This window comes from Rhinoderma darwinii, chromosome 1, assembly GCF_050947455.1.
Source record: "Rhinoderma darwinii isolate aRhiDar2 chromosome 1, aRhiDar2.hap1, whole genome shotgun sequence".
Lineage (NCBI taxonomy): Eukaryota > Metazoa > Chordata > Amphibia > Anura > Rhinodermatidae > Rhinoderma > Rhinoderma darwinii.
In genome coordinates this window covers 481,729,285-482,306,000 of record NC_134687.1, presented here as the reverse complement: position 1 = coordinate 482,306,000, position 576,716 = coordinate 481,729,285, and the positions used below count along the sequence as shown (strand labels likewise).

Sequence of the window (576,716 nt, the reverse complement as noted above, 5' to 3'; positions counted from 1 at the left end):
GACTTCCGGTCCACAAGAAAATGGCGCCTTCAATTTGGACTGTGTGGGAGCGGAGCATGCGCCGTTCCCACACAGACGGCGTACAGCATAGTGGATGGAACGGGCCCCGTTCGCATTCACTATGGGACTGTATGTGCCGTATTCCATGTCTGTATGTGTCGTTAATCGACACATACAGAGATGGAAAAAAAATGGCAGCCCCCATAGACAAGAAAAAGTGAAAAAATAAAAAAAAGTAAAACACAAACACACAAATAAATATTTTTTTTTTTAATAAAACACTAAAAGCAAATTGATATAAAAACATTTTTTTTCGTGACACTCGTCCTTTAAAGAGGTTCTCCAGACATCTTATATTGATGGCCTATCCTTAGTATAGGTCATCAATAACAGATCGTCAATATCTGATCAGCTGACTGAAGGGGCCGTGTAGACAAACGCTGCTGCCTCTACTTAGCTTAACAGGCACAGCGCCGTAAACATCCGTAGCGACTGCAGTTCCGGTCCCATTCAAGTGAATAGGACTGAGCTGCAACCCCAGGCACAGCCGCCCTAGATGTGTACGGCACTGTGACTGGTAAACATTGAAGAGGCCCCAGCATTCTTTACCATAGCCCCTTCAGTCAGCTGATCGGCAGGGGTGCCGGGAGTCGGACCTTCACCAATCTGATATTGATAGACTATCCTATGGACAGGCCATCAATATAAAATGCCCAGGGAACCACTTTAACACAACTTCAGTGCAGCTTCACTAGACATAACATATATCACCTTTCACCTAGATCTGGGTCACAGTGTCTGGCAAATACAAGAGCATTAGAAGAGTTTCTTATTTTAGCCCGAACTGTAGTTCATGGTTAAACATGATACTTGCTTTACCTTGTAACATCAGGGATGCACGTCAAACTAGGAACACTTGACCCACAGTCTTTCCATTTCTTCTTCGATCTTAAACTATGAGATGGAATTACATAACTTATCACTCTATAGTTTGTTTATAAGCCTTTTTTTCCCCCAAAATATTATTTATATAAATCTATTTCTCTAGCAAAATAATCATCATATCGTGATATTTGTAGTGTAGAATCTGAGTATTTGTAACCATGAAGCACTGATATCAAAATGACCAAATTGCCCACTAGTTGTCACAAATCACATACAAATATGCTATTGCAATGTATTTATCTGCAGACCTGTATTTTAAATTTCTTGCCCTATGATTCCAATCTTCCCTAAATACTTTAAAAAAGAAAGTAAAAATGGCAGTGCACAGACTGTATAATGTGTACTGCATTCTGGTTTCTATGTCCAGGACGGTGTGTGTATGTTGGCTGAGATAATTTGTTTATTCTTTTTATAGGCATATATGTTCATGTATTCTTCAACATAACTACAAATGAATTCAAAATCAAAGAAAAAGGCCATACATAAACTTTGTTCACATCTGCGTTGGGGTCCCGTTCTGACGTTCCGTCGGAGGTTTCCGTCAGAACGTGACCCTGAACAGACACAAAAAAAAACCAGAGGTTTCCGTTTCCATAATCATTGATTTCAATGGTGACGGATCCGGTGCCCATGGTTTCCGATTGTCTCTGTTGTGCACCGGACCAGTTGTTTTGCCGGAAGGAATAGCGTAGTTTTTAATTACTGGTCCGGTGCACAACAGAGACAAACGGAAACCATGGGCACTGGATCCGTCACCATTGAAATCAATGGTGATGGAAATGGAAATCTCTGGTTTCCGTTTGTGTCTGTTCAGGGTCCCGTTCTGACGGAAATCTCTGAGGGAACGTCAGAACGGGATCCCAACGCATATGAGAACAGAGCCTTACTAATACTAGTCCCAGCAGCATGCAAACAAGCAACAATGTTATAAACCGGTACAAAATACTGATGAGGATCCACTCACAAGTCTGTCATCCATGATGGGGGTGGCTGCTTAGTATTACAATTGCACACAGATAAGGCTCACATAGTGTGCCAGACACAAGGTTATGTGTAGTTCACCATGCTGGCATACAGCCTGTTAGTTGCGCTCATACTATTAGATCAGGCGGGCTGCTCAGCAGCTTCTTAGTGTACCACACACAGTACTGACACCCTATTCTCCGAACTACAAATTACTACAAAGTTACCTCAACATACAACTTCCTCGACATAAGTTGAATGCAGTCTCAGGTTGCAAACACTCCGGCAGCAGCAGCGTTTAGCAGCACACGCAATTGGCTGGAATATCCAGCCAATCAGGGTACACCTTTCATGGTCAGCACATGTGCAATTGGCTGGGAGACCACATCCAAACAGCTTTCATTTGGATTCTTCTTCTGCCAATCGGAATCATGCTTAAAAACTGAGTGGGTAATGTACAGTAGTAGCGCCGATACTGTGCTGTAGTTTACTGCACAGTGAAGTGGACCTGCTGCTGAAACACCGATATAGTATAAATTATGACTATGGGAAAAACCAGTGCTCTCACAACCTTGCCAGCCAATGCCCCACCATTGCAGTGTTATCCACAATGCCCCATGCACACATGCTTCACATACAGTGTCAAACACACCTGCCCCAAACAGTGCCAGCCACAGCAACCCTATTGTAGCGCCAGCCACAAATACTTCCCATATAACGCTCGGTGTACACCTCACAGGACTGTTCCTCCACCAGGTTACAGGTCATACAGCAGCCACAGCCTGGCTCCTTCACCAACTCACAGTCCACTGGGGTAGTGGCATAGATATTGCCTTTTTTTTGGACAGGGTTATGATAAAGTAGACAGACAGGATCATGGACGATGTGGGAGGGGGTGCAAAATGCTCCAAAAAATACCAACAACAAGCAATGCAGTCTCTTCACTGGCCATTTTTTCCCTGCACAGCGGCATTCCCGGCCACACGATTGTGCAGGAAACTGCAGCTGGCCAAACTCTCCCCACTGTGCGAGGAAAGACTGTCAGGACTGGTGGGATTTCCAGAGGTTGGACCCACACCGATCATAAAGTGATGGCATACATATCAGAGAAAAATGCCATTATTCTTTGAGATGGGAATGCAGTACCCCTTTAAAGGGAATGTGTCGCTAGAAAAAAATTTTTTTTTTTTTTAGTTAAACATTTAGTGTGTAGGTGATTAAACATTGTTCAAATTTTTTTTATTTTTTTCACGAGTCAGGAAATATTATAAATTAGATTCTAATTTATAATATTTCCCAGCGCTGGTCACTAGATGGAGCAATTCCCAAAATTGCAGCATTGCATGTGGTAAAGCAACCACATTGCTTTATGCTGCAAAATTTGAGAAAACTCACTCGCTCTAGTGAGCTCTCAGAATCCCCCCTCCTTTATCCTGGCTAGTGCCGGGAGAAAGGAGGGGATTGAACGGTCTAACCTCCTACACTGTGTGTCGCCATTTTTTGAGCTAACACACAGTGTAGTAGGTTTACATACAGTAGTAAACACACAGTAAAACACGTACATACATAGACCTAACTTACCTGCTCCTGCCGCCGCCGCTCCCTCCAGTCCGTCCGCTCCGTTCTGCTCCCTCCGCTCCAAGTGCACAAGTCCGGAAGCTGCGACCGGAAGTAGTAATCTTACTGTCCGGCCGCGACTTCCGGTCCACAAGAAAATGGCGCCGGACGTCGCACAGTTCAATTTGGACTGTGTGGGAGCGGCGCATGCGCCGTTCCCACACAGACGGCGTACAGCATAGTGGATGGAACGGGCCCCGTTCGCATTCACTATGGGACTGTATGTGCCGTATTCCATGTCTGTATGTGTCGTTAATCGACACATACAGAGATGGAAAAAAAAATGGCAGCCCCCATGGACAAGAAAAAGTGAAAAAATAAAAAAAAGTAAAACACAAACACACAAATAAATAACATTTTCTTCATCCAAACATTTAGTAGTTCATTTAGTAGTTTTTTTTGTTTTGTTTTTTAGTCTAATGTACTAAACACTCATTTCTGGAGATTATGCCTCCCAAATCGGCTAAAAACAAGATATCTATATAAACAGGAAGTCACAAAAAAAACATAACAATGTTATAAAGATAAACCAGTTAGTGCAACAGTATGGTTTCTCACAATCAACAACTTCTACATTTGCTTAACAGCATTAGGCCTGATTTACACGAGCGTGTGCATTTTGCGCGCGAAAACCACGCTGCGTATTGCGCGCGTGGCCATTGCGTTTTCAATGCGTATACGCAGCGTTGTTGCGTTTTTAACGCGCACACGACCAGCGTTTAAAACGCGCGTAAAAAACGCAGACGTCGTTAATGCGAGGCCAGCCTACAAATAGGCCGGCTGGCCCAACCCCTGCTTGCTGGGAAAACAGGTTTTGCGCTTTCTAATTGCAGCCTCTGCAGAAACCCCAATGTGTGTTTCTCCATTTGAGTCGTTTTTGGATTTGCAAGGCACAGTTATGCCTTCTCAGTCGCTGACACGTGTGCTTCTTGCGTGGATGACCTCGTGTCGTTTTGGGGACCGCCGACCCATGCTGCAGCACCAGAGGCGTGGAAGATGTCGCATTTGGGTTCATCCACTTGTGGCCCAACGAACCTCCAAAGGGCATTTTCATACTCTGTATGAGGACTTACGTCGGCACCCCGAAAAATTTTGAGTGTTCTGCCGCTTGTCTGTGGCCACATTTGATCTTCTGCCTGAGCAGATTCGCCCTGGCATCACCTACCAGAATACCAACATGAGACGCTGCATTTCCCCTGAGGAACGTCTGTTTGTGACCTTGAGGTATGTGTGCAGTTGCAATTACTTAGTCAATGACGCTGTCAGTTTTACCAGCCCCCCCCCCCCCCCCCCCTAACATGTGTTGTGGCTTTCTTTTTCTTTCTCTTGGCTTTCTAGATTTCTGGCCACAGCCAATAGTTATCATTCGTTACATTTCGAATTTCTTTTGGGAGTGACCACCATTTCGTTCATTGTCACATCCCCCTGTGTCGTGTCCTGGCAGAGTTTAAAGACCACGGTCATGCCTCAGCCCACGACAGAACAGTGGCTAAGAATTTCGGAGGGATTTCTTCGAGCAACTCAATTTCCGAACTGTATTGGGGCCCTAGACGGCAAACACATTCGGGTGAAGAAGCCCCCACGCGGTGGCTCGTGATACTATAACTACAAACAGTTTTTTCCATGGTATTGTTGGCCTTGGCGGACACAAATTATTGTTTCACTATTGTTGACATCGGCTCGTATGGAAGCTCTGCAGATGCCCGCATATTCCGTTCATCAAGAATGGGGAAGCGACTTTTGAATAATCGACTGGCGGTGCCGGAACCTTCCATCCTCCCTGGCTCCAGCGGACCCCCAATCCCATATGTCATCGTGGCGGATGAGGGGTTTGCCCTGACAAGGCAAGTCATGCGGCCTTTTGCAAGAAGGGGCTTGGATGAGCGTCGCCGCATGTTCAATCTCCGCCTAGGCCAAGATCGTAGATGTATGGAATGTGCCTTTGGCATTATGTCGAACAGGTGGCGGGTCTTTCTGTCGACAATGCAATTGTCCATGCAGAATGTGACACGTGTTATACAAGCGTGTGTAGTTCTGCATAACTTCTGCCGCATTAATGATGCAAGCTTTGATGCAGAATATATCCTAACACATGCAGCCACCAGCGACACTGTCCCGGCTATTCCTCTCGGCCGATCTCTCACATCTGGACTTCGAGTGCGGGATACTTTGGAGGCATATTTTGAGAGCCCATCAGGAGCTGCACCATGAGGGCGTGATGACATTTGAAGGGTTGGCTATTTTTTGGAGGTTTCAGGACACAGGTCCCAAGTGGCCAGTGTTTGTTGTTTTCGGTTATGTTCATGTAGGGGTAGGGACTCGCAATACATGAGGACCCTTGACGTGGGTTGCGAGCTTACATCTGTGGGAGTTTGATCAGGACATTTGCCATTGGGGAACATGTTTTCATGAGATTGAATGATGGTCGGCCAAAAGTTAGGCGACTCAAATTGCGACTGTCCTTAGTGTGCCTAGAGTCACATGACAGCACCCAAACTATCTCATCTCTTGCAAACAATAGCAAACCCCTATAGATGAACTAATACCTCATAACACATGTGCATGAATTTGGGCCAAAGCCCAGTAGTGTGTAAGTGTATAGTCTAAATAAATGTGGGGCAAACATTGTGTGGAGGGGTGTGAAATAAAAACATCACGCAATTGAAACAATGAACATCCTGGTTTATCTGTTTTGTCTTCACAGAATATAAACCTGGTGTGCAAATAAACACAACAATGCATCAAAATTAAACAAACACCAACATGGTGGAAACAAGACAGAGGGCCGAGTTTCCAGCCCTTCCAAACTTGTGCTGGAAACGGGCAGCACACCAACACGTTCAGAGGTGCTGGTAGTGGTGGCCCGGGGATGAGTAAGCGGGCATTTCAGCACCACTATGCTACACATGGAGCTGCGGAGGATGTTCCTCTCCAGCATAGTGGTGCTGATGATGCCCCTGGTAAGTTGGGGCAGGGAAAGGGGGAGCCATAGTTCGCATATAGGGGTGAGGCCGTGCGCTCGGGGTGGGTGGGTGATATGGGGCGGGCAAATTTGTCGTGGTGCCTGGCAGGGCAAATGCGCGCCACTGCTCGATTGCCGTGAAGCAGTGGTGCGGATTGTGTGGGGGGGGGGTGTGGAGGAGTCAATTAAAGTGATGATGGCCGCGTGTAGGTGGGCCATCCGATCCACTAGGACCCTCCTTAGCAGGTGTACTATCCCCCGGGCAAAAAAGTCCTGCCCGTCCTCGTCCGCGGCTCGCCTCAGGTACTCTAGTACCCGCGTATCCACCTGTCCGCTGGCGGTTGGCTGTTGAGCACGGCGGCGGCGAGTTGTGGGTCGTGGGGGGCGCACCTCAGGTGGAGAGGCGACGGCACGGGCAGACTCTACAGGGGCGGGGTCCAGGGGTGTAGGCTCCGGGCTAAGGGGCAGCTCATGTCCAGCGGGAGGTTGCGGCTGTGACTCGGGCAAGTCTGTGTCCTCCGTACTGTCCTCCAAATTGTCGGTGGTTCTGGAATGGGAAAACAGCGTCAGAACACAATAGAGATCATTGACCAAAACAACACGATGGCAAACAGGACCTGGGCAAGAAAACATTAGACACATGCAAAAGCACAATTTCTTACGTCTGCATCTCCATGATGTCCTTCAAAAACGTAAGCTGCTTGAGGTAAATGTACGGCCGCTTTCGCGAGGCACCATCTCCGCTTCTCCCTCTGTCCCCCATTTCTCTCCGGAACTGGTCTCGGCAGCTCCGCCATCTAGTTTTTATATCCACGACTGTTGGAGGACAAACAAATACATGGTCACACATTGCAACAACGCCCTAACAACTTTGCCCTAAAATAAATGAGGGGCCCTACCCTGCTAATGACATGCTACACGGTGATGCGGCAGCAACACAAAAGGTGATTTGGCCATTGAGCTGAAGACACATACAGGGCCACAGTACTTCAATAGGGATGACATTGCATCGCTTCTAAACACATGGTACTCACCCATCCTACTGCGGTCCCGGGTTCGGCCACTCTCCCATTCAGCCCCAAAAAGTGCCTGGGCTATCTCCTCCAAGGCGTCCTCCTTGGCCGTGCAGTCGTGGTACGACTCCGCGCGGGTGTCCCAAATAGCAGCTTTGGCCTGTACTAAGCTGATGAGTCGCTCCACATCCAGCCCACGCGGCATGCCTGCAGTTCTCAGGTTTGTGCACTTTCTCCACAGACTGGCCCACTCGCAGAGAATACGCAAGCACTTCCTGGTTTGTGCTTGTTTGGACCAGCTTTATAAACTCTTTTTCATGGACATAACAAGTGATGCGTGAAAATCGCGCATGCAACGCAGGAGCTTCCGTGTGGCATGCGTGCTTTTCACGCACCCATTGACTTCAATGGGTGCGTAATGCGCGTAAAACGCACGATTTTAGGACATGTCGTGAGTTTTACGCAACGCACTTGCGCAGCGCAAAATTCACAGACTGTCTGCACTGTCCCATAGAGTAATATAGGTGCGTACGTCACGCGTGAAAAGCACGCGCGTATATTACGCTCGTGTAAATGATGCCTTAAAGTGATAATGAAGATAATGCCCCACTGTTCAGGAATGATCTGAGGAACATGACATAGCTCAAGGTGTTGACTTGGCCTCCAAATTCCCCAGATCTTAATCCAATTCGGGCATCTGTGGGATGTGCTGGAAAAACAAGTCCGATCCATGGAGGCCCCATCTCGTAACTTACTTAACCCCTTCCCGTCGTAAACAACTATCAGATTTTCATTTTCGTTTTTTCCTCCCCACATTCCAGAAGCCATAACTTCTTTATTTTTCCGTCGATATAGTACTATGAGGGCTTGATTTTTGCGGGACGAGTTGTCGTTTTTCGTAGCACCATTTATTTTGCCGTATAATGTACTAGGAAATGGGAAAAAAATTATTTGTGGGGTAGAAAATGAAAAAAAACAGTGATTCCTCCATGGTTTTTTGCGCGCCGTTTTTACAGAATTCACTGTGCAATTAAAACAACATGTTAACTTTATTCTGTGGGTCAATACGATTACGGCGACTACGCTATTGCTTCCGGCAAAATGACTGATCCGGTGCACAAAAGAGACATACGGAAACCAGGGGCACCGGTTATGGAAAGTAGCCCCCCCAAATTATTAATTTAACAACATGTTAAAGATTTGAAAATCTACAGTGTAAAATGACTGCAGTATGTGGGTAAAAATTCACTGTATTTTAAGGATATATTCAATTGTGCTCCCACAACATAACCATTTTAAAGGATTCACTGATGTGATATATGAGTAAAATATAACATTTATTTATAACTCTCTAAAAACAAGGGTACAATCACCACTGTGAAGAAGCCCCACCGTGTGTATAAAAACGTATTAAATAATAAACTCTGAGTTCTAATTCAATTGTGAACCTACTATAGCTCAGTGTTCAACAAGAATATCAATACGGAATCAGCATTTGAAAAATGGGCATAACAATAGTTTTGACCCTAATTCACACTAGAGTCCGTGATAACCGCACCGGAAGCTCCTAGTGTTAAGGTATACAAACAATGCTAATGTTCCCAATGCTAAAAAATTCCTATTCACAACCGACCCAAGTCCATGTAAACATGACCAGAAGGAGCAGCTCTGACAGAACGCCCCTCTGGCATAAGCAGAACGTCGTACCTTCTGCAGGGAATCCTGGTGACGTACAATTACGTCAGTAGTCACCTCCCTCCTCCTGAGTGTCAGTGTGGTCCAAGAAGGCAGCAAAGGTCGACTGGACTCTTGAAAACTTGCACTGAGTAAAAGGTAATATATGTTATGTCTAGTGAAGATGCGCTGAAGTTGTGTTAAAGAGGCTCTGTCACCAGATTTTGCAACCCCTATCTGCTATTGCAGCAGATAGGCGCTGCAATGTAGATTACAGTAACGTTTTTATTTTTAAAAAACGAGCATTTTTGGCCAAGCTATGGCCATTTTTGTAATTATGCAAATGAGGCTTGCAAAAGTCCAAGTGGGTGTGTTTAAAAGTAAAAGTCCAAGTGGGCGTGTATTATGTGCGTACATCGGGGCATTTTTAATACTTTCACTAGCTGGGCGCTCTGAAGAGAAGTAACATCCTCTTCTCTTCAGAACGCCCAGCTTCTGACAGTGCAGATCTGTGACGTCACTCACAGGTCCTGCATCGTGACGGCCACATCGGCACCAGAGGCTACAGTTGATTCTGCAGCAGCATCGGCGTTTGCAGGTAAGTCGATGTAGCTACTTACCTGCAAACGCTGATGCTGCTGCAGAATCAACTGTAGCCTCTGGTGCCGATGTGGCCGTCACGATGCAGGACCTGTGAGTGACGTCACAGATCTGCACTGTTTGAAGCTGGGCGTTCTGAAGAGAAGAGGATGTTACTTCTCTTCAGAGCGCCCAGCTAGTAAAAGTATTAAAAACGCCCCGATGTACGCACATAATACACGCCCACTTGGACTTTTACTTTTAAACACACCCACTTGGATTTTTGCAAGCCTCATTTGCATAACTACAAAAATGGTCATAACTTGGCCAAAAATGCTCGTTTTTTAAAAATAAAAACGTTACTGTAATCTACATTGCAGCGCCTATCTGCTGCAATAGCAGATAGGGGTTGCAAAATCTGGTGACAGAGCCTCTTTAAAGTGGTTCTCCAGGCATTTTATATTGATGGCCTGTCCGTAGGATAGTCTATCAATATCAGATTGGTGGAGGTCCGACTCCCATCACCCCTGCCAATCAGCTGACTGAAGGGGCTGTGGCAACAAATGCCAGGGTCTCTTCAATGTTTATCAGGCACAGCTCCATACACATCCATGGCGGCTCTCCACATGGATGGGACCGGTACTGTAATCCTAGGCACAGTTGCAACTGATATATACGGCGATGTGCCTGTTAAGCCAAGTAGAGGCTGCAACTAGCTTCGCCGCGGCCTCTTCAGTCAGCTGATCAGATATTTTTTTAAATCGTTTTATTGAGAACTGTTGCATAAAAACAGCCAGGCTTTCTTGACTGTAGAATAAATCACATGGATATACAATGTATACATACATAAAGTCAAATAATCAAAGTACTTTATAAATTACATTCCACCTTGCAAATGAGATATAGGAATATAAAAAACATCAGTGCTTGTAATTGTGTACAGGGAAGTATAAATGATCTTGGACAAAACCTGTAACAAAAATGTACAGAAACAAAAATGGCCCTAGATCTTCCATAAGCAACAGAGAAAGGAAGTATAATAATAAGTATACTGAAGGACATATTAAATGTATGGTTCAATTCTACTTCTCATCATAATATCCAGTGTATCAGTGGAGGAGTTGACTGTCAAAGGGGAAGTATTTCAAATATCCCATATCTTAGAAAACTTGGTATTACAACCACGATTCTGATAGATAATCTTTTCAAAGGGTATCACAGAGTTTACCAAGCCTTTCCAATGACTAATGGATGGGAATCGATCATTCATCCAATGTTGTACTATAGTTTTCCTTGCTAAAAATAAAGTTTCTCTCAAAAAAATTCTAGTGTGGTGTCTCCATGTCTCCTCATCTAATATACCAAATAAACAAACCTTAGGACATAAAGGGACATTTTCATGCAACATGGAAGATAACAGCGATATTATGTCAAGCCAAAAGTCCCGGATGAAGTGTCATGCCCATATCATGTGCCAAAAATCTGCTTCTGGAGCATGACAACGTAAACATTTGGTAGAGGGCAATCTTCCCATTTTAAATATCCTAACAGGGGTTAAATATGCCTGGTGTATTATACATAACTGTATCATTTTAGTGTTTGCGGAAGGAGAAACATGGAGGTGGGATTCTAAAATATCTCTCCATTCTGCTGGTTGAATGTCAGGGATCCATTGATGCCATCTACTCTCCACAATAAGCGGTGATGAATTTATCATTATAGACAATAAATGAGTATACAGAGTAGAGATCAGTCCTTGTGGACCCTGTGATTTAAGAATCCCTATAAATGGGAACAAATAAGCATTGGTTCAATGTCCTTAAAGGATTCTTAAAACATAGTGTCTCACGACACTGTGCCTCATCTAATAATTGTCAATTTGACAAAATTATTATTACTCCCATTGAACAAATATCCTGTGATATCCCTAACAGGTTCCAAAAACTTAAGCAGAGAGAAAATTACTGGATTTTCAAACTGATGACCTTGCATCCAAATGGCCTGAATGACATCTCAGAAACATCCCTTGATTAATGACTAATAACTACACCTTTTGTAACTATTTTTTAATATATTTACACAGATTTTCTTAAATGTGCTAAATTCAATGAACGGCTCATTTTAATATTTATGTTGAATATTTTAGTGTACTTACCTTGTCCTGATTAATTTTAATTCCTTCATTCCATCTCCGTGTATGCTGTTTGCGCTCTAATTTTAGTGTGGTTGCCTTGACTCTGGGGACGCTTTGTCGAGTCCTGCAACATATGAGCTTAGTTACATATATATATATATATATATATATATATATATATATATATATATATATATATATATATCTTTATCCTTTTCACATATAATTTCCTTGCTAAAGCTCATTTTCATACTATTCCAGTTATTTTTAACAAGTTTGTTCTGAAATGCACTTTATGTGCGCTCTGCGATCTTGCTAACATCCAAATGGATGTCTAATACCTTACATGCGCTTCACGATCTTGTAAACATCCAAATGGATGTTTGAGATCGTATGTGCGCCTTACAGACTTGTTAACATCCAAATGGATGTTTAAGACCTTTTGTGTGACTCACACTCCTGTTGACATCCAAATGGATGTTTAAGACCATATGTGCGCTTCACGTTCTGGTTAACATCCAAATGGATGCTTTAAAACGTAATGTGATTCCCTCTTTAATGTTTTATTGTTTTTGCTCCCTTTCTTTTTAAATAACATTGCTGTATATTGCCATGTATGTGTATATTAACCTTTTGACTGATACTTATATTTTAACTCTTAAACTTTGACCTGTGATGACGTCACTGAGGCACTTTGACCCCGATCACATTGGCGTTTTTTTTCTTACTGCATGGTGTATTTAAACATTTGTGTCTGTATAGTTATTTGATAAGGCCTGATGAAGATGCCGGTGTGGCATTGAAACGCATAGCATGATTGTAATAAAACATCAATATCATTGATCATTTATTTACTTTTATTGAGTAGCAGCGCCGTCTTTGGTCCTTTTTTCTTCCAACATATATTGTCTCCATTACGGTGGCCTTTTGGCTTCACCGGTTGGGATCTCAGCAGCAGCACTCACTCCATACTGCAATTTCAACGCGAATATTCTTCTGCCCTGTGGTGAGCATTCACTTGTATTTACTGACTGCTACTCCTTGGATTTACTTACACTATGTGGCGCCGTGCTTTTTTTCTTTATTTCTATACCTATAAGTGGGAAAGAAGAGATTGTTAATTTGTTCCCAAAGCGGTGGAATTGGGTTTGTAGGGTACGGCGTATCTGTAAATACCGATGAAAATGGGTACGTGGTATGTCATATTTAGTCTGTATTTGAGTAAAGGAAAGTAGGACATTATTATCATATAGGTCCCCTATAGTCTCAATAGTTGGAGATAAACGTAGTGGCATTGAAGGAAAGTAGGGAGTATTGTGCCATAAAGGCATCTCAGATATAACACTATCATAACCCAACTGTTTTTTGGCCTGCCTCCAAACAACACGAGACAGCTTGTGTAAGGGCAAGGGTTTAATAGACGTACTTAAAGTAGTCACTTCGAGGGAACCAAGCAAACACTACCAATGACATGGGCCAAATGATGTTCCGAATTGGGAAGAAACTCTCCAGGCATCCACGACTTCAGGGCCCTGAGCTGGCCTGCCAAATAATATTAAAAAAAATCCGGTAGTGCCGTTCCTGCCAGCAACTTGGGCCTTTGGAGCTTGGATAACCCAAGCTTGGGTCTAGAGCTACCCCAAAAAAATGGAGATAATAAGGAGTTAAGCGTTCTAAAAAATGATTTAGGTACAACAACTGGGCTATGTTCGAGTGCATAAAGAAATTTGGGCAATAGAATCATTTTAATCAAGTTTATACGGCCAGATACAGAAAGCAGCAATTTACTCCAGACATTAAATTTGGAGCGTGTGTAGCCCAGTAGTGGTAAAATGTTAAGGGAAAGGTCTAAATATGAAAGTTTGGGTCAGCTGATCGGATATTGACAATCTGTTATTGAGGACCTATACGAAGGATAGGCCATCAAAATAAGATGTCTGGAGAACCTCTCACCATTTCCTGTCTGATCTGTAATTTAGGGTAAGGTGTATTGATAAGATTTTGAGGTTTGACATAAGTAATTTGACAGACTTTACTTTTGGAATTTTTGCAGGTTGGCAGGCTTTTTGTGGTTCCAAAAACAGCACCATTCATTTTTAGGGGATATAGCTGCATTTTCTGTTACAGAGCTCCAATCCCCCGTCTTTCCTTCACACAGCCATAAGAGTTAAATGATAAAATCTGGCAGTCTACAAACACCACTATGGATATATTGACACATGACAGATTTACAGAAAATTACTGCGACTAAAAAGCAGTTCTATTCACGGAGTGTGTTTGTTTTGGCATAAAGCACACGTGATTCTGAAAAACCGATTCAGATAAATGGGACAGTGGGGCAAATTAACTGCCATGTGCCATGTGTGAATCTATCCTAAGGGTTCTATTTTGTTGGGCGATGTTCAAATGGCCGTCAGATGCTCAGTCGGCAGTCCCAGTCCCTATGATGGGAAGAATACTTTTCCATACATCAAAACGACAGAAACTACAACAGAACCTGATCTACTCCATTGCAAGTCCGTGCACCAGTGGGATCCTATGTGCGGTGGATCCAGCTATGTGTCGTGGTTTCCGTTATAAACAGAAACCGCGAAGTGCGTGTGAACAGTACCATAAGGCCCTTTTACACGGCAGATATTCTCTGTTCACTGTATTTGCTCATTTGTCATCTGATCGCTGCTGTTTACACAGGGCAATGATCGGGATCGAGGATTCGTATGAACTCTTGTGTACCTGATCATTGGCCCATTTAAAAGAGCGTTTACTTTATCCATTTCTTCTCGTAAGTGTAGGTCAGACAGCCTGATGGCTCATTTGCATATTTTAGCCCCGTAATAATGATCTAAAAATATCCACAGTACGTTGTCATTAGACATGATGACAATTTTAGATTTGCCTATTGCATTATTGAATGCTTGTAACTGCTACCCTTGGGACAAACCTCTTTTATCACACCAAATTTGCAGTTGACCCTTTCATTATAAGAAATTGCAGCATTTTATAAAAATTAATTATAGAATTCCTGAGGTCAAGCAGGAGAAGAAGGAAAAAGTGCACAACTTTGTCAGATGAAACCAGTAAGGCTCTGTCAATTTAGAACTTGCAACCTACTTGTATGCCATAATACAAGCCCATGACGTAAGTTTGATAAGTTTGCTGCTTTCTCATGTGACATTAGTACCGAAATAGTTTCCTAATGTTATATAAAGTCCATGGAAACACGACCAGACGGAGCAGCTCTGACAGAACGCCCCTCTGGCATCAGCAGCAGATCGGCGTACCTACTGCGGGGAATCCTGGTGACGTACAAGGACGTCAGGCAGTCACGTGTCTTACTGCAGTTGCCTCCCTCCTCCGGCCTCCTGAGTGTCAGTGCGGTCCAAGATGGCGGCAAAGGTCGACTGGACTCTTAAAAACCGGCACTGAGTGCGTCGTATAAGACACAAACAGAGAGACCGGTCGTCGGAAAGAGTTCGAGGTAGGAGGGTTACGACCCTCAGGGAAAGCACGGAGGAGAAAAGAAGTGAGAAGCCGCTGTGTCCTTGAGCAAGGCAGCGAGGAAGAGAAAGGAGCGGGCGACAAGGAGGAGAGCAAGAGGCACGGGGGGCCGTCCAGGGCCATGTTCTCGGTTCTGTCGTACGGCAGGTTGGTGGCCAGAGCGGTACTAGGCGGTCTCTCGCAGACGGACTCACGGGACTATAGCCTGGTGACTGCCAGCTGCGGATTTGGCAAAGATGCCAGGAAGGGCATCCTGAAGAAGGGAATGTGCTACGGCGACGACGCGTGTTTTATCGCCCGGCACCGGGCGGCAGATGTCCTGGGTGAGTGTATGTGGTCTATACCGCTGCGGGAGTGCTTGGGGCACATCCAGGTGCTTTCAAGCTGCAGCACAGGTATCTATGGGTGCTGCTTAGGGCACCTGCTTTGTATTACTGGCTTTAGTCTATTTGTCAGCTCAGCCCGTCACCATGCTATGTTTATATACGTCCTCTCTCTAGTATAGGAGACACGTGATCAGCTGTCCTGCGGTGCAGCCGTTGTAACACCCCTGTAACTCTTAAAGGGACAGCACTTATAAAAACTACTATAACCACAAATGTGTATTAAAAATGCTTTCTGGGGATATGGGCAGTAAAGTAATGGAGGCAGGGATTTTTTTTCTTTTGACTCGTCATCCTTTCTTCTAGCTGATAACAGAGAACAATAGATTACCTTCAGCTACACAGTTAATGGAGAGCACATCAACTCCACTCCGAGTTGCAGGGAGAGTGCTCATGCTCTAGGTGCCCCCGCTTTTTGCTTTTTTTTCAATGCATATGTCCTACGTACAGTGTGGCACAGATTGCGGTGCTTTCCTATTGCTCTTTGGGTTGAAGAATCTTTCTGCCGAGTTCTGGGGATGTCACTTGACCTTTTAGAATGACTGTTTTGGTCCCTTTGGCGGTTGTAGTGTCATTAGAACAAACCTTTTTCCTTCTGCCCTAATATGGCATTTTGGTTTTACAGAGGGGTACCCTCCCTCAGGACCCCTTTATTAGCCAGAGTTGAGGGCTTATAAGATCTGTGTAATACATGCAACAAAAATGCCAACCTGTTCCAATACGGGTTCATTGTATGTATTTGCATTTCCTATGCCATACCCGCTCTTCTGTATTTAGTTTGAGTAGAGGCCTACTTTCTTCAATGCTTCTGTTACTAGATGTCCTTGAAATGTACATTCTAATAGTTACCTTGTTATAACACTAATTCCTGTTTCACTTCATGGCCTGATGACCTTGACAGACATCTAGCCATGCAGAGGACATAGGACATGCGCTTGTACTCCATGTCCTGATCTCTTCTTGGCAAGAAACCCAACCCAATCCTTCTGGTATAAACTGATCTAAACAGGTTCGAAGCTTTTTGCTAGTTTATGTAGTCCGTATTGTATTTTCCTGTTTAATCTGTCAGCTTGCTTGCACTTTTTTTTTATAAATGTTGTAAAATATTTATTTCTAGCTTAGGAGCATCTCTGATTTTCCGTTTTGTTGCTCTGCAGATCCATTTGCAGAATGCAAGCTGTCATTTGCAGCCACCTGTGTTCTGTTTGTGGCATAAGCTTTCATTGAAGAAGCAATGATTCTGAAGAGAATGTCCGATACATGCTGCGGGACACCATGATTGCTCTGGCCCAAAATTTTTTTTAGCTTCTTTCCAGAGCTGTAAAAGAGAAACTGTCTCTATGGATGTATAAACAATAAGGACATCAGTACGGTAGTTTTATAGGCATACTAGTAAGTCCCATTATAGCCACTAAACAGTCCCCCAAATTGTCGAACGGTGAAGCGGAAAATAAGGCACTTCCTGTTTTGTAGTCATGTGGTGTATCCCATAATCCCTCTCAGCCAGTCAACTACTAAAAGAATCATGTGATTCAGTCTGTGACTCCTGTTTGTCAGTAGTCCTAAAGTGCATATCACATGATCTCTTTCAGAGCTGCTTACTGGCTGAGAGGAATCATGTGATAAACCATGTGACTGCACAGAGCCTGGAAGACTTGGTTCAATTCTGCTCACTTTTAAAGGTCTATTACACTGAACAGCGTCACACGGATGCTCTTCTATAAAATGGCACCATTGTAAAGATGTGGTTGTCTCTGCCACATGCAAGTTCCCAGGATTGTAACAGCTGTGTACAAGATAACACCAGTATATGCCCCAACTCCAGCTCTCTGCGTGCTGCCGAGCGATGACAGGAAGGTGCTCTGTGGAGAACTTGTGCCCCTTTGTTCTATCCAAGCTGTTGTATTGAATTCTATCAATACCTGTGTACAGTAGTGCTACGCTGGCGGTGGTCCCTGCCCTAGATACATTCAGCACCTGCGTTTACTTGTGTGTCCTGATGACCGTCCCGTGGCTAAATATTATGTCCTCAAACTGTAAAATGTCACAAGACCTTTATGTACTAAAGAAACTAGTGACTAAAAAAAAAAAGTGCTGGCAAATATGAAGCCTTTGCCCTTGGCAACGAGATTGCCGCTTTCATTCCACTCTGGGAATATCTAGCTGGGACTATATAACCTGCACAGGCCTTTATATGGTTACTGCAGTCTCTGGTTTAGTAACCTGGCGGCTTGTGAGGTGGTTTTGATATTCTACTGGGTTCAGGAGCCAAACTTAAAAAAAAAAAAAAAAAAAAAAAAAATTTTTGTCATGAACTACAACCAATTGTGAGGCCCAAGCGTCACCATATTATGGCTACTGAGGCCCCAGTGTAAAATGATTGAGAAGCCCTGCTCTAAAGCACCGAGCTCCTGTAATGAGAGCAAATTGTGACCACGCCGCTCTCCCCATTCACAGAACACGGGCTGTGCAGGAACGTCGCCTGGAATCTTCGTTCCGTGTCGCTGTGCCCGTTTGTTATCCCAATCACTCCCACTTGTTTCCCACTAAAGGAAGAAGTTTGGTTAATGGATATACATTAGGATATTTCTCATAAGGCAGTTCTTTAAAACAATGGATCAGATTTAGGGGACCGTTCACACGTAGCGTTAATACTGAAGATTTTCCGCAACAGATGTTGCGGGACATGCGCAGCATAATACAGTAGCAGCAGAGTGGATGAGATTTGAACAAATCTCATTCACATGCTACGTAAATGATGAGCAGAAAAACCGCTCAGAAATTGACGTGGTGCGGTTTTTTTTTTTTATTAATCCGCAGCATGTCCATTGTATTTGTGTAAACGCTGCTTATTTGTTGCAGGATTTCCCCACTGAATTCAATGGGGAGGTAAATCCCGCAACAAGTAGCAGATGTTGCGTTTTTGGGGCTGAATCGCAGCGATTCCGCTGCAAAAAACCACAAGTAAGAATTTATAATTTTTTTTTTAAATCTTCTACTTGCCCAGAAGTCTATTTCTTCGTCCAGGTCGACCTCCTGGGATGAAATGTCATCCCAGAAGGCCGGACTACAGCCCGTGGAGGAATTGGTCACCATGGCTACGTAAGTATGAAGCTTTTTTAATATATATATATATATATTTGCCCCGTGTGAACATGCTCTTACTAATGCTGTCTAATATTTAGATGTTAAACTTTTTTTCCTTGTTTGGTTCGTGTACGCCTGTTTTGCGTCAGATTTTGTTGCATTGTAGTTGCATGTCGGCGCATTTTAAGTCGTGTTCCGCTAACACATGCCCCCTTGACGGGCACAGCGCATAATGCGACTGTTAAGAAGTGTTGCATCTTTTGGCTGGCTGTAGTGCCGTACACTCCCCTGCCCCGTCGGTCATAAAATAATATTCTCGCCTCATCTATCCTTCGGTTCTCCCCTTCAGGCTCCCTCAGCAGTGCTGCAGCTCATACAAGGTCGTCCTGATGCCGAGTAGGTCCATATCTGCGATGCACATCCTGAGTATTTCATCACATGCAACATCCTGATTCCACCAGAAGGGGAGGGGGTAGCCTCAATGGGGGGTGGCAAGGTACAGGCACGGGCCTCTGCCTTGCTTAGCCGCACAAAGTGTCATTCTAGCCGGCATGGATTTAGTCTATAACTTAAGCCAGTTTTCTGGCGTAAATGATAATAAATTTGTTTTGCCCTGGTGGCCCCACCCTGTTTAGCCATGCCCCCCCCCCCCAATTCCAAAAGTGGCGACAGTGGTGTAAAATCTCTAAAATTGCGACTTTGTCCTTTTGCAACTTTTCTACACTAGGAAAAGTGGCATAGAAAACTGGCATAGAAAGGATGCAGCTAATTTTAATTTTTATATATATTTTTTTATGGTAGGGAGACAAACTAGTCACCAGTAATAATTTGTGTGGATTTGATGTAACGTATATTCTGTGATATGAACTCAATATTATATGCTTCCATGTCACTGAAAAAATTCTCTGATGCTTCAAGTGGGTTGGTGGAGGAGTCAGAAGTTTTTTGGAGGAAGCTGGGATATCGTGATGTGCGTTCTCCCAGGATTCCTCTGTATGCAAATCGCACATAATAGTGATCTAATGTCTGCTGGCCATTTACATCACTATTAGCAGTGATCTGCATACAGAGGAATGCCGGGAGGACACATGTCCTACCATGTGTTTACAGTTGGAGGCTTATGATGTCATTGTGACATCACAAGTTTCGGTGGCAACGACCAGAACACAGGAAGGAAACTTCCTGTATTTGGGTCCCATTGCAGATCACAGGCCTTAATTTGAAAGCTCTTTTAGGCTGGATTCACACATTGCATATTTGTTGCAGATTTTTGAGGCAAAGCCTGTAGTGATTTGAAAAGGAATGAGAAATATAAAGGAAAAACCCACGCTTATCCTTCCTCCTGGATCGAATTTTGGCTTTGGTTAAATATCTGCATTAAAATCTGCAATGAACGTGATGTGTGAATTTAGCCTTTAAGTATTTTTTGACAGGGTGCTGATCACTTCAGGAGGATCAGGGTGACTGAGTCAGTGCTTATACAGCGCGATCTGCACTAAAGATGGCCACATATTTACATCTAGCATCGGCAGCTGGAATGTAAGTATACGTATTGGGGACTTCGACAGGTTAATAACTAATGGTGGCCATACATAATAAATAACTGTCCGCACGACAATTATTTCTCCTGAGCGTCTTATCTTTCAATGGGTAGAGCGGCTTATCCTTCATCAGAATAAAGGATCTGGCATGTTAAAAACCATTATTGGGAGAAAGTTGGACAAACCCACCGATGTCCGCAGGATTGGCAGAGTTTTGGTTTGGGTGATTGCTGTGTTGACAATTGGAGTTTATACTATGCACAACTCTTATGTGGGTCATGACCTTGCTGCTACGTTATCATTTTGTGTGATGCAGTTGACCATTATCTGGCCCGTGACAGCGCTGCTCTATTGTCACAGCCAGCTCAGGCTTCAGTGGGCCAGTCAGCAGCTCAGGCTTCAGTGGGCCAGTCAGCAGCACAGCTCTTTGCTCTGAGGTACTAGTTAATAACTGGAGTTCTGAATGTGACCTTCAGGCAGGTCTATTGAAATCTAATTTTTGGAGTCCTTTTCTGTCACATGTCCCACGCAAATAAATGGCTTATCGATCTTATTTGTGAGTAGTAAAACAAAGCTTGCAGTGCTTCCACATCTGCGTTTAAGCCTCCGTAGGCCGATCCGGCTGAGAATACCGGAAGCAATAGCGCAGCGTGTTGCACTATTTCTGTTAAAACCACGGACACCTGGTGGAACCCATTAAAGTCAATGGGTTCCATCAACTGCCGGTAGTGCAAAGAAACCAGCGCTTCTGCTTATTCCCTTGTTCTACTACTCTGATGGAGCCGCACAATGGAATGGCGACCGAGGCCTAATTCTGCATAGAAGCCTGTTTTAGAAGAATGTTTTTGTGAAAGAATGGGGTGTGGAGCAATAGATCTAAAATAAAATGAGTCACGCCACAGTGGAAATGTTCTGTTCTGGGCCTGGTGGATTTTCCACAGTGAAGGCTTTAGTTTAGTGACTCATGCAGGAGAATTCTTCTCTTATTTCAGTTTTGCCATTTACGGGATCAGCGTGCTTTATAGGCTGTTTGTGCAGAGAGCGATGCATGGGAGTTCTCAACATAAGAGGGCAGCAAAAAACACTTCTCATGGCTTTATTTTATTCCTCTGCTTGTGTTTCCAGCTACATTCAGTCCGTATGGTCTGGAGCAACTCACACTTGAATTGTGTACAGACTTTTGGAATTTTTCCTTACTTGGCATAGCACATTATTATTGTATATGGTTTCTGTTGCCTTGGTGTTTAAGGTGTGGAAATGTGACAAACTTGGCTGCTGCCCCATTCAAGACCTGGCATTGCCAAAGGCCATAGGAAGGACATATTAGAAGAGCCATACGACTATGTTCACACATGCATCGGTGTGGTCTGTCCTGCTCCATCAGAGGAGCAGAACAAGGGAATAACGGAAGCAACGGTTCCGTTGCACGACGAACACAGCCGACGGAACACGTTGGCTTTAATAGGTTCTGTTGAGTGTCTGATTTTACCGGAGACCATAATCTTGGCCGGACCTGTAATGGAGATCTGAACGAGGCCTAATGTGGTAAATGTGGACAACCAAGAATAAAAAAGCCAGGAAAATACCTAGTAACTCAACCAAAACAAACCATTGGAACTAGAATATCACAAGGAGTAATTTTCATTCTGCTCCTTTCATTAGAGTTGCTAGTAACTTCATAATGTGCTGACAGGCATGTTGTCTGTGCCTAGAAAGACAAGTGGAATGATACGGCTGCTGCTAGAGCAGCTTATAAAGATGCTGGCGGATTGTATAAGGGCACGTGCACTGGTTCCTAAAGTCTCCTTTTTTTTTTTTTGCCCTTTTAGTATTGCATTAATTCTTCCTGAATAATTATTTATTACTCCAAAGGCATGTTTCACAAGCATTGACACTCTGAGAAAGTACTGTACCATACGGAGCCGGAGGCACCATGCAGCGGTACAGAGTCGTGATATGTACATGTGTGGGTGAGGCCTAACGAGAAAACTGACACGAAACACCAACTTTCAAGGCAATTTGAGTTGATATCTTGGGGGGAGCCCTATTTCAGTCGACTGTAATGCAATGTGACATTGTAATAGATTTGTCCACCTATGTGTAAAAAAAAACAAAACTTTCCCTCTAACATGAATGACTGTCATTCATGTTGGAGGGAACATTTTTATTTTTTTTTAAACTTAAATAGGGTAATCTGACCCCCACTGAAAATAGGTGTAGTATTATTATGCACTGTATTATGGTCAAATAACATTTTGGTATTTGATATCCTTGTCCTTTAGATACCTACCTCTTGGCAGTCTGTAAAATGAAGTAATTTTTAACCTACCTCTTGGCAAATTACAGCTATTTTGCTTTCATCTTCTGAAAAGTGGCTTCAAGGTTATTTCAGGTTCAAATCATCTTCCGTTACATGGGGATTAGATTTTTCACTGTAGGTACACCAGAGGTCCTGCCATTATAGATGAGCCAAATAAGTTTTGGGTCTGATTTGGACGATCCAGCCGTCAGATTCTATTCAAATAAATTTGTCACGAATTGAAAGAGCCCCGATTTGTCCTGAAAAGTCGTGTATGACACGCTGAAGTCTTCTAGGATTATATCCAACACTTTTAAAACTCTAACACCAAGACAGCATTTTTAATGTCCGTTACAGCAACATATATGGCTATGGGTAAACGGATGATAGCCGGTGGTAACAAACCGCCTGTTTAAAAGCACACTGCACTGTTGTTGTTTTTTTTTTTTTTTTTTTTTTTTAATGCTCTTTAACCCCTTAATGACCGGGCCATTTTGCACGTTAATGACCAAGGATTATTTTTTGTTTTTTCACGGTCGCATTCCGAGAGTCGTAACTCTTTTTTTTATTCCGTCTATATAGCCGTATAAGGGCTTGTTTTTTGCGGGACGAGTTGTATTTTGTAATTGCACCATTTTTAGATGCTTACAATATATTGATTAACTTTTATTAACTTTATTTTAGGAGAGAATTGAAAATAAGCAGCTATTCCAGCATTAATTTTCACGTTATAAATTTACGCCGTTTACTATGCAGCGTAAATAACATGTTAACTTTATTCTATGGGTCGGCACGATTACGGGGATACCAAATATGTAAAGCTTTTATATGTTTTCCTACGTTTGCACAATAAAAACCCTTTTAGAAAAAAATTACTTGTTTTTGCATCGCCGCGTTCCAAGAGCCGTAACGTTTTTATTTTTCCGTCGATGTGGCCGTACGTGGGCTTGATTTTTGCGGGACAATGTGTAGTTTTCATTAGTACTATTTTGGGGTACATAGGACTTATAGATTAACTTTTATTTTATTTTTTATGGGGGGAATGGGAGAAAAGAGAATTTTGACGTTGTTTTTTGCGTTTTCTTTGGACGCCGTTCATCCGGTGGTTTAATTAATATGTTCATTTTATTGGTCAAGATGTTACGATCGCGGGGATACCATATATGTGTATGTGTGATTTGTTTTGACCGTTTTACTAAATAAAACCACTTTTTGGGCCAAAAAAGTAGTTTTATTTGACTTTGACTGTAATTATTTATTTATTTTTTTCACAAACTTTATTTAACTTTTTAAAATTTTTTTTTTTTTTTTTTTTTTTTTTAGTCCCACCAGGGGACTTCACTTTGCGATCTGCTGATCGCATATATAATGCTTTGGTATACTTCGTATACCAAAGCATTATTGCCTGTCAGTGTAAAACTGACAGGCAACCTGTTAGGTCATGCCTCCGGCATCGCCTAACAGGCAGATGCTGAAGGCAGACCTGGGGGTCTTTGTTAGACCCCCGGCTGTCATGTAAACCCGACGGCGACCCGCGATGTGTTTGCGGGGGCGCCAATCGGGTGACAGAGGGAGCTCCCCCCTCTGTCAAACACATTAAATGCCGCTGTCACTATTGACAGCGGCATTTAATGGGTTAAACTGCCGGAATCGGCGCGCGCTTCGATTCCGGCAGTTGCAGCAGGAGCCAGGCTGTGTATAACAGCCGTGCTCCTGCCGCTGATTGCGTGGGTACAGTCTCAGTACCCGCGCCATCACAGGACGGATATATCCGTCCTCCTGCGCGAACTAGCAGCTGCTGAGGACTGATATATCCGTCCTTCGGCGTTAAGGAGTTAGAGGCTCTGTCACCAGATTCTCAAATCCCTATCTCCTATTGCATGTGATCGGCGCTGGACGTCATGTGTATTCAGAATCCTGACACTTCTGAATCTGTTCTGTGAGATTTCAGCAAGCCGTGCGTAATCTCGCGAGATTACGAGGTAAACGAGATTTTGTTTCCCTTGCTGGAAATCTCACAGAAAAGATTCAGAAGTGTCAGGATTGTGAATACACATAACGTCCAGGCTGGAGGTCATGTGTATTCATTATCAGGACACTTGTGTATGTGGCTGCACATCGTTCTAGTAAGAATGTGATGCTGCTGTGTAAATGAATGGAGAGGAGTGCATGATGCTGATTGATCACTGATTCGTCAGCATCATACACTTCTAGTAAAACAAGTAAACACGCCCCGTTAAAAACACAATACACGCCCAGTTGGACATACGAATAAAAACACACCCAGTTGTCCATTTCAAAGCTCATTTGCATATATATAAAATTGCTCATAACTTGGCCAAAAATGAACGTTTTTCAAAAAAAACAAAACATTACTGTTCTCTACATTGCAGCGCCGATCACATGCAATAGGAGATAGGGATTTGAGAATCTGGTGACAGAGCCTCTTTAAGATGAAAACATTTTTTTTGTCATTTGGACACAGACTGAAGTAAAACGTCACATTGTAAATGTTTGACGCGGAACAATACCCCAATTTTTGATGGCACTGTTATTAGCACTAAGATTTATGCAATATGAGTGAAGGCAGCTGCGTGCTATCTGCACCAGGATTAAAATTATTTAAAGAGGCTCTGTTACCACATAAGTGGCCTATAATGTGATCGGCGCTGTAATGTAGATTACAGCAGTGTTTTTTTATTTAGAAAAACGAACAATTTTGATGGAGTTATGACCTATTTTAGATTTATCCCCATGACTTTCTTAATGCCCAAATGGGCGTTTTTTAGCTTTTGACCAAGTTGGCGTTGTAAAGAGAAGTGTATGACGCTGACCAATCAGGCTTGAGAGACCCTCCACTTGTCACGGGTTGAAACGTTGCCATTTTTTACTGGATGTTTGACCAATAATAGAACATATTGATTGAAATTTGGGAGACGTGTGCTGCTGTTCAACCATGCTTTTTCTGCTGACCAATCAATGTCATACACTTTTCTCTCCATTCATTTACTCAGCACATAGTGATCTTGTGGTGTTCACGATGTGCTGTCATTTACTCACACATTAACGTTACTGAAGTGTCTTGAGTGAATAGACATCGCTTCCAGCCAAGACGCGATGTCTATTCACAATCCCGACACTTTGGTAACGTTTGTGTGGGACTTAATGACAGAACAGCATGATCATGCTGTTCTGTCATTAAGTCCCACACAAACGTTAACAAAGTGTCGGGATTGTGAATAGACATTTCGTCCTGGCTGGAGGTGATGTCTATTCGCTCTCGAGACACTTCAGTAACGTTAATGTGTGAGTATGTGACTGCACATCGTGAACACCACAAGATCACTATGTGCAGAGTAATCTAATGGAGAGAAGTGTATGACGCTGATTGGTCAGCGTTATACACTTCTCTTTACAACGCCCATTTGTCAAAAGCTAAAAAACGCCCTGTTGGGCATTAAGAAAGTAATTAGCATAAATCTAAAATAGGTCATAACTCCATCAAAATTGATTATTTAAAAAAAACACTGCTGTAATCTACATTACAGCGCCGATCACATTATGTAGAAGATAGGGCACTTATAATCTGGTGACAGAGCCTCTTTAAGAAGAGTTGTGAATTATGTGATATTGGTGGTTCACAAGTTAATGTAGGAGTTGTATAGCTGCAGCAGCACTCACACGCATCAATGGCTGCCTGTCTAACACACTGACTCACTCGTATCTTTTTCTTAAAAAGTGTATCTCTCGATCAAATTTTTGTAAATCTAACTATGTATTCTCTTCTCCCTATGAAACACACTCACTGTCCCTAATCACTAATCGTTTTTTAGCAGCGTTTCCTGGTTGGGCTTTTTATAGTGGCTATGACTCATATGTGACTCACATCTATGATGGCTATGCCAGCGGTAGGGCTGTCTGCAAGTCATTATGGGGAAGGTCTTACTACTCTCTCATCTTGCCTTCTACTGAGCTGTAAAATGGCAACTGCCATTTTAAGGGATTTGTGCAGGACGAATCTAAGGTTTTTGATTTGCGAGAATCTGAAACTTTTGGGTAGTTCACAACAAATTCAATGAATGTAGAATCTATTCACTCATCTCTGCCTGTCACCTTTCCTGGCATATCTGTTTGAGTAAATGTAATCCTCATGAAATAACAATTCTATCTCATCTTGGAACTCTACTTTATGCCATTATTCCTCCTAGAAATGTGTAATTTGACAACTGAGTGTTACTAGTTTGGAATCTGTCCCTACATAAACTGACCATATCCAATCAGTGCGGACAGAGGGAGACTGTAGGAACACACTCCCTTTGAAAAGAGTAATGGTAAAACTAGCCATTCACATAAGACGGTGATCAGCTGCAATGTGGTTGATCAATTGTATGCGAGATCAGGGTGTCAGTTTTTTTTTTTTTTAGAGGCTCTGTCACCAGATTTTGCAACCCCTATCTGCTATTGCAGCAGATCGGCGCTGCAATGTAGATTACAGTAACGTTTTTATTTTTAAAAAACGAGCATTTTTGGCCAAGTTATGACCATTTTTGTATTTATGCAAATGAGGCTTGCAAAAGTACAACTGGGTGTGTTTAAAGTAAAAGTCCAAGTGGGCGTGTATTATGTGCGTACATCGGGGCGTTTTTACTACTTTTACTAGCTGGGCGTTCTGATGAGAAGTATCATCCACTTCTCTTCAGAACGCCCAGCTTCTGGCAGATCACGCTGTGACGTCACTTCCCCAGGTCCTGCATCGTGTCAGACGAGCGAGGACACATCGGCACCAGAGGCTACAGATGATTCTGCAGCAGCATCGGCGTTTGCAGGTAAGTCGATGTAGCTACTTACCTGCAAACGCCGATGCTGCTGCAGAATCAACTGTAGCCTCTGGTGCCGATGTGTCCTCGCTCGTCTGACACGATGCAGGACCTGGGGAAGTGACGTCACAGCGTGATCTGCCAGAAGCTGGGCGTTCTGAAGAGAAGTGGATGATACTTCTCGTCAGAACGCCCAGCTAGTAAAAGTAGTAAAAACGCCCCGATGTACGCACATAATACACGCCCACTTGGACTTTTACTTTAAACACAACCAGTTGTACTTTTGCAAGCCTCATTTGCATAAATACAAAAATGGTCATAACTTGGCCAAAAATGCTTGTTTTTTTTAAAATAAAAACGTTACTGTAATCTACATTGCAGCGCCGATCTGCTGCAATAGCAGATAGGGGTTGCAAAATCTGGTGACAGAGCCTCTTTAAACTGACTCCCTGGGGCTAGCACAAAGAGGCAAATGGTTGGTCGATGATGCCATGTACATATAGTTACTTCCAAATTTTCCACCCTGGCTGATCACCACCTTTTCAACCATCGTGTTGAAATGACAAAAATCGGGCGATTTTTGTCTTGTATATGGCCCGTTTAACACACAGTTAGGGCTTATTTAGACGAACGTGTAATTAGTCGTGCAACGCGCGTGAGTTTCACGCAGCGTGCGTCCGCTGCGTAAAACTCACGACATGTCCTATATTTGTGCGTTGTTCGCGCATCACGCACCCATTGAAGTCAATGGGTGCGTGAAAATCACGCTCAGCACACTTAAGCACTTCCATGTGATTCGCGCAACAGCAGTAAGAACTATGAATGAAAACAAAAGCACCACGTGCTTCTCTGTTTACAAACATACAGAGTGTCATAATGATGGCGGCTGCGCGAATATCACGCAGCCACGCATCATACAATGCTGACACACGGAGCTGTTAAGTACCTTTTGCGTGCGCAAAACGCACACGTAAATCTGGCCTTAGAAATATATGAAAATAAATAAGAGGAATGACACAATGCAGAATTTTAACCCCTTCCCTCTTTTGCCACTTTTGACCTTCCTGACAGAGCCTCATTTTTCAAATCTGACATGTTTCACTTTATGTGGTAATAACTCCGGAATGCTTTTACCTATCCAAGCGATTCTGAGATTGTTTTCTCGTGACACATTGGACTTTGTTACTGGCAAAATTTGCCCGATACATTCAGTATTTAATTGTGAAAAACAGCAAAATTTAGCGAAAAATTGCAAAAATTAGCATTTTTCTCAATTTAAATGTATCTGCTTGTAAGACAGGCAGTTATACCACACAAAAATGTTGCTAACTAACATCACCCATATGTCTACTTTAGATTGGCATCGTATTTTGATCATCATTTTATTTTTCTAGGACGTTACAAGGCTTAGAACTTTAGCAGCAATTTCTCACATTTTCAAGAAAATTTCAAAATGCTATTTTTACAGGGGCCAGTTCAGTTGTGAAGTGGCTTTGAGGTCCTTAGATATTAGAAACCGCCAATAAGTCACCCCATTTTAAAATCTGCACCCATCAAAGTATTCAAAACAGCATTTAGAAAGTTTCTTAACCCTTTAGACGTTGCGCAGGAATTAAGGCAAAGTAGAGGTGAAATTTACAAAGTTCATTATTTTTTTCCAGAAATTCATTTTGAATCCATTTTTTTTGTACCACGGAATGTTTTACCCAAGAAATGCAACTCAATATTTATTGCCCAGGTTCTGCAGTTTTAGGAAATATCCCACATATGGCCCTAGTGCGCTAATGGACTGAAGCACCGGCCTCCGAAGCAAAGGAACACCTAGTGGATTTTGGGCCTCCTTTTTATTAGAATATATTTTAGGCACCATATCCGCTTTGAACAGGTCTAGTGGAACTAAAACAGTGGAAACCCCCCAAAAGTGACTCCATTTTGGAAACTACACCCCTCGAGGAATTTATCTAGGGGTGTAGCAAGCATTTTGACCAGCCAGTTTTTTTGCAAAAATTTTTGGAACTAGGCCATGAAAATGAAAATCTACATTTTTTTCAAATAAAATGTAGGTTTAGCTAATTTTTTTTTCATTTCCAAAAGAACTAAAGTAGAAAAAGCACCACAAAATTTCTCCCGAGTAAAACAATACCCCACATGTGGTAATAAACGATTGTTTGGACACACAGCGAGGCTGAGAAGGGAAAGAGCGCCATTTGGCTTTTGGAATTCAAATTTAGCAGGAATGGTTTGCGGAGGCCATGTCGCATTTGCAGAGCTCCTGAGGGGACAAAACAGTGGAAACCCCCAACAAGTGACCCCATTTTGGAAACTACACCCCATGAGGAAATTATCTAGGGGTGTAGCAAGCATTTTGACCAGCCAGTTTTTTTACAGAACTTATTGTAAGTAGGCCGTAAAAATGAAAATCTACATTTTTTCAAAGAAAATGTAGGTTTAGGTATTTTTTTTTCATTTCCACAAGGACTGAAGGAGAAAAAGCACCGCAACATTTGTAAAGCAACTTCTCCCGAGTAAAACAATACCCCACATGTGGTCACAAACATCTGTTTGGACACACGGTAGGGCTCAGAATGGAAGGAGCACCATTTGGATTTTGGAATGGTTTCTGGGTGTCATGTCACATTTGCTGAGCCCCTGTAGTACTAGTACAGTGGAAACACCCCAAAAGTGACTCCATTTGGGAAACTGCACCCCCTGAGGAATCATCTAGGGGTATAGTGAAAATTTTGATCCCAAAGGTTTTTTGCTGAATTAATTAGAATTAAGCCATGAAAATGAAAAAAAAATTTTTTTCCAACAAGATGTCGTTTTAGATACACATTTTTCATTTTTGCAAGGAATAGAGAAGAAAAAGCACCCCAACATTTGTAAAGTAATTTCTCCCGAGTACGGTAACACCCCATATGTGGTTATAATCGGCTGTTTACGTATATGGGAGCATTCAGAAGAAAAGGAGCGGTATTTATCTTTTGGAGCGTAGATTTTGCTGGAATGGTTTGCGGACGCCATGTTGCATTTGCAAAACCACTGATGTACCAAACAAAAGTGACCCCGTTTTAGAAACTACACCCCTAAAGGCATTTATCAAGGGGTGTAGTGAGAATTTAGACTCCACAGGTGTTTTTCAGAAATGAATACGCAGTGGATTGGTCAAAGTGAAAATTGCAATTTCTCCACTGATCTGCCCATTCACCGCACAAGATGTCGTGCCCCTAGAGAATCTTACCCCATAAATTGTTAAGCGGGTTCTCCCGAGTATGGTAATGCCTTACTTGTGGCCATAAATTGCTGTTTGGGCACGCTGTAGGGCTAAGAAGGGAAAGACCGCCATTTTGAGCATGGATTTTGCTTGGTAATAGTTCTGTTTGGGGTTTTGCTGGTATTTCCGTTTATAATGTGGTGGCATATGTAATCTGTGCGGAGTATATCAGGGCATAATAGGAGGGTATAATCATGGGGTAAATAATACAATTATCCATAGATGTGTGTTACGCTGTGAAGCGATCCGTTAGGCACAGGCCGGTGTCACACTGATAAACGGTTTTCTTTCTTATCCCCCTTTTGTAACACTCTTTACACTGCACCTTTTGGGGACTTTTTCTCCTTCGTAGTTTGGGAAATATTACTGGGAAAGTTTTGCACTGGTATAATACGGGCGCCCTCGCTTCCAGCGGATGTCCCTTCCCTTTCCTAGTTCCTAAATCCTGGGGCCCTGAAACTGAAGGAATGTTCCCCTCCGGCCTGCGCATTGAGATATTTTTCATCACCGCATTACTAGTGCCATAACTTTTTTGTTTTTCAGTTGATTGAGCGGTGTGCGGGCTTGTTTTTTGCGAGACGGGCTGTAGATTTTATTGGTACCATTTTAGAACACATACGACTTTTTGATCACTTTTTATTTCATTTTTTGGTAAAGGAAATTACCAAAAACAAGCAATTCTGGAATAGTTTTTTATTGGTTTTTTTATCGGCATCCACAGTGTGCCCTAAATTACATGTTAGCTTTATTCTGCGGGTCGATACGATTACGGCGATACCAAATTGATATAGTTTTTTTTATGTATTGCAGCTTTTGCACAATAAAATCACTTTTTTTATAAAATCATTTGTTTTCTGTGTCGACATTCTAAGACCCAGAACTTTTTTATTTTTGCGTGCACGAAACGGTGTCTGGGATTATTTTTTGCGGGACGGATTGTCATTTTTTATTAGTACTATTTTGGAGTAAATGTGACTTTTTGATCACTTTTTATAGCATTTTTTGGAAGGAGACGTGACCTAAAAACAAAGATTCTGGCGCTGTTTTTCATGTCTTTTTTTACCGCATTCACCGTGCGGGATAAATTACATAATAGTTTTGTAGTTTGGGTCGTTACGGACGCGGCGATACCAATTATGTATAGTTTTTTGATTTTTACGGTTTTTCCCATAATAAAAGACTTACTATGGGAAAAAAGTCAGTTTAGCTTTATTTTTATTTGAAATGTGTGTGTTTTTATTGTTTTACCACATTTTTATTAACTTTTTTTTACTTTTTTTTAACTTGTCCCACTAGGGGACATGAGGGCCTGATGCCCCGATCGCTACTCTAATACACTGCACTACATATGTAGTGCAGTGTATTAGCGCTGTCAGTTATTCACTGACAGCAAGCCTATGAGGACACGCCGCAGGCGGGTCCTCATCGGCTCCCGTACAAGGCAGACTCGGACGCCATTTTCTGGCGTCCGATTGCCACAGCAACCCAGCGATTGCATCACTGGGTTGCCGATCGGGTGAAAACCTATCAGATGCTGCGCTCTATTGAGCGCAGCATCTGAGGGGTTAATCTGCCGGATCGGAGAATAGCTCCGGTCCTGGCAGTTACAGGAGGGTGCCAGCTGTATAATACAGCTGTCACCCCACGGTGATGGTGCCGGCTCTGCTCCTGAGCCCGCACCATCACTGCGCCGTATATATACGGCGCTTTGCGGGAAGCACCTCCCGACAGCGCCGTATATATACGGCGGATGTCGGGAAGGGGTTAAGAAAATGTTGCAGAATTATTTTGTGGAGAATAAGGCCCTATTCACACTGAGGTTTTTTTTGCAGGCAGAAAAAATGTGACTCCGAATTACTTCAGGAATTGAGGCAGATTTTGACCAGCCTGAAATTTTTTTTTTTTTAAAAACGCAGTGAAAGACACTCGGAAACCAGCGCTGCAGGTTTTTTGAGAGATCAGAGGCGGAAACTGCGGCAAAGGACATGCTGCTTTATCCTGCAAGGGGAAAAAAAAAAGCCTCTGCCTCCCATTGAAATTATCAATAGGGGGTTATTTCAGCTGTTTTTTCGTGCTGATTCCGACGCGGTTTTCGTACCAAACTGTGTGAAGAGGGCCTAAAAGGATTTACATGCACCGACATGTCTGGAGAGGCAACCGCTGCTTTTTAAGGAACAGGGTGTGGAATCTGGCAATTTACTTGGATACAAACACAAGTCAGTGCCCTGATGCGTTTTTTATCTTTGTACCAAGCATTTTGAAAACGGTCTGAGACCCAGTTCAGTTTTTTTTTACGTGGAAACTGCGTCGAAATCGGCGGCACGAAAGTCCGGAACTGCCTCCCATTGGTTTTAATCGGAGGCGTGTTTTCCGCGGCAGTTTTTAGCGGTAAAAAGAAGCGGCATGCTCTCTCTTGCTGCGGTTCCGCCTCTGACCTTCCATTGAAATAGTTGGGAGGCAGAGTTTTTGCTGCAAGATTTTTCTGCCTGCAAAAAAGCCACTCTGTGTGAACAGGGCCTAAGACCACTTTCACACAGCAGTATTTTGATCAGTATTTGTAAGCAAAAAACCAGGAGTGGAACCTACTGAGAATAAATATGGTTTAAAGAATAACACCCCTCCCATGTCTTGGACCAACTCCTGGTTTTGCCTTACCCATACTGATCCAAAATACCACGATGGAAAAGTTGCTTTAAAGAGGCTCTGTCACCAGATTCTCAAATCCCTATGTCCTATTGCATGTGATCGGCGCTGCAATGTAGATAACAGTAAAGTTTTTGTTTTTTTAAAAACGTTCATTTTTGGCCTAGTTATGAGCAATTATATATATGCAAATGGACAATTGGGCGTTTTTTTTTCGTTATGTCCAACTGGGCATGTATTGTGTTTTTAACTGGGCGTGTTTACGTGTATGACTCTGACCAATCAGTGACCAGTCAGCGTCATAGACTCCTCTACATTCATTTACACAGCAGCGATGTGCAGCAACATACACAGAGATTAACGTTAATCAAGTGTCCTGATAATGAATACACATGAAATCCAGCCTGGACGTCATGTGTATTCAGAATCCTGACACTTCTGAATCTTTTCTGTGAGATTTCCAGCAAGGGAAACGAAATCTCGTTTACTTCCGTAATCTCGCGAGATTACGTGTGGCTTGCCGGAATCTCAGAGAAAAGAGTCAGAAGTGTCAGGATTCTGAATACACATGACGTCCAGGCTGGATTTCATGTGTATTCATTATCCGGACACTTGATTAACGTTAATCTCTGTTTATGTGGCTGCACATCGCTGCTGTGTAAATGAATGGAGAGGAGTGTATGACGCTGACTGGTCACTGATTGGTCAGCGTCATACACGTAAACACGCCCAGTTAAAAACACAATACACGCCCAGTTGGACATAACGAAAAAAAAAACGCCCCGTTGTCCATTTCAAAGCTCATTTGCATATATATAAAATAGCTCATAACTTGGCCAAAAATGAACGTTTTTTAAAAAAACAAAAACTTTACTGTTCTCTACATTGCAGCGCCGATCACATGCAATAGGAGATAGGTGTTTGAGAATCTGGTGACAGAGCCTCTTTAAATTATATAAAGTGATCCCTGCACAGCGGGTGGCTGTGAAGGGGCCTCAGCGCTGGATTTTATTATCCGTATTGTTGGAGGTCCTGGTAGGTCTCGGGGATATGCCATCACTTTCTAAGATTGGGAAACCCCTTTAAGAAGGGGTTTCCCAATCAGATATTTAACATATCCACAGGATACATCATAAATGTCAGATACGGGTCCCACCTCTGGGACCCGCACCTATCTCTAAACCCCTGCCTCTGTGTTGTGGCTGAATCGTGTGATCTCCGACGGTGAATTATGGAAACATTGTAGCTCACAAGCTACGTTGCTTCCGTACCTGCCATTCACTACTATGGGAGTTACAGAAACAGCGTAGCCCAGCGAGCTACGCTGTTTCTGTAATTTATGGTTGGAAATCACACGCTGCAGACACGTAGAACAGGGTTTAGGGGGGCCCCGTTCTGGAGATAGATGCGTGTACCACCTCTGGGACCCACACCTATCTGACATTTGACACATTCTGTGGATCTGTCATAAATGTCTGATAGGAAAACCCCTTTAAATCTAAAGCAAAATCGTGTGTTCATGTTCATACGTGGCAGGTAATTTTCTTATGCACTGTTTTGTTTTTTCTTTGCATCAGCGAGAGAATGGCGTTTTGTAAAACCTCTTTCTTGCATTGTACTGTACCCTGTTGCAGATGACTGATCTGTATAAAGTCTATCTATAAACGGTTAAATATCTTTTAAACACAAAAATGAATGCATTTGAACTTTGAAAGCATACATTGAATAATATATGGGATGTATTGGTAACTTACAAGTAAGCCAGCAGCTAGCCTTGCTGCATAATGTAGTATAGTGATAACTTGATCAAAGTAAAGTCCATGGAGTGGGCAGCCTCATGCATTAAAATGTGACCAATAGTTCACCAGAAAGTGTGATCATTTTATCTATGGACGTTGAACATAAGGATGTTTATTGTGAAAAATACGGCAACCTGGAGAGTAGCTGCATTTAGGACTGGTGTTCTTGTCGCTCTGCATGCGGAGGCTTGAAAAGACACGGTCTGTAATTTGTTCTTTGTTTTATATGATAGCCTCGGGTCAGGGTGGATCTGTCATTTCAGTATCTTGCTGTTCTGATCTCACTTTTTATCCCAGAGCGGTTATGGACATGAAGCCTTCTCACCGCGCCTAATTTTAGTGGAACATAATGGAAGGGTTTGGGTAGGGACACATGCAGGGTAAACACTATGGATTTTCAGCAACTGGTTTAGTTGCGGGGAGAATCTGCAGCGTAGTACAGTTGCTGCAGTGTGGATGAGATTTGAACAACTCATCCACACAATGCGGGGAAAAAAATCAGTTGAAAAGCCATTCATAAAATGACTGGTGCGTTCCTTTTTTTTTTTAATATGCAGCATGTCCATTTATGCTGCGGAATCCTCTTCTGTTGCAGGTTTTCCCCATTCAATTCAATGGGGAGTTAAAACCTGAAGCAAATAAGCAAATGTTGCGATTTTTGCGGGGGAAAAGCTGCAATTATAACGCAAAAATCACAACTCAGAAAATTTTTTATTTTTTTTGCTTGAAAAATAAGTTCATGCTTACCCTCGGCTGTTGTCATAGCGATGAGATACGCTCCTCTGCGTTTCATCCCATGTGACTGGTGCAGCAGTCACACGGACTACAGCGTCATCCCAGGAGGTTGGGCTATACTCTGAGCAGAGGAATGTGTCGCCATTACAACGTAGTAAGTATAAACTTTGTTGTTTTTTTTTTTTTATCCATCTGAAAAAACTGACCCACAATTTGGTGAGGTTTTTCGGGCGGAATTCCACGCAGCTTCCAGGACATATACGCTGTATACGAGTAGTTTTTACGTTTTATTTTTTCCACCACATTCGTCACACAGAGGATTCAATTACGCATGTCCGTTCGTAGGGGGGCACCAGTAATTCCTCCCTCTATAGCCGATATTTTAAGTGAAACGTAGTGCAGTATTCGGACTAAACTCTTTTAGTTGTACTGGAGTAATCCTTGCCTTCTAAATTTCTGAATGCAATGGCTTTCACTCTCCATAAACGTTAGGCCTTATTCACATGAACGTATATTACGTCCGTGATACGCGCGTGAAAATCACGCGTGTCGCACGGACCTATGTTAGGCTATGGGGACGTTCAGACTGTCAGTGATTTTCACGCAGCGTGTGTCCGCTGCGTAAAACTCACGACATGTCCTATACTTGCCCGTGATTCACGTAGCACGCACTCATTGAAGTCAATGGGTGCGTGCAAATGGCACACGGAAGCACTTCCGGGTGACGCCCTTGATTCGCGCTACAGTTGTTAAAGCCGTGAAGGGAAACCTAAAAGCCCCTCCTTCTTTTTTTATGTTACGAAACAGTAGTGTCATAATGATGCCGGCTGCGTGAAAATCACGCAACCACGTACCATATACAGATGGCACAATGAACTTTTGCGTGCGCAAAACGCGCATGCTCGTGTGAATCTGGCCTTATACAGTAGACGGGTCATGAAAACCAAAGATTTACCCCAGTCAATGTCAGAGCCCATTATAGTGGTTATCCCGAAGCTGGCCGTATCTCGCCCATATTTTGTTCTTACCACTGTACCAACTTGCTACTGCAGTTTGATGTTACAGTATTTTAATACTTATAAGCTACACTAAATGGACAGGAATATTGGGACACACCTCTAGAAGCATCCCTAACTTTTCATGTGAATTTTCAGCACAAGCGGTCGTGTACATGCGGAATAATGCTATTTCTGGCCATTATATGACTTGTATGTGGGATTATTTAGCAGTTTTCCCCTCTTCACTCTATCTCTAATTCTCAGTTGTCTCAAAGCTAATAGGCGGATCCTAACAGATAACATGTCTTCCGTACACTGCACACATAGAGATGAGAGCGGGATTCTCCTCCTCTATCTATCACATATATAAAAGCTGCAGCAAGGAGGACATTATACCGCAGTAATGAGCTGTGTAGCTGAGAATCCAGCACTGGGGTGACATAGAAATCCCACTATCATGTCTGTTTCTCTTCTCCTACTTTCTCATTGTGCTTTCTCCTCTCCCTCAATAGACTTACAAGCAACATGTGTTATTGACTCTCACTCTGCTTCCTCCTCTTGCTCCCCCCTCCCCATATAAAGTTATAGCCAGGCTGTAACCAAGGTCGGCCAATGCTTGACAACAGGGGAGCGGACAGCAGATTACAGGAAGGGATACACCTAGTGGCATTAACTTTAGCAGAATTTGCATGGATAAGTCAACTGAATTTTAACAGTAAGTAAAAAACATTTTTTTTATATCAGATATACTGTTAGATCAGCATACATTTGTTTGAGTTAGGGATGTCACAATACCAGAATTTGGACTTCGATACCGATACTTCGTTTAGTATTGCGATTTCGATACTTTGCCAACAGTAAGGGTATTTTCACACGGCCAAATTACGGACGTAATTCGGGTGTTTTACGCCTGGAATTACGTCTGAAATTACGGCTTGAATGCGTTGACAAACATCTGCCCATTGAAAGCAATGGGCTGACGTTTGTCTGTTCACACGAGGCGTATATTTACGCGTCGCTGTCAAAAGACGGCGCGTAAATAGACGCCCGTGCCAAAGAAGTGTCCTGTCACTTCTTGGGGCGTAATTGGAGCCGTTATTCATTGACTCCAATGAAAAGCAGCGCCAATTACGTCCGTAATGGACGCGGCGTTCAAGCGCCTGCACATGCCGTTACGGGGATGTTTTCCCCTGAAAGCATCCCCGTAATTTCAGCCGTTACAGACGCTGCCGTGTGAACATACCCTAATAAAAAAAAAAAAAAAAAGTTCTTCCATTTTCTGATGTGAGGCGCGTGGTGTGTTAATGAATTTAACCTCCACGTGCCTCACATTAATAGTAATTAACCCCATCATGGTTCTCAGTCATAATGGGTTAATGTGTATGGTACATAATGGGGTTAATTACTATTAATGTGAGGCACGTGGCGGTTAAATTTCACACCTTGTGCTCCGCGATAAGTGAGAGCAGTTTTTATTTTGTTTTTTTACAGCGTAGACCTCATAAATGATGCAAAAAAATTGTTGTGCAGGTTATTACAGCCGCGCCAATACTGAATGTGTGTATTTTATGTATTGAGACTTATTTTAATGTTTATTGTAAAAAAAGGTGTGTATTTTTTTTAAATTTAACATTACTTTGTTTTTACTTTATTTTAAAATTTTAATGTACTGGCATATATCTATATCCCAGCACATTAGCCTGTGTACTGATAGTACACAGGCAGTTAGGACATACATAAGTATGCCCTAACAGGAAATATGGTAAAACAGCCCTGGGGTCCTTCAATGGACCCTGGGCTGTCTGACTATATATGGGATGTCCCTCAATCGCGTCACAGGAATTCCCTGTGACTCGATCCAAGGGGCATCCCCCCTTCTCATTTTCCCCTGAATGCTGCAGTCGCAGCATTCACGGGAGTAGCGGCGGCGATGAGAGGTTTCTCTGATCTCCGCCAGCGGGGCTGCAGCTGTGTAATACAGTCATTGCCCCGCTCCTGACAGAGTGTGTGGTCAGCATGAGGTGATGCGGCGGCGCAGGCACTGAGGACAGAACATGGGGGTGTTATGCAGCGCGCCCGCCATGTTCTGTCTTCAGTGCCGCCGCTCATTAGTGCAGCGCCGGCCGCATCGCATCATCCTCACCCAGCGCACTTGTCAGGAGCGCGGCAATGACTGTATCACACAGCTGCAGCCCTGCTCTTATACATTCATGTGTTACTATACTGAGCTGCATCGTTCATCTCTAGTTTCAGTTAGTGTCCATTTAATAATTTCATACAGATGTTTCAGTTTTGTTGCCACAGGTGTATAAATTCCCGCATCTAGCCATGCAGTTCGCTATTACAAACATTTGTGAAAGAATGGGTCGTTCTAAAGAGCTCACTGAAGTCCAGCGTGGTACTGTAATAGGATGCCACCATTGTAACAAGTCAGTTCCTGAAATATCTTCCCTCCTAGATATCAACTGTGAGTGGTATCGTTGCAAAGTCCCTGCCTACCCACGGAACTGCTGTTCCATACAGAAGGAAATGATACAGTACGGAGCCATTTGGGTGTTTATGGTCTGCGTGTCCTCATATCCCTATTCCCCCCCCCCCCTCCATTTATTTCTTCAGTCTTTTATTTTTATTTTTTTTTTTCTCCTCGCTACTGCTAAACACCTGCATTTAATACACAGCTGCAGTCCAGTAGTCTGGAATTCTGTAAATTGAGAGTAAGGGTATGTTCACACGCAAACTCAAAAACATCTGAAAATACGGTGCTGTTTTCAAGGGAAAACAGCTCCTGATTTTTAGACTTTTTTTTTTAAGCCACTCGTGTTTTTTTACGGCCGTTTTTGGAGCTTTTTTTCAATAATCTATGAAAAACGTCCCAAGAAGTGACCTGCACTTTTTTGTGGCAGTTTTTTTTTTACGCGCCCGTTTTTCAAAACGGCCCATCGGAACAGAATGCTGTTTTTCCCATTGAAATCAATGGGCAGATGTTTGGAGGCGTTCTACTTCCGATTTTTCGGGCCTTAACAGCCAAAAATAGCCCGTGTGAACATACCCTTAGCGGACACCACCCCCTTCTGTATTACTGCACACTCCCTATTTGGACTCACCCTAGATGACCCTGCTCCCTGGAGCCTTCATTGGAATGACCCCCTAAATGACCTACAGACTTTTCTCTTTCTGAACTCTTTATACCTCCCCATCTTCTCTCCCCCCCCCTCCTTTTCCCTACCCCCCCCCCCTTTTCCCTTCTGTTCTGTTCCTGTTTGCTGTGGAATTCCATGGCCGGTTGTAAAAAGTTGGAAAATATTCACAATAAAAACATGCTGATTAAAAAAAATAAAAAATTATACGGAACAGAAGTTCCGCGGGGAAGCAGGGACTCCTAGCATCATATAATGTCTATGATGCCAGGAGTCCCATTCACCTGTACCGTGGTCGGGCCGGGATATCCAGCAGATACTCGGAACGTTTTCCATGGCCCGATCTCGCATACGCAAGAGGGATAACGCCTGATTCACGCAAATGTTGTATGCGTCTGTGTACTGTCCGTTAAACAAACAAACGGACCGTACACGGGTCCATGTAATTCAATGGGGCTATTCAGACATATGATGTTTTTCACGCAGCGCGTGTCCGTTGCGTGAAACTCACCATGTCCGTTTTGTGGGTCACGTCGCCCATTTAAGTCTATGGGTGTGTGAAAATCAAGGACAGCGCACGGACGTCATTCGTGTGCTGTCAGTGATTGACGCACCAGTTGCTAAAGAAATGCTGAGGAAAAAAATGTAATAAATGTGCCCCAACACTGACATGAAAAGCTGATGCAACACGGAACAAACCCTGATGCCACCCTGAGCTGTAACGCATGAAAAACGTTGCGTTTTTTGCCGACGCAGAACGGGCACTTTCGTGTGAATCAGGCCTTGTACTGATAACATTAGATGAAATGTCGGAGGCACATTTCATCTAATTTTCATCGGTCCACATTTCATCGGTCCAGCTGACTGACTTGGCTGACAAAAGTGCTTAGTATCACAAAATACATACATTACATAAAAAAGCACTGTTGGAATCATGGGTTTCCATAGCCTTTATGTCTGTCTCTTGTAGATAGAAGTCTTCTGCCTGCAGTTGGCTGGAGTTAGCGGTCTAGTCTGCAGCCTTTCCGGGGCCTTGGGTCTGCTAATGGGTATCTTTAGCATCCTGCTCACAATTTGGAATGACATATATAACTTTAGCTTCTCATAGATGTGATCTCTTCACACCTATTAAGCGAAGCGTCATTGGACGTGTAGTTACCAGAACCACCGGCCTGCGTACAGTGACTCATCTCATCTGGTTTGGCCCTCATTAACCGTTCCCACCACCTTGTATGACATGAAGACCTTTCTAAAGCTATAGCCATTAGTCCCTTGTAGTACCAGGTACCTTATAAAATGAACTATGCTAATAAGCACTCAAGTGTCAGCTGGGCAATTTCCAAGTGTCGCGTGAATGGGATAGTGCTGCAAGACCTTGCACAGCTGCTACCAAACAATGAAGGGGCCAGAACTTCAAACAGCTGATCGGCGAAGGTGGCAAGAGTCTGACCCCCGCGATCTAATATTGATGGTCTATCTTAGGGCTGGGCAATTAATAGAAATCAAAGTTCAGTGCAATTAGTCATTGTCCTCTTAACAATTTTGGTGTTATCAATTATTTTTTCCAGATTTTAAACCGTATCTGCATCTTCAGGACGCAGATAAGGTTGAATCCAATGGTGGAGCAGGGGACCGTATAGCTGGACGCGAGACAGTTATGTCTATGAGGGGCATTATAATGTGTGGGGGCGACTATGGGAAATTATATGGTGTGGGGAGCACTTTGGGGGCAATATACTGTGGGGGGCAGTGTCGTGGGGTATATTATTTACAGTAGTATACAGCAGGCTCGGGATAAATGGGATGGCTGCCTGGGGGCCTAATGGAGGCCCCCAGGTCCGCCATCTTGGTGCTCCTATTAAAAAATAAATAAACAAGCATAATTGGTATCGCCGTGTCCGTAAAAGTCTGAACTACTACAATATATCATTATTTAACCCGCACAGTGAACGCCGTAAAAAAAAAAAAATGTAAACGCCAGAATTTTTTGGTCACCTAATCTCCCACAAAAAATTAAATAAAAAGTGATCAAAACGTCGCATGTACCCCATAATTGTATTATTAAAAACTACAGCTTATCCTGTAAAAAATAAGCCCCCATAGCACTTAATCGACAGAAAAATAAAAAAGTTATGGCTCTCAGAATTTGGCAACACAAAATAAATTTTCTTTTTTACACTTAGGTTTTTACTTGTAAAATATAGAAAAAACTATATATATTTGGTATCTCCATAATCATATTGGCCCACAGAATAAAGTTAACATGTTGTTTTAATTGCACAGTGAATTCCGTAAAAACAACGCGCAAAAAAACAATGGAGGAATCGCTGTTTTTTTTTAATTTTCTACCCCACAAATATTTTTCCCTCGTTTCCTAGTACATTATATGGCACAATAAATGGTGCTACGAAAAACAACTCGTCCCACAAAACTCAAGCCCTCATAGGACTATTGACGGAAAAATAAAGGAGTTATGGCTTTTTGAATGTGGGGAGGAAAAAACGAAAATTAAAATCAATGTTTTACGACGGGAAGGGGTTAAAAAGTAATATTCTGCCCGTCTCCTATGTGTTTCGTTCCCCCTGCAACGAAGCTAATAAGGGGCATGGAGAATCTAAGTTATGAGGAAAGATTAAAAGAATTAAACCTATTTAGCCTTGAAAAAAGACTAAGGGGGGACATGATTATCTTATATGAATGGCACATACAAAAAATATGGTGAAATCCTGTTCCATGTAAAACCCCCTTAAAACACAAGGGGGCACTCCCTCCGTCTGGAGAAAAAAAGGTTCAACCTGCAGAGGCGACAAGGCTTCTTTACAGTGAGAACTGTGAATCTATGGAATAGCCTACCGCAGGAGCTGGTCACAGCAGGGACAGTAGATGGCTTTAAAAAGGGCTTAGATAAATTCCTAGAACAAAAAAAAAACCGCCCACTTGGTCTAAAGTAAAAACACCCCCACTTGGGCATTAAGCAACTCTTAGCATAAATCTAATCTCGCTAATAAAGTGGTGAAAACAGATCGTTTTTTTTTTAAATAAAAACCACTACTGTCACCTACATTATAGCACCCATCTCCTTATATAGGAGATAGGGCACTTATAATGTGGTGACAGAGCCTCTTTAAAAAAGAATAAAAACATTGTCAGAATTTCTGGCTTTTGGTTGCCTTCCTTGCCGAAAAATTTAATAAAAAGTGATCAATAAAATTGCATGTACCCCAAAATGGTACCAATAAAAACTACAGATTGTCCCGCTACAAATAAGCCCTCACACATCTCCAGTGGAGAAAAAATAAAGTTCTGCCTCTCAGAATATGGCGATATTCAAAAGCAAATAAGATTGGGCACCATTTATCAGTGCGACACTGGCCCCACATCTGTGAATTATTTATTTACCGCATTATTATACCCTGATGTACTCCGCACAGATTACCTATGACCCCACATTATAAACTGAAATACCAGCAAAATCCCAAACAGAACTATTACCAAGTTCCAAAAGCCAAATGGCGCTCACTCCCTTCTGAGCCCTACAGCGTGCCCAAACAGCAGTTTACGTCCACATATGTCATCGCCATACCCAGGAGAACCCGTTTGATATTTGTCTTCGGTGGCACAAACTGGTCAACATATTGTGCACTAAAATGGCATTTCACCGGAAAATTGCAATTGTCACTTGCGCCATCCGCTGTGCGTTAATTTCTAATGAAAAAACTCCTGTGGGGGCAAAATGCTCACTACACCCCTTAAAATGCCTTAGGGGGTGTCGTTTCCAAAATAAGCGTCACGTCTAAGGCCTCTTTCACACGACGGTGAAAAACGGCCATGTGATGGCCGTCCTTTTAACGGCTTTCACATGGCCGTTTTCAGAACAATGATATTCTATGGGTGCATTCACACGGCCGTTTTTTTAACGGCCCGTGAATAATGGCCGTCAAAAAATAGGACATGTCCTATTTTTGGCCGTTTTAACGGCCTGACGGCCCCCATAGAAGTCAATGGATCCGTTTTTAACGGCTGTCAATACATGTAACAACCGTTAAAAACTGATCTGTTACATGGGTATTGGCAAGGGAACTACTAGTTCCCTTGCTGGCTATCGTTGGCATACTCACGTTTGCGGCACTTCTTCAGGTGTGGTCACTCGTCTTCACGGGTTTGAAGGCGCCTCGATGACGTCATCGCCCCGTTGCGCTGCCTTGCCAGATCCCGTGCAGACGAGTGACCACAAGTGAAGAAGACGAGAGACGGCGCTGCTCTCGTGAGTATGTGGCACGATCTACAGGCAGGCTAGTGTGGCATCTACAGGGAGGCTGGTGTGGCATCTACAGGGAGGCTGTTGTGGCATCTATAAGGAGGCTGTTGTGGCATCTATAAGGAGGCTGTTGTGGCATCTATAAGGAGGCTGGTGTGGCATCTATAAGGAGGCTGGTGTGGCATCTATAGGGCGGCTGGTGTGGCATCATGTACAGGGAGGCTGTAAATAGTGTCTAGGTGAACATGTGACCTTCCTTTTGCTGTTTTTAGGGGGTTGGGACAAAAAAAGCCTGACCAATGAAATTCATCAGTTTTTTTAACAGCCATGAAAAACTGATGCAAAATGGATGTCAAACGGCCATTAAAAACGGACAGACGGACTGAAAATTTAGAGACACACTGATGCAAAGTGGCCATGAAAAACTGACAGTTGATCAGTTTTAAATGGACATTTTTTTTCACTGTCCTGTGAATAAGGCCTAAGTGGTTAGTTTTGTTAGTTGACCTCAGGGCCCTGTAATTGTTTTGTCAATGCTGTGAAAATCACCAAAATAGACCTTAAATGCGCATTGCGCTCTTAACTTCTGAGCCCTGTCATATATCCAGGCAAATGATAAATGCCTTGAGGGGTGTAGTTTCCAAAATGGGGTCACTTCTGGCGGACTTCCACTGTACTCTGGTACCTTTCGGGTTTTGCAAATGCGACATGGCGCCCAAATACCAATCATGCCAAATAGTGCTCCTGCCGTTCTGCGCCCGGCCATGTGTCCAAACAGCAGTTTATGACCACACATGGGGGTATTAATGTAATCGGTAGTAACTTTCAAATGTTTGGCTTTTTCCGTCCTTTATCCCTTGTGAAAATTAGAAAAATTCTAATTCTTAGTGGAAAAAATGTTGCTATTCATTTTTACGGCCTAATTCCAATAAACTCTGAAAAAGACGTGTGGGGTCTAAATGCTCAATATACCCCTAGATAGATTCCTTAAGGGGTGTAGTTTCCCAAATGGGGTCACTTTGTGGGGGTCCCTAATGTTTTGCAAAGTTCCTGCAGGGCCAAATGTGACATGGCACCCAAAAACAATTCCAGCAAAACTGTAGCTCCTAAAGCCAAATGGTGCTCCTTCCCTTTTGAGCCCTCCGTGTGTCCAAACAACAGTTTGACCACTTATGGGGTATTGCTGTGCTCAGAAGAGGTTGCTTTACAAATGTTGGGGTGCTCTTTCTCCTTTATTGTGAAAATGGAAAAATCTGAGCTAAAACTACATTTTATTAGAAAAAAAAAAGATATTTTCATTTTCAGGGCCTAATTTCACTAAATTCCTTGAGGGGGTGTAGCTTTTCAAATGTTTTTTTGGGGGGTGTTTTGGCACCACAAGAGCTCTTCAAACCTGACATGGTGCCAAAAATACATTCTAATAAAAGAAGGCCCCCAAATCCAGCTCTTTTGTTTGAGGCCAGTGTTTCAGTCCATTATCGCACTAGGGCCACATATGGAATATTTCTAAAAACTGCAGAATCTGGGCAATAAATATTGAGTTGCATTTCTCCAGTAAAACCTTCTGTTTTTCAGGAAAAAATGGATTTAAACAGATTTTCTGCAAAAAAAAATAAATTTATTTGTATATTTCACCTCCACCTTGCTTTAATTCCGGTGAAACGCCTAAAGGGTTAAACTTTCTAAATGCTGTTTTGAGTTATTTGAGGGGTGCAGTTTTTTTAAATGTGGTGATTTATGGGGGTTTCTAATATGTAGGCACTTCAGAAGTGAACTGGAACCTAAAAAAAAAAAGGCTTTTGAAATTTTCTTGAAAATGTGCGAAATCTCTGCTAAAGTTAAGCCTTGTAAGCGTCTTAGAAAAATTGAGAGGATGTTCAAAAAAAACAAAGTAGACACATGGGAAATGTTAAAGAGGCTCTGTCACCAGATTTTGCAACCCCTATCTGCTATTGCAGCAGATAGGCGCTGCAATGTAGATTACAGTAACGTTTTTATTTAAAAAAAACGAGCATTTTTGGCCAAGTTATGACCATTTTTGTATTAATGCAAATGAGGCTTGCAAAAGTCCAAGTGGGCGTGTTTAAAGTAAAAGTCCAAGTGGGCGTGTATTATGTGCGTACATCGGGGCGTTTTTACTAGCTGGGCGTTCTGACGAGAAGTATCATCCACTTCTCTTCAGAACGCCCAGCTTCTGGCAGTGCAGACACACAGTGTGTTCTCGAGAGATCACGCTGTGTCGTCACTCACTTCCTGCCCCAGGTCCTGCATCGTGTCGGACGAGCGAGGACACATCGGCACCAGAGGCTACAGTTGATTCTGCAGCAGCATCAGCGTTTGCAGGTAAGTAGCTACATCGACTTACCTGCAAACGCCGATGCTGCTGCAGAATCAACTGTAGCCTCTGGTGCCGATGTGTCCTCGCTCGTCCGACACGATGCAGGACCTGTGAGTGACGTCACAGCGTAATCTCTCGAGAACACGCTGTGTGTCTGCACTGCCAGAAGCTGGGCGTTCTGAAGAGAAGTGGATGATACTTCTCGTCAGAACGCCCAGCTAGTAAAAACGCCCCGATGTACGCACATAATACACGCCCACTTGGACTTTTACTTTAAACACGCCCACTTGGACTTTTGCAAGCCTCATTTGCATTAATACAAAAATGGTCATAACTTGGCCAAAAATGCTCGTTTTTTTTAAAATAAAAACCTTACTGTAATCTACATTGCTATTTCAGCAGATCGGCGCTGCAGATAGGGGTTGCAAAATCTGGTGACAGCCTCTTTAACTAGTAACTATTTTATGTGATATTACGATCTTTCTTACAAGCAGAAACATTTACATTTAGAAAAATATATATGTATATCTTGAAGAGTAACTGCACTTTCATGACACTTTTGACATGTCAGAGACATATCAGAAGCTTGGACTGGTGGGGGACCGGTTGCTGAGGCCACCACAGTCGCTGAAATGAAGGTGTAGAAGAGCGGAGCGGAGTGCCCTGCATCGTCTGCTGTGATCGGTGCCCACTGTTAGGCTGAAGACGACTCCCATAGAATGTCAATGTGAACCACTTAGGCTGACGAGAAGCGCCAAACACACCCGAAGATGCTGGACACTCAGATGTGCGCTCTCACACCTTCATTTAGCCTTTCTCTACATATGTCCAAAAAAAGTACATAACTTTTTCCAATTAAAACCATTGAAAATATAATGTAGTTGGGTGACTTTCATGGGACTGCTTTAGTTTCTAACACTACATTGTATACTGCCTACTCTATCGCTACAGTTTGGGGATGTCCTTTCTTGTTTTCCACGTGACAAATAATGGTGAATTTGGTGTGAGAATATTTTTGACCAGCACATTGCCATGATCCCCATCAAATTCTTGGGAAAACCAACAGGGAGTCATACTTTAACGCCTAACATCAGTGCCTTACTTCACTAATGCTCTTGTGGCTAAATGGACACGAATACATACGGTTAGCGGAAACAAGGCTGTTAACCCCTTCCTGACATTGATATAAGGCATAGGGAACTTATGGAACAGGCTGAGCCCGTTAAAGCAAATTGAGCTGCATAATTGTGAATGAATGATAGGTGTACTAGTATTCTAAATGACTTGTGTCAGCTGTTTGTTACAGTATTCTATTGAATTGCAGAATAAAGTTAATGTCGTTTTTACCGCACGGTGAACGCCGTAAGAATGAAACCCAAAAAACAATGCAGAAAGCGCTTTTTTTTTTTTTTTTTTTTTTTTTTTTTTTTTTCTCCCCCATTCCACCCAACCCAATTATTTTTTCCAGTTTCCCAGTAAATTATATGGTACAAAAAAATGGTGCCGTGAAAAACTACAACTCATCCTGCAAAAAACAAGCCCTCAGGCCTCATGCACACGACTGTAAAGGTATTTACTGTCCACAAATACAGGCCCAACTGCTACAGATACACATCCTATTCTTGTCCGCAATTGCGGCACGGACATGTTCTATAATTTGCAGCTCATTTCTACGGCCCGGCCACACCCATAAATATACGGAACCGTGTCCGTGGCCAATAGAAATGAATGGGTCCGCAATTTCATCTGTAATTTTGGATAAAAATTACGGTCGCATCCATGGGGCCTATGTCTATATCGAGTGAAAAAGAAGTTATAGGTTTTCGAAGGTGGGGAGTAAAAATTTAAAAAAACGAGATTATGGCTTTGGTGGGAAGGGGTTAAAGCAGCAAAGGCAGTAACAAATGCCTATGGTTTTATAAGGAGATGTTCAAGTGCATATGATGTGGTGTTTGTGTGTCCACATACTTTTGGCCACGTAGTGTAGGGATTATGGTGGTGTGTTGCAGTCACTGAACGCATGTAATATCACACTCAATTCTAATCTGTACTAACCTTTAATCCCTGGCTTTTTGCATTAGATTTACATACCTATAAATAAAGTGGTGACATCCACGTTCTATGTGGTGTCGTGTTAACCGGACAGAAGGTTTCATCAATGAGCCGGTGGTTGAAAGGTTGACCTCTATATTTTTATTTTTTTTGGGTATAATCTGATTAATCTGTTTAGGCAGTAGTCTGACAACATGCTTCTCACAGATTACAGGGTTCATAGCTGGGTCAAGGCAAAAATCCCATTCGGTCTGTCACGGTACCTTTTGAAGGACATTACGTTTTACTTCAAAGTACATGTTCATTAGTACATTATTTCCCCCAAAGTTGCTTGGTGTTCTATATTGTTACGAATGTGGACTTTATATATTAAACTCATTTGTAGAATCATTTTCTCTTTATTCGGAATTGCATGGATTTTTAGAAGTTTCTTGATCAGTGCGGTAGAATCGCTCCATCCGTCGTAAACTATTCTTCTCACAACGCTGTAAAATTGTAAACTGGACCGATAGAAGTATATTCAGGTATTGCACATAATTCAGTTCTACTCCTTACTGTAAGCCACGTTTTGCCCGTACATTGAAATATAAGCATTGTACTGAATTTTGGGAATTTAACTAGCTTCCTGATTCTGATAAACTTGTTCAGCCTAACGCAGGTTAACAACTTTCAGCTCTACACAAGTATCCAATAATCATTAAGGCTTCATTCACATCTACGTCAGGGTCCCGTTGTGACGTTCCGTCGGAGCTTCCCGTCAGAACGGGACCCTAACTGAGACAAACTGAAGCCATAGGTCTACTACGGTATCAATTCCGTCAAAACGACGGAACACTTGCGCAACTGAGACAAACTGAAACCATTGGCACCGGATCCGTCACCAATGAAATCAATGGTGATGCAAATGGAAACCTATGGCTTCCGTTTGTATCAGAACGGGACCCTGACGCAGATGTGAACGAAGCCTAACTATTCAGTCCTTGTGTGTTTTTTTTTGTTTTTTTTTTGTTTTTGTTTTTTTTTCTATGCTGTAGCTGGGTTTTTTCAACCCATAGGATTGTCCGCTTGCATGCCTGCCTGTGTCTAACCCTGCACAGTCTTGAGCAGCATAAGGGCCTGTTCTCATCAGCATTCGCTTTCCGTCCCGGGGTTCCGTCGGAGGTTTCAATCGGGTGAACCCCGCAACCGAAAGTCAAACTGAAACCACAGCTTCCGTCACCATTGATATCAATGGTGACGGAAACATTGCTAATGGTTTCCGTTCGTCACCATTCCGGCAGGTTTCTGTTTTTCCGACGGAATCAATAGCGCAGTCGACTCCGCTATTGATTCCGTCGTTAAAACTCAAACCTTCCGGAATGGTGACGAACGGGAACCATTAGCAATGTTTCCGTCACCACTGATGTCAATGGTGACTGAAATGGAAGCTGTGGTTTCTGTTGCGGGGTTCACCAGACGGAACCCCGGGACGGAAAGCCAATGCTGATGTGAACAGGCCCTTATCTCTGAAAGGAGCACTGCCTGGGGAAAGCTGGACATAGGACCTGCATGTTCTATAACTTCGCCCATGCTGCATCAGGGTTAACTGACAACATGAGTGGCAACGGAGTAGTGAAGGCTAGGTGTGTATGGGGGTGGGATAAAGAAAGTTATAGGCTGTGTTCACACGGGGCGGATAAGCTGCATAACCGCACACAGCGTATCCGCCCTTTGCGCTGCAGTGAATTTTGGGTGAAAAAGCGCACCAAACTGTAGTGCGGTTTTTCGCTCTGAATGTCTATGCGGAAAACTGCAGCACTTGGCCTCCCAGGAGGCTGATCCTCTGACCTCACTCAGGCCGGCCCCCTGGGATGACTTTTCATCCCATGTGACCGCCGCTACAGACTTCTGTGTAAGTATCAGGCGTTTTTTTTTTTTTTTTCCGGCATTGCGTTCTTTGCGGCGGGATCGATGCAAACATTCCGCAATAAAAAAACTACTGCTATTCGTTGCGGGATTTAGCTCCCCATTGAGTTCAATGGGGAAATCCCGCAACAAATAAGCAGCGTTTACGCAAATACAATTGAAATGCTGCAGAATAAAATGTCACAGGTCAATTTCTGAGCGTTTTTTTTTTTTTTTTTTCTGCTCAGTATTTACGCAGCATGTGTGAGATTTGTTCAGTCTCATCCACTTGCTACTGTATTCTGCTGCGTGTTTTCCGTCTACAATTCCGGACAGTTGGACCCCCACTGATTAGAGTGATGTCCTATCCTAGAAAAAAGGTAGCTTTAAAACGAGATGCAATGAGATGCTTATCCGGTTGCATCCTGTTGCCGTTGCCTTCTATTTTAAAATAATCTGGATCCTGTTCCGTGGGGCAGCCTTCGTTATTTTTGTGTCTACTTGCATCCTGTTGTAAAGGTAAATTTGACCAATAAATAAAACATTACCTTTGAATAGGATGTCAAAACATGGTGTGAACAGAGCCTTACCAGTTTACTTCCTTTATGAGTGAGTTTGGTCCATTAATGGAGCAGAGCAGCTTTTGAAATCTCGGCTACTACTCTCCAAGTCACAAAAAAAAAAAAATCTCCGTACCGAAGTAGAAGTGGCAAATACTAATAATCTTGTTGGTGGGATCCTCCAAGCTCTGAAACGGATTAATGTCTTAGGGAAGACTAAGCTTTCTGCCGATATACTTCCAAAATAATTATGTCCAGTGGCCGCGAAGGAAAGTTAAGCGTCCTCTGATATGATATAAGGAGGCTAGAGTCCGAGGTAGAATATCTGACATTTTTATTAGTTTTGGGTATAAATTCATATTCTTTCATGCTTCAGTAAATTGTCAGCAGCCTCTTAACTGTGGATGTTATTCTAACGCAATAAAATATTCCTCTATTTCCAGGTGTGGCTGATGGAGTGGGTGGATGGAGAGACTATGGAGTGGACCCTTCGCAGTTTTCTGAGACTCTTATGCGCACATGTGAACGTTTGGTTAAAGAAGGGCGGTTTGTGCCAACGCACCCCGTTGGGATCCTGACCTCAAGTTACTGTGAGCTGCTGCAGAACAAAGTACCTTTACTAGGTAAATAGTATGACCATTTGACTTTACTCGAAAATCATTTTTATACATTTTCTTCGGTATAAAAAAAACCATTTTGTTTTAAACAGTGTTGGGAAGGGAATTCCATTTTTGACAAGTTCGAGTTTGTTTTAATATTACATGAAGATACCTAATGTGGACATTTAGGACCTGTTCACACTGAGTTTTTTGCCACGGAAACCGCGGCAAAAAACTGCCGTTATTCGTTTTCTGCCTCAAAACCCCATTGAAATAAATGGGAGACGGAAAAAATGCCACGAACGGCCGACGCGTTTTCTTGAGGCTTTTTATGTCAATAACCACTTGCAGTTTTTCCCTTTGCCTGTTGAAGAAATAGGTTAAAAAAAGCGGCAAAAACCGCCTGTGGTGCAAAACCACTAAAATAAAAAACGGAGCTGATTTTTACAAGCAGTTTTATGCCTGCAAAACCTGTGTGAACATAGCCTTAGTATTCATTTTCCAAATATTCCTGATTTGTGAGAGCTGTCAAAACATGCTACTGCAGGCATGGAAGAATCTTAGCCACGTCCAAGTGCCAGTAATGGCAGGCTGTAGAGCCGGGTCCGCACAACCCAGTTAAAGACTACTTGGTTATTGAAGATGTCCAAGCCTGGCCTTCCACACAGCCTTTTCCACTCTAGTAACAAAAATTGTTTCTCTCATTCCTTCCTCCGCTTTCGTCACAACAGGCCTCGCTTCCGCACACACAACCGCTCTCTCCCCCCATTTTCAGGGAGTGTTAGGCCCTGTTCACACGACAGAATTTTCACACTGATTCTGATGCGCTTTCTGCTACTGAATCGGCATGAACACGCTTGTAAAAAGCCAGTTGCAATCCGCCTCGCTAAAAGAAACGGTCCCTTTTTTTTTTTTTACGCGGTTTCTATTGCGTATTCCACCGGTAAAACTGTCCGTTGGCAAGGAACAGAACCTGGTTTTTGTCAAGCCTCGGGCTACTGAACTATTCAAAATATTTCAGCACAACGTATGTGGATATAGGCAATAAAATAATGTATGACCATTACTAAAATGTGGTAAAGGACTACGGAGAATTTTATTTTTGGCACAAATAGAAATGTTTGACGTCTCCAGCTGTTCTGTAATGTTTGGATTAATACGGTCAGCTGTGCTGGTTCACTGCCCTGCAGGGCTGAAATGTTCTAAGCCAAATTCATAGTAATGACCTAAACATCTTAGAAGGTTTATCATGTAAAATGCATTTCTCCGCATATTACGAGTTACGATCAATGTTATATTCCAGTATTTTCTCATGGCATGGATTGTTTTTTAGGGTCCATTAAACGTTTACTTAGTAGCAAAGGAGTCTAGGTTACGTGAAAGAATAAATAAATCCTCTGATCGCAATTAATATATGTAATATATCATTATAAAATGATTGGTCCAGAGATGTAGAAAGTTTGGTGACTGATACTCTGTAAGTGTTCGTTTATTAATCATCCTGGTGAACCGCAGTGGTAGAACCTAAAAAAATCTGATCTAGACATGAGCCTGTCCAAAACGGCGAGGTGCCAGAAAACCTATGAATGCTGGTGGATATGCAATATACTGCTTGGAAATGCTGCTAAAGATGGAAAGCAATTCTGTTTTGTGCGGCAGGGAGTAAAAGTCAAGAGCCACTGATGTTGTTAACCCCTTAAGGACGCAGCCTAGTTTTGGCCTTAAGGCTCAGAGCCCATTTTTCAAATCTGACATATTTCACTTTATGTGGTAATAACGTCGGAATGCTTAAACCTACCCAAGCGATTCTGAGATTGTTTTCTCGTGACACATTGGGCTTCATGTTCGTGGTAAAATTTGGTCGATATATTCAGTGTTTATTGGTGAAAAATTGCAAAATTTAGAGAAAATTTTGAAAAAATTGCATTTTTCAGAATTTAAATGCATCTGCTTGTAAAACAGACGGTTATACCACCCAAAATAGTTACTAGTTCACATTTCCCATATGTCTACTTTAGATTGGCATCGTTTTTTGAACATTCTTTTATTTTTCTTGGACGTTACAAGGCTTAGAACATAAACAGCAATTTCTCATATTTTGAAGAAAATTTCAAAAGCCTTTTTTTTAAGGTACATGTTCAGTTCTGAAGTGGCTTTGTGGGGCCTATGTATTAGAAACCCTGATAAAACACCCCATTTTAAAAACTAGACCCCACAAAGTATTCAAAACAGCAGTTAGAAAGTTTTTTAACCCTTCAGACATTTCACAGGAATTAAAGCAAAGTGGAGGTGAAATTTGCAAATTTCATTTTTCTTGCTGAATTTCAATTTTATTCATTTTTTTTTCTGTAACACAGAAGGTTTTACCAGAGAAACACTACTAAATATGTATTGTCCAGATTCTGCAGTTTTTAGAAATGTCCCACATGTGTCTCTAGTGCGCTCGTGGACTAAAACACAAGCCCTAGAAGCAAAGAAGGACCTAGTGCATTTTGAGTCCTCTTTTTTATTAGAATATATTTTAGGCAGCATGCCAGGTTTGAAGAGGTGTTGAGGTGTCAAAACAGTAGGAATCCCCCAATAGTGACCCCATTTTGGAAACTACACCCCTCAAGGAATTCATTTAGGGTTGTTGTTACCATTTTGACAGCACAGTTTTTTCACAGCACGTATTTGAATTGGGCTCTGAAATGAAAAAAATGTCATTTTTTCCAATAAAATGTCATTTGTGATCAAAATTTCTTATTTTCACAGGGAACAAAATACCCCATTTTGTTGCCCAATTTGTCTTTAGTGTGGCAATACCCCATTTGTGGTGATAAACTGCCGTTTGGGCCCATGGGAGGGCTCAGAAGGAAAGGAGCGCTATATGTTTGTTGGAGTCCAGATTTTGTTGGATTGGTTTTCGGGTGCCATGTCGCATTTGCAGAGCCTCTGAGGTATCAAAGCAATGGAAACCCACCAAAAGTGACCCCATTTTGGAAACTACACCCCTCAAGGAATTCATTTATGGTTGTTGTTAGCATTTTGACCACACAGTTTTTTCACAGCACCTATGTCAATTGGGCTGTGACATTAAAAAAATGTCATTTTTTCCAATAAGATGTCATTTTTTACCAAAATTTCTTATTTTCACAGGGAACAAAATACTCAATTTTGTTGCCCAATTTCTCCTGAGTGCATCAATACCCCATTTGTGGCAATAAACTGCCGTTTGGGCCCATGGGAGGCCTCAGAAGGGAAGGAGCGCTGTGTGTTCTTTGGAGTACAGATTTTGCTGGTTTGGTTTTCGGGTGCCATGTCGCATTTGCAGAGCCCCAGAGGTATCAAAGCAATGGAAACCCACCAGTAGTGACCCCATTTTGGAAACTACACCCCTCAAGGAATTCATTTATGGGTAATGTGACCATTTAGACTCCATAGTTTCTTCACAGAACTTATTTGAATTGGGCTGGGAATGAAAACAAAATTATTTTTTCAAATAATATGTAGTTTTGGCTGAAAATTTCTTATTTTCACAAGAAACAAAATACCCCATTCTGTTGCGCAATTTGTTCTGAGTGCCGCAATACCCCATTTGTTGTGATAAACTGCCGTTTGGGCCCATGGGAGGGCTCAGAAGGAAAGGACCACCATTTGGCCTACTGGGGATTTTCTAGTGCGAAGTCATGTATGCAGAAGCCCCTGAGGTACCAGTACAGTTGAAACCCGCAAGAAGTGACCCCGTTTTAAAAACTACACCCTTAAGGCATTCATCTAGAGGTGTAGTGAGCATTATGACCGGAGACATACACCCCATAAACTGTAATGTGGGTTCTCCCGGGTATGGCAATACCCTACATGTGGCTGTTATCAGCTGCCTGGACACACAGCAGGGCCCAGAGGGGAAAGACGAGGGGGGATAAGCTGTGTGGAGTGCATCAGGGTAAGTAAAATTGGGGTAAATTATAAACCAAGGGATGTATGATAAATTTTAAAACACTTTCATACAGAGCTCTGGTTATTCGGGACACGTGTCACATTGATATATTGTGTCCTTCCTTACCCCCCTCTTATAGCAGACTTTGCACCTCTTTTGACTTTTTCCCTTCTTGCCAGTTTGGGGAACTTCTCCTGGAAAGTGTTGCCCTGGTACGATGCGTGTGGGCTCGCTTCCAGAAGTACTGGGTGCCCCCCCTTCTTGGTCCCTAAAGATTAGGTTCTTGATAATCACCTCTTGAAATTCCAGGAAAGTTCCCGTCTGGCCTGCACATCGACGTAGCATGTACGCATTGTACAATGCCATCTGTATGATGTGCCCGGCCAGCTTCTTATACCACACCGCATGGCGCTGTAGGGCTTCAGGGCTTGATCTTACAAGTCCATCCCTCCCATGTACCTATTGTAGTCCAGGATGCAGTCTGGTTTGGGGGTGGCCTTTCCGTCATATATCCTAAACCTGTAGGTATACCCTGATGCACTCTCACAGCTTATACATCTTCACGCCATACCTTGCCCTCTTACCCGGCAGGTACTCGCGGAATTGAACCCTCCCTTTAAAATGTACCAGGGACTCATCAATAGAAATACACTTCTCGGGGGTGTATGCTTGGGAAAACCGGGCACTGGAACGGTCTAATAGGGGTCTCCGTTTATACAAACGGTCAAAACTGGGGTCATCTCGGGGTGGGCACGGCTCATTATCAGAATAATGTAAGAAGCGAAGTATTGCCTCATTTATTTATTTTTTTTAGGTTCCAGTTCAGTTCTGAAGTTGCTTTGAGGGGCCCATATATTAGAAACCCCTATCAAATACCCCATTTTAGAAACTAGACCCCTCAAAGTATTCACAACAGCATTTAGAAAGTTTATGAACCCTTTAGGTGTTTCACAGAAATTTAGAGCAAAGTAGAGGTGAAATTTACATTTTTTTTTTGTCAGAAAATCCTCTTTATACCATTTTTTTTATAACACAAAAGGATTTATCAGTGAAACGCAACTTAATACGTATTGCCCAGATTCTGCAGTTTAGAGAAATATCCCACATGTGGCCCTCGGGCGGTAATGGACTGAAGCGCCGGCCTCAGAAGCAAAGGAGCACCTAGTGGATTTTGAGGCCTCTTTTTTATTAGGCACCATGTCCGGTTTGAATAGGTCTTGTAGTGCCAAAACATTGGAAACCCCCCAAAAGTGACCCCAATTTGGAAACTAGACCCCTTGAGGAATCCATTGTAGTTTTCACGGGGTGCATGCGGCTTTTTGATCAGTTTTTATTCTATTTTTAGGTGGCGTGGTGACTAAAAAACAGCAATTCTACTATTGTTTTTTTATTCTATTTTTTTTACAGCGTTCACCGTGCGCTATAAATGACATATTCACTTTATTCTGCGGGGCGATACGATTACGGCGATACCAGATGTTTATAGTTTTTTTATGTCTTATGGCGATTGCACAATAAAATAAGTTTTGTAAACAATCATTCACTTTTTGTGTTACCTTATTCTAAGAGACAGAACGTTTTTATTTTTCAATCAATAAAGCCGTGCGAGGACTTATTTTTTGCGTAACGAACTGTAATTTCGATCAGTACCATTTTTAGGTACATGCGACTTTTTGATCTCTTTTTATTCCATTTTTTGGGAGGTGAAGTGACCAAACAATTGTGATTGTGGTACGGTTTATTATTTTATTTTACGGCGTTCACCGTGCGGGATAAATAATAAAATAATTTCTTAGTTCAGGCCGTTACGGATGCGGCGATACCAATTATGTATACTTTATTTGTTTTATATATTTTTATTAATAATAAATGACTGATAAGGGAAAAGGGGGGACTTTTACTTTTATTACTTTTAAATCTTTTATTTTCTTATTTTTACACATCTTTTTTTTTAACTTTTTTTTTACTTTATTACTTTGTCCCACTAGGGGACTTGAGGGCAGGAGGCTCTGATCGCAATTCTAATACACTGCACTACATGCGTAGTGCAGTGTATTAGAACTGTCAGCTACTCACTGACAGCAAGCATAGTGGGTCCTGACGTTGTCAGGACCCACTAGGCTTCCGTCTATGGCATAGCCGAACGCCATTGTTTGGTGTCCGGTTGCCATAGTCACCATCGCCGGCCGCTATCGCGTAGCAGGCCGGCGATGGCAGCTTAACCCCTAAAAAGCCGCGATCTCTATAGAACGCGGATTTTAAGGGGTTAATCAGCGGGGACACAGCGATCGGTCCCCGCTGTAGGAGCTCTGACAGCTGCTAAACAAGACAGCAGCGTCACAGCTCCTGTATGTGTCGGGAGGACGGCCGAAACGGCCGTTACTCCCGAGACGTACTATTACGGCATGGAGCGCGAACGATACAGCTGCCATGACGTAATAGTACGTCAAGGAGCGGGAAGGGGTTAATGTTGCCTGCCGTATAGTAGTGATCCTCTTGTCCAGTACAGCGGCTCATAGCCGCATGTATGGGCGAGCCACTGAAATATCTGGGAGTGATCTTGTCAAAAAGGCGTTCTAGACAGATTCTACTGTTTTGTCTGCGTATAAAAATACAAGCCGACATGTATCTGGAGTACTCCGGCGGGTTATATGATACAGAACATGTTCTTCTTAATCTAAATGTTAAGGTCAGACAGGAGCCACGTGTTCTGCCGACGTATCAGGATCCGTTTTATGACTTTCCAAGTATAGGAGATTAACTCACAAGACGGATAGGCTTTTAGTACAGGAAGGGACCGATTCTTCTGACCTTCTGGTGCGCACTTTAGGAACATGTCGAAAGGCAGAAGAACTTGGTGTTGGTTTATGGTAAATTATAGATGCACCGCAAAAACTGGTGATCTGTGGAAATGTAGGGGTTCTTGTTGCTGGACCCCGACTGGTCTGCCTTTTGACAGGTCAGCAGGGAGGCCACGGGTATGAACAGTCCCCAGAGCTTTCTGACGCTGAAATGATGTAATACTTTAAGTACATTGTTGTTCCCTAATCTATTTTAGTAGTTTCATTAAAGGAAGATACTCTAAACATATATGCTTTTCACTTTACAAAGATCTTGTAGCCGTTTTATTGCAGTAATGCCTGTGAGGAAACAGTAATATAAAAACAAGCTTGCTGCAATATTTGTTTGGTGTTTTTGTTTTTTTTTTTGCTTCAATTTCTATGCTGCCAGAATTATTTTTTTCGACTGATTTGCTGTATAAAAGTTGAAGACGTTACATTGATTTTTTGATTTTATTTTTGTTCCCTTTTAAGGAAGCAGCACCGCCTGCTTAGTCGTTCTGGATAGAAGAAGTCATCGTTTACACACAGCAAACTTAGGAGATTCCGGTTTCTTAGTGGTACGAGCAGGAGAAGTAGTGCATCGGTCAGATGAGCAGCAGCATTACTTCAACACTCCATTCCAGTTGTCCATAGCCCCTCCTGAAGCTGAAGGTGTGGTACTCAGTGACAGGTGAGGATCCAATGAATTAGTGTAAATGTACCAGCTAGTGACTGAACATTAAGAGGGCTTCTTTTACTTCGCATGGTGATTCATTGGTTAGCACTGAGGTTCTGGGTTCCAATCAAACACAGGTCCACATATGCATGAAGTTTATGTTCTCTCCAAGTGTCGGTTTCCTTCCTGTGGTAAATCCTCTTACTCCGGTGGATTGTTCGTAATATTTGCTGAGATCAATTGATACACTTAATGCCTTCTTAAGGTAAGGACCAAGTACAGTTGCTGCATGGTGTCACATTCCCAGTGGCTATTTACATACACCAAGTTGACTTTGCCTTTAAATGGCTTGGAACATTTCAGAAATGTCATGGCTTTAGAAGCTTCTGATAGGCCAGTTGCCATCACTTGCGTTAATAGGAGGTGTACCCGCGGCAGTATGTTAAGGCCTACCTTCAAGACCTACTTGCCTCTTTGCTTGAAGTCATGGAAAAATAAAAATAAATCAGTTAAGACATGACAAAAGGAATTGTGGACCTCAGTCTGGTACATCCTTGGGAGCAATTTCTAAACGCCTGACGGTACCACGTTAATCTGTTCAAATGATCATATGCAAGTTTAAGCCCCATTGGATCACGCAGCCATTATACCGTTCAGGAAGGAGACGTGCTCTGTCTCCTAGAGATGAACGCACTGAGGCTTGAAAAATGCAAGAACGGCAGCAAGTGACCTTGTGCTGGAGGAAACTGGTACAGAAGTGTCATATCAACAGTAAAACATGTCCTATATCGACATGACCGGACGGGTCGCTCAGCAAGCAAGAAGCCACTGCTCAAAAACCATCATAAAAAAGCCGGGTTACCAGCTGCACATGGGGACACAGATCTTACTTTTGGGAGAAATGTCCTCTGGTCTGATAAAATACAATAGAACTATTTGGCCATAATGACAATCGCTATGTATGGGGAAAAAGGGGGAGCCTTGCAAACCAAAGAACCAGCATCCCAACTGTGAAGCTTGGGGGTGGCAGCATCATGTTGTGGGGGTGCTTTGCTGCAGGAGGGACTGCTGCACTTCACAAAATACATGGCATTATGTGGCGATACCAAAGCAACGCCTCAAGACATCAGCCAGGAAGTTAAAGAGACTCTGTCACCACATTATAAGTGCACTCTCTCCTACATAATGAGATTGGCGCTGTAATGTAGGTAACAGCAGTGTTTTTTATTTAGAAAAACAATCTATTTTTACCACGTTATGAGCGATTTTAGCTTTATGCTAATTACTTTCTTAATGCCCAAGTGGGCGTGTTTTTACTTTAGACCAAGTGGGCGTTGTACAGAGGAGTGTATGACGCTGACCAATCAGTGACCAATCAGCATCATACTCTTCTCTCCATTCATTTACTCAGCGCATAGGGATCCTGCTAGATCAGTATGTGCAGCCACATACACACACTAACGTTACTGAAGTGTTGACAGTAAATAGACATTCCTTCCAGCCAGGGCGCAACGTCTATCCACAATCCCGGCACTTCGGTAACGTTTCTGTGGTATTTACAGCAGAGCAAAGCGTAATCTCGCTGTAACCTGTCATTTACAGCGTGATCTCGCGAGATTACGCTTGCTCTGCTGTAAGTACCACAGAAACTTTAGAGAAGTGTCGGGTTTGTGAAAGACATTGCGTCCTGACTGGAAGGAATGTCTAGTCACGGTCTAAACACGTCAGTAACGTTAATGTGTCAGTATAAGACAGCACAGAGCGAACAACGCAGTGTCACTATGCGCTGTCTAAATGAATGGAGAGAAGTGTATGATGATTGGTCAGCGTCACACACTCCTCTGTGCAACGCCCACTTGGTCTAAAATAAAAACACGCCTAGTTGGGCATTAAGAAACTAATTAGCATAAAGCTAAAATCGCTCCTAACGTGGTGAAAATAGATCGTTTTTCTGAATAAAAAGCACTGCTGTCACCTACTTTATAGCGCCCATCTTCTTAAAGAGGCTATGTCACCAGATTTTCAAATTCCTATCTCCTATTGAATGTGATCGGCGCTGCAATGTAGATAACAGCAGTTTGTTTTTTTAAAAACTATCATTTTTGCCCAAGTTATGAGCAATTTTATATTTATGCAAATTAGCTTTTCAATGGACAACTGGGCGTGTTTTCTCGTTTTTACCAACTGGGCATGTATTGTGTTTTTACCAACTGGGCGTGTATTGTGTTTTTACCAACTGGGCGTTGTGAATAGAAGTGTATGACGCTGATGAATGAGCATCATACACTTCTCATCGTTCCCACCCAGCTTCTTTCACTGCAGACACAGCGTGACGTCACCCACAGGTCCTTCAACATTGTCGTCGGACAAAGAAGATACATCGGCTCCAGGCGTCCAAAAGGTTAATATTCTCGTCTCTAGGGAGTTTGCTATGCTTACCTGCACATACCCTGCACTGTACCCTCTGACGCCTGGAGCTGATGTGTCTTCTCTCTTCCAACACCAAGGTTGAAGGACCTGTGGGTGACGTCATCATTCCCAGCCAGCTTCTTTCACTGCTGACACAGCGTGACGTCACCCACAGGTCCTTCAACCTTTGCGTCGGAAGAGAGAAGACACATCAGCTCCAGACGTCAGAGGGTACAGTGCAGGTAAGCATAGCAAACTCCCTAGAGACGAGCATATTAACCTTTTGGATGCCTGGAGCCGATTGTATCTTTGTCCGGCGACAATGTTGAAGGACCTGTGGGTGACGTCACGCTTTATGTCTGCAGTGAAAGAAGCTGGGTGGGAACGATGAGAAGTGTATGATGCGGATTCGTCAGCGTCATACACTTCTATTTACAACGCCCAGTTGGTAAAAACACAATACACGCCCAGTTGGTAAAAACACAATACACGCCCAGTTGTCCATTGAAAAGCTCATTTGCATAAATATAAAATTGCTCATAACTTGGGCAAAAATTATCGTTTTTCAAAAAAAACAAACAACTTTGCTGTGATCTACATTGCAGCGCCGATAACATTCAATAGGAAATAGGGATTTGATAATCTGGTGACAGAGCCTCTTTAAGTAGGAGATAGGGCACTTATAATGTGGTGACAGAGCCTCTTTAAAGCTTGGGTGCAAATGGGTCTTCCAAATGGACAATAACCACAAGCGTGGTAGCCCAGGACCCCACTAATTCCCAATAAAATAAACGTTAATCTCCAAATAAAATAAACACAACACTTTATATTGGATAAACTTATGGCCGCGATGTTTATTTTGGATTACATAAAATCATAACATCTGAATAAATAGAATAATGAATAAATTAATAATTTAAGCCATTATTTCATCAATGGAATAATCAATAACTAGTTGGTAGATAAATCAAGTCCACCCAGTAGTAGCTGGGAGACTACACCCCTCTAATAAACATCATGACAAAAGGGAATAAAAGAGGGAGTGTAGGTGGGGTGCTGGTCTTCAGGCTCTTCTTAAACTGCCCAGAGCCACTGGCAACAGGGGTTTAAATACTTGAATTTTTCCTGCCATTCAGTCCAGCTGACCAATCACTGGCTGTCTCTAAGGCTCAGGACAGCGGGCAGATTAACCATAACCTGCTTATGCCAAAGCACATCTGACCCAAATACGACCTTTCAATCCGGTAAAACCACAGAAACAGGAGAGGACCTGGGGACGACGACACGCATACAGAGCAAAACCAGGTACCAAACGTTATTTTAGTTAATTACTCAATTCAAATCAATAGGGGGGAAAGGAGGACCGGGCCACCATGTTGTCCCCCAAGCTAATCTCTTTGGGGGGGGGGGGGCCCCATGTCATTATTCCAAAGCTGTGGAAAAATGGCTTAAGGACAACAAAGTGAAGGTAATGGAGTGGCCATCACAAAGCACTGACATCAATCCCATAGATAATTTATGTGTAGAACTGAAAGTGTGTGCGAGCGAGGAGGCCTACAAACCTGACTGTCAGGAGGAATGGGGCAAATTCCAGAAACTTAGGCTACATTCACACAAGCGTGTCAGATTAATGCGTGTGATTCTGGTCCGTGTGTTATGTATCCGTGTTCTTTGCGAGTGGCATGCTTTGTTCACGCACAGGCAAAACGTTTTTTTTTGGTTTTTTTTCTGTTGAATTGATGCGCAAATCACGCATCGCACACTGATGTGTGTAAAAACGCACAAATATAGGACATGCAGTGAGTTTCACGCAGCGGACTCTCGCTGCGTGCAAACTCACGCATGTGTGAACAGCCCCATTGAAAGCAATAGGTCCGTGTGCTGCGCGTGATTTCCATGCGCAGCACACAGAGGTTATTCACCTTCGTGTGAATGGGCCCTTATTGTGAGAAGTGTGTGGAAGGCGACCCAAAACGTTTCACCCAAGTTACACAATTTAAAGGCAATGCTACCAAATACTAACCACGTGTATGTAAACGGTAAACTTCTGAGCCACTGGGAATGTGATGACTCTAATAAAACCTGAAATCTCATGTCTAGTATTTATTCTGACGTTTCACATTCTTGAAATATAGCAGTGATCCGAACTGTCCTAAAAGGGAATGTGTAGTAGGATTAAACGTCAGGAATTGTGGAAAACCCAGAGTTGTAATTAATGTGGCTAAGGCTTCGTTCACATGACCCCGATTGAAACCAGAAGTTTCTGTTTCCATCACCATTGATTTCAATGGTGACTGATCCGGTGCCCATGGTTCCCGTTTGTTTCTGTTGTACATCGGACCTGTCTCTTTGCCGGAATCAATAGAGAAGCAATAGCGTAATCGACTACGCTATTGCTTCCGGCAAAATTATGGGTCCGGTGCACAACAGACAAACGGGAACCATGGGCACCGTAACAGTCACCATTGAAATCAATGGTGATGGGAACGGAAACCTCTGGTTTCTGTCGGTGTCAGTTTGTGTCTGCTCAGGGTCCCGTTCTGACGGAAACCTCAGACGGAACGTCAGAACGGGACCCAAACGCAGATGTGAAAGAAGCCGAAAGTGTATGTAAACTTACGACTTCAACTGCAAGTGTGTGTGTGTGTGTGTGTGTATGTGTATATATATACACACATACATATGTTTTTTTAAAAATCTATACATATATTTTATTTTCGAAATTAGCGTTACTATTGAGTCTCCCAGCAACAGCAGTTGATCATGGTCACACCAGTGGGGTCCCCTGTAGTCTTCTGGTCTGGAGGGGCCCCACAGTTTAAAGAGGGCTTTCCAAATATATTTATTTTAAGATACTATTAAATTAGGTGTCATTTTTTATAAAACCATAATAAGGCCAGCTTTCAACTAGAACCGCTATCGTTCAGTCATGGGTGATTGTTTCATTCAGGAGTCTGCATATGTCTGCTATTTAGGGTGCAGTCACAAGTGGCAGATTTTGTTTCAGAATTTTTTTTGCGACAAACTCTGTCTTATTCATCGGAATAAAACTTCCAGAAGTCCATGCACCTTCTACGGAAACCACCCCATTCAGATGAATGGAACTAATTTTCCGTCGCAGAAATTTCTGCAACAAAATCTGCCGCATGTGACCGTACTCTATAGGGGTGTTTTGGACCTTTACGCCCACAGCAACATTTCTACTTCAGCAATGCAGCATTGTAAAGGTGAATTTGCTTCTCTTTTTTTTTTTTTTTTTTTTTTTAAGGTAGTTTTGTTCATAAGTAATATTTATCCCAAAAATTTATTTTCTAATCCTCCAGTGCATAGCAATGCCAAATTTGTCCAACATCTGACGTCAAATGGAAATTTGTCTTTACGGCTATGTTCACACCTGTTTCAATGTGTTCCGTTGCTCTGCTTTGTCAGGACAACGGGTGTCAACGGTGGACGACGGAAACCATTGACTTCAATGGGTTCCGTCGGGGTGCCCGTTATTTTACCGGAAACAATAGCGCAGTATGCTGCGTTATTGGTTTTGGTAATCTCCGCCGGATTTGTGACAGAGGCCCCTAACTGAGCCTACAACGCAGATGTGAACAGGGCCTAAGTCTTAACTGTATCTCCCTCCCTTAGCTGCGGATGCAGCCTCTGTGCAAGGATGGCAATCATCCAGGTATAGAAATTTTTAAAGTTTAAAAAAAAAACGTCCGTCACATGGCCACTTTTTCCTGTCTTGTAAATGTACCCTGTTATCAGTGATTAGTACACACAGGCATGCAGAGAAGACACAGAATCGCATATTCTGTGTATGCCCCACGTCCCCCTGCACAGGGAATCCCTGTTATGTCATCCCTGATGTCACAGGGTTCCCTAGCAATTGCTAGAATGCAGAAGCAGTGGCTCCTGCATTTGGGAACACATAGCTCAACATAAGCATGGTGTTCGGGGTTTTTTTGTGACCGGGAACTGATTATCTAAATTCCCTGTCACATTATAGGATAAGGGTTGTCAATGTGACAGCCCGATCCTGACAATGACACATCGTGCCTGAGCACGTGGAGCCATTAGTTGACATTTAAATTAATGGTCTTCTGGCACGGAGACCATGCCATTAGCCCGTTCATTTACATGGCGCTAAAGGAGTTAAATTTGCTGCAATCATGCTTTAGTAGAGACTGATGAGCGAGTGATGTATGGGAGTCCTCATTTCCTTTAAACAGAACTGTAGGCATGTGATCAAAGTATCATGTTGCTTTCACATCAGTGTGAAAAAATTTCCAGCAGCACACGGTGTTCTTGCAAGGGAAAGCAACTCTACACTTGGCAGCAAACCCTGTTTTAGATGGGAGTGTTCAGAAGCCAGACTGTTCATAGGATGTGTGCAGACTCTTCTCTTCCCAGCCCTCCGATGGCACACAATGCACATTCAGCAGGAGTCTGACCGTTGACCTGAACCTTGATGTGTCAATGAAAATGTTCTAGCACACAAAATGATTAAAAAGAACAATAATAACTAGTACTAGTAGATCTGTAGTAACTAGTGGAGACAGGTGTTTCTTGTGCATTTATAGCGTAATTTTTGGCCTTGCTCTTGTTACAGCCCGGATGCTGCAGACAGTAGTTCATTTGATGTTCAGCTCGGTGACATTATTCTAACAGCAACTGATGGACTCTTTGACAATATGCCTGATTATATGATTCTTCAGGAGTTAAAAAAGTTGAAGGTATGCAGCTATTTGTAATCTTATTCATGTTCATTATATGTATTTAGTACTTTTATTTTGGAAAGGTCTTTCATCTAATTATCTAAGACCATGCCAATACTTTGAATAAACTATAAGGCTACGTTCACACACAGCGAAATTTCCGGCCGAAATTTGCCACGCAATGCAGATTTCTAAATCCTAAGCATGGCAGTTTCTGCTGCGGAAAGTGCACGGATTTGTTGCGAATTTTCCCCCTTGATTTTAGTGAAAAAGTAGAAATGCGCAAGCAAATCGAAGTGTTGCGGAATGTCTGCAGCAAAATATGCAAGTAGATAGTTTTATAATAATAAAATAAAAATAAATACTTTACTCCCCTCCCATGGTGTTCCCTGTGGCAATGCTTCCCTGGTGCCCGCCTGTCTCTATACACCAGGCCTCCAGTGATGACGGGTCATGATTGCCGCAGCTAATCGCAGGCTGTAGAGACATGGAGTCCCTGGAAGCCGGGCGTACAGCGCGTGGCTTGGAAGCGTTGCCAGTGGAGATGAGTGTATTGTTTTTTGTGTTGATTAATTTTAAGAGTGAATCTAAGCAGGGGAAGCTTTTATAGATTGTGGGACCAGAAAAAGGGAGCTGTAGTTTAGTCCCCTTTTTTATATTCCATTTCAGCATCACTGGGGCCGGTTATTGGACTCCAAAACAGAGTTCATGATGTTGCACTACTGATGAATTTTTCTTCTCTCCAGAACGCAAATTATGAAAGTATACAGCAGACGGCACGCAGCATTGCAGAGCAAGCCCATGACCTGGCATATGATCCCAATTACATGTCGCCATTCGCACAGTTTGCATGTGACTATGGATTGAATGTTCGAGGTAAGACTGACGGAAACTGGGATTTTGCATTCGTATAAACAGTACATGCACTGCTGACAAGTGTGTGTATAGATGAATGGATGGATAGATATACATAAAATATTGGCTGCATTTCTGGTGCTATAGGCCAAATGCACACAATCTGTATTACGTGCGGATTCGCCGCTTGTTTTTTTTTCCGTGGAAAATCCATAGCGTAATACAGTAAAGTAAATGAGATTCCAAGTAGTCTAATCTGCAAGTTGCAGAGTTTTTCCACACTTAAGTTGATCTGCGGTGCATATTTTAAGATCCGCAGCATGTCCATTTATCTTGCGTTCCCGCCTCAGAATTGTTTGACCTGTTTTTAAAAAAAAAACAAAAAAAAAAAACTCTCAAATCGGCAACTTAAAACTGCACCTACTTCATCAAAATGTAAACACTGCACCTAAAAATACATCAAAATATGCGCCATTAAGTGCAGATTTTACCCGCGGTATTACATGCATACGTTGCGTAATTTGGTGCAGAAAATCTGCATCAAAACCGCAGATAAATGCATGTAGCCTTAATGTGTTGAAAAACCCCTTAATGAGAACCTTTCACCAGGCCATGCATGTGCAGCATCTAATGGGCAGGGCTGCACTCCGGCGACTGCGCTACTGGTACCGTCAAAACAACAAAACCCTGTCACAACGGTGGCCAACAGAAACCATTAACAACGTTTCCGTCTGACTTTCCGTTGGGGGGGCGGCTAGCCTGACGGAATCCCTAAATGGAAGGGCAAAGCTGATGTGAACAGGCGCTTACCAAAGGCATTAAAAAAAAACAAAAAACAATTTTCACAAAAAATAACTATGCAATAATAAAAAATAAAAAAACCCCTACTTGCTATCCGTCCGTAAAATTACAAACTATTAACGTATCGTGCTATTTAACCTGATGCGTGTAGGCTGTAGGAAAAATGTATTTAGCTTTGACAGAATCGCTGTGTTTTTAGTCACCTTTCTTCCCAAAAATGTAATAAAATGTGATTTGAAAGGTCGTATGTACCCTAAAATGATACCAATATAAACTACAGTTCACCTGCAAGAGCCCACAGATCGCTCAGTCGACGGATAAATAAAGCTCCAGAATCTGGCGACTCTTTTTTTTATTTTTTTTTTTTTTTTCGTTCTTCTACAAAGTGTTTTTCATTTGTAAAAATAAGCACATAAATTTAGAATTTCCGTAATCGCATTGACCCGCAGAATAATAACTTTTCGTTGATATCGCACCGTGAATGCCGTAAAAACAAAACCTCAAAAACTATGAAGGCATTGCGTTTTTTTTTTGGGGTATTTTTCAATTCTACCTCACAAAATAATTCAGTTTTTCAGTAGATTTTATGCTACATTAAATGGTATAAATGAAACAATACAAGAGGTCCTGCAAAAAACAAGCACTCAGACGGCTATGGCGATGGAAAAATAAAAAGGTTATTGCTCTTTAAATGCAAAGATGGAAAAACGAAAATGAAAACATTTTTAACCTCCTGGATGGCAGTCGGTGACCGCTCCCTCTCCAGTGCTTGGGCTAAACGGTATGGTCCTTTTTCATGCATCTCGAGCGCAGCGTGGAATAAACTGCTAGGTGGTTAACTTAGTCCAGGATTTCTGGCTGGTGGCTAAATACTTAGAATTTTGTTTACTTTTGGATGCTAATTTATTGCCTTTTATATTTTACTGTATTAACGCTTTAGGGTATGTTCACACGATGAGAGGCATTTACGTGTGAAAAGACAGACTGTTAACAGCTGCCTCGTTTCACACGTAAATGCTCCTCGTAATTTACGAGGCGTCTGAGACGCTCGTAAATCTTGAGCTGTGCTTCATTGAGTTCAATGAAGAACAGCTCAAATTACGTGGCAAAGAAGTGCCCTGCACTTCTTTGCCGAGGCAGTCAATTTACGCGTCGTCATTTGACAGCTGTCAAACGACGACACGTAAATTACAGGTCGTCTGCACAGTACGTCGGCAAACCCATTCAAATGAATGGGCAGATGTTTGCCAACGTATTGTAGCCCTATTTTCAGACGTAAAATGAGGCATAATACGCCTCATTTACGTCTGAAAATAGGTCGTGTGAACCCAGCCTCAGTGTGTGCATACGCTTATCTACAAGACTACTATATAGGCAGATTACAGTTGATGTGATTGAAATAGTCTAGTATAGACATACATTTTTTGCTGTATAAAACTAAATACATGGACTTCAACTTTTTTTTTTTTTTTGTTTTATTTTTTTTACTTAGGAGGAAAACCAGATGACATCACTGTTCTTCTGTCAATTGTAGCCGAATATACAGACTAAAATGCCTGGAACATCTGCTACAAATTTGTGGGGTTTCTTTTTTTTTTTTTTTTTTTTTTTACTTAGGAGGAAAACCAGATGACATCACTGTTCTTCTGTCAATTGTAGCCGAATATACAGACTAAAATGCCTGGAACATCTGCTACAAATTTGTGGGGTTTCTTTTTTTTTTTTTTTTTTTTTTTTATTCTCTACAACCCTTGAACTTCTAATTATATGTTGCACTGTATCCTGCTGGCAGGACTGCAATTCTTCAAGATTTCATTGGCTAGTTGTGAAAGAATGCTGCCCCCATATTACAACGGAGGACGTTGTTGAAACCACTACTGTTTAATGAGGAGCTCTCCTCAAATCCTATATTTTACTTCATTACCCAACCAAAAGCCTCTTAAGGACATGTTTCTTTTTAAAGCAGTTCTTTTATCCGTACCATGGATCTTGCCTCTGGATATTAGTTTTGCCAAAAAGCACACGTGGATTCCTTAAAGGCTATGTAAACTTTTGACAGATCTTTTTTTTATAAAAAGCAAATAAAATCACTGTTTTTTGGTGCAACTTTCAAATTTAGGTGTTTTTTATTTATTTTTGCTTTGAGATACAGCTGCTCTGTCTTCTGTATACAGAGCAGTTGTATTTTTCGCGAAGACCTGAACCCGTTAGTTCCGCAGACCTGACAGATTCAGTGTCAGCGGTAAATGCGTGTCGGACACGCAGGATCCACCCGTTATCCATCACATCTAAGTTCATAACCTAGATGTGACAGAAGACAGAGCAGCTGTATCTCAAAGCAAAAATAATTTTTAATAAAAACAAATTTTAAAGTTGCACCAAACACTGACTTTTTGTTTTTTTTGTTTTTTTTTTTATTTAAAAAAAATAAAATCACTTTCAAAGGTTTGCATAGCCCTTCAAAAGGTTGTGATTGGTTAAAAAATACAAAAATACAGATTTTGTAATCCAGCAAGTTTGTGTTCTGCAGTTTAGTAGATGTTTAATTCCCCGTCATCATTATTTTACATCAGAGAACCTTGACTTAGAAGCCTTTTATATTCTGAACTGCTGTACTACACAAGACATGGAGTTCCTTCAAATGGTTGTTGTTTCTAAAACTACTTAACTTAAAGCCATGTTTATGTATATTATATACAGATCTGTATGTAATATGTATTTTGGGTAACATTTCGTGACTATGCAGTGAAATTCTACCGGTCACTAATGTTTTGGGTGTAACTTTCTTAAGTTGGTCACTTTAAGGACTTACTGCATTTTAAAGATTGCAACACAGAAATATTATGTGACTGATTTCATTGTATTTTCTACACGTGGTGTGTGTAATGTTACCTCAGATTGTATATTCATTTTTGTGAAATTGTATATTTGCATACCTATGTTGAGATTTTATTTAAATGTTGTTAACATGTACCATGTACATGTCATAATGATCGCACATCATGCTTGTAACAGGCATTACATTCTCAATGAGTTTTTCATGTGTATGCCGTTAAATGTTTTTTCTCTTGCTAACTTTTTGTGTTGTCTACACAAGGTCACGTTGAAGGACTTCTGATATTGCCTTAACTGCCCAATACTTGACAAAGTAGGAAAACCAGCATATGTTGTCGCACACAAAAAAATTAGAATTTACTAAGGAAATTTGACATTCATTGCGGCTTGCCTTATTCATCCGCATCTTTTATTCTTTTCACAAGTAATCTGGTTATCCTTTCATCTGGACTCGCCGTTCATTTTTTCTTTTTCTGCTGTATCTACTTCCATGTTACATTAGCATCTACTTTTCTTTGTATGTTTGGTGTCAAATGAGTGAGAGATTTTAACCAGTGAAGAATCCCAAGTCAAAGAACGGCAAATGGATATCGGACTGACTCCCACCAATCCTGCTGTTCTGATGTCTCATTGACATGTTGGAGCAGATGATAGTTAATGTAATGTTGTTCTCCTCAATCATTCAAATGTTCCTATCGTTTTTTCACTATCCGTAAGTGTTGTACGTTTGCATCTACCCAAAATGGAATCCTCGGCCTGCGGTTGGATGGTAATAACTGAAGAAATGTTTAAACGTGTCAAATGTCCTAACTATTGGAACATATTTCACTCAGTCAGAAGAGAACTTTTTGGTACCATAAATATATTGATCAATTGCAACCAGTTATTATTCTTATTTGGCAAAAAAATTGTTACATTTGTGTCCCGCTTTATTCATGTATCTTACGTTGTTTTTTTTGTTTTTTATTAGATGTGTTCTATCCACAGCATAATTATATAATGAGAAAGAAGTGGCAAGACACAAACAAAATACGTAATTTGGCAGTGGCTGGTTTATTTATGTGGACAAGCTAATATGATTTTACTTTGGAATGTGCATATGATGTTGGCCACACCATATATACTTTAAAGTTATTAAATGTCTTCGATACATTAACGTCCTACAGACCGCATATTATAATACATGTAAACAACATGCCAATTTTCTTGTTCTTGGGTAGCGCTCTTCTTAAGCTGGTCATACATGGGATGGTCCTACTGCTCTGCCTGCGGTACCTGTATTGGATATTTGTGGTTGCACTGTCACTTTAGTGCGAGCAGATGATACCCCTGCCAATAAAGATTGGCCCATATCAGTAGGTTGCCCGAGCTGCACTGGAGATTGCAACAACTTGACTAATCTGCTCCAAGGGCATGTTCATTCTGATCCCCCTAATTGAAATGTGGGATCAGACCATATATGAGCGCACCAATCCATTCTTCTTCTTTTTTGATGTATTCCGTGCAGGTCTGTGAAAGAAAATTTTTATTCTTCCATTGTTTTGTACAGGTCATAGTGTTTGTTCTTTAAGAACAGATGCTGGGTTAGGGGGGGGGGTCTGGTCATGTCTGAACTATTAGGCCCCCTGCCCACAGGATGGAATTGCTATGCGGAAATTCCATAGCATTTACGTAAGATAATTGACATGCTGCAGATTAATAATCGGCACCGCAGGTCAATTTCTGTAAGTGTTTCTGCGATTTTTTATTTTTTTTTTCCCCGCAGCTTGGGGATGAGATTTCCTAAAATGTCGTCCACTTTGCTGCTACTGTAATACGTTGCGAAATTACCGAACGGGAATTCTGCAGCAGGAGGCCTTAAGTGATAGCAAAAAAGTTTTGCCCGTTCTTTGTTTTCCATATTGTTTAACTGCATTTCCCAACCCGCCATAGATTTGTATGTAATCCTGAAGACAACCTCAACTCACCTTTTTTTGATTATTTGTTTGGAACTTTTTTTCAAAATTGTTTTGGAATGTTAACATTCATTAAGGATCCTTCGTCATCCCTTTTTGAATTCTTATCGAAGTTGTAATTCTGTTGAGTGGCCAATTCAATGTCTTAATTGTTTTGTAGTGTTGAGCCACTTGTAGGGATATCCCCGTTGCATATGAAGTCGCCATATCCACGCATGCATTTATAGACTGGGGCTTGTAGTCTTGTTCTGAGGGCTTTGACCAATCATATTCTCTGTTACTCACAGTGAATGTGAGGTCACATGACAATCCAGTTAGCTGTCCATGTAGAGAGAGGGCTGCTAAATGATTTATTTTAAGTGGACTGGACATGGGGGGGGGGGGGTTGTTTTATGAATCTTCATGAGCAGTCATTTTGAAATTCAGAAGGATCTGTAAGTTCTATGAAGGAAATCTGTTCTCGCGTAGTTCTGAATTTATTGGTAGTATTTTCAGATCTAGATATGTACAAAACCGAAAATTTATTGAAAGATGCTCTTTACATTCAAGAATTGTGTCCTCAAAAGATCTCCTTGATTGGAACTGCGTAGGCAACCTGTCTGGTTTACGCAGGTGTGTGCCGCTAACGGTGAGTTTTGTGTATTGATCTTTCTATTTTCTATGCCACAGCAGTGTGATCAAATGTTGTTGCCTGCTCAGCCATGATCCCCAGAGTTTTCTTTCAAGAATCCGATTCTTAATGCTAATTGCTCGTTGTTGTAGACCGTTAATCAATCCGGTGTGCCATTGGCCCTGAATAATGTAAGATTCTCCCTTTTTCAAAAATAGTTCAGGCTACTATAAATAGCAAACCAATGACCTATGTTAGATGCATGAAATGTCCCAACTCTGGGACCCGCACCCATCGAGGGAACGGGATCTGGTGACCATGTTCAGTTTCCTGACTGCCACATGCTGGATTGAGTATAACTGAGAATGCAGCGGGCAGGATTTGGTCTCTGGACCGCTCCTCTTTTTATAGCTGAGGGTCCTAGTGGTGGGACCTGCACCTAAGATTGGAATACCCCTTATTACCACATAAATTGGAAGACCGAATGTACATAAAGGGGGAATATATATATATATATATATATATATATATATATATATATATATATATATACACATACACATACACATACACACACACACACACACACACACGTACGTGTGTTTTTTCTATCTGTTTCTATACCTCTTCTCATAATGATCAAAGTTATTGAATATTGAGCTGTGTGGCTCTTGATTTCTCGCTCAATTAACACCAAAGACGGGTAACATTAATAGCTTTCCATCTTTCTAAAAGCAATACTGTATTATAGATGCTTATTTTTACAATGCCACTTATGTGATATTCTGCACTCTACATGTCAGCCCTGTCTCTTCCTTTTAATGCTGTCTGCGCACAAAACCTCTATTTTAAGATGATAAAAAAAACATGCACTTCCTAAAGTGAAAATGGCAATGTGATCAAAGTTGATTCTAGGACTAGTTCTGTGAGACGTGTAAATAAATTCTCTTTCTGTGTGTGTGTGTTGAGAGTTTAAATGTTTTGTTTTTTGTTTTGTTTGTTTGTTTTTTTTAAAAAAAAAAGGGATCTTCAGCTAGTAAAATGCTGTTTTATCCGTGTCTCACTACATCGTGTAAATATGCATTAGTGGGAATGTTTCGTGTGCTGGCTCTTTCTGCGGATCTGCTAAATGACAAGTGTAATTTTAAAATAAATAAACTCGACTGAATGTGTTGCTTTAATTTGTGTGTCCTCCTTCTCTGGAAGACATTGCACATTTGCTTTACTGAGGGTTAAAGGGGAGTACAGAATAAAAAAAAATGGCTTCTTCATTTGATAAATGGTGCCACACTTGTCCATCAGTACTGTGTGGTATTGCAGCTCCCATCCATTAAATTGAATATGGCTGAGGTGTAATACCACATAAAACTCGTGGACAGATATTAAACAGTTTTTAATCTGCCATGTTTTTCTAAACCTGTAGAACCCCTGAAACCTGGATGTGCATATAACAAGTTTTTGGGTGAACTGACAGATGAAGTCTTGCAGTGTATAATGGTTCAGTTATGAGATGTTACATTTCTACCTTCTAGTCTGAAAATCTACTTTCAGATCTTGAGACTGTACTTGCTAGATGTTGGCAACAAGGGTACATAAACTGAGTACTTGTATGCTTTTTGAGATATATACATTGCTTTGTTTCTAAATGCAAATGTCTGCATTTCATGTATGATGTGTAACAAGTATGGGAATAGCCTCTGTAAATATATGAAAGTAAACTGTAAAATTATTTAATAAATATAGTAGTATTTATACTAAAATATCTGTCTTCATGATTTTGTTTATCAATGTTTTTTTTTCCCCGTATGTATGTCATTGAAACTGCAACACCAAATCGAGGAAGTAGCACGAGTCGCTAAGATCTGCTCCAATCTGGCATGTGGGAGGGGTGACATCTGACGATGACTAAAGGGAATGACCGCAAGAGGTGTGCGGAGGCAAACCTCTGATCGGAAGAATGGTGCGTAGTGATCCATTCTGTAGTGCATGTGAAATTTGACGTCACATATTAATAGTAGGGCTGAAACCAGTGTCTAAACAAACAATCAGAAGGCGTTTGCACGACTTTGGGCTACGAGCTGGATGTCTAGCTACAGAGGTGGTCCATTGTGCACAGCAAGACTGCAATGGGGGCTGGAATGGAGGTGTATCCTCTTCAGCGATGAGTCCCCATTTTGTGTTTAATGCAATGATAGCTGAATATTGGTCCGGAGACCAAGTGGGCAACGCCAGAAAGAGACCTTCACAAGGAACATCACACCAGTCTGACTCCTGGGATTATGGTTTGGAGTGGCATAATGTATGGTAGCCGGACTCCTAGTCTTCATTTCAGGTACACTAACAGCCAGGGCTGGTTTTAGACAAAGTGTGGCCCTGGGCAAAGTTAAAAGTGGGGTCCCAAATGCTGAATTAGGGCTTGTTCACATCTGTCAGGGTTTTGGTGATTGCTGCTGCCAGACCTTTCCGTCAGAGGAACCCATGAACGCAAACCAAACTGAAACCATAGCTTTCCGATTCAATTACCACTAATTTGAATGGTAACGTGGCGGTTGCAAATGGTTTCCGCTTGTCTCTGTTCCGAAAGGTTTCCGTTTTTTTTTTAGCGGAAGCAATAGTGCAGTCGACTGCGTTATTGAGTCCGTCAAATGGAAACTGCAGAACTGAGGCAAACAATTTGCAACAAGCATTACCGCTAAAATGAATGGTAATGTAAACGGAAGCTATGGTTTCCATCTGCCTTTCCATTGATGAGTTCCGTCGGAGATACCCATCAACGGCAACCAAACGCTGATGTGAACACACCCTTACTGTATCAATAATGCAGTCCATTCAGAAGGCGGTGTGCAGAGAATTGCATTGCTGATTTCTAGTGCATCCAGGAGTGTTGCAAGCATATGTCCCCCGTCTCGCACAAAAAAAAAATCTATTTACAGTTATTAAATCATACCACAATACCAGATGATATAGTGCCTGCATACGGTTACTGAACACCACTCCATATTATATGACCCATATTACCAAAAATAATACAATATAATGTCCGAATAATACCACCACACCATAACTACATAGTGACTGAATAATACTGCCCTGCCATAACTACATAGTGACTGAATAATACCTCCACACCATAACCACAGCGACTGCATAATACCTCATACAGTTACTAAATTTAAAAAAAAACACTATACAAACCCCAATATTACCACCAAGTAGTGACCATATAATGGTAGATGCCAGCTATACACTGGAGCTCTGCAGACGATATAAGTGATTATAGCACATTTACATCTAGTGACTCACAGGTGATGTTTTCTCTGATTAGAGTCGTTCACTTTTTTTAAATTTATTATTATTATACACCATGCTGCCCAGACTACTGTGATGACTTATTCCAGCCGCTCATCTCTGCTGAATTTGAAACCGACCTGTTGGGTTCTCGCTTTTCTAGCACCCCCAAAACACCTATACCCCATCCTCTAAACAAACATGTAATCCACAGTGCCCCAGAGGGTAATAATGAACCCTCAGTGCGCGACACAATGAAAGTGTCCCATCAGTAACCGTGCCCTCACAGTAATAATGCCCCCAGTAGATAGCGCCACACAGCCCTCCCCTTGTAATAGTTTGTGTGTATGCATGTATGCATGTATGTGTGTGTGTGTGTGTGTGTGTGTATGTATATATATATATATATATTATATAGAAATGATCGCAGCACTCCAATAGGTTGATGTCAAACAAAAATGTGGTTTATTGGTCCATGTTTCAAAGGATAAGCTACGTTTCAGTCCTCTCACAGGACCTTTTTCAAGCGACATGTGAAAAGCAGGGTTTTTATACCCATGTGCAAACAATGCATAATCAGCAGTGATTAACATGCAAGCATATAAAAAAAGGCCAACATTTGGCTAATACAGATGAAAAAAAAGTGCACAGCACCATATAACAATGTACAAACAGTTATTGCATAAAGTGTATATAAAAATTCTGTGTTACAAAACCGTGTATTTAATCCATTACACTAAGGCCTGATTTACACGAGCATGTGCGTTTTGCGCACGCAAAATTCACTTACACTGATGACACACGCAGCTGTTATGTTGCGTGTGTCATCAGTGTATGATGCGCGGCTGCGTGATTTTCGTGCAGCCGCCATCATTATGACACTCCATTTGGATGTTTGTAAACAAAAGCACGTGGTGCTTTTCTGTTTACAATTAAACAGCTGTTGCGCGAATCACGCAGTTCGCACGGAAGTGCTTCCGTGCGACCTGCGTGGTTTTCACGCACCCATTGACTTCAATGGGTGCGTGATGCGCGAAAAACGGCGAAATATAGAACAATTCGTGAGTTTTACTCAGCGGACTCACGGACTGTCTGCATGCCCCCATAGACTAATATAGGTGCGTACGATATATTGATGACGTGTTACTACTATGGAATTCTACTGTAGAGGACTTTAATGCCTTTGTGTCAGCCCTCAATAAGAATGATTTGGGTCTGAGATTCACGAGTGAGATTAATGATCTGGCATTATCATTTCTAGATCTTCAGATCACTAAAACAAAGGAGGGAACAATCTGTACTAAAGTGCACCGTAAAGAGACAGCAACTAATAGCTTTTTACAGTGGAATAGTTGCCACCCTTATCCCCTTAAACGAGGTATTCCTAGGGGCTAGTTTATGAGAGTTCGCAGCAACTGTAGCTCCCTAGATGATTTTGAGCTGCAGTCCAAAGATCTGGCCTCAAGATTAAAGGATAGGGGATTTCCAAGAGGAGTAATTCAAAAAGCTTATGAAGTGGCAAGGGACTCTGACAGGACTAGTCTCTTAGTTCCAAAGAGAAGGAAAGAAGAAAAAAATCACCAGGCTCATAGGCACCTTTGATTCTAAACAACCAGAAATTATGCAAATATTGAAAAGGTATTGGCGTATCCTTAGTGCAGATATGGACCTCGTAGATCAGATTACTCGCCAGCCATCAGTTACGTTCCGTAGGGGGAAGAACATTAGGGACAGGGTGATGCAAAGTTGCTTTGATCCCATACAACATAAAGGAACATGGTTGGATAGGAAGGTCCCAGGTACATACAAATGTGGTAGTTGTAGAGCATGCAACTTTATCCAGAATTGGAGAAAATTTAAATGTGTCACGACAGGAATTGAGTTTGATATACGTGATTATGTGAACTGTAAAACAGCAGGAGTGGTATATCTTATTACATGCCCATGCCCATTAAATTATGTGGGTAAAACTATTCGGCAATTTCGTCATCGAATTAGGGAACATGTAGGGGATGTGACAAACATGAGGGATACTCCCATATCTAAGCATGTACATGATAAACATCATGGTAGAGCAGAATGCCTAAAATTCCAGGCGATTGAATTGGTGCGACCTCCAAGACGTGGAGGAGACTGGGATAATTTAATCCTTAGAAAGGAGGCGCAGTGGATTTACAGACTGGCACGTACACAGCCAGAGGGCTTGAACGAACAGACGAATTTTACCTGTTTCATCTGAATAATGTCAATGGCAGACATAGTTTCTGCCTCTAATATTCTCTATGATTATCTTAGCATGGTGTCAGGTTTTGATACAGTTATTTTATTATGGTTACGAACTTCGTGCTCAGGTGTAAAAGTACATACAAAAACGCTTCTCATCTATATAACTGTTTGCACAGAGTGTCGACTTGATGTAAGGATGCCAGACTGTTGTGGTGAGTTGGACGATTGTCTTTTTCCCAGGCAAGTATTGGTAGCTCCGTCCCTGAGATGGGAGGGCTCTAGGCGGTAATGAGATGCACTCCATGGCCTCTCATTGCGCCTGCGCGATCGGCGTGTGGTGATGTTGATCTTCCAGGTGTGTCAGCTGACGCGCCGGGAGTCACATGGCCGCGCGTCATAGATCGCGTGGACGCTGGTGATTGGTCGTATACGAGGCTCTGCCTCAGCCCAGGGGGAGGAGCATAATTTATATAAACTCCGAGTCCTCAGTGAAGCGTGCCGCTGACATCCATGCGAGCACGCTTCCGTGTGTGTAGCAGAATATCTGTTACAATCATCTATCACTGGCACTTTAGCTAGATTATGATAATATATTGACCCCTGATGAATTGATACATAGAAACGCGTAGGGTCTAAGGAGAAGGGATTATAGCGTAGGTGTCAGGAGTATCGTGGGGTAACCTCAGCACTGGGGTTACTAGGTACGGGAACGGCTGGTTCCAGTGTACTTTCAGAGGTTCCCATCTACTGACGCACCAATGTTTAACGCTGATCCACTATACATCTTTCTAATGCAATCTAGGGGGGTTCGCAAATGAATCAGTGATTGCAGTAATTATTTAATACGTTTTTAAACTAGCACGGTTGGGGCTTTTTTTCTCACAGTGGTGACTGTACCTCTGTTTTTAGAGAGTTTTTCAATAAAAATTAACAATTTTACTCATTATATAATTCAGTGAATTCTAATCTTCAATAATTTTGTGGGAGCACAAAAATTTGACATCATAGGAAACCGTGAATACTTTAAAAATATATAAACAAACAAACTATACATAATTGGTATCGCCGCGTCCGTAACGGCCTGAACTACAAAATGATTTCGTTATTTATCCCGCGCGGTGAACGCCGTAAAAGAAAATAATAATAAACCGTACCAGAATCACAATTGTTTGGTCACTTCACCTCCCAAAAAATGGAATAAAAAGAGATCAAAAAGTCGCATGACCTAAAAATGGTGCTGATTGAAACTACAGTTCGTTACGCAAAAAATAAGTCCTCGCACGGCTTTATTGATGGAAAAATAAAAAAGTTATGGCTCTAAGAATAAGGTAACACAAAAAGTAAATGATTTTTTACAAAAAGTATTTTATTGTTCAAACGCCATAAGACATAAAAAAAACTATAAACATCTGGTATCGCCATAATTGTATCGCCCCGCAGAATAAAGTGAATATGTCATTTATAGCGCACGGTGAACGCTGTGAAAAAAATAGAATAAAAAAAACAATAGTAGAATTGCGGTTTTTTTACTCATCACGCCACTTAAAAATAGAATAAAAACTGATCAAAAAGTCACATGCTCCCCATGAAAACTGCAATGAACTCCTCAAGGGGTCTAGTTTCCAAAATGGGGTCACTTTTGGGGGTTTTCCACTGTTTTGGCACGACAAGACCTCTTCAAACCGCAGATGGTGCCTAATAAAAAGGAGGGCTCAAAATCCACTAGGTGCTCGTTTGCTTCGGAGGCCGCTGCTGCAGTCCATTACCGCACTAGGGCCACATATGGGATATTTCTCAAAACTGCAGAATCTGGGCGATAAGTATTAAGTTGCGTTTCTCTGGTGAAACCTTTTGTGTTATAAAAAAAATGGTATAAAGAGGATTTTCTGACAAAAAAAAGTATGTAAATTTCACCTCTACTTTGCTCTAAATGCCTGTGAAACACCTAAAGGGTTCATAAACTTTCTATATGCTGTTGTTAATACTTTGAGGGGTCTAGTTTCTAAAATGGGGTGTTTCATAGGGTTTTCTAATATATAGGCCCATCAAAGCAACTTCAGAACTCAACTGGAACCTAAAAAAATAAATAAATTAGGCAATACTTCGCTTCTTACATTATACTGATGAGCCGTGCCCACCCCGAGATGACCCCAGTTTTGACCGTTTGTATAAACGGAGACCCCTATTAGACCGTTTCAGTGCCCGGTTTTCCCAATCATACACCCCGAGAAGTGCAAAAATTGTGAGGGATTTGGTGCACCCACTGCTGGACCAGGGTTACCACCTCTACATGGATAATTTTTATACCAGCGTCCCACTCTTCAATTGCCTCGCTTCCAGAAGTACTGCGGCATGCAGCACTGCTAGAAGAAATCTGAGAGGCCTCCCTAAGACTCTGCTTGGGCAAACAAGAAGGGGTGAGAGCAGGGCACATTCTAGCAGCAACATATTGTGTGTCAAGGACAAGAGAGATGTCACACCAGTACCCATGTACCAGTACGAGGTACCAGTACAGAGACCCCCAAACCAGACTGCATCCTGGACTACAATAGGTACATGGGACGGGTGGATTTGTCAGATCAAGTCCTGAAGCCCTACAGCGCATGCGGTGTGGTATAAGAAGCTGGCCGTGCACATCATACCGATGGCTTTGTACAATGTGTACGTGCTACGTCGATGTACAGGCCAGACAGGAACTTTCCTGGAATTTCAAGAGGTGATTATCAAGAACTTAATCTTTAGGGACCAAGAAGAGGGACACCCAGTACTTCTGGAAGCGGGGCCACACACATCATATAAGGGCAACACTTTCCAGGAGAAATTCCCCAAACTGGCAAGAAGGGAAAAAGTCAAAAGAGGTGCAAAGTCTGCTATAAGAGGGGGATAAGGGAGGACACAATATACCAATGTGACGCGTGTCCCGAAAAACCAGAGCTCTGTATGAAAGAGTGTTTTAAAATTTATCATACATCCCTTGGTTTATAATTTACCCCAATTTTACTTACCCTGATGCACTCCGCATAGCTTATCCCCCCTCATCTTTCCCTTCTGAGCCCTTCTGTGTGCCCAGGCAGCCGATAACAGCCACATGTAGGGTATTGTCGTACCCGTGAGAACCAACATTACAGTTTATGGGGTGTATGTCTCCGGTCAAAATGCTCACTACACCTCTAGATGAATGCCTTAAGGGTGTAGTTTTTAAAACGGGGTCACTTCTTTCGAGTTTCAACTGTACTGGTACCTCAGGGGCTTCTGCATACATGACTTCGCACCAGAAAATCCCCAGTAGGCCAAATGGTGGTCTTTTTGTTCTGAGCCCTCCCATGGGCCCAAACGTCAGTCTATCACCACAAATGGGGTATTGCCGCACTCAGGACAAATTGGGCAACAGAATCGGGTATTTTATTTCTTGTGAAAATTAGAAATTTTTGGCCAAAACTACATATTATTGGAAAAAATTAATTTTGTTTTAATTCCCAGCCCAATTCAAATAAGTTCTGTGAAAAAACTATTGGGTCAAAATGAGAGGTGTAGTTTCCAAAATGGGGTCACTTCTGGTTGGTTTCCATTGCTTTGATACCTCTGGGGCTCTGCAAATGCGATATGGAACCCGAAAACCAATCCAGCAAAATCTGGACTCCAAAGAACACATAGCGCTCATTTCCTTCTGAGCTCTCCCATTGGCCCAAACGGCAGTTTATCGCCACGAATGGGGTATTGCTGCACTCAGGAGAAATTGGGCAACAAAATGGGGTATTTTATTCCTTGTGAAAATAAGACATTTTGAGCCAAAACTACATCTTATTGGAAAAAATTAAAACATTTTTAATTCACAGCCCAATTCAAATAAATCCTGTGTAAAACTATGGTGTCTAAATGGTCACAACACTCATAAATGAATTCCTTGAGGGGTATAGTTTCCAAAATGGGGTCACTTCTGGTGGGTTTCCATTGCTTTGATACCTCTGGGGCTCTGCAAATGAGACATGGCACCCGAAAACCATTTTGGAAACTACACCCTTCAAGAAATTCATTTATGAGTGGTGTGACCATTTAGACCCCACAGTTGTTTCACAGAATGTATTTGAATTGGGCTGTGAATTGACAAAAATGTAATTTTTTTCCAATGAGATGTCGTTTTGGCTAAAAAAATCTTATTTTCACAAGGAATAAAATACCCCATTTTGTTGCCCAATTTGTCCTGAGTGCAGCATTATCCCAGTTGGGGTGATAAACTGCCGTTTGGGCCCATGGGGGGGCTCAAAAGGAAAGGACCACAATTTTGCCTACTGGGGATTTCATGGTGCGAAGTCATGTATGCAGAAGCCCCTGAGGTACCAGTACAGTTGAAACCCCCAAGAAGTGACCCCATTTTAAAAACTACACCCTTAAGGCATTCATCTAGAGGTGTAGTGAGCATTTTGACCGGAGACATACACCACATAAACTGTAATGTGGGTTCTCCCGGGTACGGCAATACCCTCAATGTGGCTGTTATCAGCTGCCTGGGCACACGGCAGGGCTCAGAAGGGAAAGATGAGGGGGATAAGGTGTGCGGAGTGCATCAGGGTAAGTAAAACTGGGGTAGATTAAAAATCAAGGGATGTATGATACATTTTAAAACACTCTTTTATACAGAGCCTTAGTTTTTCGGGACACGTGTCACATTGGTATGTTGTGTTCACCCTTATCCCCCTCTTATAGCAGACTTTCCACCTCTTTTGACTTTTTCCCTTCTTGCCAGTTTGGGGAACTTCTCGGTATGATGTGCACGGCCAGCTTCTTATACCACACCACATGGCGCTGTAGGGCTTCAGGACTTGATCTGACAAGTCCACCCTTCCCATGTACCTATTGTAGTCCAGGATGCAGTCCGGTTTGGGGGTCTCTGTACTGGTACCTTGTACAGGTACATGGATACTGGTGTGACATCTCTCTTGTCCTTGTACTTGACACACAATATGTTGCTGCTGGATTGTGCCCTGCTCTCACCCCTTCTGAGTGTTTGCCCAAGCAGAGTCTTAGGGAGGCCTCACAGATTTCTTCTAGCAGTGCCGCATGCCGCAGGACTTCTGGAAGCAAGGCACTTGAAGAGCGGGACGCTGGTATAAAAATTATCCAGGTAGAGGTGGTTCTGGGGGCTGAATACTGCTGTCCTTCCCTTCATATATCCTAAATTTGTAGGTATACCCTGATGCACTCTCGCACAGCTTATACATCTTCACACCATACCTTGCCCTCTTACCCGGCAGGTACTGGCGGAATTGAAGCCTCCGTTTAAAATGTACCAAGGACTCATCAATAGAAATACACTTCTCGGGGGTGAATGCTTGGGAGAACCGGGCACTGAAATGGTCTAATAGGGGTCTCAGTTTATACAAACGGTTAAAATTGGGGTCATCTCGGGGTGGGCACGGCTCATTATCAGTATAATGTAAGAAATGAAGTATTGGCTCATTTTTTTAGTTTTTTAGGTTACAGTTCAGTTCTGAAGTTGCTTTGAGGGGCCTATATATTAGACACCCCTATCAAATACCCCATTTTAGAAACTAGACCCCTCAAAGTATTCACAACAGCATATAGAAAGTTTATTAACCCTTTAGGTGTTTCACAGGAATTTAGAGCAAAGTAGAGGTGAAATAAAAAAATTTTTTTGTCAGAAATCCTTTTTAGAAATCCTTTTTATTCCACTTTTTTTTGTAAAACAGAAGGTTTTACCAGAGAAACGCAACTCAATATTTATTTCCCAGATTCTGCAGTTTTGAGAAATATTCCACATGTGGCCCTAGTGCGGTAATGGACTGAAGCAGCGGCCTCAGAAGCAAAGGAGCACCTAGTGGATTTTGAGGCCTCCTTTTTATTAGGCACCATGTGCGGTTTGAAGAGGTCTTGTGGTACCAAAACAGTGGAAACCCCCCATTTTGGAAACAAGACGCCTTGAGGAATTCATTGCAGTTTTCATGGGGTGCATGCAGCATTTTGATCAGTTTTTATTCTATTTTTAAGAGGCGTGAAAAAAAACAGCAATTCTACTATTGTTTTTTATTCTATTTTTTTTAAAGCATTCACCGTGCGCTATAAATGACATATTCACTTTATTCTGCGGGGCGATACGATTACGGCGTTACCAGATGTTTATATTTTTTTATGTCTTATGGCGTTTGCACAATAAAATACTTTTTGTAATAAATCATTTACTTTTTGTGTTACCTTATTCTAAGAGCCATAACTTTTTTTATTTTTCCATCAAGAAAGCCGTGCGAGGACTTATTTTTTGAGTAACGAACTGTAGTTTCAATCAGTACCATTTTTAGGTACATGCGACTTTTTGATCTCTTGTTGTTCCATTTTTTAGGAGGTGAAGTGACCAAAAAATTGTGATTCTGGTACGGTTTATTATTATTTTCTTTTATGGCGTTCACCGTGCGGGATAAGTAACGAAATAATTTTGTAGTTCAGGCCGTTACGGACGCGGCAATACCAATTATGTATAGTTTATTTGTTTATTTATTTATTTATTTTAATAATAAAGACTGATCAGGGAAAAGGGGTGATTTTGTAAAGGATCTGCCTGACACAGCTTCTGTGTCGACGCCCGTGGTTACTCACTCTGCACCTGCTCCTAGGTCTGGTCGAGTGACCCCTTCTTCCACCAATCAGCCTGGGAGGCTGAGGAGTGGGAGAGCCTATCACAGCTTGGCCAGTCGGAGCTAGCTCCCGCCCTCTGTCTATTTATACCTTCATTTCCTGCTCCTCCTTTGCCTGTGATTCTTTCTGTCTGTTTCCTGGCCCTGCTGCTGCTGCTTACTATTTGTCTTCTGCTTCATATTGACCCTGGCTTGACTGACTATTCTCCTGCTCTGCGTTTTGTACCTCGTCCACTCCTGGTTTGACTCGGCTCGTTCACTATTCTCCTGCTCTGCGTTTTGTACCTCGTCTACTCCTGGTTTGATTCGGCTCGTTCACTACTCTTGTTGCTCACAGGGTTGCCGTGGGCAACAGCTCCATTTCCCTTAGCTTCTATTACCCTTGTCTGTTTGTCTGTCGTGCACTTAGTGAGCGTAGGGACCGTCGCCCAGTTGTACGCCGTCGCTTAGGACGGGCCGTTGCAAGTAGGCAGGGACTGAGTGGCGGGTAGATTAGGGCTCACCTGTCTGTCTCCCTACCCCGCTATGACATAATCACAGGCCCATATACCTAGTCTACCCTGGTCCCTGACACAACTATGGACCCCCTTGAGACCCTGGCTCAGCAAATGCAGGGCCTCTCCCTACAGGTCCAAGCCCTGGCTCAGAGGGACAACCTGCATGATGCTACCCTGGTAGTGCCCCCCACCTCACCTCTTGAACCCCACCTCAAGTTGCCTGACCGGTTCTCAGGGGACCGGAAGACTTTTTTCTCCTTTCGGGAGAGTTGTAGGCTCTTTTTTCGCTTAAAGCCCCACTTTTCAGGTTCTGAGAGCCAGCGGGTGAGTATAATTATGTCCCGGCTCCAGGACGGGCCCCAAGAATGGGCCTTCTCCTTGGCTCCTGACGCCCCTGAACTTTCCTCCGTTGATCTTTTCTTTTCTGCTCTCGGGCTCATTTATTACGAGACTGACACGAGTGCCTTTGCCGAGAGTCAGCTAGTGACCTTACGTCAGGGTAAAAGACCTGACTTTAGGAAGTGGTGTGTAGCTTCTCAGTGGAATGACCCTGCCTTAAGGTGCCAGTTTAGGTTGGGTCTGTCGAACGCCCTGAAAGACCTGCTAGTTAGCTATCCCTCTTCTGACTCCCTAGATCAGGTTATAGCTTTAGCGGTACGTCTTGACCGACGTCTCAGGGAACGACGACTTGAACGTTTTTGTGCCTTCTCCTCTGACTCACCCATGATGCCTCCCGAGGTTCCGTTGCTTCGTTCTTCCACGGAAGACTCGGATGTACCTATGCAACTCGGGGCCTCCGTCCTCCGTGTCCCCCCAACAACGTAGAGACTTCCGCAGGAAGAATGGTCTCTGCTTTAACTGTGGGGAGGGCAAGCATCAAGTGAACAACTGTCCTAGGCGTAAGAATAAGCAGCCGGAAGAACTTCCGCGCCTAAGTGATCATCGGGGAGGTCACTTGGGCGCACAGGTATTTCCCGTAAATATGAAACCTAATAAGATCTTGCTTCCCTTTCAGGTCTCTTTTGGTGGTAGGTCTGCTACCGGCTGTGCCTTCGTGGATTCAGGGTCTTCTGCTAATATTATGCCTGTGGAATTTGCTATGTCTCTAGCTATGCCATTGATTGATTTGCCTAAACCTGTTCCGGTAGTGGGTATCGACTCCACTGCTCTTGCTAATGGTTATTTTACGCAGCATACCCCTGTTTTTGAACTCCTTGTTGGCTCCATGCATTTGGAGCAGTGCTCTGTACTGGTTATGCAGGGATTATCATCCGATTTGGTTTTAGGCCTTCCCTGGTTGCAGTTGCATAATCCCACGTTTAACTGGAATACTGGGGATCTTACCAAATGGGGTAATGAATGCATGACGTCATGTTTTTCTGTTAATTTTATCTCTCTCCCTGAGGAGGTGAACACTCTACCTGAGTTTATTCAGGACTTCGCTGATGTTTTTTCTAAAAAGGCCTCTGAAGCGTTACCTCTTCATAGAGAATACGATTGCGCAATCGATTTGGTACCAGGAGCTAAGCTCCCTAAGGGTAGGATATTTAATCTCTCTTGTCCCGAACGTGAAGCCATGAGAGAGTATATCCAGGAATGCCTGGCCAAGGGTTACATTCGCCCCTCTACTTCGCCGGTAGGTGCTGGCTTCTTCTTCGTAGGGAAGAAGGATGGTGGTCTTAGGCCGTGCATTGATTACCGAAATTTGAATAAGGTCACTGTAAGGAACCAGTATCCCCTTCCTTTGATTCCTGATCTCTTCAATCAGGTTCAGGGGGCCCAATGGTTCTCTAAGTTTGATCTACGGGGGGCTTATAACCTTATCCGCATCAAAGAGGGGGATGAGTGGAAGACTGCGTTTAACACGCCCGAAGGTCATTTTGAATACCTCGTCATGCCCTTTGGGTTGTGTAATGCTCCCGCGGTCTTCCAGAATTTCATAAATGAGATTTTAAGAGACTACCTGGGGGTATTTCTTGTAGTGTACCTTGATGACATCCTAGTGTTTTCCAAGGACTGGTCCTCCCACATTGAGCATGTCAGGAAGGTGCTCCAGGCCCTTCGGGAAAACAAACTGTTTGCTAAAACCGAAAAATGTGTGTTTGGGGTGCAGAAGATACAATTTTTGGGTCAAATCCTCACTCCTCATGAATTCCGCATTGACCCTGCCAAGGTTCAGGCTGTGGCGGAATGGGTCCAACCTGCCTCCCTGAAGGCGTTATAGTGCTTCCTGGGGTTTGCTAATTATTACAGGAGATTTATTGCTAACTTCTCGGTCATCGCTAAGCTTCTTACGGATCTCACTCGCAAAGGTGCTGATCTCCTCCATTGGCCTCCAGAGGTGGTCCAGGCTTTTGAGATCCTTAAGAAGTGCTTTATCTCGGCCCCAGTGCTGATTCAGCCTAATGAAATGGAGCCATTTATCGTGCAGGTTGACGCCTCCGAGGTGGGAGTGGCTGCTGTCTTGTCCCAGGGTACCAGGTCCCTCACCCATCTCCGTCCCTGTGCCTACTTCTCCAGGAAGTTCTCACCCACTGAGAGTAACTACGACATTGGCAACCGCGAAATCTTAGCCATTAAATGGGCATTTGAAGAGTGGCGCCACTTCCTGGAGGGGGCTAGGCACCAGGTAACGGTTCTTACCGACCACAAGAATCTGGTTTTCCTAGAATCTGCCCGGAGGCTAAACCCGAGACAAGCTCGATGGGCGTTATTTTTTACTACAGGGTGGGCCATTTATATGGATACACCTAAATAAAATGGGAATGGTTGGTGATATTAACTTCCTGTTTGTGGCACATTAGTATATGGGAGGGGAGAAACTTTTCAAGCTGGGTGTTGACCATGGCGGCCATTTTGAAGTCGGCCATTTTGTATCCAACTTTAGTTTTTTCAATGGGAAGAGGGTCATGTGACACATCAAACTTATCGAGAATTTCACAAGAATAAAACAATGGTGTGCTTGGTTTTAACGTTACTTTATTCTTTCATGAGTTATTTACAAGTTTCTGACCACTTATAAAATATGTTCAAAGTGCTGCCCATTGTGTTGGATTGTCAATGCAACCCTCTTCTCCCACTCTTCACACACTGATAGAAACACCGCAGAAGAAATGCTAGCACAGGCTTCCAGTATCCATAGTTTCAGTTGCTGCACATCTCGTATCTTCACAGCATAGACAATTGCCTTCAGATGACCCCAAAGATAAGTCTAAGGGGGTCAGATCGGGAGACATTTCTTCTGCGGTGTTGCTATCAGTGTGTGAAGAGTGGGAGAAGAGGGTTGCATTGACAATCCAACACAATGGGCAGCACTTTTAACACATTTTATAAGTGGTCAGAAACTTGTAAATAACTCATGAAAGAATAAAGTAACGTTAAAACCAAGCACACCATTGTTTTTCTTGTGAAATTCTCGATAAGTTTGATGTGTCACATGACCCTCTTCCCATTGAAAAAACTAAAGTTGGATACAAAATGTCTGACTTCAAAATGGCCACCATGGTCAACACCCAGCTTGAAAAGTTTCCCCCCTCCCATATACTAATGTGCCACAAACAGGAAGTTAATATCACCAACCATTCCCATTTTATTTAGGTGTATCCATATAAATGGCCCACCCTGTAGATTCAACTTTTTGGTCACCTATAGGGCTGGGTCTAAAAATATTAAGACTGATGCACGTAGCTTCATGGCCAGCCCTCCTTCGGAGGAAGATCCTGCTTGTGTTTTGCCTCCAGGTATAATCATTTCCTCTGTTGATTCTGACTTAGTCTCCGAAATTGCGGCTGATCAAGGTTCAGCTCCCGGGAACCTTCCTGAGAACAAGCTGTTTGTTCCCCTGCAATTCCGGCTAAGGGTACTCAGGGAAAATCATGACTCTGCACTATCTGGCCATCCAGGCATCCTGGGTACCAAGTACCTCATTGCCAGAGACTATTGGTGGCCTGGGTTGCTTAAAGACGTTAAGGCCTACGTCGCCGCTTGTGAAATTTGTGCTAGGTCCAAGACTCCCAGGTTCCGACCAGCGGGCTTACTATGTTCTTTGCCCATTCCCCAGAGACCTTGGACCCATATCTCCATGGATTTTATCACCGATCTGCCTCCATCTCAAGGCAAGTCGGTGGTATGGGTGGTAGTGGACTGCTTCAGTAAGATGTGCCACTTTGTGCCCCTCAAGAAACTACCCAATGCTAAGACGTTAGCTACCTTGGTTATAAAACACATCCTGTGTCTCCATGGGGTTCCTGTCAATGTTGTTTCTGACAGAGGGGTACAATTTGTTTCTTTGTTTTGGAGAGCCTTCTGTAAAAAGTTGTAGATTGATCTGTCCTTCTCCTCGGCCTTCCATCCTGAAACTAATGGCCAAACCGAGAGGACTAATCAGTCTCTAGAACAATATTTAAAGTGTTTTATCTCTGACTGCCAATATGATTGGGTCTCCTTCATTTCGGGGATCTGGTGTGGCTGTCTTCAAAAAATTTGCGCCTTAAAGTCTCGTCCAAAAAATTTGCTCCCCGGTATATAGGGCCGTACAAGGTCATTGAGGTCCTTAACCCTGTTTCCTTCCGACTGGAGTTACCCCCGTCTTTTCGAATATACAACGTGTTTCATGCCTCCCTCCTGAAATGCTGCTCCCCGTCCTTGGCTACCTCGAGGAAACCTACGGTCCCTGTTCTCACCCCTGAAGGGGTAGAATTTGAGGTGGCCAAGATTGTGGACAGCAGGATGGTCCAAGGCTCCCTCCAGTACCTGGTCCATTGGAGAGGATACGGGCCTGAGGAGAGGACTTGGGTACCCGCCCGGGATGTTCACGCTGGGGTATTGCTCAGGAGGTTCCATCTTCGGTTCCCCAATAAGCCAGGTCCACCTAGAAAGGGTCCAGTGGCCCCTCATATAAGGGGGGGTACTATAAAGGATCTGCCAGACACAGCTTCTGTGTCGACGCCCGTGGTTAATCAGTCTGCACCTGCTCCTAAGTCTGATAGAGTGACTCGATCATCTACCACTCGGGCTGAGAGGCTGAGAAGTGGTAGAGCCTTTCACAGCCTGGCCAGACGGAGCTAGCTCCCGCCCTCTGTCTCTTTATACCTTCATTTCCTGCTCCTCCTTTGCCTGTGATTCTGCCTGTTTCCTGGCTCTGCTGCTGCTGCTTGTACTATTGTCCTCTGCTTCATATTGAACCTGGCTTTACTGACTACTCTCCTGCTCTGCGTTTGGTACCTCGTACACTCCTGGTTTGACTCGGCTTGTTCACTACTCTTGTTGCTCACGGTGTTGCCGTGGGCAACTGCCCCATTTCCCTTAGCTTCTGTGTACCCTTGTCTGTTTGTCTGTCGTGCACATATTGAGCGTAGGGACCGTCGCCCAGTTGTACGCCGTCGCCTAGGACGGGCCGTGCAAGTAGGCAGGGACTGAGTGGCGGGTAGATTAGGGCTCACCTGTCTGTCTCCCTTCTCCGTCATTACACCAATGTAGTGCAATGTATTAGAACTGTCAGTTATTTACTGACAGCAAGCCGATTAGGCTCCGGCTCCGGTCGGGGCCTAATCGGTTTCCGTAATGGCAGACAACAGGCCATTGTTAGGCCTCCTGTTGCCATAGTAGCAGTTGGCAGCCTTGCCATCTCATGGCAGGCTGCCGATTTGCTACAAACCACTTTGATGCAGCAATCGCTTTGTATCGCTGCATCGAAGGGGTTAATGGCTGGAATCGGAACAGCTCATAAAGATAGTATTGTCTTGCCAGAGAATTTGCAGGTGTTAAGTCTGACGTAAGCATCTAATGAAAAATTATAATATCGGTGATTGGCTCAATATGAAATATTCTCATTGTATGCTATTTGCTGAATCAGAGTTATTGTCACATTTCCTCTGATTGTTTAACCTCAAGCCTACACCCTTTTTGAAAGATATTATTTTAATTGTTTGATCAATAAACGTCAGAGGAGTATTTTTGAGCATACAAGCAGTGTCTGTGTCTCTTACTTCTCTCCGATATATCGATATAACCTATGATTTGGATCAATCATAGGTTGTACGTTGTGCCACACAGCCCCCTTGTAGGTAGTGCCACACACCAACCCCTTGTAGGTAGTGCCACACTCCACCCCCTTGTAGATAGAATTACACCCTGTCCCTGTACATAGCACTACACTTTCTGTACATAGCGTTGCATGAAGACCAGCTGCACTGCAGGTAAGGTGTGTGTCTCCGTCTGTCCCTCTCTCTCTCTCTCTCAGACCGCCACTCTCGTGACCCCCGACGGCCACCCCCGACTGGCCCGCCCCCCCCCCCGACGGGACCCCCTCCCCCGACGGGCCCTGCTGTAGTCGTGCAGGAGACTCTGTATAAAGGACACATGATGTAACTGTCCTGGGAAAGCTGGGTGATAAACAATATGCCTGGTGTTAGTGTGGTACCCAGCTTTCCCAGACCCCTGAACGATAAATCTCTCTTGTTGTGCTGAGACTGAGAGGTTCATTAGTCACATTCCCAAACAGTCTCAGTACAATTAGAGAGATTTACCGTTCAGGGGTCTGGGAAAGCTGGGTGATCACCATTAAACCTCCTACTGGAGTGTGAGAGGTTCATTAGTTACATCCCCAAACAAACTCCAGTAGGAGGGGTAATGGTGGTCACCCAGCTTTCCTAGAAGCAGATATAACCAGTAAAGGGCTGGATGGATGGGCTGAGGGTGCACAGGGTTTTTGGTGATTCCCCCCTCTGTCATGTGATCGGACCTAGGTTAGCGGTTCTGATGCAGACGGGGTTCATGTGACTATAAATCTGTCCATAACAAGAGACAGTGCACTCAGGACAAGCCCTGCCCTCATGCCGTAGTTGTGTGGTTCTGTCTGCAGTGATGGCGCTGGGTGGCTCTGACACCCGCCTCCCCGTCGGGTCATCTCAGGACAGAAGGGGTGTCCGGATTGGAGACACAGCGCCGCACCTGTCCTCATGTTGTGTCTGGTATTGCAGCTCACCTCCATTGAAGTGAATAGGACAGAGCTGTCATACCCCACACGACCTGAGGACAGGTGCGACGCCATGTTTTCCTGGATGACCCCCTTAAGACTTTTCCCGTGTGTGTGTGGCGCAGAGCGGAGTGTGCACGGGTGCCGCTGATACTTCATAGCCGCTTATCAGCTGTTTTGAAGAATCAGCGGCGAGCACCCCCCCCCCCCCACACACACACAACAAAAAATCCCCCCAAACATGCAAAATCAAGTGTAATCAAGCGTTTTTTTAATGTGTTTTTTTGCACGTAAAATGTGCAAAAAAAACAACGTGTCAAATACACGGCGTGTGAACTGGTCAACTGAAAAGTCATTCACTTCACTTTCATCATTCTAAGGGTATGTTCACGCACAATGTTTTCAGCTGAAAAATCGGAAGCAGAACGCTTACAAGCATCTGCCCATTGGTTTCAATGGGAAATACGGCGTTCTGTTCCGACAGGGCGTTTTTTACGTGGTCGTTTTCCAAGACCGGCACGTAAAAAGACGCCCGCCAAAATGAAGTGCACATCACTTCTTGGGACGTTTTTGGAGCCGTTTTTCATTGACTTTATAGAAAAACAGCTCCAAAAACGGCCGTTAAAAAACGCAAGTTTGATTAAAAAAAATGGCTGAAAATCAGGAGCTGTTTTCCCTTTGTTTAGTAAGCGTGTGAACATACACTTAGGCCTCATTCACACAACAGGGTCTGAGTGTCGGCCGGGAAAATCCCGGCCGGTTTGCATCCGATGTGCATCCGTTCCGGGCCGTGTTGCCGTTTTTACTGGCCGATTTGGACCCGATATGCATCAGTTTTTTTCCCTGTCCGTTTTATAATCGGATTAATTTAATTTAAATTTGTTGCCACACACAGCCCTTTGTAGATAATGCCACAGCCCCCCTAGTAGGTAATGCCACCAGCCCCCTGTAGGTAATGCCACCCAGCCCCCTGTTGGTGATGCCACACAGCCCCCTGTAGGTGATGCCACACAGCCCCCTGTAGGTGATGCCACACAGCCCCCTGTAGGCGATGCCACCCTGCCCCCTGTAGGCGATGCCACCCTGCCCCCTGTAGGTGATGCCACACAGCCCCCTGTAGGCGATGCCACACAGCCCCCTGCAGGCGATGCCATCCTGCCCCCTGTAGGCGATGACACCCAGCCCCCTGTAGGTGATGCCACGCATCCCCCTGTAGGTGATGCCACCCAGTCCCCTGTAGGTGATGCCACCCAGCCCCCTGCAGGCGATGCCACCCTGCCCCCTGTAGGTGATGCCACCCTGCCCCCTGTAGGTGATGCCACCCTGCCCCCTGTAGGTGATGCCACCTTGCCCCCTGTAGGTGTTGCCAACCTGCCCCCTGTAGGTGATGCCACCCTGCCCCCTGTAGGTGATGCCACACAGCCCCCTGTAGGTGATGCCACACAGCCCCCTGTAGGTTGCACCCATCCCCCCCTTCCAGGAGAAGTCACTGACTTCAATGTCCATATATGGACAGTGTAGTCACTGACTTCTCCTGGAGAGGAATTCCCTGCCACAGGTCGGGAATTCTGCTTCAGAAGTGAGTGATGTCACTGTGTCCATATATGGACAGTGTAGTCACTCACTTCTCCTGTAGCGGCATCCCCGGCCATAGAGTCAGGGATTCCACTGCAGAAGTGAGTGACTTCGCTGTGTCCATATATGGACAGTGTAGTCACGCACTTCTCCTGTAGCGGAATCCCCGGCCATAGAGTCGGGGATTCCGCTGCAGAAGTGAGTGACTTCGCTGTGTCCATATATGGACAGTGTAGTCACGCACTTCTCCTCCTGTAGCGGAATCCCCAGCCATAGAGTCGGGATTCCGCTGCAGAAGTGAGTGACTTCGCTGTGTCCATATATGGACAGTGCAGTCACGCACTTCTCCTGTAGCGGAATCCCCAATCCCCGGCTGGGGATTGGGGATTCCGACTCCTACAGGGAGCAAAAAAAGACCCTCCTCCTCCTCCTCACATGCACTCTGCACTGTGAGGAGGAGGAGGAGAGAGAGTGCGCGAGCGACGGTAGACCCTGCCATCACTCGGGACACATTCCGCTGATGGCCGTGTATTACCCGGCCCCATAGACTTCTGTGGGAGCCGGGCGGCCGGGTACCCGGCCGAAAATAGGGCATGTCCCATTTTTTGACGGCCGGTTTTACCGGCCGTCAAAAAATCAGTCGTGTGAATAGCCCCATTAGGGGTCTATTGTTCCTAATGCAGCCGGGTGCCGGACGATTTATGAACGGCCGGCACCCGGCCGGGAAACCCTGTCGTGTGAATTCCGCCTTAGCCTTTTGGTGTGTCCTATAACTTCTTCCAGCTGCACAATCACACCCAAAATGTCTGCCGGACACTGCTTAGCAATTTGAAGACACCTTTTCCTGGCTTGTGGGAGGGCGGGGTGAGATTCCCTCCCACATTTACAGCAGCTGTGAGTCAGGTTGCTTTGCCTTATTCACCTTGCTGTAATTCTGGGAAGTGCTCCCCCTGGTGGCCAACATAGGAAAACATGTCAAATTATTATTTAATTTTTAATACTTTCCACCATATGGAAGAAAAAAAAAAAATACAGCAAAAAACGTAAAAAATATAATAGAAATAAGTAACGACACCTAAAAAAAAAGGTTTAATTCACGACACATTCCCTTTAAACTCCTCAGTGGTACCTGACCACAAGATGAACACGTCATCAATAAACCTTAACCACATCAGGATGGAGTTAGTATATTTGTCCATTTTTTCACAGAACACAAATTCCTTCTCCCACCAGCCCAGATATAAATTGGCATAGGTAGGGGCGCAGGGACTGCCCATTGCAACCCCTCTCAGCTGGTGGAAGATCTTCTGATCAAACAGAAAAAAAATTGTGTTCCAAGACAAACCGAAGTAACTTCAGTACAAACTGATTGTGTGCCCGGCAATGGATTCCTCTGTCTTGAAGGAAATACTCCACAGCTCCAACCCCTAGGTTATGGGGGATGGAGCTGTAGAGCGCCTCCACATCGAGACTAGCAAGACGGACATTGGGGTCACATCTAATGCCCTCTAATTTCCTCAACACCTCCATAGTATCCCTAACATAGGATGGGAGTGCCATAACAAAGGGCCTTAGAATCTTATCAACATAAATGCTGGCATTTTGAGATAGACTCCCAATGCCCGTAACAATCGGTCTGCCTTTGAGGGGATGGAGTCCCTTGTGGACCTTTGGGAGACTATAGAACGTAGCAATTTGGGGACATCGTCCCATAAGGAAAGCTAATTCACGTTCATCAATAATCTTCTCACGCTTGGCCATGGCTGTAATATCTTTGAGCTTAGCCAAAAAATTAGGCGTTGGATTATCTGCTTGAACGTGATAGCATGCCTTATCCTTGAGTATGTTAGTACACATAGTAATATATTTGCTACGGTCCATGATAACTAAGTTTCCCCCCTTGTCGGACGGGTTGATTATAATTCCTGAATCATTTTCAAGGCTCTGAAGGGCCAGCATTTCCTCCCACACTAGGTTGTAACTCATCTGATTTTCATCCTCCAACCTCCTCAGTTGGTCAGTGACCATTTTCAAAAATACGTCCAACAAACTGTTATCATTCAAAGGTGGGTTCTTTGTTGAGGGTAACCTGAGATCAGTGAAGGGCCCCTCATCCAAAATCTCTTTGGCCCTCATCCCAGAGTTCCTCAAGCATCCTGACATGAGGAAGATCTTCCTCTAAAATTCCCAATTCAGCACACTGTCTCTTATCGCGTCCTGAAAAACTTTTTCCACTTTAATCTCCTAATGAACAGGTTAAGATCTTTCACCCATGAAAACGAATCGAACTTAGTAATTGGAACAAAAGATAGCCCCTTTCTCAATAGACTATTTTCTTCAGTAGTAAGGCTTCTGGCAGACAGATTGATTATCTGCATATCGTCATCCTGATCAGGGAGACAGATATTTAAAAATCCCTTTGATCCCTTAGGAGATAATCCGAAATGGGATGATTCCTGCCTAAAACCCCTTCTCTGGTGGTTGTTCGTCCTCTATTCCTCACTCTCTGTACAGGGCGTGACTGGGTTCTCCCCTGAGGCCTGCTACTCCGAGCGGTTCTCAGAGGATATCTTTGAGTATCTGAATCCGAGACCTCTGGTTCTGAGGAGGACAACTCAGTGTCCGGCTCTTGATAACTAGTAAACTTAGGACCAAAGTCAAACACCCTCCCTTCTTTAAAGTCAGTGGTGTCGCGCATAAACTGGAAATGTTTCCTTTCCTTTATAGTGCAGTAAATGTTTCTATGGCCTGCTGTAAAGTATTTTCTTTTTTCTCAAAATCTGCACTGCCTGAAATTTGTTTTACTTGCTCAACACCTTCCTTAAGTTCCAGATGATTTTTTTCCTCATCTAACAGGAGACCCATGAATCTAAGTGATGACTCAATGGATTCCTTTTCCCATTTCTTGATAAGGTCCCCAGAATGCAATCTGGCTGCGGCCAATTCTAAGCCCTCGAGGTACCATATGATGTTTAAGATATGTCTCAATCGTTTGAACTTCCCACCACGATCTTATATAGTCCTTGTAGGATTTAGTTAAATATTTGAATGCGTTAGTAATTCTTAGGTTCTGTGACTGAGGTGGCAACTCGCATTCAGAAAACACCTCCTTTGCATCACATATCCATTTGTCAATATTAATGTCAGCTGTGAGAAAGCCTGCCATCTCCTCCAAGTATAGGACAATAAAATTTAATTCCAATATTAGTGTAGTAGATATAAGTTTGAATTATTAATAGATATTTTACTGTTTGTCAAAACATTTTAAAATTGTTTTATTAAGGATATTTAAAAAAAAGGGGCACTATGCCAAAAATTCTGAGCACAAGCATAGGCAGCACAGATCAAGGGTCCTAATTGGAGTGTCTGGCATATGGTGAATTAAGGTTGACTAAACTTCATAAGCCAATGCAACACTACACAGGAGTAGTATGAAAGACTACTGATCTATTTGAAGAACAGGTTTGAATGAAGGGGATATCCAAGTGGTGTACTTAAAACTGCTTACCAACTTGCACTTGGGGCAAATAGAGAATCACTTCTCATTCCCAAAATTCATCCAGAAAAGGACGAGATGATTAGAATCATAGGGACATTTGATTCTGCGCATCAAGACATCAGGAATATACTCACGTCATACTGGGATATCCTGAAAGCAGACCCAGATGTGGGTGAGTTGGTTGGTGAGAGGCCCCAGATCACCTTCAGGAGAGGTCGTAACATCAAAGATAGACTAGTACATAGTCATCTTGATACTGTCAAAACCACATCTTGGCTCTCATCAAATCTCAAGGGTACGTTTCGCTGTGGTAGATGCAAAGCATGCACCTCGATTTGGAACACCAAAACATTTAGGAGCAAAACCACAGGAGAAACCTTTGAGACAAGAACCTTTATAAACTGCCTCACCAAGGGGGTGGTTTATCTTATCACGTGTGCGTGTGGGGTTCAATACGTTGGGAAGACCAAGAGGGAATTCAGGCGTAGGGTGAGGGACCATATGTGTGATATCTCTAGGAAAGAAGATACCTCGGTATCTTGACACGTATGGGAACACCACTTGGGAGATTCCAATGTCCTTAAATTCCAGGGGATGGAACACGTTCGACCATCTCCGAGAGGGGGTGATTGGGACAGAAGTATCCTACAGAAAGAAGCCCAGTGGATCTTTAGGATGCAAACCATCCAACCACTGGGACTAAATGAACAGATATCATTCCTCCCATTTATTTAGAATTGGTACCCTACCCCTCGCCTGATATCTATCCCACTCGATTGACCCCACACACTATTCTGTTTGCTATGTCCCATTTTGAGGGCCTATCCCCCCATATATACCTATTAACTCTCATCTGGTATGTTATATAAGCATTTTTGGCCTTTTTTCTAAATAAATAGGATACCCTACATAATTGTAGGACTCTGTCTTTAATATAGATATATTTGGCCATTGGTCATCTTGTCATTCCCTATTCCTCATTACTTACCATCTGATATGCTAGGCATGGAATTCAATACACTATCCTGCCTCATGCATTTAATTTAACATCATACTTCGCACATCTAGGGGAGTATGGACCGAATCTGGTAGCATTTATTTCCATACCATCACAATTACATCCCTGTGCTGTTCAAATCGACATTTCCTAACTGCGTTCACATCCATTGTGCTGTACACAGTCAGCTGTGTCTTACGTAGCTGCCTGAAGTTCCCCTGGTTACCCTGTGATGCTTGATGCATCCTTTCCACTGGACGCCACGTTACTATGGGCCTCGTTAGCTGGTGGGCGTCTGTGTGAAGCTTCATGCACCGATTGGCCGTTGCCCCGATCACCGTGCCCCGATCATCCTGTGGAGGCGGGGCTAAGCCCTATAAGACTCTTGAGTTTTCCCGGCGCGCACTGAACCAGCTATCAGTGTTTAGTGCACGCCGGACAATACAATGATACACAGCACCACATGTGCTGACCGGCAGAAATAGATACTAATTGATATTCTTAGCGATCTATACCCCTGAGGACGCTCCCCTGAATGTGCAGGGGCGCAGAAACGCGTTGGGTAGTACTATTGCATGTATTTGGCAAAACAGACCATTGATTTATATATTTAAAGCCTTTCTTGGAGTGTTGGTGTGAGACACACCTACTATCAGTATGTCTTAATACACCACAATAAAGGCAATACTTGTGTATCGCTCTGGAAAATAGATCAGTAGTCTTTCATACTACTCCTGTGTAGTGTTGCATTGTCTTATGAAGTTTAGTCAACCTTAATTCACCATATGCCAGACACTCCAATTAGGACCCTTGATCTGTGCTGCCTATGCTTGTGCTCAGAATTTTTGGCATAGTGCCCCTTTTTTTAAATATCCTTAATAAAACAATTTTTAAAACGTTTTGACAAGCAGGAAATATCTATTAATAATTCAAATGTACTGTATATCTACTACACTAATATTGGAATTCAATTTTATTACCAGATATGTAGTTTGACAACCTGTGATCATTGGTTTTGAATTTTGTAGTCAATGTAGTGCCACATAGCCTATTTGTAGTATATCTATTTGCAGGCACGCCTTGACATTAATAATAGCTGTTTTCAGCTATTTTCATTTTCACCCATGATACGACATTAGGTTGTCATCAGCTATTAGCAGAGCAATGCTTTATTCATTTGCACGCACGCACTGTTTTGTTGTAATGATGACTATCTATGACGTTGCGGTCATGTGTTCTCTGAGAACCACATAATTCTGAGAACCACATGACTTTGATGGTTGCATAGGCAATGTGTTATGCTGAATGCTGTTATTTACACAGCTGACAACGCTGGTGGACACTCTTAATTTGGCTGAGTGCCAGGTTCATTTAAATACTTAACACCTATTTTAAATACTTAATGACTACAGATGATATCCACAGTCTAGGGATATAATGTTTTTTGCACCTTTATCCACTTGTATCTTTGATCTGCTGTTCATTTGTTACTGGAACACTTTGAACTACTATTTTGACAATGTTGTTTGCCTTAAACTATTTGACACTATGTACTATATTTTAATCACTATGTTAATTTTTGTTATAATCCCACCCACAAGGGTGTGTATAAAAGTCTATGCTTCACCTGTATATTGATGCTTGACAAAGGCTGCTTTGAGCAGCTAAAACGTTGCACTGTTTACTGCACTGATGGGAGAATAATTCCACTTTTATGACGACATCTGCCTCTCTTTTCTACTTCTTGACTGTCCATATATGGATAGTTACGTCAGGGGCTTCTCCTGGAGTGGAATCCCCGGCCAGAGTGTTGGAAACTCTCTGGGGGGAGGGGGGTTTCCGCTCCTAGACAGAGGATCTGGCAAAAAATCTCCTCCTCACATGCCCTTCCCGCTGTGAGGAGGAGAGAGTGAGCGTCAGAAAGCACGGCCATCATTCGGATTACATCCAAGTGATGGCCATGTTTTAGACGGCCCCATAGCGTTCTATGGGAGCTGGATGGCCATGGGATCGGCCCAAAATAAGGTTTGTTCCATTTTTTTTTCCAAAATAAGGCTGTGTGAATAGCCCCATTTGGGGTCAATTGTTTTCACCACAGCCATCTGATGGACGGAAAATGAACGGCCATCACATGGCCGAGAAACCCTGCCGTGTGATTAGGGCCTAACACTAAATCCGCTGGTAAAACCGCTGTGAAAAAAAACGCAGCGTTTCCTCAGAAAGATGAGAAGAAAAAACGCACTATTCGGTGCGGATTTCTGTCACAGATTTACCAGCGTTTTGCTTGAGATTCTGCTGCAAATTTTCTGTTGCAGAAAATCCGCAGAGTATCCTGTGTGTGGGAATATACCATTAGACACAAATATAAATTTTTATGCATTTTTTTATGAAAATTTACACTTTGACACAAAATTGTATAACGATGCCTGTGTAGGTATTTTGACTTTAAATATAGCACTATATAGTGCACTGATGCTATGAACAGGAATCAGCAACTCTGAGGAAGTCCAGCTGGGGATGAAACACGCTAGCCAATCACTGCGCGGTTGCGTTAGCCAATCACTGCATGGACGACGTGAACCTTCAGCATGGCAGAACACCACGCAGTAGACCACGCTTCTGCACCAGCCTCCTTGGCCTGCACAACCCAAACTTGCTCTGTCTAAACTGGAAATCAGTATGCTTTGCCCCTTAACACAGCATGGCCATTGCTACAAAGAGCTAGAAAGGATTCGCCTGCCTGGCATGCGAAACATACTAAAGGAAGGTCCCCATTACCTATTTGAAAACAGGTAAAAATGTCACTACATTATGCCCGAGCATGGAGCTATATATTCATAAAGAAGTCATCAACAGATGAGTATAATTGGATCCCTGCTCACTATTTTTTCTTTTGCATCAATTGCATATTTTTCTTATCAAGTTAATGAAGTTTATATGCCCGCTATACCATGAGGGATTTTGAATAATCTTGGGAGTCAGATGAATTACATATAAGGGGACTGACAAGTTATATACCTTAATTCTGAAATCCGGTTGATTGGATCTTATTTCACAGTCATGTGCCAACTGAAAGTTTTACTGTGGGACTTCTCTGTTTGATTTCCTTGTGGATTAGGATGATGCCATCCATTTTGTGTGATGCCTTTGGTTTTCATATACAGTGAAGGAAATAAGTATTTGATCCCTTGCTGATTTTGTAAGTTTGCCCACTGTCAAAGACATGAACAGTCTAGAATTTTTAGGCTAGGTTAATTTTTCCTGTGAGAGATATATTATATATATATATATATATAAAAAAAAAAAGAAAATCACATAGTCAAAATTATATATATTTATTTGCATTGTGCACAGAGAAATAAGTATTTGATCCCCTAACAACCATTAAGAGTTCAGCCTCCTCCAGACCAGTTACACGCTCCAAATCAACTTGGTGCCTGCATTAAAGACAGCTGTCTTAAATGGTCACCTGTATAAAAGACTCCTGTCCACAGACTCAATTAATCAGTCTGACTCTAAACTCTACAACATGGGTAAGACCAAAGAGCTTTCTAAAGGATGTCAGGGACAAGATCATAGACCTGCACAAGGCTGGAATGGACTACAAAACCATAAGTAAGACGCTGGGTGAGAAGGAGACAACTGTTGGTGCAATAGTAAGAAAATGGAAGACATACAAAATGACTGTCAATCGACATCGATCTGGGGCTCCATGCAAAATCTCACCTCGTGGGGTATCCTTGATCCTGAGGAAGGTGAGAGCTCAGCCGAAAACTACACGGGGGGAACTTGTTAATGATCTCAAGGCAGCTGGGACCACAGTCACCAAGAAAACCATTGGTAACACATTACGCCGTAATGGATTAAAATCCTGCAGTGCCCGCAAGGTCCCCCTGCTCAAGAAGGCACATGTAAAGGCCCGTCTGAAGTTTGCAAATGAACATCTGGATGATTCTGAGAGTGATTGGGAGAAGGTGCTGTGGTTAGATGAGACTAAAATTGAGCTCTTTGGCATTAACTCTACTCGCCGTGTTTGGAGGAAGAGAAATGCTGCCTATGACCCAAAGAACACCGTCCCCACTGTCAAGCATGGAGGTGGAAACATTATGATTTGGGGGTGTTTCTCTGCTAAGGGCACAGGACTACTTCACCGCATCAATGGGAGAATGGATGGAGCCATTTACCATGAAATCCTGAGTGACAACCTCCTTCCCTCCACCAGGACATTAAAAACGGCTCGTGGCTGGGTCTTCCAGCATGACAATGACCCGAAACATACAGCCAAGGCAACAAAGGAGTGGCTCAAAAAGAAGCACATTAAGGTCAAGGAGTGGCCTAGCCAGTCTCCAGACCTTAATCCCATCGAAAACTTATGGAGGGAGCTGAAGATCCGAGTTGCCAAGCGACAGCCTCGAAATCTTAATGATTTACAGATGATCTGCAAGAGGAGTGGGCCAAAATTCCATCTAACATGTGTGCAAACCTCATCATCAACTACAAAAAACGTCTGACTGCTGTGCTTGCCAACAAGGGTTTTGCCACCAAGTATTAAGTCTTGTTTGCTAAAGGGATCAAATACTTATTTCTCTGTGCACAATGCAAATAAATACATATAATTTTGACAATGTGATTTTCTTTTTTTTTTTTATATATAATCTATCTATCACTGGTAAAATTAACCTAGCCTAAAAATTCTAGACTGTTCATGTCTTTGACAGTGGGCAAACATACAAAATCAGCAAGGGATCAAATACTTATTTCCTTCAACGTAGATATACAGTAGTGTTTCAAAAAAATTGCAGTGAATTTAAAAAAGCAAATAAAGCAAATGCACTGGAAATACTACACATTCAATTCCAAATAAAAAAAACAATAACAAATTTTACCCAGTTTGTGTTAATCCTTTACAGAAAGTAAAGAAAAAGGAATATTAGGCTGTTCAAAAAAATAGCAGTGCCAGCATTTTTCTTTAAATACTGAAATATGTAATATATAAACTGAAAAAAATGTTTCAGATTTCACTCTACTGAACTAATATTTAGTGGCATAACCATTGTTTCTGAGAACTGCTTGACATCTGTGTTGCATGGAGTCGACCAACTTCTGGCACCTCTATACAGATATTCTATTCCAGGAAGATTGGAGTACATTTCACAGCTCTTCTGCATTTTTGAGTTTTGTCTCATAAACCGCACTTTTTATGTCACCCCACAAGTTCTCTATGGGATTGAGGTCAGGGGATTGGGCTGGCCACTCCATTACCTCAATCATGTTTGTCTGTAACCAAGACGTTCGTTTACTGGTGTGTTTTGGGTCATTGTCGTGTTAAAACACCCATTTCAAGGGAATTTCTTCTTCAGCATAGAGCAACATGATCTACTCAAGTATTTTGATATATTCAAAATGATCCATGATCCCTTGTATGCGATAAATATGCCCAACACCATGGTATAAGAAACATCCCCTTGTGATGATTTTTGCACCACCATGCTGTACTGTCTTCACAGTGTACTGTGGCTTGAATTCAGTGCTCGGGGGTCGTTTGACAAACTGTCTGCGGCCATTAGACCCAAAAAGAACAATTTTGCTTTCATCAGTCCACGAAATGTTGTGCCATTTCTCTTTGAGCCAGTCAATGTGTTCCTTGGCAAATTTTAACCTATTTAGTACATTTCTTTTTTTCAACAACGGGACTTTGCGGGATGTTTTTGCTGGCATTTTAGATAATTTTAGCTGAGCAGCCTATACTTTGCTGCATTTCTCTATATGTTATTCCCTCTCCAATCAACTTTTTAATCAAAGTACGTTTTTCATCAGAACAATGTCTGGAACGACCTATTTTTCCCCAGTATTTTAGGAAATGCACCAACGTGTGCAACATTTGCCATACTCCTACCTTAAATAAAGGCCAAAATTGACACCTGTTATTCCACAGAATGAATGACTACACCAATTTAACTCCTCACTGCTATTATTTTGAACAAGCCCCTTCAATTAATATTTCAATTACTCAGAATGAGCGGCATGCATGTCCTAATTGTTGGGTCTGTTTTTTTTCTACTACTCTACTATACTTACAAGTAAATGATTTGCTATGTAGAAATATCACATCTACCAAAAACATTAATTTATCAGGTTAATGATGTTTTTTGAACACTACTGTATATATTTAGAATTCTATGCAACATTGTCCTTTTCTGGAAATATATAATATATGTGGATACTGTATACATGCAGATATTGTAGCTCTTGTGTACTGTATTATTTGGCCAGGTGGTGTTTTAAATGGTTTCATATTACTTTTTTAGGCAATAGCCTAGGAAATAGTATTAATTTTTTTACTCACTAAATAATCTATTAATAAACACAAATTTTCTACCCTGATGTGTGCTTGAGGTGTCCTAGAGAGTAGTTTGTGTTTTCATTTTGTCTTCCAAAATGCTAAACCACTGAAGCCTCACGGAAGAACATAAACCACTGAACCATTAGGTATGGACAATAAATATCATTGGTCAGGACTGCATTAGGGTTAACATTGCTACAGGGATACAAAGAAATTTGTTAGCTGCCAAATATGCCACTGTTAATATTTAAACAATTTACTTATAATTGGACGCTGTAAGGCAATATTATTTGGGCACAGTACAATATATTGTATTGGGCAATATATAGTAGTGTTTTTTGTTGGCACCATATGGCAACGTCATCGACATAGTGTGCTTGCCAGAGCCATAACCTACATGACACTACAACGAATGGTTATGTGGTTAATTTCTAAACCTCCCGTTTGGTTAGTTTCAATGTTCCTGCAGTGGAGCCCAAACCTCGTCATAGAGCGATGTGCCAGTTTTTATTCCTAGATTATACTGTACATAGTATAATCATGTGAATATTAAGTACACAGTGTACCTCTGATTTGGCTAAAATACTAGGAAGGAATAAACCATGCGGCCATACACAGAAAAAAATGAGGCAACATGCTCAAATTTATTTATATCCAGTTGCTACGCAAACAATACACAAATAAAAATTAACAAAAAGTAATATACTTGTAAAACACTATTCTATTCATCAGAGAATTGCTAAACCACAGAAAGGAAATGTAAATGTAATAAGGTACCAAAATGTGTACACATACAAGACCCTTTTGCAGTAAGCGCAAACTTAGTAATGCATTAAAACTGAACATTTATTTTCCTTCTATGCAAGAAAGTCTTGAACACATATTTTTTTCCTAGTGTTTACCTTGTGCTTTGCCTCCAGAAGAATGGAAAACCAGGATGACCAAAGACAAAATGTGGCCACTGAGTTATGCCATTACAAATTACAGCGACAAACCAAAGAAAGTATATGGTTGCAACGAAATCCTGTAGTGTCATCGTTATCGCATATACGTGCAGCAAAGTTAGAATGTCTGTGAAAGTCCTCTGCAGAATCCTTCATCCTCATCTTCACTCGCTGTTACCAAGCTATTGAATGGCTGATGGGGTTTACCTTGCTGTTCTGATGAAATGGCTCCAAAAAACAGGAAACAAAACTAAAAAAATAAATAATAAAAAGTAAATAAGTATATTTTAAAGTGTACAGTTGTAGCAAAGTTTGACTGATAACTTTCTGCAGCGTGATATTACACAACAAAAGCCATTGAAAAGTCATTGAAAAAGTCAAGATAAAGTTTCTTGTATTTAATGCGTTATAAGTCACTATAACGATTGCTCCGTCCACACAGCATCCGATGGAACATAAAACATTTTTTTTTTCCATTGGATTCGTCCGGAATCGAAGAAAAAACTCTCTGCACTTCTATGGTCCTATTATGGTTCCGTAAAAAAGTTGAAATACAGCCGTGTGCATGAACCTTTAGTTTAATAGCAAAGTTTATAGTAAATTTATAGTAAGTTTGTCTTTGCCATCATAGTTGTTTACACAAATGTAGTGGCCAAATTGAAAGTGAATGCATCACCCTGAATTTTTTTTTACTACTTATAAATATATACAAATTTTCTAATCTGTTTTTACTTTCTCATTTTTTTATAGATTTTTACATGATTATGGGAGAAGCCACATGGCCTGAGCTACTGCAATAGAAGTTCCGGAGATTTGCTTTGCAACATGTGAAGTTGTCATTGTGCAAGAGGGTGAGCTGCCCTCATCATCTATTGTCAAAATACAGTTTGCAGGAATCTAATGAACGTTTTTGGTTCTAGATGAATTGGACAACCAACGAGCAGCAGCCATTGTGTTAAAGGCAGCTGCCTCCCAACCTGCTGGGAAAACGAAAGAGCCATGTTTAGCTGGGAGCGTCTACAGTCACGTAAGCAAGCCACTTTAGAATTTTTTCCCAAGGGGCATGATAGCCATCCTATTTCCCCATCGTCCTTAGAAAATCGTTATTACTAGAGACATTAACCACACCACATTGGAGTTTTCAGGAAGACTTTAATGAACAAGATTATTAACAACTCCTGCAATACTTCTTGTAGAGTAAAGTAAGTAAACAGAGAGTATGACCTAATTCATCTTAGACCTACTTCCTCAAAGTGAACATTTTCTAAACTTTTGGTTTTAAACTGGAACACCCTTGAACATCTAAAGATAGAAACAGCAACCTTTCCTTCTTCAACTTGGCATGAAATTAGGCCCCTTTCTTCTGGGTCCTTGGTTGACCTGAAGATACGCTATATGGACAAAAGTATTGGGACTCACCACTTAATCATTAAATTCAGGTGTTTCATTCAGTTCCATTACTACAGTTGTATGAAATCAAGCACCTAGCCATGCATTCTGCCTTTACAAACATTTTGTGAAAGAATGGATCGTTCTAAAGAGCTCACTGAATTTAAGCGCGGTACTGTAATGGGATGCAACTGTTGAAACAAGTAGTTTGTGAAATGTCTTCCCTCTTAAATATTCCACGATGAACTGTGAGAGGTATTATTGCAAAGTGGAAGTGTTTAGGCATCACAGCAACTCAGCTATGAAGTGGCAGACCACGTAAAGTTGAAGACCGGAGTCGCCAATTGCTGAGGGACATAGTGAATAAAAGTTACCAATGCTCTCCTGACTCAATAACTGCAGAGTTCCAAACCTTTTCTGGCTTTAACATCCACACAAAAACTATGCACTGGGAGCTTCATGACATGGGTTTCCATGGCCAAGCAGCTTGCATGCAAGCCTTACATCACCAAGCACAATGCCAAGCATTTAAAGGAGTTCTCTAATGCACACCGCCAGGAGAATGTTACCTGTCTGACTGCATTGTGCCAACTGTAAAGATTGGTGGTGGAGGAATAATACTATGGGGTTTCTTTTCAGAGATTGGCCTAGTTCCCGTAGTTCCAGTGAAGGGAAATCTTAATACTTCAGCACAACAAGATATTTTGTACTCGTATTCTCCCAACTTTGTGGGGAAGGCCTTTTTCTGTTCCAGCATGACTGGGCCCTAGTGTACAAAGGAATGTCTATAAAGGCATGGTTGGGTGAGTTTGGTGTGGTAGAACTTGACTGGCCCGCACAGAGCCCTGACCTCAATCCTATGGAACACCTTTGAGAAGAACTAGAACGAAGATTGTGAGCCAGGCCCTTTCGTCTAACATCAGTGTCTGACCTCACAAATGCTCCTCTGGATGAATGGGCGAAATTTCCCACAGACACACTCCAAAATCTTGTAGAAAGCCTTCCCAGAAGAGTGGAAGTTGCTTTAGCTGCAAAGGGGGTACCAACTCCATATTAATGCCTATGGATTTAGAATGGGATGTCATAAAAGCACCTGTAGGTGTAATGTATAGGTGTCTCAATACTTATGTTCATATAGTATATAAGGAAAACAACTGTAAATGACCATAAGGGCTACTGTCAGGCTATCCCTGAGTGGGATATAGGGTGGACCGCTGTTGCTAAAAGGCTGTTCTATTAAAACGTTTGCAAATCATAGATTTCTGCAAATTACTTTGTGCGTCGGGGAGGCAGCCACCTAGAACCTGCTATGGGCATAATGGCACATACCTGGTGGTAGCCCTCTAGGCGTTCAGCTTCTGACAGATACCAATAAAATTTAACAAAGGTCCTCTCTAAAGGCTATCTTGCAGCTTTCAGGATAATCGGAAGGGGAACACCTCTAGCCGCAGCGCTTCTGATGGTGTGCGCCAGAAAGGTTGCAGTGTCAATACATTAGTATTGCAGTATATTATGCAAGCGATCCAACGATCGCTGCTTCAAGTCTCCTAGGGGGACTAATAAAAAAAGTAAAAAACAGTCAAATAAAGATTTTTAAAACAAAAGTTAACATAACTGGTATCGCCGTGTTCGTAAAAGTCCGAACTATCACGATATAGCGTTACTGAACTCGCTCGGTGAACGACGTAAAAAAAGTATATATATAAAACATGCAAATTGCTGTTTTTTGGTCACCTTAGCTCTCCAAAAAAAAAGGAATAAAAAGTGATCAAAAAGTCCCCATGTACCCCAAAATGCTATCGGTGAAAACTACAGCTCGCCCTGCAAAATTTAAGCCCTCACACCTCTAAACTGATGGAAAGGAAAAAGTTATGGCTCTCAGAATGTGGCAACACGAAACTTTTTTTTTTTGCAAATAGTTTTATTTTTTTAAAAGTGGTAAAACATAAAACAAAACATATAAATTTGGTATTGCCGTAATCGTATCAACCTGTAGAATAAGGTGAATATATCGTTTTTACCGCCTGATGGACGCCGTAAAAACAAAACCCCCGAAAAATGGTGTAATCGCTGTTTTTCGCCCATTTCACCCCACAAATAATTTTTTTTTAAGATTCCCAGTTGCCATGAAAAACTACAACTTGTCCCGCAAAAAGCAAGACCTCATATGGCTATGTCGATGAAGAAATAGAAAAGTTATGGCTTTTGGAGGGCGGGGAGGAAAAAATGAAAATGAAAAACTCAAATTGACCTGGACTTTAACCCCTTAACGCTCTGTGACGTACTATTAAGTCATGGAAAGCGCCCTGTTCGCGCTCCATGACGGAATAGTACATCTCGGGAGTAACGGCCGTTTCGGCCGTCCTCCCGACACATACAGGAGATGTGACAGCTGCTTTCTCGTACAGCGGCTGTCACAGCTCCTACAGCGGGGACCGATCGCTGTGTCCCCGCTGATTAACCCCTGAAAAGCCGTGTTCAATAGCGATCACGGCTTTTTAGGGGTTAAGCTGCTATCGCCGGCCTGCTACACGATAGCGGCCGGCGATGGTGACTATGGCAACCGGACACCAAACAATGGCGTCCAGCTATGCCATCGACGGAAGCCTAGTGGGTCCTGACAACGTCAGGACCCACTATGCTTGCTGTCAGTGAGTAGCTGACAGTTCTAATACACTGCACTACGCATGTAGTGCAGTGTATTAGAATAGCGATCAGGGCCTCCTGCCCTCAAGTCCCCTAGTGGGACAAAGTAAAAAAGTTAAAAAAAGATGTGTAAAAATAAGAAAATAAAAGATTTAAAAGTAATAAAAGTAAAAATCCCCCCTTTTCTCTTATCAGTCCTATATTATTAATAAAAATATATAAACAAACAAATAAACTATACATAATTGGTATCGCCGCGTCCGTAACGGCCTGAACTACAAAATTATTTTATTATTTATCCCGCGCGGTGAACGCCGTAAACGAAAATAATAATAAACCGTCCCAGAATCACAATTCTTTGGTCACTTCACCTCCCAAAAAATTGAATAAAAAGAGATCAAAAAGTCGCATGTACCTAAAAATGGTATTGATGGAAACTACAGTTCGTTACGCAAAAAATAAGTCCTCGCACGGCTTTATTGATGGAAAAATAAAAACTTTATGGCTCTTAGAATAAGGTAACACAAAAAGTAAATGATTTTTTACAAAACGTATTTTATTGTGCAAACGCCATAAGACATAAAAAAAAACTATAAACATCTGGTATCGCCGTAATCGTATCGCCACGCAGAATAAAGTGAATGTGTCATTTATAGCGCACGGTGAACGCTGTAATAAAAATAGAATAAAAAAATAGTAGAATTGCGGTTTTTTAGTCACCGCGCCACTTAAAAATAGAATAAAAACTGATCAAAAAGTCGCATGCGCCCCAATAAAACTACAATGGATTCCTCAAGGGGTCTAGTTTCCAAAATGGGGTCACTTTTGGGGGTTTTCCACTGTTTTGGCACCACAAGACCTCTTCAAACCTCTTCAAACCGGACATGGTGCCTAATAAAAAAGAGGCCTCAAAATCCCCAAGGTGCGCCTTTGCTTCGGAGGCCGGTGCTTCAGTCCATTACCGCCCGAGGGCCACATGTGGGATATTTCTCAAAACTGCAGAATCTGGGTAATAAGTATTAAGTTGCGTTTCTCTGGTAAAACCTTTTGTGTTATAAAAAAAAGTGGTATAAAAAGGATTTTCTGACAAAAACAAAAAGTAGATTTCACCTCTACTTTGCTCTAAATTCCTGTGAAACACCTAAAGGGTTCATAAACTTTCTAAATGCTGTTGTGAATACTTTGAGGGGTCTAGTTTCTAAAATGGGGTGTTTGATAGGGGTTTCTAATATATGGGCCCCTCAAAGCAACTTCAGAACTGAACTGTAACCTAAAAAAATAAATAAATTAGGCAATACTTCGCTTCTTACATTATACTGATAATGAGCCGTGCCCACCCGAGATGACCCCAGTTTTGACCGTTTGTATAAATGGAGACCCCTATTAGACCGTTTCAGTGCCCGGTTTTCCCAAGCATACACCCCCGAGAAGTGTATTTCTATTGATGAGTCCTTGGTACATTTTAAAGGGAGGGTTCAATTCCGCCAGTACCTGCCGTGTAAGAGGGCAAGGTATGGCGTAAAGATGTATAAGCTGTGCGAGAGTGCATCAGGGTATACCTACAAATTTAGGATATATAAAGGGAAGTACACCAGTGCTCAGCCCCCAGAATGCCCCCCCCCCTTACTGGGAGTTAATGCAAAAATTGTGTGGGATTTGGTGCACCCACTGCTGGACCAGGGTTACCACCTCTACCTGGATAATTTTTATACCAGCGTCCCACTCTTCAACTGCCTCGCTTCCAGTCCTGCGGCATGCGGCACTGCTAGAAGAAATCTGAGAGGCCTCCCTAAGACTCTGCAGGGCAAATGCTCAGAAGGGGTGAGAGCAGGGCACAATCTAGCAGCAACATATTGTGTGTGAAGTACAAGGACAGGAGAGATGCCACACCAGTACTCATGTACCTGTACGAGGTACCAGTACAGAGACCCCCAAACCAGACTGCATCCTGGACTACAATAGGTACATGGGAGGGGTGGACTTGTCAGATCAATTCCTGAAGCCCTACAGCGCCATGCGGTGTGGTATAAGAAGCTGGCCGGGCACATCATACAGATGGCATTGTACAACGCTAACGTGCTACATCGATGTACAGGCCAGAGGGGAACTTTCCTGGAATTTCAATAGGTGGTTATCAAGAAACTAATTTTTATGGACCAAGAAGGGGGGGGCACCCAGTACTTCTGGAGGCGAGGCCACACGCATCGTACGAAGGCAACACTTTCCAGGAGAAGTTCCCGAAACTGGCAAGAAAGGAAAAAGTCAAAAGAGGTACAAAGTCTGCTATAAGAGGGGGATAAGGAAGGACACAATATATCAATGTGACACGTGTCCCGAAAAACTAAGGCTCCGTATGAAAGAGTGCTTCAAAATGTATCATACATCCCATGATTTTTAATCTACCCCAGTTTTACTTACTCTGATGCACTCCGCACAGCTTATCCCCCCTCGTCTTTCCCCTCTGAGCCCTGCTGCGTGCCCAGGCAGCTGATAACAGCCACATTGAGGGTATTGCCATACCCGTGAGTACCCACATTACAGTTTATGGGGTGTATGTCTCCGGTCAAAATGCTCACTACACCTCTAGATGAATGCCTCAAGGGTGTAGTTTTTAAACACATAGCGCTCCTTTCCTTCTGAGCCCTCCCATGGGCCCAAACGGCAGTTTATCACCACAAATGGGGTATTGCCGCACTCAGGACAAATTGGGCAACAAAATGGGGTATTTTGTTCCCTGTGCAAATAGGAAATTTTGATCATAAATTACATCTTATTGGAAAAAATGACATTTTTTTAATTTCACAGCCCAATTAAAATAGGTGCTGTGAAAAAACTGTGTGGTCAAAATGATAACATCAGCCATAAATTAATTCCTTGAGGGGTGTAGTTTCCAAAATGGGGTCACTATTGGGGGATTCCTACTGTTTTGGCACCTCAACACCTCCTCAAACCTGGCATGCTGCCTACAATATATTCTAATAAAAAAGGGGCCTCAAAATGCACTAGGTGCTTCTTTGCTTCTGGGGCTTGTGTTTTAGTCCATGAGCGCAGTAGAGCCACATGTGGGACATTTCTAAAAACTGCAGAATCTGGACAATACATATTTAGTAGTGTTTCTCTGGTAAAACCTTCCGTGTCACACAAAAAAAATTGAATAAAATTGAAATTCAGCAAGAAAAATGAAATTTGCAAATTTCACCTCCACTTTGCTTTAATTCCTGTGAAAAGCCTGAAGGGTTAAAAAACTTTCTAAATGCTGTTTTGAATACTTTGAGGGGTCTAGTTTTTAAAATGGGGTGTTTTATGGGGGTTTCTAATACATAGGCCCCTCAAAGCCACTTCAGAACTGAAGAGGTACCTTAAAAAAAAGGCTTTTGAAATTTTCTTAAAAAAAAGAGAAATTACTGTTTATGTTCTAAGCCTTGTAACGTCCAAGAAAAATAAAAGAATGTTCAAAAAACTATGCCAATCTGAAGTAGACATATAGGAAATTTGAACTAGTAACTATTTTGGGTGGTATAACCGTCTGTTTTACAAGCAGATGCATTTAAATTCTGAAAAATGCTATTTTTTATAAATTTTCCCTAAATTTTGCAAATTTTCACCAATAAGCACTGAATATATCGTCCAAATTTTACCACTAACATAAAGCCCAATGTGTCACGAGAAAACAATCTCAGAATCGCTTGGATAGGTTTAAGCATTCCGACGTTATTACCACATAAAGTGAAATATGTCAGATTTGAAAAATGGGCTCTGAGCCTTAAGGCCAAAACAAGGCTGTGTCCTTAAGGGGTTAAGGGGTTCATTTAAAAAAAAAAAAAAAAGTTCTTATTTTTATTAAATGTTTATTCTTTTTCGTTTTTTTGGTGTATTTTTTTTTCCATACTTTCCGTATTAAAAATTAAATAATAATTTGACATGTTTTCCTTTGTTGGCCACCAGAGAGAACAATTCCCAGAACTACAGGAAGGTGAATCAGGCAAATCAACCTGACTCACAGCTGCTGTAAATGTGGGAGGGAGACTCACCCCCTCCCTATTTTTGGCTACAAGCCAGAAAAAGGTGTCTTTAGATTGCCAAGTATTGTCCAGCTCCATTTTTGAGGTAAATGTACAGTTGTAGGATGTGCTGATCACTGCAGCTATAGGGAACACCAAAAGGCTAAGAATGATGAAAGTTAAGAGGGAAGACCCTGTGGTGAATGTCTTGAACGGCACGCATTTGCTGTGTTTTTTGGCGCACTTTACGTGCCAAAAAAGGGTAAAAAAACTTTAGATTAACCTTCCAATTTACATCAATGGGAAAGCGCGTCATTAGTATATACAAAGTGCTTTTTTACACAAGTGTTTCTAAGAAATGCGTTGCGGAAAAAAAGAAGCATCATTGGCACGTAAAATGCGCCAAGTGTTCCCATAGTGAATGGGAGTCCTAATTATGCACACCAAAAAAACGCAAAAAAACGCGCACAAAGCGCATAAAAAACATGTGAAAAATACGTAAAAAACGCCTGTGTTTTAAAAAGCGCTTCACAAGAAATGCTAGTGTATTCGTCACGTTTACACGTTTTTCAGAGTGCCGTGTGAACATGCCCTAAGGAAATTATTTTTTATTGACCTCTAGTTTGTATTACGGCGCAGAGGAGAAGACAGAATTCTGCGGTAGGTGAGTATAAATAAACATGAGAAAAACAGAGTCTATAGCCAATATATATTCAAAAAGTATCAATACAAAACTTTATTTAAACATACATAATGGACAAACATTTAAAAGAAGTATAACAGTAGGAGAACTCAATCACAGAATGACATAGAGACACGTCAGGAGAGCCAAGGTATGTATAATAAACCTTTGAAGTGTAGGTTTGGAGTAAGACCAACACTAGAGGAACGCTTGAGGAAGCGGACATTCGCGAAACGCGCGTCGGGGCGCACACAGTGACCATCAGGACTCAGCCTAAGGACTTTTTATGGGTAAGACCATCCTAGGAATCCTACACACAGGGTCTGTTTCAGACCCATTACCTTTATTCTTTGATGTCTGTTTTCGGGACCATTTATGCCCTTTAAACAGCATCAATAATTATAAATAGATCTAACTAGTTTTATGCTACACTAGTGTTAGTCTTACTCCAAACCTACACTTCAAAGGTTTATTATACATACCTTGGCTCTCCTGAAGTGTCTCTATGTCATTCTGTGATTGAGTTCTCCTACTGTTATACTTCTTTTAAATGTTTGTCCATTATGTATGTTTAAATAAAGTTTTGTATTGATACTTTTTGAATATATATTGGCTATAGACTCTGTTTTTCTCATGTTTATTTAAGTATCATAGAGTTGCCTCATTAACAGATATGGGAGGTTGTTCCTAGGAACATTACCTAGCCCAATAATATTACTTGCTTTTGGATACCATTAGTTATAGGTAGGTGAGTATAAGCATTTTTATTTTTCATATTCCTAACTTTATTTTTTTTTCGATTTGCAGGTTTCGCTGGACTGTTTGGACTACATCGTAGATTCGTTGGACTACTTTGATCTAAGTTTTTAAAATAAAAAAAAAGGTTTAAGGAGCGTTGTGTGGGGGAGTTACATAGTTACTGTAGCGTCTATGGCCACGGGCCGTCGGGTTTACTCACCTCCCGATGCCCGCAGCCATGGATCCGTGAGCGCTGGTCCCCATCTCCTTCCTAGGAGATGCCAGCGCTCACTTCCGCTCCGTTCTGCTGTGTCCTGTAGGGTGCACGCACACGCTCGTGCCCGGCCTTAAAGGGCCAGCGTGCGCACATCAGGAAACAATCATCATTATCAACCACATGATTTCCTGGTCTATAAGAAGGCCCCAGCCCTTCTGATCCTTGCCTGAGCGTTGTTAGTTTATCTCAGTCTGTTGTTTCCCGTTCCAGTAGTGCCTTGTTACCTGTTCCTGTATCCCGAACTGTTCTTGTTCCTGTGCCTACCAGTGTTGGAGTCGTGTCTACTGCACCTGCTGTTGTTTGCCATGTTCCGTTTCTTCTGCCACGTCCAGTGTCTTCTGCCACGTCCAGTGTCTTCTGCCACATCGGATACTGCCCGCCACGTCTGGCGCTGCCTGCTGCACTGGCCTCCATCCGTGCTGAAGCCTCAGCCACTGTCTGGACTAGTTCAGGTACCCAAGCTGTAATGACGGGGAAGGGAGACAGACAGGTGAGCCCTAATCTACCCGCCACTCAGGCCCTGCCTACTTGCAACGGCCCGTCCTAGGCGACGGCGTACAACTGGGCGATGGTCCCTACGCTCAATAAGTGCACGACAGACAAACAGACAAGGGTACACAGAAGCTAAGGGAAATGGGGCAGTTGCCCACGGCAACACCGTGAGCAACAAGAGTAGTGAACGAGCCGAGTCAAATCAGCAGTGTACGAGGTACCAAACGCAGAGCAGGAGAGTAGTGAACGAGCCGAGTCAAACCAGGAGTGTACGAGGTACCAAACGCAGAGCAGGAGAGTAGTCAGTAAGCCAGGGTCAATATGAAGCAGGGACAAATAGTTCAAGCAGCAGAGCCAGGAAACAGGAGAATCACAGGCAAAGGAGGAGCAGGAAGTGAAGGTATAAATAGACAGAGGGCGGGAGCTAGCTCCGTCTGGCCAGGCTGTGATAGGCTCTCCCACTCCTCAGCCTCCCAGCCTGATTGGTAGAAGGAGGGGTCACTCGATCAGACTTAGGAGCATGTGCAGACTGACTAACCACGGGCGTCGACACAGAAGCTGTGTCTGGCAGATCCTTTACACAAGCGTTACTATCTACTATTGACTTTCATATAGACTGTGACCTGGTCAGCTGCCTCTCCGCTACGGCGGAGCGGCCTAGTGGGTCCACATACCCTGTGATCGTGACAGTATGCTCAGGCCATGGAACCTGCTGGCCAGCCCAAGACCACAGTCCAGAAGATTCAGACGGAGATGCATGACCAACGCACACGTCAGAATCAACTCCTTGAGGCTGTGAATTCTATCCTGCTGGGTCTGCCATGGCTCCACCTACATGCCCCGGTTCTTGACTGGAGTTCCGGAGAGGTTCTTCAATGGGGTTCCAGATGGCATAGCCATTGCCTGTCACAAGTTTGTCCTGTTATGTCCCCTCTGCCTCAGTCACTCTCCGGTCTACCATCTCAGTATGCCAGTTTTGCGGATGTCTTCTGCAAACGAGAGGCTGAGACGTTGCCTCCACATAGGAATTATGACTATCCCATTGAACTGGTTCCTAATGCTTCTCTTCCCCGTGGACGAGTATATCCTCTCTCCTTGCCAGAGACTTTATCTATGTTAGCCTATATCAAGGAGAATTTGTCGAGGGGTTTTATTAGAAAATCTTCCTCCCCGGCTGGGGTCGGCTTCTTCTTCGTTAAGAAGAGAGATGGATCTCTTCGACCCTGCATTGACTACCGCGGTCTCAACCAGATCACGGTCAAGAACAAATACCCGTTGCCACTTATATCCGAGCTGTTTGATCGCATACGAGGAGCCAACATTTTTTCTAAACTAGATCTGCGGGGGGCTTATAACCTAATCCGGATTCACCAGGGTGACGAATGGAAGACAGCATTTAACACCCGTGATGGGCACTATGAATACCTGGTGATGCCCTTCGGACTGTGTAACGCTCCCGCAGTATTTCAGGAATTCGTCAATGATATTTTCTGAGATCTGAGATATTTAGATTTTCTCCCCAGATCTGATGACCCATCGGAGGCATGTCCGTCAAGTTCTTCTGCGACTAAGAGAGAATCGCTTATATGCCAAGTTGGAGAAGTGCGTCTTTGAAAATAAGTCTTTGCCCTTCCTGGGCTACATCATCTCAGATCAAGGTCTTAAGATGGATCCTCCGGGGAGGACTCTTGTTCGGTTGGCAGACAGGAGAATTCTCCGCTGGGGGCACAGTACTAAACTAGCTGGGCATGCTGGTGTCCATAAGACCCGAGACCTGATTGCTCGTCACTTCTGGTGGCCCGCGCTACCTAAAGATGTTCTGGACTTTGTCTCTTCTTGCACGGTGTGTGCTTCTAATAAAGTTACGCACTCCAAGCCGGTCGGCCTGCTTCAACCTCTGCCTGTACCCAATTCCCCCTGGCAGCACATTGCAATGGACTTTGTCACAGACCATCCCCTCTCAGCAGGATGCAACACTGTCTTGGTGGTGGTGGACCGGTTCTCTAAGATGGCACATTTTATCCCGCTGACCGGCCTACCTTCTGCTCCCCGACTGGCGAGTCTCTTCATTCAACACATCTTTTGCTTGCATGGCTTGCCTCTTCACAATGTGTCCGACCGGGGGGTTGTTTACCTCAAAGTTCTGGAGAGCCCTCTGTAAACTCCTGGATGTTAGATTGGACTTTTACTCCTATCACCCTTCTTCCAGTGTCGACTTCTCAGGTACCCGCTGCTGACTCTGCATATGGGGACTTTTTGCAAATCTGGCAACAGACCCGGTCCTCTATTTAGCTGGCAGTCGATCGCATGAAGCGAAAGGCAGATACAAAGAGAAGAGAGCCGCCTCAGTATCTTCCGGATACTAAAGTCTGGCTGTCCTCTCGGAACATTCGTTTGAAGGTACCCTCATACAAGTTTGCTCCCAGGTTCCTTGGTCCTTTCTAGATTCTGCAACAGATAAACCCTGTCTCCTATAAGATGCGGCTGCCTCCTACCCTCAGAATCCCCAACTCCTTTCATGTGTTCCTCCTGAAACCAGTGGTCCTGAACCACTACAGCAAGACTTCTAGTTCCACAGTTGCTCCCAGCGGTTCTTCTGATGTATTCGAGGTGAGGGAGATCCTGGACTGCAAAAGGGTAGGAGGAATGACTTTCTATTTGGTGGACTGGAGAGGGTTTGGTCCTGAGGAGAGGTCCTGGAAGCCAGAAGAAAACCTCAGTGCTCCTGCTCTTATTAAAAAATTCCTGTCTCGATCTGAACACCAAGAAGAGGGGGCGTAAGAGGGGGGATACTGTAGCATCCATTGCCACGGGCCGTCGGGTTTACTCACCTCCCAATGCCCGCAGCTATGGATCCATGAGCACTGGTCCCCATCTCCTTCCTAGGAAACGCCAGCGCTCACTTCCGCTCCGTTCTGCTGTGTCCCGTAGGGTGCGTGCACACGCTCGTGCCCGGCCTTGAAGGGCCAGCGCGCGCACATCAGGAAACAATCATCATTATCAACCACATGATTTGCTGGTCTATAAGAAGGCTCCAGACCTTCTGATCCTTGCCTGAGCATTGTTAGTTTATCCCAGTCTGTCTTGCAAATGGTCCCTTAGTGTTTCCCGTTCCAGTTGTTACCTGTGCCCTGTTACCTGTTCCTGTATCCCATACTGTTCTTGTTCCCGTGCCTACCAGTGTTGGCGTCGTGTCTACTGCACCTGCTGTCGTTTGCCACGTTCCGTGTCTTCTGCCACGTCCGGTGTCTTCTGTCACGTCCAGTGTCTTCTGCCACATCGGATACTGCCCGCCATGTCTGGCGCTGCCTGCTGCACCGGCCTCTATCCGTGCTGAAGCCTCAGCCACTGTCTGGACTAGTTCAGGTACCCAAGCGTTACTATCTACTATTGACTTTCATATAGACTGTGACCTGGTCAGCTGCCTCTCCGCTACGGCGGAGCGGCCTAGTGGGTCCACATACCCTGTGATCGTGACAGTTACATAGTTAGTACGGTTGAAAAAAGACACATGTCCATCAAGTTCAACCAAGGGATGGGAAAAGGGAAGGTAAAAATTTTTTTTTGAGCTAATATTTTTTTGTTCTAGGAAATTATCTAAGCCTTTTTCAAAGCCATCTACTGTAGCCACTGTGACCAGCTCCTGCGGTAGACTATTCCATAGATTCATAGTTCTCACAGTAAAGAAGGCTTGTCGCCTCGCAGATTGAACCTTTTTTCTCCAGACGGAGGGAGTGCCCGCTTGTTTTTTGAGGGGGTTTTACATGGAACAGGATTTCACCATATTTTTTGTATGTGCCATTAATACTGTATATTTATATAAGTTAATCATGTCCCTCCTTAGTTGTCTTTTTTCAAGGCTAAATAGGTTTAATTATTTTAATCTTTCCTCATAACTTAGATTCTCAATGTCCCTTATTAGCTTCATTGCTCTTCTTTGTATTTTTCCCAACTCCAGGGCATCCTTTCTATGAACTGGAGCCCAAAACTGAACTGCATATTCTAGATGAGGCCTCACTAATGCTTTGTAAAATGGTAATATTATATCCCTGTCCCGCGAGTCCATGCCTCTTTTAATACACGACAATATCTTGCTGGCCTTTGAAGCAGCTGATTGACATTGCATGCTGTTATTTAGTTTATGATTTACAAGTACACCCAGATCCTTCTCACCAAGTGACTCCCACAGTGTAGCTCCCCCTAGGACACATGATGCATGCAGGTATTTGGTACCCAGATGCATAACTTTACATTTATCTACATTAAACTTCATTTGCCAAGTGGACGCCCAAACACTTAGTTTGTTTAACCCCTTAAGGTCTGAGCCATTTTTTTATTTTTCATTTTCATTTTTCACTTCCCGCCTTCCAAGAGCCATAACGTCTTTATTTTTCTGTCAATAGAGTGGTGTGAGGGCTTATATTTTGCGGGAGGAGTTGTAGTTTCTATTGGTAGCCTTTAAAGTACCATATAATGTAGTCGGAACTTGAAAAAAAATTATTTGCAGGATGAAATTGGAAAAAACTGCGATTCTTCCATTATTTTTTGGGTTCCATTTTTACATCTTTCATCGTGTGGTAAAAACAACAACTTAACTTTATTCTGTGGCTCAACACCATTACGGTGATGTCAAATCTATATAGATTTTTTTATATTTTTTACGACTTTAAAAAAACATAAAACTTTTTGTTAAAAAAAAATAGTTTTGCATAACCACTTTTTTATTTTTCCGTGCATTGAGCAGTGTGAGGGCTTATTTGTTGCGGGACAAGCTGTAGTTTTTATTGGCCATTTGTTGGTACTTATGAGTTTTTGATCACTTTTTATAAAAAAAATTCTGGGAGCTAAGGTGTAAGGCTTTACAATTTTTATTTTTTACGGCGTTCACCCTGCGCATTAAATAACGCTATATTGTAATAGATCAGACTTTTACGGACGCAGCAATACCAATTTTGTTAACTTTTTTTATTTTTTACATTACTTTAGAGGAAAAATGGGAAAAGGGGGGTTTTTGACATTTTTATTTTTTTCACTACTGAAAACTTTATTTTACTTCTTTTACACATTTTATTACTCCCCCTAGGGGACTTGAACCACTGATCGTTAGATCACTGGTACAATATACTTATTTCTAATAATAATCAATATATGCACTCCAAAACGCATTAGTACTAAGGGCTAGGTCAAGGTCATAAACCGACCTCCCATATAATCAGATAGGCAACTGTATTTGAATATTGAGACCACAGAGAGAAAAGAGCTTGTAGCCAGGAAATTATGTTAAACATTAGACATTTTTATTAACATATATACAAATACATTCATATAAAATACATATGGATACAATATATAAAAAAGGACAAGACTCTAGAGAAAGTTTCAAGGAGCACACATCAAAGATATCAATATGCAAAGATAGGTTTGGCTGTATTATCCATTTACACAGAATTCAGTGACTATCATGGAAAGGTACCTCTTATGGGGCAAATTCACATTGAAAACGGCCCTATATCGACAGAGATATTGTACAGGGATCTAGATAAAAGGTATTGCATCAAGATCAACTCCCTTAACTTAGTAGCTAAAAGATAAGGAGTGTTGGATACAGCTTACCTATATTGAATAGCAGTAGTAAAACGATGTGTGCTCCAGCACAAAAGCCCCAACGCGCGTTTCGCTATGATATTGCTTCCTGATAGTCACTGAATTCTGTGTAAATGGATAATACAGCCAAACCTATCTTTGCATATTGATATCTTTGATGTGTGCTCCTTGAAACTTTCTCTAGAGTCTTGTCCTTTTTTATATATTGTATCCATATGTATTTTATATGAATGTATTTGTATATATGTTAATAAAAATTTCTAATGTTTAACATAATTTCCTGGCTACAAGCTCTTTTCTCTCTGTGGTCTCATTATTTCTAATAATACTCATTATTTTTACAGGCATCTGTTAAGCCCTGATAAACAAGAGAAAAAAAAGAGTCCATACATATCAGCATATGAAAGAATTAAACATCTTTATTGATAACATAAAATACACTAAATGACATAGACAGAGAATCTAAAATAAATCCTTGTACGGATCACAGATGTATACATTGATAGCAGTACATATATATGTAATACACTGATGGTATGCACAGTTACTGTAGCTCAATGTAGCTCCAACATAGGGTGCATCAAAATAGGAGTAATTTGAAATGTAAGCAGTGCAAAGATGGACAATATGCCTAACTCAAAATAGATGCACTTACCCCCTCAAGGGGTGAGAAAGCCACAGGCGAAACGCGCGTCGGGGCACTCTTCTATACCTCTGGGTCACACTTAATCTCCCATATATGGGTAAGTGCATCTATCGGACTTAACTTGGCTTTATGCGGTTTTTCCAAGGCACCAATCACTTTTGAGTTATCACAGGCCTTTTTGAGTTAGGCATATTGTCCATCTTTGCACTGCTTACATTTCAAATTACTCCTATTTTGATGCACCCTATGTTGGAGCTACATTGAGCTACAGTAACTGTGCATACCATCAATGTATTACATATATATGTACTGCTATCAATGTATACATCTGTGATCCGTACAAGGATTTATTTTAGATTCTCTGTCTATGTCATTTAGTGTATTTTATGTTATCAATAAAGATGTTTAATTCTTTCATATGCTGATATGTATGGACTCTTTTTTTTCTCTTGTTTATCATGTATTGTTAGAGTCCTTATCTCTAATTATTTATATGGGTGGTTGAGTGTTGTCTCCCACCTTGACACGTATTTGTCCTGTGAGACTTCTTGTCTAATTAATCTATTAAGCCCTGCCACAGGCCTAAAGGGAATGTGTTGCCAGCAAAACATGTTTTTGTTTTTTTAATTAAACATTTAGTGTGTAGGTGATTAAACATTGTTCAAATTTTTTTTATTTTTTTCACGAGTCAGGAAATATTATAAATTAGATTCTAATTTATAATATTTCCCATTGCTGGTCACTAGATGGAGCTATTCCCAAAATTGCAGCATTGCATGTGGTAAAGCAACCACATTGCTTTTTGCTGCAAAATTGGGAAAAAAGCACTCGCTCTAGTGAGCTCTGAGAATCCCCCCCTCCTTTATCCTGGCTAGTGCCGGGATAAACGAGGGGATTGAACGGTCTAACCTCCTACACTGTGTGTCGCCATTTTTTGAGCTAACACACAGTGTAGTAGGTTTACATACAGTAGTAAACACACACAAACACGAACATACATAGAAATCTCTTACCTGCTTCTGCCGCCGCGGCTCCCTCCGGCCCGTCCGCTCCGTCTGCTGCCGCTGGTCCAAGTGCACAAGTCCGGAAGCCGCGACCGGAAGTAGTAATCTTACTGTCCGGCCGCGACTTCCGGTCCACAGGAAAATGGCGCCGGACGGCGCGCATTTCAAATTGGACTGTGTGGGAGCGGCGCATGCGCAGTTCCCACACAGACGGCGTACACAGAAGTGGATGGGACGAGACCCGTTCGCAGTCCCTATGGGACTGTGGCTGCCGTATTCCATGTCTGTATGTGTCGTTAATCGACACATACAGAAATGGAAATAAAAATGGCAGCCCCCATAGGGAAGAAAAAGTGAAAAAATAGAAAAAAGTAACACACAAATAAATAAAAACGTTTTTAATAAAACACTAACATTAAACTGACATGAAAATTTTTTTTGTGGTGACACTGTTCCTTTAACAGAAGCAGAGTGAAGGCAGCCCTGGGTGCCTTCATTAGGCGCCTGGGCTGCCATAACAACCATCGTCACCCCCCGATCTCGTTGTGGAGGGGGCCGCCCCCCTCTTTTCAACGCCTCTGGTGCTGTGGTCACGATTGACTGCAGCATTTGAGGGGTTAAACAGCCAGGAACAGCGCGATCGCTGCTCCCGACTGTTAGTCCCGGGTGTCGGGTGTAAAACACAGCCAACACCCGCAGCATATGGAGCGCGCTCCAAACATCACCCCTCGCACCATGACGTACCGGTACGTCATGGTGCGTCAAGGGGCTATATCCGCTTGCAATTCATGATCATCTTCCATAGAACATTACTAAATAGCTTGGTGTCATCTGCAAAAATAGAAATAGTGCTATTATTCCCGTCCCCGATATCATTAATAAATACGTTGAATAATAGTGGTCCCAGCACGGAACCCTGGGGTACACCACTTATAACCGGGGACCATTCAGAGTAGGAATCATTGACTACAACTCTCTGGATACGGTCCTTGAGCCAATTCTCAATCCAATTACAAACTATACTTTCTAAACCTATAGTCCTTAATTTACCCATTAGACGTCTATGAGGGACGGTGTCAAATGCCTTTGCAAAGTCCAAAAACACTATATCCACAGCAGCCCCTCTATCTGGGCTTCTGCTCACCTCTTCATAAAAACAAATCCGGTTAGTTTGACAACATCTGTCCTTAGTAAAACCGTGCTGGCTGTCACTTATAATAAAATTTTTTGTCATAATCCTGTATATAGTCCCTCAATAGCCCCTCAAACATTTTCCCCATGATGGATGTTAAGCTTACTGGTCTATAATTACCCGGGGAAGACCTAGAGCCCTTTTTGAAAATAGGCACCACATTTGCCCTGCGCCAGTCCCTTGGCACTATACCAGTCACTTGAGAATCTCTAAATATTATGAAGAGGGGGACATAAATAACTGAACTAAGCTCTTTAAGAACTCTAGGGTGTAACCCATCTGGTCCCGGGGCATTGTGTACATTTATTTCATTTAATTTAGCTTGGACCATATCTACATTCAGCGAATTCAGTATATCAACTGATATATTAACAGCACTGGCACCGAGCTAAAGAACCCATTTAGTAACTCTGCCTTCTCTTGATCCCCTGTTACCAACTTCCCATTACCAGGGGCGTAACTAGGAAAGATTGGGCCCCATAGCAAACTTTTGACTGGGGCCCCCCCTCCCCTGGGTGTCACACAACCCCCCCTCCCTTGTAGATAGTGCCTTTTTTACAGCCCCCCCTGTAGATAACGCCATACAGCCCCCCTGTAGATAACGCCATACAGCCCCCCTGTAGATAACGCCATACAGCCCCCCTGTAGATAACGCCATACAGCCCCCCCTGTAGAGAACGCCATACAGCCCCCCCTGTAAGGAACGCCATACAGCCCCCCCTGTAGGGAACGCCATACAGCCACCCCCCCTGTAGGGAACGCCATACAGCCACCCCCCCCTGTAGAGAATGCCATACAGCCCCCCCTGTAGGGAACGCCATACAGCGTTCCCCCCCCTGTAGGGAACGCCATACAGCGTTCCCCCCCCTGTAGGGAACGCCATACAGCGTTCCCCCCCCCTGTAGGGAATGCCATACAGCGTTCCCCCCCCCTGTAGGGAACGCCATACAGCGTTCCCCCCCCTGTAGGGAACGCCATACAGCGTTCCCCCCCTGTAGGGAACGCCATACAGTGTTCCCCCCCTGTAGGGAACGCCATACAGTGTTCCCCCCCCCTGTAGGGAACGCCATACAGCGTCCCCCCTCCCAAAAAAATGTGACCTACAGTGTGTCCTACAAAATACATGTATCCCCTCTCCACAGGATCTCCACAGGACAGGGGATACATGTGTGATCGCTGGCAGTGATAGGGAGAACGGGGGACTAAAAGTCCCCTGAACTTCTCCATGACTAACCTCTGACTTCCGGCGTCTGCGCAGCTCAATAAAAATGAAAGGAGCGCTGGTCACGCATGCGCACAAGCACGACCGGCACTCCATTCATTTCTCCGGAGCTGCCGACACAGACCCCGGAAGTCCGAGGTTTGTGATGGAGAACTTCAAGGGACTTTAAGTCCCCCGTTCTCCCTATCGCTGCCAGCGATCACACATGTATCCCCTGTCCTGTGGAGAGGGGATACATGTCCTGTGGAGAGGGGGGGGATACGTGTCCTGTGGAGAGGGGGATACGTGTCCTGTGGAGAGGGGGATACGTGTCCTGTGGAGAGGGGGATACGTGTCCTGTGGAGAGGGGGATACGTGTCCTGTGGAGAGGGGGATACGTGTCCTGTGGAGAGGGGGATACGTGTCCTGTGGAGAGGAGGGGGATACGTGTCCTGTGGAGAGGAGGGAGATATGTGTCCTGTGGAGTGGGGGATACGTGTCCTGTGGAGAGCGGGATACGTGTCCTGTGGAGAGGGGATACATGTCCTGTGGAGAGGGGATACATGCCCTGTGGAGAGGGGGGGGGGGATACATGTCCTGTGGAGAGGGGGGGATACATGTCCTGTGGAGAGGGGGGGATACATGTCCTGTGGAGAGGGGGGGATACATGTCCTGTGGAGAGGGGATACATGTCCTGTGGAGAGGGGATACATGTCCTGTGGAGAGGGGGGGATACATGTCCTGTGGAGAGGGGATACATGTCCTGTGGAGAGGGGATACGTGTCCTGTGGAGAGGGGGATACATGTCCTGTGGAGAGGGGGGGATACATGTCCTGTGGAGAGGGGGGGATACATGTCCTGTGGAGAGGGGGATACATGTCCTGTGGAGAGGGGGGGATACATGTCCTGTGGAGAGGGGGATACGTGTCCTGTGGAGAGGGGATACGTGTCCTGTGGAGAGGGGATACGTGTCCTGTGGAGAGGGGATACATGTCCTGTGGAGAGGGGGATACATGTCTTTTGCTCTATTTTGCGCCTTCAGGACCAGACACCGTTTAGCCATTTTTAGCACGTGTTAGTTAAATGGCTATAACTTTTTTATTTGTTGGGCGAACGACGTGATTTTTGCGACGTTTTTTCCGTAGACAATGCAGGTTTCTTTTTTTATCGTTTTTATACACACCTTTTTTGCTATTTTAGAATTTTTATTCATAAAGTTTGAAAATAATAGTAAAAAAATAAGCTTTTTTACATTTCAGCTATTTTTTTGGGGTAATAACATAGTTTTACCCTAAAATAGACCTTTTATTTGTGATCGTCTTTGTCTACCGTAAATTTTTATATATTACATGTCTATATTAGGGTAATTGGGTCAGCGCTAGCATTACAACAATGATTGGGGGGGAATGTTTTTTTTGGGGTGGGTATTTTATGTGTATTTATTATTTACATTTTTTTTGCACTTTACTTTATTATTTTTTTATTACTATGGTCTGTCCCCCAAAGGTCAAAGAAGACCTTTGGGGAACTTTATATATATTTTTTACACCATGTTTTTCCCACTGTAACTGGAGCTGCACAGCAGGGAAATCAGCCCTCTCATAGTGACGATTGTCACTAATAGGGCTGTGCTGGGTCTAGTAAGACCCAGCAACAGTCTGCCACTAACGGCACCCGGCGATCATGTGATCAGTCACATGATCACCGGGAGGAATAGAGACAGCGCCGCTGCTGCTGTCTCTATTCCTGTACACAGCGCGCATACAAGTGATCAGAGAAGACAGAAGCAGCGAAAGCTGCTTCTATCCTCTCCTCAGGGTCCCCGGCAGTCACTGACAGCCGGAGACCCGACATTCAGCTGCCGGATCGCGCGGGCAGCAAGTTAAAACCCGAGCCGTAGAAAGTCTATGGCCCGGGTTTTAAGGACCCGTCCCTGACCGCTGGCCGTAAAAATACAGTCAGCGGTCGGGAACCAGTTAATGGCAGAGCGGGGAGATACCTCCCTGCTCTGCCGTAGTGTTTAGTGGCGTCCCGCTGTAGCAGCCATAGCGGCTGCTAGCGGAGCCTCCGGCCATGGTGGGGGCCCGTGCCGGCGGGCGACACGGGCCCCCTCATGCCGCGGGCCCCGTAGCAGCCGCTACTGCTGCTACGGCGGTAGTTACGCCACTGCCCATTACCACTATCTAGTGGTCCTACATTTTTAGACTTTGGCTTTTTTGTATTAATGTACTTGAAGAATTTTTTGGGATTTGTTATACTATTCTTGGCCACCTGCCTTTCATTTTGTATTTTTGCTAATTTTATTACCTTTTGTGACAGACCATGTGGACAGGTTGTGGATGGGGTCTATATTTCCCCAAGATTTCTGTCTTCTACTATCTGAAAACAACCAGGGAATAAATTCAGCAGAGAATGTGGTTCTCCCTCTGCAATAGGTTTTGTCTAAAACCTGGAAAAGGGCCTGGTTGTTGGAGTGGGGAGAGATGGGTGGGTCCCCACTCCATCCACACAGTCCTGGTCTTGGGCTGTCTAGCTATTAATCAGGGGTCAGGTGTGATAGCCCTTTAAAAAGGCTGCAGTTCAGTCACACTCTCTCTCAGCCTGGGGAGTTGAGCTTGTGAGAGCAAACAGACTGCATTCATAACAGGTTGTATGGTCTGCATGGTTTATGGTGCCAGGCATTAGGCCTGCACTGTGTTAGTTAGGATACCTGACTGTATAGTTAGTGCCGGACAGGCATAGAGTTTTCTTTTATTTGTTTTCTTTTTATTTCATGTACAACCTGTAAATAAAACTGCCTGAGGCCAGTAGTACCACATCTTTGCTGTGCGGACTGAAATTTACTGGCGTGTTTGATACCGAGTGCCCGTCTACCCCAGGAGACGACTGTCCCGCTACCTAATTCCCTTACACTTTTTACAGATTTTATTAAGCTCTTTATAATTTAAAAAAGCTACAGCTGTACCCTCAGATTTGTATTTGTCAAATGCCCTTTTTTTTGTCATGTATTGCCCTTTTTACAGAAGGTGTAAGCCATATGGGGTTTAATTTTAGTCGTTTATACTTGTTACCTATAGGAATAAATTTTGAACTATAATTACCCAAAGTAGATCTGAACATCTCCCATTTATCATTTGTACCATTATTTGACATTAGTTCTTCCCAGTCTATGCCCTGAATTGCAGCCCTCATCCTGGGGAATTCGGCCTTCTTAAAATTAAGTGTTTTTGCCCTCCCAGCCTGTGTTTGTTTTTTACAGTATAGTAAAATTTGACTATATTGTGATCACTGTTACTGAGGTTTTCACGAACATTGACATTCCCAACAAGCTCTGCATTATGAGAAATGAACAGATCCAACAGAGCTTCACCTCTAGTCGAGTCTTCCGCAAACTGACCCATAAAATTTTCCTGCAACAGGTTAAGGAAATTTCTCCCTTTTGCAGTTGAAGCCGAACCATGACACAAATTAATATCTCGGTAATTAAAATCTCCCATTATCACTACAGTACCCCCCTGTGCACCCTGCTTCATTTGTTTATATATTTGACCTTCTATCTCTTCAGTTATATTGGGGGGTCTATAGATTACACCAAAAGTAATATTTTCAGTGTTTATCTCCCATTGTAATTCCAACCACAATGTTTCAACCTCCTCACAGTCTTCACTCACTATTGTCTCTTTCACACTCAGCTTCATATCACTTCTCACATACAGACATACACCACCGCCTTTCCTATTTGTCCTGTCTTTCCGAAACTGTGTAAAACCCTGTAGATTTACAGCCCAGTCAAGTGGAGTCTATCCATGTTTCAGAAACACCAACTATGTCTATATTTTCTTCCAGTACCAAGGCCTCCAGCTCCCCCATTTTGCTTGCTAGACTTCTGGCATTTGTGGACATACACTTTAACTTGCCTTTAATTTTTTCACTTTCATTATCAGAAATGTGATTATTTGACATTATTTGGGCATTTTTATTTTCATTGCTGTTTTGTAACAAAAGGATCTCCCTATCCTGTTGTCTAGTCCTCTCCCCACATTTTAGTTCTCCCCCCACCAGTATAGTCTGACCCCTGTCTAACCTGACTACCCCTTTATTTTCTACATTGACCTCCCTCCTCAGCTCTAGTTTAAATACTCCACCACCCCAGCTAGTATTCTCTCCCCAGCACAGCAGACCCCCTTCCATTTATTTGCAAATCATCTGCAGAATACAGTTTGTACCCCAATGAAAAGTCAGCCCAGTGCTCTAGGAAACCAAAGCCTTCTCCTCCACACCAAGACTTAAGTCATGCATTTAACTCCCTGAGCTCCCGCTATCTTTCCTGTGATGCGCATGGCACAGGCAGTATTCCTGAGAATACAACCTTGGAGGTCCTTCCCTTCAGCTTGTAGCCTAGTTCTTTAAAATGTTATCTTAAGGCTCCTCCACCCACCATTTATTCTGTCGTTGGTACCTACATGGACCACGACAGCTGGATCATCACCAGCCCCTCCCAGTAATTTATCCACCCGTTCCACCACATGTCGAACCCTGGCACCAGGGAAACCCTTTGGTTGAGGCGGTCTTGGCGACAAATTATTCTATCCGTCTTCCTGATTAAAGAATCCCCTACAACTACCAATTGTCCCGCCTTACCATCCCGCCGACTACTAGCAGGGCAGTTCTCCCGGCTGTTAGGGAGATCAGTATTCACTAGGGCTGCCATTTCTGAGACCGACACCCTCGCATCATCACCCAACTTGGTAATTTTGCTTGGAATAACAGAAACAGGATTGGCCTTCCTTTTCTTGGACCCCTTTCTACTGTCCCTAACTACATTAACCCAGCTACTTGCCTGATCCTGCTGACCCATGTCTTCACCCTCCAGTTCTACCCCACTAACTGCTTGCTCAATGAGCAGCATACTCCGCTCAAGATTGTCTATCGCCCTCAGTGTTGCATTTTGCTCCTCCAGATCTCTAATGCGAGCTTCCAGATGAACAACATGCTCACATCTGCCACAGAGGTATTCACCCTGGAACTCCGGCTCCAGTCGTGCATACATATGGTAAACTGTGCACGGAAGAAAACCTACAATCTTGCTATCCATTATCCCAGTTACAAAAAAACAGTGAACAATTGTTAAAGTAAAAGAAAAGAAGAGTACTTACAGGGGCATTAACTCCTCTTTTAAACTTCAGTTTAGTAACGCCACTTGATATACCAACCACTTGATCTAGCAAGCACAAAAACAGAGCAAGCTCAACAGAGGCTTGAGGGCTAATTTATACCACCTGAGAGCAGTTAACCCTTCCCCCTAGTGAGCTGCATAGCAGGACTGAAGCTAAGAAGGAAAAAAGGGTTTTAAATTGTGTCAGTTTTGCAAACTTCTATTAGCAAGCACTCAATTCATATATCACACATAGTAACTGTAATGTCCGTGGCTGCGGGCCGTCAGCTCCAATCCCCTCCTCATAGCCGCAGCCACAAGTTGGCGAGTGCTGGCCCCAGCCTCCTTCTCAGGGGACGCCAGCGCTCGCGTCCACTCACCTCAGCCGGATCCCGTTCCTGTTCTCTGCATTCCATACTATCCTGGTCGAGCACTGTGCTGTGCCAAAGTCGTGTCGTGCTGCATCCACGTCTGACCTGCTTCACCTCGCCTGACGTTTACCTGCTGCCTAGTCCCAGCCGAGCCTGCCCTGCTGCTGTCCGAGCTGCCACAGGTACCCATACGAACTATAGACATTGACCTCCACAGACCCTTCATGACAGTACGCTCAGGCCATGGACCCCGCTGGTCGATTCAAGACTATGACGACGTCTCAAGAAATGCGGGCGGATATGCTAGACCTCCAGTCTCGACAGGACCAACTCCTCCAGGCATTGAACATTCTTGCACGTCGGCAGGAGGCACAAGCTGCCGTTCCTCCTACTACACCTCCTGGCAGTGTTAATCCTCAGACTACACCTCTTGGCAGTGTTGACCCACGTGTTTCATTATCACTTCCTGACCGCTATGATGGAGAGGCAAGTACCTGTCGTGGATTTCTGAATCAGTGCCAGATCCACTTCAGCCTGTATAAGGACATTTTTGTCTGATGGCGCAAGGGTCGCTTTCATTATCTATCTCCTCACTGGCAAGGCTCTTGCATGGGCGAACCCTATCTGGGAGAGACAGGGACCAGAGACCCGTGACTTATAAGCCTTCCTCCGGACTTTTTGTATGGTGTTTGAGGAACCTGTTCGGGTTTCATCTGCAGCGGCTTCTTTGATTAACCTATGCCAAGGAGACACCTCCGTGAGTGAGTACGCCATCCACTTCCGCACGCTGGCGGGAGAGCTCTTATGGAACAATGAGTCTCTGCGTATCTGGACTCTGGATCCGCTGCTAATTTCATCCGCAGAGACCTGGTGGACCTTCAGCAATTACCAACCACCCCTCTGGAGAGTCCATGGACAGTTGCTTCAGTAAATGGACTACTTCTGCCAGACCCAGTTATAGCTGTGACCAAGCAGCTGAGGCTCAAAGTAGGGGCTCTTCACTCCGAACTTCTGTCGTTCTATGTCCTATCTAAAGCTGTTAACCCTGTGTTTCTGGGCCTGCCTTGGCTCCGACTGCATGCCCCAGTCCTGGACTGGAATTCTGGAGAGGCTCTCCAGTGGGGTCCTGAGTGTCAAAGCCGTTGCCTGGTGCAGATTCGTTCGGTTCAGCCTTCTCTGCCTCAGTCATTGGCAGGATTGCCGAATCATTATGCTGCATTTTTGGACGTCTTCAGCAAGAGGGAGGCGGAGACATTGCTTCCAAATCGGGCGTATGACTGCCCTATTGTACTGATTCCTGGTGCATCCCTTCCCAGTGGTAGGGTATATCCTCTCTCCTTGCCAGAGACTCTGTCCATGTCCGCCTATGTGAAAGAGAACTTGGAGAGTTCATACTTCATATGAAAGTCTTTTTCCCTGGCAGGAGCCGGGTTCTTCTTTGTCTAAAAGAAAGATGGCTCTCTTCGTCCTTGTATCAACTACTGTGGTCTCAACCAGATCACGGTGAAAAATAAATATCCGTTGCCACTGATCTCTGAACTGTTTGATCGTATACGTGGTGCCAAGATTTTTTCTAAACTAGACCTGCGTGGGGCTTACAACCTAGTCTGGATTCGCCAGGGTGATGAATGGAAGACTGCATTTAACACCCGTGATGGACACTATGAGTATCTAGTAATGCCCTTCGGCCAGTGTAATGCTCCAGAGGACTTCCATGAGTTTGTTAATTACATTTTCCGTGACCTCCTCTATGTTTGTGTAGTAGTCTACCTTGATGATATCTTGATTTTTTTCTCCAGATCCTATGACGCATCAGAGATATGTCCGTTAAGTTCTGCTACGGTTAAGGGAGGACCGTCTGTACGCCAAGTTGGAGAAGTGCGTGTTTGGCAGAGATGCTATACCCTTCCTCGGCTACATCGTCTCGAATTGAGGTCTCAAGATGGATCCTGAGAAGGTAAAGTCTGTCCTGGAATGGCCACGCCCTTTAGGCTTGAGGGCCATACAGCGCTTTTTGGGATTCGCCAATTTTTATAGGCAATTTATTCCAAACTTCTCCTCACTGACTTCTCCCATCTCTAACCTCACTAAGAAGGGTATGAACGCCAAGGTGTGGACTCCCGAGGCAGAGTCCGCATTCAATAGCCTGAAGAGTGCCTTCACGTCCGCCTCTACCCTCCATCATCCGGATGTGTCTCTGCAGTTCTCGTTGGAGGTGGACGCATCCTCTGTCGGTGCTGGTGCACTCCTGTTCCAGAGAGGTCCCAAGGGCAAGTAAAGGGTATGTAGATATTGCTCTAAGATCTTCTCTTCCGCAGAACGCAACTACTCGATTCGGGATCGGGAGTTACTGGCCATCAAATTGGCTCTGGAAGAGTGGAGACATCTACTAGAGGGGGCAGCTCATCCGATCCTAATTTTTACAGACCACAAGAATCTGACCAACCTCCAGACGGCCCAACGGCTGAACCCTCGTGAGGCCAGGGGGTCGCTGTTCTTTGCCAGGTTCCAGTTTAAGCTCCATTATCGCCCGGCCGACAAGAATGTGAGGGCCGATGCCTTGTCCAGGTCTTTAGAGACGGAAGACACCATGGAGATTCCACAGAACATTATTGATCCGTCTTGCATTGTCTCTGTCAATCCCCTGCAAGTTGGGGACATTCCTCCAGGGAGGACTTTTGTGTGCCTGGCTGATCATGGAAGAATCCTCTGCTGGGGACACTCCTCTAGACTGGCAGGTCACGCTGTGGTCCATAAGACCTGGGATCTGATTGCTCATCATTTCTAGTGGCCCTCGTAGCTCAAGGACTATATGGACTTAGTTTCTTCCTGTTCTGTATGTGCAGCCAACAATGGCCGCTCACTCCAGACCTGCTGGTCTGCTCCAGCCATTGCCTGTGCCAAATGCTCCCTGGCAGCATATAGCTATGGACTTTATTACTGACCTGCCTCTGTCTGCTGGATACAGTGCCGTCTGGGCGGTGGTGGACCGATTTTCGAAGATGGCCCACTTTGTTCTTCTGACTGGTCTTCCTTCTGCTCCTCAGCTGGCCAAGCTGTTCATCCAACAAATCTTCCGCCTTCACGGTTTGCCGCAGCATATTGTGTCTGATCGGGGGGTTCAGTTTACTTAGAAGTTCTGGAGAGCCCTCTGTGGACTCCTCGGTGTGAAGTTGGACTTTTCCTCAGCCTACCATCCTCAGTCCAATGGTCAGGTCAGCGGCTGACTCTGCTTTTAGAGACTTCCTGCAGATCTGGCAGCAGACTCGATCCTCCATCTTAATGGCAGTCGACCGCATGAAATGGAAGGCTGACACAAGGACAAGAGAACCTCCTCAGTTTCTTCCTGGCACAAAGGTCTGGCTGTCTTCTAGGAATAAGCGACTAAGGGTGCCGTTGTGCAAATTTGCTCCCAGGTTCCTCGGACAATTCGATACCCTGCAGCAGATCAACCCTGTCATCTACAAGCTTCGGCTGCCTCCTACCCTCAGGATCCCCAACTCCTTCCATGTCTCCCTCTTGAAACCGGTGGTTCTGAACCCCTATACCAAGACTTCTAGCCCTGCGGTTGCCTCCAGCGGCCCTTCGGACACCTTTAAGGTTAAGTAGATCTTGGACACCAAGAAAGTGAGAGGAAAAACTATTTATTTAATGGATTGGAGGGGGTTTGGTCCTGAAGAAAGGTCCTGGGAGCCAGAGGAGAACCGTCAGCTCCAATCTTCTCCTGACAGCAGCAGCCACGAGTTGGCGAGCACTGGCCCCAGCCTCCTCCTCAGGAGACGCCAGCACTCGTGTCCACTCACCTCAGCCGGATCCCGTAGGAAGCGCGCGCACGCTCGTGCCCGCTCTTAAAGGGGCAGCACACGCACCGGACTTCTGATGAACTTGAACCCGTGAGAACCCTGGACTATAAGAGGGCTCCAGTCCCCTGCTTCTATGCCTGAGCGTTGTTGATGTTTCCTAAGTTTGTCTATGTGATGGCCTCCTAGTGTTTTCCTGTTCCTGTTCCCTGCATTCCATACTATCCTGATCGAGCACTGTGGTGTGCCAAAGTCGTGTCGTGCTATATCCCACGTCTGACCTGCTTCACCTTGCCTGATGTCTACATGCTGCCTAGTCCCAGCCGAGCCTGCCCTGCTGCTGTCCGATCTGCCACAGCTACTTATACGAACTATAGACATTGACCTGCGCCCTGTTGGCCAGCTGTCTTACCGCCAAGGCGGTAAGGCCCAGTGGGTCCACAGACCCTTCGTGCCAGTATCCCACACAAGAACACAGCAAGTCAATCCGATTTAGTAACTCCACTTGATATACAAACCACTTGATTTAGCAAGCACAAAAACAGAGCAAGCTCAACAGAGGCCTGAGGGCTAATTTATACCACCTGAGAGCAGTTAACCCCTCCCCCTAGCCAGCTGCACAGCAGGACAGAAGCTAAGAGGGAAAAAAGGGTTTTCAATTGTGTCAGTTTTGCAAACTTCTGTTACTCAATTCATATATCCCACACAGTATCCCACACAAGATCACAGCAAGTCAATCCGGTTTAGTAACTCCACTTAATATATAGTTTTTATTTAAATTAGCAGCTACTTGCCTGATCCTGCTGACCCATGTGTTCACCCTCCAGTTCTACCCCACTAACTGCTTGCTCAGTGAGCAGCATGCTCCACTCAAGATTGTCTATCGCCCTCAGTGTTGCATTTTGCTCCTCCAGATCTCTAATGCGAGCTTCCAGGTGAACAACATGCTCACATCTGCCACAGAGGTATTCACCCTGGAACTTCGGCTCCAGTCGTGCATACATATGGCAAACTGTGCACTGAAGAAAACCTCCAATCTTGCTATCCATTATCCCAGTTACTAAAAAACTGTGAACAATTGTTAAAGTAAAAGAAAAGAAGAGTACTTACAGGGGCATTAACTCCTCTTTTAAACTCGGGTTTAGTAACTCCACTTGATAGACCAACCACTTGATTTAGCAAGCACAAAAACAGAGCAAGTTCAACAGAGGCCTGAGGGCTAATTTATACCACCTGAGAGCAGTTAACCCCTCCCCCATGTCAGCTGCACAGCAGGACAGAAGCTAAGAAGGAAAAAAGGGTTTTAAATTGTGTCAGTTTTGCTAACTTCTATTAGCAAGTACTCAATTCATATATCACACACAGTATCCCACACAAGAACACAGCAAGTCAATCCGGTTTAGTAACTCCACTTGATATATAGTTTTTATTTCAATTACAAAAAAAATTCTTAGGGTATGTTCACACTGAGTTTTCTGCAGGCAGAAAATTCTGCCTCAAAATTCTGTCTGGAATTTCGAGGCAGATTTTGATCTGCCTGCACGCCGTTTGGCGTGTTTTAACTGCATTTTTCTCCCCCGGCAATCGAGCGCCGCAGCCAAAAAACGCAGCGAAATGCGCTTTCTCTGCCCCCTATTGATGTCAATAGGAGGTCAGAGACTTAAACGCCCGAAGATAGGGCATGTCGCTTCTTTTTCCCGCGAGACGGTTTTTCCGCTCGCGGGGAAAAACGCCTCCGCCTCCCATTGAAATCAATGGAAGGCATTTTCGGCTGTTTTTTTGCGCATTTTTCGACGCGGTTTCTGCATCAAAAAATGTGTAAAAAAAACAGTGTGAACTGGCCCTTAGGGTGTATTCACACAGTACAGGTTTGCCGTGTTTCCGCCACACGTCCGAAAACCACATCGAAGAGATCGCGATAAAAATGCATGTGGTTTTTAAAAATGTGGCAAAACCGCACTGTGTGAATATACCCTTAGACCCTGTTCACACTGTTTTTGCAGGCAGAAAAAACTCTTCCTCAGAATTCCTTCATAACCCATTTTCATAATCAAAAAAGGAACGTGGGGAAACTTGGGAAACAGTTGGCACTTGACTCAAAGGTTATAACCCTTGAGGCAAGTGCCTACTGTTTCTTAGAGTTCCTCCTGTCCCTTGTTTCATTCCTATACATATTTATAATTTCCTGTGTGGCACCGTACCAATTGTACTGTACTCAGATGGGTCAGCTGAGATCCCATTGCTTTTCGTGATGTAGAGTATACCGAGAATGGTGTAATCGGGAAATACCGGAAAATCTTCCAACAGAGGGGGATCCAGTGCACATAACCAACTCGTGGACAAAAGGGTCAGAGAAGGATGTCATTAATCCCTCTGACAGACAGGTGGTGCACAGCCAAACAAAAATTACAACCAAATACAAAGCTAGTGCTTCAATTAAAGTGTCTGAACGCACAATTCATCATTCCTTAGTGTGGATGGGCTATAACAGCAGACAACCAGTTCGACTGCCATTGCTGTATAAGGAAAACAGAAAGGCAAGACTCCAGTGTGCAAAAATTGGATCCCTGAGCAGTGAAAAAACACTTTTTATAGTCCAGGGTGATCTGGGGATTGGTTATGGAACTTTTAATATGCGCACGCACTGGCCCTTAAAGGCCGGGGACGAGCGCACGCACCTTAACACACAGTCCAGGGCAGGAGCGCCGCACGAGCTGGCATCTCTGAGAAGCAAGGAGACGCCGGCAGGAGGCCAGGAGTCTACAGTTGCGGCCGTTCCGACTGTAGGGGGCAGCGGTGGTCCGCGACCGCAGCCTTTACAGTACCCCCCCTTACGCCCCCTCTTCTCGGGTCCAGAGCGTAAGATGAATTTTTTAATGAGGGTAGGAGCATTAAGATTCTCTTCTGGACCTCTCCTCAGGACCAAACCCTTTCCAGTCCACTAAATAGAAAGTCCTTCCTCCTACTCTCTTGTAGTCCAGGATCTCCTTCATCTCAAACACGTCAGAAGAACCACTGGGAGCAACTGCACAACTAAGAGCTTTTACTGTAGCGGTTCAGAACCACAGGCTTAAGGAGGTACATGTGGAATGAGTTGGGAATCCTGAGAGTAGGAGGCAATAGAAGTTTATAGGATACAGCGTTTATCCGTTGCAGAACTTCCCAAGGACCGAGGAACCTGGGAGTGAATTTGTGAGAGGGCATCTTGAGACTAATGTTTCTCAAGGATAGACAGACCTTGACTCCAGAAGAGAATTGAGGAGGGACTCTTCTTTTTTTATCGGCATGCTTTTTCATGCATTCCACTGCCTGGAGGATCGCAGACTTAGTTTGCTGCCAGATGTGGATAAAAGTCCCAAATGAAGAGTTAGCTGTCGGTACTTGAGTCATAACTGGCACAGAAAGAGGAACTTGTGGATGTTGGCTGTACACAATGTAGAAAGGAGAAGAGGCAGTAGACTCACTTGTATGATTGTTATAGGAGAAATCCTCCCAAGGCAGAAGTTGTATCCAATTGTCATGTTAGGCAGAAACGAAATGACGAAGGTAATTTTCTAAAATTTGATTGGTCCTCCCAACATGACCATTGGACTGTGGGTGATAAATGGAAGAGAAGTCCAGCTTTACATCTACCATGTTGCACAGGGTTCTCCAGAATTTGTGTTTCAATAATTTTTATTGAAGGTTTTCAAGAAAGGGTAAACTGTACATCAAACAATGCAAGTAGCAGCCGGGGGCATTCCCCATATATCAAATCATGACAGACAAATATATTCCAAATATTGCCACATGTCAAAATAAAGAAGGAAAGAATACAAGGGGAGGGAGAGTTAGAGGGAAAAGGTGGAAAGGCAGGAGAATGAGAGTCAAGTGTCTTCTAGGCAAAATGGACCTAAGAGCTTGTCCCAAAGTATCTGAGCCATGGCTGCCAAACTTGAAGGAAGAGCTTCTCCTTATCTGAGACCATACAGTGTAAATGGTCATTGACCATAATCCAATTGAGTTTAGTCTTAACCAGATGAAGAGGAATCACAGGACTTTTCCAAGATGTAGCTATAGCAATTTTGGCTGCCAGGAAAAGAAAGGATACAAATTTATGAGAGGCTTTAGATAATCCAGGGACGGTCTCATTAAGTAATGCCTGTGTCGGGGACAGTTTCGAGTTAATTGGAGTTATAGAATATAACATATTAAAAATTCGTAGCCAGAACCGGCGTACCCTCGGGCAACCCCACCATATATGTAGAGGGTCTCCCACACATCCACAGTGTCTGAAGCAAGAAAATGAGGAAGAAGGGAACATCTTGGCCAGTCTGGAGGGAGCTAAGTACCATCGTAAAAATACTTTATGATTGGCTTCGACCAGCGAAGCGTTAATGGAAATTTTCGCAGTACGTTCTGCCATATCTTGCCATTCCCTAACAGTAAAGGATGTGTGTAAGTCCCTCTCCCACATAGACAAATATGAGAGCTTACCCGATGGAGAAACCAAAAATGAGTAAATATTAGACAAGACATGATAACCACTACAATTATTCAAACATAAATTCTCAAATACTGAAGTATTCTGCAGAACCGAAGTAGGTTTAAATGAGGCCATAAAATAGTGAATCTGGTGAAAGCAAAAAATATCAGGGTCTGGCATGTGGTGGATGGACTGGTAAAAATGACAGGGTTTTACGCCTAGTCTATCACAGAAGTATCCAATTCGGTTTAGATTTTTATCCAGCCACCATTGAAACGCTAACGGTTGCATTCCAGGACCAAAAATAGGATTAGCAAATAATCTGGCTGCAGGTGTGTGAACAGAACAGAGTTGGAACCTGTGACTCAACCTATCCCACAGCGCCAAGGAAGAAGAGAGGAGCGGACATAACACAGGTGGTCTGTGTTTGGCTTTCAGCCGTAACAACTGGTCTACAGGAACATCAAGAGTAGCTGCCTGTTCAATAGAAATCCAACGTGTTTGGTTACTTATACTGTGGAGTGAGACTAATGGTGTCAGGCGAGCAGCATAGTAGTATTTAGTGAGGTTCGGTAAACCCAACCCCCCCGATACTTTAGGAGCATATAGAGTACTTGGGAGTTTACATTGTTTAGGACAACGAAGGACAATATAAGCCTTTGAAGGTCTTTTAAATAGGGGCAGGGACATCTATTGGAAAAGTGCAGGAGAAGTATAACATTCTGGGAAGAACCGTCATTTTAACAGCTGCTATCCTAATGAACCAGGAAAGAGGCATAGAAGGCCAGTGCAACATTGTACATTTTTGTTTGAGAGGGAGGAAATTTGTGCGAAAATGGGTGGAATAGCAAGGAGTGAGGTGAACCCCCAGATAGGAGATTTTGTCTTCCCTCCATCTCAGCTCAAAGTTCAATTGTATCATCTTGGCTATGGCATGTGGAGCGCTGATGTTCAAAACCTCAGACTTATCATGGTTGACTTGTAATCCTGAGATTTTGGAAAATTGGTCTAAGACATGATAGAGATTCGGGAGGGACGTAAGGGGGGACGACAATACCAATAAGATGTCGTCCGCATAAAGTGCACATTTATGTGTCTGACCCCTATCCTCAACTCCCTTTATTTCATTATTCATCCTGATCAGGTGGGCCAGGGGCTCAATTGCCAAGACAAAAAGAATAGGGAGAGAGGGCACCCCTGTCTCGTTCCCGGGCTATGGATATACAGACTGAGAAGAATCCCTTGATCATTACCTGGGCAGATGGAGTTGAATATAGACTTCTCAAAAGGGTAATAAATTTATCACCAAAGCACCAACGCCTTAGGACAAAAAATAAGTGTCCAAGGTCAGGGAATCTAAAGCCTTATGCAGGTCCCGCGACAGGCACAATGTTCCCGTCTTCCGCGATCCATCTCAACGTGAATGAACAAGGGAAATAAGATCAGTGATCCTTCTAGTCTGATCAACCGCTTGTCTGTTTGGAACGAAACCCACTTGAACTGGGTGAATGTATTGTTCTAGAAATGCATTGAGTCTCGTGGCCAAGATTTTAGTGAGAATCTTCATGTTAACATTAATTAGTGATATTAGCCTATAATTTTGACAAGAAGAGGGTTCTTTACCTGGTTTCGTGAGACAGTCTGAATAAGTTTCCCTCTAAGGGTAGCTTTGTGGGCCTCCCAGTTAATAGCTGGGGAAGTGTCAGTCGCGCAGTTAATTTGGAAATACTGTTCAAGTTCAGTTGCAATTTCTTTGGATATTTGGGGATTTGTCAGAAGGGACTCATTCAAACGCCATGAGCAAGACCGAGGTTTAAGCCAGAAGCAATCCAATGTAAACAACACCAAGTCATTGTCTGACCACGAAATGGGGTATATTTTGGCACGGCATAGACTATTTAAGAGCTGAGATGGAAGGAATAGATGGACGTGTGAGTTCTCGGCGGCATCTCCCTCCTGAGAGACGCGGCACTCACTTCCTGGTTCAGAGACTGTCTCCTGCAGGGCCTGTGTGCACGGCCTTAAAGGGCCAGTGTGGGTCCAGTTGCAGAGAATCTTAAATTAGCCCAGAATGCTGCCGGATTATAAAAAGGGCTCTGCCCTCTTGATCATTGCCTGAGCGTTGTTGTGTTACCTAAAGTTTGTCTTGCAAATGGTCTACTAGTGTTTTCCAGTTCCCAGTGTTACCCGTTCCTGCTGCCTGTACCCTGTATCCCATGCTACCATGCCTCTGTGCCGTTTAGAATTGAAGTCGAGTTGTGTCTTCCGCTGCATCTACTGTGACACGCCCTGCCGGCTGTCTGTCTACTGCCGGAGCCTCATCCTTAGCCTGAATCACCGCTACTGTCTACATTGCCTCAGGTACCCTTTCTGGACTTTGTATTGTACCTGGTTGGCCAGCTGCTATCCCACTACGCGGTACGGATCAGTGGGTTCACACCCCGGACCGTCACACCCATCTTGGAACGAGAGGGCCCGGAATTCTCTGATCTACCCCTGTTTCTAGAGACTTCCCGTACAGTGTTCGAGGAATCGGGTTGAACAGCCTCTGCAGCTGCCTCACTGCTGACCCTCAATCAAGAGAAGTCAACTGTATGTGGAGTATGCCATCTCCTTCCGCATGCTGGCAGCGGAGCTGGCTAGGAATAATGAGGCCTTGATAGCGACTCTCTGGCAGGGCCTTGCTCCTCATATAAAGGATGAACTGGCAGCTCGAGAGCTTCCTGCTATCTTGGATGCCCTAATACTTCTGGCAACACGGATCGATATGAGGATCCAAAAGCGCACTCTGGAAGTCCGCCGAGAGAGGAGATCTCGTCGACTGGCAGCAAAATTTCAAAGGCCACTACTGCCCTGTTCTGCTGCACCTCCGGAGGAGCCTATGCAGGTAGATAGACTCCGACTGTCCGATCAGGGACAGCAGCACAGACGATCGACTGTACTTTGTCTGTAATGTGGCCACAAGGGACATTTCGTGCGCCAATCCCCGCAAAAGCCGGGAAACTCCAGCACCTAGGCTTGATTGGAGAGACAATCCTAGTTGAATCTCCCTCAACCACAAAATTCTCTCCCAAACTGTCTATTCTTGTGTCAATTGCCACCAGTGAAGGATGGCACAGTGTGCCTCCTTACTTGGATTCTGGAGTGAGTGCAAATTTTCTCCAGCAGGACCTGGTAGACCGTCTTCTCTTGGCCACTGTGGAGAAACCCATTGAGGTCGCTTTATGTAATGGACAGCCCCTGCCGGACCCTATTCTCTCTATTACTAAGCCACTAAGACTACAGATACGAGTTCTTCATTCAGAGCTAATTGCCTTCTATGTCTTAACTAAAGCTATTAACCATCTCCTGCTGGGATTGCCATGGCTCCGCCAGCATGCCCCAGTCCTCGATTGGAATTATGGAGAGGTCCTCCAGTGGGGTCCCCAATGTCTGCAACGCATTCCTGCCTCAGGTTTGTCCCGTCTTTTCTTCATTACCTCAGTCACTCTCTGGATTTCCTCCACAGTATGCCAGCTACACTGAAGTCTTCAGTAAGGAGGCAGAGGTCCTTCTTCCTCATCGTCCATATGACTGTCCTATAGAGTTGCTCCCTGGAGCCTTAGTCCCTCGTGGACGGGTCTACCCGCTTTCCTTGCCTGAAACCCAGGCCATGTCAGAGTGTGTCAAGGAAGACCTGTTGAGAGGGTTGATCAGGAAGTCTTCTTCACTAGCCAGAGCACGATTCTTCTTCGTCGAAAAAAGGATGGGTCACTCAGACCGTGCATTGACTACCGTGAGTTAGACCAAGTCACGGTAAAAAAACAAGTACCCCTTGCCGCTTATCTTGGAGCTCTTCGACAGGATTTGTGAAGCCCAGGTTTTCACTAAGCCGGATCTACGCTGGGCCTATAACCTGATTCGTATACGCAAGGGTGACGAATGGAAAACGGCATTTAACACCCGAGAAGGTCACTATGAGTATCTTGTCATGCCCCTTGGACTGTGTAACACTCCAGCAGTGTTCCAAGAGTTCGTGAACGACATCTTCCGTGAACTTCTGTATGTCTGTGTGGTGGTGTATCTATACGACATCTTGATCTACTCACCCGATCTGATGACGCATCGGAAGCAGGTACGCCAAGTGTTGTTGCGGCTAAGGCGGAATACATTTTACAAGAAACTGGAATTGCGTATTTGAAAAGAGGTCCTTGCCCTTCCTGGGCTATATTGTCTTCAAAAGTGGTCTTCAAATGGATCCAGAAAAGGTGAAGTCTGTCTTGGAGTGGCCATGTACTCTGGGTCTCAGAGCTACGCAGAAATTTCTTGGATTCGCTAATTTTTATCGTTAGTTCATCCCAAATTTTACTGCTCCCATCTCAACTCTTACCAGAAAGGGAGTGAACGCTAAGGACTGGACCCCTGAGGCAGAGTCAGCATTATCCAACCTCAAAAGCCTGATGTTACTCGACAGTTTTCCGTGGTGGTTGATGTCTCTTCTATTTGTGCTGGAGCATTCCTGCTTCAAAAGAAATCTAAGGGTAAGGCAGTATCTTGCGGATTCTTCACAAAACTCTTCTCTCCTGCACAGCGCAACTACTCTATTGGGGATGGAAAGTCAGATATGTCTCAAGTGCCTGCAGCAAATTCTTCATTCGGTACTTTTCTTAAAATCTGGCAGCAATCCAAGTCCACGCGTCTTCAGGCAGTTGATCGCATGAAAAAATATGCCAATAAGAAGAGAAGGGTTCCTCCTCAGTTTATCCCCGGAGTCAAGGTCTGGCTCTCTTCAAGGAACATTCGTCTAAAGATCCCTTCCCACAAATTCGCTCCCAGGTTTCTCGGTCCCTTCGAGGTGCTACAACAAATAAACCCTGTGTCCTATAAGCTTCGGCTGCCTCCTAGTCTCAAAATCCCCAACACGTTCCATGTTTCCCTCTTAAAGCCTGTGGTCCTTAATCGCTACAGCAAATCTCCTGGTTCTACAGTTTCTCCCAGCGGTTCTTCTGACATCTTCAAGGTGAAGGAAATCCTGGACTACAAGAGGGTAGGAGGAAAGACTTTCTATCTGGTAGACTGGAAAGACTGGAAAGGGTTTGGTCCTTAGTGGAGGTCTTGGGAGCCAGTAGAGAACATTAATGCCCCAGCTCTCATCAAGTAGTTTCTCTTACTACTTACCGGCAGCTGCAACCACAGGACACTTTCTTCTTGTTGGCGTCTCCCTCCCAGAGACGTAGGGACACACAGCTGTAGCTCCCCTCTGTGTCCTGTAGGGTGCACGTGCGCTCACTCCCGGCCTTAAAGGGCCAGCGTGCGCACCTGTGCAATGTTCCCCAATCCCATTGCACCCTGGGCTTTAAAAAGGGCACTGCCCTTCCTCTCCTTGCCTGAGCGTTGTTGTGTCTGCCCATGTTACTCTTTGCAAATGGTCCCTTAGTTGTATCCTGTATCCAGTGTTCCTGTTTCCTGTATCCCATAATTGTGTTTGGTCCAGTACGTTATCTAGTGTTCGGAGTCGAGAGTGTCATCTGTGCCAAGAGTCATCTGTGCCAAGTGTGTGCCATGCCACGTGTTGCTATGCCACTTGTCTGCCACGCTGAGTGTTTGCCATATCATCTATCCAGGTACTCTTGTCCTAGAGACTGTTATTAACTTTTGTTTGGCAAGCTGCTACTCCGCTACGGCGGAGCGGCCTAGTAGGTCCACATACCCCATAGAAGTGTCATAAATACAGCAGAGTCTTAGTTTCTTTTAGCATTTTGTCTTGCTGAGACTCATAGTTCGGCAAGAATGGGTCTGAGAGAAGGGGGATGAGAGTTTCAGTTGGCAATTGTTTAGATATGGCTTTTTCTTTGCCACTCTGCCCTGAAGGCCAGCAACCCGGAGTCATCTCTTCACTGTAGACGTTGACACTGGCGTTTTGCGGGTACTATTTAATGAAGCTGCCAGTTGAGGACCTGTGAGGCGTCTATTTCTCAAACTAGAGAATCTAATGTACTTGTCTTGTTGCTCAGTTGTGCAGCGGGGCCTCCCACTTCTCTTTCTACTCTGGTTAGAGCCTGTTTGTGCTGTCCTCTGAAGGGAGTAGTACACACCGTTGTAGGAAATCTTCAGCTTCTTGGCAATTTCTCGCATGGAATAGCCTTCATTTCTAAGAACAGGAATAGACTGTCGAGTTTCACATGAAAGTTTAATCGAACCCACAAATGTAATGCTCCAGATTCTCAACTAGCTCAAAGGAAGGTCAGTTTTATAGCTCCTCTACACAGCAAAACTGTTTACAGCGGTGCTAACATAATTGCACAAGGGTTTTCAAGTGTTTTCTAATCATCCATTAGCCTTCTAACACAGTTACCAAACACAATGTACCATTAGAACACTGTAGTGATGGTTGCTGGAAATGGGCCTCTATACACCTATGTAGATATTGCATTAAAAACCAGATGTTTGCAGCTAGAATAGTCATTTAGCACATTAACAATGTTTAGAGTGTATTTCTAATTAATTTAATGTTATCTTCATTGAAAAAAAACAGTGCTTTTCTTTAAAAAAAAAGGAAATTTCTAAGTGACCCTAAACTTTTGAACGGTAGTGTATATATAAAAGGAAATAAAGGCGTTGGTCTGTGCTGCACAGCCAGGTACATTTGAGTATGCAAGGAAAAAATAAAGCACATGCAAACAGTAAATACTCAATAAGCTACAAAAGCGATGTTATATATCTGTTGAGTGATATGGCATCATATACTGGACGTGATATACTGAATAGTAACTTTTAACTGTAGATATACATCAGTAACAATGCAACTTACTTGTCTTTCAAAGAGGTTTGTTAGAGCGAATGTATTGCGCCTCGACGCGAGTTTCTCTAGGTATTCCTCAGGAGGCACCTCCTGAGGAATACCTAGAGAAACTCGCGTCGAGGCGCAGTACATTCGCTCTAACAAACCTCTTTGAAAGACAAGTAAGTTGCATTGTTACTGATTAAAAGTTACTATTCAGTATATCATGTCCAGTATATGATGCCATATCACTCAACAGATATATAACATCGCTTTTGTAGGTTATTGAGTATTTACTGTTTGCATGTGATTTAATTTTTCCTTGCATACTCAAATGTGGCTGGCTGTGCAGCACAGACCAACGCCTTCATTTCTTTTTATATATATATCTGTGCATCAATCAGGATTGTTTCATGCTATGGACAATATCCAATGTACACTTACCCAAGTCTATTAAATATAGCTTTGTATTTTGTTGATACCATTGTTCTTTGATACATTCTGCTTATGTGCTTATTTACATTGTATGTAACATTCATGTTTCTGTTTTAAAATATTTAATTAAATAAAATATTTATATTTTATATATGCCTATCCTTTTGGTCTTCAGGCTCCTAATTTATTCACTTTTTGGTTTAACATATGTCTAAGGAGTTTAACCACCGTAACAGTGTTATGGACTTTAAATGAGTATATACAAATGTTTACTGATGGAAATGCCAGGGATGAGGTGTCTTCACCAGTGGTGGTGCTAGACTAGACTCACTAAGTATGAAACCTCACTCCTTGCATTTTCACATGTTATTATCTAACATTGTAGTGTCTTGAACCCAGCTACATTGCTTCTGCTGTGTCCAAAAGTATGGAAGGAAGAGAATTAATATACAGATATTGAAAATTCCGACCAGGGCCGGTGTCAGCACCCCGGCGAAACCGGGCAAGTGCCAGGGCTCACTACCCTTTGAAGGGGCCCACTCGGCCGTCGGGTGCTGACTCACCCATCATGGCTCCTTCTAGAGTGGAATCCCCGGCCAGAGTGTTGCTGATGGGATTCCGCTTCTAGAGGGAGCCCCTGTTTAAGAGGCAGCGTAACTACCACTGTAGCAGCTATAGCGGCTGCTACCGGGCCCGCGGCATGAGGGGGCCTGTGCCACCTGCCATCACGAGTTCCCCCATGCCCGGTGGCCCCGCTAGCAGCCGCTATGGCTGCTACAGCGGTAGCGACACCACATTCAAAAGTATCTGCATCCTTAGGACGCAGAAACTATTGCACGCTATGGCAGAGCCAGGAGATATCTCCCTACTCTGCCATTTACTAGGCTACAGACTCCCAGGCAGAGTGCTAATAGCGCTCTGCCAGGGACTCCGGCTCTGGGGTTGCCCCTGACATCGCTGTCCATATATGGACCGTGATGAGTGTCCATATATGGACCGTGATGCCAGGAGGAGAGAAGGATGGAGCGCGCTAGAAGCGGCTCTGCTCTGGGACTCCGTCTCTGGGAAAGCCCCAGAGCCGGAGCAGAATCTTTGTTAGTGCTCTGCCCAGAACTTCAGCTCTGCACGGACATCACTATCCATATATGGACGATGATGTCAGGGGAGCAGAGCAGGAGTCCTAGTCAGAGTGCTAGTAGTGCTCTGCCCAATACTATGGCTCTGGGGTTGCTCCTGACATCACTGTCCATATATAAACAGTGACGTCAGGGCTCCTCCTGGAGCGGAATTCCTGGCCAGAGCATTGGCAATGCTCTGGTTGGGGATTCCACTCTTAGAGGGAGCCCCAAAGGTGCTACCTACAGGGAGGGGAGCTGTGTGGCACTACCAGGGGGGCTGTGTGGAACTATCAGGGAGGCGAGCTGTGTGGCACTACCTGGGAGGGGGGCTGTGTGGCACTACCTGAAAGGGGGGGCTGTGTGGCACTACCTGAAAGGGTGGCTGTGTGGCGCTATGAGGGAGGGAGGCACTGTGTGGCAGTACCGGGGAGGGAGGCTGTGTGGTACTACGTGGGAGGAGGGCTGTGTGGGACTATGTGGGAGGGGGGCAGTGTGGCACTACATGGGAGGGGGGCTGTGTGGGACTATGTGGGAGGGGGGCTGTGTGGCACTAACTGGGTGGGGGGGGCTGTGTGGCACTACCTAGGAGGGGGGCTGTGTGGCACTACCTGAGAGGGGGCTGTGTAGTACTACGGGAGGGGGGCTGTGTGGCACTATCTAAAGTGGGCACTAAATTTATGGGGGTACATAATCAAGGCCTAACTGCTATATGGGGGCACATAGTGACTTTTTTTGCCATTTTACTGCCGCCGTCAGTTAACCCGCAAAGGGGTCCACTAAGTCTGTGTTGCCCAAGGCCCTAGATGAGTCTGGAGCTGGCCCTGCCCTAAAATACAACTAAAACTCTAATCTCTCACTAGCACGTTAAATGGGGTACAAACTCTGTAGAGCCTGCTCTGTGGGCTTGTAAAACAAGTGGTTTGTATATCAAGTGGAGTTACAAAAACCGGAGTTAAAAAGAGGAGTTAAAGCCCCAGTAAGTACTCTTCTTTTCTTTTTGCATTAACAACTGTTCGCTGTTTTTTTGTAACTGGGATAATGGCCAGCAAGATTGGAGGTTTTCTTCAGTGCACAGTTTGCCATATGTATGCACGACTGGAGCCGGAGTTCCAGGGTGAATACCTCTGTGGCAGATGTGAGCATGTTGGTCACCTGGAAGCTCGCATTAGAGATCTGGAGGAGCAAAATGCAACACTGAGGGCGATAGACAATCTTGAGCGAAGCATGCTGCTCACGGAGCATGCAGTTAGTGGGTTAGAACTGGAGGGTGAAGACATGGGTGAGCAGGATCATGCAAGTAGCTGGGTTGATGTAGTTAGGGGCAGTAGAAAGGGGTCCAAGAAAAGGAAGGCCAATCCTGTTTCTGACATTCCAAGCAAAATTGCCAAGTTGGGTGATGATGCGAGGGTGTCAGTCTCAGAAATGGCAGCCCTAGTGGATACTGATCTCCCTAACAGCCGGGAGAACAGCCCAGCTAGTAGTCGGCGGGATGGTAATGCAGGTAAGCCAAGGCAATTGATAGTCGTAGGGGATTCTATAATCAGGAAGACGGATAGAATAATTTGTCGCCAAGACCACCTCAACCGAATGATTTGCTGTCTCCCTGGTGCCAGGGTTCGGCATGTGGTGGAACGGGTGGACAAATTGCTGGGAGGGGCTGGTGATGATCCAGCTGTCGTGGTCCATGTCGGTACCAACGACAGAATAAATGGTAGGTGGAGGAGCCTTAAGAATAATGTTAAAGAACTAGGCTACAAGCTGAAGGGAAGGACCTCCAAGGTTGTATTCTCAGGGATACTGCCTGTGCCATGCGCATCACAGGAAAGACAGCGGGAACTCAGGGAGTTAAATGCATGGCTTAAGTCTTGGTGTAGAGGAGAAGGCTTTGGGTTCCTAGAGCACTGGGCTGACTTTTCATTGGGTACAAACTGTATTCTGCAGATGATTTGCACCTAAATGGAAGGGGGTCCGCTGTGCTGGGGGAGAGAATTCTAGCTGGGTTGGTGGAGTATTTAAACTAGGGCTGAGGAGGGAGGTCAATGTAGAAAAAAAAGGGGTAGCCAGGTTAGAGAGGGGTCAGACTATATTGGTGGGGGGAGAAACAGAATGTGGGGAGAGGACTAGACAACAGGATAAGGAGATCCTTTTGTTACAAAACAGCAGTGTAAATAAAAATGCCCAAATAATGTCAAATCACATTTCTGATAATAAAAGTGAAAAACTGAAAGGCAAGTTAAAGTGTATGTTCACAAATGCCAGAAGTCTAGCAAGCAAAATGGGGGAGCTGGAGGCCTTGGTACTGGAAGAAAATATAGATATAGTTGGTGTTGCTAAAACATGGCTGGACTCTTCACATGACTGGGCTGTAAATCTACAGCAAGCCGCGCGTAATCTCGCGAGATTACGAGGTAAACGAGATTTTGTTTCCCTTGCTGGAAATCTCACAGAAAGGATTCAGTAGTGTCAGAATTCTGAGTACACATGACGTCCAGGCTGGAGGTCATGTGTATTCATTATCAGGACACTTGTGTATGTGGCTGCACATCGTTCTAGTAAGAACGATGCTGCTGTGTAAATGAATGGAGAGGAGTGCATGATGTTTATTGGTCACTGATTCGTCAGCATCATACACTTCTCTCCACAACGCCCAGTTAGTAAAACAAGTAAACACGCCCAGTTAAAAACACAATACACGCCCAGTTGGACATACGAATAAAAACACGCCCAGTTGTCCATTTCAAAGCTCATTTGCATATATATATATAAAATAGCTCATAACTTGGCCAAAAAAAAACACGTTACTGTTCTCTACATTGCAGCGCCGATCACATGCAATAGGAGATAGGGATTTGAGAATCTGGTGACAGAGCCTCTTTAACATCCACCGTGGGGAAAATGTTTGAGGGGCTATTGAGGGACTATATACAGGATTATGTGACAAAAAATAGTATTATAAGTGACAGCCAGCATGGTTTTACTAAGGACAGAAGTTGTCAAACTAACCTAATCTGTTTTTATGAAGAGGTGAGCAGAAGCCTAGACAGAGGGGCCGCTGTGGATATAGTGTTTTTGGACTTTGCAAAGGCATTTGACACTGTCCCCCATAGACGCCTAATGGGTAAATTAAGGACTATAGGTTTAGAAAATATAGTTTGTAATTGGATTGAGAATTGGCTCAAGGACCGTATCCAGAGAGTTGTGGTCAATGATTCCTACTCTGAATGGTCCCCGGTAATAAGTGGTGTACCCCAGGGTTCAGTGCTGGGACCACTATTATTCAACTTATTTATTAATGATATAGAGGATGGGATTAATAGCACTATTTCTATTTTTGCAGATGACACCAAGCTATGTAATATAGTTCAGTCTATGGAAGATGTTCGTGAATTGCAAGCAGATTTAAACAAACTAAGTGTTTGGGCATCCACTTGGCAGATGAAGTTTAATGTAGATAAATGTAAAGTTATGCATCTGGGTACCAACAACCTGCATGCGTCATATGTCCTAGGGGGAGCTACACTGGCGGATTCACTTGTTGAGAAGGACCTCGGTGTACTTGTAAATCCTAAACTAAATAACAGCATGCAGTGTCAATCAGCTGCTTCAAAGGCCAGCAGGATATTGTTGTGTATTAAAAGAGGCATGGACTCGCGGGACAGGGATGTAATATTGCCACTTTACAAAGCATTAGTGAGGCCTCATCTAGAATATGCAGTTCAGTTCTGGGCTCCAGTTCATAGAAAGGATGCCCTGGAGTTGGAAAAAATACAAAGAAGAGCAATGAAGCTAATTAGGGGCATGGAGAATTTAAGTTATGAGGAAAGATTAAAAGAATGAAACCTATTTAGCCTTGAAAAAAGACGACTAAAGGGGGACATGATTAATTTATATAAATATATTAATGGCACATACAAAAAATATGGGGAAATCCTGTTCCATGTAAAACCCCCTCAAAAAACAAGCGGGCACTCCCTCTGTCTGGAGAAAAAAAGGTTCAACCTGCAAAGGCGACAAGCCTTCTTTACTGTGAGAACTGTGAATCTATGGAATAGCCTACCGCAGGAGCTGGTCACAGCAGGGACAGTAGATGGATTTAAAAAAGGGTTAGATAATTTCCTAGAACAAAAAAGTATTAGCTCCTATGTGTAGAAATTTTTTCCTTCCCTTTTCCCGTCCCTTGGTTGAACTTGATGGACAAGTGTCTTTTTTCAGCCATACTAACTATGCAACTATGTAACTATGTAATATTATACCCTAATGAAAGTAAATAAACCTAAGCTAGCAACGCCAACAAATTTTTTTTCTTTTTTTTTTCTCTCAACAATCTAACCTCCTTATAAACTCTATAAGGCTTCATTCACATGTGCGTTGGGGCTCAGTGCATGGGTTTTTTCTGAGCTTTCCGTCAGGGGAACCCATGTACGGAAACCAAACTGGAACAAACGGAAACCGTAGGTTTCCCTTTCCGCTTTGGCCACTTTTGACCTTCCTGACAGAGCCTAATTTTTCAAATTACATTGTTTCACTTTATGTGGTAATAACTACGAAATGCTTTTACCTATCCAAGCGATTCAGAGATTGTTTACTCGTGACACATTGGACTTTATGTTATTAGCAAAATTTGCTCGATACATTCAGTATTTAATTGTGAAAAACACTAACATTTTGTGAAAAATTTTAAAAAATTGAATTTTTCTAAATTTAAATGTATCTGCTTGTGAGACAGGCAGTTATACCACACAAAATTTTTAATAATTAACATCCACCATATGTCTACTTTAGATTGGCATCATTTTTTAAACATCCTTTTATTTTTCTAGGACGTTCTAGCTTAGAACTTTATCAGCAATTTCTCACATTTTCAAGAAAATGTAAAAAGGCTATTTTTTCAGGGACCAGTTCAGTTGTGAAGTGGCTTTGAGGGCCTTATATATTAGAACCACCCAATAAGTCACCCCATTTTAAAAACTTCACGCCTCAAAGTATTCAAAACAGCATTTAGAAAGTTTATTTTTGCAGAAATTCATTTTTAATCCATTTTATTGTAACACAGAAGGTTTTACCAGAGAAATGCAACTCAATATTTATTGCCCAGGTTCTGCAGATTTAGAAAATATCCCACGTGTGGCCCTAGTGTGGTAAGAAGCTCAGAAGCAATGGGCTCAGATGCAAGGGAGCACCTTGTGGATTTTGGGGCCTTCTTTTTATTAAAATATATTTTAGGCACCATGTCAGGTTTGAAGGGCTCTTGCGGTGCCAAAAGAGTGGAAATCCCCCAAAAGTGACCCCATTTGGGAAACTACACACCTCAAGGAAATTATCTAGGGGTTTTGAGCATTTTGACCCCACAGGTTTGTTGCAGAAATTATTGGAAGTAGGCCGTAAAAATTAAAATCTACATTTTTTCCAAAGAAAACGTAGGTTTAGCTAATTTTTTCTCATTTCCACAAGGACTGAAGGAGAAAAACCACCACAAAATTTGTAAAGCAATTTCTCCTGAGTAAAACAATACCCCACATGTGGTCATAAACGGCTGTTTGGACACACGGCAGGGCTTAGAAGGGAAAGAGCGCCATTTGGCTTTTGGAGCTCAAATTTAGCAGGAATGGTTTAATGAGGCCATGTAACATTTGCAAAGCCCCTAAAGGGGCCAAAACAGTGGAAACCCCCCACAAGTGACCCCATATTGGAAACTACACCCATTAAGGAAATTATCTAGAGGTATAATGAGCATTTTGACCGCACAGGTTTTTTTGCAGAAATTATTGTAATTAGGCCGTGAACATTAAAATCAAAATTTTTTCAAAGAAAATATAGGTTTAGCTAATTTTTTCTCATTTCCACAAGGACTAAAGGAGAAAAAGCTAAATTTGTAAAGCAATTTCTGCCGAGTAATACAATAACCCACATGTGGTCATAAACGGCTGTTTGGACACACTAAAGGTATGTTCACATGCAAACTCAAAAACGTCTGAAAATGCGGAGCTGTTTTCAAGGGAAAACAGCTCCTGATTTTCAGGCGTTTTTTAAGCCACTCGCGATTTTCGCGGTGTTTTTCGCAGCTTTTTTTACGGCCGTTTTTGGAGTCAATGAAAAACGGCTCCAAAAACATCCCAAGAAGTGTCCTGCACTTCTTTTTCGCAGCCGTTTATTTACGCGGCCGTTTTTCAAAACGGCCACGTAAAAAAAACGGCCCATCAGAACAGAACTCCATTTTTCCCATCGCAATCAATGGGTAGATGTTTGGAGGCGTTCTGCTTCCGGTTTTTCTGCCGTTTACGGCCCGAAAAACGGCCGAAAATAGGCCGTGTGAACATACCCTTAGAAGGGAAAGAGTGCTAGCAGAAGTGGTTTGCGGAGGCCATGTCGCATTTGCAAGGCCCCTGAGGGGACAAAACAATGAAAACGCCCAAAAAGTGGTTCCATTTAGGAAACTACACTCCTTGAGGAATTTATCTAGGGGTGTAGTGAGCATTTTGACCACACAGGTTTTTTTTTGTTTTTTTTATAGAATTGGGCAGTGAAAATAAAAAACAATCCCTTTTCTTCAATAAGACGTAACTTTAGCTCAAAATTGTTCATTTTCTCAACAAATAAAGGCAAAAAAGAACCCCAACATTTGTAAAGCAATTTCTCCCGAGTACGGCAATACCCCATATGTGGTCATAAACTGCTGTTTGGGCACACAGCAGGGCTCAGGAGGGAAGGAGCAGCATTTGGCTTTTGGAGTGTAGATTTTGCTGGATTGGTTTCTGGGTGCTATGTCGCATTTGCAAAGCCCGTGTGGGACCAAAACTGTGGAAACTCCCCAGAAGTGACCACATTTTGGAAACTACACCCCTCAAAGTATTTACCTAGGGGTGTAGTGAGCATGTTAACCCCGCAGGTGTTTTGCAGAAATTAGTGTGCACTCGTTGTTGCAGAGTGAAAATGGGATTTTTTTCCACAGATATGCCAATATGTGGTGCCCAGCTTGTGCCACCATAACAAGACAGCTCTCTATAATCTTTCTTACCGTATCTCAAAACATATGCCCTTATGGCAGCACCCAGAGTTTGAAGCGGGAAGATCTAACAAACTATTGTCAAAATGGAGATGTAACGGCTGCCGCGCCGTTCCCCGCCATTCCCACGTCCTCTGCTCCGGTTCCGGCGCCCTCCCTCATCAGCTGCTCGTCCCAAGCTCCACTTACCCGGTCCGGACGCTCTGCTGGCCCTGGACGGCATCAGGTGAGTGCAGCCATTACCTCCTTCCGCGGTCGGCATCCTCCATGTGCGGCTGCAGTCACTAGAGGGCGGGCGCGCTGACTCGTCCTGCCTTAAAGGGCCAGCGCGCGCCTTAATTCCCAGAACTTCCTATTTAAGGTTCCTCCTCCCTTCCATCCCTGCTTGTTCAACCAAGTTCCCCTTGAGTTCCCTGTGCCCTAGTTCCCTGTTTCCGTTCCTTCTGCCTTTTGTCTGGATTTCCCGTTACTGACCTCTGCTTGAACTTGAATATCCCTGTCTGCCGCCTGCCTTGACCTATTGCTGCCATACCCGTTACGACATCTGCTGCCTGCCTTGACCTATTGCTGGAATACCTGTTACGACGCCTGCCGCCTGCCTTGACCTATTGCTGCCATACCTGTTAAGACGTCTGCTGCCTGTCCTGACTTCTGCTTATCCATCCGACCGCCTCTACCCGTTGTGCAAAGCGTTGCCTGGGTTCCAAGCACCATCTCCCAGACGACACCGAGGATCCACGAACAAACCGATGAGAACCGTTATAGGAGAGAGGGAGGGATAGCAACTTTGGGGGATATGTTTCATGAACAGGATAAGAGGTGTTTGACCCTGCAGGAGCTTCAGACCAGATATAATTTTGTACAGCATCAGCATTTACAATATTTGCAAATACTAACTCACTGTAAAACTAAACTTGTAGATATAGCTGATGAGGCTCCTTCTAACTTGTTTGACTCGTGATTCTCGGGCTCTCACAGACGCTCCATTTCACAACTATATCGTACTCTCAGACCGTTACTACTGAAGATGTCCCCTGCACAGGCCTTTGGGAGATGGGAAAAACTGTTTCGCTTGCCAGGTATTGAAAAGCATATTGAAATGGGGCTGGTAGATTTCAGGGCTCATGTCCATAACGAGAATTGGAGGGAAACCCAATTGAAGATCATCCATCAAGCAATATATGCATTCACTTTAACCCCTTCCGTATCCCAACCAGATAGGAAAACATCCTGTCCTAGGTGCAATACCCCAAGAACGGACATGTATCATGGCCATTGGGCCTGCGCAAATATTCAGCTGTTTTGGAGGGAGATAGCATCCTTATTGCAGCAAGTGGGCAAATTTAAAAGTATTGTGGGGCCAATGGAGGTCTTATTTCATGTACAACATGATGGAGAACTGGAAGAAGCAGAAGTGACACATCTTTCCCCCATGGCTCAGGCCACATTTATGGTGGCAAAGAGGTGTATACTCCAGAATTGGCTGATAGCAGATGTACCAAACCAGAGTATGGTTGTTCGGGGGTTGCGGAAATTGTTCTACCTAGATCGAAACAGAATCTTACAACATAAAGACACACGGGGAAAGAAATTATTTGAGAAATGGAAGCTGTTTCTTACAAATCACTTCACTAGTTCAGAACGAAGGGACATCATAGGCCCATTCACAGGATCGCCTTAGTATTTGATTGAGGACCTCAAGGGCACTTTAGGGGCACTGAAGGTTTCAAGTACATAATAGCTATATATTTTTTCCATGTCAATAACTAGCTGCTTGGGTAGGTGTACTGTTCCACTAGGCTCCAGTTTTCGTTCGTTAGTTAGTTAAATGATTTACTGTAATTCTGTCTACAGGGATACCCAGCAATAGCAATAACAGTATTTACATGCCCACAGGGATGACAGCTGGATTGATGCCTCACTGACTTAACATTCATGATTGAGCTTACTTTGTCAGGCTGTATTTATTATCGCCCAAAATTGGTATTCCTGTCTTTGTATTATTGCATTATTGTATGATTATATGATTATGACTGTGTTTTTGAAAAAATCCAATAAAAATGTTATCAAAATTTTTAAAAAAACAAGACAGCTCTCTAATTATTATGCTGTGTTTCCCTGTATTAGAAACACCCTACATGTGGCCCTAATCTTTTGCCTGGACATTTGACAGGGCTCAGGAGTGAAAGAGTACCATGTAAAATTGAGGCCTAATTTGGTGATTTACAAAGCATTGGTTCACAATTGCAGAGGCTCTGATGTGAAATAATAAAAGAAATGCCTGAGAAGTGACCCCATTTTGGAAACTGCAACCCTTAAGGCATTTATTAAGGGGTGTAGTGAGCATTTTCACCCTACAGGACTTTTCCATAAATGATTGCGCTGTAAAAATTTCATTTGTGAAATCTCGTGATATCCGGCACCAAGACGTTAGATGCAGAATGATCCTTTAAGTCCTGTAAATTGCAAGGTAGGGCCTACATGGATCAGATTTGATTTTCCAGCACATCCCTGAGATGTTCGCTCAGATTTTGATCTGCGGAATTTGGATAGCTATTTTTTTGGCAAATCAACATCTTGAACTCTTTATCATGTTCCTTAAACCATTCCTGAACAAATTTTGCAGTGTGGCAGGGTGTATTTTCCTTCTGAAAGATACCATTGCCATTGGAGAAAACTGTTGCCATGAAGGGTGTACTTGGTCTGCACCAATGTTTATGTAGGTGGTATGTGTCAAAGTAACATCCACATGAATGCCAGGACCCATGGTTCCTCAACAGAAAATTGTTTAGAGCATCACTTTGCCTCCGCCTACTTGCCATCTTCCCATAGTGCATCTTGGTGCTATGTTTTGCCCAGGTAAGAAACGCACACACACTCGTTCATCCAAATGATGCAAAAATAAAAAAAAGGTGTATGGGGCGGCTACGAAGCCCCATTCACAGAAAGCTGCAATGCACTATGTGCTCTGACACCTCTATCATAGCCAGCAGTTATTTTTTTTGGCAACTGGTGCTACTGTACCTCTTCGGTCAGATCGGACCAGATGGGCTAGACTTCGCTCTCACAGCGCATCAATGAGTCCTGAGCGCCAAAGACCCAGTTGCCGGTTCACTGCTTGTCCTTCTTTGGACCATTTTTGGTACAGACTAGCTACTTCATAAGGGAAACACCCCACAAGACTTGCCATTTTATTAGATACTCTGACCTAGTTGTCTAGCCATCACAATTTGTCCCTTGTCAAAGTCGCTCAATTCCTTACGCTTGCCCATTTTTCCTGCTTCCAACATATCAACTTTAAGAACTCATCGTTCATTTGCTGCCTAAAATATATCCCACCCCCAGTCAGGCGCCATTGGAACAAGATAATCAATGTTATTAACATTATCTGTCAGTGGTTTTAATGATTGATCAGTATCTATCTATCCTATCTATCCTATCTATCTATCTATCTATCTATCTATCTATCTATCTATCTATCTATCTATCTATCTATCTATCTATCTATCTATCTATCTATCTATCTATCTAGACAATTTTGATAGATAGATTGATAGACAATTAGTGTAAAATGTATTGTACTATATAAAATGTAACTTTTCTTCTTCTGACAGCCAATCTCTCTTTTTCTCTTCTTCTCCTCACACAGAAAGAAAGTGTGAGGAGGAGGATCAAAAGAGAGGCAGGAATTTCTCAGCCAGAGTTTTTAATAACAAATACTGTTATGATCACCGTGATTTTGTTCTCACAGCGACCACATGATCAAGGACCACACAGATTAGTCCCTGATCTCTGTCCAGTACCCAGGGCTGTTGGCAGAAGCCAAGTTGCACGGTTGTGTGCACGCAATTGCGCAGCTCCTGAACTGCCGTCGTATATATATATAATGTGGCGGACTTCAGGGCCGCTCGCCGTAAATATAAAGTGAGCAGTCCAGAACCTGTTAAACAAGCTGTAATTTTCTGCCAATAAGACCTTAAGCATAGAATACGTCTGTGTGACGGCCGTTGAAACAACGGCCGTCACATGGACCTATGTAATTCAATGGGGCCGTTCACACGGCTGTTGTTTCAATGGAGAATATGAAGGGTCCGTGAAAAAGTAGGACATATCCTATTTTTTGCGCTTCCCGCATCCCTCCATAGACTCTAGTCTATGGGGGATGCGTGATAACGCGTCCCACAGGGGTAAAACAACGAATGCACCTCGGAAAACAGCAGTTTTTCATGTTCAAGGTCTGCAATGTTCGTGTGAATCTAGCCTAAATTTACTTTTGGCTAGATTTACACACAGCGTTTATTTGCAAATTTTTTCCACAAAAGCACTACGACTAGATGTTACTTTAAAGTCCTTGTTTTGTAGCGTTTTTGGTCACAGTGGCGTTAAAGTATGGCACAAAAAAAAAAAACGCCAATAAAAACGCTTGAAACACATGGAGTTTTTTTTTACCTGCATTTTAAATCGCAGAAACGAAAGTGAGAGGACGCTGGTCTTACAATTAGCAGAAGCTACTTGACTACAGTATTGTTTTTTCTTACTTTACACAATTATCCTTCAGAATACCTTGTCATAAGTTGTATTAGGAATTGGCTCTTCTGTTGTAAGGAGGTACGGGTTTTCTGCAGCAGTCTTAGTCATAGGACTAGTAGTAAGTGTTGGCTCTTTGCTACATATATAACTCCCATTTTCTTTCCTTCTTTTAGCCAAAGAACTGGTTCCTCTAACTTTGTGCATTCCAAGTGTAGACCTAATTGAAAAATTTAACACATTGCCTAATTATTATTATCTTTAGTTGGTATACTTTACATTTACAAAGAGATTAAACAATGGACTCGTTAAGTGTTTTACGTGTGGCATAATGACAACTTCACGTCATATGTTGGGCTTTTTACTTTCATGTCTGGGGCTCCAAGAGTCCAGAGTCAATTGTATATGTGGCAGTTCATTGGTCCATTAACCCTTTCATGCTGACAATCTGTAGATTCACGTCCTATTCGCATATACCCCGTGCAGATAGGACGTGAATCTGCAGATCTCTCCTTCTGCCCTCATAGCGCTGGGGAGATCGCTCTGATGCCGGCGGTGTCAGTGTCCCCGGCTCCCCAGCAACCTGTTCTCTGACAGCCGAACCGATTTGTTCGGGTACAGAGAATATGATCACCATTTTTAACTGTTTCCCGACCACACACAGTAAATTCACGTCGGCGCTTGCTGGGCTCTGTGCAGCGCCGACGTGAATTCACAGTGGGTGTTAAAAGCGTGATCCGGGCGACTCAGAGTAGTGCTGACACCCAGATCGCGCTGTTAACCCTTGCCTCTGGTCCCGGAGACCTGATTGGTTCAGATCCCGATCATGTGATCGCAGGGAAAGTTTGTTGTAGCAACAAACTGTAAAGTTTGTTGCTACAACAACTTTCCTGGGGACCGATTGCGGGTGCTGCCGTCGGTTGCATGGCAAAACTGGAGGCCATACAATGGCCTCCGGGTCTGCCATGCAATGAAGCCTATGAGTCATAGGCTTCCTATCAGTGTGACACTCAGCGTCACACTGACAGTTTATAACACATTACACTACCTAAGTAGTGTAATGTAATATAGCAGCTATCAGTGCTGCAGGTCTAAAAGTAAAAAAAGTTTTAAAAAAAAAGTTATAAAAATGTTTTATAAAAGTGAAAAAACAAAAAATGCTTTTTTCCTATAATAAGTCTTTTATTATAGGAAAAAAAATAAATCGTTAAAAAAGTACACATATTTAGTATCACCGCGTTCGTAACGACCCAAACGATAAAACTATAATATTACTTTTCCCGCACGATGAACACCGCTAAAAATAATTAAAAAGCAATGCTAGAATCACTATTTTTTTGGTCATCACCCCTCCCAAAATATAGAATAAAAAGTGATCAAAAAGTCGCATGTACCCCAAAACAGTACCAATAAAAACTACAACCCATCCCGCAAAAAACAAGCCCTTGCACAGCTTTTTTGACTGAAAAATAAAAAAATGATGGCTCTCAGAATATGGTGACACAAAAAATAAATAATTTTATAGAAAAGTGATTTTATTGCGCAAACGCCACAAAACATAAAAAAACCTATATACATATGGTATCGCCGTAATCGTATTGACCCGCAGAATAAAGTAAAATGTCATTTATAGCGCACGGTGAACACTGTAAAAAAAAAAAATTAAAAAAAACATTGTCAAAATGTATGTTTTTTTTGTTACTTTGCTTGCCAAAAAATCGAATAAAAAGTGATGTACCCTAAAATTGTAGCAATGAAAGCTACAGATTGTAACGGAACAAATAAGCCCTACTACCAAGTAACATCTGCTTTCCAAAAGCAAATGGCGCTCCCTCCCTTCTGAGCTCTGCCGTGGGTCCAAACTGCTTTTTATTCTTTATTCCTTGTAAAAAAAAAAATGTTTTATATTTTTTCAGAAGAAAAGTAGATTTTCATTTTCACAGAAAAACTCCAATAAATATAGCAAAAGAACTGTGGGGTCAAGATGCTAAATATACCCCTAGATAAATTCCTTGAGGTGTGTAGTTTCCAAAACATGTAACTTTTGGGGAGTTTCGACTGTTTGGGCAACACAAGACTTCTTCAAACCTGACATGGTGCCTAAAATATATTCTAAAAAAAAGGAGGCCCCCAAATCCTCTAGGTGCTCCTTTGCTTCTGAGGCCGGTGCTTCAGTCCATTACCACACTAGAGCCACATGTGGGATATTTCTAAAAACTGTAGAATCTGGGCAATAAATATTGAGTTGCGTTTCTTTGGTAAAATCTTCTGTGTTACAGATTTTTTTTTATTACAAATGAATTTCGGCAAAAAAAATGACATTTGTAAATTTCACCTCTACTTTGCTTTAATTCCTGTGAGACGCCTAAATGGTAAAAACACTTTCTGAATGCTGTTTTGAATACTTTGTGGGGTGCAGTTTTTAAAATGGGGTGATTTATGGGGTCTATCTAGTACATAAGGCCCTCAAAGCCACTTCGGAACTGAACGGGTCCTTGAAAAATAGCCTTTTGAAATTTTCTTGAAAATGTCAGAAATTGCTGCTAAAGTTCTAAGCCTTGTAATGTCCTAGAAAAATTAAATAATGTTCAAAAAATGATGCAAATATAAAGTAGACATATGGGGATGTTAATTAGCAATAATTTAGTGTGGTATTACTATCTGTTTTACAAGTAGATACATTTAAAATGAGTAAAATCATAATTTTTGCAAATTTTCTTTACATTTTAGCGTTTTTCACAAATAAGCAATGAATTTATTGACCACATTTTTCCACTAACATGAAGTACAATATGTCACGAGAAAACAATCTCAGATTCGCTTGGATAGGCAAAAGCATTCCAGAGTTATTACCACATAGAATGACACATGTCAGATTTGAAAAATTGGGGCTGGTCCTCAAGGGCCAAAATGACCTTGGTCCTGAAAGGGTTAAGGCCCTGTACATAGCTCTATGTTGGTTTTATAACAGGCAAACAAGTGACAAATCCTCTTTCCAGTGGTATATAAAACTTAAAGAGGCTCTGTCACCAGATTTTGCAACCCCTATCTCCTATTGCAGCAGATCGGCGCTGCAATGTAGATAAGAGTCACGTTGTTTTTTTTAAAAAAACGAGCATTTTTGGCCAAGTTATGATCATTTTTATATTTATGTAAATGAGGCTTTCTAAAGTCGATGTAGCTACTTACCTGCAAACGCTGATGCTGCTGCAGAATCAACTGTAGCCTCTGGTGCCGATGTGTCCTCGCTCGTCCGACACGATGCAGGACCTGGGCCAGGAAGTGAGTGATGTCACAGCGTGATCTCTCGAGAACACGCTGTGTGTCTGTGCACTGCCAGAAGCTGGGCGTTGTGAAGAGAAGTCGATGATACTTCTATTCACAACGCCCAGCTAGTAAAAGAAGTAAAAACGCCCAGATGTACATACACAATACACGCCCAGTTGTACTTTAACTTTAAACACGCCCAGTTGTACTTTAGAAAGCCTCATTTACATAAATATAAAAATGGTCATAACTTGGCCAAAAATGCTCGTTTAAAAAAACAAAAAAACGTTACTCTTATCTACATTGCAGCGCCGATCTGCTGCAATAGGAGATAGGGGTTGCAAAATCTGGTGACAGAGCCTCTTTAAATAAGGCACTGCCCCATTGCAGAAAAAAATTGTCATTCTATGCAATCTCCTATTACTGTTCCCTAAAATAATCAATCAATCTTGATGGTACCAAAAAACAACTATATAGACCATTAAAGCATAAAATAAAATTTTAGCAAAACGAAATTCTAGTTACCTAAATAACTACATTTAAAGGGAATGTGTCGCCAAATAAATAAAAATAAAAAATTATGTAAGTGACTTAACTTTATTATATTTTTAGTTTTTTTGTTGTATTTTTTTTTTCTTCCACTAGGAAGATATTAAAAATTAAATAATAATTTTACATATTTTCCTATGTTGGTCACCCAAGCCAACTTCCCAGAATTACAGCAAGGTGAATCAGGCAAAGCAGCCTGACTTACAGCTGCTGTAAATGTGGGAGGGAGACTCACCCCCTCCCTATTTTTGGCTACAAGCCACGAACAGGTGTCTTCAAATTGCTAAGCATTGTCCAGCTCCCATTTTGGGAGTGTTTTTGGCAGAAGCTACAGGACACACCAAAAGGCTAAGAATGATGAAAGCCAAGAGGGAAGACCCTGTGGTGAATGACTTTTCAGTTGACAGGTTCACATGGCACGTCAAACGCTTAAGCTTCCCATTTACACCAATGGGAAAGCGCGCCATTAGTGAATAGAACACAATTTCTTACGCAAGAGTGTTTCTAAAAAACGCGTTGCGGAAAAAAGAAGCGTCTTGTAAATTCTTTGGCATGTAAAGTGCGCCAAATGTTCCCATAGTCTATGGGACTCATAATTACGGGTCAAAAAATGTGTAAAAAGCCCCTTGAAAGACGCGTCAAAAAACACTTAATTACGCTTCCCATTTACATCAATGGAGGGAACCTCACGTCGTTTTTGTCTATTAATTTTTAATTTTTTTAAAAAACGACTTGGGTTACACCCCCATTTTTATAACCAGCCAGATACAATAAAACAGCCGTAGCCTAGCATTACCAGGATGGGAAGGGTCACTGTTTTTGGCCCTTCCCAGCCTAATGATACCAGCCTGCGGCCGCCCCAGTGCCCGACCGTCACTTCCGATACCCCTGGTGGCAGTGGGTATCGGGGTAATAATGGTTGGTTAGTGATAGCTTTTTCACTGGCTAACACTAAGCCCCGCCTAAGTAATGGACGTCGTCAAACAGACAGCGGCCATTACTAAGGAACCTGCAAAACAAAAAAAATAAAAGTTTGTAATATGCCGCTGCTTCTTCATTCCTTGCTCCTACTGTGAATCGCCATGTAGTTACACGGCGGTTCATGAAAGGAGCAGGGAACGATGGAGCAGCGGTGCTCGCTGCTGTTCCTTCAAAATAGCCGCCAACCAGCTGTTTGGAAGCAACAGCGGCGAGCACCGCTGCTCCATCGAGAAGCGGTGAACACCACTGCTCTGTCGAGCGCCCCCACACAGACACTAACCCCCCAAACATGCAACCGTGCCACACACGGACACCCACACACAAAACCATGCACGCACGCACACTGCATGTTTGAGGGGTTTGTGTGTGTGTGGGGTGGGGCGCTCAGCGGAGCAGCGGTGCTCGCTGCTGATCCTTCAAAACCGCTGCTAAGCGACTGTGAAGGATCAGTGGCGTGTGCCGCTGATCCTTTATAGCCGCCAATGAGCTGTTTTGAAGGAACAGCGGCGAGCACCCCTGCTCTGTCGAGCAGCGGTGAGCACCGCTGCTCCATCAAGCGCCCCCCCACACACAAACCCCCCCTCACACATGCACACACATTAACACACACACACACACACACACACCCACACACACAACTTACCTGCATGTTTGGAGGGGTTGCGTCTTTGGGGGGGCGCTCGACGGAGCAGCGGTGCTCGCCGCTGATCCTTAAAAACAGCTGATAAGCAGCCGTGAAAGATAAGCGGCACTCGTGTGCCGCTGATCCTTCATAGCCGCCAATCAGCTGTTTTGAAGGAACAGCGGCGAGCACCGCTGCTCTGTCGAGCGTCTCCCCCCCACACAAACCCCCCAAACATGCAACCACGCCACACACAGATACCCACACACAAACACACACACAAACACGTACACGCCTTACCTGCAGCCGGTCTTCTCCAAAATGGCGCTGGCTTTCACCCTAGAAACCAGCTTCTATGCTGGGTCACTCTGAACTGCGCATGCCGTGTGGCATCCGTGTAAGGTGCACGTCTGCGTATTTTTATGTGCGTATGTCATCTGTATGTCACGCATTTTTTACGTCAGCAAAAAAAACTGAAGGAGGTGATAAACACGCAGTGTGTCCGCTGCGTGAAACTTACTGCATGTCCTATTCTTGTGCATTTTTTGCGCATCACGCACCCATTCAAGTCAATGGGTGCGCAAAAATCACGGACAGCACACAGACGTCATCAGTATGCTGTCCGCGATTCACGAAACAGTTGCTAAAGAAATAATGAGAAAAAGAAAACCACCTCCTTCAGTTTTTTTGCTGAACTAAGTGAGAAGCTCCATTGACTTTTATGCCTGGAGATTATTTCTCAGTGAGTGCAGTGTTTCTGAACAATTATAGATTGTAACAGCCAAGTATAGGGGGGGAAAGAGGTGTCTCATAAGAGGAGAAAGGGCCATTTTTATTTAGCAAGATATATTACAAAGTTTATTATCTTATACTATTGAGTAAAATAAATAGTTTTTTTTTTTATTAAGACATTTTTCTACAGACTACATAAGCTAAACTTCTTATTGCAGTGTGGAAAATACATGTCCCCATTTAGAAAAAAAAAAAATGAAAAATGTGATATATTCTAAACTAAGTAACTATAATCAATCCTATAAATCTTGTGTGCAATATTTTTTGCAGGAAATTAAATGACCACATATTGTAATTCACAAAAATAAACGCCATGATGCACGTGTAAAAAATGTGGTAAACATGCCTTCTCATACCAATATTAAGGGTATGTGCACACGCTTACTAAAAAACGTCTGAAAACACGGAGCTGATTTCAAGGGAAAACAGCTCCTGATTTTCAGCCGGATTTTTTTGCAACTCGCGTTTTTCGCTGCATTTTTTACGGCTGTTTTTGGAGCTGATTTTCTATAGAGTCAATTAAAAACGTCTCCAAAAACAGCTTAAGAAGTGACATGCACTTTTTTTCTGCGGGCGTTTTTGAATGGGCAGATGTTTGGAGGCGTTCTGCTTTCGATTTTTCGGCCATTTACGCCCCTAAGAACATCCGAAAACAAGCTGTGTGAACATACCCTAATAGTATCTGTAGGGTGTATGAGCATCAGAAACGTTGTAAAGACCACTGTTGTGAGGGGGAGCAGGATCATGGCATGTAACAAAAGGATTTCTATCTGGTATATCTATATAAAGACAGATAATTACTTAAGACTCACTCAAGGACTGTGTCATGCGATTCTTGAGGAGAAGATGAATCCTCCACTTCTTCTAATGTTGCCAAAACAAAGTTTGCTTCAAATACCATTTCATCTATGCTAAATATTATTGGTCTAAATGATAAATAGTTATGTCATTAATGGTCTTGACACAATAAACAGATATCTTACACTGATCAGAAAAGCTGAGATTACTATTTAGCACAAACATTTAAAGTGTAGCTAAACGTTTGACAAACTTCTGACATGTCATAGAGAGACCCCCACCAATTGCTAGAACGAAGCAGCTGAAGTGCTCGTGTGTGCGCTCAGCTGCTTCATGTCTGTTCGGCTATTTCCAGAAATAAATGTATCTGTGTACGGACTCAATAGAAAGTCTATGTGTCCGTACACCGATATATCGGCTTTCCGGAAAAAGCCGAACAGACACGAAGCATCTGAGTGCTCACACGAGCACTTCAGCTGCTTTGTTCTAGAGATTAGTGGGGGTCTCAGTGCTCTGACCTCCACCAATCCAAACTTCTGACATGTCTCTATGACATCCGCAGAAAAAAAAGTGGGACATATAATAAGATTAAAAACACAAAAAAATGGCCATACTCAAAAATTGGGCAGGTATAATCCCAACAGGATGCAGCCAGGTCAAAAATGTTGCTGAAGGAAAGTGCACAGGTGTCTTTAAATAATAATAGCCACTATTGGCTATTATTATTTAAACACACCTGTGCACTTTCCTTCAGCAGCATTTTTGACCTGGCTGCGTCCTGTTGGGATTATACCTGCCCAATTTGTGAGTATGGCCATTTTTTGTGTTTTTTTTAATGTCTCTATGACATGTCAGAAGTTTGTCAAACGTTTAGGGTATGTGCACACGATAGCAGGCATTTACGTCTGAAAAGACAGACTGTTTTCAGGAGAAAACAGCTGCCTCGTTTCAGACGTAAATGCTCCTCCTCGCATTTTGCGAGGCTTCTCTGACAGCCGTAAATTTTGAGCTGTGCTTCATTGAGTTCAATGAAGAACGGCTCAAATTACGTCTGAAAGTAGTGTCCTGCACTTCTTTTGACGAGGCTGTATTTTTACGCGTCATCGTTTGACAGCTGTCAAACGACGACGCGTAAATGACAGGTCGTCTGCACAGTACGTCGGCAAACCCATTCAAATGAATGGGCAGATGTTTGCCGACGTATTGTAGCCCTATTTTCAGACGTAAAACGAGGCATAATACGCCTCGTTTACGTCTGAAAATAGGTCGTGTGAACCCAGCCTAAGCTACACTTTAAAATAAAGTTTATTAAGACATTTTGTGGAAAAAAAACCTACTGTCCTGGTTTGCCGAAATGAATTGTAATGACTGCACTAGTCGCCTCTGCAAATGACAAGAAGCCCTATTAAAAAACAGTATAAAAAAAATTTGATATTACACAATGATTATTTAAAGCATAGCTTCAGATTTTACTCTTGTTAATAAGAATATAAAATGTTTGAACACACCCTACTTTACTTCTACTTATATTTTACTATATCATGTTACATGATCTTTTCTCCATATCCAAAGCTAAATTCAGATTTGTGCTGTTGTCTTATTGCTAGAGTTCAGTGCATTGTGGGAACTCATAAAAGAGCAGGGGCTATAAATGGCAGAAAACCATATCTGAGTCAGTCTTGTCAAAGAATTAGGCCTCATGCACACGACTGTAGCCATGTGCACGGTCGTGATTTTCGGGTCGGCCGGCCACGGAGTGACAGCCTCGAGCCGCCCGCAAATCGCGGGCCGTGCACATGGCCGTGGCCATTATTTTCAATGAGCCCGGAACGCAGAACACGGCCGTAATAAGACTTGTCCGTTCTTTCTGCGGTGCGGGCTCCTGGGCCATGCACGGACCGTGAAAACCAAGGTCTTGTGCATGGCCCCATAGGACACCATCATATTTTTGCGGCCGCAATTCACCCTGCAAATCTGCAGGTGAATTGCGTCCCTATTCATTTCAATGGGCCCATGCACACAAACATGGTTTCCACGGTCAGTGCATGGTCCAGAAGCCTGGACCGCAAAAAGAACGGCTCATAAAAATGAATGCACGTGGCCATGTGCACGGCCTGCGATTTGCGGGCGGCCCGCGGGTGAAACTCCGCGGCCGTCTGACCCAAAAATCATGGCCGTGCACATGGCTAAGGTCGTGTGCATAGGGCCTAAAGGACATTTTGACAGTACATTTAAAAACAGTAGTATGTGCAGCTGACCAGTAAATGCACCAATGCACAGGACATTGAGTGCACTGGCAAAAAAACTGATATCCACAAAACCCAAAGACATATAGAATTACAGATAGCCGGCTCTCTGGACGTTCTATATTGTGTGACAAAGTTTGGACATAGACCTTGCTTGTAGTATACTTAATATTAATGCAGGCACACTATAATATGGTAATGTATCACAATAAAAACAAACTCAATAGAGCTTCCTCTGGCAGTATCTAGATGCAGTTAGTGTCCACATAAATATATCAGTCTCTCCAGTGGCGTAGATAGCAGGGGGGCGGTGGCCCTGGGCCCACTGTGACTGCCCCTGCCGCTGCCCCTGCCATGACCGCCGCGGCCACGCCACACAGTGCCACACCGTCCATAAGGCGAGCTGAGCTTCTCACCTCAGGCGGCGGCCTGCTGCCTTTCTGAGGGGGTGGCGGCACGAATAAAATCAGCCACCGCCACCCCCTCCTGCACTAATTGTGCCTGCATCTATAGGATGTAGATACAATTACATGCATAAGTGCTGAATGGCCAGGTGCGTTCCGTGCCCGATCATTCAGAGCCTTACAATGACGCTGATTTGCAGGGCATAATGACTTGTCCCGCCAATCAGCGCCTTTCAACAACGCAAGTGGCACGATGACGTCATCGCACCGCTTACGTCGTTCAGCCAGCAGCAGACCTGCTCAGAAGAGAGAGGGCCTGCATTGACACAGGATGGCGCGGGGACGGGATCAAGGTGAGTATGTAAAGTTGTTTCTTTTTACTTAGAAGTGTGAGTGGCATTATCTACGGGGGGAGCTCTACGTGGGGCACAATCTATGGGGAGGCTATGTAGTGTCCATGGCCATGGGCCATCGGGTTTACTCACCCCCTGACGCCCGCAGCCATGGATCCGTGAGCGCTGGTCCCCATCTCCTTCCTAGGAGACGCCAGCGCTCACTTCCGCTCTGGTCTGCTGTGTCCCGTAGGGTGCGCGCGCACGCTCGTGCACGCTCGTGCCCGGCCTTAAATGGCCAGCGCGCACACAAAGGAAATAGTCATCATCATCAACTGCCATGATTTCCTGGTCTATAATAAGGCCCCAGGCCTTCTGATCCTTGCCTGAGCGTTGTTCGTTTTTCCCAGTCTGTCTTGCAAATGGTCCCTTAGTGTTTCATATTCCAGTTGTTACCCGTGCCCTGTTACCTGTTCCTGTATCCCGTGCTGTTTTCTTGTTCCTGTGCATACTAGTTGGAGTCGTGTCTACCGCACCTACTGATGCCTTGCAACGTCCTGTGTCATCTGCCACGTCCTGAGGGATTCGTCACGTCTGGAGCAGCCTGCGGCACCTGTTGCCATCCATCACGTCCTGTGTCATCTGCCACGTCTGGAGGGATTCGCCACGTCTGGCGTAATCTGCGGCACCTGCTGTCATCCGCCACATCTGGCGTTACTTGCTGCACCCACCTCCATCCGTGCCAGAGCTGCGGCCATTGTCTGGACTATCCAGGTACCCTTGTGCGGGACTTTGCATTCTGGGGTTCCTGTTGTTTGGCCAGCTGCCTCCCTGCTGCGGCGGAGCGGCCTAGTGGGTCCACATACCCACAAACCGTGACAGGCTATATGTGGGACACTATCTACAGGGGGGCTATATGTAGGGCACTATCTACAGGGGGGCTATACGTGGGGCACTATATACAGGGGGTGCTATATGTGGGGCACTATCTACAGGGTGGCTATATGTGGGGCACTAACTACAGGGGGGCTACATGTGGGGCAATATATACAGGGGGCAGTATATGTGGGGCACTATATACAGGGGGGCTATATGTGGGGCGCTATCTACAGGGGCGCTATATGTGGGGCCCTATATACATCGGTCAGTATATGTGGGGCACTATATACAGGGGGGCAATATGTGGGGCACTATCTACAGGGGGGCTATATGTAGAGCGCTATCTACAGGGGGGGCTATATGTAGAGCGCTATCTACAGGGGGGCTATATGTGGGACACTATCTCTACAGGGGGCTGTATGTGGGTATTATCTACAAGGGGATGGGGGGCACTATCTACAGGGGGCTCTATGGGGCGCTATCTACAGGGGACTCTATAGGGGCACTATCTACAGGGGGCTCTAATGGGCACTATCTACAGGGAGTACTGTGTGGGTGTGGGACACAGTGTATGGTGCTATTATAATCAGGGACACAGTGTATGGTACTATTATAAGTAGAGGTGCAGTGTATGGCGCTATTATATTTAGGGGTGTAGTGTGTGGCACCATGAGAATTTTATCTTCGTCTATAGGTGCAGAAATGTTTGAAAAGTGAGAAGCTGAAGACATCTGAGCAGCAAACTGCAGAAATGGGCTATGGCCGGGAGAAGTCATCATAGAGGTCTGTACCGGATCGAGAAGAAAAGAGAAAAAGAACAACTAGAACCTGAAAGGACGTCACCGGTGAGACACTTAATGTAAATATTTATTCTGCCTTTAATCAGTACTCTAGTCACTGTATGATCTGCAGCGAGATGACGGGTGGTATGAATTTTTTTTTTGGGAAACAGCAACTCTCAGCATATCCTCACCATTGTTCGGGCCACGCTGGGAGTTGTAGTTTTACGCCGTAAAAGCCTATACAGCAGGGGTTGCATTAAATTTAGCTGTATTTGTGGTGGTGTTATAGTTATGTCCTGAGCTTTGTTCTGGTGCTGTATATATGTACTGAGCTTTGCTCTGGTGCTGTATTTATGTACTGAGTTTGGTTCTGGTGCTGTATTTATGTACTAAGTTTGGTTCTGGTGTTGGATATATGTATGAGCTTTGTTCTGGTGCTGTATTTATGTACTGACATTGGTTCTGGAGCTATAGATATGTACTGAGATTTGTTCTGGTGCTGTATTTATGTACTGAGCTTGGTTCTGTTGCTGTATTTATGTACTGAACTTTGTTCTGGTGCTGTATTTATGTACTGAGCTTGGTTCTTGTGTTGTATATATGTACTGAGCTTGGTTCCTGGGGCTGTATATATGTACTGAGCTTGGTTCTGGTGTTGTATACATGTACTGAGCTTGGGTCTGGTATTGTATATATGTACTGAGCTTGGTTCTGGGGCTGTATATATGTATTGAGCTTGGTTCTTTTGCCTTATATATGTACAAGTTTGGTTCTGATGCTGTAATTATGTAGTGAGCTTGGTTCTGGTGCTGTATATACATACTGAGCTTGGTTCTGGTGTTGTATATATGTACTGAGGTTGGGTCTGGTGTTATATATAGGTACTGAGCTTGGTTCTGGTAATGTATATATGTCAGAGCTTGGTTCTGGAGCTGTAATTATACAGGATATATTTATAATAACAAAATTGCAGGGCAGATGGAATTGTTTTCAATTCATTGCATATTTAATGGGAACCTGTCAGGTAGTTTTAACCCCTTGAACAGCCACCATGCAATAATACATGACCTGACAATATTTCAAAACATTCCCCTGTATGTTTTTTTCAGATGCAGCAAAATCTATAAAATCAACTTTTAGAATGGCGCACACTATATGCTAATTACTCATTAAAGGGTCATGAGGCAGTGCCGCTATCCTGAAGAGTCACATAGTCGTGCCTCCAAACCCACCTTTCCATGCTTGATTGACATCCCCCTGGCTGTTATACATCACTAGCAGCCTCCTCCAAGTTTCTCAGATGCCCCATTGCCTTGTACTACTTGGGTATGCACCGTGCAGCAAGGTGTACTCTGCCCGGCTGAACGTGCATGCCAGTACAAGGCAACGGCGTATCTGCAAGAGTTGGAGGAGGATGCTAGTGATGTAGAACAGCCAGGGGGATGTCAATCAAAATCTGGGGGGTGCCATTTCAATTTTTGTCTCAGGCAGCAGAAAAGCTAGAATCGGCCCTGACGCCACAATACTCTTCAATCGCACGCTAGGCACGTCTGCTAGAGCAGAGCACACCTCTAACACTGCCCGCCAGAGAGGAGCAGAAGAAGCCTGCGTGTTAGAAGACAGGGTGAGCAAGCACCCCACCTCAATAATGAATGGATACAGGGATGATGGAGTTTGTATACAGGGATAATGACTGATATATACAGGGATGATGGGGGTTAATGCAGGGATGATGGCTGGACTACCTATCATTCCTGCATATAACCCCCATCATCCCTGAATATACCAGCCATTATTCCTGTATTTAAACCCCATCATCCCTGCATATACCAGCCAGGCACGGTATGGCTGATGTAATATATTGATGTAATATATTGAAGCTGGAACACTTCTTTAATATAGATTAAAACCACTTCCTGACCAGGCCCATTTTTACGTTTTAGCCATGTGCCAATTTAAAAGCACATTTTTGTTCTTTTATTATTTTTCCAACCTACAGTACATGTATTTGGTCTTGTTTTTCTCAGAACATATTGGGCTTCCATATTGTGTAAAAAAAAATAATAGATATATTTTACTTTTTTTTTTAAATATGGAAGGAAAAATTGAAAAAATAAGTTGAAAAAAATGTGAATGTGTGATTTTAGGTGCTTTTTTTTTTTTTTTTTTTTTTACATCTGGTGCATGCCACTGGGTAGACACACCTGAATACATATTTGGCAACTTCTGCCGACTTCAACAATACCAAATATTATTATTTTTTATTATATTATAATTTCTTACACGCTGGGTGCAAGGTGGCGCTTACAATGAATGTTGCACAAAGTAGCTTTTAGAGAAAAAAATTCCAAAGCTGGTTCGCTGACACCATACGACCATTACAGATGTTGTGACATTCCCAGTCCACAAAAACTGATGGCCTATCCTCAGGATAGGCCATCAATATCTGATCGGTTAGGGTCCAACACTCGGCACCTCCGTTGATCGGCTGTTTGGAAGGGGCCACAGTGCTCGTACGAACGCTGCTTCCCCTCCACTTCCTTTACTGCTCACTGTAAAGGATCTGCCAGGCACAGCGGGGTTAACTCCCAGAACTAATCAGTCAGCACCTGAGAATACATCCCTGAGACTGACTCCTGCTTCCACCATTCAGGCTGGCAGGCTTAGGAGTGGGAGAGCCTATCGTAACCTGGCCAGACTCAGCTAGCTCCCGCCCTCGGTCTATTTAAGCCTGCACTTCCTGTCCCTCGGTGCTTGTTATTGCTTGTGTTTCCCTCCTTGTGGTTTCCTGGCCCAGCTACAGCTCCTGCTATTTTTGATCCTGCTCCATACAGACCCTGGCTTACCGACTACTCTTCTGCTTTTCGTTTTGTACCTCGCACACTCCTGGCTTGACTCGGCTCGTTCACCACTCTGGTTGCTCACGGTGTTGCCGTGGGCAACGGCCCCTTTTCCTTGCTTGTGTTCCTTGTATGTTTGTCGTGTTTGTCGTTCACTTACTGAGCGCAGGGACCGCCGCCCAGTTGTACCCCGTCGCCTAGGGCAGGTCGTTGCAAGTAGGCAGGGACAGAGTGGCGGGTAGATTAGGGCTCACTTGTCCGTCTCCCTACCCCCTGCCATTACATAATAACAAGCCCATACCTAGTCTACCCCTGGTCGCTGACACCACTATGGATCCCTCCCACAGGGTCCCACAGGGTCTCTCCCTACAGGTCCAGGCCCTGGCTCAGAGGGTCAACCAGCCTGATGCTACCCTGGTAGTTCCCCTCACCGCACCTCTTGAACCCCACCTCAAGTTGCCCGACCGGTTCTCAGGGGACCGGAGGGCTTTTCTCTCCTTTCGGGAGAGTTGTAGGCTTTACTTTCGTTTAAAGCCTCATTCCTCAGGTTCTGAGAGCCAGCGGGTGGGTATAATTATGTCCCGGCTCCAGGAAGGGCCCCAAGAGTGGGCCTTCTCCTTGGCTCCTGACGCCCCTGAACTTTCCTCCGTTGATTGTTTCTTTTCTGCTCTCGGACTTATTTATGACGAGACTGACAGGACTGCCTTTGCCGAGAGTCAGCTGGTGACCTTAAGTCAGGGTAAGAGACCTGTTGAGGAGTATTGCTCTGACTTTCGGAAGTGGTGCGTAGCTTCTCAGTGGAATGACCCTGCCTTAAGGTGCCAGTTTAGGTTGGGTCTGTCGAATGCCCTGAAAGACCTGCTAGTTAGCTATCCCTCTTCTGACTCCCTAGACCAGGTTATGGCTTTAGCGATACGACTTGACCGACGTCTCAGGGAACGACAATGTGAACGTTTATGTGTTTTCTCCTCCGACTCCCCCATGATGCCTCCCGAAGCTCCGTTGCTTCGTTCCTCCCCGAAAGATTCAGAGATACCTAAGCAACTCGGGGCCTCCGTGTCCCCCCAACAACGTAGAGAATTCCGCAGGAAGAATGGTCTCTGCTTCTACTGTGGGGACGACAAGCATGAAGTGAACAACTGTCCTAAGCGTAAGGTTGCAGCCAGAGAACTTCCGCGTCTAAGTGATCATCGGGGAGGTCACTTGGGCGCACAGGTATTTCCAGTAAATATGAACCGTACTAAGATCTTGCTTCCCTTTCAGGTCTCTTTTGGTGGTAGGTCTGCTACCGGCAGTGCCTTCGTGGATTCAGGGTCCTCTACTAATATCATGTCTGTGGAATTTGCTATGTCCCTTGCTATGCCTCTTATTGATTTGCCTAAACCTGTCCCGGTAGTGGGTATCGACGCCACTCCTCTTGCTAATGGTTATTTTACACAGCATACCCCTGTTTTTGAACTCCTTGTTGGCTCCATGCATTTGGAGCAATGCTCTGTACCGTTGATGCAGGGATTATCGTACGATTTGGTTCTAGGTCTTCCCTGGTTGCAGTTGCATAATCCTACGTTTGACTGGAATACTGGGGAGCTAACCAAATGGGGTAATGAATGTTGTACGTCATGTTTTTCTGTTAATTCTATTTCTCCCCCTAAGGAGGCGAATACGCTACCCGAGTTTGTTCAGGACTTCGCTGATGTTTTCTCTAGGGAGGCCTCCGAAGTGTTACCTCCTCATACAGAATACGATTGCGCTATCGAATTGGTACCAGGAGCTAAGCTTCCTAAGGGTAGGATATTTAATCTTTCTTGTCCCGAACGTGAAGCTATGAGAGTGTATATCCAGGAATCCCTGGCCAAGGGTTACATTCGTCCCTCTTCTTCTCCGGTAGGTGCTGGCTTCTTCTTCGTGGGGAAGAAGGATGGTGGTCTTAGGCCATGCATTGACTACCGTGGCCTGAATAAGGTCACGGTAAGGAACCAGTATCCCCTTCCTTTGATTCCTGATCTCTTTAATCAGTTTCAGGGGGCCCAATGGTTTTCTAAATTGGATCTACGGGGGGCGTATAACCTTATTCGCATCAAAGAGGGGGATGAGTGGAAGACTGCGTTTAACACGCCCGAAGGCCATTTCGAATACCTCGTCATGCCCTTTGGGTTGTGTAATGCCCCTGCGGTCTTCCAGAATTTCATAAATGAGATTTTGAGAAATTACCTGGGGATTTTTCTGGTAGTGTACCTTGATGACATACTGGTGTTTTCCAAGGACTGGTCCTCCCACGTGGAGCATGTCAGGAAGGTGCTCCAGGTCCTTCGGGAAAATAAACTGTTTGCCAAAACCGAAAAATGTGTGTTTGGGGTACAGGAGATTCCATTTTTGGGTCAAATCCTCACTCCTCATGAATTCCGCATGGACCCCGCCAAGGTTCAGGCTGTGGCGGAATGGGTCCAACCTGCCTCCCTGAAGGCGTTACAGTGTTTTTTGGGGTTCGCTAATTATTACAGGAGATTTATTGCTAACTTCTCGGTCATCGCTAAGCCCCTTACGGACCTCACTCGCAAAGGTGCACCTCACTCGCAAAGGTGCTGATCTCCTCCACTGGCCTCCTGAGGCTGTCCAGGCTTTTGAGGTCCTTAAGAAGTGCTTTGTCTCGGCCCCGGTGCTGGTTCAGCCCAACCAAATGGAGCCATTTATCGTGGAAGTTGACGCATCTGAGGTGGGAGTGGGGGCTGTCTTGTCCCAGGGTACCAGGTCCCTCACCCATCTCCGCCCCTGTGCCTACTTCTCCAGGAAGTTTTCGCCAACTGAGAGTAACTATGATATTGGCAACCGCGAACTCTTAGCCATTAAATGGGCATTTGAAGAGTGGCGCCACTTCCTGGAGGGGGCTAGGCACCAGGTACCGGTCCTTACTGACCACAAGAATCTGGTTTTCCTAGAATCTGCCCGGAGGCTAAACCCGAGACAAGCTCGATGGGCGTTATTTTTTACCAGATTCAATTTTTTGGTTACCTATAGGGCTGGGTCTAAAAATATTAAGGCTGATGCACTGTCGCGTAGCTTCATGGCCAGCCCTCCTTCGGAGGAAGATCCTGCTTGTATTTTGCCTCCAGGTATAATCATTTCCTCGATCGATTCTGATTTAGTCTCTGAAATTGCTACTGATCAAGGTGCAGCTCCCGGGAACCTTCCTGAGAACAAGCTGTTTGTTCCCCTGCAATTCCGGCTAAGGGTACTTAGGGAAAATCATGACTCCGCACTATCTGGCCATCCAGGCATCCTGGGTACCAAACACCTCATTACCAGAAATTATTGGTGGCCTGGGTTGCCTAAAGACGTTAAGGCCTACGTTGCCGCTTGTGAGGTTTGTGCTAGGTCCAAGACTCACAGGTCCCGACCAGCGGGCTTACTGCGTTCGTTGCCCATTCCCCAGAGACCTTGGACACATATCTCCATGGATTTTATCACCGATTTGCCTCCATCCCAAGGCAAGTCGGTGGTGTGGGTGGTGGTGGACTGCTTCAGTAAGATGTGCCACTTTGTGCCCCTCAAGAAACTACCCAACGCCAAAACGTTGGCTACCTTGTTTGTCAAACACATCCTGCGTCTCCCTGTCAATATTGTTTCGGACAGAGGGGTACAATTTGTTTCATTGTTTTGGAGAGCCTTCTGTATGAATTTGGGGATTGATCTGTCCTTCTCCTCTGCCTTCCATCCTGAAACCAATGGCCAAACGGAGAGGACTAATCAATCTCTAGAACAATACTTAAGGTCTTTTGTCTCTGACTGTCAATTTGATTGGGTCTCTTTCATTCCCCTCGCCGAATTTTCCCTTAATAACCGGGTCAGTAACTCGTCAGGGGTCTCTCCTTTTTTTTGTAATTTTGGGTTTAATCCACGGTTCTCCTCCGTTTCACCTGGTAGTTCCAACAATCCTGAGGTAGAGGTCGTTCATTGGGAACTGTGCACAGTCTGGGCCCAGGTTCAGAAAAACCTAGAGGTGTCCCAGAGCGTACAAAAAACTCAGGCTGATAAAAAACGTTCTGCTAACCCCCTGTTTATGGTCGGGGATCTGGTGTGGTTGTCGTCTAGGAACTTGCGTCTCAAGGTTCCGTCCAAGAAGTTTGCTCCCCGGTTTATTGGGCCGTATAAGGTCATTGAGGTCCTCAATCCTGTCTCCTTCCGGCTGGAGTTACCCCCGTCTTTTCGGATACACGACGTGTTTCATGCCTCCCTCCTCAAACGCTGCTCCCCGTCCTTGGCTCCCTCGAGGAGACCTCCTGTTCCCATCCTCACCCCGGAGGGGGTGGAATTCGAGGTGGCCAGGATTGTGGACAGCAAGATGGTCCAAGGCTCCCTCCAGTACCTGGTCCATTGGAGAGGATACGGGCCCGAGGAGAGGACTTGGGTACCCGCCCGGGATGTTCACGCTGGGGTATTGGTCAGGAGGTTCCACCTGCGTTTCCCCAGTAAGCCAGGTCCACTTAGAAAGGGTCCGGTGGCCCCTCATAAAAGGGGGGGTACTGTAAAGGATCTGCCAGGCACAGCGGGGTTAACTCCCAGAACTAATCAGTCAGCACCTGAGAATACATCCCTGAGACTGACTCCTGCTTCCACCATTCAGGCTGGCAGGCTTAGGAGTGGGAGAGCCTATCGTAACCTGGCCAGACTCAGCTAGCTCCCGCCCTCGGTCTATTTAAGCCTGCACTTTCTGTCCCTCGGTGCTTGTTATTGCTTGTGTTTCCCTCCTTGTGGTTTCCTGGCCCAGCTACAGCTCCTGCTATTTTTGATCCTGCTCCATACAGACCCTGGCTTACCGACTACTCTTCTGCTTTTCGTTTTGTACCTCGCACACTCCTGGCTTGACTCGGCTCATTCACCACTCTGGTTGCTCACGGTGTTGCCGTGGGCAACGGCCCCTTTTCCTTGCTTGTGTGCCTTGTATGTTTGTCGTGTTTGTCGTGCACTTACTGAGCGCAGGGACCGCCGCCCAGTTGTACCCCGTCGCCTAGGGCGGGTCGTTGCAAGTAGGCAGGGACAGAGTGGCGGGTAGATTAGGGCTCATTTGTCCGTCTCCCTACCCCCTGCCATTACACTCACACTGTGAATTGCGGACACACTTGTAGCGGCGGTTCACAGTTTTACAGCCTTCTCCCTTTCAAGTGTATACTGTAATACTATGAACCGCCGCTACAAGTGTGTCCGCGATTCACAGTGTGAGCAGTAAAGGAAATGAAGGGGAAGCGACGATCGTACGAGCATCGCAGCCCCCTCAAAACAGCTGATCGGCGGGGCTGCGGGGAGACGGGCCACCATCGATCAGATATTGATGGCTTATCCTGAGGATAGGCTATCAATTTTTATGGACTGGAAAACTCCTTTGACACGCCAAAAATGATTATTTTATGGAAAGTAGACCCCCAAGGTATTAATTTAACGACATATCAAAGATTTGAAAATCTGCCGTGTAAAAGGTCTGCAGCATACAGATGAGTTTTGTGAAATCTCATCTACTTGCCTTGTACTGTAATCCGCTGCAGACTTTGCCTGCGCAAACCCGCAGGTAAAATTTGCAGTGAATCCGCCACATCTAACGTCGCCCTAAGGCCCAGTTCACACAGAGGTTTTTGGTGCTGATTTTGATGTGGAAACCGCGTCAGAATCAGTGCCAATCTACAGCCAAAATTGTATTTGGCCAGGCGGCTGGAAGGCAGAAAAAACGTTTTACGCCCGCGGTCCTCAATGGCCTCAGGCGAAAAACACAGGAAAAAAAGTGCAGGCAGGTCAAAATCTGCCTCAAAATTCCAGAAGGAATTTTGAGGCAGATTTTGACCTGCCTGCAAAATACTCTGTGTGAGTTACATGGTGACTATGGCCCCGACACACGTCGTCCTACCAAAGATCGCTATGTCCCATAGCCTACACCGCAAGCAATGAAAGTCAATGTGGTTGCGTTGCGACCTGCAAGTAACTGTGACACGACAGTTTGGATTTCTTGCAACTGTCATGCCGTGGCAACTTGCGGGTTGCGACACAACCTCATTGATTTTTATTACATGCAATGTAGGCTACGGGACATAGCGATCTTTGGCTGGTCGTCCTGTGTCGCGCGTGGCCAAAGTCGCCGTGTAGCAGATAGACAAATTTATTTATAGAGAAAAGCTGAGCTCCTAACCATCGGCGCGCAAGCGCTGCTTGGAGGAACAATGTGACATAACCGGAGACCACACTGAGTGATCTCCGGGTGAAAGCTCCGTGATATCAGCTGTGTCTAGACAGCTGTTTCACAGAGCTCCTCACAGTCGGCACGTAAGCGCTGCTTTTAGGAGCAACGTGATCGTTGTGACAGGTTGTCACAATGATCACATGACCGGAGACCACACTGAGTGGTCTCTGGTTAAAGTTCCATGATAGAGCTGTCTCTAGACAGCAGTATCACGGAGCTAAATGCCGCCGGGGAGTAGCTAACTCTGCAGGATGTTCTGAAACGGCCCTGCAGAGTAAGGGTATGTTCATACAGGTTATTTTCGGCCCGTAAATGGCAGAAAAATCGGAAGCAGAACGCCTCCAAACATCTGCCCATTGATTTCAATGGGAAAAACGTCGTTCTGATCCAACATGACGTTTTTTTACGCTGCCGTTTTTGGAGCCGTTTTTCATTGACTCTATAGAAAACAGCTGCAAAAACGCCACGAAAGACGTTGCTAAAAAAAAACATCTGAAAATCAAGAGCTGATTTCCCTTGAAAACAGCTCCGTATTTTCAGAAGTTTTCGATTTTGCGTGTGAACATACCCCTAATTGCGGACCGCCCGGACGTTTGTAGTCTATGGGCAGTCCGCAAGTGGTTAAAAAATAGTGTGTTTATCGTGTATCCTGTGACTGTATGATAGCAGGTTAATATAAGAGACCACGGTTCAGCAACCTGCGGGACTGCAGCTGTATTGAAACTACAATTCCCAGCATGCCCTGACAGCCTTTGGCTGGAATAAAAAAGCTTTTGTCTGTCTGGGCATGCTCGGAGTTCTAGTTTCACAACAACTGGAGTCCTAAAGGTTGCTGACCTCTGTAATAGACAGTCTCTCAGTATTGTATTACCATAGATAGATTAAGGCCCCATGCACACGAACGTAAAAACACCCGTAATTACGGCACGTTTTTACGGGCCCATGGACTTCTATTGGCCACGGGTACCTCCCCGTATGCTTACGGAAAGGTGCCCGTGCCGTTGAAAAATATAGAACATGTCCTATTTCAGGCCCATAAAAGTCTGTGGGGCTCCCGTAATTACGGGTGACTACGTGTGTGCACCCGTAATTACGGGAGCGTTGCTAGGCGACGTCAGTAAATAGTCACTGTCCAGGGTGCTGAAAGAGTTAAACGATCGGCAGTAACTGTTTCAGCACCCTGGACAGTGACTTCCGATCACAATATAGATCAACCTGTAAAAAAAAAAAAGACGTTCATACTTACCCAGAACTCCCTGCTTCTTCCTCCAGTCCGGCCTCCTGGGATGACGTTTCAGCCCATGTGACCGCTGCAGTCAATCACAGGCCAATCACAGGCTGCAGCGGTCACATGGACTGCCACGTCATCCAGGGAGGACGGAATGGATGTCAAGAGGGGGACGCGTCACCAAGACAACGGCCGGGTAAGTATTAATTTCTTTTACATTTTCTGCGGAAAGGGCTGTCCCTTCTCTCTATTCTACACTGATAGAGAGAAGGGCTGCCGATTACTGCAATGTAATTTTGCAGCGAAAACGTGCCCGTAAATACGGGTGGAATACGTGTGACACCGGACCCGTATTTACGGGCACGGGTCCGTAAATACTGGTGCAATACGGGTCGAATACGTGTGAACAAGGACCCGTATTTACGCCAGTATTTACGGGAGGACAAAAATACATTCCTGTGCATGAGGCCTAAGGGTATGTTCACACGCAGTGACCAAAAACTTCTGAAAATACGGAGCTGATTTCAGGCGAAAACAGCTCCTGATTTTCAGACATTTTTGTAGCAACTCGGGTTTTTCGCGGCGTATTTTACGGACGTTATTGGAGCTGTTTTTCAATGGAGTCAATAAAAAACGGCTCCAAAAACGTCCCAAGAAGTGACATGCACTTCTTTTTCGCGGGCGTCTTTTTACGCGCCATATTTTGACAGCGACGCGTAAAATAACACCTCGTGGGAACAGAACACCGTAAATCCTATTGAAAGCAATGGGAAGATGTTTGTAGGCGTAATGGAGCGGTTTTTTCAGGCGTAATTTCGAGGCGTAAAAAGCCCGAATTACGTCTGAAAACACTGCGTGTGAACATAACCTAATACAAGAATATGTTGTGTTGGTGTCTCATATGAATGGGAACAGCTAATTGGGAGAACTCACTGGTAAGCGCATGCAACTTTGTGCTGGGTTTTAAAGAGGCTCTGTCACCAGATTTTGCAACCCCTATCTGCTATTGCAGCAGATAGGCGCTGCAATGTAGATTACAGTAACGTTTTTATTTTTAAAAAACGAGCATTTTTGGCCAAGTTATGACCATTTTTGTAGTTATGCAAATGAGGCTTGCAAAAGTCCAAGTGGGTGTGTTTAAAAGTAAAAGTCCAACTGGGCGTGTATTATGTGCGTACATCGGGGCGTGTTTACTACTTTTACTAGCTGGGCATTCTGATGAGAAGTATCATCCACTTCTCTTCAGAACGCCCAGCTTCTGGCAGTGCAGATCTGTGACGTCACTCACAGGTCCTGCATCGTGTCGGCACCAGAGGCTACAGTTGATTCTGCAGCAGCATCAGCATTTGCAGGTAAGTAGCTACATCGACTTACCTGCAAACGCCGATGCTGCTGCAGAATCATCTGTAGCCTCTGGTGCCGATGTGTCCTCGCTCGTCTGACACGATGCAGGACCTGTGAGTGACGTCACAGCGTGATCTCTCGAGAACACGGCTGTGTCTGCACTGCCAGAAGCTGGGCGTTGTGAAGAGAAGTGGATGATACTTCTATACACAACGCCCAGCTAGTAAAAGTAGTAAACACGCCCTGATGTACGCACATAATACACGCCCAGTTGTACTTTTACTTTTCAACACGCCCAGTTGTACTTTTGCAAGCCTCATTTGCATAAATACGAAAATGGTCATAACTTGGCCAAAAATGCTCGTTTTTTTAAAATAAAAACGTTACTGTAATCTACATTGCAGCGCCGATCTGCTGCAATAGCACATAGGGGTTGCAAAATCTGGTGACAGAGCCTCTTTAATTTCACCAGCTAACCTCTTGTTGGCGCATGCGCTGTAGACACGCAAACTTCTGCTGGGATGTGTTGTCCGTTCAACTGAGTGAGAAAGAGTTGCGGCATTAATAGATAAGCATATGGAACTCTGGTGGATCCTTGTAATGCACAATGCAGTGTTGGCAGTAAGCATCGTCCTTTCCAACAAAGGATGACTACTAAAAAACAAGACAAGCTCTGCATCTGGAGCAGTCAATAAGAGCTGATCCCAAGATCCGTGAATTTTAGACCAACAATTGTTGAATACAGTGTCCAGCTGAGATAGCATGCTATCAAAAGTAGTAAGACGCTATTCGGAGCTTTCTAGGCTCGTTCTTCAGTAGACTTTTACTAAAATATCCCTGTACAACTACTACTCCAAACGGGACTTTGACCTGGGAGAGATCTTATGGGCCAAAGAAACTGATAAATGAAAATAAAAACTAGAATACATGTTAAAGGGAACCTGTCACCAGCATTTCACCTATTGAACTTTACTTATCCCTCACTGGCCGCTGCTATCAAAAGTTCATTGACGTTATCCTCTCTCCTAAACTCCTCCTCCGACTGTAAATAACGGTCTGCAAACATTTGGCGCCTTTTATCATAATAATCCGGTGTCCCTTTGTGCGCACACACCAGAAAAGGACATCAATGCACAAGCGCAGGATTTTGTGTGCAGGGGGAAGGCGAGGAGCTGTCAATCAAAAGTAAGGAGGCGGAAAAAACTTGGAAAGACTTGAGAAATGAAGATATGACTCTTTTCAAACAAAGATTTGACTCTTTTCAAATGAAGATTTAACTCTTTTATGCTCATTAGCATACGGTGTGGGAACACTAAAGAACTGAATACTAAAGCTACAGAGCCGACTAAGAAGACAATTATAGGTTATATAGAAATGATTTTTCACCCACTACCACCTGGTATTGCTGGTTTAGTAGGTGAAATGCTGGTGACAGGTTCCCTTTAACCCTTTCACGACCAATGACGAAAATGAATGTCATGGTCGGCTGCTAGTTCCCGCACCATGACGTTCATTTTCGTCAGTATTTCAAACTGTCACTCTGTGTAAACACAGAGTGACAGGCGCGCGCTGACAGCTGACCTAGACAGCTGTCACATCAGTCTCGCCGGACAGCGGACCATCCCCGCTGCTTTCGGCAATTAACCCCTTAAGTGCGGCGACGGATTGCCGTCGCCGCATTTAAGTGGTTTGAAGCACATCGGCAGCCCCCACGAAGTGATCATGGGGGCTACCGATGCTTGTCGTGGCAATCGGAGGTCAGACAATGACCTCCGGGTTGCCATGTACGGAAGCCTCGGAGGAACAGCCGGGCCGGTCCTCCTCAGCTTCCTGTCAGAGTGACTGTCACGTCACAATGACAGTTAGAGTACATTACACTACGTGTGTAGTGTAATGTACTCTAGCAGCGATCAGAGCTGCAAGTCTAAATGTCCCCTAGTGGGACAAGTAAAAAAAGTAAAAATAAGTAATAAATGTTTTTTAAAAAAAGTGTAAAAATGAGTTTATAAGTTATATAAACACAAAATGCTTTTTTTTCCTATAATAAGACTTTTATTATAGAAAAAAAATGAACACGTTAAAAAAGTACACATATTTGGTATCACCGCGTTTGTAACGACCCCAACTATAAAACTGTAATGTTATTTTTCCCGCACGATGAACACCCCAAAAAAAATCAATAAAAAACGACGACAGAATCTAAATTTTTTTGGTCACCACCGCTCCCTAAATAAAGAATAAAAAGTGATCAAAAAGTTGCATGTACCCAAAAATAGTACCGATAAAAACTTCAATCCGTCCCGCAAAAAACAAGCCCTTACACAGCTTTTTTCACTAAAAAATAAAAAAATTATGGCTCTCAGAATATGGTGACACAGAATTTTTTTTTTTTTATAAATAAGTGATTTTATTGTGCAAACGCTAAAAAAAGGACCAAACCTATATACATATGGTATCGCCGTAATCGTACCAACTCGCAGAATAAAGTAAAAATGTCATTTATAGCGTACGGTGAACGCCGCAAAAAGAAAACCTAAAAAACGGTGTCAGAATTCCTGTTTTTTGGTCAGGATTGCAAAAAAATGTAATCAAAAGTGATAAAAAAAAAATCGCATGTACCCCAAAATGGTACCAATGAAAACTACAGATTGTCCCGCAACAAATAAGCCCTCACACGGCTCCGGTGGTGAAAAAATAAAAAAGTTCTGGCTCTCAGAATATGGCGATGCAAAATGTGCAGAGTGTTCCAAAACCGGTTAAGATCGGGCGCCATTTATCAGTGCGATACCGGCTACACATCTATGAATTATTATTTATTTACCGCATTATTATACCCTCTTATTATGCCCTGATGTTCTCCGCACAGATTACATATGCCCCCACATTATAAACTGAAATATCAGTGAAACCCCAAACAAAAATACTACCAAGCAAAGTCTGCGCTCCAAAAGTAAAATGGCGTCCCTCCCTTCTGAGCCCTGCAGCATGCCCAAGCAGCAGTTTGCGCCCACACATATGGCATCGCTATAACCGAGAGAACCCGCTTAACGTTTTATGAGGTATTTGTCTTCTGTGGCACAAACTGGGCACAAAATATTATGCACTAAAATGGCATATCAGTGGGAAATTGCAATTTTCACTTTGAACCATCCGCTGTGCACTAACCCCTTTGTGCAGTATGACTTAATTGCCCGTCATGGTGCGGCGGTTGATGTATGGAGCAGGCTCACGTGCTGTGCCCGCTCCATATGCTGCGGGTGTCAGCTGTGTATTACAGTGGACACCCGGGACTAACGGACAGGTACAGCGATCGCTCTGTTACAGAAGCCTGTAAGAATAACAATATACTGCAATACATTAGTATTGCAGTGTATTGTACCAGTGATCCAATGATCGCTGGATCAAGTCCCCTAAGGGGATTGATTAATAAAATGTGTTGAAGAATTATAGTTATTAGTAGTGAGAATTTTTTTTTTTTTTAAGTTAAAAAAAAACAAACACCTTTTCCGATTTTTCTTCTAAAGTAATGTAAAAAAATGAACAAAATTGGTATCGCTACGTCCGTAAAAGTCCGAAATATTACAATATACGATTATTTAATCTGCACAGTGAACACTTTAAAAAAATTTAATAATTGAAACCGCCAAAATCGCTGTTTTGTTTTTTTTGTCACCTTAGCTCTAAAAAAAAAATGTAATACAACTTTTTAATCACTTTTTATGTACCAAAGTATGGTACCAATAAAAACTGCAGCTCCTCCCGCAAGAAATAAGCCCTCACACCACTCTATTGATGGAAAAATAAAAAAGTTATGGCTCTTGGAAAGCGGGGAGTGAAAATCTAAAATAAGAAAGCAAAAGCAAAAAATGGATCAGTCCTGAAAGGGTTAATTCATTTCTAATGAAAAAACGTATGACCACAAGTGGGGTATTTCCGTACTCGGGAGAAATTGCTTTATAAAAAATGGTTGTTTTTTTTTCCTCCTTTATCCCTTGTGAAAATGAGAAAATGCAACATTTTAGTGGAAAAAATTTTGATATTAATTTTCGCGCCCTAATTCTAATAAACTCTGCAAAAGACCTGTGGGGGTCTAAATGCTCACTATACCCCTAGAAAAATTCCTTGAAGGTTTTTCCAAAATGGGGTCACTTTTGGGGTGTTTCCACTGTTTTGGTCCCTCCAGTGCATTGCAAATGCGACATGGCACCGAAAACCATTCCAGCAAAATCAGAAATCCAAATGGCGCTCCTTCCCTTCTGAGCCCTGCTGTGGGTCCAAACAGCAGTTTATTACCACATATGGGGTATTGTCGTAATCGGGAGACATTGCTTTACAAATGTTGGGGTGCATTTTCTTCGTTATTCCTTGTAAATATTAAAAATTTCTATGTTGTTTCAGAAAAAAAGTAGATTTTAATTTTTACAGACTAATTCCAATATATTTAGCGAAAAACATGTGTGGTCAAAATGCTAACTATACCCCTAGATAAATACCTTAAGGGGTGTAGTTTTCGAAATAGGGTAGTTTATGGGGAGTTTCTATCGTTCTGGCAGCTCAAAGCCTCTCCAAATGTACAGTGGGGCCTAAAACATTTTCAAGCAAAATATGAGTCCTGAAAGCCTCTGGTTGCTCCCTTCCTTTTGGGCCCTGCCGTGTGTCCAGGCAGCGCATTAGAGCCACAATGTGGGAATTTTTGAAAACAGGAGAAACAGGGTGATAGATTTTGTGGTGTGTTTCTTCATTCTCATGGTCGCTTTACAAAGAAATCGGTCTTCAAACTGATACTTATATGAAAAAAAGTTAAATATTTTTTTTTCACCTGCTATGTATTAAATTTAGCAAAAAACCGTGGGGTCAAAATACTTACTATACCCCTAGATAAATACCTTAAGGGGTCTAGTTTTCTAAATGGGGTCATTTGTGGGGGTTTCCATCACTATGAGACCTATGAACCTCTGAAAACCTGGCTTGGTACAGGAAAACAAAATGTACTTCAAAATGTATAAAATTATTATTCAATTTGTAAGTCCTCTAAATTGCTGAAAATTTATTTTATTTTTTCAAAAGTGCTGCCAAAATAGAGTAAAGAGATGGAAATATATATTTAATTAAAAAAATTGTACAGTATGTGTGTACATATGTGACATATTGCAGTTAAAAATAGGGAAAAATTTTAAGTTTAATTTTAATTTTAATTTTTACAAAATTTCTTCAATTTTTCTATTTTTTAATTAATTTCCGCAAGTTGTATCAGTCTACTTTTACCACTAAAATAAAGTACAACATGTGACGAAAAAACAATGTCAGAATTACTTGGATATTCAAAACTTTCACAGAGTTATTCTCTGATAAAGTCAGACATACCAGATTTGACAAATCTGGCTTGGTCATTAAGGTACAAACAGGCATTAAGGGGTTAAGCATTATGATAAATATATTTAAAAAATATATATATATATATATATATATATATATATATATATATATATATTCAATGTAAATTCATTGAATTAAACATGATTTTTTTAAAAATTGAAAAATACTTGTTTCAAACGTACGTAGTTTGTGCTGAGTTCTACATAACTTCAGTTGTAATCAGTAGAACACATGAAATACATCGAATGGATGTTACGTTTTATTAAAACTGTCAACTAATATAGTACCTCACTTGTTAACCCCTTAAGGACACAGCCTGTTTTCGCCTAATGGACCAGGCCACTTATGTGGTAATAACTTTGGAATGCTTTTATTTTTTCAAGCGATTCTGTGATTGTTGTCTCATGACGCATTGTACTTTAAGTTAGCGGCAAATTTATTAGTAAAAAACACCAAAATTTTGAGAAAATGTGCAAAAATGTACATTTTTCTAAATTTAAACATATCTGCTTGTAAGACAGATAGTAATACCACACAAAAAAATCACTAGTTAACATTTCCCATATGTCTACTTAACCCTTTCAGGACCAAGGGTCCTCGATGCCTCAATGACCAGCCCCATTTTTTCAAATCTGACGTGTCATTTTATGTGGTAATAACTCTGGAATGCTTTTGCCTATCCAAGCGATTCAGAGAATGTTTTCTCATGACATATTGTACTTTATGTTAGTGGAAAAATTTGGTCAATAAATTCATAGCTTATTTGTGAAAAACGCCAAAATGTAAAGAAAATTTGCAAAAATTATAATTTTTCTAATTTTAAATGTATCTACTCGTAAAACAGATAGTAATACCACACAGAATTGTTGCTAATTAACATCCCCCATATGTCTACTTTATATTTGCATTGTTTTTTGAACATTATTTTATTTTTCTAGGACGTTACAAGGCTTAGAACTTTAGCAGCAATTTCTCACATTTTCAAGAAAATTTCAAAAGGTTATTTTGTCAAGGACAAGTTCAGTTCTGAAGTGGCTTTGAGGGCCTTATGTACTAGATAGACCCCATAAATCACCCCATTTTAAAAACTGCACCCCTCAAAGTATTCAAAACAGCATTCAGAAAGTTTATTAACCCTTTAGGCGTTTCACAGGAATTAAAGCAAAGTAGAGGTGAAATGTACAAATTTCATTTTTTTGGTCAAAATTCATTTTTAATAAAAACAATTCTGTAACACAGAAGGTTTTACCAGAGAAATGCAACTCAATATTTATTGCCCAGATTCTGCAGTTTTTAGAAATATCCCACATGTGGCTCTAGTATCATAATGGACTGAAGCTCCGGCCTCCGAAGCAAAGGAGCATCTAGAGGATTTTGGGGTCTCCTGTTTTTAGAATATATTTTAGGCACCATGTCAGGTTTGAAGAGGTGGTGCCAAAACAGTGGAATCTCCCCAAAAGTGGTTTGGGAAACTACACACCTCAAGGAATTTATCTAGGGGTATAGTTAGCATCTTGACCCGACAGGTCTTTTGCTATATAAATTGGAATATGTCTGTGAAAATGAAAATCTACATTTTTTCTGAAAAAATAGAATGTAATTTTTACAAGGAATAAAGGATAAAAAGCACCCCAAAACTTGTAAAGCTATTTCTCCCGATTACGGCAATACCCCATATGTGGTAATACACTGCTGTTTGGACCCACGGCAGAGCTCAGAAGGGAGGGAGCGCCATTTGGCTTTTGGAGCGCAGATTTTGCTTGGTAATAGTTCTGTTTGGGGTTTTGCTGGTATTTCAGTTTATAATGTGGGGGTACATGTAAGCTGGGCAAAGTACATCAGGGCATAATAAGAGGGTATAATAATGGGATAAATAAATAATTCATAGATGTGTGGCCGGTGTCGCACTGATAAATGGTGCCCAATCTTATCCGCTTTTGGACACTCTGCACAATATCTGTCGCTATATTCTGAGCGCCAGAACTTTTTTTTATTTTTTCTCCACTGGAGCCGTGCGAGGGCTTATTTGTTACGTTACAATCTGTAGTTTTCATTGGTACCATTTTAGGGTACATGTGATTTTTTGATCACTTTTTATTCGATTTTTTGGCAAGGTGACAAAAAAAACCCCATACATTTGACAATGTTTTTGTCCTTTTCTTTTACAGTGCTCACCGTGCGCTATAAATGACATTTTACTTTATTCTGCGGGTCGGTACGATTACGGCGATACCATATGTATATCTTTTTTTGTTTTGTGGCGTTTGCGCAATAAAATCACTTTTCTATAAAATTATTTCTTTTTTGTGTCACCATATTCTGAGAGACGTCATTTTTTTTATTTTTCAGTCAAAAAAGCTGTGTAAGGGCTTGTTTTTTGCTGGACGGGTTGTAGTTTTTATTGGTATTATTTTGGGGTACATGCGAATTTTTGATCACTTTTTATTCTATATTTTGGGAAGGGTGATGACAAAAAAAAATTGTGATGCTAGTATTGTTTTTTAATTATTTTTTGCGGTGTTCACCGTGCGGGAAAAATAATATTATAGTTTTATAGTTGGGGGCGTTACGAACGCGGTGATACCAAATATGTGTACTGTTTTAACGGTTTATTTTTTTTCCTATAATAAAAGACTTATTATAAGAAAAAAAGTATTTTGTAACTTATAACTTGTTTTTACACTTTTATAAAACATTTTTATTACAATTTTTTTTTACTTGAAGACCTGCAGCACTGATGGCTGCTATAATACATTACACTACCTAAGTAGACAGTCACACTGACAGGAAGCCTATGAGGACCAGTTGGTCCTCATAGGCTTCCGTGAATGGCAGACCGGAGGCCGTTGTATGGCCTCCGGTTTTGCCATGCAACTGACGGCAGCACCCGCAATCGGTCCTCGGTAAAGTTTGTTGTAGCAACAAACTTTCCAGTTTGTTACTACAACAAACTTTCCCTGCGATCACATGATCGGGACCTGAACCAATCAGGTCCCGGTCATGTCTCCGGGACCAGAGGCAGGGGATAACAGCGCGATCCGGGTGTCACCGCTACTCTGAGACACCCGGATCGTGCTTTTAACACCCACTGTGAATTCACGTCGGTGCTGGACAGAGCAAGCAAGCGCCGACATGAATTTACAGTCGGCGGTCAGGAAGCGGTTAATGACGGTGATCATATTCTCTGCAGCCGAACCAATCGGTTCGGCTGTCAGAGAACAGATTGCTAGGGAGCCGCAGACACTGACACAGCCGGCGTCCGAGCGCTTTTCACAGCGCTATGCCGGCTGGAACAGTGATCCGTATATTCACGCCCTGGCTGCACGGGGTATGTGCGAAAAGGACGTGAATATACAGATTGTCGGCATGAAAGGGTTAATGTATGCACCGTTTTTTGAACGTCCTTTTATTTTTGTAGGACGTTACAAGGTTTAGAACTTTAGCAGCAATTTCTCACAATTTGAAGAAAATTTCAAAAGGCTATTTTTACAGATACCAGTTTAGATCTTAGTGGTTTTGAGGGCCTTATATATTAGAATCCCCCAATAAATCACTCCATTTTAAAAACTGCACCCCTCAAAGTATTCAAAACAGCATTCAGAAAGTGTCTTAACCCTTTAGGCGTTTCACAGGAAATACAGCAATGTAGAGGGGAAATTTACAACTTAATTTATTTTTTTTGCCGAAATTCATTTGTAATTCCTCTTTTTTCTGTAACACAGAAGGTTTTACCAGAGAAACGCAACTCCATATTTATTGCAATACACTTGTTCTACCTGTATAAACGTTTAAAATAATTCTTTAATGATAATTTATTAAAATGTAGTAGGGCACAGAGTGCCAAAAGATCCAAATACAGGCGTTGGCAGCCAGATCAAGAGTGCACAGTAAGAGGAATGTGAAGTAGACAATCAACGTGCACTGATTAAACAGTGCCTGACAAGTCTGATGTAATTTTCAACACCTCTTTAGATGTGCTGGCAAATATTGGTAAGATCTGATTGCCACAGATTACAGGCACACTTCCCTACGCGTTTCTGCACCACATTAGGGGAGCGTCCTCAGGGGTATGAATTGCCTGATATTACTCGTATTTGTTCACGAGATGCCGGTCAGCTGATATTCAGCTGTTCAAGTAGTATAACGGCGCATACGAGACACTAATGTGGTGCAGAAACGCGTAGGGAAGTGTGCCTGTAATCTGTGGCAATCAGATCTTACCAATATTTGCCAGCACATCTAAAGAGGTGTTGAAAATTACATCAGACTTGTCAGGCACTGTTTAATCAGTGCACGTTGATTGTCTACTTCACATTCCTCTTACTGTGCACTCTTGATCTGGCTGCCAACGCCTGTATTTGGATCTTTTGGCACTCTGTGCCCTACTACATTTTAATAAATTATCATTAAAGAATTATTTTAAACGTTTATACAGGTAGAACAAGTGTATTTCAATAAATTTAAACGTATACCTATATATCACTGATTTTGGACCAATCCATATTTATTGCCCAGATTCTGCAGTTTTTAGAAATATCCCACATGTGGCCCTAGTGTGCTACTGGACTGAAGCACAGGGCTCCAAAGCAAAGGAGCACCTAATAGATTTTGGGGCCTTCTTTTTATCAGAATATATTTTAGGCAGTGTAGCATCCATGGCCGCGGACCATCGGGTTTACTCACCCCCCGGCGGCCGAAGTCATGGATCCGTGAGCGCTGGCTTGCATCTCCTTCCTAGGAGACACTAGCGCTTACTTCCGCTCTGGTCCGCTCTGTCCCATACGGTGCGCGTGCACGATCGTGCCCGCTCTTAAAGGGACAGCGCGTGCACAAATGGGAGTAATGATCATCAACTGCCATGATTCCCTGGACTATAAAAAGGGCCCTGCCCTTCTGATTCTTGCCTGAGCGTTGTTAGTTTATCCCATGTCAGTCTTGCAAATGGTCCCTTAGTGTTCTCCCGTTCCTGTTGTTACCCGTATCCTGTATCCCGTGCTGTATTCTTGTTCCTGAGCCTGTAGTGTTGGAGTTGTGTTTCACTGCATCTGCTGTCATCTGCCATGTCCTGTGTCATCTGCCACGTACAGTGTGATCCGCCACTTTTGGCGCAACCTGCGGCACCAGTTGTCATCTGCCATGTCTGGCGTAACCTACTGCACCCACCTCCATCTGTGCCAAAGTCTCTGCTACTGTCTGGACTATTCAGTCACCCTAGTACAGGACTTTGTATTGCTGGGGTGCTCTGTTGTTTGGCCAGCTGCCTCCCCGCTACGGCGGTGCGGCTTAGTGGGTCCACATACCCACAGACCGTGACAGTACGCTCAGGCCATGGAGCCCGCGGGTCAACCTGAGACCTTGACGACACAAGCCATGCTGGCCGAGATGCAAGACCTCCAGTCACGGCAAGACCAACTCCTCCTGTCAGTGAACGCCATTGCTCATCGGCTGACGCACTTCAGGACTTTGTCTGTATTGCTGCCTCGGAGGCCATATTGTGCGTTTGTGTCCCCAGAGGCCAGAGAGACCACTGTGCCTAAGATTGGTTGGAGAGACAACACTAAGCTGGGATGGTACCTAATAAAGCATTCTGTTCCAAGTTGACCATTCCTGTGGCCATAGTATCCGGCGAGAGGACGCATCGGGTTTCTGCCTATCTGGACTCCGGGTCCGCGGCAAACTTCATCCAAAAGAATTTAGTGGATCATCTCCAGTTGCCCACAGTTCCTCTGGAGACATATTTGGCTGTTGCCTCGGTGAATGGACTGCCTCTGCTCGATCCGATCGTATCTAAGACCAAGCCGCTGAAGCTCCAAGTTGGAGCCCTTAATTCTGAACTAATTTAATTTCTTCTTTTGCCCAAAGCCATCAATCCTGTTCTGCTGCATGCCCCAGTCCTGGACTGGAGTCCCGGAGAGGTTCTGTTGCAGATCCATCCTGTCCAGACTCCTCTGCCTCAGTCATTGGCCGGACTGCCCCCCCCACTTTGCGATGTCTTCAGCAAGAGGGAGGCTGAGACGCTGCCTCCACATCAGACTTATGACTGCCCCATTGAACTGGTTCCAAATGCCTCTCTCCCCCGTGGACGGGTATATCCTCTCTCCTTGCCAGAGACTCTATCCATGTCGGCATATATCAAGGAGAATTTGGAGAAGGGTTTTATATAAAAGTCTTCCTCCCCGGCCGGGGCCGGGTTCTTTTTCATTAAAAAGAAAGACGGATCTCTCCGACCCTGCATTGACTACCGTGGTCTCAACCAGATCACGGTCAGAAGTAAATACCCATTGCAACTTATATCCGAACTGTTTGACCGTATACGAGGAGCCAGGATTTTTTCAAAATTACACTTGCGTGGGGCTTATAATTTGATCCAAATCCGTCAAGGGGACGAGTGGAAGACGGCGTTCAACACCCGAGATGGGCACTACGAATACCTGGTGATGCCATTCGGACTGTGTAACGCTCCTGCGTTCTTGGAATTCGTCAATGATATCTTTCGAGATCTCCTCTATGTCTGTGTTGTAGTTTATCTCGATGATATTTTGATTTTTTCCCCAGATCCGATGACTCATCGGAGGAATGTCAGTCAAGTTCTACTGCGATGAAGGAAGAATCGCTTATATGCTAAGCTGGAGAAGTGCGTCTTTGATAAGAACACTCTGCCCTTTATGGGCTACCTCATCTCGGATCAAGGTCTCAAGATGGATCCTGAGAAAGTAAAGTCCGTGCTGGAGTGGCCACATCCTCAGGGCCTGAGGTCCATACAGCGTTTCCTGGGATTTTCCAATTTCTACCGACAGTTTATCTCAAACTTCTCATCACTGACGGATCCCATCTCTATCCTTACCAAGAAGGGTATTAACACCAAGGTGCGGACTCCAGAGGCAGAATCCGCATTTATTAGCCGCAAGAGACCCTTCACTTCAGCCTCGATCCTCCATCATCCTGACGTGTCTCGGCAGTTTTCATTGGAGGCGGATGCTTCTTCTGTTGGTGCAGGTGCACTTCTGTTACAGAGGAGCTCCAAAGGAAAGGCCGTAGTATGTGGCTATTATTCGAGACTTTTCCCTTCTGCAGAGCCGAACTACTCTATTGGGGATCGGGAGCTACTGGCCATCAAATTGGCTCTGGAGGAGTGGAGACATCTGCTAGAGGGCGTAACTCCCCCCATCCTGATCTACACTGACCACAAGAACCTCACCTATCTCCAGTCCGCTCAACGACTACATCCCCGTCAAGCCAGGTGGTCGCTGTTCTTCCCCCTTTCCAATTTGTGTTCAACTACCATCCCGCTGTCAAGAATGTGCGGGCCAATGCCCTGTCCAGGTCACTTGAGACGGATGACACGGTGGAGTCCCTTGAAAGTATCATAGACCCGTCCTGCATTGTCACTGCCAATCCTTTGCAGGTTAGAGACATCCCTCCGGGGAGGACTTTTGTTCGGTTGGCAGACAGGAGAAGAATTCTCCACTGGGGACACAGCTCTAAACTGGCTGGGCACGCTGGTGTCCGTAAGACCCGAGACCTGATTGCTTGTCACTTCTGGTGGCCCACGCTACCCAAAGATATTCTGGACTTTGTCTCTTCCTGCTCGGTGTGTGCTTCTAACAAGGTTACTCACTCCAAGCCTGCCGGCCTGCTCCAACCTCTACTTGTACCGAGTGTCCCCTGGCAGCAGATTTCGATGGACTTTGTCACAGACCTTCCTCCGTCAGCCTGATGCAACACTGTCTGGGTGATGGTGGACCGGTTCTCGAAGATGGCACATTTTATCCCGCTGACCGGCCTACCTTCTGCTCCCCAACTGGCGAGTCTCTTCATTCAGCAAATCTTCCGCTTGCATGGCTTGACCCTTCACATCGTCTCCGATCGGGGGATTCAATTTACCTCTAAGTTCTGGAGAGCCCTCTGTAAACTCATGGATGTGAAATTGGACTTTTCCTCCGCCTATCACCCCCAGTCCAATGTGCAAGTCGAGAGGATTAACCAGATCATGGAGGATTATCTTTCACCACTTCATCTCCTTGCAGCATGATAACTGGGTACAGCTTCTTCCATGGGCCGAGTTCTTGTATAACAACCACACGAGTGAGTCCACCACTTCCACACCATTCTACATTGTGTACAGTCAACATCCTAGAATCCCTCTTCCTGTGTCGACTACTTCTCAGCTACCCGCTGCTGACTCTGCATTTGGGGACTTTCTGAAAATCTGTCAACAGACCCGGTCCTCTATTTTGCTGGCAGTCGATCGCATGAAGCAAACAGAAGATAGAAAAAGAAGAGAGCCGCCTCAGTATCTTCCAGGTACCAAAGTCTGGCTGTCCTCATGGAACATTCGTTTAAAGGTGCCTTCATACAAGTTTGCTTCCAGGTTACTTGGACCTATTGAGATATTGCAACAGATAAACCCTGTCTCCTATAAGCTTCGGCTGTCTCCTACCCTCAGAATCTCCAACTCCTTTCATGTGTCCCTCCTGAAGCCTGTGGTCCTGAACCGCTAAAGTAAGACTCCTAGTTCTGCAATTGCTCCCAGCGGTTCATCTGATGTGTTTGAGGTGAGGGAGATCCTGGACTGCAAAAGGGTAGGAGGAAGGCCTTTCTATTTGGTGGACTGGAGAGGGTTTGGTCCTGAGGAGAGGTCCTGGGAGCCAGAGGAGAACCTCAGTGCCCCTGCTCTCATTAAGAGGTTTCTCTCTCGCTCTGGCCCCAAGAAGAGGGGGCGTAAGAGGGGGGAATACTGTAGCGTCCAGGGCCGGGGACCGTCGGGTTTACTCACCCCCCCGGCGGCCGCAGCCATGGATCCGTGAGCGCTGGCTCGCATCTCCTTCCTGGGAGATGCCAGCGCTCACTTCCGCTATGGTCCGCTGTGTCCCATAGGGACAAATGGGAGTCATCATCAACTGCCATGATTCCCTGGACTATAAAAAGAACCCTGCCCTTCTGATCCTTGCCTGAGCGTTGTTAGTTTATCCCATGTCAGTCTTGCAAATGGTCCCTTAGTGTTATCCCGTTCCTGTTGTCACCCGTGCCCTGTTACCTGTATCCCGTGCTGTGTTCTTGTTCCTGAGCCTGTAGTGTTGGAGTTGTGTTTCACTTCATCTGCTGTCATCTGCCACGTCCTGTGCCATCTGCCACGTCCAGTGTGATCCGCCACATATGGCGTAACCTGCTGCACCCACCTCCATCCGTGCCAAAGCCTCGGCTACTGTCTGGACTATTCAGGTACTCTAGTATGGGACATTGTATTGCTGGGGTGCTCTGTTGCTTGGATAGCTGCCTCCCCGCTACAGCGGTGCGGCCTAGTAGGTTCACATACCCACAGACTGTGACAGGCACCATGTCAGGTTTGAAGAGGTTTTGTGGTGCCAAAACAGTGGAAACCCCCCAAAAAGACACTATTCAGCAAACTACACCCCCTCTAGGAATTTATCAAGGGGTATAGTGAACATTTTAACCCAACAGGATTTTTGCTGAATTTAGTGGAATTAGGATGTAAAAATGAAAATCAAATATTTTTCCAATAACATTTAGAAATCTTCAATATTTACAAGGCATAAAGGAGAAAAAGCAGCCCAACATTTGAAAAGCAATTTCTCACGATTACGATAATATTCCATATGTGGTAATAAACTGCAGGGCTCAGAAGGGAAGAAGCACCATTTGGCTTTTGGAGCTCAAGTTTTGCTGGAACAGTTTTCGGGTGCCATGTCATATTTGCAAAGCCCCTGCGAGACCCAATTAGTAGAAACCACCTAAAAGTGACCCCATTTGGGAAACTACACCCCTGAAGGAATTTATCAAGGGGTATAGTGAGCATTTTGACCCCACAGTTTTTGTTTTTTTGCTTTTTGCTGAATTTAGTGGAATTATGCTGTGAAATTGAAAATTAATTTTTTTCTGATAAAATGTAAAAGGAAAAAAGGAGAAAAAGCACCCCAACATTTGAAAAGCAATTTCTCCCGATTACGGCAATACCCCACATGTGGTAATAAACTGTTGTTTGGACACACAGCAGGGCTCAGAAGGGAAGAAGCACCATTTGCTTTCAGAGCTCAAGTTTTGCGGGAATGGTTTTTGGTGTCATGTCGCATTTGCAAGGCCCCTGAGGGACCAAAACAGTGGAAACCCCCCAAAAGTAACTTCATTTGAGAAACCAAAGCCCTCAAGAGATTTATTGAGGGGTATAGTGAGCATTTAGACCACAGGTTTTTTGTGGAATTTAGTGGAATTAGGCAGTGAAAATTAATATAGAATTTTTTTCCACTAAAATGTTGACATTTTTTATTTCTACAAGGGCTAAAGAAGAAAAAGACCAACATTTGTAAAGCAATATCTCCCGAGTACGGCAATATCCCTCATGTGGTCATAAACCGCTGTTTGGATACACGGCAAGGCTCAAAGGCAGGAGCGCTACTTGGCATCCAGATTTAGCTGGAATGGTTTTTGGGTGCTATGTCGCATTTGCAAAACCCCTGCTGGACCAAATCAGTGGAAAGTGACCCCAGTTGGGAAACTACACCCCTGAAGGAATTTATCGAGGAGTATAGTGAGCATTTTGACCACACAGCTTTATTGCTGAATTTAGTGGAATTATGCTGTGAAATTGAAAATTAATTTTTTTCTGCCAAAACGCAAAATCTGTAGTTTTTATTGGTACCATTTTGGGGTACACACGGTTTTTTGATCACTTATTGTTCAATTTTTTGACAAGCAATGTGGCCAAAAACCAGAAATTCTGACAATGTTTATTATACTTTTTTTTTTTTTTTTTACAGTGTTCACTGTGGGCTATAAATTACAATTTTACATTACTCTGTGGGTCCATACGGCAATTTCGGCAATACCAAATGTATATAGTTTTTTTACGTTTTGCAGCGTTTGCACAATAAAATCACTTTTTTTAATTTATTTTTTGTGTAACCATATTCTGAGACCCATAACTTTTTTTTATTTTTCAGTAAAAAAAATCTGTGTAAGGGCTTATTTTTTGCGGACCGGTTGTAGTTTTTATTGGTACTGTTTTGGGGTAAATGCGAGTTTTTGAACACTTTTTATTCCATATTTTGGGAGGGGTGGTGATAAAAGAATAGTGATTCTGGCATTGTTTTTTATTTATTTTTGCGGTGTTCACAGTGCGGTAAAAATAATATTATAGTTTTATTGTTTGGGTCGTTACGGACGCGGTGATACCAAATATGTGTACTTTTTTTAACGTTTTCATTTTTTTACTTATAATAAAAGACTTATAGGAAAAAAGACAGTGTTCGTTTTTATTAACTTGAAACGTTTATTTTTACACTTTTTCAACTTTTTTCAACTTTTTTCAACTAGCTCCATTCCCAGCCGTTACAGCACGGTGTCAGCTGTAACATACAGCTGACACCGGCGGCTGATGTCGCAGGCTCATCTTCTAGACCTGCGCCATCTTTCTTTTGCGGGCGGGAGCCTTTTAGGCCCCACCTCCGGGTGGGACCTAGCAGGCTTCCGTACTTGGCAGACAGAAGGCCATTGTTAGGCCTCCGGACTGCGAGAACAGCCATCGGAACCCCGTGATTAGCATTGCAGGGTTCCGATCTGCTAGGAAACACCATAGATGCAGTGATCGCTTTTGAGCGCTGCATCTAAGGGGTTAATCGGTCGGATCGGAGACTAGCTACGGTCCTAGCCATGCAGCAGGGTGTCAGCTGTAATATACAACTGACACCCGCTGGCGATGGTGCAGGCTCAGCTTCTTAGGGTGCATCAGGAACACAACATAAGTCCTTAACGACAACGTACTATTACGTTGGATGTCGTTAAGGGGATAAAACACCACTCTGTATACAAATTGATATATAAACAAATAAATTAAATAAGTTATAATAGAGGGATTCTGCTACGAGATGTTGTTCGGAAAAGGACTTAGGGTTTGGAGGACCCGGTCGTAGTGGGCATCTGTGCGCTGGGAGACAGCCTAACTCCGGATGCACCTTAGGACCCATTCCTACCAGACCCAATATCCATCTTCTAACCCTATTGTAACGCTAGCGGCTGCCAATCGCCGCTATCCGGCTTCCCTTGGCGGCCACCACCATCTATTATCTCTGTGCTGGCGTTCCCCTCCTCCTTCCCGGGGACGCCGGCATGCACTGCTTCCGCCCGCTGCTCACTCCCGTAGAGTGCGCTGGGCGTCCTAAGACCTCTAGAGGCTTTATCGGTTGATAAAGCCTCTAGAGGTCTTAGGACCCTGATTGTAACGAGGAGGTAGAGGCAACAAAATTGTACACAAAGGGCAGGCAGGAGGGGTAGCAGGTAGTGGAACAGCGGAAGCAGCCAGAGGAGGTGCAGTAGAAAGATCCAAACTAGTGATTATTGAGTTTACTGCCTGTGTATAATCCACTTTAAGTTACGTGCCCATCTCTTCCCCTCTGATGAGGCCAAGGTTGCTTTTATTATTTCTCTACTCTCTGGAAAAGCCCTGACATGAGCGAACACCATCATGGAATGAGAGGGCCTAGAATTCTTTGATTTACCTTTGTTTCTTGAGACATTCCCTACAATGTTCGAGGAACCAGGTCGAACATCCTCAGCAGCTGCCTCACTGCTGACCCTCGAACAAGTGGTGTCAACTGTAGGGGAGTACACCATCTCCTTCCGCATGCTGGCAGCGGAGCCAATGATGGGTTGTTTTGGATGGTTTAGTGTAAAGGGTGGTTTGGATGAAATATATATTCTATACAGAGTGGTGTCATTAACAAAATGTGGTACTATATTAGTTTACAGTTTTAATGAAACAAAACATCCATTTCATGTATTGCATGTGTCGTACTGATAACAAATGAGGTTATGTAGCACTCAGCACGGACTACATTTAACAGGTTATGTAGCACTCCGCACGGAATACATTTGACACAAACGTATTTGAAATGCAAAACTCATGTTTTATTAATTTAATTTACATTGGATATATATATTTATTTATTATGTTCAACATTATTCTACTCTTTTTTTTTTTCATATGTCACTAAGTTTTGTTTATTAGAAATCTCCCAGGTTGAAGACTGGTTCAGGTTTTATGAATCATCTAAGGGTATGTTCACACTCCCTATTTACGGACGTAATTCGGGCGTTTTACGCCTCGAATTACGTCCGAAAATACGGCTCCAAACCGCCGGCAAACATCTGCCCATTGAAATCAATGGTGTTACGATGTTCTGTGCACACAGGCTTTTTTTTTACGTAAAAAGACGCCCGCGTCAAAGAAGTGCATGTCACTTCTTGAGACGTAATTGGAGCGGTTTTTCATTGACTCCATTGAAAAACAGCTCAAATTACGTCCGTAATTGACGCAGCGAAAAACGCGAGTACGAGCAATTACGTCTTAAATTCAGGAGCTGTTTTCACCTGAAAACAGCTCAGTAATTTCAGGCGTATTGGACGCTGCCGTGTGAACATACCCTAACTGTATAAAATAATAAAGTTGCATGAGGATATTTTAGTAGAAGCCTACTGAAGAAGGAGCCTAGAGAGCTCTGAAATGCATTTGGCCACTATTGATAGCATAACACCTCAGTAGGACATTGTATTTACCAACTTGTGGTAAAAAAAATCACAGACCTTGGGATCAGCTACTTAGTGACTGTTCCCAATTAGGGATACATCTTGTATTGGAGGAGTCATCCTTTGTTGAAAAGGACGTAACCTACTGTCAGCGCCGCATTGTGCATTACAAGGACCCACCATAGGTCCGTATGCTCAACTATTAATGCCACAACTATTTCTCACTCAGCCGAATGGATGTAGTACAATAGATCACAGCAGAAATCTGCGTATCTATGGCGCATGCGCCAACAAAAAGCTAGACTGGTGAAATTAAAACCCAGGACAAGTTTTACGCTCTAACCGGTGAGTGCTCCAAATTAACCTCTTGGATTTGCTGGCACACAGGTGTAGAAATCTGCATAAACAACCCTGGACTAGGAAGTTATTCCTATTCAAATGAGACACCAACACAACATATTGTAACAAGCTGGCTATGGTAAAACAATAATAAGAGACTGTATATTATATCAACTGTCTATTGTACAATAACAGGATTAAGGCTAGGGCTACACGGTGACTTTGTCCCCCTGCGTGAATTGTACAAAAAAATTTTTAACTCGTTTTATTGAAGAATTACAGTACATATGTAATCAGTATACAACAGATATGGAATACACTTTGTCCTCATAAACGACAAAAAAATTACATGGTAAAACAGCATTTCAGCGACACATATAAACAGTCAAACTTGTACCAGATTTCTGAGGCCACCTTATGTATGGGTAGCACATGGGGGGCTTTCCAGAACTTGCCACAAATGGGAGAGATGCAAATAAGTAGCTAAATGTTGTTCCCTATTTGGTAAGGGGGCATGATCAATCCACAACTTCAAATACTGCAGTTGACCTGCCACTGTAAAGGATCTGCCAGGCACAGCTTCGGGGTTAACTCCCATAATTAATCAGTCAGCACCTGAATCTACATCCCTGAGACTGACTCCAGCTTCCACCACTCAGGCTGGCAGGCTTAGGAGTGGGAGAGCCTATCGCAACCTGGCCAGACTCAGCTAGCTCCCGCCCTCGGTCTATTTAAGCCTGCCCTTCCTGTCCCTCGGTGCTTGTGATTCTTTTCATGTGGTTTCCTGGCCCAGCTACAGCTCCTTCTATTTTGATCCTGCTCCATACTGACCCTGGCTTACTGACTACTCTTCTGCTCTTCGTTTGGTACCTCGCACACTCCTGGCTTGACTCGGCTCGTTCACCACTCTGGTTGCTCACGGTGTTGCCGTGGGCAACTGCCCCTTTCCCTTGCTTGTATTCCCTTGTATGTTTGTCATGCACTTACTGAGCGCAGGGACCGCCGCCCAGTTGTACCCCGTCGCCTAGGGCGGGTCGTTGCAAGTAGGCAGGGACAGAGTGGCGGGTAGACTAGGGCTCACTTGTCCGTTTATCTACCCCCCGTCATTACCTAATCACAAGCCCATACCTAGTCTACCCTGGTCCCTGACACCACTATGGACCCCCGTGAGACCCTGGCTCAGCAAATGCAGGGTCTCTCCCTACAGGTCCAGGCCCTGGCTCAGAGGGTCAACCAGCCTGATGCTACCTTGGTAGTTCCCCTCACCTCACCTCTTGAACCCCACCTCAAGTTGCCCGACCGGTTCTCAGGGGACCGGAGGGCTTTTCTCTCCTTTCGGGAGAGTTGTAGGCTTTACTTACGTTTAAAGCCTCATTCCTCAGGTTCTGAGAGCCAGCGGGTGGGTATAATTATGTCCCGGCTCCAGGAAGGGCCCCAAGAGTGGGCCTTCTCCTTGGCTCCTGACGCCCCTGAACTTTCCTCCATTGATTGTTTCTTTTCTGCTCTCGGACTTATTTATGACGAGACTGACAGGACTGCCTTTGCCGAGAGTCAGCTGGTGACCTTACGTCAGGGTAAGAGACCTGTTGAGGAGTATTGTTCTGACTTTAGGAAGTGGTGCGTAGCTTCTCGGTGGAATGACCCTGCCTTAAGGTGCCAGTTTAGGTTGGGTCTGTCGAATGCCCTGAAAGACCTGCTAGTTAGCTATCCCTCTTCTGACTCCCTAGACCAGGTTATGGCTTTAGCGGTACGACTTGACCGACGTCTCAGGGAACGACAACGTGAACGTTTATGTGTTTTCTCCTCCGACTCCCCCATGATGCCTCCCGAAGTTCCGTTGCTTCGTTCCTCCCCAAAAGACTCAGAGATACCTATGCAACTCAGGGCCTCCGTGTCCCCCCAACAACGTAGAGAATTCCGCAGGAAGAATGGTCTCTGCTTCTACTGTGGGGATGACAAGCATCAAGTGAACAACTGTCCTAAGCGTAAGTATGCAGCCAGAGAACTTCCGCGCCTAAGTGATCATCGGGGAGGTCACTTGGGCGCACAGGTATTTCCCGTAAATCGGAAATGTACTAAGATCTTGCTTCCCTTTCAGGTCTCTTTTGGTGGTAGGTCTGCAACCGGCAGTGCCTTCGTGGATTCAGGGTCCTCTACTAATATCATGTCTTTGGAATTTGCTATGTCTCTTGCTATGCCTCTGATTGATTTGCCTAAACCTGTCCCGGTAGTGGGTATCGACTCCACTCCTCTTGCTAATGGTTATTTTACACAGCATACCCCTGTTTTTGAACTCCTTGTTGGCTCCATGCATTTGGAGCAGTGCTCTGTACTGTTGATGCAGGGATAATCGTACGATTTGGTTCTAGGCCTTCCCTGGTTGCAGTTGCATAATCCCACGTTTGACTGGAATACTGGGGAGCTAACCAAATGGGGTAATGAATGTTTTACGTCATGTTTTTCTGTTAATTCTTTTTCTCCCCCTGAGGAGGCGAACACGCTACCCGAGTTTGTTTAGGACTTCGCTGATGTTTTCTCTAAGGAGGCCTCCGAAGTGTTACCTAGAGAATACGATTGCGCTATCGAATTGGTACCAGGAGCTAAGCTTCCTAAGGGTAGGATATTTAATCTTTCTTGTCCCGAACGTGAAGCCATGAGAGAGTATATCCAGGAATGCCTGGCCAAGGGTTACATTCGTCCCTCTACTTCTCCGGTAGGTGCTGGCTTCTTCTTCGTAGGGAAGAAGGATGGTGGTCTTAGGCCATGCATTGACTACCGTAGCCTGAATAAGGTCACGGTAAGGAACCAGTATCCCCTTCCTTTGATTCCTGATCTCTTCAATCAGGTTCAGGGGGCCCAATGGTTCTCTAAGTTGGATCTACGGGGGGCGTATAACCTTATCCGCATCAAAGAGGGGGATGAGTGGAAGACTGCGTTTAACACGCCCGAAGGCCATTTCGAATACCTCGTCATGCCCTTTGGGTTGTGTAATGCCCCTACGGTCTTCCAGAATTTCATAAATGAGATTTTGAGAAATTACCTGGGGATATTTCTTGTAGTGTACCTTGATGACATACTGGTGTTTTCCAAGGACTGGTCCTCCCACATTGAGCATGTCAGGAAGGTGCTCCAGGTCCTTCGGCAAAACAAACTGTTTGCCAAAGCCGAAAAATGTGTGTTTGGGGTACAGGAAATACCATTTTTGGGTCAAATCCTCACTCCTCATGAATTCCGCATGGACCCCGCCAAGGTTCAGGCTGTGGCGGAATGGGTCCAACCTGCCTCCCTGAAGGCGTTACAGTGTTTTTTGGGGTTCGCTAATTATTACAGGAGATTTATTGCTAACTTCTCGGTCATCGCTAAGCCTCTTACGGACCTCACTCGCAAAGGAGCTGATCTCCTCCACTGGCCTCCTGAGGCTGTCCAGGCTTTTGAGGTCCTTAAAGGGAATGTGTTGCCAGAAAAACATGTTGTTTTTTTTTAATTAAACATTTAGTGTGTAGGTGATTAAACATTGTTCAAATTTTTTTTATTTTTTTCACGAGTCAGGAAATATTATAAATTAGATTCTAATTTATAATATTTCCCATTGCTGGTCACTAGATGGAGCTATTCCCAAAATTGCAGCATTGCAAAATTGGGTAAAAAGCCCTCGCTCTAGTGAGCTCTCAGCATCCCCCCCCCCTCCTTTATCCTGGCTAGTGCCGGGATAAACGAGGGGTTTGAACGGTCTAACCTCCTACACTGTGTGTCGCCATTTTTTGAGCTAACACACAGTGTAGTAGGTTTACATACAGTAGTAAACGTACACAAACACGAACATACATTGAAATCTCTTACCTGCTCCTGCCGCCGCGGCTCCCTCCGGCCCGTCCGCTCCGTCTGCTGCCGCTGGTCCAAGTGCACAAGTCCGGAAGCCGCGACCGGAAGTAGTAATCTTACTGTCCAGCCGCAACTTCCGATCCACAGGAAAATGGCGCCGGACGGCGCCAATTTCAAATTGGACTGTGTGGGAGCGGCGCATGTGCAGTTCCCACACAGACGGCGTACACAGAAGTGGATGGGACGGGACCCGTTCGCAGTACCTATGGGACTGTGGCTGCCGTATTCCATGTCTGTATGTGTCGTTAATCGACACATACAGAAATGGAACAAAAAATGGCAGCCCCCATAGGGAAGAAAAAGTGTAAAAATAAGTAAAAGTAAAACACAAACACACAAATAAATATAAACGTTTTTAATAAAGCACTAACATCTTTAACATATTAAAAAAACATTTGTGATGACACTGTTCCTTTAAGAAGTGCTTTATCTCGGCCCCGGTGCTGGTTCAGCCCAACCAAATGGAGCCATTTATCGTGGAAGTTGACGCATCTGAGGTGGGAGTGGGGGCTGTCTTGTCCCAGGGTACCAGGTCCCTCACCCATCTCCGCCCCTGTGCCTACTTCTCCAGGAAGTTTTCGCCAACTGAGAGTAACTATGATATTGGCAACCGCGAACTCTTAGCCATTAAATGGGCATTTGAAGAGTGGCGCCACTTCCTGGAGGGGGCTAGGCACCAGGTAACGGTCCTTACCGACCACAAGAATCTGGTTTTCCTAGAATCTGCCCGGAGGCTAAACCCGAGACAAGCTCGATGGGCGTTATTTTTTACCAGATTCAATTTTTTGGTTACCTATAGGGCTGGGTCTAAAAATATTAAGGCTGATGCACTGTCGCGTAGCTTCATGGCCAGCCCTCCTTCGGAGGAAGATCCTGCTTGTATTTTGCCTCCAGGTATAATCATTTCCTCGATCGATTCTGATTTAGTCTCTGAAATTGCTGCTGATCAAGGTTCAGCTCCCAGGAACCTTCCTGAGAACAAGCTGTTTGTTCCCCTGCAATTCCGGCTAAGGGTACTTAGGGAAAATCATGACTCCGCACTATCTGGTCATCCAGGCATCCTGGGTACCAAACACCTCATTACTAGAAACTATTGGTGGCCTGGGTTGCCTAAAGACGTTAAGGCCTACGTCGCCGCTTGTGAGGTTTGTGCTAGGTGCAAGACTCCCAGGTCCCGACCAGCGGGCTTACTGCGTTCATTGCCCATTCCCCAGAGACCTTGGACACATATCTCCATGGATTTTATCACCGATTTGCCTCCATCCCAAGGCAAGTCGGTGGTGTGGGTGGTAGTAGACCGCTTCAGTAAGATGTGCCACTTTGTGCCCCTCAAGAAACTACCCAACGCCAAGACGTTGGCTACCTTGTTTGTCAAACACATCCTGCGTCTCCATGGGGTCCCTGTCAATATTGTTTCGGACAGAGGGGTTAATTTGTTTCATTGTTTTGGAGAGCCTTCTGTATGAAGTTGGAGATTGATCTGTCCTTCTCCTCTGCCTTCCATCCTGAAACCAATGGCCAAACTGAGAGGACTAATCAATCTCTAAAACAATATTTAAGGTGTTTTGTCTCTGACTGTCAATATGATTGGGTCTCATTCATTCCCCTCACCGAATTTTCCCTTAATAACCGGGTCAGTAACTCGTCAGGGGTCTCTCCCTTTTTCTGTAATTTTGGATTTAATCCACGGTTCTCCTCCGTTTCACCTGGTAGTTCCAACAATCCTGAGGTAGAGGTCGTTCATCGGGAACTGTGCACAGTCTGGGCCCAGGTTCAGAAGAACCTAGAGGCGTCCCAGAGCGTACAAAAAAGTCAGGCTGATAGAAAACGTTCTGCTAACCCCCTGTTTATGGTCGGGGATCTGGTGTGGTTGTCGTCTAGGAACTTGCGTCTCAAGGTTCCGTCCAAGAAGTTTGCTCCCCGGTTTATTGGGCCGTATAAGGTCATTGAGGTCCTCAATCCTGTCTCCTTCCGGCTGGAGTTACCCCCGTCTTTTCGTATACACGACGTGTTTCATGCCTCCCTCCTTAAACGCTGCTCCCCGTCCTTGGCTCCCTCAAGGAGACCTCCTGTTCCCGTCCTCACCCCTGAGGGGGTGGAATTCGAGGTGGCCAAGATTGTGGACAGCAAGATGGTCCAAGGCTCCCTCCAGTACCTGGTCCATTGGAGAGGATACGGGCCCGAGGAGAGGACTTGGGTACCCGCCCGGGATGTTCACGCTGGGGTATTGGTCAGGAGGTTCCACCTGCGTTTCCCCAGTAAGCCAGGTCCACTTAGAAAGGGTCCGGTGGCCCCTCATAAAAGGGGGGGTACTGTAAAGGATCTGCCAGGCACAGCTTCGGGGTTAACTCCCATAATTAATCAGTCAGCACCTGAATCTACATCCCTGAGACTGACTCCAGCTTCCACCACTCAGGCTGGCAGGCTTAGGAGTGGGAGAGCCTATTGCAACCTGGCCAGACTCAGCTAGCTCCCGCCCTCGGTCTATTTAAGCCTGCCCTTCCTGTCCCTCGGTGCTTGTGATTCTTTTTGTGTGGTTTCCTGGCCCAGCTACAGCTCCTTCTATTTTGATCCTGCTCCATACTGACCCTGGCTTACTGACTACTCTTCTGCTCTTCGTTTGGTACCTCGCACACTCCTGGCTTGACTCGGCTCGTTCACCACTCTGGTTGATCACGGTGTTGCCGTGGGCAACTGCCCCTTTCCCTTGCTTGTATTCCCTTGTATGTTTGTCGTGTTTGTCGTGCACTTACTGAGCGCAGGGACCGCCGCCCAGTTGTACCCCGTCGCCTAGGGCGGGTCGTTGCAAGTAGGCAGGGACAGAGTGGCGGGTAGACTAGGGCTCACTTGTCCGTTTCCCTACTCCCGTCATTACAGCCACATAGTAAAGGTATAGATCTAGTAGTGCCGCTCCCCCCGAGGTTTAGGACGCTGCAAGGTAGATAACCTAAGCTTAGACCGATTAGAACCCCAAACTAATGCCGGGAATAAAGCATGAAATATTTTAAAGAACGATTTATATATTGGAATAGCAGCATGCTCAAGAATATAGAGGCATTTCAGAAGGATAACCAATTTAATGAGATTAATGCGGCCCGCCACCACCAGTGGAAGCATACTCCACACTCTAAATTTGGCCTTCGTGTATTCCAGCAAAGGTAAGACATTGGAGGCATGATCCTCCCTGTGGTCTCTATTTGTAATGGCAGGAAGGAGGTGAAGGGAAAGTGAGCCCTAATCTACCCACCGCCCTGTCCCTGCCTACTTGCAACGACCCGCCCTAGGCGACGAGGTACAACTGGGCGGCGGTCCCTACGCTGGCTAAGTGCACAGGAAGACAAACAGGGAACACGCAAGGGAAGGGGCAGTAGCCACGGAACGCCACGAGGAAACGGGGCGGCGAACGAACAGTCAGGACCAGGACGAAGTGAGTACACCCGAGCAGGCACGGAGACAGAAGCAAGCCAGGGCAAGCAAGCAGGTCAAGCAGAACTGCAGCAAGGCAGAAGCACGGCAGAAGCAGGCTGGAGCAAGCAGCAGTGGGGCCAGGAATCCAAAAGAATTACAAGCACTGAGGGAGAGCACAGGGCAGGTAATAAAGGGCAGGGGGCGGAGCTAACTCCGAGAGACCAGGCCGCGATAGGCTCTCCCACTCCTGAGCCTGCCACCCTGGTTGGTGGGAGATGGTGTCAGTCGAGCAGGTCTGGCCTCAGGTGTGGATTGATTAATCCCAGGAGTATAGCTAGATGAAGTACCTGGCAGATCCCTAACAGTACTCCCCCTTTTATGAGGGGCCACCGGACCCTTACTAAGGGGACCCGGTTTAGTGGGGAAGAGGAGGTGGAACCTCCTGATCAATACCCCAGCGTGAACATCACGGGCAGGTACCCAAGTCCTCTCCTCCGGCCCGTATCCTCTCCAATGGACCAGGTACTGGAGGGAGCCCTGGACCATCCTACTGTCCATAATCTTGGCCACCTCGAATTCCACCCCCTCAGGGGTGAGAACGGGAACAGGAGGTATCCTCGAGGGGGACCAGGACGGGGAGCAGCGTTTAAGGAGGGAGGCATGGAAGACGTCATGTATGCGAAAGGATGGGGGGAGCTCCAGACGGAAGGATACAGGGTTGAGGACTTCAATGATCTTATAAGGTCCAATAAATCGGGGAGCAAACTTCCTGGACGGGACCTTAAGGCGCAAGTTCCTGGACGACAACCAGACCAAATCCCCGACGACAAACCGGGGGTTAGCAGAACGTCTACTATCCGCCTGAATCTTTTGTGCGCTCTGGGACGCCTCTAGGTTCTTCTGAACCTGGGCCCAGACAGTGCACAGTTCCCGATGAACCTCCTCTACCTCAGGATTATTGGAACAACCAGGGGAGACGGAGGAGAACTTTGGGTTAAACCCGAAATTACAGAAAAACGGGGAGACCCCTGACGAGTTACTGACCCGGTTATTCAGGGAAAATTCAGCAAGGGGAAGGAATGAGACCCAATCGAATTGACAGTCAGAGATGAAACACCTTAAATATTGTTCCAGGGATTGGTTGGTCCTTTCCGTTTGGCCATTAGTTTCGGGATGGAAGGCGGAGGAGAAGGACAGATCAATCTCCAACTTTTTACAAAAAGCTCTCCAAAATAAGGAAACAAATTGTACCCCTCTGTCAGAAACGATATTGACTGGGGCCCCATGGAGACGCAGGATGTGTTTCACAAACAAAGAAGCTAACGTCTTGGCGTTAGGTAGCTTCTTAAGGGGCACAAAGTGGCACATCTTGCTGAAGCGGTCGACTACCACCCACACCACCGACTTGCCCTGAGATGGAGGCAAATCGGTGATAAAATCCATGGAGATATGGGTCCAAGGTCTCTGGGGAATGGGCAAGGAACGTAGTAGGCCCGCAGGTCGGGACCTAGGGGTTTTGGACCTAGCGCAAACCTCACAAGCGGCGACGTAAGCCCTAACATCTTTAGGCAACCCAGGCCACCAATAGTTTCTGGTAATGAGGTGTTTGGTGCCCAAGATGCCAGGATGACCAGATAGAGCGGAGTCATGGTTTTCCCTGAGTACCCTCAGCCGGTATTGCAGGGGAACAAACAGTTTGTCCCCAGGGACGTTCCCGGGAGCTGCACCCTGATCAGCCGCGATATCAGAAGCTAAATCAGAATCCGTGGCAGAGACGATTATACCAGGGGGTAAAATACAAGCGGGATACTTCTCGGAAGGAGGATTGGCCATGAAACTACGTGACAGAGCGTCAGCCTTAATATTCTTGGACCCAGCCCTATAGGTAACCAAGAAATTAAATCTGGTAAAGAATAGTGCCCACCGAGCTTGTCTAGGATTAAGCCTCCGGGCCGATTCTAGGAAAACCAGATTCTTGTGATCCGTAAGGACCGTTACCTGGTGTCTGGCCCCCTCCAGGAAGTGCCGCCACTCCTCAAAAGCCCATTTAATGGCTAGAAGTTCGCGGTTACCAATATCATAGTTACTCTCCGTGGGCGAAAACTTCCTAGAGAAGTAAGCACAGGGGCGGAGATGGGTGAGGGAGCTGGTACCCTGGGACAAGACGGCCCCCACTCCCACCTCGGAAGCGTCAACCTCCACAATAAATGGCTCCTCTTGGTTGGGCTGAATCAGCACGGGGGCCGAGATAAAGCACTTCTTGAGAGTCTCAAAGGCCTGGACGGCCTCAGGGGGCCAATGGAGGACATCGGCACCCTTGCGGGTAAGGTCCGTAAGAGGCTTAGCGACGACCGAGAAGTTGGCAATAAATCTCCTGTAATAGTTGGCGAACCCTAAAAAACACTGTAACGCCTTAAGGGAGGCAGGTTGGACCCATTCCGCCACAGCTTGAACCTTGGCAGGGTCCATGCGGAATTCATGAGGAGTGAGGATTTGCCCTAAAAATGGTATCTCCTGTACCCCAAAGACACATTTTTCAGTCTTAGCAAACAGATTATTCTCCCGAAGGACCTGGAGCACCTTCCTGACATGCTCCACGTGGGAGGACCAGTCCTTGGAAAACACCAGTATGTCATCAAGGTACACAACAAGAAAATTACCCAGGTACTCTCTCAGGATTTCATTAATAAAATTCTGGAAGACAGCAGGGGCATTACACAACCCAAAGGGCATGACCAGGTATTCGAAATGACCCTCGGGTGTGTTGAACGCAGTTTTCCACTCATCCCCCTCTTTGATGCGGATAAGGTTATATGCCCCCCGTAGATCGAACTTAGAAAACCATTGGGCTCCCTGAACCTGATTAAAAAGATCCGGAATCAAAGGAAGTGGGTACTGGTTCCTTACGGTGACCTTATTCAGGTTAGGATAATCAATGCACGGCCTAAGACCACCATCCTTCTTCCCCACGAAGAAGAAGCCAGCACCTACAGGAGAAGTCGAGGGGCGAATGAAACCCTTGGCCAGGCATTCTTGGATATACACCCTCATCGCTTCACGTTCAGGACATGAAAGATTAAATATCCTACCCTTAGGAAGCTTGGCACCAGGCACCAAATCGATAGCGCAATCGTAATCTCTATGGGGGGGCAACACCTCGGAGGCCTCCTTAGAAAACACATCGGCGAAGTCCTGAACAAACTCAGGAAGCGTGTTTACCTCCTCCCGGGGAGAAATAGAGTTAACAGAAAGACATGACATAAGACATTCATTACCCCATTTGGTGAGATCCCCAGTATTCCAATCAAATGTGGGATTATGCAACTGCAACCAGGGAAGACCTAATACCAGATCAGACGATAATCCCTGCATCACCAGTACAGAGCACTGCTCCAAATGCATGGAGCCAACCAGGAGTTCAAAAACAGGAGTATGCTGAGTAAAATAACCATTAGCAAGGGGGGTTGAGTCGATTCCTACTACAGGGATGGGATAAGGTAAATCAATACAAGGCATCTTTAGAGACATAGCAAATTCCACAGACATGATATTAGCAGATGAGCCAGAATCCACGAAAGCACTGCCCGTGGCAGACCGGCCAGCAAACGAGACCTGAAAGGGAAGCAAAATTTTATTGCGTTTCACATTAACGGGAAATACCTGTGCGCCCAAGTGACCTCCCCGATGATCACTTAGGCGCGGAAGTTTTCCGGCTTCTTATTCTTGCGCCTGGGGCAGGTGTTCAGTAGATGCTTGTCGTCCCCACAGTAGAAGCAGAGACCATTCATTCTGCGAAACTCTCTACGTTGTCGAGGGGACATGGAGGCCCCGAGTTGCATAGGTACCTCCGAGTCCTCCGTGGAGGGGCGAGGAGACGGGACCTCGGGGGGAATCGCAGAAAAGTCAGAGGGGAGCACACTGAAGCGTTCTAGCTGACGTTCCCTGAGACGTCGGTCAAGTCGTACTGCTAGGGCCATAACCTGGTCAAGGGAGTCAGGCGAGGGGTAGCTAACCAGCAGATCCTTCAGGGCGTCAGATAATCCTAACCTAAACTGGCACCTTAGGGCCGGATCGTTCCACTGAGAAGCTACGCACCACTTCCTAAAATCAGAACAGTATTCCTCAACCGGTCTCCTACCCTGACGTAAGGTCACCAGCTGACTCTCGGCTAAAGCAGTCCTGTCAGTCTCGTCGTAAATGAGTCCGAGGGCAGAGAAAAAACGATCAACAGAGGAAAGTTCAGGGGCGTCAGGAGCCAAGGAGAAGGCCCACTCTTGGGGCCCTTCCTGGAGTCGGGATATGATGATACCCACCCGCTGGTTCTCGGAACCTGAGGAGTGGGGCTTTAGGCGGAAATACAGTCTGCAACTCTCCCGGAAGGAGAGAAACGTCTTACGGTCCCCTGAAAACCGGTCAGGTAACTTGAGGTCGGGTTCTAGAGGTGAGGTGAGGGGTACTACTAAAGCAGCGTCACCCTGATTGACCCTTTGGGCCAGGGCCTGGACCTGTAGGGAGAGGCCCTGCATCTGCTGGGTCAGGGTCTCAAGGGGGTCCATGATAGCGTCAGCGTAGGAGAAATGGTAGACTAGGTAAGGGCTTGTAATTATGTAATGGCAGGAAGGAGGTGAAGGGAAAGTGAGCCCTAATCTACCCACCGCCCTGTCCCTGCCTACTTGCAACGACCCGCCCTAGGCGACGAGGTACAACTGGGCGGCGGTCCCTACGCTGGCTAAGTGCACAGGAAGACAAACAGGGAACACGCAAGGGAAGGGGCAGTAGCCACGGAACGCCACGAGGAAACGGGGCGGCGAACGAACAGTCAGGACCAGGACGAAGTGAGTACACCCGAGCAGGCACGGAGACAGAAGCAAGCCAGGGCAAGCAAGCAGGTCAAGCAGAACTGCAGCAAGGCAGAAGCACGGCAGAAGCAGGCTGGAGCAAGCAGCAGTGGGGCCAGGAATCCAAAAGAATTACAAGCACTGAGGGAGAGCACAGGGCAGGTAATAAAGGGCAGGGGGCGGAGCTAACTCCGAGAGACCAGGCCGCGATAGGCTCTCCCACTCCTGAGCCTGCCACCCTGGTTGGTGGGAGATGGTGTCAGTCGAGCAGGTCTGGCCTCAGGTGTGGATTGATTAATCCCAGGAGTATAGCTAGATGAAGTACCTGGCAGATCCCTAACACTATTAATAATAAAACCTAGGTACTTAAAAGAGGGCACCACCCGCAAGCCCAATTTCGTTTCTGACCATCCCATTCCCTTCAATGGTATAAAAAAGTACTTGCTCCAATTAATATATAACCCAGAAAAACTTCCAAAGTTATCCAAGACATCAATGGCAGTTCTTAAAGAGTCTTTTGGGTGAGTCATATAAAGAACCATGTCATCCGCGTATAAGCTAATCCTGTTTTAACGTGCTCCCAGCGATATCCCCCTGTAAGTCGGATGATTCCGTACATTAATCGCCAGGGGTTCGATAGCAATAGCGAATAGTAACGGAGAAAGGGGACATCCCTGTCTGGTACCTATGTATAGGGGAAAGAACGGGGACATAATACCAATAACTAGAATATACGTCCTCGGATCTTTATACAGAATCATGATCCATTTGATGAAGTTCGGACCAAATCCGAACCTCTGCAACGTTTCCAATAGGTAGGGCCACTCAATCGAATCTAAAGCTTTGGCAGCGTCAAGAGACGCCAAAGTCCAATCAGCCTTCATAGCTGCTCCTATCTGAGTGAGGATGTAATGACGGGGGTAGGGAAACGGACAAGTGAGCCCTAATCTACCCGCCACTCTGTCCCTGCCTACTTGCAACGACCCGCCCTAGGCGACGGGGTACAACTGGGCGGCGGTCCCTACGCTCAGTAAGTGCACGAGACAAACAGACAAGGGAACACAAAGCAAGGGAAATGGGGCAGTTGCCCACGGCAACACCGTGAGCAACAGAGTGGTGAACGAGCCGAGTCAAAGCAGGAGTGCACGAGGTACCAAACGCAGAGCAGGAGAGTAGTCAGTAAGCCAGGGTCAGTATGGAGCAGGATCAAATAGTAGAAGCTGTAGCTGGGCCAGGAAACCACACGAGAAGAATCACAAGCAAAGGAGGAACAGGAAAGGCAGGTATAAATAGACAGAGGGCGGGAGCTAGCTCCGTCTGGCCAGGCTGCGATAGGCTCTCCCACTCCTAAGCCTGCCATCCTGAGTGGTGGAAGATGGAGTCAGTCTCAGAGACATAGCCTCAGGTGCAGACTGATTACCTATGGGCGTATACACAGAAGTTGTGCCTGGCAGATCCTTTACAGAGGACTTGAACTTTCCTAATATTTTCTGAAGTAGACTTTCCAGGCATGAAACCCGTCTGATCAGCATGTATGATTTGCAGAATGACTTTACAGAGTCTATTAGCTTATACCTTCGTAAGCAACTTATAGTCAATGTTCAGCAGCGATATCGGACTGTAAGAACCACATTCAACAGGGTCCTTGTCCGGTTTTAATAAGACTATGATGGTGGCATCGTACATACTGTCCGGCAGTTTACCAACACTCAGAGCACGGGAGTACATCGAGTAGAGCGAGGGAATGAGATGGTCGGAGTAGCGAAGGCACTCCTCCAGAGAAATCCCATCTGGGGCCAGACGCCTTCCCCTTTGAGATATCTTTTAGAGCCTGTAGGACCTCATCATTGGTTATATCCAATTCCAATGCTGCTCTACCTGTGTCATCGAGTTGCGGGAATGTCATACCATCCATGTAGGACATAAAGTCCAGCCATTCATATGAGGTCTGGGAGGAATATAAATCCCTATAAAATTGAGCAAATCTGGCCGCTATTCTTGGTGTGTCTGTCAGAAAGCCCCCCGAGCCATCCTGAGGTTTCAGTATAACCAGACTTTGGGAGTTTTGGTGTATCAAGTGGGTCAGAAGTTTACTTGATTGGTTACCCAGCTCATAATAGGTTTGCTTAGCAAAAAACAGTTACTTGTCTGCTTTTTCTTGTATCAGAAGTAGATACCGACGCCCCATCTGTAACCAGTTATCCCTATTTATGTCCGAGGGGTCCGCAATATATCTCTCCTCCAGAGCACTGCATTGCATCGCCATGTCTCCCTCATCCCTAGAAGCTTCACGCTTCAAATAAGCAATGGTAGATCGCAAACAACCCCTCAGGTATGCCTTCAGAGTATCCCAAAGAATATTCAATTCCTCAAATGACCTATGAGTCTCCTGAAATACCTCTAGTTGATCTGGTATACGATCCTGTGGAACTATTAAAGTAAGCTAGAAGGGGTGTATTTTCTTATTTTTGAGTTTTAAGGGTCCAGGAAGGAGAAAACTCAGTACAGCAGGAGGATGATCCGACACCCCCCTATGTTTATAAGCCATCTCTGTTAACATAGGCACCATAAGTGAGTTACCAACTATATAGTCTATTCTGGATAGAGTTTCTACCAAGAGAATGACAGGAAACGACCTGAACAGCCGGGTATTTGTACCTAAAAATATCTGTCCATCCCAGTTCGTCAAATAACAAGCCCAGAATGGATATTGCCGACGAGGCAGGACCAGGTCCGGAACCACCCTGAAATCGGTCAATATGAGGGTCCAGTACCCTATTAAAATCCCCCTTGCCTAGTACTGTTGCGTTAGGATATGCTGCTGCAAATGTGGCTGCTGCATGTAATACCTGCACATTTTCCAGAGGCAGAACATACATTCCCAATATAACAAAAGGTGTATTCTCAATGTAAGCATATATAAAAACATATCTGCTGTTTTTGTCTACACTGGTATTGACCACCTCCCAGCGCAGAGATTTGTGTATTTACATGGATACACCTTGGAAGTAAGATGTGTGAAATGAGTGGCTAGACCAGTGGTTCCCAACCGGGGTGCCGCGGCACCCTGGGGTGCCGTAAGAGCCGTCCAGGGGTGCCGCGGCACTCAGCTCATCCACTGCAAAAAAATTAAAAATGTAAAAAAAAAAAATATTTTTTTTGCTACAAGCTCCGCCCCTGTAGCAGACGTGACGCGCGGACGTCTGCTATGAGTACCGCCCACCGCTTCCCACTAGAAGCCTGACGGAGCGAGAGGAGCCGTTAACGCTGGGCAGGGTAAGTATTTTTTTTCTTTACTTTGCTAGCAGTTGTGCGAGAAATGGAGCCAAAATACAGGAAGTTGTAGTCCTCTCCTCTTATACCTCCTCTCTGTAATGTCCTCTGATATCCTATAATAACGTCCTGGACATGCTGGGAGTTGTAGTCCTCTCCTCTTCTACCTCCTCTCTGTAATGTCCTCTGATATCCCATAATAACAGCCTGGACATGCTGGTAGTTGAAGTCCTCTCCTCTTATACCTCCTCTCTGTAATGTCCTCTGATTTCTCATAATAACGTCCTGGACATGCTGGTAGTTGTAGTTCTCTCCTCTTATACCTCCTCCCTGTAATGTCATCTGATATCCCATAATAACAGTCTGGACATGCTGGTAGTTGTAGTCCTCTCTTATATCTCCTCCCTGTAATGTCCTCTGATATCGCATAGCAGTCTGGACATGCTGGGAGTTGTAGTTCTCTCTTATATCTCCTCCTGTAATGTCCTCTGATATCCCAGAATAACAGTCTGGACATGCTGGGAGTTATAGTCCTCTCCTCTTATACCTCCTCCCTGTAATGTACTCTGATATCACATAATAAGTCTGGACATGCTGGTAGTTGTAGTCCTCTCCTCTTATACCTCCTCTCTGTAATGTCCTTTGATATCCCATAATAACAGCCTGGACATGCTGGTAGTTGCAGTTCTCTCCTCTTATATCTCCTCTCTGTAATGTCCTCTGATATCACATAATAAGTCTGGACATGCTGGTAGTTGTAGTCCTCTCCTCTTATACCTCCTCTCTGTAATGTCCTCTGATATCCCATAATAACAGCCTGGACATGCTGGTAGTTGCAGTTCTCTCCTCTTATACCTCCTCTCTGTAATGTCCTCTGATATCACATAATAAGTCTGGACATGCTGGTAGTTGTAGTTCTCTCCTCTTATACCTCCTCTCTGTAATGTTCTCTGATATTCCATAATAACAGCCTGGACATGCTGGTAGTTGTAGTTCTCTCCTCTTATACCTCCTCTCTGTAATGTCCTCTGATATCCCATAATAACAGCTTGGACATGCTGGTAGTTGTAGTCCTCTCCTCTTATACCTCTTCTCTGTAACGTCCTCTTAAATCCCATAATAACAGCCTGGACATGCTGGTAGTTGTAGTTCTCTCCTCTTATACCTCCTCTCTGTAATGTCCTCTGATATCCCATAATAACAGCCTGGACATGCTGGTAGTTGTAGTTCTCTCCTCTTATATCTCCTCCCTGTAATGTCCTCTGATATCCCATAATAACAGTCTGGACATGCTGGGAGTTGTAGTTCTCTCTTATATCTCCTCCTGTAATGTCCTCTGATATCCCAGAATAACAGTCTGGACATGCTGGGAGTTATAGTCCTCTCCTCTTATACCTCCTCCCTGTAATGTACTCTGATATCACATAATAACAGCCTGGACATGCTGGTAGTTGTAGTTCTCTCCTCTTATACCTCCTCTCTGTAATGTCCTCTGATATCACATAATAAGTCTGGACATGCTGGTAGTTGTAGTCCTCTCCTCTTATACCTCCTCTCTGTAATGTCCTTTGATATCCCATAATAACAGCCTGGACATGCTGGTAGTTGCAGTTCTCTCCTCTTATACCTCCTCTCTGTAATGTCCTCTGATATCACATAATAAGTCTGGACATGCTGGTAGTTGTAGTCCTCTCCTCTTATACCTCCTCTCTGTAATGTCCTCTGATATCCCATAATAACAGCCTGGACATGCTGGTAGTTGCAGTTCTCTCCTCTTATACCTCCAATCTGTAATGTCCTCTGATATCACATAATAAGTCTGGACATGCTGGTAGTTGTAGTTCTCTCCTCTTATACCTCCTCTCTGTAATGTCCTCTGATATTCCATAATAACAGCCTGGACATGCTGGTAGTTGTAGTTCTCTCCTCTTATACCTCCTCTCTGTAATGTCCTCTGATATCCCATAATAACAGCCTGGACATGCTGGTAGTTGTAGTTCTCTCCTCTTATATCTCCTCCCTGTAATGTCCTCTGATATCCCATAATAACAGCCTGGACATGCTGGGAGTTGTAGTCCTCTCCTCTTATATCTCCTCCTGTAATGTCCTCTGATATCCCATAATAACAGTCTGGACATGATGGGAGTTGTAGTCCTCTCCTCTTATACCTCCTCCCTGTAATGTCCTCTGATATCACATAATAACAGCCTGGACATGGTGATAGTTGTAGTTCTCTCCTCTTATATCTCCTCTCTGTAATGTCCTCTGATATCACATAATAAGTCAGGACATGCTGGTAGTTGTAGTCCTCTCCTCTTATACCTCCTCTCTGAGGCTGATGGTGGCTTTACTGGAGTGGGCTGATGGTCATTTTACTGGGGTGGACGGAGGCTGATGGTCACTTTACTGGTGGGGGCTTATGGTCTCTTTACTGAGGGGTCATTATACTGTGAGTGGGTGGCTGATGGTAATTTTACTGTGAGTGGGGGGCTGATTGTCATTACTGTGAGTGGGGGGCTGATGGTCACTACTGTGAGTGGGCGGCTGATGGTCATTTTACTGTGAGATGGGGACTGATGGTCATTTTACTGTGAGTGGGGGGCTGTTGGTCATTTTACTGTGAGTTGGGGGCTGATGGTCATTTTACTGTGAGTGGGGGGCTGAGGGTTATTACTGTGAGTGAGGGGCTGATGGTCTTCAAGTGGTTTCCGCCTCTGACCTCCCATTGAAATTAATAGGAGGCAGAAAAAACCTGCGGTGCTCGTTTGGTGCTTTTTTGTCTGCGGTTTTTGCATTCGCTTCAACGGCTTAAAAAAAATGTGGGCAAAAAACATAGCAAAAAAAAAAAAAAGTGAAACAACGCTGTCAATTCAAAATCTGCCTCAAAATTCCTAAATGAATTTGGAGGCAGATTTTTAGTTTCTGACTTACAAAAAAACGTTGTGTGAACATACCCTAAGAGTGTAGTGCTTGTTTTTAGCCATTTTTTGTCGTTTTGTAAACAATTTTTGGTAGGGGTGCCCTGAGAATTTTTTTTTTTCCTGGGGTGCCTCGAGCCTGAAAAGGTTGGGAAACTCTGGGCTAGACCATTGGACCCACGGTCTGAGTAGAAGTCTAACTTTATCAGGTACTAAATGCGTTTCCTGTAGGCATAAAATATTAGGGTTAAATTTGCAAATATAGGTGAACAGTATAGCCCGTTTCAGCGGATTACCGAATCCCCTCACATTCCATGACATAACCTGTATAGAAGTCATTGTAGATACATAAGCTTAACTCGGAACCGGAGTAAATTCTTCCAGTAAACATTTCTGCGTCTGTGACATAAATTGCAAACATCATACACTGCAAGGTTTGGTCTTCCATACACTTGTACTTATAGATAAGTATAATATCGCCTACATATGCCATTTTCAAAAACTTAAAAAACAGAACAAACAAAAGAACTGTTAACGTGATCGGCAATTCAAGGTGACAAATAAGCCATTGCTGAAACATGCCCATAACTGTGGGACTAAAGACGTACGGGGAAGACCCCGTGCCATATCCCATCAGAGAAATTTTCCAGCACAGGATACGCCAAGTATTCTCATTACATGGAGAATGGCCTATAGTGGTACATAAAAAATGGATCTAATAAACCACTCTCATATCTGGAAGTTACCGGCAATACATTGCAGAACATATAATTACGTAAGATGACCAGCATCCAGTATGTCCTCGCCCTGCAGTCCAGATCGGATCGACCCATAGCTTTCTCATTGCAGGATATAGTCCACGGGTGAGGGTAGATACGTAATGATGGAGTCCTGAAAAAAGAAGAATGATCCAATGGCGGTGGAAATATAGGTATCCTTCAATAGACCAAGTGAAGCACTTCCCAAATGACAGATTAGAAATGTTCTCAAGGACAGGATTAATTGCGTCGAGGTAGTCGTCTACTTCTCACCCACTCATCAGCATCTTGCGGGGAATTGAAGAAAATGGAGCGTTCATTATCAACCACTCACAGCCTTGCGGGATATGCCATCGAGTACGGTATATTCAAGTCTCTCAGGCAGCGTTTCACAGCCATAAAACGTTGCTCTGTGTTTTTGCAGATCAGCTGAAAAATCAGGGAAAATCTAGACAGCAGCCCCATTATATGTAATCGGCCATAGTCTACGAGCTTCGACGCAAAATTATATCTCGATGATTGCAGTTTAACATACAAGCTAGAAGTCATCTCGGCAGGGGCGCCCGGTAGTGGTGGTCTGGCTGGAACCCTATGGGCTTGCTCCACAGCAAAGGCCAGCAAAAATGGCGCGTCAGGTAGCAAATCCCGTATTCACTTCACAACAAAATCGCCTGGGTTCTGATCTTCAGTCTTTTTAGGCATGCCAATTATCCGAATATTATTCCGGTGTAGCCGGTTCTCTAGATCGTCAGTTTTTTGATTCCATAGTTCAGCAGCCGATTCCAGATCTGCAAATGCACCAGGCATGGCAGCTGTCCTGCCCTCAACGCCGGACACTTTATCCTCCACATGCGTCACTCGTTCTCTTAAGGCCTGCATATCCTGCCTGATAAGGCCTATGTCCATCTTCACCTCTTCCAACTTGCCTGTCAAGGAGGTTTTGCACACTGAGATGGCCGCCAGCAGTTTGTTAGTCACCTCCGTCAGTGTAGGTTCTGGCTTAGGCTCCTCTGCAGCAGCTAGTGAGGCTTTCCCTCCGGAGGACTCACTTCCTCTAGAACGATGAGGCTGAGGGGTGAGGCCACCATCTTGGCCTTCTCCCCTCGCAAATTCCTGCAGCTTTTCCGCGGCCGTTTGACCTCTCGTGGGGCTCATGACGTCTCTCCTGGCAGCCTTCAACCTCCTGGATCTCAGGGACGAAATTTTGGAATGGAAGGATAAGTAAAGGATATGTATGGCACGAGGTCACTGCGGAGATCCTAAGTCATGCGACTGCTCTCGCTGCGTGCCAAGCCATGCCCCCGTGCATCGTACTAAATTAAAGTCAAAACACCTATTGGTATAGACAGGAAGCGATCTTGCTACAGGTGTGGCAGACAATGCTATATTTAAGCCAAGATCTATATGTAAAACCAAGTTAACTTGGTGCATTGACCCTCAATGACTAATATATGACCTATAGATTTACGGGTACAATTAACACAAAAAAGTGTAACGGAAAGAATATAAATTTTATTGACATATATCACAAACAATTAAAAATGAGTCATACAGAGCATGAGAAGTAAAATCGTTCAAAAATCGCAGGGAATACAGGTACAAAAAAGATGGGGACAAAGTCCAGTGATTGTAGCAACCAGACTGATTGTATTGTTGTATGGTCTACACAGAGATCCAAATTGATGTTTTGTAACAAGCAACAATGTGCAATAACACTAGTGTGAAGTGATAAACAATGTACAAGTCTGTAGCCAAACTCCAGTCACCCATATATCTGCTTGACAAGCTGAAGAGTAAAAGTACGTATTGCTTGAAAATGAATGTTATGATAAACACAAGCAGCACGGGAGAAGTGAGTTAGATGACATACCCATAATGCTGATAGTATCCCTGCGATGAGAGACCGTCAACCCGACGCGCGTTTCGGCGGGATGCCTTCGTCCGGGGGTCAAATTAAAGTCAATGTGTCCGTGTTGCAAACCTTGTGCATTTCTTGTGGCTATCGGGTCATGGGCGTGGCAACCTGCGGGTCACAACGCAGGTTGCCAAAGTCGCCGTGTAGCCCTAGCCTAACTCACACTATTTTTCATCTATATTAATCCAGCTATCGGATTTTCTCAATATATTACATCAGCAATACCACGAGGGTCCCTTGGTAGGCTTTTGATTTGATATCCCCAAACCTGGTCTTCACCAATTACTAGTTATTTTCAAACATAGCATAACATTTTGGAGAGACTGATTTATCTGGATAATAACTGTTTGCTTTTTTAGGTTGTTTATATTGTGATAAATTACCATATTATAGTGTGTCTGCATTAATACTAAATATACTACAAGCAAGGTATATGTCCAAACTTTTTCACACAATATAGAAAGTCTAGAGAGCTGGCTATCTGTAATTTTATACAAAAAACAACAATATCAATTTAGTAAAGCCAAAAAACAAGGAAGAAATTGATGTTTTTTTCCCATTCCATCCTACAAATAATGGCTCTGGAATGCGGGAAAGAAAAAGACGAAAAGGAAAAATGGCTGAGGTTGGAAGGGGTTTTACCCATGCTACTATAGCAACAAGGGAAGGGGCCCTTCAGTGAGGAGCCTTATAGGGGAGCCCTAGCACTTAATGGGTTATAGAGGGGGACATCTCAACCTGAATACTAGTCTAAGATGTTGGTTTCCGCATGGTGCATGTCTCATGTGTTAGGTGGGTAGGAGCGTAAGAAAAGGCTAAGATGGCTGGATAAGGGGCAGAAGGTGGGGGAGTAAGAATGGGTTTAAAAAAGCGAGTTTGGAGAGTGAGGAACAGATACTTACCTGGGGAAGCAGAGGACAATAAAAACCCCACTACAACCAATCCTTTAGAAGATTTAATTTTATTGTTTTTGTTTTTAGGCTACGATTCGTGACTCTGCACCCCAATGGTGGCAGTATGGTACAGTCATGGTGAGCATCCCAAAAGGCCCATGGCTTATGGAGGTGGGGGAGTACAAGCACCACTGCAGACCCCGTAATGTGAAGTTTTCTCATGGTGGTCACAAAGGTCGAGGACCTTTTAAAAGCTAGGCCACTGGGATAACTTTGCTATATGTCTAGAATTCATGTTAATAGTGGTAGTATTTAATGTGGGCTAGTGTGTAGTGTGAAGGCAGGAGAGGAAAGTCTCGAAGGGTTTTGTTTGTGCACTCCTTATATTCTCTGGTGGAAATACACCTTTAGGCAATACTCTATATTAAACAGAAAGTAATCTTCATGTAGTTTCATTATGTCTCAAGTCTTACCTTGACTTCCTTTAAGCAAAATGTTACATCAGAAGAGTCAATATCAATTTTTAAGTCATTAAATTCATCAGGGCCTAGGTGAATTTCAGTATGCATTACATTCGATACGCCTGTATAAAATATAAAAAATATATATAATGATATACTTCCGTAGAATAAAGAAACATTCATATTGCTTCACATGCTATTAATAACCATATATAAGACCTCTTCCCACATTTGCAAAAAATAGGGGTAAATGCGATATTTTTAAAGGGGGGGAGGTTTCTAAATGCATACTTTTTAAACCAAGTTGTTTTCACCACTCTCCTGCTACCCTCTGGTTTTTGATCTATGAGTCTTGTTCTCCACGTATCCACCAGCCTAGCCTTTTATATGGCAAGCTATATAAAAAGGGCTAGGTTAGTGGACATGTGCTGACTCATAGCGTAAAAAAACAATGTGGATAGTGCCACAGTGCTCATGTAGATAGTGCCACAGTGCTTCCTGAAAATAGTAACACAGTGCCCACAAATGTACATAGTGCAACAGTGCCCCCTCTAGATAGTGCCACAGATGTAGATAATGGCACAGTGCCCCCTGAAGATAGTGCCCCATGTCACAACAAGCATACTCACTTGTCCCCTTTCCACACTGTTTTCCAACGATGCAGGTCTAGTCTTCTGTGATCAGGCCTGCTCCAGCGGAACGATGCAGGCAGCACAATTACATCACCACGCCATATGCATTACAAGAAATGCACTGAGTGGCGGAAAAGGAAAAGTTGGTTCTCTTGCCTCGCCAGTGCTATCAATTGTATCTGCATCTTAAACACACGGAGATCACTCCGACCGTGCATCGATTACCGTGGGTTAAACCTAATCACAGTAAAAAAAAAACTTGCCGCTTATCTCTGAGCTCTTCGTGAAAATGTTGTCACTACAAATCCTGTCGAAGCTGGATCTACGAGGGGCCTATAACCTGATCCATATTCGCAAAGTTGACGAATGGAAAACCGCATTCAACACCCGAGAGGATCACTATGAGTATCAAGTAATGCCCTTTGGACTGTGTAACGCTACAGCAGTGTTTCATGACTTTGTAAACATCTTCCATGATCTTCTGTATGTCTGTGTGGTTGTTTATCTGGATGACATGTTGATCTACTCTCCTGATCTGACGACGCATCGGAAGCATGTTCGCCAAGTTCTGTCGCAGTTAAGGGGTAACAGCTTATACGCTAAACTTGAGAAGTGCGTATTGGATCCAGAGAAAGTGAAGTCTGTCTTGGATTTGCCACATCCTCAAGGTCTCCAAGCGATACAGGGATTTCTAGGATTCGCTAATTTTTATCGCCAGTTCATCCTACATTTCTCGTCACTTACTGCTCCCATCTTAGCTATTACCAGGAAGGGAGTGAACGCTAAAGACTGGACCCCTAAGCCAGTGTCGGCATTCTCCATCCTCAAGAGCGCCTTCACTTCTGCTTCTGTTCATCATCGTCCTGATGTGACTCGATCGGAGGTTGACATCTCTTCCATTGGTGCTGAAGCACTCCTGGTTCAAAAGAATTCCAAGGGTTAGGCAGTATCATGTGAATTTTTCTCCAAACTCTTCTCTCTTGCAGAGGGCAAAGATTCCATTGAGAATCGAGAATTACTCGCTGTCAAGTTGGCTTTAGAAGAGCAGAGACACCTGCTGGAGGAGGCTGCTTATCCTATCATCATCTTCACAGATCACAAAAATCTTACATACGTATCTACAGTCTGCACAACTACTGAACCCTCGTCAAGCCAGATGGTCACTGTTCTTCGCCAGATTTCAATTCCACCTTCAATTCCGCTCTGCGGACAAAAAGATTAAGGCCGATGCCCTGTCCAAGTCCTTTGAGACGAACGACTCTGAAGAAAGTCTTCAACATGTTATTGATCCTTCTAGGATTATTGCTGTTAATCCTCTGCAAATCATTGACATTCCCCCTGGGAAGATTTTTGTCCATCTTGCTGACAGGAGAAGAATTCTCAGCTGGGGACATAATTCCAAAATGGCTGGTCACTTTGGTGTCCATAAAACTCAGGACTTTATTGCTCTTCACTACTGGTGGCCTACGCTGCTTAAAGAGGTCATGGACTATGTTTTTTCCTGTATGAACTGTGCCCAAAACAAGGCTATTCATTATAAACCTGATGGTCTGCTCCTAAATCTGTCAGTGCCTGATGCTCCCTGGCAACACATCACCATGGATTTTATTACTGACCTGCCTCCTTCTTCTGGATGTACTACTCTCTGGGTGAACCGCTTCTTCAAGATGGCGCATTTCGTTCCTTTAACCGGTCTTTCCTCTGCTCCTCTGGCAAGTTTATTTATCCAGCACATATTGTCTCAGATCGGGGTGTACAATTCACAATAAATTCTGGAGAGCCCTATGTAGACTTTTAGATGTGAAATGTAACTTTTCTTCCGCTTGTCACCCGCAGTCTAATGGCCCAGTTGAAAGGAACAACCAGGTACTTGAGAATTATCTTCGTCATTTTGTCTCAGTTCAATAGGACAATTGGGTACAGCTTCTGCCATACTCCGAATTCTCCTACAGCAATCAGACCAGTGAATATACTGCTTCTTCTCCGTTCTTCATTGTGTACAGTCAACATCCACGTGTACCACTGTCACGATGCGGGGTGTGGACCCACTGGGCCGTACGGCGTAGCGGAATGGCAGCTGGCCAAACAGGTAAGTACAGAGTTCAATTAGTTAAGCGAGGGTACCTGAGGCAATCGTAGGCAGTAGCGAGGCAGGCACGTCCAGGACCAGGCGGCGGGAAGTCGTCAGGTGAGGCGTAGCAGATCAAGCGTAGGCTGTAGCACAACACGGCAATAGCACAGCACGGCAATAGCACTAGGTAGCACGGAAACAGGATACGGGATACAGGATACAGGATACAGGAGCAAGGTACACTGGGAAACTGGAAGACACTGGGAGACCATAAGCACGACAAACGAAGGGTAACGAACAACGCTCTGGCAAAGAGCAATAGGACAGAGCCCTTTTGATAGTCCAGGGCATCCTGGGCTAGATTGCAAACTTCCTGCAAAAATGCGCGCACTGGCCCTTTAAGGCCGTGCACGCGCGGGCGCTTGCACCCGCCGGAGACACTCGAGGTTCGGAAGAGAGTTGCCGGAGCCTCACAGGAGGACGACGCTGCAGCGAGGTAAGGTGTCCATGGCCACGGCCATCAAGGTTAACGACCGAACGACGGACCGTGGCCATAGATGTTACAGTATCCTCCCTCTTACGCCCCCTCTTCTTGGGACCAGAGCGGGAGAGAAACTTCCTCACGAGGACAGGAGCATCGATGTTCTCCTCTGGCTCCCAAGACCTCTCCTCTGGACCGAACCCCCTCCAATCCACTAAATAAAATGTCCTTCCTCCCACCTTCTTAGTAGCCAGAATCTCCTTTACTTCGAAAGTCCCCGATCAGCTGCCAGGGGCCACTGTGGAGCTAGGAGTCCTGGAGTAGTGGTTCAGGACCACAGGTTTTAGACAGGAGACGTGAAAGGAGTTAGGAATCCTGAGGGTAGGGGGGAGCCGCAGCTTGTAGGATACCGGGTTGATCATGTAGCAGGATCTCGAAGGGTCCGAGGAATCTAGGAGCAAATTTGCATGACGGCACCTTCAGACGGATATTCCTAGAAGACAACCAGACTTTAGTCCCTAGAGGGAACTGCGGAGGCGTCCGTCTTCTTGTATCTGCCTTTCTCTTCATGCGGTCCACCGGCAACAGGATAGAAGATAGGCCGAAGAGAAGTCCAATTTTACACCGAGGAGGCCGCAGAGTGCTCTCCAAAACTTTGAGGTGAACTGTACCCCTCGATCTGAGACAATATGCAGGGGCAAGCCGTGCAGACGGAAGATGTGCTGTATGAAGAGGTCAGCCAATCGCGTAGCAGACGGCAGGGAGGTCAAGGGAATGAAGTGAGCCATTTTGGAAAATCGATCCACCACCACCCAGATCACATTGCAACTCGCAGAAGAAGGAAGATCCATGACAAAAGTCCATAACGACATGTTGCCACGGGGCAACGGGCACAGGCAGTGGTTGGAGCAGGCCAGCAGGCCTGGAGTGAGCAACTTTATTTGCTGCGCATACCGTGCATGAAGAGACAAAGTCCATAACATCTTTGGGCAGCGTGGGCCACCAGAACTGACGGGTGATTAGATCCTGGGTCTTATGAGCACCCGCGTCACCTGCCAGCTTAGAACTGTGACCCCAGTGAAAAATTCTTCCTCGGTCAGCCAGACGTACAAAAGTCCTACCCGGAGGAATGTCTCTAACATGCAGGGGATTCACAGAGAAGATGCAGGATGGGTCAATAATATTCTGTGGAGATTCCATGGCGTCTTTGGTTTCAAAAGATCTAGACAAGGCACCGGCCCTCACATTCTTGTCGGCGGGTCGGTAGTGGAGTTCGAACCGGAACCGAGCAAAGAACAATGACCACCTGGCTTGGCGAGGGTTGAACCGCTGGGCCGTCTGTAGGTAGGTCAAATTCTTGTGATCCGTGAAGATCAGGATAGGATGAACCGCGCCCTCCAGTAGATGTCTCTACTCCTACAGAGCCAGCTTGATGGCCAGTAACTCCCGGTCCCCAATCGAGTAGTTGCGCTCTGCGGAGGAAAACAGCTTGGAATAGTAGCCACATACCACAGCCTTGCCTTTCGATCTTTTCTGGAACAACAGTGCACTAGCACCAACCGAGGAAGCGTCCACCTCTAACGAAAACTGTAGGGATACATCAGGATGGTGCAGAATGGAGGCAGACGTGAAGGCTTTCTTTAAAGATTCAAATGCGGCTTCAGCCTCCGAAGTCCACATCTTGGCATTCATACCCTTCTTAGTGAGGGTGGAGATAGGAGCAGTCAAAGATGAGAAGTTGGGGATGAACAGTCGGTAGAAGTTGGCGAATCCTAGGAAGCGTTGTATGGCCCTTAAGCCTTGGGGGCGTGGCCACTCCAGGACAGCCTTTACCTTCTGGGGGTCCATCTTGAGGCCCTGATCGGAGATAATATAGCCCAGGAAGGATAGAGACTTCTTCTCAAAAACACACTTCTCCAACTTGGCATAAAGGCACGGAGCAACACCTGGCGGACATGACTCTGATGATTTACTGGATCTGGGGAAAAAATCAAAATGTCATCGAGATACACCACAACACAAACATAAAGGAGATCACGAAAAATGTCATTGACAAATTCTTTAAATACTACGGGGGCGTTACATAGGCCGAAGGGCATAACTAAGTATTCGTAGTGCCCATCACGAGTATTAAAGGCAGTCTTCCATTCGTCACCTCGATGAATCCGAATCAGATTGTAGGCCTCCCGCAGGTTCAGTTTAGAAAAAATGTTTGCCCCCCGTATGCGATCAAACAGTTCAGAAAGCAAAGACAGAGGGTACCTGTTCTCCACCGTGATCCGGTTGAGGCCTCGGTAGTCAATGCAGGGTCGGAGGGATCCATCTTTCTTCTTGACAAAAAAAAACCCAGCTCCGGCCGGGGATGAGGATTTACGAATGAAGCCCCTCTCCAGATTCTCCTTAATGTAGGCAGACGTAGACTGGGTCTCAGGCAAGGAGAGAGGGTACACTCTACCGCAAGGAGGGGACAAATCAGGAACCAAGTCAATCGGACAATCATATGCTCGATGTGGCGGCAAGGTCTCTGCCTCCTTCTTATCGAAGACATCAGAGAACATAGAGTAACAATAAGGCAACCCTGCCAATGACTGACGTGGAGGAGACTGCGGTGGATGGATATGACCCAGGCAGCGGTCTAGACACTTGGGACCCCACTGGAGAACGTCTCCAGAGTTCCAAACCAGGACTGGGGCGTGCAAACGGAGCCAAGGCAAACCCAGCAGCACGGGGTTGACGGCCTTGGGCAGAACAAACAGGGAGATGAGTTCAGTGTGAAGAGCTCCCACATGGAAGTCTCAATGGCTTGGTCACAGACAAAACTGGGTCAGGCAATGGCAGTCCATCTACCGAGGCAACGATCAACGGCCTTTCCAGCAGGACAGTGGGCAACTGAAGAAGATCCACAAGGTCTTGGCAGATGAAATTGGCTGCAGAGCCAGAGTCCAGATAGGCAGAGACTGAATGGGGCTTCTCGCCAGCAATGATGGTCGCGGGAATGAACAGCTTGGAGGAGAGTTCTCGATTAAATGCAGTAGAGCCCAGGGTTGTCTCTCCAACCAAACCTAGGCGTTGGGGTTTTTTGGCTTCTGAGGACAGAGACGCACGACATGGTTACTGAGCCGGCAATATAAACAGAGTCCAGAGGTGCGCCTGCGCTGTTTCTCTTGAACGGCCAATTTTAGCCGATCCACCTGCATCGGATCCTCGGGCAAAACAGTAGAAGGCGGCAACAGGGGTTGCTGGAAGTTGGGTGCCAGTCTAGGAAGCCGTCTCTCCTGTCGAACCTCATGAGATCTCTCCCTGAGCCTTTTGTGCACCCGAGTAGCAAGCAGAATCAGGTCGTCCAAGGCAGGTGGTAACCGTACGGAATAACCGCACAAACCCTTGGAATTCTTGGGTCTCGGGTCCCTGACGTTCCCAGATTGGGTTCGCCCATGCCAGGGCCTTGCCTGCAAGTAGAGACACGATGAAGGCGATCTTGGTTCCGTCCGACGGAAATGCTTTGGCGTGCAGGGTAAAATGGATATGGCATTGGTTCAGAAACCCTCTGCACGTACTTGCATCTCCATGGAACCGAGAAGGTAATGGCAGCGGGATCCGAACCGGAACTGCCAGGAGGTGTAGCAGGAGGGTCGAACGAAGGAGCTTTCATAGGAGCAGGAAGGGAAGCAGCTAGTGTCCCAAGCTGCTGTGCCATGGAGTCCACTGCCACAAGAAGTTGATCCTGTCTTGCTCAGAGATCCTGCAGGTCCACCTGCATGGCTTGGGAGGGAGATATGCCCTAGTATTGACCAGTGGGGTCCATGGCCTGAGCGTACTGTCACGATGCGGGGTGTGCACCCACTGAGCCGTACCGCGTAGCGGGATGGCAGCTGGCCAAACAGGTATGATACAGAGTCTATAGTCCAGAAAGGGTACCTGTGGCAACTCGGACAGTAGCAAGGCAGGCTCGGCTGACACCAGGCAGCAGGTAGACATCAGGCGTTGAGTAGCAGAACAGGCGTGGAATACAGCACAACACGACAACAGCTGCAGTACGCCACTTGACCAGGACAGCACGGAATACAGGATACAGGAAGAGGGACCACTTGGGAACTGGAAGACACTAGGAGACCATTTGCAAGACAAACTTTGGGTAACGAAAAACGCTTAGGCAAAGAACAAGAGGGCAGAGACCTTTTTATAGTCCAGTAGCATTCTGGGCTTGATTGCAGACTTCCTGCAATTATGCGCACACTGGCCCTTTAACCCCTTAATGCTGAAGGTATTTTAAACCTTAATGACCGAACAATTTTTTAAGTTTTTCGATCGTCGCATTCAAAAATCTATAACTTTATTATTTTTGCGTCTACATAGCTGTATAAGGAGTATTTTTTTTTTTGCGGGACAAGTTGAATTTCATAATAGCACCATTTTGGGGTACATATAATTTATTGATTAACTTTTTTAGTGGGGTACTGGAAAAAAAACAGAAATTTTGCCATTTGTTTTGCGTCTTAATTTTACACCGTTTACCGTGTGGTATAAATAACATATTAACTTTATTCAGCGGGTCGTTATGATTGCGGCGAAACAAAATTTATATGGATTTATTTATGTTTTCCTACTTTTACACAGTAAAAACTATTTTTTTTCAAAATTATTTGCTTTTGTGTCGCCATATTTTAAGAGCCATAACTTTTTTATTTTTTGACCGATGCAGCTGTATGAGGGCTTTTTTTTTTTTTCGGGACGACTTGTAGTTTTTATTGGTACAATTTTGGAGTAGATGCGACGGTTTGATCACTTTTTATCAAATTCTTTTGAAGGCAGGATGAACAGAATACAGCAATTCTGGCGTTTTTTATTATATATATATATTTTTTTAAAACATTTTTATTGGTTTTCCAACAAGCATAGTACAAGTTAAACAAAACTGTATATTAACAATCAGACAGATGACATCTTCAACTCACGCAGGAGCGTACACACTGTAATATTTGAAACATTGTCACTCATCAGCATAACAGTAGTGCATATATTCTATCTCCCTTCCTTGGTAATACTGGAGTAGGTGTAAGTTAGAAAGATCAGCATTTATTGCATTACCATCTCCTTGAACTCATGACCGTGTTACATTGACCCATATATGTCAATTCCTTAATACCATTATCCTCTTGTTCCCCATATCTTTCGTCCTCGCCTAGCCTCTATGCGTTCCACCCCATCCTTATCGATGTACTTTTAAATTTACCAAATTCCCTTTAATGTCTTCTGTGAGATACCAGGATGTGTATTTGAAATTCTCCATCATTTCCCTTATTTCCCTTGCAGGCAATTGCTCTATGAATGGTCTCCACCGTTTAAAAAATCCTGAGGTCTTTTGTTTCTTATGTTTTGTCGCTTCTATTTTGTCTGAAAACATACAGACTCTCATTTGTTGGGTTACATGGTGTAATGAAGGAGTGTTGTTTTCCAGCCAACATTTCAACAAGCATCTTTTGGCAACGAGAAATATTATATGCATCAGGGAGGGAACATGTATTGGAGATTCTGCCGCTTCTTTATTAATTGAGCTTATGGAGTGAAAAAGCAGCAGCATAGGATCTGCTGGTAACATTCTGTCCCAGAGAGACTGCACGTAGTCCAAAATTTCCTTCCAAAATTTTTGTGTCTCTGGGCATGACCATATGCCATGGTATAGATCGGTGCCCAATTGGTTACATTTTGGACAAGCATGCAATCTCTGTGGGCTGGCCGTCGTTGAGGGAATATTGAAAGCATATATTGCCGCATGGATAAGTTTAAAGTGTGATTCCCTCCATACCTCATTCACTACACATTTCCGCACTATCTTCCAGCCCTCCAAGAGAGGGGTTTTAATGTCTTGTATACTCAGAGTGCGTCTCCAATACGCAAATTGAGCCCTCGGCGCTACCCGAATGTACAGATCTCGCATTGTTTTATATAACATAGACAATGATGTTCTATGTGGCTCATCTCCAATCACTTCATCAAAGACATTGTCTATCGTTTCTGGTTCCAAATTCCTCACCAACTTTGTGCAAAACTATTTAACTTGTAAATATTGGAGGAAATGATTCGGAGAGATCCCAAACTTCTCCACCAACTCCGGCAGTGTGCTCAATCGGGGTTCTGAGGCATGGAGTATGTGGCCCACTGTCGCTATTCCCCGTTGTCTCCATGCTGTGAATAAAGAACTAGAGTGCCCCGCTGGAAAGTCTATGTGCGACCATAATGGTAAGTATTTGGATAATTGAAATGAAAGCCCCATCTTTTTTCTCACCTCCTTCCAACACATAATAGTGTCGCGCAGTAACACCGATCCCTTTATATGTCTAGGGAGAGATGCCAGTTTGGTATGTAGCAGTGAGATGAGATCATGAGATCCCGCTAATGCCCTATCCAACTCATAATTTGAATAATGACTGCAACGATGCAGCCAATCCGCCACATGTCGAAACAAGCTGGCTATATTATATCCCCTCAAATGTGGTATATTTACTCCACCTTGCCATTGATAGCCCTGCAGTTTGGCCATTGCAATTCGGGGCCTTTTATTTGCCCAAATAAACTTTAAAATGGTCGTATTAAAATCTTTAACATCCTCATGTTTTAATAGAATGGGCAAGGTCTGAAGCGGGTACAGTAATCTCGCAAACGATATCATCTTGACTAAATGACATCTACCAAATAGTGAAAGTGGCAAATTTGCCCATCTAGTAAGTTCAATTTTTATCTTCTGGAAGAGCGGTTTATAATTTAGTTTATATAGAGTTTCCGACGTTTGCCCTATCTGAATCCCTAGATATGTTATGTGTGATGTCGCTATCTTAATACCTGTCCGTTGAATTTCTATGTCGCCCCTATGATTATGTGGGGATAGTCTTAATAATTCGCACTTCGTCGGATTAATCCTAAGCCCTGCGAAGGAGCCATAGTGTCGAATCAGTTCAAAAACCTTCTGTAGGTGTTGTGCGGGATGCGACATAAACAGGAGAATATCATCTGTGAATACTGCTGACTTCACCTCCCTATCACCTATGTGTATACCAGAGTACAGCCCGTCTCTTTCTAAAGCATGAATAAGAGGTTCCAGCACCAGGTCAAATAGCAAAGGCGACAGGGGACATCCCTGTCGTGTGCCCCTATGCAGCACGAATGTCGGAGACCTAAATCCCGGCGTACAGACGGCCGCAGTGGGATCCGTGTACAGCGTTCTCAAATACTGCCTAAAGTTCCCCTGCACATTGAACTTGTCCAGAACCATGTTTAGCCATCGCCATTCAACATTATCAAAGGCTTTCTCTGCATCTAAAACCACTAGGGCTGGTTAGTCGAATGACGACGGCTAAGCTTTAATGTCATCCATTACCCCCAGGACCTTCCTGATATTGATGACTGCAGCTCTACCTTTGATAAAACCCACTTGTGAGGGTCCCACTAACTGGGGCATCAGGACCGCCAATCTATTTGCCATTATCTTCGATACCAGTTTAAGATCCTGGTTTATTAGTGATATGGGTCTGTAAGAGCCCGGCTACGAGAGATCTTTTCCTGCCTTGGGCAATACCTTTATGTACGCCATGTTTGCCGCTGTTGGTATGTGAGTTCCCTGCATCAACGAGTTGAAGTATGACAACAGCGTTGGAGCTATCTGTTCCAGCAGTATTTTATAAAACTCTGCCGGATAACCATCTGGTCCCGGAGCCTTGCCTCTTGGTAACCCCCTAATTGCCATCTGTAACTCTTCCATGTCAATTGGTGCATTAAGACTGTCTAATTGATCTGTGGTCAATGTTGGCATAGATATTCTGGAAAGAAATTGACTTCCCTGCGCGATGTCCGGCGCCTGTCCTTCCTTATACAATTTCTGATAGTAACGTTTCAAAATGTCATTGATCTTCCTAGGGTCCGTTTGTAAATGGCCGTTTTGGTCCTTTAATTTTGTGACATGTGAGCGGGGTCGAAAGCCTCTTGATAATCCTGCTAACATCCTCCCCGCCTTATTCCCGAACCTAAAAAGTTCTGCTTCATATATCGATCTGCCATATTTCTCCTTCCTATCCATCCACTCCTCGAACAATCGTTTGGCTTCCACCCATTGATTCTGTTTATCCGGTGTCGGATCTGCCTGAAAATTAGAGTATGCCCCCCTGAGCCCACCACTATATTCCTTATATTTCTGAAACGTCTGCTTTTTTTTGAATGCCGCTTAAGCAATGATCTTCCCTCTCAATACCGCCTTAGCTGTTTCCCAATATAACGCATAGTCTGTTCTGTGGGCCGCATTATCCCCATCGTACTCTAACCACCATCCTCTCAGTAGATCTTGAAAGCCTTCATCATTTGCTAGCAAGGTCGGAAATCTCCAAATGAAGTCCCCCCCTTTAGGATATGCGTCAGTCAGCAGTAAGCTCACTGGGGCATGATCAGAGATGACCATATTGTTGATGTCAACCTGTTCCAGCCTCTGCATTAAGTGTGAGCTCAGAAAAACATAGTCCAATCTGGACCATGATTTGTGCTGTGGCGAAAAGTATGTGTACTCCCTACCATCTGGATTCATGTGTCGCCAACTATCCCCCAACAATGTGGCTTGTGAAAAAATCTGCAATATGCCGTCTTTTGCAAGGGGTTGTGTGGGAAGATTGCGCTGCCTGTCTTCAGCCGGGTCCATTACCGAATTAAAGTCTCCCCCCACTATTTTCAATACATTTATGTCTGCCAGAATTTTAACTTGCAGATCTTGGAAGAATGTGCGATTGCTTGAGTTGGGGGCGTATACATTATATATGCTTACTTCCCCCATCGGAGTATCTAGTAAAAGCTGTATAAGGCGTCCCTCAGAGTCTACATGTTGCGTGTGTACCGTGGATACTAAATTTTTATGAATTAGGATCATCACTCCGTTTTTCTTGTGATCTGCCGATGATCTATAGACTTTCCCTACCCACCACTTCCGCAAACGGAAAAAGTCTTTATCTACCATATGAGTCTCCTGAAGTAAGGCTATATCAGCCTTCAGCGCATGTAAATGTCGCAGGACCATGGATCTCTTGTGGGGGGATAGTAGACCTTTAACATTCCACGTTACTATTTTCATAAAACAGTTAACCGTATTGGGCTATGGTGGCAAGATGAGTATCTCATACATGTTCCTGAGCTTGACCAAATCCAGCAAGCTGGGAAGGTATTTTTATGACTAATTAGCCCCTTTATAACTGCGTTATATATCACGACTCTTCTGTCTTTTAATGGAAAACCAAAACTTTTAACAATTACATAACTTTCCCTTTTATCCTCAAGGGCCCCCTGTATCTCCAAACCCGTAGTTTTCAGCACTTCACTTTTTTCTGACACGGTGCTATCTCCCGCTTTCCTACCTAAATAGGGCAAATCCTCCGACCAATTAACAAAATTCTATATCAACCTTACAACATTTAGTTATTCCCCCAGTATCTTTCATATCCCTTTATCATATATCAGCATATATCTTCTAGAGTGTGTCTGTTGTATAGTATTATTATCATATCATACGGGTATAATGAAATGGGTCATAATTTGTGCTTACCCATTGTCCACCTATATCACATCGTCAGGTTGACTTCAAAAGTCCCCTTTATTTGGAATCCAGAGTCCTTACTTCCCCGCTCGCGGAGTCTGTGGCATTCTTTTTTCCTTTGGCGGTTGACTCTTCACCGCAGGGGTTTGGGACTGCATGGGCACCTCCTTTTCTGGCACTGTTCTTGCACCCGTCGGCGGAAGACTCTCCTGGAGCAAATCTTTAAAAACTTCCTCAGCTTCCCGATGATCTGTGTATATCTGCATGGTGCCACTTGGTGTCGTGACCTTTAATATCGCTGGGTATTGTAGCTGGAATTTTAGCCCCCTGTTGTGGAAAGCAGTGCAGATCTTGCTGAATTGCTTGCGCTTTTTGGAAACTTCAGCTGAGTAGTCCCCAAACATCATGACTGATACTCCATTTAGCTTTGTCGGTCCCTGTCCCATTTTGTAGGATCGCAGTAGGGCTTCCTTGTCTGAGTAATCCAGATATCTTACTATAACTTGTCTGGCTCTCTTACCAGCTCCTGATTGTGGCTGTAAGTGCTGACGGTCTGGGCCCACTCTATGCGCTCTTTCAACTTTACAAGGACCATTCATGTTTAACACTTTTGGCAAATCATATTCGCATATGCGTTTCAAGTGTAAGGCCGGTATGTTTTCAGGAAGGCCTACTATGCGTAGATTGTTTCTTCGGGACCTGTTTTCCAAGTCGTCAATTTTTTTTTTTTCCAACATTAGTTTTTTTTTATTAGTATATCAAAGAAACCACAGGTTACAGATTATACAATGGTACATAGTATCCTTGCAAGGAAGTACCTATACGATGCAAATCAACATTTGAGAAATGACCTGTGGAGGGGGGGAAGGGAATACAGAAGGGAAAAGCAACCGGGGAGGGTAGGGGAAACCAGGATACACACCAAGTATACATTAATCCATACACCTTTGTAGTATTTATGACAATACATTTCCCAATAATCCCCTTTTCTCTGGACTTTTATTCTCAGCAAGAGAACCTATCTATCCACGAACGCTAATTGGGATTTGAAGCGTTCCATTTTATTAAGACGAAGTGCAAAGAGCCTCTCGTACCCACAATGAGATGAAACATTGTCAATCACTTCCCGTATAGAGGGAGCTACATTAGTTTTCCACCGTTTAGCCATTAAAAGTTTAACTGAGAGACATATGTGGGACACAATAACTCTTTGGGACGGCTCTACTGCATCTATATCCAAGGAGAGAAGGGCTAGAGCTGCACTGAGTTCCATCTGGGTACCCACTAAATTGGACAATAAGTCAAACACCTCTTTCCACAATGAAGCAATAACTGGGCATTCCCAAAAGATGTGAAATAATGACCCAACCATCCCACATCCTCTCCAACACAAGGGGCTAGAGGACGGGTACATTTTGGACAATTTGCATGGAGTAAAGTACCATCTCAAAAGTAGTTTGTGGAAAACTTCCAGGAGATTCGAATTCATAGTGGACCTCAATGTCCATTTAATCGCTTTTCCCCATGTCTCAATGTCATATGTGTACCCCAAGTCTACTTCCCATTTTGCCATTTGCGGGGTTTTTGAAATTGCCCTGTCCCCCAGGATTATATCATATAAAGCTCGGGTTAGCTTAGACTCCCCCGTACCGTTCTTAATAATCAAGTCATGTAGCCCAGATGGAATCTGTACCTGTGCATGCGATTTAGATAGCAGAAGATGTCTAACCTGCCTGTATTTAAAAAGATCTGCCTGTGAAATTCCAAATTCCGTACATAGCTCTGAGAAAGTTTTTATATTGTCACTATTAAACAAATCAGATAGTGTCACAATCCCCCGGGCTTCCCAGTTCTTCAATTTTAGGTTAGGAACCAAAAGTTCCAGGGTGTCCACCGGTAGAGGGATCTTGCGGGTAGGAGCGTCAGGGGGTGTTGCCTTTAGAGCCAAGTCGTCAATTTTAAGTGCCATCTTCTGCTTCTCATCTAGTAGTTCCTGGAGTGTCCCATGGGTATCGGCGGCGTCATCTTCTAACATTGAGATGCGTTGTTCCATTTCGTCTAGACGTGCTCCATGTTGAGTAAGTTCTTCAATTTTAGGTTAGGAACCAAAAGTTCCAGGGTGTCCACCGGTAGAGGGATCTTGCGGGTAGGAGCGTCAGGGGGTGTTGCCTTTAGAGCCAAGTCGTCAATTTTAAGTGCCATCTTCTGCTTCTCATCTAGTAGTTCCTGGAGTGTCCCATGGGTATCGGCGGCGTCATCTTCTAACATTGAGATGCGTTGTTCCATTTCGTCTAGACGTGCTCCATGTTGAGTAAGTTCACTTTGAAATTGTTGTAATGAAGCCGATATAGTAGTCGCTAGAGTGTCCTGTATATCTGGCGTTATGCGTTTAGCCACTTCCATGGCCAATTTTTTGTAATCGATCACTGGTGTCATTGTCGCGCCAGAAGCTGATCCCATCCCGTCGTCATCAGAGAGTTGATCCTCATGGTCTGAGGAGGACTGACCTGTGGTCTGTTTCTCCTTGCGGGTCACAGGCGGCATATTGTTACCAAGGGTGTGTGCTTGCGTGGTGTCCCTTGAAACGATCAGGGCAGCAACTGCAGGCGTTTTGAGGGGCGGGACCGTGTCGTGAAATGTCGTCTGTCACTTTCCAGTAGATATCTCGTGCCTGCGATTTTCAGCAGCGTCGATATGTGTCTGTTTATGCGAAGTCGTTTATTCTCTGTTGCCGCTCTCTGATTTCGTACCTTTAGTTTTGCCAGTAATGTTGTGTCCGCTCGCGTTGTCTCTCCTCCCCTGTCTGTGTCATTCAATGTCGGGAGTACTCACGCGGGAACACGGGGCTGTTACTGCTTTTCCGCCGATCTCATCCAAATCCTGGGCATGTGTTCACCCGTCTATCCAGTACTCCTAGGCAAACTGCAGTAGGATGTCAGCCATGCTGCAAAATGGTGTCTGTCTCCCCCAGATAGGCCTCTCGTATCCGCGGTTCTCAACAGAGCCGACCTGTGCCAGCTTGCATGCAGAGATTTATTCTCTGTTGCCGCTCTCCGGTGCCGTACCTTCGATTTAGGTAATGATATTGCGCCTGTGTCTTCTCTCCTCCCCGTGCAGTTTTAAGCAATGTCCGGAGTAATCACGCGGGAGTGCAGGGCTGATACGGCGATTCCGTTGGTCTCGTCTGAACCCTGTTCTGGTGCTCACCCGTCTGCTCAGCACTTCCCAGCAAGTTGAGGTATGATTTTGGTCGTCGACGATGTGGAGGTCGGTCTCTTTAGATAGTTTAGCACGGAGCGTTCTCTGCACCCTCCTCACATGTCAGCGCCGGAACCGGAAGCTTTTTGCTGCCCTGCACACGGGACAGAAGCGCTGCGGAAGGTCTGTGTGTGGGGGCCATCAATCAGAACTTGGTCTGCCCGCCGCTGCCGCCATCTTGCTTCTCCTCAGACCGAGCCACCGCTGACCGTCCAAGCCTTGTGAGAAGCGGCCGTCAAGACACCTTTATTATATTTTTTACGCCGTTCACCGTGCGGGTTAGTTAATGTAATCATTTTATAGTTGGGTTCGTTACAGACGCGGCGATACCAAATATGAGTAACTTTTAACTTTTTTCATAAAGTATTTTGTAAGGGGACAAAGTGTTTTTTTTTAATTTATTTTTTACTTGGGACATTTATTTATTTATTTATTTCAAACTTTATTATAGGCCCCATTCACACGAACGTGTTTTTGCGTCCACAATTACCCCGAAAATCCATGGGAGAATTGCGGACGCATTCATTTCTATGGGCCCATACACACTATCCGTGTTTTCACGGGTCCCCGCATGTCCGCAAATCCGTGACGCATAAACTCAGGACATATCTTATTACGGCCCGCAAATTCGATGCGGACATGCCCATGGACATGGGCCCGTGGAAAATGCGGATACACCTCCGTGTGTCAACCGCAATTTGCGTAAGTGTTGCTAGGTGACGACCGGGAATGAGTTCTGTCATCGTGAAGGCTGGAGAGAGTGTTGGAAAGCAGCAGAGAGCAGCATGGCTTCTATGATCAGCGTTGAGAAGTTAATAATCCTGGTCCAGCACAAGCCCTGTCTATGGGATAAGCGCCTGGAAGAGTATTCTGACAGGAATATAAAAGATCTTGCCTGGCAGGAGGTCTGCGGTGAACTTTATCTGGCAGAGTGGGAGAAGGCAACAAAAGCGCAAAAGAAACGCATGGGTAAGTTTCACACCTTGATGCTGTTTGTTATTTTTTAAAGGGTACTTCTGTCATGTCATAATGACATGTCTGAAGTTTTGATTGGTGGGGGTTGGATCACTGAGACACCCACCAATCGCTGAAACGAAGCTGCAGAAGTGCACGTGTGATTGCTTAGTTTGTGCGATTGGTGGGGGTCTCATGGTTCGGACCACCACCAATCAAAACGTGACATGTCACTATTAGGGCACGGGCAGACGTGGTGGAATTGCTGTTGAATTCAATGCAAAAACTGAAATCTGTGGCAAGTCCGCTGTCTTTTCTGCAACGTCTGAATTACCTGTCAAATATGCAAATGTTGGTGCAAATTTGTTGCGTAAATGCCCCAAATCTGCACCAACATTTTCAGTGGAAAAACTCTACCACTTATGGTCGTGCCCTTACATTTCAGAAGTTCGAGTAACGTTACACTTCAAATATGTTGATCTGTGATTTTTTTTATTTTATCTCATAGTTGACTAGTTGACTTCTAAAGGGGTTAGGACAAGCTTTTGACATCATGTTGTACCTAGGCATTTTATTTTTTATCCGCATTTTGCGGATTACATACGGATGAACTGCGGAGGACATTTCACGGAACACGGTCCTGGAATTTGCGGACCAGAAAAACACTACGGTCGTGTGCATGAGGCCTAACTTTTTTTAACTTTATTTCTAGTCCCACTGGGGGACTTTACTGTGCAGACTACTGATCGCTATTATAATACACTGCAATTCTTTGGTATTGCAGTGTATTATTGCCGGTCAGTGTAAAACTGACAGGCACCTGTTGTTAGGTCATGCCTCTGGCATAGCCGAACAGGCAATTGCTAAAGGCAGACCTGGGGGCCTTTGTTAGGCCCCCAGGCTGCCATAGAACCCATCGGCACCCCGCGATGCACGTGGGGATGCCAGTGGGATGAGAGAGGGAGGCCCCTCCCTCTAAAATCACTCAGATGCAGCGCTCGCTATTCAACACCGCATCTGAGGGGTTAAATATGATCGGAGACAACTGCTAGTGGTCTCCGATCGTTGCCCTGAAGCCCGAGGCTGTTACTAACAGCCCAGGCTTCAGCAGCACCCCGCTGCTGAAGCACCCTGATGCGGGGAAAGTTCCTCTGAAGTGCGGACGTGGAAACGCGTCGCTTCAGAAGAACTACCCTGAACGGCCGATGTAAAAACACTATATGCCGGTCGTTAAGGGGTTAAGGCCGGGCGCGCGCGCGCCATCCAGAGACAGTCTCGATACCAGAAAGTGAGTGCCGGCGCCTCACAGGGGGACAACGCTGCAGGGAACTCACATGCCCATGGCCGCGGCCGTCGAGGGGTAAGTTAGAACGACGGGCCGTGGCCATAGACGTTACAGATGAAAATCAAGAGGGAAGACCCTATTGAATGACTTTTCAGTTGACAGGTTCACACGGCGTGTATTTGATGCATTTTTTGGCCCATTTTAAAACTATAGATTAAGCTTCCCATTTACAACAATGAGAAAGCGCGCTGTTAGTACAAACAACACACTTTTTTACGCAAGCATTTTTTTTAAAAACACATTGCGTAAAAAAAGAAGCATCGAGTCAATTCTTTGGCACGTAAAATGCGTCAAATGTTCCCATAGGCAATGGGAGTCCTAATTACGCGCCAAACAACATGCAAAAAGCACGCACAAAACGGGTCAAAAACGCTTGCATTTTAAAGAGCTCTTCACACTAGTGTACTTGACATGATTACACTTTGTTTTTTTTTGCGCCGTGTGAACATGCCCTAAGGGAATAAGGGAGAAGACAGAAGTCTGTTGTAGGTAAGTATAAGTGTGAAAGTGATTAGAATATGTTTAAATGATGAAATTTTACGTAGACTGCATCTTGTATAGTGGTGTCCATTTTGGATATTTGGAATCCATCTTGTGGCCTGAAGGAGTCATTTTCAGATTAATAACTCATGTTGCTTTAAAGCTAATATATCTATATCAGCAGTGTCTGAAACAATTCTATGTTATTTGTTCTTGAGTCTCTTTCTTGGTACGGAGAACACAGATGAATATTTACCTATTTTTGTGTGATAAGGAGCTGATCATCTTTGAGCGGTCTGGAGAATGACCATGTTTACTATAAGGAAGGGGGTAGTCTTGTAAGGGGGTGATACGGCCCTTCTAAAGTGAACTGTCTTCCCTGTGCATCTTTCATGTTTAGTGGTATTTTTCTTCTGTGTTATCCTGTGTATGCCTGTCATATTATTTAGCAGCCACAAGGTGTCACTGCAGGACGAGTGACTGAGGAGACAGCTGGGTGACAGGAAGTGGAAGTGAGGGAGAGCGATGTGACTCAGGGGGAAGAAAGAAAGAGGACTTGTGTGACAGAGAGGGGGCACAGTGACCAGGCTGCCGCCATTTGTAGGAGAAGGATCCTTGGCTCAATGTTCCTGGAGGAGGACTAGCTGGACATTCACTACAGCTCAGCGGTGTCAGGAGACACAAGGGAAAAGATGTCGTCTTCTTCAACAGAGGAGCAGAAAGCAGAGGTAAGGGTGGTATGCCGCGTGGTAGTGAGTAGCTCTCGCTCTGACCCGCGGAGGCGCACGCGGTAATATATCCGCCGGACTCACGCCGTAGCCAAAGGGCGAGGGGCATAGCTTCCACCTTTGGGGATTCCGCAGTGTGAGTGGTAGCACCACAGTGATCCGCGGAGACGGCCCATTTCCTTCTTGAGACCCGCCGGGCCGGGTCAGTGAGCGCCAGGCGCAGCCACCCATGGGCGGGTAGGACTCCCACGAGGGCGAGTGCCTCAGCTACTGAGAGACTTGATTTGAATACTGTATTGTCGTTATTTGGCCTGTTTGAAATTGTGATTTTCAGTAAACCGTTGATTTGAAAAGAACTGAGTAGTGTTGTGGTGTCCACGTTTAGTCTTACCTAACAGTCTGACTCCTAGCATCTATGACGTGGTATATTTTGGGAACTCATGGTTTTACAATTAAAACGCCCTCTGAGTCTATGATTGGTTTAGGACAAAACATATTGTCACTATATGCTATTGGCTAAATCAAATTCAAATTAAAGAGGCTCTGTCACCAGATTATAAGTGTCGCATCTCCTACATAATCTGATTGGCGCTGTAATGTAGGTGACAGCAGTGGTTTTTATTTTGAAAAACGATCATTTTTGAGCAAGTTATGAGCTAGTTTAGATTTATGCTAATGAGTTTCTCAATGGACAACTGGGCGTGTTTTTTACTTTTTACCAACTGGGTGTTGTACAGAGGAGTGTATGAGGCCGACCAATCAGTGACTAATCAGTGTCCTGCACTTCTCATTGTTCCAGCCCAGCATGATCCACAGCACAGTGTGATTGTGCAGTGAAAGAAGTAAACACGCCCAGTTGCTAAAAACACAATACACGCCCAGTTGGAAATAAGAGAAAACACACCCAGTTGTCCATTAGAAAGGCTCATTTGCATAAATATAAAATTGCTCATAACTTAGCCAAAAATGATAATTTTTAGAAAAAAAAAACGTTACTGTTATCTACATTGCAGCGCCGATCACATGCAATAGGAGATAGGGATTTGCTAATCTGGTGACAGAGCCTCTTTAACGTCATATTGTAAACAGTGTAAGCGATTGGCTGGAATCAAACTGCTCCTACTAAGATATTATTGTAATTGTTTAATGAATAAACGTCAAAAAAAGATTTTGAGCATACAAAGCATGGTCTCTGTGTCATCTTTCTCTCTGATATATATCGATGACCTATGATTTGAAACTGGATAAATCACTAGGGGCAGGGCCAGCTCCAGGTTTATGTGGGACCTTGGGCAACACATACTTAGTAGGCGGCAGTAAAATGGCAGAAAACGTCACCATTTGCCCCCATATAGACATTAGACCCTGTTCATGCCCCGATATAGAAGTTAGGCCCCCAGTTTGTACCCCCACAAATTTAGTGCCCTCTGCCACACAGCCCTCCTCCCAGGTAGTGCCACACAGTGATGTCAGGAGGAGAGAAGTTGTGCCAGGCAGAGCGCTAGAAGCGGCTCTGCTCCGAGACTCCGTCTCTGGGGAAGCCCCTGACATCACTGTTCATATATGGACAGTGATGTCAGGATCAGAGCAATGTCTCAGACAGAGTGCTAGTAGCGCTCTGCCCGGGACATTGGCTCTGGGGTTGCCCCTGACATCACTATGTGGACAGTGATGTCAGGGGCTTCCCCACAGCAGAGCCTTTACTAGCGCTCTTAGCTACTAGCACTCTGCCTGGGATCCTGTAGTGTAGAAAATGGCATAGTGGGGAGATACCTCCCTGCTCTGCCATAGCATTCAATAGTATCTGCATCAATAGCGGCTGCTAGCGGGGCTACAGGGCATGGGGGGGCAGTGACGGCGGGCGGCACGGGCCCCTTCATGCCGCGGGCCCTGTGGAAGCCGCTATGGCTGCTACAGCGATAGTTACGCCACCTCCTAGACAGGGGCTCCCTCTAGAAGCTCCTGGAGGAGTATCAGCACCTGGCGGTCGAGTGGCCCCCTCAAGGGTAGTGGGCCCCGACACTTGCCCGGGTTCGCCGGGTGCTGACGCTGGCCCTGACTGGGGGTATCGGTTGACATACTCAATACAAATTTCAGTCTAATATATTTTGGCTCAGTTGTTGCATCAACAATAAGTATTTTTTTTTTTCATACTACTAACTTTATTTTTTTGTTTTGCAAGTTCCGCTGGGCTGTTTGGACTACGTCGTAGATTCGTTGGACTACATCAATGATCTATGTTTTGTTTTTTTAATAAAATGGCTAACGAAGGTTGTGTGGGAGATTTTTTATTTCAATAAACAAATATTTTCTTAGGGTATATTCACACAGTGCGGTTTAGCCGTATGGCCAAAAACCGCCTTGAAAAACGTTTTTACAACGATTTACAAAAACGTGACAAAATTGTGAATACACTGAGTTTTTTGCAAGCAGAAAAAAATCTGCCTTAGAATTCCTTCAGGACTTTTGAGACAGATTTTGAACTGCCTGTGCTTTTTTTCTGTGGTTTTCGCCCAAGGCCATTGAAGCTAATGCAAGGACTGTGGGCAAAAAATGCCACGAAAAACGCTCGGAAACCAGCACCACAGGTTTTGTCTGCCTCCCATTGATTTCACATGGGAGAAGGGCGCTGTTCCTTCAAAACAGCTGATCGGTGGCACTCGTACACTGCTGCCCCTTCATTCCTTGCTCCTACTTAGAATCTACGTTTAGCGGCAGTTTACAGTGTTACAGCCTTCTTCCATCACATAGGTAGTGTAATGTACTATGTAATCAGTGCTGCTGGTGGTTCAAGTCCCCTAATGGGACAAAAAAAACAAGTTAAAAAATTTTTGGGAAAAAAGTGGAAAAATAAATGTTATAAGTTACAAAAACTACTATAATGGAGGCTGTCCCCAATGTTTCTTTGAGTGAGGGTGGTAGACTCTCTCAGTTGTATATATTACATCCGTGTCTATAAAACGCTGTTGCTGCTTCATCGTATTGGGGTTCGGCCTGACGCTACGTGCCCGAGATGTGGTCTGGAGCCTGCTGACCTCCTCCATATGCTGTGCGATTGCCCGCAACTAGATCTGTTCTGGACCGGTCTCTTGACAATTGTGGGGAGGGTGTTTTCTATGTCGGTGCCCAGGGACCCTAAGGTCTCTTTGTTGGGTTTTGTAGATGGGCTGCCTCTGGACTCACATGGGAAGGTGGCTGTAGGGAGACTGCTGTATGTGGCTCGAAAGTTGATGCGCAAGAGTTTATAACAAAAGTGAACCTGTTGCTTCTTAATGAAAGGCCTGTTTTTCTTAACATTGCAGCGTCTGCTAAATTCACCAAACTATGGGCGTCTTGGCTGGACACTGATAGTCTGGCTTGTATCTCACTGCGCAGGGATAGAGGGGGGGTGTTAGGTATTTAGGGTGCCTAGTGTATAGGGGGTGGGATAATGGAGGCTTGATGTGTATGTGATCATGGGTAATAATGTACGTGGCTGTTTGGAGGAATCTCGGGGGCAAAATATGTATCTATGCAGGTATATGCTAAGTTGCCCTTTGACATATGGGGAATTAATGGTCTTATGTAACTTTATTTATATCTGCCCTGCGTGGCGAGTACTTCCTGTGTCTATGTACAGGTCCTGTCCTTCTTGTTATTTTTAGCTGCTTGGTTGAGCGAGGAGGGTGGGTGGTGGGGGGGGGGGGGTCTTTTATATATGGTTTTGTATTTGTTGAAAATGTTCAATAAAAAGTATTTGATTAAAAAAAAATGAGTTACAAAAACTGCTTTTTTTCCTATAAGTCTTTTATTATAGGAAAAAAATGAAAACGTAAAAAAAAAAAACAACTACACATATCACCGCATTCATAACGACCCAAACTATAATGTTATTTTTCCCGCACGATGAACACCACAAAAAAAAACCAATGCCAGAATCGCTATTTTTTGCTCACCACCCCTCCCAAAATATGTAATAAACAGTTAGCAAAAAGTGACATGTACCGCAAAATATGTAAAGGAGGGGATTGCCTGCAGACAACCAAGCCCAATTTCCCAACTACCGATTAATAGAAGAACAAACTTTATTAAGCTTCGTATAGCAAGACAGACCACATAGAATTGTATTAAAATTATCACTACCTACTGGGAAAGTCACCATCCCCCAGCCCTTAAAAAAGGGATACCCATAGGCCAGTATTTAAGAGCCAAACGTAATTGCTCCAATGAATTATCTTTTCAAGCCGAATGCGATGGACTCTTTAATAAGTTCAGAGCACGAGGATATCCTAAAAAGTGGCTACACAGAGCCTATGCCAGGGCAAGGGCATCTGAGGGAAACGACTTACTGTCGAATAGGGGAAACAAATCTATCAAAACAGGATCATCCAGTGCCATTCGGTGTATAGGCACCTTTGATGCATGTTCTCCACAGGTTGTCCAAATTTTACAAAAACATTGGGCTATTCTCACCGCCGATCCTGATCTGAAGGACGCTGTTACAGTCAATCCAAGCATCACCTATTGTAGGGGAAGGAACTTACGGGACTTTTTAGTACATAGTCATTATTCAAAACAATCCAATGCCCCATCTACTTGGCTTAGATCACCAGTGAAGGGATTTCATCCCTGTGGCAGATGTTCTTTCTGCCCTTTGATGCTGACTGTTAAGAACTTCATAAATCCTACTGATGGCAAATCATATCGAATTGAACAATTTCTCAACTGCCAGAGTAGCGGGGTTATTTATATTGTTAAATGTCCCTGCCCTAAGCTGTATGTGGGAAAAACTATACAGGAGCTGAGAAGACATGTATCTAAACATCTTAGCACCATTAATTGTACTCTCTGAAGACATATCCATGAATTCCATGAGGGTAACCCTAAGCTGCTTAAGTTTTGGGGTATCACCCAGATTAAAATGGGCCCTAGAGCGGGCAATCTCGACCGTAAACTCTTGCAAGAAGAGGCACGGTGGATTCACCGTTTGAACACCATGTCTCCCTCAGGTCTGAACGAGGGGTTTACCTTCAGTGCGTTTCTCTGACTCTATGTCAATATTTCATTTTTACTCTTATGTTTATTTTCTTGGATATATAATAAAGCCACCATTAGTTGCTTACCTGTCATAAACCGAATAACTGACACTTTTGTTACGAATTTAAATTGACCATACACACCAAAATGTGATGGTCTCAATACGTTATCCACAATTGATTCATGACATTGACCACATGGTCATGGCGGTTTATTGTCACCGACACTATGTATTTTTTACCCTAGCTCTGTTAAATCTTCAAATGGACCGTATATTCCCTTCTGTGGTTCCTCGAATTGTGTCATGGTTTCTCGACTAGTACCATTGTCTGAATGCTAATTCTACTATTCTAAATACTTACCATACTATTATATAGGAATTGGCTCTTCTTTTGTTCTAAGTCCGTATACCTTATTGATGCGCCTGCGCTTGTCTCATGCGAGACCGCTGATAATAAGTTTCGCTGTTCTAACTTACTAACCTGCAGACATTGGCTGTGACTAAGCCCTGATGCAGGTACTAAGTCCTAAACTGTTCATCAGCGCATGCGCCGATAATCCTCCTTGGATACTTATGGGCTAAGATACAATATGTGCACTAAGTCCCTCTTTACTGTGGATGCGCATGCGCCGTATCCTATTCCTCATTGGTGTACCTTATCTGCTCTCCTATTTGTCGGTCGTTCTTTCTGAACGGCGGGCCAGTTTTCTTCAATGTCATTGGTCGTTTTGCCGACACACCCTCTGATACGTCATGTGACAGGTCCATATTAAGATTTTATTTTGCCGCGCCGCCATTAGCCCCGTGTACCCCGTGTACCCCGTAGCGAAACATGTCGGGGGGGCTGTCAAGATTTTAATACCTACCGCTGACCGGACTTACTATCCACCTATTAGTCAATTTAACAATTTAACTTGCTAATGATAGGAATCCGTGTTCCTATTTCTATTACTCTATATGCCTGTATTCATACAGGTTATCTACCTTGATGTCCGGTCTTAGGTAGTGATAATTTTAATACAATTCTATGTGGTCTGTCTTGCTATACGTAGCTTAATAAAGTTTGTTCTACTATTAATCGGTAGTTGGGAAATTGGGCTTGGTTGTCTGCAGGCAATCCCCTCCTTTCTAAATTGTATATTGTGCCCGCCAACTACCTGGGGTCTCCCCTACGCCTTGTTCTCATGTACCGCAAAATAGTACAAATAAAAACTACAATCCGTCCCACATAAAACAAGCCCTTACACAGCTTTTTTTTACTGAAAAATAAAAAAGTTATAGCTCTCAGAATATGGTGACGCAAAAAATGTATAATTATTTCATAAAAAATTTATTTTATTGTGCAAACGCTACAAAAATAAATAAATTATTATATACATACGGTATCGCCATAATCGTATCGACCCGCAGAGTATAGTAAAAAAAAAAAGATATTGTCAGAATTGCTGTTTTTTGGACACCTTGCTTGTCAAAAAATGGAATAAAAAGTGATAAAAAAAAAAAATCGCACGTATGTATCCCAATATGGTACCAATGAAAACGATGGTACCAAATAAGCCCTCACACAGCTCAGTTGGAGAAAAAAATAAAAAAGTTCTGCCTCTCAGAATATGGCGATGCAAAATGTGCAGAGCGTTCTAAACGCGGAAAAGATTGGCCACTATTTATCAGTGTGACACTGGCCCCACATCTGCGGATTATTATTTATTTGCCGCATTATTATACCCTCTTATTATACTTATGTATGATGCTAGGAGCCCGGCTCCCTGCACTGTGTTCGGTCCGGGACTTGCAGCTGAAATACGTCCGTCAATTACGGACGTAATGACCTCGTGTGAATCCTGCCTAAGTGTGCAGTTTCCAAAATGGGGTCACTTCTTGTAGGTTTGTTTTACTACAGAGCCCTGCACTTCTCGGCCAATGCTGTGAAAATCACCGAAATGGGCCTCAAATGCACATGGTGCTCTTTCACTCCTGAGCTCTGGCGTATGTCCAGGAGAATGACAAATGCCTTTAGAGATGTAGTTTACAAAATGGGGTCACTTTTTGGGTGTTGCCACGAACTGGACCTCGGCTTTGTTTTTGGATTTACCCTTTTGCTCACTGATTTGGACATTCTGCTTTCGGCTGGTTTTGGCATCTGCAACTCCTGGTAATCTTCTGTTTTGTGATTTGAACTTACAATCTCTCCTGCTTGTGAACTCTGTTTGCTGATTACCCCTCTGGCTTGTCTAGTTTTCTGTTCTGGTATTGCCTGCATTGCATCTCCTGTCCAACACCGTATTCTGTTAATGCAACCTTGGTTCTATGCAGCCAAATCCAACCTGCCTTACGGTGGGCTCTAGTGAAGACCATAGAGTAGCCTTAGAATCTGCTGTGATGGATTTGAGGTAGCGGATTATTTGCACCCTTAATCCAGTCTCCAGCTGTCTTTGTGGAATCGCTTACAGGGCAATTCCATAAAACTTGCACTCTGGGAATTGCTCAACTAGTAATTCCATGACACAAAATGATGCTCCTTCCCTTCTGAGCTCTGCCAAGTGCTCAAACAGCAGTTTAGTGCCAAATATGGGGTATTGCCGTACTTGGAAGAAATTGAATAACAAATTGTGTGGTGTTTTTCTTCTATTATCCCTTGTGAAAATGAAGAATTGGGAGCTAAAACTACATATTTCTGGCAAAATTTAAATTTTTCATTTTCACTGCCTAATTCTAAAAACATGTATGAAAAACATGTGGGGGTGAAAATGCTCACTACACCGCTAAATTAATTCCTCAATGGTTGTAGTTTCCAAAATGGAGTCACTTTAAGGGGTTTCCCCTGTACTGGTACCTCAGAAGCTCAGCAAATGGGACATGGAGCCCAGAAACCAATCCAGAAAAATCTACATGCCAAATAGCGCTCCTGCCTTTCTGAGCCCTGCCGTTTGTCCAACCAGCAGTTTATGGCCACATGTGGGGTATTGCCATACTCGGGAGAAATTAGAATACAAATTTTAGGGTGCTTTTTCTCCTTTATCTCTTGTGAAAAATACAAAATTCAACATTTTAGTGGAAAAAATTTTGATATTCATTTTCACAGCCTAATAAAATAAATTCTACAAAAAACCTATGGGGTCTAAATGCTCACTATATCCCTAGATAGATTCCTTAAGGGATGTAGTTTCCCAAATAGGGTCACTTTTTGGGGTTCTACACTGTTTTGGAGCTTCAGGGGTTTTGCAAATGTGACATGGCACCCGAAAACCATTCCAGCTAAATTTGAGTTCCAAAAGCCAAATGGTGCTCCTTCCCTTATGAGTCCTGCCGTGTGTTCAAACAGTAATTTATTACCACATATGTGGTATTGCCGTACTCGGGAGTAATTGCTTTTCAAATGGAGTGCTTTTTCTCCATTATGCCTTGTAAACATTTTAAAAATGTCTACATTTTATTGGAAAAAATTTAGATTTTCATTTTTATGGCCTAATTCCACTAAGTTAAGCAAAAATCTTTAGGGTTAAAATGCTCACTATACCCGTCTATAAAATCTTTGAGGGGTGTAGTTTGCCACATGGGGTCTTTTTTAGGGTATTTCCTTTGTTTTCGTACCACAAGAGTTCTTCAAACCTGATATGGTGCCTAAAATATATTGTAATAAAAACTTCTGAGGCCACTGCTTCAGTCCATTAGCACACTAGAGCCACATGTGGGATATTTCTAAAAACTGCATAATCTGGACAATAAATATTGAGTTGTGTTTCTCTGGTAAAACCTTCTGTGTTACATGAAAAATTTGAAAAAAAGGGATTTTCTGCAAAAAAAATTAAATTTGTAAATTTCACCTCCACTTTGATTTAATCCCTGTGAAACGCCTAAAGGGTTAAGAATCTTTCTAAATGCTGTTTTGAATACTATCAGAGGTGCAGTTTTTAAAGTGGGGTGACTTATAGGGTTTTCTAAAAGCCTGAAAAGAAAAGGATTCTGAAATTTTAGTGAAAATGTAAAGGATCGGCCAGACACAGCTTCTGTGTCGACGCCCGTGGTTACTCACTCTGCACCTGCTCCTAAGGGGAGATTCACACGAACGTTGCGTTTTTGCGCACGCAAACAACGCGGCGTTTTGCGAGCGCAAAAACCATTTGACAGCTGCGTGTGTCATGCGTGTCTGATGCGCGGCTGCGTGATTTTCGCGCAGCCGGCATCATAGAGATGAGGCTTGTCGATGCCCGTCACTGTCCAAGGTGCTGAAAGAGCTAAATCTTTCAGCACCCTCGACAGTGAATGCCGAACACAACAGCGAAAAACATGTAAAAAAAAATATAAAGTTCCTACTTACCGAGAACTTCCCGGCCGTTGCCTTGGTGACGCGTCCTTGGTGACGCGTCCATGGTGACGCGCCTCTCTTGACATCGGGCCCCACCTCCCTGGATGACGCGGCAGTCCAAGTGACCGCTGCAGCCTGTGATTGGCTGCAGCCTGTGCTTGGCCTGTGATTGGCTGGAGCTGTCACTTGAACTGAAGTGTCATCCCGGGAGGTCGGACTGCAGGAAGGAGACAGGAGTAATCGGTAAGTTAGAACTTCGTTTTTTTTTTACAGGTTCATGTATTTTGGGATCACAAGTCACTGTCCATGGTGCTGAAACAGTTTAACTCTTTCAGCACCATGCACAGTGAATGTCTCCCGACGTCGCGGACCGGAAATTTTTTGGCCGGGTTCGGCCAAAACGAGTTTGGCCGAACCCGGTGAAGTTAGCTTCGGTTGTCGGGGTTCGCTCCTCGCAAAGACACTCCGTTTGGATGCTTGGAAACAGAAAAGCACGTGGTGCTTTTCGGTTTTCATTCATCCTTTTCACTGCTGTTGCGCGAATCACGCTCGTCCCACGGAAGTGCTTCCGTGTGGTGCGCGTGATTTTCACGCACCCATTGACTTCAATGGGTGCGTGATGCGCGAAATACGCAGAGTTATTGAACCTGTCGCGCTTTTTGCGCAGCAGACAAACGCTGCGCAAAAAGCACGGACTGTGTGTACTGCCCCATAGACTTGTATTGGTCCATGCGTGCCGCGTGAAAACCACGCGGCCCGCACGGACCGAATACACGCTCGTGTGAATCCCCCCTAAGTCTGGTCGAGTAACCCCTTCTTCCACCAATCAGCCTGGGAGGCTGAGGAGTGGGAGAGCCTATCACAGCCTGGCCAGACGGAGCTAGCTCCCGCCCTCTGTCTATTTATACCCTCACTTCCTGCTCCTCCTTTGCCTGTGATTCTTTCAGTCTGTTTCCTGGCTTGCTGCTGCTGTTTACTACTTGTCTTCTGCTTCATATTGACCCTGGCTTGACTGACTATTCTCCTGCTCTGCGTTTTGTACCTCGTCCTCTCCTGGTTTGACTCGGCTCGTTCACTATTCTCCTGCTCTGCGTTTTGTACCTCGTCCACTCCTGGTTTGACTCGGCTCGTTCACTATTCTTGTTGCTCACGGGGTTGCCGTGGGCAACAGCCCAATTTCCCTTAGCTTCTGTGTACCCTTGTTTGTTTGTCTGTCGTGCACTTAGTGAGCGTAGGGACCGTCGCCCAGTTGTACGCCGTCGCTTAGGACGGGCCGTTGCAAGTAGGCAGGGACTGAGTGGCGGGTAGATTAGGGATCACCTGTCTGTCTCCTTACCCTGCCATTACAGAAAATGTGAGAAATTTCTGCATAAATTTCTAAGAATTGTAACATCCTAGAAAAATAAAAGAATGTTCAAAAAACGATGCCAACATAAAGTAGACATATGGGAGATGTTAATTAGCAACTATTTTTGTGCTATTACTATCTGTCTTACAAGCACTTAGATTTAGAAAACTGCAAATTTTTCCAAATTTTCTGTCAATTATGCTATCTTTCACAAATAAACACTGAATGTATTGACCAAATTATACCCCTAACATAAAGTATAATGTGTCACGAGAAAACCATCTCAGAATTAATAAAGGCATTCCAAAGTTATTACTACATAAAGTGACACATGTCAGATTTGAAAAATGGGCTCTGAGCATTAAGGCCCAAACTAGGTTGCTTCAGTAAGGGGTTAAGGCCATAATAGCCCAGTCCTACTCGGGACCACGGTTCCCTTGATCGCTAGGGATCCCAGCGGTGGGACCCCCAGCGATCAAACACTCACCATCCATCCTGTGGTAGGTGATACGTTTTTAAGTAATTGTGGTGGAATAAACCGTTTAATGATGTCACAAGTTTCCACAGCAACTTCCTTAATGCGGATGTAACAAGTTCATGGCTAAGGGTCACCATAGATGAGCAAGATGTAAATGGCACAAATATAAATTAGGTTGACACAGTGTTACCAGAATCTTCCTCGCTATAGCTTTTCAATATAATTTTGTGAGGCGTAGAAACAAGCGTGATTTCCTCCTGACATCTTGGAAAGTGAATTATAATATCAGATAATGCCCTGTAAACAAACATACGATTACTTTGCATAGAGTATACAATTGACTTTGTTTTCCAAAAAGATAAGTTTTTGGTATAAAATAAAAATGTATACATATAGGAACAATGGGGCAGCTTTACACAGATTTTTGCACCTCTCTAGACAGTTAAACATTTTCCTTAAAAAGTTTAGTGGCTTAAAATGCACAAAAGATCTGGCACAAAATTCTGTTGCAAAATAAGCCAAATCAAAAGGTGGTATAAGGAGGAGAAGAATGTCTCGCAAGTCTAACAAGATGCACCAAATTTATCATACAGCATGCATCACTGTGATAATTGTAGTACATCTTCTGACTGCCTGGTCTAAGTTTACACTATCTAAAACTTAGGCCCCATAGACATGGCCGTAATTTTGAAACGCAAATATAGATCGTAATTGCGGATCAAAGCACGCACCCATTCATTTCTATTGCCCACGGACACCTTCCTGTATATTTATGAGAAGGTGTCCGGGATGTAGAAATGACCCGCAAAAAATAGGACATGACATATTTTTTAATTTTGCGGACCGTGCTCCCATACTTTATAATGGGAGCACGGCCCGCAAATGCGGGTGACTGTCCGCAGCCATCCGTGCCCATAATCACCGGCCGTGATTATGGGCACGGCCGTGTGAATGTGGCTTTACACAGCATTAGTAAAGCTTCCCCAATACGTGGCGTATCTTAAACTGGTAAAAAAAAATGGTCTTGTTTCTTAAAACAACCGAACAGATGAAATTGCCATTTAGAAAACTAAGTTCAATGGAGTCAGTAAAAATTTCTCCTTTAGCAGTTGTCCCGGTGCATATTGAGCAGGAAATTCAAAGATTATTATCAGAGAAACCTGTATAACAATATGAATAATATGAAAAAATAAAGATAATGATAGGTACTCTTTTAAAGGCACTACTAGAGCATGTGGAAAAATCCGCCATATAATTGGTCAATAATCCACCACAGAAATGTGAAACTGACCCTCGGATTTGCCATGGTTTTGAACTGAAAACTGCTTCATTTCTGAATGCAGATTAGCCCCATTCAATGGGGCTAATCTGCCTGTGGCTACCCGACGCTGTTTAAATGGTGGAATATGTGGCGGGAAACTGCGTCATAAAGTCACATGTCCCTTTTTTTTTTTAGCAACACAGTTTTCTTTTCTACTTGTTAAATACAATGGGATGCTTTTTACAAGTAGAATTCACACTATTTCCGATGTGGAAAATGCGTCGGAATCAGCGTGAATTCTCTGCTGTGTAAACAAGGCCTTACATATACCATGTAATTGGTATTGCAGGGGAAATGTATAGCCCAGATTCCTCTGACAATCGCAGCTAATCTATTCTATTCCTATAGAGGCAGTGTGCAGATATAACAAATATCAGTGGTAGAAACTACCAACATAAGAAGGGCATATGATATATAAATTAATACATTAAATGTATGTTTCAGACATAAATACACCTGGTAACAAGCGGATTTGTATACTTGTCAAATAAGCATACCTGGACTGGATCTGTAGTACATTAGGACACGAGGATTTTGAATACACTGCTTGTATTGGTTCACAGTCCTCATAGGCCAGGTTGTAAGTTTTAGTAAGACCTTGAAAAACGATATAATATATAATACAGTGTATTGTACTACTCTCAGTTATACTCATATCAGAACTGGGAAAATGTTTGCTAATGAACAATACATGATTACAAATCATTAACCAAGATTAAGATTAAGGTTTGTTTTTTCAGTTTTTCTGCTCTGTCAGCTCCAGAGCAGAACAACGAGAAAAACTAAAGAGGTGAATCCGTCACACAAACAACTCCCAATGGAACCCATTGACTTTGTGGGGTTTTCTTGTGCAACAATGTCAAGAGTGTACCGAGAAAGGTGTGATCAAGATAATACATCCAGCGAAAGGGGATCCCGTGGATGTAAACAACTTGCCGACTAAATGGGTCAGAGGAGGATGTCAAGAATCGTTCTGAAGGACATCCGATGCACAGTCAAGCAAAATGCTGGTTCTCCAACAAATATGTCCGAAGCCACAACATGTCCTTCCTTGGAACAGATGGGCTATAACAGTAGATGGCCATGTGGAGTTATGGTGTGGAGAACTTTTCTTGGCACACCCTGGGTCCCCTGATACACTATATGGACAAAAGTATTGTGACACTGACACAATACACCTACAGATGCTTTTATAACATCCAATTCTAAACCCATAGGCATTGATAGGGATTTGAACCCCCTTTACAGCTAAAACAGCTTCCACTCTTCTGGGAAGACTTTTTACAAGATTTTAGAGTGTGTCTAATTGCTAATTCATCCAGAAGAGCATTTTTTAGGTCAGAAACTGATGTTGGATGAGAGGGCCAGGCTCATAATCTTCATTCTAGTTCATCCGAAAGGTGTTCGATGGAGTTAAGGTCAGGACTATGTGCGGGGGCTAGTCAAGTTCTACCACACCAAATTCACCCAACCATGCCTTTATGGACCCTGCTCTGTGCACTGGAGCACAGTCATGCTGAAACAGAAAAGGGCCTTCCCAAAACTGCTCCCACAAAGTGGGAAGTATAAAATTGTCCAAAATGTCCTGGTACGGTATGCTAAAGATTTTCCTTCACTGGAACTAAGGGGCCTAGGCTAAACCTTGAAAAACTACCCAATAGCATTATCCCTCCTCCACCAGATTTTACAGTTGGCACAATGCAGAAGGCAGGTAACTTTCTCCAGGAATTCACCAAACCCAGGCTCGTCCATCAGACTGTCAGATAGAGAAGCGTGATTCGTGACTCCACAGAACACGTTTCCACTGCTCCAGAGTCAGTGGCAGCATGCTATACATCACTCCATCTGACGCTTGGCATTGTGCTTGGTAATGTAAGGCTTGCGTGCAGCTGCTCACCCATGCCATGTAGCTCCCGATGCAGTTTTTGGGCTGATGTTATTACCAGAAGAGGTTCAGAACTCTGCAGTTAATGAGTCAGCAGAGTGTTGACGACTTTTATCCACTATGCGCCTCAGCACTCGGCGACCCCGCTTTGTAAAGTTTTGTGGTCTGCCACTTCGTGGCTGAATTGCTGTGGTTCCTAAACGCTTCCACTAAATAAAACACCTGAATTCAATGAATAAGAGGGGTGTCCCACTACCTTTGTCCAAATAGGATCCTGTGGATGGACATTTGAACAGTAGGGCTTACCTAAGAATTGTGGCCGACCAAGTTAATTTCTTCATGGCAGCTGTTTACCCTAAGACAGAAGGATATTTTAGCAGCTAATGCGAGAAGCTATCCTGTCCACATAGGCCAATAGTCCTTCAACACCTAGTTGTATCTAGGCAGGGTCTAGATACCAGAGAATCCTCCAGTGGGCCCAGGCTCTGACACAATAATGGGACCTAAAGGTCCAGCAGAAGACAACCCGTTTGGAGGTGACTTTGGAGCCAATAACTTACCATTAGAGTCTATTTATTTTGGGATGATTCACAAAATACCTATTAGACCTTATTAATGATACATCCTGTGTCTACAATGATAACAACAAGGTCTATGATAAAATTAAAGTGAACATGTTCTATAAAGATGGAGGGTAAGCCTTCAGAATCATCTCCTCTGGTGGGCCCAAGGAACCCCAGTCCGACGCTGCATTTATGCCACGATGAATTGCTGCAGTTCTGAAGGCCAATATGAAGTGTAATATATATATATATATATATATATATATATATATATATATATATACACAAACACACACACACACACACACACACACACACACACCACTGTTCATTAATTTCAATACACCACCCAAATCATCAATTTAATGGAAATGAACAAAAGAAGCTAGTTTGTGATGAATATGAATTTACTGTATTTAGCGACATAAGCATGTTTTGTACTCATGAACATTGTTTACAAATGAGATAACCCTTGATTTCATAAAATTTTTCTCTAATCAAAGTATCCACCCTTAGCAGCTATCACGGCAGTGCAAATACAGGGCATTCTATTGGTCAACTTGTCTAAAGTTTCAGTTCCGTTTGCGGCCCACTTCTTTTGTAGCAACTACCAAAAGTGATTTTTGCTCGTAACTTGCACATCTTAACCCCTTAAGGACGCAGCCACTTTTGGACCAAATGACAGAGCCTCATTTTTTAAATCTGACATGTGTTAATATATGTGGTAATAACTTCGGAATGCTTTTACCTATCTAAGCGATTCTGAGATTGTTTTCTCGTTACGTATTGTACTTTATGTCAGTGAAAAAATTTGGTCGATAAATTCAATATTTTTTTTGTGAAAAACACCAAAATTTAGAGAAAATTTGCAAAAATTACCATTTTTCTAAATTCAAATGTATCTGCTTGTAAGACAGATAGTTATACCACACAAAATAGTTACCAGTTAACATTTCCCATATGTCTACTTTATGTAGGCATAATTTTTTGAACATCCTTTTATTTTTCTAGGACGTTACAAGGCTTATAAGTTTAGCAGCAATTTCTCGGATTTTCAAGAAAATTTCAAAAGCCTATTTTTTTAAGGAACAGTTAAGTTCTGAAGTGGCTTTGAGGGCCTTATATATTAGGAAACACCACAAATCATCCCATTTTAAAAACTGCATCCCTTAAAGTATTCAAAACAGCATTTAGAAAGTTTCTTAACCCTTTATGCTTTCACAGGAATTAAAGCAAAGTGGAAGGGAAATTTGCAAATTTCATTTTTTTGGCAGAAATTCCATTTGAATCCATCTTTCCTGTAATACTGAAGGTGTTTTTTTTTTTTCAAGGGAAACACAACTGAATATTGCCCTGATTCTGCAGTTTTTAGAAATATCCCACATGTGGCCCTAGTGTGCTAATGGACTGAAACAAAAGCCCCTGAAGCAAAGGAGCACCTAGTGGATTTTTGGGCCTTCCTTTTCTTAAATTATATTTCAGGCACCATGTCAGGTTAGCAGAGGTCTTGTGGTGCAAAAACCAAGGAAACCCCACAAAAGTGACTCCATTTGGGAAACTACACCCCTAGAGAAATTCCTCTAGGGGTGTAGTGAGCATTTTGACCACTAAGGTATGTCATAGATTTCATTAGAATTGGGCAGTGAAAATGAAAAATTACATTATTTTCCAATAAGATGTAGCTTTACCTCCGAATTTTTAATTTTTTCAACAAATAAATGAGGAAAAGCACCCCAACATTTGTAAAGCAACTTCTCCAGAGTACAAAAATACCCAACATGTGGTCATAAACTGCTGTTTGGGCAAGCGGCAGGACTCAGAAGGGAAGGCATGCCATTAGCTTTTGGATTACAGATTTTGCTGGATTGATTTCTCTGCACCATGTCGCATTTGTAAAGCTCCTAAGGTACCAGTACAGTGGAAACCCCCCAAAAGTGATTCCATTTGGGAAACTACACCCCTAGAGGAATTCATCTAGGGGTGTAGTGAGCATTTTGACACCCCAGGTGTTTCATAGATTTCATTAGAATTGGGCAGTGAAAATGAAAAATTATATTTTTTTTTTCCACTAAGACGTAGGTTTAGGTCAAAATGTTTCATTTTCTCATCAAATGAAGGAAAAAAGCACACCTACATTTGTAAAGCAACTTCTCCAGAGAATGGAAATACCCCATATGTGGTAATAAACTACTGTATGAATACACATCAGGGCTCAGAAGGGAAGGAGCACCCTTTGGCTTTTGGAGAGCAGATTTTGCTGGATTGGCTTTTCTGCACCATGTCGCTTTTGCAAAGCCCCTTAGGTGCCAGTACAGTGGAAACTACCCAAAAGTGACTCTATTTGCCACACTTCCCCCATTGAGGAATTCATCTAGGGGTGTAGTGAGCATTTTGACCCCACAGGTTTCTCATAGATTTTATTAGAAATGGGCAGTGAAAATGAAAAATTACATTATTTTCCAATAAGACGTATCATTAGTTCAAAATTTTTCATTTTCTCAATAAATAAAGGAGAAAAAGCACCGTAACATTTGTAAAGCAACTTCTTCAGAGTAGGGAAATACCCCATATGTGGTCATAAACTGCTGTTTGGATACACGGCAGGATACAAGGGAAAGAGTACCATTTGGCAGTTGGAGCGCAGATTTTGCTGGATTGATTCCTGGGCGCCATGTTGCATTTACAAAGCCCCTAAGGTACCAGTACAGTAAGAACCCCTGAAATGTGACTCCATTTTGTAAACTACACCCCTCGAGGAATCTAGGGGTGTAGTGAGCATTTTAACCACACAGATTTTTGCTGAATTTATTAGAATTGGGATGTGAAAATAAAAATAAAAAAATACTTTTTTTAAGCAAAAAGATGTGGTTCTAGCCCAAAATTTTGCATTTTCACAAAGACTATAGGAGAAAAGCACCTCAACGTTCGTAAAGCATTCTCTCCAGAGTAAGGCAATACCCCACACGTGGTGATAACCTGCTATTTGGACACACAGCAGGGCTCTAAAAGGAAGGAGCGCCATTTAGTATTTGGAGTAGAGATTTTACAAGATTAATTTTTTGACACCATGTTGCATTGAGCTATAGTACCAGTACAGTGGAACCCCCGAAAAATTACCCCATTTTGGAAAGTAGATCCCTCAAAGAATTTATCTAGGGGTGTAGTGAGCATTTTGACCCCATAAGTGTTTTGCAAAAATAAATACACAATAGATGTTGCAGATTGAAAATTGCCATTTTCCACAGATATGCCATTTCAGTGCCCAATGTGTTGTGCCCAGCTTGTACCACCATAGACACACACCCCATAAATGGTTAAGCGGGTTCTCCAGAATACAGTAATACCCCAGATGTGGTCAAAAATTGTCGTTTGGGCACACTGCCAGGCTCAGTTGGACCACCATTTGGCTTTTGAAGCGCAGATTTTGCTTGTTGTTTTACTGGTATTTCAGCTTATAATGTGGGGGCATATGTAATCTGTACATCAGGGTATATCTAAGCTGGGCGGAGTGCATCAGGGCATAATAGGATGATGTAATAATGGGGTGAATGAATAATCCATGGATTGGTGTGGTACGCTTTGAACCAATCCTTTATGCACAGGCCGGGTTTATTGGGTATTATACAAAATACCTGCGCTCCAGTATTGCCTAATCTTTGACTTCTTCACTAGCCCTATAAGAAGCACAAGGCCCTAAAGTTTCCTCATCTACGCTGCATCTACAGGGTCCACCTGTGGGATCCAGCAAATGACAATGTGGGGTATGTAGTGAAATTCTACTGGACCTAAAATATTAGTCTGGGCCGTCATTTAGCATCATTTTGCATCATTGCGTTTTGAGAATCATAACGTGTTATATTTCCGATGACGGAGCTGTGTGAGGGCTTGTTTTTTCTGGAACGAGTTGTAATTTTTATTGGTTCCATTTTGGGATACATGCAGGGTTTTTTTATCACTATTTATTCCATTTTTTGGGAGATGAGGAAACCAAAAAACAGCAATGCTAGCACGGTTTTGTTTTTTTTATTTTTTTACAGTGTTCATTGTGCAGTATAAACAACATGTTAACTTTATTCTGCGGGTCGATACAATTACAGCGACACCAAATTTATATCGTTTTTTTTACGTTTTACTACGTCCCCACAATAGAAATACTCTTTCCTAAAAAAAAATCATGTTTTAGTGTCGCCATATTCTAACCTTTTTAATTTTTAGTTGATATCGCTGCGGGAGGACTTGTTTTATGCGTGATGAACTGTAGTTTCTATTGGTACCATTCTGGGTTACTTGCAACTTTTTATTATTTTTTTTTTTAGACAAGATGACCAAAAAATAAAATGCTGTCATTGTTTTTTTTTTTTACGGTGTTAACTGTGCGGTAAAAATAATGTGATATTTTTATAGATCAGGCCATTCCGAACGCGGCGATACCTATTATGTATAGTTTTCTTTCCTAAAAAAAAATCATGTTTTAGTGTCGCCATATTCTAACCTTTTTAATTTTTAGTTGATATCGCTGCGGGAGGACTTGTTTTATGCGTGATGAACTGTAGTTTCTATTGGTACCATTCTGGGTTACTTGCAACTTTTTATAATTTTTTTTTTTAGACAAGATGACCAAAAAATAAAATGCTGTCATTGTTTTTTTTTTTTACGGTGTTAACTGTGCGGTAAAAATAATGTGATATTTTTATAGATCAGGCCATTCCGAACGCGGCGATACCTATTATGTATAGTTTTTTTCATGGTTTCATTTTTTTCTAATAAAGAAGTTCAGGGAAACAGGGCGATTGTTGTTTTTATTAGTTAAAACTTTTATTTATTTTTCTTTAACATTTTTTTTTACCTATTTCACTTTTTTTTTTACACTTACCTGGGGACTTGAAGATCTGATCTTCTGATCCCCGGTACAATACACTGCACTACTTATGTACTGCAGTGTATTTCTAACTGTCATTCTTCATCTGACAGTTAGCCTATTAGGTCCTACCTCGGGCATGACCTAATAGGCTTCCGTACCTGGGCAACAAGGAAGCCTAGCAACAGCTTTCTGGTTGCAATAGCAACCATCGCCCCCTCCCTCTGTCAACCATTTAAATACGGCGGACGCCATTGACAGCCGCATTGAAGGGGTTAAACGGCGGCGATCGGCATTAACTGCCATCGCCGCTGTTGCAGTGGGATGTCAGCTGTGTATTACAGCTAACAGCCGCTGAAGTTGAAGCGCGCACAGCTCCTGTGCCCACTTCATCTACAGGGCGTGACTGTATGCCCTTGTGCGGGTACGCACTGTAAATCAGGACGTACAGTCACGCCCAATAGCGGGAAGGGGTTAAACACACATGTCCAGATGATCCCAAAGGAGTTAAATTGGATTGCAATCAGGAATATAGTGATCACTAGGGTGCGCACGCGAGCTCAGTCCAGCCTTAAGGAGCCAGAGCACACACATGTGTGAGATTGAGCTGATTGCTCCCAGGTCACCCTGGACTATAAGAAGGGCTTTGCCCGTCCCTGCATTGCCTGAGCGTGTTTGTATCTACCCGTGTCTGTCTTTGCAAATGGTTCCTTGAGTGTTTTCCAGTTCCAGTGTTCCCATTCCTGCTACCTGTATCCTGTTTCCCGTGCTACCGTGTTCCTGTGCTATACTAAGTTGGAGTCGCGTTGTGTCTCCTACTACACCCACTGTGCTTCTCTGCACCTGTTGTCTGCCTGCTGCCAGAGTTCCATCCGAGCCTAAACCATCGTTACTGCCTGAATTGCCAATGGTACCTTTATCCGAACAATAGACATTGACTTTGTACCCTGTTTGTCCAGCTGCTATACCGCTATGGCCCAGTGGGTCCACATTCCCACAGATTGTGACAAACATGTTCTTCAGCACCTGTTCTTTTGACTGTATATACTTCTTGCAATGACAGGAGGTATGTTTTGGGTCAGTATCTTGCTGTAATGTGAAACTACAACCAATAAGACGGTGCTGGTTTTCCTAGAATCTGTCCAGAGGTTAAACCCGAGACAAGCTCGATGGGCGTTGTTTTTACTAGATTCAACTTTGTGGTCACCTATAGGGCTGGGTCTAAAAATCTTACAGCTGATGCACTGTCGCGTAGCTTCATGGCCAGCCCTCCTCTGGAGGAGGATCCTGCTTGTGTTTTGCCCCCATTTATAATCATATCCTCTGTTGATTCTGACTTAGTCTCCGAAATTGCGGCTAATCAAGGTTCAGCTCTTCCTGAGAACAAGCTGTTTGTTCCCCTGCAATTTCGGCTATGGGTACTCAGGGAGAATCATGACTCTGCACTATCTGGCCACCCAGGCATCCTGGGTACCAAGCACCTCATTTCTAGAACCTACTGGTGGCCTCGATTGCCTAAAGACGTTAAGGCCTACGTCGCCGCTTGTGAAATTTGTGCTAGGTCCAAGACTCCCAGGTTTGGACCAGAGGGCTTACTATGTTCTTTGCCCATTCCCCAGAGACCTTGGACCCATATCTCCATGGATTTTATCACCGATCTGCCTCCATCCCAAGGCAAGTCGGTGGTGTGTGTTGTAGTAGACCGCTTCTGTAAGATGTGCCACTTTGTGCCCCTCAAGAAACTACCCAATGCCAAGACGTTAGCTACCTTGTTTGTCAACCACATCCTGCGTCTCCATGGGGTTCTGTCAATATTGTTTCTGACAGAGGGGTACAATTTGTTTCATTGTTTTGGAGAGCTTTCTGTAAGAAGCTGGAGATTGAGCTGTCCTTCTCCTCGGCCTTCCATCCTGAAACTAATGGCCAGACTTATAGGACTAATCAGTCTCTAGAACAATATTTAAGGTGTTTTATCTCTGACTGTCAAGATGATTGGGTCTCCTTCATTCCCCTCGCCGAATTTTCCCTTAATAACTGGGTCAGTAACTCGTCAGGGGTCTCTCACTTTTTCTGTAATTTTGGGTTTAACCCACGGTTCTCCTCCGTTTCTCCTGGTGGGTCCAACAATCCCGAGGTAGATGTCATTCATCGGGAACTGTGCACAGTCTGGGCCCAGGTTCAGAAGAACCTTGAGGCATCCCAGAGCATACAAAAGGCAGATAAAAGACGTTCACTAACCCCTTGTTTGTGGTCGGGGATCTGGTGTGGCTGTCTTGAAAAAATTTGCGCCTTAAAGTTCCGTCCAAAAAATGTACTCCCCGGTTTATAGGGCCGTACAAGGTCAGTGAGGTCCATAACCCTGTCTCCTTCCGGCTGGAGTTACCCCTGTCTTTTCAAATACACAATGTGTTCCATGCCTCCCTCCTGAAATGCTGCTCCCCGTCCTTGGCTACCTCGAGGAAACCTCTGGTCCCTGTTCTCACCCCTGAAGGGGTAGAATTCGAGGTGGCCAAGATTGTGGACAGCAGGATGGTCCAAGGCTCCCTCCAGTACCTGGTCCATTGGAGAGGATACGGGCCTGAGGAGAGGACTTGGGTACCCGCCCGGGATATTCACGCCGGGTTATTGCTTAGGAAGTTCCATCTTCGGTTCCCCAACAAGCCCTGTCCACCTAGGAAGGGTCCAGTGACTCCTCATAAAAGGGGGGGGGTACTGTAAAGGATTTGCCAGACACAGCTTCTGTGTCAACGCCCGTGGTTAATCAGCCTGCATCTGTGCCTAGGTCTGCTAGAGTGACTCGTTCTGCTACCACTCAGGCTGGTAGGCTGAGGAGTGGGAGAACCTATCACAGCCTGGCCAGACGGTCCTAGCTCCCGTCCTTGGTCTACTTATACCTTCATTTGCTTCTTGTCCTTTGCCTGTGATTCTTTTGCTTCCTGGCTCTGCTGTTCCTGCTTTTCCTATTAACCTCTGCTTCATATTGACTCTGGCTTTACTGACTACTCTCCTGCTCTGCGTTTAGCACCACGTACACTCCTGGTTTGACTCGGCTCGTTCACTACTCTTGTTGCTCACGGTGTTGCTGTGGGCAACTGCCCCATTTCCCTTCTGTGTACCCTTGTCTGTTTGTCTGTCTTGCACATATTGAGCGTAGGGACCATCGCCCAGTTGTACGCTGTCGCCTAGGACGGGCCGTGCAAGTAGGCAGGGACTGAGTGGCGGGTAGATTAGGGCTCACCTGTCTGTCTCCCTACTCCGTCATTACAATAACTAGGAGATTTGCTGTAGCAGTTCAGGACGATAGTCTTTAAGAGGGACACATGGAACTAGTTGGGGATTTTGAGAGTAGGAGGCAGCCTTTACTTATAGGACACAAGGTTTATTTGTTGCAACACTTTGAAGGGACCGAGGTATTTGGGAGCGAATTTGAGGGAAGGGATCTTCAGACAAATGCTCCTTGAAGAGAGCCAGAACTTGACCCCGAAAAAAAACTGAGGAGGAAAACTTATTTTCTTATTGGTATATGCTTTCATGTGATCAACTGCCTGAAGATTTGCGGACTTGGTTTGCTGCCAGATGTGAAGAAAAGTACAGAATGAAGAATTGGCTGAAGGAACTTGAGACATAGTTGGCACTGGAAGACGAACTCGTGGGTGCTGACTGTATACAATACACTGTGTTCCAAATTATTATGCACATTGGATTTAAGTGTCATAAACATTTAATTATTAGTTTTTCAATTAAACTCATGTATGGTATTGTGTCTTAGGGCTCTTTGGATCATTGTAATCAATCTCAGACACCTGTGATAATTAGTTTGCCAGGTGTGCCCAATCAAAGGAAAACTATTTAAGAAGGATGTTCCACATTATTAAGCAGGCCACAGGTTTCAAGCAATATGGGAAAGAAAAAGGATCTCTCTGCTGCCGAAAAGCGTGAAATAGTGCAATACCTTGGACAAGGTATGAAAACATTGGATATTTCAAGAAAACTTAAGCGTGATAATCGTACTGTGAAAAGATTTGTGGCTGATTCAGAGCACAGACGGGTTAGTTCAGATAAAGGCATAATGAGGAAGGTTTCTGCCAGACAAATCAATAGGATTAGGCGAGCAGCTGCTAAAATGCCATTGAAAAGCAGCAAACAGGTATTTGAAGCCGCTGGTGCCTGTGGAGTCCCACGAACCTCAAGGTGTAGGATCCTCCAGAGGTTTGCAAGTGTGCATAAAGCTATTATTAGGCCACCCCTAAACAATGCTCACAAGCAGAGACAGTTGCAGTGGGCTCAGAAATACATGAAGACTAATTTTCAAACCGTGTTGTTTACTGATGAGTGCCGTGCAACCCTGGATGGTACAGATGGATGGAGTAGTGGATGGTTGGTGAATGGCCACCATGTCCCAACAAGGCTGCGACGTCAGCAAGGAGGTGGCGGAGTCATGTTTTGGGCTGGAATCATTGGGAGAGAGCTGGTAGGGCCCTTTAGGGTCCCTGACGGTGTGTAAATGACCTCTGCAAAGTACGTCGAGTTTATGACTGACCACTTTCTTCCGTGGTAAAAAAAGAAGAACCATGCCTTCCGTAGCAAAATTATCTTCATGCATGACAATGCACCATCTCATGCTGCAAAGAATACCTCTGTGTCATTGGCTGCTATGGGCATAAAAGGAGAGAAACTCATGATGTGGCCCCCATGTTCCCCTGACCTCAACCCTATTGAGAACCTTTGGAGCATCCTCAAGCAAAATATCTATGAGGGTGGGAGGCAGTTCACATCCAAACAGAAGCTCTGGGAGGTTATTCTGACATCCTGCAAAGATATTCAAGCAGAAACTGTCCAAATACTCACAAATCCAATGGATGCAAGAATTGTGAAGGTGATATCAAAGAAGGGCTCCTATGTTAACATGTAACTTGGCCTGTTAAGTTTTTTTTTATTGAAAGAGCTTGTGATTTCTGTAAATATGACCTCCTGATGCTGCAAATTCAACAAATTACCATTTTAGTTCTCTTTACAACCTTTAGAATGTTTTGATCTCTGTTGTGCATAATAATTTTAAACAGTGCATTTAGAGTTTTTTACTTCTAAAAAAAAATCTGTTATCTTTAGGAGATTTGTTCAATAAAATTCGCAATATACTCCAACGGTTGATGGCTTGAAGATTATACTGACTGTCATTTGCATCGACTATTTAGAAAAATAACATTTGCATAATAATTTGGAATGCGGTGTATAGAACAGAGAGGAAGCAGTAGACTCAGTTGTATAGCTATTGTAAGAGAACTCCGCCCAAGGCAGAAGCTGTACCCAATTTTCATGTTGGACAGAGATAATTCTCTAGTATTTGGTTGATCCTTTCCAGTTGACCGTTAGACTGTGGGTGATAGGCAGAAGAAAAGTCCAGCTTCACATGCAAAAGATTACACATGGCTCTCCAGAATTAAACATGAACTGTACACCCCGGTCAGAAACAATATCAAGAGGTAGTCCATGTAGACGAAAGATGTGTTGGATGAACAAATCTGCCAGACGAGGAGCTGAGGGAAGGCTCGGTAAAGGAATAAAATGTGCCATCTTGGAGAAACGATCCACAACTACCCAGATCCTAGTACATCCAGCAGTAGGGAAAGGTCAGTGATAAAGTCCATAGCAATGTGTTGCCAGGGGGCATCAGGCACCGGCAGAGGTTGGAGCAGACCAGCAGGTTTAGAATGAGAGGACTTGTTTAGGGCACAATTAGCACCGGAGGAAACAAAGTCCAAGACATCTCTAGGTAGCGAGTGCCACCAATAATGACTAGCAATAAAGTCTCGACTTTTGCGGGCACCAGAATGCCCGACCCGTTTGGAATTATGCCCCCAGCAAATTATTTTCCTATCAGCAGGATGGGCAAAAAATCTTTCCAGGAGGAATGTACTTAATCAGCAGAGGATTTACAGCAATAATCCTAGAAGGATCAATAATATGTTGAGGTTTCTCTTCTGAGTCGTCCGTTTCAAAGCACCGAGACAGGGCATTGGCCTTAATATTTTTGTCCACAGGGCGGAAGTGGAGAATAAATCGAAATCTGGTGAAGAACAGTGACTATCTAGCTTGACGAGGGTTCAGTCACTGTGCAGACTGCAGATATATAAGATTTTTGTGATCGGTGTAGATCATCATGGGGTGAGCAGACCCTTTCAGCAGGTGTCTCCATTCTTCCAAGGCCAACTTGACAGCGAGCAATTCACGATCCCCAATGGAGAAATTGCGATCAGCAGTAGAGAAGAGTTTGGAGAAGAATCCGCAAGATACTGCCTTACCCTTAGAATTATTTTGGAACAGGAGTGCCCCAGCACCAATGGAGGAGACATCAACCTCCAGCGAAAACTGTTTAGTAACATCAGGATGATGAAGAACAGAGGCAGATGTGAAGGCGCTCTTGAGGTTGGAGAAAGCAGACTCTGCCTCAGGGGTCCAGTCCTTAGCGTTCACTCCCTTTCCGGTAAGAGCTGAGATGGGAGCGGTAAGGAACGAGAAATTTGGGATGACTTGATGCAAAAAATTAGCAAATCTAACAAATCTCTGTATAGCTTGGAGACCCTGAGGATGTGGCCACTCCAAGACGGACTTCACCTTTTACGGATCCATTTGAAGGGCAAGGACCTCTTTTCAAATACGCACTTCTCTAGTTTTGCATATAATCTATTCCTCCTTAACCGCAACAAGACTTGGCATACATGCTTGGGATTTCGTCGTCAGATCGGGTGAGTAGATCAAGATGTTGTCCAGATACACCACCACACAGACATACCAATGATCACAGAAAATTTTATTCACAAATTCTTGGAATACTGCTGGGGCATTACACAGTCCAAAGGGCATGACAAGATACTCGTAGTGACGGTCTCGGGTGTTAAATGCGGTTTTCCATTCGTCACTCTTGCGTATACGAATCAGATTATAGGCCCCGTGTAGATCCAGCTTAGTAAAAACCTTGGCTCCACAAATCCTGTCGAAGAGCTCGGAGATAAGTGGCAAGGGGTACTTGTTTTTTACCGTAACTTAATCCACGGTAATTAATGCACGGTCAGAGTGACCCATCCTTTTTCTCCATGAAGAAGAATCCGGCTCCGGCTGGTGAAGACGACTTCCTGATGAACCCCCTCAACAAGTTCTCCTTGACATACACCGACATTATAATTTTTATTATTGCACAACAAAACAGATAAATATATTTACTCACAAGTTTAAAAAGACAAGGATGACTACCACAGTGTGGAAAAAGAAGCCAGACACATGTGTATAATGGGGCTACTATTGTAGGATATGCATGAAAAGGATATATATGAGAAACCAAGGTGCATAAATAAGTTAATGAATAAATAAATTACTAACACCTGGGTATGTCTATCAAAAGGACTGAATGAGGTCCCAAATGATAGTATATGATAGTACTCATTGGTGTAGCCTAATACAAGTGTAACATAATTCATTAATACAGAGTACACATGCAGCTAAGTGACAGTAGCTTACCCATGTTATAACACACTGTTGTCTGGCATCACACCCGACGCGCGTTTCGGCGAAGAACGCCTTCGTCCGGGTGTGATGCCAGACAACAGTGTGTTATAACATGGGTAAGCTACTGTCACTTAGCTGCATGTGTACTCTGTATTAATGAATTATGTTACACTTGTATTAGGCTACACCAATGAGTACTATCATATACTATCATTTGGGACCTCATTCAGTCCTTTTGATAGACATACCCAGGTGTTAGTAATTTATTTATTCATTAACTTATTTATGCACCTTGGTTTCTCATATATATCCTTTTCATGCATATCCTACAATAGTAGCCCCATTATACACATGTGTCTGGCTTCTTTTTCCACACTGTGGTAGTCATCCTTGTCTTTTTAAACTTGTGAGTAAATATATTTATCTGTTTTGTTGTGCAATAATAAAAATTATAAATTCTTTATTATAAACTCAGTCTTTGACGCATTTCTTTTAGGTTGCTGTTCTTAATATATTATATGAGTTATCGCTAATGTTACCAGTATTCATGGGTATTTACCTTTGTATGCCCTTCCCCTATATATTATATATTTATTAAAGTAATTTACTCTATATGACTTTCAAAGGGGTATTTTGGTTGTCCTCCGCATTGGTTGTATACACCGACATTGCCTGGGTTTCAGGCAAGGAAAGCGGGTAGATCCGTCCACGAGGGAGTGAGGCTCCAGGAAGCAACTCTATAGGACAGTCATATGGAAGATGAGGAGGAAGGAACTCTGCTTCCTCCTTGCTGAAGACATCAGCGTAACTGGCATACTTGTCGGGGCAATCCATAGAGTGACTGAGGTAGTGGAGAAAGGATGGGATGAACCTGAGGCAGGCAGGGGTGCAGGTATTGGGGTCCCCACTGGAGGACCTCTCCGGAATTCCAATCAAGGACTGTTGCATGCTGGCGGAGCCATTGCAATCCTAGCAGGAGGGGGTTAATAGCTTTAGTTAAGACGTAAAAGGCAATTAGCTCCGAATGAAGAACTCATATCTGTAGTCTTATGGAGGCTCTGTCACCACATTATAAGTGGCCTATCTCCTAAGTAATGAGATCGGCGCTGTAATGTAGGTAATAGCAGTTTTTTATTTTGAAAAACAATCTATTTTCACCAAGTTATGAGCGATTTTAGCTTTATGCTAATGACTTTCTTAATGCCCAACCAGGACGGGATGTCTATTCACAATCCCGACACTTCGGTAACGTTTGTGTGTGACTTAGAGCACAGCAAGCGTAAACTTGCAGGATCACGCTGTAAATGACAGCACAACGTGATCTCGATGTGCTGTGCTGTACGTCACACACAAACGTTACCGAAGTCTCGGGATTGTGAATAGACATCCTGTACTGGTTGGACGCGATGTCTATTTACTGTCAACTAGCTGCTATTTGACTTGTACACACACACATTTAAAATATATGAGGGAAGGGACAGTCAAATTGAGCCGCCAAACTGTCCACCCGTCCTGACCACAACTGGGAAGATTTTCTGGGACCTCCTGCACCCACTGTTTAATCAGGGGTACCACTTGTATATAGACAACTGGTATACAAGTTTACCCCTGTTCAAATGCCTGGCGGAGCAAAAAACAGTGGCGTGTGGGACGGTCCGCAAAAACCAGAGACAGCTCCCAAAAACCCTTCTCGGCCAACCCCTGCAGCGTGAGGAGAGCAGGGCGCTCCTTAGCGAAGGGGTCCTATTTTTGAAGTTCAGGGACAAGAAAGATGTCCTAATGCTGACATCAATCCATGATACCACCTGCTCTCTTGTCCCTGTGCGTGGTGCAATACCCACCACCACGTCACGGCCTGTCTGCATCCAGGCCTATAATAAGTTAATGGGCGGAGTGGACCTTTCTGACCAGATGCTCAAGCCGTACAATGCCATGCGGAAATCCAAAATTTGGTATAAAACACTTGCGGTGTACTTCATCCAAATGGCATTGTACAACTCCTTTGTAATTTACAGGAGCACTGGTCAAGAGGGGGACATACCTAGAGTACCAGTACAAGGTGATCAAATCCCTTCTCTTTGGGAATGTGGCAGAGGTAGGAGAAAGTTCTACCTCTGCAAGTACGGATGTCCCCAGGATAGTTCCAGGGCAGCGCTTTCCTGGTGAAGTGCCGCCCACAGAAAAAAAAAGGCGCCCCCAGAAAAAGTGTCGGGTCTGTGCCAGAAGAGGCATAAGAAAAGACACGACATACCAGTGTAACACCTATCCCACCCACCCTGGACTGTGTATGAAGGAGTGCTTCTGGATATACCACACCTCTCTGGAGTTCTAAATTTTATTTTAATCTGTCCCTTTCATTTATAATTATAGTCCCTTCCATTTACAATTACCGTCCCTTTGATTTAAAATAACCATTTCACCATTTAAAAATTGAAGATCCCCCATAACAAAACTAAAAATACTCATTATACCCCTAGATGAATACCTAGGATTTGTAATATCGTGTAGTATCTGCACAATTTTTTAGGCCTTTGCAAACATGACATGTGACCAAAAATCATCCAAGTAAAATAAGGCCTCAAAATCCTTGTGGTGTTCCAATACTTTCTGGCCCTGCCATATGTCCAGCAACAGCAGATTAGAGCCAATTTGAGGGTATTTCTAAACTCAGAAGAAATGGGCCAATAAATGTTGAGGTGATTTTCTTCACTTGCATGATCAGTGTCCAATATCTGTCCAATAAATAAAGCATTTGTGAAAAAATTTGAAAATGTTCTTTTTCACTCCACATTTCCACAAGAAAACTGTGTCGTCAAAAAAGTGATGACACCCCTAGATAAATTCCTTGAGGGGTGTAGTATTCGAAATGGGGTCATTTATGGGTGTTTCCCATCGTTATGGGGCCTCAGAGTCTCTTCAAAGATTAAATGGGGCTGTTGAACCAATCATGCAAAACTTGGGCCCTGAAAATCTAAGGCTGCTCCTTCACTTCTAGGCACTGCCATGTGTCCACACAACATATTTGGTCCACTTTGGGGGGATCTCTAAACTCGGTACAAATGGGCCAATAAGTGTTGTGGCGCTTTTTTCACTTGCATGCTCTGTATCTGAAAAATCTGTCCTATAAATGAAGCATTTGTGAAAAAATTTGAAAATGTTCTTTTTCATTCCACAAGATTCTGCAAAAAATGTGTCCACACAACATATTTGGTCCACTTTGGGGAGATCTCTGAACTCGGTACAAATGGGCCAATGAATGTAAAGATGCTTTTCTACACTTGCATGCTCTGTGTCTGAAAAATCTGTCCTATAAATGAAGCATTTGTGAAAAAATTTAAAATGTTCTTTTTCACGCCAGATATCCACAAGATTCTGCAAAAAACTATGGGGTTAAAAAAGTGTTCACACCCCTAGAAAAAATTCCTTGAGGGGCGCAGTTTGCAAAATGGGGTCACTTTTTGGGGGTTTCCGCTGTTTTGGTCCCTCCAGTGCATTGCAAACGCGACATGGCACTGAAAACTATTCCAGCAAAACCCGCGCTCCAAAATCCCAATGATGCTCCTTCTCTTCTGAGCCCTGCTGTGGGTCCAAACAACAGTGTATTACCACATATGGGGTATTGCCGTAATCGGGAGAAATTGCTTTACAAATGTAGTGGTGCTTTTTCTCCTTTATTCCTTGTAAAAAATTAAAAATGTCTACGTTTTTTCAGTAAAAAAGTTGAGTTTCATCTTCATACACGAATTCAAATAAATTTTGCAAAAAAACTGTGGGGTCGGGAGGGGGGGCGGAGCTATAGCGCATCGTGATGGCAGCTTAATTCCGGAGCTCCTCACTTCACCTCTGGAAACTACAGCTCCTAAGGCAGATTTACCCGATATGACAGTGAAACCATCTAAAAACAAGTGCAGAGATTCTCCATGTCCTGCAAAGCAGGGAAAAAATCAGTCCGAAATGGCCAAATTTCTCAGAAAGAAACTTTCTTCTCCTTCGGGCCGGGACAAAATGGCACCGGAACGACAAGTAGCAGATGTTGGAGAAGATGACTCAGATGGAGATAGCCCTACGGCTTATTCGGACTCCGCGAGGGGTAGAGACACGTTGTCATGTTCTTACTTTAAGAAGGTACTGACACAAGCAATCTCCCCGATCATGAAGGAGTTGGCGGATATCAAGGGAGATATTAAGCAGATTGGGCAAAGAGTGGATTCGTTGGACGAAACACAAACTTCCATTATAAGACACAGTGCTGCTGTTTATACCACACTTGCTACGCACCAGACTCATATAAATAACACCCATCTGATGATTGAAGATCAGGAGAATCGTAGTCAACGACGGAATATCAGACTGCGAGATCTTCCCGAATCAGTAACGGGAGACACTTTGCAGCAAGTGATCACTCAGAATTTTGAAACCGGTGACTGACATTCTCCGAGGTAAAAAACTACCGGTGAGATGGTTATTCCCGTTTGGTTTGGCGACCATGAAAGACGGACGGCAACTTACCATCCAATCTCCAGATGATCTCCCAAAATTTTGGGAAAGGTTGGGCATATCACCTATAGAAGTTCCATCGTGGCTGCCTGCGCAAACAGATCCTGATTTCCCACATTTACCATCATCGCAGGAATGGCAGATGGCTTCCAGATTGAAATCTCCGCGTTATAAGAAATACCATGCGCCCAATCTGGCTGATTGAGCTGTTCGCCCTGGTAGTAAAGACTTTTCTTCTTTCACACAGTATGCTGTGAGCTGAAGGGTTTGCGTGAGTGATTATTGGATATACTATGGTCTCTCTGCACTTCCTTTTGTATTTTTCTTTTCGTATATTTCTTCCATTTGTCCTGATATAATGCATTTTCTTTCATTCTCTGCCTTTATGGTCGCTAATGCTGTATAAGACATCGATATTGTGTACTGTTTCGTGCATGATGGGTGTTTACACTTACCTCTATCATATAATATGCGATGAAGATGATATATATATGAATGCTAATTTACACGGTTGCACAGTAACACAGATATTAGTGACAATCATTCCTATTATCTAATGAGTTCAATTAGATGATACGGTTTCTGGGGGCGGAATATTATTCCATGGCGCTGTGCTCTTCCTCCCCTCCTTTGCTTTATATTTTCTCTGGAACGGAGACATCATTTGAGGCCTTGGGGGTGAAATGTTTCTTTCTGGATATAAGGTTGCGTGTAAAGTTCTATACTGACACCCCTTTAGGTTCTCTCTGTACTAGGGTTGATACTTTCCCAATGTTGAGAAGAGAAAGTGCTGACCTCATTTTCTTACAAGAAACGCACTTTAAGACGAGTAGTATTCCTTCGCTTCCTACTAAGCCTTATGACAAGTGGTTTCATTGCACTTATCATACAGCATCGAGAGGTGTTTCTATAGCGGTACGTAACACTATACCTTTTGTCCTTGACGCTACGAGAATTGACCCCTATGGCCGCTACATATTCCTTAAAGGTACTATATTGACCACGAAAATTACTTTAGTGACTCTTTATGCACCAAATGTGGGACAGACGCAATGGTTAGTGAATGTATTGCAACTTCTCCATCCTTTCTTTGAAGGTCTAGTGGTAGTGGGAGGGGATTTTAATTTGGTATTAGATCCAAATTTGGATTCCTCCTCCAAAATATCTGATATCGCACATAAAGCCATTAGACGTCTCAAAATGTTGTTAACTAAACTGCAGTTTATAGACGTGTGAAGACTACAACACCCATCCGTACGGGATTATTCCTTTTATTCTGACCCATATAAATCGTATCAGCGTTTAGATAATTTGTTCTTGTCTGAGAGGTACTTGCCTGCGGTTACCTCCTCTTCTATTGGAAACATCACCATTTCTGATCATGCTCCAATCTCAATTACATTCACATTGAAAGAGCTCCCTATTCGCGGGTGGGATTGGAGACTTAATGATACTTTACTTGAAAATTCAAAAGATGTAGATACCTTAGAGACTAAGTTTAATTTTTTGCATTTAACCCCTTAAGGACGCAGCCTAGTTTTGGCCTTAAGGCTCAGAGCCCATTTTTCAAATCTGACATATTTCACTTTATGTGGTAATAATGTCGAAATGCTTAAACCTACCCAAGCGATTCTGAGATTGTTTTCTCGTGACACATTGGGCTTCATGTTCATGGTAAAATTTGGTCGATATATTCAGTGTTTATTGGTGAAAAATTGCAAAATGTAGAGAAAATTTTGAAAAAATAGCATTTTTCAGAATTTAAATGCATCTGCTTGTAAAACAGACGGTTATACCACCCAAAATAGTTACTAGTTCACATTTCCCATATGTCTACTTTGGATTGGCATCATTTTTTGAACATTCTTTTATTTTTCTTGGACGTTACAAGGCTTAGAACATAAACAGCAATTTCTCATATTTTTAAGAAAATTTCAAAAGCCTTTTTTTTAGGTACCTCTTGAGTTCTGAAGTGGCTTTGAGGGGCATATGTATTAGAAACCCTGATAAAACACCTCATTTTAAAAACTAGACCCCTCAAAGTATTCAAAACAGCATTTATAAAGTTTTTTAACCCTTCAGGCATTTCACAGGAATTAAAGCAAAGTGGAGGTGAAATTTGCAAATTTCATTTTTCTTGCTGAATTTCAATTTTATTCATTTTTTTTTCTGTAACACAGAAGGTTTTACCAGAGAAACACTACTAAATATGTATTATCCAGATTCTTCAGTTTTTAGAAATGTCCCACATGTGGCTCTACTGCGCTCGTGGACTAAAACACAAGCCCTAGAAGCAAAGAAGCACCTAGTGCATTTTGAGTCCTCTTTTTTATTAGAATATATTTTAGGCAGCATGCCAGGTTTGAAGAGGTGTTGAGGTGCCAAAACAGTAGGAATCCCCCAATAGTGACCCCATTTTGGAAACTACACCCCTCAAGGAATTCATTTATGGTTGTTGTTACCATTTTGACCGCACAGTTTTTTCACAGCACGTATTTGAATTGGGCTGTGAAATGAAAAAAATGTCATTTTTCCAAATAAAATGTCATTTGTGATCAAAATTTCTTATTTTCACAGGGAATAAAATACTCCATTTTGTTGCCCAATTTCTCCTGAGTGCAGCAATACCCCATTTGTGGTGATAAACTGCTGTTTGGGCTCATGGGAGGCCTCAGAAGGGAAGGAGCGCTGTGTGTTCTTTGGAGTGCAGATTTTGCTGGTTTGGTTTTCGGGTGCCATGTCACATTTGCAGAGCCCCAGAGGTATCAAAGCAATGGAAACCCACCAGAAGTGACCCCATTTTGGAAACTACACCCCTCAAGGAATTCATTTATGGGTAATGTGACCATTTAGACCCAATAGTTTCTTCACAGAACTTATTTGAATTGGGCTGGGAATGAAAAAAATATATATTTTTTCCAATAATATGTAATTTTAGCTCAAAAATTCTTATTTTCACAAGAAATAAAATACTCCATTTTGTTGCCCAATTTGTCCTGAGTGCGGCAATACCCCATTTGTGGTGATAAACTGCTGTTTGGCCCCATGGGAGGGCTCAGAAGAAAAGGAGCGCTATTTGTTCATTGGAGTCCAGATTTTGCTGGTTTGGTTTTCGGGTGCCATGTCACATTTGCAGAGCCCCAGAGGTATGAAAGCAATGGAAAACCACCAGAAGTGACCCCATTTTGGAAACTACACCCCTCAAGGAATTCATTTATGGGTAATGTGACCATTTAGACCCCATAGTTTCTTCACAGAACGTATTTGAATTGGGCTGGGAATTAAAAAAATATATATTTTTTCCAATAATATGTAATTTTAGCTCAAAAATTCTTATTTTCACAAGAAATAAAATACTCCATTTTGTTGCCCAATTTGTCCTGAGTGCGGCAATACCCCATTTGTGGTGATAAACTGCTGTTTGGGCCCATGGGAGGGCTCAGAAGCAAAGGAGCGCTATTTGTTCATTGGAGTCCAGATTTTGCTGGATTGGTTTTCGGGTGCCATGTCGCATTTGCAGAGCCCCAGAGGTATCAAAGCAATGGAAACCCACCAGAAGTGACCCCACTTTGGAAACTACACCCCTCAAGGAATTTATTTATGGGTGTTGTGACCATTTTGACCCCATAGTTTTTTCACAGAACTTATTTGAATTGGGCTGGGAATGAAAACAAAATTATTTTTTTCAAATAATATGTAGTTTTGGCTGAAAATTTCTTATTTTCACAAGAAACAAAATACCCCATTCTGTTGCGCAATTTGTTCTGAGTGCCGCAACACCCCATTTGTGGTGAAAAACTGCCGTTTGGGCCCATGGGAGGGCTCAGAAGGAAAGGACCACCTTTTGGCCTACTGGGGATTTTCTAGTGCGAAGTCATGTATGCGGAAGCCCCTGAGGTACCAGTACAGTTGAAACCCGCAAGAAGTGACCCCGTTTTAAAAACTACACCCTTAAGGCATTCATCTAGAGGTGTAGTGAGCATTTTGACCGGAGACCTACACCCCATAAACTGTAATGTGGGTTCTCCCGGGTATGGCAATACCCTACATGTGGCCGTTATCAGCTGCCTGGGCACACAGCAGGGCTCAGAGGGGAAAGACGAGGGGGGATAAGCTGTGCGGAGTGCATCAGGGTAAGTTAAATTGGGGTAAATTATAAATCAAGGGATGTATGATAAATTTTAAAACACTCTTTCATACAGAGCTCTGGTTATTCGGGACACGTGTCACATTGATATATTGTGTCATCCCTTATCGCCCTCTTATAGCAGACTTTGCCCCTCTTTTGACTTTTTCCCTTCTTGCCAGTTTGGGGAACTTCTCCTGGAAAGTGTTGCCGCCCTGGTACGATGCGTGTGGCCCCCTTGTTGGTCCCTAAAGATTAGGTTCTTGATAATCACCTCTTGAAATTCCAGGAAAGTTCCCGTCTGGCCTGCACATCGACGTAGCACGTACGCATTGTACAAAGCAATCGGTATGATGTGCCCGGCCAGCTTCTTATACCACACCGCATGGCGCTGTAGGGCTTCAGGATTTCATCTGACAAGTCCATCCCTCCCATGTACCTGTTGTAGTCCAGGATGCAATCTGGTTTGGGGGTGGCCTTTCCTTCATATATCCTAAACCTGTAGGTATACCCTGATGCACTCTCGCACAGCTTAGACATCTTCACGCCATACCTTGCCCTCTTACCCGGCAGGTACTCGCGGAATTGAACCCTCCCTTTAAAATGTACCAGGGACTCATCAATAGAAATACACTTCTTGGGGGTGAATGCTTGGGAAAACCGGGCACTAAAACGGTCTAATAGGGGTCTCCGTTTATACAAACGGTCAAAACTGGGGTCATCTCGGGGTGGGCACGGCTTATTATCAGTATAATGTAAGAAGCAAAGTATTGCCTCATTTATTTATTTTTTTAGGTTACAGTTCAGTTCTGAAGTTGCTTTGAGGGGCCCATATATTAGAAACCCCTATCAAACACCCCATTTTAGAAACTAGACCCCTCAAAGTATTCACAACAGCATGTAGAAAGTTTATGAACCCTTTAGGTGTTTCACAGAAATTTAGGGCAAAGTAGAGGTGAAGTTTACATTTTTTTTTTGTCAGAAAATGCTCTTTATTCTATTTTTTTTACAACACAAAAGGATTTATCAGAGAAACGCAACTTAATACTTGTTGCCAAGATTCTGCAGTTTAGAGAAATATCCCACATGTGGCCCTAGTGCGGTAATGGACTGAAGCACCGGCCTCCGAAGCAAAGGAGCACCTAGTGGATTACGAGGCCTCTTTTTTATTAGGCACCATGTCCGGTTTGAAGAGGTCTTGTGGTGCCAAAACATTGGAAACTCCCCAAAAGTGACCCCAATTTGGAAACTAGACCCATTGAGGAATCCATTGCAGTTTTCTTGGGGTGCATGCGGCTTTTTGATCAATTTTTATTCTATTTTTAGGTGGCGTGGTGACTAAAAACAGCAATTCTACTATTGTTTTTTTATTCTATTTTTTTTACAGCGTGCACCGTGCGCTATAAATGACATATTCACTTTATTCTGCGGGGCGATACGATTACGGCGATACCAGATGTTTATAGGTTTTTTTTATGTCTTATGGCGTTTGCACAATAAAATACGTTTTGTAAACAATCATTCACTTTTTGTGTTACCTTATTCTGAGAGCCAGAACTTTTTCGATCAGTACCATTTTTCGGTACATGCGACTTTTTGATCTCTTTTTATTCCATTTTTTGGGAGGTGAAGTGACCAAACAATTGTGATTGTGGTACGGTTTATTATTATTTTCTTTTACGGCATTCACCGTGCGGGATAAATAACGAAATAATTTTGTATTTCAGGCCGTTACGGACGCGGCGATACCAATTATGTATAGTTTATTTGTTTGTTTATATATTTTTATTAATAATAAATGACTGATATGGGAAAAAGGGGGATTTTTACTTTTAATACTTTTAAAACTTTTATTTTCTTATTTTTACACATCTTTTTTTAACTTTTTTTTTACTGTATTACTTTGTCCCACTAGGGGACTTGAGGGCAGGAGGCCCTGATCGCTATTCTAATACACTGCACTACATGCGTAGTGCAGTGTATTAGAACTGTCAGCTACTCACTGACAGCAAGCATAGTGGGTCCTGACGTTGTCAGGACCCACTAGGCTTCCGTCTATGGCATAGCCGGACGCCATTGTTTGGTGTCCGGTTGCCATAGTCACCATCGCCGGCCGCTATCGTGTAGCAGGCCGGCGATGGCAGCTTAACCCCTAAAAAGCCGCGATCTCTATAGAACGCGGCTTTTAAGGGGTTAATCAGCGGGGACACAGCGATCGGTCCCCGCTGTAGGAGCTGTGACAGCTGCTGAACAAGACAGCCGCTGTCACAGCTCCTGTATGTGTCGGGAGGACGGCCGAAACGGCCGTTACTCCCGAGACGTACTATTAGGTCATGGAGCGCGAACGCTATAGTTACCATGACCTAATAGTACGTCCAGGAGCGGGAAGGGGTTAATGATGACCCTCTTGTTTCTCAACCTATTCTTTGGGAGACGCACAAGACCTTTGTGAGGGGGGAACTTATTGCATTGGGGTCTAGAGATAAGAAAAAGTGGTCGATGATTATAAATCAGGTGCTGAGCCAAATTTCCTCTTTAGAAAATTTTCATAAAAGTTCGCAGTTGGCCTCAGTTCAAGTCGAGTTACGAAACCTCAGGCATCCTTAATGGGCACTCTGCTAAATCCCTTCAATTACTAAACTATAAAGCCTACGCACATGGGGATAAAGGGAATAAAATCAGGTTGAATCTCATTAAAAAATAACGAGGGAAAACATTTATTTCCTCCATAAGGGATACGTCGGGCAGAAACTTACTGCAACTGATCTAGTCGCCCGAGAGTTTCGGAATTACTATTTGAAGTTATATGATATTAAAAAAGATCCACCGCAGACTAAGGATACATCTCATGTTGACGCCATACAAAAATACTTAGCTTCCATTGACACACCTTCTTTGTCGGTGGAGGAACAAGCCTCTTTGGTGGTCCAGTTCACTTTACCTGAATTAGAAATTTTTTTGATGTCCATACCAAACGGGAAAAGCCCTGGCCCTGATGGGCTCCCCATTATTTATTATAAAAAATTTAAGACCACTCTACTGCCATATTTTCTCTCCTTGTGCAATGCCATTTTGGCTGGATCTACTTTCCCTAATCAAGCATTAGAAGCTAACATTACAATCCTCCCTAAGGAGGGTAAGGATCTGGAAAGGTGCAATATCTATAGGCCCATCTCCCTGTTAAATTCGGATTTGAAATGGTGGGCGAAAATATTATCTACACGCATTAATTATTTTTCTTTCTAAATTGGTGGGAGTGGAACAAGTGGGATTTGTTCTGGGGAGGGAGGGAAAGTTTAATACTATAAGGACCGTACATGCCATATATCATGCTCGACAAAACAAAATACCCTTGATATTACTTGGAACAGATGCAGAAAAGGCTTTTGATCGCATTGATTGGATATTCTCGAAAGCCGTCCTTGATAAATTTGGTTTCCCATGGCCCTTAATCGAGATGATTTTTTCATTATATAAGAACCCCACAGCAAGAATTCAAGTGAATGGCACCTTTTTAGATCCTTTCCCCATTCGCAATGGAACGCGTCAAGGATGCCCATTATCTCCCACGTTGTTCATACTGGTAATGGAAACCTTATTACTTAAGATCAGACAGACTTCCGCTATCAAAGGCCTAAGGCTGGGTTCACACGACCTATTTTCAGACGTAAACGAGGCGTATTATGCCTCGTTTTACGTCTGAAAATACGGCTCCAATACGTCGGCAAACATCTGCCCATTCATTTGAACGGGTTTGCCGACGTACTGTCATTTACAGCTGTCAAACGACGACGCGTAAAATGACTGCCTCGTCAAAGAAGTGCAGGACACTTCTTTGAAACGTAATTTGAGCCGATTTTCATTGAATTCAATGAAGAACAGCTCAAGATTACGGGCGTCAATGACGCCTCGCAAAATGCTAGGAGGAGCATTTACATCTGAAACGACGGAGCTGTTTTCTCCTGAAAACAGTCTGTAATTTCAGACGTAAAAGCCAGTTATCGTGTGCACATACCCTTATAGTAGGAGAATTTGAACATAAAAAAGCTGCGTATGCAGATGATCTGTTGGTATTTATAACTAATCCCATGGCAGCTTTCCCACGACTTCTTCAGATTTTTGAGGAATATGGTTGGATCTTTAATTTTAAGATCAATTATGAGAAATTGGAAGATTTAAACATAACTCTCCCTCACAATACATTTTTTGACTGTTAGTTCACAATCACCTTTTAAGTGGCAAGCGTCCGAATTGCAATATTTGGGTCTAAAAATTCCGTCTGCACCTAAAATGCTTTTTGACCGGAATTATAACCCATTGTACTATACAATTAAGGATTTCTTGAGTAAGCTCCATATCCCATATATGTCATGGATCGGACGCAGGTCCTATATTTGTTTCAGACTTTACCCATTGATATCCCCACATATTATTTTTCAAGGTTCAGACGCTTATTAACGGATTTTTTGTGGAATAAAAAAAGGCCTAAAATCGCATATTTGCAACTTATAAGGAAAAAAGGTGAGGGAGGATTGTCGATACCTGATCTGCCTACGTATTATAACGCTATACATTTGGGGAGATGGACACAATTAGCAAATGTTGATGTTTCACTCCCCCATGTTGATATAGAATTGGGTTTACTAAAGAAAAATCTTGCTTCCTTTTTTTGGATGGGGACCAAATTACCTTCTAGATCTTTGGTAGTGAGTGATATGACATGGGGAATGCTAAAGGTCTGCCACACTTCCTCGGCATTACACCTACATAATAATAAGTTTTCACTTCTGACACCACTCTCAGTACTTCCATGTCTTGTAGATACGACTTGTACTTTCGTACCTGACTCTTGGTCCCAACTTCAGTCACTGAAACTAGCTAAACTTTTTGATTTGGCAGGACCACCTACTTTGCAGGCATTACATGAGTAATTGAATATCTCTCACCCTACAAGTTTGCAAGTGTTAGATTTCTCGTCTACGTGTCAGAAATTTATGAAGTCCACTGTTAGGCTGGATTCACACGAGCACATTACGTCCGTAATGGACGTATTTCGGCCGGAAGTCCCGGACCGAACACACTGCAGGGAGCCGGGCTCCTAGCATCATACTTATGTACGATGCTAGGAGTCCCTGCCTCGCTGCCGGACACTGTCCCATACTGTAATCATGTTTTCAGTACGGGACAGTAGTTCCACGGAGAGACAGGGACTCCTAGCATCGTACATAAGTATGATACTAGGAGCCCGGCTCCCTGCAGTGTGTTCAGTCCGGGACTTCCGGCCAAAATACGTCCGTCCATTACGGATGTAATGTGCTCGTGTGAATCCAGCCTTATACACAAACCCGACCCCACTTGGTTGGAGAACTATACCTTATTAGCCTCATCCCATAAAAAGTCTCTTTCCAGGATATATAAACAACGGATAGCAACTCTGAATAACGATATCCCGGGTTTTTTGCCAGCTTGGGAAAGGGAGTTGAGTTGTGCCTTTTCTGATGAGGACAGGTCTTGCATTCTTCGACATTCGCATGGTTTTTACATGTGTGTCAGACTACAAGAAAATTCTTATAAGGTCCTCACAAGGTGGTATAGAACACCTGATTATTTATATAAGATTCGGGTTTCTTCCTCGAATTTGTGTTGGAGGTGTGGAAAGGAAGTAGGCAGTATTTCCCATATATGGTGGTCATGCTCGGATATTCAGTCCTTCTGGAGGGAAGTGGAAACTTTGATTTCGCGAGTTTGCTCTATTTCGGTTTCCCTAACGAGAGAACTGGTTTTGCTTTGGCTGCATACCAAAGATTTTTCTCCTTCATCCAAAAATCTCCCCACTTTTATAATATCAGCAGCTAAACTACTAATTCCTACCAAAATGGAGGGAATCCTCACCCCCCTCCATCGACCAACTTGTGGCCAAAATTCACCAAATCTGGAGGAACTTGCAGGTTGGGAAAATAAAAATAGAAATTCCTTTCTTAAAATATGGCAGACTTGGTTAACTTACAGAGATACGGCTTAGGTTCATACACTGATCTAAGAGGCTTGAGTAGATCTTGTCTATGGAAGTGGGATTTCCAGAAATAAATTTCTTGTGGAACTATGTTATTTGTGACGCAGTTCATTTTTGACTGAGTAATGATCACAGTGGTTGGTTTATTTGTTCATTTGTTCGTATGAATATTCTGTAATTAAGCAGTTGAGCTAACACGAAATTTTGCTTCTACATGTTAGTAATGATGCCGTGGTACGCAAATTTCTGATTGTTATGCTGAGATGTTCTAGTTCTCTAGACTAAAATATTAATGTGCCGGGCATAAATGCTGCCTCTTTATGATGTATGTAATTGCTGATGTATTTCTTTGCAACTGCTTTAATAAAAAGAGTTTATACAAAAAAATCTGTGGGGTCAAAATGCTAACTATAGCCCTAGAAAGATTCCTTGAGGGGTGCAGTTTCCAAAATGGGGTCACTTTTTGGGGGTTTCCACTGTTTTGGTCCCTGCAGTGCATTGCAAATGCGACATGGCACTGAAAACTATTCCAGCAAAATCCGCACTCCAAAATCCAAATGACGCTCCTTCTCTTCTGAGCCCCGCTGTGGCTCCAAACAGCAGTGTATTACCACATATGGGTTATTGCCGTAATCGGAAGAAATTGCTTTACAAATGTAGCGGTGCTTTTTCTCCTTTATTCCTTGTAAAAATTTCTACGTTTTTTTCAGAAAAAAAGGTAGATTTTTATCTTCACACACAAATTCAAATAAATTTAGCAAAAAAACTGTGGGGTCAAAATTCTAACTATAGCCCTAGAACGATTCCTTGAGGGTGCAGTTTCCAAAATGGGGTCACTTTTGGGGGGTTTCCACTGTTTTGGTCCCTCCAGTGCATTGCAAACGCGAGATGGCGCTGAAAACTATTCCAGCAAAATCCGCGCTCCAAAATCCAAATGACGCTCCTTCTCCCCTGAGCCCTGCTGTGGGTCCAAACAGCAGTGTATTACCACATATAGGGTATTGCCATAATCGGGAGAAATTGCTTTACAAATGTAGTGGTGCTGTTTTTCCTTTATTCCTTGTAAAAATTAAAAATTTCTAAGTTTTTCCAGAAAAAAAGTAGATTTTCACTTTCACAGGCTAATTCAAATAAATTTAGCAAACAAACTGTGGGGTCAAAATGCTAACTATACTCCTAGAAAGATTCCTTGAGGGGTGCAGTATCCAAAATGGGATCACTTTTATTCTGAAAAAAGGAGGCCCCAAAATCCACTAGGTGCTCCTTTGCTTCTGAGGCCTGTGCTTCAGTCCGTTAGCGCACTAGGGCCACATGTGGGATATATCTAAAAAGTGCAGAATCTGGGCAATAATATTGAGTTGCATTTCTGGGGAAAAACCTTCTGTGTTACAGAAATAAAATTATTACATATGAATTTTGGCAAAAAAAATGAAATTTGTAAATTTCACCTGTAGTTTGCTTTAATTCCTCTGAAACACCTAAAGGGTTAAAACACTTTCTGAATGCTGTTTTGAATACTCTGTGGGGGGCAGTTTTCAAAATAGTGTGATTTATGTGGACTTACTAATATATAAGGCCATCAAAGCAACTTTAGAACTGAACTGGTCCCTGAAAAAAATAGGCTTTTGAAATTTTCTTGAAAATATGAGAAATTGCTGCTAAAGTTCTAAGCCTTGTAATGTCGTAGAAAAATAAACGGATGTTCAAAAAACGGCGCAATCTTAAAGTAGACATATGGGATATTCGAAATAGTAACTATATCTGTCTTCCAAGCAGATACATTTAAATTTCAAAAAAATTTGTTTTTTCAAATTTTCTCCAAATTTTGATGTTTTTCACAAATAAATATTGAATTTATCCACCAATTTTTTTCCCTAACATAAAGTACAATTTGTCACGAGAAAACAATCTCAGAATCGCTTGGATAGGTAAAAGCATTCCCAAGTTTTTACCACATAAACTAACACATGTCAGATTTTAAAAAATCGGCCTCGTCCTCAAGGCCAAACAGGCTCAGTCCTGAAGGACTGAAACATTTAAAAAAATGCATGCGTTTTTTAGATGCTTTTCTTTTGGAAGCATTTGAAAATGCAACAAAAATGTGAACCATGCTTGTAACCCACCATAACAGATGATTTTTAAAATGAATCTACCATTATAATCTGGGTTAAGAAATAAAAACCAGCAATTATTTGTGTAAACACATTTCTAAAAAAAAATTGTTCTTTTCTACATGTTTGGCTTCAGCACTACACCAGTGGCTTTACATTAGATAGCCAAAATGCGTTTGTGTCATGCAGGATATCTGATACTACTAGAACCAAGAACAAATTAGATAGTGGGAGTCATCTAAAATAAAAATACATATTAAAATCATTTTTCATTTACTTACCATTTTTGTAGAACAATTGAAAAATCATGTGGCATGAACCGAAATGTACATAAATGTGACATTTTTCCACATTCCTGTCCAATGTGCTTAAACATCTAAACACAGGTAACACTGACTGTAATACAAAAGTGTAATGCAAAGTGTGTATGATCATTTGGAATACTACTTGATCATTCAGTATAAGCATGAATATAAAATATTTGTACAAACTAATACCAGTTTACAGTTAAAGGAAACATGACAATGGCAGTTAAATATTTAATTTAATTTACCTATAGTTTACAAAAAAGGCACTTCCATACTTGCGTATTTTGGTCAGTGTTTTGCATCAGTATATTTAAGCCAAAACCAGGAGTGGGTCACAAACATAGAAGAGGTGTAAATATTTACATTATACTTTTTCTCTGTGTAGGTGTAATGACGGGGGTGGGGAGACAGACAAGTGAGCCCTAATCTACCCGCCACTCAGTCCCTGCCTACTTGCAACGACCCGCCCTAGGCGACGGGGTACAACTCGGCGACGGTCCCTACGCTCAATAAGTGCACGACAGACAAACAGACAAGGGTACACAGAGCTAGGGGGAGAAAGGGGCAGTTGCCCACGGCAACACCGTGAGTAACAAGAGAAGTGAACAAGCCGAGTCAAACCAGGAGAGTACGAGGTGCCAAACGCAGAGCAGAAGAGTAGTAAACAAGCCGAGTCAAACCAGGAGTGTACGAGGTACCAAACGCAGAGCAGGAGAATAGTCAGCAAGCTGGGGTCAATATGAAGCAAGGACAATAGTACAAGAAGCTGCAGCAGGGCCAGGAAACCAAACGAGAAGAATCACAAGCAAAGGAGGAACAGGAAAGGCAGGTATAAATAGACAGAGGGCGGGAGCTAGCTCCGTCTGGCCAGGCTGTGATAGGTTCTCCCACTCCTAAGCCTGCCACCCTGAGTGGTGGAAGATAGAGTCAGTCTCACAGACATAGAAGCAGGTGCAGACTGATTATCTATGGGCGTTAACCCCGAAGCTGTGCCTGGCAGATCCTTTACAGTACCCCCCCTTTTATGAGGGGCCACCGGACCCTTTCTAGATGGACCTGGTTTATTGGGGAAACGAAGGTGGAACCTCCTGACCAATACCCCAGCGTGAACATCCCGGGCGGGTACCCAAGTCCTCTCCTCAGGCCCGTATCCTCTCCAATGGACCAGGTACTGGAGGGAGCCTTGGACCATCCTGCTGTCCACAATCTTGGCCACCTCGAATTCTGCCCCCTCAGGGGTGAGAACAGGGACCGGAGGTTTCCTCGAGGGAGCCAAGGACGGGGAGCAGCGTTTAAGGAGGGAGGCATGGAACACGTCGTGTACTCGAAAAGATGGGGGCAACTCCAGTCGGAAGAAGACAGGATTGAGGACTTCAATGACCTTGTACGGCCCTATAAACCGGGGAGCAAACTTCTTGGACGGGACCTTAAGGCGCAAATTTTTAGACGATAGCCACACCAGATCCCTGACCATAAACAAGGGGTTAGCAGAACGTTTTCTATCTGCCTGAGTTTTTTGTATGCTCTGGGACGCCTCTAGGTTCTCCTGAACCTGAGCCCAGACTGTGCACAGTTCTCGATGAACGACCTCTACCTCGGGATTGTTGGAACTACCAGGTGAAACGGAAGAGAACCGTGGATTAAACCCAAAATTACAGAAAAAGGGGGAGACCCCTGAGGAGTTACTGACCCGGTTATTAAGGGAAAATTCGGCGAGGGGAATGAATGAGACCCAATCATATTGATAGTCAGAGATAAAACACCTTAAATATTGTTCTAGAGACTGATTAGTCCTCTCAGTTTGGCCATTAGTTTCAGGATGGAAGGCAGAGGAGAAGGACAGATCAATCTCCAACATTTTACAGAAGGCTCTCCAAAACAATGAAACAAATTGTACTCCTCTATCAGAAACAATATTGACAGGGACCCCATGGAGACGCAGGATGTGTTTGACAAACAAGGTAGCTAACGTCTTAGCATTGGGTAGTTTCTTGAGGGGCACAAAATGGCACATCTTACTGAAGCGGTCTACTACAATCCACCCCCCCAACTTGCCTTGAGATGTAGGCAAATCGGTGATAAAATCCATGGAGATATCGGTCCAAGGTCTCTGGGGAATGGGCAAAGAACATAGTAAATTGATTGCGCAATCATATTCTCTATGAGGAGGCAACACTTCGGAGGCCTCCTTAGAGAAAACATCGGCGAAGTCCTGAACAAACTCAGGTAGCGTGTTCACCACCTCAGGGGGAGAAATAGAATTAACAGAAAAACATGACGTCAAGCATTCATTACCCCACTTGGTAAGGTCCCCAGAATTCCAGTCAAACGGGGGATTATGCAACTGCAACCAGGGAAGGCCTAAAACCAAATCGGACGATAATCCCTGCATTAACAGTACAGAGCACTGGTCCAAATGCATGGAGCCAACAAGGAGTTCAAAAACAGGGGTATGCTGTGTAAAATAACCATTAGCAAGATAGGGTGTTGGGGGGACACGGAGGCCCCGAGTTGCATAGGTACCTCCGAGTCTTCCGGGGAGGAACGAAGAAAAGGAACCTCGGGAGGCATCATGGGGGAGTCAGAGGAGAAAACATCAAGACGTTCAAGTCGTCGTCCCTGAGACGTCGGTCAAGTCGTACCGCTAAAGCCATAACCTGGTCTAGGGAGTCAGAAGAGGGATAACTAACTAGCAGATCTTTCAGGGCGTTTGACAGACCCAACCTAAACTGGCACCTTAAGGCAGGGTCATTCCACCGAGAAGCTACGCACCACTTCCTAAAGTCAGAGCAATACTCCTCAACAGGTCTCTTACCCTGACGTAAGGTCACCAGCTAACTCTCGGCAAATGCAGTCTTGTCAGTCTTGTCATAGATGAGTCCAAGAGCAGAAAAGAAAAGATCAACGGAGGAAAGTTCAGGGGCGTCAGGAGCCAAGGAGAAGGCCCATTCTTGGGGCCCTTCCTGGAGCCGGGACATAATTATACCCACCCGCTGGCTCTCAGAACCTGAGGAGTGGGGCTTTAAACGAAAATAGAGCCTACAACTCTCCCGAAAGGAGAGAAAAGTCTTCCGGTCCCCTGAGAACCGGTCGGGCAACTTGAGGTGGGGTTCAAGAGGTGAGGTGAGGGGGACTACCATGGTAGCATCAGGCTGGTTGACCCTCTGAGCCAAGGCCTAGACCTGTAGGGAGAGACCCTGCATTTGCTGAGCCAGGGTCTCAAGGGGGTCCATAGTGGTGTCAGGGACCAGGGTAGACTAGGTATGGGCTTGTGATTATGTACTGACGGGGGTGGGGAGACAGACAAGTGAGCCCTAATCTACCCGCCACTCAGTCCCTGCCTACTTGCAATGACCCGCCCTAGGCGACTGGGTACAACTGGGCGACGGTCCCTACGCTCAATAAGTGCACGACAGACAAACAGACAAGGGTACACAGAGCTAGGGGGAGAAAGGGGAAGTTGCCCACGGCAACACCGTGAGCAACAAGAGAAGTGAGCAAGCCGAGTCAAACCAGGAGAGTACGAGGTGCCAAACGCAGAGCAGGAGAGTAGTCAGCAAGCCAGGGGGTCAATATGAAGCAAGGACAATAGTACAAGAAGCTGCAGCAGGGCCAGGAAACCAAACGAGAAGAATCACAAGCAAAGGAGGAACAGGAAAGGCAGGTATAAATAGACAGAGGGCAGGAGCTAGCTCCGTCTGGCCAGGCTGTGATAGGTTCTCCCACTCCTAAGCCTGCCACCCTGAGTGGTGGAAGATGGAGTCAGTCTCACAGACATAGAAGCAGGTGCAGACTGATTATCTATGGGCGTTAACCCCGAAGCTGTGCCTGGCAGATCCTTTACAGTAGGTTCCTCTCCTGCTTTTGGCTTATAAATACTGGTGCAAAATACTGCCCAAAATATTGCAATATGAAAGAGACCTTAGGACCCAAAAAATGCTTGCTTAACGGCCTATTTTTCAAAACACTACATGCCTATGTAATGCCCGCAGTCGCTGACTGGCGGCATTCCCCACTTACCGGCAGCCGCGACCGCAGGCCTCTCAGGACTTGCCAACATCTCCTCCCTCAGAGACACCGGTACACAGTGCTCTCTCCCCCTGCTGTTACTCTTAGGGTGCGCGCGCGCTCGTCCCCGGACTTAAAGGGCCAGCGCACGCACCAGAAACTTAGTCCCTGTCCAATTCCAGCACACCAGCGACTTTAGGAAGGACTCTGCCCACTTCAACCTTGCCTGATCAATGTTGTGTCTTTCCTTTGTTCGTCTTGCAAATAGTTACTTAGCTGCATCCTGTATCCCGTTCCCGTTTCTGTATCTAGTTCTAGTGCTTCAGTTAAGAGTCCGAGACAGCTTCACCATCTGTGTCCGGTGCCCGTGCCAAACCGAGTGTCTGAGACGACTTCACCATCTGTGTCCGTTGCCAGTGCCAAACCGAGTGTCCGAGGCGAATTCACCATCTGTGTCTGGTGCCCGGGCCAAGTCCAGTGTCCGAGACGATTGCACTACTCCCAGTCCGTTGTGCTAGACAAGTCCAGTGTCCGAGACAACTGCACTACTCCAGTCCGGTGTCCTAGACAAACTTCATTATCCTGCACAGGCATGCTTCCCCCTTACTATCTGGCATACACCCGCTACTGACCTTCTAGGTACTTTATCATTACTGACTCTCACAGACTCTGTTGATCAGCAGCTGCTCCTTTACAGCTGAGTGGCCCAGTGGGCACATATTTGCCAACTTTTATCACAAAAAAAATATACTTTTTTTTTTAAAGGTCACAAAAACCATACTTACCTTTATTGAGAATTTGAAATTTTGTTGTAGAGGAACATCCCCTTGACCTTGCTCATGAATAAAGGCTTTGTGGTAGCTATGGAAAAAGAAGGATGAAAAGAAGATGCAGCCGTATGCAGATCTGGACGTACTCACTGCTCTCAAGGCAAGCTGGTAAAAAGAAATTGTATTAAATGAAAGACAACAGTGTTTCCTATCCATTCCAGCATAAAAACAATGTATTACCACTGTTATGGGGAATTTACTGGTCACATTTTACTTATTTTAAAATAAATATTCAGAACATGTCCTAGAGAAAAAAAATATAAAGTTTTCCTTCTCGTATTAAAAAATCACCCAAGTTAAAAACACAACATGTGACCCTTTTTATCATCTACAGCAATGATGCACAATTGGCAGGTTGGGGGCTGCAAATGATCGCCTTATGCCTGATGTGCAGCCCCCAAGGGAAGGCAAACTCATATGGTGCAGTTGCCTTTCCAAGGACAATGATCGTGCATGAATTCTTCCCAACCATAAAGACCAAAAGAGCTACTCTGTTTTCCCCACTGTCATTGGGGCACTGTGGTTTGTTTCCTATCTTCAAATGTTGTATCATGTTTATGTATCTGTAGCTAGGTATAGGCTTTTTGTGAAGATGCTTGTTGCCAGTGTTTTGTAGTCTGTGTGTCCATGTCCCAACCTATTTTTAGCTGTACAAAATGCGAGCTACAAATACAGATGTGTAGAAAATTCATGTGTGTGTGTGTGTGTGTGTGTGTGTCTACCCCTTGAACCAGCCTTGGCTAAATGTGATGTGGGACCCTTTGATGGAGTCAAGGACCACATCTGAAGCCCCCACAATAGGTTGGTTTGACCACCACTGCTCTACAGTGCTAATGTACCATGGGGGAGATTTAACAAACCTTTTCCTTACGAAAAGAAAGAGTTCTCATCGGTTGCTATGGCCAACAAGGTTAAATTTTCTGTTAGACACTTTTGATAAATGATAAATGAAGCCCACTTTTCAAAACCATTGACCCTGGAACTAATTTTTACACAGGCATTCTTATAACTGCAAATAATTAGGCATCAACACTATTAAAATAATACCAAATACCAAAACAGAAAATAACTGGCAAAGTAGCCTGTTCCTGGCCGAATTACTAACCCCAAGATCCAACTAACATCATGTTTTTTTAGCCTACATTTAGTGTTTATGCCAGGAAAAGCTTCCGAAGTATACGTTTACTGTAGACTGTGACGGATGTCTAACAGTGGCTAACGGTGTAAGGGTTTATTTTTTGCGGGAGAATCTGAAGTTTTTATCTGTACCATTTTGGGGTACATGCAAGTTTTTTGATCACTTTTAATTGTTTTTTGAGAGGTGTGATGACGAAAAAAACAGCAATTCTGGTATTGTTTTTTTAATCTTTTTTTTTTTTAAGGCGTTCACCGTGCACTATAAGGCCGGATTAAAACGAGCGTGTGCATTTTGCACGCCCAAAAAACGCAGAGTTTTGCGCGCGTTGCACTTCCGTGTGTCATCAGTATGTGCTGCATATGCCATGCTTATGACACGCGGTTTTGAAGTTTTAAAAAAGAAATGAAGAAAGTGCTTTTATTTGTCGTGAGTTTTACGCAGCGGACATAACGTTATATGGTCATGAGTTACGTAAACAGCGTAACTCACGGAGCTACGCTGTTTACAGAAGTCTCATAGAACTTTATGATAGTTACAAAAACAGCGTAACTCGCATGCTACGCTGCTTCTGTAACTACCATTCACTACTATTGGAGTTATGGAAACAGCGTAGCTCAGCGAGTTACGCTGTTTACGTAACTCACGACTATATAACATTTTTCATGGTCGGAAAACACCTCATTAAGCCGCAACACACAGCAGCTGAACAGAGTGGGACCCGCATCTATCTGAAATTTTGACATATCCTGTGAATGTGTCATAAATGTCTCTCGTGGGAAAACACCTTTAAGAGAATTTTTGCAGACAGCCACGATTTTGATATACTAGTGTTTCATATGGAATAATGGAATTAACCAAACTGATCCACTGTCTGGAGGTGTTTATTTATCCATTGAAAGTTTCTCTCAAAAAATTCTTGTATGGTGTTGACATGATTCCTCGTCTAATATACAGAGCATACAAATTTTAGGAAGTAGAGGAATTGGTACATGCAATAAAGAAGATAAGAGAGAAACTTTCTCTGACCAGAATAATTCTATAGGGTGTGAGACAGTGACAGGTAAAGTCATTGAGAGAAGGTTGCTGTTTTTGCTGGTGAAACAGATGAGCAGGAGGAAATTTCTGATATACCAGAGTTAAATGTATCACGTAACAATTTTGGGACTGCTCAACTTAGCGATGCCACGTTGGTAAAAGCCAGGGAAAATACTAAGGTATTAAATGGAGTGCCTCAACATCCAGGGGCTGATAAGGTGTTTCCACACATGGCGGTTAACCATGATTTGCTGTATCGGATAGATAACGTACGTGGGGAGGTTGTTGAACAGCTGGTGATACCCCAACCGTATCGTAGAACGGTGTTGGACCTGGCTCATAAACACGTGCTGGGTGGACATCTAGGTTGCGAAAAGACCAGAGAGTGTATCTTACAACGATTCTTCTGGCCGGGGGTATATACGGAAGTTCAGAGGTATTGCGAGTCCTGCCCGGAGTGTCAGATAACGGCTCCTATGCCACATTTTAGGAGTCCGCTGGTGCCTTTGCCTATCATTGGGATCCCTTTTGAAAGAATTGCCATGGATCTGGTCGGCCCTTTAGTCAAATCCTCTAGAGGACATCAATATATCCTAGTGGTGTTGGACTATGCCACACGCTACCCTGAGGCAGTCCCTTTGCGAAATTCCTCTTCAAAAGCCATTGCAAGAGAGTTGTTTTACATGTTTTCCCGTACTGGTTTACCTAAGGAAATCCTTACCGATCAGGGAACTCCCTTTATGTCCAAAATCACCAAGGAATTATGTAAACTGCTGAAAATTAAACACCTGCGTACCTCTATATATCACCCTCAAACTGATGGTCTTGTCGAAAGATTCAATAAGACATTAAAAGGCATGTTGAGGAAGGTGGTTAGTAAGGATGGGAAGGATTGGGACTGTCTTCTGCCCTATTTGATGTTCGCTGTACGTGAAGTTCCTCAATCATCCACAGGGTTTTCTCCTTTTGAACTTGTATACGGCAGACAACCCCGTGGTCTCCTGGACATAGCCAAGGAAACCTGGGAGCAAGAGTCCACACCTTATAGGAGTGTAATTGAGCATGTCACGTTGATGCAAGACCGAATCGCTGCGGTCATGCCGATAGTTAAGGAACACTTGGAGCAAGCTCAGGATGCTCAGAGCAGGGTGTATAACCGAACTGCTAAAGTTAGAAATTTTAACTCTGGTGATCGAGTGTTGGCCAACCGTAGAAAGCAAATTTCTTGCTAGATGGCAAGGGCCGTATGAGATAATTGAAAAGGTGGGGGATGTAAATTATAAAGTTTACCAACCGGGTAAAAGGAAGACAGTGCAGTTATACCATGTAAACTTAATTAAGCCATGGAAAGAAAGAGAGACCCTCGTGGCAGTAAGTACCCCCTATAGTCTTAACCCAGATGTGTATGTGTCAGAATCCCTCGCAAAGCCACAGAAACAGGAGACAAAAGAGTTTGTGCAGAGAAACACAGACGTGTTTTCAGAACTGCCAGGACAGACTAGTATAATAAAACATGACATTGTGACCGAGCCTCAGGTTCGGGTCCACTTGAAACCCTACAGAGTTCCTGAAGCTCGTAGACAAGCCATATCTGAGGAGGTCAAGAAAATGCTAGACCTTGGGATTATTGAAGAGTCAAAAAGTGAGTGGTCAAGTCCCATTGTATTGATTCCGAAACCAGATGGGTCATTACGTTTCTGTAACGACTTCCGCAAGTTAAATGAGATGTCAAAGTTTGACCCATACCCAATGCCAAGAGTTGACGAGTTAATAGAGAGACTGGGCCATTCAAGGTATTTTTCAACACTTGATTTAACCAAAGGCTATTGGCAAGTACCCCTCACGGAGGGCGCCAAAGAGAAAACTGCGTTCGTCACCCCGGATGGTCTGTTTCAATATACTTGTTTACCATTTGGGCTACATGGGGTTCCAGCAACCTTTCAAAGGTTAATGGACATAGTCCTCAAACCCCATCGTCGGTATGCTTCGGCATATCTGGACGACATTATAATCTTTAGTGATGACTGGGAAAGCCACTTACCAAAAGTACAAGCAGTACTAAACTCCCTCAGAGCCGCGGGGTTAACAGCAAACCCAAAGAAATGTTCCTTAGGCTTGGAGGAAGCACGGTATCTGGGGTACATAATTGGGAGAGGGGTGATAAAGCCACAGGTCAACAAAATTGAGGCAATCCAAAACTGGCCCCAGCCCTCAACCAAAAAGCAGATCAGAGCTTTTCTAGGAATTGTAGGTTATTACCGCAGGTTCATTCCAAACTTTGCCAGCACAGCAGCGCCCCTGACAGATCTTACCAAGGGAAGTAAGTCTGTCATGGTCAAGTGGGACACGAAGGCTGAAAGCGCCTTTCAAGAGTTGAAACTGGCCCTGTGTAACCAACCAGTCTTAGTCACTCCTGACTTCAAAAAGGAGTTTGTTGTCCAAACTGATGCTTCTGATGTGGGGCTCGGAGCAGTTCTGTCACAAGAGGTGGGTGGTGAGGAACATCCTGTGACCTATTTGAGCAGAAAGCTTACCCCGGCTGAGAAAAACTATAGCATAGTTGAACGGGAGTGCTTGGCAATTAAGTGGGCACTTGAGTCCCTGAGATATTATTTATTGGGTCGTCGGTTTAGGTTGGTTACAGACCGCTCTCCTCTTACGTGGATGTGTCAAGCTAAAGAGAGAAATGCAAGAGTTACACGGTGGTTTCTTACTTTGCAGAACTTCAAATATACTGTGGAACACAGAGCAGGAAAACTGCAGGGCAATGCTGACGCTTTGTCTAGGATACACTGCCTTGTAGCTAAATGTGTCCGATCCCACGGGCTCGAACAGAGGAAGAGGGTATGTGAGACAGTGACAGGTAAAGTCATTGAGGGAAGGTACATTTCCCCTAGAATCCTGTCATATGTATCCTAGGCTCCAGGGAATGAGTAGTTTTTGCAATAGAAAGCTCTAGCTTTCCAATCTCGGCTTAAGGAAAAGCCGGAAAAAGGGCCTGGAGTTGGATTGGGGAAGAGCAGGGCGGGTTCCCCAATCCCTAGTCCATCTCTGTTTGTAGGACAAGGCTGCTGCTCAATTAGCTGCACCTGCAGCCTGTATATAAAAAGGTGCAGACACAGTGTGTGTGAGTCTCACCCCTGACTCAGACTGGAGACTACTAAGTCTGGAGTAGCCTGTATTCTATGTGAGCAAAGACCTGTGTTACTTTGTGTCCAGTGCCTGGTAGGAAGGCACTTGGTATAGTTAGATAATATCTTGTTTAGTTAGTGCTCAGACGAGCAGGATTTATTTTGTATTTTGCCTTGTTGTACAAGAGGCTGTTTCTTTGACAAGAATAAAACACAGGCAAAGCCCTGTTATGAACTTTAATGCACGGTGTCCCTGTCTCTGGCTACTAAGAAACCGCTGTACCAACCTCTCCTGATGCTAAACCCCCACAAGGGGCATAGGTCCATAACATGTGCCAAAAATCTGCCTCCAGGGTTTTACATCGCAGATATTCTGAGGAAGGCAATGTACCCATACAAAATAATCTAAAAGGGGTTACATAAGAATGATGTATAACGCGTAGCTGAATCATTTTATTATTAGCTGAGGTAGATACAAGGTGTGATTCCAGAACGTCATTTCAGTGATCTGGTTGGATATTAGTTATTAATAATTTCCATTTAAATTTTACTGGAAGAGGGGACGTGTTAACCATGGTTGATAAAAGATGGGTAAAGAGTGTGGACAGAAGTCCCTGAGGGCCCTGGGATTTCAGAATTCCTATCAAAGGGAAGACAGAGATAGACACCTCAGTTCCCAAATTATGCAACTAAGATTGTAACGCACTGCGGATTTGAAGGTATCTGTAAAATTGGGGTCGAGGGTTGACATACATAGCTTGTAGCTAAGAAAATTACAACACACCATTTTGATGATACAGATCACCTATACTATATTTTGAGACACCCAAAATGAAGGGGATTAGTGAGATAATAATAATGGAAATTATGGATTATGCCATGCATTTTTCATTACTCTGAGAAAAGTGGTGATAAACATTTTAAGGATTTAGCTCATCTTGTTGTATTGGCCACTTAGTTAGTAATGTGCTGTAGTTTAGGAGAATTTACACTTTATAGTGCCAGCAAAGCAGGGCTGGAGTCCAATGATATTCATATATTCACACTTCCCCAGCATCCTATATTCCTCCAGCAGCTGATTAACACGGTTTTCCCTATAAAGGTGTGCTCACACATAGCTACTTGCAATTTATTTCTGTAGCGTAAAAATATGCTGTAGAAAACTACTCGCGAGATCAAAATGTGCTGTGATTAAGTCCCACACAAACTTTACCGAAGTGTCGGGAGTGTGAATAGACATCGTGTCCTGGCTGGAGGTGATGTCTATTCACTCTCAAGACACTTCAGTAAAGTTAATGTGGGTGTATGTGACAGCAAAGCGTGATCTCGCGAGATCACATGTGCAGTGAATACAAATGGACATGAATGGAGAGAAGTGTATGATGAAGATTGGTCACTGATTGGTAAGCATCATACACTTCTCTTTACAACGCCCACTTGGTCAAAAGGTAAAACACGCCCAGTTGTCTATTAAGAAACTAATTAGCATAAATCAATTATAATGTGGTGACAGATCCTCTTTAAGCTCAGCATCGACGGATGCACGCTGCAACTATAAAGTGTACATTCTCCAAAACTACGGCACAAAACTGACTATATGACAGACCACTGAAATCAGCGTGTCTGTCACTATTTTATGCTACTTTCAGAAAGGGCACTATAAATATATGACAGATCCACTTTAATATTTTAAGAAAATTGTAAAAAGCAATTAATGTTTATTAGTATACAGTATATACTTTTCATTTCCCGAGATTCCATTGTATGTAATATAACACTTTAAAAAAATAAAAAAGGTATACCAATGAATACCAGCCTGACGGAGGCCAAAAGGACACTCTTGGCTTTCTTCAAGCTAATGGAGCCCTTTTGACAAGTTTAGCGTATACGTCGGTAGCTTTGCTGAAATAAACGTAGGACAAAAAACGTGATGTGAATAGGGCCTTAGTTAAACTACCTAACCGGGCTAGCAGATCATGCTCTCTATAAGGAGCCACAGTATTTCCTTTGACTATGTGTCTATAGCATATAGAATCCCATTCAGTTTCCTAGTATGTTAAATTATATATTGACTTAAATGGTAACTAAACATTTGACAATCGTCTGACATGTCATAGTGACATGTCAGAAGTTTTGATCGGTGGGGGTCCGAGCACTGGGACCCCCACCAATCGCTAGAATGAAGCGGCAGAAACGCTCGTGTGAGCGATTAGCCGCTTCGTGTCTGTTCGGCTTTTTCCGGAAATCAATATATTGGAGTACGGGCTCAATAGAAAGTTTCCGGAAAAAGGCAAACAGACACGAAGCGGCTAAGCGCTCACACGAGCACTCCTTGCGCTTCATTTTAGCGATTGGTGGGGGTCTCAGTGCTCGGACCCCCACCAATCAAAACTTCTCACATGTAACTGTGACATGTCAGAAGTTTGTCAAACGTTTAGTTACCCTTTAACTGTGCTTAAGCTTCTAAAAAGGCATGCAGGTCTATAGATGAAGACGTTGGACAGTAGAGGTGGCAGACAAAGCCATAATTACATGTGAAGTAAGGACCGAAGTGTTGGTGCATGAAATTCCAAAGTATCCTTCTCGGTATGGCTTATTTTTTTATGACATATGTAAGTCAGAGTTTACCAAATGTTTTGTGTGATGTCACAAAATACTAATGGCAACAGCTCTGTTCACAATACAAGGACAACTGAGGTAGTGTCTGAGAACTGCCAAATTATGCCAACTCAAGATGGGACATCATACACTTCTGCTACCAATGAGATTGTTCTGTGCCACAGTTTTTTTCTGTTCTAAATAGCAGCACAAAAATGACATGTATTGTATAGCATTGTGAAAAAGGGCAACTCCTGTGATATGGCACAGGAACGAGAACGGAACTTTTTTACCTTCTTTACAGAGCAGGGGCGTAGCTAGTCGGGGCAGGCGGGGCATGTGCCCCGGGCGCAACCCGGACGATAGGGAAGGGGGGGCGCCGAAGAGCAGCTGATCGCTGCTGACAGGCGCCCCGTATGTCAGACACCTGCAGCAGCTTAGGAAGAGCCAGGACATTACGGCGTTCTGACTGGGGTCTGTGACGACCAGGGAGTGGACCAGTCCAGTCACCTGACCTCACGTCAGTGACATGAGGTCAGATGACTCAGGTCAGGGGACAGGTCCACTCCCGTGCTGCAGCCTCCCAGCATCTGCCTCTACTCTGTGCTCTGCGAGAAGCAGAGAGGAAGCTCCGCCCACACACAGCCTGTCCTGACCTGTCAGCAAGGAGACATGGTGAGTGTCTGTGTATGTAATGTGTGTCTCTGTGTTTGTGTGTGTGTGTGTGTGTGTGTGTGTGTGTGTGTGTGTGTGTGTGTATATGTGTTAGTGTGTGAGTGTGTGTCTCTGTCTGTTTGTGTCTCTGCATGTGTTTGTCTCTTACATCTACTACATTATCTGTACTGTGTGCTAAATTACAATCTCAGCTCTGCTACACAGTACAGATAATGTAGATGTTACCTGCAGTCCTATGTAACACCACAGATAACACAGAGATAACTCTCTAAATACAGATAGTAGTGTTACCTGCAGTCCTATGTAACACTACAGATAACACAGTGATAACTCTGATTACAGATAATGTAGTAGCTGTTGCCTGCAGTCCTATGTAACACCACAGATAACACATTGTGCTAAATTACAATCTCAGCTCTGCTACAATATGTTATCTGTGGTGTTACATAGAACTGCAGGCAACAGCTACTACATTATCTGTACTCAGAGAGTTATCACTGTGTTATCTGTGGTGTTACATAGGACTGCAGGTAACACTACTATCTGTATTTAGAGAGTTATCTCTGTGTTATCTGTGGTGTTACATAGGACTGCAGGTAACATCTACTACATTATCTGTGCTTTGTACATATGTGCCTGTGTGCGTATATATGGGTCTGTTTGTGAATGTGTCTTTGTGCTTGTATATATGTGCCTTTTATGTATTTGTATATGTCCCTGTCTGTGTATTTATCTGCCGGTGTGTGTGTGTGTGTGTGTGTGTGTGTGTGTGTGTGTATATATTTACCTGTATGTGTGTATGTATATTTGCCTGTATGTCTAAATATCTGTCTTTATGTATGCACAGTATATATGTTTCAGCGTGTCCATATATGTGGTTAATTTTTGGTTTGTGTAGGGGGCGGCAATAGAGAGTCCCGCACAGGGCGCCATCCAAGCTAAGGCCGGCCCTGGCTGTCACCGACCCTAGTCAGAAGAAACTCCGCCGCTGTCTGCGCCGCATGACCTCCTCGGCTCCTCCGGTAAGTCACACCAGGCAGAGCGGAGAGTGGTAGCGGTAGGCTACCGCTCACCGGTCTGTTCACAGTGTGGCGCTAAGTACAAGGGGTGGGAGTGTGGCGCTATTTAAAAGGGGGGGAATATGGCGCTATTTACAAAGGGGCAGCGGGCTGTGTGTGGCACTATCTACAAGGGGGGGAGTGTGCTGCTATCTACAAGGGGGGAAGTCGGCTGTGTGTGGCACTATCTACAAGGGGGGAAGCCGGCTGTGTGTGGCACTATCTACAAGGGGGGGAGTGTGCCGCTATCTACTAGGGGGAGGCGGGCTGTCTGTGGCACTATCTACAAGAGAGGGGCTGTGTGGCGCTATCTACAGGGGGCTGTGTGTGGCCTCTTTAATTTATTTTCTTTTAATTTATTTTTATGTTAAATACATTATAGAACTACATCGCTTGTAAAATGTAGAAATGCTTTTATAATCGAGTTACATTAAAAAAATTGTGAAAAAAAAATTACATCTCATTGGTAGGGAAAGAAAACATAGTGAGGGGGAAGGAGATGTTGGAAAATAAGTTGGGGGGGGGGGGGCGCCAATCTGAATCTTTGCCCCGGGTGCAGGAGAACCTAGCTACGCTTCTGTTACAGAGTACCCTTCATCATGTCTTATAGGAGTCGGAGCTACATTTTTTACAGATGCCTTAAGTAAGACAAGTCAGTTGGTGCTTATTTACTTGAAGTGTCTGTTAGGATGCCTGAAGTTAAAGGAGCCTGTCCTTGTGGCAGACTACCCTTACCAAGCTGTACAAAGTTTTGTGATACAAGCAATACTAGACTATGACAGCTATTTGAGAGGTGATTATTTATATATAAATATATATATATATATATATATATATATATATATACATATATATATATATAAATATATATATATATATTTATTTATATATATTTATTTGTTTTGAACTTATTTTTTTATTTACTTATTTTTTTTTAAATTCTGGCCTATCAGAAGTTTGGATCAGTACAGGGCTGGGTAGGGAGTCCCCCACCGATCACTTCAATGAAGGCTCTGGCCATCTCAGGACCCCCCAGGGATAAAAGCTTCTGGCATCTGACTATGACATGGCAGATATTTTTGAAACATAGTAATCCTTTAACACATTATAAAAAACTATATGAATCAGTAGAACTTACACCTTTTTCTAATGGGTCAAACCACAGCTCATCACCAATTCGTGACAGGGATTGAAGTGCTTTACCAAATACTATCATAAGAGAGACAAGAGTACAGGTTGGTAAAAAAGCAGTGAATAAATAAAAGATGCAGAAAACTTATCACAGAAGAAGCCTTCAACTAAGCATTTAATGTTAAATAAGTAAACATATTAAATTGAGTACGATAAAGCTGGTGTAATGTACGTGGCTGCGAGCTGTCAGCTCAGAGTCCCCCTGACAGCCGCAGCCACGAGTCGGCAAGCGCTGGCCCCAGCCTTCTCCTCAGGAGACGCCAGCGCTTGCGTCCACTCACCTAAGCCGGATCCCATAGGGTGCGTGCGCATGCTCGTGCCCGCTCTTAATGGGGCAGCGTGCGCACTGGACCTCGTTAATGAACTTTGACCCGTGAGTACCCTGGACTATAAGAGGGGTCCAGCCACCTAGATCTATGCCTGAGCGTTGTTGTGTTCCCTAGTTTGTCTATGTGATGGTCTCCTAGTGTGTTTCCTGTTCCAGTCCCTGTCCCTGTACCTATACCTGTTTACAGTTCCTGTTCCTAGCAATCCATACATTCCTGGTCTAGCACTGAGCTGTGCCAAAGTCGTGCTGTGCTGCATCCACGTCTGACCTGCTTCTCCTCGCCTGACATCCGATTGCTACCTATTCCCAGCCGAGCCTGCCCTGCTGCTGTCTGAGCTGCCACAGGTACCTATAGAACTATAGACTCTCACCTGCTCCCTGTTGGCCAGCTGCCTTATTGCCAAGGCGGTACAGCCCAGTGGGTCCACAGACCCTTCGTGACAGCTGGCAAATATATTATATTTCATGTGCTTAAATCAGCTGCAATTTTATATAAGTACGGCCTAGTTTGTGTACGTCAGGAAAGCTCCAGGAATACACGCTAATTGTGTACATAGGGCACTACAATCCTGACGGAGACCAAATTAGTATCCTTTTGACCACCATAGGGCTGGTATATGTTTTTGTAACGTTAGCCTATGTGTGATTGATGCCACTGTATGGCATCCGTCAAAGGTATACGTTAAACATATATGTCGGAGAGCTTTCTCAGGGTCGAAGTCCTTGAAAAGAGCATCAGGTAGTGCTCGGCCCGGGGACTCCGGCCCTGGAGTAGCTCCTGACGCCACTGTCCATATATGGAAAGTGACTTCAGAAGCTTCCGCAGGCATATAAAGTGGAATATGTTGCAGACTTTGATGGAAGGCAGTACGCCGATTTGAAGAAGGAGAATGTTGAGACACAAGTACTCCGGCTAATAAAGTCATAGGTCTAATGAAAAGTTAAGCAACTGAGTATAATTTCCAGTTCCTAAACAAGATCTGCAAAAAGATATTCAAAATGGTAGGGAATTAAAACACAATAGGTTGAATTTATTAAAGTCTTTGTTGCAGATTTATTAACCCGTTACCGCACCAGGACGCACCGGTACGTCCTGTATTACAGTGCTTTAAGGCACCGGTACGTACCTGGTAAAAACTGTCACCCTGTCAAAGAACAGGGTGACAGAACTGTGCCGTCAACTGTTTATGACAGTTGATCAGTCGGCCGGCGATTGCTGTGATTGGTCAGTCACAGCAGACTGACCAATCACAGCTCCAGGAGAATATGTATGTGATGGCACTGGCTCAGAAGCTGAGCCAGCGCCGTCACCGCCGGGTATCTGCTGTCCGTCAACCTGCTGTAATGGCCAGGACTGGAGCTAGGCTCCGATTCGGCCGACTAACTCCTTAGATGCAGGGATCAAAGCGATCGCTGCATCTAAGTGGCTTCTAGCCTGTCGGGAACCATGATGTCACAGCTGACATCCTGCTCTAACGGCCAGGACTGGAGCTAGGCTCCGATCCGGCCAATTAACCCCTTAGAAAAAACCTGTGTGGTCAAAATGCTCACTACACCCCTTAAAAAAATGCCTTGAGGGGTGCAGTTTCCAAAATGGGGGTCACTACTTGGGGTTTGTTTTACTATTTGACCCCAGAGCCCTGCCATTGTGGGCTAATGCAGTGAAAATCACCAAAATATGCCTCACATGCGCCTTTCACTCCTAAGCCCTGTCATATGTCCAGGCAAATGATAAATGCCTTGAGGGTGTAGTTTACAAAATGGGGTCACTTCTCAGGGTTTTACACTCTACTCTGGTACCTCAGGGAGCTCTGCAAATGCGACATGGCACCCGTACACCAGTCCAGCAAAATCTGCGCTCTAAAAGCCAAATGGCGCTCCTTTCATTAATGAGATCTGCCATGTGCCCAAACAGCAGTTTAGGGCCACACATGGGGAATTGCTGTACTCGGGAGAAATTGAGTAACAAATTGTGTGTTGTTTTTTCTCCTATTACCCCTTGTGGGAAAAAAAAATTGTGTGCAAAACTACATATTTTTGGTGAAAACATATTTTTTTTTCATTTTCACTGCCTCATTCTAATACAATCTATGAAACAACCGTGGGATCAAAATGCTCACTACACCCCTAGATGATTACCCTGAGGGGTATAGTTTTCAAAATGGAGTCACTTCTCAGGGGTTTCTACTGTACTGGTACCTCAGGGGCTCTGCAAATGCGACATGGCGCCCAAAAAACAATCAACCAAAATCGACATGCCAAGTAGCACTCCTGCCATTTTGAGCCCTTCCGTGTGTCCAAACAGCAGTTTATTACCACATATGGGGTATATATATTACCACATAAGTCGTTCTGAGGAGAAATTGCTTTACAATTGTTGGGGAGCTTTTTCTCCTTTATTACTTGTGAAAGTGAAAAAAATGCAACATTTTAGTGGAAAGAATATAGATTTTTATTTTCAATGCCTAATTCCAATAAATTCAGCAAAAAAACAGTAGGGTCAAAATGCTCACTATACCACTAGATAAATTCCACGAGGGGTGTAGTTTCCCAAATGGGGTCACTTTTGCAGGGTTTGCACTATTTTGACCCTTCAGTGGCTTTGCAAATGTGACATGGCGCCACAAACCATTCCAGCAAAACTTGAGCTCCAAAAGTCAAATGGCTCTCTGTCCTATCTCCTCCCTGCTGTGTCTCCACACAGCAGTTTATTACCACATATGGGGTATTGCTGTGCACAGAAGAGTTTGCTTTACAAATGTTGGGGTGTTTTTTCTCCTTTAACTATAGTAAAAATGAAAAAATATGAACTAAAACTACATTTTATTAGAAAAAAAATTATTTTCAATTTCACTGCATAATTCCCATAAATTCTGCAAAAAACTGTGTGGGGTCAAAACGCTAACTATACCCCTATAAATATTCCTTGAGGGGTGTAGTTTCCAAAATGGGTCACTTTTGGGGGGTTTCCGCTGTTTTGGTCCCTCCAGGGCGTTGCAAACACGACATGGCACTAAAAACTATTCCAGCAAAATCTGCTCTCCAAAATCGAAATGGTGCTCCTTCCCTTATGAGCCCTGCCGTGGGTCCAAACAGCAGTTTATTACCAAATATGGGGCATTGCCGTAATCGGTAGAAGATGCTTTACAAATGTTGGGGTGCTTTTTCTCACTTATTCCTTGTAAAAATGAAAGTGTTTTTTTTTTAAAAATGTAGATTTTCATTTTTACAGACTAATTCCAATAAGTTTAGTAAATAAACTGTGGGATCAAAATGCTAGCTATACCACTAGATTAATTTCTTGAGGGGTGTAGCTTCCAAAATTGGGTCACTTTGGGGGGGTTTCCACTGTTTTGGTATCACAAGACCTCTTCAAACCTGACATGGTGCCTAAAATATATTCTAAAAAAAGGCGGCCCCAAAATCCACTAGGTGCTTCTTTGCTTCTGAGGCCGGTGCTTCAGTCCAGTAGCGCACTAGGGCCACATGTGGGATATTTCTAAAAACTGCAGAATCTGGGCAATTAATATTGAGCTGCATTTCTCTGGTAAAACTATCTGTGTTAACCCCTTCACGCACAGTGATGTACTATTTCGTCATGTTGACCGCACCGTTCGCGCTCAGTGACGGAATAGTACGTCACGAGGAAATCACATCGCCATTTTCCACCGGCGCGTTCACGAGCTGTAACAGCTGCTGTTTCGGACAGCAGGCTATCACAGCTCAATACGCCAGGATCTGTCTCGATGGTCCCGCCTCCTCGATCGCCACTATTGGTCAGTCGGTGACTAACTGTCCAATAGCGGTCATCGGTCTCTTTACTTCCTCTCCCTGAAATCACAACCTGCTGCAACCGCCCTGAACGCCTCTGTTGAGAAAGCGAGGCGTTCAGAGTGGTTGTGAAAATAAAGAGAGAAGAGCAAAGTGCAAAGAAACTCAAAAAACAAACTTTTTTTTACTTATTTCTGCTTCCTACCTCCCCCATCCACTACCCACTCCTATACCCTTCTTCCTTGTGTTCCCCCCACGTTTCCAATTCCTTGGTCCCTGGGGAATATTTTTTTCTTTATAAAATATATAAAAGAAAAAATAAAATTAAATAAAATTAAAAAAAAAATAAAAATAGTTTAGACAATTTAGACAATTCAACTGGTTAGTTTAGTATTAGGATTAGTGTCAGGGAACCGTCAAAAAGCGTAGTTAGGTATAGCGTCAGGGAATTTAGCATCAGAAATCCGTCACCGTAGTTAAATCTAGAGTTAGGAATCCATCACCGTAGTTAGGTTTAGCGTCAGGGAAGCTCGAAATAATCTATTTAGGTTAAGTGTCAGGCACCCGTCACCGTAGTTAAGTTTAGTGTAAGGGAAGCTCGGAATAATCTATTTAGGTTTAGTGTCAGGGAATAGTCGCCGTAGTTAGATTTAGTCTCAGGGAAGTTCAAATAAAATCTAGTTAGGTTTAGAGTTAGGAACCCTTGCCCTAGTTAGGTTTAGTCTCAGGGAAGCCCACTCGTTCTATAAAAACACGAATTTTTTTGGCTGGTTTAGGTAGCAGCCTATTGCTCCTAGTTAGGGAAGCAAACAAACATGTCCCAACGGACATTTACTGCCGAAGAGGCATATTCATTTCTTGCCTCGAACACAGACTCTTCGGATGGTGAGACTCTGTTTCATTTATCCACCTCCTCATCCAGTGATGAAGAAGAGAAACCCCCTAGGAGACGCCCCAGGACCACCACTACAGTTAAAACCCCCGAGCGAAATTACCCCACCGCAGTTCAAACCCCTGAGCGAAGTGAACCCATTTGGACCCCCGCACCAGACATTTATGAGCCCCAAATCCCCGAGTACACGGGCAGACCAGGGATCAAATTTAATACGGCAGGGCTCAGTGAAATTGACTTTTTCAAGTTCTTCTTCACTGATGACTTTATAGAGCTTATGGTCTCCCAGACAAATTTATATGCCGAACAGTATATTACTAAGAACCCCACATCATTTATGTCCAATCCCACAGGTGGACCCCTGTAGACGCAGCAGAGTTGGGCAAGTTCTGGGGACTTTGGGCAACAAAATGGGTTATTGTAATGAATCGGGGTGGGGAGAAGACAGGTGAGCTCTAATCTACCCACAACTCAGTCTCTGCCTACTTGCACGGCCCATCCTAAATGACGGCGTACAACTGGGCGACGGTCCCTATGCTCAGTAGGTGCAAGACAGACAACACAAGACAAGGGCACACAGAAGCAAAGGGGAAGTAGGGGCAGTTGCCCACAGAAAACCGTGAGCAACAGGCAGTGGTGAACGAGCCGAATCAAACCAGGAGAGTACGTAGTAGCAAAACGGAGCAGGAGAATAGTGAGGCAAGCCAGGATCAAAAAGGTTACAGCGGTCAATCAGGTAAATAGCAGGAATAGCAGAGCCAGGAAACCAGAGAATCACAGGCAAGGAACATGCTGCAAGTGAGGGTATAAATAGACCAAGGGCGGGAGCTAGAACCGTCAGGCCAGGCTGTGATAGGTTCTCCCTCTCCTCAGCCTGCAAGCCTGAGTGGTAACAGATCGCGTCACTCTAGCAGACCTTGGAGCTGATGAAGGCTGATTAACCCCGGGCGTCGACACAGAACATGTGTCAGGCAAACCCTTTACAGTACCCCCCTTTTATGAGGGGCCACTGGACCCTTCCTAGATGGGCCTGGCTTGTTGGGGAACCGAAGATGGAACTTCCTGAGCAATATACCGGCGTGAACATCCCGGGCGGGTACCCAAGTCCTCTCCTATCCAATGGACCAGGTACTGGAGGGAGCCTTGGACCATCCTGCTGTCCACAATCTTGGCTACCTCGAATTCTACCCCATCAGGAATGAGAACAGGGACCGGAGGTTTCCTCGATGTAGCCATGGACGGGGAGCAGCTTTACAAGAGGGAGGCATGGAACACGTTGTGTATCTGAAAAGATGGGGGTAACTCCAGCCGGAAGGAGACAGGGTTGAGGACCTCAATGATTTTGTACGGCCCTATATACCAGAGAGCAAATTTCTTGGACGGAACTTTAAGGCGCAAATTTTTAGAAGATAGCCACACCAGATCCCCGACCACAAATAGGGGGTTATTAGAATGTCTTTTATCTGCCTGAGTCTTTTGGATGCTCTGGGATACCTCAAGGTTCTTCTGAACCTGGGCCCAGACTGTGCACAGTTCCTGATGAAGGACATCTACCTCGGGATTGTTGGAACCACCAGGTGTAATGGAGGAGAACCGTGGATTAAACCCCAAATTGCAGAAGAAGGGGGAGACCCCTGACGAGCTACTGACCCGGTTATTAAGGGAAAATTCGGCGAGGGGAATGAAGGAGACCCAATCATTTTCACAGTCTGAGATAAAACACCTTAAGTATTGTTCTAGAGACTGATTAGTCCTCTCAGTTTGGCCATTAGTTTCAGGATGGAAGGCCGAGGAAAAGGACAGATCAATCTCCAGCTTCTTAAAGAAAGCTCTCCAAAACAATGAAACAAATTGTACCCCTCTGTCAGAAACAATATTGACCGGAACCCCATGGATACGCAGGATGTGTTTGACAAACAAGGTAGCTAACGTCTTGGCATTGGGTAGTTTCTTGAGGGGTACAAAGTGGCACATCTTACTGAAGCTGTAAAGGATCTGCCAGGCACAGCTTCGGGGTTAACTCCCTTAATTAATCAGTCAGCACCTGAATCTACATCCCTGAGACTGACTCCAGCTTCCACCACTCAGGCTGGCAGGCTTAGGAGTGGGAGAGCCTATCGCAGCCTGGCCAGACTCAGCTAGCTCCCGCCCTCTGTCTATTTATACCTGCATTTCCTGTTCCTCCTTGCTTGTTATTCTTTTTCGTGTGGTTTCCTGGCCCAGCTACAGCTCCTTCTATTTTGTTCCTGCTCCATACTGACCCTGGCTTACTGACTACTCTTCTGCTCTTCGTTTGGTACCTCGCACACTCCTGGCTTGACTCGGCTCGTTCACCACTCTGGTTGCTCACGGTGTTGCCGTGGGCAACTGCCCCTTTCCATTGCTTGTATTCCCTTGTATGTTTGTCGTGTTTGTCGTGCACTTACTGAGTGCAGGGACCGCCGCCCAGTTGTACCCCGTCGCCTAGGGCGGGTCGTTGCAAGTAGGCAGGGACAGAGTGGCGGGTAGATTAGGGCTCACTTGTCCGTTTCCCTACCCCGCGGTCATTACATAATAACAAGCCCATACCTAGTCTACCCTGGACCCTGACACCACTATGGACCCCCGTGAGACCCTGGCTCAGCAAATGCAGGGTCTCTCCCTACAGGTCCAGGCCCTGGCTCAGAGGGTCAACCAGCCTGATGCTACCTTGGTAGTTCCCCTCACCGCACCTCTTGAACCTCACCTCAAGTTGCCCGACCGGTTCTCAGGGGACCGGAGAGCTTTTCTCTCCTTTCGGGAGAGTTGTAGGCTTTACTTTCGTTTAAAGCCTCATTCCTCAGGTTCTGAGAGCCAGCGGGTGGGTATAATTATATCCCGGCTCCAGGAAGTTCCCCAAGAGTGGGCCTTCTCCTTGGCTCCTGACGCCCCTGAACTTTCCTCCGTTGATTGTTTCTTTTCTGCTCTCGGACTTATTTATGACGAGACTGACAGGACTGCCTTTGCCGAGAGTCAGCTGGTGACCTTACGTCAGGGTAAGAGACCTGTTGAGGAGTATTGCTCTGACTTTAGGAAGTGGTGCGTAGCTTCTCGGTGGAATGACCCTGCCTTAAGGTGCCAGTTTAGGTTGGGTCTGTCGAATGCCCTGAAAGACCTGCTAGTTAGCTATCCCTCTTCTGACTCCCTAGACCAGGCTATGGCTTTAGCGGTACGACTTGACCGACGTCTCAGGGAACGACAATATGAACGTTTATGTGTTTTCTCCTCCGACTCCCCCATGATGCCTCCCGAAGTTCCGTTGCTTCGTTCCTCCAGGAAAGACTCAGAGATACCTATGCAACTCGGGGCTTCCGTGTCCCCCCAACAACGTAGAGAATTCCGCAGGAAGAATGGTCTCTGCTTCTACTGTGGGGATGACAAGCATCAAGTGAACAACTGTCCTAAGCGTAAGAATGCAGCCAGAGAACTTCCGCGCCTAAGTGATCATCGGGGAGGTCACTTGGGCGCACAGGTATTTCCAGTAAATAGGAAACGTACTAAGATCTTGCTTCCCTTTCAGGTCTCTTTTGGTGGTAGGTCTGCTACCGGCAGTGCCTTCGTGGATTCAGGGTCCTCTACTAATATTATGTCTGTGGAATTTGCTATGTCTCTTGCTATGCCTCTGATTGATTTGCCTAAACTTGTCCCGGTAGTGGGTATCGACTCCACTCCTCTTGCTAATGGTTATTTTACACAGCATACCCCTGTTTTTGAACTCCTTGTTGGCTCCATGCATTTGGAGCAATGCTCTGTACTGTTGATGCAGGGATTATCGTACGATTTGGTTCTAGGCCTTCCCTGGTTGCAGTTGCATAATCCCACGTTTGACTGGAATACTGGGGAGCTAACCAAATGGGGTAATGAATGTTGTACGTCATGTTTTTCTGTTAATTCTATTTCTCCCCCTGAGGAGGCGAATACGCTACCCGAGTTTGTTCAGGACTTCGCTGATGTTTTCTCTAGGGAGGCCTCCGAAGTGTTACCTCCTCATAGAGAATACGATTGCGCTATCGAATTGGTACCAGGAGCTAAGCTTCCTAAGGGTAGGATATTTAATCTTTCTTGTCCCGAACGTGAAGCCTTGAGAGAGTATATCCAGGAATCCCTGGCCAAGGGTTACATTTGTCCCTCTTCTTCTCCGGTAGGTGCTGGCTTCTTCTTCGTGGGGAAGAAGGATGGTGGTCTTAGGCCATGCATTGACTACCGTAGCCTGAATAAGGTCATGGTAAGGAACCAGTATCCCCTTCCTTTGATTCCTGATCTCTTTAATCAGGTTCAGGGGGCCCAATGGTTCTCTAAATTGGATCTACGGGGGGCGTATAACCTTATTCGCATCAAAGAGGGGGATGAGTGGAAGACTGCGTTTAACACGCCCGAAGGCCATTTCGAATACCTCGTCATGCCCTTTGGGTTGTGTAATGCCCCTGCGGTATTCCAGAATTTCATAAATGAGATTTTGAGAAATTACCTGGGGATATTTCTTGTAGTGTACCTTGATGACATACTGGTGTTTTCCAAGGACTGGTCCTCCCACATTGAGCATGTCAGGAAGGTGCTCCAGGTCCTTCGGGAAAACAAACTGTTTGCCAAAACCGAAAAATGTGTGTTTGGGGTACAGGAGATACCATTTTTGGGTCAAATCCTCACTCCTCATGAATTCCGCATGGACCCCGCCAAGGTTCAGGCTGTGGCGGAATGGGTCCAACCTGCCTCCCTGAAGGCGTTACAGTGTTTTTTGGGGTTCGCTAATTATTACAGGAGATTTATTGCTAACTTCTCGGTCATCGCTAAGCCTCTTACAGACCTCACTCGCAAAGGTGCTGATCTCCTCCACTGGCCTCCTGAGGCTGTCCTGGCTTTTGAGGTCCTTAAGAAGTGCTTTATCTCGGCCCCGGTGCTGGTTCAGCCCAACCAAATGGAGCCATTTATCGTGGAAGTTGACGCATCTGAGGTGGGAGTGGGGGCTGTCTTGTCCTAGGGTACCAGGTCCCTCACCCATCTCCGCCCCTGTGCCTACTTCTCCAGGAAGTTTTCGCCAACTGAGAGTAACTATGATATTGGCAACCGCGAACTCTTAGCCATTAAATGGGCATTTGAAGAGTGGCGCCACTTCCTGGAGGGGGCTAGACACCAGGTAACGGTCCTTACCGACCACAAGAATCTGGTTTTCCTAGAATCTGCCCGGAGGCTAAACCCGAGACAAGCTCGATGGGTGTTATTTTTTACCAGATTCAATTTTTTGGTTACCTATAGGGCTGGGTCTAAAAATATTAAGGCTGATGCACTGTCGCGTAGCTTCATGGCCAGCCCTCCTTCGGAGGAAGATCCTGCTTGTATTTTGCCTCCAGGTATAATCATTTCCTCGATCGATTCTGATTTAGTCTCTGAAATTGCTGCTGATCAAGGTTCAGCTCCCGGGAACCTTCCTGAGAACAAGCTGTTTGTTCCCCTGCAATTCCGGCTAAGGGTACTTAGGGAAAATCATGACTCCGCACTATCTGGTCATCCAGGCATCCTGGGTACCAAACACCTCATTACCAGAAATTATTGGTGGCCTGGGTTGCCTAAAGACGTTAAGGCCTACGTCGCCGCTTGTGAGGTTTGTGCTAGGTCCAAGACTCCCAGGTCCCGACCGGCGGGATTACTGCGTTCGTTGCCCATTCCCCAGAGACCTTGGACACATATCTCCATGGATTTTATCACCGATTTGCCTCCATCCCAAGGCAAGTCGGTGGTGTGGGTGGTGGTAGACCGCTTCAGTAAGATGTGCCACTTTGTGCCCCTCAAGAAACTACCCAACGCCAAGACGTTGGCTACCTTGTTTGTCAAACACATCCTGCGTCTCCATGGGGACCCTGTCAATATTGTTTCGGACAGAGGGGTACAATTTGTTTCATTGTTTTGGAGAGCCTTCTGTATGAAGTTGGGGATTGATCTGTCCTTCTCCTCTGCCTTCCATCCTGAAACCAATGGTCAAACGGAGAGGACTAATCAATCTCTAGAACAATACTTAAGGTGTTTTGTCTCTGACTGTCAATATGATTGGGTCTCATTCATTCCCCTTGCCGAATTTTCCCTTAATAACCGGGTCAGTAACTCGTCAGGGGTCTCTCCCTTTTTCTGTAATTTTGGGTTTAATCCACGGTTCTCCTCCGTTTCACCTGGTAGTTCCAACAATCCAGAGGTAGAGGTCGTTCATCGGGAACTGTGCACAGTCTGGGCCCAGGTTCAGAAGAACCTAGAGGCGTCCCAGAGCGTACAAAAAACTCAGGCTGATAGAAAACGTTCTGCTAACCCCCTGTTTATGGTCGGGGATCTGGTGTGGTTGTCGTCTAGGAACTTGCGTCTCAAGGTTCCGTCCAAGAAGTTTGCTCCCCGGTTTTTTGGGCCGTATAAGGTCATTGAGGTCCTCAATCCTGTCTCCTTCCGGCTGGAGTTACCCCCGTCTTTTCGTATACACGACGTGTTTCATGCCTCCCTCCTTAAACGCTGCTCCCCGTCCTTGGCTCCCTCGAGGAGACCTCCTGTTCCCGTCCTCACCCCTGAGGGGGTGGAATTCGAGGTGGCCAGGATTGTGGACAGCAAGATGGTCCAAGGCTCCCTCCAGTACCTGGTCCATTGGAGAGGTTACGGGCCCGAGGAGAGGACTTGGGTACCCGCCCGGGATGTTCACGCTGGGGTATTGGTCAGGAGGTTCCACCTGCGTTTCCCCAGTAAGCCAGGTCCACTTAGAAAGGGTCCGGTGGACCCTCATAAAAGGGGGGGTACTGTAAAGGATCTGCCAGGCACAGCTTCGGGGTTAACTCCCTTAATTAATCAGTCAGCACCTGAATCTACATCCCTGAGACTGACTCCAGCTTCCACCACTCAGGCTGGCAGGCTTAGGAGTGGGAGAGCCTATCGCAGCCTGGCCAGACTCAGCTAGCTCCCGCCCTCTGTCTATTTATACCTGCATTTCCTGTTCCTCCTTGCTTGTTATTCTTTTTCGTGTGGTTTCCTGGCCCAGCTACAGCTCCTTCTATTTTGTTCCTGCTCCATACTGACCCTGGCTTACTGACTACTCTTCTGCTCTTCGTTTGGTACCTCGCACACTCCTGGCTTGACTCGGCTCGTTCACCACTCTGGTTGCTCACGGTGTTGCCGTGGGCAACTGCCCCTTTCCCTTGCTTGTAATCCCTTGTATGTTTGTCGTGTTTGTCGTGCACTTACTGAGCGCAGGGACCGCTGCCCAGTTGTACCCCGTCGCCTAGGGCGGGTCGTTGCAAGTAGGCAGGGACAGAGTGGCGGGTAGATTAGGGCTCACTTGTCCGTTTCCCTACCCCCCGGTCATTACATAATAACAAGCCCATACCTAGTCTACCCTGGTCCCTGACACCACTATGGACCCCCGTGAGACCCTGGCTCAGCAAATGCAGGGTCTCTCCCTACAGGTCCAGGCCCTGGCTCAGAGGGTCAACCAGCCTGATGCTACCTTGGTAGTTCCCCTCACCGCACCTCTTGAACCCCACCTCAAGTTGCCCGACCGGTTCTCAGGGGACCGGAGGGCTTTTCTCTCCTTTCGGGAGAGTTGTAGGCGTTACTTTCGTTTAAAGCCTCATTCCTCAGGTTCTGAGAGCCAGCGGGTGGGTATAATTATGTCCCGGCTCCAGGAAGGGCCCCAAGAGTGGGCCTTCTCCTTGGCTCCTGACGCCCCTGAACTTTCCTCCGTTGATTGTTTATTTTCTGCTCTCGGACTTATTTATGACGAGACTGACAGGACTGCCTTTGCCGAGAGTCAGCTGGTGACCTTACGTCAGGGTAAGAGACCTGTTGAGGAGTATTGCTCTGACTTTCGGAAGTGGTGCGTAGCTTCTCGGTGGAATGACCCTGCCTTAAGGTGCCAGTTTAGGTTGGGTCTGTCGAATGCCCTGAAAGACCTGCTAGTTAGCTATCCCTCTTCTGACTCCCTAGACCAGGCTCCCAAATAGGCTTTTGAAATTTTCTTAAAAATTTAAGAAATTGCTGCTAAACTTATAAGCCTTGTAATGTCCTAGAAAAATAAAAGAATGTTCAAAAAACGATGCCAACATAAAGTAGACATATGTGATATGTGAACTAGTAACTATTCTGTGTGGTATAACTATCTGTCTTACAACAGATACATTTAAAATGAGAAAAATGCAAATTTTTGCACATTTTCTCTAAATTTGGGTGTTTTTCACAAATAGATATTGAATTTATTGACCAAATTTCACTAACAAAGTACAATATGTCACGAGAAAACAATCTCAAAATCGCTTGGATGAATAAAAGCACTCCAAAGTTATTACCACATAAAGTAACACATGTCCGAATTTAAAAATGACGCTCTGTCATTTGGTTTAAAAGTGGCTGCGGCGGTAAGGGGTTAAAGGGAATTTTTCAACACCTTTATGCTGCCCTCAGAGAGTCCTATGTCTAGCTGTCTTTGTAAAACGTAAATTTTAATTGTTGCAGTGCTTGCATCGCACTTTGAGGTGGAGTCCTCAACAGGGCTGGACTGCCTACCTGGGAATTGTGGCAAATGCCAGATGGGCTGGTGTACGCTGTGGGCCGCTTCCTGCTCACCTCTTCCTCTCTCTGAGTAGCGCTACCCTGTCATCATGCCACTCTGCTGTGTGGTGCACTGGCCTCTGCATCAAGCAAGCAGCCTGCTGCCAAGCCAGTGTTGCTAGCTGTCATAAATTTATTTTTCATGGCCGTGTCCCGGCCCCTCCTCAACCACTGACACGGCTCCTCAGTTCTAAGTCTCTGTTCTAAGCCCCGCCTCCTCTGTAATTGGCCCGCCTCCTCCATACTCTAACACTATCACGGTGCAGCTTCTTGCTGCTCTGCGTGCACATGTATTCCCAGCCTTTTGTCTACAGCGCAGCGGCGGGTTTACTGCTCACACAGAGCTGAGCTGAAAAATCAGTCAGACTCAGTCTAGCATCTTCATAGAAAAGTGTGTCCACCCTCAGTCCTCTCAAGTCTCCACAAGTAGGTAAATAAAGAAAGTAAATATGCAAAAAAAATACTGTGTTATCCCCATCCCCTCCATGTGGAACTATAACTCCCAGCATGCCCTGACACCGGTCGACCTTCAGGACCTGCTGGGAGTTGACGTTTCCCCCCGACAGTTTGCATTAAAGGGGTTGTCTAGTCCCTAAAAATTGATGGCCTATCCTCAGGATAGGCCATCAATAGCTGATGGGTCGAGGTCCCACTTCCGGGACCCCCGCCGATCGGCTGTTTTGAAGGGGCCGCAGCGCTCATTTCTACTTGCTCTCGGTGAAACGCCGACATGGATGTAGCGGCGATTCACAGTATTTAGAGAAGGCTGCAATACTGTGAATCGCCGCTACATCCATGTCAGTGATTCACAGGGAGCAAGTAGAAATTAAGGGGAAGCAGCACTCGTACGAGCGCTGCAGCCCCTTCAAAACAGGGGATCCCAGGAGTGGGACCTCGACCCATCAGCTATTGATGGCCTTTCCTGAGGATAGGCCATACATTTTTAGGGACTGGACAACTATATGTTCACTACATGGTGTTGTATAGTGGTTTTTATTCAGTAAAAGTATGGGGGTATTATTCAGTCACTATGTGGTTGTGGTTGAGGTGTGGTGGTATTATACAGTAACATTATGGGGGTATTATTCAGTCACTATGTGGTTATGGTGTGGTAGTATTTGTCACGTAGGGTTCGTGGTCCCACTGGGCCGTACCGCCTTGGTCAGAGTCTATAATTTATATAGGTACCTGTGGCAGCTCGGACAGTAGCAAGGCAGGCTTGGCAGGAACTAGGCAGCAGGTAGACGTCAGGCGTGGAGAAGCAGGACAGGCGTGGTATACAGCACAGCAAAGTTACAGCTAAGCACGGCACTAGATCAGGATAAAGGTAAAGGATACAGGAACAGGGAACACTGGGAGCAGGAAACACTAGGGGACCATTTGCAAGAAAGACTTGGAATACAACAATAAAGCTCAGGCGTGGGAGGATGGGGCTGGGACCTTCTTATAGCCCAGGCTGCTCTGGAGCAATTAGCTCAATCACCAACATGCGTGCGCTCTGGCTTCTTAAGTCTGGACTGAGCTCGTGAGTGCACCCTGGTGGTCACTGTGGAGCAGGACGGCCATATGTGCAGACATGTCTTGAGAGAAGGGCGTCGACTGGATGGAAGTTCGTGGTCAGCGACCACGGATGTTACAGTATCCCCCCTCTTACTGTAATGGCAGGAAGGAGGTGAAGGGAAAGTGAGCCCTAATCTACCCACCGCCCTGTCCCTGCCTACTTGCAACGACCCGCCCTAGGCGACGGGGTACAACTGGGCGGCGGTCCCTACGCTGTCTAAGTGCACGGGAGAACAAACAGGGAACACGCAAGGGAAGGGGCAGTAGCCCACGGAACGCCGCGAGGAAACGGAGCGGTGAATGAGTTGTCAGGACCAGGATGAAGTGGAGTATACCGAAGTGAGCACGGAGGAGGAAGCAAGCCGGAGGCAAGGCAAAGTGGGTTAAGCAGAACAGCAGCAAGGCAGAAGCACGGCAGAAGCAGGCTGGAGCAAGCAGCAGTGGGGCCAGGAATCCAAAAGAATTACAAGCACTGAGGAGGAGAACACAGCAGGTAATAAAGGACAGGGGGCGGAGCTAACTCCGACTGACCAGGCCGCGATAGGCTCTCCCACTCCTGAGCCTGCCACCCTGGTTGGTGGGAGATGGTGTCAGTCGAACAGGTCTGGCCTCAGGTGTGGATTGATTAATCCCAGGAGTATACCTAGACGTAGTACCTGGCAGATCCCTAACAGTACTCCCCCTTTTATGAGGGGCCACCGGACCCTTACTAAGAGGACCCGGTTTAGTAGGGAAGAGAAGGTGGAACCTCCTGATCAATACCCCAGCGTGAACATCACGGGCAGGTACCCAAGTCCTCTCCTCCGGCCCGTACCCTCTCCAATGGACCAGGTACTGGAGGGAGCCCTGGACCATCCTACTGTCCATAATCTTGGCCACCTCGAATTCCACCCCCTCAGGGGTGAGAACGGGAACAGGAGGTTTCCTCGAGGGGGACCAGGACGGGGAGCAGCGTTTAAGGAGGGAGGCATGGAAGACGTCATGTATGCGAAAGGATGGGGGCAGCTCCAGACGGAAGGATACCGGGTTGAGGACTTCAATGATCTTATAAGGCCCAATAAATCGGGGAGCAAACTTCCTGGATGGGACCTTAAGGCGCAAGTTCCTGGACGACAACCAGACCAAATCCCCGACGACAAACCGGGGGTTAGCAGAACGTCTACTATCCGCCTGAATCTTTTGTGCACTCTGGGACGCCTCTAGGTTCTTCTGAACCTGGGCCCAGACAGTGCACAGTTCCCGATGAACATCCTCTACCTCAGGATTATTGGAACAACCAGGGGAAACGGAGGAGAACCTTGGGTTAAACCCGAAATTACAGAAAAACGGGGAGACCCCTGACGAGCTACTGACCCGGTTATTGAGGGAAAATTCAGCAAGGGGAATGAATGAGACCCAATCATATTGACAGTCAGAGATGAAACATCTTAAATATTGTTCCAGGGACTGGTTAGTCCTCTCCGTTTGGCCATTAGTTTCGGGATGGAAGGCGGAGGAGAAGGACAGATCAATCTCCAACTTTTTACAAAAGGCTCTCCAAAATAAGGAAACAAATTGTACCCCTCTGTCAGAAACGATATTGACTGGGGCCCCATGGAGACGCAGGATGTGTTTCACAAACAAAGAAGCTAACGTCTTGGCGTTAGGTAGCTTCTTAAGGGGCACAAAGTGGCACATCTTGCTGAAGCGGTCTACTACCACCCACACCACCGACTTGCCCTGAGATGGAGGCAAATCGGTGATAAAATCCATGGAGATATGGGTCCAAGGTCTCTGGGGAATGGGCAAGGAACGTAGTAGGCCCGCAGGTCGGGACCTAGGGGTTTTGGACCTAGCGCAAACCTCACAAGCGGCGACGTAAGCCCTAACGTCTTTAGGCAACCCAGGCCACCAATAGTTTCTGGTAATGAGGTGTTTGGTGCCCAAGATGCCAGGATGACCAGATAGAGCGGAGTCATGGTTTTCCCTGAATACCCTTAGCCGGTATTGCAGGGGAACAAACAGTTTGTCCCCAGGGACGTTCCCGGGAGCTGCACCCTGATCAGCCGCGATATCAGAAGCTAAATCAGAATCCGTGGCAGAAACGATTATACCAGGGGGTAAAATACAAGCAGGATCCTTCTCGGAAGGAGGATTGGCCATGAAACTACGTGACAGGGCATCAGCCTTAATATTCTTGGACCCAGCCCTATAGGTAACCAAGAAATTAAATCTGGTAAAGAATAGTGCCCACCGAGCTTGTCTAGGATTAAGCCTCCGGGCCGATTCTAGGAAAACCAGATTCTTGTGATCCGTAAGGACCGTTACCTGGTGTCTGGCCCCCTCCAGGAAGTGCCGCCACTCTTCAAAAGCCCATTTAATGGCTAGAAGTTCGCGGTTGCCAATATCATAGTTACTCTCCGTGGGCGAAAACTTCCTAGAGAAGTAAGCACAGGGGCGGAGATGGGTGAAGGAGCTGGTACCCTGGGACAAGACGGCCCCCACTCCCACCTCGGATGCGTCAACCTCCACAATAAATGGCTCCTCTTGGTTGGGCTGAATCAGCACGGGGGCCGAGATAAAGCACTTCTTGAAGGTCTCAAAGGCCTGGACGGCCTCAGGGGGCCAATGGAGGACATCAGCACCCTTGCGAGTAAGGTCCGTAAGAGGCTTAGCGACGACCGAGAAGTTGGCAATAAATCTCCTGTAATAGTTGGTGAACCCTAAAAAACACTGTAACGCCTTAAGGGAGGCAGGTTGGACCCATTCCGCCACAGCCTGAACCTTGGCAGGGTCCATGCGGAATTCATGAGGAGTGAGGATTTGCCCTAAAAATGGTATCTCCTGTACCCCAAAGACACATTTTTCAGTCTTAGCAAACAGATTATTCTCCCGAAGGACCTGGAGCACCTTCCTGACATGCTCCACGTGGGAGGACCAGTCCTTGGAAAACACCAGTATGTCATCAAGGTACACAACAAGAAAATTACCCAGGTAATCTCTCAGGATTTCATTAATAAAATTCTGGAAGACAGCAGGGGCATTACACAACCCAAAGGGCATGACCAGGTATTCGAAATGACCCTCGGGTGTGTTGAACGCAGTTTTCCACTCATCCCCCTCTTTGATGCGGATAAGGTTATATGCCCCCCGTAGATCGAACTTAGAAAACCATTGGGCTCCCTGAACCTGATTAAAAAGATCCGGAATCAAAGGAAGTGGGTACTGGTTCCTTACGGTGACCTTATTCAGGTTACGATAATCAATGCACGGCCTAAGACCACCATCCTTCTTCCCCACAAAGAAGAAGCCAGCACCTACAGGAGAAGTCGAGGGGCGAATGAAACCCTTGGCCAGACATTCTTGGATATACACCCTCATAGCTTCACGTTCAGGACATGAAAGATTAAATATCCTACCCTTAGGAAGCTTGGCACCAGGCACCAAATCGATGGCGCAATCGTAATCTCTATGGGGGGGCAACACCTCGGAGGCCTCCATAGAAAACACATCGGCGAAGTCCTGAACAAACTCAGGAAGCGTGTTTACCTCCTCCCGGGGAGAAATAGAGTTAACAGAAAGACATGACATAAGACATTCACTACCCCATTTGGTGAGATCCCCAGTATTCCAATCAAACGTGGGATTATGCAACTGCAACCAGGGAAGACCTAATACCAGATCAGACGATAATCCCTGCATCACCAGTACAGAGCACTGCTCCAAATGCATGGAGCCAACCAGGAGTTCAAAAACAGGAGTATGCTGAGTAAAATAACCATTAGCAAGGGGAGTTGAGTCGATACCTACTACAGGGATAGGATAAGGTAAATCAATAAAAGGCATTTTTAGAGACATAGCAAATTCCATAGGCATTATATTAGCAGATGAGCCAGAATCCACGAAGGCACTGCCAGTGGCAGACCGGCCAGCAAACGAGACCTGAAAGGGAAGCAAAATTTTATTGCGTTTCACATTAACGGGAAATACCTGTGCGCCCAAGTGACCTCCCCGATGATCACTTAGGCGCGGAAGTTTTCCGGCTTTTTATTCTTGCGCCTGGGACAGGTGTTCAGAAGATGCTTGTCGTCCCCACAGTAGAAGCAGAGACCATTCATTCTGCGAAACTCCCTACGTTGTCGAGGGGACATGGAGGCCCCGAGTTGCATAGGTACCTCCGAGTCCTCCGTGGAGGGGCGAGGAGACGGGACCTCGGGGGGAATCGCAGAAAAGTCAGAGGGGAGCACATTGAAGCGTTCAAGCTGACGTTCCCTGAGACGTCGGTCAAGTCGTACTGCTAGGGCCATAACCTGGTCAAGGGAGTCAGAAGAGGGGTAACTAACCAGCAGATCCTTCAGGGCGTCAGATAATCCTAACCTAAACCGGCACTTTAGGGCCGGATCGTTCCACCGAGAAGCTACGCAACAGTTTCTAAAATCAGAACAGTACTCCTCAACCGGTCTCCTACCCTGACGTAAGGTCACCAGCTGACTCTCGGCTAAAGCAGTCCTGTCAGTCTCGTCGTAAATGAGTCCGAGGGCAGAGAAAAAGCGATCAACAGAGGAAAGTTCAGGGGCGTCAGGAGCCAAGGAGAAGGCCCACTCTTGGGGCCCTTCCTGGAGTCGGGATATGATGATACCCACCCGCTGGTTCTCGGAACCTGAGGAGTGGGGTTTAAGGCGGAAATACAGTCTGCAACTCTCCCGGAAGGAGAGAAACGTCTTACGGTCCCCTGAGAACCGGTCAGGTAACTTGAGGTCGGGTTCTAGAGGTGAGGGGAGGGGAACTACTACGGCAGCGTCACCCTGGTTGACCCTCTGGGCCAGGGCCTGGACCTGTAGGGAGAGGCCCTGCATCTGCTGGGTCAGGGTCTCAAGGGGGTCCATGATAGCGTCAGCGTAGGGGAAATGGTAGACTAGGTTAGGGGCTTGTAATTATGTAATGGCAGGAAGGAGGTGAAGGGAAAGTGAGCCCTAATCTACCCACCGCCCTGTCCCTGCCTACTTGCAACGACCCGCCCTAGGCGACGGGGTACAACTGGGCGGCGGTCCCTACGCTGTCTAAGTGCACGGGAGAACAAACAGGGAACACGCAAGGGAAGGGGCAGTAGCCCACGGAACGCCGCGAGGAAACGGAGCGGTGAATGAGTTGTCAGGACCAGGATGAAGTGGAGTATACCCAAGTGAGCACGGAGGAGGAAGCAAGCCGGAGGCAAGGCAAAGCGGGTTAAGCAGAACAGCAGCAAGGCAGAAGCACGGCAGAAGCAGGCTGGAGCAAGCAGCAGTGGGTCCAGGAATCCAAAAGAATTACAAGCACTGAGGAGGAGAACACAGCAGGTAATAAAGGACAGGGGGCGGAGCTAACTCCGACTGACCAGGCCGCGATAGGCTCTCCCACTCCTGAGCCTGCCACCCTGGTTGGTGGGAGATGGTGTCAGTCGAACAGGTCTGGCCTCAGGTGTGGATTGATTAATCCCAGGAGTATACCTAGACGTAGTACCTGGCAGATCCCTAACACTTACGCCCCCACCTCTTGGAACCAGAACAAGAGTGAAACCTCTTAATGAGGGTAGGAGCGTTGAGAGTCTCCTCTGACTCCCAGGCCCTCTCTTCTGGACCAAATCCCTTCTAATCCACTAAATAAAAAGGTTCTTCCTCTTACTTTTTTAATGTCCAAGATCTCCTTAACCTCGAAGGTGTCTGAAGGGCCGCTGGAGGCAACCGCAGGGCTTGGAGTCTTGGTAAAGCGGTTCAGAACCACTGGCTTCAGGAGAGAAACATGGAAGGAGTTGGGGATCTTGAGGGTAGGAGGCAGCCAAAGCTTGGAGGCGACAGGGTTGATCTGCTGCAGGATCTCGAAGGGACCGAGGAACCTGTGAGAAAATTTGTACGACGGCACCCTCAGTCGAATATTCCTGGAGGACAGCCAGACCTTCGTGCCAGGAAGAAACTGAGGGGGTTCTCTTCTCCTTGTGTCCGCCTTCCACTTCATGCGGTCGACCGCCAGCAGGATGGAGGATAGAGTCTGCTGCCAGATCTGCAGAAAGTCCCCAAAGGCCGTGTCAGCAGCAGGCACCTCGGACGTAACAGTGACCGGGACAGGAATTCGTGGGTGCTGGCCATAGACAATAAGGAACAGTGTCTTCTGTTTGGACTCGCTGGTATGATTGTTGTAAGAGAACTGTTGTAAGCAACTGAGAAAAAAATGTGCCGAGGCACAGAGGTCCCAATTTCCCAGCCACCATAGAATGGTGTCAATGGTAGCAGTTAAAATATAACTTTTATTAGTGAATCAAACAGACAGACAGCAACACAAAGTTAAAATTGTATCAAAAGACGGCTCATGTGTATCGTAAAGATCAATGTGCACGCACCCAGCACATCGCTGGATGCAATGAGATAGACTGATTAGGCAGCTGCAGACTGCCGTTCGTGGGATCAGTCCCACACAGTTAGAGCAAGTAACTGAGCCGTCAGTGATTATTAAGATGGCGATAGCCCCCCCGACATGTTTCGTTACAGAAGTAACGTCCTCAGGGGATAACACGGGGCTAATGAGCGCGCGTGTAGAATCCTGCTCCTTATATAAGCTCGTATGCCTGACATATGTGTGACGTGTGTGGCAACGGCTCTACTCTCTGCCAATCAGGCAGTCATAAATGACGAGCCCCCATGCCGAGGAGAGTGACACGGCTGGGAGCCAATAGAGCACCGTGGCAATGTGTCAAATCATAACGGGAGCTGCGCGCGTGCGCACAGCAGCCGAAATGGGTAACTGTTATCCGAGAGTCTCTGTATGCAGGAAGAGTGACAGAACGGGCAGCCAATAAAGAGTTCAGAACGGCACTCAAATGAGGCAGACGAATCAAACGAGTAGATAACGCCGGGATACCCAATAAGTGGTGGCAATAAATGTCACACAAAAATTAGCGTATAAATTACGCATCAATTACAATACGAATGTCACAATATCCGAATAGAGAGCTCAGATACAATCGCGAGTGTCACACATAGGATAAATGTACAAAGGTACATAATAAGAAATATTCCCAAAAGGGTCTAATAGATATAACCAAATAGTAGGGAAGAGCAAGGAGCAAAATGGAGTTGTCTGTTATGACAATGACAACAATCAATAGTAATATCTACCGAACATTAATGTAGTGAAACTAGATATGCATCAGGACTGTATGAGTAGTAATCAGTGTGTCTCATAAACTGTCAGATCGACAGAGGTATCACACAAAAGAAAAAGTGATATTCAGCAAGAGTGGTATATATAGCAAAAAAAGGGTTTACTACGAGGGAAGAAGATATTTTAATATTCTCTACAGGAAGGCCATAAAGGTAAAACCCTCATTAAGGCCATTGGGGCTCAGAGAACCGAGCCTATGTATCCATCGAGCCTCCTCCTGTAATAGTCTCTTGTCTAGGTTACCAGCCCTAGGGCCAAGTTTTAATTGCGTAATGCCCCAGAATTGAAGGATCTTAGAGTCGCCCCCATGAACAGATCTCACATGTCTCGAAATAGAGGTATCCTCTTTCATATTAACACTGCTGACATGTCTGGAGATCCTTCTCCTGAGTTGCTGAGTGGTTTTGCCAACATACAATTTGGGGCACGGGCATCTGGCAACATATACAACATCGGTGGTTTGGCAATTAATAAAGTGTCTGATGGTAAATTGACAACCGTTTAGATGGTTAGTAAAACACTTGGTTTTGGGCATGTATATGCAGAAGGAACATCTGCCACAGGGGAAGGATCCCACTGCGGGAGATGAAAGCCATGTATCACGAGGGATGAGTGGTCTGGAGTAATGGCTCCGCGTTAAGAATTCTCGAAGATTTCTTCCACGTCTGAAGGTCACATTCGGAATGTCGGAAATAGCATCCGCTAAATCCGGATCAGACCGTAAAATGGCCCAATGCTTCTTCAAAATCTCAGAAACCTGAGTTGAACAGGTGTCAAAATTACCAATACACCTGATGTTGGAGGTTTCAGATCTTTCCTCTGTTTTAGTTCTGCCATAAAGCAGTTCCTCTCTAGGGGTGGCCATAGCTCTCGCATAAGCTCGATGTAGAGTTTTTTTGGGGTAACCTCTTGCCAAAAATTTATGGAAGAGGGTGTCACATTCTAATTTAAAAGTGTGTTCCTCGGAACAGTTCCTTCTGGCCCTGAGGTACTGACCAATGGGTATTCCCCTCTTAAGTGCTGGTGGATGAAAGCTGCCATATTGTAAAAAGCTATTGGTAGCGGTCTTTTTTCTAAAGACATTGGTGTGGACACCGCCACCAGAATCCAGAGAGATCTGAAGATCAAGGAAATCAATAGTGTTTTTATTTATGTGGTGAGTGAATTTCATGCCAATGTCATTGTGATTAAGTATGTCCATAAAATCAAGAAAAAGTGTAGTGTCACCATCCCAGAAGATCAGTATATCATCAATATACCTCCCCCAGAATAGTATGTGACATGTGAAAAAAAGTAAATCTTCGTTAAAAATTAAAGTGTCTTCCCACCACCCTAGAAATAAATTTGCGTATGTGGGTGCGCAAACTGTGCCCATAGCTGTGCCTTTTACCTGATGGTAGAATTTGCCATCAAATAAAAAATAATTGTGGGTGAGTAAGAATTTGAGAAGAGAAAGTATCAAAGTGTTGTGTGCCTGAAATTGTATACCCTTAGTGTTCAAAAAATACTGTACCGCCTGTAAACCCAAATCATGCTTAATATTAGTGTAGAGTGATTCTACGTCCACAGTGGCAATAAAAGTGGTGTCAGTGACATTGATCCCCTGGATTCTGGTGAGGGTGTCCTTAGTATCCCTCAAAAAAGAGGGTAAAGCTTTAACAAAAGGTGCCAACATTTCATCAACATATGTGCTAATGCCCTGTGTCAGGTTGTCATTTCCAGAGACAATAGGTCTCCCAGGGACTGGTCTAGTCTCCTTATGAATCTTTGGGAGTGCATAGAAAGTTGAAATAGTCGGAGTGGAATTGTACAAGAATTTGAATTCGTCCGGAGTGATAAGTTGCCTAGATTTAGCATCGTCCAATAAGGAGCGTAACTCAGATGTAAAAAGATTAGTAGGGTTCCTTTCCAAGATGACATATGTAGATCTGTCATCAAGTAATCTGTGTACCATGGATGTATAAAGATTGCGATCCATGATAACAATATTACCACCCTTATCTGAGGATTTTATAATAATTTCATTGTTATTACACAGAGTATCTAAAGCATCTTGTTCCATTTTATTCAAATTATTGGTGCCATGTTTGTTGGCTTTCAGTTTCCCCAATTCAGAGCTCACTAGTTTGACAAAAACGTCGATATGTGCATATTGTGCAAAAGGAGGAGTCATCCTTGATCGAGGTTTTAACGAAGAAAAAGGGCCGGTGGCTGAACTGATGCGATGTTCGTTTTCATCAGACAGGTCCTCAAGGGCCTGTAATGTCCTGCGTTCATCAAGGTCCATGGGATGTTCCTCACTGGTCTTGGTCTTAAAATATTTATGCAATGCCAATTTTCTGGCAAAAAGATGAACATCCTTAACCCAGGAGAACTCATCAAAGGCAAAGGTGGGAGTATAGGAAAGACCCCTCCGTAAGAGTGTCTCTTGGTGGGGACTTAACTGTATAGAGGAAAGATTACAGATCTGTAAATCGTCTGAGGTGTCATTAGCTGGAGTTATTTTGGTTGATTCCATGGAGTATGATGTGTCCCTAAAAAAGGGAAGGCATTCGGGGGACCACTCATCAGGGAACTGGTGGCAGATGTAGATATAGGGTTTCTCCCTAGGACGTCTACACTCGAAATTGTCCCCATAATATTTGGGGTCGATGGAATATTTGTAGTCGTGGTCGTAAAAGAGGGACGAGCCAGAGACGAGATTGATGGTGTAAACGAAGTAGATGAGATTAAACGTTGTCCATTGTGAGGCGAACATGGTGCAGAGAATTTCTGAGATGCAGCGGGTGCTCTCTTAGGCGGATTGTATTTATTGCCTCTGATTTTACGTTTTGCTCCCAGCCTGTTGTCATCAGAGGCTGGTCTAGAGTCGTCTGTTCCAGATACGTCAGACTCTGAAATATCCCCTGATCTATACGTGCGATTAGGGAATGATGTAGCTTGAGTGCGAGAGCGATAAGTGTATACCCGCCCCGTGTCAAAATCTCTGCGATCACGTATATATTTCCGGTGTTTTCTTTCTTTTATCTCTTTTTGTAGATGTTCTATATTTTTTTGTAATTTAAACTCACACTCAGCAAACTCAGGAGTTGAACTGAATGTACGTATATCTATAATTTCTTTCTCCAATTGTGTGCTTACCTTGCTAAAGTCTCTTTTTTCAAACTCCAGCAAGTAGTGAAGCATACGGAAAGAACAATCATTCAGAATCTGCTCCCATCCCTTCGTAAAGGTGTCATCATCACGATATGAATTTGGGATAATATTGATACGTAGGCCCCTATAGATGATTTTCTGTTGGATATATGTTTCCAAACTGGTTATCTCCCAGCAGGAGCGAACGTATTGTTTGTAAGTTTTCTGTAAGTCCTTAAAGGCCGATTGCACGTCACATTTATTCAAAGGTATATTCTCAATGGAAAAGACAAATGCCGCATCTGATGATAAATCATCAGGATTCAGATCTCTAGACAAGAAACCAGCCATAACAGGCAGGAAGCAATGAAAAAACCCTTAATTTAGCTAAGAATGGCTGAAAATAGTCAGAATGAACTACTGATGCATATCATAGACCAGAATATAAAGTACAGCGTAACAGGGTCTAATATACGGGTGATTAACCCAATTCAATATGAAAAGCAAAAGGAAAGACCCCTAGTGGCTGGCAGGGATGAATAAACAATGAGAAAAAAATGTGCCGAGGCACAGAGGTCCCAATTTCCCAGCCACCATAGAATGGTGTCAATGGTAGCAGTTAAAATATAACTTTTATTAGTGAATCAAACAGACAGACAGCAACACAAAGTTAAAATTGTATCAAAAGACGGCTCATGTGTATCGTAAAGATCAATGTGCACGCACCCAGCACATCGCTGGATGCAATGAGATAGACTGATTAGGCAGCTGCAGACTGCCGTTCGTGGGATCAGTCCCACACAGTTAGAGCAAGTAACTGAGCCGTCAGTGATTATTAAGATGGCGATAGCCCCCCGACATGTTTCGTTACAGAAGTAACGTCCTCAGGGGATAACACGGGGCTAATGAGCGCGCGTGTAGAATCCTGCTCCTTATATAAGCTCGTATGCCTGACATATGTGTGACGTGTGTGGCAACGGCTCTACTCTCTGCCAATCAGGCAGTCATAAATGACGAGCCCCCATGCCGAGGAGAGTGACACGGCTGGGAGCCAATAGAGCACCGTGGCAATGTGTCAAATCATAACGGGAGCTGCGCGCGTGCGCACAGCAGCCGAAATGGGTAACTGTTATCCGAGAGTCTCTGTATGCAGGAAGAGTGACAGAACGGGCAGCCAATAAAGAGTTCAGAACGGCACTCAAATGAGGCAGACGAATCAAACGAGTAGATAACGCCGGGATACCCAATAAGTGGTGGCAATAAATGTCACACAAAAATTAGCGTATAAATTACGCATCAATTACAATACGAATGTCACAATATCCGAATAGAGAGCTCAGATACAATCGCGAGTGTCACACATAGGATAAATGTACAAAGGTACATAATAAGAAATATTCCCAAAAGGGTCTAATAGATATAACCAAATAGTAGGGAAGAGCAAGGAGCAAAATGGAGTTGTCTGTTATGACAATGACAACAATCAATAGTAATATCTACCGAACATTAATGTAGTGAAACTAGATATGCATCAGGACTGTATGAGTAGTAATCAGTGTGTCTCATAAACTGTCAGATCGACAGAGGTATCACACAAAAGAAAAAGTGATATTCAGCAAGAGTGGTATATATAGCAAAAAAAGGGTTTACTACGAGGGAAGAAGATATTTTAATATTCTCTACAGGAAGGCCATAAAGGTAAAACCCTCATTAAGGCCATTGGGGCTCAGAGAACCGAGCCTATGTATCCATCGAGCCTCCTCCTGTAATAGTCTCTTGTCTAGGTTACCAGCCCTAGGGCCAAGTTTTAATTGCGTAATGCCCCAGAATTGAAGGATCTTAGAGTCGCCCCCATGAACAGATCTCACATGTCTCGAAATAGAGGTATCCTCTTTCATATTAACACTGCTGACATGTCTGGAGATCCTTCTCCTGAGTTGCTGAGTGGTTTTGCCAACATACAATTTGGGGCACGGGCATCTGGCAACATATACAACATCGGTGGTTTGGCAATTAATAAAGTGTCTGATGGTAAATTGACAACCGTTTAGATGGTTAGTAAAACACTTGGTTTAGGGCATGTATATGCAGAAGGAACATCTGCCACAGGGGAAGGATCCCACTGCGGGAGATGAAAGCCATGTATCACGAGGGATGAGTGGTCTGGAGTAATGGCTCCGCGTTAAGAATTCTCGAAGATTTCTTCCACGTCTGAAGGTCACATTCGGAATGTCGGAAATAGCATCCGCTAAATCCGGATCAGACCGTAAAATGGCCCAATGCTTCTTCAAAATCTCAGAAACCTGAGTTGAACAGGTGTCAAAATTACCAATACACCTGATGTTGGAGGTTTCAGATCTTTCCTCTGTTTTAGTTCTGCCATAAAGCAGTTCCTCTCTAGGGGTGGCCATAGCTCTCGCATAAGCTCGATGTAGAGTTTTTTTGGGGTAACCTCTTGCCAAAAATTTATGGAAGAGGGTGTCACATTCTAATTTAAAAGTGTGTTCCTCGGAACAGTTCCTTCTGGCCCTGAGGTACTGACCAATGGGTATTCCCCTCTTAAGTGCTGGTGGATGAAAGCTGCCATATTGTAAAAAGCTATTGGTAGCGGTCTTTTTTCTAAAGACATTGGTGTGGACACCGCCACCAGAATCCAGAGAGATCTGAAGATCAAGGAAATCAATAGTGTTTTTATTTATGTGGTGAGTGAATTTCATGCCAATGTCATTGTGATTAAGTATGTCCATAAAATCAAGAAAAAGTGTAGTGTCACCATCCCAGAAGATCAGTATATCATCAATATACCTCCCCCAGAATAGTATGTGACATGTGAAAAAAAGTAAATCTTCGTTAAAAATTAAAGTGTCTTCCCACCACCCTAGAAATAAATTTGCGTATGTGGGTGCGCAAACTGTGCCCATAGCTGTGCCTTTTACCTGATGGTAGAATTTGCCATCAAATAAAAAATAATTGTGGGTGAGTAAGAATTTGAGAAGAGAAAGTATCAAAGTGTTGTGTGCCTGAAATTGTATACCCTTAGTGTTCAAAAAATACTGTACCGCCTGTAAACCCAAATCATGCTTAATATTAGTGTAGAGTGATTCTACGTCCACAGTGGCAATAAAAGTGGTGTCAGTGACATTGATCCCCTGGATTCTGGTGAGGGTGTCCTTAGTATCCCTCAAAAAAGAGGGTAAAGCTTTAACAAAAGGTGCCAACATTTCATCAACATATGTGCTAATGCCCTGTGTCAGGTTGTCATTTCCAGAGACAATAGGTCTCCCAGGGACTGGTCTAGTCTCCTTATGAATCTTTGGGAGTGCATAGAAAGTTGAAATAGTCGGAGTGGAATTGTACAAGAATTTGAATTCGTCCGGAGTGATAAGTTGCCTAGATTTAGCATCGTCCAATAAGGAGCGTAACTCAGATGTAAAAAGATTAGTAGGGTTCCTTTCCAAGATGACATATGTAGATCTGTCATCAAGTAATCTGTGTACCATGGATGTATAAAGATTGCGATCCATGATAACAATATTACCACCCTTATCTGAGGATTTTATAATAATTTCATTGTTATTACACAGAGTATCTAAAGCATCTTGTTCCATTTTATTCAAATTATTGGTGCCATGTTTGTTGGCTTTCAGTTTCCCCAATTCAGAGCTCACTAGTTTGACAAAAACGTCGATATGTGCATATTGTGCAAAAGGAGGAGTCATCCTTGATCGAGGTTTTAACGAAGAAAAAGGGCCGGTGGCTGAACTGATGCGATGTTCGTTTTCATCAGACAGGTCCTCAAGGGCCTGTAATGTCCTGCGTTCATCAAGGTCCATGGGATGATCCGGATTTAGCGGATGCTATTTCCGACATTCCGAATGTGACCTTCAGACGTGGAAGAAATCTTCGAGAATTCTTAACGCGGAGCCATTACTCCAGACCACTCATCCCTCGTGATACATGGCTTTCATCTCCCGCAGTGGGATCCTTCCCCTGTGGCAGATGTTCCTTCTGCATATACATGCCCAAAACCAAGTGTTTTACTAACCATCTAAACGGTTGTCAATTTACCATCAGACACTTTATTAATTGCCAAACCACCGATGTTGTATATGTTGCCAGATGCCCGTGCCCCAAATTGTATGTTGGCAAAACCACTCAGCAACTCAGGAGAAGGATCTCCAGACATGTCAGCAGTGTTAATATGAAAGAGGATACCTCTATTTCGAGACATGTGAGATCTGTTCATGGGGGCGACTCTAAGATCCTTCAATTCTGGGGCATTACGCAATTAAAACTTGGCCCTAGGGCTGGTAACCTAGACAAGAGACTATTACAGGAGGAGGCTCGATGGATACATAGGCTCGGTTCTCTGAGCCCCAATGGCCTTAATGAGGGTTTTACCTTTATGGCCTTCCTGTAGAGAATATTAAAATATCTTCTTCCCTCGTAGTAAACCCTTTTTTTGCTATATATACCACTCTTGCTGAATATCACTTTTTCTTTTGTGTGATACCTCTGTCGATCTGACAGTTTATGAGACACACTGATTACTACTCATACAGTCCTGATGCATATCTAGTTTCACTACATTAATGTTCGGTAGATATTACTATTGATTGTTGTCATTGTCATAACAGACAACTCCATTTTGCTCCTTGCTCTTCCCTACTATTTGGTTATATCTATTAGACCCTTTTGGGAATATTTCTTATTATGTACCTTTGTACATTTATCCTATGTGTGACACTCGCGATTGTATCTGAGCTCTCTATTCGGATATTGTGACATTCGTATTGTAATTGATGCGTAATTTATACGCTAATTTTTGTGTGACATTTATTGCCACCACTTATTGGGTATCCCGGCGTTATCTACTCGTTTGATTCGTCTGCCTCATTTGAGTGCCGTTCTGAACTCTTTATTGGCTGCCCGTTCTGTCACTCTTCCTGCATACAGAGACTCTCGGATAACAGTTACCCATTTCGGCTGCTGTGCGCACGCGCGCAGCTCCCGTTATGATTTGACACATTGCCACGGTGCTCTATTGGCTCCCAGCCGTGTCACTCTCCTCGGCATGGGGGCTCGTCATTTATGACTGCCTGATTGGCAGAGAGTAGAGCCGTTGCCACACACGTCACACATATGTCAGGCATACGAGCTTATATAAGGAGCAGGATTCTACACGCGCGCTCATTAGCCCCGTGTTATCCCCTGAGGACGTTACTTCTGTAACGAAACATGTCGGGGGGGCTATCGCCATCTTAATAATCACTGACGGCTCAGTTACTTGCTCTAACTGTGTGGGACTGATCCCACGAACGGCAGTCTGCAGCTGCCTAATCAGTCTATCTCATTGCATCCAGCGATGTGCTGGGTGCGTGCACATTGATCTTTACGATACACATGAGCCGTCTTTTGATACAATTTTAACTTTGTGTTGCTGTCTGTCTGTTTGATTCACTAATAAAAGTTATATTTTAACTGCTACCATTGACACCATTCTATGGTGGCTGGGAAATTGGGACCTCTGTGCCTCGGCACATTTTTTTCTCATTGTTTATTCATCCCTGCCAGCCACTAGGGGTCTTTCCTTTTGCTTTTCATATTGAATTGGGTTAATCACCCGTATATTAGACCCTGTTACGCTGTACTTTATATTCTGGTCTATGATATGCATCAGTAGTTCATTCTGACTATTTTCAGCCATTCTTAGCTAAATTAAGGGTTTTTTCATTGCTTCCTGCCTGTTATGGCTGGTTTCTTGTCTAGAGATCTGAATCCTGATGATTTATCATCAGATGCGGCATTTGTCTTTTCCATTGAGAATATACCTTTGAATAAATGTGACGTGCAATCGGCCTTTAAGGACTTACAGAAAACTTACAAACAATACGTTCGCTCCTGCTGGGAGATAACCAGTTTGGAAACATATATCCAACAGAAAATCATCTATAGGGGCCTACGTATCAATATTATCCCAAATTCATATCGTGATGATGACACCTTTACGAAGGGATGGGAGCAGATTCTGAATGATTGTTCTTTCCGTATGCTTCACTACTTGCTGGAGTTTGAAAAAAGAGACTTTAGCAAGGTAAGCACACAATTGGAGAAAGAAATTATAGATATACGTACATTCAGTTCAACTCCTGAGTTTGCTGAGTGTGAGTTTAAATTACAAAAAAATATAGAACATCTACAAAAAGAGATAAAAGAAAGAAAACACCGGAAATATATACGTGATCGCAGAGATTTTGACACGGGGCGGGTATACACTTATCGCTCTCGCACTCAAGCTACATCATTCCCTAATCGCACGTATAGATCAGGGGATATTTCAGAGTCTGACGTATCTGGAACAGACGACTCTAGACCAGCCTCTGATGACAACAGGCTGGGAGCAAAACGTAAAATCAGAGGCAATAAATACAATCCGCCTAAGAGAGCACCCGCTGCATCTCAGAAATTCTCTGCACCATGTTCGCCTCACAATGGACAACGTTTAATCTCATCTACTTCGTTTACACCATCAATCTCGTCTCTGGCTCGTCCCTCTTTTACGACCACGACTACAAATATTCCATCGACCCCAAATATTATGGGGACAATTTCGAGTGTAGACGTCCTAGGGAGAAACCCTATATCTACATCTGCCACCAGTTCCCTGATGAGTGGTCCCCCGAATGCCTTCCCTTTTTTAGGGACACATCATACTCCATGGAATCAACCAAAATAACTCCAGCTAATGACACCTCAGACGATTTACAGATCTGTAATCTTTCCTCTATACAGTTAAGTCCCCACCAAGAGACACTCTTACGGAGGGGTCTTTCCTATACTCCCACCTTTGCCTTTGATGAGTTCTCCTGGGTTAAGGATGTTCATCTTTTTGCCAGAAAATTGGCATTGCATAAATATTTTAAGACCAAGACCAGTGAGGAACATCCCATGGACCTTGATGAACGCAGGACATTACAGGCCCTTGAGGACCTGTCTGATGAAAACGAACATCGCATCAGTTCAGCCACCGGCCCTTTTTCTTCGTTAAAACCTCGATCAAGGATGACTCCTCCCTTTGCACAATATGCACATATCGACGTTTTTGTCAAACTAGTGAGCTCTGAATTGGGGAAACTGAAAGCCAACAAACATGGCACCAATAATTTGAATAAAATGGAACAAGATGCTTTAGATACTCTGTGTAATAACAATGAAATTATTATAAAATCCTCAGATAAGGGTGGTAATATTGTTATCATGGATCGCAATCTTTATACATCCATGGTACACAGATTACTTGATGACAGATCTACATATGTCATCTTGGAAAGGAACCCTACTAATCTTTTTACATCTGAGTTACGCTCCTTATTGGACGATGCTAAATCTAGGCAACTTATCACTCCGGACGAATTCAAATTCTTGTACAATTCCACTCCGACTATTTCAACTTTCTATGCACTCCCAAAGATTCATAAGGAGACTAGACCAGTCCCTGGGAGACCTATTGTCTCTGGAAATGACAACCTGACACAGGGCATTAGCACATATGTTGATGAAATGTTGGCACCTTTTGTTAAAGCTTTACCCTCTTTTTTGAGGGATACTAAGGACACCCTCACCAGAATCCAGGGGATCAATGTCACTGACACCACTTTTATTGCCACTGTGGACGTAGAATCACTCTACACTAATATTAAGCATGATTTGGGTTTACAGGCGGTACAGTATTTTTTGAACACTAAGGGTATACAATTTCAGGCACACAACACTTTGATACTTTCTCTTCTCAAATTCTTACTCACCCACAATTATTTTTTATTTGATGGCAAATTCTACCATCAGGTAAAAGGCACAGCTATGGGCACAGTTTGCGCACCCACATACGCAAATTTATTTCTAGGGTGGTGGGAAGACACTTTAATTTTTAACGAAGATTTACTTTTTTTCACATGTCACATACTATTCTGGGGGAGGTATATTGATGATATACTGATCTTCTGGGATGGTGACACTACACTTTTTCTTGATTTTATGGACATACTTAATCACAATGACATTGGCATGAAATTCACTCACCACATAAATAAAAACACTATTGATTTCCTTGATCTTCAGATCTCTCTGGATTCTGGTGGCGGTGTCCACACCAATGTCTTTAGAAAAAAGACCGCTACCAATAGCTTTTTACAATATGGCAGCTTTCATCCACCAGCACTTAAGAGGGGAATACCCATTGGTCAGTACCTCAGGGCCAGAAGGAACTGTTCCGAGGAACACACTTTTAAATTAGAATGTGACACCCTCTTCCATAAATTTTTGGCAAGAGGTTACCCCAAAAAAACTCTACATCGAGCTTATGCGAGAGCTATGGCCACCCCTAGAGAGGAACTGCTTTATGGCAGAACTAAAACAGAGGAAAGATCTGAAACCTCCAACATCAGGTGTATTGGTAATTTTGACACCTGTTCAACTCAGGTTTCTGAGATTTTGAAGAAGCATTGGGCCATTTTACGGTCTGATCCGGATTTAGCGGATGCTATTTCCGACATTCCGAATGTGACCTTCAGACGTGGAAGAAATCTTCGAGAATTCTTAACGCGGAGCCATTACTCCAGACCACTCATCCCTCGTGATACATGGCTTTCATCTCCCGCAGTGGGATCCTTCCCCTGTGGCAGATGTTCCTTCTGCATATACATGCCCAAAACCAAGTGTTTTACTAACCATCTAAACGGTTGTCAATTTACCATCAGACACTTTATTAATTGCCAAACCACCGATGTTGTATATGTTGCCAGATGCCCGTGCCCCAAATTGTATGTTGGCAAAACCACTCAGCAACTCAGGAGAAGGATCTCCAGACATGTCAGCAGTGTTAATATGAAAGAGGATACCTCTATTTCGAGACATGTGAGATCTGTTCATGGGGGCGACTCTAAGATCCTTCAATTCTGGGGCATTACGCAATTAAAACTTGGCCCTAGGGCTGGTAACCTAGACAAGAGACTATTACAGGAGGAGGCTCGATGGATACATAGGCTCGGTTCTCTGAGCCCCAATGGCCTTAATGAGGGTTTTACCTTTATGGCCTTCCTGTAGAGAATATTAAAATATCTTCTTCCCTCGTAGTAAACCCTTTTTTTGCTATATATACCACTCTTGCTGAATATCACTTTTTCTTTTGTGTGATACCTCTGTCGATCTGACAGTTTATGAGACACACTGATTACTACTCATACAGTCCTGATGCATATCTAGTTTCACTACATTAATGTTCGGTAGATATTACTATTGATTGTTGTCATTGTCATAACAGACAACTCCATTTTGCTCCTTGCTCTTCCCTACTATTTGGTTATATCTATTAGACCCTTTTGGGAATATTTCTTATTATGTACCTTTGTACATTTATCCTATGTGTGACACTCGCGATTGTATCTGAGCTCTCTATTCGGATATTGTGACATTCGTATTGTAATTGATGCGTAATTTATACGCTAATTTTTGTGTGACATTTATTGCCACCACTTATTGGGTATCCCGGCGTTATCTACTCGTTTGATTCGTCTGCCTCATTTGAGTGCCGTTCTGAACTCTTTATTGGCTGCCCGTTCTGTCACTCTTCCTGCATACAGAGACTCTCGGATAACAGTTACCCATTTCGGCTGCTGTGCGCACGCGCGCAGCTCCCGTTATGATTTGACACATTGCCACGGTGCTCTATTGGCTCCCAGCCGTGTCACTCTCCTCGGCATGGGGGCTCGTCATTTATGACTGCCTGATTGGCAGAGAGTAGAGCCGTTGCCACACACGTCACACATATGTCAGGCATACGAGCTTATATAAGGAGCAGGATTCTACACGCGCGCTCATTAGCCCCGTGTTATCCCCTGAGGACGTTACTTCTGTAACGAAACATGTCGGGGGGGCTATCGCCATCTTAATAATCACTGACGGCTCAGTTACTTGCTCTAACTGTGTGGGACTGATCCCACGAACGGCAGTCTGCAGCTGCCTAATCAGTCTATCTCATTGCATCCAGCGATGTGCTGGGTGCGTGCACATTGATCTTTACGATACACATGAGCCGTCTTTTGATACAATTTTAACTTTGTGTTGCTGTCTGTCTGTTTGATTCACTAATAAAAGTTATATTTTAACTGCTACCATTGACACCATTCTATGGTGGCTGGGAAATTGGGACCTCTGTGCCTCGGCACATTTTTTTCTCATTGTTTATTCATCCCTGCCAGCCACTAGGGGTCTTTCCTTTTGCTTTTCATATTGAATTGGGTTAATCACCCGTATATTAGACCCTGTTACGCTGTACTTTATATTCTGGTCTATGATATGCATCAGTAGTTCATTCTGACTATTTTCAGCCATTCTTAGCTAAATTAAGGGTTTTTTCATTGCTTCCTGCCTGTTATGGCTGGTTTCTTGTCTAGAGATCTGAATCCTGATGATTTATCATCAGATGCGGCATTTGTCTTTTCCATTGAGAATATACCTTTGAATAAATGTGACGTGCAATCGGCCTTTAAGGACTTACAGAAAACTTACAAACAATACGTTCGCTCCTGCTGGGAGATAACCAGTTTGGAAACATATATCCAACAGAAAATCATCTATAGGGGCCTACGTATCAATATTATCCCAAATTCATATCGTGATGATGACACCTTTACGAAGGGATGGGAGCAGATTCTGAATGATTGTTCTTTCCGTATGCTTCACTACTTGCTGGAGTTTGAAAAAAGAGACTTTAGCAAGGTAAGCACACAATTGGAGAAAGAAATTATAGATATACGTACATTCAGTTCAACTCCTGAGTTTGCTGAGTGTGAGTTTAAATTACAAAAAAATATAGAACATCTACAAAAAGAGATAAAAGAAAGAAAACACCGGAAATATATACGTGATCGCAGAGATTTTGACACGGGGCGGGTATACACTTATCGCTCTCGCACTCAAGCTACATCATTCCCTAATCGCACGTATAGATCAGGGGATATTTCAGAGTCTGACGTATCTGGAACAGACGACTCTAGACCAGCCTCTGATGACAACAGGCTGGGAGCAAAACGTAAAATCAGAGGCAATAAATACAATCCGCCTAAGAGAGCACCCGCTGCATCTCAGAAATTCTCTGCACCATGTTCGCCTCACAATGGACAACGTTTAATCTCATCTACTTCGTTTACACCATCAATCTCGTCTCTGGCTCGTCCCTCTTTTACGACCACGACTACAAATATTCCATCGACCCCAAATATTATGGGGACAATTTCGAGTGTAGACGTCCTAGGGAGAAACCCTATATCTACATCTGCCACCAGTTCCCTGATGAGTGGTCCCCCGAATGCCTTCCCTTTTTTAGGGACACATCATACTCCATGGAATCAACCAAAATAACTCCAGCTAATGACACCTCAGACGATTTACAGATCTGTAATCTTTCCTCTATACAGTTAAGTCCCCACCAAGAGACACTCTTACGGAGGGGTCTTTCCTATACTCCCACCTTTGCCTTTGATGAGTTCTCCTGGGTTAAGGATGTTCATCTTTTTGCCAGAAAATTGGCATTGCATAAATATTTTAAGACCAAGACCAGTGAGGAACATCCCATGGACCTTGATGAACGCAGGACATTACAGGCCCTTGAGGACCTGTCTGATGAAAACGAACATCGCATCAGTTCAGCCACCGGCCCTTTTTCTTCGTTAAAACCTCGATCAAGGATGACTCCTCCTTTTGCACAATATGCACATATCGACGTTTTTGTCAAACTAGTGAGCTCTGAATTGGGGAAACTGAAAGCCAACAAACATGGCACCAATAATTTGAATAAAATGGAACAAGATGCTTTAGATACTCTGTGTAATAACAATGAAATTATTATAAAATCCTCAGATAAGGGTGGTAATATTGTTATCATGGATCGCAATCTTTATACATCCATGGTACACAGATTACTTGATGACAGATCTACATATGTCATCTTGGAAAGGAACCCTACTAATCTTTTTACATCTGAGTTACGCTCCTTATTGGACGATGCTAAATCTAGGCAACTTATCACTCCGGACGAATTCAAATTCTTGTACAATTCCACTCCGACTATTTCAACTTTCTATGCACTCCCAAAGATTCATAAGGAGACTAGACCAGTCCCTGGGAGACCTATTGTCTCTGGAAATGACAACCTGACACAGGGCATTAGCACATATGTTGATGAAATGTTGGCACCTTTTGTTAAAGCTTTACCCTCTTTTTTGAGGGATACTAAGGACACCCTCACCAGAATCCAGGGGATCAATGTCACTGACACCACTTTTATTGCCACTGTGGACGTAGAATCACTCTACACTAATATTAAGCATGATTTGGGTTTACAGGCGGTACAGTATTTTTTGAACACTAAGGGTATACAATTTCAGGCACACAACACTTTGATACTTTCTCTTCTCAAATTCTTACTCACCCACAATTATTTTTTATTTGATGGCAAATTCTACCATCAGGTAAAAGGCACAGCTATGGGCACAGTTTGCGCACCCACATACGCAAATTTATTTCTAGGGTGGTGGGAAGACACTTTAATTTTTAACGAAGATTTACTTTTTTTCACATGTCACATACTATTCTGGGGGAGGTATATTGATGATATACTGATCTTCTGGGATGGTGACACTACACTTTTTCTTGATTTTATGGACATACTTAATCACAATGACATTGGCATGAAATTCACTCACCACATAAATAAAAACACTATTGATTTCCTTGATCTTCAGATCTCTCTGGATTCTGGTGGCGGTGTCCACACCAATGTCTTTAGAAAAAAGACCGCTACCAATAGCTTTTTACAATATGGCAGCTTTCATCCACCAGCACTTAAGAGGGGAATACCCATTGGTCAGTACCTCAGGGCCAGAAGGAACTGTTCCGAGGAACACACTTTTAAATTAGAATGTGACACCCTCTTCCATAAATTTTTGGCAAGAGGTTACCCCAAAAAAACTCTACATCGAGCTTATGCGAGAGCTATGGCCACCCCTAGAGAGGAACTGCTTTATGGCAGAACTAAAACAGAGGAAAGATCTGAAACCTCCAACATCAGGTGTATTGGTAATTTTGACACCTGTTCAACTCAGGTTTCTGAGATTTTGAAGAAGCATTGGGCCATTTTACGGTCTGATCCGGATTTAGCGGATGCTATTTCCGACATTCCGAATGTGACCTTCAGACGTGGAAGAAATCTTCGAGAATTCTTAACGCGGAGCCATTACTCCAGACCACTCATCCCTCGTGATACATGGCTTTCATCTCCCGCAGTGGGATCCTTCCCCTGTGGCAGATGTTCCTTCTGCATATACATGCCCAAAACCAAGTGTTTTACTAACCATCTAAACGGTTGTCAATTTACCATCAGACACTTTATTAATTGCCAAACCACCGATGTTGTATATGTTGCCAGATGCCCGTGCCCCAAATTGTATGTTGGCAAAACCACTCAGCAACTCAGGAGAAGGATCTCCAGACATGTCAGCAGTGTTAATATGAAAGAGGATACCTCTATTTCGAGACATGTGAGATCTGTTCATGGGGGCGACTCTAAGATCCTTCAATTCTGGGGCATTACGCAATTAAAACTTGGCCCTAGGGCTGGTAACCTAGACAAGAGACTATTACAGGAGGAGGCTCGATGGATACATAGGCTCGGTTCTCTGAGCCCCAATGGCCTTAATGAGGGTTTTACCTTTATGGCCTTCCTGTAGAGAATATTAAAATATCTTCTTCCCTCGTAGTAAACCCTTTTTTTGCTATATATACCACTCTTGCTGAATATCACTTTTTCTTTTGTGTGATACCTCTGTCGATCTGACAGTTTATGAGACACACTGATTACTACTCATACAGTCCTGATGCATATCTAGTTTCACTACATTAATGTTCGGTAGATATTACTATTGATTGTTGTCATTGTCATAACAGACAACTCCATTTTGCTCCTTGCTCTTCCCTACTATTTGGTTATATCTATTAGACCCTTTTGGGAATATTTCTTATTATGTACCTTTGTACATTTATCCTATGTGTGACACTCGCGATTGTATCTGAGCTCTCTATTCGGATATTGTGACATTCGTATTGTAATTGATGCGTAATTTATACGCTAATTTTTGTGTGACATTTATTGCCACCACTTATTGGGTATCCCGGCGTTATCTACTCGTTTGATTCGTCTGCCTCATTTGAGTGCCGTTCTGAACTCTTTATTGGCTGCCCGTTCTGTCACTCTTCCTGCATACAGAGACTCTCGGATAACAGTTACCCATTTCGGCTGCTGTGCGCACGCGCGCAGCTCCCGTTATGATTTGACACATTGCCACGGTGCTCTATTGGCTCCCAGCCGTGTCACTCTCCTCGGCATGGGGGCTCGTCATTTATGACTGCCTGATTGGCAGAGAGTAGAGCCGTTGCCACACACGTCACACATATGTCAGGCATACGAGCTTATATAAGGAGCAGGATTCTACACGCGCGCTCATTAGCCCCGTGTTATCCCCTGAGGACGTTACTTCTGTAACGAAACATGTCGGGGGGGCTATCGCCATCTTAATAATCACTGACGGCTCAGTTACTTGCTCTAACTGTGTGGGACTGATCCCACGAACGGCAGTCTGCAGCTGCCTAATCAGTCTATCTCATTGCATCCAGCGATGTGCTGGGTGCGTGCACATTGATCTTTACGATACACATGAGCCGTCTTTTGATACAATTTTAACTTTGTGTTGCTGTCTGTCTGTTTGATTCACTAATAAAAGTTATATTTTAACTGCTACCATTGACACCATTCTATGGTGGCTGGGAAATTGGGACCTCTGTGCCTCGGCACATTTTTTTCTCATTGTTTATTCATCCCTGCCAGCCACTAGGGGTCTTTCCTTTTGCTTTTCATGTTGTAAGCAACTGCACCCAGTCATCATGCTGCTTGGAGATGAAGTGGCGTAGGTTGTTCTCCAAGATCTGATGGATCCTCTCGACCTCACCATTGGACTGAGGATGGTAGGCCGAGGAAAAGTCCAACTTTATACCTAGGAGTCCGCAAAGGGCTCTCCAGAACTTCGAGGTGAACTGAAACCCCCGATCAGACACAATATGCTGCGGCAAGCCATGCAGGCGGAAGATGTGTTGGATGAACAGTTTGGCCAGCAGAGGAACGAAGTGGGCCATCTTTGAAAATCGATCCACCACCACCCAGGCAGTACTGCATCCGGCAGAGAGAGGCAGATCCGTAACAAAGTCCATAGCTATATGCTGCCAGGGGGCATTGGGCACAGGCAATGGCTGGAGTGAGCGACCTTGTTGGCTACACATATTGAACAGGAAGAAACAAAGTCCATAATGTCCTTGGGCAGCGTGGGCCACCAGAAATGACGAGCAATCACATCCCGAGTCTTACGGGTTCCCGCATGACCTGCCAGTCTAGAGGAATGTCCCCAGCGGAGGATTATTCCACGGTCAGCCAGGCGCACAAGGGTCCTCCCTGGAGGAATGTCCCCAACTTGCAGGGGATTGACAGCGACAATGCGAGACGGATCAGTGATGTTCTGTGGAATTTTCCATGGTATCCTCTGTCTCGAAAAAACCTGGACAAGGCATCGGCCCTCACATTCTTGTCGGCTGGGCAATAATGGAGCTCAAACTGGAACCTGGTAAAGAACAGTGACCACATGGCCTCACGAGGGTTTAACCGTTGGGCCGTCTGAAGATAGGTAAGGTTCTTATGGTCCATAAAGATCAGGATGGGATGAGCTGCGCCCTCTTGTAGATGTCTCCACTCCTTCAGAGCCAATTTGATGGCCAGTAACTCCCGATCCCCAATCGAGTAGTAGCGTTCTGTGGAAGAGAAGAGCTTAGGGAAATATCCACATACCATTGACTTGCCCTTGGAGCCTCTCTGGAACAGGAGTGCACCAGCACCGACAGAGGATGTGCCCACCTCCAACGAGAACTGTAGAGAGACATCTGGATGATGGAGGATAGAGGCTGACGTGAAAGCACTCTTCAGGCTAATGAATGCGAACTCTGCCTCAGGAGTTCACGCCTTGGCATTCATGCCCTTCTTAGTAAGGTTAGAGATAGGAGAAGTTAGTGAGGAGAAGTTTGGAATAAACTGTCTGTAAAAATTGGCGAATACCAGAAAGCGCTCTATAGCCCTCAAGCCTTGAGGGCGTGGCCATTCCAGGACAGACGTTACCTTTTCAGGATCTATCTCGAGACCTCGATTCGAGACGATATAGCCCAGGAAGGGTAGAGCATCTTTTTCAAACACGCACTTTTCCAACTTAGCGTACAGACGATTCTCATTTAACCGCAGCAAAACTTGACGGACATGTCTCTGATGCGTCATAAGATCTGGAGAAAAAATCAAGATATCATCAAGGTAGAATACTACACAAACATAGAGGAGGTCACGGAAAATGTCATTAACAAACTCCTGGAAGACCGCGGGAGCACTACACGGGTGTTAAATGCAGTCTTCCATTCATCACCCTGGCGAATCCGGACCAGGTTGTAAGCCCCACGCAGGTCTAGTTTGGAAAAAATCTTGGCACCACGTATACAATCAAACAGTTCTGAGATCAGTGGCAACGGATATTTATTTTTCACTGTGATCTGGTTGAGACCTCGGTAGTCGATACAAGGACGAAGAGAACCAACCTTCTTTTTGGATGTAGAAGAACCCGGCTCCTGCCGGGGAGGAAGACTTCCGTATGAAGCCCCTCTCCAAGTTCTCTTTCCCATAGGCGGACATGGACAGTGTCTCTAGCAAGGAGAGAGGATATACCCTACCACGGGGAAGGGATGCACCCGGAGTCAGCTCGATTGGGCAGTCATACGCCCGGTGTGGAGGCAATGTCTCTGCCTCCCTCTTGCTGAAGACGTCCAAAAATGCAGCATAATGACCCGGCAATCCTGCCAATGACCGAGGCAGCGAAGGCTGAGCCGAACGAATCTGCACCAGGCATCGGCTTTGACACTCAGTGCCCCACTGGAGAACCTCTCCAGAATTCCAGTCCAGGATTGGGGCATGTAGTCGGAGCTAAGGCAGGCCCAGCAACATAGGGTTAACGGCTTTGGATAGGACATAGAACGTCAGGAGCTCGGAGTGAAAAGCTCCCACTTGGAGCCTCAGCGGCTTGGTCACAGCTATAACTGGGTCTGGCAGAGGTAGTCTATTCACTGATGCAACCGACAACGGCCTCTCCAGGGGGGTGGTGGGTAATTGAAGATCCACCAGGTCTCTACGGATGAAATTAGCAGCGGATCCAGAGTCCAGATACGCAGAGACCTGATGCGTTCTCTCGCCGGACACTATAGTCACTGGTATGGACAATGTAGACAGAAGTCCATTCTTACCCAAGGTTTCCTCTCCTAGCAACCCTAGGCTTTGGGATTTTTGGGGACACAGGTGCACAAGATGGCCGCAATATAGACAGAGTCCCGAAGTGCGTTTGCGTTGTCTCACCTGGGTGGATATCTTACACTGGTCCATCATCACAGACTCCTTAGGAAGATCGACATCTGAGGACAGCAGGGGTTGCTGCAAAGTAGGGACCAGAGTAGGAAGGCCTTCCTCCCGACGAACCTGTTGGAGGCGTTCTCGGATCCGCATATCAACCCGGGCGGACAGAAGGATGAGGTCATCCAGGGTAGATGGCAGGTCTCGAGCGGCAATTTCGTCCTTAATTTTAGGAGACAGTCCATGCCAGAATACAGCCACCAGGGCCTCATTGTTCCATAATAGTTCTCCCGCCAGTGTGCGGAAGTGGATGGTGTACTCGCTCACGGAGGTGTCTCCAAGGCGTAGGTTAATCAAAGAGGCCGCTGCAGATGAGACCCATCCATGCTCCTCAAACACCATGCGAAAAGTCCGGAGAAAGCCCTGGAAGTCACGGGTCTCTGGTCCTTGTCTCTCCCAGATAGGGTTCGCCCATGCATGAGCCTTGCCAGTAAGGAGAGAGATGATGAAAGCGACCCTTGCGCCGTCAGAAGAAAATGTCCTAGTATACAGGCTGAAGTAGATCTGGCACTGGTTCAAAAATCCACGACAGGTACCTGCGTCTCCATCATAGCGGTCAGGAAGTGGCAAAGAAAAACGCGGGCTGCCAGGAGGTGTAGCCTGAGGATCAACACTGTCAGGAGGTGTAGTAGGAGGAACGGCAGCTCGTGCCTCCTGCCGACGTGCGAGAATGGAAGAGTTGGTCCTGTCGAGAACCGGAGGTCTAGCATATCCGCCCGCATCTCTTGTGACATCGTCATGGTCTTGGATTGACCAGCGGGGTCCATGGCTTGAGCTTACTGTCACGTAGGGTTCGTGGACCCACTGGGCTGTACCGCCTTGGCGGTATGGCAGCTGGCCAACAGGGTGCAGGTCAGAGTCTATCGTTTATATAGGGTACCTGTGGCAGCTCGGACAGTAGCAAGGCAGTCTTGGCAGGAACTAGGCAGCAGGTAGACGTCAGGCGTGGAGAAGTAGGACAGGCGTGGTATACAGCACAGCACGGCTACAGCTAAGCACGGCACTAGATCAGGATACAGGTACAGGATCAGGGAGCACTGGGAGCAGGAAACACTAGGGGACCATTTGCAAGACAAACTTGGAATACAACAACAAAGCTCAGGCATCGGAGTATGGGGCTGGGACCTTCTTATAGCCCAGGGTGCTCTGGAGCAATTAGCTCACTCACCAACATGCGTGCGCTCTGGCTCCTTAAGTCTGGACTGAGCTCGTGAGCGCAGCCTGGTGGTCAGTGTGGAGCAGGACGGCCATATGTGCAGACATGTCTTGAGAGAAGGGCGTCGACTGGATGGAAGTTTGTGGTCAGCGACCACGGATGTTACAGTATTATTCAGTAACAGTATGGGGGTATTATTCAGTCACTATGTGGTTGTGGTGTGGTGGTATTATACAGTAACAGTATGGGGGTATTATTCAGTCACTATGCGGTTATAGTGTGGTGGTATTATTCAGTAACAGTATAGGGGTATTATTCAATCACTATGTGGTTATGGTGTGGTGGTATTATTCAGTCACTATGTGGTTATGGTGTGGTACTATTATTCATTAACAGTATGGGGGTATTATTTAGTCACTATGTAGTTATGGTGTGGAGGTATTATTCAGTAACTGTATAGTGGTATTATTCAGTCACTATGTGGTTATGGTGTGGTGGTATTATTCAGTAACAGTATGTGTAATGGCAGGGGGTAGGGAGACGGACAAGTGAGCCCTAATCTACCCGCCACTCTGTCCCTGCCTACTTGCAACGACCCGCCCTAGGCGACGGGGTACAACTGGGCGGCGGTCCCTGCGCTCAGTAAGTGCACGACAAACACGACAAACATACAAAGGAACACAAGCAAGAAAAAGGGGCCGTTGCCCACGGCAACACCGTGAGCAACCAGAGTGGTGAACGAGCCGAGTCAAGCCAGGAGTGTGCGAGGTACAAAACGAAAAGCAGAAGAGTAGTCGGTAAGCCAGGGTCTGTATGGAGCAGGATCAAAAATAGCAGGAGCTGTAGCTGGGCCAGGAAACCACAAGGAAAGAATCACAAGCACCGAGGGACAGGAAGTGCAGGCTTAAATAGACCGAGGGCGGGAGCTAGCTGAGTCTGGCCAGGTTACGATAGGTTCTCCCACTCCTAAGCCTGCCAGCCTGAATGGTGGAAGCAGGAGTCAGTCTCAGGGATGTATTCTCAGGTGCTGATTGATTAGTTCTGGGAGTTAACCCCGAAGCTGTGCCTGGCAGATCCTTTACAGTACCCCCCCTTTTATGAGGGGCCACAGGACCCTTTCTAAGTGGACCTGGCTTACTGGGGAAACGCAGGTGGAACCTCCTGACCAATACCCCAGCGTGAACATCCCGGGCGGGTACCCAAGTCCTCTCCTCGGGCCCGTATCCTCTCCAATGGACCAGGTACTGGAGGGAGCCTTGGACCATCTTGCTGTCCACAATCCTGGCCACCTCGAATTCGACCCCCTCAGGGGTGAGGATGGGAACAGGAGGTCTCCTCGAGGGAGCCAAGGACGGGGAGCAGCGTTTGAGGAGGGAGGCATGAAACACGTCGTGTATACGAAAAGACGGGGGTAACTCCAGCCGGAAGGAGACAGGATTGAGGACCTCAATGACCTTATACGGCCCAATAAACCGGGGAGCAAACTTCTTGGACGGAACCTTGAGACGCAAGTTCCTAGACGACAACCACACCAGATCCCCGACCATAAACAGGGGGTTAGCAGAACGTTTTTTATCAGCCTGAGTTTTTTGTACGCTCTGGGACACCTCTAGGTTTTTCTGAACCTGGGCCCAGACTGTGCACAGTTCCCGATGAACGACCTCTACCTCGGGATTGTTGGAATCTTACGCCTAGGACAGGTGTTCACTTGATGCTTGTTGTCCCCACAGTAGAAGCAGAGACCATTCTTCCTGCGGAATTCTCTACGTTGTTGGGGGGACACGGAGGCCCCGAGTTGCATAGGTATCTCTGAATCTTTCGGGGAGGAACGAAGCAACGGAGCTTCGGGAGGCATCATGGGGGAGTCGGAGGAGAAAACACATAAACGTTCACGTTGTCGTTCCCTGAGACGTCGGTCAAGTCGTACCGCTAAAGCCATAACCTGGTCTAGGGAGTCAGAAGAGGGATAGCTAACTAGCAGGTCTTTCAGGGCATTCGACAGACCCAACCTAAACTGCCACCTTAAGGCAGGGTCATTCCACCGAGAAGCTACGCACCACTTCCGAAAGTCAGAGCAATACTCCTCAACAGGTCTCTTACCCTGACGTAAGGTCACCAGCTGACTCTCGGCAAAGGCAGTCCTGTCAGTCTCGTCATAAATAAGTCAGAGAGCAGAAAAGAAACAATCAACGGAGGAAAGTTCAGGGGCGTCAGGAGCCAAGGAGAAGGCCCACTCTTGGGGCCCTTCCTGGAGCCGGGACATAATTATACCCACCCGCTGGCTCTCAGAACCTGAGGAATGAGGCTTTAAACGAAAGTAAAGCCTACAACTCTCCCGAAAGGAGAGAAAAGCCCTCCGGTCCCCTGAGAACCGGTCGGGCAACTTGAGGTGGGGTTCAAGAGGTGCGGTGAGGGGAACTACCACGGTAGCATCAGGCTGATTGACCCTCTGAGCCAGGGCCTGGACCTGTAGGGAGAGACCCTGCATTTGCTGAGCCAGGGTCTCACGGGGATCCATAGTGGTGTCAGGGACCAGGGGTAGACTAGGTATCGGCTTGTGATTATGTAATGGCAGGGGGTAGGGAGACGGACAAGTGAGCCCTAATCTACCCGCCACTCTGTCCCTGCCTACTTGCAACGACCCGCCCTAGGCGACGGGGTACAACTGGGCGGCGGTCCCTGCGCTCAGTAAGTGCACGACAAACACGACAAACATACAAAGGAACACAAGCAAGAAAAAGGGGCCGTTGCCCACGGCAACACCGTGAGCAACCAGAGTGGTGAACGAGCCGAGTCAAGCCAGGAGTGTGCGAGGTACAAAACGAAAAGCAGAAGAGTAGTCGGTAAGCCAGGGTCTGTATGGAGCAGGATCAAAAATAGCAGGAGCTGTAGCTGGGCCAGGAAACCACAAGGAAAGAATCACAAGCACCGAGGGACAGGAAGTGCAGGCTTAAATAGACCGAGGGCGGGAGCTAGCTGAGTCTGGCCAGGTTACGATAGGTTCTCCCACTCCTAAGCCTGCCAGCCTGAATGGTGGAAGCAGGAGTCAGTCTCAGGGATGTATTCTCAGGTGCTGATTGATTAATTCTGGGAGTTAACCCCGAAGCTGTGCCTGGCAGATCCTTTACAGTATGGGGGTATTATTCTGTCACTATGTGGTTATGGTGTGGCAGTATTATTCAGTAACAGTATGGGGTATTCAGTCACTATGTATGTAAAGGATCTGCCAGGCACTACGTCTGTGGATACTCCCAGGATTAATCAGTCGACACCTGAGGCCAGACCTCTTAGACTGACACCGGCTCCCACCAATCAGGGTGGCAGGCTCAGGAGTGGGAGAGCCTATCGCGGCCTGGTCAGTCGGAGTTAGCTCCGCCCCCTGTCCATTTATACCTGCCGTTTTCTCTTCCTCATTGCTTGTTATTCTTCTTGCATTCCTGGCCCCACTGCTGCCTTGCTCCAGCCTGCTTCTGCCGTGGTTCTGCCTTGCTTCAGTTCCCGCTTATCCTGCTTCGCTCTGCCCCTGGCTTGCTTCCTGCTCCGTGCTCTGCGTTTGTATACTCCACTACATCCTGATCCTGACTGGCTCGTTCACCACTCCGTTTCCTCACGGTGTTCCGTGGGCTACTGCCCCTTCCCTTGCTTGTTCCCTGTTTGTATCCCCTTGCACTTAGTCAGCGTAGGGACCGCCGCCAAGTTGTACCCCGTCGCCTAGGGCGGGTCGTTGCAAGTAGGCAGGGACAGGGCGGTGGGTAGATTAGGGCTCACTTGTTCCCTTCACCTCCTTCCTGCCATAACATAATAACAAGCCCATACCTAGTCTACCATTTCTCCTACGCTGACGCTATCATGGACCCCCTTGAGACCCTGACCCAGCAGATGCAGGGCCTCTCCCTACAGGTCCAGGCCCTGGCTCAGAGGGTCAACCAGTCTGACGCTGCCATAGTAGTACCCCTCACCTCACCTCTAGAACCCGACCTCAAGTTACCTGACCGGTTCTCAGGGGACCGTAAGACTTTTCTCTCCTTCCGGGAGAGTTGCAGACTTTACTTCCGTCTAAAACCTCACTCCTCAGGTTTCGAGAAACAGCGGGTGGGTATCATTATATCCCGACTCCAGGAAGGGCCCCAAGAGTGGGCCTTCTCCTTGGCTCCTGACGCCCCTGAACTTTCCTCCGTCGATCGTTTTTTCTCTGCCCTCGGACTCATTTACGACGAGACTGACAGGACTGCCTTAGCCGAGAGTCAGCTGGTGACCTTACGTCAGGGTAGGAGACCTGTTGAGGAATACTGTTCTGATTTTAGAAAGTGGTGCGTAGCTTCTCGGTGGAACGACCCGGCCCTAAGGTGCCAGTTTAGGTTAGGATTATCTGACGCCCTGAAGGATCTGCTTGTTAGCTACCCCTCTTCTGACTCCCTAGACCAGGTTATGGCCCTAGCAGTACGACTTGACCGACGTCTCATGGAACGTCAGCTTGAACGTTTCAATGTTTTCCCCTCTGACTTCCCTGCGATTCCCCCCGAGGTCCCGTCTTCTCGCTCTTCCACGGAACACTCGGAGGTACCTATGCAACTCGGGGCCTCCATGTCCCCTCGACAACGTAGAGAGTTCCGCAGGAAGAATGGTCTCTGCTTCTATTGTGGGGGTGACAAGCATCTACTGAACACCTGTCCCAGGCGCAAGAATAAGCAGCCGGAAAACTTCCGCGCCTAAGTGATCATCGGGGAGGTCACTTGGGCGCACAGGTATTTCCCATTAATATGAAACGCAATAAAATTTTGCTTCCCTTTCAGGTCTCGTTTGCTGGCCGGTCTGCCACTGGCAGTGCCTTCGTGGATTCTGGCTCATCTGCTAATATCATGTCTGTGGAATTTGCTATGTCTCTAAAAATGCATTTTATTGATTTGCCTTATCCTGTCCCGGTAGTGGGTATCGACTCCACTCCTCTTGCTAATGGTTATTTTACTCAGCATACTCCTGTTTTTGAACTCCTTGTTGGCTCCATGCATTTGGAGCAGTGCTCTGTACTGGTGATGCAGGGATTATCGTCCGATCTGGTATTAGGTCTTCCCTGGTTGCAGCTGCATAATCCCACGTTTGATTGGAATACTGGGGATCTCACCAAATGGGGTAGTGAATGCCTGACGTCATGTCTTTCGGTTAACTCTATTTCTCCCCGTGAGGAGGTAAACACGCTACCTGAGTTTGTTCAGGACTTCGCTGATGTGTTTTCTAAGGAGGCCTCCGAGGTGTTGCCCCCTCATAGAGATTACGATTGCGCCATCGATTTGGTACCTGGTGCTAAGCTTCCTAAGGGTAGGATATTTAATCTTTCATGTCCTGAACGTGAAGCTATGAGGGAGTATATCCAAGAATGCCTGGCCAAGGGTTTCATTCGCCCCTCGACTTCTCCTGTAGGTGCTGGCTTCTTCTTCGTGGGGAAGAAGGATGGTGGTCTTAGGCCGTGCATTGACTATCGTAACTTGAATAAGGTCACAGTAAGGAACCAGTATCCCCTTCCTTTAATTCCGGATCTTTTTAATCAGGTTCAGGGGGCCCAATGGTTCTCTAAGTTCGATCTACGGGGGGCATATAACCTTATCCGCATCAAAGATGGGGATGAGTGGAAGACTGCGTTCAACACGCCCAAAGGTCATTTCGAATACCTGGTTATGCCCTTTGGGTTGTGTAATGCCCCTGCCGTCTTCCAGAATTTTATTAATGAAATTCTGAGAGATTACCTGGGAAATTTTCTTGTAGTGTACCTTGATGACATACTGGTGTTTTCCAAGGACTGGTCCTCCCAGGTGGAGCATGTCAGGAAGGTCCTCCGGGAAAATAATCTGTTTGCGAAAACCGAAAAATGTGTGTTTGGGGTACAGGAGATACCATTTTTGGGTCAAATCCTCACTCCTCATGAATTCCGCATGGACCCTGCCAAGGTTCAGGTTGTGGCGGAATGGGTCCAACCTGCCTCCCTGAAGGCGCTACAGTGTTTTTTGGGGTTCGCTAACTATTACAGGAGATTTATTGCCAACTTCTCGGTCGTCGCTAAGCCTCTTACGGACCTCACTCGCAAGGGTGCTGATGTCCTCCACTGGCCTCCTGAGGCCGTCCAGGCTTTTGAGACCCTCAAGAAGTGCTTTATCTCGGCCCCCGTGCTGGTTCAGCCCAACCAAAGGGAGCCATTTATTGTGGAGGTTGACGCGTCCGAGGTGGGAGTGGGGGCCGTCTTGTCCCAGGGTACCAGCTCCCTCACCCATCTCCGCCCCTGTGCTTACTTCTCTAGGACGTTTTCGCCCACGGAGAGTAACTATGATATTGGCAACCGCAAACTTTTAGCCATTAAATGGGCTTTTGAAGAGTGGCGTCACTTCCTGGAGGGGGCCAGACACCAGGTAACGGTCCTTACTGACCACAAGAATCTGGTTTTCCTAGAATCTGCCCGGAGGCTTAATCCTAGACAAGCTCGATGGGCGCTATTCTTTACCAGATTTAACTTCTTGGTTCCCTTTAGGGCTGGGTCCAAAAATATTAAGGCTGATGCACTGTCACGTAGTTTCATGGCCAATCCTCCTTCTGAGGAGGATCCTGCTTGTATTTTACCCCCTGGTATAATCGTTTCTGCCACTGATTCTGATTTAGCCTCTGACATTGCGGCTGATCAAGGTTCAGCTCCCGGGAACCTCCCTGGGGACAAGCTGTTTGTCCCCCTGCAATACCGGCTAAGGGTACTCAGGGAAAACCATGACTCCGCACTATCTGGTCATCCTGGCATCTTGGGTACCAAACACCTCATTACCAGAAACTATTGGTGGCCTGGGTTGCCTAAAGACGTTAGGGCTTACGTCGCCGCTTGTGAGGTTTGTGCTAGGTCCAAGACCCCTAGGTCCCGACCTGCGGGCTTACTACGTTCTTTGCCCATTCCCCAGAGACCTTGGACCCATATCTCCATGGATTTTATCACCGATTTGCCTCCATCTCAGGGCAAGTCAGTGGTGTGGGTGGTAGTAGACCGCTTCAGCAAGATGTGCCACTTTGTGCCCCTTAAGAAACTACCTAACGCCAAGACGTTAGCTTCTTTGTTTGTTAAACACATTTTGCGTCTCCATGGGGCCCCAGTCAATATAGTTTCTGACAGAGGGGTACAATTTGTTTCCTTATTTTGGAGAGCTTTTTGTAAAAAGTTGGAGATTGATCTGTCCTTCTCCTCCGCCTTCCATCCCGAAACTAATGGCCAAACGGAAAGGACTAATCAATCCCTGGAACAATATTTAAGGTGTTTCATCTCTGACTGTCAATTTGATTGGGTCTCATTCCTTCCCCTCGCCGAATTTTCCCTGAATAACCGGGTCAGTAACTCGTCAGGGGTCTCCCCGTTTTTCTGTAATTTCGGGTTTAATCCAAGGTTCTCGTCCGTTTCTCCTGGTTGTTCCAATAATCCCGAGGTAGAGGACGTTCATCGGGAACTGTGCACAGTCTGGGCCCAGGTTCAGAAGAACCTAGAGGCGTCCCAGAGCGTACAAAAGATTCAGGCTGATAGAAGACGTTCTGCTAACCCCCGGTTTGTCGTCGGGGATCTGGTGTGGTTGTCGTCTAGGAACTTGCGCCTTAAGGTCCCGTCCAGGAAGTTTGCTCCCCGATTTATTGGGCCTTATAAGGTCATTGAAGTCCTCAACCCTGTATCCTTCCGTCTGGAGCTTCCCCCATCCTTTCGCATACACGACGTCTTTCATGCCTCCCTCCTTAAACGCTGCTCCCCGTCCTGGTCCCCCTCGAGGAAACCTCCTGTTCCCGTTCTCACCCCTGAGGGGGTGGAATTCGAGGTGGCCAAGATTGTGGACAGTAGGATGATCCAGGGCTCCCTCCAGTACCTGGTCCATTGGAGAGGATACGGATACCTGCTCGAGATGTTCACGCTGGGGTATTGGTCAGGAGGTTCCACCTTCTCTTCCCCACTAAACCGGGTCTTCTTACTAAGGGTCCGGTGGCCCCTCATAAAAGGGGGAGTACTGTAAAGGATCTGCCAGGCACTACGTCTGTGGATACTCCCAGGATTAATCAGTCGACACCTGAGGCCAGACCTCTTAGACTGACACCGGCTCCCACCAATCAGGGTGGCAGGCTCAGGAGTGGGAGAGCCTATCGCGGCCTGGTCAGTCGGAGTTAGCTCCGCCCCCTGTCCATTTATACCTGCCGTTTTCTCTTCCTCATTGCTTGTTATTCTTCTTGGATTCCTGGCCCCACTGCTGCCTTGCTCCAGCCTGCTTCTGCCGTGCTTCTGCCTTGCTTCAGTTCCCGCTTATCCTGCTTCGCTCTGCCCCTGGCTTGCTTCCTGCTCCGTGCTCTGCGTTTGTATACTCCACTACATCCTGATCCTGACTGGCTCGTTCACCACTCCGTTTCCTCACGGTGTTCCGTGGGCTACTGCCCCTTCCCTTGCTTGTTCCCTGTTTGTATCCCCTTGCACTTAGTCAGCGTAGGGACCGCCGCCAAGTTGTACCCCGTCACCTAGGGCGGGTCGTTGCAAGTAGGCAGGGACAGGGCGGTGGGTAGATTAGGGCTCACTTGTTCCCTTCACCTCCTTCCTGCCATAACAATGTAGTTATGGTATGGTGGTATTATTCAGTAACAGTATGGGGGTATTCAGTCACTATGTGGTTATGGTATGGCTGTATTATTCAGTAACAGTATGGGGGTATTATGTCACTATGTGGTTATGTTGTGGCGGTATTATCCAGTAAAAGTATGGTGGTATTATTCAGTCACTGTGGTTATGATGTGGTGGTATTATCCAGGAACAGTATGGTGGTATTACTCAGTCACTATGAGGTTGTGGTGTGGAGGTATTATTCAGTAACAGTATGTGGGTATTATTCAGTCACTATGTGGTTATGGTGTGGCAGTATTATTCAGTAACGGTATGGGGGTATTATTCAGTCACTATGTGGTTGTGGTGTGGAGGTATTATTCAGTAACAGTATGGTGGTATTATTCAGTCACTGTGGTAATGGTGTGGGGGTATTATTCAGTAACAGTATGGGGGTATTATTCAGTCACTGTGGTAATGGTGCGGGGGGTATTATTCAGTAACAGTATGGGGGTATTCAGTCACTATGTGGTTATGATGTGGCGGTATTATCCAGTAACAGTATGGTGGTATTATTCAGTCACTGTGGTTATGATGTGGTTGTATTATCCAGTAACAGTATGGCGGTATTATTCAAGCACTATGTGGTTGTGGTGTGGAGGTATTCAGTAACAGTATGGTGGTATTATTCAGTCACTATGTGGTTATGGTGTGGCGGTATTATTCAGTAACAGTATGGGGGTATTCAGTCACTATGTGGTTATGGTGTGGCGGTATTATTCAGTAACAGTATGTAGGTAATATTTCATCTGGTATAATGGTATGATTTAATAACTGTATCTGTATATAGATCATTTTTTTGTGTGAGGGGGGGGACATATGCTTTGGGGCTTACAGCACTCCTGGACGTGGACGCGCTAGAAGTCAGTGATGCAGTTCTCTGCACATGGCCTTCTGAATTGACTGCATTATTGATACACTAAGATGGTGAGGGTCCTGACTGACATTTATCCATGTATTCATGCGTTGATATGACTCCCGAATAAATACAGCTACATCATTCATTAAATGAAATAGTGATGCACTTGGAATCACCACCTTTGTGGTATCTGCCAGCACTAAATTCAGTACATGAGCATAGTACCAGACATGGATTTGGCCTGGTGACTTTGCTGACAACCACGCAGAAAACCCTCTATATTGTCCTTGCATGTTTGCAGCTCCATCTGTAGAATTTGCAATACAATGTTTTATGTCTATTTTGCATGACTGGAGAACTCCTAGGAATTTCCCCGACATAAGAGATAATGGGCTTCAGACACCAGCAATGGAAGAATTGAGAAAACACTTGCTCAAATTTTATGAAAAGGCCACAACTGACAACAAGCTTGAAATTGTTCTTCTTGGTGTGGTTTACATGCATTAATTTATCATTTATGTTTTAATAAATTTCTCTGGTTTTTTAAGGGGTTATCCAGGACTTTAAAATTGATGGCCTGTTCTTATGATAGGCCATCAATATCAGATCGGTGGGGGTCTGACACTTGGCACCCCTGCCGATCAGCTGTTTGGAGGTGCCTTCATTGTTTATCAGGCACAGATCTGTAGTTTTAGTAGTAGCAGCTGCACCTGGTATTACATCTCAGAGCAGCTCAGTCCCAGTCAAGTCAATCCAAACCTTCTCATAACCTACAAGCTGAAAAACAAATTTCACATTCACCACATAGCAAGTGGGCCTGTGTTCTATCAAATGCCAGGGCAGAATTTCAGTCCCAGTCCGGCCCTGGTCCTCAATATTCATGAGCTGCCGCTAACCCCGCCCTTCCACCGCTGTTTGACAGTTTTCTCCCTATGCACAGTAAGGCTGGGTTCACACGACCACATTAACGTCCGTAATGGACGGACGTATTTCGGCCGGAAGTCCCGGACCGAACTCAGTGCAGGGAGCCGGGCTCCTAGCATCATAGTTATTTACGATGCTAGGAGTCCCTGCCTCTCTGCAGGACAACTGTCCCGTACTGTAATCATGTTTTCAGTACGGGACAGTAGTTCCATGGAGAGGCAGGGACTCCTAGCATCGTACATAACTATGATGCTAGGAGCCCGGCTCCCTGCACTGAGTTCGGTCCGGGACTTCCGCCCGAAATACGTCCGTCCATTACGGACGTTAATGTGGTCGTGTGAACCCAGCCTCAGGGCTTGTCCACACGTAGCAGAATTGCTGTGTATTTTCCGTCCGAAATTGCAGACAGAAAATACACAGAACAACACAGTAGCAGCAAAGTGGCTGAGAATTAACAAATTCCGCATCATTTGCTGAAGTAAAAAAAGCAGGAAATGGTGCAGTTTTTCCGCAGCCGAATTACTGCAAGTTTCAGCGGAACTGCTGAAGAAATGTTCTGCAGCAATTCCGTTACGGACAAGCCCTAATAGGGAGAAAACTGTCAACCCCAGGGCTGACTGCAGAGTTTCCCAAGTCTCCGGAGTCCCCTTTAATCATGTCACGGCCAGGAACCGTGATGATTAAAGGGTTAAACGGCCGTGATTGGAGGTTCCGATCCCGGTCGTAGTCAGGAGGCTTTGCTAAGAACAGGCGCTGTTAGTAACAGCTTGTTCTTAGAGCATGCGCGCTCACTGTAGCGTGCATTAGCCTCATCTACAGCGACGCCAAAAGACGTTACTGTAGACTGGGGGCCTGCACTGCCCGCCATAAAAAGACAGTTTGTGGTCAATAAAGGTGGAAGAATCAGTAGCAGCTTATTTTCTCTGCAGCTTATCTTTTCTAACTTGAAGGGACACTTCCACATGCTGTCCTATATGAGGGCAGCATGTTATAGAGCAGGAGATGAGCAGATTTATATTTAGTCTAGTGGGAAAAGATTCAGTATACTTTTATCAATTTAAACCCTTACTTCCTCAAGGCTCAGGAAAGCATCGGAACAGTATGTGCATATGTGTGGTAAAGAATCTTTCTTTTCTGTGATCTAGACCACATAATAGTTCATTTCAAAAGTCACTTAAAGGGCGCAATTCCTGTTCATGACATTGTACATGGGGCTCCTCTGCTCAGGGCCTACCTTTAATACCAGAGCCAAGAACAGCTGAAAAGAGCGGTTTCCACTGTGGCGCTCCGAAAGGCGACCTAATAATATGTATATTGTTCTGTACAACATCTCCCGCAGTTTCCCCCAGCAACAACAGCTGCCCAAACACTAGCAGGGGTCAGCTATCTTCAACATCCCGCGTTCCGTACACACTTGCTCACATGCTTCCTCCTTGATTGGCGAGCTGTTGTGAAACTACAACACCCAGCAAGCACTGACAGCCAAAGGTTTTTTTTTATTCCAGCCAAAGTCTGTCAGGGCATGCTGGGAAATGGAGTTTCGCAAAAACTGTAGTGCCGAAGGTTGCTGACCCGACTACAGACTAAATATGAAAGGGCATGACAAAAGCCAACTGAAGTCCGGTATCTGTGGAATAGTCTCATTTATTGGGTATCGTCTGGTGCAGTTGTTGGCACACTTGGTAAGTATTCTGTGACAAGACAGATGATATTGTCACAAGTTCATCAATAGAACCCCAGCCCATGAGTAGGGCAGATATGCTCACTATCAGCGATTTATCTTGAAAATGGACGTCTCAAATCTATAGTTTATAGCAGGCTTACTGGTCAGCCGTGGCCAACTGGCCCTACTTTTAAGAGGTTGTCCAGTAGGGTTAACTCTTTTGAGGCCGAGTTAACACATTTTGCTGTATTTTACAGGAACACCTCAGGGGTGTAGCTATAGGGGGAGCAGGGATAGCAGTCGCACATGGGCCCTGGAGCCTAAGGGAGCCCATAGGCCCCTGAGCCGCATACGAAGACACCAGTAAAATTAATTATATATGGTAGGTGCGGGTTCTGTTATAGATTTTGCAATGGGGCCCGGAGTTTAAAGTTACGCCTCTGGAACACCTGTATGATAGCCACATAATTGGTTGCGTTATGAGCAGAAACAGGCAGCTGTTCCGCCATTTTCCTTCACATCTGATCAATTCAGCTGGTACATGGAAGCCGTCTGTAGCAGTCAAAACTACCCACTAGTTGAACACTTCATAGACGTTTTACAGGTATCTCCATTTGGCGTTCACCCATCACTATACGTCATTGAGATGTTCCATGTGGGCTGATATTATTCTAATATATTTATATTGCTCTATAATCCGTGCTGTGACACAAACTTCCCAGAGTTTTACTCAGAAAAATCCATTATTAGTGACTAAACATAATGGTTAACATCCAATGTAGTCATTTTCAAGAAGGCAGGGTGCTACAGGTATTAAACCTTTATACCTTTCAAATGTCCGCCTGGAATGACACACTTCATGTTTACTAGAATTTACTGATGTAAACCATTCACTACAAAACGTTAGCGACCCTAGCATCGATCTATCCGCCTCGTTCTCACAAAACGCGGGAAAGTGTCACATGACATACGTCTGTGAAGCCGTAGTTCACTTCTCCAAACTCCGTATACATCCGCTAGTTCTGCCTACTGTTGTGGAAGTTTGGAACTTCCCGAGGTCCGTACACACTTGGTCACATGCTTCCTCCTTGATTGGCGAGCTACACAGACTCCTGATTCGTCGTTGACGCCATCTTTTGATTGGCGTATGTTGTTGCTTTCCTATTGGCCAAAGTGCTCTCTTGCGCCTTCCATTCTGGCTGACGGCTCCGGTTTGCAGGATGGTAAGAGCTCCTCCTTATACAGTGTTCGGCGATGTAGAACCTATGATCTTATGTTGTACATGTCCTACTTTACGTGGCAGTTGCTCGCCTGCAGGTTACAACGGGGACCAGGACACAAAGTGTCGTATTATGGGCGCTGATTGACTTGGGGCCTGTGGTGTCTGCAGATGGGTGTTGGTGCTGTCATATGATCTCAGGCACACTGCGCAAATGCACGTTCATTGAAGCAGATACCATGGTACAAGCAGCTGGTTTCCGATTATTAAAATAATAGTACTACAGGGCTACCTGTGCTATGCGATCTCATAATGCGATTTTTGTGCGATTCCAGTTGTTGTTTTTTTTTCATTATCTGAATTTGCATGGTAAGTTATCTTAACTGCTCTGGTTTGCCATAGGATTGGATCATACAAAACTTAATTTCATCTGCAATATGTAATGACCATTGCAATGTAGACTTTTAGGTTAGGTTGCCACTTTTCTCATGTGAGTTGACCAGCAAGTGAGCAGTTGACTGCAACTTTTGTGCAATGCATCAGTGGGATCATCCCTTAATTTAAAAACCCTATTCAGAATGCAGCCAGCCTGGCGATCAGTTGATCACCGTAGACCTGGCAGTTGAAAAGGGGCAGTGATCATCTGCCACCACTGGGGGGGGGGAAATGCGTGGTACATGGTAGTACTGAGTCCTCCAGAGGGGTAGCTGTTCATAGCTGCTCTTCGCTTTGGCTTATAGACAGATGTCCTGAGAAGGAGGCCCACCATTATGATGTCTATATATTCTTATAGGTAAATATGGACTAGATTTTTCCTAATAGGGCAACACCTTTTAATAAGACAAGTCATCATGCTGAGCTGTAACACCACAGGAATTGTGTACCAAAAGTCACCATACAGCCTTAGGTCTCCTGCACACGACTTGCCATTGATCGGACCGCAAACTACGGATCCTAGTGTCTGTATTTGGGTCCGTAATGCATCTGAGTTGCTTACGCAACCGTTCCTTATGTCCGTGTGTTCCGGCTGTGTTGTTTCCTCGTGTCCTCTAAATTTCGTGGCCTGCACCCATAGGAAGGTCACGTGTTCTGATTTCCCAGGCGTTTACTTGCAATGTACCCGCAAAATTCACACTGCACACGGATGGCTTCTGTGTGCTGTCCGTTATTTTTGCGGACCCATAGACGTGACTGGCGGCACGGCTCCGCAAAAACTGACAGGGATAGTACAGCCTAATTCACACGACTGTGTTTTTTTGTCCGTGTGCTACCTGCAATTTTGCAGATAGCACACGGATCCATTCATTTCTATGGCTCCATGCACACGACTGTGCATGGGGCCAAAAACTCAGGACAAGTAATTTTACTGTCCGTATTTATGGCACGAGTTCGCCCATAGAAGTCTATGGGACCGTGGAAATCGTGGACCGCAAACGGGTTGCCGTCCGTGTTTTGTCCACAATTGTGGATACGTTGCCAAGCGAAGCCAGGGAATTCCCCTGTTGTCGTGCTGCTGAACTATTTTGTATCCTACTCGGGGTTGGGACAAACTGGTGACCTCAATTTCAGCTTTCCTTTTTTCTTCTTTTTTTGTGGATAAATGGACCACAAATACAGACAACGGATCTGTGGTTTTATGGAAACTTACCACGGGCATGTGCATTAGGCCTATGTGTATTATCATTTGCGGAACAGAACTGATCCGCAAAAAATACTGATGTGTGCATAGTCCCTTAGAAATTAATGGGTCAGTGTGCTATCCGCAACAAATGTGGAGAGCACGCTGAAGAAAAACACGGTCGTGTTCACGAGTCACAAATGTGTCTTTGGGATGCACCACTGTAAGGCTTTGTTCACATCTGCATCAGGCGTCCGTTTGAGTTCTGTCAGACCTTTCAGTCAGGGGAAACCATGAACGGAAACCATCGCTTTCTGTTTGCGTTATTATTGATTTCAATGGTAATGTTTCCGTTGAAAATGGTTTCCTTTTGGGTTGTTTTTTTTTGCGGAATCAATAGCGTAGGCGACTGCGCTATTGATTCCGCAAAAAACCTGAAACCTTACGGAACGCAGACAAACTGAAACCATTTGCAACGGAAGCTTTACCATTTGAAATCAATTGTAATGCTAATGGAACACTATGGTTTCCGTTCTTGGGCTCCCCTGATGGAAAGGTCTGACGGAACCCATGAATGGAAGCCGACGCAGATGGCTCATGCCATGTTGTAGAAAACAGAAATCATCTCTTCCAATGACCTTGTATTAAACCACGTTGTCTGTAGTTGGCACTAAAGTAACATTATGACTAGTAACTGGAGTCGGGGAAACCCATTTTTCCACTGTCCGACTCTAGTTGCGACTCCTTCATAAATGGCTCATGTATAATAATTAGTAATAACAAATTGACTGCAGTAAGTTGGAAATATCAGACTTTTCATCATCAGCATGTAAATATCTGGCTACTTAGAACACAAAAAAAAATATATATATATATTGGAATACAATTTCTGACCAAAAAACTTTTCCAAATTCCTCTAAGTAAATGTGCAACACACTATGCATTTAATAAATCAATACAAAATTAACAATATATATTATTTAATATTTTTGTTTTGGAGTTGGTAAATTTCTTCCTACTCCACAGCCCTGGTTATTTCTATTTTAGACATCTATGGCATATCCACAGGGTATACCATTGTTAGGTGGGTGTCCCAAATCTGGGATGTCCACTTACAGGGAGGACTCAGGTTCCTTGATTCCTGTTGGGCAAGCCAAGGATGCCAGTGGTGGCTGCATATAGGAGAGGTGGCTGTGAATATGCCATTGACGTCTAGTCAGGGTCATAACGTCATCATATAGGATTATCAACAGAGAGCGGCAGGGGACCAAGTAGACCAAAAGCATGGGAGCAGCGCGGAGTCGGTAAGGTGAGCAAGTTGAAAAATTATTTTAAGACTTTAAAGCCCAAATTTTATAACTCTGCAAAAGCCCTTTATATCTGTGTGTGTGTGTGTGTGTGTGTGTGTGTGTGTATATATATATATATATATATGTCCTACAAATTTTACAGCTGCTGTAGGAGGAAAGTTGATGTCCGTAATAGATGGAAGGTGGAATTTTTTTTACAGCGTTTGCCTTTTGATAATGTATACACATTACTGCACCGTGACTAACATGATCACCAAGTACCCCTTAGGGCAGGAGTTACCAACCCGTGGCTCATGGGCTATCACCGGAGCATAAACAGCGGTCCTGGCTGGTAATTTAGATATTTCTGTAGCGCAGGGGTATTAGAGGAGGAGCAGCTGCCTCCTTTCTCTCAGACTGGAACGTCCGAGGAGGCAGCCGCTGCGCCGTAATAACGTTTAGAAGGCCACACTTGCCACCATTGGGCATGTGCAGCTGCAGCATCTCTTTTTGGGAGAATTTCTCAGGAGGACAGGTAGTCAGCATGGTGTCATGGAAAGATAAAGATAAGCTTAAAACAAGATGAATCCATTTTAGAATTTTATATTAAGAACTTTTTAGGTGATTTAAATTTACAAGGGTACAATAGGGTCTCAGATTATTTTATTTTTTTATAATTTTCCTGCTGCCTTAGTCTGCATATCTGTTTTAAAAAAAAAAAAAGAAGTGGGAATATGGATAGCCCATGTATGAAAAAGGTATAGCTGTTAAACCAGTGCATACCAAAAATCCGTAAGCCACATATAGTCAGTAAGGGCTCGTACACATGGCTGTATTATGACTGCATGCTCTGAGTTGTATGGGGGCATATTGTACCTCCTATATGCCTAAATTTTTTTCTACAGACTCCTTCATATTCATATGGAATCTTAACAGAAAAATATTGTCATGCTCCATCAGAAGCTGTATTACAGAACTTTGCTGTTCGGGAAAATATCTTCCTAATACGGTGCCACGTATGGCAGCACAGCGTGTGCTCTGGAGCGGCAGGGACTTGGTGTGTTCTACTCTGAGCGCAATGTTCTGTCGTGTGCACGAGTCCTAAGGCCCATATAAACTTTCAAAAAAAAATCAACCAGGATGCTGTTGCTTTAACTGACCATGTGATGTATAATGAACATTCGTGCACTTTTGATCACCTAATGTGTATGTTAAGGTTTACCAAAAGTGATGTATAACTTATGCTTCTTCAGATCGTCTTTTTTTTTTTCTGTATTTAAAGAAATTTCCTTTCTTAACGTCCCAGATGGATTATTATTTTTGTATTCAGTTTCCTAATTTGTCACCCATTTTCTTTTGCTTTCTTTTATTTAACATCGCTCATGTTTCACCCTTTCATACTCCTTTGTCTGCAATCAACTCCTCCATAAGCCTGGGCACAGAGTAAGTTTCCTCTAATCCTGTACTAACACTGGTGAGATACTAATGATTTGGTTTCCGTGTATCTGCCTCACTCTAGAAATAATATTCTGACTACAGTTTACGGATTTAACGTTTCTCACATCACACTACTATCTACCTTTTTCCAGCCAGACCTTTTTCAGTAGTTGTCTCACTGTGATATAACTTGTAGAATTAATTTGTCATGATAATTGTGCAAAATCACAAGGTACAGCTCTCTGAGGTTTAGGGTTCTTTCACATTTTTTATTTTTTTTCCCCGCACTGGTGATCCTTTTTGAAAAGTCCTTTGATAGCATTTTGATGTAACAGAAAGGAGAACCTTAATCGGGAACACCTTCCCCTTCAAAAGTCACAATGGAGAGCTTCTAGAACAAGTGGCTCCCACTCTGGAGGGGCCGGTGCATTCATCGAAATCGGTGGACACCCCATTTTATTCTGTAACAACTGTTTATTAAAATCAGAAACCTACATTGAAAGAGAAAGCACATAGAATGCCTTATAATGCTGCTTTTTGCTGGGGTTACCAACAGGAACCCTTCTGGTCAGCTATTGTTCTCGGCACCTGTAAAATAAAGCTTGATTTTGATATACATAGCAGTTATACAATTTACTAATATACTTTGTTTCAATTCCTCAATGTTTTTAAGATCTGTACCTGCTCACCGAACCATCCTGAAAACTCTCCTGCACTCTCATTGATTATAATATAATGGTGAACAATTGAAACACAAAGTATAATAGAAAGTTGTATAATCTTTCATTATACAACTATTAGGCTATGTTCACATGTTACGTAATGGCTGCAGATATTTCCATCCCTATTTTTGGGCGGAAAATCTGCAGTGTATTAAAAATCTCATCCATACGCTGCAGAAAAATTCTGTTCACCAATTGACCTGCTGCAGAATGGTTGCGGATATTGGCAGTTTTCCCCATTGAGTTCATTGAAGAAGGTAAAATCCTGTTTGTTCTTTCAAATCCAATCCCCGCAGCTCTCCTTTTTTCCACAGCGGCAAATCTGGCCCCAAATCAAACACTATTTCGTGCTGACTTTTGACCAGAGTTCCCTGCGGAAACTGGGTCGGATTTGCTGCAGAAAATCGGACTCGTGCGATCATACCGTTTTTACATAACACTAGGTTTTGGTAGCTTTTGTTTGTGGGGTTTTTTTTATGCCCAAAAATGCTGCGGCCAGATGTTACTTTAGAGTCTATAGTACAATATAACAAATTCTACATACACAGCATTTTGGTCTGTGGCGTTTTTTATAGTGGTTTTTGTGGACAGGGGTGCCTTTTTCAAAATGTAGCATGCTCTATGTATGGATTTCTTTACATCATTTTTTCTATAGGACTTTAAAAACACCATTTTGCCACAATTCCATTGGAACACTAAACAGGAATAGGGTATGGATATTGAGTCTATTGAGTGGGCAACAGATTGTGTACCTGATTGAAAAAAATAAATCTGTATATGCAATCCATTTAGCTAAAATAACATTTGCAAAAATGCTGAAAGTCTAAACACATGTAAAATGTCTTGTATTACTTCCGAATTTTTGCCGGCGGTGTTCTTTGTCTGTTTTGTGAGCTTACTAGTTCTGTATCTTGGAATTTAAAGGAGTTCTGCATAAATCTATTGCTTTCAGTAGTAACTATTGTAATGCCTTCGCTTTCCTACAGAACTGCTAGTAAAATTGGTCACAGAGAGCGCACTGACGTGACTGTACGTGGTGTCGCTGCTCCCTTTTCACTACCGTCACTTAGTTCGGTCTTGGTGCCAAATTTTAATAGGAAGTATAGAAGTATGTTATATTCATCTGAATGTGGTTGTTTCTGTAGCGATTTTTACAAACACCATTCAGCTATAGGATTTCAGTCACAGACATTTCTAAAATGAAATTTTGGCATATGTAAACATATAAGCATTCGGGTGTATTCACACGGTGCGTTCATATTCAATTTTTTGCAGTGATTTTGCAAAGATCGTGTAAAAAAAGAGCTATGACCTTACCGTGCATATACTCCATTGCAAGTGCTAGAGCTAGTGAAAAGAAATGTCATGTTTTTGTAGAACCCCTTTAACTTAAAGAGGCTCTGTCACCAGATTTTGCAACCCCTATCTGCTATTGCAGCAGATAGGCGCTGCAGTGTAGATTACAGTAACGTTTTTATTTTTAAAAAACGAGCATTTTTGGCCAAGTTATGACCATTTTCGTATTTATGCAAATGAGGCTTGCAAAAGTACAACTGGGCGTGTTGAAAAGTAAAAGTACAACTGGGCGTGTATTATGTGCGTACATCGGGGCGTGTTTACTACTTTTACTAGCTGGGCGTTGTGTATAGAAGTGTCATCCACTTCTCTTCAGAACGCCCAGCTTCTGGCAGTGCAGACACAGCCGTGTTCTCCAGAGATCACACTGTGACGTCACTCACAGGTCCTGCATTGTGTCGGCACCAGAGGCTACAGATGATTCTGCAGCAGCATCGGCGTTTGCAGGTAAGTCGATGTAGCTACTTACCTGCAAATGCTGATGCTGCTGCAGAATCAACTGTAGCCTCTGGTGCCGACACGATGCAGGACCTGTGAGTGACGTCACAGATCTGCACTGCCAGAAGCTGGGCGTTCTGAAGAGAAGTGGATGATACTTCTCATCAGAAAGCCCAGCTAGTAAAAGTAGTAAACACGCCCCGATGTACGCACATAATACACGCCCAGTTGTACTTTTACTTTTCAACACGCCCAGTTGTACTTTTGCAAGCCTCATTTGCATAAATACGAAAATGGTCATAACTTGGCCAAAAATGCTCGTTTTTTAAAAATAAAAACGTTACTGTAATCTACATTGCAGCGCCTATCTGCTGCAATAGCAGATAGGGGCTGCAAAATCTGGTGACAGAGCCTCTTTAAGATGTATTAGTCAAGGCTTACTATCATTGTGATCTTTGTCATAATCTGTGTGTAAATAGGCAAAATATTTGGAGTGATTAATTTACTAATGAAAACCTATTAATAGTATTTTTCAGATTATATGGAAAGATGCATCTACTCCATGAGCACAAAATTGTTCTAGACACGTTATTAGTTGTCCACCTTATTCTTTACCCTTACGGGTACGAACACACAAGGCAGATACGCTGTGTAAAACTACACCGCGCATCTGTCCTGGAAGCCACGGGGAATTCCGACCGAAAAACCGCACCAAATTATGGTGCAGTTTTTCGGGCAGCATGTCCACTGTGAATATCCTGCAGGAAAAAAAAACATTTTTACACTTACCCTGGCCAAAGTCATTGCGACGCATCCATCTCTTCTGAGCGTAGCCCGGCCTCTTGGGATGACGCTGTAGTCCATGTGACCGCTGCAGACTTTGATTGGCTGCAGCAGTCACAGAGATGAAACGTCATCCCAGGAGGTCGGGCTGCGCTAAGAATAGAGGATCACATCGCTAGTACTACAGTAAGTATAACTGCTTTTTTTTTTTTTTTTTTTTTTTATTCATTTCAAATAAAAAAAAATAGCGCTTTTTTTTTTCTCACTTGCGACTTTTGCAGTGGAATTGCAGCATTTCTGCCGTAAAAGTCGCAAGACATGCCTCTTTGTTGCGGGTTTTACCTCCCCATTAAATTTAATAGGGAAAATCCGCAGCAGAAAACCAGCGATTCCGCAGCATAAGGCTGGGTACCCATGGTTCGGATACGCTGTGTAAAAACTGCCTTGGGCCGGTTTCCCACGTAGCGTAAATGGTGCGGAATTGTGTGCAGAAATTCCGCAGCATTTACAGTAACAGCAAAGTGGATGAGATTCGGTAAATCCCACGCTGCGGGAAAACAAAACGCAGTGTAAACGTTAATAAATTGACCTGCGGTGCGGAATTTGTTTTGCGGCGGATTCGCAGCAATTCCGCCGCAAAAAAATATCATACTTATCCAGAAGTCTCCCCTTCCTGCAGTCCGGCTTCCTGGGATGACGTTGCATCCCATGTGACTGCTGCAGCATCACATGGACTGCAACGTCATCCAGGAAGGCTGGACTATGCGCAGAGAAGAGAGAGGGGGTAAATATGATGTGGGTTTTTTTTCCGACCTGTGGGAACCCGGCCTAAATTAACATGCGGCTTTAAAAAAAACTAAATTTGGTCAACGGTCAATTTTATGAACTGTTTTTCAGCAGATTTTTTTATTACTTTTTTTTTCTGCTATTCAAATCTCATCCACTTTGCTGCTACTGTATTACGCTGTGGGTTTTCGCCAATGCAATCCGTTGCGGAAAATCTACAGTGTTTACGCCTAGTGTGTTCCTACCTTACGTGTAAAATTGTATTGTATGAATGTGGTGACAATACACACACCAGGCATTATTGTGAAAGGGATAATAGACATGAGTTACATGATCCTATAACATTTGATTGTCACCCAGTTTTGCGTGCATACTCGATTGCTGCATGAAGTTACTGTATGATTTATATTCATGTCCTTTTTTTCCCTCCCCACCTTTGTAGTTGGTCTTGGTGTTAGGAGATCTGCACATCCCACATCGCTGTAACAGCTTGCCAGCAAAATTCAAAAAATTGCTTGTTCCTGGTAAGATACAACATATTTTGTGCACCGGGAATCTCTGCACCAAGGAGAGCTATGACTACCTCAAGACGTTGGCTGGGGACGTTCACATTGTCAGAGGAGACTTTGATGAGGTTCTCGTTTATTTTCTCTTGTTTTTTTTCACTTGTCTAAAAAGAAATAAATATGTTTTGGAACAAGTAAATACAGTGCACTTATGCTCATTACTTTTTGCTTTTAGAAGGTGACTCCTCAAAGCAAGAATTATATGGTGACATCCTATTTACCCTTTTAGTACAGGTGCAACTGAACCATTGGGTGTTTGATTCTGTACTCACGGGGAAAAAGTGGCCTTGTTGCCTATATTAACCATTCAGAGTCTGTTTGGCTTTAAATTTCATTTTAGATTAGGGCTCCACGGCGCCGCCATGTCAGATATTTTCACATATTTTTCCTCTTAGAGAAACATTGTTTGCATTGCAGTAGTCCTGCAATTTTACGGCTACTCATTGGCAACACTTAAGTACATCTAAAATAAGGAATTAAGCAGCGTTGCAAATCTATGGATTTTAAATATCCTGCCATTTTGTGTCTGCAGCTGCTATGCAGACCTAATTATGTGTAGTTTGATCCTGCAGTTATACTCCTTCCATCTGTCCCCTGCTTCTTGCTAAACTACTGAATGTAAATGCATAGGATGATGACGACAAAAAGTGGAGCTACGATTCAGTCTACTGAGTGTTTTTGATAAAGTAAATGTACACCTTTCTTCACAAAATTCTATCTTAGGACCTGTCAGAAGATAATACTTTTGGGTATTGTGTTTATGGATAAGCAACTCCTTTTGTTTAGTGATTGCCCACCAATTTTTATTCTGACTCACTTTTCAATGCAGTGTATTTTTGTTCCTTAGAACTTAAACTATCCAGAACAAAAGGTTGTGACTGTCGGCCAGTTTAAGATCGGGTTAATCCATGGTCACCAAGTGATTCCCTGGGGTGATATGGCCAGCCTAGCATTGTTGCAGCGGCAGCTTGATGTCGACATCATGATTTCTGGACATACACACAAATTTGAAGCATTCGAACATGAAAACAAGTTTTATATTAACCCAGGGGCTGCTACGGGAGCCTACAATGCTTTAGAAAAGTAAGTCATTTGCTTCCTGTTCGTTGTTTGATGACAAATTAGTATAGTATTATTATTCTGAATTCTAATCTAGGTGCTTGTATGCTGATTGTATTTTTCCTGATTCAATATGTATTACTAAACACGCAACAAGACGTTGTTACATCTGTATTAAGTTCTCATTAGAGTAAGAAATACGAAAGATTATTCAGCAGTCTTGGGATAACTGATGCTGGATTATCCGATAATTTGGAAATGTAGTTTATATACTTATGCGTGGCTCTCGCTGGTGACATGCCACCGACACTCCCATACCAGTGATTACTGCCTGCGTGATGCCGGCCCTGAGGTCTACATGATAAATAGTTCTACATCTGGAATATGGACCTTTGAATAAAAGTATAATATGCTCATTTAAATGAGGCCTACTGCCGAAGCTTTGCCTGCATGTCCTTTTCAGCGGTTTTATCCTTTAGTTTATTTTGGCAGTCTATTTTATAGCTACCCTCATTTAAATCTTTATGCCTCTTAAAAATAATTGTCTCTAATTACTAATAACATTTTATTTTCTTTTTGTTTTCAGCAACATCATTCCTTCCTTTGTTCTCATGGATATCCAGGCTTCAACCGTCGTCACCTATGTCTACCAACTGATTGGAGATGATGTCAAAGTAGAACGAATTGAGTACAAGAAGTCCTAAAACAAATCCTTTGAACTTTTCTTGGCCTTTTAACCTAAATACCCATTTATTATTTAATCAGTGAGCATCTCTAGGCAGTTTATGTAAGCTTTGTACCCTTGTTTGCAATGTAAAGTGATTTTTCACTTACTGCTGCTTTAATGTTTGCTGTAAACTAACTAGTGATGATTTTTTAGATTACATGTGTTATAAACAAGTGTGCCACATTGAATTAATACCCCTGTATAAATAACCTTGTAAATATAACATTGTTAACATTCACTGATGTTACAAAAATAACAATACAAATTAAAATGACAAATGCTTTATCATTTCCTATATTCTATGTTCTGAATTACATGCACTTCTTTTTTCCCCATACACAAAGTTTTCTAAGGGCACTCCACTCATCCCTTAAGTGTTACCTCTCACTGTGTGAAGGACCCCCTCACCCTGCGTTCTCTGTACTACTTACCAGACAGAGAATGTATAGAGACAGTCTTTGTCATTCTTGTTCAGGCCCGAAAGACGTGCCCAGCAGAGAAAAAGCAGAGCTACGTCAGTGGTGGATCTCAAATACAGAGTCACATCTAATACTTCAGGAGTGGGGGCTACTCCATGAATCTCAAGTTTCTTCTAAAAAAAACATTACCATACGGTCACGGTGCGAGACCGGTAAATAAGGAACCTATAATTCATTTGGGAAGTATGATCCAATTTGATATGCCATATTTGTCTAATCAGTGGTGGTCCTTCTGCTGGGACATTTATGCCATTAAAAAAAATAGAAGAAAAATACCTTTAGGCCAGGATCACACTCAGTTTTGATGCATTTTTTTGGCTCAGTTTTTTGAGCCAAACAAAGGAGTAGACGCAAATAAAAGAAGATGCATCAGTCCGTTCTATATACCTTTCCTTCCTTTTGGATCCACTTCTGGCTTTGGCTAAAAAAAAAAAAAAGTCAAAAACTGCATCACATGTGTGTGTGATCTGGCCTTAAAGAGCAGTCCTATCAAATACAAGGCAGAGCAACCGTTTTTGTTTTTTATTAAGTTTTGTGCTGTGAGGTCACTAGATGTATTGGACTAAAGGACATAGAAGCAGATCTTCATAAAGTGTATGCCATACTTCTGCTCGATTTTAGTGAGAAACAGGTGCACTTTAAAATGTTTCTATAGTTGTAAAGGATCTGCCAGACACAACTTCTGTGTTGACGCCCATAGGTAATCAGTCTGCACCTGCTTCTATGTCTGTGAGACTGACTCCATCTTCCACCACCCAGGATGGCAGGCTTAGGAGTGGGAGAGCCTATCACAGCCTGGCCAGACGGAGCTAGCTCCCGCCCTCTGTCTATTTATATCTGCCTTTCCTGTTCCTCCTTTGCTTGTGATTCCTCTCTGCTGGTTTCCTGGCCCTTCTGCAGCTTCTTGAACTACTGATCCTCTGCTTGTGACTGACCTTGGCTTTTCTGACCACTCTTCTGCTCTGCGTTTTTGTACCTCGCTCATCTCCTGGTTTGACTCGGCTCGTTCACTTCGCTTGTTGCTCACGGTGTCCCCGTGGGCAGCTTCCCCATTTCCCTGGCTTCTTTGTACCCTTGTCTGTTTGTCGTACACCTATTGAGTGTAGGGACCGTCGCCCAGTTGTACCCCGTCGCCTAGGGCGGGTCGTTGCAAGTAGGCAGGGACTGAGTGGCGGGTAGATTAGGGCTCACCTGTCTGTCTCCCTACCCCGACATTACAATAGTTTAATAACGTGTGCTGAGTTTAAAGAGCAGCGCATTGTAATCTACTCCTAGTACAAATGTTTCTCATGAAATCTTGGGTTCCAATGCTGTATTAAAGACTCTGGACGAACCGTGTACATTGGGATCTGAAGGACTGAGTATTCAACAGGAATACATTGCAAAGTTTTATCATTTTAGCACTCTGAACTAAGCACTACTTGCTAATAAGATTTATTAATTTTTTTGTAGAAATTAAAACGGCCAATATACTGGGGGTAAGGGGGCTTGGATGGGTTGAATGTAAAACATTATTTATAAAAAAACATATTTAGGTGGTGGATTGTAGTTTTAAGGGGTTTTCCGAGTTAATAAAAAAAAATTGGCCAATGTAGAAGGGAAGCAAAAAAAAAAACATTGCTCAACTCACGGATCCCCGTCGTTCCAGCACCGTCGCTGTGTTTTGACATCGCTGCAGCGGTGACGAGCCCATATACCCATGTGATTGCTGCAGCCAATCACTGGTCTCAGTGGGTATACGGCACAGGAGCGCTGAGGCCAGTGCTTCTGTACCTGTATACGGGCACGTCATCGCTGCAGCTATGTCAAAATGCAGCAGCTGGAAGGAACCGAGCGGCGGCACTGGAACGATGGGGATCCGTGAGTTGACCAAAGGGGTGTTCTTGTCCTCTGTTTAAGGTATACGCCAGGAAATGCTCCCAACATGTTTGTTAAATGGAGGCTGTGACTGATGCCTAACCGTGGCATCACTCACCTATAGACCAATATGGAATCCGAATACATTGTGAGCTTTTTCATTACATATTCGTTAAACGGATGCCATTATAGCCTATGGGTGACGGATACAATAAATGTCATGGAAAAAAAAGTAACGAAAAGCTTTTAAGTCTGGATGCCTGTGACAGATGCCATATGTTGGCATCAGTCACCCAAAGGCTAATATGGTATCCGTTTAATGGATCTTTTTTTTTTTTTTTTTTTTTTTACAGAATACCACGGGATAGCTTACTACGCTATTCCATACTTCATTTTCTGCAGTATACTGACCAGATAGGCCAAAAGGACACTCTTGGCCTCCACCTGACCAATGGACTCCTACGGAGACGTTTAGCGTGAATGTCGGGAGCATCCTGACGTACACGCTAAATTCCGATGGAGAACACAGTGTGAACCCAGCCGAGGTGATGTTTTATGCAATGAAAAAAGAAACAACAATATTTTGCTTTTGCAATGTGTTCACCCATCACAGTTGGTCTGATTCATGGAAAGACAACTGATTTGCTCACGCATTTCTTCTATGGTCCTTGAAGTTTCATTAGTTGTAGTAGCTGCATGTACTCTAAACAGCAAAAAAAAACACATTATAGTTAGTGACACCAAACTGCCTTATTAGTATGGTGGTCAATATATGTTTTAGGCCTCATGCACATGGCAGAGAAATCTGGAGATCCAGGTGTTAAAGCTAGTCCCGAGTTCTGGAAATAGAGGAGCACATTGAGCTCAGCTGTTTCTATAACTCCCATTCACTTCTATAGGAGTTACGGAAACAGCGAGTTTGGCTATTTAAGTAATTCCTCTGCACTGAATTTCCACCAGAAGTGTCCCATTCGCCAGCCGGGATGGGGAAGGGAACCCTCGTTTGGAAGAAAGGTGCGGGACCTGCATCAAAAAGACATTTAGGGCATTCCCTGTGGCTATGCCATAAATGTCTAAAATGGAAATCTGCCCATTTAAAGGGGTATACCCATGAAATACATTTATCCACAGGATAGGTGATATATGTATGATTGCTGTGGGCCTCACAACTGGGAGCTGTGTTGGCTAATTCCGTCCATCTATAGGCTAAATGGAGCTGCAGGGCGCATGTTTGACTTCTGCTTCATTCAGACTTCTGTGGGTCAAGAGGAACAGTGGGCTCACGACCCCTGTTTGTTCGAGGTCCCAGCGATAATACATTTGCGTTACATGTATAAATATATTTTGTAGGAAAACCTAAAAGTCACTTTGTCTATGGCACTAAAATTAAAAGGCAAAAACCAAGTTCACACTTCAAAATGTTAATATAATAGAATAATTTATATTCTGTAATTATGCAGATTTAACGTTGAGCAACTCTATGTATGTATATATATATATATATAGACACATACATACACATTATTACATCTGTGTTTGTAATCTGCTGATGGTGCTGGGAAGGAAGCGGTGGGGGCTTGTTCGATCATAGATGAGTATTAGGGAATGATGTAGTGCATCAATAATATAAATTACCTCCTTTTATATCCTATAAGAACTGAATATTTTTATATAATAATAATAATATGACGTACCTTCTACAATGTCCCTTTATTTCATTTTTTCTTTTTCCAGAAGATGGAGGATTCAGATGTACTTTCTTTGAATCTTAAAAAATATATACAATATAATATAACTGTTCTAAGAGAAAGTGAAAACTACAAACAAATACGCTCTCCTCACATATTGACACACTGGACTTGTCTGCATAGTCACAAAGAATAATCGAATCCTTTTTTTTCACTTTAATGTTCTCCATCTAAGTTTTTCAATCCCATGATGTCAGTTATTCTCTGTTCTTTCTCCCATCAGCAAGCTTTGTAGGAATTTTCTGACGTAAAGCCTGTTCTGTTTTGTGCTGCTTCAGTATACCTCAAGACCCACCAGCCTGTTTCTTCCCTTTAAAGATTCCGCCATCTGTTTGCCAGCTTTTTTTTTTAATTATACGGTTCCCTAATACAGAGCCGTACAGGCTATATCAGGTGCCCTATTTACGGAACATTGCATCTACGGGAGAATACCTCCACACATACGGCATACACAATGGAGTCTGAGACAAAAAGACTGTAAACCTCAGTATGAAATTGGAGTCATACGAGGCCCCATGCACTAGAAAGAGACCCATTACACCTCTGTACAGATTGGAGCCGTAATATGGCCATGTGTATGAGGCCTAAATGTTTTTGTTAGCCCAATTATTTTGAGTTTCTCCAACTACACTTTCGTGCTAGGTAGAGCTGTTTTTTAAGTGTGTATACAGGGAAAGCTGTCAATGAACCCGTAGGTGGTAGGCTGGACTCGTAGGCTGGGTTTACGCAGGTTTTTAGTGGACTTTTTCGCTGTGTTATCTTGCACTTTTTTATTTATTTAAAAAATACTCCTGCCAGATGTTACTTTAAAGTTTAACTCCTTAATGACTGCCCACCGTCTTGACGTTGTAGAAGAGGTTGATGAGCACTCCTGTGAGCGCTCATCCTCTAAGCAGGAGCTGTATTTTACAGCTCCTGATCTTAGAGCAGCCTGCTAAATACAGCTGGAGTCGGAAAACATTCGGACCCCAGTTGTTTAACCCCTGACTGTGGCATGATCAAAGCGAACTCCCCTCTTTGATTGCGTCATCGGAAACACGGTGACGTGATCAAAGACCAGGGAATGCCTCTGCAGTCAGCCCTGGGGACCTAGAAAGGACCCCAGGGCAGTCTGTTCAGTTTGCCTGCTGTTACGGCACACTATGTGCTGCCCTAACAGCAGCCTGTGTTTATAGTGAGAGTGTAATGTATTAGCATAAAGGGGTATGCTAATACATTATAAGTAAAAAATAGATTTGTAGGCAAAGGTATCCCTTAATGGGATTAAAAAAAAGTAACAAAAAAATAAATATAAAAAAGTCATTATTTTGCATTAAATATATTTTATTGCCCCTACATTACATAAAAACAAAAAACCCACACATGTTAGGTATCTACACGACCTTAATAACCTGAAGAAATAATTTAACAGGTTATTTAGCGTGAAACGTGGACGGGATAAAAACAAAAACAAAATAAACAATGCAGAGAATGGCTTTTTCCTATATTCACGCCGTAAAAATATTTTTTTAATAACCCGAAAGTGCGGCAAAAAAACCCCTATTTCTACCGCATAAAACAAGGCATCATACGGCCATGTCAATGAAAAAATAAATGTAATGTAGATTACAGCAATGTTTTTTATTTAGAAAAACGATCATTTTTGACGGAGTTATGAGCGATTTTAGCTTTATGCTAATGAGTTTCTTAATGTACAACTGGGCATGTTTTACTTTTTGACCAAGTGGGCGTTGTGGAGAGAAGTGTATGGAGGAATGTACGGAGCCAGAAGAAGGCTCCATACATTGCATAGCGGCCAATAAAAGCAGAACTGCAGTACTGCAGCTCGGCCGCTATTCCGTGACCGGAGCCATCTGCTTCCGGCATTGACGACCGGTTACCGGAGGCAGCCGGAGTAGCTGATCAGTCTGGGTGTCGGACCCGCACAGATCATATACTGATGACCTATCCGGTGGATAGGTCATCAGTTGTCCGGTAGTAGACAACTCCTTTAAGACAGCCAGTCTTAATAAAAAATTAAGCTGGAGTTTGATGCAACAATTTTTTTTAAAAGGCACACCCCTCTTAATAAGGGTGTTGTACTGTCCGTACGCCACGAAATTAAGTCTATGCCAGCCAGTTGCTGGCATAAATTTCCTCTATAATTCACGCCAGTTTCTGCTGTAAATCAAAGTAAAGGGCATCGAGTAAATGATTGCTAAGCTACGCCTGCTTTTTTTAAACGTGGCATGGGCAGGGGAAACAATTTTTTGCACATTTTGGGCCGCCTGCAACATTTCTACGCCAGAAAACTGGCGTAGAAACGTTGTTTCATTTCCCCCATAGCGTTTCTTGGGGGCCGGTAGTGTTTTTTTTAAATAATGCATCATGTTATAGGTATGGTGTTTTTCTAGTCTGTTTTCCATAGGCTTCTATATACGACTTCAAAAACACCTGAGCAAATGTAACACTAAATAAAAAACGCCACCAAAAACACGTTAAAAAAAAAAAAACCTTAGAAAGCATTAAAACGCATGGCGCTGAAAAAGTAAGTGTGTGAAAGAGCCATTACTGCCTCTTCTAAGGAGTCCCATCAGGATTTAGGCTCCATGCACACGGCACCGACGATCGTGGACAGCCGCCCGCACTTTCGGCCCGTGCTCCCATACTAAGTATGGGAGCACGGTCCGTAAAAAGAAAAAGATAGGACATGTCCTATCTTTTGCGGTACACTTCTACGGCCCGGACACCTTCCCGTAAATAAACGGTAAGGTGTCCGTGGACAATAGAAGTAAATGAGTCCGTAATTGCGGTCCGAAATTACTGAAGGTTTTTACGGTCGTGTCCATGGGGCCTTACTATGCTTTTTACTCAGAAATCCTGATTCAAGTCATATAAACCTAAATATCACAGAGCTCTATCATACACTGCTCTGAAATAGGCATCAAAAATCACCTGATGTTACAGCTGTTTGTCAAGGGGGAGAAAACATAATTTACAGAAATTGACTTTTATTCCATATTATTGTGCAGAAACATTTACGTATCTTTGAAGTAGGATTTACATAAAAACTTTCCATCGTGTTATTATCATGCCATACCACATCTTATCTGTGAACGCTGATGTTTTTCAGTCAGGGCTCTCATGTTGCTGGTGCTGTAGATTCTGGCAATGCTGCATAAATATCGTTTTTGGCCCATAGTAAGTTCGGGATGCTAAAATATAAAATGTATATGCAAACAGCTCAGAAACATTTGCACGGAGTAGCATTCACTTGTATAGAACTGTTGTATACCATACAGACATTGAGCCGGCGTGAGTTCAAAATGTGACATGTTTGCCACCAAACGAAGAAATGACGCGTTTTCGCGTCAAAAACAGCGCCAAAAAACTCAGTGTGGACTAGTTTGCACAGGGCAGATTTTATGCAGATTTTGCCTGTATTTACTAAGCCAAAACCAGGAACGGAACCTAAACAGAAGAAATATATAAAGGAAGGTCTTATAGGTCTGCTCTTCCATATCTAATTCTGGTTTTGGGTAAAAAAAAAAATGCATGCACCATCTGCAGCAAATCTGCACTGTGTGAACAAGGCCTGAGGGTGTATTCACACATGGCAGATTTTGATGCAGAAACTTCTGCGACTGAAAATCAGTTTAATTTATCTGAATGGAACGTGCAGAAATCCATGCACCTGCTGTAGTAACAACCCCATTCAGATAAATGGGACTGATTTTTAGTCAGAGAAATATATGCAACAAAATCTGTGAATACATCCTAAGGGTATGGTCTGTTCAAGAACACGCAGGGAATTCTGACTAAAAGACTGCACCATATTGTGGTGCAGATTATTGGCTAGAATCATTGCTGCGGAAAACATAGAAGAAAAAAAAGGTCAATAGTTGCCTTCACTGGCGTTGCTATAGCGACGCATCCCTCTGGTCTCCGTGCAGCCCAGCCTCCTGTGATGACGCTGCAGCCCATGCGACCGCTGCAGCCTGTGATTGGCTGCAACAGTCACATGGGATGAAACGTCATCCCAGGAGGGCCAGGCTGCACAATAAACAGTCGGGGTAACAAGGAGCTGTCGCTATGACAATGACAAGGAGGTAAGTATAGACTTTTTTATAGAATTTAAACAAAAAAAATTATTCTGTTTTTTTTCAGACTTGTGATTTCTGTGGCGGAATCGCAGCTTGTTTCGGCCACAAAAATCGCAACATTTTCTATTTGTTGCGCCTTTTACCTCCTCATTGAACTCATACGGGAAAAAATGCAGCAAAAGTGCAACAATTCCACAGCATAAATTGACACGCTGCGTATTAAAAAAACTGCAGATCAATTTATGCATTTTTTCTCAGCAGATTTTTTCCGCTGCATGTGGATGAGATTCGTTCAAATCATGGGCGTAACTAGGAAAGACTGGGCCCCATAGCAAACTTTTGACTGGGGCCCCCCCCCTCCCCCGGGTGTCACACAACCCCCCCCCCTTGTAGATAGTGCCTTTTTTACAAACCCCCCTTTTGATAACGCCATAGAGCCTCCCTGTAGATAACGCCATACAGCCCCCTTTGTAGATATCTACAGAGGGGGCTGTATGGCGTTATCTACGGGGGGCTGTATGGCGTTATCTACGGGGGGACTGTATGGCGTTCCCTCCGGCGGGGGTGTCTGGCGTTCCCTACAGGGGTGGACTGTATGGCGTTCTTTACAGAGGGGGCTGTCTGGCATTCCCTACAGGGGGGACTGTATGGCGTTCCCTACAGGGGGGGGGGGCTGTATGGCGTTATCTACAGGGAGTCTGTATGGCGTTCCCTATAGGGGGGGGGCTGTATGGCGTTATCTACAGGGAGTCTGGCGTTCCCTACAGGGGGGGTCTGTAGGGAACGCCATAAAGCCCCCCCCTGTAGGGAACGCCATACAGCGTCACCCCCTGTAGGGAACGCCATACAGCGTCACCCCCTGTAGGGAAGGCCATACAGCGTCGTCCCCCTGTAGGGAACGCCATACAGCGTCCCCCCCCCCCTGTAGGGAACGCCATACAGCGTCCCCCCCTGTAGGGAACGCCATACAGCGTCCCCCCCCCCTTGTAGAGAACGCCATACAGCGTCGTCCCCCCTGTAAGGAACGCCATACAGCGTCCCCCCTCCCAAAAAAATGCGACCTACAGTGTGTCCTAATAAAAGACATGTATCCCCTATCCACAGGATAGGGGAGACATGTGTGATCGCTGGCAGTGATAGGGAGAACAGGGACTGAAAGTCCCCTGAAGTTCTCCATGACTAACCTCTGACTTCCGGCGTCTGTGTCGGCAGCTCCGGAGAAATTAAAGGAGCGCTGGTCACGCATGCGCACAAGCGGGACCGGCGCTCCATTCATTTCTCCGGAGCTGCCGACACAGACCCCGGAAGTCCGAGGTTTGTGAGGGAGAACTTCAGGGGACTTTCAGTCCCTCGTTCTCCCTATCAATGCCAGCGATCACACATGTATCCCCTATCCTGTGGATAACCTGTGGATAGGGGATACATGTCTTTTGTTTAATGGCAGAGCGGGGAGATACCTCCCTGCTCTGCCGTAATTGTGTTCAGTGGCGTCGTGCTGTAGCAGCCATAGCGGCTGCTAGCGGAGCCTCCGCCCATGGTGGGGGCCCGTGCCGGCGGGCGACACGACCCCCTCATGCCGCGGGCCCCATAGCAGCCGATACGGCTGCTACGGCGGTAGTTACGCCACTGGTTCAAATCTAATCCACTTTGCTGTTACTGTAATACTTTGCAAATTTTCCTCAATTAAATCCGTTGCAGAAAATTCGCAGCTAATCTGTTCAGTGCACTAACACATGGCATACTTGCATTGTATTTCCACAGCGTAAAAGTACACTGCAGAAACTAGAATGTATGCCTATTGTAAAAATATTCTGCAACGCAGATAGATTTCTCTAGTTCTTGCGTTACGGAATATTTTTGCCAATAGGCGTACATTGTAAAGTTTTCCACAACCTAGGTTTATGCTGCAGCAATACAATTCAATTGTACAGACAGAAAAAGGCTCCATGTGAAATCGAAGGCATACAGAGGTACTGTATGGAGCCGTAATGAGGCCTTAAACATGAGCCCTAAGACTTGGCAAATGCTATATCAATAGTTATAAATGGGACAAGACTTAAAGCGGTTTGCCCATCACAGACATTTAAGGCATATCGACAGGATATGCCATGCATGTCAGATAGATGCGGGTCCCACCTCTAGGACCTGCACCTATTAATAGAATGGGGCCCCCTTGACCCCATTCTACCTTTCTCGTTTCACACTGCCACTTGTAATTTGCAACCATGTAATCAAAAAACAGCGCAGCTTGCTGAACTATGCTGTTTCCGTAGCTCCCATAGAAGTGAGTGGCAGTTATAGAAGCAGCGTAGCATGTGAGCTACGCTGTTTTCTACTTACATGGTCGGAAATTACAAGCGGCAGCCGATTGGTCAGCATCATACACTTTTCTTTACAACACCCACTTGGTGAAACGAAAAAAAATCAGCCAGTTGGGAATTTAGAAAAAATTAGCATTAATCTAAAAATGATCAGAACTTTGCCAATAATAAAAGTTTTTAAAAAAAACAAAAAAAAACAACAGTAGTTATCTACAACAAAGCGTTTATTAGATTAGGTAGGAGATAGAGAAGTATTAATCTGGTGACAGAGACTCTTTAAGTATGGTTAAGAAGACTTTACCTTTAGAAATGCTTCATTTTTCATAGCCTTCGGAATTTTGATTGTTTTGACCTGCAGTCTTAAAGGAAAAGTTTGACATGACCTGCATCCTGTGCCCGAATCCTTTGAATTGATATGATCATGAACTCCTTAAAAAAAATAAAAAAATATTCCCGAATTCTTCCTCTATTCTCATTATTGCTATAAAGCTGCATATACATTAAGATAACAGTACGATACGTGTTTGGCCAATAATGCATGTTTATTTATATAAGGGGTGGCTAACCTAAAGGGGGTTTTACACAGGACGATTATCAGGCAGACGAGCGTTAATATAACGCTCATTACCGATAATTGTCCTGTCTATATGAGCCACAACGGAAAACCGCTCTGGCAGGCTCAAGCTGTCCGTGTATTGCAGCTTCCCCCAGCAAAATCAGCCAGACCTGCGGTGATCAGATAATCTCCTATCTAAGGCCCCTGCAAATCACGTTTGTTGAACTACATTTGATGTTTACACCAGGAAAAGCTCCCCACGTATAGGTTGTGACGGATCTCCTAAGGCTTTATTCAGACGAACGGGAATCACGTCCGTGCAACACGCGTGAAAATCACGGACCTATATTAGTCTATGGGGCCGTGCGGACATGTGCGTGATTTTTACTCAGCGTGAGTCCGCTGAAAAAAAGTCACGACATGTCCGTTCTTTCTGCGTTTTTCGCGCATCACGCACCCATTGAAGTCAATGGGTGCGTGAAAACCACGCATGCCGCACGGAAGCACTTCAGTGCGAACTGCGTGATTCGCGCAAGAGCTGTCAAACTCTGAATGTAAACAGAAAAGCACCACATTTCATCTCAGTCTGGCTATAGACCTCGAAACATATAAGTCCAGCCAGAATGAAAAAATATCCTGTTCGTAAAACTAATCCGCAACGCAACACACATAACATCTGCGGATTTGATTGCGGAATTTTGAATCTCCATTGAAGTCAATGGAGAAATTCCGCAACAAGTCCGCAACAGCCAGTGTATGCTGCAGACACCAAATTCCGCACCGCAGCCTATGGTCCGCAGCGGAGTTTTCCGCCACGTCTGCACGAACCTAACTAAAAAGGTGTGGAAACCAATAGAGAACATGTCTGCAACCGGTTTTTCGTAGCGGACTGTCCGCAGCGGAATTCCTGAGCAATTACGCCACGTCTGGCCGTGCCCTAATGGTATACGTTAAACGGATACGTCATGAACTGGGGTCATAAGAGTTCATAATGCATTCGTTAAACCGATACTATTATAGTCTATGGGTGACGGATGCCAATATTAGGAATCTGTATAATGAATCCTTCACCCATAGACTATGATGGTATCCGTTATACGTTAAATGACGTATACATTAGCCATAGAGTGGTATACGTCAACCATAGTCTCCCATGTTGAGAAAACAAATGCCGCGCTGTATACTTTTTTTTCCGGGATGTACTACGCTGTTATAGCTTATTTTAAAAAAAAAACGTATACCAGCCAAGCGGAGGCCAATTGGCTCATAAAGCTTTCCTGACGTACACGCTAAACATAGTAAATAAACGTGATATAACAAACGATTAAAAAATAAGTTATCTGATATGGCACTCACCATCTTCAAGATCCTTGTGACTGAGTTTCTTTTGGTCCCGCTTATCTGAAGATATTTTCTTAACCCTATAATTGCTGGTTGTGTGTCTCTCCATCTTCTCATGTAAGGTGCAACCATTAGCCTCGCCCAGCTTTTATCCTTCTAGGAACATGCGATGCCCCCATGGTAACATGCACACGGCACGGTTCACATCTGTCTCCTCCTTGGATGCTCCAGAGAAGCGAAACAACGCAGAACATGCAGAGAGAACAATTCTAACTGCGCATGCGCCAGAGCACCCGCTACCAATATTGATATATAATGATGTGTGATAAATTCTGGTCTTGTTCTATAAACTATGCGGGCGTTTAAGTGACGCTATCCCATCTATGCAGATAAAATAGTTCTCTATTATTTTACTGCTTTTGTTAGGTTAGCAAAAGAGGCGACTGGATTTTCCGCATGACTTTGTTGCTACCGTATCAGGGATATTGCAGTTTCGCGGATTGAACTGTAGCGGCCACCGTACTGTCCCGGAAGTGAAACACTTGTAAACACTCGCTCCGTCTTCGTGCCGGTGTGCACTGTAGACACCATGCCTCGCTATGCGCAGCTTGTGATGGGACCGGCGGGCAGTGGAAAGGTGAGCGCAGCCTATGATGGCCATTTCATTACTGACTTTAGTAGTCACACAGCGAATTAGTAAATCAATTCATATAACAAAATTAGTGATTTTATATATAAATAATTATTTTTTATGCTTGTTGTCTGTGAATGGAAACTTGTTTCTTTATATTCAGGGGCTGAAAGCCTGTACAGACATAGTTCTGACAGCTTGCTACAATGTATCCAGACCAGGAAATCCTGGCACATCTGTAGCAAACCTTGGGCTAGTAGGTCTGTATAGATTCAGCCTGTAAATGTTTACATTCAATGAAAGCAAGCAGCTGACACGGTTTAAAATGCATGTGTTGAAAATGGTCAGGAATTTAAACCCAGAGTACAATGGTTACATAATGTTTGATTATATTGTATATCCCCTGTACCAGTGCTCCATGTGTACTAGTATTATAGGTACGTATGTCAGGGCATGCTGGGCATTGTAGTCTTACAACAGCTGGAGAGCCACTTCTTCCACTACTAATCTTTTCTTGTGACCTGTTTGTTTTGCTGCAGAGCACATACTGTTCTACCATAGTCCAGCACTGTGAGGCTCTGAACAGGTCAGTGCAAGTTGTAAATCTGGATCCAGCAGCAGAATATTTTGACTATCCTGTCATGGCAGGTAAGTTGTTGAGTAAAATACACATAGGTTATAAAAACATCACAGTGCTCTACTTAAAGAGGCTCTGTCACCACATTATAAGTGCCCTATCTCCTACATAAGGAGATCGGCGCTATAATGTAGGTGACAGTAAGGGTATGTGCACACACACTATTTACGTCCGTAATTGACGGACGTATTTCGGCCGCAAGTAGTGGACCGAACACAGTGCAGGGAGCCGGGCTCCTAGCATCATAGTTATGTACGACGCTAGGAATCCCTGCCTCTCCGTGGAACTACTGTCCCATACTGAAAACATGATTACAGTACGGGACAGTTGTCCTGCAGAGAGGCAGGGACTCCTAGCATCGTACATAACTATGATGCTAGGAGCCCGGCTCCCTGCACTGTGTTCGGTCCGGGACTTGCGGCCAAAATACGTCCGTCAATTACGGACGTATTTAGTGTGTGTGCACATACCCTAATGCTTCTCACCACTTTATTAGCGTTTTTAGATTTATGCTAATGAGTTGCTTAATGCCTAAGTGGGAGTATTTTTACTTTAGACCAAGTGGGCGTTGTACAGAGGAGTGTATGATGCTGACCAATCAGCGTCATACACTTCTCTCCATTCATTTACTCAGCGCATAGGGATCCTGCTAGATCCTTATGTGCTGTCTTATACGAACACATTAACAATACTGAAGTGTTTAGACAGTGAATAGACATTCCACGGGATGTCTATTCACAATCTCTGCACTTCGTTACTCTGTCTGGTAGTTACAAGATGCAAAATGGATGGTTTGAGGAAGTTTTTTTAGTAAATAGATTAGTCCGTGTGTTTAGTGTAACTTTGCAGTTAGTCTCTATTAAAAAAATATTTTACTTTTAATAGTAAAACTATTTTTTAATAAAGACTAATTACAAAGTTACACTAAACACACGGACTAATCTATTTACTAAAAAAACGCCCTCAAATGTGTACATAGCCTTTAAATGGCGCAAACAAGTGCCAATTGACAAGCTGTATTGTCAATCGGCGCTTGCCTAGTAGAAAATTTGCCCATGTAAGGCTTTGTTTACATCTGCGTCCGGACTCCGTTCATGGGTTGCGTCAGAGCTTTCCGTCAGGAGAACCCATGAACAGAATTCAAACTGAAACACATGGAAACCATAGGTTTCCGTTTGCATCACCATTGATTTCAATAGTGACGGAGCCGGTGCAAATGGTTTCCGTTTGTCACCGTTGTGCAAGGGTTCCGTCGTTTTGATGGAATCAATACCGTAGACGACTGCGCTATTCATTCTGTCAAAACGACGGAACGCTTACACAATGGGGACAAACTGAAACCATTTGCACCGGCTCCGTCACTATTGAAATCAATGGTGATGCAAACGGAAACCTATGGATTCTGTTCCTGGGCACCCCAACGCAAATGTGAATGAAGCATAAAAGGGCCGTTAGTTGCTGGCTTGTGACCAAAATGCTTTTTATTGTCCTGTGTCCATTTGTTGTGCAGATGAATATAATCGAATCAGTTCTCTCAGGCTGGGAAAAGCCTGACTGTAGTGTTCTTCAATACGATTAGACTCGGTAATTGGCCGGTGGAACGAGCGCTGATCAATGAGACAGCTCGTTGATCGGCGCTCGTTTGCTGCGTTCACAAGGAGCAACGTATGAAGACGAGTGCTCGTTACTCCGATCGCTCGTCCCCATACATTTGTATCATGTCGGCAGCGCGTCTCCGTTTACAAAGGGCAATGTGCTGCCAACAACAATAATATTTTGCACATTTAAAACGATGCAATCAGCCGATGAACAAGCGTTTGCTCGTTCATCTGCTGATCGCTGCCCCGTTTACACAGGGAAATTTTCGGGGAAGATAATTCTAGTTTGACCGATAATTGGCCAGTGTAAAAGGGCCTTCACTCTACTGTTGGTGGTAAACGCTTGTAGTATTTACATTTAGCTGACTATCTGCCAAGAATAATACATGTGGGGCAATGCAAATGCATGATATTCACACAACACAAACAAGTTTCCCTGTTCCTAATCGCTTCGATTCCATTTCAGATATTCGGGAGCTGATTGAAGTAGATGATGTGATGGAAGATGCATCCCTGCGATTTGGTCCTAATGGAGGACTTGTGTATTGTATGGAGTACTTTGCTAATAACTTTGACTGGCTGGAGAGCTGCTTGGGTCACACTGAAGATGACTACATACTGTTTGACTGCCCAGGTGATTCTATAACCTTTAGAAGATATGTTAAGAATGTTCAGCAGGTTATTCTTAAAGCTGCAAATTAGAAGCCAAATATACTAAAGGTAGCGAAAATAACCTGAAAGCACAAACCTGAATGCCCTAGTACTGCTCTGAATCGTGTCGTGTATGGTCCTTTACAAACAATTGACATCGCTGAGACGGCCTTAATACAGAAACTGTGACCGGGAGGTCTTAACTACTATTCCAAAAGAAAAAATGGCACGTGGTAACAATTCTGTTTAATAAAATATGATTTCCCCTTTATTGATGAGCAGGTCCTGTAGTGATCGGATGTTCTCAGCACATGTCCTGCTCTCGGTAATAGAAGGGATGTAATGACAGGACCTCCCTTTATTGATGAGCAGGTCCTGTAGTGATCGGATGTTCTCAGCACATGTCCTGCTCTCGGTAATAGAAGGGATGTAAAGACAGGACCTCCCTTTATTGATGAGCAGGTCCTGTAGTGATCAGATGTTCTCAGCACATGTCCTGCTCTCGGTAATAGAAGGGATGTAAAGACAGGACCTCCCTTTATTGATGAGCAGGTCCTGTAGTGATCAGATGTTCTCAGCACATGTCCTGCTCTAGGTAATAGAAGGGATGTAATGACAGGACCTCCCTTTATTGATGAGCAGGTCCTGTAGTGATCGGATGTTCTCAGCACATGTCCTGCTCTCGGTAATAGAAGGGATGTAAAGACAGGACCTCCCTTTATTGATGAGCAGGTCCTGTAGTGATCGGATGTTCTCAGCACATGTCCTGCTCTCGGTAATAGAAGGGATGTAAAGACAGGACCTCCCTTTATTGATGAGCAGGTCCTGTAGTGATCAGATGTTCTCAGCACATGTCCTGCTCTAGGTAATAGAAGGGATGTAATGACAGGACCTCCCTTTATTGATGAGCAGGTCCTGTAGGTTCAAAACACGGAAGAGCTACTAATCTTTGCATGATACTTTTACTCTATGTAGGATCCACTCCTGCTTTTGGCTTCCAATTACTGATCATAATACGCTAGTGTGAATGTGGCCTTAGGCTGTGTTCACACCAATGGCAAATCCATGATATGTGAACACAGCCTTATCTCTATACCCTTATAAAGCATATGGAACACATGTAATGAGGGTATCCGTGATGGTTTTGCAAAAATAAAATCCAGAATAGGGGGAAAAAAGCATTTTACATTTCTATAATGGTGCTAGTGAAATGTCAATTACGTTGTATGAATTTACCTAGGTCAAATTGAACTATACACTCATCTACCTGTTATGAAGTACCTGGTGGAACAGCTTCAGCAGTGGGAGTTCAGAGTCTGTGGCGTTTTCCTGGTTGATTCTCAATTCATGGTGGAATCTTTTAAGGTATGTTTAACCCCTTAAGGACGCAGCCTTGTTTTGGCCTTAAGGCTCAGAGCCCATTTTTCAAATCTGACATATTTCACTTTATGTGGTAATAACATCGGAATGCTTAAACCTACCCAAGCGATTCTGAGATTGTTTTCTCGTGACACATTGGGCTTCATGTTCGTGGTAAACTTTGGTCGATATATTCAGTGTTTATTGGTGAAAAATTGCAAAATTTAGAGAAAATTTTGAAAAAATAGCATTTTTCAGAATTGAAATGAATCTGCTTGAAAAACAGACAGTTATACCACCCAAAATAGTTACTAGTTCATATTTCCCATATGTCTACTTTAGATTGGCATAGTTTTTTGAACATTCTTTTATTTTTCTTGGACGTTACAAGGCTTAGAACATAAACAGCAATTTCTCATATTTTAAAGAAAATTTCAAAAGCTTTTTTTAAGGTACCTGTTCAGTTCTGAAGTGGCTTTGAGGGGCCTATGTATTAGAAACCCTGATAAAACACCCCATTTTAAAAACTAGACCCCTCAAAGTATTCAAAACAGCATTTAGAAAGTTTTTTAACCCTTTAGGCATTTCACAGGAATTAAAGCAAAGTGGAGGTGAAATTTGCAAATTTCATTTTTCTTGCTGAATTTCAAATTTTTTTTTTTTTTTTTTCTGTAACACAGAAGGTTTTACCAGAGAAACACTACTAAATATGTATTGTCCAGATTCTGCAGTTTTTAGAAATGTCCCACATGTGGCTCTACTGCGCTCGTGGACTAAAACACAAGCCCTAGAAGCAAAGAAGCACCTAGTGCATTTTGAGTCCTCTTTTTAATTAGAATATATTTTAGGCAGCATGCCAGGTTTGAAGAGGTGTTGAGGTGCCAAAACAGTAGGTATCCCCCAATAGTGACCCCATTTTGGAAACTACACCCCTCAAGGAATTCATTTATGGTTGTTGTTACCATTTTGACCACACAGAAAAACTGAAAATGAAATTTTTTTCATTTCACAGCCCAATTCAAATACGTGCTGTGAAAAAACACAGCACGTATTTGAATTGGGCTGTGAAATGAAAAAAATTTCATTTTTTCCAATAAAATGTCATTTGTGATCAAAATTTCTTATTTTCACTGGGAACAAAATACCCCATTTTGTTTCCCAATTTCTCTTGAGTGCAGCAATACCACATTTGTGGCGATAAATTGCCGTTTGGGCCCATGGGAGACCTCAGAAGGGAAGGAGCGCTGTGTGTTCTTTGGAGTGCAGATTTTGCTGGTTTGGTTTTCGGGTGCCGTGTCGAATTTGCAGAGCCCCAGAGGTATCAAAGCAATGGAAACCCACCAGAAGTGACCCCATTTTGGAAACTACAACCCTCAAGGAATTCATTTATGGGTGTTGTGACCATTTTGACCCCATAGTTTTTTCACAGAACTTATTTGAATTGGGCTGGGAATTAAAACAAAATTATTTTTTTCCAAGAATATGTCGTTTTAGCTCAAAAATTCTTATTTTCACAAGAAACAAAATACCCCGTTCTGTTGCGCAATTTGTTCTGAGTGCCGCAATACCCCATTTGTGGTGAAAAACTGCCGTTTGGGCCCATGGGAGGGCTCAGAAGGAAAGGACCACCATTTGGCCTACTGGGGATTTTCTAGTGCGAAGTCATGTATGCAGAAGCCCCTGAGGTACCAGTACAGTTGAAACCCGCAAGAAGTGACCCCGTTTTAAAAACTACACCCTTAAGGCATTCATCTAGAGGTGTAGTGAGCATTTTGACCGGAGACCTACACCCCATAAACTGTAATGTGGGTTCTCCCGGGTATGGCAATACCCTACATGTGGCTGTTATCAGCTGCCTGGGCACACAGCAGGGCCCAGAGGGGAAAGACGAGGGGGGATAAGCTGTGCGGAGTGCATCAGGGTAAGCAAAATTGGGGTAAATTATAAACCAAGGGATGTATGATACATTTTAAAACACTCTTTCATACAGAGCTCTGGTTATTCGGGACACGTGTCACATTGATATATTGTGTCATCCCTTATCGCCCTCTTATAGCAAACTTTGCACCTCTTTTGACTTTTTCCCTTCTTGCCAGTTTGGGGAACTTCTCCTGGAAAGTGTTGCCGCCCTGGTACAATGCGTGTGGCACCGCTTCCAGAAGTACTGGGTGCCCCCCCTTCTTGGTCCCTAAAGATTAGGTTCTTGATAATCACCTCTTGAAATTCCAGGAAAGTTCCCCTCTGGCCTGCACATCGACGTAGCACGTACGCATTGTACAATGCCATCTGTATGATGTGCCCGGCCAGCTTCTTATACCTCACAGCATGGCGCTGTAGGGCTTCAGGATTTGATCTGACAAGTCCATCCCTCCCATGTACCTATTGTAGTCCAGGATGCAGTCTGGTTTGGGGGTGGCCTTTCCTTCATATATCCTAAACCTGTAGGTATACCCTGATGCCCTCTCGCACAGCTTATACATCTTCACGCCATACCTTGCCCTCTTACCCGGCAGGTACTCGCGGAATTGAACCCTCCCTTTAAAATGTACCAGGGACTCATCAATAGAAATACACTTCTCGGGGGTGTATGCTTGGGAAAACCGGGCACTAAAACGGTCTAATAGGGGTCTCCGTTTATACAAACGGTCAAAACTGGGGTCATCTCGGGGTGGGAACGGCTCATTATCCGTATAATGTAAGAAACGAAGTATTGCCTCATTTATTTATTTTTTTAGGTTCCAGTTCAGTTCTGAAGTTGCTTTGAGGGGCCCATATATTAGAAACCCCTATCAAACACCCCATTTTATCAACTAGACCCCTCAAAGTATTCACAACAGCATTTAGAAAGTTTATGAACCCTTTAGGTGTTTCACAGAAATTTAGAGCAAAGTAGAGGTGAAATTTACATTTTTTTTTTTGTCAGAAAATCCTCTTTATACCATTTTTTTTATAACACAAAAGGATTTATCAGAGAAACGCAACTTAATACGTATTGCCCAGATTCTGCAGTTTTAAGAAATATCCCACATGTGGCCCTAGTGTGGTAATGGACTGAAGCACCGGCCTCCGAAGCAAAGGAGCACCTAGTGGATTTTGAGGCCTCTTTTTTTTATTAGGCACCATGTCCGGTTTGAAGAGGTCTTGTGGTGCCAAAACATTGGAAACCCCCCAAAAGTGACCCCAATTTGGAAACTAGACCCCTTGAGGAATCCATTGTAGTTTTCATGGGGTGCTTGGGACTTTTTGATCAGTTTTTATTCTATTCTTAGGTGGGGTGGTGACTAAAAAAACAGCAATTCTACTATTGTTTTTTTATTCTATTTTTTTTTACAGCGTTCACCGTGCGCTATAAATGACATTCACTTTATTCTGCGGGGCGATACGATTACGGCGATACCAGATGTTTATAGTTTTTTTTGTCTTATGGCGTTTGCACAATAAAATAAGTTTTGTAAAAAATCATTCACTTTTTGTGTTACCTTATTCTAAGCGGCAGAACTTTTTTATTTTTCCATCAATAAAGCCGTGCGAGGACTTATTTTTTGCGTAACGAACTGTAGTTTCGATCAGTACCATTTTTAGATACATGCGACTTTTTGATCTCTTTTTATTCCATTTTTTGGGAGGTGAAGTCACCAAACAATTGTGATTGTGGTACGGTTTATTATTATTTTCTTTTACGGCGTTCACCGTGCGGGATAAATAACGAAATAATTTTTTAGTTCAGGCCGTTACGGACGCGGCGATACCAATTATGTATAGTTTATTTGTTTGTTTATATATTTTTATTAATAATAAATGACTGACAAGGTAAAAGGGTATTTTTACTTTTAATACTTTTAAAACTTTTATTTTCTTATTTTTACACATCTTTTTTTTAACTTTTTTTTTTACTGTATTACTTTGTCCCACTAGGGGACTTGAGGGCAGGAGGCCCTGATCGCTATTCTAATACACTGCACTACATGCGTAGTGCAGTGTATTAGAACTGTCAGCTACTCACTGACAGCAAGCATAGTGGGTCCTGACGTTGTCAGGACCCACTAGGCTTCCGTCTATGGCATAGCCGGACGCCATTGTTTGGTGTCCGGTTGCCATAGTCACCATCGCCGGCCGCTATCGTGTAGTAGGCCGGCGATGGCAGCTTAACCCCTAAAAAGCCGCGATCTCTATAGAACGCAGCTTTTAACTGGTTAATCAGCGGGGACACAGCGATCGGTCCCCGCTGTGACAGCTGCTGTACGAGACAGCAGCTGTCACAGCTCCTGTATGTGTCGGGAGGACGGCCGAAACGGCCGTTACTCCCGAGACGTACTATTAGGTCATGGAGCGCGAACGATACAGCTACCATGACCTAATAGTACGTCCAGGAGCGGGAAGGGGTTAACAGCCAAACAGGAAAATGAACAGTCCGAAAAGCTGTCAAACCCTGCACTGGAGGTCACCACTTCTGCTGCAGTCTTATTTCATTAGTGTCATCACGTCTTTGTGAAATTGAAGAGAACCTGACATCAGAGGAGATGTCTAATAATAACTCTAAGGCCTTATTCACACGAACGTGTCGGTTTTGTGCATGTAAAAAACACAACCTGCCTTATTCACATGAGCGTATTTCACGTCCGTATTTTCACACGTTAGGCCTAATTCGTGTTTAGGCCTAAGAGTACTCTGTCTTTTTTACATGAGATTTTGCATCAGTATATCGAAGCCAAAAGTAGGAGAGGAACATACACAGAGAAAAAGTATAGTGGGAAGATTTTTTGCTTGCAGGTTTCACTATGACCACTGAGCCTCACAATAGACTGACGCTTCATGTTCTGGAGAGATCATTTCTCAGCAGTCATCTCATTATCATCACAGACAGGAATACAATGAGAGGTAACACTTAACGTATTTTTTGGACTATATGACTCCGTTTTTAGCAAGAATAAATGTTGCTAAAAAGTCCCTGCGTCTTATAGTCCGCAGTCAAGGGACTCGGGTATGATGTATGGAGCGGGCTCACGCGCTGAGCTCGCTCGATACACTGCAGGTGTCAGCTGTGTTTTACAGCTGACACGCTGCTCTAACGGCAAGGAACAGCAATTTCGCTGTTCCTAGCAGTTTAAAGGGGTTGTGCCATAAAACACATGTATCCCCTATCACCAGGATACATGTGTGATCGCTGGGGGTCCGACCCCCAGCAATAAGGAGAACTGGGACCGAAAGTCACCAAGAGCGCTACATGAGAAGCTTTGACTTCCGCGTTCTGTGTCCGGCAGCTCCATAGAAATTAATGGGATTCTTCTGCGCATGTGTGAGCTGCTGTCCATTGATTTCTATGGTGCTGCCGAACAAATAAGTCGGACACAGAACCCGGAAGTCCAAGTTTCTTATGTAGCGCTCTGGGTGACTTTCGGTCCCCTGTTCTCATCGCTGGGGGCGCGGCGGTTGGACCCCCAACGATCCCACATGTAGCCCCTATCCTGTGGATAGGGGCTACAAGTGTTTTATGGCAAACCCCTTTAACTAGTTAAATGCCGCGTTTAATAGCAACCGCGGCATTTATAGGGGTTTTTTCCATGAAGGACATTTATGACCTATCCACAGGATAGGTCATAAATGTCAGACCGATGCAGGGACCCGCACCTATTTGTAGAACGGGGCCCCCTAAATCCCGTTCCAGCCTTCTGTGCTCTCCGGGCCACTTGATTACATGTGGAGTTACTGAAACCGCGTAACTCGCTGAGCTATGCTGTTTCCGTAACTCCCATAGAACTGAATAGGAGTTATGGAAACCGTGTAGCTCAGCAAGTTACGCTGTTTCAGTAACTCCACATGTAACCAAGTAGCTGCTGGTTCAAGTCCCCTAGGGGAACTAATAAAATGTGTAAAAAAATAAAATAAATTTGATACATTTTCAGGAGTGTAAAAATAATAACCTTTTCCCATTTTCCCCCAAGCACAATGTAAAACATAAAATAATTTGGTATCGCTGCGTCCGTAAAAGTCCGCTCTATCACAATATACCGTTATTTAACTTGCACGGTGAAAACATCAGAATTGTTTTTTGGTCACCTTAGCACTTAAAAAAATGAATTTAAAAAAAAAAAGTGATCAAAAAAATCGTATGTACCAAGAAATGGTGCGAATAAAACTACAGCTTGTCCCGCAAAAAATAAGCCCTCACACCGCTCAATCAATGAAAAAAAAAATAAAAAAAAAGTTATGGCTCTCAGAATGTGGTGAAACAGAACAAATATTTTTTATCCTATTTTCTGTTGTCCAAAACCTGGGTGCGTCTTATGATCAGGTGCGTCTTATAGTCCGAACATTTACATGTTTCTATGGGCCATGTGGCTGCTGTAAAGCATATCTATAAATGTTAACAGCAGCTCAGGCAAGATGGCTGCCCCCATAATCATGTACAGCACATAGAATAAATAAAAAATCTGGCTTTTAATTATGAAAAAAAATATAGGTGATACTTTCCCTTTAAAAGCTGTTTGTATTTCTCTTTCAGTTTATTTCCGGCGTCATGGCTGCCCTGAGTGCTATGATCTCTTTAGAGATACCACAGTGCAATATCATGACCAAGATGGATTTATTGAACAAGAAAGCTAAAAAGGAAATTGAAAAGTGAGATTAAAACGGTCCTTCTTATTATGTTATCTCTGAATTTGGCATGTGTAGAAGTGAAGTTCTACCTCAAATCATTGCTCTCCCCACTGACAGATTCTTAGACCCAGACATGTATTCGATGATTGAGGACTCAACAAGTAAGCTGAGAAGCAAGAAATTCAAGAAGTTGACAAAGGCCATTTGTGGATTGGTAAATTGTGAAATTGTTAATATTTCTTCTATATCCATTCTGCTAATTATGGAGCCTAAATTGACAATGAAATGAATTACCATTTTCAGTCTGTAGTAGTATGAGTTCTGCCATGGAATACTTCAGCTAAATGGCAAGAATAATATACCTCTCCACAGCTACCAACCTGACTTACCAGGAAAACCATACGTTTGTTCACACTGGTGGTCCTAACTTGTATCGCTGCTGATGATCATGAGAATATATAGCTTTGTTATATAAGCTTATCTTCATCTTATTCATTTTTTTTTTTTTCCTACTTAGATTGATGATTACAGCATTGTCCGGTTCTTACCATTTGACCGATCAGATGAAGAATGCATTAACATCGTCCTCCAACATATAGATTTTTCTATACAATATGGGGAAGACCTGGAGTTTAAAGAGCCAAGGGTATGTTAAGGATTTATGAAAAACAAATGTAAAGCTTTTTTTTTTAAATAGAATTATTTATGCAGATCTCAAGCAATATTTGCCCAGTGAATTTATCCAGATCCAAATCATAGGTTATATCGATATATTGGGGAAAAGTAAGAGACACAGAGAGACTCCTTGTATGCTCAAAAATACTTCTGACTTTATTGATCAAAACAATTACAATAATATCTTTTTGAAAAAGGGTGTAGACTTGATTTCAGCCAATCGTTTACGATGTTAGGTTTGGTTGGGATTTAGCCAATAGCATACAATGAAAGTATGTTTGTTCTGAACCAATTATAGGCTTAAAAAAACTTTTTAAATGTAAAACTATGATTTCCCAAAACATGTCACGTCATCAAGGCTAAGGGTCAAATGCCCCCTCCCTGACAGTAAACAAAACCGTTCTCGGTTTCCGCGTCAAAAAAACGTGTCAAAAAACTGTGTGAACAGGGCCTCAAACATGCAGCTCAGGAACAAAAACATATAAGGGTATGTGCACACACAAAATCGAAAACGTCTGAAAAGACGTTTTTGGTTTTTTTAGCAACTCGCGTTTTTTACGTCCATTTCTGGAGCTGTTTTTCTATAGAGTCATTGAAAAACGGCTCCAAAAACATCTCAAGAAGTGACATGCACTTTTTAAAACGGCCACGTAAAAAAATGGCCCGTCGGAACAGAATGCCGTTTTTACCATTGAAATCAATTGGCAGATTGGTTTCGATTTCGTACTTAATTAAAACAAAAAAAAAGTTCTTCCATTTTCTGATGTGAGGCGTGTGGTGTGATGATGAATTTAACCTCCCCGTGCCTCACGTTAATAGTAATTAACTCCATCATGTTTCTCAGTCATAATGGGTTAATCTGTAAGGTACATGATGGGCTTAATTACTATTAATGTGAGGCACATGGAGGTTAAATTCATCAAACCTTGTGCCCCACAATAAGTGATAGAAAGCAGTTTTTATTTTATTTTTTTACAGCGTACACATCCTAAATTACGCAAAAAAATTGTTGTGCAGGTTATTACGGCCGCGCCAATACTGAGTACGTGTATATTTTATGTATTGAAACTTATTTTAATGTTTATTGTAAAAAAAAGGTGTATGTGTATTTTTTTTATTATTTAGCATTACTTTGTTTTTACTTTATTTTCTAAACTTTAATGTACTGGCATATATCTATATACGGGTAGTACACAGGCATATATCTATATGTCAGTACATTAGGCTGTGTACTGATAGTACACAGGCAGTTGTTAGGACATACCTAAGTATGCCATAACAACAGGAAATATGGTAGGACAGCCCTGGGGTCCTTCAATGGACCCTGGGCTGTCTGCCCATATATGGTATGTCCCTCAATCTCGTCACAGGAATTCCCTGTGAAGTGATCAAAGGGGCATCCCCCCTTCTCATTTTCCCCTGAATGCTGCAGTCAGCTTTGATCGCAGCATTCACGGGAATATCGGCGGAGATGAGAGGTTTCTCTGATCTCCACCAGCGGGGCTGCGGCTTTGTAATACAGCCATTGCCCCGCTCCTGACAGTAAGTGCGCGCGTGGTCAGCATGAGTTGGTGCGGCCGGCACTGCACTAATAAGCGGCGGTTCAGGCACTGAGGACAGAACATGGGAGGGTTTTGTAGTGCGCCCGCCATGTTCTGTCTCATTAGTGCAGCGCCGGCCGCATCGCATCATCCTGACCCCGCGCACTTGTTATCAGGACTCGGGAGCGGGGCAATGACTGTATCACACAGCCGCAGCCCCGCTCTCATACATTCATGTGTTACAATACTGAGCTGTGCGGCCGCACAGCTAAGTATCGAAATACATGTAATAACGGTATCGAACCGTTTGGGGATGCACAGTATCGAAGTTCTGATGCATCGTGCATCCCTAGTTTGGAGGCGTTCTGCCTCCGATTTTTTTCATCCGTTTACTGCCTGAAAAACAGCCGAAAATAAGCCGTGTGAACATACCCTAATTGTTTCAGACAATGCTGACATGGATATATCAGCTTTAAAGCAACATGTCTTCTTAATCACAAAATGGATTCCTTCAGGCTACAAGATGGATTCCAAATTAACAAAATTGATGCCAGATATACAAGATGGATTCTACACAAAATCTAATCATTTAAACATCTTTTAGTCACTTTCACATCAACAACAATGATAAGTGGTGCCTTTGACTTGTGCCTTTGTACTGGATAATTATAATTAGAAACCCATGGAATTAGTCACATTTGTACTACCGGCCTTTATAATACATATAGTGGCTTCCACATATACCTGCTATCAGATGTTACCAATGTTTGAGAAATGAAACTCTTAGGCTGTGTTCACACAGAGTTTTTTGCAGGAGGAAAATTCCTCCTGCAAAAACTTCTCCAGACGGTTTTGCACAGTGGTTTGACAAACTCGTCAAAACACTCGTCAAGGTTTTTTTTTCCTCTTTCTGACTGATTGAGATGGGGTTTTGGAGGCGGAAACCGCCTCAAGATGGGTCATGACGCTCCTTTTTACCGTGACGCGTTTTTTTTACTTGCGGTAAAAAAACTCGTCCAACTCCCATTGAAATCAATGGGAGGCATTTTCGGGCGGTTTTTGAGGAGTTTTTTGGCGCGGTTTCCGCGTCAAACTCGTCAAAAAACTCTGTGTGAACACAGGCTTACTGTATGCATTTTGAATTGCTAGACGCACTGTTTATAAAATCTTGGTGTTTTGTTTTTTACCGTTCTTGCAGGAAACGGAGGAGGATAAATCCCAGAATTTTGATGAATTCTTCCAGGAACGATCAGATGAACCGTGATGTGGAAGATGTCAATGATTACATTGTAAAACAAATTTGGTTTTCACTCTGATCCCGCTATCTTTACTGTGAATACTGAGGCAATAATTCCCCTGCAGTGTTCAGTCTGTTTTGCTGTGATGTGTGGCAGACCTATTATGCAACCGGAGTGCCCTTGTCTTAATGAAATGTTCATCCTGCAGACTGGTGTCCGCTAAGTTGCTGCCATGTACAGCTAAGGCTTCATTCACATCTGCGCTACGGCTCCGTTCCAATGTTCCGTTGGAGCTTTCCGTCGGAACGGAGCCCTGACAGACACAAACGGAAACTATAGGTTTACTACGCTATTGATTCTGCAAAGCGACGGAACCCTTGCATAACGGCGCAAACCGAAACCTTTGGCACCGGATCAGTCACCATTAAAATCAATGGTGATGGAAACGGAAACCTAAGGTTTCCAACTGAAAGCTCAGTCGGAACGGAGCCCTAGCGCAGATGTGAACGAAGCTTAATCCTGTGCTGTCCTGCAACTTTAGAGAAATCGCATCTTGATGTTCATAATGCTTTATTACATATATATATTTTCTGTACAATCCGCCACTATAGGCTGATTGTTGATTGCATTATTTAAATTATTTTTCTATTCTCATAATAAAGTTGTTACGTTTTTCATATGTTATACAAATACACTGACATGCCTCACAGGGGGCACTAATGATACAAAAGGCCTTGAAGATCGGGGAGTTTGTACTATAACAATTATTGTCAACTATGAGACATAGTCATTTCTCAGTTGACCTATTTATTTATTTTTTTGGCCCATTGACTTTAATAGGTCAAAAAACTCAGAGAGAAACTATTAAAGGGAAAGCCATATGTAGAAACAATTTTTTTTTTTTATATGTGGTATGGTATGTTATATTTCAGTATACAATAGGATATAGATCAAGATATATTTGTAATACATTCACTGGGTAATAAACTCTCCACAAGATAAAACATGAAAAAATTTGGATATAGCCACTTTCACACAGCAGTATTCCGGTCAGTATTTTGCATCAATATTTGTAAGCCAATACCAGAAGTGGGTCTATAACCTCGAAGACGTGCAAATCTTTCCATTATTCTTTTCTTCTTTATTGGTTCTACTTCTGGTTTTGGCCTACGAATACTAATGGGAAAAACTGAGCAAAATACTGCTGTGTGAATGTGGCCTTAACATGTAATAAAGCTCAGGCTTATTAAAGGCCTGCATGGTAATTGTCATGTTTTAGAAAAAGGCTGATGTTTTCTCAATTACGTAATAAAAATATTTTTTCTAATATGTATCTTTGATTTTATTGAAATAGTAAGTACCCTGGTGTTTTTTCTGTACAATCAACTACTTCGATCTGCTACAAATCCCCACCTTGTAAACTAGAGAGCTCCATTGATTTACTTAAAGGGAACTTGTCACCAGCATTTCACCTATTAAACCAGCAGTACCTGGTGGAAGTGGGTGAAAAATCATTTTTATGTAACGTTTAATTATTTTCTAAGTAGGCTCTGTACCTTTTAGTGTTCCTGTGTCGTATTCTAATGAGCATAAGGGTATGTTCACACGCTAGCTGTCCTTTACGGCTGAAATGACTGCCTGTTTTCAGAAGAAAACAGCTGCGTCGATTCAGCCGTAAATGCTCCTCCTCGTAATATACGAGGCGTCTGTGACGCTCGTATATCTTGAGCTGCTCTTCATTGAGTTCAATGAAGAACGGCTCAAATTACGTGGCAAAGAAGTGCCCTGCATGTAATGTATATAAGTGCCCTGCACTTCTTTGCCGAGGCAGTCAATTTACGTGTCGTCGTTTGACAGCTGTCAAACGACGACGCGTAAATGACAGGTCGTCTGCACAATACGTCGGCAAACCCATTCAAATGAATGGGCAGATGTTTGTCGACGTATTGTAGCCCTATTTTCAGGCGTAAAACGAGGCATAATACGCCTCGTTCACGTCTGAAAATAGGTCGTGTGAACCCAGCCTAAGAGTCATATCTTTATTCCTCAAGTCTTTCCGTGTCAACTCCGCTTCCCGAAATCCCACGCTTGCGCATCGATCTCCTGTTCTGTTGCATACGCAGTAACTAAATTTGAGGCCCGGACGAAGTACGGAAACCATACATGACAGGCGCATGCGCGCAATCTCAGACAGGATCTCGGCATAGGACGCGGGCCAGTTTTTAACGGTCGGAACAAATGAGACTGCTGGATTATTACCATAAAAGGCGCAAAATGTTCACAGACTGTTATTTACGGTCAGAGGAGGAGTTTAGGAGAGGGGATAATACCAATGAATTTTGACATCCGCATCCATAGAGGGGTGAGTAGAGTTTAATAGGTGAAATACTGGTGACCGGTTCCCTTTTAAGACAGCTGCCTATGCTTTGTTACAACTTCCCAGAAAAGCAGAATCATAAACCTTGCAGCAATGGTAAATGCTTTAGTTTTATTCCAATACACCTTATTTATTGCTTCTGCGTTGCATCCACTGTAGATAGAGTCTAATAAGGCATGCCACGATTTTTTTTTCCTGTTGGATTCGTCCGAAAAAAATTACATGAAATATGGGGACATACGAAAGTACACACTATGGCAGCCCTATCAGGGCTCTGTACAAAACAGAGATGTAATATGGTCGTGTGCATGAGTCCTAAGGCCTCATGCACACGACCGTAGCCATGTGCACGGCCGTGATTTTCGCAGTGGAATCGCACCACTTGCTATTTGCGGGTTTTACCTCCCCATTAAATTCAATAAGGAAAAGCTGCAGCAAAAGCGCAACGTTTCCACCGCAATTTGACATACCGCAGGTCACTTTATGTATGGTTTTGCAGCTGAATTTTTCTGCAACATGTGCATGAGATTTGTTTAAATCCGTGTTTAAGCTACGTGGAAAATACTACCTAAAGAGGCTCTGTCACCAGATTATAAGTGTCCTATCTCCTACATAATGTGATTGGCGCTGTAATGTAGATAACAGTGGTTTTTATTTTGAAAAATGATCATTTTTTAGCAAGTTATGAACAATTTTAGATTTATGCTAATTACTTTCTTAATAGACAACTGGGCGTGGTTTTACTTTTTACCAACTGGACATTGTACAGAGGAGTGTATGACGCTGACCAATCAGTGACCAATCGGCGTCATCCACTTCTCATTGTTCCAGCCCAGCTTCTTTCACTGCACAATCTCACTGTAACAATGGGCTGGAAGAATGAGAAGTGTATGACACTGATTAGTCACTGATTGGTCAGCGTCATACACTCCTCTGTACAACACCCACTTGGTAAAAAGTAAAAACACGCCCAGTTGGTCATTGAGGAACTAATTCGCATAAAGCTAAAATTTCTCATAACTTGCTCAAAAATGATCGTTTTTCAAAATAAAAACCACTGCTGTTATCTACATTACAGCGCCGATCACATTATGTAGGAGATAGGGCACTTATAATCTGGTGACAGAGCCTCTTAAATCAGTATTATTAGGCTGTGTTCAGATTGTACACTTATAAATGTATACCACAATTCTTTATAGTAATCCAGCACCTAATTGATACACTATATCTATATTAGAGCAAATGACAAAATGTATAACAGCTGTCTCATTAAAATCACATAAAACAGACAGGCGGTGGTCATAAGTACAATGTAAAGTATATAGTTATAAGGTGGAATCAACAGGTCACAAATATATATGCTGTAAGATCAATATAGTAATAAAGTGCCAGTGCTCCTTAATGGGACGATATATGGGATGGAACTCAACCCCAAAATAGGGAAACAAAAAGTCACATAAGCAAATACTTACACATTGATATAGGCTATTAAATAAACAGCAGATAAAAGGCAATTAGCGTAACCTACTAGATTAGTCGCACACAAACCAAAACTATGGCCGAAATATACTACTGGCCCATATTATAAGTACCAGTGCACCACTAGAGACCACCACAACAAGACCCAGACGCACGCTTCGCCATCAGCTTTCTCAAGGGGTTCTCCTTATGCTGTAACTTGATCTTACAGCATATATACTTTACATAATACTAATGACCAGCACTTCAATCTGTTTTATGTGATTTTAATGAGACGGCTGTTATACATGTTATTATTGCTCTAATAAAGATATAGTATATCAATTATGTGTTGGATTACTATAGAGGATTGTGGTATACATTTATAGGTGTTGATTTTCTGTGGTATACCATGTTATATATTAAGAGTGACATCAGTTTCTTGGATAGGTTTAATTGTGTCCTTTTCAAATCTGCAGTATGTTGCAAATTTCAGACATGGATTTTACCCATTGCAATGTTTGAAATCTGAGGCCAAAAATGCATCAAAATCCATATGTAAAGCCGTGTTCACATCAGCGTTGGGCTTCCATTCATGGGTTCTGTTAGACCTTTCAGTCGGAGGAATCCATGAACGGAAAGCCAAACGGAAACCATAGGTCCCGTTTGCATTACCATTGATTTCAATGGTAATGCTTCCGTTGCAAATTATTGATGCCATTCTGTGCAAAAAAAATTTTTAAACTGAAGGTTTAAATGGGTGTCAACGGACACCCTTCAATTACTTGCCCAGATCCAAATCCATCAGTTATATCGATATATCGGAGAGAAGTAAGAGACCCACAGACAATGCTTTTTATACCCAAAAATCCTTCTCTTCTTTAATGTTAGTATGCAGTTACAATTGTATCTCACAAATGGAGAGCTAGCTTGAGCTCAGCCAATCACTCACAAAGGGGAAGTTGACTCTAGCTCAGCCAATCACGTACAATGAGGAGTTGGTCAAGATCAGTCAATCACAAGGTGAGGTTCTTATGGGAAATCATGAATAAGACACAGCTTCTCATAACAATCTTACAGCTGCAACGTCACCAGATCTATTTCTCACAACAAAGAATGGTAAACAAATGAGTTCTCAGACCGTGTGCGTCGTCAGGCCCATTTGTCATAATGGTATGTCCACACGGCTTATTTTCAGCCGATTTTTGGGCTGAAAAACATCTGCCTCCAAATGTCTGCGCACTGATTTCAATGGGAAAAACGGCGTTCCGTTCCAACGGGGTTTTTTTTTACACGGCCGTTTGAAGAAACGGCCCGTAAAAAAAACACCTTGTAAAAAGAGGTGCATGTCACTTCTTGAGTCGTTTTTCATTGTCCTAATAGAAAAAAAGCTTCAAAAACGGCTGTCAAAAACGCTTGATGCTTAAAAAACGGCTGAAAATCCGTATTTTACAGCCGTTTTTTGTTAAGCGTGTGAACATACCCTAACAAGGAATGGTAAACATATGAGTTCTCAGATAGTATGACGTCCCAAGCCCATTTCCCATGATAAGGAATGGTAAACATGTGAGTTCTCAGACAATACCAGCATAAGTTTTGTCTTAGGGCTAACTGAAAATTTCTGCAGCTTTTCTGCTAAAAGTAGCAGTCATTCTTCTGTGGAAAAACCGCACCATTTCTTGTGTTTTGTACTGCAGAAAATGGTGCAGGTTTTACTGCATTTTTTTCAAGTCTGTGAGACTATTCAGTCCACTTTCTGCAGCAGGAATTGACCTGCTGCGGAATGAAGAGAAAAAAAAATTTGCGCAGCGTGTAGATGAGGTTTGTTAAATCTCACCCACTACGCTGCTACTGTATTCTGCGGTCTTTCTGTCTGCAATTCTGGACGGAAAATACGCAGCAATTCCGTCACGTGTGGACGAGCTCTTACAGAGAAACAGATGATCCTTTAGGCTATGTTCACACGGGGTATTTTGGGGGAGGAATATCTGCCTCAAAATTCCGTTTGGAACTTTGAGGCAGATTTTCCTCTCCCTGCACGCTGATTTTCGCCCGCGGCCATTGAGCGCCGCGGGCATAAAACAGCGCGAAATACGCTTTCTCTGCCTCCCATTGAAGTCAATGGGAGGTCAGAGGCGGAAGCGCCCGAAGATAGGGCATGTCGCTTCTTTTTCCCGCGAGGCAGTTTTACTGCTCGTGGGAAAAAGACGCCGACGTCTCCCATTGAAATCAATGGGAGGCGTTCTCGGGCCGTTTTTGCCGAGTTTTGCGACGCGGTTTCCGCGTCAAAAAACTCAGCAAAATACCCCGTGTGAACATAGCCTTAAAATATAAAATAAATTCTTCATACAAAATGGAATCACTTAAACACATTTTACTCACTTTCGCAAACGTAATTTCCATTTGTCTCCGTTCCGTACGAATTCCATTTCTTTTAGCGGAAACAATATCATAGTCGACTGCGCTATTGTTTCCATTAAAATACAGAAATCTTACGAAACGGAAACCATTGGTAATGCAAACGGAAGCTATGGTTTCCATTTGGCTTTCCGTTCATGGGTTACTCCGATGGAAAGGTCTAACGGAAATTGTGAACGGAAAGCTGATGCTGATGTGAACAGGACCTACATTTTGTTGGGGGTTTTCAAGCTAGTTGCACAGCGTATATTTTACATGGTCTGCAAACTTAGCCTAAGCCCCACGCGCACACAGCCGTGTGCAATGCTTCTAGAGGAGAATACCTCCATGTACACGCATGCAATGGAGAAACATGGAGGTTTTTGTTTGTCAGATTCATTCAGAAAAATTGAGGCATCTTCCAGCATTGCTTTTAGGGGAGAATATGGCAGGTCGGATACTGTACATCTCTGTACTAAAAGAGCCGTACAGTCTCTATGCCAGTGTGCATGAACCCTAAAACGATCATGTGCGAGCACAGCTTTATTGTATGATGTCAGCAGACAATGCCCTGTAAAGGGGGACATAGTGGGAGCACAGTAGCATAGGTTTAGGTGAGGGCATCTCCTGTCTGCTCAGACTCATTCAGTAGTTGATCTGTCACAAAATAAATTATTATAAGTCTATATATTCTAGATCCTTAACCCCTTCCCTCTTTGGCCGCTTTTGACCTTCCTGACAGAGCCTCATTTTTCAAATCTGACATGTTTCAATTTATGTTGGAATAACTCGGGAATGCTTTTACCTATCCAAGTGATTCTGAGATTGTTTTCTCGTGACACATTGGACTTTATGTTACTGGCAAAATTTGCCCGATACATTCAGTATTTAATTGTGAAAACACCAAAATTTAGCGAAAAATTGCAAAAATTTGCATTTTTCTCAATTTAAATGTATCTGCTTGTAAGACAGGCAGTTATACCACACAAAAATGTTGCTAACTAACATCCCCCATATGTCTACTTTAGATTGGCATCGTTTTTTGAACATCATTTTATTTTTCTAGGACTTTACAAGGCTTAGAACTTTAGCAGCAATTTCTCACATTTTCAAGAAAATTTCAAAATGCTATTTTTACAGGGGCCAGTTCAGTTGTGAAGTGGCTTTGAGGTCCTTAGATATTAGAAACTACCAATAAGTCACCCCATTTTAAAAACTGCACCCCTCAAAGTATTCAAAACAGCATTTAGAAAGTTTCTTAACCCTTTAGACATTGCGCAGGAATTAAGGCAAAGTAGAGGTGAAATTTACAAAGTTCATTATTTTTTTCCAGAAATTCATTTTGAATCCATTTTTTTTTGTATCACAGAATGTTTTACCCAAGAAATGCAACTCAATATTTATTGCCCAGGTTCTGCAGTTTTAGTAAATATCCCACATGTGGCTCTAGTGTGCTACTGGACTGAAGCACCGGCCTCAGAAGCAAAGGAGCACCTGGTGGATTTTGGGTCTCCTTTTTATTAGAATATATTTTAGGCACCATGTCAGCTTTGAACAGGTCTTGTGGAACTAAAACAGTGGAAACCCCCCAAAAGTGACCCCATTTGGGAAACTACACCCCTCGAGGAATTTATCTAGGGGTGTAGCAAGCATTTTGACCGGCCAGTTTTTGTTGCAAACATTTTTGGAACTAGGCCATGAAAATGAAAATCTACATTTTTTCAAATAAAATGTAGGTTTAGCTAATTTTTTTTCATTTCCAAAAGAACTAAAGTAGAAAAAGCACAACAACATTTGTAGAGCAATTTCTCCCGAGTAAAACAATACCCCACATGTGGTAATAAACGGTTATTTGGACACACAGCAGGGCTTAGAATGGAAAGAGCGCCATTTGGGTCTTGGAGCTCAAATTTAGCAGGAATGGTTTGCGGAGGCCATGTCGCATTTGCAAAGCCCCCTAGGAGACAAAACAGTGGAAACCCCCAACAAGTGACCCCATTTTGGAAACTATACCCCTCGAGGAATTTATCTAGGGGTGTAGCAAGCATTTTGACCGGCCAGTTTTTGTTGCAAAAATTTTTGGAACTAGGCCATGAAAATGAAAATCTACATTTTTTCAAATAAAATGTAGGTTTAGCTAATTTTTTTTCATTTCCACAAGGACTAAAGGCGAAAAAGCACCATAAAATTTGTAAAGAAATTTCTCCCGAGTAAAACAATACCCCACATGTGGTAATAAACGGTTGTTTGGACACACGGCAGGGCTTAGAAAGGAAAGAGCGCCATTTGGCTCTTGGAGCTCAAATTTAGCAGGAATGGTTTGCGGAGGCCATGTTACATTTGCAAAGCCCCTAAGGTGACAAAACAGTGGAAACCCCCAACAAGTGACCCCATTTTGGAAACTATACCCCTTGAGGAAATTATCTAGGGGTATAGTGAGCATTTTGACCCCACAGGTTTTTTGCAGAAATTTTTGGAATTAGGCTGTGAAAATGAAAATCTACATTTTTTCAAATAAAATGTAGGTTTAGGTATTTTTTTTTCATTTCCACAAGGACTGAAGGAGAAAAAGCACCATAAAATTAGTAAAGCAACTTCTCCCGAGTAAAACAATACCCCACATGTGGTCATAAACGGCTGTTTGGACACACGGTAGGGCTCAGAATGGAACTAGCACCATTTGGATTTTGGATAGTGTCTGGGCGCCATGTCACATTTGCTGAGCCCCTGTAGTACTAGTACAGTGGAAACACCCCAAAATTGACTCCATTTGGGAAACTGCACCCCCTGAGGAATCATCTAGGGGTATAGTGAAAATTTTGATCCCAAAGGTTTTTTGCTGAATTAATTAGAATTAAGCTATGAAAATGAAAAAAAAAATTTTTTCCCAACAAGATGTAGTTTTAGATCAACATTTTTCATTTTTACAAGGAATAGAGAAGAAAAAGCACCCCAACATTTGTAAAGTAATTTCTCCGGAGTACGGTAACACCCCATATGTGGTTATAATAGGCTGTTTACATATATGGGAGCATTCAGAAGAAAAGGAGCGGTATTTATCTTTTGGAGCGTAGATTTTGCTGGAATGGTTTGCGGACGCATTTGCAAAACCCCTGATGTACCAAACAAAAGTGACCCCGTTTTTGAAACTACACCCCTAAAGGCATTTATCAAGGGGTGTAGTGAGAATTTAGACTCCACAGGTGTTTTTCAGAAATGAATACGCAGTGGATGGTGCAGAGAGAAAATTGCAATTTTTCCACTGATAGCCCATTCACCGCACAAGATGTTGTGCCCCCGGAGAATCTTACCCCATAAATTGTTAAGCGGGTTCTCCCGGGTATGGTAATGCCTTACTTGTGGCCATAAATTGCTGTTTGGGCACACTGTAGGGCTAAGAAGGAATAGACCACCATTTTGAGCATGGATTTTGCTTGGTAGTAGTTTTGTTTGAGTTTTGCTGGTATTTCCGTTTATAATGTGGTGGCATATGTAATCTGTGCGGAGTACATCAGGGTATATGTAATCTGTGCGGAGTACATCAGGGTATATGTAATCTGTGCGGAGTACATCAGGATATATGTAATCTGTTATAGACCAAAAGAATACCAACAGACAGAATATGATGATGATAATAGTGCTCGAAGCATCAACATTTACACTGTAAAGCACTGTTGCTAGTTATGTGAGCGGCACGTTATCATATCCTAAGTATTGACCAAGATACACTTGGTGCGTCGATCAAAAGATTTAGCATGAGAAACTGACAAAGAAAAAATGATCGACTTGAGGCACGTAAAGTACAAAAAATATATATACAATCTTTATTGAATAGAGACATGAGACAAGTAAAAAGATGGAAATAAGGATAAGTCACACAATAAAAAAGGACGTCACATCAATCATAAATCAGATGTGCTAATTTGGTCAACATGTTGGAAACAATAGGGTATTATGGCAGCGAATAAATAAATAGCAGCATACCTGGCTAAAACACATATATGCATATATTTCGTACAGTGGTGGCGATTTAAGTAAAAAAGAAAATGTATAAACAACGCCAACAGGATACAATAGTATAAAGCAGTTTAGGTGTGCAAAAGCTGGTTTTGAAGTGTAATCAAAGAGTTATAGGCAAAGTTTTGTGCAAGCTGCTGAAGATGGCAAGTATTTGTTCAACATACCAGTAGACATTGTGATGCAAAGATGGGACGTCTACACCCGACGCGCGTTTCGGCACCTGCCTTCGTCCGGGGTTGGGGTCAAGCTACTCGTGCCCACTCTTATATACTGCGCATCCCAGGTGTTATGAGTCGAGAGGAGGAGGTGATATGACCGGATGGAGGATAGGTGGCGTCTGATGCGGGGTACAAAGATGGCGCTGCCCCACTTCCTGTACTGCGTCATCAGAGAGGATGTGGGGCGGCGAGGACTGACCGCGCCCCCCACAGCCTGCTCCAATTAGAGACAGCAGACGGAATGAGCCAGGACCACTCCCCCCCCGAGAGTTTAGTATTTTGTGCTTTCTCAAACTGCATCAGCGCACCCTCTCATCGTGGCTACGTCACCATAAGATGAAGAGAAATGTAGTTAATGGATAATAGGATAAGAGTATGTCTGCACTGATTACCGTGAACAATGGAATGTTGTGTGAGCAGTGAGAGAAAAGGAAGGGAGGGGGAGGGAGGGGGACGGCAGTCATGGTATGCCGTGTGAGTGTAAATAAACTGTGATGACAAGGGAGTGAGAGGAAATGCCCTGATGGATAAGAAGGGTGATAGTAGGAGAAATGTAATTTACTTATAAAGCTCATCCCAGTCTCTTGGAGTTTTTGGATGTTCAAATTTTTACGGATGAAAATGGCTTTCTTCACAGCGATGTTTTCCGTAAGGAAACTTCCGTAAATGCATTATTACATTCTTCCTCTTCCCATCCTCCGCAGACTATTCAAGCAGTCCCTATTGGACAATTTCTGCGGATAAAGAGGATATGCTCGTCCGATTTACTGTTTGAAGAGCAGGCAGAGGATCTAAAAAATCGTTTTTTAGAACGGGGATACAGTATGAGATCTATCAAAAAAGCCTACCAAAGAGCTAAGCGTACCCCCAGAGACGACTTGCTTTTTCCCAAGAAAAGGACAGATAAACACAGTCAGGTAAGATACATTACTGGGTATCACTCCCGATGGCCACAAATGAAAGAAATTTTCAAACGCTATTGGCCGATATTACTCACAGATCCCACCTTGGATAGATTTATTACCAAATATCCAAGTATTACTGCGAGACGGTCCAAGAATTTAAAGGACCATTTGGTGAAAAGTCATTATGACCCAATAAAAACTAAATACCCATTCGGGACCAAGGGTCCAAAGTGGACGCAGTACAGGAAGTGGGGCAGCGCCATCTTTGTACCCCGCATCAGACGCCACCTATCCTCCATCCGGTCATATCACCTCCTCCTCTCGACTCATAACACCTGGGATGCGCAGTATATAAGAGTGGGCACGAGTAGCTTGACCCCAACCCCGGACGAAGGCAGGTGCCGAAACGCGCGTCGGGTGTAGACGTCCCATCTTTGCATCACAATGTCTACTGGTATGTTGAACAAATACTTGCCATCTTCAGCAGCTTGCACAAAACTTTGCCTATAACTCTTTGATTACACTTCAAAACCAGCTTTTGCACACCTAAACTGCTTTATACTATTGTATCCTGTTGGCGTTGTTTATACATTTTCTTTTTTACTTAAATCGCCACCACTGTACGAAATATATGCATATATGTGTTTTAGCCAGGTATGCTGCTATTTATTTATTCGCTGCCATAATACCCTATTGTTTCCAACATGTTGACCAAATTAGCACATCTGATTTATGATTGATGTGACGTCCTTTTTTATTGTGTGACTTATCCTTATTTCCATCTTTTTACTTGTCTCATGTCTCTATTCAATAAAGATTGTATATATATTTTTTGTACTTTACGTGCCTCAAGTCGATCATTTTTTCTTTGTCAGTTTCTATATGTAATCTGTGCGGAGTACATCATTGGTATATGTAATCTGTGCGGAGAACATCAGGGTATATGTAATCTGTGCGGAGTACATCAGGGTATATGTAATCTGCGCGGAGTACATCAGGGGTATATGTAATCTGTGCGGAGTACATCAGGGTATATGTAATCTGTGTGGAGTATATCAGGGGTATATGTAATCTGTGCGGAGTACATCAGGGCATAATAAGAGGGTATAATAATTGGGTAAATAATACAATTATCCATAGATGTGTGTTACGATGTGAAGCAATCCGTTATGCACAGGCCGGTGTCACACTGATAAACGGTTTTCTCTCTTATCCCCCTTTTGTAACGCTCTGCACCTTTTGGGGACTTTTTCTCCTTCGTAGTTTGGGAAATATTACTGGGAAAGTTTTGCGCTGGTATAATACGGGTGCCCTCGCTTCCAGCGGATGTGCTATGTCCCTTCCCTTTCCTAGTTCCTAAATACTAGGGCCCTGAAACTGAAGGAATGTTCCCCTCCGGCCTGCGCATTGAGATGTTTTTTCATCACCGCATTACTAGTGCCATAACTTTTTTATTTTTCAGTTGATTGAGCGGTGTGTGGGCTTGTTTTTTGCGAGACGGGCTGTAGATTTTATTGGTATCATTTTAGAACACATACGACTTTTTGATCACTTTTTATTTCATTTTTTGGTAAAGGAAATTACCAAAAACAAGCAATTCTGGAATCGTTTTTTATTGGTTTTTTTTATCGGCATCCACAGTGCGCCCTAAATTACATGTTCGCTTTATTCTGCGGGTTGATACGATTACGGCGATACCAAATTTATATAGTTTTTTTAATGTATTGCGGCTTTTGCACAATAAAATCACTTTTTTTTATAAAATAATTTGTTTTCTGTGTCGCCATATTCTAAAACCCATAACTTTTTTATTTTTGCGTGCACAAAGCGGTGTCTGGGATTATTTTTTGCGGGACGGATTGTCGTTTTTATTAGTACTATTTTGGAGTAAATGTGACTTTTTGATCACTTTTTATAGCATTTTTTGGAAGGAGATGTGACCTAAAAACAAAGATTCTGGCGTTGTTTTTCATGTTTTTTTTTTACGGCGTTCACCGTGCGGGATAAATTACATAATAGTTTTGTAGTTTGGGTCGTTACGGACGCGGCGATACCAATTATGTATAGTTTTTTTAAATTTTTACGGTTTTTCCCATAATAAAAGACTTACTATGGGAAAAAAGTCAGTTTAGCTTTATTTTTATTTGAAATGTGTGTGTTTTTATTGTTTTACCACATTTTTATTTACTTTTTTTTACTTTTCTGACTTGTCCCACTAGGGGACATGAGGGCCTGATGCCCCGATCGCTACTCTAATACACTGCACTACATACGAAGTGCAGTGTATTAGCGCTGTCAGTTATTCACTGACAGCAAGCCTTATGAGGACACGCCGCAGGCGGGTCCTCATCGGCTCCCGTACAAGGCAGACTCGGACGCCATTTTCTGGCGTCAGATTGCCACAGCAACCCAGCGATTGCATCTGAGGGGTTAATCTGCCGGATCGGAGAGTAGCTCCGGTCCTGGCAGTTACAGGAGGGTGCCAGCTGTATAATACAGCTGTCACCCCGCGGTGATGGTGCCGGCTCTGCTTCTGAGCCCGCACAATCACTGCGCCGTACATGTACGGCGCTTTGCGGGAAGCACCTCCCGACAGCACCGTACATGTACGGCGCATGTCGGGAAGGGGTTAAGGATGTGATGTCGTCATGGCATATATATCACGCACACGCACACCCTTAAACTAATACTTTGTTGAATTACCCTTTGAATTTGACAGCATTCAGTCTTTTTGGGTAGAAGTCTATCAGCATGGCACATCTTGACTTGGCAATTGTTGCCCACTCTTCCTTGCAAAAGCGCTCCAAATCTGTCAGATTGCGAGGGCAACTCCTGTGTACAGCCCTCTTCAGGTCACCCCCAGATTTTCAATGGGATTCAGGTTTGGGCCATTCCAAAACTTTGATCTTCTTCTGGTGAAGCCATTCTTTTGGAGGTATGCTTTGGGTCGTTGTCATGCTGAAAGGTGAAATTAATCTTCAGCTTTTTAGCAGAGGCCTGCAAGTCTTGTGCCAATATTGACTGATATTTAGAACCGTTCATAATTGCAGTTGCCACGTGTATAACCGTTGACAGCCTTGAAGGGGTTTAATGAGTGCAGTGCTGCTTCAGTGTGAGCAGCGCAGCACTCTCATGTCTGCCGGGGCTTTAAGAGCCCCGGACTACACCCCCCACTGTAGATAGCGCCACACACAACCCCCTGTAGATAGTGCAAAACCTCCTGCAGATAGCGGTACCTAAGCTCCCTCTAGGAGGGGATTCCCGGTCAGCTCTCTGGCCAGGGATTCCACTCCTAGAGGGAGTCCCCGACATCTCTCCATCCCTGCTGTAAATAGTGCCCGCCCCTGTAGATAGCGCCACCTAAACCCGACTAGGAGCGGAATCCCCAGTGTCAGATCGCTCTGTGCCGGGGATTCCACTTCTAGAGAGAGCCCCTGACGTCACTGCCCACTATCAGGGGCTCTCTCTAGGAGCAGAATCCCTGGCCGACACTCTGACCGGGGATTCTGCTACTGGAGAAGCCCCCGGCGTCACTATCCATATATGGACAGTGATATCAGTGTCTCTCTCTAGGAGCGAAATCCCCGGTGTCAGATCGCTCTGTGCCAGGGATTCCACTACTGGAGGGGACTGGCGTCACTATCGATATATGGACAATGACATCAGCGGCACTCTCTAGGTGCGGAATCCCATGTCAGATCAGTCTGTGCCGGGGGATTCCGCTACTGGAGAAGCCCTTGGCGTCACTATCCATATATGGACAGTGACGTCAGGGGCTACTCCTGCAGCGGAATCCCCGGCCACAGCGCTGCCAACGCTGAGGCAGGGGATTCCGCTTTTAGGGTATGTTCACACGGCCAAATTTCAGACGTATACGAGGCGTATTATGCCTTGTTTTACGTCTGAAAATATGGCTACAATACGTCGGCAAACATCTGCCCATTCATTTGAATGGGTTTGCCGACGTACTGTGCAGACGACCTGTTATTTACGAGTCGTCGTTTGACAGCTGTCAAACGACGACCCGTAAATTTACTGCCTCGGCAAAGAAGTGCAGGGCACTTCTTTGCCACGTAATTTGAGCCGTTCTTCATTGAAATCAATGAAGCACGGCTCAAGGTTTACGAGCGTCTCAGACGCCTCGTAAATTACGAGGAGGAGCTTTTACGTGTGAAACGAGGCAGCTGTTAACAGTCTGTCTTTTCACACGTAACTGCCTCTCAGCGTGTGAACATACCCTTACAGTTAGCCCCTAACGTCGCTGTCCATATATGGACAGGGACATCGGGGGCTCACTCTAGGAGCGGAATCCCCGGCCAGATGTGTTCCGCTCCTACAGGGAGCTACAGTGGTGCTATTTACAGGAAGTGGTTGCCAATTACAGGGGGGAGGGGGAGCGCAGGTGTGAACATACCCTCATGCATAAAAAAACACCTGAAAATCAGAGGCTGTTTTCCCTTGAAAACAGCTCCGTATTTTACAGCCGTTTTTTGTTAAGTGTGTGAACATACCCTTAGGGTATGTCACACGGCAAACCAAAAAATGGTTAAAAATACGGAGCTGTTTTCAAGGGAAAACAGCTCCTGATTTTAAGCCGTTTTTTTAAATCAAACGAGCGTTTTTTTGCTGCGTTTTTTTACGACTGTTTTTGGAGCTGTTTTTCTATTGAGTCAATGAAAAACGGCTCCAAAAACGGCTCAAGAAGTGACATTCACTTCTTTTTACGGGGAGTTTTTTTACGCGCCGTTTTTTGAAAATGAGGCATAAAAAAACGTCCCGTCGGAAAGGAACGCTGTATTTCGCATTGAAATAAATGGGCAGATGTTTGTAGGCGTTCTGCTTCTGATTTTTCAGCCCGAAAAACGACTGAAAATAGCCTGTGTGAACATACCCTGAGGGTATGTTCACACACACTATTTACGGACGTAATTCTGGCGTTTTGGCCCCGAATTACGTCCGAAAATGCGCCTCAATAGCGTCGGCAAACATCTGCCCATTCATTTGAATGGGTCTTACGATGTTCTGTTCAGACGGTCATTTTTTTTACGCCCCGCTGTCAAAAGGCGGGGCGTAAAAAAGACGCCCGCATCAAAGAAGTACCTGTCACTTCTTGGGACGTAATTGGAGCCGTTATTCATTGACTCCAATGAAAAGCAGCGCCAATTACGTCCGTTACGGCTGAAATGACGGGGCTGTTTTCTCCTGAAAACAGCCCCGTAATTTCGGCCGTTACGGAAACTGTAGTGTGAACATACCCTTAAGGTGGAAAAAGTTCTGAAATGATTCATCTTGTACTGATTTTTTGACAGCGGGGCGTAAAAAAAATGACCGTCTGAACAGAACATCGTAAGACCCATTCAAATGAATGGGCAGATGTTTTCCGACGCTATTGAGGCACATTTTCAGACGTAATTCGGGGCTAAAACGCCCGAATTACGTCCGTAAATAGTGTGTGTGAGGGTATGTTCACACGAGGGCGTCCGTAACGGCTGAAATTACGGGGATGTTTCAGCCTGAAAACATCCCCGTAATTTCAGCCGTAACGGCATGTGCAGGCGCTTGAGCGCCGCGTCCATTACGGACGTAATTGGCGCTGCTATTCATTGAAGTCAATGAATAACGGCTCCAATTACGGCCAAAGAAGTGACAAGTCACTTCTTTGACGCGGGCGTCTATTTACGCGCCGTCATTTGACAGCGGCGCGTAAATTACGCCGCGTGTGAACAGACAAACGTCTGCCCATTGCTTTCAATAGGCAGATGTTTGTCAGCGCTATTGAGGCGCTATTTTCGGACGTAATTCGGGGCAAAAACGCCAGAATTACGTCCGTAAATAGGCCGTGTGAACATACCCTCATAATGAAACACCCACAGTCCTTGAACAGCGAAGTGTGAGCTCCGAGATAGCTCAGCATCTCCTCCTAGCGGCCGCATGCTGCATTGCTTAGTGTCTTCGGTCATATTATCGTTTTGCTGCCCCTATCGGTCACAAACAAAACCTCAATCGTTTCACTTCCTGCTTCTAGCTCCTAGGGTGGGACAGCGGAAGCGTAGAAGCAGCAGCGCCGGTGTGTAGTGATTGTCTCCTGCTACGTTACCGCAATCATGCCGGTAAGTGGACAAGTGGTGTGAATACAATGGAACCATTGCCAGAACGCATGATGTGCATGTTACCGGTTGCCAGATAAAATGTTCCCCAGGAAGTGATGGGTGAGGCCTGAAGGAAACGCTCTACCTGCACCGGGGAGTTGTCATTTACCCAAAGACAGATTTCATTGATCGGGGCAGAAAATGCAGTCTGATCTTGCGCACTCATTCATTGGAAGAAAACACGTAAGATGAAGCAGAGTTGAGGCTGTTGTAGTCTTATTAAAATAATTTAAAAAATCCATAAGGAGTAACAACCAGTATGCCCGTCATTACAGCTCTTGTCATCTGGATTCTCTAGAATTAGATAGGTAAATCTGTCTATACAGAATAATGGGGGTGCAGAACTGGGCATTTGCCATTCAGGAGTCTGGGAAGGCTGGGTGAGCAGTAGTGAAGGGCAGTATACATTTTCTTCCAGCTATCCAAGAAATTGCTGCTTGACCTAAGACTATTCAAGAATTTATATTGAGTGGTCTTTTTTTATTATAGGGTTAATGCTTTCTATCGCAAACATTGACTTTAAAGTATGACCGATACAGCGGTAGTATAATGGCGCTTATGCTCCAACCAGCCTGACTAAAAAGGGAACCGGATGTGGCTTTCTGGATGTGCACATTTTTGTGACCACTCACTTGAGATAGTCATTACAGTCACAACACGAGAAGATGTTACACTGACAACGATGGTAATGAGACCGCTTTATGTTGTCAAAAATGATGACTTGACGGTCTCCCTCTCATAGGTCTCCCTGGCAGCCAATCACAGTAAGAAAATCCTCACTCCTTCCATCCATCTGTAGAAAATCACTTTGTGCAATATCAAGGGCTTCTGGTCACCTGGTTAACAACTTTGTAAATTGGACCATATGCCCCTACCTTCCAGGCCATGCGTGCCCCTACCTTCCAGGCCATGTGTGGTGTGTTATCTGCCAGCCCTAGGATGACACAAGCATGCCTAGCATCGCGCTGTACTTCTTGGAAACGCTATTTGCAGAGTGCTCCATAACTTCCGTTCTAAAGGATGACCATTGTTGGTGAGACCTTTCAGTGTACAGCAGGTTAATGGAGCTCCGCTAAGTTTTGTCAGGGTGCTATCTGTTGTTTTAGCTGATCGCACCCTGACACATTCATTTCAATCGGGCCATGCACACTTCCGTTGTTTTAACGGAACCGTGCGGCAGTTCCGTCAAAAGTAGTGCAGGTCCTACTCCTGCCCGTTTTTGACGGAACATTCTCGGCCTTTGCATTGATTTGGTCCATGAAACAACGGGCTGCACACGGAAGCGATCCGTGATTCACGGAACCGTCATTAGCGGCCGTTCAACGGCCAACAGAAGTGTGCATGAGGCCTAAGAAAAGACTGAAACGTCTGCTTTTCACATGAGCATGACTCACGGACCCATTGTTTTCAATGGGGCCATTCACAAATGCGTGATTTTTTACGCAGCGCGAGTCCGTTGCGTGAAACTCACTGCATGTCCTATATTGGTGCGTTATCACGCACCTACGCGCCCATTGAAGTCAATGGGTGCGTGAAAACCACGAACCGCACACGGATGCACATGCGTGTGCGGTGCATGATTTGCTCATCAATTCAGTTGAAAATAATTTAAAAAAAAATGTGCTTTGCGAGCGCGTGAATAACGCATGCCCCTCGCAAAGCACACTGATGCATAACGCAACACACACGGAGCCGATTCACGTGCATTTCTCACGCGCGTGAATCGGATACGCTCGCGTGAATCGGATACGCTCGCGTGAATGAGGCCTTAGAGAGGATGATACACGCAGTTTTAAATCTGCAATTTTTGGGTTGATTTTTTTTTTTAAGCCAAACACAAAAGAAAGGCAATGTATCAGTCTCTTCATTATACCTTTCCTTCATTTTAGATCCACTTTTGGTTTGGGCTCAAAAAACGGAGCCAAAAACAGCATCAATATTATAGTTGGTTTGAAAATATTTTTGTTCTGAATGACCGCTTCATACGTCACATTAAAAAATGCTCCCCCCCCCCAAAAAAAAATGTCACTTGCCAGGTCCCTGCAGATTGGGAAGTCCACCAGTGTTTTCTGGCAGGCCACTCCTGCAACCTATCTGTATGCACCGATCCTGGGCTGCAGTTGTAACGACCCACCCGGGAAGCTGTATAAGGAATATCTCACTGTTCTCTCTGTGTGTGCTTGCCCTTTGAATTATTCTCTATACGGGTTTCTGGGTAGATCATGACAACTGCTGCTCGGGATCTTATTGTCTGCAATAACCGTTGTGTCTAAAGTAACAAATTGATCGGTTCCAACCAGTGTAAGGCTTCGTTCACATCTGCGTCAGGGTCACGTTCTTACGTTCCGTCGGAGCTTCCCGTCAGAACGGGAACCTGACTGAAACAATCAGAAACCATAGGTTTCCGTTTGCATCACCAGTGATTTGAAATGATGACGGAATCAATACCGTAGTCGTCTACGTAATTGATTCCGTCAAAGCAACGGAACCCTTGCACAACTGAGACAAACGGAAACCATTGGCCCCGGATCCGTCACCATTGAAATCAATGGTGATGGAAACGGAACCCTGACGCAGATGTGAACAAAACCTAACAAAGACATTACACATACGATTTCCCAGTTGCTTTTGCTGATGTTATAATAGTAGTATATATACTACAATCAGACTGGAATTTACTTTGTAGAACAATGTAAGTTCTTTTTTGCAATGATGGGAAAACTTCTGTGCGTGTGCAATCGTTTCATTCATAACATCCATCCAATAATGCAAAATATCACTGGCTTGGTTTTCTCCTTCCAAGTTTTTCTTTTATATATCTTGTCTATGATATGTGTCTGTTTTAGTAAATACTTGTAATTCCCAAGAAATAACAATATTGGAACATCTTTTCTTAGACCTCTGTGTTGTGCTGTTCCTCTGTTATTCCTTTTACAAATCTATGAATAAATTCACAACTGGGTGTTACCATTTGGGGGCGTGTCCCTACCTAGACTGACACTGTCCAATCAGTGCTGACAGAGTGAGATTGTTTAGGGACACGCCCATTTGAGAGAATGTTAACACCCAGTTGTTAATTTATTCATACATTTCTAATAGGAATAACAGAGGAACGGCACAGCACAGAGGTCTAAGAAATAGTGCTCTAGAATTGATATTTCATGGGAAATGTATTTTTTTTTTTCTAAAATTGACATGTCAGAAGAGGTCACAGGTCCTCCTTAAACATGACTTTGTAATATGGAATGCCTGTCATTGAATTTGCATGGATAATATATGTTTAATATATTGTGTGGTCGAACGCTGTAAAAATGTTTGTCTGTATTTGTCACAGGCCTACCACTCTATGTTAATGGAACCAGACACCAAACTAATTGGAAACATGGCATTGCTGCCAATTAGAAGCCAGTTCAAAGGACCTGCCCCCAGAGAAAGTAAGTTGTAGCTCACATTCCTGCTACAGGATGGATACAAGTCTTCGCCTGCCGCGTATATAGTGACAAGCTGTACAATTGTGTGCTTACCTATTCTGCGAAGAAAAGACTCCAGACTGGTGTTCATTAAAAGAAAATAGTGGTATAAATAACTAGAGGAAATAAAAGGGGTTTTCCTGATTGTTTAGTAAGTAAAGTTTAATTGTTTTATCATGAAAAGTTCTCCAATTTTTCCAGTTCCTGTACGTACAGTGAATGGGATCATTCTTGCTTACATACAAAAGGCTAAAAAAAAACCCGATATATTCCTTATTAGATTTTGCTGCAGTTATATCCTGTCCTGTTTCTATTCTCAGTCTGCTAAAGAAAATGTAAAAAAAAATGTAACTTCGTAATATACTGTCATTTTAAAAACTGCACGGATCGCGCGATTGCAGCCGCTATCACATGGTTTTGTTCGGAAGTTTGCCTCTAAGCTGTGATGCATCGTCACAGCCTCACATATCAGGGAGCTTTCCCCCCTCCCTGTATGTCGGCGCGTGACCAGTGACGTGATGAAGGGTCTGGCTACCTGGCTCAGTTCATTAGCTGAACACGGCTCTGGTATGGCTATCTCTGCATTAGTAATGCAGAGAGGATTGTAGCGCAAAGTTGTAAAGCTGTGGATATGTTAGTACGTCGCCCAGTATCACGTTGCGCGTGCTCCAGTCCTCTCTGCCAATTAAAAAAAATATTTATTATAGCGGGTACTGTCTCCTATTAATATGTAAATGAACTGAGGGTAAGCTGGATAGAGTAACAGGAGGAAAGGAGAATGAAGAGGATGCCGGGATCTGTAGTATTTTAGCGCGCGTTGAAAGAGTCCTGTCCAAGAGCAGGAGCAGTTCGGCCGTCATATTGGGGTGTGGGGAGTCAAGAAAAAATTATTTTTTTTGCATTTGTTCTACTCGGGCGGATGAAAAAAGTGATTTTGCGGGTGTTTAGCGTATTTTTTTCTCCAATCCTCAACATAGGCCATCAATATCTAATTGGTTGGGATCCAACTTTACATTCCTGTCACTGCGCCATACTGTGAAATGCCGACACATTTGTAACGGTGGCTCCTAGTAATATAGCCTTCTAACATTAATTTGATTTCACTTTGACTTCACACTGATTTTGGCCGGCCATCTGCCTAAAAAGTGATCTGGTATGTTTTTCAGCTGTCGTCGGCGGAAACTAGGCGTGTATGGCATGATCATTCGCCACTTTGCAGAGGTGCAATCTGCTGTCTTACAGGCGTGGTCAGATCATTCATACAAATGATGCGATGTACGATTGATCACCCACATTGTGGCCGATCCTAATCTTGAGTGTATGACCAGCAATAGAGGGGGTCCCAGGCAGGGGAGGCCACTCTGTAACATCCGTATACCCTTATAGAGCAATATTATCATTATTGTCAGTCGATGGTATTCATATTGCCTCATTATTTTGTATTAATAAGAAATATTATGACCCCTGGTTTTTCTTTTATTGTTCTAGCAAAAGACAACGATATTGTTGAAGAAGCTATTTATTATTTTAAGGCCAATGTTTTCTTCAAAAACTATGAGATCAAGGCAAGTGATTTGAGCTACTAATTATTGTATTGTTTTGTAATGTATCGGCACAACTTATTCTGTTGGCCTTCATTTATATGTATATTATGTTGTTTTTTTTTTAGAATGAAGCTGACCGGACTTTGATTTATATCACCCTTTATATTTCCGAGTGCTTGAAAAAGTTGCAGAAGGTGAGAGTTTGCATGAAATACCATAAATGATGTGTACTTTTTTACACTCCATTCTTTAGATTCACATTATTAGCCAATGAAATTATTGAATGGAGAGGAAAAATAATTGTAAAACAAGTGACAAGATTTGCTATGAAAAAAGGGCTTTAAAATGTGATTGGTTGATATGAGAAACCAGTAGCACTCTGCTCCGTGCTACGCCACAGTGGACATGCTGGTAGGAAGGAGTGGGGGACTGGAGTCCCCCATAATAGTGATTAGTGGAGGTCCCAGTAATCTGGATAGGTGATAACTGTTCTTAGTGGGACTGTTTCCTAGGAGCATGCCTGACAACCCCAATGAAAAGACCTGTAGTTGTTATGCAATGTATCCTTAGCAACCAGATTATCACAGTTTATATGCTGTAGGGGACCAGTATTCCAACCATGCCATCCCCCAACTCGCGCTGTGTTATTAATCACATTTTCCTAAAAATAAATGTATTCTTTAATTATTTTTCATTTCCCAGGAAGTTTAAGTCCTGCATGACCAACTTTCATTGCCCCCTTAAATGTATTCGGTTAATTTCAGTTCACCAGGTCAATTTCTAGTATTAAACCTGCAAAGAATCTGGTGAACAATCCTTGCATGGCGCGCTAAACAGCAGGGTCATATCTGCTTTTTGTTTCGTACTGCACACACGAAAAACTGACCTTTGAAGCAGTATTCCTCAAACCTGAATAGTAATGTCCGATCTCCTCTCCATTGACATTATATTTAAAATGATAGTGTACTTATTGATTTCTGCTCCGATCTGCCACTTAGGTCCGACAGAACATTAACGTTTTGTAACAGATTCTATTATCTAGGTAAGAAATGTGTTTTTCTTTTTGAACCAGTGTAATTCTAGAGGACAGGGAGAAAAGGAAATGTACACTTTGGGGATTACAAGCTTCCCCATTCCAGGAGAACCAGGGTTCCCACTCAATGCCATGTATGTGAAACCTTCCAACAAACAGGAAGACGGTAAGATTCTGCTCTTGTTGCTATGAAGGTGCAAAGAGATATAAATGCAGTGAACTTTCTTTAAATTTGTTTGCCCGTCAGGTGCAGATCCCAGAGGATATGCCATAAATGTCCCTATCTCCAGAATGGCGCCCCCTAAACCCCGTTCTACCATTCTTGGTTCCAGCTGCCTCCAGGGCCACTTCCTGATTACATGGTCGGAAATTACGAAAATAGTGTAGCTTGCTGAGCTACGCTATTTTCGTAACTCCCTTAGAAGTGAATGGAAGTTACGGAAACAGCGTAGCTCACGTGATTTGTCCCTGATGGAAGAACCCGAGGGCGGTCACAGACCCGTTTGGATCAGTCAGCAGAAATTTCTCCATGCTCCTGAAACAGATAATCTTGTAGGGAACTTTAGGGTTAGTTTCCAGCACATCTCTTCCATGTTTGTCTGATGTGAACAGCTAAATGGTGTACTTAAACATTATTTGTCTTCTATTGCAGATAGAGCAGTTAGGGAGGCTCCTTCTGCAGCCAGTTGTCTTACAGCTACACATAAGATTGTGAGACCATCCTCCGTTTTTTAAAAGATCCATGACAGATGTGATCTGTTATGATCTGTTTTTTATTTTATTTTCCAGTTGTCTTAAAATGTTTACATTTTTGACTGCATAGAATAATTCCTGACAATCAAAAAGCAATGGGAACCTGACAAAAAAAGAACTAATGCAAGAGGGAGCAGAGCCCTAACTGTTTAGTATAATTGCTAAACCTTTGCTATACATTTGTGAAGGATTTGGTCCTCGTTTGTGTATGGACACGTCTACTAGAATTTCTGGACAGCGCCACCTATTCACAATGTTTTATTCTGCTTTTTCCTTCTCAGAGGTGATGAGGGCCTACTTGCAGCAGCTAAGGCAGGAGACCGGCCTGAGACTTTGTGAAAAGGTGTTTGACCCTCAGACAGACAAGCCCAGCAAGGTAAAATGCAGTTTTTTTTATTTATGATTGAGTGTATGTGTATATATGTATATATATATATATGACATGCCTTGTGCCACTAGTGCACATAAGTTTCTAGAGTTGCCAACAGTTGTTAAGCCACATGCAGGGGTCCAAAGAGACCCATGTGGCTCTTGAGCCACTGGTTGGGGGAACACTGCATTAGAGAATTATAGTGCTGAAGCTTTTCATTAAATACTCCTCATTGACTAGGATGATAGCTTTCAAACCATCTCATATTTACCAACAGGGGGTCCAAGGAAAAAAGTCACTCTTGCAACATGGTAGTATATGAACAACTAATAAGTCCAGGTCTTACAGAATAAAAAATAAAAACTTGTCAATCATACAACCTTTACAGCTGAAAATGCTGAATTTGGTTTTGTCTACTTATGTCTAATATATTGGTTAAGGGTTAAAATATATGTCATGTATGGGTTAAGAGGCCGTATGACGTGTGTGGTTCACGCCACAGATAAAGTTTGTGTAAAGGTTCACATATCAATTGAAAGTCTGTTGGCTTTAAAAAATACAACATAACATTTTTATATATATATATATACACACACACACACACACACACACACACACACACACACACACACAGTGAAGGAAATAAGTATTTGATCCCTTGCTGATTTTGTACGTTTGCCCACTGTCAAAGACATGAACAGTCTAGAATTTTTAGGCTAGGTTAATTTTACCAGTGAGAGATAGATTATATATAAAAAAAAAAAAAGAAAATCACATTGTCAAAATTGTGCATTGTGCACAGAGAAATAAGTATTTGATCCCTTTGGCAAACAAGACTTAATACTTGGTGGCAAAACCCTTGTTGGCAAGCACAGCAGACGTTTTTTGTAGTTGATGATGAGGTTTGCACACATGTTAGATGGAATTTTGGCCCACTCCTCTTTGCAGATCATCTGTAAATCATTAAGATTTTGAGGCTGTCGATTGGCAACTCGGATCTTCAGCTCCCTCCATAAGTTTTCGATGGGATTAAGGTCTGGAGACTGGCTAGGCCACTCCATGACCTTAATGTGCTTCTTTTTGAGCCACTCCTTTGTTGCCTTGGCTGTATGTTTCGGGTCATTGTTGTGCTGGAAGACCCAGCCACGAGCCATTTTTAATGTCCTGGTGGAGGGAAGGAGGTTGTCACTCAGGATTTGACGGTACATGGCTCCATCCATTCTCCCATTGATGCGGTGAAGTAGTCCTGTGCCCTTAGCAGAGAAACACCCCCAAAACATAATGTTTCCACCTCCATGCTTGACAGTGGGGACGGTGTTCTTTGGGTCATAGGCAGCATTTCTCTTCCTCCAAACACGGCGAGTTGAGTTAATGCCAAAGAGCTCAATTTTAGTCTCATCTGACCACAGCACCTTCTCCCAATCACTCTCAGAATCATCCAGATGTTCATTTGCAAACTTCAGACGGGCCTGTACATGTGCCTTCTTGAGCAGGGGGACCTTGCGGGCACTGCAGGATTTTAATCCATTACGGCGTAATGTGTTACCAATGGTTTTCTTGGTGACTGTGGTCCCAGCTGCCTTGAGATCATTAACAAGATCCCCCCCCCGTGTAGTTTTCGGCTGAGCTCTCACCTTCCTCAGGATCAAGGATACCCCACGAGGTGAGATTTTGCATGGAGCCCCAGATCGATAACGATTGACAGTCATTTTGTATGTCTTCCATTTTCTTACTATTGCACCAACAGTTGTCTCCTTCTCACCCAGCGTCTTACTTATGGTATTGTAGCCCATTCCAGCCTTGTGCAGGTCTATGATCTTGTCCCTGACATCCTTAGAAAGCTCTTTGGTCTTGCCCATGTTGTAGAGGTTAGAGTCAGACTGATTAATTGAGTCTGTGGACAGGAGTCTTTTATACAGGTGACCATTTAAGACAGCTGTCTTTAATGCAGGCACCAAGTTGATTTGGAGTGTGTAACTGGTCTGGAGGAGGCTGAACTCTTAATGGTTGGTAGGGGATCAAATACTTATTTCTCTGTGCACAATGCAAATAAATATATATATATATAATTTTGACTATGTGATTTTATTTTTTATATAATCTATCTCTCACTGGTAAAATTAACCTAGCCTAAAAATTCTAGACTGTTCATGTCTTTGACAGTGGGCAAACGTACAAAATCAGCAAGGGATCAAATACTTATTTCCTTCAGTGTGTGTGTGTGTGTGTGTGTGTGTGTGTGTGTGTATATATATATGTGTATATATATATATATATATATATATATATATATATAAAAATGTTATGTTGTATTTTTTAAAGCCAACAGACTTTCAATTGATATGTGAACCTTTACACAAACTTTATCTGTGGCGTGAACCACACACGTCATACGGCCTCTTAACCCATACATGACATATATTTTAACCCTTAACCAATATATTAGACATAAGTAGACAAAACCAAATTCAGCATTTTCAGCTGTAAAGGTTGTATGATTGACAAGTTTTTATTTTTTATTCTGTAAGACCTGGACTTATTAGTTGTTCATATACTACCATGTTGCAAGAGTGACTTTTTTCCTTGGACCCCCTGTTGGTAAATATGAGATGGTTTGAAAGCTATCATCCTAGTCAATGAGGAGTATTTAACCCCTTAATGACCGCCGATACGTCTTTTTACGGCGGTCATTAGTGGGCTTTATTCTAGAGCGCCGCCAAACTACGTCGCTGCATTAGAATAAAGTAAACAGAGCAGGGAGCCGTGAAATCTCCATGCTCTCAGCTGCCAGAAGCAGCTGAGGGCTGGGAGCGTCCCTGCTCTGCCGGGTGAGATCGATATTAGTATCGATCTCACCTGTTTAACCCTTCAGATGCGGTGCACAATAGCGAGCACCGCATCTGAATGGTTTTGGAGAGAGGGAGGGAGCTCCCTCTCATCTCACTGACACCCGGCGATAAAATCGCCGAGTGTCTGTGTCTTCTATGGCAGCCGGGGGTCTAATAAAGACCCCCAGGTCTGCCTGCAGCGAATGCCTGCTAGATCATGCCGCAGGCATGACCTAGCAGATGCCTGTCCGTTTTAAACGGACAGGCAGTAATACACTGCAATACAAAAGTATTGCAGTGTATTATAATAGCGATCGGATGATAGGGAAGTCCCCTAGTGGGACTAGTAAAAAAGTAAAAAAAGTTTAATAAAGTTAATTTAAAAAAAAAGTGAAAAAAAAAAAATGAAAAACCCAGCTTTTCCCCTTACAAAATGCTTTACTATTAAAAAAAACTACAATAAAGCAAAAAAGTTACACATATTTGGTATCGCCGCGTCCGTAACGACCCCGACTATAAAGCTGTTACATTATTTAACCCGCACTGTGAACGCCGTAAAAAATAAAATAAAAAACAATGGAAAAATTGCTGTTTTCTGTTAATCCTGACTTAAAAAAAATGTGATAGAAAGTGATCAAAAAGTCGCATCTACTCTCAAATGGTACCAATAAAAACTGCAAGTCGTCCCGCAAAAAACAAGACCTTATACAGCTATGCCGACGCAAAAATAAAAAAGTTACAGCTCTTCGAATGTGACAATGGAAAAATGTAAAAAATGGCTTGGACATTAGGGCCCAGAATGCCAGCAGGGGGAAGGGGTTAATGAAGAGCTTCAGCACTTCTCTAATGCAGTGTTCCCCCAACCAGTGGCTCAAGAGCCACATGGGTCTCTTTGAACCCCTGCATGTGGCTTAACAACTGTTGGCAACTCTAGAAACTTATGTGCACTAGTGGCACAAGGCATGTCATAGCATTATTAGAACTAACGAGGGCCAAAACCATATTACTGGCAGTTAAAACTAGGGTAAAATCCATATCACTAGGCCATATAAGATTCTTTACCTTTATTATTTAGTATGGCTCAACACCATCTGTCATATATGAAAGTGCAAAAGGTTGGGGACCACTGCTCTAATATATAAGAACATTATCCTGTGTTTTTTTTTTTTTTGTTTTTTTTTTAATTGCAATCCTTTTCTCTCTTTAGTGGTGGATGTGCTTTGCAAAGAAACAGTTCATGAACAAATCTCTGTCTGCTCCTGGGCAATAAGGAAAGAATCAGAAGAAAATTGAAATTATTTGGTTTTGATTTTGTGCTATTGTTTTATACTCTGTTGTAATACGAACAGTTGAAGCCCAAAAAAAAGTAAACTCTGGCATTTAGGAGAATGTTCAGTGTTAAGCTGGCGCTTAATAAAAGTGAGAATCATTTCTTGATTAATGTTTGGTGGCTTTCTGCTTTTACTGGATCCCCACTGGTTGGAACAATGATTTACCATGCACAGCCTCTCCTGTATACCAATAAATAGTGTATATCTACCCTAACAATGGCTTGTTATAGTTTTAGTAGTGGAAATATAATTTTGTTTTAAAAAAAGCTAAAGGCAAATGCAGTGGAAATGCAATCTTAAAAAAAAATAACATGCTGCATGCTTCCAAACTAGGATTTCAACTAAGAACTTATTCTATTTTTAATTTCATAAATTTATAGAATAGGGAACTTTATACTGTACATGAGATTGAAATACTGCTCACGTACGTTTCTAGTACTAGTGCAGTAGACCCTTGTCTTGTGAATAGTATAGCCCATGGATTACACCTGTGTAATGCCTCCATAGGCTAACTGAATAGGACTAAATATGACATGTTTACATTGGAGTAGGGTGTCACAACTAGTGTGACATCATGCAATTAGGTCATCAGACGACCCGTAGGCAAATAGAAAAGGTAAATCTCAGAGGTATTCTGCGCACCCATCTCAAACAGGAGCTTTCAAATAAGGGGGGGCTGGGGACTTGTGAAGGAGGGACAACGGGGAATGACAAGCTCCTGGGAAGAGGACTTCTAGAGAGGGGAGGAAAAAAATATAATGTGAAGATGGGAAGAGTATGTGTGATGGGAATGAAAGGGCAGAGTAAAGATAGGGGGGAAAGAAGACATATAGACGAGGAAAGAATTACCACCCCCCCTCCCCTCCCTGCATAGGTGACAGAGCATGCTCAGAACTCTCTTCCATAGAAGTAAATTATTAGGTTCATGTCGTTGCTGTAAAGGCAAGATGGCTGCCCCATTATCATGTAAAGAAAACAGAATTTAAACAAAACTGCTGTCAGGTGAGAAGTAATCTATTGGACTACATACCAAAAAATATCCAATATGGTGGTGTACAGCACCAGCAAGTGGAGGGACTACTGAGGTAGGAGCTTATATCCTCCTTTCAGCTAATGGATGACCTGTGGGATAGAATACAATTTTTTGCCTGCTATCACGAGAAACGGTAAAGTTTCGACAGCTCAAGTGGTAGGCATATAAATAAATGGCAGCGTGTGCCTGAACCTACACAGAGCTGATCAATGAAGGTCATAGTGCACAGTAGGGTGTGTACCAGGGGAAGAAGTGGTGGAGCTAAACTACCCTTCAAGCACCTAAAAGGCAAGGGTGCCAAAGATGCCAAACACTCCCCTCAAGTGCAAGGTATTCACTTGGATTAGGTACCAGGCTCTAGCCCTTCTCTCTCCACCTACAGAAAGCAGTAGTCAGTGTCCGAGGAGGAGTGACTTAATACCTTCTATAGAGGGAACAGCCATGTGCAGCAAAAATAGTTCTGTGCTAATTCAGCTTTAGGATATAGTAAGGGTATGTTCACTCGCAGTGTTTTCAGGGCGTAAACGCCTGAAAAAAGGGAAGCTGAACGCCTACAAACATCTGCTCATTGAGTTCAATCGGAAATACTGCGTTTCGTTTAGATGGGGTGTTTCTTAACGCGGTAGTTTGAAACACCGGCACGTAAAAAACCACCCCGTAAGAGGTAGCATGTCACTTCTTAAGCCGATTTTGGAGCAGTTTCTCATTGTGTCAATAAAAAAACACATCAAAAAACATTTGATGCTTTAAAAATGGCTGAAAATCAGAGGCGGTTTTCCCTTGAAAACAGCTCCGTATTTTACAGCTGTTTTTACTTTAGCGTGTGAATATAGCCTAACGATAAATCTCATTTTTAAAGGTTTTGGGAGGAGTAAAGAGGTGAGAAGTAGGAATGCACCCATCCTGCTAAGATGTGATTGCCATAGTACGAGAACTATTAGCTGGCGATCTAAACATGCAATGGGTGCATCTCAACTGTTGCCCAATGTCTGCCATTGGCAGAAAACCAGGATCAGGCATATTGGATTTCAACATATGATTTTTTTTTGTTTTCCCCAGGGGATAAGCTGCCCCATTTTCTCTCTTAAAATAAACATGCACACCAATCCAAGCATTAATTGGGTGGGGCGGTAAATCAAATAGTAGTCCTCCACAAAACAAGAACTTACAAAGTAAAGTTATCCCCTTCCCATCCCATGAATAGTGACATCTTAAGTGGTTAACAGAGGGAGGTGGATCCCACTGTATCCCACTGTATCCCAGTGGCCCCCCCACTATACGATCATGGAGTGCTGATGGGTTGCTATGGCAGGCCTAACAATGGCCTCCTGGTCTGCGATGTATGAGGTCCTAAGGGTATGTTCACACGCCCTATTTACGGACGTAATTCAGGCATTTTACGCCTCGAATTACGGACTAAAAAAACTGCTCCAAACTGTCTGCAAACATCTGCCCATTGAATTCAATGGATCTTATGGTGTTCTGTGCAGACAGGCTTTTTTTTTTATGCGCCGCTGTCAAAAGACGGCACGTAAAGACACCCGCCTCAAAGAAGTGCATGTCACTTCTTGGGACGTAATTGGGGCCGTTTTTCTTTGACTCCAATGAAAACCAGCTCCAATTACGTCCGTAAAAGCCGCGAAAAACGCGTGCACCTGTCAAAACGTCTGAAATTCTGGAGCTATTTTCGCCTGAAAACAGCTCCGCAATTTCAGATGTAATTGGTGTTGCCGTGTGAACATACCCTTAGGGGGGATTCACACGAGCGTGTATTCGGTCCGTGCGGGCCGCGTGGTTTTCACGCGGCACGCATGGACCAATACAAGTCTATGGGGCAGTACAGACAGTCCGTGCTTTTTGCGCAGCGTTTGTCTGCTGCGCAAAAAGCGCGACAGGTTCAATAACTCTGCGTATTTCGTGCATCACGCACCCATTGAAGTCAATGGGTGCGTGAAAATCACGCGCACCACACGGAAGCACTTCCGTGGGACGAGCGTGATTCGCGCAACAGCAGTGAAAAGGATGAATGAAAACAGAAAAGCACCACGTGCTTTTCTGTTTCCAAGCATCCAAACGGAGTGTCTTTGCGAGGAGCGAACCCCGACAACCGAGGCAAACTTCACCGGGTTCGGCCAAACTCGTTTTGGCCGAACCCGGCAAAAAAATTTCCGGTCCGCGACGTCGGGAGAGATTCACTGTGCATGGTGCTGAAAGAGTTAAACTGTTTCAGCACCATGGACAGTGACTTGCGATCCCAAAATACATGAACCTGTAAAAAAAAAAACGAAGTTCTAACTTACCGATTACTCCTGTCTCCTTCCTGCAGTCCGACCTCCCGGGATGACACTTCAGTTCAAGTGACAGCTCCAGCCAATCACAGGCCAATCACAGGCCAAGCACAGGCTGCAGCCAATCACAGGCTGCAGCGGTCACTTGGACTGCCGCGTCATCCAGGGAGGTGGGGCCCGATGTCAAGAGAGGCGCGTCACCAAGGACGCGTCACCAAGGCAACGGCCGGGAAGTTCTCGGTAAGTAGGAACTTTATCTTTTTTTTTTACAGGTTTTTCGCTGTTGTGTTCGGCATTCACTGTCGAGGGTGCTGAAAGAGTTAGCTCTTTCAGCACCTTGGACAGTGACGGGCGTCGACAAGCCTCATCTCTATGATGCCGGCTGCGCGAAAATCACGCAGCCGCGCATCAGACACGCATGACACACGCAGCTGTCAAATGTTTTTTGCGCTCGCAAAACGCCGCGTTGTTTGCGCGCGCAAAAACGCAACGCTCGTGTGAATCTGCCCTTAGAGTTATACACTGACAGGCAGCCTAACAGGCATAATACACATTATACAAGCAAACTGATCTTCAGGACCCTAGTGGGACTAAAAAATAAATTAAAAAAAAGTTGAAAGAAAAATAAAACTAAAGTTTCAAGTAATAAAACAAACCTTTAATTTTTCCCCTTATCAAGTCCAAAAAAACACCTATTCCACAGACACAGCAATACCAATTATGTATAACGTGACCAAAAAGTCACATGTACCCCAAAATCGTACTAATAAAAACCGCAAAAAACAAGCACGCACACAGCTGTCGACGGAAAAATAAAAAAGTTGTGTTTTTATAGTGTAAGTGTAGTAAAACATAACAATACAAACTTGGTGTTGCCATAATCGTATCCACCCGCAGTATAAAATGAACATGTTCTTTATACCGCACGATGAATGCCGTAGAAACAAAACCCAGAACGCTGTTACGAAATTTCTGGCCTTTTTTTTCTGTTCCCACTCCATATAAAGTTAATAAATATTTTGCAATACATTATATACCATAAAATTAAGAAAAACAAAATGTCCCACAATAAAAAGCCCTTATACAGCTGCGTTGATGGAAAAAAAAAATGTAAACGCTATGATGAAAAATTATGGACCAGGTTAATTTATACAGCCAGAAGTTTTTCTACTGAAACACCACATCATTTGCTAGACCCCACAGGTGGACCCTGTAGATGCAGCAGAGATGATGATGTTTTGGGGCTATTGAAGAAGCCAAATATTAGGCAATACTGGAGCGTAGATATATTAGACCAGTGAGGACAGGGCCCGAGCACATCTGCACCAAAACGTAATCATCTCGGCTGGAAGCAAGACTGCCCATTTTGCACCAGGAAGGTCGCAAGAAAGGTGCAGTGTGTTCCATAAAGGGGATATGACGGTAAACCGTTTATTAGTGCTTCATAGCGTACCACACATCGATGGATTATTTGTATTAGCATTTTTTGATCCCACTATTTATTATGCACTGATATAATGTGGGCATATGTAAGCTTTCCAGAGTATAAGTTGAAATACCAGTAAAACCCCATTCAAAACTACTGCCAAGCAAAATCTGCACTCCAAAAGCCAACTGGTGTTCCTTCTGAGCCTGGCAGTGTGTCCAAACAGTAATCATGACCACATATGGGGGTATTACTGTACTTGGGAGAACGAACCTATTTATTACCCCTTTCAGGACCGAGCTCATTTTGGCCTTCAGGACCAGCCCCATTTTTCCCAAATCTGACATGTCACTTTATGTGGTAATAACCCCGGAATGCTTTTGCCTATCTAAGCGATTCTGAGATTGTTTTCTCGTGACATATTGTACTTTATGCTAGTGGAAAAATTTGGTCAATAAATTAATTGCTTATTTGTGAAAAACACCAAAATTTAAAGAAAATTTGCAAAAATTATGATTTTTCTAATTTTAAATTTATCTGCTTGTAAGACAGACAGTTATACCACACAAAATAGTTACTATTTCACATATCCCAGATGTCTACTTTATATTTGCATTGTTTTTTGAACATTATTTTATTTTTCTACGACGTTACAAGGCTTAGAACTTTAGCAGCAATTTCTCAAATTTTCAAGCAAATTTCCAAAACCTATTTTTATAGGTACCAGTTCAGTTCTGAAGTGGCTTTGAGGGCCTTATATATAGAAACCCCCATAAGTCACCCAATTTTAAAAACTACACCCCTCAAAGTATTCAATACAGCATTTAGAAAGTTTCTTAACCCTTTAGGTATTTCACAGGAATTAAAGCAATGTAGAGGTGAAATTTACACATTTCTTTTTTTTGTCGGAAAATCCATTTTTTTCTGTAACACAAAGGGTTTTACCAGAGAAACGCAAGACAATATTTATTACACGGATTGTGCAGTTTTTAGAAATATCCCACATGTGGCCCTAGTGTGTTAATGGACTGAACCACCGGCCTCAGAACCAAAGCAGCACCTAGTGGATTTTGGGGCCTCCTTTTTATTAGAATATATTTTAGGCACCATGTCAGGTTTGAAGAGGTTTTGTGGTGCCAAAACAGTGGAAACACCTCCAAAAAGACACCATTTGGCAAACTACATACCTCAAGCAATTCATCAAGGGGTGTAGTGAGCATTTTAACCCCACAGGTTTTTTGCTGAATTTTGTGGAATTAGTCCGTAAAAATGAAAATCGACCATTTTTTTCCAATAAAACTTAGACATTATACATTTTTACAAGCAATAAAGAAGAAAAAACACCCCAAGATTTGTGAAGCAATTTCTCCTGATTACGGCAATGTCCCATATGTGGTAATAAACGGCTGTTTGGACGCACAGCAGGGCTCAGAAGGGAAGGAGCGCTATTTGGCTTTTGGAGATCAAGTTTACTCAATTGGTTTTCGGGTGTCATGTCGCATTTGCAAAGCTCCTGAGGGACCAAAACATTGGACACCCCGCAGAAGTGACCCCATTTGGGAAACTACAGCCCTAAAAAGAATTTGTCTAGGGGTATAGTGAGCATTTTGATCCCTTAGGTTTTTTGCTGAATTTAGTGGAATTAGGCCGTCAAAACGTCTATTGTTTTTTATTCTTTTTTTTTTTTACGGCGTTCACCGCGCACTATAAATGACATATTTAATTTATTCTGTGAGTTGATGCGATTACAGCGATACCATCTGTATATAGGATTTTTATGTTTTATGGTGTTTGCACGATAAAATCACGGTTTTAAAAAAATTATTTTGTTTTTGTGTCGCCATATTCTAAGAGCCACAACTTTATTTTTCTATCAGGAAAGCTGTGTCAGGGCTTGTTGTTTGTGGAACAAACTGTAGTTTTTATCGGTACAATTTTTGGGTACATGTGACTTTTTGATCTCTATTTATGAAAATTATTTGGGATTTGAAGTGACTAAATATAGCGATTCCAGTATAGTTTTTAAATAATTTTTTTATGGCGGTCACCGTGCGGGATAAATTACATTATGTTTATCGTTAAGGACGCGGCGATACCAATTATGAATAGTTTATTTTTTTCTAATAATAAAAGGACTTTATAAGGGGAAAAAGTCAATTTTTAAATTTTATTATTTTGACATTTTACTTTTGTAAATTTTTTTTACTTTGTTTTTTTTTTTAGTCTTACTAGGGACTTGAAGATCCAATTGTTGGATCGTTGTTATAATACCCTGCAATACTTATGTATTGCAGGGTATTATACCTGTCCGTTTCACACTGACAGGAGGCATATTAGGTCCTGCCTCTGGCAGGACTTCATCGTCTTCAATAGATGGCAGACCCAAAGCCTTTGTTAGGCTTCCGGTTGCCATAGCTATCGCCCCCTGCAACAATCGGCCCCCGCAATCGCATAGCGGGGTGCCGATGTTGCTAAAACAACTTAAATGCGGCGGTCACTATTGACTGCCGCAATTAAGGGGTTAATCGGTTCGGATCACCACTGTGATCCAACACGATGTTTTCCCCCAGTACTAAGGCTGCAAGTAGCAGCCTGTACTGGGAGATGCCGGGCTGCGGGGAGCGTCTGTGTGCTCTGTTAGGAGCACACGTAGATTAACGGGCTGCAGGCGCAAGGACCAGTGCTACAGCCCGTTAATCTACATGGGGTGGTCAGGAAGGGGTTAATGAGATGTTTTTCTCCAGTGGACACAAGCCGAGCACAACATATTTTGCACTGAAATGGCATATCCATGGAAAAATTGCAATTTTTACTCTAACATCCATTCAGCACTAATTTCTGTAAAACACCTGTAGGAGTTTAAATGTTCACAACAGCCCTAGATGTATGACTTGAGGGGGTGTAGTTTTTAAAATGGGGTCACTTCTTTGGCGTTGCTTATATTATTCCACCTCAGAGCCTCTACAATCATGGGCAATGCTACCAAATTAGCCTTGAATGTCCACAGTGCTCTTTCGCTCCTGAGCCCCGTTGTATGCCCAAAAGATTATGGGCACGTGTTGAGTGTTTCTAAAAAGCAGGAACCAATGTTAACTGTCTTTTCAAAGTGGCACAACACATCAGACGCTGAAATGGCAGATCTATGGTAAATTTGCATTTCCACTCCACAACATCCCATTGCACAAATTTCTGAAAAACACATAGCGTCAAAATGCTCAATACGCATCGATTGATTCCTTGAGGGGGTGTAGATTACAGAATAGGTTCACTTCTTGGGGGTTTCCCCTGTACTAGTACCTTAGGGGGCTTTGCAACATGGCACCCCAAAACCACTTACAGCAAAACTTGGGCTTTAAAAAGCTAGTTCTTCCCTTCTGGGCCTTGATGTACCAAGCAGCAGTTTATGACCAGATATTGGGCCCTACTGGACTATTGGTTAAAAAAAATTATTTGTTCAGTTTCTCCACATTGAGAGCCATAACTTATATTTTTCCATCGTTTGAGCAGTGTGAGGGCTTAGTTTTTGCAGAACGAGCTGTAGTTTCTATTAGCACCATATATTTTTTTTGGTACATAGGATTTTTATTTTTTATCACTATTTCATTCTTTTTAGCGCTATGGTGACCAAAAGACAACGATTCTGGGGTTTTACATTTTATTGGTTTTACACTGTTTACTGTGAGTCAAATAATGCTAAATTGTAATAGTTTGACTTTTACAGATGCAGCGATACCAATTTTTTTATTTTTACATTGCTTGGGAGATTAAAAAAAAAAAATGGGAAAAGGCATTTTTTTTTTTTTGAACTTACATTTTTTTTTACATCCTTGGAAATCTATCCAATTTTTTTTTTAAACACATTTTATTAGTTCCCCTAGGGGACTTAAACCAGTGTTCATTAGATCGCTGGTACAATACACTGCAATACATGGATGAGTCACAGAAACAGCATAACTCACTGAGCTACACTGTTTCTGTAACTCCCGTAATAGTGAATGTCAGTTACAGAAGCAGCGTAGCATGCGAGCTACGCTGCTTCTGTAACTACTTTTTAGTTCTATGGGAGTTACAGAAACTGTGTAGCTCAGTGAGTTACGCGGTTTCCGTAACTAGACCATGTAACATGGAAGTGGCCGGCAGCCAGCGAAGCCGGGTAAGATCTAACAGAGGTGGGACCTGCATGTATCTGACATATCATACATATCCTGTGAATGTCGTCATAAATGTCCTTCATGGAAAAACCATTATAAATGCCACGGTCACTATTGACCGCGGCATTTAACTTGTTAAACGGCCAAGAACAGCGCCATCGCTGTTCCTGGCCGTTAGAGCAGCATGTCAGAAGTGGACACCTGCAGTGTACAGCGCGTGAGCCCGCTGCATACATCATCCCCTCCCCCACTCCATGATGTGCCAGCACATCACAGGTCAGGAAGGGGGTTAAGTAAGAAGCGGTCAGGGAGCATGGCGCTACCGGGTCCCTTGACTGCTGACTATAAGGGTATGTGTACACGACCTATTTTCAGACGTAATTCAGGCGTTTTACGCCTTGAATTACGCTTAAAAAGACGGCTCCATTACGTCTGCAAACATCTGCCCATTGCTTGCAATGGGTTTTACGATGTTCTCTTCAGACTAGTTGAAATTTTACACATCGCTGTCAAAAGACGGCGCGTAAAAATATGCCCGCGTCAAAGTGCATGTCACTTCTTTGGAGCAGTTTTTTTTATTAACTCCAATGAAAAAGCGCTCCAATTACGTCCGTAAGGGACGCCGCGAAAAACGCGAGTACTTGCAAAAGAGTCTGAAATTCAGGAGCGGTTTTCGCCTGAAAACCGCTCCTGAATTTCAGACGTATTTTGCGTGTGAACATACCCTAAGAGGCAGGGACTTTAGCAAGATTTCTGAAAAATACAGTACATACTATTGGAATTTTTTTTTTTTTTTTTAAAATTGTGATTTGTAACAAGTTCTAAATTGACTTCCGAAAGCGGACCCTGCACATCTGACTCACATGGCCCAGCTAACAATCACATCTTAGGCCCTTTTCACATCACCATCTGGTTTAGTTTATCCATTCCGTCAGAGGAACAGATAAACAGAAATCCAAACGGAAAGTATAGCTTTTGTTTGCGTTACCATTGATTTTAAATGGTAATGCTTCTGTTCTGTAAAGTTCCCATTTTTTTTTTTTTTTTTTTTTAAAAAGTAAATTGAAAAGTGGTTTCAAATAAAAAAAACAAGGTACATAGACTTTAACCCCTTTAGGACACAGCCTGTTTTGGCCTTGTGCACGCAGTTGATTTTTTTTTCAAATCTGACATGTGTCGCCTTTATGTGGTAATAACTTTGGAATGCTTTTACCTATCCAAGCGATTGAGATTCGACATATTGTACTTGGTTAGTAAAAAAAAAAAAAAATTGTAGATAAAATCAACTTATTTGTAAAAAAAACAAATTTAAGAGAAAATGTGAATAGCATTTTTCTAAATTTACATACCTGTAAAACCGATCGTAATACCACACAAAATAGTTGCTAGTTAACCCCTTAGTGACCGGCCTATTTTAGACCTTAACGACCAAGCCATTTTTTTAAATTTTTACATTCTCAAAGAGCTAGAACCTTTATTTTTGTGTTGACATAGCTTTCTGTTTTTTTGCAGAACAAGTTGTAAATTTTAATTGCACCATTTCGGGGTACATAGATTGATTAACTTAACTTTTGGGGGGGGGGGGGGGGAATAGAAAAAACCTGCAATTGCCACTTTTTTTGCATCTTAAATGACGCCGTTTACCGTGTGGTATAAAGACAATAAGTTTATTCAGCGGGTTGTTGCGATTGCAACGATACCAAATTTATAGCAGCTGGTCCTCACAGGCTCCCATACATGGCAGACCTGGAGGCTGTTGTCTCGCCTCCAGTTGGCATGGCAACCCCCACGATTGCATGGGGGCTGCCGATGTGCTACAAACCCCCTAAATTTGGCAATCGATCACCCCTTAAATGTGGCAAATAGCTGAAATCAGCAGTGATGAGCTGCTGATCGACAACACTGGAGTGTTGGCTGTTTGGGACAGCTGATCTCCCAGTTCCCGACAGACACCTTTGCCGGCCGCGTGCATCGGGAACGAGACAGTGACTTCCGATCACTGACAGGAAGCCTATCAGGACAAGCCGGAAGCTGGTCCTGATAAGCTTCTGTCCATGGCAGACACAGAGGCCATAGTTTGGCCTGTTTGTCATGCTATCCCTCAGCAAACCCCGTGATTTCAAAGCGGGGTCTGCCGATGTGCTAGAAACCCCTAAAATGCAGCGAACGCAACTGATCGCTGCATTTAAGTGGTTAATTGCTGAAATCAGCAGCAAAGGACTGCTGGCCGGCAATAGTGGAGTGTCAGCTGTCGGAGACAGCTGACCTCCCGGTGCACACTGTCGCCAACAGTGTGCTCCGGGAACGACTGACTAACTAACTATATGTCCTCGTGCAGGAAGTAACCTCCCACGATGACGTATAGTTACTGAGTGGTGCGGCTAGGGGTTAAGGTGATCAAGACTACATATACTCAATACTTGCTTAGGTCCAAAGGGATGATGTCCTATTTTTTTATTAAGGGGAGGATAAAAACAACCTGTAATTCAAACATTGTGGTGCTGTGTTGAGGAGACTGGACCTTGGTAGCAGATAGGCAGTTGCTAGTATTGAGATTGCAGGGGTGGTGTGCCCCCTCTGACTTCAGTGTAGGAGAACCTATTTTATCTTTTACATGCATCAGGGAATATAGGATTGGTTTTGCTACTCTACTTCTGTACACCCATAACACTTTGCTAGTGTCAAACAATTCCTCTGGTCAGACTAGAAACCTGTCTACCCATCAACAACGTTAAAATAGTTATGGGACTAAAAGTTTCCTAGGTCAACTACGAAATGATCCTGGCAATTTTCACAAGTTTTTATAGTCTATATCAACCTTTTGAGTGTCTTTTTTAGGCCTATATGAAATATAAAGTGTCTTAACTTTTATTGTAGAATACCATTCAAGAAATTGCATTCAAAGGCTGAACACACTAAAAATGGTGTTGAAGTTACATTTTCTCATCTCCAAAGCTTTAAGATGTAACAATTAATTTAATATATCTTAATAGTGATATTTGTGTTTTGTCCATGTGCCAATTTCATAGCAAATTATTGATCTATTCCTATGCCAACCAGGGTTTATTTGGTCTTGTTATTAAGAAACATATAGGGCTTTGATAGTGTAACATAAGGGGTATATTAGACTCCAAGGCCCCATGCACACGAACGTAAAAATGCCCGTAATTACGGGCCCATAGACTTCTATTGGCCACGGGTACCTCCCAGTATGCTTACAGGAAGGTGTCCATGCCCTTAAAAATATAGACCATGTCCTATTTGAGGCCGTAATAACGGCACGGGCAGGCCCATAGAAGTCTATGGGGCTCCCGTAATTACAGGTGACCATGTGTGTGCACCCGTAATTACGGGAGCGTTGCTAGGCGACGTCAGGGGATAGTCACTGTCCAGGGTGCTGAAAGAGTTAGACGATCGGCAGTAACTCTTTCAGCACCCAGAACAGTGACTACCGATCACAATATAAATCAACCTGTGTATAAAAAAAAAAAAAATTGGCGTTCATACTTACCCAGAACTCCCTGCTTCTTCATCCAGTCCGGCCTCACAGGACGACGTTTCAGCCCATGTGACCGCTGCAGCCAATCACAGGCTGCAGCAGTCACATGGACTGCCGCATCATCCAGGGAGGTCGGACTGGATGTCGAGAGGGCCGCGTCACCAAGACAGTCGGGTAAGTATGAATTTTTTACTTTCTGTGGAAAGGGCTGTCCCTTCTCTCTCCTGCACTGATAGAGAAGGTGCTGCCGATTACTGCAGTGCAATTTTGCAGCGAAAACATGCCTGTAAATACGGGTAGAATACTGGTGACACCGGACCCGTATTTATGGGCACGGGTCCGTAAATACTGGTGCAATACGGGTCGAATACGTGTGACCAGGGACCCGTATTTACAGGACAAAAATACATTCGTGTGCATGAGGCCATTTTAAAAACATCCTTGCTGAGATAAGTGTTGACCACCTTGATGTTTATAGTCTATGGGCAGTCAGATGGAGAGTCAATCCTCCCGGAATGTGACCTAAACAGGTCAAGAAAAAAAAAAAAAAAGTGGACATTTACTTTAAAGGGAACCTGTCATCAGCATTTCACCTATTGAACTTTACTTATCACTCACTGGCCGCTGCTATAAAAAGTTCATTGCCGTTATCCCCGCTCCTAAACTCCTATTCCGACTGTAAATAACGGCCTGCAAACATTTTGCGCCTTTTATCGTAATAATCCGGTGTCAGTTTGTGCGCACATACCAGAAGAGGACATCAATGCACAAGCGCGGGATTTTGTGTGCTGGGGGAAGGCGAGGAGCTGTCAATCAAAAGTAAGGAGGCGGGGTAAACTCGGAAAGACTTGAGGAATGAAGATATCTCTTATCAAATGAAGATCTGACTCTTTTCTGCTCATTAGCATACGGTGTGGGAACACTAAAAAACGGAATACTAAAGCTACAGAGCCGACTAAGAAGACAATTATAGGTTATATAGGAATGATTTTTCCCCCACCACCACCAGGTATTGCTGGTTTAATCGGTGAAATGCTGGTGACAGGTTCCCTTTAAGGGAGACCTGTCATAGTAAATGTATGGAAATGTCCAATTAAAAGCTTAACCTAAGCACAGAAGTGTCATGGATGCCCAGCACAGACAGACATTCATTCTACTTTGAATGAAAAGCTAAATGAAATAGTCAGGGCACGTAAAAATTTGATTGTGGACAGCCTGTTAAAAGTACATTATTAAAGTATACTGTGAAGACAAAATATAAGAAAACAGTTAGCAAAAAACATCTCAAAAATAGTTTAATTCTGTAACCAAATTTGTTTCACAAAACAACAAATTACACAAAAAGGACACTATACAGCATAAGGTTAATATAAAAAAAAAAATTAGAAAGAAAAAAAAAAAAAAAAAAAAGGATTTAAAGTGTCTAGTCTATCAAGAGGTCCAAGTGCGGTCCATGAATCTTCCTGGTTCTATGTAAGAGTTGCAACATCCAACAATCCATATACTGTAGCAAAAAGCCAGCGTGTATAACTAGGATTACACGTCTGGCTGATGTTCGAAGCCAAGCAGCATATTGTGAGGTGATTTGCTATGGCCACAAGACTAGCTATGGGCAATAGGCATTTAGAGCCTATTGTTTTGGCAAGGTTTCCTATAACCAATTGTGAAATAATGGCATTGTGTCACTCCAATAGCCCCTTCACAATGCAAATACTAGTGCTGTAAAGGAAGCCACTTCAGCTTTATTAAAGAAAACAATAAAGACATATGCAAAAATATATATTTGAATAAATAAGGAATTCCTGGTGGGATTGAAAACCAATCTGCAGGTTTTGCAGTTAAAAATGTGAAGTCTATCATATAATTTATAAAATAAACCAGTAAGTAAACCGCCCACTGAGGGTAAAAACAGAGGTCAGTGAAACGCCACACGCTCGCAGCAAAATTCTGCGCCTGCCTGTGAATGCTATTGCTCTTCAGATGGCTCGTACTTCACTGCAATTAAAAGGAAATAAATTACATGCCAGAAGTTGGTTGGATTTATTGAAGTTGCATGCAGGTTTATCACATAGGTGGACAAGTTCAGGTAGCATTCTAGAGGAGAAATAAAGTTATGGGGTGGGGGTGTATGACAGTTTCCATACAGACCGCTTAGAACATAAATTGTTAACCCCAGTGTATCCAAATGCTGCCAGGGTGGTGGCAATTCATGAGGTGGGCAGCAGTTAGGAAATAACCTCTTCTACTCAAGAATGTGTATTAAAAGTGGTCTATAGTAGCAAACTAACCCAAATTACAAGATATAAAAAAAATAATAAGTTACCAGCTCATTCAAATGCCATTTCTTGACTTTTTCGAACACAGCGGGCAACTTTTCTTTTGAATTCACCATTTGGATCTTCCCGCCATTCTTTCTGTTAAAAGACAAAGATGAAGAAAAAACAACTCATATATTATAAAATAACCCTGATGTAGGCAACAGTATGCCAGACAGGTGCATATAGTGCCCATAGACTGCCATTCTAAAACACTTTACACCATCAGTATTTTTTTATCCCACCAACAAAAACAAAGGGAGGAGAATATAGGTACACCAAGACATGACGAGCCAAAAGGACAGTTTTTGGATCCATCCCATTATACACTTGGAATACACTGTGTACATACATATGTAGACTGAACACAGCCTAACAAAAGAAGTTAACAGGAAATCTGATCCACTGAAAGTGCCACATGGCAGTGATATTGTGCCAGTGTTTAGCTTGCAGCGCACATCTGCAGCTGCCAACCACTGGAAGCAGCCACCCTTCACTCCACTTAAAATAACCAGTACTTTTGCGGTCATTGGCTAGGGCAAAATGATTGAGGGGGTTAAACCGTGATTACTCTTACCGGCACCCATGACAGCACCCTAGAGACAAGCCACAGTACTAATATTAGGGTGGGACTACAACCCCAAGAACGCTTCCCTGCAAAGGCCAAGTCAGATAGAGCTGTAAGCGGTAGTGCCCGAGGAAGGTGTGAGGGGAGCCCCAAGTGGCTGCCTTACAAATCTGCTCAAAGCATTCGCTCTTTCTGCCCAAGAGGTGGATACTGCCATTGTGGATTGGGGCCCAAACATGTGGTGACAGACCCTGACTGGTGTAGGTCAAACTGATTGTTAGCTTAAATTGGTTGTGCCATGAAACACATGTATCCCCTATCCACAAGATAGGGGACACGTGATTGCTGGGGTCCGACCACTGGGACCCCCAGCGATCAGGAGAATGGGGGAACGAAAGTCACCCAGAGTACTACATGAGAAGCTTGGACGTCCGGGTTCTGTGTCTGGCTTATTTGTTCGGCAGCGCCACAGAAGTGAATGGAGAGCCGGTCACACATGCGCAGAAGAATCCCATTCATTTCTATGGAGCTGCCGAACACAAGCCAGACACAGAACCCAGAAGTCCAAGCTTCTCATGTTGCGCTCTGGGTGACTTTCGGTCCCCCATTCTCCTTATCGCTGGGGATCCCAGCGGTCAGTCCCTCAGTGATCACACATATATCCCCTATCAGCAAGCGTAATCTCGTTTTAAATGACAGTTTACAGCGTAATCTCGCAAGATTACGCTTGCCTTGCGATAAATCTCACACAAACGTTACCGAAGTGTCAGGATTCTGAATAGACATCACGTCCTGGCTGGTAGTGATGTCTATTCACTGTCAGGACACTTCAGTAACGTTAATATGCGAGGGACCGTACATCATGATCTAACTAGATCACTATGTGCTGTGTAAATGAATGGAGAGAAGTGTATGATTGGTCAGAGTCATGCACTTCTCTCCACAACGCCCACTTTGTCAAAAAGTAAAACACGCCCATTTATCCATTAAGGTCATTAGCATAAAGCTAATATATGTCATAACTGTCAAAAAGGATTGTTTTTCTAAATAAAAAAAACTACTGCTGTAATCTACATTACAGCACCGATCACATAATGTACAAGATAGGGCACTAATGTGGCGACAGCCTCTTTAAGGACCAGGTCTATTTCGGCCTTAGAGACTGTCACCACATTATAAGTGCCCCATTTCCTACATAAGGAGATTGGCGCTATAATGTAGGTGACAGCAGTGTTTTATTTAAACAAACTATCTATTTTTACCACATTAGGAGCGATTTTAGCTTTATGCCAATTAGTTTCTTAATGCCCAAATGGGCGTTGTACAGAGGAGTGTATGACGCTGACCAATCAGCATCATGTACTTCTCTCCATTCATTTAGGCAGCGCATAGTGACACTACGTTATTGACTATGTGCTGTCTTCTACTGACACATTAACGTTACTGACGTGTTTAGACCGTGAATAGGACAAGCCTCCCAGCCAGGATGGGATGTCTTTTCACAATCCGACACTTCGGTAACGTTTGTGGTATTTACAGCAGAGCAAAGCGTAATCTCGCTGTAACCTGTCATTTACAGAGTGATCTCGCGAGATTACGCTTGCTCTGCTGTAAGTACCACAGAAACGTTAACGAAGTGCAGGGATTGTGAAAAGACATTGCGTCCTGACTGGAAGGAATGTCTATTCACTGTCTCAACACATCCGTAACGTTAATGTGTCAGTATGAGAGCACATAGCGAACAACGCAGCGTCACTATGCGCTGACTAAATGAATGAGAACTGCATGACGCCGATTGGTCAGCGTCATACACTCCTCTGTACAACGCCCACTTGGTCTAAAGTAAAAACCATGCCCAGTTGGGCATTTAGAAATGCATTAGCATAAAGCTAAAATCACTCATAACGTGGTAAAATAAAAAGCATTACTGTCACCTACATTACAGCGCCGATCTCCTTATATAGGAGATAGGCCACTTATAACGTGGTGACAGAGCCTCATTAAGGACCAAGCATTCTTTTTTTTTTTCCTCCCCACATCCCAAGTCATAACTTTTTTATTTTTATGTTTATATAACCATATAAGGGCTGTTTTTGTGGAACGAGTTGTATTTTTCAATTGCACAATATTTGGGTGTATATTATAGTGCTTATCTTTTATAAATTTTTTTAGGGAAGGAGTTGAAAAAACCCCAGCTATTTCCGCATTGTTTTTCAAGTTTCAAATTTATGCCGTTTACTATGCGGTGTAAACATGTTAACTTTATTCTATAGGTCCGTAAGATTACGGCAATACCAAGTATGCATAGTTTTTTGTTTTACTACTCTTGCACAATTAAAAAACACTAACAAATTATTTGTGCATTACTGATTTTCAAGAGCCATAACTTATTTTGTAGGTCGATGTTGCCAAATGGAGTACTTTTTTGTGGGAGATGTAGTTTTTATTGGTATCATTTTGGGGTACATGGGACTTCTTGATTAACTTAAATATTGTTGTTGGGGGGGGGGGGGGGGGGGGGGGGAATAAAGAATTTGCTGTTTGTTTTTTGTACTGAGTTCACCCGGAAGTATAATTAAAGCGCAACTAAACATTCGATCAACTTTTTATTTTCTAGCAGCATGTGTAATATAAATATATTTGGTTAATGAATTTGGGCTCCTTTTTGTGTTATATGTGTTTTAAATGGCCACTGACACTTCTACCACATTTTATTTCTTGTATTTCTGTAGCAGAAATCCATACATTGTTTGAATGTATCGGTGTACGAATTCTGCGGCCTGCGAGTACAGGTGGGTGGTGACCCCATCCTGACGTCAGATGTGCATGTCCCCAACGTGACGTCAGGAAGGTCTGCCTCTATGTACTATACAATTCATGGAAGAGACTGTGTGCACTAGTCTCTGATTCGCGCCGTCTCAGGACACTAATCTGAGCTGCTAATTAGCATCAGATAAGACTAGGACTGCTCCGTCCGTCCCCCCAATCACCCTGCCGTCCTGTCTTATCCTCCCTGCACTTGCCAGGGAAAGTGAAGAAGACCTCTGATTGCTTTCCTCTGGAGTGTGCAGAGATATTCACATCTCTATATATAATGTGTGGTGCATAGCTCAGTGCATGCTCACAGTATTGTAATGGTCACCTCAGTTCACTGCCCATGAAAGATAGACAGATCGTAACATCGCACACAGTAAGACACGCCCCTAGCAACTGGCCAGAATCAGGAAGTGTGAGAAAATAGATGGACTGTTTCACAAGAAAAAAAAAGCTGAAAAAAAGGTACTTTGAAGTGAAAAAAATTGCTAGGAGTAATGTATTCCCATAGAGGGACATAGCAGTTTAAATATTTTTTTTTTGTGAAAGTTTAGCTACGCTTTAAATGAGTTCAACTTTATTACTTGGGTAGTGAAGACCCCAGCAATACCATATATGTGTGTTTTTTGCACTTCAGTAAATAAAACCATTTTTTATGGGGGAAAAAAAAAAAAAGTTTTCTGGGTGTCCTCTTTTAAGTGACATTTCTCCTATTTAAATGCTAATAGGGCAATAGTGGGGGTCCCTTTGAAGTTTATTCAGGTCAGGGGGAGGTGTTTTTTTCTTCAATTTTAATTGTTTTTAGAAGTTTTCCCTTTTGAGTACCGCTGTGCTCATTATTTGCACTTTTTCCATGTATATTGAAATAAAGTAACAAATTGTTTTGGATGTGTGACTAGTAGCATTGGTCTTTCCTCTGTGTGTAAATGTTATACATTTGTTGAGTCAGCACTCCAAGCACTCTTTTACATATATTGCCGTGCCCACCCTATTTTTGTTTACCAATATTTCTTCCTGTGATGTAATTTCCACCCCCTGTAAGAAGTTCTGCAGTACATTGTAGTTTGCTGCAGAATTGTTGTGCCTCATTGATTTCTATGGGGAAAAACAAGAAATCAGTCCACATTCCACAGCAATAATGGACATGCTGCAGAATTAAGATTACGCACCGCAGGAGAGTTTCTGGATGGAATTTTTCCTCAGAATGTGGATGACATTTGTTAAATCTCACCCACTTTGCTGCTACTGTATTATGCTGCATATTTTCTGTCCGCAATTCTGGATGGAAAATACGCAGGAATTCAGTTACTTGTGGACAAGCCCTTCCGATCCAAGCCACAAGCCACCACTTGCAGAGAGGGAAGTGACACCCAGGATGAGGGAGGCCTGCTGTAGGCGGATCTTAAATTAGGCTTCCAGTAACCTAGAATAGAAGGAACGTTCTAGGTGGAACTGCAACTCCGAAGAGTGTCAATGTTTCTGGGACTCCGTCCTCTACAGGCAAGCCCTCCGGAGGAACGGATATGGATGGAGAGGTTTGTACAGTTTTATCTGCTCAGGTTCTGTCCTGCAGATGGGAGGTCTCTATAGAGGTGCTGTCATGGGTGAGGGGGTAAAGTGAGGGTTCATACAATGGAAATTTCTGTATGCCTAAAAATTCAACAAGGGTTAAGATAAGATTGCTACTCACTGCTGCATCTACATTGGCTGGAGAGTCACTGTTTGGGTCAGCAAGCATAGAAATAACACTGATCATTATGGTCTCCACAGTGTGAATGGGTAGCCAGCGTTCTTCAGGTTTCTCATAGCCAAATTTATCTTCACCGGGTTCATGGAGAATGGATATACAAACATCACCGTTCTTTGCAACTGTTGATAAAAAGGATAACAAATCTCATTAGCCTATAAGCTCGGTAACTACTAACTTAACACCGTGCAGAAACAAAGTGTTAATAAATTTACACTGCCTTTCAATTCTTTGAGATCCAGTACCAGAAGTTACATCCAAGACAACACGGACTAGTCCTTGAAAAGTTATAGGAAAATGATCAGTCTTACTAGTAATTTGTCATAAAACCCTCCATGACAGCAACTTAAACCGGTTGTCCAAGATACCATCATATTTTCAAAAACCCCTTTAATGCATGGAATTTGGAAAATGTATATTACAAGTGTATTTACATTTCTAAAGTGGCCCTGTTTCCAGATCCTGCCGTGGGGAACTTGACTGGTGACGTCTCTGCACAGGCTCTACCGCTTTGTTGATCTTGAATTCTTTGCCGGGTATACGACACATTACTTGTCACGTGGTGTATATCGGCTTGTTCTGCTTCACAGCCCGTAATGCGCTGTTCTCGCGGTCCCTGCTGTTAGAGAGAACAGCAGGGGCCGTGCATGCGCGTTACAACAGAACAAGCCGATATACACCACGTCACAAGTGACATGTTGTATACCCGGCAAAGAATTCAAGATCAACAAAGCGGCAGAGCCAGTGCAGAGAGTGACATCACCAGTAACGTTACCCACAGCAGGATCTGAAAACGGGGCCACTTTGGAAAAAGTATATTACAAATGTATTTACATTTATAAATTCCATGCATTAAAGGGGTTTTTGAAAATATGATGGTATCTCGGGCAACCCCTTTAACCATGAGATCACCTCCCCCCAGGAAGCGCAAGACGACCTGACAACCTGATAGGCCCTAAACAAAAAATAAATAAATACTACAAAAATGCTATGGCTGAGTCTGTAAAAGTCTGAACTATTACACTATAGCATTATTTCATGCACATGGTATATGCCCTAAAAATAATATTAAAAAACACCAGTTGGGAGTTTTTTGGTCAATTCATCTCACAAAAAAAAAAAAAAAAAAAATGCTCATGTAGCCCAATATGGAAACTACAGCTTGCCCCGCAAAAAATAAGCCCTCATACTGCTCAATTAATGGGGGGGAATAATAAGTTATGGCTCTCAGATGGAGACAAAACTAATTTTATTTTTAACAATTAGTTTCTTCCTTGTAAAACTAGTAAAAAAAAACAAAACTATAAATTTGGCATCGCCATAATCGGACTGACTGGTAGAATAAATTTACCATGCCATTTTTACTGTATGGTGAAAACCATAAAGTGAAAACCCCCTCTAGAGATAGAGGAATTCGTTTTTCTTTCTATTCCACCCTACAAAGAAGTTTTCCAGTTTCGCAATACATTATATTGTACTGTTAAAAGCTACAACTGGTCCTGCAAAAAAACAAAACAAGCCCTCATACAGCTAAAGAGCTATAACTTGTGTCATTATAAAGGTTGGGCGGAAATAAATGAATCCCAAAAAATGCCTGGGTCCTGAAGGGGTTAAGGACTTTCCTTCAAGTCAAATCCTGTTTCGTTTTTGCATTACCCCCGTCCCGACCACCCCACATAGATTAACAGGCTGCAGCACTGGTCCCTGCGCCTGCAGCCTGTTAATCTACGTGTGCTCCTAACAGATCAGACAGGCGCTCCCCGCAGCCCGGCATCTCCCAGTACAGGCTGCTACCTGCAGCCATAGTACAGGGGGAAACCATCGGGTCGGATCAAACCCTCACAACTTTCTTGATGGGAAAAAAAAGAAAAAAAGTTGTGGCTCTTCGAATATGGTGACAAACAAAATTCTTTTTTTAAAACCATGATTTTTATCGTGCAAACAGCATAAAATATAATAAACCTATATACATATGGTATTGCTGTAATCGCATAGACCCGCAGAATTAAATATGTCATTTATAGCGCACGGTGAACGCTGTAAAAAATAAAATAAAAATACAAATAGGAAGTTGACGGCCTAATTACACTAAATTCATCATAAAACGTTTTTGGCTCAAAATGCTCACTATACCCCTAGATAAATTATTTTTAGGGCTGTAGTTTCCAATATAGGGTCACTTCTGGGTAGGGGGGGGGGGAAATGTCCACTGATTTGGTCCCACAGGGGCATTGCAAATGCGACATGACACCCAAAAACCAATTGAGCAAACTTCTGCTCCAAAAGCCAAATAGCGCTCCTTTGCTTCTGAGCCCTGTATCCAAGCAGCTGTTTATTACCCCATGTGGGGTATCGCCGTAATCAGGAGAAATTGCTTTACAAATCTTGGGGTGTTTTTTCTTTATTCCTTGTAAGGATAATTTCTAAAATTTAGATTTTTACGGACAAACTCCACTAAATTCTGCAAAAAAAACCAAAACCTGTGGGGTTAAAATGCTCTATACCCCTTGATAAATTCCTTGAGGGGTGTAGTTTGCCAAATGGTGTCTTTTTGGAGGTGTTTCCAGTATTTGGGCCCCACAAGACCTCTTCAAACCTGACATGGTGCCTAAAATATATTCTAATAAAAAGGAGGCCCCAAAATAATCTAGGTGCTCCTTTGCTTCTGAGGCCGGTGCTTCAGTCCATTACCGCACGAGACACATGTGGGATATTCCTAAAAACTGCAGAATCTGGGCAATAAATATGGAGTTGCGTTTCTCTGGTAAAACCTTAGGTTACAGAAATTTTTTAAATTAAAATGCATGACAAAAAAAAAAAAAGAAATTTGTACATTTCCCCTCCACTTTGCATTAATTCCTGTGAAACACCTAAAGGGTTAAGACACTTTCTAAATGCGGTTTTGAAAAGTGAGGGGTGCAGTTTTTAAAATGGTGACTTATGGGGGTTTCTAATATAGAAGGCCCTCAAAGCCACTTCAGAACTGAACTGGTACCTATAAAAATAGGTTTTGTAAATTCTTGAAAATGTGAGAAATTGCTGCTAAAGTTCTAAGTCTTGTAACGTCCTAGAAAAATAAAAGGATGTTCAAAAACATCATAAAGTAGACTTATGGGAAATGTTAACTAGTGACTATTTTGACTAGTGACTATTTTATTCTCTCAAATTTGGTGTTTTTCACAAATACGGAACTGATTGATCAAATTTTTCCACTAACAATGTACAGTCACGAGAAAACAATCTCAGAATCGCTTGGATGGGTAAAAGCATTCCCAAGTTATTACCACAGTGACATGTCCGATTTGAAAATAATCTGCTGCCGTCCACAAGGCCCAAACAGGCTCAGTCCTGAAGGGGTTAATTAAAGTTTTACAAAAGTGAGGCTTTGACCAAGTTGTAGCTTGGCATATTTGGCCATTAGAGACGCACATTTTCTCCACCCAGGACGTGGATATTGCCTTTAGAGTATAATTTTTTTAAGGAGGCTTTCCCCAAAAATTTATTGGCCACACAAATAGCCATTTTGAACCACCTACATCCTTACAATGCTTTTAAACCTTTCCTTGCTCCTTGAAATTGGAAGCAAAGACTGACTTTCTACATGTTTTGCAGAGGCCAGATGATAGAACCTTCCACAAACTTGACGTAATAGGTGCTGTATTTTAGGCTGGTCACAAAAGGCAGCAAAGAACCTTCTCCAGTGTGAAAATCCATCACTACTTTCGGATGGAATGTTTGGTTGAATTTGAGTACAATCAGAGAAAAATTTAATCTCTAACCTCTTAATGACCAAGCTATTTTTTGCGTTTTTCCATCGTCGCATTCCAAGAACTATAGCTTTTTTTATTTTTGCGTTGACATAGCTGTATAAGGTCTTGTTTTTTGCAGGAGAAGTTGTATTTTCCAATAGCACCATTTTGGGGTACATCCAATTTATTGATTAACTTTTATTTTTTTGGGGAGTAATGGAAAAAAAACAAACAAATTTGGCCACTTTTTGGAGTCTTCGATTTACGCTGTTTACGGTATGGTATAAATCACTTGATTCAGTGGCTCATTACGATTGCGGCGATACCAAATTTATGGAGATTTTGTAGGTTCTACTACTTTTACACAGAAAACATGGCAACACAAAGAATTTGAAATTGTTTTTAAAGAGAAATAATGGTTTTATTTTTACGCTGATGCAGCTGTATGAGGGCTTATTTTTTGCAGGACGACTTCTAGTTTTTATTGGTACCATTTTGGAGTACATGTGACATTTTGACCACTTTTTTTTAAGTTAGGATGAACAGAAAACAGTTCTGGCATTTTTTACGGTGTTCACTGCGGGTTAAATAATGGAATCACTTCATAGGTGGTGTTACGGATGCAGCGATACCAGGTGTAATGTTTTACATTTATTTTATTTTTTTCATATTAAACTATTTTAATAGGGAAAAAGTGGGTTTTTAATTTTTTTTAAATTTATTACCTTTATTATGGCTCAGGGATTGCCTAGCAGGTATCCACTACAGGCAGACCTGGGGGCCTTTGTTAAGCCCCCAACTGCCATAAAAGCCATTGGCACCCTGCGATTGCAATTACAGGGTGCCGATTGGGTGAGAGGGAGCACCCTCCATCCAAAACTACTAGGATGCGGCGCTCTCTATTGAGTGCCGCATATAAGGAGTTAAACGGGTGAGATCGATGTTGAAATCTATCGCACCTGTTAGCTGGACACCTGCACTGTCTCTAGACCACCAGACATCCACTTTAGCCAGCACAGGACAACTGTGCCGGGCATATGTCCGAGCGCCGTGAAAAGGCGTATTGGCGGTTGTTAAGGCGTTAAAGTGAACCTGGCATGTTGAAAATGCAGTCCTAACCTGTAGGCAGCATGTTATAGAGCAGGAGGATCTGAGCAGATTGACAGTTGTGCGCAAGGTTTACAGATCTAAACCTCTGCTCATTCAAGAGTTTTATAGAGTATTCAAGAAGAGCCTGATTAAGGCTTAAAGTCAAGGAGGGACTAACTCCAAGTCTAAGTCTTAATCTGTACCTACAAGAAATCTCATCACCAATGGAAGTTCTGCCATTCTCATCATACACCAGACTCCACAACTGAGCTGCATCCACAACAGTTTGTATAAGTGCAGTCTATCTGCAAAACTAGTGATTTGGGGCAATCCCAGGTATTGGCACAAATTTGGCCACAACGTGTGAAGCCAACCATAGGGAACTAGGTCTCAAAACTTTGCTGAAGCCCTTCTATGTAAAAAAAAATAAAACCTAAAATAAAAAAAAAAAAGTTTAGAATGGAGGGGATACATGAATGGTGAAATGCTTCACCAATTAAATTACAAGAGGAATATTCCTTCCAGATCCGATTATATGTCTTCGAAGCAACAGGTTTTCTGCCAGCCGACAGATCACCTTTCCTGAGGGGCCTTTAGATTTTAACATAAACCTCGCTGGTTCCAGACCACTAGATGTATTCTGTCCATGAAAGATTTAATTGGAGGATGAAAGACTGGGCCTGGAGATAATAGATCGGACAGAGGCAGAATACAAGGGTCCACAAGTGACAGGATTTTTGAGGGAGAACCATGACATTTTAGTCTGCACTGGCACAATCCTAATCACATCCTCCTCAATACCCTGGGAATTAGGGGCAAAAGAGTAAAGGCATAGCAGAGATGAAAATTCCATTTTTTGAGCCAGAGAATCAAACCCTGAATTCTTGCCCCCTGGATTTAGAAAATAGAAATTAGACCTACCGGTAATTGTATTTCCAGGAATCCATCATGACAGCACTACAGGAGGTTGCCCTATTGACCTCTGTAGGGACAGGAAGACAGAGGTTAAAAGGCCCCTCCCACCACCCCTTACCAGTGTTTTTCAATTACTACACCAGGATGGATGCAACCCTATTTTATTTCTAGGGATAATAACGGACATGTTAATTGCACAAATTGGAATTCAATAAGGGAGGGAATGTAAGGGTGCTGTCATGATGGATTCCTGGAAATACAATTACCGGTAGGTCTAATTCATATTTTCCAGTACATCCCTCATGACAGCACTACAGGAGCAATACCGGATTATAATGCTCAGGGCGGGACTACGGATTGAAGGACTTTCCGTCCAAAACTTAAATGCGTATCGGACAGAACATCGAGCCTATAATGTTTGCAAAACGTATGATGGTTTGACCAAGTGGCAGCTCTGCAGATAGTCCATAGAGTCTTCTCTTTCTGCCCAGGATGCCGAAACTGCCCTCGTTGAATGGGCTCTGATGCCTTGTGGGGCACATAGTCCTTGGGACTTGTAGGCTTCTTGTATGGTGGTTTTTACCCATCTCGCTAGAGAGCTTTGAGGCTTTCTTTCCTCTATTCTTTCCCCCAAACAGGACAAATAGATTTTTATCTTGTCTCCAGGAGGAGGTTCTATCCAGATACTGAAGAATTGTTCGCCTGACATCCAGGCAATGGAATTTTTCTTCTTGTTGGTTTTTTGGATCTGGATAAAAGGAAGTTAGAATTATTTCTTGTTCTCTATGGAAAGCAGTAGATACCTTTGGAATAAAGGAAGGATCCAGCTTTAGGATGATCTTATCCTCTTGTACTTTTAGGTACGGTTCTATGACTGACAGAGATTGGATTTCTCCAATCCTTCTTGCTGAAGTAATAGCGACTAAGAATGCAGCTTTTAGTGTTAAAAAGGTGCATACTAATTGTGTCGAGCGGCTCAAAGGGGGGCTCACAAAGAGTCGTTAACACCACATTCAAATCCCAGGTAGGAACGGATTTCTTTAGGGAAGGTTTCAGTTTAGAGACCGCTTGAGTGAATCTTCTGATCCACCGATGTTCAGCCAGGGGAGTATTAAAAAAAATTTCCTAAGGCTGAAATCTGTACTTTTAAGGTACTAGGACTAAGCCCTTTTTTGAATCCAGATTGTAAAAAATCTAGGATTTTTGCAATGTTGGGAGAAAAGGGGTCTGGTCCTGGGTCTCCATACCAGGAACAGAATTTCTTCAAAATTTTATGATAGATTTTTGAGGTAACTTCTTTATGACTTGATAAGATAGTTGAAATTACCTCATCTGACAGACCGTGGTTCCTCAAGATCTGCCTTTCAGGATCCAGGCTGATAATTTCAGAGTTTCTATTCCCTGGAAGAATAAGGGACCCTGGGAGAGAAGATTCTCCCTGACTGGGAGCATGATAGGGTCTGCCAACGCTAGGTATTTTACGATTGGAAACCAACTTCTTTTTGGCCAATAGGGAAAAATGAGCTTTGTCAAATCTTCCTGGATTTTTCTTAATACCATTGGTATTAGAGGAAACTGAGGAAAGGCATAGGCCAGATCCATGCCCCAGGGTTGGGACAATGCATCTACTCCCAATGGGTTGTCTCTGAGATTTAGGGAGAAGAATGTCTCTACTTGGGAGTTTTTCTCCCAAGCAAACAGGTCTATTTGTGGATAACCCCACCTTCGGGTTAAGGACAGAAAGACTTCCCTGTTTAGGGACCATTCTCCAGGGTCTATTTTTTCCCCGACTCAGGAAATCTGCTGATAGGTTCTCTGAGCCTTTTAGGTGGACTGCAGAGACCGATAGGACATTTTCTTCTGCCCAACTGAAAATTTGTGTAGAGAGGGCCTGAAGAAGCGTGTGTCTTGTTCCCCCTTGATGGCGAAGAAAGGACACCGCTGTCATGTTGTCCGATAAAATTCTTATATGCTTCCCTTTTATGATGGGTGAAGCTCTTATAAGTGTCTCCCATACAGCTTTTAGTTCTCTGAAGTTTGAGGACATCATCTTCATTTGAACAGGCCATGTGCCCTGAAAGTGCTGGTCTTGGATTACCGACCCCCAGCCGTGTTTGCTGGCATCTGTGGTAATCACTACATAAGGAGAAGTTCTCCAGGGGACTCCCTTGTTTATGTTGTTTGTGCAGAGCCACCACAGGAGGGATGATTTCACAGTCTCGGAAATTTTAATTCTTGAATTCAGTGAGTTCTGTTTTCGATCCCAATGGGACAAGATCAGATTCTGTAAGGGTCTGGAGTGAAATTGGCTCCATGGAATAGATTGGATGCAAGATGTCATCATTCCCAACATCCACATACATTCCCTTATGGAACAGGCGTCTTTCCCCCAAAATGTCCTTACTTCTGCCAGTAGGAGTATTTGTTTCGCTCTTGGGAGGAAGGAATGTTGAAGGGAGGCGTCTAGCAGTACTCCTAAGACAACCTTCTGTTTTTGGGGAGGAAGACTCTACTTCTGAAAGTTGATTATCCATCCCAATTCCTGTAGTAGGGAAAGAACCTATGACCGATGACTGTCTAAGATAAGCGGAGTATCTGCCGACAACAAGAAGTCGTCTAGATATGGGATAATTACTATACCTTGACTTCTTACGAATGCCATGATCTCTGCCATAAAACTTTTGTAAAAATTCTGGGGGCGGAGGAAATGCTGAAAGGGAGGCAGACAAACTGGAAGTGGAGAATGGAAGGACCGTCCTGAATTGCGAATCTGAGGAATCTCTGGTACGCGGGGTGGATAGGAACGTGATAATACGCATCCTTTAAAATCGATCGTACACATTGATGCCTCTTCCCTTATTAGAGGAATAGTCGATCTGATAGACTCCATCTTGAATTTTCGATATATCACCAATTTGTTTAGGACCTTCAAGTTGATTATTGTCCTGTAGGAACAGTTTGGTTTTTTTGACTAAGATTTTTGAATAGTGGCCTTTGCATATTTCGTTGTGGGGAACTGGAGAAATGGCTCTCAATTTAAGTAGTTTCTGGACGTCCTGGATAAGGATCTGATGAAGGTCTTTTGCTTGGTACTGGGTTATTAGAAATTTCTCTGGAGGAAAATTCTATTTTGTACCCTTCTTCTATGATCTTTAGAACCCAGGGGTTCTGGGTTATTCGACCATTTGGGATAAAATTGTAGGAGTCTTCCTCCTATGCTCTTGGCGTCATTGCTTTGAGGGCTGGAATGAATTATTTGGGTTAAGGAGATATCCTCGACCCCTTTTTCCTTTGGGGTAACTCCAGCGACCGGACTTCCCTTTCCCGCTGTAGTTCTATAAGGTAGGATCCCTCTGTTGGCAAAACCGCCCAAACTGAGGGTTTTTTTTTGGTTTCTCTTCAGGAAACCCCTTTTTCCTATCTGCTGCATTCTCCAGCATGTTATCGAGGAGAGGACCGAACATAAGAGACCCTGTGAACGGGATAGAACACAATTTGTTCTTGGACTTCGTATCTCCTGACCACATTGAGCCATAATGCTCTTCCAGCAGCATTTGAGAGAGCCCCATTCCTGGCAGCAAATCTAATAGATTCTGCTGAAGCGTCTACCAAGAATCCGGTTGCCATTTTTAGTAAGGGTAGAGATTCTAATAGATCTTGTCGTGATGTCTTCATCATCAAATGGGTCTCCAGCTGTTTAACCATATAAACATTGCTCTTGCTACTGATGTGGCCGCGATATTAGTCGAGATCAAAGCAGAGGAATATTCCCACGCTCTTTTCAGTAGCCCGTTTGCCTTTCGGTCCATGGCGTCCTTCAACTGAGAGGAATCTTCAAATGGGATTGCATTTTTTTTAGCAACCCTGGCTACTGGGACATCTACTTTTGGGATCTCATCCCAAGGTTTAGTGTCTTCTGGATCAAAGAGAAGTCTGTTTTTAAAATCTCTTGAAATGAAGAGCCTTTTTTCTGACTCTTCCCAACCAGTTGTCACCATTCTTTTGAGGTTTTCATTTACCAGAAAAACCTTTGTTTTCTTTTCCGTTAGACCTCCAAACATCTCATCCTGGATGGTATGTGGTTGGTCTTCTTCGGGAATATCCATGGTTTCCCGTATTGCTTGAATTAAGGTATCAGACATCTCGGAAGAGAAGAATTTTTTTTTCTCTTGAGTGGAAGAAGTTGAAGGCAACAGTTCCTCTCCTTCTAACTCACCCTCTGATAGGTAATAACACTCCTGCTCCGAGTCAGACCCCTGAGAGGGGGGGACAATATTTTTGATCCACTTCCATCCGTGGTCTTTTTGCCCGGGAGTGGGAGGGAGTTTCTTGGAGGGGCGAGGGAGGCTACTGACTGACCCACTTCTTCACAAATCATAGCCCTAAGTTCAGACATGAACGTTGGTTGTTGCTCCTTTAGTATTTTCCAATACAATCTTGACACAATTGTTTCCTATGTGATTCTGGCAATTTTTTTGCACAAGTCGCACATTTTTTAACCTTTTTATCAGTTTGTCTCTGAGAGGAATCTTTATCCTAGAGAAAACAGAAGGTAGGTAAAGTATGGTGTACATACATAAGGAGTCATAACCCTTACCCCGAGGGTGAGACTCACGTGACCCTGGGACATATCTGGAGTTCCATCAGGACGAGGAAGTTCCATACCGTGACAGGTAACAGGCAATGCAATATGCAATCCACGGAAATAATCCAAGTTAGAGTTATCAGCTCTAACTACATACCTGTGCGTGTCCCTTTAAATGCGGGCATTTTGAATTTCCCACCTTTCAAGATGGCCGCGGACCGGAAATAGCCCGACGTCATTTCCGGTCAGCTATTAGTCTTTCCTTGTAGTGCAGCCGCCATAGCCGGCGACTGAGGCTTGCTATGCGGCGCAGCGAGGATCCCTGCCGGAGCGTCCACGTCTATGGAGCTGCCGGTCCCCGCCTGGTCCGCGGCCAGGCCGAAGCCTGCTTGGGAATCCCCAGCCCTCACACACTACCCGAACCCTGCCTAGGATTCCTCCGGTAGGTGTCTCAGGGTGGGAGCTAAGGGACCCCTCGTTCGAGGGGTGTTAGCCTGGGCTTTAGGGGGAAGAGAAGGAGGAGTGCACGGACCCCCCGATCTTGCCCCCTGCCCGAGTTTCTTTTCTTGCACAATACAGGAGCGACGTCTCTGCTCCTGACCCTGTGGGGACAGGAAGAACACTGGTAAGGGGTGGTGGGAGGGGCCTTTTAACCTCTGTCTTCCTGTCTCTACAGAGGTCAATAGGGCAACCTGCTGTAGTGCTGTCATGAGGGATGTACTGGAAAGAAGTCTTTGCCTACTTTACCATTTTTGTTACGAAAGGAACCTAAACCCTTGATGTCCCAAAAGATCATTGCTTTTCTTTTTATCCTCCAGGAAGCATTTTAGGCTGAGGCTTTTGCCAAGACTTTCTTTTTTATAAATCCAGGCCAAATAGTAACCCTCCATGATAGAAGATCCCATAAAAATTTATTTTTGGAGCCCATGTCCTATGACCGGGATTTAAGCCATAATGCACTCCTAGTTGCAATTCAGTTTCATTAGATGCAGTCACGAAATGTACCACTTTCAGTTGAGCATTATTTTCATGGTAGTATTGACTAATCTACTAGAGATAAACAGATTTTTAAAGATCTGGCCACAGATTTAGAAGCCACATTGGGTTTGAGTAGGGTAAATGCAGCTTCCCAAGTCTCTCAGACAAGTAGCTACCTTTTTGTCCATAGGATCCTTTAAAGAGCCCATGTCTTCAAGAGGCAAGGCACTAAAAGCTAGCTGAAGGAATATTTACTTTAGGTCAAGTGAACTTTTTGATTTTCTTCCTCAAAAGAATAAAGTGCAAGGTTTAAGCTTTCAGAAGAAACGCTATCAGATGCCTTCTGTTCCCTTCAAACCTTAACGCATTATCACGTAACAAGGGTTAAGGGGAAGTATGGAGTGCACTCACGGGCTGAGCGCGCTCCATACACAGCGGGTGACAGCCGACACCTCACTGCAACAGGCGGAATCAAAGTTCACTTTGATTCTGCCCGTTTAACACCTTAAATGCCATTGTCAATCATGACCGCAGCATTTAAAGTGTTAGAATCGGGGGGGGGGGGGGGGGCACCCCCTCAAACAAGCCATTGTGCCCCGCTCAGCCGGTAACAACTGAAGTTATGGCAGCCTGGGGGCCTCTCAAAGGTCCCCAGGTTAAATACATTAGTATTGCAGTATATGCAAGCGATCCAACGATCGCTACTTCAAGTCCCCTAGCTGTCATTTACAGCGTGATCACGCTTGCTGTGCTGTAAGTCCCACACAAACATTAGCGAAGTGTCGGGATTGTGAATAGACATCCCGTCCTGGCTGGAGGTGATGTCTATTAACTCTCAAGACACTTCAGTAACGTTAATGTGGGTGTATGTGACAGCACATAGTGAACAACGCAGGATCATTATGTGCTGATTACATGGAGAGAAGTGTATGACGCTGATTAGTCAGCATCATACACTCCTCTGTACAACGCCCACTTGGTCTAAAGTAAAAACTCGCCTACTTGGGCATTAAGAAACTCATTAGCATAAAGCTAAAAATCGCTCATAACTTGGTGAAAATAGATCGTTTTTCTAAATAAAAAACACTGCTGTCACCTACATTACAGCGCCCATCTCATTATATAGGAGATAGGGCACTTATAATGTGGTGACAGAGCCTCTAAGTACGGAATGCACATTTTTTCGATATAAACGACTGCCTCATCCAGTCTGTCATCTCATTTTAGAGAGGGAACTTTAAACAAAACGGTCTGATAGAAATAAGCCTATGCAACAAAAAAAAAAAAAGCTGATAATGTTGTACTACCCTTATCACTCAGCATTAAAAAAATAAAATTACAATTATGCCACTCAATAAACATACTGCTGACTATCATACTGGGATATAAAATACTTTACCTCCAAACCTCAGATCAGCAGGAACACCAGAAGCCCTTTCTGCGTGGCATTACCCACCAGAGTCAAGACTCTCGGGCAGCGGGAAATTATAGGACTGGAGTAACTGCTTTGATCAAATTATCTATAAATATTTTAGGTGTATACCATCTGAATTACTACAGTTAGAACCAGTTACTAAAGCAGATCATACACAAGATACTGCAGAAGTTGGCCATATGCTTGTCACAAGTACCCATTTCCAGCATACATGACACCTGTATATCTTTCTTGCCAAGAACAAATCCAATCAGTGGTAGGTAAATCTCTCTTCTGATGGCATTTGTTTTGGGCATTAGTAGGAACATGGACACAATCATGTGAAAGTAGACTTAAAAAGAGTTGTCCGAGATAAAATGACTTAATTCTTGTAATTTATAAATGTAAATACATTTGTAATATACTTCTATTTTCCAAAGTGGGCCAGTTTCCAGATCCTGCCGTGGGGTACTTGACAGGTGACATCACTCTGGCCGCTGTGTTGATCTTCAATCCTTTTTCGGATATACGACACGTCACTTGTGCCGTGTATGGGCTGTTCTGTTGTAACTTGCATGCGTGGTCCCTGCTGAAATCTCGAGAGCAGCAGGGACCGCGCATGCACGTTACGGGCTGTACAGCAGAACAGCCCATACACTGCACGAGTGAATTGTCGTATACCTGGAAAAGAACTGACAATCAACAGCGGCAGAGAGTGATGTCACCCGTCAAGTACCCCACGGCAGGATCTGGAAACTGGTCCACTTTGGAAAATATAAGTATATTACAAATGTATTTACATTTATAAATTACAAGCATTAACAGTCATTTTATCTCGGACAACCCCTTTCATTCAGCCTCTCCCAGCCTGAAATGGGCGATAACCGGAAATTTCATGCAACCGCACAAAAACAGAAGGGAGATTAATTTTATGTGAAAGGTCCCTTTAAACATACACAAAAGTCACTACAACACGACTTACCATTAGGATGCCAGATTTCGGTTATGAACTTCATTTTGGGAGGTCTCAGTGGATAGTCAACTGGGAACGTAAGATGAACCTTAAAGAATCCACCCTCACTAGAAAGTGAAAGGAACACAGATAGTTTAAAAGAAACGTACTCAGATAGCAAATACACAGTAAAACTAAAGTGCACATTGCAGGGCTGGTCTCACCGGACGACCCCTTTAATACGGAAGCCAGATAGTTTTTACACGGCAGCCATTCATACACCACCACATCCAGCAGAGTCAAGGCGCTGCTTTTTAGCGGTTCCTCCTTCTGGCTCGTGAAGTCTGATCTCAATGAGCCCCCACCCTCTGCCACATTTGGGGTACATGGAGGTCATACAGACCACGTAAGACAACCCCTTTAAATGCAGTAGATAAACATTTTCAAGGTCCCAAATCCTATTTTAAGGCTTCTAAATGACAGGCTCCACATCCTTATAGCACAGCTATGCATTAGAAGGCAGTTTTAAAAAGAATCACAAACAATAAAATTGTGCAACTCCAGCGAGAACTTACAATAAAGTGTCCTGTGGTCCAATAAGCAGCACCTCCCATTTGTAGATGTCATTGTCATCTATCAGTCCGGCAGAAAATCCCTCAACAGGGTTCTTGTTTAATTCTAAAGAGAAATTCAGAAAATATGGAAAGTTACGGTCGCTTATAGACTGACATTTAGGGCTCATTGCAAAGTGGAAGGATTATCCTAGGACTCCAGTAAAGCCAAAAAACAACCTTTAATGTACTGTGGAGAAGTTAAGGAGTGTGACAGTGACAATAGCAGTCCCAGACTCCCGTGTATTACGGACATGGCCCTTGGGCTATCATTTCTATGTTCTTGTAGGGACAAAGACCACAACAGCTAGTGACACTGTATCCATCACAGCGCAGATTAGCCACCTGGTCACATGACTGACATCCCTACAAGAACCTGTAAGCCAAGGCAGCAATGTGGCTAACACATTTGTCAGTGGCTTTCATCAAATGCTTATATGATCCACTAGTGCCTCCTGTTGTGGGAAACCAGTTTGGACAGCATCGTTTACCCATTCCGAGATAATCAGCACTACAGGTCAGGCAGCTGCTTATCCCCCTTCCCTCCATAGAGCACAGCTATTTCAGACTTGGGGGAAGATAGCAGCAGAACGGCTTGTCCACAGCCAGAACAAAGTGCTACGGTCACGTGACACTTTACAGTTGTGTACGTCTTCAGCTGCCAGACACGGAGGAGAGCCGGTCAGTCAGCAGCCTCACAAATACATGAGGCCTACACACTGGACAGCAGCACAGTTTAGAGTTACTAGCTCTTTAAACACCGTAAACCGTTCTAGAAGCGGCTTTCACCAGGGCACGTATAGCTGTACAGGACACCCAGGCCAGCGCAGAGGAGGGCGCAGAGGACCGGCCGCCGGGGGCTTTTAGTCATACAACAGCAGGACAGTTATCGGTGAAAGTTCCTCAACTGTAGAACTGCCGCCGTGCGTACTGAAGGGGCCTCGTGGCGGGAAAGAACGAACCCCGAAGTTCTCACACGAGCCGCCTACAACACTTCCTAAACAATAGTGAAACAAAGACAAGCCAGGAGACGACAGCGGGCGCTCACGAAGACATTACCTGCGAGCTGCTTCCTGAGCAGAAGCACAGATTGTTCTGACATCTTGAAACCACTGCACCGCTCCCTACTCTCCTCCGACAACCTGTCACCACAATTCTCCCTGCTCACCCCTTGCCTTGCACCACTTCCGCCCTTATAGATTTCAGTCCTTTCTCCGGAACGCATAAGCCCCGCCTCAGCCTTGGAACGCACGGCTGAAGCCAAAGCCGCCATTTTGAAGAGAGCAGGTGGCCTAGTGTGCCTGTTCGGTTTAATCCTTGCAGATAATAACCATTAATACTTTTAAGGTGGACAATGTCAAGTTAAAAGGGAATGGGAGACTCTTGTGGAAGATGTAACATATATAAGTTCGTGCACTGTAGCCATAGTTACTGCTTAAGTGTAAATTGAGCAGGCGCAGTGCGGACAACTATTTTTTTTTTCTAGCTAGGTCGTCAGCGAGCGCCATCATTTAATGCGAGCAGGGCTTCTGGGTGGAGTTCTTGTACTGTATTGTGTAGTGAAGGCTTCTGGAGCTTCTAGCCGAAATGAGTGTGATAGATCATGTACGGGATATGGCTGCGGCCGGACTGCACTCTAACGTGCGCTTACTGAGCAGTCTCCTGCTGACCATGAGCAACAACAACTCGTAAGTGACAGTGATCAGGCCTGATACACCGGCAAAGACTGGTGCCGTATAATCCGCGCATTAGAACCCTAGAGATCTAGTTATTTAGTGATTGATGACACTGCATGCTCCTAGTGAGGGTTTCTCGCTAACCATGTGCTGTATCCCATAGCAACACATCAGCAATAGCATTGATAGGCCGAGTGCATGGGTGAACAAGCTTTGTTTGTTTTTGTTTTGTTTTATTGCTTGGGGATCATGTTGCTAGATTAACATGATCAGCACAAACCTGGTACAGCAATGATCTCTCTGCTTCTTTTAAAGGGTTTTTCCAACATTTGCATAGTTCCTTAAAAAGCTAAAAATTAAAATAAAAAAATGGGAAAATTAAAATAATGTATTTGCTATTAAAAATCTCCAATCCGACTAGATTGATGAGATTCAGTGTTCAAGGTTACGTAGCTTTACACGGCAGAGATTGTAAAAGAAAACCACATAATGTTGGATTTTGCTGTGTTATTATTATTTTTTTTTAATGGAGGAGTTCGCTATATCAACCAACCAGAGAGCAGTTGTCATATTTCCTAAGCAATTTAGAAGATGCAAAATATGTCAGAAGTGATCTGATTGGTTACTAGTTTTTATACATGAGGCTCCGTGTCTTCTGCGGTAGAGAGATGTCTTTCTGCCCTGTTCACACTGAGTTTTTTGACGAGTTTTTTTGGGGCAGAAACCGCGCCAAAAAACTCCTCAAAAACCGCCCGAAAATGCCTCCCATTGATTTCAATGGGAGGCAGACGAGTTTTTTTACCACGAGTAAAAAAAACTCGTCGTGGTAAAAAGAAGCAACATGACCCATCTTGAGGCGGTTTCCGCCTCCAAAACCCCATTTGGCTGTGTTCACATGGAATTTTTTGCAGGAGGAAAATTTCTCCTGCAAAAACTGCTCCAGACGATTTTTGCACAGTGGTTTGACAAAAACTCGTCAAAACACTCGTCGAGGCGTTTTTTTCCTCTTTCTGACTGATTAAAATGGGGTTTTGGAGGCGGAAACCGCCTCAAGATGGGTCATGACGCTTCTTTTTACCACAACGCGTTTTTTTTTACTCGCGGTAAAAAAAACTCGTCTAACTCCCATTGAAATCAATGGGAGGCATTTTCAGGCGGTTTTTGACGAGTTTTTCGGAGCGGTTTCCGCTCCAAAAAACTCGTCAAAAAACTCGGTGTGAACAGGGCCTTTAAGTTTCAATGAGTCAGAAAGAGGAAAAAAAAACCTCGACGAGTGTTTTGACGAGTTTTTGTCAAACCACTGTGCAAAAACCGTCTGGAGCAGTTTTTGCAGGAGGAATTTTCCTCCTGCAAAAAATTCTGTGTGAACACAGCCTTAGGCTCTGTTCACGTCTGCGCTGGGGTCCCGTTCTGGCGTTCCGTTGGAGGTTTCCGTCACAACGGGACCCTGAGCAGACACAAACTGACACCGACGGAAACCAGAGGTTTCCATCACAATTGATTTCAATGGGGACGTAGCCGGTGTCCATGGTTTCCGCTTGTCTTTTATGCATCGGATCCGTTGTTTTGCCAGAAGCAATAGCGCAGTTGACATGCGCGCTCTCCTCTCCACAGCTCTTACACTGTCCGTAGCAGTGACACGCCCCCTTGCCAATTCGGAAAGCTGAAGAGTGAGAGTGTGCACGCGCGCGCACACTCTCTCCTCTATCTTGCTGTAACACTGTCCATATCTGATTGGACAGTGTCACAGCCATAGTAACACGCCCCCTTGCCAGTACACGCCCCGTTGACAGTTCAGGGGGTAGTTTAAATATCGGGCGCCAAATATAAGGGCACCGATATCTAAGTAACGGAGGAGGGTAGAAAAAAAATGTAAAGTGCCCCAGGGCTTGTGCAGCCCTCCCCATTACATGCTGCACATGTATGGGGAGATGAAAGGTTCTCTTTAAATACTATACATTTTTAATAGATGTTTTGTTGTATTTTTATTTGTCTTTGTGTGTTTAAACAATATATTATTTTCAAAATTCCTTTTATGCTGTTAACCCTAACTTTATAAAAAGGCAACATATTGTTGCCTGATTGCTGCTCTCTGTGCGCCCCGAGCAGGCAATGATACTGGGCACGCCAGATAATGAAGTGTTTTGGCACCAGCCCGGAGCCGCCGCCTTCATGGCCGGTTTGTAATGGCGCTCTGTGAAGTCTCTCCTTATACCGGCTCAAGCACACTGGCATGCAGTCTGTAGAACTCTTTTAGTATGGGGTCAGCCTCCGTGCATTACTATACGGCGTCCGATGGAACATGCCACGATTTCCTTTATGTTGGATTCATGTGGAAAAAAATTCTGTCAAACTGCATGTGTGATTCCAGCCTATACCTCTGTATGACATTAGCGGGATATGGAGGTACAGTAGATCATTCACCTCCATAATACAGCTTATACGATTACGATCTCATAGATGATGACATGATCCTGTGAAACTCCACAATGTCAGACCAGGTAATGGCACAAAAGTTATTATTTGGGATATAGAGAAAAGGCAGGAGATTTCTGTAATGTTATTTGTCATATATGGATTTTTCTTACTTTCATCTAGGGAAATGTTTTCACCATCCCAAAAGTACCAACTTTTAGTATATCACGCAGACTCCCTTTTTCATGACAAAGAGTACAGAAATGCCGTCAGCAAGTACACCATGGCTCTGCAGCAGAAAAAAGCCTTAACCAAGACCACTAAAGTTAGACCGTCAACTGGAAATCCTGCCGCAATGCCACAAAATCAGGTACAATAGCAACGCTTCATAGGGACAGTTTTGAATGCACATTTTTATTTTGTACTTTTTTAACAAATTGTCCCAATATAAATGGTATGAACACACCTTAACATGTACCCTGCCATTCATACACCCTATTCCACGCCATCAATATTAGATCGGTGGGGGTCCGACTCTCGGCACCCTCGCCGATCAGCTATTAAAAGGGGCCGCAGTGCAAGTACCAACGAAAATGAAATGTATGTAAACAATGAAGAGGCTGCGGCACTTGTACGACCCTTTAACCCCTTAACGACCGGGCCATTTTGCACGTTCATGACCAAGGATTATTTTTTGTTTTTTCACGGTCGCATTCCGAGAGTCGTAACTTTTTTTTATATTCCGTCGACATAGCCGTATAAGGGCTTGTTTTTTCCGGGACGAGTTGTATTTTGTAATTGCACCATTTTTAGATGCTTACAATATATTGATTAACTTTTATTAACTTTATTTTAGGAGAGAATTGAAAATGAGCAGCTATTCCAGCATTAATTTTCACGTTCTAAATTTACGCCGTTTACTATGCAGCGTAAATAACATGTTAACTTTATTCTATGGGTCGGCACGATTACGGGGATACCAAATATGTAGAGGTTTTATATGTTTTTCCTACGTTGGCACAATAAAAACCCTTTTAGAAAAAAATTACTTGTTTTTGCATCACCGCATTCCAAAAGCCGTAATTTTTTTTATTTTTCCGTCGATGTGTCCGTATGTGGGCTTGATTTTTGCGGGACAATGTGTAGTTTTCATTAGTACTATTTTGGGGTACATAGGACTTATAGATTAACTTTTATTTTATTTTTTATGGGGGGAATGGGAGAAAAGAGCGAATTTTGCCGTTGTTTCTTTGGACGCCGTTCATCCAGCAGTTTAATTAATGTGTTCATTTTATTGTTCAAGTCGTTACGAACGCGGGGATACCATATATATGTGTATGTGTGATTTGTTTTGACACTTTTACTAAATAAAACCACTTTTTGGGCAAAAAAAGTAGTTTTATTTGATTTTTACTGTAATTTTTTATTTTATTATTCTTCACAAACTTTATTTAACTGATTTTAAATTTTTTTTTTTTAAGTCCCACCAGGGGACTTCACTATGCGATCGGCCGATCGCATATATAATGCTTTGGTATACTTAGTATACCGAAGCATTATTGCCGGTCAGTGTAAAACTGACAGGCAATCTGTTAGGTCATGCCTCCGGCATCGCCTAACAGGCAGATGCTGAAGGCAGACCTGGGGGTTTTTGCGGGGGCACCGATGGGGTGACAGAGGGAGCTCCCTCCCTCTGTCAAACACATTAGATGCCGCTGTCACTATTGACAGCAGCATATAATGGGTTGAACTGCCGGAATCGGAGCGCGCTTCGATTTAGGCAGTTGCAGCAGGAGCCAGGCTGTGTATAACAGCCGTGCTCCTGCCGCTGATCGTGTGGGTACAGTGTCAGTACCCGCGCCAACACAGGACGGATATATCCGTCGTCCTGCGCGAACTAGCAGCTGCAGAGAACGGATATATCTGTCCTTCGGCGTTAAGGAGTTAAACAGCTCATTGGCAGGGCTGCCGAGAGTTGAACCCCCCACAGATCTAATATATTATTTTTATTTTATTTATATATATTTTTTTTTTTAATGTAAACCTTTTTAATGTATCAGCATCATCATGTTATTTCTGACTTTATAAAAATACCATGTTTTAAATAACAGATCTAATATTAAAGGCCTATCCTAACGATAGGCCATCAATTTTAAAAACCCGGATAACCCCATTATATATAAAAATAAATAAAAAAAATACTTGCCACTCAATCCAGTGCAATGTGCCAGCTGCTGTTTTCTTCTTTCTAGAATTTCTGTCCTGAATTTCCATACGGAAATTCTGCAGCATTTATACAAAATAAATTGCAATTCTGCAGATTGAGATTCCGCACCGCAAGTCCGTTTCGGCACTTGTTTTGTACTGATTTTTTCTGCAGTGTATGGATGAGATTTGATCAAATCTCATTCACTTTGCTGCCACTGTAATATGTAGCAGAATTTCCTCACAGAATTTCTGCAGCATTTCTCTCCCATGTGCAAGAGGCCTAAGGCCTTGTTCACACACCGTTTTTTGCCATGGTTTTTTACGCAGAACCGCGTTGGAAACTGCGGCAAAAAACGTCCGAAAATGCACCCCGTTGATTTCAATGGGAGGCGGAGGCGTTTTTTCCCGCTAGCGGAAAAAGAAGCGGCATGCCCTTCGGTCGTTTCTGTCTCTGACCTCCCATTGAGATCAATGGGAGGCAGAGAAAGCGTTTTTCGCTGCATTTTTTTTGCCTGCGGCGCTCAATGGTCGCGGCAGAGAAACGCGGCATGCAAGCAGATGAAAATATACCTCAAAATTCAGGACAAAGTTTTAAGGCAGATTTTTCTGCCTGCAAAAAAACTTTTGTGTTAAAGCGTACCTAACTTTTCAGGTGACTTTTCAGAAATAGCTGTCCTACGTGCGTACATGAGGAATAACACTATTTCCAGTACATCCCTCATGACAGCACTACAGGAGGTTGCCCTATTGACCTCTGTAGGGACAGGAAGACAGAGAGGTTAAAAGGCCCCTCCCACCACCCACTTGCCAGTGTTCTTCCTGTCCCCACAGGGTCAGGAGCAGAGAGACGTCGCTCCTGTATTGTGCAAGAAAAGAGACTCGGGCAGGGGGCAAGATCGGGGGGTCCGTGCACTCCCCCTTCTCTTCCCCCTAAAGCCCAGGCTAACACCCCTCGAACGAGGGGTCCCTTAGCTCCCACCCTGAGACACCTACCGGAGGAATCCTAGGCAGGGTTCGGGTAGTGTGTGGGGGCTGGGGATTCCCAAGCAGGCTTCGGCCTGGCTGCGGACCAGGCGGGGACCGGCAGCTCCATAGACGTGGACGCACCGGCAGGGATCCTCGCTGCGCCGCATAGCAAGCCTCAGTCGCCGGCTATGGCGGCTGCACTACAAGGAAAGAACGAATAGCCGACCGGAAATGACGTCGGGCTACTTCCGGTCCGCGGCCATCTTGGAAGGCGGGAAATTTAAAACGCCTGCATTTAAAGGGACACGCACAGGTATGTAGTTAGGGCTGATAACTCTAACTTGGATTATTTTTGTGGATTGCATATTGCATTGCCTGTTACCTGTTGCGGTATGGAACTTCCTCGTCCTGATGGAACTCCAGATATGTCCCAGGGTCACGTGAGTCTCACCCTTGGGGTAAGGGTTATGACTCCTTATGTATGTACACCATACTTTACCTACCTTCTGTTTTCTCTAGGATAAAGATTCCTCTCAGAGACAAACTGATAAAAAGAAGGTTAAAAAATGTGCGACTTGTGCAAAAAAAATTGCCAGAGTCACATAGGAAACAATTGTGTCAGGATTGTATTGCAAAAATACTAAAGGAGGAACAACCAACGTTCATGTCTGAACTTAGGGCTATGATTCGTGAAGAAGTGGGTCAGTCAGTAGCCTCCCTCGCCCCTCCTCAAGAAATTCCCTCCCACTCCCAGGCAAAAAGATCACGGATGGAAGTGGATCAAAAATATTGTCCTCCCTCTCAGGGGTCTGACTCGGAGCAGGAGTGTTATTACCTATCGGAGGGTGAGTTAGAAGAAGGAGAGGAACTCTTGCCTTCAACTTCTTCCACTCAAGAGAAAAAAAAATTCTTCTCTTCCGAGATGTCTGATACCTTAATTCAAGCAATACGGGAAACCATGGATATTCCCGAAGAAGACCAACCACATACCATCGAGGATGAGATGTTTGGAGGTCTAACGGAAAAGAAAACAAAGGTTTTTCCGGTAAACGAAAATCTCAAAAGAATGGTGACAACTGAATGGGAAGATTCAGAAAAAAGGCTCTTCATTTCAAGAGATTTTAAAAACAGACTTCTCTTTGATCCAGAAAACACTAAACCTTGGGATGAGATCCCAAAAGTAGATGTCCCAGTAGCCAGGGTTGCTAAAAAAAACGCAATCCCATTTGAAGATTCCTCTCAGTTGAAGGACGCCATGGACCGAAAGGCAGACGGGCTACTGAAAAGAGCGTGGGAATCTTCCTCTGCTTTGATCTCGACTAATATTGCGGCCACATCAGTAGCAAGAGCAATGTTTATATGGTTAAACCAGCTAGAAACCCATTTGATGATGAAGACAAATGGCAACCGGATTCTTGGTAGACGCTTCAGCGGAATCTATTAGATTTGCTGCCAGGAATGGAGCTCTCTCAAATGCTGGTAGAAGAGCATTATGGCTCAAAATGTGGTCAGGAGATACGAAGTCCAAGAACAAATTGTGTTCTATCCCGTTTACAAGGTCTCTGATGTTCGGTCCTCTCCTCGATAACATGCTGGAGAATGCAGCAGATAGGAAAAAGGGGTTTCCTGAAGAGAAACCAAAAAAACCCCCTCAGTTTGGGAGGTTTCGCCAACAGAGGGATCCTACCTTACAGAACTACAGCGGGAAAGGGAAGTCCGGTCGCTGGAGTTACCCCAAAGGAAAAAGGGGTCGAGGATATCTCCTTAACCCAAATAATTCATTCCAGCCCTCAAAGCAATGACGCCAAGAGCATAGGAGGAAGACTCCTACAATTTTATCCCAAATGGTCGAGAATAACCCAGAACCCCTGGGTTCTAAAGATCATAGAAGAAGGGTACAAAATAGAATTTTCCTCCAGAGAAATTTCTAATAACCCAGTACCAAGCAAAAGGCCTTCATCAGATCCTTATCCAGGATGTCCAGAAACTACTCAAATTGAGAGCCATTTCTCCAGTTCCCCACAACGAAATATGCAAAGGCCACTATTCAAAAATCTTCTTAGTCAAAAAACCAAACGGTTCCTACAGGACAATAATCAACCTGAAGGTCCTAAACAAATGGGTGAAATATCGAAAATTCAAGATGGAGTCTATCAGATCGACTATTCCTCTAATAAGGGAAGAGGCATCAATGTGTCCGATCGACTTAAAGGATGCGTATTATCACGTTCCTATCCACCCCGCGTACCAGAGATTCCTCAGATTCGCAATTCAGGACGGTCCTTCCATTCTCCACTTCCAGTTTGTCTGCCTCCCTTTTGGCATTTCCTCCGCCCCCAGAATTTTTACAAAAATTATGGCAGAGATCATGGCATTCATAAGAGGTCAGGGTATAGTAATTATACCATATCTAGACGACTTCTTGTTGACGGCAGATACTCCGTCTATCTTAGACAGTCATCGGTCACAGGTTCTTTCCCTACTACAGGAATTGGGATGGATAATCAACTTTCAGAAGTCGAGTCTTCCTCCCCAAAAACAGAAGGTCTTCTTAGAAGTACTGCTAGACTCCTCCCTTCAACATTCCTTCCTCCCAAGTGAGAAACAAATACTCCTACTGGCAGAAGTAAGGAAATTTTGGAGGAAAGACGCCTGTTCCATAAGGGAATGTATGCGGATGTTGGGAATGATGACGTCTTGCATCCAATCTATTCCATGGAGTCAATTTCACTCCAGACCCTTACAGAATCTGATCTTGTCCCATTGGGATCGAAAACAGAACTCACTGAATTCAAGAATTAAAATTTACGAGACTGTGAAATCATCCCTCCTGTGGTGGCTCTGCACAAACAACATAGACAAGGGAGTCCCCTGGATAACTTCTCCTTATGTAGTGATTACCACAGATGCCAGCAAACACGGCTGGGGGTCGGTAATCCAAGACCAGCACTTTCAGGGAACATGGCCTGTTCAAATGAAGATGATGTCCTCAAACTTCAGAGAACTAAAAGCCGTATGGGAGACACTTATAAGAGCTTCACCCATCATAAAAGGGAAGCATAAAAGAATTTTATCGGACAACACGACAGCGGTGTCCTTTCTTCGCCATCAAGGGGGAAAAAGACACACGCTTCTTCAGGCCCTCTCTACACAAATTTTCAGTTTGGCAGAAGAAAATGTCCTATCAGTCTCTGCAGTCCACCTAAAAAGCTCAGAGAACCTATCAGCAGATTTCCTGAGTCTGGAAAAGTAGACCCTGGAGAATGGTCCCTAAACAGGGAAGTCTTTCTGTCCTTAACCCGAATGTGGGGTTATCCACAAATAGACCTGTTTGCCACGAGGAATAACTCCCAAGTAGAGACATTCTTCTCCCTAAATCTCAGAGACAACCCATTGGGAGTAGATGCATTGTCCCAACCCTGGGGCATGGATCTGGCCTATGCCTTTCCTCCGTTTCCTCTAATACAAATGGTATTAAGAAAAATCCAGGAAGATTTGATAAAGCTCATCATTATTCTTCCCTATTGGCCAAAAAGAAGTTGGTTTCCAATTGTAAAATACCTAGCGTTGGAAGACCCTATCATGCTCCCAGTCAGGGAGAATCTTCTCTCCCAGGGTCCCTTATTCTTTCAGGGAATAGAAACTCTGAAATTATCAGCCTGGATCCTGAAAGGCAGATCTTGAGGAACCACGGTCTGTCAGATGAGGTAATTTCAACTATCTTATAAAGTCATAAAGAAGTTACCTCAAAAATCAAAAAATTTGGAAGAAATTCTGTTCCTGGTATGGAGACCCAGGACCAGACCCCTTTTCTCCCAACATCGCGAAAATCCTAGATTTTTTACAATCGGGATTCAAAAAAGGGCTTAGTCCTAGTACCTTAAAAGTACAGATTTCAGCCTTAGGAAATTTTTTTAATACTCCCCTGGCTGAACATCGGTGGATCAGAAGATTCACTTAAGCGGTCTCTAAACTGAAACCTTCCCTAAAGAAATCAGTTCCTACCTGGGATTTGAATGTGGTGTTAACGACTCTTTGTGAGCCCCCCTTTGAGCCGCTCGACACAATTAGTATGCACTTTTTAACTCTAAAAGCTGCATTCTTAGTCGCGATTACTTCAGCAAGAAGGATTGGAGAAATCCAATCTCTGTCAGTCATAGAACCGTACCTAAAAGTACAAGAGGATAAGATCATCCTAAAGCTGGATCCCTCCTTTATTCCAAAGGTATCTACTGCTTTTCATAGAGAACAAGAAATAATTCTACCTTCCTTTTATCCAGATCCAAAAAACCAACAAGAAGAAAATTCCATTGCCTGGATGTCAGGCGAACAATTCTTCAGTATCTGGATAGAACCTTCTCCTGGAGACGAGATAAAAATCTATTTGTCCTGTTTGGGGGAAAGAATAGAGGAAAGAAAGCCTCAAAAGGCTCTCTAGCGAGATGGGTAAAAACCACCATACAAGAAGCCTACAAGTCCCAAGGACTATGTGCCCCACAAGGCATCAGAGCCCATTCAACGAGGGCAGTTTCGGCATCCTGGGCAGAAAGAAGAGAAGCCTCTATGGACCAAATCTGCAGAGCTGCCACTTGGTCAAACCATCATACGTTTTGCAAACATAGGCTCGATGTTCTGTCCGATACGGATTTAAGTTTTGGACGGAAAGTCCTTCAATCCGTAGTCCCGCCCTGAGCATTATAATCTGGTATTGCTCCTGTAGTGCTGTCATGAGGGATGTACTGGAAAATAGGAATTAGACCTACCGGTAATTGTATTTCCAGGAATCCATCATGTCAGCACTCTTACATTCCCTCCCTGATTGAATTCTGATTTGTGCAATTAACATGTCAGTTATTATCCCTAGAAATAAAATAGGGTTGCATCCATCCTGGTGTAGTAATTGAAAAACACTGGCAAGTGGGTGGTGGGAGGGGCCTTTTAACCTCTCTGTCTTCCTGTCCCTACAGAGGTCAATAGGGCAACCTCCTGTAGTGCTGTCATGATGGATTCCTGGAAATAAAATTACCGGTAGGTCTAATTCCTATTTTCAGGCCATTATATGACTTGCATGTGGCATCTTTTAGCAGCTTTCCTCTCTACAGGCCCTATCGCATACAGAGAAGAGGTGACTCCTGCTCTACTATAGCTGTTACGTATATAGAAGCTGCTGCAGCATGGTGGAGATTATACAGCAGTAATGAGCAGTGTAGCTGAGAATCCAGCACTGGTGTGAGATATAAGGCTGGATTCACACGAGCATGTTACATCCATAAAGGACGGAACGTATTTCGGCCGCAAGTCCCGGACCGAACACACTGCAGGGAGTCTGGCTCATAGTTATGTACGACGCTAGGAGTCCCTGCCTCTCCGTGGAACTACTGTCCCGTACTGAAAACATGATTACAGTACGGGACAGTCGTCCCGCAGCGAGGCAGGGACTCCTAGCATCGTACATAACTATGATGCTAGGAGCCCGGCTCCCTGCAGTGTGTTCGGTCCGGGACTTGCGGCCGAAATACCTACCGTCCTTTACGGACGTAACATGCTCGTGTGAATCCAGCCTAACACTCCTTAGTAACCTGTTTTGCGCCTGACTCTTAGTAACGCCTGGAATTACGCCTGAAAAGACTGCTCCAATACGTCTGCAAACCTCTGTCCATTGCTTGCAATGGGTTTTACGGTGTTCTGTTCAGACGAGTTGTAATTTTACGCGTCGCTGTTAAAAGACGGCGCGTAAAAATACGCCTGCGTCAAAGAAGTGCATGTCACTTCTTGGGACGTTTTTGGAGCCGTTTTTCATTGACTCCATTGAAAAACAGCTCTAATTACGTCTGTAAAAGATGCTGCATTAAAACGCGAGTACTTGCAAAAAAGTCTGAAATTCAGGGGCTGTTTTCGCCTGAAAACAGCTCCATATTTTCAGACGTATTTTGCGTTTGCGTGTGAACATACCCTAACTTAGAAGTTGCATCATAGTCTCTGTGTGTGTGTGTCTCACCCTGCTACTGCTCTCCTCCTCCCACTCCACTCTCCATAGACTTCTATGAGCAGTTGTAACCTGATCCCTCAGTTAGTCTTGAGGAGATGGAAAAAGCAGTAAATTCAGAGTGAGTGAGCAGTTGTGGAAGGGGGGGGGGGGAAGAGGCATTTTTTTGCAAAAATTAGTTGGTGACCATTTAATTCACTATGCAATGTGTTCTGTTCAACAAATGTGGTACCAAAGCTAAAATGGGAAGCAGAGAGGGCAACCACAAGGAAATCTAATTCCCAGAAGCTGATTGGTTCATTCGGTGGAATACATTCACCTTTTAACTGTTTCTACTCTGTAAGGCCCAATGCACACCGCTGTATTACGCTCCATACATTCAAGTGCCTCTACTTTACAGAGGTTCGTCTCTGATTTCACACAGAGGTTTTTTCTGGCAGATTCCACACAAATAAATCAGTCAGGAAAAATTGTAGCAAGCTCCATCAGATTCTGTATGTATGAAGCTATTCTCACCTAGGAGCACTTCTACCAGGAGAGCATCTCTCCGTACGTATGGCACCCAACGGATACCTTAGGCGCGTCCTTCATTGAGAATTAGGGGAGGGGGTGTGCGTGCCCCCAGATTACCACCCCCCTTCAACTCTGCTCCCCTTTTTGGTGGAACCAGACCTAGATTTTTGAGCTCTGGTGGACGGCGGCCTATTCATATGGTGGTGCCTGATGTGTTCTTGGTGAGGGCAGGCCATTAGTCCCCAAACGTTTCAGGGCCTTGTAGTCGAGAGGGTAGGGGAATAGGTCGGGGGCCCTTCTCCTTTTGGAGAGGTCTTGCAATACGCCGAATGCAAATGAGCACTTTTTTGTAACACTTGAGTAATGAATGTGCAATTTTTAACTTTAAAAAATAAAAATCTTAAACATTTTTTAGTTTAAACTATTATGTTGTACAGAACTGCTTGCAATGTTCATTTTTTTTTTTTTGTCCTTATTACCTATAACTTATGGTCACTTGTTCTTTTGTGTCTATAGAGTCTCCCATCAGAGATTGAAGTAAAGTATAAAATGGCAGAATGTTACACAATGCTTAAACAAGATAAAGATGCTGTTGCCATTTTGGATGGAATCCCTTCACGACAAAGAACTCCAAAGGTAAGTTGATGCCATAAAGTGCTGTTCAAACTTCGCAGCTTTTTTTTTTTCATAACCTTAGTGTGCACTTGTTACGCATTTCTGTGTGCGAATAAGATAGTCTAAAATCCTATAAGCACACTATATTGAACTGCTTTCAAATACTCAAACTTTATTTATTTTTTCAGTTTTACAGGTATATAAATAGCAGAAAAGAAAAAAACCCTTGTTAAAAGTACCTTAGTCCCCTTTCACATTACGTTTAGTGTGTACGTCGGGAAAGCTCCTGACGTAAACCCTAAACCTCTTTATAGAGCTCGATTAGCCTGAGTAGTAGTCCATGCTATTCCATACAATGGGATCCAGCAAAAAATTGTATAATCCTACATTTTTTTTTTAAATAAACATGGGAGCCTGCGGGATGACATATGCCTCTGTATCAGTTTCACGTATACGTCTTTGGCATATCAATAGCTTTTCATGATATATACGTTGAACAGATACCATAATAGGCATCTGTCCCTCATAGACTAACAGTAGCATCCGTCACCTATAGGCTATAATGGTATCTGTTCAACCTATATATCATGAGAGTTCACTTTAACGTATACCAACATAGTCTTTAACCCTTTCATGACCAAGGGTCATTGATGCCCCTGTGTCCAGGTCAAATTTTCCATTTTTGATATTCACTTCTTTAAACGATAATATCTTTGGAACCGCTTTGAATATTACAACTATTTTTACTTTATTTTACAAGACTTATGAGGCTTTCATTTTCTAGATTAGTTTAATTAATTCGGTGTTTTTAAAGGGAATGTGTCGCTAGAAATTTTTTTTTTTTAGTTAAACAGTTAGTATATAAATGATTACACATTGTTATAATTTTTTCACAAGTCAGGAAATATTATAAATTAGATTCTAATTTATAACATTTCCATGTGCTGGTCACTAGAGGGAGCAATTCCCAAAATTGCAGCATTGGCATGTGCTAAAGCAACCTCATTGCTTTATGCTGCAAAATTGGAGAAGACCCACTCGCTCTAGTGTGCTCAAACAATCCACCCCCCCCTCCTTTATCCTGGCCATTTTTTGAGTGAATGCACAGTGTAGGAGGATTAGATACAGTGGTTATAAAACGAACATACACAAACATGACTTACCTGCTCCTGCCGCCACCGCAACCGGAAGTAGTCATCTTACTGTCCGGCCGCGGCTTCCAGTCCACATGAAAATGGCGCCGGATTTCGCACTGACGAAGACCTTCCATTTGGACTGTGTAGTTCCCACAGAGACGGCGTACGCTATAGTGAATGGAACGGCCCCCATTCGCATTCACTATGGGGATGTATGTGCCGTATTCCATCTCTGTATGTGTCGTTAATCGACACATACAGAGATGAAAAAAAAAATGGCAGCCCCCATACAGAAGTAAAAGTCAGAAAAAAGTAAAACACAAAAGCACAAATAAATAAAATGTATTTTAATAACATACTAAAATCAAAAACATATATAAAAATTTTTTTTTTTAGTTAAACAATTAGTGTATGGGTGATTAAACATTGCTCTAATTTTTTTTATTTTTCCACGAGTCAGGAAATATTATAAATTAGATTCTAATTTATAATATTTCCCAGCGCTGGTCACTAGATGGAGCAATTCCAAAAATTGCAGCATTGCATGTGGTAAAGCAACCACATTGCTTTATGCTGCAAAATTTGAGAACACTCACTCGCTCTAGTGAGCTCTCAGAATCCCCCCTCCTTTATCCTGGCTAGTGCCGGGAAAAACGAGGGGATTGAATGGTCAAACCTCCTACACTGTGTGCCGCCATTTTTTGAGCTAACACACAGTGTAGTAGGTTAACATACAGTAGTAAACACGTACATACACAGACCTAACTTACCTGCTCCTGCCGCCGCCGCTCCCTCCGGTCCGTCTGCTACCTCCGCTCCAAGTGCACAAGTCCGGAAGCCGCGACCGGAAGTAGTAATCTTACTGTCCGGCCGCGACTTCCGGTCCACAAGAAAATGGCGCCGGACGTCGCACAGTTCAATTCGTACTGTGTGGGAGCGGCGCATGCGCCGTTCCCACACAGACGGCGTACAGCATAGTGGATGGAACGGGCCCCGTTCGCATTCACTATGGGACTGTATGTGCCGTATTCCATGTCTGTATGTGTCGTTAAAGAGGCTCTGTCACCAGATTTTGCAACCCCTATCTGCTATTGCAGCAGATAGGCGCTGCAATGTAGATTACAGTAACGTTTTGTTTTTTAAAAAACGAGCATTTTTGGCCAAGTTATGACCACTTTCGTATTTATGCAAATGAGGCTTGCAAAAGTACAACTGGGCGTGTTGAAAAGTAAAAGTACAACTGGGCGTGTATTATGTGCGTACATCGGGGCGTGTTTACTACTTTTACTAGCTGGGCGTTGTGTATAGAAGTATCATCCACTTCTCTTCACAACGCCCAGCTTCTGGCAGTGCAGACACAGCCGTGTTCTCCAGAGATCACGCTGTGTCGTCACTCACAGGTCCTGCATCGTGTCAGACGAGCGAGGACACATCGGCACCAGAGGCTACAGATGATTCTGCAGCAGCATCGGCGTTTGCAGGTAAGTCGATGTAGCTACTTACCTGCAAATGCTGATGCTGCTGCAGAATCAACTGTAGCCTCTGGTGCCGACACGATGCAGGACCTGTGAGTGACGTCACAGATCTGCACTGCCAGAAGCTGGGCTTTCTGAAGAGAAGTGGATGATACTTCTCATCAGAACGCCCAGCTAGTAAAAGTAGTAAACACGCCCCGATGTAACACACATAATACACGCCCAGTTGTACTTTTACTCTTCAACACGCCCAGTTGTACTTTTGCAAGCCTCATTTGCATAAATACGAAAAAGGTCATAACTTGGCCAAAAATGCTCGTTTTTTAAAAATAAAAACGTTACTGTAATCTACATTGCAGCGCCTATCTGCTGCAATAGCAGATAGGGCTTGCAAAATCTGGTGACAGAGCCTCTTTAATCGACACATACAGAGATGGAAAAAAAAATGGCAGCCCCCATGGACAAGAAAAAGTGAAAAAATAAAAAAAAGTAAAACACAAACGCACAAATAAATAAAAAAATGTTTAATAAAACACTAAAAGCAAATTGATCTAAAAAAAAATTTTTTCCTTTAATTTTTATTATGAGCAGACAAATCACAATTTAAAAAAAAAATAAAAACAGTGAAAAAAATGGCAGTCAACAACGAATCAACTGTCAGTTTTTCATGACTGTTTTGCATCAATGTGTCTCAAAATTGCAATCCATTTCCTGGCCATCTGACCGTTTTTAACTGGCATTAGGCCTCATGCACACGACCGTGCTCGTAATTACGACTCGTAATTACAAGCACGGGCAGCCGGCCGTTTTTCCGAGCCGTGCTCCCATTATAAAGTATAGTAGCACGGCCCGTAAAATAAAAAAATAGAACATGTTCTATCTTTTTAACGGCACGGGCACCTTCCCGTGAGAAAACGGGAAGGTACCCGTGGCTAACATAAGTCTATGGGCCCGTTATTTCGGGTCGTAATTACGACCCGCAATAACGGGTGTTTTTACGGTCGTGTGCATGAGGCCTTAGCCATCTGTTTTTCATGGACGTTAAAAAGAAAAATGGATGAATTTTATTCGTTAGGGTTTTTTGTCCAAAACCCCTGAAAACACCACAGTGCCCATGTAGATAGTGATGCAATACCACTGTAGATAGTGGCAGTGCCCACATAGATAATGTCACAGTGCCCAGATAGTGCCACAGTTCTCCCTGTAGATAATTCCCACTTAGTGCCACACACAGTGCCCATGTAGATAGCGGCACAGTGTCCCCCTGTAGATACTGCCAATATAATACCACAGTACCCATGTAGATAGTGCTACACCCCCTGCATATAGCACCCCCCCCTCGATAGCACGACACTTCCCCCCCCCCCCCCGTATTTAGAAATATTCCCGCTGCAGATGGCGCCACCCCCCCCCCCCCCCCCCCTGTAAATGGCACTGCTTTCCTGTGAATAGCACCACTGTAGCTACCTGTAGGAGCGGAATCCATCTGGCTGAAGAATCCGCTCCTACTGGAAGCCAATGATGTCTCTGTCCATAAACGGACAGTGACGTCAGGGGTTAACTCTAAAAGCGGAATCCGCTGCCAGAACAGGGATTCCGCTCCAGTGACGTCAGGGGCTCTCTAGAAGCGTAATCTGGCCAGTGCAATCTGACACTGGGGATTCCGCTCCTAGAGTCAGTTCAGGTGGCGCTATCTACAGCAGGGGGTTGCTATCTGTAGGGGGGGGGGGTGGCACTATCTACAGCGGGGATGGAGAGACGGCGGGTGCTCCCTGTAGGAGGGGAATCCTCGGCCAGAGGGCTAGCCGGGGATTCCGATGCTGGAGGGAGCTTCACTCGCGCTATCTAGGGTTTTGCGCTGCCTACAGAGGGTTGTGGGTGGCACTATCTACAGTGCGGGGGGGTGTATTCCGTGGCTCTCAAATCCCTGGCCGACATGAGAATGCAGCTCTGCTCACACTGAAGCAGCACTGCACTCATTAAACCCATTCCAGGCTGTCAACGTTTATACACATGAAAACTGCACGTGGCATCGGCAGATAGAACGTGTATAGCCGTATGGCAGTCGTGAAGGGGTTAAAGACCGATACCACTGTTAGGCATCAGTCACAGCCGACGCTTAACGTATGCGTCGGGAGCTTCTCCCAGTGAATTAGTCAAACGTAGTGCAATAAATGTAATGTGAACATAGCCTAAATGTGAATGGGGCTTTAGTAGTACAGTGTCAGGTGTTTATTTGTAGTCCTTTTAACTATAAGTTTGTCTCCTAGATTAATATGATGCTAGCCAATTTGTACAAGAAGGCTGGGCAGGAACGATCTGCTGTGACCAGTTACAAGGAGGTGTTGAGGCAATGTCCATTGGCGCTGGATGCTATTTTAGGTAAAACTTAACTCCATTTTCTTACTTTCCTCTTCCCTCAAAGTGATAACAAATATAATACATATTTATTTCAAATACAGATACAGTGTAAATTGGGCCATACACATGAGATACATGCCAGAATCTGCAGATTTTCAAATCCAAATGCACGCTCAGCCGAACTTGTATGTCTATGGTGGAATTTTTAGAAATAACGGTCAGCCATACGAGCAGCTGGCCAAAAGCTATCATGTGTATAGCCAGTATAGGGTGGATACGCTGGGTCAAGCTGCACAGCGTATCCGCCGTGAACTCCGCAGGGAATTCGGTGGTATGTTTTTTTTGGGCGGAATTTCCACTGCAGAAAGCATCGCCAGAAAAACCAAAAACTTTCATATCTACTCCCTCCCTCTCTTCTGTGCGTGGTCTGACCTCCTGAGATGATGTTGCAGGCCATCTGACCGTTGCAGCGGTCACATGGGATGAAACGTCTTCCCAGGAGCCCGGACTGGATAAGAATTTGTAATTCCGCCGCAAATGTCGCAACACACACCACTTTGAATGGGGTACTTAAAATTGCAATTGAAAACCTGCAACACAAGAACAGCGATTCTGCAGCATTAATTGGTATGCTGCAGCTAAAAAAAAACACACCGCAGGTCAAGCTATGTGCGGTCTTTTTTCAGCTGATTTTTTTTTTCCCCTGTGTGGGGATGAGATTTGTTGAAATCTCACCCACATGGCTCTTACTGTAATACGCTGCAAATTTTCTGCAATGAAATCTGTTGCTGAAAATCTGCAGTGTTTATGCCTAGAGTGTTCCTACCCTTAAAGAGGACCTGTCACCAGTTTATAAAGTCCCTATTTCCTAACTGCTCTAATAGGTGGTTTGCTGCTGATAACTACAGTGTGATTTGTTTTTTAAAAAAAAACTTTTATTTGCAAAGTTATGAGCATTTTCCTAAATATGCGAATGTGGCTCTAATAGCCAAATAGGAGGGGACCTGTTATTTTCACTCTGGCGGTGTAATGTTTTGTGTATGACGCTGTCCAATCAGCATACAGCTTCTCCCCATCCCTGCCCAGCAACACAGCGTGATCATATAGTATACAGCTTCCACTCCCGACTGTGTTTTCAACTGGCGACGTCTCCGGTTGTGTCACAACTGCCATCCTGATTTCATATGAAAGATTAGAATCTCCTCTTTTATATGCCCCCAGAACCGCTGTTCTAGGTGATCCACAGACCGAGATATGGCGGTTTTTGAAGTCCTCCCCCTTCCCTCCAGCCTCAGTCTCTCACACGGTGTGAAGCATCTTCATGCTGATAGGACAGCGTCCGAGGCTGTGAGATAGCTCCACCTCAGGAGAATCGCTGGTGTTACCTCCCACTTGTCTAATAAAAGGCTCATTGACATATTTAGAATAAAGCTCATAACTTTTAAAATAGGGACACCATTTTCACTAGTGTTATCAGTGTGACAGCGCCTATTAGATTAGCTAGGAGATAGGGCATTACTAAACTAGTGCCAGAGCCTCTTTAAAGTGCAATCCAAATAAAAGCAAACTTTAGTTTTAAACTATATTTGCCTTGGCACAACCATGGTAGCGGTAGAAAGTTCAATTTTTGTGAAATATTTCAGTTTATTTAATAAAGAACATGAATATATTGCCTTTTTTAGTTTGCATACCTAAGACCGTCTAGGTGGTTTGCAGTGGACTGTACATGTATTACATATTTCTCATTAGAAGCTAAAAGAAAGTTTTATTTTTCTTGTTCTAGAAAGATTAAAATTGCTGTGCCACCTTCATACTTCCCTCACAGCAAGTCATGAATTTCAACGCAAAATGAACAAACGCTGTAATTGGGAACTATTGACTTCCTCTTCTCGTGGATATTTTTGTCTACATGGAGGGAAAAAATAAAATATGTTTTCATTTTGCAGTGCAATTAAAGTTGGAGAGAAGCTGTGCTTTATTGAAGAATCTGAAAAGTCCGTTACAAAGTAGGGTTTGACTTGAGGTCCCTGTTGTGAAGACGCTGTGTATTGATTGATTGATTTGTGGGCAATGCAGAGAGATGTAATTTTAGAAAGCAATGATGGCAATGAGTCACCCATATGCAGAGTGGGCATAACACAGCAGCCAGGAGGCAAAAGTAAAAGCTAGAGAAAATGGCCAAAATCGCCCACCCGGTGATTTCAATGGGAGGCAGAGGCGGGTTTTTTGTTTTTTTTTCCCTGGCCGGCTTTAAAAAAAAAAAAATGGCATATCCTATCTTGCCATGGTTGTGCCTCTGACCTCCCATTGAAATCAATGGGAGGCAGAAAAAGCGGTTATTGTTGCATTTTTTGCCCGTTGTCCTCAATGGACGCAGGCGAAAAATGCCACAAAAACCTCTGCAAAAATTATTATCATTATTATATTAACCTGAACATCATGGTGTCAGTATGGATCACCCTGTCTGCTATTATATGCGGTTTGTTTTATACTTGCAGGTTTGCTGTCTCTTTCTGTAAAAGGTGTAGAAGTCGCTTCCATGACACTGAACGTTATTCAAAGCATTCCCAATCTGGACTGGCTCTCTGCCTGGATCAAAGCGTACGCATTTGTACACACTGGGGACAACACAAGAGCAATTAATACAATCGGGTAAGCCACCGGTGTATCATGGGAATTCTATGATCTAATATGTGGTGTTATATTTCTGAAAATATATCCTATAAATATGTACACAGTCAAGTCCAGAAGTATTTGGACAGCGATGCGAATTTCGCCTCTGTACAAAGCAATTGAAGTGTAGAATTTCAGCTTTAATTCAAGGGGTTTAACAAAAATATTGCATTAACCGTTTAGGGGCTACGTAAAGAATTGCCGGAATTTCTAAACTTTTAGGCTATGTTCACACGCTTTACAAAAAGCGGCTGTAAAATGCAGAGCTGTTTTCAAGGGAAAACAGCCTCTGATTTTCAGCCGTTTTTTTTATGTATCATTGGTTTTTACGGCCGTTTTTGGAGATGTTTTTCTATTGAGACCATGAAAAACGGCCCCAAAAAAAGGCTGAAGAAGTGACATGCACTTCTTTTTTACGGGGCGGTTTTTTACGCGCCGTTTTTACAAACTGTTGCGTAAAAAAACGCCCCGTGGGAACGAAACGCCGTTTTCCCCATTGAAATCAATGGGTAGATGTTTGGAGGCTTTAAACCCCCGTATTTTCAGCCGCTTTTCGGGGCGTTTACGGGCCGAAAAAAACGGCTGAAAACAGGCCATGTGAACGTACCCTGACCGATTCAAAAGTAATTGGACATTTAACTAATAAGCCGTTTCATGGTCGGATGCCATGATAAAATCTCCTGGAGTCAAGGGGGTTTTACACTGGGCAATTATCGGGCAGACAAGCGTTCATAGAACGCTCGTTCATCTGCTGATCGTATCGTTTTAAAAATGTAAATATTATCGTTGTCGGTGGCACATCGCCCTGTGTAAACAGGAAGAAGCGCTGCCGACATGATGATAATGTATGGGGACGAGCGATTCGAGTAACAACCGCTCATCCCCATACATAGCTCCTTGTGACAGGAGCAAACGAGCGCCGATCAATGACCTATCTCGTTGTTCGGCGCTCGTTACACGTGCCAAAATTGGCCGGTGTAATGGGGCCTTTAATTCCAAGTGTGGAATTTACATTTGTTGCTGTTCCTGGGAACTCTCAATGTGCTGTTCAAAGAGTAGTCCATGCAAGTGAAAGAGGTCCACAATAAGCTTAAAACGCAAAACCAACCTATCAAAAAGCAGAGACTTTAGGAGTGACCCTATCAACAATTTCAGGACAAAGCTCATTTTGACCTTAGGGGAACCGGTCACCAGCATTTCACCTATTAAACCAGCACTACCTTGTGGTAGTGGGTGAAAAATCATTTCTATATAACCTATAATTGTCTTCTTAGTCGGCTCTGTAGCTTTAGTATTCAGTTTTTTAGTGTTCTCACACCGTATGCTAATGAGCAGGAGAGAGTCAAATCATCGTTCCTCAAGTCATTCCGAGTTTACCCCGCCTCCTTACTTTTGATTGACAGCTCCTCGCCTTCCCCCAGCACACAAAATCCTGCGCTTGTGCATTGATGTCCTCTTCTGGTGTGTGCGCACAAAGGGACACCGTATTATTACGATAAAAGGCGCAAAATGTTTGCAGACCGTTATTTACAGACGGAGGAGGAGTTTAGGAGAGGGGATAACGGTAATTAACTTTTTATAGCAGCGGCCAGTGAGGGATATGTAAAGTTCAATAGGTGAAATGCTGGTGACAGGTTCCCTTTAACCCCTTTAGGACGCAGCCTGTTTTGATGATTTTTTTCAAAACTGACGTGTTGCTTTTTGTGGTAATAACTTTGGAATGCTTTTACCTATCCAAGCGATTCTGAGATTTTCTAGTGACATATTGTACTTTGTTAGTGGAAAAATTTGGTTGATTAAATTCAATATTTATTTGTGAAAAACTCCACATTTTAGCTAAAATTAGCATTTTTCTAAATTTAAATGTATCTACTTGTAAAACAGATAGCAATACCACACAAAATAGTTACTAGTTAACATCCCCCATATGTCTACTTTGTTTGCATAGTTTTTTTTCACGTCATTTTATTTTTCTAGGACGTTACAAGGCTTAGAACTTTAGCAGCAATTTCTCGCCATTTTCAAGAAAATTTCAAAAGGCTATTTTTTCAGGGACCAGTTCAGTTGTGAAGTGCCTTTGACGGCCGTATATATTAGAAAGTCCCCATAAATCACCCCATTTTGAAAACTGTACCCCTCAAAGTATTCAAAACAAAATTCAGAAAGTGTTTTAAACCCTTAGGTGTTTCACAGGAATTAAAGCAAAGTAGAGGTGAAATTTACAACGTTTTTAGAAATATCCCACACGTGGCCCTAGTGTGGTAATGGACTGAAGCACCGGCCTCAGGAGTAAAAGGAGCACCTAGAGGATATTTGGGCTTCCTTTTTTTTTTTAGGAATATATTTTAGGCACTATGTCAGTTTTGGCCTCACAAGACTTCTCCAAACCGGTCAACCCCCCCCCCCCCCCCCAAAGTGTCCCCATTTTGGAAACGACACCCCTCAAGGAGTTTTCCCCACCGTTTTTTTGCAGAATTTAGTGGAATTAGTCTGAAGATGAAAACCTACTTTTTTTTTTTCTGCTAAAACATGGAATGTTTTCATTTTTACAATGAATAAAGGCGAAAAAGCAACCCAACATTTGTAAAACAATTTCTCCCGATTACGGCAATACCCCATATGTGGTAATAAACTGATGTTTGGACCCACAGCAGGGCTCAGAAGGGAAGGAGCGCCTTTTGGATTTTGGAGCGCAAATTTTGCTGGAATGGTTTTCGGTGCCATGTCTAGTTTCCAATGGCCTGGAGGGACCAAAACAGTGGAAACCCGCCCAAAAGTGACCCCATTTTGGAAACTACACCCTTCGAGGAATTTTTCTAGGGGTATAGTTAGCATTTTGACCCCACAGGGTTTTTGTAGAATCTAGTGGAATTTTCACCAGGGATAAAAGCGAAAAAGCCGCCCAACATTTGTAAAGCAATTTCTCCAGAGTACGGTAATATCCCACATTTGGTCATTACTGTTTTTTTTATTAGAAATTAACGCTTTCAGGACTGATCCTTTTTTGTTTTTCACTCCTTGCTTTCCAAGAGCCATAACTTTTTTTTATTTTTCCGTCTATAGTGGTGGTGTGAAGGCTTCTTGCGTGAGGAGTTGTAGTTTCTATTGACACCATATAGAGTACCATATAATGTACTGGGTGTCACGATCTGTGGGTATGAAAAATGTATAGAGTGCCTACCGGCAAACAGCCCTTGTTTCCCAACCACCAAAATTAAAATATAAAGTTTTAATTGGTATAGACGACCATCAACCGACTACATAGAAGTTAAAATTCCTGGTCCATTGCTGATAGAGATCAGCATAGTACAATGTGTGGTTATTCAAAGAAGCAAGGTGCTAACGGCTGCAGACCGCAGCACAAACGTTGTAAGTTAAATTACTAAGAGACCAAAAGGTCCAGAGTTAAAAATTCAAAAGAGCCCCCCCGACATGTTTCACTACCGACGTAGCGTCTTCAGGGGTATAGGGGCTAGTGCCGGTAGGCACTCTATACATTTTGAATCCTTTGCGCCCACCAACTACTGAGGTCCACCCCTTAGTAATTGCTTAGATCTGTGGGTATGTGGACCCACTGAGCCATACCGCCGTAGCGGGATAGCATGTGGCCAAACCGTGTACCAAGTCGATGTCTATATAGTCCAAGCTCAAGGGTACCTGTGGCAGTTCAGACAGTAGTAACGGCTAGGCTCAGATGGGACCTTGGCAGCAGACACCAGGCGTGGTGTAACACAGCAAGCGTGACCGATGGCACAACACGACTCCAACTTTCTAAGGCACAGGAATAACGGTAGCACAGGATACAGGTAGCGGGTACGGGAATACTGAGAACAGGATAACACTAAGGGACCATTTGCAAGACTAACATGGGTGAATACAACAACGCTCAGGCAGTGAGTGAAGGGGCGGAGCATGGGTAATTGATCATTATTTACATGTGTGCGCGCACCGTACGGGACACATCAGAGCGGAAGTGAGTGCTGGTGTCTCCTGGGGAGAAGATGCAAGCCAGCGCTCACAGATCCATGGCTGCGCCTGTTAAGGAGTGAGTAATCCCAACGGTCCGCGGCCGTGGACGCCACAGTATCCCCCCTCTTATGCCGCCTCTTGGGACCAGAGCGAGAGGAACTTTTTAATGAGGGCAGCAGCATTGAGGTTCTGTTCTGGCTCCCAGGACCTCTCCTCTGGACCAAACCCCTTCCAATCCACCAAATAAAACGTTATTTTGCCTACCTTTTTGAAGTCCAGGATCTCCTTAACCACGAATACATCGGAAGAACCGCTGGGAGCAACTGCAGGGCTAGGCGTTTTTGTGTAGCTGTTCAGGACCACAGGCTTCAGGTGGGACACGTGAAAGGAGTTGGGGATCCTGAGGGTAGGAGGCAGCCGAAGCTTGTAAGAGACCGGGTTGATTTGCTGTAGGATCTCAAAAGGTCAGAGGAACCTGGGAGCAAACTTGTATGATGGCTCCATCAGCCGGACATTCCTTGAGGATAGCCAGACTTGGGTACTTGGAAGATACAGAGGTGGCTCTCTTCGCATGAAGCGAAAAGCTGATGCTATCGACTCCCTGCAGAATAGAGGACCGTGTTTGCTTGCAGACCCCTAGAAAATCTCCAAATGCAGAGTCCGCTGCAGGTACCAGGGATGTAGCCGGAACAGGAAGAGAAATTTGTGGATGTTGGCCATAGATCAAGTAGAATGGTGTGGAGGTGGACCCTATGGGACACAGCAGAATGGAGCGGAAGCGAGCGCTGGCATCTCCTGGGGTGGAGATGCGGCCCAGCGCTCACAGATCCATGGCTGCGGCCGTAAGGGGGTGAGTAATCCCGACGGTCTGCGGCCGTGGACGCTACACTGGGAAACTGAAAAAAAATTTGCGGGCTGAAATTGGAAAAAACTGATACCTCCATTGACTTTTGGGTTTTGTTTTTACGTCTTTCACCGAGCGGTAAAAACGATAACTTAACTTTATTCTGAGTCTCAATATGATTTACGGTGATGCCAAATTTCTAAGTTTTTTTTAAAATATACTTTACTACCTTTACAAAGAAAAAAACGTACAAAACAGATTTTTTTTTTTTTTTTTTTTTTTTTTTTTTATCATCGAATTCTGACGGGACGAGCTGTAGCTTTTATTGGTACCATTTTATGGTGCATACAACCTTTTGATCACTTTTTATTATATATATTTATTTTTTTAGAGCTAAGGTAACCAAAAAACAGCGATTTATTATTTTTTTTGCGGTTTCAATTCTTTATCACTTATGGCTTTCACCGTGTATGATAAATTCAATTTAACTTTATTCTGCAAGTCGGTACGATTATGGCGATATGTATATAGTTTTGTTTTGCAACGTTTGCACAACAAGATCACATTGTTATAAAATAATTTATTTTTTGTGTCACCACATTCTGAGAGCCATAACTTTTTTTTTTTTTTTTTTAGTTTTCAGTCAAAAAAGCTGTGTAAGGCTCCATGCACATGAACGTGTTTTTTTCGGCCGCATTTCACCCGGAAATCGGGTGAATTGCGGTCCCATTCATTTCTATCTGCGGGTGAATTGCGGTCCCATTCATTTCGATGGGCCCATGCACACCACCGTGGTTTCCACGGTCCGTGCATTGCATGGGAGCCTGGACCGCAAAAAGATAGAACATGTCTTATTACAGCTGCATTTTGGGGTCTAGGCTCATTGAAATGAATGTGCACGGCCCGCGATTTGAGTTAGGCCTGCGGGTGACACTCCGTGGCCGTCCGAGCCGCAGGTCACGGCCGTGCACACCACTTCGGTTGTGCGCATGAGGCCTTAGGGCTTGTTTTTTGCAGGACGTATGTTAGATTTTGTTGGTATTATTTTGGGGTAAATGCAACTTTTTGATATCTTTATTCTATATCTTGGGAGGGGTGGTGACCACAAAATAGCGATGCTAGCATAGTTTTTCATTAATTTTTTTAGCGGTGTTCACCGTGCGGGAAAAATAACATTATAGTTTTATAGTGTGGGTCGTTACGAACGTGGCGATACCAAATACGTGCACTTTTATTTTTTAACATTTACATTTTTTTCTTATAATAGACTTATTATAGGAAAAAAAGTAGTGTTTGTTTTTTTAACTTAACTTTTCTTTTTACACTTTTATAAAACATTTTTCTTACATTTTTTTTGTCTTTTTTTTATTTATTTTTTTTACCTGCAGCTCTGATCGCTGCTAGAATACATTACTGGTCCCTATAGGCTTCCATACAAGGCAGACCCGGAGGCCGTTGTCTGGCCTCCGGTTGCCCATGACCACCATCGGCAACCCCCACGATTGCATGGGGGCTGTCGATCGCCGCATTTAAGGGGTTAGTTGCCGAAATTAGTGGCGATGAGACGCTGATCGGCAACAGTGGAGTGTCAGCTGTCTGGGACCGCTGACCTCCCAGTTCCCGATGCACACAGTCACCGACAGTGTGTATCGGGAACGACACAGTGACTTCCTGTCACTCTGACAGGAAGCCTATCAGGACTAGCCGGAGGCTGGTCCTGATAGGCTTGCGTCCATGGCAGACATGGAGGCCATTGTTTGGCCTCCAGTTGCCATGCCAACCATCGGCAAACCCCACGGTTTCAGAGCGGGGTCTGCCGATGTGCTATAAACCCCAAAAATGCAACAGATCGCCTCATTTAAGGGGTTAATTGCTGAAATCAGCGGCAAAGGACCACAGGCCGGCAAGAGTGGAGTGTCAGCTGTTGGAGACAGCTGACCTCCCGTTTCCCGATGCACATAGTCGCCGACAGTGTGCACCGGGAACGACTCAGTAACTATATGTTCTCGTGCGGGAAGTAACTTCCCGCGACGACGTATAGTTACTGAGGTGGTGCAGCTAGAGGGTTTAAGGACAAAGCTAGATTTTTCAAATCTAACGTGTCACTTTATGTGGTAATAACTCTGGAATTGTTTTACTTATCAAAGTGATTCTGAGATTGTTTTTTCGTAACACATTGTACTCTTTATTTATAAAAAAAAATTAAATGTAAAGAGTTTTTTGAAAAATGCATTTTCCTACATGATCATACTTTTATCATACCTGTATTACTATGACATTTAAAAAAATAAATAAAATATATATTTTCTCAGTTCTTTAGAGAAGAAATCTTTGCTTAGAGACAATGTGGACCTACTGGGGAGTTCGGCTGACCTTTATTTTCGGGTAGGCGATAATAAAAATGCCATTCTGAAATTTGAGCAGGCACAGATGTTGGACCCTTATTTGATTAAAGGTAATTATCTAGTACTTTTATGTTTGTTTGCTTTTTAATCTATATTTTTTACCATCTCTAGGTTGCTCTTAAAGGGGTTTTCCAGTCCTAAGAAATTGATAGCCTATCCTCAGTATAGGCCATCAATATCTTATCGGTCGGAGTCTGACTCCCAGCACGCCCGCCGATCAGCTGTTCTGAAGGGGCTGCAGCGCACACTGTGAATCGCCGACACACTTGTAGCAGTTGTTCACAGTATTATAGCCTTCTCCCATTCACTTCAAAACAGTTTATCAGTGGGGTGCTGTTAGTCGTTCACCGACCTATGAGATATTAATGACCTATCCTGAGGATAGGCCATCAATTTCTTATTACTGGAAAACCCCTTTAAGCTAGCCATGCAATAGCGATTTAATAAATTGCTGACAATTGGCAGGTGGATCTCTGCCCTTGTCAAAGCCTCTATTGATTGGGTGCACATTTGACGTTTGGCAATACTCGAAGTCGTTTGTGCCAATGACTACACCTGACAAGAACCAAAGGAATTTAACATAGCATATCAACCTTTTTCACAAATATGCCTTCGATCAGCATCTGTCACGCACTGTCAATGTATTTTCGGAACACAAAAGTCGTCCGAAATCACTCTGAAACAGTCAATACCTTTTGGCCATCTGAAACCTTTAGTGGATGGCCATCACGACAGGCGTTCACATGAGACTGGGCACCATTGTGTTGCCCAACTAGCGAGCCCACCAATTTTTATTTTCTGAGTCGCACTAGTAAAATGAAAACAGAATTCTGGTTGCCGACGATAACACCTTACCTTTATGTTCGCTCTTGTTTTGTATGTTTCTTCCATTACGTTAAATCACAAACTACTATTTGGCCACCACTGACTTAGAGGCTGTATTGCTCCTGAGAGACGCTGGCACTCACTTCCGCATCACTGCACTGGTTCCCGTAGGGTGCGCGTGCGCGCTCTCCTCCGGCCTTAAAGGGCCAATGCACACACGAGTAAAATCTGTAATTAGCCCATGATCACCCTGGACTATAAAAAGGGCTCTGCCCTTTCACTCATGGCCTGAGCGTTGTTGTGTTTACCCATGTTAATCTTAGCAAATGGTCCCTTAGTGTTATCCTGTTCCCATGCCCTGCTACCTATATCCCGTGCTATAGTTGTTGCTGTGTTTGAGTCGTGTTGTTCCACCTGTCACGCCTGCTGAAATACACCACGTTTGGTGTCTGCAAGTTCATCTGTGCCGAGCCTCCATTACTGTCTTGACTCTTAAAGGTACTATTGTACTAGGACTGTTTGGCCAGCTGCTACTCCGCTACGGCAGCCTAGTCGCTCCACACGCCCACGGATCGTGACAAGCTAGCAGCACAATCAATAAATATCCCTGACCTATCAACAAAAACACCCCACCTATCTTGAGAGACAGCCATATTTACATATATCCTTTATCATTATTACTAGACTTGTATTCTAGCAGCAAGTTATTAAGTTCCATACCTAGTTTGTACTTTTATATATTAAAAAGGACATCTATTCAGGTATTCGTTTAGACGTATTGGAACTTCTTCCCATTGATGAAAAAGAAGATTTAGCTCCTAAGACGTACCTGTTTAGCATAGACAATCCCCATCTCGAACACAAAAAGCGCTACTTCTGTACGTGCCGGTAACGAAAGAAGTCTGAATTCAACCAAAGTTTGACTAGGTAAACTAGGCGTGTTAATCCATCTCCCGACAAAACATTGCAAGCTTCGACATACAATACCTCTTTCAAGTATATCCCTCTCTAGTCCTAATATCGTTATTCAGTTTGGAAGTAAATCAGCTAAATGTAGGGGTTTTGGATGTATCCAGTGGGCTGCAATAGTTTTCCTAGCCTGGTAAAGTATCCTTTTGTATACCTAGGGTGCTAAAATCATCCAATTCCAAATCTCCTAACAGACCCAATGGACACTTTTTTTTTTTGGATCCGCAGGGATATCCTAAACCATTTTCAATTGTAAAATCCTTGTATGGTAGCTTGGGTCAACTCTTTTAAATGTCTAATTTGTATGTACATGCCAAACTGATGCCTTCGTATTTCATTTTATCTGAGGTATTTATCTGGGGTATGTTACCTAAAGTACTTGAAAAACATACTTTTATAATGACCTATTCTTTAACAGAACAGAAAATGTTCACATTTCTCCTATATTTCTGTAGGAATGGATATATATGGATACTTGCTAGCTCGAGAAGGACGGCTGGAGGATGTGGAGAATCTTGGCTGTAGATTATTCAACATATCTGACCAACATGCTGAGCCTTGGGTGGTGTCTGGGTAAGAACGATGTGCACAATGTGTTCCAGATACACCACTTTCGCATATTACGTTTTGGCCCATTGATTGGAATTCACAGTAATGGGTAAATAGTACTCCTTCCTTCAATTCTTTGGGGTGAATTTATGAAGGCTACGGTCATACTTGCCTGAGGAAGACACCCGTTCGGTGTCTTCAAACGTGTAGCCCTATGAAAAAAATAAATAATATTTTAAACTGATTCCAGTCTGTCCTTCATTCAGCAGCGCCCAGATAGTTTTTGTTTTTTCACTTTATTTATGCTACTTATTGCGGATGCTTTTATGCGCAGCCGGCCACGTAGGAGTTGCAGCTGGTCCTAAGCTGTTTAAAGCTACTATATAGAGGTGTGCCTGTTATCGGCACATCTCGCCCAGGTGAACGGTTAGATCTCACTCTGTCCGTTCTCCACATACCAAAATGTTTCTTTGGAGCGCTGTGTTTTTATTTCTTTAAACCGGTTTCCAAATTTTCCGTGATTGTATGAGGTAATTTCTAGTGATCTGAATCTGCTGCAGAGCTGTCTGGTAAAATCAGTTTTTCCAAGTATCTGTCAATAGACATTTACTGCCATCTTTAGTTAATCAATAGTTTATCTAGGCTACTGACTTTCTAAAAGGGATTGTCCACTTTCTGAAAACTGATGACCTATCCACCGGATAGGTCATCCGTATATGATCGATGCTCGTCCAACACCGGACCCAGCACCGATCGGGCACTTCGGTTGCCGGAAGCAGTTGGCTCCTGTCAAAGAATAGCGACTGTTTGGCGGTATTGCAGCTCTGCTCCTATTTAAGTGAATAGGAGCAGAGCTGCAGTTCCGCCGAACAGTCGCTATCAAGTGGTCGGAGCCATCTGCTTCCATCTCCAACTACATCCCGTTCCAAACATCTGGTGCACGGAGGCAGCTGGAGTTGCGGATCGGTGCGGGGTCCGGATTTCGGAAACTCACCAATCATATACCAATGACCTATACTGTGGATAGGTCATCACTTTTCAGAAAGTGGACAACCCCTTTAAATCATCCTGTAGTCTGTAGATGGAATTTTTTCTGGTAGATTTAAGGTCACTCCTGAATCTAACTGGTGTTATTATGATTCATTTATATTAGAACTGGAATATTACCTGTCCCTTATTATTTTCTTAAAATTGCCTTCAAGGTAAAAGAAAAATGTTAAAAACGCCGTTATTTTGTGTCACTATATTTTGCAAAAACACCACCAGAAGGGAACATTTCCTACAACTATACTACTGTAACACAACATTGATCTGCTTACATTCTGTTTTTGCTTTATGGAATTGGTGTTGCAGAAGTGTGTGTGTGTGTGTGTGTGTTCGTGTGTGTGTGTTCGTGTGTGTGTTCGTGTTCGTGTTCCATCATTTTTTTATTTTTTTCGATTTGACATTTTTCCCTCATTCCAGGTGTCACAGCTTCTACACAAAGAGACATTCCAGATCTCTGTATTTGGGAGCCAAAGCAATCCAGCTCAACAGCAACAGTGTCCAGGCTTTGTTATTGAAGGGGGCAGCATTGAGAAACATGGGCAGAGTGCAAGAGGCAATCATTCACTTTCGGGAAGCAATCCGCTTAGCACCCTGTCGATTAGACTGCTGTGAAGGTACTTGATGGTGAAATAGTTTAGTCAGGCCCTGATACTTGCTGTTGTGCAGCCCTTTAGTTTCCATTATTTGTCCTATAAATACTTTTAACCTTGTTTTTTTTTCATATGCTTTTCAGATTAGGCTAACCTCGAGTAGTGAATATAGTTTATCCCCCTGCCAGTGCAGAGTAGTTGCTTTTATTTATTTGAACATTTTTTTCTGCCATTTCTGGATAACATGGTGTCAGTACGAATGTTTGCACTCCACGACATACATTTTACGCTCTTTAGCTTGACTAGGTTGTTCTACATTTTGTCAAAGAAAACCCTAATAGATGGGCCACAGAAGGTGGATTTAAACAGGTGAAAGAAAGAGAAGAAAAAATACATTTTTGCACCTGTTTACCACTTGGGGGCAATGTTGATGTTTTTATATGTACCTATAAAATGTGTTGCCACTCCGAATCAACTTATTTAGCTGGGTCTTTTAACCCTTTAGTGACAAGACAATTTTTGGCCTTAAAGAGGATCTGTCACGAGTTTATTAATGCTCTATCTCCTAAATAATCTAATAGGCGCTGTGATGCTGACGACTACAGTCTAATTTATAATTTGCTAAATTATGTGCATTTTTCTAAATATGCTAATGTGCGTATACTTCCCAAATGTGGAGGTAACTCTTTCTTTTCCTCTGGGCGGTGTAATGTTTTCTGTATGACGCTGCCCAATCAGTGTTATACAGTTCTCCTCTTCCCTGCCCAGCAACACATTGTGATCATATAGTACACAGCTTCCATTCCCGACTGTTTTCAACTCGTGATATCTCTGGTTGTTTCACAGCTAGAACTGCGATCCTGACATCTTTCATATGCCACCAGAACCGCTGTTCTAGGTGGTCCACTGCATGAGATATGGATAAGTGATCCCCCTTCCCTCCAGCTTCAGTCTCTCACACGGTGTGAAGCAGCTTCATGCTGATAGGACATCGTCAGAGGCTGTGATGTAGCTCCACCTCAGGAGAATCACTGGTGTTGACAGCTACTTGTCTAGTATAGCCTCATTTGCATATTAAAAGTTAACTCTTAAAATAATAAGCTTTTTCGGACACAATTTTCACTAGCATGATCAGTGTGACAGCGCCTATTAGATTAGCTAGGGGATTGGGCATTACTAAACTAGTGACAGATCCTCTTTAATGACCATTTTTTCTTTTTTTGTTTCTCTTTCTGGTTTTCATTATCGCATTCCATGATTCAGACGTTTGTTTTTCGGTCGATGGAGATGTTTGAGGCTTTTTTTTTTTTTTGTGGGACTAGCACTCTTCCTCAGAAACCACTTAACTGCGGCATCTAAGGAGATCAATGGCTGAGATTGGAAGTAACTCCGATCCCAACCGTTAGAGCAGGAGCCTGACTGACAGCCTGGCACCTTCTCTACTTGGCAACGGGACAGAGCATTGTGAAAATTCGGTACTGTGGCAAAAGTCTGCTTAATGACTTTGACTAAAATGGTTAAAGCGCCACAATTTCATAACCTCCATATACTAGAATTGGTTACATTTGTGAACACTGAGTTAATTACTCAATCCTGCTTGTTTACATCTTTATTGTTTTTTGTTTTTTTTGCAAAAATCAATTATATACTTTAGCCGTCTTTATAAAAATAAGTTGCTAATATATACTTCTTCATCCCTCCACGCTGCTACTTCACTGTTGAAGGCCCTTTCTCGCCCACTTTGGTTGAAACGTCACATGCCACAGTGCATATGGCCTAGCAAACCCTGCAGCCTAAACACATGAGCGCAGCAGATCTTCCATTCATTACTGAAGCAAGCCACCTGCTCTTCAAGGTCTTGCGTTACAAAAGTTTGAAGGGCTCAAGCAAGCTATCGTATTTAAGACCTGTGTGATCCTAATCCCAAATATGATGGTAAAGCATTCCTATGGAAACATGCATACCACTGTATTTTTATAGTGCGTTTTTTCATGCGGACAGAGCATAACAAAATGGCATACTCGGTGCTTCTAGGGGGGAAATAGTACAATAAACAACACGTGCTAATAAAGAATTTGGACTGCAATACGGATCCGGTGATCCCTCTCAGCCAATCAGTCAAGAGGGAGTTGTTTAGTGGATCTACTAGCCCAATTGAAACATCTGAAAGTTGCAGGACTTTAAAATGATCAGATTCTGTAACCGATTCCCTTTTAATACAATAAGTAGTGTAATATTTGTGAGCACAAATTATCCATATTTATAGCTCTTTAACTTGCTAGTTTTAAAATTCTTGAGATTGTTTTCACGTCTCATTGTAAATCATTTTAGTCGGTAGACTGTTTTGCATTCAGGAAAATGTATCCGGTGATTACTGAATGATGGACGCAGGAATTGTTCTGCACTTCTGGTCTGTACTGTATAATTTTTGCTTTTATTCAAGTTTGGCATGTAACACCGAGACCTGGCACTGCTGCATTAACCATTTCTTAAATATAGTTGCTACCAAGGGAATGCTCATCTAACAGAGCCCCTTTTGTTCTTCTCTCACCAGGGCTCATTGAATGTTATCTGGCATCTAATAGTGTCCGGGAAGCTATGGTCATGGCCAATAATGTTTACAAAACTCTTGGAGCCAATGCGCAGACACTTACTCTACTGGCAACCGTGTGCTTAGAAGATCCAGTAACTCAGGAAAAGGCAAAAACACTTCTAGACAAAGCACTTCTACAAAGGCCAGATTACATAAAGGCTGTCGTAAAGAAAGCTGAACTTCTCAGTAAGTAACTAGGTCAGACCACTAGTCGTGTGGAATAACTGATGACTTAAGTATTGAAGAAAATCTCTATATGGCTGACGTTCTCTGAGAAAACATGTCGTGGATGCATCGTCAACCAACTGATGCAATGTAGAAAACATGCTGTAACACATATACGGCTTATTTACTGGGGTCTTTTGGGTTTTTATGTTGATGGCCTATCTTTAGGATTTGTGATCGGTGGGTCTCCGACCACTAGGAGCCTCACCAATCAATAGACTGACTAGAGTACCTGCCACCGCAACATCTATACGTGTTTGGCTTTGTCTAGTACTGCAGATTAGAACTATTGAGCTCTGCTACAGTACCAGACACAGCTACACCATATATATGAAAGTCCTTGTCAGGTACTGCAGGGAAGGGGCCGCAGTGCTCCAGCAAGCGCCAATGACCCTCACTTCTGCTACGCCAAGCAATCACACATAAATGGTCTATACTAAGGATAGGTCATCAGTGTAAAATTCCAGAAGAATCCTTTAAGTACTTGGATAGAGGTCAGCAGTTATGTGGTGGACTTCTACTCTCTAAACATCAAACCACACATTAATTAGATATTGCCCAAAACATAAATATGGGCCCAGCTTCCTCTCTGCATTGTAGGCTGCATTAGTCTCCCTAAGGTGGTGCTCCTGACCAAGACAAGTCTTCTGGACAATGTGTCTTTCTCAAAATTACCTCCATACTGCTTCTTTATCTGGCAAGTAACGTCAACCTGGCTTGGGAAATATTCCTGTGGTCTTAGGGGGCTAGCAGTACCAGACACACAAATATACTACCTGGCAAATCAAATGTATTGCAAGGTTTTGTTTTTTTAAAGAACATGTCTTTACTATTGCTTAATAAAGAAGTAGTCATGGAATGTGACGATGTATGTCTCCTCCTTTTAATGATCAAATAAAATAGTTTTATACTTGCAGGCCGAGAACAGAAGTATGAAGAAGGTATATCTCTTCTACGAAGTACTCTTGCAAATCAAAGTGACTGTGTCCTGCATCGTATGCTGGGTGATTTCCTTGTCGCTGTGAATGAATTTCAGGAAGCTATGGACCAGTACAGCATTGCTCTCAGGTACCGGTATGGTGTGCATTTCTATCCATGTATAACAACCATTGTCTCCTTTCGGTTATTCGCCTGTTTTTATTTGAGCTGTGGAGTCGGTAAGCATGCATTCAATAAATTAATAATCTTTCATTTTTATTTTCGAGCCGGTGTTGGTACATTTCTGCTGACTACAACTCAACCAAAGCCGACTGTGACTCCACGGCTCTAACTCCACAGCCCTGGTTTTTATTATATTCCCAGAGAGGTTATTCATTTTACTAAAGGGATGGTCTCTTAGGACAAATCTTTTCAATATGTCCTCTTACAGCATTTAGAATTCTATAGACAGTTCACTTTGAAACAACTTATGCTTATCTGATATTGCTAAATAGCAATATTGTAAATCCCTTTATTTAATATAAATGCTGTCTAACCCCTGTAAACACACCCTAGAGCGCTGGCCACTAGGGGTCTCTGTTTCTGCTAAGTTGCTGTTCACTGCTGGTTGTTCTGTGTTATTCATCTCTAGCAGCAGAGACAGATTTCAGGAAGTGGGGAGTGCCCTTGATTGTGTTTGCACGCTACCATGTTTTACATAATTTTAACCCGTTTGTGACCGCCCCATAGGATTTTTATGGCGGCCACTAACTGTCTTTATTCCGATACAATAGCCTTTTTTACAGCGCTGCATAAGAATAAATATACAGAGCAGGGAGCCGTTAAATCTCCCTGTTCTCAGCTGCCAGAGGTAGCTGAGGGCTGGGGGCGTCCCTGCTCTAACAGGTGAGATCGATATCCGTATCGATCTCACCCGTTTAACCCCTCAGATGCGGCGCTCAATAGCGAGCGCCGCATCTGAGTGGTTTTGGAGAGGGAGAGAGCTCCCTATCATCCCGACAACTGGCGATAAGATCGCCTCATGTCTGTGTCTCCGATGGCAGCCGGGGGCCCCAAAGGGAGGGCACTCCTGATGAACCAAATTCAGAATAGACCGTCCGAAGGAGGTTCTTTCTGAAATTTGAGCATCCAATCTATAATGATTGATAAATGTATTATGCGAGCCCCAAGAGGCCGCATTACAAATTTGATCCAAGGGGACCAACTCCCTATCGGCCCAAGAGACAGAAACTGCTCTGGTCGAATGGGCCTTAACAAATCCAAGTGGTTCAATCCCCTGAGATTCGTGATAAATTTGAATGGCTTTAATAAATCTAGCAATAGAGGGTTTGGAAACCTTACTGACTCGCTTCTGAACAAATGGATTTGGAGGCAACGAGAGAGGTCTAGCGTTCGTAGTCTAGCTTCCTCCTCAGAAGAGGATTCAGGGCAAAGTACTGGAAGGGAGATGACCTGGTTTGTATTTTGAAATGAGGGGACCTTTGGTACAAAGGATGGTAAAAATCGAAGGAGAAAAATTAGGTACGGGTCCTTACAGGATAGGGCTTGTAGCTCGCCTATTCTCTTGGCAGAAGTAATGGCCAGTAGGAAGGACACCTTCATGCACGTATACTTGTGGTCCACCTCCAGTAGGGGTTCAAATGGGGGAAAGCATAACCCCTTTAGAAGCAACGGTAAGTCACAAGATACCACCGGTTGTAAAACCGAAGGTCTCAGTCTGGTATAACCCTTCAGGAATCTCTTTATAAGAGGGTCCTGGGAAATAGGCCTGTCTAGAAAGGCTGAAATGGCTGCCATCTGTACTTTCTGCACGAGAAATGCCGGCGTTTGGATGAGGATTTGTTACTCCTGTCGCAGGATCCAGCGGAGGACATCTAGACAAAGAAAACAACGCAATTAATTCAACATAAATAATATGAGGTACAGGAGAGGGAAAGAAGAGTAACTTAAAGGATAATCTATATATCTAAGTACTCTACACAACTCCTTTCCTCTGGACCATCCAACTGGCTGCATTCAAAGAGGCAGCTAGATAGGACTGAGCTCCTTAAATAGCAACGGGTGGAGCACAGCACCGCCTCTACACAACTTCCTTAACGGGATACAGAAAAAATGCTTATTTATGAAGGTCTTCTGTTCCCCCAGTCCATGTTAAATAACGTACTGTATAGTCTGCCTTGCAAGCGGTTTTGAAGGAAAAAAAAATGTTAGTCCAGGAATGCATTCCCTATTCTCCCATTACTGCCCTGGTCACGTGACCTAGGTGCAGGAATGGGGGGTGCATACAGAAGAGTGTCTGCTTACGCTGCTCTGACCGGCTTACAATCCACAGCGTAGCTGAACCCGCAGAAGGTAACCGATTCCTCTGAAGAAGACCCAGCGTGTCCCACGCAATACAGCGGCATCATAGGGAATAGGTACCCGGATTCCAAGACAAAACGCAGGTACATCATCTGTCCGAAGGACAGTAAAAAACCCAAGGAGGGAGGGGCTTGCTGAATTTCAATTAGTTCATTAAAAATTCCATCTGTCCTACAAGCCTACAGTGGAAGAAATGCCACATTTTTGTGCTGCTGTAGGAGGTAAGGGAACATAGTATACATGCAAACCATTATTTTATATCCTAGTCAGTGAAGCGTGCAGGTACGCTTTAAACCGCATTTCCACCCAAAATTTAAAGCTTGCCAAATATGGAGATCCTGTATTCGCATTATTAGGGTAACAAAATCGAAAAATGCCAAACATTAGTTACTGCTTTGACTAATTGACCAATATAGGACCCACAACTACTTATCTGCATTATGTTCTATACGTTTGCTATGCAGCATAATACTGTTTAATGTTGTTCATAGTGTTCTTTAGTCTAAATGGACACTTTTCAAACAACTTGCGCTAAGTTAATAGTATATCTGATATAGATCAACTTTGTAATTTACTTCCTGTTTAAATTTAGTTGTTTTATCCATGAAAATTCTGTGTAAAGTTACCTCCACTAGATGTTACCCTCCTGTAATCTGCTGTTCCCCTCTTCTCAAGCAAAATCCATCCCTAGTTACAGGACAGAGGAGATGAACTGCAGAAGGTGGGGGTGTGTCTTCTCTGCCTGCCAATAGACGTCTATGGACAGGGGGAGCAGGGAGAGAAAGACGCATATGCTTCCCAAGAGAGAATATGGAGGGGGGAGTAGAGAGCAGAGAAAAAGTCAGACATGCTGCCCATAGAAGTGAGGGGAGGTGGAGGAGGGAGCAGAGAGAGAAAGACAGACATTCTGCAGCTTCTGGTAAGCGTTATATCTCACCCCAGTACTGGCTTCTCAGATACACTGCTGTATAAGTTCCTCCATGCTGCTGCAGCATCTATATCTATCTATCTATGTAGTTAGGTCCAAAATTATTTGGACAGTGACACAATCTTCATGATTTGTGCTCTGCATGCCACCACATTGGATTTGAAATGAAACAACTGAAATGAAATTGAAGTGTAGACTTTCAGGTTTAATTCAAGGGGTTGAACAAAAATATCCTGTGAAACTTTTAGGAGTTGCAACCGTTTTCTACACAGCCTCCTCATTTCAGGGGCTCAAAAGTAATTGATCAAATTAACATTACCATAAATAAAATTTTGTTTTTTTTAATACTCCTGTGGAGAATCTTTTGCAGGCAATGACAGCCTGAAGTCTGGAACACATGGACATCACCAGACGCTGGGTTTCCTCCTTTGTGATACTTTGCCCGGCCTTTACTGCAGCTGTCTTCAGTTGTTGCTTGTTTCTGGGTCTTTCTGCCTTACGTTTTGTCTTAAGCCAGTTAAAAATCATGCTCTCTCAGGTTGAGATCTGGTGGTTGATTTGGCCATTGCAGAATATTCCACTTCTTTGCCCTAAACTCCTGGGTTGCTTTCGCAATATGTTTTGCGTCTTTGTCCATCTGTATTGTGAAGCGACGTCCTATCAACCTTGCTGCATTTGGTTGAATCTGGGCAGAAAGTAAATCCCTGAACACTTCAGAATTCATCCGGCTGCTTCTGTCTTCAGTCACATCATCAATAAACACTAGTGACCCAGTGCCTTTGGCAGCCATGCCTGCCCATGCCATCACACAGCCTCCACCATGTTTTACAGAGGATGTGGTGTGCTTTGGATCATGAGCCGTTCCAAGCCTTCTCCATACTTTCTTCCTCCCATCATTCTGGTACAGGTTGATCTTATTTTCATTCTGTTCCAGAACTGGGCTGGCTTCTTTGCATGTTGTTTGGCAAAGTCTAATCTGGTTTATCTATTTTTGTGGCTGATTTAATGGCTTGCACCTTGTGGTGAACACTCTGTATTTGCTCTCATGAAGTCTTCTCTTTATGGTAGACTTAGATACTGATACATCTACTTCCAGGAGAGTGTTCTTCACTTGGTTAGATGTTGTGATGGGGTTTTTCTTCAACATGGAATGGATTCTGCGATCATCCACCACTGTTGTCTTCCATGGACGTCCAGGCTTTTTGGAGTTCACGAGATCACCAGTGCGCTCTTCTTTTATTTTTTTCCAAGAATGTACCAAACTGTTGATTTGCCCACTCCTAACATTTCTGCTCTCTCTGATGGATTTCTTCATTTTTTTTTTTTTTTTTCAGCCTAATGATGGTCTGTTTCACTTGCAGTGAGAGCTCCTTTGACCTCATGTTGTGGGTTCACAGCAACAGCTTGCAAATGCCACACCTGGAATCAACTCCAGGCCTTTTACCTGCTTAATTGATGATGGATTAACGAGGGAATAGCCCATGCAGCCCATTAAATAGCTTTTGAGATAATTGTCCAATTACCTTTGGTCCCTTGAAAAAGAGGCAGCTACATATTAAAGAGCTGTAATTCCTAAACTTTTCTTCAAATTAGGATGTGAATACCCTCAAATTAAAGCTGAGTCTGCACTTTAAGGCCATATTGATTATATAACTGTATATTCGATATGTTTTGGTAAACCGCTAAAATGCCAAAACTTGTGTCCCTGTATAAATGATTCTGGACCTAATTTTGTGTGTGTGTGTGTGTGTGTGTGTGTGTGTATATATTAGGTAGAAAAAAGCAGCACTTCAGAGAATCAAAGTATCACGGTGCTATGCGTCCTTGATCGTCATCCACACGGTCCTGAACTGGATACACAAACGAGGAAATAGACGCAGCACTCCAGGAGTAGTTGCAAAGATAGTTGTTTATTCACCCATGTACAAAAATAGCTACGTTTCACTCCTCTCAGCAGGACCTTTGTCAAGCAATGGTGATATGTGTCAATCAGGGTTTTATACCCTCCACTTGTGAATACATCATTAGTGATCATTACATCAGAATTGTAAAGAAAAATTGTGAATAAAGCACTATCTTTGCAACTACTCGTGGAGTGCTGCGTCTATATCCTCATGATTATATATATATATATATATATATATATATATATATATATATATATATATATATATATATGAGAAAAAGAGTAAAGCAGCACAGCAACAGGTTGAGGCTAGGAACCCTTGTTAATGAAATCCAAAAAATGAAGAGGCAGCACTCCAAGGAAATTGGTGAAAAAAAGTGGTGTGTTTATTCACCCCAGGCAGGCAATGTGTCGCTCCGTCTCTATGGGATCTTTGTCAAGCCATGGCTTGACAAAGATCCCATAGAGACGGATCGAAACGTTACCTGCCTGGGGTGAATAAACACACCACTTTTTTTCACCAATTTCCTTGGAGTGCTGCCTCTTTATTTTTTGGATTTTATATATATATATATAACAAAAATTTGAACAGCACATTCCAACTAAATGATATAAAATGTGTATGCAGGTGCAGGACACCTGTGACTGCAAATATACAGCAGAAAAAAATGGCGACAGCACACTGCGACACTAATGCACTAAAGCTAAATCTACTTATAATAGGGAGGTGTATATGACTGCTGTATATTTGCAGTCACAGGTGTCCTGCACCTGCATACACATTTTATATCATTTAGTTGGAATGTGCTGTTCAAATTTTTGTTGTTCATGTGATCCATATATGTGGGGTTAGTGACTGCCTCCATTTTTGTTCTTGCACTCCTCCCATTCTGCCCTGGGTGATTTTAATTAGTTCAATGCTGGATCCTACCATCCCCAGATATATATGTAGGCTTAGTCCCAGTTCTGGGTGTATGTGCAGCATAGGTTCCCACCTTACAGAGCTCGCCTTGTCGTGGCAGGTGGGCAAACACTTTTTGATCAAAATGTGCACTAAGAACCTCCCTATTATAAGTAGATTTAGCTTTAGTGCATATTTATTTATATTTAGTGTGCTGTCGCCATTCTTTTTCTGCTATATATATATATATATATATATATATATATATATATATATATTGTGGGGGTTTAGCATCAGGAGGGGTTGGTACAGCGGTTTCTTTGTAGCCAGAGACAGGGACACCGTGCATTAAAAGTCATAACAGGGCTTTGCCTATGTTTTTATTCTTGTCAAAGAAACAGCCTCTTGTACAACAAGGCAAAATACAAAATAAATCCTGCTTATCTGAGCACTAACTAAACAAGATATTATCTAACTATACCGAGTGCCTTCCTACCAGGCACTGGACACAAAGTAACACAGGTCTTTACTCACATAGAATACAGGCTACTCCAGCCTTAGTAGTCTCCAGTCTGAGTCAGGGGTGAGACTCACACACACTGTGTCTGCACCTTTTTATACACAGGCTACAGGTGCAGCTAATTGAGCAGCAGCCTTGTCCTACAAACAGAGATGGACTAGGGATTGGGGAACCCGCCCTGCTCTTCTCCAATCCAACTCCAGGCCCTTTTTCCGGCTTTTCCTTAAGCCGAGATTGGAAAGCTAGAGCTTTCTATTGCAAGAACTACTCATTCCCTGGAGCCTAGGATACATAGGACAGGATTCTAGGGGAAATGTACCTTCCCTCAATGACTTTACCTGTCACTGTCTCACATACCCTCTTCCTCTGTTCGAGCCCGTGGGATCGGACACATTTATCTACAAGGCAGTGTGTCCTAGACAAAGCGTCAGCATTGCCCTGCAGTTTTCCTGCTCTGTGTTCCACAGTATATTTGAAGTTCTGCAAAGTAAGAAACCACCGTGTAACTCTTGCATTTCTCTCTTTAGCTTGACACATCCACGTAAGAGGAGAGTGGTCTGTAACCTACCTAAACCGACGACCCAATAAATAATATCTCAGGGACTCAAGTGCCCACTTAATTGCCAAGCACTCCCATTCAACTATGCTATAGTTTTTCTCAGCCGGGGTAAGTTTTCTGCTCAAATAGGTCACAGGATGTTCCTCACCACCCACCTCTTGTGACAGAACTGCTCCGAGCCCCACATTAGAAGCATCAGTTTGGACAACAAACTCCTTTTTGAAGTCAGGAGTGACTAAGACTGGTTGGTTACACAGGGCCAGTTTCAACTCTTGAAAGGCGCTTTCAGCCTTTGTGACCCACTTGACCATGACAGACTTACTTCCCTTGGTAAGATCTGTCAGGGGCGCTGCTGTGCTGGCAAAGTTTGGAATGAACCTGCGGTAATAACCTACAATTCCTAGAAAAGCTCTGACCTGCTTTTTGGTTGATGGCTGGGGCCAGTTTTGGATAGCCTCAACTTTGTTGACCTGTGGCTTTATCACCCCTCTCCCAATTATGTACCCCAGATACCGTGCTTCCTCCAAGCCTAAGGAACATTTCTTTGGGTTTGCTGTTAACCCCGCGGCTCTGAGGGAGTTTTGTACTGCTTGTACTTTTGGTAAGTGGCTTTCCCAGTCATCACTAAAGATTATAATGTCGTCCAGATATGCCGAAGCATACCGACGATGGGGTTTGAGGACTATGTCCATTAACCTTTGAAAGGTCGCTGGAGCCCCATGTAGCCCAAATGGTAAACAAATATATTGAAACAGACCATCCGGGGTGATGAACACAGTTTTCTCTTTGGCGCCCTCCGTGAGGGGTACTTGCCAATAGCCTTTGGTTAAATCTAGTGTTGAAAAATACCTTGAATGGCCCAGTCTCTCTATTAACTCGTCAACTCTTGGCATTGGGTATGCGTCAAACTTTGACATCTCATTTAACTTGCGGAAGTCGTTACAGAAACGCAATGACCCATCTTTTTGACTCTTCAATAATCCCAAGGTCTAGCATTTTCTTGACCTCCTCAGATATGGCTTGTCTACGAGCTTCAGGGACTCTGTAGGGTTTCAAGTGGACCCGAACCTGAGGCTCGGTCACAATGTCATGTTTTATTATACTGGTCTGTCCTGGCAGTTCTGAAAACACGTCTGTGTTTCTCTGCACAAACTCTTTTGTCTCCTGTTTCTGTGGCTTTGCGAGGGATTGACACATCTGGGTTAGGACTATAGGGGGTCCTTACTGCCACGAGGGTCTCTTTCTTTCCATGGCTTAATTAAGTTTACATGTTATAACTGCACTGTCTTCCTTTTACCTGGTTGGTAAACTTTATAATTTACATCCCCCACCTTTTTCAATTATCTCATACGGCCCTTGCCATCTAGCAAGAAATTTGCTTTCTACGGTTGGCCAACACTCGATCACCAGAGTTAAAATTTCTAACTTTAGCAGTTCGGTTATACACCCTGCTCTGAGCATCCTGAGCTTGCTCCAAGTGTTCCTTAACTATCGGCATGACCGCAGCGATTCGGTCTTGCATCAACGTGACATGCTCAATTACACTCCTATAAGGTGTGGACTCTTGCTCCCAGGTTTCCTTGGCTATGTCCAGGAGACCACGGGGTTGTCTGCCGTATACAAGTTCGAAAGGAGAAAACCCTGTGGATGATTGAGGAACTTCACGTACAGCGAACATCAAATAGGGCAGAAGACAGTCCCAATCCTTCCCATCCTTACTAACCACCCTCCTCAACATGCCTTTTAATGTCTTATTGAATCTTTCGACAAGACCATCAGTTTGAGGGTGATATATAGAGGTACGCAGGTGTTTAATTTTCAGCAGTTTACATAATTCCTTGGTGATTTTGGACATAAAGGGAGTTCCCTGATCGGTAAGGATTTCCTTAGGTAAACCAGTACGGGAAAACATGTAAAACAACTCTCTTGCAATGGCTTTTGAAGAGGAATTTCGCAAAGGGACTGCCTCAGGGTAGCGTGTGGCATAGTCCAACACCACTAGGATATATTGATGTCCTCTAGAGGATTTGACTAAAGGGCCGACCAGATCCATGGCAATTCTTTCAAAAGGGATCCCAATGATAGGCAAAGGCACCAGCGGACTCCTAAAATGTGGCATAGGAGCCGTTATCTGACACTCCAGGCAGGACTCGCAATACCTCTGAACTTCCGTATATACCCCCGGCCAGAAGAATCCTTGTAAGATACGCTCTCTGGTCTTTTCGCAACCTAGATGTCCACCCAGCACGTGTTTGAGCCAGGTCCAACACTGTTCTACGATACGGTTGGGGTATCACCAGCTGTTCAACAACCTCCCCACGTACGTTATCTATCCGATACAGCAAATCCGGGTTAACCGCCATGTGTGGAAACACCTTATCAGCCCCTGGATGTTGAGGCACTCCATTTAATACCTTAGTATTTTCCCTGGCTTTTACCAATGTGGGATCGCTAAGTTGAGCGGTCCCAAAATTGTTACGTGATACATTTAACTCTGGTATCTCAGAAATTTCCTCCTGCTCATCTGTTTCACCAGCAAAAACAGCCAGAGGAAATTTATCAGGCTCAGTGGTCACCCCTACTGCTGGCACCTCAGCATCTTCGTTAAAGGGTTCTGGGCTAATCACAGCGCACACCTTAATACCATCATTAACATTTACAGTGGAGGTTACATCTTTCTTCCTCCACAAGTCCCAGAACACTGGGAAGTCTCTCCCCAGGATCACACTGTGCATCAGGGACTTGACCACACCCACTTCATGGCAAGCGGTTCCACAGGAAGTCTCTAGAGTGACCAAAGCGGTGGGGTATTCTTTAGTGTCCCCATGTATGCACAGGACCCCTATACTATGTCCGCTGAATGTTCCAGGGTCTATCATGCTGGCATGCACCAGGGTAACCAGACTCCCAGAATCCAGCAAGGCACTCACAGTACACCCTTCCATTTTTACCACACACATTTGTTGCTCAGTCTCGTAAACCGTCTCCGCAGAACAAACAGGACGTGCAAACAAGGATATTCGCCTTGCTGCATCACACTCTATTGGCTCAGTAGTCAGGGGACAATTGGCCGCAATATGCCCAGGTCCATAACACCGCCAGCACTGTATGCGGCCCCGGTCCCCAACTTGAGACCCTGGTCTGGCCTTCAGTGTCTCTCTGGGATTTCTTCCCTCCGTCTGCTCCCCTTCTGAGCCACCTCCCTTAAAGAGGCTCTGTCACCAGATTTCGCAACCCCTATCTGCTATTGCAGCAGATAGGCGCTGCAATGTAGATTACAGTAACGTTTTTATTTTTAAAAAACGAGCATTTTTGGCCAAGTTATGACCATTTTTGTATTTATGCAAATGAGGCTTGCAAAAGTCCAAGTGGGCGTGTTTAAAGTAAAAGTCCAAGTGGGCGTGTATTATGTGCGTACATCGGGGCGTTTTTACTACTTTTACTAGCTGGGCGTTCTGACGAGAAGTATTATCTACTTCTCTTCAGAACGCCCAGCTTCTGGGAGTGCAGACACACAGCGCGTCCTCGCGAGATCACGCTGTGACGTCACTTACTTCCTGCCCCAGGTCCTGCATCGTGTCGGACGAGCGAGGACACATCGGCACCAGAGGCTACAGTTGATTCTGCAGCATCAGCGTTTGCAGGTAAGTAGCTACATCGACTTACCTGCAAACGCTGATGCTGCTGCAGAATCAACTGCAGCCTCTGGTGCCGATGTGGCCGACACGATGCAGGACCTGGGGCAGGAAGTGAGTGACGTCACAGCGTGATCTCTCGAACACGCTGTGTGTCTGTGCACTGCCAGAAGCTGGGCGTTCTGAAGAGAAGTGGATGATACTTCTCGTCAGAACGCCCAGCTAGTAAAAGTCGTAAAAACGCCCCGATGTACGCACATAATACACGCCCACTTGGACTTTTACTTTAAACACGCCCACTTGGACTTTTGCAAGCCTCATTTGCATAAATACAAAAATGGTCATAACTTGGCCAAAAATGCTCGTTTTTTTAAAAATAAAAACGTTACTGTAATCTACATTGCAGCGCCTATCTGCTGCAATAGCAGATAGGGGTTGCAAAATCTGGTGACAGAGCCTCTTTAAAGACATTTCTCACCCCTCTAGTAAATGGAACAGTCTTACCAGGTGCTCCGCACGATTTGCTGTTCCTGCGGTTAGAACATCCAGGCGATACTTCTTGGAGTAGATCCTGAGTAGCTCTGTACCTTTCAATCAGGTTCACCAGCTGTTCCGCATCTGTAGGATCTCCTTGACCGACCCAACGCTGAACCTTCGGTGGTAAGGAGCGGATGTATTTGTCAAGCACCACTCTCTCCACGATCTGTGCAGGGGTTGATTCTTCTGGCTGTAGCCATTTCCTTGCAAGACGGACAAGATCATACATTTGTGATCGCGCAGGTAGGTGTTCCACGAAAGTCCAGTTGTGCACCCGTCGAGCACGCACATTCATATTAACACCCAGACGGGCAAGGCTCTCACCCTTCAGCTTGGAGTAATCCTTGGCATCCTGCTCATTGAGATCAAAGTACGCCTTTTGCGGCTCTCCGGTTAGGAAAGGTGCCACCACTGCTGCCCACTGATCTGAAGGTAACTTCTCTCGTTCTGCCACTCGCTCAAACACCATGAGATAGGCCTCAACGTCGTCGGTGGATGTCATCTTCTGCAGAGATGTCTGTACCGCTGCACGAGTGGTTTGGCGCAAACCATGAGGCCCCGCTGACCTCTCCACTGAGGCCTGAATTTGGTCTTGCAAATAGCGATTAATTTGCTGCTGTTCTTTTAAGGCCAGTCTGTGGGCTTCACCCAGCAGAATATTGGTTTCAGCCTGTGCACACATGGCTTCCTCATGCACCATTCGCTGAGTCGCGCTGGCTTCTTGCAGAGCAGTGCTTATCTTCCCCTGGTTGATATTAGCCTGAATCAGCTGTTTAAGTATTTCATCCATTTTAACAGTCTCTTTTAGCCCTGTTGCCGCCTTCACTCAAGACATACACTTCCAAGCACTCTCGGGGAGAAAAAATTGTGTTGTTGCCCCTAGCAACGATTTGCCACTTGGAACAGCAAAAGTCCTTTTAAATAGGTGTATGTCTCTTTAAGACCGTGCCCGCATCGGCCACCGTATGTGAGGGTTTAGCATCAGGAGGGGTTGGTAGAGCGGTTTCTTTGTAGCCAGAGACAGGGACACCGTGCATTAAAAGTCATAACAGGGCTTTGCCTGTGTTTTTATTCTTGTCAAAGAAACATCCTCTTGTACAACAAGGCAAAATGCAAAATAAATCCTGCTCGTCTGAGCACTAACTAAACAAGATATTATCTAACTATACCGAGTGCCTTCCTACCAGGCACTGGACACAAAGTAACACAGGTCTTTACTCACATAGAATACAGGCTACTCCAGCCTTAGTAGTCTCCAGTCTGAGTCAGGGGTGAGACTCACACACACTGTGTCTGCACCTTTTTATACACAGGCTACAGGTGCAGCTAATTGAGCAGCAGCCTTGTCCTACAAACAGAGATGGACTAGGGATTGGGGAACCCGCCCTGCTCTTCTCCAATCCAACTCCAGGCCCTTTTTCCGGCTTTTCCTTAATCCGAGATTGGAAAGCTAGAGCTTTCTATTGCAAGAACTACTCATTCCCTGGAGCCTAGGCTACATAGGACAGGATTCTAGGGGAAATGTACCTTCCCTCAATGACTTTACCTGTCACTGTCTCATATATATATATATATATATATATATATATATATATTTTATTTTTTTCTCCTCTTCTCTGTGTGCAGTGTACAGAAGACTTGATCGAGTTTAGGCTCCCACACTGGATCAGAGACCATAGAATTAGAGCCTACAGAAGAGGGAAAAACTGTTAAACAATGCAGACAAATCCTATAATGGCCAGAAATAGTTTTATTCCTCGTGTACACACATATGGCAGCTTATTCTGAAAAGTTAGGTACGCTTTAAGGAGAGTATAGTATGGGGACAGGTCGGCTTTACTATAAGCCCATAAGACACCAGAAAATATTTGTGCAGTTTGACTAATACAGTAGCAGCTAACAGAATGCTTTATGAGTCTGCTGTATTCATGAGTTGAACGCTTTCCCCTGCCCTTCAGGCCGGTGATATGTGCAAACGCAGCAGCCTGTCAGTCACCGTGAAGGGGGAGGGTGTTCACCCGTATGAATACAGCCGACTCATTACTATGAGTCTGCTGTATTCTTTCATCACAAACATTTATTTTCATGCTGTTTTGGCTACTAGGAGTATTACGAAACCAGTAGCTGTAATATGATGCCCTCACATAGGGCAGCATATTCAGCTGACAGATCCACTTTAAAGGGTTTTTCCCATTTAGGACATATCCAGAGCAGGGACCCGCATTTATCCCCAAAAAAAATGGGGTGGCCTAGTTAGGTGACTGGTGGTTTGGTGGAGAGGTAGCAGGCATTATTGAAACCCCCGAGCTTGCTGCACTATTCTTTTTCCATAACTCCTAGGTTATGGAATCAGCGCAGCTTGCTGTCCAACTCTTCTTCCGTTACTCCCATTTACTTCTATGGGAATACTAGTAACAGTTTTGCGCAGCGTACCTGCCTGGGTTGGGGCACCTTTTGTTCTCAAGATAGGTGTGGACCTATCAGATATTCATGGCATATCCTTTAGATATGCCTAAAATGGGAATATCCCTTTTAGTTTATAAACGTACTTATTTATGGGCTAAAAGATCCATTGTTGTAATTGTATGGATTTTTGTGTTAATGTGATGAGGTGCCATTTAGGAGATTAAGACAATGCACAGAGACGTAGAGGTGACCTGGTATAGCTCTTGGCATTGCAAAGAATGAGCTTCCTTATGTAAATCTCACATTTTAATATGTTGCTGTAATGCACCATCCTGCAGCAAAGTGTGGAGCATGTGCATTGTATAGCACTCTGCAGCAGAATAATAAGCACCTCTCCTAGTAGAAATCCACATCTTGATTTATCTATTTAAAGAATGTTAAATGTAAAAAATAGTTTTTTAGCCAAATATAATTCTGAGTCACTTTGTAAATTTTAGTGCAGTAATTTAAAAATGTTTTTTTATTAATGTGCGCTGTGAAGCTTTTGCAGCTACCCATATCAAGATATGGATATACATTGAGAGAATATAGCCTAGTTATATGGGCAGCATACTATATTGAAGTGTAATGGTCCAGTACAGTTAATGTCGAAAAAAATGTAATTATAATAAAATGAACACTGGCAAATCCGTTTTTTTTTTTTAACGTGGGTCCTGCATTCTGTTTATAGTGCATTAGTTTCAAGGCTATTGCGGGTTTGAGGCCTTCATTGGTTTCATGGTAAAGTGAAGACTGCCAATGTATACAGTGAAATCGCTAAGTTAGAGAAATTGTTTACATGCTTTGAAGAATATAGAAATAACCTAAAACCCTGAACAGAAACCATAATCCAAGTCTTGAAATCTCACAATCCGCCCAGAACTATAGTTTAAAGAGGTGTGACTAAATCTCAAACTAAACAAAGTCGCTGTCAGAGTGTGTCGGGTATATGGAAATAAAGGTGCCTGTGCACATTATATGAACGTCAGTTGAACCTGACGATATCAGCAGGACCGTCTGACCATCTAATGTGTATGGGAATGTCCCTACTCTCCCACCACGGCAGATGTTGGAGGAAAGCAGGATTGGGCCAAGCGTGCATGTGTATGAGGGGGGCAAACGGGAAAGCGGTCAGCTGAACGAATGTTCGGCTGACCGCTATCTAAGGTGTATGGCCACCTTTTAGGGGAACCGTATCCAAGGCATTTGGACCCCCCCAGTTCTAGCAATCAATTTCTAAGCATAATATTTGACCGGATTGAGGGGAAAAATTGGTGTATTGGCATTATTGAGTCTGTGGCAATATCTCTAAAAAAATAAAATAAACATAATTTGAAACAGATGGGAACTGAAGTACCCATCTCATCATTAAAAAAATGTGACAATTTGTTCAAACGCTGGTTCCAAGCACGGGTCTTCCGTTATATGTTGATATTGGGGATCCCTCAACAGGTGAGGTCTCTCCCATATAATAGGATTGGGAATGTTAAGATTGTCCCAAACTCTATCTTTCTTCTCTTACCTCCAAATACGGAAACTAGCCAGGCAACGTTTTAGTTCTATTATTATTCCTTAAAGAGGCTCTGTCACCAGATTTTGCAACCCCTATCTGCTATTGCAGCAGATCGGCGCTGCAATGTAGATTACAGTAACGTTTTTATTTTAAAAAAAACGAGCATTTTTAGCCAAGTTATGACCATTTTTGTATTTATGCAAATGAGGCTTGCAAAAGTACAACTGGGCGTGTTTACAGTAAAAGTACAACTGGGCGTGTATTATGTGCGTACATCGGGGCGTTTTTACTTCTTTTACTAGCTGGGCGTTCTGACGAGAAGTATCATCCACTTCTCTTCAGAACACCCAGCTTCTGGCAGATCAGGCTGTGACGTCACTTCCCCAGGTCCTGCATCGTGTCAGACGAGCGAGGACACATCGGCACCAGAGGCTACAGTTGATTCTGCAGCAGCATCAGCGTTTGCAGGTAAGTAGCTACATCGACTTACCTGCAAACGCCGATGCTGCTGCAGAATCAACTGTAGCCTCTGGTGCCGATGTGTCCTCGCTCGTCTGACACGATGCAGGACCTGTGAGTGACGTCACAGCGTGATCTCTCGAGAACACGCTGTCTGCACTGCCAGAAGCTGGGCGTTGTGTAGAGAAGTGGATGATACTTCTCGTCAGAACGCCCAGCTAGTAAAAGAAGTAAAAACGCCCCGATGTACGCACATAATACACGCCCACTTGTACTTTTACTTTTCAACACGCCCAGTTGTACTTTTGCAAGCCTCATTTGCATAAATACAAAAATGGTCATAACTTGGCCAAAAATGCTCGTTTTTTTTAAAAATAAAAACGTTACTGTAATCTACATTGCAGCGCCTATCTGCTGCAATAGCAGATAGGGGTTGCAAAATCTGGTGACAGAGCCTCTTTAACTCACCCCATTTGAATGTTTGTTTGAGAGAATAGTCTTCTAAAGGTTTTTTCTCCGACATATATATATATATCCGTAGTTATGCTCCCCACTCCCCTACTCAGCCGTTTAAACTGTTCTATGTACAAATGGGAGCGAAACCTTGGTAGAGAATTGCCCTTAAAAACTTGGCAAATCATATGGCGAATTGTCACTAACTCGTCTTTCTGTACTTTTATATAAAGAAAACCACTATAAGATATTGATTCATTGGTACATAAGTTAAAACCCTCTCTTCCTCTCATTGTTAGCGTCGTCATAGTCAGAAGGGATCCTTTCTTCATTTCTCTGGACTTTTCAATTGATTATGCAATCCTGTAGTACGGTTTAGCAATTAATTTCTGATCTACATTTTACCGTTCCTCTGGAATCCTTATATTTACTTCTTAATGTTCCCGCAAACAAGATTAACAAACTGGGTGCCCGGCTCCTCCTCCTTACGGCAACAAAATGTCTCAGAGTTTTACATTGGAAACAGACCTCTCCGCCCTCAAAACATGATATAATTTGTTAGGATTAAAGATGTAAGACACTTGGAATACTTCACTGCTAGCATAAATTTGCTTAAATGCTTTTGCGCCCTATGGGATCCATGGGATAACTTTTGGGCCACGAACACCTGATACCAAACCGTAGAACATTACTGGAGGTTTTACAACTCTTGTAACAACTCCAATGTAAGTTTTTTTTATTAGTTTTTTTTCTATAGCTGTGTGAACTCCCCTTTCATCCCCCTCCCCCCACTTTTCCATCCCCGGTCTACGTTTCTATGATGTTTTTGACTTGATACTTTTATTGCTCTTGTGAGACTATATTGTGATATCTCCTGTTTCTGATAAGCCAAGAAGTCTTCCACTCTGTGGGTGCCCCTTTTCCTTTTCATGTACGGACTTTGATTGCCCACTATGACACCTAATTTTGTATGATCCTTCCTGTATTGTACAGGCAGAAAACCACCAAGTATGTAAGAATATACAAACACGGAAAAGTCATGACAACTTTTTTTTATTTTTATTTTGTGTGAAAATGTTATAAAATAGACAGTTGGTAAAACATTTGAGACCCTGTTAAAAAAGACAGATGACTATAGTGCATTAGTTTGCAATGTTTTTTTTTTCTTCTAAATCCTTGTATTCCGGTATATTGCTGTTAAACTGTAGGACCACTTTGTCTCCTAGGCTACCATCTTCAGTGATGGCCAGTGCTGTAGAATCCTACAGTTCAGTACAAACCGAGCTCGGCTTTAATTTCTTAAGCTGGAAAAATGAAAGCTGTGCTATGATTGGTTGTTACGTGTAACAAGGACCGTTTTACTGTTGGGGCTTCATTGATCAAAACGGTCTAAGTGTTTCCTGGCATACGCCACATCCAGATTTATTTGTCAGGTTGGCAGAGGATAGTGTGATTTTATTTTTTATTTTTTCACTCCAGAAAGTGCATTTTGATGGCTCAAGAGTTGAATGGCGATGTACCGTGCGTCACTCATTCTGAAGCTTGGCGTTGTGACTGCTTAGACATGGAAAACGAAATCCATGAAGCCGCTTCTAGAGTCCCTTTGTCACTCATTGATTTAACTGATCTTGATATAACTTGGAAAAAAAAGTATCTGACGATGGATGACTATACATAAACATGTGTGCATATAGTTTTAGTCTCTTTCTCTAGCAACTGTAGAACCTTCCCTAAGGACTTCACTATACGTAGCACATAAGTAATAAATGTTTAACTTTTTTCTTAGTCTGGATCCAAATGATCAGAAGTCACTCGAGGGAATGCAGAAAATGGAGAAGGAAGAGAGCCCAACAGATGCTACTCAGGAAGAAGATGTGGACGACATGGAGGGTAGTGGAGAAGAAGGCGACTTGGAAGGAAGTGACAGTGAAGCAGCCCAGTGGGCAGACCAAGAGCAGTGGTTTGGCATGCAGTGAGGTGGTACATGGATGAAAGTATACTGTGCATCCTAATTTTTTAAAGCCTATAATCCATGTCCAAATGAGATATTGTAGGGGCCATATGGAGTCAGACTGATCTTTCTCAGAACCTCTTGTGATGTAGAATCACCAAGTACGGTTTTAATTTCTTACCTAGACATATTTTCTATGTGGTTGCATTATACAGGGGGAGCAGTTTAGCTGTTTGTTTTTTTTCCCCCTTTCCTTTTTTTGTGGAGGAGCGGGGAGAATCTGGATTCAAAACCCTTCACATGGCTTAAATTCTATATCAAAAGTTGGTTTAAAAAGAACTTAAGCATAGTTTGTTCCCGAAGTATATATTTTGACAATGCCTGCATTTATCAATAAGATTTGTGGGCATGGCTTCTTTCATATGATTTATATTGGCATTTCTACACAATGATGTGGTAGATGATTCTATGAGCTTTGATATGTTTATAGCAGCCAGGGTGTATTGTAGCTTTTACATATTGATGTCTCATTTTTAAAATGCATGCACCCAAGTACGTGGGATTTGTGTAGTGGGATACAGATTTTGTGTTCCGTACCTATATTTTGTTTTGTTTTTGCATCTTCATGAATTTTTAAAATTCTATATTTGTTTGTGTGAATATAAGTAGCAAATGGATATTTTTGTTTGCTTGTTAGACTGAATATATTTCGATATGAAATAAATGTTCATATATATTATTGGGCTCGAACGGAATTGAAAATAACAAGGATTGTGTGATTGTATACAATGTATACCAGATTTGTTGTACGCCAGGAAGTTGCTTTTCTATTAAATTAAAGACAACCTTTTTATGTGTGGAGTCTTTATTGACCTATTACTTACTCCTCTATGTAAATAACTGTGTCTTTTTAAATAAACGTCTGTGTACGTGATTCAGTTAACCCCTTAATGACCAGCCTATTTTAGACGTTAATGACCAAGCTATTTTTTAAGTTTTTCCATCGTCGCATTCCAAGAGCTATAACTTTTTTTTATTTTTGCGTCGACATAGCTGTATAAGGTCTTGTTTTTTGCGGGACAAGTTGTATTTTTTAATAGCACCATTTTGAGGTACATATTATTTATTGATTAACTTTCTTTGCGTCCTAAATCTACGCCGTTTACCGTGTGGTATAAATAACACAATAAATGTATTAAGCGGGTTGTTACGATTGCAACGATACTAAATTTGTATAGTTTTCGTATGTTTTACTACTTTTACACAGTAAAAACGCTTTTTTTCCAAAATTATTTGTTTTTGTGTCTCCATATTTGAAGAGCCGTAACGTTTTTATTTTTTCGCCGATGCAGCTGTGTGAGGGATTTTTTTTTGCGGGACGACTTGTAGTTTTTATTGGTACCATTTTAGAGTAGATGCGACTTTTTGATCACTTTTTAATCACATTTTTTTTAAAGTCAGGATTCACAGAAAACAGCAATTTTTCCATCTTTTTTTATTTAATTTTTTACGGCGTTCACCTGTTATAGATTTATAGTCGGGGTCGTTACGGACGCGGCGATACCAAATATGTGTAACTTTTTTACTTTATTTTGTTTTTTTAATACTAAAGCAGTTTGTAAGGGGAAAAAGTGGGTTTTTCATTTTTTTTTCACATTTTTTTTTTTATTAACTTTATTAAACTTTTTTACTAGTCCCACTAGGGGACTTTAATATGCGATTCTGCGATCGCTATTATAATACACTGCAATACTCCTGTATTATGCCTGTCCGTTTAAAACGGACAGGCATCTGCTAGGTCATGCCTCCGGCATGACCTAGCAGGCATTCGCTCCAGGCAGACCTGGGGGCCTTTATTAGGCCCCCGGCTGCCATCGCAGACACAGACACTCGGCGATCTTATCGCCGGGTGTAGGTGGGAGAGAGAGGGAGCTCCCTCTCTCTCTCCAAAACCACTCAGATGCGGTGCTCGCTATTGAGCACCGCATCTGAGGGGTTAAACGGGTGAGATCGATACTAATATCGATCTCACCCGGCAGAGCAGGGATGCTTCCAGCCCTCAGCTGCCTCTAGCAGCTGAGAGCAGGGAGATTTGACAGCTCCTTGCTCTGTTTACTTATTCCGATGCCGTGACGTAAAAAGTCTATGGCATCGGAATAAGGCCCGTTAGTGACCGACGTAAAAAGACTATGGGCCGGTCACTAATCGGTTAAACTGTCATAGCGCCGCGGGACGAGGTGACCGTTCACTGTAAACTGCTGTCCGAGACAGCTTGGCAACAGAGCTAGCCTACAGGGGATCAATCACAGTGGTCCCCTGTCAGCGATCGCAGTGATTGGTCTGTCAGTGCAGACAGACCAATCACAGTGGAGTGACGTAGGCAGGACTTGTTTTTCCTATAGTCTCCGGCTCTGATCTCCTCTGTTGGTTTTGAGACGAGATCAGAGACGAATTATAAATTAGTTAGTGAAAGAAATATACCCCCACAGCCTGATCCGTCACCCCCTTTGCCCCATCAGTATCCTCTATTGCCTAGTGACAGACATCAGTCAGCCAGTCTGCGTGTGAAACCCCTTTGCTGGGTTTTTCTGTGTTTTTTTTTTGTTCCTGTAAAATAACAAAAAAAAAATTAAAAAAAATAAACTATCAAAAACAAAAATCCTATAAAAAAAAGTTTTATTGAGCGACAGGGATAGTAAATTAGTTAGGGATCATATCAGACTAGCCTGTTAGAGTGTACGTGGTGTAATGTTAGGTAGGCTCAGGGCTAGTTAAAAATAATTTAGCGTTCGAGTATTCGGTAGGGCTAATTCGGGTTAGAGGTTCAGGGAGTTAAAAACTACATTATTAGTTACAATGACAAAGCGGGTGTTCACTGCTGAAGAGGCGTACGCCTTATTCGGGGCAGAGTGACAGTGGAGATGAGGTGACATTCTTGATGTCGTCATCGTCAAGTGACACATCTAGTGATGAACTCCCCCCCGTAGACGTTCTAGGGCTAGTGCGCAAACACAACCAAGTTCAGATGCCCCTGATGATTATATGCCCCAGGTGCCTGAATTTACTGCCACCCCAGGCACCAACGTGGACACTACTGGATTTAGAGATTTATTTTTTTTTAATATTTTTCTCTGATTTCATTTGTCGTATGGTACAGCAGACAAATATTTATGCGGCACAATTTATTGCTCGAAATCCCAACAGTTATTATGCCAGGCCCCAAAAATGGACTACTACCAACACAAATAAAATACAGAAATTTTGGGGCCTACCACTTAACATGGGCATTACAAAAAAGCCCACTATTCGCGCCTATTGGAGTACTGATATGCTACACCATTGCCCACTTTAGCGCCTCACCATTCCTAGGGCTCGTTTCGAGATCCTGCTACAGTTCCTGCATTACAACAACGATGAGGAATGCCCATCCACATATGACCCCGGTTCTGTTTAAAGAGGCTCTGTCACCAGATTTTGCAACCCCTATCTGCTATTGCAGCAGATCGGCGCTGCAATCTAGATTACAGTAACATTTTTATTTTTAAAAAACGAGCATTTTTGGCCAAGTTATGACCATTTTTGTATTTATGCAAATGAGGCTTGCAAAAGTCCAACTGGGCGTGTTTACAGTAAAAGTCCAACTGGGCGTGTATTATGTGCGTACATCGGGGCGTTTTTACTTCTTTTACTAGCTGGGCGTTAGAAATGGGAGTGTATGATGCTGACGAATCAGCATCATCCACTTCTGTTCGTTAACACCCAGCTTCTGGCAGTGCAGACACACAGCGTGTTCTCGAGAGATCACGCTGTGACATCACTCACTTCCTGCCCCAGGTCCTGCATCGTGTCGGCACCAGAGCCTACAGTTGATTCTGCAGCAGCATCAGCGTTTGCAGGTAAGTAGCTACATCGACTTACCTGCAAACGCCGATGCTGCTGCAGAATCAACTGTAGCCTCTGGTGCTGATGTGTCCTCGCTCGCCCGACACGATGCAGGACCTGGGGCAGGAAGTGAGTGATGACACAGCGTGATCTCTCGAGAACACGCTGTGTCTGCACTGCCAGAAGCTGGGCGTTCTGAAGAGAAGTGGATGATACTTCTCGTCAGAACGCCCAGCTAGTAAAAGAAGTAAACACGCCCAGATGTAACACACATAATACACGCCCAGTTGGACTTTAGCAAGCCTCATTTGCATAAATACAAAAATGGTCATAACTTGGCCAAAAATTCTCGTTTTTTTAAAAAATAAAAACGTTACTGTAATCTACATTGCAGCGCCGATCTGCTGCAATAGCAGATAGGGGTTGCAAAATCTGGTGACAGAGCCTCTTTAAATTTGGAATTGTAGTGGTTCACTACAGGTCTAATTTTAGAGAGATTTACACCCCACAGAAATGCATTGCAGTGGACGAATCATTGGTGCATTTCAAGGGCAGGCTACACTTCCGCCAGTACCTGCCCAACAAAAGGTCTAGGTATAGCATAAAGTGTGTGAAAGCGTGCCCGGATACACTTTTAAATTTAGACTCTATGAGGGGAAAGATTCTGCAATAGAGCCCCCAGACTCTCCCCCTGTCCTAGGAATAAGTGGGAAGATAGTATGGGATTTTCTGGACCACGGATACCATCGATATATTAACAACTTTTATAATGGTGTCTCCCTTTGGAAAGGCCTTGCTGCTAGAGGAACCGCAACATGCGTCACAATCACGAGAAACCAAAAGGACTCTAGATCATACAGTGTGCCGAGGGGAAAGCAGGGCTGTTTGCAGCGACAATTTACTGCTGGTCAAATACAAGGACAAGCGTGATGTCCTTGTATTGACCACGCTCCATGTAAACCGATCCAGCCCTGTCCCAGTGCGAGGAACCACAGAGCAGACCATCGAGCCTGTGTATATGCAGGACTACAATCAGTTCATGGGAGGGGTGGATCTTTCGGACCAGGTTCTGCAGCCCTACAATGCCTTCAGAAAATCAAGAACCTGGTATAAAAAATTGGCCGTATACCTGATACAAGTGGCACTATATAATTTGTTTGATCTGTATAAAACTGCAAGCCATAGGGGGGACTTTTCTTTATTTTCAAGGAAAAATTATTAAAACTTTGATTTTTGGAGACCAGGAAGGGGAGGGCAGCAGTGCTTCTGGAATAGTGGGCTCAAGAATTGTTCATGGGCAGCATTTCCCTGGCGTTCTGGCACCCATGTTGCATAAAAAGTGGGCCCTAAAAACCTCCTGGCACTCCTTCTTCAATTCTGAGTTCTGATGTGCAATCCTGACATCCCAGTAAAACCACTAAATAGAACTAAAGATTTCCATTATACCCCAAGATGAATATCTTGAAGCACAGGAGAAAAAGCGCACTAAATATTAGGGCCTCAATATTTGTAGGGTCTAAATACTCACTACACACCTTGATAAAAAGCATAAGGGGTATAGCTTTCAAAATGTGACCCTATGTTGTCACTGAAATGGCATATCTTTTTTTTCAAAATGTAAGATGATCTGTAATGACTATGTCCTGCCGCACAAAGATCAATTTGTTTTACTGTATCGTGAAATGGGCATATTTTTTTTAATTTGGAGGATCTCTAATAATCGAGCTGTTTATTCTCCCTGTGACTGCTCAGTACTGTAGTCACTGTATGATCTGCAGCAAGATGATGTGTGTATTGTTCTTTTTTGTGAAACAGCAACTCCCAGCATATCCTTACCATCGTTCTGGCCATACTGGGAGCTGTAGTTTTATGCCGTACAAACTTATATGGCAGGGGTTAAACTAAATTTGCAAATTGTACTGAGCTTGGTTCTGGAGTTATATTCATCCTAACAACCAAGCTCAATACATATACACCGTGTTCCAAATTATTATGCACATTGGATTTAAGTGTCATAAACATTTAATTATTAGTTTTTCAATTAAACTCATGGATGGTATTGTGTCTTAGGGCTCTTTGGATCATTGTAATCAATCTCAGACACCTGTGATAATTAGTTTGTCAGGTGTGCCCAATCAAAGGAAAACTACTTAAGAAGGACGTTCCACATTATTAAGCAGGCCACAGGTTTCAAGCAATATGGGGAAGAAAAAGGATCTCTCTGCTGCCGAAAAGCGTGAAATAGTGCAATACCTTGGACAAGGTATGAAAACATTGGATATTTCAAGAAAACTTAGGCGTGATCATCGTACTGTGAAAAGATTTGTGGCTGATTCAGAGCACAGATGGGTTCGTTCAGATAAAGGCATAATGAGGAAGGTTTCTGCCAAACAAATTAATAGGATTAGGAGAGCAGCTGCTAAAATGCCATTGCAAAGCAGCAAACAGGTATTTGAAGCTGCTGGTGCCTCTGGAGTCCCGCGAACCTCAAGGTGTAGGATCCTCCAGAGGTTTGCAAGTGTGCATAAAGCTATTATTCGGCCACCCTTAAACAATGCTCACAAGCAGAAACGGTTGCAGTGGGCTCAGAAATACATGAAGACTAATTTTCAAACCGTGTTGTTTACCTGGATGGTCCAGATGGATGGAGTAGTGGATGGTTGGTGAATGGCCACCATGTCCCAACAAGGCTGCGACGTCAGCAAGGAGGTGGCGGAGTCATGTGTTGGGCTGGAATCATGGGGAGAGAGCTGGTAGGCCCCTTTAGGGTACCTGACGGTGTGAAAATGACCTGCAAAGTACGTAGAGTTTATGACTGACCACTTTCTTCCGTGGTATAAAAAGAACCGTGCCTTACGTAGCAAAATTATCTTCATGCATGACAATGCACCATCTCATGCTGCAAAGAATACCTCTGTATCATTGGCTGCTATGGGCATAAAATGAGAGAAACTCATGGTGTGGCCCCCATGTTCCCCTGACCTCAACCCCATTGAGAACCTTTGGAGCAACCTCAAGCAAAATATCTATGAGGGTGGGAGGCAGTTCACATCAAAACAGAAGCTCTGGGAGGCTATTCTGACATCCTGCAAAGATATTCAAGCAGAAACTGTCCAAATACTCACAAATTCAATGGATGCAAGAATTGTGAAGGTGATAGAAAAGAAGGGGTCCTATGTTAACATGTAATTTGGCCTGTTAAGTTTTTTTTTCTTGAAAGAGCTTTTGATTTCTGTAAATATGACCTCCTGATGCTGCAAATTCAACAGATTGCCATTTTAGTTCTCTTTACAACCTTTAAAATGTTTTAATCTCTGTTGTGCATAATAATTTGAAATAGTGCATTTTGAGTTTTTTACTTCTAAAAAAAAATCTGTTATCATTAGGAGATTTGTTCAATAAAATTCGCATTATACTCCAACGGTTGATGGCTTGAAGATTATACTGACTGTCATTTGCATCGACTGTTTAGGAAAAATAACATTTGCATAATAATTTGGAACGCGGTGTATACAGCACCAAAGAGAAGCTCAAAACATATAGAACTCCAGAACTATGCTCTGCATATAAATACAGCACCAGGACCAAGCTCAGTACATATATACAGCACCACAACAAAGCTTAGTACATATATACAGCACCAGAACCAAGCTCAGTACATATATACAACACCAGAACAAGCTCAGAACGTATATACAGCACCAGCACAAAGCTCAGTACATATATACAGCACCAAACCAAAGCTCAGTACATATATATCAGAACAACCAAGCTCAAAACATGCTACACAGCTTGGTTGTGGGGCCGTATATATGTACTGAGCTTGGTTCTGGGGCTGTATATATGTACTGAGCTTGGTTCTGGTGTTGTATATATATGTACTGAGCTTGGTTCTGGGGCTGTATATATGTACTGAGCTTGGTTCTGGTGTTGCATCCGTGTACTGAGCTTTGTTCCGGTGCTGTATATATGTACTGAGCTTTGTTCCGGTGCTGTATATATGTACTGAGCTTTGTTCTGGTGCTGTATATATGTACTGAGCTTGGTTCTGGTGCTGTATATTTGTACTGAGCTTTGTTCTGGTGCTGTATATATGTACTGAGCCTGGTTCTGGTGCTGTATATATGTACTGAGCCTGCTCCTGGCACCGTATCTGTGCATTAGCCGGGAGACTTACTGCGCACGCCGCACTGTCCTCCACCCTTCTCATGTGCACAGCCTAACTTAATGGGCTGAGCACGCTTAGGATATTGAATGTGCGCATATAGGCCTATACGTAATGGGTGAGTTTATTATAATGTGTGTGTAGGTCTGTACGCTTATGTAATTATATAAATAGTGTGGCAATCCACACTAAAACATTCTGGACAGGGAATTTTATTATTTAGAGTCCACTTTAATGTAGGGGGTATTTGGAATATCATAATTGTTTTATTTTATTATTAGAATAATTTTCAATGGCGCGATACACCGCAAAACATCCCCCCCCCCCCGCATGTCTTCGTCCGAAAAACAGGGAAAATTTGAATCCCACCCATGGGATAACCCCTTTATGATAGGAACACACACAGCAGCTACACTATGGATGTCATTGCAGAAAATCCGCAGCGTAGTACAGTAGCAGCAGAGTGGATGAGATTTGAACAAATCTCATCCACACACAGCGGGAAAAATCGACCAAGAAACATTTCATAAATTGACCTGCAGTGTGAATTTATTCTGCGGAATCGCTGCTCCTCTGCTGCGGGTTTTCCTCACTTTCTGCTATGTGTTGCGACTTTTGCAGCGGAAACATTGTGATTCTGCCGCAAAACTGCAAATAAGAAAAAGAAAAGGCTTTTTTTTTTTTTTTTTTTCAAATTTAATTAAAAAAAGCTCATACTTACCCCCGGCCTAGTTAGAGCGACGTGATCCTCTCTCCTGCACACAGCCCGGCCTCCTGGGATGATGTTTTATCCCATGTGACTGCTGCAGCCAATCAAAGGCTGCAGTGGTCACATGAACTACAGCGTCATCCCAGGAGGCCAGGCTTTAGGGTCCCTGACGGTATGTCTCCAAAATAGGGATACAATGTTCAGTGTAGAGACCCCCTGATAGAGGTCACCTTGTCGTGGCAGGTGGGCTCGCACATTTTCATCAAACTGAGCGCTAAGAACCTCACATTTATTAACATAATACCTATAGCAGTAATGCAATAAGAATGCATAAAACAATAAGTGTGTATATATCTTAGCGCCTGTGGTGTGCATCTGCATTTTCTTGTTACTGCTTTTCATTTAGTGTCATTTTGTACATACTATTTTTGGGTGTTAAGTCCAATAGCGCCCTACCCAGAGCAGGTACTTTTGTAAAAAAAAATAAAAAAAAAATCCACTGCTTAAACACAACAAAACAAAAATCAATTGTATGTAGTACTTTTTATATTTAACTATAGACCTTAATGTAACATTTCACCACTCAAAAACAGCGCTGCAGAAAACACCACATAAAATGCAGAAAAACGCAGTATGGGTATTTAGTCTTAGGCTAGATTCACACGGGCGTTGCGTATCTCGGACGTGGAAAACGGCTGTTTTTCACGTCCGAGGTGCATCTGTGCTGCGGGATGCGATAGAAAGCATCCCCCATAGACTAGAGTCTATGGAAGGAAGCGTGAAAAAATAGGACATGTCCTATTGTCTCACGAACCCTTTACACAGTCCGTTGAAACAATGGCCACCTTGAATTATATAGGTCCGTCTGAATAAGGCCTTAAAGGTGTTGTCTGGAGTACGTGGCAGCTCTTCCTACTGATGACCTATCCATAGAATAGGTCATCAGTATTTGATCAGTGGGGGTCCGACACGGACCCTGCACCGATCGGCTCTTCAGGATGCCGCCAAACGTTATGCAGTGGCTGCTGTCGGTCACTTGAATAGGGGCAGAGCTGCAGCATGGCCGCTATACTGTGACTGGAGCCATCTGCTTCTGGCAAGAACAACTGATCAGTGCAAGGTCCAGTCATTTCCAACGTGCGGGGGGAATGTACACTACCGTTCAAAAGTTTAGGGTCACTTCGAAATTTCCTTATTTTTGAGAGAAAAGCACATTTTTTTTCAATGAAGATAACATTAATAAATCAGAAATACACTCTATACATTGTTAATGTGCTAAATGACTATTCTAGCTGCAAACGTCTGGTTTTTAATGCAATATCTACATAGGTGTATAGAGGCCCATTTCCAGCAACCATCACTCCAGTGTTCTAATGGTACATTGTGTTTGCTAACTGTGTTAGAAGGCTAATGGATGATTAGAAAACCCTTGAAAACCCTTGTGCAATTATGTTAGCACCGCTGTAAACCGTTTTGCTGTTTAGAGGAGCTATAAAACTGACCTTCCTTTGAGCTAGTTAAGAATCTGGAGCATTACATTTGTGGGTTCGATTAAACTCTCAAAATTGCTAGAAAAAGAGAGCTTTCATGTGAAACTCAACAGTCTATTCTTGTTCTTAGAAATGAAGGCTATTCCATGCGAGAAATTGCCAAGAAACTGAAGATTTCCTACAACGGTGTGTACTACTCCCTTCAGAGGACAGCACAAACAGGCTCTAACCAGAGTAGAAAGAGAAGTGGGAGGCCCCGCTGCACAACTGAGCAACAAGACAAGTACATTAGAGTCTAGTTTGAGAAATAGACGCCTCACAGGTCCTCAACTGGCAGCTTCATTAAATAGTACCCGCAAAACGCCAGTGTCAACGTCTACAGTGAAGAGGCGACTCCGGGATGCTGGCCTTCAGGGCAGAGTGGCAAAGAAAAAGCCATATCTGAGACTGGCTAATAAAAGGAAAAGATTAATATGGGCAAAAGCACACAGACATTGGACAGAGGAAGATTGGAAAAAAGTGTTATGGACAGATGAATCGAAGTTTGAGGTGTTTGGATCACACAGAAGAACATTTGTGAGACGCAGAACAACTAGAAAGATGCTGGAAGAGTGCCTGACGCCATCTGTCAAGCATGGTGGAGGTAATGTGATGGTCTGGGGTTGCTTTGGTGCTGTGAAAGTGGGAGATTTGTACAAGGTAAAAGGGATTTTGAATAAGGAAGGCTATCACTCCATTTTGCAACTCCATGCCATACCCTGTGGACAGCTCTTGATTGGAGCCAATTTCATCCTACAACAGGACAATGACCCAAAGCACACCTCCAAATTATGCAAGAACTATTTAGGGAAGAAGCAGGCAGCTGGTATTCTATCTGTAATGGAGTGGCCAGCGCAGTCACCAGATCTCAACCCCATAGAGCTGTTGTGGGAGCAGCTTGACCGTATGGTACGCAAGAAGTGCCCATCAAGCCAATCCAACTTGTGGGAGGGCCTTCTGGAAGCATGGGGTGAAATTTCTCCCGATTACCTCAGCAAATTAACAGCTAGAATGCCAAAGGTCTGCAATGATGTAATTGCTGCAAATGGAGCATTCTTTGACGAAAGCATAGTTTGAAGGAGAAAATTATTTTTTCAAATAAAAATCATTATTTCTAAAGTTGTCAATGTCTTGACTATATTTTCTAGTCATTTTACAACTCATTTGATAAATATAAGAGTGAGTTTTCATGGAAAACACAAAATTGTCTGGGTGACACCAAACTTTTGAACGGTAGTGTATGTGTGTAAAAAAAAAATATCTATCTATCTATATATATATATATATATATATATATAGGCAGCACTCAAAGTACAATTCCAAAATGGTACCGGGTGCAGGCAGGTAATCCTGATCCAAGGATTTTAGATAAATGTAGAAGAAATCCCACAGCACTTCAAAGTAGAAAAGCAAGTGATTTATTCAGTCAACACAAGCTGCAACGTTTCCGTCCTGCTATAGGACCACTGGCGTAGCTATAGGGGTCGCAGCGGTCGCAATTGCGACCGGGCCCCGAAGCCAGGGGGCCCACGGCCCCCCGCACCACATCAATAAAAAGTTACTATAGTAACTCGGGCCGCGGGCCCCTGTTACTATAGTAACATACTTTACTTACCTTCCTGGTTCCGGATCGCAGCGGAGGTCCTGACGTCAAGCGCTGTGCGCAGCGCATGACGTCACAGCGCTATGCGCCGCGCACAGCATCGAGACGACAGAACTCCTGCCGCGGCCGAAGAGGAAGGTAAGAGTAGCCCTGACTGGCGGGGTCCGACTCCCGGGACCCGCCAATCAGCTGTTTTGAAGGGGCCGCAGCACTCGTACGAGAGCTGCTCCCCTTCATTCCTGTCACACTGTGAATCCGTATCGGCGATTCACAGTGTGAGCGAGTAGTGAAATGAAGGGGAAGCAGCTCTCATACGAGTGCTGCGGCCCCTTCAAAACAGCTGATTTGCGGGTCCCGGGAGACACATCAGCTATTGATGGCCTATCCTGTGGATAGACCATCAATGTTTAGGGACTGCACAACCCCTAAGCCTACGATGTAGCAGGCTTAGGGGGCCCATGAGACAGGATCACAGATTGTGTGATCCTGTTCTGGGCCCTGTATCTAAGCCAATCACATGGTAGGCTTAGATACATGGCCCATGCGTGATCCGGTCTGCTGGGCCCTGTATATAAGCCAATCACATGGTAGGCTTAGATACATGGCCCATGTGTGATCCTGTCTCATGGGCCCTGTATATAAGCCTACCACACTGTAGGTTTAGATACAGGGTCCAGCAGACAGTAATCTTATACTGTATAAGATTACTGTCTGCTGGACCCTGTATCTAAGCCTACGTTGTGGTAGGCTTAGATACAGGGTCCCACAGACAGTATCACACATGGGCCCTGTATCTAAGCCTAAGGCTGGGTTCACACGAGCACATTAACGTCCGTAATGGACGGACGTATTTCGGCCGGAAGTCCCGGACCGAACTCAGTGCAGGGAGCCGGGCTCCTAGCATCATAGTTATGTACGACGCTAGGAGTCCCTGCCTCTCTGTGGAACTACTGTCCCGTACTGTAATCATGTTTTCAGTACGGGACAGTAGTTCCACGGAAAGGCAGGGACTCCTAGCATCGTACATAACTATGATGCTAGGAGCCCGGCTCCCTGCACTGAGTTCGGTCCGGGACTTCCGGCCGAAATACGTCCGTCCATTACGGACGTTAATGTGCTCGTGTGAACCCAGCCTAACACACGTGTTACTAATCATTTTTTGTGTGTTTTCTTACAGGTTCGGTCGTTGGACTGCGGCGGATTCCAGGACTACTTCGATGACAGCTTTTTTTTATTATCAATAAAATGGTTAATGAGGGCTGTGTGGGTTTTTTATTTTTATTTCAATAAAATATTTTTTCTATGTCTTTGTGTTTTTTTTTAAACTATATTACTACCGCCTTAGTAATGGCCGCCGGATGATTGACAGCATCCATTGCTAAGGCGGGGCTTAGTGTTAGCCGATGCAGAGGCTAACACTAACCCCCTTTATTACCCCGGTACCCATCGCCACCAGGGCTGCTGGGAAGAGCCGGGTACGATCCAGTACCTGACCATCTGTAGTGATGGTCGGCCACTGGGGTGGCCGCAGGCTGGTATTATCAGGAGGGGAAAGGCCAAAAACAGTGGCCCTTCCCACCCTGGTAATGCTAGGCTGCTGCTGCTTTATTGTATCTGGCTGGTTATGAAAAATGGGGGGGACCCCACGTCATTTTAAATAAAATAAAAAATAATTGGAAAGAACGATGTGGGCTCCCCCCCAATTTTCATAACCAGCCAGATACAACACAGCAGCAGCAGGCAGCATTAACAGGGTGGGAAGGGCCACTGTTTTTGGCCTTCCCCAGCCTAATACTACCAGCCTGCGGCCACCCCGGTGCCTGCCGTCACTACAGATGGTCGGGTACAGGTTCTTACCCGGCTCTTCCCAGTACTCCTGGTGGCGGTGGGTACCGGGGTAATAATGGGGGTTAGTGTTGGCCTCTGCACCTGCTAACATTAAGCCCCGCCTTAGTAATGGAGGTTGTCAATCAGCCAGCGGCCATTACTAAGGCGGTGATAATAAAGTTTAAAAAGATACAAGCACATAGAAAAAATATTTTATTGAAATAAAAAAACAACCCCCGTTAACCATTTTATTGAGAATAAAAAAAACGCCGTCATTGAAGTCCTCGAATCCGAAGTCCAACAACCGAACCTGTAAAAAAAACACAAACACACAAAAATAATCAGTAACACATAAAGAAGCAAAATTATTCTTCTTACCTGTCCTGGGTCCAGCGCTGGAGCCGCAATGTCAGCGAGCTGGGCCCTGTATCTAATCCAATCATGTGTGATACTGTCTGCTGAGCTGTGTATCTAATCCAATCATGTGTGATACTGTCTGCTGGGCCCTGTATCTAATCCGATCATGTGTGATACTGTCTGCTGAGCCATTGTATCTAATCCTATCACGTGTGATACTGTCTGCTGAGCCACTGTATCTAATCCTATCATGTGTGGTACTGTCTGCTGAGCCACTGTATCTAATCCTATCATGTGTGATACTGTCTGCTGAGCCACTGTATCTAATCCTATCCATAGTTTATAGGGTCGTAGTGCTATAGATATGCTATGCTGTCTCCTATACACACATTTTTTTGGGGGCGGACACATATGTATTGGGGCTATTTCCCCTGACATTTTAAGCCCTGTGGGTATGTTCACACGGCAACGTCCGTTTTCAGCCGCAAAGGCATGTGCAGGCGTCTTTCGCTGCGTCCATTACGGACGTAATTGGAGCTGTTTTTCCATGGAGTCCATGGAAAACGGCTCCATTTACGTCTGAAGAAGTGACAGGCACTTCTTTGACGTGGGCGTCTTTTTTACGCGCCGCCTTTTGACAGCGGCGCGTAACAAAAAATGACCGTCGGCACAGAACATCGTAAGACCCATTCAAATGAATGGGCAGATGTTTGCCAGCGCTTTTGAGCCGCATTTTCGGACGTTATTGAATGGTAAAACGCCCGAATTACGTCCGTAAATAGGGTGTGTGAACCCAGCCTTAGTGACGCCCCCGGCTACTAGTGCTGCATTGTTGGGTCACTTAGGAGACCCAGCGATGCAGCTGAAAGCTGCGGACCGTCGGCCATGAGAGGTTTGCGGGGGGGGGGGCCAGTAAGAATTCTTGCATCGGGGCCCATGAGCCTTTAGCTACGCCCCTGTATAGGACCTTTTTCAAGCATGGTGATACAACAATGTGTGAAGCATATAAACATAGCTCCCAACTGTCCCGGATCTGGCGGTACAGTCCCGGTTTCTCACTGATGTTCCGGGCAGTCTGCAAAATGTCCCGCTAGGTGCTGCAGCTCTATCAAAACAGCTGATCGCTGCTGATAGGCGCCCTGCATGCCAGACGACTGCAACAGCGATCAGCATCAGAAGAAGGCAGGAGTCTTGCGGCGGTGTTCTGACTGGGATCTATGCCGGCCCGGGAGTGGACCAGTCCAGTCACCTGACCTGTCATCTGAACTCGCCGGTCAGGTGACTGGACTGGTCCACTCCCGGGCCGGCATTAACTCCAGTGATAACGCCACTGCAAGACTCCTGCCTTCTTCTGACGATGAGTGACGTCAAAGCAGAGCGGAGAGTGGCAGCAGTAGGCTACCTCTACCGCTCTCCACTCTGGCGGAATTGTGGCACAAAGTATAAGGGGGTTGTGTGGCACAAAGTATAAGGGGGTTGTGTGGCACTATGTACAAGGGGGGAGGGGGTTGTGTGCCACTATGTACAAGGGGGGAGGGATTTGTGTGGGGCTATGTACAAGAGGGGGTTGTGTGGGGCGCTATGTACAAGAGGGGGTTGTGTGGGGCGCTATGTACAAGAGGGGGCTGTGTGTGGCGCTATGTACAAGAGGGGACTGTGTGTGGCGCTATGTACAAGAGGGGGCTGTGTGTGGCGCTATCTACAGGGGGGGCTGTGTTTGGAGCCATCTACAGGGGGGCTGTGTGTGGCGCTATGTACAGGGGGGCTGTGTGTGGCACTATGTACAGGGGGGCTGTGGGTGGAGCTATGTACAGGGGGGCTGTGTGTGGCGCTATCTACAGGGGGGCTGTGTGTGGAGCTATCTACAGGGGGGCTGTGTGTGGAGCTATATACAGGGGGGCTGTGTGTGGAGCTATCTACAGGGGGGGCTGTGTGTGGAGCTATCTACAGGGGGGGCTGTGTGTGGTGCTATGTACAGGGGGCTGTGTGTGGAGCGATCTACAAGGGGGCTCTGGTGGATGATTTTGACTTTCATTGTTCTCAGCCTTTCGGTTTGTCCTGCAGCTGCTGCCGCCGTGATGAGCAGATGTTGTACCCAAGTTAGGAAAAGTAACATAAAGACGATATAACCTGATCCATAATATTGGTGATATCCATAGTTTTTTTTTGTAAGTCTAGAGATCCGCAGTGAGAATATGATCTTGTTATTTGAAGAAGGATCTGGCCGTGATTTGATGTGTTGATGCGGGATATTGGTCGTGGTTAGGGGCGTGGCTTAAAAATGATCCTCTTTTTTTCCGAATTCAAAAGTTGGGAGGTATGCATAAAGCATGTGTCTCATTAACATAATGAGTAGTAATCAAAACAAAATATAATCAGATATTGCACTTATACATATAGTACAAAAAAGGCATCAAGTACAATAATATAATATTGTGTTAGTAAAAACATGACCGTGTAAGCCGTACATATAACTTTTAACCCCTTCCCGCTGAAGCCCTTTTTCAGATTTTCATGTTAGTTTTTTCCTCCCCACATTCCAGAAGCCATAGCTTTTTTATTTTTCCGTCGATATAGTCTTATGAGGGCTTGATTTTTGCGGGACGAGTTGTAGTTTTTCATAGCACCATTTATTTTGCCATATAATGTACTAGGAAAAGGGAAAAAATTATTTGTGGGGTAGAAAATGAAAAAAACAATGATTCCTCCATTGTTTTTTGCGCGTCGTTTTTACGGAATTCACTGTGCATTTAAAACAACACGTTAACTGTGGGTCAATTCGATTACGGCGACACCAAATATATATAGTTTTTCTCTATTTTACTACTTTTACAAGTAAAAACCTACGTGTAAAAAAGAAAATTTATTTTGTGTTGCCAAATTCCGACGTTTTGATCACTTTTTATTTCATTTTTTGTGGGAGATGAGGTGACCCAAAAATAGAGATTCTGGCGTTTACAATTTATTTTATTTTTTACGGCATTCAACGTGCGGGTTAAATAATGATATATTGTAATAGTTCAGACCTGCACATGTCGGTAAAGAGAAGAAGACATGCAGAGTTACAGCAGCATTATAATAAATGTATGTATAATAGATATGCACGTGAACTACAAGGCCCAGGTTAACATAATGAGAACACTGGTATCCTAAATATAGGTACCCTGATGCTCCCTAGTAAAAGGGGATATTTCTTCAAAAGACATTTTAAGGTGAAAAATCATAATAATAGCAAAAACATTGTAGTGTGTATATGTCTGCATAATAGCAAAAACATTCTAGTATCTGCATGTCAATCTACCAACGATGACAAAATGTACAAGGTAAGTATATAATGAACTATACTGTAGGAATAATCAGACACCACATGTCCCAATGAGCTTGTTCATCAAAAATGTTTGTTTATATATAGAAGATACGCAGACCTATTGTGGTGAGTGGTCCCAACGTTCAACCGTTATCTGTAACGAAAAAATACCAACGTTAAAATATACAATTGATACAACCAGATGTAACAAAATGTATCACCCATATGTTATGGAGACGCTGATTTCATTTTCCAGTAGGACTTGGCACCTGCCCACACTACAAAAGTACCAATACCTGGTTTAATAACCACAGTATCACTGAGCTTGATTGGCCAGCACACTCGCCTGACATACACCCCATAGAGAATCTATAGGATATTGTCAAGAGGAAGATGAGACACCAGACCCAACAATGCAGACGAGCTGAAGGCCGCTATCAAAGCAACCTGGGCTTCCATAACACCTCAGCAGTGCCACAGGCTGATCGCCTCCATGCCACGCCGCATGGATAACACCTCAGCAGTGCCACAGGCTGATCGCCTCCATGCCATGCCGCATTGATGCAGTAATTCATGCAAAAGGTTCCCCGACCAGGTATTGAGGGCATATACTGTACATACTATTCAGTAGGCCAACATTTTGGTATTAAAAATCATTTTTGAAATTGGTCTTATATAATCTAAGTTTCTGAGACACTAAATTTGGGGTTTTCATTAACCCCTTCCCGACATTTGGCGTATGGGTACGTCATGGAAAGCCATGACTTCCTGCATTTTGCCATACCCATACGCCAAATGTTTGGCACCGGTTCAGAAGCTGAGCCTCTGCCATCATCGTCGGATCTCAGCTGTATCTGACAGCTGACATCCAACTGTAACGGCGGGGACCGAAATTAGCTTCGATCCGCGCCGTTAACCCCTTAAGTGCAGCGCTCAAACGCGATCGCTGGACTTAAGGTGTTTGCAGCTCATCGGAACCCCAGCAATGAAATTGCCGGGGTTCTGGTGGCTGCAATGGCAACCGGAGGCCTAATACTGGCCTCCCGGTCTGCCTAGAATGGAAACCGGTCAAGATCCGCCCGGCGGCGGAGCCTGATCGGCTTCCGTAGCTGCCGGCAAGATGGCGCCGGGTCAGGAGCTGATCCGGCGTGATCAGCGGTGGAAGTCAGCTGTATGTTACAGTTGACATCCACCTGTAACGGCAGGAACCAGAGCTAGCTCCGATCCCTGCCATTAACCCCTTCGATGCAGCAATCGAAAGCGATTGCTGCATCGTAGCGGTTACTAGCAGATCGCCAGCCCTGACAGGCAATCAGGACTGGCAACTGCTGCTATGGCAACAGGAGACACAATGGTCTCCTGCTCTGCCATTACGGAAGCCGATTAGGCCCCGCCGGGAGGCGAAGCCTAATCGGCTTGCTGTCAGTGAATAACTGACAGATCTAATACATTGCACTACGTAGGTAGTGCAATGTATTAGAAAAAAATTAATCTGACAGCTGGACCTTCAAGTCCCCTAGGGGGACTTGAGAAAAAGTGTAAAAAAAAAGTGTAAAAAAAAGTGAAAACAATAAAAGTTTCAAGTAATAAAATAAAACACAATCCCCCTTTTACTCTTATCAAGTCCTTTATTATTGAAAAAAAAATAAACCATACGTATTTGGTATCGCCGCGACCGTAACGAGCTGAGGTATCAAGATATTATATTATTTATTGCACCCGGTGAACAGCGTGAAAAAAAAGCGTAAAAAACTATACCAGAGTTTCTGTTTTTTGGTCACTTTGCCCTGTGAATATAGGAATAAAAAGTGATCAAAAAGTCGCACGTATTCCAAAAATGGTACCTATAAAAACTTTAGCTCGTCTCGCAAAAAACAAGCCCTCATATAGCTCCGTCAACAAAAAAATTTAAAACTTATGGTTCTCACAACTTGGCGACAGAAAAAATACATTATTTTTACAAAAGTAGTTTTATTGTGCAAAAAGTTGTAAAACATAAAAAAGTCCTATAAATTAGGTATCGCCGGAATCGTACTGACCCGCAGAATAAAGGTAACATGTAATTTATAACGCATGGTGAACGCTGTATAAAAAAACCTAAATAAAACTATGCCAGAATTGCGGTTTTTTGTTTACCTGGCCTCCCAAAAAATAGGATAAAAGGTGATCATAAAGTCGCATGTACCCCAAAACGGTACCAATAATAACTACAGCTCGTCCCGCAAAAAACAGCCCTCATACCACTACGTCTATGAAAAAATCTAATTAGTTAAGGCTCCATTAAGTCAGAAAATAAAAAATATGCAGTTGTGCCCGAGGGGAACATTTCTTCTGTTTCAAGAGGCGATTTATCAAATACCTAAAATTAGGGAACCAGGAAAGGGAGGGCCCAAACATATCCGCTGGAAGCGACGGTGCCCGTATTATAACAGGACAACACTTCCCAGCAAAATTCCCCAAACTGCAAAGGTGCGGAGTGTGGACCAAAAGGGGGATAAGAAAGGACGCCATTTATCAGTGCAACACCGGCCTGTGCAGAAAGGATTGCTTCACAGCGTAACACACATCTGTGGATCATTTTATTGTTTTTTTACCCCATTATTATCCCACCTGACTATGTCCCTCAGGTACTCTGCCCAGCTTACATGTACCCCCACATTATAAACGGAAACACCAGCAATACTCAAACAAAACTACTACAAGCAAATCCGCTCTCCAAAAGCCAAATGGCGTTCCCTCCCATCTGAACCCTGCAGCGTGCCCAAACAGCAGTTTCCTTCCACATATATGGCACCGCCATACCCGGGAGAACCCTTTTACCAATTTTTGTGGTGTGTGTCTCCAGCGTCATAAGCTGGGCATGACATATTTGCCACTGAAATGGCATATCTAGGGAAAAATATTAATTTTTAATTTGCACCATCCGCAGTGCATTCATTTATGGAAAAGAACTGTGGAGTGAAATAACAAATGCCTTGAGGGGTGTAGTTTCGAAATGGGGTCACTTCTCAGGGGTTTCTTTTTATTATTTCACATTAGAGCCTCTGCAGTTGGGAACCAATACTTTGTAAATCGCCAAATTAGGCCTCAATTTTACATGGTGCTCTTTCACTCCTGAGCCTGGTCGAATGTCCAGGCAAAAGATTAGTGCTACATGTAGGGTGTTTCTAAAACCAGGAAACCCAGCATAATAATTGGAGAGCTGTCTTGTTATGGTGGCACAAGCCGGGCACCACATATTGGCATATCTATGGAAAAAATCCCATTTTCACTCTGCAACATCGAGTTCACACTAATTTCTACAAAACACCTGCAGGGTTAAAATGCTTACTACACCCCTAGGAAAATGCATTGAGGGGTGTAGTTTCCAAAATTGGGCCACTTCTGGGGGGTTTCCACTGTTTTGGGCCCACAGGCACCCAGAAACCAATCCAGCAACATCTGCACTCCAAATGGCGGTCCTTCCCTTCTGAGCCCTGCCGTTTGCCCAAACAGCAGTTTATGACCACATATGGGGTATTGCCGTACTCGGCAGAAATTGCTTTACAAATGTTGGGTTCTTTTTTTCCTTTATTTGTTGAGAAAATGAAAAAATTTGCGCTAAAGCTACGTCTTATTGAAGAAAAAGGACTGTTTTTATTTTCACTGCCCAATTCTAATAAATTCTATGAAACATCTGTAGGGTCAAAATGCTTACTACACCCCTAGTTGAATTCCTCAAGAGGTGTAGTTTCCTAAATGGAGTCCCTTTTTGGGCGTTTTCATTGTTTTGTCCCCTCAGGGGCTTTGCAAATGTGACCTGGCCTCCGCAAACCATTCCTGCTAAATGTGATCTCAAAAGTCAAATGGCGCTCTTTCCCTTCTAAGCCCTGCCGTGTGTCCAAACAGCCGTTTATGACCACATGTGGGGTATTTTTTTACTCGGGAGAAATTGCTTTACAAATGCTGCAGTGCTTTTTCTCCTTCAGTCCTTGTGGAAATGAGAAAAAATTAGCTAAACCTACATTTTCTTTGAAAAAATGTAGATTTTTATTTTCAGGGCCTACTTCCAATAATTTCTGCAAAAAAACTGTGGGGTCAAATCGCTCACTATATCCCTAGATAATTTCCTCAATGGGTGTAGTCTCCAAAATGGGGTCACTTGTAGGGGGGGGGTTTCCACTGTTTTGTCCCCTCAGGGGCTTTGTAAATGTGACATGGCCTCCGCAAACCATTCCTGCTAAATGTGAACTCCAAAAGCCAAATGGCACTCTTTCACTTCTAAGCCCTGCCGTGTGTCCAAACATCCGTTTATTACCACATGTGGGGTATTGTTTTACTCGGGAGAAATTGCTTTACAAATTTTATGGTGCTTTTTCTCCTTCAGTCCTTGTGGAAATGAGAAAAAATTAGCTAAACCTACATTTTCTTTGAAAATTTAGATTATCATTTTCACAGCCTACTTCCAATAATTTATGCAAAAAACTTGTGGGGTCAAAACGCTCACTATACCCCTAGATAATTTCCTCAATGGGTGAAGTTTCCGAAATGGGGTCACTTGTGGGGGGTTTCCACTGTTTTGTCCCCTCAGGGGCTTTGTAAATGTGACATGGCCTCTCAAACCATTCCTGCTAAATTTGAGCTCCAAAAGCCAAATGGCGCTCTTTCCCTTCTAAGCCCTGACGTGTGTCCAAATATCCGTTTATTACCACATGTGGGGTATTGTTTTACTCGGCAGGAATTGCTTTACAAATTTTGCGGTGCTTTTTCTCCTTTAGTCCTTGTGGAAATGAGAAAAAAAATCGCTAAACCTACATTTTCATTGAAAAAATGTCGATTTTAATTTTCACGGCCTACTTCCAATAATTTCTGTAAAAAACCTGTGAGGTCAAAATGCTCACTACACCCCTAGTTAATTTCCTTGAGGTGTGTAGTTTCCCAGATGGGGTCACTTTTGGGGGATTTTTTGTGTTTTGGCACTGCAAGAGCCCTTCAAACCTGACATGGTGCCTAAAATATATTCTAACAAAAATAAGGCCCCAAAATCCGCTAGGTGTTCCTTTGCTTCTGAGGCCGGTGCTTCATTCCAGTAGCACGCTAGGGCCACATTTGGGATATTTCCTAAAACTGCAGAAACTGGGCAACAAATATTGAGTTGCATTTCTCTGGCAAAACCTTCTGTGTTATAAAAAAAATTGTATTCAAAATTTATTTCTTCCAAAAAATATGAAATTTGTAAATTTCACCTCTACTTTGCTTTAATTCCTGTGAAATGTGTAAAGGGTTAAGACATTTTCTAAATGCTGTTTTGAATACTTTGAGGGGTGAAGTTTTTAAAATGGGGTGACTTTTTGGGGGTTTCTAATATATAAGGCCCTCAAAGCCACTTCACAACTGAACTGGCCCCTGTAAAAATAGCCTTTTGAAATTTTCTTGAAAATGTGAGAAATTGCTGCTAAAGTTCTAAGCCTTGTGATGTCATAGAAAAATAAAAGGATGTTCAAAAAACGATGCCAATCTAAAGTAGACATATGGGGGATGTTAATTAGCAACAATTTTGTGTGGTATAACTCCCTGTCTTACAAGCAGATACATTTAAATTGCGAAAAATGCTAATTTTTGCAATTTTTCACTAATTTTTGGTGTTTTTCACAATTAAAGAGGCTCTGTCACCAGATTTTGCAACCCCTATCTGCTATTGCAGCAGATAGGCGCTGCAATGTAGATTACAGTAACGTTTTTATTTTTAAAAAACCAGCATTTTTGGCCAAGTTATGACCATTTTTGTAGTTATGCAAATGAGGCTTGCAAAAGTCCAAGTGGGTGTGTTTTCAAAGTAAAAGTCCAAGTGGGCGTGTATTATGTGCGTACATCGGGGCGTTTTTAATACTTTTACTAGCTGGGCGTTCTGATGAGAAGTATCATCCACTTCTCTTCAGAACGCCCAGCTTCTGGCAGTGCAGACACAGCCGTGTTCTCGAGAGATCACGCTGTGACGTCACTTCCCCAGGTCCTGCATCGTGTCAGACGAGCGAGGACACATCGGCACCAGAGGCTACAGATGATTCTGCAGCAGCATCAGCAGGTAAGTAGCTACATCGACTTACCTGCTAACGCTGATGCTGCTGCAGAATCAACTGAAGCCTCTGGTGCCGATGTGTCCGACACGATGCAGGACCTGTGAGTGACGTCACAGATCTGCACTGCCAGAAGCTGGGCGTTCTGAAGAGAAGTGGATGATACTTCTCATGAGAGCGCCCAGCTAGTAAAAGTATTAAAAACGCCCCGATGTACGCACATAATACACGCCCACTTGGACTTTTACTTTTAAACACACCCACTTGGACTTTTGCAAGCCTCATTTGCATAACTACAAAAATGGTCATAACTTGGCCAAAAATGCTCGTTTTTTAAAAATAAAAACGTTACTGTAATCTACATTGCAGCGCCTATCTGCTGCAATAGCAGATAGGGGTTGCAAAATCTGGTGACAGAGCCTCTTTAAATACTGAACATATCGAGCAAATTTTGCCAGTAACTTAAAGTGCAATGTGTCACGAGAAAACAATCTCAGAATCGCTTGGATAGGTGAAAGCATTCCGGAGTTATTACCACATAAAGTGACACATGTCAGATTTGAAAAATCAGGCTCTGTCAGGAAGGTCAAAAGTGGCTAAAGAGGGAAGGGATTAAAGGGGTTGTCCGAGATAACATAGTATTTTAAATAACACCATTAAATAATTTAAGTTAAAAAAATAAATACATTTGTAATATACTTACGTTTTACAAAGTGGCCCCGTTTCCAGATCCTTCCGTCGGGAACTTGATTGTTGACGTCTCTCTCTGCTCCGGCTCTGCCGCGTTGTTGATCTTGAATTTTTGCCGGGTACACGACACGTCACTTGTGACGTGGTGTATATCGGCTTGTTCTGTTGTAACACGCATGCGCGGCCCCTGCTGTTATCTCGAGAACAGCAGGGACAGCGCATGCGCATTACTGCATGTGAAGCAGAAGAAGCCGATATACACCACGTGACAAGTGACGTGTCGTATACCATCCGAGGTCGCTCTGGTGCGAGACCATGTGATCGGGATACAACACGACAGTGGAGGCGGCAGAAAAGGTGACATCAGAGCTCAAGTGACCAGAAGGAAGAAGCAGCCAGAGCGGAGAACAGAAGCAAGATTGCACAGGTAAGTATATTATGCAATTTTTAATATGGGTAATGTATTTCTAAATGTACTTAAAAAAAAAATCTCGGACAACCCCTTTAAGGCCATGTTTGACCCCTTGAGAAAGCTATAAGCGAAACGCGCGTCGGGGTGCACTTCCATACCCTGGGTCACACAACTCTCCTTGAAATATGGGTAAGTGCATTTACCGGATCAATAGGGACACTTGCTATTTTTTCTAGGAACACTAGTTTCCTTAGGCAAACGGTCTAACGGTCTGGTCTGCTGTACTTCTTGCATCTGCATCTCACTTTTTATTGAAGTACCCTGTGTAGGAGTAAATTTGATTATCAACATAAACTGTATACTTTTGATGTGATTTAAAATTCTGTTTTATGTTGATACTTGTGACTTAGTCAAGGACTTATTTTTAGATTCTCTGTTTTTTGTAATTGTGTGTATTTATTAATAAAGATGTAAAAATTTTTTTTACATGTGGATATATATGGACTCTGGTTCTCTGGTTTATCATGTTCAGACGTGGCAGAATTTTTCCGCTGCAAATGTTGGTGCAGATTCGGGGCCATTACGCAACGAATGTGCACCAACATTTGCTTATTTGACAGGTAATTCAGACGTTGCAGATATCACAGCGGACTTGCCACAGATTTCAGTTTTTGAATTGCAAAGGCTGAAATACGCAGTGAAATTCTGTTTCTTCTCCGCAATGTAATGAACATGTTGCGGAGGGAAAATTCTGCACCGCAGCCTAATTTCCACACTGTTATTTTCTGCAACGTCTGAACTAAGTTTCCTAAAAATTTATAGAAACAAATGTAAAAAATGGCTGCTACAGAATTCCACTGCGGACTGTCCGCAGCGGAATTCAACAGCAATTCAGCCACGTCTGAACGTGCCCTAACTGTTAGCCATAATCTTCAACATTCAAAGAAAAAATGCTGGAAATGGATCTCTCTGTGTGTAATGAATCTATATAATATGAGTTTCACTTTTTGAATTGAATTACTGAAATAAATTAACTTTTTGATATTCTAATGCATTGAGAAGGACTAGTGTGTGCGCGTGTGTGTGTATTTTTTTCCTAAATATATTTTTGGTGTGGTGTCTGAACATATACACCGGTCATATACCGATGACGTATGTGTCCCTGTGGATAGGTCATGAGTATGAAAAATCTCCCAGGGAGATAGTTTAGCTGACAGCTGTCTTATGTGTATGGCCACCATAAGCCCCACTCTTCTCAAAAAATTTTGTTCACAGCCACGGGAGATAATATATCTCTCTGTGTGAATTATTTTTATTGTTATTCCCTTTTCCCTGGATATACATACTAGGATATAAAAGTCATGTCAGTTTGGAAGGACATGAAGCGTGATGCTGGTTGGGGGAGGTGATGGGTGGTGATGGCTAAGTTAGTATGTACAAGGTTAGGTATGAATGTGGATAAGTTAATAAAATTTTAAAAAAAATAAAAAAATTTAATTTTTTTTTGGTGTGTTTTGTTCTTTTCTTTTCTTTTCATTTACATGGTGCACTGAAGTAAGTGCACCATGGGATGGTAACTTTTATTTTTAGAGTTTATTATTATTATTATTTTGTTTCTATTATTATTGTGATTATTATTTATTTTGTTTTATATATGTGGTGATTTTTTTTAGGGGGCCATTGGTTGGCACATGGTTTTTAAGAGTATGTTATAATAAGTATGTTGTATATAGTGTTATAGTTATGTTTTCTTGGGGTTGGGGGGTATAGGTGTGTGTATGAATGAGTATGGGATTATAGTTATGTATGCATGGGGATGTATGTAAGAAGGGCCAGGCTGGGTAAATTGTGATGCACAGAAATGTACATAAGTTTTGTTTTGTTGTGTTTGTTTTGTAAGTACCGTTTATTTTGTAATGTTTTATATTTTTCCATTAATAGATTACCAGTCATGTCAGTTTGAACTGTTTTGTTCTGAAAACTTCTGTTGAACCCATAAAATACATTTCTTATATATAAACAATACCTTGTGAGGGTAAGGCCACACGGTGCGGTCACGGTGTGTTTTTATGTTGCGTTTTTAAACTGCAGCAAGTCATTTTTCAATAGAAGTCAATGGTGACATTTGTGTTCTGGACAGACTGCTGCTATTATATTACAATGTGTTCTTTGTGCAGTTAACGGCATCTTCATAATGTCCGACCGCATGCAGTTAATGACCGCACTGCCAGAGTTGTTGCTGAACTGCTTGTGTTTTTGCTAACAGTTCTGCAATGCCTTGTAATGAACTATATACAGGAAGCACCTAAAAAACTTCAACACCGGTGAAAACTATGTCCATCAATTATTTCCTTTAAAAACGCAACAGAACTGCAGCATAAGGCCGGATTCACACGAGCGTGTGCGTTTGCACAGCCGCTATCATTATGACACTTTGTTTGGATGTTTGTAAACAGAAAAGCACGTGGTGCTTTTCGGTTTTCATTCATCCTTTTCACAACTGTTGCGCGAATCATGCTTGTCCCACGGAAGTGCTTCCGTGTGGCATGCGTGATTTTCACGCACCCATTGACTTCAATGGGTGCGTGATGCGCAAAATACGCCCAAAGAACGGACATGTCGTGACTTTTTCGCTGCGGACTCACGCAGCGTAAAAATCACGCACCTGTCTGCACGGCCCCATAGACTAATATAGGTCCGTGCGACGCGCGTGAAAAGTGCGTTATTTTGTGTGTACATTCCGCTGTGTAAATGATCACACATACTTACCCCCTCCCTTCTCTGACATCCGCTCCGGCCTCCCTGGATGACGTTGCAGGTCCATGTGATGCTGCAGCCTGTAATTGGCTGCAGCCGTGACATGGCCTGCAACGTCATCCAGGCAGGCCGGACTGGAGAAGAAGCCGGGAACTATGGGTAAGTATAACTGCAGGTCAATTTATGTGCGGTTTTTTTCGGCGTATTTTTACCGCAGTGTGGGCATGAGATTTGTTGAAATCTCACCTACACTGCTGCTAAAGTAAGGGCACGGCCAGACGTGGCGGAATTGCTCTGGACCATAGGCTGCGGTGCGGTATTTGGTGTCCGCAGCATACACTGGCTGTTGCGGACTTGTTGCAGTTGAACGCATGCGGTTTCCAAACGCAACAAAACCGCGTCAACGACGCACCGTGTGGCCTTACCCTCAGGGTTTGTTCCTTCCTATTCACCCAGAAATGCACAGAAGCTTTGGTACTAAAATGGCATGTTGGCATAGAGGTAAGCATTTAGCGGCGTATGGACGGCCACAGTGATTTTAAAGAAACGCTTCGGTGTGAAACTTCTTCCTTTGGTGTTCTTTAAATGTCTGAGCCGTTAACCACCGCCCATATCCTATATTTGGAATAACACAATGAATCTGTTTTCCCTGAAGTGTTTCTTTTAAAAGGGTTTATCCATGTTAGGGATCTGCCAGGTACTACGGCTAGGCATACTCCTGGGATTAATCAATCCACACCTGTGGCCAGACCTGTTAGACTGACACCGTCTCCCACCAACCAGGGTGGCAGGCTCAGGAGTGGGAGAGCCTATCACGGCCTGGTTAGTCGGAGTTAGCTCCGCCCCCTGTCCTTTATTACCTGCCGTGTTCTCTTCCTCAGTGCTTGTAATTGTTCTGGATTCCTGGCCCCACTGCTGCTTGCTCCAGCCTGCTTCTGCCGTGCTTCTGCCTTGCTGCAATTCCGCTTTACCTGCTTCGCTTTGCCCCTGGCTTGCTTCCTTCTCCGTGCTCACGTTGGTATACTCCACTTCATCCTGGTCCTGACTATTCGTTCACCGCTCCGTTTCCTCGCGGCGTTCCGTGGGCTACTGCCCCTTCCCTTGCGTGTTCCCTGTTTGTTCTCCCGTGCACTTAGACAGCGTAGGGACCGCCGCCCAGTTGTACCCCGTCGCCTAGGGGGGGTCGTTGCAAGTAGGCAGGGACAGGGCGGTGGGTAGATTAGGGCTCACTTTCCCTTCACCTCCTTCCTGCCATTACAATCCATCAGGAAAATTATGGCATATTGCTAGGCGACTCCGCCGGGACACCATCAATCGTCAGAATGAAGGGTTCACAGTTTTTTTTCCCTGCACAGCAATGTTTTTGGCCGTCTGCTCTTAGAGGTCGGACCCCCACCAAATGTTATAACTCATCACTATGATATAAGATCAGAGTCTTCCTTCTGAATTACATACTAACTGTAATGGCAGGAAGGAGGTGAAGGGAACAAGTGAGCCCTAATCTACCCACCGCCCTGTCCCTGCCTACTTGCAACGACCCGCCCTAGGCGACGGGGTACAACTTGGCGGCGGTCCCTACGCTGTCTAAGTGCAAGGGAGTACAAACAGGGAACACGCAAGGGAAGGGGCAGTAGCCCACGGAACGCCGCGAGGAAACGGAGCGGTGAATGAGTAGTCAGGATCAGGATGAAGTGGAGTATACCAACGAGAGCACGGAGCAGGAAGCAAGCCAGGGGCAAAGCGAAGCAGGATAAGCGGAACTGAAGCAAGGCAGAAGCACGGCAGAAGCAGGCTGGAGCAAGGCAGCAGTGGGGCCAGGAATCCAAGAAGAATAACAAGCACTGAGGAAGAGAACACGGCAGGTATAAATGAACAGGGGGCGGAGCTAACTCCGACTGACCAGGCCGCGATAGGCTCTCCCACTCCTGAGCCTGCCACCCTGGTTGGTGGGAGCAGGTGTCAGTCTAAGAGGTCTGGCCTCAGGTGTCGACTGATTAATCCCGGGAGTATACACAGACGTAGTACCTGGCAGATCCTTTACAGTACTCCCCCTTTTATGAGGGGCCACCGGACCCTTACTAAGAGGACCCGGTTTAGTGGGGAAGAGAAGGTGGATCCTCCTGATCAATACCCCAGCGTGAACATCACGAGCAGGTACCCAAGTCCTCTCCTCCGGCCCGTATCCTCTCCAATGGACCAGGTACTGAAGGGAGCCCTGGATCATCCTACTGTCCATAATCTTGGCCACCTCGAATTCCACCCCCTCAGGGGTGAGAACGGGAACAGGAGGTTAACTCGAGGGGGACGAGGACGGGGAGCAGCGTTTCAGGAGGGAGGCATGGAAGACGTCGTGTATGCGAAAGGATGGGGGCAGCTCCAGACGGAAGGATACAGGGTTGAGGACTTCAATGATCTTATAAGGTCCAATAAATCGGGGAGCAAACTTCCTGGACGGGACCTTAAGGCGCAAGTTCCTGGACGACAACCAGACCAGATCCCCGACGACAAACCGGGGGTTAGCAGAACGTCTACTATCAGCCTGAATCTTTTGTACGCTCTGTGACGCCTCTAGGTTCTTCTGAACCTGGGCCCAGACTGTGCACAGTTCCCGATGAACTTCCTCTACCTCGGGATTATTGGAACAACCAGGAGAAACGGAGGAGAACCTTGGGTTAATTACAGAAAAACGGGGAAAAACGGGGAGACCCTTGACGAGTTACTGACCTGGTTATTCAGGGAAAATTCGGCAAGGGGAAGGAATGAGACCCAATCAAATTGACAGTCAGAGATGAAACACCTTAAATATTGTTCCAGGGATTGGTTAGTCCTTTCCGTTTGGCCATTAGTTTCGGGATGGAAGGCGGAGAAGGACAGATCAATCTCCAACTTTTTACAAAAAGCTCTCCAAAATAAGGAAACAAATTGTACCCCTCTGTCAGAAACGATATTGACTGGGGCCCCATGGAGACGCAGGATGTGTTTAACAAACAAAGAAGCTAACGTCTTGGCGTTAGGTAGTTTCTTAAGGGGCACAAAGTGGCACATCTTGCTGAAGCGGTCTACTACCACCCACACCACCGACTTGCCCTGAGATGGAGGCAAATCGGTGATAAAATCCATGGAGATATGGGTCCAAGGTCTCTGGGGAATGGGCAAGAAACGTAGTAAGCCCGCAGGTCGGGACCTAGGGGTCTTGGACCTAGCACAAACCTCACAAGCGGCGACGTAAGCCCTAACGTCTTTAGGCAACCCAGGCCACGAATAGTTTCTGGTAATGAGGTGTTTGGTACCCAAGATGCCAGGATGACCAGATAGTGCGGAGTCATGGTTTTCCCTGAGTACCCTTAGCCGGTATTGCAGGGGAACAAACAGTTTGTCCCCAGGGAGGTTCCCGGGAGCTGAACCTTGATCAGCCGCGATGTCAGAAGCTAAATCAGAATCAGTGGCAGAAACGATTATACCAGGGGGTAAAATACAAGCAGGATCCTTCTCGGAAGGAGGATTGGCCATGAAACTACGTGACAGTGCATCAGCCTTAATATTTTTGGACCCAGCCCTATAGGTAACCAAGAAATGAAATCTGGTAAAGAATAGTGCCCAACGAGCTTGTCTAGGATTAAGCCTCCAGGCAGATTCTAGGAAAACCAGATTCTTGTGGTCAGTAAGGACCGTTACCTGGTGTCTGGCCCCCTCCAGGAAGTGACGCCACTCTTCAAAAGCCCATTTAATGGCTAAAAGTTCGCGGTTGCCAATATCATAGTTACTCTTCGTGGGCGAAAACTTCCTAGAGAAGTAAGCACAGGGGCGGAGATGGGTGAGGGAGCTGGTACCCTGGGACAAGACGGCCCCCACTCCCACCTCGGATGCGTCAACCTCCACAATAAATGGCTCCCTTTGGTTGGGCTGAACCAGCACGGGGGGCCGAGATAAAGCACTTCTTGAGGGTCTCAAAAGCCTGGACGGCCTCAGGGGGCCAATGGAGGACATCAGCACCCTTGTGAGTAAGGTCCGTAAGAGGCTTAGCGACGACCGAGAAGTTGGCAATAAATCTCCTGTAATAGTTAGCGAACCCCAAAAAACACTGTAGCGCCTTCAGGGAGGCAGGTTGGACCCATTCCGCCACAGCCTGAACCTTGGCAGGGTCCATGCGGAATTCATGAGGAGTGAGGATTTGACCTAAAAATGGTATCTCCTGTACCCCAAACACACATTTTTCGGTCTTCGCAAACAGATTATTTTCCCGGAGGACCTTCCTGACATGCTCCACGTGGGAGGACCAGTCCTTGGAAAACACCAGTATGTCATCAAGGTACACTACAAGAAAATTACCCAGGTAATCTCTCAGGATTTCATTAATAAAATTCTGGAAGACGGCAGGGGCATTACACAACCCAAAGGGCATGACCAGGTATTCGAAATGACCTTCGGGTGTGTTGAACGCAGTTTTCCACTCATCCCCCTCTTTGATGCGGATAAGGTTATATGCCCCCCGTAGATCGAACTTAGAAAACCATTGGGCCCCCTGAACCTGATTAAAAAGATCCGGAATCAAAGGAAGGGGATACTGGTTCCTTACGGTGACCTTATTCAGGTTCCGATAATCAATGCACGGCCTAAGACCACCATCCTTCTTCCCCACGAAGAAGAAGCCAGCACCTACAGGAGAAGTCGAGGGGCGAATGAAACCCTTGGCCAGGCATTCTTGGATATACTCCCTCATAGCTTCACGTTCAGGACATGAAAGATTAAATATCCTACCCTTAGGAAGCTTGGCACCAGATCGATGGCGCAATCGTAATCTCTATGAGGGGGCAACACCTCGGAGGCCTCCTTAGAAAACACATCAGCGAAGTCCTGAACAAACTCAGAAAGCGTGTTTACCTCCTCCCGGGGAGAAATAGAGTTAACCGAAAGACATGACATCAGGCATTCACTACCCCATTTGGTGAGATCCCCAGTATTCCAATCAAACGTGGGATTATGCAGCTGCAACCAGGGAAGACCTAATACCAGATCGGACGATAATCCCTGCATCACCAGTACAGAGCACTGCTCCAAATGCATGGAGCCAACAAGGAGTTCAAAAACAGGAGTATGCTGCGTAAAATAACCATTAGCAAGAGGAGTGGAGTCGATACCCACTACCGGGATAGGATAAGGCAAATCAATAAAAGGCATTTTTAGAGACATAGCAAATTCCACAGACATGATATTAGCAGATGAGCCAGAATCCACGAAGGCACTGCCCGTGGCAGACCGGCCAGCAAACGAGACCTGAAAGGGAAGCAAAATTTTATTGCGTTTCATATTAACGGGAAATACCTGTGCGCCCAAGTGACCTCCCGATGATCACTTAGGTGCGGAAGTTTTCCGGCTGTTTATTCTTGCGCCTGGGACAGGTGTTCAGTAGATGCTTGTCGTCCCCACAATAGAAGCAGAGACCATTCTTCCTGTGAAACTCTCTACGTTGTCGAGGGGACATGGAGGCCCCGAGTTGCATAGGTACCTCCGAGTCCTCCGTGGAATATCGAGGAGACGGGACCTCGGGGGGAATCGCAGGGAAGTCAGAGGGGAACACATTGAAACGTTCAAGCTGACGTTCCCTGAGACGTCGGTCAAGTCGTACTGCTAGGGCCATAACCTGGTCTAGGGAGTCAGAAGAGGGGTAGCTAACCAGCAGATCCTTCAGGGTGTCAGATAATCCTAACCTAAACTGGCACCTTAGGGCCGGGTCGTTCCACCGAGAAGCTACACACCACTTTCTAAAATCAGAACAGTATTCCTCAACAGGTCTCCTACCCTGATGTAAGGTCACCAGCTGACTCTCGGCTAAGGCAGTCCTGTCAGTCTCGTCGTAAATGAGTCCGAGGGCAGAGAAAAAACGATCAACGGAGGAAAGTTCAGGGGCGTCAGGAGCCAAGGAGAAGGCCCACTCTTGGGGCCCTTCCTGGAGTCGGGATATAACGATACCCACCCGCTGGTTCTCGGAACCTGAGGAGTGAGGTTTTAGGCGGAAATAAAGTCTGCAACTCTCCCGGAAAGAGAGAAAAGTCTTACGGTCCACTGAGAACCGGTCAGGTAACTTGAGGTCGGGTTCTAGAGGTGAGGTGAGGGGTACTACTAAGGCAGCGTCACCCTGGTTGACCCTCTGAGCCAGGGCCTGGACCTGTAGGGAGAGGCCCTGCATCTGCTGGGTCAGGGTCTCAAGGGGGTCCATGATAGTGTCAGCGTAGGAGAAATGGTAGACTAGGTATGGGCTTGTTATTATGTAATGGCAGGAAGGAGGTGAAGGGAACAAGTGAGCCCTAATCTACCCACCGCCCTGTCCCTGCCTACTTGCAACGACCCGCCCTAGGCGACGGGGTACAACTTGGCGGCGGTCCCTACGCTGTCTAAGTGCAAGGGAGTACAAACAGGGAACACGCAAGGGAAGGGGCAGTAGCCCACGGAACGCCGCGAGGAAACGGAGCGGTGAATGAGTAGTCAGGATCAGGATGAAGTGGAGTATACCAACGAGAGAATGGAGCAGGAAGCAAGCCAGGGGCAAAGCGAAGCAGGATAAGCGGAACTGAAGCAAGGCAGAAGCACGGCAGAAGCAGGCTGGAGCAAGGCAGCAGTGGGGCCAGGAATCCAAGAAGAATAACAAGCACTGAGGAAGAGAACACGGCAGGTATAAATGGACAGGGGGCGGAGCTAACTCCGACTGACCAGGCCACGATACGCTCTCCCACTCCTGAGCCTGCCACCCTGGTTGGTGGGAGCAGGTGTCAGTCTAAGAGGTCTGGCCTCAGGTGTCGACTGATTAATCCCGGGAGTATACACAGACGTAGTACCTGGCAGATCCTTTACACTAACCTATGGTTATCCAACAGATGCAGGACTATAAATTTGAATTGTGGTTCTTCACCTAGCTGGAGCCTGCTCAAGTGTAATGCTGCGACTTTAAAAAATTGAAAAAAATAATGAAAATGGCATGTCAATCTCAGTCTGGAGGGGTGGGAGAGCAGGCTGAGCTCATGAATATGCCAGTGTGAAGCATGGTGGACTTGACTGCCAACTCATTAGCATATTGGGGACAATAATTTTGCAGCTGTTCTAGAGCGATATCCTTGGTTATTTTAGAAAATGAAGTGAAGCTTAACCTTTTGTGTATGTAACCGCTCTATAGTGTGGAGATTTCTCCAATGAGGCGTTTACTGCTCAACCGATCCACTGAACCAGTTATAATTTTGGTTTTCCACATTCTATTTGTCATACCGTTGTTGCACCAAAATGTATATGTTGCATCACATATATAACTAGTAGTATCATCATTTATTTTAGGCTTTGCTTAGTTATCAGGTTATTCTATTATTTCAATTACTATTGGTTTTACGCTTCATTACATCATTAAACAAAAGTGTACTTACTCTAGCACCTTCATCAGCGTTTCTGACCTGGCTGTGTCCATTTGTGAGTATGGCCTTTTTTCTGTGTTTTTGTGGTATATGTCCCCTTGTTTTCTCTAGCAGTATAAAATGTCAAAATCTTTCATAAATATATACATCAAAGCCGTAATATAATATGCACAACGGATTTTTCATGCATGATTCGGAGGTTGCGTATAAGTACTGGTGTAGGTGTGTATATAAATATGATATACAACACAACTTATTGCTCTGGGACAATTTAGAACATCAAAGTTATTTCTTAATCCAGACGATCTAAACTAGCCCAGTCCTAGACTTGACATTATGTGATCATTATATTCTTCGTTGCAGTAATTCTAGTTAGGGTCTGTTAAAGGGAAAATGATCAAAAAAGGATATAGAGTTTTCTTGACACTAGACAGAGTATAATAACATAAGCCAGTAACATCTACTCTAGTGATATATTGCTGCCATTAATTTATTGTTGTTTTTTTTAACAGCCATTCTTAATAGAAAAACCTTTTTTGTGAGTACACTACTACTTATAAATCCTGACCTTAAATTGATGGGAAATAGATGAAAATTATTATATCTTTTTACCACATGCTAGTGCTTTAATTTATCCTTCTCCAGTGGAGGTATTGAAGGGTTACTGTGTGCATCTCCTAAGGTCGGGTCGTATGCGCTGCGTAAAAACTGTGCAGCGTATCCTACCTGGAATCCGCAGTACATTCCCCCCCGAAAACCGCGTTTTGTCAGACGGAGTTACCGAGGCCGTTGTTATGGCGACGCGTCCCTCCTGTGCAGTCCAGTCTGGCCTCCCCGGATAACGCTGCAGCCCATGTGACCGCTGCAGCCTGTGACTGGCTGCAGCAGTCACATGGGCTGCAAGGTCCTCCCAGAAGGCCAGACTGGACGAAGAAACACAGACTTCTGGGTAAGTATGTTTGTTTTTTTTTTCCTTTTTCCGTAGTTGCGTTTTTTGCGGTGTAATCGCTGCGAATACGCCGCAAAAACCGCAACACTTGGCTTTCTGTTGCGGGATTTGCACCCCTATTGTATTCAAAGGGGAAAACCCGCAATGGAAAATCAACTAAAACGCAGCATAAATTTACATACTGCGGGTATAAATTCCGCACCGCAGTTCAATTTATTAACATTTATGCTGCAGTTGTTTTCCGTGGCGTAGGCATGACTTTTACTAAGTCTCATACACTTTGCTGCTACTGTAAATGCTGGGGAATTTCAGCACAGAATTCCATTGCGGAAATTCTGCAGTGTTTACGCTACGTGGAAGCCCAGCCTAAGGTCTTATTCACACGAACGTGTTAAACGTCAGTGTGACGGCCATTGAAACAACGGCCGTCACGCAGACATATATAATTCAATGTAGCCGTTCACACGGCCGTTGTTTCAACGGACCTTGTGAAGGGTCCGTGGGAAAATAGGACATGTCCTATTTTTTCATGCTTCACGCATCCCTCCATAGACTCTAATCTATGGGGGATGCGTGATATCGCGTCCTGCAGCGCAGAGAACGGATGCACCTTGGACATGAATAACAGCTGTTTTTCACGTCCGAGATGCGCAACGCCCGTGTGAACCTAGCCTTAAAGGAAAAGATGAGGCTACATGCCTTACAAAATAGAGTGCTGTGTCCCCTATACGAAGCATTTGCTTGGATGATGTTGTCTGGACCACAAACATTCACATAAGTTTTATTTTATTAAAGAAAAGCTCTAACTCTAGCTCTTAGGCCTCATGCACACGACCGTGTTTGGTCCGTGATAAACGGACCGTATGTCGGCCGCATTTCCCGGAAGAACACAGTTCAGGGAGCCAGAGTTCCTAGCATCATAGTTATGTATGTAAAGTCCCTGCCTCCGGGGCGCGCAACGAGACTGGTCGCATGACACAGTAGCTCCGTACTGAGCCCATGATTTCTTGATCCTGCTGACATCCTACCTGTACTATAATATATCCAGACGGTCGCAGGTCGATCTACTATCCAGAGAGACGTAATGGGTCCAAGACGAGGTCAGTCGGCGGCGGAAAAGCTGCAGGAGTTTGCACGAGGCGAGGGCCAAGATGGCGGGCGCTCGCCGATGCCACAGCGTGCGCGAGGGGCGGACAAGCCGGCAGCAGCGGGAAGCTCCACTTCTGTGGAGCCTGTGGCGCCTGAACTCACCCTGAAGGAAGTCTCTGACAAACTGCTGCAGGCAATTTCATCCTGCAAAACCTCGCTCACAGGTAAGCTGGAGGAGGTTAAGATTGATATAGGCCTCATAAGGCACGACATGCAAGCCATGAGGGAGCGCATATCTCACGCTGAGGAACGAATTTCTGGCCTGGAAGACCGGCTTGATCCGATACCCCGGACCCTGTCCGCCTCAGAGGAAGCAGCCGAAATATGGAAGCAGAAATCCGATGACCTAGAAAATCGCCTGCCCAGAAACAACATCAGAATATTGGGACTGCCTGAGAAAGTGGAAGGTCAGGATTCTATTGGCTTTATGGTCAAATGGCTGCACGAGCTGTTTCCTGATGCGGTATTTTCTGCGGCTTTCGCGGTGGAGAGGGCTCATAGGGTGCCGGCGCGTCCCTTACCACCTGGGGCGCCTCCTAGGCCTATGCTGGCGCGCTTATTGAACAGCAATGACCGGGATTTGATTCTAAGGCAGGCTCGGAAGAAGCAGGATATCAGATATAATGGAGCTGCAGTGTCAATATTTCCTGACTTCAGCGCGGAGTTACAGAAAAGGCGCGCTACATTCATGTCGGTGAAACGGAGGCTTCGGGGTCTACAAATCCCATATTCCATGGCGTATCCTGCTAGGCTGCGAATCGTGGATGGAGATCGGTCGCTTTTCTTTGCAACCCCGAAGGACGCAGACGACTGGGTGAACCGCCAGAGACCTCAGCCGCGGAACTGAGATTCGCCATTGTGCCATGGGCTGCTGATATGCTGATCACCGGAGAGATGGCTGAGTGAGCTTCTACGCCCTAATTATTTGTATCCTTGAACTGGTTATTATCACTGTGTCAAGGTGGACGCTGCGCTGCATTGCATTGCCTGTGTTTTACTTCTCTCTGTCATATTCTAGATAATGTTCAAGGTTTACAAGGCTCCTGCTAACCGTCACAACATACATTTTCTTTCATGTTTTATATATCTTGCTTATATAGATACTAGGTGTATATTCATATACTGACACATGGGTTCTCCCCCGTATATGTTAAGCCACTACGGCACAGGTATAAAGTCGTCACTGTTGACGCTAAATTGCCTTCTTGAGTGCTGCACTCATATGTTATCTGGTACGTGTGTTCCATTTCCGTACCACAGCTTTGAAAAGGTTCATAGTTTAAGTCTTACAAACCTATATTGGCTCAGTCCGCAGCATGACCATAAGTCTTTAGGGGGCCCTCCCCTCACTCACCATATATGTAACATGTATAATGGCTAATATAACGGTAATGTCATGGAATGTGAGAGGGTTGGGTACGGCTAGGAAAAGGGCAATGGTCTTTACACAGGTTAGGAAATACTCCCCGCATATTTTGTGTATACAGGAGACTCACCTAACCATAGATAAACTACGTGTGTTGAACAGACAGTGGGTTCAATGGTCCTGTCACTCCTGTTATTCGTCCTACTCACGTGGGGTATCCATATTTGTGCATAAGTCTCTCAGGTGGGAGGTGGATACAGTACGGATTGATGATAATGGGAAATATGTGTTTGTACATGCCTATATAAATAATGTTTCTTATGTACTGCTAGGGGTGTACATCCCCCCCCCCCCCCAGCTTCAGTGTCGGTAATGCACCAGGCGGTTGCTTTTTCTGCGGCATATCCGGGTGTTAGGCTGCTTTGTATGGGGGACTTTAATATGACCATGGATAGTGACATGGATAGACTTCGACACAGCCAGAGGCCGGTGACTCCACATTCTTCAGACACCCACCTTCGCGTACTGATGGAGGAGGTGGGATGGACTGATATTTATCGGTCTCTATTTCCCTACACCAGAGTATACTCATGCTCCTCCTTGGGGCACAGCTCATTGTCACGGATAGATTATATGTTTGGCAACGCCCTGTTAATGGTAATGTCACCCCAAATTGTGTACAAGCCTAGGGGGGTGTCAGATCACTCTCCTGTCTTGGCTCATTTTCAACTCCCTGATATCCTTAGACCCAGAGGGTGGAAGATTCACCCCTTTTGGTTGACGGCCATGGGAACAAACGATAGAATACCCGACCAACTACAGGTCTTTTTGCAGGATCACCAGGATTTTGAGAATGCGGGTGTTCTGTGGGATACGTCTAAGGCCTATCTTAGGGGCTGCCTCAAGTCATCCATATCGTATGTAAAGCGCTCTGCTTCTAAAATGGAGGATGATCTAGCTGGGAGGTGCTCGGATCTGGAGGCGATTTATGTGGCAGATCCTACAGATGCCAATAGGCAGACTTGGCTAGACTCTGGGAGACAATATTTGCTACTATTGCAGGAACGTGCACAGCGTAAACAATTCTTCTACAAACAGACTCAGTTTGAACTTGGTGGTCAGTCCAGTAAGCTTCTGGCGTACCTAGTGCGGCAGAATTCCAAATCTCCTTCTATTCTTAAAATTAAAGGGCCAGATGGTGATATTATAATGGATAATAAAGGAATTGCGGATAGGTTTGCGCAATACTATAGAGAGCTGTATTCCACTAAGATGCAGTATGACATGGGGGAACTCTCGGGTTACCTGGATGGAATTACTTTTCCCACTTTGTCTGACCATGATAGACAGTCCCTAGAGGCAGACATTACAGAGGAGGAAGTCACTCGGGCACTCCAGGATATGGCGAAGGGCAAGTCCCCGGGCCCTGATGGGATACCTGTGGAGGTTTATTGTAAATATTCTGAAGAATTGACCCCAGTGCTGCATAACATGTTTTTACATTCCCATTCTCAGGGTTGCCTGCCTGAATCGCTCAATGACGCCACGGTTGTGATATTACTCAAACCAGATAAGGACCCTATGGAGTGTGGGTCATATCGGCCGATATCGCTATTGAACAGCGACTATAAAGTATTGACTAAAATATTGGCGAATAGATTTAACGCTGTAATTCTAAGCATAATCCACCCCGATCAATCAGGCTTTATGCCTGGAAAGTCGACATCTGACAATATTCGAAGAGCACAAGTTATAATGCAAGTTGGACTGGCATTGGAAGAAAACTGGGCCATGGCTTCACTAGACGCAGCTAAGGCCTTCGACTCGGTCGAATGGCCATACCTGCTGGCAGTACTGCAGAGATTTGGGTTTGGTCCCGGGTTCATCAGATGGATATCCACATTATATAGATCCCCTAGAGCTCAAATTTTGGTTAATGGACTCTTGTCCCCATATTTTCACTTGGCAAGGGGAACCAGACAGGGATGCCCTTTATCCCCCCTCCTGTTTGCAATAGCAATTGAACCACTGGCACTGGTCATAAGGCAACATCAGTCGTACCAGGGCATACAGCTGGGTGGTAGAGAGGACAGAATCGGCTTGTATGCTGACGATATGATCCTATTCATGTCTAAACCTAAGGATACTTTGCCGGTTGCGATAGAATCGATAGACAGGTTTGGGAGGTATTCTGGACTATGCATCAACTGGACTAAGTCCTATTTTCTTCCCTTGCAGGAAGCGGGTTGGGCTCTGGTGGAAAGTGGGCTGAAGGTGGTACCGAGTTTCAAATACCTGGGCATAGTAATAAGTAAAGTTCATGGCTCAGATTTGCAAAATAACATCTATCCTCTATTGGATTATATCAAGGATAAATTTAAAGTGTGGGGCTCACTTCCTTTGGCAGTGGTGGGTCGCATTAATCTGGTCAAAATGATTATACTCCCTAAATGTCTCTATTTGCTAGAACATATAGCGGCACCAATACCACTGTCCTTTTTTAAGGCCGTACATGCTCTTTTACCTTCCTTCATATGGGGATCCGGTAGGCCGAAACTCAAGCTAACTTCTTTACAGAGACCTAAATTAATGGGGGGCACATCCCTTCCAGACTTCTACCTGTATTACTTATCTGGTCAACTGCGATATCTTACCACATGGGTGAATATGGAGGCATTGCCTAATAGAGAATACTATCTAGCATTCTACTTAGATTTACCTAACCTTTGGCCTGTACTGGAGGGTATGCCTCTCTCACGTAGGAAGCTCTTACCTCTACATAGAGTGGCTGCGCAGGTCTGGCAGGCAACCAAAAAACTCATATCATTCACGGAGGTGGTGGCTGAACAATCTTTATGGCATAATCCATCATTGATACACCTGACAGCCTCGCTGGATCCACAATTCTGGATAGGACATGGAGTCAAGTGTGTGGGGGACTTATATATAGAGGGGGATGTCATGTCATTTACACAAATACAGGAGGCATTTGGTATTCCTAGGAACGCTTTTTACAAGTTTTTACAAGTTAGACATGCGCTTCGCTCTCAATTTCCTCACACTGGGAGGAGCATATCGAATTTCCCCCTCATAGGAGTTTTTAAATCACAAGGCCCTAGGGGTTTAATTTCTGCTATATGCTCCTTCCTCATACAGGCGAAATTAATGGCTGCTCCGCTGGCAGTCGAAGATAAATGGAAAGGTCTTATCCCTAATTTGGACAACGAGATGCGGAACGATATTTTACAATCTCACTTAATGGTGTCTCCGGCCGCCAATAACAGAATGACGCAGCTGTTCATAATACATCAGAGCTATTTAACTCCGAAATAGAAAGAAAAACACCTCCAGCTCACCTTCGTTGTATATGTAGTTTTTGGGATGATCGTGCACGGATCCTCGTGTCGGCACACGGTGGATAGACGAGACTAGAAGAAGCAAGATTGGATCCAGCACAGAAGATTGAATAAAACGGAAAAAATATTTCCAAGTTTAATGGGCCAATGCTTTTGGCTAATTTAAAATCAAGGAGATGCACAGCGTGACATCCTGGTAGTGTAAGGAAAAAAGTTTAGATAGTGATGAATGAGAAGCCTACGCGTTTCAGACGCTACAAGCGTCCTTAATCATGGCTGAAGCTAACTGACTGAACTAGATGGCTGCCATATATGCTCCTGTCCGCATGTGTTTATCATTGACCCTGATTGTAATTTACATGTGTTCACTCCGTAATACTATAGGTATGTAAACTTTATTATCGAATGTGAATACATTATCGACAGGATGTAATAGGAGGAGTACAGATGTAGCACAAGCGAAATAGGTATTTGTGTACTAGTGTGTTATTTTTAAGGTGATTCAGACTATAACTATCGTCTTTGCTGAAACTGTCATGTTGGAAAGCATCCGGTTCAAGGGGTCATTTGTTGTTGTGCTTGCGTTCCACAGAATATGGTAACGCTGGACCGCACTACCGGAAGTGGTATCCCTGACGTTGAGGAATCGAGAGGAATAGTATGATCCGATCGTGAGTATACCATATGAACCTGTATGTTTACATAAACCGTGTATGTAGCATATATTATGCTGGGTTTAAATCTGGATAAAAGGCATAATCATGCAGAAACAAAGGTCGGATTATCCGTTTGTTCTGAGGGACGTCTTATTGACTGTTGTGCTTGTGTATATAAACTTAATGGCAGAATTACATCGGTGGAGCATAGGATTTTGTATGGGTTGATGAAATTATGGATATGTATATAAAGAATTGCTAGATTAGAACAGTCAGTTTCTGGATATAGTTAATCAGATAGTGAAGTAAAAGCAAAACTTATATGTGAAAGTGGATAGGAACGAAAAGAATTGTTTGAGTGACAGAAATTATATAAATAATCTTATATTGAACAAAGTGATTTTTTAAAAAGATGTGTTGTGTAATAAGCATATAACATACACGTCACATCATTAAGAACATGTGTAAACCTAGACAGAGAAAAATATACTGGAATTATATAAATGTTCATTGAAGATGACCCGATTATGGTTGGTTATTGAAAGGGATTAATTCATAAGTACCAGTAGGTTGTTTGTTTGATAACACAAGACAGCATGCGTATTTTTTCAGAGGCGAAGCATATATTTTATATTATAGCCCTGTTTATACTGTAAAGCTGTGACATGAGACAGTTACAGGTCTTTTAGTAATGGAGATTTAAATCATGTCTTATATTAAGGCCGTTAGGAAAACGTGTGTTCAATTTAAATATCCAGTGGGCTTCGCGTTGGTAGATTTTGTATTGTAGGTCCCCCCCTCTTTTGGATAGGTGGACTTTTTCAATAGCTTGACATTTGAAGAAATTAGTTGTTCTGTTGTGTTGGTATATAAAATGTTTCGCTGCATTAGACACGTTTACGATATTGGAATTACGGATATAGCTTAAGTGTTCAAGTATTCTAGTTTTAAATTTTCTGCTGGTGCAGCCTACATATTTTAATTTGCATTTCGTACACTCAATGATGTAGATAACTGCATTTGAGTTGCAGTTGATGTAATTTTGTACTACAAATGTTAGTGTGTCATCTGCATTAGAAAAGTTTTTGTTGGGATAGGCATAAGAACAAGTTTTGCATGGGTGTTGCCCACATTTGAAAAAACCTTTACTTTCTAGCCACGTTGATTTACTGTTATTGGGAGAAAATATTGAGGGAGAAAGTGAGCTACCAAGAGATGGGGCCTTACGAGCAACAATTCTAACCCCTTCTTTAAGAATGGAGCGTAGACTGTCGTCTTCAAACAGAACTGGTAGGTATTTGTGTATTATGCTCTTAATTTCAGGAAATTGGTTACTTTGTTGAAGTATCAGGGTAGGTACCTGATGATCAGGTGTGTTGGTCTTCTTGTTATTATTGCAGTCGTTAAGGAGATTATTTCTTGCTAGTTTGGTTGTGATATTGGTGGCCCTATTAAGAGACCAATTGGGGTAGCCTCGTCTCTGCAGCCTGGAGCATATTTGTTTCTGTTCGATATTAAATTGTTTATTGGAACTGCAATTTCTCCTTGCCCGGTACATTTCTCCTATTGGAATATTCATAATGTTTTTTTTAGAATGATTACTCCCTGCATGTAAGATTGTATTTGCCGAAGTAGGTTTACGGTGAGTACTTGATTCAATTATTTTTCCTTCTAAGCCTTTTAATTCCAGGTCTAGGAAGACAATGTCAGATTTGTTATGACTGTGAGTAAATCTGAGGTTATGAGAATTGTCATTTATATATTTCAAGAATTTGGGAATTGATTCAGCGTCTCCTTTCCAAATAAACAACAGGTCATCAATATATCTCTTGTACCATTCAATATGGTGTCCAAATGGGTTATTGAGTGAAAAAATGGTATGTTCCTCCCACCAGGCCATGACTAAGTTGGCTATTGAGGGGAAGAATTTGGCTCCCATGGAGACCCCCTTAAGTTGTAAGTAGAATACACTATTGAATAGAAAGTAGTTGTGAGTCATGAGAAAGGTTAGGACTTCGAGGATGTACTTTTGGAAATTTCTCGTGTATACACTATGGGTGGCTAGATGGTACTCTAAGGCAATGTGTGCTGTTTGGTGAGGGATCGAGGTATAAAGCGATATTACGTCACATGTAAGCCAAGAGTATTCATTTTTCCATGCTTTATGTTCAAAGGAACACAGTACATCCCGTGTATCTCTCAGAAATGCTGGAGTTTGCTGGACTAGTGGCTGTAGTAGTGTATCCAGCCATTCGGATAGTCTTTCCAAGATGGAACCAATGCCAGAAACTATTGGGCGCATGGGCGGGGGTTTTGTTTGTTTGTGAATTTTAGGGAGAGCGTGAATTATTGGTATAATTGGCTGTTCAATGTAAATGTACTTTAGTTGTTTCTGGCTGATATGCCCATTGTTGAGACCTTCATTGAGGAGCTGTTTCATTTTCTTTTGGATGGTCTCTGTGGGATTGTTTTCCAGCCTTCTATATGTTTGATCGTCTGATAGAAGATTTAGTATAGATGTTTTATACTCGGATTTGTCCATTACAGCTACTCCTCCTCCTTTGTCGGCCATTTTGATTATGATTTCTTTATTGTTTTCAAGAGATTTTTTTGCATCTTTGAGTCTTTTGGACAAGTTGGATTTGTGGATGGTCTGGTTGGTTTTGTTAGATAAAGCTTGAAGTTCTTTCTCCAGTAAAATTTGGAAAGTGTCCATTGAGTCAGTCCTTGATTTAGTTGGATAATAGTGGACGTTGGTTGTAGAGAAATTAGATAGTTGGTTGATGGTATTATTCTTCTGATTGATGTTGTCTATCCTTAGACTATCTAGACATGAGACGGTTTGTAGTTCCTGGAATGAAAACGTCAATGTAGATTGATCCTTATTGCTTGACAATACTGTGACTGGATCTGTGTTTTCCATTGGAGTGTATATAGGAGCCACTGTAGAGTCCATATCTGGACTTGAATTAATTTGTTCAGTGGTTGAGGAAGGTAGTATAGAGGTGAGATTCTCGGGTGAAATTCCATGGTCACTGGATATAGGGTCTGACAGTGCCCTGCTGTTTGTGGCCTGAGAATCAGACATGAGAAAATGACGTTTTACAGTAAGATTTCTTATGAATTTGTTGATATCAAGGATCGTGTGAAAGATGTCAAAGTTATTGGTTGGTGCAAAGTTTAAACCCAAGGATAGGACTTCAATTTGTGCCGGCGTGAGTACGGTTGATGATAAATTGACCACATTCGGATTTATGGTAGATATTTCCGTGATCGGAGGTGACGGCTCTGGTTTGGTTCCAGCCTTCCTGTTTCCTGCCGCCCCTCTTTCCTCGTTTTTTGATAACGTATACTTGTTGGCATCGGGTCTCTGTGGGTACTTTGGGCGAGTTCCATAGTTCTCGTCTTCAGAGAATCCTTCTGTTGATTCCGGCTCAGTGGAACTAAAACTCACCCTATTCGATGTGACTCTATATCTATTTTGTCGTTGGTAACTTTTCAGGATGGGTTTAGGTCTTGTTCGATTTCGATCCCTTGCATTCCAATTGTACACTTGGTTATTTTGGTAATCTCTCGTATCTCTTAGGAATTTGATTTTCTTGGATTCTGCTAGAGATCGATCAAGTTTGTCTATGTATGTTGAGGTTCTGGTATCTAGAAATACAAGTTCGGGTGAGCTGGGAAGGTCATCTATTTTGGTTTTTATTTCGGTTATTGTGACCTCTAATTCTGTCAATTTAGCTTCTTCCTCTTTCGTTATGAGTTTCATCAATTTGATGGAACATTCTGTTAACGTCTGGTCCCATTCTTTATTGAAGGTGTCTGAGTAGTTAAATGTAGGTGATTTTTTTATTCTGAGGCCTCTTGGGATCATATCTTTTTCTATATACGTTTTCAGTGTGGTCAGATCCCACCATACTTTGGCTTGTTGGATCATACATTTTTCCATGTCACGGAATAAATTTTCAGAGTCTTGGTTGTGTATCGTAGTAATTTCATGGTTGCCAAATACTTGGGCTGCCATCTGTGCCCTGGATACTTGTGGATTACTTGTCATAGTGAGAGAATATAATCCCAGTGTTCAGTGTATCATGAATTGTGCTTCGCTTGATAGTAAAGCAAGGGATATTTTTCAAAGTCAAGGTTCTTATATGGGTGTAGTAAAAACATAGAAAAAAATGGAGAAAGTTTTCCGCCACTGTATTCGTATAATTGTTACAAAATGTAAATTATCACGTTGGCTTTTACTTGCATATAGTATTAAAACACTAAACAAAAGAATTATTTTTCCTTATGACACTAGATCACACAGCATTTGAATGCGTTATTTAGTGCGTTATTCGATGTTCCTGTATGGACAAATCTACAACTCTGAGATTTCTTTGGTTGCACATAGAATGCGGTGGGCAGGTGAGGCACAAGCCGATAATGGAGTACACAAAAATAGAAAGAAAAACACCTCCAGCTCACCTTCGTTGTATATGTAGTTTTTGGGATGATCGTGCACGGATCCTCGTGTCGGCACACGGTGGATAGACGAGACTAGAAGAAGCAAGATTGGATCCAGCACAGAAGATTGAATAAAACGGAAAAAATATTTCCAAGTTTAATGGGCCAATGCTTTTGGCTAATTTAAAATCAAGGAGATGCACAGCGTGACATCCTGGTAGTGTAAGGAAAAAAGTTTAGATAGTGATGAATGAGAAGCCTACGCGTTTCAGACGCTACAAGCGTCCTTAATCATGGCTGAAGCTAACTGACTGAACTAGATGGCTGCCATATATGCTCCTGTCCGCATGTGTTTATCATTGACCCTGATTGTAATTTACATGTGTTCACTCCGTAATACTATAGGTATGTAAACTTTATTATCGAATGTGAATACATTATCGACAGGATGTAATAGGAGGAGTACAGATGTAGCACAAGCGAAATAGGTATTTGTGTACTAGTGTGTTGATGGGATTTTACAGTTTCCACTACCACTCTTGCCTGAATTGTGTCTGTTCGGACTTACGTCTGAGGAAATATGGTCAAGCCACACTAGAACATTCTTGAGGGAAGTGTTGTTCATGGCTCGCAAGTCAATTGCCCTTCGATGGATGGGCCCTAAGCCCCCTACTTCCCAATGGAAGGCCTTGGTAAACTCCACACTGGCCTACGCTAAAGTGGTGTACCGACATAGGGGTTGCGCGGAAAAATTTATGAAGGTATGGGGTCCTTGGTGTGAGTCACCACTTACACAATATGCACCACATAGATTTACTGACTTACGTGACTCCTTGCTGTGGACACAGTGATAACCTTGTACTGTTAAGATATATATTGTTTCTTGTGTAACATGCTGTGTATAGTAACAATGTAACGATACCAAGGCTGATTTCCCTCGGTTTCCAATCTCAAGTATTGTAAAAGCGGACTGTAAATTACCGAATTGTGAATTCAATGTCAATGTATATTTTATAATTTCATAATGATACGCTTTGTTTTAATATGTAAGACTATGTTACTCTTTAATAAAACGAGTTTAAAAAAAAAAGTCCCTGCCTCCACACGGAAATACTGTCCCGTACTGAAAACATGATAAGGCCTCATGCCCACTTCAGTTCATTTAGTCAGGGTGCGATCCGTTTTTTTAACTGATAGCACCCTGACATTAATTTCAATGGGGCCATGCACGCTACCGTTGTTTTAACGGAACCGTGCGGCCGTTCCATCAAAAGTAGTGCAGGTCCTACTCCTGCCCATTTTTGAACAGTCTCGGCCTTTACATTGATTTGGTCCGTGAAACAACGGGCAGCACATGGAAGCCATCCGTATGCAGTCCGTGATTCAAAAAACCGCCATTAGCGGCTGTTTAACGGTACTTGGAAGTGTGCATGAGGCCTTACAGTATGGGACAGTATTTCCTCGGGGAGGCAGGGGCTCCTAGCATCATACAAAACTATGATGCTAGAAACTCTGGCTCCCTGAACAGAGTACGGTCCTGGAAATGCGTCCGACATTCGGTCTGTATATTACGGACCAAACACGGTCGTGTGCATGAGGCCTTAATGATATTTCTACAATTATTTGACTGGTATTGGACTACCTGAGCTTGAAAGTCATCTTGGATTTGTCTTGAACTTGTCGTGGGTTTTTTCTCTACCATTCAGACAATGCAGATCTGCAGCATGCTCGTTCTGTTCCAGATGTTCACCCTTTTCAATGTAAAAGAGATGAAATCTGCGGTAACCCTTGCTTATTATCCAAAGCGAATTTGCAACAAATCCGCTAAGTTTGTGGGTACCCTAAGGCTGGGTTCCCACGTACCGTAAACTCTGCAGAATTTTTGCAACAGAATTTTGTAGAAATTTGACAGCACTTACAGTAGCAGCAAAGATTTGAAAATCTCATGCCCACGCTGAGAAGAAAAACGAAAAAAAAGTCGTATGGAAAGTGTTCTGCAGTATGTCAATTTATGCTGCTTATTCTGTGCGGAGATGCTGTGTGTTTGGCCCATAAACTTCGATGGGGAGCATAAATTCCGCAGCAGATTTTTTGTATTGCGGTTTTTACTGTGGAAACGCAGTAAAAAAAAAAAAAACAGCGTTACCGCAGCAAAAACGCTGTTTGGTGCAGAATTCGGTGACAGATTTACTAGCGTTTATTTAGGGTAGGAACACACACACAACCAGGGCTGCCATCAGGAATTTCTGGGCCCCATACTGCTAATGAGTCTGGGCCCCCGCCCCCCTCGTTATTAGGAGGAGGGGGTGAAATTTAAAGGGGCGGGAGGTAGGGCACATTAAAAAGAAAACTCTTTTGAGGAGCAGGGCAGAGACACTAGGTGGGTGTCGGAGGGCAAAGGGGAGAGACTAAGTGCCAGGGCTGGGAGAACTGAAGGTAGCAGTGGTAGCCAGGGGGGAGACGCAACCTCACAGGGGCTCTGTGGAGTGACAGGGAAGAGTCAAGAGTGTGTGTGTGTGTGTGTGTGTGTGTGTGTGTGTATAGAATCTGTCAGGGTGTAGGAGAGCAATATAAACAAAAATCATTGCACTGAAGCCCTATACACAGGAGAGTCACTCACCAAAATGTAGTCCCTAAGATCTCCCACCGCCACGGGCATGTCTGGATGATGCTTTTGCATTCTCTTCACACGCTGCACACACGTTATATGTGTAAAAACCACACAACAAAATTAATTCAGACACCAAACCAGAAAAAAATTCAGATCCTAGACCAGACCTGTTAGGTAATTCAGACACCTTTCCACCAGACCCCTACCTGTGGCCAGAATTTAGCATTTAGACTTTTATCTACAGCGGGGCTGTGTCTGGAGCTATCTACAGGGGGCAGTGTGTGGCACTGTCTACAGGGGGGGGTGTGTGTGGCACTATCTACTGGGGGGTGTGTGTGGCACTATCTACAAGGGGGTGTGGGGCACTATCTACAGGGGGTGTGTGGCACTATCTACAGGGGGTGTGCGGCACTATCTACAGGGGGGTGTGTGTGGCGCTATCTACAGGGGGTGTGGAGCGCTATTTACAGGGGTTGTGTGTGGCGCTATCTACAGGGGGTATGTTTGGCGCTAACTACAGGGGAGTGTGTGGCACTCTCTACAGGGGATTCCAGTCCAGGAGGAGACCCTGACCTCACTGTCCATATATGGACATATATGTCCATATATGGACAGTGACCTCAGGGGCTACCTCTAGGAGAGGAATCCCCGGCCAGAGTGTCGGCAACTCTCTGGCCGGGGATTCGCTCCTGGATGGGTGAATGGCAGAGCAGGAAGCTGATACTTTCCTGCTCTGCCATAGTATTCAATTGTATCTGCATCCTGTGGACGCAGATACAATTGAATATGGCAGTGGCTGAGACACGTCTGGGACAGTAATTTGCCGGGACTGCCTCTGTAGATTCAGGACAGTCCCTGCAAATTCAGGACTGTTGCTAACTATGCCTCCGGTATAAGCTTTCTCCCCCTGCCCAGGTATACTCTCTCCTTCCTCTACCCCTCCCCATGTATAGTTTCTCCCCTCCCTTCAGATATCATTACCCCCCCCCCATTATATAATGCCTCCTCCAGTGGAGGGATGTCACGATACCAGAATTTGGACTTCGGTACCGATGCTTTGTGTAGTATTGCGATTTTGATAACAAAGCGATACTTTGCCAACAGTAATAAAAAAACAAAACAGTTCTTCCATTTCTTATGTGAGGCGCGATGGTAAATTTAACCTCCATGTGCCTCACATTAATAGTAATTAACCCCATCATGTTCCTCAATTATAATGGGTTAATGTGTAAGGTACATGATGGGGTTAATTACTATTAATGTGAGGCACATGGAGGTTAAATTCATCACACCTCGTGCCCCACATTATTAAGTGAAAGAAGTTTTTATTTTATTTTTTACAGCGTACACATCATAAATGACGCAAAAAAATTGTTGTGCAGGTTATTACGGCCACGCCAATACTGAATTTGTGTATATTTTATGTATTGAGACTTATTTTAATGTGTTTTGTAAATGTGTATGTGTATATTTTTTTTATTTAACATTACTTTATGTTTTTACTTTATTTTTTAAACTTTAATGTACTGGTATATATCTATATACGGATAGTACACAGGCAGTTGTTAGGACAGACCTGAGTATGCCCTAACAGGAAATATGGTAGGACAGCCCTGGGGTCCTTCATTGGACCTTCGGCTGTCTGCCCATATATGGTATGTCCCTCAATCGCGTCACAGGGATTCCTGTGACGCGATCCAAGGGGCATCCCCCCTTCTTATTTTCCCCTGAATGCTGCAGTCAGCTTTGATCGCAGCATTCAGGGGAATAGCGGCGGAGATGAGAGGTTTCTTTGATCTCTGCCTTTATAGAGTGGAACTGCGGCTGTGTAATACAGCCATTGCCCCGCCCCGCACGCGCTCAGCACGAGGTGATGCGGGCGGCGCTGCACTAATGAGCGGCGGTTCAGGCACTGAAGACAGAACATGTGGGGGTGTTTTTTAGTGTGCGGCCGCCATGTTCTGTTTTCAGTGCCGCCGCTCATTAGTGCAGCGCTGGCCGCATCACATGATCCTGGCGGCGCGCACATGTCAGTACTCCGGAGCGGGGCCGTAACTTTATTACACAGCCGAAGCTCCGCTCTCATACATTCATGCATTACAATATTGAGCTGTTCGGCCGCACAGCTTAGTATCGAAATACATGAAATAACGGTATTGAACCGTTTGGGGGTGCACGGTATCGAAACCGTATCGAAGTTTTGATGCATCGTGCATCCCTACTCAAGTGCCATCCTCCCTCCATTATTATCTCCTTCCCACTCTAGCATCATTTCCCTCCCTACCCAATGCCATCTCCCTGCCCCATTATCATCTCCCTGACCCCATTATCATCTCCCTGCCCCCATTATCATCTCCCTGCCCCCATTATCATCTCCCTGCCCCATTATCATCCCCCTGCCCCCATTATCATCTCCCTGCCCCCATTATCATCTAACTTTACCCCCATTATCATCCCCCTGCCCCCATTATCATCTCCCTGCCGCAATTATCATCTAACTCTACCCCCATTATCATCCCCCTGCCCCCATTATCATCTCCCTGCCCCCATTATCATCTCCCTGCCCCCATTATCATCTAACTCTACCCCCTCCCCATAGAAAGCAAAAATCTTCCCCACGTCTGTATTAGTTCACACTGCAGCATAGGATTGTATCACTCAGCTCTACAACGGCCCTTTTCTCCTGTCCTGTGTAAACAGAGGGAGAAGACAGGTTTATTGCACATGTTACACAGGACGGGAGATAAGAGCCGTAGAGCTGATACAATCCTATGCTGCGGTGTTAACATAATACAGAGGGGGGTAAGATATTTACTTTCTATGGGGGCAGGAGGAGATCTTTTCAGGAGGCTCCGGGCAGCAGCAGCCGGACACAGATATAACTTAGTACTCACTGTGTCTGAAGAAGAAGACGACGACTGCTGCTGGACGTATCCTCCGAGGCTGAGCTCATAACTCCCGCTGCTGTGATGTCTCCACCCCTTGTCTCCTCCCCTCACGCTGTCACGCTGTTGTGGAGGAGGAGGGGCGGGCACATCTCACTCTCCAGCGGGCCCTTACGGTTTTATTCTGATGTAATGAACGGCCCCTGTTTCGTGATGGGACCTGTTCCTTTCACCGTAATGAAATCGTAAGAGCCACACTGCCGTGAGTATATTAATTCCAGCGGCAGAGTGCGGGCCCCTTTTTTAAAAATTTATGCCCGTGCCCCTCACTGCAGTACCCCCAGTATCCCCCTGATGGCGGCCCTGCACACAACGTATTCAGTGCGGATACAGTGCGTTAAGCTGCGCAGCGTATGCGCTCTGAACATCGCAGGGATTGCCGTCCGAAATCCCGCACCACACTGTGGTGCGTTATTTCGGGTGTACATTCCACCGCGTAAATGATCGCACATACTTCCCCCCTCCCTTCTCTGACGTCCGCTCTGGCCTCCCTAGATGACATTGCAGGCCCATGTGACGCTGCAGCCTGTGATTGGCTGCAGCGGTGACATGGCCTGCAACGTCATCCAGGGAGGCCGGACTGGAGAAGAAGCCAGGAACTCTGGGTAAGTATAACCGCAGGTCAATTTATGTGCGGGTTTTTTTCGGCGTAAATTTACCGCAGTGTGGGGATGAGATTTGTTGAAATCTCACCTACACTGCTGCCACTGTAATACGCTGTGGATTTTCCGCATTTAATCCGTTGTGGAAAATCCACAGTGTTTACACCTAGTGTGTTCCTACTCTTAAGATTGTGCTGCAGATTTTCTGTTGCATAAAATCTGCAGTGTATCCTGAGTGTGGGAACATACCCTAAAGTACATCCACATGGGATTGAAAAATCCGACTGCAAATGTGTTGTGGATTTCAACCCTCTCATTAACATGAGTAAAATTCAAGGTGAAAATGTGCAACATAATTTTACATGATGCAGTTTCAAAATCCCCATGCCGCAAGGGTGTGTTTACATATGGCGGATACGCTGCAGGTTTCTGTCTGGATTTGCAGGCAGAAAATTTGCAGCATATTACAATAGCAACAAAGTGGATGAGATTTTTACAAATCTCATTCGCACGCTGCAAAATATGTTTGCGCCTAAATAACCTTCGGCGCAGGATGTCAATTTGTTGCGTGTTTTCACTGCGGATTTCACTACTTTCAATGAGAGGGGTGAAATCTCCAACAAATTCTGCTGCAAAATTTGCATGTTCTGCAGATTCACGGCAAACTTTGTAAGCGTATTTTCATTTAATGTTTCCGTCCCATGTGAATGTAACCCTAAAATGAAAAAATAAGTGCGTGCTGTCTGGTTGCTTAGGCAACTGTACAACATCAGAAATACTATAGATTCTGCAATTCATCATGGAGGTATAGGCCCGATAAAAGCTACATGAGTGTCGGATTATGAATCTGTACACTGTAGCATAGTATGCTGCACACCTATGTGATGAAAAACGTAAATTCTGCAAGCAAATACTTCCAATAAGGGTTTGTCCACATGTAGTGGAATTGCTGCGTATTTTCCGTCTGGAATTGCGGACGGAAAATACGCAGAAGAATACGGTAGCAGCAAAGTGGGTGAAATTTAACAAATGTCATCTCATCCACACGCTGGGTAAAATTTCCTTGCAGAAATTCACCTGTGGTGCGTATTTTTCGTACTGCAGCATGCCCATTCCTACTGCGGAAAGTGGACTGAATTGCTGCGTTTTTCAGAGGACATATCACCATCTCCTAACATTGAGAAAAACGCAGTAAAAGCCGCACCATTTTCTGCAGTAAAAAAACGCAGGAAATTGTGCGGTTTAGAGAGATGACCACAAGAGAATAAATGTCTAGGCAATAGCATAACAAAGGCAGTTTACACTTTAGGCCATGTTCACACCTGCATCAGGCTTTCCGTTGTTCTGTTCCGTCAGAGGAGCAAAATAAGGGAAAACCGAAAGCGGCCGACGGAACCCATTGACTTTCATGTGTTCAGTCGGCTTTACCAGTAATAATAGCGCAGTACAGCTGTTGTTTCCGGTATTCTCTGCCAGATCTGCGATAGAGGCCCCTGACCTATCCACATCTACTGCAGATACAATAATGACCCATGATGCATTTCAAGCAAATATTCTAATAAAAGTAAAATTTAAAGATGCCAGCAAGGAATAAAGGTATGTGCACACGTTTAACCAAAAACGTCTGAAAATACGGAGCTGTTTTCAAGGGAAAACAGCTCCTTATTTTCGAACGTTTTTTTAATCAAACTTGCGTTTTTCGCTGCGTTTTTGGAGCTGTTTTTCTAAAGAGTCAATGAAAAACGTCCCCAAAAACGTCCCAAGAAGTGACATACACTTCTTTTTTGCGGGCATTTTTTACGTGCCGTTTTAAAAAAACGAGGCGTAAAAAAACGCCCCGTCGGAACAGAACGCTGTATTTTCCATTGAAATCAATAGGCAGATGCTTGGAGGCTTTCTGCTTCCGTTTTTTCAGGCGTTTTTCGAGGCATAAACGCCTTGAAATAAGCCTGAAAACACTCCGTGCAAACATACCCTAAATGTACCAGAGAAATTCTTAATGATTTCTAGAATCCGAGGTGATGACTTCATATTCTTCTCGGCAAAAACCCCTCTCGTACTCTTAATTTCGGAAGAATGCTTACAAAACTGAATTGTCATAAATAATCTAACCGTCCATGTCTTTTGTTCAAGCTGATGATGAGTCTAAGGGTATGTTCACACGGCGGGGGTCCGTAACGGCTGAAATTACGGGGATGTTTCAGCCTGAAAACATCCCCGTAATTTCAGCCGTACCGGCATGTGCAGGCGCTTGAACGCCGCGTCAATTACGGCCGTAATTAGCGCTTCTATTCATTGGAGTCAATGAATAGCGGCTCCAATTACGGCCAAAGAAGTGACAGGTCACTTCTTTGACGCGGGCGTCTAGTTACGCGCCGTCATTTGACAGCGGCGCGTAAATATACGCCTCGTGTGAACAGACAAACGTCTGCCCATTGCTTTCAATGGGCAGATGTTTGTCAGCGCTATTGAGGCGCTATTTTCAGACGTAATTCGGGGCCAAAACGCCCGAATTACGTCCGTAAATAGGCCGTGTGAACATACCCTAATGATATCGGCACTCATCTTGTGGAAGTGCAGCTGTCTGAATAAAGAAAATAAATTGCCATCATGAAACTGAAGCAAAAAATAACAAGCAAACAAGAATATCTTGCTCTTGCTGGTTAACATGGAATTTTAGTAAGTCAGAGAATGATTGAATAAAGTAAGCGTGTGTGCTGAATTCAGGAAATGGAGAATTTCAAGAAAAGGTATTCCTGGACATTACAAGCAATATTTGGCACCTCACGAGCAAGCACCTGCCTCTTTCTCTTTATCAGAGAGGGATTCACTATTGTCCATTGAAGTGCACCTCCGATTACATGTTGAAAATAAACTTTTTACATAGCTGAATAGACCTTTTTAACCGGTTAAGGACTAGGCTGTTTTACAGCTAAATGACCAGAGCAAATTTCACAATTTTGCTATGCGCTTCTTTAGATGACTATAACTCTGCAGGTGAATAAAGTTCATCTTTTTAAAGGACAGATAGGGCTTTGTTTTAGTGGCATTTGTCAGTATATATCATTTTTATTTTTTTCTCTAAAGTGGGCAAAATTGGAAAAAAAATGCAAGAATTTAGCAATTACGTCAGTTTATGCCAGCATTTTTCACACACGGTATGGACCACGGACAAAATTAATCTCCTTTCACATTCTGCCACTTCTCCCGTGCATGGGGATACCAAATATGTGTGCCTTATTCACTGTGCGGGCATGTGCCAGGGCTTGGCATAAAAGGAGGCTTTTTGGTCCAGGAATTTAGCATTTGACTTTATAGCAGCGTACTGTTTTCTGGGGGGTGCAATGCTGCTGAAACATTAGAATCACCCCATAAATGACTTCATTCACACAAGTAGACCCCACAAGGTTTCCTTCAAGGGGTTTATCATATTTTTAGACAGTCCAGTTTTCTTCTGAAAGTTTCTTGAATAAGATGGAACAAAATAAAATTTGCATTTTTTGGCAAATGTGTCAGTTTATGCTAGCATTTTTCACACATTCTGCCACTTCTCCTGTGCATGGGGATACCAAATATGTGGGCCTTATTTATCACACAGAGATGTAGGAGGGCGGACGATAGAAGAAGATTATTTCACAAATTGCATTTTTTCAAAGCTGGTTTTACAAAACTCAACAGAGTTTCTATAACACTTCCAAAATATCTGCTCTTGAAGCAGAGATCCCAAAATATTCATCTAGGGGTATAATGGGAATTTATTTTTTGGGGTTTTCTAAAATAAGGAATTGCAGGTTTATGCAAATGGAGCTCTCCAGCAGATGAACTTTAGAAAACATCAAACATGAAATCCACCCCCCACCCATTCCCTCCCTCACCCTTGGAGTAAAATCAGGGGAAAAATAAAAAAGTAATGTAGGGCAAATATATTTTCAACTAATTAACTAAAATCTAATAATGCAGAACAGTGTGGTATTTTTTAAAACATGGCTCAATGCACAGGCCTGGTTGTGAGGGACATAATGGACAGAAATATCGGGAATCTTTGCGGTGCCCGTCTTTTCTGCAGAAGCGGCACATTTTCTGGGGGTTGCTTCTGGTTGGTGTTGGGGGAATCTGACTGATGAAGTGTCTTTCAGTCAGTCGCATGACATCCTCAGACTGGGGGCATTCTCGGGTGTCCTGAACATCAAAAATGAGGCCTTCAATCATTTTCTCCTGGAAATCCAGGTATGTGTCTCTGCCTCTGCTTTTTTCTTATAGAGCACAAATGAATTGTGGATTGCCACCTGTAACAAATAAATGGCCACTTTTTTGTACCAGGTTTTTGTTTTTAGCTTCATTAAATAGGGCTGTAAAACCTGGTCGCTTAAATCCACCCCCCATGCAGGGGCGTAGCTAGGGGGGGGGCAGGCGGGGCATGTGCCCCGGGCGCAGCTTAGAGGGGGGCGCCAGCGCCACCTCCTCCTGCACTATAATTGTAACTGTGTCTAAAGGACACAGGTACAATTAGGAGCAATGAATGACCGGGCACGTTCCGTGCCCGGCCATTCACAGCGCCTTTCCACGAGTGAAGCAACTGGTACCTTTTGTACCAGTGAAGCTTCCGTCGATGAAAGGCACTGATTGACAGGGAAAGTCATCCTGCCCAGCCAATCAGCGCCTTTCATAGACGCTGCGTTCAACCACCAGGAGACCTGCGCAGAAGAAAGCGGGAATAAGGTGAGTTTGAATAGTATTTTTTTTGCTTTTTTTTAAATTGTAATGAAAGTGTGTGGCTGTATCTACAGGGAGGACTTTATCTACGGGGGAAAAAATACAAGAAAAAACACACGGCGCCACATAGCGTAAGTAAGCCCAGAATAACAGTCAAAGGATGACAGATGGATGCTTACCACAAGAAGTTAGATCAGTCACGTTGGATAATAGTGAGTGCTGCAGCCGAAATCCCAGACGGTCACACCAATGGGTCTCCGTGTAGAAATGATTGAAGAGGAAAAAACGGGATATAAACGGCGCTGCTGCTCAAGAATGATACTTAGGTTGATAATATGATCTTTATTCAATAGGCTACGCGTTTCAATGCCGCACCGGCATCTTCCTCAGGCCATCTACGGGGGGGACTTTGTCTACACGGGGGGGACTTTGTCTACACGGGGGGGGGCTTTATCTACACGGGGGGACTTCATCTACATGGGGGGGCTTTATCTACACGGGGGGGGCTTTATCTACGGAGGGGGGACTTTATCTACACGGGGGGGGCTTTATCTACGGGGGGCTTTATCTACGGGGGGTGTCTATCTACAGGGGGGGCTATATACTGGGGTGGGCTATCTATGGAGTACCATATACAGGGGTGGGCTATAGCTACAGGGGGGGGGGCTATGTAGTATATAGCCCACTGTAGATATAGCCCCCTGTAGATATAGCCCCCCTGTAGATATAGCCCACCTGTAGATATAGTCCCCCTGTAGATATAGTCCCCCCCTGTAGATATAGTCCCCCCTGTAGATATAGCCCACCCCTGTAGATATAGCCCACCCCTGTATATAGTATCCCACAAATAGCTCCCCCTGTAGTGCTCCACAGAAAGCCCATCCCTGTATATAGCCCCCCTGTACATATAGTTCACCCCTGTATATAGTGCTCCACAGATAGCCCACCCCTGTATATAGGGGTGGGCTATCTGTGGAGCACTATATACAGGGGTGGACTATCTAGTGGAGCACTATATACAGGGGTGGACTATATGTACAGGGGGGCTATATACTGGGGTGGGTTATCTGTGAAACACTATATACAGGGGTGGACTATATGTGGAGCACTATATACAGGGGTGGGCTATATCTACAGGGGGGCTACATACAGGGGTGGGCTATATCTACAGGGGGGCTATATACAGGGGTGGGCTATCTGTAGAGCACTAT

The 576,716-nt window shown here is 43.8% G+C and overlaps 8 protein-coding genes and 2 long non-coding RNA genes across 23 annotated transcripts; 5 read left to right on the top strand and 5 right to left on the bottom strand.

Moving 5' to 3' along the window:
* Nucleotides 1–11,914: 11,914 nt before the first annotated feature.
* Nucleotides 11,915–15,864, bottom strand: LOC142659034 (uncharacterized). Of its 2 annotated transcripts, none has more exons than XR_012850256.1 (3): nt 15,169–15,864; nt 12,743–12,980; nt 11,915–12,011 (listed from the first exon to the last, which is right to left on the bottom strand). It is a non-coding gene; the product is annotated as an uncharacterized LOC142659034 (long non-coding RNA). The 2 variants fall into 2 exon arrangements; XR_012850255.1 differs by lacking the exon at nt 15,169–15,864 and adding an exon at nt 14,999–15,152.
* Nucleotides 15,232–75,140, top strand: PPTC7 (protein phosphatase targeting COQ7). The gene is made up of 6 exons (XM_075834715.1): nt 15,232–15,708; nt 51,634–51,813; nt 59,023–59,221; nt 66,219–66,342; nt 67,071–67,200; nt 69,473–75,140. Exons 1-6 carry the CDS (start codon nt 15,507–15,509, stop codon nt 69,529–69,531), a joined length of 894 nt encoding a protein of 297 aa, XP_075690830.1. The 5' UTR covers nt 15,232–15,506; the 3' UTR covers nt 69,532–75,140.
* A 31,116-nt stretch (nt 75,141–106,256) lies between these two features.
* Nucleotides 106,257–361,855, bottom strand: RAD9B (RAD9 checkpoint clamp component B). Of its 3 annotated transcripts, XM_075834587.1 has the most exons (11): nt 361,401–361,850; nt 304,225–304,295; nt 293,407–293,556; nt 288,587–288,701; nt 257,247–257,346; nt 255,619–255,725; nt 224,778–224,887; nt 168,225–168,289; nt 166,902–167,015; nt 159,915–160,098; nt 106,257–106,622 (listed from the first exon to the last, which is right to left on the bottom strand). In XM_075834587.1, the coding sequence occupies exons 1-11, from the start codon at nt 361,432–361,434 to the stop codon at nt 106,491–106,493; spliced, it is 1,182 nt and encodes a 393-aa protein (XP_075690702.1). In that variant the 5' UTR covers nt 361,435–361,850; the 3' UTR covers nt 106,257–106,490. The 3 variants fall into 3 exon arrangements, with proteins under 3 accessions (XP_075690702.1, XP_075690712.1, XP_075690722.1); XM_075834597.1 differs by lacking the exon at nt 166,902–167,015 and having other exon boundaries at nt 361,401–361,855; XM_075834607.1 differs by lacking the exons at nt 255,619–255,725; nt 257,247–257,346 and having other exon boundaries at nt 361,401–361,851.
* On the top strand, nt 244,072–372,861 carry VPS29 (VPS29 retromer complex component). Of its 3 annotated transcripts, none has more exons than XM_075834685.1 (4): nt 244,072–244,279; nt 370,664–370,855; nt 371,635–371,870; nt 372,433–372,861. In XM_075834685.1, the coding sequence occupies exons 1-4, from the start codon at nt 244,244–244,246 to the stop codon at nt 372,548–372,550; spliced, it is 582 nt and encodes a 193-aa protein (XP_075690800.1). In that variant the 5' UTR covers nt 244,072–244,243; the 3' UTR covers nt 372,551–372,861. The 3 variants fall into 3 exon arrangements, with proteins under 3 accessions (XP_075690800.1, XP_075690809.1, XP_075690817.1); XM_075834694.1 differs by lacking the exon at nt 244,072–244,279 and adding an exon at nt 361,688–361,796; XM_075834702.1 differs by lacking the exon at nt 244,072–244,279 and adding an exon at nt 362,141–362,161.
* On the bottom strand, nt 370,784–385,470 carry FAM216A (family with sequence similarity 216 member A). Of its 7 annotated transcripts, none has more exons than XM_075834665.1 (7): nt 384,973–385,469; nt 383,362–383,489; nt 379,737–379,851; nt 376,604–376,676; nt 375,548–375,612; nt 373,440–373,473; nt 370,784–370,891 (listed from the first exon to the last, which is right to left on the bottom strand). In XM_075834665.1, the coding sequence occupies exons 1-7, from the start codon at nt 385,064–385,066 to the stop codon at nt 370,864–370,866; spliced, it is 537 nt and encodes a 178-aa protein (XP_075690780.1). In that variant the 5' UTR covers nt 385,067–385,469; the 3' UTR covers nt 370,784–370,863. The 7 variants fall into 7 exon arrangements, with proteins under 7 accessions (XP_075690780.1, XP_075690774.1, XP_075690744.1 ...); XM_075834629.1 differs by having other exon boundaries at nt 370,804–370,891; nt 373,329–373,473; nt 384,973–385,470; XM_075834659.1 differs by lacking the exon at nt 373,440–373,473 and having other exon boundaries at nt 375,514–375,612.
* On the top strand, nt 385,317–401,213 carry GPN3 (GPN-loop GTPase 3). Its single transcript, XM_075834617.1, has 8 exons — nt 385,317–385,594; nt 386,128–386,236; nt 388,290–388,457; nt 389,715–389,839; nt 396,336–396,451; nt 396,548–396,644; nt 396,948–397,076; nt 399,845–401,213. Exons 1-8 carry the CDS (start codon nt 385,547–385,549, stop codon nt 399,908–399,910), a joined length of 858 nt encoding a protein of 285 aa, XP_075690732.1. The 5' UTR covers nt 385,317–385,546; the 3' UTR covers nt 399,911–401,213.
* A 9,481-nt stretch (nt 401,214–410,694) lies between these two features.
* ARPC3 (actin related protein 2/3 complex subunit 3) lies at nt 410,695–428,954 on the top strand. 2 transcript variants are annotated; one of them, XM_075834571.1, is made up of 8 exons: nt 410,695–410,727; nt 411,059–411,271; nt 420,743–420,842; nt 422,367–422,443; nt 422,548–422,616; nt 423,495–423,621; nt 424,490–424,584; nt 428,614–428,954. In XM_075834571.1, the coding sequence occupies exons 1-8, from the start codon at nt 410,710–410,712 to the stop codon at nt 428,674–428,676; spliced, it is 762 nt and encodes a 253-aa protein (XP_075690686.1). In that variant the 5' UTR covers nt 410,695–410,709; the 3' UTR covers nt 428,677–428,954. The 2 variants fall into 2 exon arrangements, with proteins under 2 accessions (XP_075690686.1, XP_075690691.1); XM_075834576.1 differs by lacking the exons at nt 410,695–410,727; nt 411,059–411,271 and adding an exon at nt 417,261–417,369.
* Nucleotides 428,955–442,403: 13,449 nt separating this feature from the next.
* On the bottom strand, nt 442,404–464,159 carry LOC142658945 (ubiquitin-conjugating enzyme E2 G1-like). Of its 2 annotated transcripts, none has more exons than XM_075834552.1 (6): nt 463,931–464,159; nt 462,836–462,938; nt 462,291–462,388; nt 448,522–448,700; nt 443,458–443,548; nt 442,404–443,129 (listed from the first exon to the last, which is right to left on the bottom strand). In XM_075834552.1, the coding sequence occupies exons 1-5, from the start codon at nt 464,142–464,144 to the stop codon at nt 443,462–443,464; spliced, it is 681 nt and encodes a 226-aa protein (XP_075690667.1). In that variant the 5' UTR covers nt 464,145–464,159; the 3' UTR covers nt 442,404–443,129; nt 443,458–443,461. The 2 variants fall into 2 exon arrangements, with proteins under 2 accessions (XP_075690667.1, XP_075690675.1); XM_075834560.1 differs by lacking the exon at nt 463,931–464,159 and adding an exon at nt 463,661–463,806.
* Nucleotides 463,556–518,871, top strand: ANAPC7 (anaphase promoting complex subunit 7). The gene is made up of 11 exons (XM_075834542.1): nt 463,556–464,559; nt 467,146–467,332; nt 477,152–477,271; nt 482,132–482,243; nt 484,721–484,874; nt 492,021–492,163; nt 494,363–494,480; nt 495,921–496,117; nt 498,648–498,872; nt 499,829–499,979; nt 517,854–518,871. Exons 1-11 carry the CDS (start codon nt 464,459–464,461, stop codon nt 518,041–518,043), a joined length of 1,698 nt encoding a protein of 565 aa, XP_075690657.1. The 5' UTR covers nt 463,556–464,458; the 3' UTR covers nt 518,044–518,871.
* Nucleotides 518,872–535,153: 16,282 nt separating this feature from the next.
* LOC142743773 (uncharacterized) lies at nt 535,154–570,221 on the bottom strand. The gene is made up of 5 exons (XR_012881646.1): nt 570,140–570,221; nt 567,255–567,326; nt 552,722–552,816; nt 542,759–542,876; nt 535,154–535,551 (listed from the first exon to the last, which is right to left on the bottom strand). It is a non-coding gene; the product is annotated as an uncharacterized LOC142743773 (long non-coding RNA).
* Nucleotides 570,222–576,716: the final 6,495 nt, after the last annotated feature.

What these genes read in the sequence shown, in the direction of transcription:
- ANAPC7 (XM_075834542.1), top strand. Translation starts at nt 464,459, where the DNA reads ATGAGTGTGATAGATCATGTACGGGATATGGCTGCGGCCGGACTGCAC. An exon ending in CACGACAAAGAACTCCAAAG is followed by an intron (nt 477,272 to 482,131) that starts GTAAGTTGATGC and finishes TTTGTCTCCTAG; the next exon opens with ATTAATATGATGCTAGCCAA. An exon ending in AAAGAAAGCTGAACTTCTCA is followed by an intron (nt 498,873 to 499,828) that starts GTAAGTAACTAG and finishes TTATACTTGCAG; the next exon opens with GCCGAGAACAGAAGTATGAA.
- GPN3 (XM_075834617.1), top strand. Translation starts at nt 385,547, where the DNA reads ATGCCTCGCTATGCGCAGCTTGTGATGGGACCGGCGGGCAGTGGAAAG. An exon ending in CAAAGGCCATTTGTGGATTG is followed by an intron (nt 396,645 to 396,947) that starts GTAAATTGTGAA and finishes TTTCCTACTTAG; the next exon opens with ATTGATGATTACAGCATTGT. An exon ending in TGGAGTTTAAAGAGCCAAGG is followed by an intron (nt 397,077 to 399,844) that starts GTATGTTAAGGA and finishes CCGTTCTTGCAG; the next exon opens with GAAACGGAGGAGGATAAATC.
- LOC142658945 (XM_075834552.1), bottom strand. Translation starts at nt 464,144, where the DNA reads ATGGCGGCTTTGGCTTCAGCCGTGCGTTCCAAGGCTGAGGCGGGGCTT. An exon ending in GGACCACAGGACACTTTATT is followed by an intron (nt 462,389 to 462,835) that starts GTAAGTTCTCGC and finishes TTCACTTTCTAG; the next exon opens with TGAGGGTGGATTCTTTAAGG. An exon ending in CGAAATCTGGCATCCTAATG is followed by an intron (nt 448,701 to 462,290) that starts GTAAGTCGTGTT and finishes TTTTATCAACAG; the next exon opens with TTGCAAAGAACGGTGATGTT.
- PPTC7 (XM_075834715.1), top strand. Translation starts at nt 15,507, where the DNA reads ATGTTCTCGGTTCTGTCGTACGGCAGGTTGGTGGCCAGAGCGGTACTA. An exon ending in GAACAAAGTACCTTTACTAG is followed by an intron (nt 51,814 to 59,022) that starts GTAAATAGTATG and finishes TTCCCTTTTAAG; the next exon opens with GAAGCAGCACCGCCTGCTTA. An exon ending in GGTGTGGTACTCAGTGACAG is followed by an intron (nt 59,222 to 66,218) that starts GTGAGGATCCAA and finishes CTCTTGTTACAG; the next exon opens with CCCGGATGCTGCAGACAGTA.
- ARPC3 (XM_075834571.1), top strand. An exon ending in GGACAGATAAACACAGTCAG is followed by an intron (nt 411,272 to 420,742) that starts GTAAGATACATT and finishes TATTTGTCACAG; the next exon opens with GCCTACCACTCTATGTTAAT. An exon ending in AGGACCTGCCCCCAGAGAAA is followed by an intron (nt 420,843 to 422,366) that starts GTAAGTTGTAGC and finishes TTATTGTTCTAG; the next exon opens with CAAAAGACAACGATATTGTT.
- RAD9B (XM_075834587.1), bottom strand. Translation starts at nt 361,434, where the DNA reads ATGAAGTGTGTCATTCCAGGCGGACATTTGAAAG. An exon ending in TCAATTGTTCTACAAAAATG is followed by an intron (nt 257,347 to 288,586) that starts GTAAGTAAATGA and finishes TCGTTTTTCAAG; the next exon opens with GTCTTACTAAAACTTACAAC. An exon ending in TTTGCTTAAAGGAAGTCAAG is followed by an intron (nt 168,290 to 224,777) that starts GTAAGACTTGAG and finishes GTTTTTTAATAG; the next exon opens with GGCTTCTTGTCATTTGCAGA.
- FAM216A (XM_075834629.1), bottom strand. Translation starts at nt 385,066, where the DNA reads ATGGAGAGACACACAACCAGCAATTATAGGGTTAAGAAAATATCTTCA. An exon ending in AAAATGAAGCATTTCTAAAG is followed by an intron (nt 379,852 to 383,361) that starts GTAAAGTCTTCT and finishes TTTATATTTTAG; the next exon opens with CATCCCGAACTTACTATGGG. An exon ending in ATAAAGGGACATTGTAGAAG is followed by an intron (nt 375,613 to 376,603) that starts GTACGTCATATT and finishes TTTGCTGTTTAG; the next exon opens with AGTACATGCAGCTACTACAA.
- VPS29 (XM_075834685.1), top strand. Translation starts at nt 244,244, where the DNA reads ATGTCGTCTTCTTCAACAGAGGAGCAGAAAGCAGAG. An exon ending in CAGAGGAGCAGAAAGCAGAG is followed by an intron (nt 244,280 to 370,663) that starts GTAAGGGTGGTA and finishes CCACCTTTGTAG; the next exon opens with TTGGTCTTGGTGTTAGGAGA. An exon ending in GCCTACAATGCTTTAGAAAA is followed by an intron (nt 371,871 to 372,432) that starts GTAAGTCATTTG and finishes TTTTGTTTTCAG; the next exon opens with CAACATCATTCCTTCCTTTG.